The sequence below is a fragment of the Cheilinus undulatus genome, linkage group 9, assembly GCF_018320785.1.
Source record: "Cheilinus undulatus linkage group 9, ASM1832078v1, whole genome shotgun sequence".
In the NCBI taxonomy this organism is placed as follows: Eukaryota; Metazoa; Chordata; class Actinopteri; order Labriformes; family Labridae; genus Cheilinus; species Cheilinus undulatus.
This window is the reverse complement of record NC_054873.1, coordinates 33,576,159-34,048,652: the sequence shown is the minus strand read 5'-3', so window position 1 is coordinate 34,048,652 and position 472,494 is coordinate 33,576,159. Positions and strand designations below refer to the sequence as shown.

The following is a 472,494-nucleotide window of genomic DNA, read 5'->3' as shown; positions in this document are numbered from 1 at the left end:
GGCGTGCTGTTCATGCCAGAGTGACCAACACAACCATGTTGGCTGACTTGCGACAAATGCTGGTTGAAGACTGGGATGCCATCCCACAGCAGTGTGTGACCAGGGTGCTGACCGGCATGAGGAGGAGGAGCCAGGCTGTTGTGGGTGTGTATGGTTTTTCCACACACTACTGAGGCTTCTGTTTGTTAAATAAATATTATTAAATTGTCAATATGTCTTGTTTCTTCAAACTTCAATCATCCAATCCACCAAACACCAACAAGAGTCAATGGCAGAATCAGCTGTTTGGCATTGGCAGAGAAGATCTGGCACATTTTTCATGGGCGTAACCCACATACTCAGCTCTGCTGCTCATCCCACAAATGGATGATCCTTACAAATGTGGCATCATTTAAAAGGGTAATAAACAGGCTTTCCAACGGTATAAAATTTATTGCCAAGAAGCATTGTTACAATGAAAAAATAATCTACCAAACACAAATTGCCTTACTTTTTGTTTTAAGTTTATATGACTTAAATCCAGTGATAAGTAAAATTTGAGGAGAACATATTCAGTTTTTCAATGACTTATCTGTTTAAACAGGGGTCTTCACCTCCTATCCTACTAAACTGCTAGGAACAGTGGTATCCCTGTGCTTGATTGGCCAGCAAACTAACCTGACCTCAACCCCGTAGAGAATCTATGGGGTATTGTGAGGAGGAAGATGCGAGACACCAGACCCAGCAACGCAGAAATACAGCTGCAGAGATACAGCTGCATTGCTTTTTGTCAGATTTGCCTACAGAGGAGAAATATCACGGATTTTGAATGTACATCATAGTTTTAGTAGACGAAATAACACTGGTGCTGAAGGCCACAATCAAAGTGACCTGGACTTCTATAACACTTCAGCAGTGCCACAGACTGATCGTCTCCATGCCACGCTGCATCGCTGCAGTAATTTATGCAAAAGGAGATCTAACCAAGTACCGAGTGCTGTACATGTTCATACTTTTCAGTAGTCCAACATTTATATATTCAATTCTTTTTAATTTAGATTAAAGCAATATCCTAATTTTCTGAGATACAGAATTTGGGGTTTTCATTATCTACAATCCATATCTATCAAAATTAAAAAGAAATAAACACTTGATATATTAGTCTGTGTGTAATGAACATATATATATATATATATATGTTTCATTTATGAATTTAATTACTGACATAAATCAACTTTTTGATGATATTTTAATTTACTGAGATGCACTTGTAGTTACAAAAACATGCTAAGGACACTATTCTTAAAACATTTGTTTGGTTGTCTCATTTTTTCTTTTTGTTCAAAATCTACAGTTCTGAATTCCATGGGATGAATGTAAAATGCGTAAAAACATAAATGCTATAACCTATCTATTTAGTCTTGTCTTAATGTAATGCTTAATATTTGTATAGTTATCATTAAAAACCCCATATCTTTTGTTTTAATCATTTAAGATTTTTTTAATCAATCTTTTATCACATTCACACGTCTTTTGATTGTTATTTTATTAGGTTCATATTGGGGCGCATTGGTCTCTCTGTCCTTTTATCATTCTACTATTCTGTCATTCACATTTTATTGTTTTATAAAGCATTTTAAATTGAAGTTAAACTTACCTGAAAGGTGCTACATAAATAAAGTTTGATTTAGCCTACTGATTGATAAGGGTTAAATAAGGTGAACAAATACTTCTCAAAATTAGAGTGACTTTTTCAGATTTCAGGAGGCAGGTCTGTTTGACCTGAATTGGGCATTGTTCAAACAATGTATCTGATGACAGAAAACATTTGTTAATGTAGACATTAAGGCTCTCACCTGTCAAGAGGTAACATAAAAACCCGAAAAAAAAGCAGTGATAGACGAAGTTCAAAGAAAAGCATCTAATACTGTGACATCACTTGTCTCGGTTTTATCCACCAGAGGGCGCAGAATGACAGTTTTAAAATCCGAGTTTGCACATTATATTTGTTTGAAAGGCTTCAATTTGGAGCTAAACACTTGTTTGTGGTTAATTTGATTAACTAAACAAATTAAATGCGCCCAGCTAGCAAAAAAAGGTCGGTTTTGCATTTTCAATCGTGACTATCACCAAGTTGGACATATGCCTGCAAATAGCAACCGAAACCGCGGCTTCAAACATCTACCAAAGAAAGGACCAATAACACAAACGCTCACGCTTTTGAAAATTAAGTATCACGTTGTAAAAAAAAAAAAAACAACGTAAGTATAAGGTCTTACCTTCTTTTTAGCTAGTTCCTGCTAACACGGAACCCATGTTCAAACTTTCGGTCTGAGAGCCGCGCCTCCCGCTGATGCTCGTGCGCGTGCGTCGTACTGTCACTGGTGTGCCGCGTGCCAGACAGCTGCAGCAGCCAGCTCGCGGCATGTGGAGCTGAGCTCAGGGGGGATGTGACTCCGTTTAACCAGCATCGATTTTAGCGAAGCTAGTCGATAGTCGGGGACGAGCCTTTGGTAAAGTGACAGCGTTTGGGTGACGGACGGCTCCCCTGGACAGAGAGGGAGAGAATGAGAATAGAGGAATTTGTTTCTGCTTGTAGGTACAGAAGCTCCGCAGAAGTGGAAGAAGAAGAAGACGGGAAACTAGCCAGAAAGGTAATCAGCGAGGCCGGTACACGACAGCGTCTCCACTACACTTTGTACTCCCCACACGCTTCACTATTATTTACGACGGAAACCATTAAAATGTGCGTGGCCATAAAATACTCCTCACTAGGATCTCTTTGTTCCCTCCTTTTGTTTTCTTTTTTACAACTTAAAGCCCACTACACGACAGTAATGGAACCAATTCTGTCAGGGCTTCTCAAGCGCGTGCTAGCACGTAGTGAGTGGCAGAAATTAAATGGCTTCATTTTCTTTGAACAGCTACCTTTTACTGTAAGAGGACATGACCAGTTTACTTAACACTGTCCGGTGAGAACAGTGAGAGAGCACTTCTCTCGGGGAATTTCTCAGTTTGCATCACTCTTGACAGGCTTTCTGGATGTTTATTGCACTGAAACCACGTACAGCGTGCCCGTGATTGGTTCCACCTATGTCTTCAATTTTCTGATTATCCACTCAAGTATACACTATGCGCTTCCCGTTTGTTAGTAGTGTCTCAATCTGTTTCACACATGACATCCGGTTCCTCCTTTGACTTATTGCAGAAATTTCAGGTATCGGACCTAAACAGGGAACATTCTCACGATTGGTATAATTTCAATCCAAAGGCAGATAAAGCCATTGTAACAGATGAAGTAGGGTTTTTTACCCCGCATAGCTCACTGTAGAGACCACAGATGCCCCAGCTTCTCCAGAAGTAGGCCAGTCACTGGTCTGTATGTCATGTCATGCCATGCGTGGTCCCCTCTGGAAGGTTAGCCGGGCGTTTCACTGCTTCATATTGGGGTGGGGGAGGTTACACAGTCTGAAAGATCTGCATCAGGATTTAGCTCTCATCCTCCGCCAGATGTCTGGTGGTCATTGTCTTACTGTTATCCCCCCTCCATGTGTTTTTTTGTTTTTATGTTGATGCAGCAGATGTGCATGTTGTTAAGGGCAACCAATGATAAACTATTGCTGTTTTCTGTTATTTTATATATGTACTCTCATTAATTTGAATGCAGCATTCATGTCTGTAAGAAGATGGATGTTCTGGGGAGTAAGGCTGTGTTTCAGCATGCAGAGCTGAATACTTACTACTGACACCATAAAATACTATCAGTGTTTCAGTCAACAGGCTTATAAACAGCTTTTGGCTTGGTTGTGCATGTACACACAATGCTTTGTATCAGCTAGAATTTGAGTGTTTTCTGTTTTTTTTGTTGCTATGTTCAGTCTTTGGTGCGTGTCACAGTGCGTCACATAGCTTGTGGTTGAAGGAGGAAGCCCCACAACGGAAAGGTGACAGCGCTGAAGCTATACAGTGTATGTATATGATGATGACAAGCATGTGAGAGCAAAATCAGCCATACCCCAGTATTTATTTCTGTCACTGGGTTCTTCTCAGCTCCGTGTTCTTCTTCTGGTCAAATGGTTTTATTTATTATTTCAGCAAGGGAACTTAAAAAAATCTATTCTTATCCATTTGACCTATAAAAAGTGTTCCTCTGAAGGCCATTACCAATAAATCTAACTGTGTTTTCACATAACTGCTCGTTTTGACATGATTTTATTCCCTTCTAAGCTTTTAGATCAGTGTTGGAGCATGTGTGTAAAATGTAAATCAGTGAAATTTATCATTTCATTAAAATTTCATTATATCATATCATTTGGAATTTGATGGCAGCAACTCATCTCAGAAAAGTAGGCACCATCACCATCACGTAGCATCCCCTCTTCTTTTTACAACAGTCTGTAAATGTCTGGGACTGCATGCAGGCCAGTTGAACACTCAGACTCTTCTACTGTAAAGCTGTGCTGTTGTGATGGATGCGATATGTAGTTTAGTATTGTCTTTGCTGAAATATGCAATGTCTTTCTGAAAGAGATATTGTCTGGATGGGAGCATATGTTGGGCTGAAACCTTTACTTTTCAGCATTCATAGTGTCTTCCAGATGTAAGCTGCCCACGCCTAGAGACTTTTAAACTGTGCACTGATAACAAGCTAGAAAGTCCCCCTCCTCTAAAGTCCTCAGGACATGGTGATTTTGGTTTCCAAGAAGAATTTAAGATTTTGACTCATCTGACCACAGAACAGTTTTCCATTTTTCATCAACTGATTTCAAATGAGCTTCAGGACAGAGAAGATCGCAACGTTTCTGGATCGTGTTCACATATGGCTTCATCTTTGCATGATACAGCTTCAGTTTGCATTTGTGGATGACATGGTGAACTGTGTTAGCAGTGGAGCGGGATGATTCAGTGAAATAATCAAATTGCAATTTAATGTGCAATTATTTTTCTTAGTTCCTCATCTTCTGTGTTTCTCAACTAGCAAGCAATGGGTCATTCTATAATTACAACACACAGTGTTTGGTAGATTAGAATAGAGCTTAACAGTTTGGAAAAAGTATGTAATTGCAAGTATTTTGACTGTTGCAAATTCGATATTTGATTTGTTGGAGGGAATGATGATTTCACATCTTTCTCTTTTATAAGACAAACATACAAGAAAAAGGAAAGTAGGATTTTTTAAAACTATTCTTTAAAATGACACCTGAATGTGTTGATGTGTAGAGTATAACATTTCTGCTGCAAAAAATGTTTTAAACTGGTATTTTTGTCACACATTTCATGTCAAAGAAGTATTTCACCCGCTGCGATTTTAAAAATTGAAGTGGGACATATTACGATTTAATCAAAATATCAATTATTTGTCCGGCCCTAGTTGACAGACAATGATTTCTGGAAGTGTTCTCAAACCCATGCAGGGATTTCCAGTACAGAATCATGCCTGTTTTTAATGCAGTGCCACCTGATAGGTCGAAGATCACAAGCATCCAATACTGACATTCAGCCTTGTCCACTGAGCAGAAACTTCTGGAAATTCTCTGAATGTTTTGGTGATGTTATGCACCATAGATTATGGTGATGCATTTTGTCTGCCCATCTTTACTTCTGAGAGACTCTGCCTCTCTAAAATGTTCCTTTATTCCCAGTCATGTTACTACTGATTATTTGCTAATGACCTCATTAGATGTGAAATGCTACAGCTGTTTTTTTATTAGTACCACTTACTTTTCCAGCCCTTTGTTGCCCATCCCCTACTTTTTTAGATGTGTTGCCATCAAATTCAAAATGAGCTCATATTTTTTTGTGAAATGGTAAAATGTCTCAGTTTCAGCATCTGATATATTGTTTATGTTGTGAATAGAGTATATTCAAAATCATTGCTTTCTGTGCTCATTTACAGTTTACACAGCGTCCCAGCTTTAATGGAATTCAGCTTGCAATAAAAGTATTCTTAACATGTACTTATGTTATGAAATGGAGGAAAATTCTTAACTGTATGCTTTGCACTTTGAAAAGCTGAATTTTTCTGCACACTTTGTCTTTAGTGGATAAAACTGAAGTTGTATTTGGAGAAAGCTTTCAGGCTCTTGATTGTACTCTTGAGCTGCCTGATCTGCCCGCCCTCTCTGATGCCAACCGGATGTAGCCTAAGCCTTGTGTGAGGCAAAGCTTGTGAACTCTTTTTTTGTTTTTATGTCTGTGAATGGATTTCAGTCAGCAGCATCAGCATTTTTTGTACACTCAGAGGTGGTGACTAAGTCTTTTTCATTTTTCTGCTGTCAGTCGTCACCAATCCATTTATGTAGCTCATTCTTTTACTCCTGGATGAACACATTTCAGCAGCAGTTCAAATATAATACAAGTCGGGGTATAGTTAAGTTAGAAAAATACTATCAGTTTAAGTCACTTCAGTCTTAGCCTGAACCTGAATTCACCGTTCATCTGTGGTTCTTTTATAATCTTTTCTCAATAAAGAGTGGCCTTCTTTGTTTTCCGTTGAGATAATATTATTTCAGTGAAGAGGGATCAATAGCCTTTTTGTCCGCCTGAATGGCGGCTTTATGATAGATGTCAAAGGCTCACAAGCGCACCAGTGTCACAATTCGCTGAAGATAGTAAAGCTCTTTGCATGTGGTAGAGAGACAGAGAGGCTTTGGCCCTGCTGTGTGGCTCATGAAATGTCTTTTAGAGTTTCAGTGTTGTTTTTTTAGAGGACTAGTTTGGGCAGGCAGGGTTATAAGGTCATGGAGCCTATGTCAGCACACACTTGGGGGATAGACAGGACTAGAAGACTATGGTCTCACTCAAAGTGACACCTATGTGCTATTTTGAGTTTCCACTTCAACAACTCTGCATGCGTGCAAACTGTGGGAAAAAAAAACCTTGCAGACACCACAGGCGAGTTCCACGTCAGCTGGTCAGTGAATTTGAACAAATGGCATTGCTCTACTGACCTGCATGGGCAGACTGCTGAAGTGATGATTGTGACTGTTAATACTGTTTTTATGGAACATTTAAGAACTTCTTCTAAGGGTGCACACTGATAGACAGAAGATGCAGCAGATAATCAATAGAAAACTGATCACAGCCGTCTTGCATACTCGTTTATTTTTTAGCAACCAGAGAGGAAATTAATTACCTCACCGACCCTGCTTTTAAACTTTCTCCAGTATTTGCTTTTATCTCCCTTAATATTATCTAAATTTTAAATTTTATTGTGAATTGAACTATTCTGTTGGTATAACAAAGAAGCTACGAGTTTAAATTGGGATAAAATACCTGAATGACCCATTAAGTAATTCTAAAAGATATTCCCTATGGCAGTGATTCTCGCCACACAACATGAAAATCATACTTTGCTTTTGCGTGTTGGCTCATTCCATTTGGGCTGTGGAGTAAGACTGAGCTTCTGCCAGAAACTTGCATGAGCCAAGTTTGTCTATAAATTAGCCAAATCCATTCCCCACGCTCTCTAATTAGTGAGATGGAGGTCACGCTTCTGTGGAGTGTTAAGATTGTCACACAGGTTGAAAACAACACTGAGGAGAATGCTAGCTTCATGGGATCACGGCTCAAATAGCTGTTTGCCTTTAGGTATTTGTATGATGGCTAAAGTGGGCTATCTTGGAATTTCCCCTCCATGATTGTCTCCAGTTTGTGTCTTTTTTAGATGCCTCTCCTGGTTTGTTTTTCATTCACATACTTCGGATCATGGTGAGATTAGTTTCCTTCCAGTGGAAGGCTGCTCTACTTCTATGTACCATAATCCTCTGTTTCTGTAGTTGTAATCATCATTTTAACATGAAAACTATGAGAACCAAATCATCATTTGAGTGTGCTTCATTAAACTCAATATCCCTTCTTCATAGCTTTTGACTCAAGTCCAGCTGACTTTGGTCCTGGATCTGTGTCACTCATTGTGCAACATGCCCTCTTATGTTTTGACCTTTATAATTTACTCACTCAGTTTGTTATTCTAAAGACCAGCGATTTGCTGTGGTGTAATGCAGGGTATGACTGTTATTGATTTCATCTCATGTTTTCATGAGCTTATTGATAACTTTGGCTTCTGCATGTAGAAGTATTGAAGTCGCAGAGATACTTGTGGAGATTACAAGAGTATTTGGATAAAAAATGGAGTTAAAAATAACCTGACAGTCAGCGGGAGGTTGCGTAACTTCCCTAAACACTGTTTCTCTTGTGCTTTGGTAACTATGCCTTATTGATTGTTAAACGTCACATGTATGATTGATTTACCAAAGCTTTTCTATAGCAGTGGGGCTAGAATCATTATCTTGTAATAATACTTATGTGTTTAAAGTCAGTTTTGTCTGACCCTCTGCTGGTGTTTGGCTTTATCCTTGCAAGGAAGAGCATCACTTTCTGAGAATGTGGCTTTCTCAGCAGGGTCCTGTGGGTTTGTGTTTATGAATTCTTTTCCCTTGACATTCCTGTCCTCCTCATACCACCCCATTTGAGAAAGTGCCGCCACTCTGGGAAACAAGGCCTTGCTGGCTGTCCCTTTGCTTAGACACTAAAACTTTGTGTGGTCATTGTTATATTTAGACCCCTCTCCTCCTCCCAGGTGACAAGGGAGGGAGGTTAAGGACCAAAGAAGGTTCTCAGGCTTCATCAGATGCAGGGTGAGGGGCTGGAGTGCCCCTTCCTCAGAATCCAGCTTGTTTTTTCCTCTGTAAAGATAGGGAAAGGTTAAGTAGGCTGGGATAGTGGGCATTGTTGGTGAATATGAGGTCTGATTGTTAAGCGTTTGAAAAATGATGAGGCCGAGTGACATACAGAGCATGACAGACAAGCCCCTTGGGTGCAACAAGTTATTCTGAGCCTTGTGCTTTTCCAGATTCCCTTTGCTCTGGAGTTTCCACCCCTGGGTCACACAGTCTGTGTTCCTTTTTTTGTGCACAAGCAATACACATGAACAAAAGACTCAGAGGTAGGCAGAAAAGAGAGGGTCAGACGGTATGATGACAAGGACTATTTGCCATGGGGACTTTATGGATTGCCCATAAGGCTTCCCAGCAGATTTCCCCATGGGTTTAATGTAGTATAAGCTTCCTTGTTCTTGAGTTGAATCCTTCATGCAAGTTGCCTCTGTGGTCACTTGATCTCAGTCAAGGGTATAACATGTCATCACACGGTTTGCTATAGGTTGTTGAGTATGAGTCAGTAGCAATTATGTAAAAGTCCCTAAAGGAACTGCCCGAGTAAGACTAGACAATTGGCCATTGTCCACTCACCATCACACCTGCAAAACACATGTTGGGCAGCATGGGGCTTTGACATTTTCATCCTTGTTATTGTCTGGATAGTGATGGAATTGCAGTGTCTGGGTTTTATTTTAACTCACATCATTGCTGTGAGTGGTCACTAGGGATAACATGCTTAAAGATTACAAACAAGATCAAATTTAGTGGCTCACACCAGAGCCTTGAGCCTATAGTTCTCGTTTCTTAGCAGGCTTATTGTTTCACTGAACTTAAATCAAGACTCTTTACTGTGGTTTAAAGAAAGGGACGTCTGTTGAACATGTCACCAGCCTGTTTTGATTTCCTGTGGGATAAGTATGTGATATTGTAAGACTCTCTGGGATTCCTATTTATAATATGACTTTGTTTGAAACAGGTCAGTATTGTTAGAGAAGGATTGAACAAAGGATCTTTTAGTTGGTTGAACATCAAGGATGGTAACTTAACAGGAGCAACTCTACCACTGATGGTAAATCGCAATTTTACTGTACAACCAATCCAAACCAAGTGCAACACAAGAAAATATACATGTATACTGTATATAGTACAGGCCCACTAATGACTGTGTAAGGTATGTAAAGGGTTCTGTCACCTGGAATTGAAGCTGTGTTATTTGTGTAAATTCACATTTTAGGGCAGGATTTTCCATAATCAAATATATAGAAAATGGATAGTTTACTTCTTTTGAATAGCTATTCTTCTCTTGGGACTAAACTTTAATTTATCAACACGACATGACAAATTAACCTAACCTGACACACCAGATAGATTTGTTTCACACATCCATCTAGAAAACCACTGATAGACAGCGTTTGGGAAAGGGCAGAGCCTTTGAAGAAAACTCGGAGGGTGATTGGATGAACGTTCTGTCTGTCACATCTTTACGGGCCAATCAGAGCAACAAAACATGTGACGTTGTCGCCGTTAGAGGTGTGTGTAACGGCGTAGAGGTGCTTCCTGTTGCTGCTTGCTTACGTCACGACTCTGCCGTGCCCGAATGTACTGCCCCTCGTCACTGATTGGTCCTGTCACTTCCTAACTGGGCCCAAACGGTTCAGACGGGACCTTTGGAAGATGGATTTGCCCGTAAGAAACAAGGAAACAGGCGGATCCATCTGCTTTGCAAGGTTAAAATTAACCTGAAATCAACACTTACTTGCTGCCTCAGTAAACCCAGACTCCACTGTAGCGACACAGCACAACTTGATGATCTGACACCTTTTTACAGTGACGAACATTGCCTCTCTTTCACTGGGTGCCAGGGCCGCTTGATTATGACAAAAAGATCAAAATCATCATTATTTTGATACTGAGAATCAGAGTTCTAACAGCTGCATCACATGCATTCATGCTGTGATCATGGAAATTAAATGATTAAAGGTAGGTGCAAGCTGATCACCTCTGAGTCAGCTGTTATTTTTGTACAACAAAATTAGTATAAAAATCATCAAAATGGTCATCCAGACTACTAGAGGGTGCAATGAAGAGCCTGTTACAGATTAAGCTGATTTGTAGAATTTTACTTTTTTTACCTGCACGACCAATCGATGGGTCGGTGTGGGTGTAATTTCAATCGACCAAGATTTTCTTTGGTTAAATTAATACAGCCCTAGTATGAAGACCAAAGCTGATTCAAGAATTGTTATAAGCTTGCACTCTGGAGCCCCGTGTGTTGTTGCCTGCTCTGCATTCAGGCTATCTGGTCATTACATTATTAGCAATGTGTGTCCAACATCCCCACCTGCTCAGCGTTAGTCCTCTCTAATCTTATGTCTAGACCTCCAAACCTGCATTCAATTTATTGAAATATGATATCGAAACAAGAAATTCAGCTCAGTCTGTAAACATCTGTCAGCTGACAGCCTGCAATCTGTTTAACTCCTGTGATAATAATAGTGATGAAAAAGTAATAAAACTGACTTTATTTAGGCTAACTAAGCATCATTTAGGCCTCTGATCACTGGAAAGTTGCTGTAATCTCATTCTTTGGCGTGCCCACACACAGATTAATGCAAAATAATTCATAAAAGCAAACAATTTAGTCAATCCAAAGTTAAGTCCACCATTTGTGAGACTGTTACTATAGTTTGTGTAACACACTCACCGCTTAAAACTCTGCACAAAGTTTGAAGCTTGTAGACAGCAGCAGCTGTATCTCTCTGTGACACCCTCAGACACCTTTAGCAGCCTCCCTGCGCACAGTCAGCACAGAGACTGACATGCTTTCACTAATGTACGATGATGAACTCTGTGACAGAGCCGACAAGCTATAAGAGGAATCCTTTTTTGATATATTTAATACTCTCCTTGATGGGCTTTGTGTGCAGAATAGAAAAGATCTCTGCAATCTTTCTGTGAGAGTTTGCTGGCATGCAGGGTAGTCATCATTATTCCAGTCCCTCAAAATGACAGACAGCCTTAAAAATTTTATGTCATCCATTTAAGATGCGTCAGCCATGGAGAATTCTGGTTAACAAAACTCTGCAACAAGCTCTGAGAGTTGACCAAACATGGCAAAAGCTATGGACTAACGGAGCGTAAGTTACACAGCAAGTGGCACAGTGATCATTTAATCTTGATTATCTTCTTTTCATGATTGCTGGAAGCCTAAATTGTAATTGAAATTGAAACTTGATTAAATGCCCAGCACTACTGTGTGCTATTTTCTGCCTCTTTGGGCAAATGCTTACTCTCACTGTGTGTCTGACATCAATTAAAAAGTGGAGCTCTGAAGCCATCTGGGTCTAAGACTTCATGTGGAAATTACAGCCATGTGGTCTCTTGTTAGCCGTCTTCCTTTCTGCACTGGAATGATATGCTTGTTCCCCACAATCACCATGAGCCTGCAGCATTTTACACTGATGTAATGACAGAGATGATAACATAGAGTGCATTAGAGAAAGTTTCTGCAGATTACTGCTGTAAATTAGATTTGCAAACATTGTGCTTGATGAAATCTTTAATGTTAAGATGTCATAAGTCAACTGGAAGAATAGTCAAAATCTTAGTTGAAAGAGGGACAATTAGATTTTAATACAGAAGAAAACATTAAAGAAGTTGAAATACATGAGGTATTTATCCACTTTGCTTTTTAGTACATGGGTGGAAGTTACAGACCCCAGGTAGAAGGTAATCTTCATAGTTCATAATTCACATACGTAGTAACTGAAAGTCTGCCTACTCTATGTGGTTAACAAGGCTGAATGAGTGGATGGCCCCAAGCTTGTCTGAGCCAGACCATCCCTCGGCTGAGCACGCAGCACTGACTAATCATTCAGTGGTAAAGAGAAATACACATCTGTTGTCTCCTTCTTTGTCACGCTATCAGTAGTTTGGAGAGAGAGCTTTTGGTGCCAGCCACAAAAATGAGCTATGAAAGTCTAATCACTAATCTAAACACATATCGATAAAGCTTCAGGTCATCAACTAGGTGGGCCGTTTACATAGTGAGGCCAAGACTGTCCACACACAGACGGCAAATTCACACCTTTTGATCAACCTCAACTGTGCGTATAGTGTTGGATGCTGCCTCACAGTTTCCACGTTCCTACCCTAAAGGAGATTGTTATGGGTCAAAGAAAGTAGAAATAGATAGGGGAAATTACAAAATTACTGGAGGACATGTGCTTTACCATGCCTATAAAAACAAGTAAGAAGTCAACAAGTACGTCTGAGCCTGCAGGTTACATTTAGTCATTCTACCTAATGAATATGTGATGATCTGAAATGTTTTAATGAAAACTCTAAGAGCTTGTGGGTCATTTTTGATGACTGCATCTCTTTTTAAAGCCAATGTTTCGTGTTTATACAAGTGAGAATGCTCTGCAAGATTTTCGTGGTGACAAAAGTACTCCGAGTGCTTATATACCAGAGCTAGACTTAGACCTCTATGTCATAACAGGAACTGATCTCACTCAGGCCTTATATCCTGTAAGCAATCAGGTTATTAAAATGAAGCTTTACAGTAGGTGTGGCACTATAAATTCAGTGTTTGAATGTCCAACCCACATTCTACTCACTGTCATAGCCCACCTACCTCTTTCTCACCTCCTTTGCCATACACCATCTACACTTAAATCACGTAGGGCCCTTTAAGTCTGCTGCTGACTCACTTTTTTCCTCCAGCCTCCATCTGTTTGACACCCTTATCCCACCAAAACCAAACACCCCCAGTCTCCAGTTGAACCAGAAGGGCTGGTCAAAGTCAATTTAATTTGACCTACAGCAGTATGTAATGTCTTAAAGGAGGGTCTGAGTTATGTTGGTGATTCACAAGCAGAATACCACCACTGAGAAGTGACCATCTTGTGGTGTTACTCAGGCTCATTTGCTGTCTTAAAGGGCTTATTCTGGATAATTTAAGGCTGGGTCAGAAAAAGGGATTTTTCTCTGTCAAGGACAACTCATTTTGTTGTCACATTCGGTTTTCATTGAACCTGTTGTTGAAGGAGTGGCAGTCACCGGTTTCCTTTTCTTCCTGAAGCCAACACAATACTATCAGCAGACTGGAGACTCAACACAGGAAATAAGCAGCAAGGACCTAAAGATGAAGCTTAACAGACGTTACGCACCGGTTCGCCTCGCAGACAGTGATTTAAAACGGCTCACACTCCTCCACAAGCAGTTTGATTGAAAAACAGCTTTGTTCAGTCCTGGAGCATGATGCTAACTGGAGGGGTAGAGAGCCTTGAAAACAGTTAAGTTATACATCGTGTTTTGCTGACTCTTGCTAGTCATGTAGGGGTGTGTCTGGCAAGAATCTACATCTGTTCAATCAGAATTAAGACCAAGAAAAAAAAAAAGATTATTTCATAACTGTTCCCTCTAGCATCACCATAGAAATATATATTGCTTATTCATGTCTTTTAAACCTCTGCCTAACAAGACCATCAAGAAACACAATTATAGTTATCTTGTGAAAATATATTTTTTAAACCTGGTACAGCTGCTGATTAGTCAGTGCCAGTGCTGCTTTCACACTTCCACACTTGCACAAAATTCCTGAAAAACTTGTGAAGTTTTTGGGGTAAGCTGCATGTGTGAATGCAAACAGCTGAATGTTTCACTTCACTTCTCCATTCAGCCCTTTAGTACAGTTTTCATGGGAGGCTCACATGAACTGTTTTGAGAAGACCTTGCAGAAAATAAACAGTACAATCCCCTGCGAATGGATGGATGGGGTTGTGATGTTTATTCTATTTTATGCAGCTGTTGCAGGATCATAGACAGTGTTTAGTGTGATCTCCATGCACATAAACTTGAACTAAACTGTTACATTATTGTTGTTGTTTGCTGGTTTGTTCTTCTCTGCTCATTTGTTGATATTGATATTTTGTCTAACTACACATTGCATTGATATAAAACTAAATATTGTCATCAAAGCATTGATTAGTTAAATGCTTTTCTTCTTTTTATGTCATGTCTTGCCTCAGGAGAATTGACAGTTCTTTTTCTTTTTGACAGTACATGTATTTATAAACACTTGTACTAGTTTGAAACCAATTACTGCATACTGTTCACTAGATTTCAATAGGTAAGATAAAAATAAAACAAAAACAGCCTAAAGATTCAGCAATTTCCCTACCAAAAGATGACAAAATCATACAAAAAAAAATGAAATTGAATTTGTCCATGTTTGTCACTTAGCTAAACAACCTCAGATATTTGAATTCAGCCCCTGTTTAAGGTTCAGTCCGTCTTTTCCCCCCTGATAATACGATATTGGCAAGGTCTCAGCAATGTCAAAACCAACACAGAGACTGCCTACTCAGCTCAGCTGTTCATAAGAATATGCTGCCATCTCAAAAAACTTAAAATAGCTTGGGCTGAGATAGACGATAAAAAGAGAAAATGTACAAAGGAAAACAATGAACAGCAGAGACCATTTGTTCAGTGGTCTGGTTTCACTCACCACCTGTTAGGCGAGAGACTCAGCAGTTGTTTTGATGGAAAGGGCCTGATGTGGGGGTCTGGGAGACTGGTTTTATATGGCGCAGGGTTAACCTGTTGAAAAGGAAGCCGCATGAATACCAGAAGACCCCAAGCAAGTCCTACATCTGGACTAATATGCCAACCACCCATCACATCATGTCTGTAGTTGTTACCACTGTTCTGGCAATATGCTGGGGTATGGCTTTGGACTAGACATGTCTGAGCTGACAGTGTGCGAGGGAAAAGTTAAAGGGTCTTTGTATGTGGTGGCAGGTGCCAACACACCTGCTGCAGAGCATGCAAGACATGCATACCCCCTGAGACCTCAGCTGGCTGCACATGTTGTCAATCATCAGTGAAAGTATTCCCTTCTGCATTGCATTTTTTGTAACAGCTTCACAGCAAGACTTTCATTGGAGTGTTTGACTTAAAAAAAGGTTCACTGAGTGTTTTTTGTCATTTTGAAGTTACGGTTTCATGTCATTTTATTATAACCACTTTAACTCTGTATAAAAAATGAATCATATTTAAAAAAAAAAGAAAAAAACACCTACTGGATGTTTTTGTGTTCAAAGGCTTTAACTTTCATATTTATTTGGTACCTTGATAACATTTGAGGTTTCAGTCCTTGTTTTTGTGGTTTCAGTCTTTGTCCTACTTTAGCGTGACTAAAAATAAACACTGGATTTGTAGAAATGGTTCTCAAACATGATCAATGCCTTCAGTATTTTTAAAGGGTGTGACTGGTTTTGCACATTTATTTTTTGCCCTATAATGTACTGAGAATGCCTGGCATAGCTGCTGCATTCTTTATAAACAAACGTCATTTTGACATGCTGATCTGATGAATGAGTGGTGAAGCTGCTCCCTCTCTCTCTCTCCCTCTCTCTGGCTATTGTTGAGCCCTGATAACTGCAGTCAGCAGTCAGGCCTGCCAGAATGCATCAGCCCAAAAAGACGAGGCAGGCTCTGGGGGGCAAAAGTTGGTAGGCAAGGGGTCATAGTGAGAAAAAAGCAGGGTGTGATATACAGGAGCATGGGATTTAAGTTTTCAGCAATCTCACTTAGTCTGCCCTCAGGAGGTAAAGCTTAGACTTAGGAAGTCTGAGTAATGGGAGTCACTGGTTACTGAAGCTGTCTTTTGAAGCCAGACTGTAGTAATCACCATGTTAGAAATGCTGTCTCAAGTTAAGACATCTGAGAAATGGGCAAAGAAGTTGAGCCGAGGTGAGTTAAGGCCTCCAGAGACGATGTGCTGGTGTACAACAATAACAGTAACAAAATGGAGAAGTTTTATAAAAACGCAACCCCCTGTACGGTGTGTGCCCATAAAGACACTGAGTTTTTGAACCACTTTCTTAACATACTCATTTCTACTATAAAAATTGCACTTCCACTGTGGCCTCATTCTCAACATTAGAGATTGCCACTTGAGCTTAAGCCAGTCGGTTACGTTGTTGTGTTTTGACTTTTTTAAGTTAGCAGCAGTGTTTTGCACAAGTGAATTTACATGATGTACACACAGAAATGAGACTTTATCAGCATGGACGCATCATTTTTTATGCTTGATCATCACTAACTATTTGAGTCTGCAAGCTTTTTTATACTTAACTGTCCATGTGCATCATTTTCTTAAATTCAGGGCAGAAATGGAAGAAGTATTTGATATTGTGAGAGCCTCAGAGGTTAACTCTCTGATCACTGTTCTGATACAAATAGAAGTCTTTGCTGAGCACCTCTGGTCAGACAAATTAATTCAGTTATTCATTTTTTTGGTTCATTATATATTCTGTTTATCTTTGGAGGGTTTCAGGGAGGCAGAGCAGATCCCAGCAGGAGGTGCAGTATATCCTGTTGGTCACCAGTCAATGACAGGGCTAACTTAGCTTGCAAAGCAACAAGTCATTCTCACTTTCACCCTTTAAGGAATTAAAGAGGTCACAATTAGCCTGCTCTGTGTGTATTTCAATTGTGAGAGTAACCAGAAATTAGAAGCCAAAGTCCACGAGCATGTGAACTCAAAACACCCCAGGTGACTACCAGGTGTGTATCCTCCATAACTGGATCTGACATAAGAACAAAAACTTCTAGTGTGTTTTGTTTTTATATGCTCCAAATAGATTTTAAATAATTTTTTATATCTTTCTTTTCGTTTGGTGATTTAATATTTGACCCATGACATGATCCCCTTAAATGCCATTCTTCATACATACATAGCATAAAGGTCTTAATTGTCTACTACATTTCCAAAAATAATGGTTACAGATCATATAGCACTAATCACAACCTTACACTTATTTTTAAACCCAGGCTATAGTCATATGGCACCACCCATCATGTCAGCTGTATGCTTAAGTGCTCTGGCAGGAAGTTGCTTTGACTTTGTGGCTTGTGAGTTCACACCCTGGAGCCTTTACATGATCCTGGATTTCAGTAAATATGTAGTGCTTAAGTTTGTAATATGAAGTTCTTTTGATTGTGTGTGGTGGAGCTATAGCATGCTCCTTGATCCAAATGTTTTAAAGTAATGTGTTTTCACATCAAAGGACTGTTTTTCTGTGCCCTGCAGATTCCACGTGTTATCGTAGACAGCATAGTGAACATTTCTCAAGCAAGTTTGCTCTACCCGGAGCAAGGAGTAATCATATGACCGTGTGTTCAGTATTGAGAAGTACAGGGGAACTTCAACAGATCTTTGGTTGTTTTCATTAATGAACTTATTGACCTGACATCAGCTTAGCTTGAAAGTATTCTGGCAGAATCCCTCTTGTTAAAGATCTATTAAGTGTTTAGATATAGGTCAAGAACAAATTATTTAACATGTCTCAATACCTTCTCCACATTAAAAGCAAACTGTACATTCACAACTGGCAGAAAAAAAAGGCAAGGCCTATCCTAAACAGTTTTATTATCTGCTCATTTACAGATTTTGACATGAAGAAGGACATAGACACTTTGATAGCAGAGGAACGGGCTGAAATCATATCTAAATATGACAAGGTAAGCTTGTGCACAGCAATACAAATCCCTCACCAAAAATGTGTTATGATTAAAAAAATGAAGACATCAATTTGTAGTTTGTATCTTGAAATTTGACCAGTTCCTTGGTTCAGTGCATTGGGCCCCAATCTGGGATCTGCAAGTTCTTGGGGAGTGGAGCGGGTGGGGTCCGCTCTGAGGTTGTTTGATTAGCTCATAGTAAGCTCATGTGGTAAAGCACTTGTTATAAACTTTACACATAGCCTTTTTACTAAAAAGGATGGACCTGTTTTCTTTGGGGTTTGTCAATGAAAATGTAAAAATAGAGGTTAAAGACGATGGGTCTTGTTTATCCCCAGTGAAATCTACTTACTTAATGACAGTCAGTCCTTAGGTTGCTCTTGTTCTTCTTGTACTGTTATTGCTCATTTGCACATCCCCACATTGCACTTTTGCATTACTTGGTAGTAATTTTCCATTTTTGGTATGAGCTCTGGACTGAACTTATGTTAGTGATTTTGTGTATGTGTATGGCGTTTCTTATGTTTTATTGTTTTTTGTTATGTCTGACTTTTAGGCTTTTTTTTTTTTTTAAGGTTTATTTTGGGCATTTTGTGCCTTTATTTGATAGAGTAGAAGATGATGGATAGGGTAGGGGGCAGGGAGGAGAGCAGGGGGAGACGTGCGGTGGGGGGCCTCAGGCCGGATTCGTACCTGGGCCGCCCGTGTATGTGGGTCGCGCGCCTTATCCATTCTGCCACCTACGCCCTGACTTTTAGGCTTTTAACAGGATCTTATTCTCACTGCTGATGTTGTCCTTGTGTACCTTGTCTTTGTTTGCTCCTGCTGCAACACTAATTCCCCTTCGTGGGACAATAAAGAGATTCCGATTCTGATTTGAAAGCAATTTAGCATTTTTTTTCTTGTGGGTCTTAGAGGGGTTTAGCTTTTCTTTGATATAAGTGGGGGAGCTCTAAGGAAAAAAGGCCAGGAACCACTGAGTTTGAGCATTGTTTGTGGGCAGATTCAACCACTGCCACATTTAAGACAGTCAGTCAGAGTTCTTCAAAGTAAAGGACAGTTGAGGTGTAAGTTTAAAGTCTTCCTCTCATAGAAAGGCCTGTGCAGTGCCTGCAGTGTGGTGACTTTACCAACAGGTAGGGAAATGGTTAACTACAAGTTAAAAAAATAATGTGTAGATGACTGTCAGCACTGTTCTTTAACTTAGAAATGAGGTTTTAAAACTTTGAGGGAACCCAGTAGGAATTGGGAAGAAAGTGATTAATGTGAAAGAGAGGAGAATTGAATCGGGATTTTATATTTGTTTGCTGAATATATAAAATTAGCGTCTAAAGATGAATGTACTCTACTCTTTCTGTCTCTAGATTGTTTATATCCCATAAGTCATTGCTGTAATTTTCTGTGCTGTCTGTAATACAGTTGTTTTGGTATGTTGGTGTTTCAGGGCAGGCAGGAGGGTGTCAACATTGATCCATGGGAGGATGCTGACTACAGCATCTATAAGGTCACTGACCGCTTCGGCTTCCTGCAGTAAGTTATCCGACCCAAAGCGCTGACCTCTTTTCTGTAGTGGCTTAGGAAAACACCTGAATTTGTATCTATTCCCCTTCTTTCTCTTGTTCTCTCTCCCACCATCCCACGTAATGACTGTATCTTATTTCAGTGCTAAAAATAAACAATTACATCAATGTTCCTTTTTCTCACACTGCTGTCTTCACTTCTGCCCCAGTGAGAAAGAGCTGCCAACACCCAGTGTGCTTGAAGAAAAGGTATCAACTTCTAACCTGCTTAGCAGGTCCAAACAATAACCATAAATGCAACTGTTTTAATCCCCTTAGGCACAGGCAGTGAAAGTGCATGTAACTGTATTATTATTTATCCTCCGCAGCAAAAACATCAGGAGGTGGAGCGAGCAGAAAAATGGCTAAAGATGGTAAAGAACTGGGACAAGTACAAGAACAGTGAAAAGGTGTGTAAAATGTCCTTTCTCTCTGCTCTGTCTCCATTTAGCCCAGTTTATGTTATGTATTACTTCCATTCTTTTATTATCTGTTTTCCATTCCCCTTTTTACCACAACTTACTCCATTTTTTTCCTCGCTCTCGTCTGGTCTAGACAGATCAATCAAGTACTTAAGTGCATGCAATGAGTCCCCATCGTTCCTTATATACCCTAAAGCAGCAACTGTACATGGCCCTCTGCCTGTCTAAGTTGATGTAATGAAGATGGTCTATTAGTGTCTTTGAGCTTGTTTGTTTACATGGGTTTCAGTTGGTGAAGCGTGTGTATAAAGGCATCCCTCTACAACTGAGAGGCCAGGCCTGGGCTCTGCTTTTGGATGTGGAGAAAGTCAAAAATGAAAATGAAGGAAAATATGAGGTATGAATCTTAAGATTGAATGACAGCTCCTTTGAAATGGTGATCCGTAATGGGTCAGTTCTTACTGATGAATTTTTTATGTCCTACAGAAAATGAAGCAGCAGGCTCGTAGCTTCTCCACTGAGATCAAACAGATTGACTTGGACGTCAACAGGACCTTTAGGAACAACATCATGTTCAGGGACCGCTTTGGAGTCAAGTGAGTTCTTGACAAGTGGAAAGAAACTGGCTTTTTAGATTCTGGACAAGCTGGATGCTGTGTTAGGGATTTCTTTATTGAGGATTTTGCAGTTTATGAATTAAATCTGATTAAGAAGGGTCCATAATTGGTCCATTCTTTGGTTATGCTGCTACATTATCTCCTCGCAGCCAGCCAGTGATGTAAAAAAGCAGCCACCGCTCCTCACTTTAAAAACCTCACAGACAGCTCGTTGGACCAGTCAACAGTCATCTGATCCTTGTTTTATCGAACATTTACATCTTAACTGTTCCTTATATCTCCTCAATTCATAACAAGTTCCTTTTTCCATGGTAATGCTCATGTCATGGTCTTCGATTTACTTGAGGTTCCTTTTTTTTTTTTTTTTTTTAAAGAAGCTGATCTATATCCAAACAAGAAGTTAATACCCTTACTTTATGACAGTACAAAAAATCTAAATTAAACAAGCAGTATTAAATGCAAATATTTCAAATTAGGGAGACTAATCACCATTATTTATAGAGATTCAAAAATTAATAGCTATTAAAAATCAGAATCATTTAACAGTCCTAGTTTGGAGCGCTGTATCCAAATGCTGTCACATAAAAAAACTTAACTTTTAATGTAACAGACAATATTCATTGTAGCATTGACCTGCTAACATTAATGATAGCTCCTCTGACCTTTAGCCTGTACACAGATTTGGTAGTTTTCTATAAAAACAAAAAAAGTCTGGCACTCTGTGTGTGCCACATGAATGTCTCTTATGTTGATTTTTTTTTTCTTGCCCTACTTAGTGTCCATAGGGTGTGACCTCAAGCTGAAACCTTGAGGCAACCTCTCTCTGTCTCTCTCAGACACACACACAAAGACTAAAGCTGTGGTTTCCTCCTCTGTGCTTTATTAGCCTTCCTGTCAGTGCATGAAGCCCCACAGGAAATGGCATTCATACAGCAATGTGCACCACCATCAGTGCACATGTTCAAAAAGAACTGCCAGTAGTGACTCAGAGCCAACTTATCAGTATGAAACTTGTGTATAAAAAGACAAATTATATGTTTCCAATTAGTTTCACTACAACTGTGAGTTTGACAGTGTGATAGCCACAGGTTTGTACTTGTCAGATGAACGCTGTGTGCTCTCCTCGTGCTCTTTGTAACGTACTTCCCCTTTGACTCCAAACACACAAAAACACCGCTCCATCCTGCTTGCTGCCCACTCCTTCCCTGCAAGTCAGCAGCTGTCTCACTCACACCAACACTCTGACAGCTATTTAAAGCTCCTTTCCTGCCTCTGTCACTGTGTATAAGACACATATTTACTATGGATGCCTGTAGGGGAGACATCCTCTCTGGTCCACATGTTTGTTAATGGCCCTGTTCCACCAACACACACACATACAATAGCTGCTTTGTGCTCACTGACTGAAACTGTTGAAACTCCAGATGTAATCAGCCATGTGGCACACAACCCTGTGGTCAGAGAAGCTGCACACTCAGTGTCACTCAAGCACTAATAGATCACAGAAGCTCCTTTCCACACTCCCTTTGTTTATACTTCAAAGTTAGCTGGAGGACTCCTGAGAAGAGGGACACACTATCCATGACACACAGCTAAAGGTTTGCGCTGAGAATAACAGGATCATGTGGAGAGTTTTCAGCCTCTCTGGAAATATTTGCAGCTGTTTTGATTTAATTGGTGAAGATTGATGAAGGTAATTTTCGAATGAGATCATCAAGAAATCATTACTCACAGCCCAACAACTGTCCTAGCTTGCTTGATTGTTGCTAAGGAACCCCATCCTTGTTTTAACTACTGGTTTCTCTGTTCCCTCTCCAGGCAGCAGGCCCTGTTTCACGTCTTAGCAGCCTACTCTGTGTACAACACGGTAAGTCTGTGTTACCAAAGTATGCATTACATAATACGGGGGAGTTAAAAAAAAAAAAAAAGCAGCATGTTAGTGGAGCAACAGCTGAAAGTCAGGGAAGGACTCCTAACCTATCTGTGATATTTTTAATTTGTGAGTAAGGTTCTCTGAATGTGCTGCTGCATATTTCACAGTGTAAACAGAACATCAGTGCATGTGCCAAATGAGGTTGTCCCACTTTCACAGGTGCAAATGATTCAATTTTTCAACCTGACTTTACTTTGGATTTGTCCTGCTATCCCCCTAGTAAAACCTTCAAGAAGTATGTGTTTTTAAATTCTATTCTTAGGTGTTTTAGGTGAATTTGACAGGAACAGTAAGGGGTAAAGGAGAAAATTAATTCATTTGAAGCCCAGTATGTTTGTGTTAGTTCATGAATGTGTGCTGCATAAACTGTGTTGGACAAATAAATAATTAGCCTAAATACAGGTTTTTTTAGACTGCTTTTTAATAGATATGTCAACACCAGCCTCTGGGAAAACATTATGAACATAAAGCTGCTGATTGTTGTTGATCTTTACCTGTGTGATAAATTTAGGCATTTTGAGGCAGAAGGTAAAAGGACTTTTTTTTTTTACAGATCTCCATGGCATATATTTACTTCTCTAACTGAATATCTGCACAGGGATTTATTGGCAATACATGTATTTCTATAATGCCTTGATGATATAGGATTATCAGTCCATGTATTATAAGCTTTTTGAGTGTGGTTCAGTTGGTTTCACCTGAATACAAGTGCATGAGGCAGCCATGCACTTGTACATGTACATCAGGTATAATGTTGGTTTTTCTCTCAGCACACAAAGCCATGATAGAAGAGGCCAGAGAGAAGGAGAGAGAGCTGCACCAGCAGTTTAAACTCAGCATAGTTTCCTTATATGTGACTATTTTGATATATTGTGATCTATACCATTTTTTTAACTGTGTAGCTCATTTAGTATCAGTCTTGCCCTCATGTTTGTCTATTTTCTGCAGTATTTTATTTTCATGTCGCACTTCTTGCGAACCTCATGTGTCATGTCCGTCTCATTCGTGCCCTGCTTGCAGTCCTAATTTCCTTCCCCTGGTGCTGCCATGTTTGTTTTAACTTTTTCCTTCTGTATGACCCGTCACCTCTGCCGATCTCACTGGACAAACATATTTTTCCATTAGCAGTTAATTTGAAAAAAAACTATACTTGGTAGATAAGACAATACGACATATCGCCAGACAAAATGTTCCAATACTATGCTGTATCGATTTTTTCTCCCACCATGAGGGGCAGAAATTTATGGAGAAATTCCCCTACATTTGATGCTTGACCCTAGATCATCTCACTGTGATGAGTTTCTTTCTCCCAGTGTGCAGACTCACAGGCACACATATTCAAATAAGTATGTAATACACTGAAAGCAAAACAAAAAAAGAAATTAATGTGCATGCATTAAAATAAGGATGGTTGTAATTAAGCTGCTTCATACTCTTCTCTGCTAAAAATATTGGTATGTGTTCTCTACCTCTTGTTTATTGATGTGGAACCTATATAAAGGCAGACACTGTCAGAGGTTATTGTTTTGTTTACAATTTCCTCAGTAAAAATCTAACATACTTTTGTTGATTTACATACACCAGTGATCATCTACTGGCAGCCCAGAGGCCAAATCACCCCCCTCCCCCCATTAAATCAGCCCGTAAACAATCAAGATTGCAACAGTTTTATTAGGAGTTTGATCTGTTTTTTTTACAGAAATCCACCTGTCAGCCGTTATTAGTGCATATGATGCTTGATGAACACAAATATATCAGCCCAGTCCTGTTTAAATCTGCTGTTTTCCTTCTTGGATAGTGCCATTTACCTGCCTGAGAATCAAAACAATAGATCTGGTTCTTCCATGTGTTTTTCCCCAGTCAGGTGCTAGTGATGGACAACATGATAGTCCCAGAAATATGTAGTTAAAGTATTTTGATTGCTCATATGCAGTTGTGACTAATCTCAGTTTTAATGCTCAAAAATTACTTATTTTGAAAAAAATGCAAATAATAATACAATAATGTTATTTGGACCAAAATATTTATTTTATGTAAGTTTTTTTGAAAATCTGTCCCTTAAAGCATCTGATAAGACTCAATCTGGCTTTTGTACAAATAAGGTTCATGACCCCTGACATACAGTGTCATATTTTACATCACAGTCCAAGCTAGATGGGTTCATCCTTACTTTTAATTGTCAAATGTTTATTTTTGGATGATTACTTGCATCTTAATATATCTGCCTTATGTGTTTCTTGTAGTTGGTATCTGGCTTTGGCAACAGTTTAGAAGCTCTCTGCCTACAAATATGTTTTAGAATACAGTGAATGCATGGTATGAATTCTGAACCCCCTCATGTACATGTATATACTGTAAATCTGTCATTATTAATTCTTGTAAAGGCACAGTCTGCTGCTGTCTGGTAGGGATAAAAATGTTAGCATCCAAAGATAGTCTCATGTACAGCACATTACATCTCCCTACACGCAAACTCAGTCCAAGTCTGTTTTTCTGATTAAGCTCTACAGACTCTTCCTGCGTGTTAGAGGTGTTAGAGCCAGAGGAAATGGGCATGTGCTGTGTTCCCTTTTCCCTTTTCCCCTCTCCTCACACACAGCTCAGGAGAAAGTGGGTCAGTAGGAGAGACTAGGAGATAGAGACGGAGAGGAGGGGGTGTTTGTCCTTTTGCCTATGTGATGGCAGAGAAGAATGTGGAGAATGTGTAGTTTAACCCCAGTGTGGCCCTAATAATGTTTACTGTATTTCCTTTAAAGGATACTTATGAGTATCCTTTGGAAGCTGTGCAATAAATCTGCCTTAATATGGACAAATACCAAGTGTGTGTCCGGTTTTGTGTATCTGTGCTTGCCAAGGTCGATGTGTTTAGTGTAAATCATAGCAGAGTCAGAATGGCAGCTGGACAAGTTGAAGACATGCCTGAGAATGAATTTTAAACCGATGTAAATATTTGAACATCTTTTGGTTAGTGTTTATAATCATGTAGCTGCATGTACAGTAAGTCTGGATGTGTGTGGTTCTGCTGCACAGTCTGCCTTCAGACTACATCAGACATTCAGGTGCTGTCCTCACTTCATTTCCCATCCTTCTTGTGCTTGTGCTCTATTAAATAATGAATATTTCTTCACATTTGCCCATTCAGTTTGATTGAACCTGTCTCTTCTCATGTGGTCCCCCAGGAGGTGAGCTACTGCCAGGGGATGAGTCAGATCGCTGCCATCTTGCTCATGTTCTTGAATGAAGAAGAAGCCTTCTGGGCTCTGTCTCAGCTGCTCACCAACAGCAAGCATGCCATGCATGGTGAGACATGGAAAAACTAAAAGTAGACAGATTATTTAAGAAGCAGAGCTTATTATTGTTCAGACCTATCAAATTAAATGACTGTTCTTATCTAAAGTTTACAAATATTCAGATATGTAGAGAAAATTGATTTTCTTCTAGGCAGGTTTTTTTTTTAGTTTCAAAACTTTCTTCTCACATTTTCTTATAATTTTGACACAATATTGATCTAATTGAAATGATGTACAACATGTAATATTGCTCACAACCAGTGTTAATTTCATCCACTTTAAATGGCTAAAAAATGAGAGTGAACTAGCTTCCTTTCCATGAGGAATATGAGACTTTGAAAAGCTAAAAATAAAAAATCTTTGATGGTTAAAAACTTTGATATAAATTGAGATTAGTTTTCATGAGACTATATTGTTATTGCTAGACTGCTGGACATTCAAAATCCATGATATTTCTTCACTGTGCACATAAGGTTTGTCAGTATTTTCATCAGTGTATTTTAAATCAGTGAAAAAATTAGTAGTGCATAACTGTGAATGTTTCCCCCTACTCCAAAACAGTCTGGCTGCACACTGTTCATTTCTGACAGCCACTCTGACAACCTGTTTATCTGAGGCGCCGTCTCTTTCAGGACAGAAGTGCTGTAATTTACTGGTACAGCAACACTTTATAAATATAACAGAGAAAATCATCAAAGATCTGATCCAGGATTAAATTATGTTTGGACCCATTTTAGAAGTAGTTACAAGAACAGTGGCTCACTTAAGCTTCATTAGCTTTAACTAAAGCTAACATAGCTATGCTAGCAACATAAGTGACGTTGCTCCGCAAGCCAATGTAGCTTAGTTAGCTTTAGCGATGTGAGATAGCAAGAGCTATGTTAGCTATGTAGATACAATGGCTACATAGCTATGCTAGCTATGTAGCTGCATCAGACAATGTAGCTCCTGTAGCTACATAGTGCAGCTAATGGAGCAAGAATGTTTTCATTGAGGACAAGTTTTTTTCTTGAAAGTAGCCTGTTTACTTTGCTTCATCTAACATTTTTTAATCAGGTTTTGCTGGTCAGGTTTTCAACATATAGCTTTGGTATCTTAACCCGTACCCTAACCCTTAATGCAAGTTTAATCCAGTTTTATTTTGGCAGTTTTAGCGTGTATTTCCGTGACAGAGATGGTGTCTCAGATGAATGGTCTGCAAGAGAGGCAATCAGAGATGTACTGTCTGCAGCCATTTGTTTTAAATTAATAATTTGGATGATTAAATAGGTTAAAAGTATTAAATTCCTTGAATAAGAACGAAGAAAACTGAAGGATTTTTTTCACCGGAAAGAAATGTATTTGAGATTTTGTTGAGCAAGACACAACTAAAATAATAAATCCAATCCAAATTTATATATAAAGCACATTTAAAAACAACAAAATAAGGTTAAAAATCAACCAGAATGCTAGTACAACAAATGAACGACTAAGACTGAATTTGAAATAGCTGTTCACAGCCATACTCTTTCTTTTATATAAGATTAGGGCTAAACAGTTTTGAAAAAATATTAAACTGAAATTATTTTGACCTATGTTGTAAATTTGATATGAATTTTTGTATAGAAGGGAATTAGCATTTTCTGTCACTCCCGGTTTAGTAAGAAAAACTGGATTTCAGAAAAACTATTTTAGAAAAAAAAAGACACTTAAATGTGCTCACCCTTATTCGAAATGTAATTTTATCACAGAACATTTTATGTTTTCTCCAAGCCATTTATCATTTTTTTAAGAGGAGAAACACCCTTCATTTCTAAACACTGTATCTCTGCATGTACCACACTAAATTTGTGGTTTACTGATTATATCTGTTTGTTGTGCTAGGGTTCTTCATCCCAGGATTTCCCAAGTTGCAGCGTTTCCAAGCCCACCATGAACGTATCCTCTCCAAAATGCTGCCAAAGCTGAAGAAGCACCTGGTAGGTTAAAATTCATCCACACACCACCCTTTTTTTGTCCACTACAGAGACATGGTGGAGATGATTGATTGCAAAGATGATAATAAGGTGCATTCTGGTCATTTATCACTCTTTTATTGATTTATGTTGCCAAAAACCACATGTTCTGAATGTTGCTGCAATTTCAAGAGTCAGAAATAATTTCAGCATGAAATTTATGGTGTGAGATATGAGGAAAGACTCTCAAATAGACGACGTTTTATTCATTTTTGCCCCACAGGACAAAGAGCAGATGACAACTGGGATTTACTCCACCAAATGGTTTCTGCAGTGCTTCATTGAAAGAGTGAGTGTTTCTGCAAGAAAAGATCCTTTTCCAGATCTTCCTTGTTTACATCTGGTCCCAAAAGTAACTAGGCCATTAATCAGCATTTCCTGGTGCATACCATTGCTTTATACATTGGAACAACATCACATGTAGTTTTATGATTTTTTAATGATTTTCCTCTTGCATAACAGACCCCTTTCACCCTCACCCTGCGTTTGTGGGACATCTACATATTGGAGGGGGAGAAGATGCTAAATGCCATGGCTTACACAACCTTCAAGTTACACAAAAGTGAGTATGACACTGATTAACATTGTCTGCTGTGCCTTTCTCTGCTGAAATGAGTCAAGCCAGCTTGATACCCAGATACAGCTGAGGCTGCTGGTGCTTTACCAGTAAGTGTAACTGTGTGGATTACATCGCACGCTGTCTCTCGCTTGGCTTCCCCTTAACTGGATGGCTTACATAATGCGAGTGGCCGGTTGCTGTGGAGAAGAATCAAAAGCTGTATTTCTATTGGATGCTTGCTTGAGCTTTGCTAGAACACTGCTGAGATTGTGCAAAGAAGCTCTTTTTGGATGAGCTGCTTCTTTATTGATATAAATCTATAAGACATGGAGTCAGAAGGTTTGCATTAACAAATCTGCAAGCTAACCTGCCTCTGTTTTGTGTCTGGTTTGTTGTCCAATTAGAGCGCTTGCAGAAGCTTCAGTTAGAGGACCTGCGGGAGTTTCTCCAAGAGCAGCTGGCTGTTTCCTTCTTCCTTCCTGATGATGTGGTGATTGAACAGTTGCAGGCCTCCATGTCTGAGCTACGGAGTAAAAAGCTGGACCAGCCTCCCCCAGGTGCAGTTCTACCCTTTATTTTAACATTTCTGTCTGTTTAGTATAAAACCTTATTCACTGTTAATTTAAAAGTTTACCTCAAAGAAAATAAACAAAATATTTTTTTCTCCTTTACTGATGTATTCCCTCTTCTCTAATCTGTTTAAAGCCAAGTCAGAGGAGCTGCCAAAGAAACCTCTGGGTCAAGAGAGACCAGTTCTCCTTCGGCCCATAACACCCGACTCTCCTCCAGAGAGAAAAAACAATCTGCAGCCCCACAGCCAACCAAACACAGAGACTGAGCCATCAGACAGCACTGCCTTACTTCAAGATTCCCCTCCTCTTGAGCCCCACAACTCTACAGAACCTCCTCAGCCTTCACCTGAACCAGTTGTACTCCAAACACAACAAACGCCATCCCCACTGAGGCCCTGTAGAGCTCCTCCATTACCTCCAAAGGCAGATAAACTCTGTGTTGACATTAGTTTGAACAGAGATGTGAAGGAGTCGGCTCCACAGGCAAGCCAGACTGAAGAAGAGGAGAAACAGGAAAGCCAGCCTGAGGAGCCAGACACTGAGGAGAAGCCCATGGAGTGGCCTCCCCCCTATGAGCCTCCTGATATGGATGCATTTGCCATGCAGACAGAGGAGATCATTGACCTTCCAGATTTGCCGCCTCCTCCTTTGTTTTACCCTGAGCAGGAAGACCAAAGTGTCCAAGAGACCCAGCACAGCTCTCCATCCCCCCGCTCAGCCTCACCACAGATCCCTAAAATGAAGCCATCTCCAAAACCATGTCTGAAACCACCAACATCTCTGGACCTAACACGGAAAAATCCTCCGCCCTTTAAGCCTTCCCCTCCCCGTGCCTTCACCTCCTCCTCCAGGATTCCACCACCGAAGCCAACCAAGTTCCCCGTCTCTCTCTATGTCCCAGTGTCCACAGGAGATCGACGACCCTCAAACACCTCACAGTATGACAACCTGTCTGATGCTGACGAAGACGAACGCTACCTGGAGAGGCTTCTGAGCTCCACGCCTGAGGAAGTCCCCTGCGAGCCTCCAAATACCATCGACAGAGACTACGACCCTACTCTCTACCCTTTGCCACCACCTCCTGTCTTCATCCCTCCCTCCCCCTCTCCTCTTCCTCCCTCACTTTGCATTCTCCCCAGTTTGCCTCAGGAGCCAGAGTATGAAGGAGAGGACAGCTGGGTTGAGGACTCTATCATCCCCCCTCCACCGCCCAATTTTGCTGACAGACTCACTCCCTTTCAGTGTAACGCCGTCAGTTGTTCAGACACACACAGAGCCGCCTCGCCTGGTTACTCTAAGCCTTTCTCCAGGGGCCCCAGGGACCATTCTGCTTTCCCAGCACCACTGTTGTACACGGGGTCTCCTCCAGGCCACCCAAGGCCCTCAGGACAGTCAGCGGTTGGGGTGCCCTTGGTCCGATCGAGCCCAGACTTTTGTAGGATGCCTCCAGCTGGACAGCAGCTGCCCAAATCAGTGACCTTTTAAAGTTTCCATGTGTTGCTGATTTTGCCAACACGATTCAGACTTTGTGAAAGCTTGATTCATTTTTTAAGCCATATAAGACATAGAAGGCCAGTATCAGTTTGGTGAGTCAAAGATCTGTGTGTGTGTGTGCTGTGAGAAAACTTTTTCACTGATATATACAGATTTCTGTGAGATTTGCACCTTTATAACAAGGGCAGTTCACTTTTCTAAGTGTCAAACATGTATTTAAAACTGCTGTTTGTCATTTTACTGCAAAAAAAAAGAAATCAAGCACAATTACTTTCAGCGTAAATTATTGACATAAATGAGAATATCTACACAGAAATACGTGGATCTAATTGTAGCTGCATTTCTAAACATGACTTCATCTCCTGTTTGCTCAAAGTGTCTTGACCGCAGTGCACTGAGTGTAGCGACTCTTAACACAAGGGCTTTTGAGGCTGCAGAGTAAAGTCATCAACATTTAAGCACCCAAAGTCTTTATTTATACAGCAGACTGTGAGCAGGCTCACAAATCTTAACTTTAACTTAACAGTTTCTTTAGTGTAGCTTCAGGTCTATTCTTGATAACAAAGGACCACTTAACCAGGCTGCGCTGCAGCAGTTTGCATGCAAATTTGTGACCACTAGCAACAAGGAAGGCATGGTGCAGTATGTCACTGGTGTAAATACTAAAGCTAGTTACATCCACATGAAGCCCTCTCAGGTTTTTTTCCCACCCAGGTAGTTGTGGGTAATCTGGGTAGTTAGGTGAATGCGTGTATCATTCATTCATTTAATATTTGATTGATAATTGAATAACAAATAATGAAAAAAATGGTTCATTTTCTTGTTTTCATTTCTGAAATGAAATCAAATAAACAAGAAACGATGTGTCTTTTTGACTTTTGCTATTAATGTTGAGATCAGAGAATGTAATATGAAAAACAGGCATAAGCAGTTAGTATGATTTCAGTATTAATTTGTATAACCTGGTGCAGGTGTTGTGCTCAGAAAAGCATCCTGACAGTCACATGCCCATTGCTGAGGAGTTCATGCTTCCTGGAATGACATACGGAACACAAACACTGGCACCAATTTAAGTCACGTTCCCACACTTGTGCTCCTTCATTTGCATTCGTGCCATGCTTTGGTCCACCTTGTCCTTTCGTGCCGGAGCCAGGGGAGCATGCCACATCCAAGCACGGAAGAGTGTACTCATGTTGGTCAAATGTACTGGACTTTTAGGCGCAAACGTACGTTTGTGTTCCTGTATATCATTACAGGAAGCATGAACTCTTCAGCGATGGGCATGTGATTCTTAGGATGCTTTTCTGAGCACAACACCTGCACCAGGTTACGCATCTCAATATTGTAATCAAATTGACTGCTTACAGCTGTTTCATATTACATCCCAGCATAAATAGCAAAAGTCTAAAAGATGCATCATTTCCTGTTTATTTGATTTCGTTTCAGAAATGAAAACTAGAAAATGAACAAAATTTTCATTTTTTGATGTGGTTTTTAAACAAAACAACAATGAGCCATTTTTCATTTATTTGTCATTCAGTTATCAATCAAATATTAAATGAAAGAATGATACGCGGATTTAGGTGCTTTGTTACATTTCAGATTAATCCGTTTGGATGCTTTCATTTTCAAGGAAGTGGTTTTAGTGTTTTATATATATGTTTGTTCGACACTTGATCACAACAACAAAGGTCTGTTTCATGTATATGCATGCATGCGTCAAGGTGTAATATGGGAAAAGTTAGGACCTAATAGAAAGAAATGCAAAATTGTTGCCACAGACTGAGTTATTGTAAAAAGGGTGATTTCTGTATTTATGAAGTGTAGCTCCATCTAGTGGTCAAAGTTTTAAAAATGGAAAGAAATTGGCTTTGAGCTCCAAAATGTACAGAAATTAGACTTTAGGATACTCTGGCAGAATATTTCTATTTATGAATGTGCACAACATATCTTTGCCATTAAGACATGTCAAATGGCACAGTAATCTTGACTTCAGGATACATTTTACACTGTTTCATTCATGCACAGACTTGGGACAAATTAAAGCTAATTCATTCAGATGCACAGCGATCTTTTAGAGGCACTGAAGTGTCTTTAGTGTCGGAGCAAAACTTATTCAGAAATGGAAGTTGAGCCATAATATTCTGTTAAAGGACCTAATAGACACAAATGTTTTATATTGTTGTTTCATACAGTTAATTATTCTAGAATATGCTATGTTTAAACAGCAGTTTTGTTTTTTTGCACTGACCCTTTTCCATGCCTAAAGGTTTTACAATACTCTACAAGTTTTCAGTTGTTTCCTAATGGAGTTCCAGGTTAAAGCAGGAAAAAAGTTATTTTACAAACTGATATTTTACTGATTGTTCATGACTTTTGGTCTCTTTGCTCTGATTTTTACCCAAGGGCTTGGATTGGAAAATGTTCGACTAATTGTAATATCTTTTTACAGTCATAATTTGTGCATCACAGGCTATTTGTATGGATCTGACATCAGTGATGCAGGAGCTCAGACCAAAGCTTATGTACATTAATGCAATTACTTGTTGGAGTTTTATAAAGAGTTAAACCGTAGGTGTCAGTTGTCTTTTCTTTCCTGCAAAAAAAAAAAGAAAAAAAAAAAGAAACATCCACATTTTATTTCAGAATGAATTTATTGCACACCCGCAAACCATATGGATTTACTGTACGCATTTTAGAATAAAGCAGTGCAAAGTCTTTCCATTTAAGTAAACAGTTGATTTGAATATGAAGGCATTTAAAAGCTTCTCTATAAATAGGGGTACAGCATCAAAACAACAATCATTAAGGCTTTCCTTCATAAATCATATAGTGCATGACTACCACCCTCCTGTACCACATATTAAACCAGGAAGTAAACTTTTATCTACAAACAACCAAAGTTTTTTCAAATTCAGGCAGGTTAGTATAACAAAACAAATACAGTACATCTTTGGTGTAAGCCAAATTCAAAAGAGCGTTGTTGATAAAAATAAAGCTCCATGGGTTACTTTTTACAGATGCTTTTGCATAGAATTTCAGGGATAAAAAAGAAATTTATCAGTGCATTCATGTCATATTTTCAAAACTGAAAAGATTGTTTACAACAAAAGTATATTTTAAATCCTGAATAGTCCTAATACAGAAAAGCATTCTGCAAAATATTTTGTTTTTATCCCCAAGGTTAAACAATATCCAATAAACATATTAACTGATTAGATTTTAGAGAGCTATGTGCCATACTTTATGGCATCCAGTCTGAGCAGCAAACTGAATCTGCATGCACCTCAGTCCACCTACTGGGAGTGTGCTGACTGGAAAACTGCCCAACCAGTGAGCAGCTGTCCATTTCAGCCCAATCCAGTGAGAACAATCCAACCCTTCATATCCTGAGCTGACCCATGAGAGCAGAGAGAGAGGTGACACTGTCCCTCAGTTTGGTGTCTTCCTCTGGTCCGAGCGACACTCCAGCCAAGCGCGTGGAACCATTTGCTCCCATGATGCACGGCAGGCTGAGGAAAACCTCAAAAGCAATGCCACCCCAACCCTAGAGCAAAACAGGAAAAATATCATGGATTCAAGTGAATGAGGAGAATTAATAACAGGCTGATTAGACCATATGTTAAGATGAACAGATGCCTTGGAGAGAAGCCTTCTGACTGACTGCAGTACCAGTCAGAAACCCCTCCTCCTTTATTTTAAAAGATGTGGCACAGATCAGACTGAAGTAAAATTCCGTGACATGTTTTCGATAAACCCAGAATCTATGATGATAGTTATTTCATGCTGATGTCTACCAAAGATTAAATTTCTGAGCAGTTTTGTTTTAGTCATTTGACATCAAAAAGAGCAGATGCCATATCATGACTGATAGCTCTGTTGACAAATGCAGCTGCTCACGGCATTTTCATCTGGATTAGTACTGCAAGTCACATCTATTCGCTATCAACATATGGCTACAGGAACTGGGAATCAAACCCCAACCTTGCAGCTGAGAGACAAATGACCCTTCCTTCTGAGCCACAGTTTCCCCAAACATTGAAAAGCGGTGTCCATATTGATAAGCAGTCATTGTTTGAGACTGGTGTTTTTTGTACCTGGGCCAGTGTGGAGACAGAGTGGATCTTCTTCTTATCCATCAGGACACTGTTTGTGATGTCAGCGATGGACAGGCCAACAGACCACGACCTCTGGCCTCTGTTCTTCGTCATCTCAAATGCTCTACAAGCAAAAATAAATGGTCATATTGTACGTATGTCAGTCCTTGATGCAGAAATGATCTCTAATCATGGAGTACACCAGTATTACTATTTCATAATCCCATTTAATTCTCTAAATCCCCAATACAGATTATGTGCTACTTTGAATACATTTTATAGGCACTGTACATGTTCTTATTCCCCTAATCACAGCCCCACTGGTTCTAACCTGTCTAAGAGTGGTTTGGCAGAGTTGGATCCTGCAGCAATCTCAGGCTGCACACCAGAGTTCAGCCCGGTGTTACCCATCACAGGAACTAAAAGATAAGAACAATGTCAAGCTCGCTCATGTGCTTCATTCACTAAAGGCCTTTTCAAGTCTAGACAATGGAAAGAATGTATGACAATAGCAGGTAGTGCAGTTTAGGGCTGGGCAATATAGCAAGTTTGGATAAAGTTTCTAACTAGGCTAAGACAAAAAAAGGTAATTGGCCTAATGGTAACTAAACAGAACCACTAATAGTCATAGGTTTATTGACAGGTAGTTTATTCTTCTGTGATTTTTCCACGTACATGCTGACACTATGGCTTCTATTGCCCAGCCCTAGAACAGGGTTGCTTGGTATCAAAATAAGATTGAAACAGAAGAAAAACAAGAGTCTGATGGTTGAATAGTTACAACATATGAGAAGAAATTAAGGGGAAAAGGTAATTGCTGCTCTGAATAGACGAGCAGTGCATGGAAAGTATTTACAGAGGACAATTTATAATACCCAAAGCTTCATATAAATATTTAATCAACTCTTTGTGCCCCACCTTTGTTGTCTGAAAGCTCTCCTATGACCCATGCCGGTTTGTGAGTGTTCAGGTTTATATCCAGGACATGGCTGAGCCGCTCCGAGTCCAGGTTACATCCAGCTCCGATCACATGTGTTGGAGGCAGGCCGCTCTGCCTCCAGGCAACGTGGGTCATGATGTCGACTAGAATTAAACAGTGAGAAGAGGAAAGTTGCGGTATATATGACAGTGAATGTACAGAAAAGATAGGGTAACTTTTTCTCCATCACGAACCTGGTTGTGAAGCGATTATCATGACAGCGCTCGGGCTGATACGTGCAAGATTTGAGATGATTCCTCTGTACAAGTCCACATTGGTCTGAACCACGTTGACATACGACTGCTCGCTGCTCCAGGCATTCGCTGTTACCACGATGACCCTGGAGCCTGCAGAGGCTGAAAAATCTGACAAAAAAAGTGACATTAGAATAAAGTTAAGGTAAAAAAAAAATTCTTCGTTGGTCCCCAGAGGGAAAGAAGGTAAGAATAAGAAGAGAAACTTAAATCACATAAAAACTGATAAATGTTGTAAAAATATCCTGTTATCATTTCCAAAATTCATGAATTCATCCAACAAATTATTCTCTTTTGAACAACTATTTGTTGGCGTTTCTGTTTGTGATATGGCAAAGTGGAATGCAGGCAACAACATCAGATTCAAGTTGCATGTTGTAATCGTAGCCAGCGGTGTTCTAAAGTGGCCATGTTTAGATGCAAATCTTTGCTCTGAACTGGGCTTTAGCTACCCTACCTCCCTTATTACTCTCTAACCACCTTAAAGGCTGGTGAGGGATCAGTGAATTCCTCCTCCCTGCATGATATGAGATTGATAACTTTGACATAATGAACCTCTACATAAGTGTGTGTGTGTGTGTGTGTGTGTGTGTGTGTGTGTGCAAAGAATGACATACCTCTAGATACTTCGACCTTTGGCAGACTGAAAATCTCCAAATCTGTGCTGCCTCCCTTGGTGGAACTCTCTGCGACGTCAATGAAGACGAGTTTATCCACTTTACACTGGATTCAAAGAAACAAAATTAACTCTCTCTCTGTTTGGCATTGCAACGTAATTTGAAATTCCTGTAAAGATGTTAGAGGTACCTTTGATAAAATGCTCATCACTGTGGCCATCCCCAGATCTCCTCCACCGATGACAGACACTTTGTTTGACTGACTCTGATTTCTGCTTCCCCCTAACACAAAGACAAATCAAGCAAACAATCACATATAGTTTTCTTTTATATTACTGGTCATTAACTGCAAAGCTGAAAACAAAGCAAAGCACCATCAGTGATTTTCAAATTATTGACAAAAGCCAGAAGCTCATGGGGGTCTTTATCATCTCCTGTTGTTTTTGCAGACAGTGGAGGATCCTCCTCAAACTTGGCAATCATCTCATTAAGAAGACCCACTACAGAGGACTTAGGCTATAAAAGAGCAAAAGAAAAACAAAAGAAATGAGTATAAAGGACAACAACGAAGCTGAATCAATTTCAATTCCAGTTTCACAAAAGTGAGGTTGTTACATCTTTAATACTTTATCATACAAAAATGGTACAATTTCTGTTATTTTAATGAGAAATAGTATAAAAACCACAACTTCTGAGTTAAATAGCAGTGAATCCATCAAAAGGTCTAACTCCTGGACAATACAAAAAAATTGTCCAAAACAGAGTGCCTTGGACTTTTATTTATTAAAATTTTGGTATTGAAACAGGTATCAATATTGTTCCATTTTTACAAAAATTGCATCAAAGTGTGAAATTCTGATATAAATCTGGTGAAAATTATAAAACTTTACATGATCCCAGTTGTACAGCCCAGGCAGAAAGATCCGTCCTCTAGCATCGACGTGCTTCCCCTCTCTGATGACCATGTTAGCGGTCGGTCTGAGGAGGCATATCGGAGGAGTGACAGGGAACGAGTCCAGCAGCCAGAGAAGAACGGGGAAGTTGTAGGAGCGACCTTTAGACAGACATACTTCCATCAGAAAATCATAATAATCATGAAAAATGACTCCCTTTTTCAATGCCAGAGGTCAACCTTACCTTCATACTTGACAGGGATGTTACCAATAAGTTTGATGAGATCTTTTTGGGTGCTGTCACTGAAAGCTGAAAATGAAACAGGAGCAGATGGTAATAATACATTTTTAGGTGTGATTCATGTAGAGAAAGGAGTAATCTGCATGGTAAACTCACTGTATGTCCCTGTGGATGGTCTTATCCCGGGGTAAATCCGATGGATTTTTTGCAGCTCTTCAACAGCGACTTCATGGAATTTGTACTAAAAAAAGAGAGGGTAAGAAAGACAATTTCAGTCACTTTGATACTTTGTGATAGTGCATGTTTAAAGATGATGCAATGCCTGTAGGCTAAATAATCAGATAGTGTGACAAACCAACTATGAATTGACTGGTTTGACTGATTTAATTTGTTATTTATTTCTGGCTAGTTGTTTTTGCAGTTGTATTTTGTGAAAATAAAAAACATAAGCCCACTCTTTTTAAATTTCATATTTGTGTGAGCTGCTGTAAATGTTGTTTTAATCATAAAATCACTGACCTACATACTGGTCAGATGGTTCAGATTTACAAAAAACAATGAAACCACATGTTTTTCTTTTATTTCCTCACTGAGGAAGAGATGAAAGTCTCTGATAAAACCTTTGACAAATATCCATTGGCTATTTTAATGACTGGCTTTGATAACAGCTTTATAAAGCACAGAGATGTAAATTATATCCCATGGCAGTGATTTTTAACATCAAAGAGGCATCACCATGTCACCCAAATTTTTTTTAACAAAAAACTGTGATTAATTTTATGTAATGTATGGCATATTTCCGTGTTATTAACATTTCTCCAGGATATTTAAAGTGCCAGAGCTGGTTCAGCCAGTTGGTTTAGAATGACAGCAGCTTTAAAGACAAGTCTGTTATGCTAGCCGGCATTTAAACTTTAACAGCATTAATTCAACACATTAAAACAGCTTTCTAGGCTGGTAGTTAAATACAAACTAACCTTGGAGAGGATCTTTTGTATTTTCTCTGAGGTGAGGTCCATTTATTGAGCTTCAAACACAACGTGACGTCTTACTCTAATTTTAGCCTCTTGGCGGCTGACTTCTTCATGAAAACAAACTTCCGCAAACTTTCAGGAGTAGCTAAGGGAAAGCACTGGCCCCGCCCACTTCAAACGTCATACGGCAAGCTGAAAGGGGGAAAAGCGTTTCCCCTTCAGCAGATTTGTCATCGAATATGTTTTCAAAGACTTTGTTTTATCGTGAGAAAATGTATTTTGTTTTCTCAAAATGTAAGAGTTACTCTATAACTCAATTTGGCTGAATTCTTCATCCACAAATGCTAATATGGAATCAAAATAAACACTTTTTTCTTAAAGATGTTGAACAATACTTACAACTAAAAGACAAACCTGTCAACAAATAGGCTATCAAACCTTAAAGATATATACTGCTCCAAATGTGTTTTGTATAATGTGACATGCGCAAACCCTGGCTATTTCAATTCAGATTATTATGTTTGTATACTGTTCTTGTATACTTTGAGTTAAATTCAAGAAACACCAAAAAAAAAAAAAGTTTTCTTTTTTAAAAGTAACTTTACTGCACATTTTTATGCAGTGAAAGTGAGACAAGTGAATGCATACTGAAAAAAATATAATTCATGAGTTGAAAACTAACAAAATGTATTTCAAATGAAAGTGGTGGTGATATAAAATTAAAGAATGAATAAGTAAATTAAAACTGAAAAAAATCTTCTAGTTAACTGAAATCGCTGACAAGATTTATTGTTGGTAATTCATATAAGGCACCCAAAATAATGTTCTACCTCCGTTGAAACTAATCTAAAACAGGGAGTTGTAATGACAACTTTGGCTTTTGGATATAAAATTCTGTTAATAAAATCTTGGCGATAGCACAGATCTTTGTTTTTTCATATTTACATGCATCTTCAATGTTGATTACATTTTTAATAGAGTTTATCCAGAGAGTTTTACAAAAGGGGAAACTGAAGAACAGGTGAATAATTGTGTCAAGCTAAGCATTACAAGAATTATATTCAATAAAGCACCTTAAACTAACCTTAAATGAAATCTTTTAACTAAAACAACAAAACAAGAGCACATTACTCCAATTCTCTTTTCCCTTCATTGGCTTTCAGTCCAATGTTATACTTGAATTTAAATGTTTAATGTTTGCTTTTAAAGCCTTTAATGGCCTTGCCCCCTCCTATTTATCTGAGATTTTAATTGTTTGTGAACATGGCAGGGCTTTGAGGTCATCCAACAAACTTTTGTTGGAAGTGCCCAGCTCAAAATACAACCACTGGGGTGACAGAGCTCATTCAGTTTTTGCACCCAGCCTCTGGAACAAGCTCCCCTCTGAGATGCGTGTTATCCTCTTCAAATCAAAACCTAAAATGTATTTATTCAGAGTGGCTTTTAAGACCTGGTAGTGCAGTGACACTTTTATCATTTTAGTCTGTTTTCATCAATGCTTTTATGTCTTATTTTATGAACCTGTTTTGTGCTGTGTGTTTTTGATGCTCTTTGATGGTTTTGTAAGCACTTTGGTCATTTTACAGTTTTTTTTTTTGTGTGAAACAAAAGTTAAAGGGAACAAGCCAAGCTTTCTGTTGGTTAATGCTTATACTAAAATAAGAGCTTTTTACCATGTGGTGACATTTTCTGTTGTTGTAGATGCAACTTGTTATATGTTTGTGCATTTCTATCTTGTTAAATCAATGCCCCTTATATATATGGAATTCCTATAGCTCTCAAGATCACATTTTGTTTTTATGCCCTTTCATTAACTCCTGTTTGCCATTTTGTATTGATTTAACAAGAGAGTTAAACTCTTTAAACTTCATAGAAAATGTTGTTCCCTTTAGAAAGGTTTCATAAGCATGAAGACGACCTTTAGAGTCAAATAGATCCTTTAAGTTAATGAGACCTCGATCAATGTAAATAGAGTAACTTATTCCCCTAAAGATATAGTCATAATATATTGATTATATATTCATCATATACTTAAAGTTCTTGTTCCTGTCTGATAATAACACTGGATTTCACCTTTGGATTTATTGAGTTTGACTGATTTTCGAAACAGTTCAATATTGTCTGCTAGTTTAGACAATCAGTTCTTTGGGAAAAACTGTCTGTGCCTATAGATGTACTGCTCAACATGCAAATTCATCTCTTGTAGAAAATCAGCCAGTGATAATTAAGAAAATGGAAAATGAAGAGTATAAGAAAAGAAAAGCCAATGTCATATTTTTGCTACAAAAGGCCCATATGCCCCCGTTTAGAGTGTTTTAGGAAATATTACTAGGACACTGACATTAAATGATGGCATTTTTTAAAACATTTTTCTTTGAAAAAAACTTTAGACACAAACAGTTTGGCTGTTTCTTCTGGTTGAATATACTGTAGAACTTAATGTGTTTACAACACATTAAATCTTTTGAAAACTACACACATATAGAAAAAGAGTGTTAATTTTGTTTTTCTGTCTTGCTATCAAAGCTTATGCATGTTATTAGAAAGCTGTTGGTTTGTGGGTAAAAGGTTGACGTCGTGTTTTTTTATGTCTTTGCCAGAAAGTCCAACTCTCTTCCCTGGAAAATGGAAAAGGTTGCTGAGTGCTGCTGACACATTTTATACACTTTGGATAACAAACCCTGTGCCAGAACCGCTGGTATTGATTTGTCCCCATCTATAATGTTAGCAGCTGTTTGTTTTACTGCGTTACATAATATAAGATTACATCACATAATATTACATCACATCGCATTGCATTACATCACATTATACTCTCTATCACATCAAACAAAGGGTGGACCTCTGGGTAACATTCAAACAGAAAAAGCACAGGGTAATTTTGAAAAATATTCAAACCTCTCTTTTTCAGGTTGGCACTACATATCACATGTAAAGTCATGTAAAGTTTATTTATTTTTTGACCATTAGTATACCCATTCTGAATGTGATGTCAGTCTGACATTTTTTAAACTTGGACAGTGAAAGCAAACACTGGGATAGTTGTGACGCTAACAGGTGATAGAAGGAACATCTCACACTAATTTCATTAACTTGTAGTGAGCCAGTGACATGATTAAGTGTAAAAAAGAGCAGCCCTGAGACTGAGTCTGTCTAAATAAAGACTGGGAAGGGTTTGCCACTTTTAAAAATAGTCCTGGCAAATGGTGCAGTGTTTGAAGAACAATGGTTTTCATTAACTTGCCTCAAATCTGGGACTTCTTTTGTCCAAAGACTTGTTGTTACCCATAACACGTTCCATATACTGCTGCCTGTTTCAAAATGTAAACCCCTTCTTAGTTGTTGGTGGGCCCACTGGACTACGGCAGTAGCATCAGACCTGTAGCAATATTTTTTCAGTTTGCTCCAGCTGACTGGAGTCTGGCCCAGGAGGTGAATATTAACATTCAGGAGGCTGGTGCAAAAGCTAAAGATCTAATTTGCATTAGTTGATGTTATTAAATGGCCCAGTTACTGAGTCTTTTGGGTACCTAGCCATTCTTTGGGCAAACCTGATCTTGCATAGACTATTGAAACTGAGCTAGCCTACAGAGGATTCCCCTGTGAAAAGAGGTTTAAGCCTACCGTCAACAATTCAGATCCTGTTGGGCCAAAGAACCAATTACCTGTAGCGGCTTTCTGAACGAAACATTGGAGCCTACACATCCAGTCTACTTGTGTTTTGTGGACCTAAAGAGGACCTATGGTGATGTCCCTGGAGGTCATATTGAGGAATCATAGGAGAATAAAGGGCAGAGAAGATATGAGCAGACTGGTCCCAAATAAAGTGAAAGCTGCTTCTGCATTCTCAGCACAAAGTCGTCACATTCCTGGTCTTCGATGGCCTTCACCAGGCTGTGGCTTATCATTGATTGTTTGGGATTTTCATGGATGGTCTGTACTTTTGGGCCCTCAGAATCTCATCTCCGATTCTGTCGATATGGTCCCTTGGCTGTATCAAGCTGTGACCTCCACCAGACATTGAGACAGGTGTAGCTGAATGCAAAGTGGTTTGAAAGCTGGTCAACAGCTCCAAAGTTTGAGACAGCAGCTCTCCGCTGGAAGACAGTGAATTGCTCCCTCTAAGGAGTCTCTTGAGTGAGGAACTTCTCTAGAGCATCTTGGGGAACCATTAGTGAACAAGTGCTGATGGATAGATTGATGCTCTATCAGAGGTAATGCAGGTGTTAATCTAAAAGATTATAATGAAATGGAGATGAGCTACCAATATAAATTCTCTACAAAGGAGGGCCGCCCTCAGCCGCAGAGATAAGGTAGGGAGTGTAAGCATCTGGTGGAAGCCTGCAGTTGTGGCTTCTTTGCATGGAAAAGAGCAAGCAGAGGTGGTTCAGGCGTCCTAGTGGGATGGCTCTCTTATACCAATATTAGAGGTCTTCCCCTCAACAGGAAAGAGGCACTGGGAAGACCCAGAGCTAACTGGGGGAATATAGTATCCTGGGGAGGAACTGGAAAACCTTTCTAGGACTAAGGAAGGGGTAAACCTGCATAGCCTGCTGTCACTGCAACTTAACCCTGGATTAACAGGGGAAAGGAATGTGGTCACTATGACTGAATTATAAGCCAAAGGCCAAATGTGATAAGCCAAAAGGCCAAGTGGTAAACAAATCCAGACTGTGCTGAGACCTTTATCTGATTCATGCACTCAATATTCTTGATAGTCTGAGCCAATTGTGATCATATTATTCGCCAAACCATTTGAAGAACTTTTTAATTACTTATCCCGTTGTGTGAAAATGTTACGTCTCTGTTAATTCTGATCAGTTATCAAGTATGATTCATATAAGCTGTTAAGTTATTAACCATCACAGGTATTCAAATCAAAGTGAAGACCCATAAGGCTGTCCATCATTGTAATGTACCAGTAAAATTGTACTTACTGGCTTCCCATTATATCAGATGACTTTGCTCTGCCTTGTACACTAGCCAGAAGCTTTCAAATAACCAACAAAGGAACCCCAAGTCTGCCCAGGTTAAAGATGATCTATCGTAAAGCTTTAATCTCATTTCCTATGGAAAATTAAGTATGTTGCTTTTACATTAACTTTGAAATGCAAATAACTACTCAGTCAATGACTTTATTTGCATTTTGGGAGTCTTCATGTGTCCAGACTTTTTAAGATAAACTAGTGGGCTGTTGTATATTTTCATATCTACAGTTCTCCAGGACATGTTGACATGTCAGCCAGTCACTTAAAGACAATAAGAGCTTGCTAAAGTTAGACTTCTATGCTAGGGGATTTCTTGCCTTCATAAACAGCACTGATAATCACATCAAATCAGTTTGTCAAAGCTGAATCACGTAAATAACCAACCTTTAAGAGAGTCTTCTTAATTTTCTGACTTCAGTTCAGCCTTTTGGAATCTTTGTTGGTGTGTATGTAAAGATTTAAAACAAACTACCACACATTTTCAGGAGAATCTAAAGTGAAGGCAACCCTCCCAGAAAGCCAAGAGGAAAGAAAAGGACCACTAAACAACACAAACTATTACTGGCTCTGCTCTCAGATGAACCTGGTCATTATGAACATCATACACAACAATTTAATTAGTTTCAGAAAATTAAATACTTAAAAAAATTATATTACACAATATTACACACAAGCTATGACAAGAAAATCATCTCTATATGACTAAGTAAGCAACCAAAATGCTTAATTTTCATTCTGAATAATTATTAAAGATTGACAAACTTTGAAAAAGCATGAATAGAAACTGGACAATTAAATAAAACCCTTTAAGTATCTTTTTTTCAAATCCTTTAAAGGAAAAACACACAGCACAGCATGTGATAATAAATTCTGCATATTTCAATGACTTTACAATCAAAGAGTGGAAAAAAATATGCAACTTCTGTTCAAAAATAGTTCTCAGCACTGGACACTGTGCTGCTGTTAGTATTTTAAAAAAAACACTCTCTTCCTTATCCCTAGTTTACTTTGCAACTCAGTTGCTTATCTGATTTTTTTGTCTGTTGACAGTTTAAATTCAGCATCCAGATGAAACACAATATAGAAGGAGAAACATGAGAACCTTTCATCACAACCAACTTAATGCATAAATATTTTGTGCATATTTTGTCGAGGACCAGGGGCCTTTGCAGACATAGTTCCAGGCATCATCTGTAAAGACAGCAGACTAAATGTCCCATCTTTTAAGAGAACAGTTTTTCTATTTTTAATCCCAATGTTAAACAGGCTTCAGGAAGTCTTTTTCCTCTTGGCATTTTTCCGTTTGAACTCTTCTTCCTCTCTTTTCTCCTCCTCCAGGTCTTCCTGCACGGCCATTTTCAGACTAAAGAGGTAAAACACAGTACAAAGAGACGGCACAGAAAAAATTAAGACAGCTCCCACAATAAAAAGTAAAACAAAGGCACTGAGTTTCATTTCTCTTACCTCCTGGCCTCCTCTTTCTGCACATCTTTCCAGCTGCTCTCCATGAATTTGAGTGCATAGTCACTTTCATCCTTGTATCTGAGGAGGTAAACAAGGTGTTATTGGTATTTCTTAATCTATACACACAATTGTTTTTCTTCTTTAGTTGTTGGATTACCTCTGTGTGATGTGAGTTCTCTAAATTAACCATCTTCTTTTTCAAACTTGATACATATTTACATTTCTTTTACCATTTTCCATTCACAAATGGTTTATATTGATGAGATTTACTTGAAAGCAGTATTTAATGTTAATGTTTCCCATTAAGTAATAACATAGTTTTTTTATTTTTTCTGTTTTTTATCTGTTGTGTTTCTTTTGCTATGCTGCTTAGAGGAAAAATTTTACTTGTTTCCATCTGAACACATCTGTGGTGACTGCAGCAATATTAACTCCTTCTCTCAGTAGCTGTTTTTAAGTGTATTTCTGTGAAAGCGCTGTAATGTAGCTTACCCCTCATTACACTGTGTGACATTCATACTGCAACAGTGTGAAATTATGTGCCCCCATCTTTCAGTTTACATTACATTTCAGCTTTGCAGGAAAGCTAGTGAGGACACAACTCTAAGCTCCCTCATTGGCTAGGCTGAAGTCTTTTTAATCTGTTTTATGCCGCTGTTACTACCTCTTAAGACGCCACAAAGGCAGGATCAGAGTAACCTAACATGATAAATAATGGGACAAAACTTACCTGTTTCGATCGTAGCCAAAAATCTCCCTGATGTGACTGGATATCAGGTCCTGCTCCTCACCTCCGTCATCAATAAAATCGTCCATTTCTGAGTCATACTCATCTTCTTCATCTTCATATTTCCTCTTGTAAGCAGAGGTGATGGGTGGCAACATTGGACCTAGAAAAAAAGATTTAAAAATTGATTTATAATACAGGCATAACTGGAAAACAACAACACGGCCCAAAATATTGTCACTCTACTTCTTTGTAAATTAATCACTTGTTAAATTGGTATGACATCAGACTGATCCATTGGGCCTGCCATTTCAAAGATAAAGGTAGTCCTTTGGATTTTGCCAAGTGCAGCCATTATAGTATGGTGGGTGCTAAAAACAGGCTCAGCCATCTGGATGTATCTAATGCTTGCTCTGCCTTCAACAGCCATGGATACTTGTGATTGTGGCAAAGCTAATGATTTGAGGCATTGCGGTAGAAGGAGATAAAACAAAGAGGGCAGACAAATAGAAATGACAGTTTACTGCATTGCAAGGATGCAATAAACTTTCCAGAGATGGTTTGAAAGTTTATATACTAAATATATACACAGTACAAAACACTCAGAACAGTTTGCCATCAAGTAAATGTTTTCTTAGGAGATCTGCCTGGCCTCTTGAAAAGTCAATGAGAAAACCTAATCAGCAGAGAATCAGTCACACTTGACCAGTGAACAATATAAGAAAGCCTTATTCAAACATTTTCTATAACTTGCTTATGTACATTGTTTTCATTTTGTGAAAAGATAAACCCCTTCATTTGACCCCCCTGCAGTGCCATAGTTAAACAGCTGAGAAACATACGGCTTCTGCAAAAATACAGAGCCAAAATGGGTTAAAAAAAAGTCAAAATGTAACAAAACCAGTTCTCTTGGAATATCGCACTCGTATTTTTTAATGGATCTTACCCGGTGGTCTGTTCATCATAGGTCTTGGTGGCATTCCTGGTCTCTGTGGCATTCCTGGTCTCTGTGGCATCCCAGGTCTAGGAGGCATCCCAGGTCTAGGAGGCATCCCAGGTCTCTGCTGCATGCCTTGCCGGGGAGGGGCTCCTGGTCTGGGGCCTCCAAAGTTCTTGGATGAAATGGTTTCTGACACTACAGTGCACTTAGATCGTCCAGGTCCTGATCCCATACTAGCATTTGATCTTGCTGGTCCGCCACTCACAGGTCGACCAGGTCCAGTCCCTGGAGGTCTGGATCCACTACTTACAGGCTGACCCTGCCTAGGCTGGCCAGGCCTGGCCTGTGGGACACCAGCAGGCCTTGCATGAGGTTGGCTCCCTGCCTTAGGAGGGTCGCTCTGTCTCATCAATGAATTCCCATTTGATTTAACAGCTGAATTCATTCCAGGTCTTACTGGGTCTCCCTTTCCAGGCCTATTGCCTCCAAATGAAGGTCCCTGCTTTGATGAGCCACCCTGACTGGGCCTGGTCTGTGAGGAGCTCCCATGCTGAGATTTTTGACCCATCATAGCTGGTGCAGAGGGCCGGCTCCCAGGAGTACCAGAAAGTCTTCCATGAGTTGACGAGGAGCTTTCTTTTTTGAAGCTAAGGTCACTTGAGGTGTTGGATTTGTGGCTAGATGAGGGCTTAGAGCCCCCTTGTTTGGCTAAAACCTGAGATGATGCTTTCTGAGGAACTTTACTGTTTAGGGCACCAGATGAACCAGACATGTTTGTTTTGGGTCTGTCTCTATCACTGAGGGACACTTTGGGTCTCTCTCTGTCTCTATCACTCATAGTTGGCTTGGAGGAAAAGTGGCCTTTATTGCTGCTCTGTATGTGGTGTGACTTCTTCACCGCCCCACTGGGCTGACTCGGCTTTTCTAGGGAGTTCTTTTGTGGCTTGCTGATTTTCTGCTCCTTCTCTACACCGCCTTGTTTCATTGAACCTGAGCTAAACTGAGATTTGCGGTCCCTTTCCCGCTCTTCCTTTACAAATCGATCTTTGTCTGGTCTCTTTGCTCGTCGCTCCACCTCCAGTTCCCGTATCTCATCAGCTGTACGCAGCCTCTCTTCCTTTTTCACTGACTTCGGTTTTAACTCAACCGGCTCAAACTGCTTCTTCTCAGCCAATTTCAATAAGTCTGCAAAGTTTATGGGAGGTGGAGCGCCTTTGGGGGGCCCACTGGATTTCTTAAAGGAGTTTTTACTACTACCACTACCACTCTCATAGGGCTTCCCCGGTCTCAGTGGCTCTGGCTCCTGATCGGACTCTGAATCTGTCTGTTCATACTCATAATTATCCTCATCATCCTCTGGGTCAACAGAGTAATTCCTAAATCTTTCCTGGTTCATAGATTTTTCCTGGTTCATTGATCTTTCCTGCTCCATTTCCTGTTTTGTTCTTCTCTTCTTAGGAGTCTCTACCACTGGGATGCCATTGTAGCCTCTGAAATTGTCCTTCGTTCTGGAGGCCATGGCTCGGGCTTTACGGTCTGACTTCAGCTCGACTCTCTTGGCCAGTAGCTCTTCCTTCTGTTTCTTCATGTCAATTTCTGAGAGGGGGAATAAATTATTCATAACAAAATAATTAATAACTTCAAGTAATGAAAGATGTAGATGTAGACCATTAAATTGCGGCTATTGACCAAAGCTTATATGATATTTCATTACCTTTCTTTTTCATTTCATTGTGTCGCTTCTTCAGTAGTGCTTGCACAGCAGCAGGATTCACACCTCTTGACTTTGGGTCCTTTTTAGATGGTCCAACCTGTAAGCTGTACCTCTTCTGCTAAAATAGGGGAAAAAAATAAAAGATTAAACTATGCAGATTGCTGAATTAAGAGCACTTTCACACCTATCTAGAAATCTATTATATGACTTAGGTACAGGATGACAGGAGGACTCTGAATCACAACACTGACTAGTAATCAAAAAGCCTGAATATCTCACAGGATTGAAATTCAATTGATTTACAGTAAATTTAAAATGGATTAATAATATATATAGCACATTTCACACCAAGGAAAGGAACAGCAATGTTTCAGAATTATTCTTAGGGCTGTTTCACATTGGGGACCTGGGCTAAGATCCAAGTAAAACTGACCCCAAAGTCCAGTTCATTTTATCACCATGAACACAGTAGTACCATGCTCTGGCACCTTGCCAGAGTCTGCTTGAAGAGGAGGTCTTGGACACAACTTGTGTGCACTAGGGCATTGTCCACAGGAGATACAGATAAATACTTTATTGATGCTGAAGGAGAATTCAATAATTTCAAATAATACAAATGCAACTGTGCTCAAGCACAGGGAACATGTAATACAGAACATCTCCTGTTGCTTTAAAACCTGTTGAATGCAAAGCTCAGCCCATTCCAGAATAGCTGCAATGTTGAAGTAAAAAACAAAAAATTAAACAAATATCCATCATCAAAGGATGAACTTCACAGTTCACACAGAGTATGAACAGATGTCATTGTAGGTAGTTGACATGGTTGATTGTTGTTCTTTATGGATTTGCAAACCAACTATATGCTCCTGCAATCTTTTGGATCTGACTGCATACATATGAAAGTGTGCTTGAGCACCTGGCAGCACAATTTGGTAATAATGTGCGATTATACTTAGCAATATTGCAATTTGCAGTTACAATACAATACATAAATGGTGTCATGAGTCTACTGGCTTGGTTATCAAGGAAAATGCAGAGATTAATCAAGAGTTTTGAAGTGATTATTTCTCATGATGTAAAAGCAGACCACCAGAGAGGTGGGGGAGCAATGCTTGGGCATGATACAATCATGCCAAAAGAGAAAACACCCTTGAAGAGGATTAAATTTCCACAAACCTTTAGATCACCAGGTTTGTTCTACAATATTCCCTTCCACCTGATCTAGCTTTACATTGATGAGGCCCATACCTGATGATCTGAGGGATCTCACTGGGCTGCAGTTACTAAACAAATCAGGGTTATTGAGGTACCATACCACTAAGAGCTTTGAAAACAATCATACCAATAAGCTCTATTTTCTTCAGTCTAGTCAGAATTTGATATAAACAAAATGTTGGCCTATTCAGTAATTATACCTTAAGGTAAGATGACAAAGCACATTACATTGGCTTAGAGCTAAGAACAGCAACAGCCTTTTTGAATGACTAGAGTCTACCTACTGGCTTTTTGAAAGCCCAGCATACTGGGTATTCCTGATCTGCATGACATGAACGCACTGACTAGTGTTTCAGAGTCAAATCTAGGCATGAAGCAGATCATTTGGGGTTTTCTCAGTGGCCAGGTAGCTGTATTTATGATTGTTATGTGATATTTTCAAGTTCTGATTTCCTAAATCACAACGCAAAGGTTTCTGACTTGCTCGCTCCAAATGATTTAAGGGATGCGAGGTCTTGCATTTAAGTTTTTATTAATACAATGTCTTGTCAAGTTGTCGAAAATTGAGACATCCAAAGGCTAAACGTCTTCATTTATTAGCATGCAGTGTGACGAGGGGGAAGTTAGCAGCTAGCTACATATCACATCCCCCCTAGCAGACGGCATGTGTGTTCAAAACGTTGACGTTTTATAGAAAAGTCATTATTTGGGCTAAGTAAATGTGAAATGTGACGCTTGGATCTTACCGGTACAGAGCCGAGGCCCTGGTTTTGAGAGGCAATGTCCAGGATATTGTCGAAATCCATCATTTTGTCAGCTGGTGATGTGAACGGACTGTCTGAAGTGAATAGGGCGAAACTCAGCTGGGTGAGCCTTGGGCTACCGTTAGCTTTTAGCTTTCAAAACAGGAAAATCAGCTGGTTCAGTGGCACCAAACGACATCCAGATTACTACAGGGAAAACACCCTACAAAACTGTGAATTCAATAGGCGACGATACTTTGCTGCTTACGTCTGCTTACGTAGGCATTTGCCAGCGAACTTAACGTTAGCTTACTCAATGTGAGCTAACGTTAGACAACCAAGACAGCTGAGACACGAACGTGTACCTCCTCAAAGATAAGGCACAAGACACTAAAGAGAAATACGTCAAAATTATGTTTCAATTACAGCCTTCCGTAAGACAAATAACAAAAACTCTGCCATAGCAAACACCGGATTTAAACGAACCTAACGCTAACCAGAAACACTGATATGTAAAAATGTCCAGAGAGTGCGGTGACGAAGTGAGAGGACTCCCTTGTACGCACTTCCGTCGTTTAGGATTAGAGTTATCCTGAGTTCACGTGCTGTCGGAGAAAACTTGAGACTGATTTTCATTACTCTGAAAGTCGGAACAAAAACGATAGCTGACAAGTGAAACCAAACAACTGTAAGTCGTAGACATATTAAAGAGTAAATGTACTGCATAATTTTCGAGATTCATTTAACGTTTAACTGCATATTGCCTAATGTTTGCGCATTTTCTTTTGTGGTGTGGCATTATTTAAAAGGTTTACGTTGGATTCTGTTTTTGGTGTCCTACATTTTATGATATTAAAAATAAAAATGTACTTTTGAATACCTTTTATTACTTTTATTTTTTTCACAGAAAGTCCGAAAGCAGACCGAAGTCGGCGGAGGGCTCATTTTAAATGGGAATTCCGACGCTTAATGAGGAGCACCTGAATGCAGTCTAAAGACACCAAGGCCTTTAAGTGGTATTTTGGTTTGGTCTTCGTTGCTATGTTGGTAAACTGAACGAAACAAAATGCCAAGCTGTTTTAAAACGTATCCTTTGCAAGAATGGCCTTGACCTAAATAAACTGTCTACAATGAAATGAATAATAGTAATAACTGTAATTTTATATAGGCCGATTGTAAAAATCTTTTATGAAACCCTAAAGGCTAGTACTGCGATGTTGTCTATACAGGCCCTTTATTCTCAGCTCATGCCTCGAATGATTACTAAATGTCAATGGTTTATCAGTCTTCATGGATTATGACGTGAAGGATGTGGGAAAGGTTAAACAAATGGGATTAAACGGTATTTTTCAACAATAGTGATTTGCTTAACATAAGATATCTTTAAGACATAAAAATTAACAGAAGAGCTTCGACCTAAACACCTATGTATTTTGCGCATTCATTTCTGTCCATTCACTTATTTGTTAAATGTGTTTAGAATCGGAAGATGTCGTGTGACTGATACTTCCGGCCTTGTCTTACTTGTACCCTTCATCATATCCGTTCCGGGGATTTTTTTTTTTTTTTGTGTAACATTTGTTACGATTTCGCCACATGATGTCGCTGTCACTGTTGACTGTGCAGTGATTCAGAAATATCTAGAAATGTAATATGGGTTTTCATCATGATTATTACCTTAACTAACCCTTTCACCATCGTAGAATCAAAATTATGCACAAATATGCCTTAGGTAAATTATGAATTAGTTATAACAGAGTTATTTACAGTGCGGTGTGTATTGTTCAGCACATTTATTTTATAGTTTCCCTGAAGTTTAAGAATATTACCATTGTTCGACTGTTCTTAGTTAAAAAGAAGGGTGTGGAGAGTTAAAACAAACACTCACACAGTTAGGTGCAGAAGAATTACCAATATTGTTTTTGATTTTAGTCAGTCAGTTGAAAAGATAATTATAGGCTTTGTAATTAATTAATCACAATTAATCGTATATGTCCATAGTTTCAAACAGAGTGCATCAATGATAGGTTGTATAATAATAACAAAACAATCAGAAAGGACATGTTTCTGAATGACATCAAAACCTTTTATTGGCTTTTGAAAGAGAAGAAGTGGAGACTGAGGGCAGACGGTCCACTTAGCATAGTCAATCTAGGATAGAGACATTTATTCAAATAACACCATTACAAAAGAGCTAAAGAAAATTATGATATGAAATTACAAATCTTTGTAAAATGATATACTAAAACTTTATATTCCTACTGGAGTAAAACATTATTTTACAATACTATAGAGTAAGTTCTGGGCCTATATCCAGTTTTGAAACCACAGAAACTCAAACATTGTACGTTTGTCCTCCTGACACCCAAACTTTTGTTTTGAATGCTTTTTTAGATTCTCCACTTATTTGTGAATAATAAGACATGATCATTTGAAAGCTTTTCAAAATCCTTTCCCAAATCCACACAAATACTGCTAAATTACAGAAAATTCTTACCTGACATTTCTACAAAAAATCATACACATTTCAAAATTATCCGATTAAAGTGCCCAAAAGAGATAAATATTCCTCAGATGTTTCTGTGAAATTCTGTCATTTGCCTTGACGTTCCAATAAATATTCCTCCCCAAATGCCAACTACATTCCTAAAAAAAATTCAAGCAAATTTACAGATTCTTCTGCGAGATTCCTTGAAAATTAGAGAAAATTCCCCCAACATCACATACATACCTACAAATTCCAAAGGAAATTACACTAAAAAATTAATATCAAATGACCAAAATTCCCATTAAAATGCAAACATACCATGAAAAATACTTGAAATTGTCGAGCAAACTACGCAGATATTTCAAGGAAATTGCTTTGACATCAGTTGACCTTGTGGACATTATCTCTAAAATTCCTGTAGCTGAGATTCTTACTTTGTTGTAGGGAAGCCAAGACGTGATGTTCTCTTTTTCACATGCAGGTTCTTAAGAGGTTAAATTTGACCCTTATATTAAAGTAGCTACAAAAACAGCAGCCAGGCGAAACATCAATGAAATGGAAAAGGGTGAACACATCAAAATATAGGTCATGATTGGACTTATTGTCAGATCGTCATTGATTTGTGTTCATATTTCCTTTTGTCTTATTTTAAACACTTTTTTTTAAATGTCTAATTCACCGCAAATTTCTGAAATGAATCAAATATAAGCTCTGTCTGAATATTCACAAAAAGCTCCGTCTGTGTAAAATGTAAATAAAGACCATCTGCTCCGATATGTAAACAGCAGACAGACTCCACCTATCAGGGCGTCCCTGCCGTCTTAACCCGCCCCTTTTCCAGCGCTTGCTCTGCTCTCATTGGTCAGCGGCGAAAAATCCATCCCATATTATGACGCAGCCTCACCTCCTACCGGATGACGGACCGCCTACCGCAGCCAGGACAAAAACAATCGGCATCCCCTGAACACTACAGCAAAACAGGAGGACTTTAAGCAAAATTTAAACTAATAACAGCTTTTTTACTGACCCGGACACCACGGAGGGAGAGATGGTTTCTCCGGTCACAGTGGTGAGTATTAGCTTCGGAAGTATTTTAACAATTTAGCAGGAATAACAATGATAGCATGTTGAGCTACATGATAACACTTGTGAAGGTATAATAGTTTTCTAATTGTTTGTTTTACTGTATACTGATATGTGTTAACTTGGCGTTTATTGTGTTGTACCTTATATGTTATTAAGCTATAACATGCTAAAGTAAGTCTTCGAAGTCATAGTGCTTTCTTTCTGTCTATATAGGTGATGTTTTATTAACAATATGTAGGACTGTCTTCTCGCTAAATATAGCCTAGCTTGATATTCATTCAGTCATGGCCAGTCGACACTATCGTTGTTACTGTCAGCGTGTCACATCCATGGTATATTTAAATGTTCTTCTGTGTCGGTTCACGACTCTAAGAAGAAACTTTTATTTCAGAGGCTCTTTACTTGCCATCTTTGGCTTATTATGGCAGCAACTATTCACACGGTTTCTTCTCGATATTCCACGTAAAAAAAAGGACGATTCCTCAAATTTCCAAAGGCATTCCCTGACAAAAAGAAAAGCTATCACGTGACGACCTTTTTTGTCTTTTTTTTTCCTCTCATGTGCCCTCCAGTAACGCATGCGCAGAGCTGCTCTGCCTGCCTTACTGTGCAGTATCCGTGCCTTATACAGGCTCTGTTGTTTTGCCTGTCTTTTGACCACATAGCTGAGCATTGAACCACTAAGCAAACTAGCTCCTATGGCTAAAAACGGCATCTTCATTAATGATTTATACAACCCAAGCATCCTATTTCTTTGCAATGAAATTTTACTCCATTTGCAGGGGGCCATGAAGGATGGTGTGACTGTAACGTGGCCTTTAATAAACCCTGGTGTGAAGTCTGTTTGATCACTGTGTGAGGAGCCTGTTTAGAGGGATGCTTGACATACAGACTGGTTGCCTGAGAGATGCTGATGCTTGTGCGGGTTCTGGGAATGCTTGGCACCTCAGAATTACATTAAGGGGAAAGTAGAGCTGTCTGCGGTTAACGTGAGGTATCTGGATGTTAGACATTTTGGTGTTGTTCAATACCACATACTTTATTTAAAACCCAAGAGCTCACTGGTGGGCCGTGTGATTTTTTTCTTTTTTGGTATTTATTTAGATATTTTCAAAATGTCAAAAACCACCAGAAAGCTATGATTCTCAGGATTCTGACCATGTTAACTATTCCTGCATTAAAGCAGCAACAATTAATGCATATGTCAGGCTATACCCACACAAACAATAATGATAATAATCTTATTGGACTTTGAACCTGCTGACAGGTGTGTGCTGTATCCCAGAGATACAGCAAGAGACTCGATTTGCTTTTATCTTTATTATGATATAATTGCTATTTTTTTCTATATTGAAGCCCTAAGGGGAAATACACCCATAAAATTTATTGACTCTGTTTTGCAGTGATAGCCAGTACATTTTGGTTGATTTTTTGACATCTCAACTTGTTTATTTCACCATCTCTGGGTAATAATGCAACTTAGTTTTACTGTGACAACATGTTAATTTCTCAAAATCCAGAGAAAAAAAAACAGTAACTGATCACCATGAGAAAACAAGCATATAAAGAGGATAAGATCCCAAGAAAGCTGCAGAGAAAAGGGAAAAGGTCCGCACACTGCTCAGCACCCAATGAGTATTTTTATGTTACACAATAAAACACTGACTGGGATAAAATAAAGTAACGCTGTAAGAGCTGAACATTTTATGATGATTTTTTTTGTCCTGCATCTATAGAATCAGATTCAGCTTTATTGGCCAAGTATGCTTACACAACAAGGACTTTGACTCTGGTTAGCTTTGTTTTCAGTGTACAATACAAAAAATAAATAAAACTGAAAAATTAAAAATTAAGATTTGAATACGTACAAGCTCTTACAGTTTTTTCTAGTATATAGAAGTCTATGTGCATTGATAGTATGGTTGCAAGATGTGCAAGGATACTGACTAGACATGATCAGAAGAGTAATATATGTAAGGATGTGGGCAGATTTATACGAGGAAGATAAGATCATCTAGATAGTTGATTATTGCAAATGTGCATTTTACCACAGAGAACCTTCTTACAGTATTTGAGTTACAGTGAGCCGGCTAATTTGTTGCATCATCTGCGTATGGTAAATTGTTTGATTTAGTAATTAATATAGTAAATAGAGTAATCAGTGCAAATATGCATACGAGGTGAGGCATTTTACTGCAGTGATTTAAGTTACAGTAAAGAGTAGTAATGTGACGAGATCTCATGCCACGATATCTCACAAGATGGACCGGTACAAGTCATGGATTGAGGGGGAGGTCGGTCCTGACAATTCACTCATCGATATGTGCACACTTTGTTAATCTTTAATCCCAAGAACACAACCAAAATGTAATGAGTAATGTCCTTTTAGATATTCTGAAGATTTACTTTTTCATGGTCTCAAACTTGGTATTACTTAATTAAAACCATTAAGTACAAGCCAATGTGCTGAGTACAGAGCATGCGTGAACATAAATTCTTATAATTCCTATTGGTTCCTTCATGTGGAGAAGCACCATTCTGCACTGTAGGCATTGTCTTAAGTTGACCTGAAGTTATCCTCGGAGTTAAAGTAGCTGTAAGGAAAGACGTGTAATGCCGCATAGAAACAGCATTGTCATATGACTCACATTCCTGCTGTGCCTGCCAGTACCATACCAAGTTACAGTTCCCATCTGCCACACTGAGCACACAAGAGTTTGCAGGTCTTTTGTAGGTTTACCAGTATCATGTTTCTAGCACTTGGCTTGCTTATGACGCATGGCCAGGGGGTTATTTAGTTTGTCCGTGCCATGCTTTTGTTGCTTTATATTTGTTGCAGGTGCATTAGGACATAACATCTTGTTCCTTCCACTGGACAGCAGCTAGAAGATGAGTTCAGGCCCTGAAAAGTTAACAATAATCTAGATAAATATGAGAGCAGGGAAGTTGACTTGTCATGAGTTTGAATAGCATAGAGACCTTTAGTTCAAATTGACAGAAATAACAATGGTTTAACATTGTATCTTTGGATTTTCAAGTCCACATTAAGAAAGTAGGCCATTCTGTACAGTTACATATTAACAACAACCATATTACATGATAGTGAGCATGAATACAATCATTTACTTTGTTATCCTTTGCAAGAACCAGCTGCCAGCTGCTTCGGCTCCTTTTCAAACAGTCCTAGAAAGCAGTATAACACATCATTAATTTTGCTTGCATCTTAATGGAGGCAGTTTGTTCTGCTGTTTTATGCTGTCGACAACTGATTGCCATCATTCATGACTTATTGTTGTCGCCAAAGTCTACTCCACTGTACCCAAAGACAGGCTGATGCCTCAGCAAGAGGAGAGACGCATTAGAGAAAATCAAACAGAAATGTTTGAAATTTCCACCAGGTAACTGAGGCTCTATGATGTAATTACAACAGTTGATTTGGCAAACAGTAGACCATTAAACTAATTTAAGGCTCTGTCTTATTTTTGATTTGATTCATGTTGGAGATATGCATGAAAATTGTGCATAGAGATGTACTTCTTGGGGGGAAATTTGAAAGAGCAGCTTTTTGTTTGCTTCATGTCATGTTAAGTCTTGTTCTTTTTCTTCTCAGAACCCTTATCTGATTGTGTGTAGATACTGAAAGTTTACATGAAAAACAATGGAAACGGAAACTGGAAAGTATGGCTGAATTGTAGCATGAATAGCATCAAAGGTTATGGGAATTTACGACTTCCACCCACTTTCCTCCCTGGAATCTGTATTCACCCTATAAAACCCTGAATAGACTGTTTTTAGGGTTATTTTCCCACAAGTGAACAACAAGTGCCCATCAACCATTGAGCTTTAATATCAGTCACCCTTGTTATCTTATATCTCATACTGTCTGTTCAATGCTGCAGCTTGGAGTCATCCTTGAATTCAAGGTTGTAACAACAAAAATAAGTTGTGTTTCCTCGTGTCCCTAACTGTAAACACAGTTATAATATTGGATACGCTGGGAGTGCTGCCAGTGTGGCCTTAATGGGATAGATAGACTCATCAAATACTCTCACACACCCATATGTGTTATTCGACCAGCTTTAATCTTTATTTATGTCTCCATGTGTTTTTATGGAAGCACATCAATGCGAGGAGAGGAGTGCATTAGCCCACATCGTGCACCTCCAGTTAGTGAAGCTTCAGTGGAAAAATTCCTGTCATGCTATCTGGAAGTGGAAGAAGCTGATGCTATCTGAAATTGATATGTAAGCAGAAGGGAAAGGACTTTTTGTAAGTGTAGGCATATACTACAAGCTCTTTGACGCTCATCTCAGTCAAGTAAGGTCAGACTCACTCTTGGCACTGGAGATGATGGCAAACCTGTTATTCCCCTTATGTGACACATTGGGAGGTGCCAAAAAGTTAGTAACATGAATTTTAAAATGCCAGAAAGAAGACAGCAAAAAAGAAATGTACACTTAAGAGCCTCAACAGTGGCATGAGAGAAAGTCACAGATAAAGCCTCAACACTAGTTCAAATTTTGTGTGCCACAATACTTGTTACTAGGTATTATTAGTACCAACAGCTCCCTGTATGATATTTACTGCTATACTGGGTTCACAGTATTTCATTTAAAAATTAATTCAACCTTTATTTACATCTCGAGGAATCATTGAGAGCATGCTCTCATTTTCAGTGATGTCGAGAGTACAAAAACAAGATGAACAACACAAAAGGGTGATACAAATTTCAATGTAAGACAGTTACAACAATACAAAAATAAATATATTTATTAATGAATGTATATTATGGTAAGATTGCAAAATATAATTGCATATAATTATTTTGTGGGTTGTTCTGCTGCTGGGGGTTTGTCTTTCTTGTTGTGTTCTTCAGCTTGTGTTACAGTGCTTTGTCTTTTTTGTGATTCTGCTCATTGTCAAAGGGGGAAATATTGTGTACCATCTCATCTCATTATGTCCTGTTCTGTAGATTTGTTTTGGTCCATACTTTTTTTGGTGTTGTATGGAATGGTATGGTATGATCGGGTACAGCAGGGTAGGATACAGTATGGTTTGGTGTGGTATCATATTGTATCAAATCATGTCCTACCTTATCCTGTAGTTTTGCGATGATGAATATTGTGACATTAACAAATATCTAAATTTATCCTATCCTATCCTATCCTGTCATATCCTATCCTTTCCTTTCCTTTCCTTTCACTTTGCTTTGCATCACATTGTATTGGACTGCGTTGGATTGTATTGAATCCTATCCTATCCTATTCTATTCTGTCCTATGGGGTTTGTTTTTTAATATGGAGTTGCCCCCTTTTGCAGTTTTCATACCTCTTGGAAGGCTTGTTGGAGTGTTTCTTTGGGAATTTGTGCCAATTCACTCTGTAGAGCATTTCTGAGGTCAGGCACTGATATCGGACTGGCAATATTCGGTCCAGTTCATCCCAAAGGTTCTTGATTGGGTTGAGGTCAGGACTCTGTTTGAACCAGTCAAGTTCTTCCACACCAAACTCATCAAACCATGACTTTATAGTCCTTGCTTTGTGCACTGGGGGTGCAGTCATGTTGGAATTGAGAAGGGTCTTCCTTAAACTGTTGGGCAAAGTAGGAAGCATAGCATTTTCCAAAATGTCTTGGTATGTATTGCTGAAGCATTAAGATTGCCCTTCACTGGAAATAAAGGGGCCTAGCCCAAACCATGAAAACCAGCCCCATCCCTCCTCCACCAAACTTCATCGTTGGCACAATGCAGTCAGGCAGGTAATTTCTCCTGCAGACTCACCCATCAAACCAGACCATGATGATACAAGGATACGTTTTTCGAGGCCCTTTAAATGTACCTCTCATAGATATTTGGAGCTACTGTAATGCTGTTTTAGTCACTGTTGCATTTCAATTAATTATCAATTAGCCTGTATTATCATCTATTTTATCCTTTATCATCCATCTGAACATATCTGTAACCTAAAGTGAACATGTGGGCCAAATCCTGGTCATTTCCCTGTCTTTATAATACCAACCATCTCAGGTACATCAGATCAGAGCAGGTCAGTCCAACAGGTTCTGATCCCATACGGTAATTTAAGCATGCTATTTTGTTAAACAGTTGTGCAATCTGGGGGCCTCCCCTTCCTTCCTGTTTGAACTTGAGTGACCCCTTAAAAATCTGTCCCCACCTCCCCTTTCATCCTCACTCCTCCACCCGTTAATGCAGCTGTCACGTGAATGAACCTCACAAACTCTTCTCTACCCTGAAAGCTCCTTCCTCCGTGCTTCCTCTTGCCCTCTTTCCTCTGCCCTACTTAGCTGTTCTTTTCTTAATATTGCAATCAGCTTTTGTTTGCATCATTTTACCCCAGCAGAGAAGGTTTTATTAAAGGAGGTTCAAATTAGCAGTTGGAAATTATTAGTTTGGGCATCAAATCACAGCTCAGTCTTTTCAAGTGTTTCCATTATGCACTATTACCCCGTCTTCATCCTCCCCTCCCCTGTCTTACTCCTCATCCCCCTTCCTGTGATCTCAGCTCTATGAACCCTCACTCTTTACTTACTCTTGAATCAATCCCTCCTTTCTTCTCCCTCTTTGACCTCAAAGCTCTTTCTTCCGTTCAGCCTAGAAAGTGATTCTCAGTATCATAGGTGGGTGGTCACTCTAGCGGTGTTGTGAAACCTCTCTCTAGCCTTGTTTTCGTGTCTTAGTGACCCTGGTGGGCCTCATGTATTTGGACAGAAAGAAATATGACTGCTTTAACAGTTGGAGAGAAGAATTTGAGACTTCAGTAAGCTACACTTTCTCATGAGATACACAGAAGAAGGTAAATTAGAGGAGGCATAAAAAAAAAGAAGAGAAGAAAAAGGTTACAAGAAGTCAAAGCAGTGGAAGCTTTTTGCATTTCCTCTAAGACTTGCTGAGTTTCAGTTTAGCCACAAATCACGTGCATGTCTGACATACTGACGAAAACTAGTGACCAAAGAAAGCAAGCTAAAGCACGGCAGTGATCCAGTTTTAACCACATCCACTTATTTGCTGCTTGGTTCCCCTTTTTAGTAATTGAAGATATGTGACAGTTCACCTCAAATGCATAAAGTGCTGATTGTTCGGAGTTTTTTGCTTCCTGATGTATTGTTCAAGCCCTCTGCCTAGAAATAAAAGCCCTTTCAATACTAATATAGAGAGACAACAGTAGTACATTGTCTGACCCACTCAATGACTTCCTGTGTTTGCAGCCAGCAATGACTCAATTAAATGATCACTTATTTTAATCTGCTTTCAGGTCAAAAGTGAAGGCCCAAAGTTGGTGCCGTTCTTCAAAGCGACCTGCGTGTACTTTGTCCTGTGGCTGCCTACCTCGAGCCCCTCCTGGTTCAGCGCCCTCATCAAATGTTTGCCCATCTTCTGCCTGTGGGTTTTTTTACTAGCTCATGGCTTCAGCTTCCTAGGGGCTCACTCCAGTGCCCGCAAGATCTTGGCTGGTCTCATCTTTTCTGCTCTGGGTGATGCCTTTCTTATCTGGCAGGAGCAGGGCTACTTTGTCCACGGTGAGGAGATAACCTAACAGACACTTACTTGCTTTATTATAGCTTTTTCATCCACAAGTTTTACTGCATTCACATTTAAATCTATTGAAGGCTTTTTGACTTTTATCTTTGTAGTTTTGTTCTTCATTGTGGTTTGTCATTGGATCATTATTAAAAAGGGAAACAGAAAAAAGTTAAATAGAAATCAAAGAGACAAAGGCATGCAGCATCGTTGTTGTAAATACAGCACAGTTAAAAACATAACACCCATAAACCTTGACCTTACATTTTCACTGCAGTGACACAACTTTCCACTGAAATTAAGCACCATTACTATGTTTTTTGTTGCCCCAATTATAGGACTAACTTCAAAAAATGGGATGCTAATCTCACAAAGCCTTTGGCTTGTTTACAAGTTCCATGATCACCTGACTACTATTTCTTTGGTCTGTAACACATGTTGGGACTTGTGCAGCTGTCTCAGAGTTCTCACAGAGGATTTTGAAGAATAACAGATTAGCATAACACATTTTAGATCTGGCATTACTTCAAATTTGAAAGCAAATTGTGAATTGAATTGAACTATCCTTTCATTTCTGATAAGATGAGCTGATTAAGATATCAATCAGTCATTCAATCTTATTTATATATCCCAGTTCATAACAAGTGTTATCTTAAGACACGTCAAAAGAGCAGGTCTAGACTATACTCTTTGTTGTATTTGACAACATTTAGCAAAGCAGAAGTAGTAAGGAAAAGCCTCAGTTTCTGGCAGAAACCTCAAGCAGAGCCAGACTGTTGAACAGCTATCTGTTAAGACTGTTTTGGACTTTTAGAAAGACAAAAGGAACAAAAGTAGCAAACAGAGAAACAATAGCAGTAACAGTAACAGATAAAACAGATGTATGACTTTAGTGCAGTTACAGTGGTAGAAATATGCCTGGGATGAGAAGGAACAGCAAAGAAAAGCACATGCACTCTTTGAAATTTCTGGAACATTTCAAGCAATGTTGACCCTAAGTATTCCTGACATGCTTGTTCACATATGCACCTCACAGGAGGAGATTTTCACTGTTGAACAGGAGTGAAAGTGTCTCAGGGGCAGAGCATTATGTAAAAGGGCTATCAGTGCCACATATATTTAGACTAGGAGGCATGATATCCATATCAACAGTTATCAGCTTAAAAGGTAATTTTTGGTAATGGCAAATACAAAAATGCCCACTGATATACAACGGATATATTAGCAGTTAAATATAAGCCTATGGTGTCTATTAATATTGGCTGTCCACATGAATAAACTTGTGGAATTTTAGGCAGGACCAATAGACCTGCATCAGCTGAAGTCTTTTTCTTTGATCATCCGTATTTCGTAAACTTTAAAGTGTGTTTTAAGGGCTAAAGTTTCAGGTCTGAGCTTCATTTATATATTGATATCAAAATAGGCTAATGAATTTGATAATATCAAATAAACCAAGATAAAGGGGGAGCTTTCTGGGAGCCCAGCCAAATGGGGAGCCCATGATGGTGAGGAAAATCATGGTCCATTGTAAAGTTAATCTGTGATAACCATGTTTCATATTAAGTCTCAATAATAAACACTCTTATCAAAGAACCATATTAATGTTATTTATTGATGCTGTAGTAAAAAAATAACCTTTTTTCAAAATTTAAGCCTCTCTTCTTAAATCAGAATCACCTTTTCTTGGTAGAAAAAGAAGGAATTGAAATAATAATAATAAATAAATAAATTGGTAAATTGGTACAAAGAAGCAAACATGGGGTTAACATTGCAAAAATGGGTTAAGACAGGAAACAATGTGGTACAATGTGGAGCTAAAGTAGTGCAAAGGCATTAAAATTTTGCAAAAATTGGTAACAAGAGGCAAAAATGGGTTTAATGAGGAAAGAATATAGATAAATATGGGGAAACAGGGATGAAAAGGGGTTAAAAAGTGGCACAAATAAGTAACTTTGACATCAAAACCCAAATATAGCTTGACAAACCTTTATAGCTCCTCAGAGAGGTGACTGTTAGGCAGGTTGCTAGTACCAGTGCTACTGATTTAACATGCATGCATTGATATCATCAATAAATAAAGGGGTAGGGCCCATTCTCTGGGTTTTTCAGGGGCCCCGCCAATTCTGAAAGGGGGCCTGTGCATCCCTAATCTACAGTATATAGTTCCACAGCCCACCTCTTCTATCTATGCAAGGTGCAGGGAAGTGTACCGTGTCTGAGCATGGCACGGAGCACTCACACTGGCCAAACAAACTTGACTCTGTGGCTCAAGCATGCTTGGTTATGGTACTGATTGTCTAGTGTGAGTTCACCCTTACATGCGGTATGAGTGACTGAGTTGTAAACAGAAAAGAGTATGAAACAACTTAAGTACACACACCACTTCCAAACTACCCTGTCTAGTGAATTTTCCTGGCTATTTCTTGATGTGTTCTTGCATAAACTCTTGTGGAGTTGCCAGGAAAAATTCCAGGTGAAGATAGAATGAAAAATTTGTCTGAGTTCACACATACAGCTCAATTTAGAAATTTCCTTAAGTTTTCAGGTGTTTTGTCTGTCAAACTAGTGATTATAATCCTGCCATCAGTCTAACTTAATATTAACTCAGAAAATATCCCATGTTTGCATCAAGTCTTGCCACGTCTTCTGTATGACACTTTACATTAAAGAGGGGGTATTATACTTTTCCGATTTTTAAAACATAAATATAAAGTCACAATGTTGGGTGCCCATACTTCACGTATGCAAAGAGACAGCAGCAAAAACAAAGCATTTCAGACGGAGGTTGAAATAAGGGTTTTTCAGGACGCCAGTGTGAGAAACATGAGGAGTTTTTTTGAGCTGTAAACCATGTGAAGCTACTACGTGGGTATCAGAGAGATGGTGTAAAACCTTGAAAAAATGCACAATACCCCCTCTTTAAGGCTTTATTTTACCCTACAGATACTTTTGCAGCATTCTTCTTAAACTAACATTGTGTATTTATTGTCCACCAGGCCTCCTGATGTTCGCCATCACCCATATCCTCTACTCATCTGCCTTCGGGATGAAACCTCTGAATATGTCTGTTGGTCTGGTGATCTCTGTCGTGTCCTCGCTGAGCTACATGCTGCTCTATCCCTACCTGTCCGGCCCCTTCACCTACCTGGTGGCCGTCTACATCGCTCTGATCGGTTTCATGGGCTGGAGGGCCATGGCAGGGCTGCAGCTCGCCAACGACTTGTGGACCTGGACCAAGCTGTCAGCCTGCCTGGGCTCAGTTCTCTTTATGGTGTCAGACCTTACCATTGCCGTCAACAAGTTCTGCTTCCCTGTGCCCCACTCTCGCGCCATCATCATGGCCACCTACTATGCTGCTCAGATGCTGATCGCGCTGTCGGCGGTGGAGTGCCAGGACGTGGAGGTGGCCAGGAAGAGAACATGAGGTACCAGGGGTTCTGTAGCAACCGGCCACGGAGCTGGGAAGGTGGCAGCCGCGTTGCCTCTGGTCCTGAGTGACCATGGACACACTTCACTGCCAGATCCCCGACTCTCGACCCTCATCTCAGTGTGGCGCTTGCACACTGTAACCATAACTGGTCCACTATCACCCTAATGCCCTCCCTGCACAACAGTCTCACACCTGTCTTCTTACCACAAAGATATGCTAGTATTATCATCGATCCTTCATTCATCCTCTGATCTCTCAACCTAGTTACATGGAGACATGAGTAGTAATATTAACCTTCTATATATAGAGAGTATTATTTACTTTAATATTTTAATTTAAGGGGAGCATGTCACTTGGGATGTGTTAAGTGTGTATGGGAGAGTGATTGTGAGTGTACATAGATGTGTCTGATTGAAAAACACCCTTACCTCGCCTTCCACAGTCCAATCACACATCTACTGAAAATGCTCCAATCTGCAATTCAACTTTGCTTTTTTTGTTGCCTGAGACCTTGTTAAAAAGGGAGGGTTTTATATTTTTAGTGCCCATGTTTGACTTTTTCTACTGCTATGTCTTTATCTGGATTCAAGGATGAAAATCCACACCTGTTTTTATTGTTTTTAGTCCCTTGTATTTCAGTCACAACAACCACACTGCCTTTATTCACTCCACTGTCTGACATCCTGTACTACAAGACTATCTGGATGAATGAATTAGGTTGCCCTCGAATAAGAGACTAGAAGAGTTACACAGTGGGACGGCAAAGCATGTAGGGAAAGGTGCGTGACAACCACGAGTAATGTGTATTGTATTTTTTAACACTTGTGAGAGTTTTTTGTGTCTCTCTGCTGTCACAAAGAGAGCACAGTAAACACTGGAGTCACAGCAGATCACTGTACATGTTATATCCTGCTGTACAGTGCACATTTAGGTGTTTAAAGTGTTTGTCCTGCCACGTTTCCCTCTCACACCTGACACCCCCTGCTGCTTCACTTATTAGGAAAAGTCCACAGGGGTTCTTATTGCCTGACTGCATCAGCCGACTCGCGCCGTCGTCGGCCTGGGACCACGTTATGAAGACTGAAAAGAAAGAAAGGGCTATGTAACTGGCTGGAGTCTCTCTGTGTATCAACTCCGTCTAAGTGTGTGTTTGTGTGTGTAACTGGGCCGTTAGAAGACATTCACTCATCCGAAACCATACCCACACAAACATGCGCAGGGAAAACACGCACATTGCCTCAGAGGCAGCATGACTGAAAAATAAGAAAAGGGAGAGAGATGAGGGAACTGGCTTGTCATGTGAGGGAACAGTTATCCCATTATTTCCAATAATTCTGTCACAGGACACTTCATCAGCTTTAATCCTATAAAATCCACCGCAGTTAATCCGTGACAGGTTGGCTGATATTTTGTCTTTCATCTATCACATTTTTCTCTCCTCATCTTTCATTAGTTTCAACTCAGACTGAGTGTCTTACTGAGTGAACTCTTTCTTATTGTGTCTGCATGTTTTTGTGTTTTGTGAGTGAGAGTTTACTGAAATGCTGTTTGTTTGTGTACCTGTGACAAATCGGAACCAACTCAAGGCCAGAAATGCTGTGAACTATCTTAGTACGAGTAGTTGTAACTCTACTGGGTATAATGTATTCTCACAAGCTCTTAAAACAACTGTATTCTCCTTCACATCTTAAATTTCTTACTTCTTTTTGTCTTTTACAGCATGTCCTGAATTTTGTTTTCAGATACAGATGACATTTTAAAGCTCCTGTGAGGAATTTCTGTGTAATTTGGCTCCCCTAAAGTTTTGCTTTTAGCATCCAATCATCTGGCTTTCTTTTCACAGTCAGATGTATCACTCATTGAGTGTGTTTGCTGTGGAAAATTAAGAAAAAGGCAGGGTGCTGTTGATCACATTGTCTGACACCTATAGTGGTTTCCTCATAATGGGCACTGGGGATCTTTCCCTCCATGGAGGAAAGAAAGCCTACTTAAACTTAGTGAACTTAATAACATAATGTTTACAGAATGCCTGGTAGTCTGCCAGCCAGAAGTTGATGAAGCACAAGCTCTTATACTCAAGTAAAAGTACAGTTACTTTGGTTAAAATTTACTTTAGTAGAAGTAAAAGTACTGTTCTATAAATCTACTTAAGTAAAAGGTAGATCATTCAAACTTTACTCAAAGTACTGAGTAGCTAATGTTGATGTTGTAGGCAAAAAGCTCGGACTTTGTTTAGTCCGGACTTTCTCGGCTTTAACTGCTTATTTTTTACTCAATACTTGATGCTTTTTAAAATGTAGTACAGTGCAATAGTTTTCCCCAAACATACTCAAGTAAAAGTAAAAATTATGGTTCTAAAAACTACTAAAAAAGTACTAGCACACAAAAAAAGCTACACAATCACAGTAATTCAAGTAAACATAATTACTTACTTTCAAACCCTGTTGTCAGCACTGATAAAAAAAATGGGTCCAAAATTGGACTGATTTATTTCAGTGGGAATATTTATACTTCCTTGTCAAGGCCACTCATCAAAGGGGAAAAGAGTAAAGCTTTCTGGTTCCCTGTAGGTCATGGATGGGCCATCCTAAATTTAAGCAATTTAAGCAATTTTACACCAAATACCCATTATTTCTTATCAAAACAAAATTACACATTTTATATAGTGTCAACTGTTGCAAAAACTAAACCCTCTCTCTAAAAAGGTATGAGGTATTAATCTGGGCCGACCTGTTCATGGCTACAGGGTGCTGGCCAAATGGAAGTGTATGCAAGCCCAGTTGGGTGATCTGAAGTTTCTCACTTATTGTTTGTCTGAAGTTTCCCAGCTGCACCTCAGACACTTCCATTAGCAGTCTGTTGATAACCTTTTAAGAACACAAAGATGTGTAGCCCTTTAGGTGACTGAGTGACCTTTGACACTGCTGTGGCCTAACAGACTGTAAAGATACTTAGCAATTGTCATCATTACTGGCAATAATTATCCTCTCTTAACCTAACAGAGTGTTTATTAAGTTAAAAATTATCATGTTGCTGTTTCTGTTAGCTTGTCATGGTAATTGCCATGTGCTACGTGGCAATTACCATGTGCTACGTCAGCAAGTCTGCTAGCACTAACGTGCTAGCAGGCTTGCTGACAGAACTAGCTGGACCTCTGAAGCCATTTTTTTTGCCACTTTCAATCTATTTTCGCTACGTTTCAACCCTATCTCACAACTTTAGTGTACCTACTTTGCTACTATTTTGCCACTCGTTGCTGATTTTTTGCCTGTTTTTGCCCCTTTTCGACACCTTTTGACTCGTTTTTACAACTTTTTACTGCTTTTCACCATTTTTCCCCTATTTTTGCTTTTTTAATCCATTGTTGCCACCTTTATCCCATTTTTGCTTCTTTGAACCCATTTTTGCTACTCTGTAACCACTCTTTACTACTCTATTTCTGCCAAGTTCCACAAGTTTTCAGCCATTTTTGCAAAGTTTCACATTTTTTGTCTCATTTTGTAATTATTTAATTGTTGTCCACTTAGCTACTTCAGTTCCCTTTATTTTCTGGCATCCAAACATTTGTTCACATCATGTGTTATCTATGAAGTCTGACATCACTTTCCAAAAAATTGTTTAGTCAGTGTGCCCATTCAAATTATAAACATTACCAGGTAGAGGTAGATCTGTTTTAAGAAAGGGGTTTACATTTTTTTAAAAGGCTATATTTTACTACAGCATAAATTAACTTATTAGCGGGCCATGATTTTCCTCGCCTCCATTGGCCGTCTAGTTTGGCTGGGCCCCAGAAAGCTCCCCCACTTTTTCCCTCTTATGGGCAGCATTGTGTGCTAGCGTTGAGCTAGCCACTGTGTAAAACAGACACTTCCCTCCTTCATCCTCATGGTCTTTATTGCTTTCAGTCTCTTTCAAAACCAGTGAAAACTCCTCACATGAGCTTTAAGGTAGTATTTCATTTAGTAAAGCATATTCAGATTGTGTTTTATCCAATCAATGGGTTTAATTTGACCTTTATAGTGAGCATAAATGTTTGTAGAAATGCCCGATGTTACTATACGCACAAATAATACAAGTGTACAGTATGTCACTGGCTTTATGATTAATACCACTAACAGTTTGTATTTGGGAGAGGAACTCAGTTTTATTACAAATGTACTCCAGCATTTGAAAGTATTAATGTTTAATCTTCTCGTCCGCATGCACCTTAACCTTAAATATTGTGCTGTATATAAAACAACCAGGCATGGAAAAGAAGCAGACCCATGTTATGGGTTCATTTTTCTGGGTCAATGACCTCCTAAAGCTGTCAGTAATGCACCCACATGCACACAAAAACACACATAAAAATGTGTTTATGCACCACATCAGCCACCAGGAACGATCTGCAGGCAGACCATGGTGTTGACCTTCATAAAGCCTTCTTTCTTGAACATCAGCAGAAGCATGAAATCGTATTTTTGACCAGAAAAGACACTCGGCTCAGGCTTCTATTCTTGGTAGTTCCTCATCCTCCTTTCCACCAGTCAGCGCTACATTTCTGCTTTGTCAGTCCGAGGTGTTACATCAGTGCGTCTGTGTGAACGTCCATCTTTTGTTCTTTTTTTTTTTTCAACAAGTCCAACAATCATCCCTGCAAAGCCTTCTCCTTCTGCAGGCATGCATTAGTGTGCTTATGCCATCTTAAAGCAGAGTTTAGTGGAGACATGCTGGTTTACATGACTGACTCTTGTATGCACTCTAAAGTAAAACTATGAGGAAGGGATGAAAGTCAAGCCGACTTACTCATCCTCACTATGTGGGCAATCTACAGTATGTAGGCACTACTTTTTTTGTCTGCTGCCACATAAAACCTCCTGACTTTTGTTCCTACTGCTCTGGTGGCTACAGGCCAAAGACAGGCTTTACTTCAAGTATTTCTGAGAATAGTTCTACTGGCCAACCCACATTTTGGAAAATCTCCATGAGCCTGTAGCCTGTGAAGTAAGAAATAACCTCAAATGCCATGTTGAACAAGGAATTTGTTTGTCATTATGGAGCAATGTTGTCAAAAATGATACAATCTCTCTTATTTTAATGATCTATTGTATTGAAAGGTACTAAAGCTTTAAAAAACATTAGACAGGCGCATAGGAAATGAAGGTATTCATAAAAAAGGTGCAGGCAAACTGCCTAAATTACACAGAAAACTGTCACTATGTTCTTGTGCAATTTAGCTAAAAGTTGCCGACAATTATTGGGTGCCTAGGAACTCTAAAGTCTGAATCCTGGTATTGTGACAACCTTATGCTTAACCATTCCAATAATAATCCTGCTATCCCCTCTTTCCTGTCTTTTGTCACAAATGACCAAATCTGAAGCATAATAGAACTCATATCATAAAGAACAAGTTGTTAGTGTTAGAGTCCGTCTCATATATCAAACCACCTTTTGTTTTGCATGACACCCTAGCCCCCCCCCCCCCCCAGCTTTCCACAGAGGAAGGAGGTTATTGTTGAGCGATACTGTAGCTGGAATGAGTTGAGGAGGTGAAATATGACACACAAGGGAAGAGTCCCTTTCCATCCAGCCTGCGAGCTGTCATCCTGCCCCCCCCACCCCCCCTCACAGATGGCGGGCCAGCAGGCGCATCACTTTACCTCGGCCTGTCAACAACCCTGTTGTTCTGAGCTTTGTGCGTGCAGACAAAAGGGGACCTGAGAGAGCCGAGGGAGGCCAGGTTAGTCTGGCCTGAGCTGTGAGTAATGAGCTGGTGGCTGTTACAGTAGAGAGAAGGAGTCTGCACTTTTCTTTCATTTCGAGTTTTCTTTCTTTTTGCTGTTACTTCATTTTGCTGTTCATGTGCTGTGCGGCATTCAAAACAAAAAAAGCTATTTGTACTCATGCATGAAAAGTAGTACTTCACTACACACCCTGGGGTTTTATGGCTGCAATTGACAGTCCTCCAGCATCAGTATGAGCCTGTGAGAAGTATGTAGAAATAATGCAATTTCTTCTTTGTTATATTCATCAAAACTGCACTTTTCCACACCTAGAGTAAGGCCAGTCAATCTCTCTTTGAAGCTAGTAGCTGAAGTATTTAAGAAAAAGGATTATTGTGTTCTCTTTTCTATTAAATATATGCTCTTTCTTTCTTGAATAGTGAAACCAGAAGCTAATGTTTTGATGTTGAGGGCTGAAGGAGAAGAAAGTGCTGCATTAATGCATGAGAGAAGCTCAAAAAGGCATTCATTGCCCTTGAAGTGTTTCAACCTTTATGTATACATTCTTTAAGTGTTATCCTTTAATTTGTAAAAAGAAAATAAAGATGCCCTGGATTTATTTTGCCTGTCAGCGTGGAAAAAGCTGGGTTTGTTTTCCACTTATTCCTTTATTTTACATTGAAGGCCCACACAATGCGTCATTTTCTGAGCATTTTTTTTTATCCTAAGATATACTTTACCTTTATGTCCTTGATTTCACTTAGTGATTGATTTCTTTCATGACTGTAGAGATGACATAGTTTTATTTGCTGTAGTGAAACTGCTATGAATGTGAATATCTATTGGACAAATAAATGCAATTGCAATGCAACTTTAGCACGGCATGTTTTTGTCTTTTTCTTTATTTGTTCCCTAAATCAAATTGTGCTCTTTTGCAAATGTCAGCTGATATTTCTAAATGTTTTGTGTTTCTCCAGAAGCTGTTGGCCCTCAGCTGCTAAAGAACCACTAAAGGCGGAAAGGACTGGAGGACAACAGAGTGCTCTGTTCTAGTAACTGCTGCTGCTCTATTGTCGGTAGAAAAATATGCTTTCAACGGGCTTTGACCCTGTGGGAACTCACAAACTCCAATAACAAAGCTTAATGTTGCTCCTCATATTCACCCTGCCTTGCTATCAAAGTTATTTTTTATTTCAAAAAAGCATTGGCACAAACACATCTTAGAGTTTAATTCTGCAGGAATCGTGCCAGTTCTCTCAAAAGGCTTCCCATTCATTCACAGCCAAGGTCTATCCATCAAAGAACTCCAGTCTTTTAAGAAGTAAAGCAAATCTGTCATGACTTTTATTAAAAGAAAAACAGCCTTGGTGGAACTTTGAATAATTCATCTGAATCACTTATCTTAGTGTTGCTTCATTCATGTTATTTATTATAGAACCACTGAATAGATTTTTATCATGTTTTTTAGGTTTATTCCTAAAAATAAAATATGACAAACGTCAGAAAAGCAATCATGCCATTTCCTTTAAGTGCAGCAGTCTTTAATTCCTGTCAGACACCTCATCTGACTATTCAGGCCTTCACTTCAAACTACTTCCACCTTATTGTGCTTCAACCAAAGCAGCGAGGAGGTGGAAGGTTCCAGTGACGTTGGTTTTGTGCCTGTTGGTGCTTAATTGATTTGAACCTGGCAACCTAACACTGGTTGTGCCTTGGTTGCACCATAGAAATGAAGTGGGAGTGAGCCAGCACAGTGACGTCAGCATGGACAGGGGTTATAACCTCCTCTGACTATTTGGCAGCCCTTTACCAGACCACTCTGACTCTCAGAGGGAATGCCTTTATAGAGGCTGTCAGAAGGGAAGCCATCACACACTGCTGTCAGAGGGTATCAGGACACTTTGAGTCTTTCGGTGAAGACTTAAACAGGGCAGACTTTTTAGCCATAGTCCCTGAATCTTAAGCAATCATTCAGGACAGTTACTCTCAGCAGATAGACGAGGCACTTGACTCCTCATGTTCATCTGTTTCAGTCTAACTCTGCAGGTTTTTTTTATGAACCACTGATTTAAAAAACAAACAAACACCCAAGACCACATGAAATGCAGAAATATACTGTTGCTTGCTGTAAAGCGCATGCCCTGTCAACAGTAGTCTCTCCTGTGTGGGTGAAACAGCAGTATGCAAAGTGTCCATGCAAAAATCTACAGTTCCTCTACAATGACCCTTTCATTTTCAAAGTTGTCTCACAAAAACATGCTTGCCAAAAACCACCAACATTGTTGGTGAAGAACAGATAAGAAACAAAGTTTGACATCTATCAATGTGGAAAGGGTAGATATTTGGACCCAAGAAAACCACAGTGAGAGCCATTATCCACAAATGGAGAAAACTTAGAATAGTGGTGAACCATCCTAGGAGTGGCAGGCCTGCCAAAATTACTCCAAGAGCGCAACTACGACCCATCCAAGAGGTCGCATAAGAGCCCAGAACAAAATTTAAAGACCTGCAGGCCTCACTTGACTCAGTTAAAGGGATACTTCAACATTTTGGCAAATTCGCCCATTGCCATAGTTCCTATAGTCTTAGTAATAGGTTTGTTTCCTTTAGTTGTCGGTGCAAGCTGTTTTTAGATCTGGGGGACTGATATACCAGCTGCACAGCTAACGCTATGGAAGCAGACTGAATTTTTTGCTTTCCCTCATCAAACTCATCAAATACACAATCCAACAACTCCAAAATGCTCTTGTCGACAAGTTGTGACCTGTACATTCACCACGCTTTGAAATAATCATGGAACATTATGAGACGGAGATGTTTTAAAGCTAAATGCAAAGCCAGAACTACACTCCAGACATGGCTGCTGCACTGTGTCACTCCGCCCAGTGGTTTACTCAAGAAATAGTTCCGAGTATTTGCTTCATGTGTCATAATGTTACATAATTATACATTATTGTTTCATAGCGTGGTGAATGTGCTGGTCACAACTTGTCCACGAGAGCGTTTTGGAGTTGTTGGATTGTGTATTTGATGAGTTTGATTAGGGAAAGCAAAAAATACCGACTATAGGAATTATTGCAATGGGTGAATTTGCCAAAATGTTGAAGCAGACTATCCCTTTAAGGTCAATATTCGTGATTCAACAAGAAGAAAGAGACAGGGCAAAAATGGCATCCATGGGAGAGCTCCTAGTCCAAAACCACTGCTGACCAAAGGCCTGTCTCACATTTGCCAAAAAACATCTTGATGATCCCAAAGACTTTTGGGAAAATATAATGTGGACTGAGGAGACAAAAGTTGAACTTCATCAAAGAAGTGCATTGCCGTAATTGATGAAACCATGAATTCTGCTCTCTACCAGAAAATCCTGAAGGAGAATGTCCAGCCATCAGTTCATGACCCCAAGCTCAACCACATTTGTGTTATGTAGCAGGACAATAATCTGAAAATAACAGCAAGTCCAGCTCTTCATTGCTTAAAAAGGTAAAAACCAAATAAGGATTAGGAGTGGCCGATTGGGATGTTGTGGCATGACCTTGAACAGACTGTTCATGTTTTAAAATCCTCCAATGTGGCTGAATAAAAAGCATTCTGCAAAGGAGAGTGGGCCAAATTTCCTCCACAGCGATATAAAAGACCCATTGCTAGTAATCAAAAATGTCTGCTTGCAGTTGTTTGGGGTGCAATTACTTTTTCACACAGGATCAGGTGGGTTTGGATGACTTTTCCCCTTAATAATTGAAATCATGATTTTAAGACTGCTTTTTTACTTACTTGGATTATCTTTGTCAAACCTAAAATTTGCTTGAAGATCTAAAAAGGTGGCACATACATTACACACTTGTGACTTCAAATAGAGGAGAAATTGGTGTACAAAGCACAGAGAAACCTCTGTTTTCCAAAAATACCACAACTGATTTATCTTCAAATAAACAGTAACAGTAGATGAGCAGGTAACGTTCAGGAACATCATATGATTTCTTTTGATCAGCCCCTTCAGCAATTCCAGTACACTAACATCTTTCAGTTTCAGCTAATTTTCGAACTCCATTCTTTCCCTACAGTGATAAATAAAAGACAGAGTCAACATCACTTTAAGCGGAGTCAGTCCATTTTGCAATTGGAAAAAGACTAAAGAGCAACAATGAGGAAAAAGTCAACTAACTACTCTTTGTTTACTTACAGGAGAGAACACATCACAACACACTGCCTGAGGTAAATATGCAACAGTGTAACAAACTGTTCTTTGATTCAGACCAGCGCAAATGAACTAGGTGTGAAGAAACCCTGAAATTCTGTAGTTCATGAGTGGAAAAGTATAGGAGCCCATTTCTGCCAAATGAAAAAGAAAAATTTGAAAGTAAGGCAATTCTTGAAAAAGAAAAACAATCATAAATTAAAATTATGAGATAAAAAGTCATAACTATGACTTATCTCATAATTTCAACTTTTTAATCTGATAATTTTGACTTTTTATCTCATAATTATGAGTTTGTATCTCATAAAGTTGACATTTTTTCTCATAAGTATGTTTGTTTATCTCATAAGTATGTTTTTTTATCTCATAAGTATGTTTTTCTTCTTAATTTTTGCTTTTTATCTCATAAGTATACTTTTTATCTCATAATTTTGACTTTCTATCTCATAATTGTGACTCTTTATTTCATACTTGGGCTTTTGTCTCATAAGTATACTTTTTATCTCATAATTTTGACTTTTAATCTCATAATTTTGACTCTATATTTCATAATTTTGACTTTTTATCTCATAATTATACTTTTTATCTCATAATTTAGACTTTTTATCTCATAGTTATGACTTTTGATCTCATAATAGGATTCCTTTCCCTTTTTTTAGTTGACTAACATTAGCATTAGTGGCAGAAACAGTCTTCGGCAGAAAAGCCTCTGCGAGGAATATGACGTAGCTCTTGACATTCTGGAGTTGTTAATTATTGCACACTTTGATGAGTTAGCAACTAAACATGATTTGTAACAACTTTCTGTGTCTGAAGCTGCAAGACTACCATGAAATGACCTATAAAATGGACTTCACCTGCAAGAGATTCCCCTAATACTGGTGATAATACCTGCAGAAGATGGAGTCAGGACCTGACTTGTTCCCTAATTTCAAACCTAATAATATGCTAGACAAAGAAAATGTGTTTCTGCTCTAATACTTTCTGGAAAGGGGAAAATTCATTGGGATTAGAATTTGAGTGTTTGTTTGTTTGCTGAAATGTAATTAGCCACAATTACACTTTTTTAATCTCTCAAACTGTCAAGGACCAGGCTCAGAAAGAAAAGTGAGTTAAGGATGATAAACACTAAAAGTTGGGTACTGGGTGCACATGGAAAGTTGTACTGCATATCACACAGATGAGCAAAAAAGGGCCACTGGGACAGCTTCAAGCCGAGTGAGGTTTTGACTGGTTGCATAGAGTCAGCCCCTAACTCTAGAACTGTGACTCCTGAGAGGCAATTAGCTCACAGTTTGAAGTTTTACAATTTTGCACAATACATGGTTGAGCAAAAAGAGTTAACACTGTGAAACACATACATGACCAAGGAGGATTTTTTTTTAACTTTTTGTGATATGGAAAAAAAAGTACTTGCAGCTTAGTGACTTAAGAAAAATCTCCCTGGTTCAGCAAGCTGACTAATGAGTAAAAATCCCTCCAACAACCCAAACATTCATTTTGTTCCTGGAGCAAAAGCGCCTGCCAAGGATAGAAGCAAGTCTGACCTCTTGTGGCCATTTGATGCATCACCACAGCCAGGCAAACAGGGCCAAGAGACTGGACAGAGATCTTTGCTGCCCCTGTTAAACAATACATCTTTACAAGTTCTTATGTATTTATTTTCAAGCATTTTATACCTTAATGGAGATAGGACAGAGCTGGAGACAGGGGAGAAAGTGTGGGAGCAGAGCCACAGGCCAGACCCGAACCCTGGCTGCCCACATACATGGGGTGCGTCCTAACCCCTAGGCTCTCTGTGCCCCCAGACCTTCTCTTGTTTAGCCCATCTTATCATCACTTTGTAGACATCATGTATGAAGAAGAATGAAAGGTGAGGGAAACGTGTCCTACTTTTTATCTACCATGTCATCCAGGCAGAGGTTTCCAGGGGGGAGGATGCATATATGATGACTGTAAAAAAATAGAAAAAGAAACAGAATATATGGACAAAAGTACTTGGTCACAACGATTATTTATTGACTCAAGCTGTTTCAATGAGACTCGTGGTAACTGGTGTATAAAATCAAGTACCTAGCTGTGCAGCCTCCATTTTCAAACATTTGGATTGTTCTGAAGAGCTCAGTGACTTCAAGCGTGGTACTGTGATGGATGCCACCTTTGCAATAAGACGGTTCATGAAATTTCGTCCCTGCTGGGTATTCCACAGTCATCTGTAAGTGATATTATAGAAAGTGGAAGCATTTAGGAGCAACAGCAACTCAGCCATGAAGTTGAAGATCAGGTATAATCACAGAGCAGGGTCAATGACTGATAGGTTGCATGGTGTGTAAAAGTCTTCAACACTCTGCTGATAGCTGAAGAGTTATGAATTTCCTCTGGCGGTAATGTAAGTAAAAGAACTTCATGTAATGGGTTTCCATGGCCAAGCAGCTGCATACAAGCCTCACACCACCAAGTCCAATGCCAAACATCAGACAGAGAGCACAACCATACTGTAGACTGTATTTGCAGAACCTTCTGCTAAGCCACAACAAGGTGCAGATGGTTTTCCTCTCCACCTTGGTCTTCCATTTCCATCAATCCTTCCTTGTAAGGGGACTTTGGGGGCAGCCTGATTTTTGGGGGGGCTGTCAGTCCTGCCAAAAAGTTCATCACGCTGGAACTAGTTTCTGTACTGTATCTGTATCCTTTATTCAGCATCATGAAAGCATATTTCAGATGACAATCTCTCTTTCAAGAGTTATGAGATTAAGATCATCTTTAAATAGGTCTGCATGTTGTTTTGCATCGGTTTGGGATATAGATGTCAGAACTCTGGTTCTTAACTATTTTTGGCATACAGTCGATGTAAGAATTGTGTTGTTGCTGACTTTGGCAACTCCTAGTGGTGATATTGGAAAAAACACTGCCTCAAGAGCATTGTTTGTTTCCATGACAGCAATGAGAGGTTTGTTCCTGAAACTGTCTGCCCAATTTCAGATTAAAAAATAAGAGAAAAAAAAAATCCAAATGGTTTCTGCAGCCTGTCAGTTTCCCATCATTATGGTGTAACTTTATTATGGTGTCACACTTTTTGTCACATCTAAAAAGGCAGGTTTTATCCCCTTTTATATACAGTATATTCAGCCGCCTGACCATCACACCAACAGGGACTGTAATGGCAAATAAACTTAGAACAAAAAGTAGGGAAATTTGTGTTTGGTAGATAATTTCTTTGTTGTAATAATGTTTCTCGGTAATAAATTTAACACAGTTGAGAAGCCTGTTTATTACCCTTTTAAATGATGCCACATTTGTAAGGAACATGCATCTCTGGGATGAGCAGCAGAGCTGAGTATGTGGGTTTCGGTGCTTGATTGGCAGCACCTGTAAGCATGGGCCCTGCTACAGTGGTCAGTAGATGTCTGCTTCAAGAATCGGCATCCCACGTTTGACTGATCTGGATAGGGCCCATCGGTTGGGCACCTCAAGATGGCCTTAACCCCATTGAACACTTGTGGGATCAGCTTGGATGTGCTGTTCATGCCAGAGTGACCAACACAACCACGTTGGCTGACTTGCGACAAATGCTGGTTGAAGAATGGGATGCCATCCCACAGCAGTGTGTGACCAGGCTGGTGACCAGCATGAGGAGGAGGAGCCAGGCTGTTGTTGCTGTGTATGGTTTTTCCAGATGCTCTGTTTGTTAAATGAATAAATTGTTAGATTGTCAATATGTCTTGTTTCTTCAAGCAATCATCCAATCCACCAACAACAAACAAGAGTCAATGGCAGAATAAGCCTTTTGGCATTGGCAGAGAAGATTTGGCACATTTTTCATGGGTGCAACCCACATACTCAGCTCTGCTGCTCATCCCACAAATGCATGTTCCTTACAAATGTGGCATCATTTAAAAGGGTAATAAACAGGCTTCTCAACTGTGTTAAATTTATTACCGAGAAACATTGTTACAACAAAGAAATTATCTACCAAACACAAATTTCCCTACTTTTTGTTCTAAGTTTACATGTACTTTAATGTGGAGTCGGTCCTCCTTTAGCAGCGTTAACAGCCTCTACTCTTCTTGGAAGACTTTCCACAAGATTTTGGAGAGTTTCTGTGGGAATTTGTGCCCATTCATTCTGTAGATCATGTATGCGGTCATGCACTGATGTTGGGCGAGAGAGCCTGGCTTGCAATCTCTGTTGCAGTTCATCCCAGACATGGCCGACGGGATTGAGGTCAGGGCCATGTGTCGGCCAGTTATGTTCTTCCACTTTGAACTCATCAAACCATGTATTTGTAGTCCTTCCTTTGTGCACTGGGGGCACAGTCATGCTGGAATAGAAAGAGGCCTCCCCACAAAGTTGGAAGCATAGCACTGTTCAAAATGTCCTGGTATGCTGAAGTATTAAGATAAGGGGCCTAGCCCAAACCCTGAAAAACAGCCCCATCCCATCATCCCTCCTCCACCAAACACATTTCATAAGACAAATGTTTGTGCTTGAAACCTACACTTATGAATATAAGGACAGGGTGATTTCCCTGTGAGTTTGTCAGCACCACGTGCTGTTACATTGTGAAATCAACAGGTGAGAAAATGTTCTGGTGTGGACTTCTCATAACTGCAGACTTTACTATTGGAGTTATGCAGAGTTCATTGCAAACTTGGTGACATGAGAATGTCTGAATTTAGCAGTTGTCATTTTAACTTATTTCTGTTTCCCTCAGTGTATTACACATAGAAAATATGTTAAATCACAGACACACAGGAACATATTATCTTTGTACTCATTCGTTCTGTATATTTAGTTTAATCATACAGTAGACCTTGGTTTGAGAACATACAGTTGAAAAAGAACAAAGACAGAGCTCTGTAACGGGTTACTGTAATTAACGCAGTCTTAATTACTCTGCCTCTGTTCCTGCCAGCCCAGAGGACAGCCACATGTCCTTGTGAAGATATTTACACGCCCCAGCCTACACCTTGGGCGAGTAAGCATCTTGTTAGACAGTCGTAATAAATGAGCTTGTTGTGAGGAGGGATTTGCTTGGATTACTTTCAACTCAGCACTAGAAGGGAGGATTTATTATGCTACACATGCGTCTGAATTCATACGATAGAGGGAGATGATTTTTTTTTTTTTTTAGCATAGTGATGAAGAAAGCGGAGACTCTAATCTCAGGGGAGGAAAGAAAGGGGGAAGTGACTGCTCATCTCAGCAGTGTCCGATGGGGGAAGTTTGTTTCCTCAGAAATGCTAGCTCCACTAAAACAGGATGACACAGACCTTCTGGGGAAAACAAAAAAATAAGACAAAACAGAGCAAAGTACATGTCAAAAAGTTCCTTATAAGGACGAAGGCTGTAAATACATATCCGTGTACATTCAGAGAAAACTGGAACAGTTTCTGTTTAGTGTAGTCACTGATGTTCACATTATTTCACTTCAAATGTAGGTCAGACTGTCATGAGACAGAGGCATGTCAAACTTCCCTTCTCTTTTCACCCACCAAAGGGAAAATAACTTACAGAAATACTACAAGACTTTTTCAGTCGTGAATTTCCCGAAGACCGCAGAGATTGTACTGAGTTCATTTGTGTTTCTTTCATCTTATCTCCCTCAAAGCCTAAAACTTTGGTTTCTTCACAGACAATTCTGAAACCTCATTCTTTATGGGACATATTTTTTTCAGATGAAGGCTTATGAGTAAGTGTGTTTCAAATTCAAAGAGAAAGAACATTTAAATTGATGGAAAATGCATAAAACCCCAGTATGAAAATAAGCTTTTCTGCCAAAAGCATGAATGGTGTATTTATTTGCACAGAGCCTCATAAATGCATCTTTTTAGACATATTCTTTAATTCAAGACTGCAGAGTGCTGGAGCCAATCCCAGCTGCCATTGGGTGAGAGACAGGGTACACCCTGGACAGTTAAATCAGGAGAGATCAGTCAGTGAATAAGACAAATACCTACTTTCCATTGATAAGATGCTGAATTACTGTCAGTCTTTGACTCTTAAACTCTATATGGAGACAGGGGGGTTGAGGGATGTCTGACTCTTTTTAAGGTCCTGGCAATTCACTGTCCAAAATGACTGGCCTAACAGTTTAGTGCAACAGACCAGCTCACATTGGTAACATCATAAAAAACAAGGATAGTGGGTTTACCATAGAAACATGCTACACCTACATCTACAGTTAATAAAACGTGCATTTTCCCTGTTTGAATTAATGGTGAGTATTTAAGTTAAAAATAATATTTGGTTCTCATTGCTGAAAAATAGGATGGACCACATTTTTTCTGGCCTCCATGGGCTGACTCAGACCTCAGGGCCCCAAAAAGCTTTTTCCCTCTTCAGGGCCACCTTGCTAAGCAGCAGCAAGATCTACCCCCAGAAAGATTTGAGGAGCACATGATGCATTGTACGAGAAGGAGAAATAAAATTCTTTCACTAGAGCTACATTTAGAGAAATTCATTCAAACATCTTGGAAGAAATCCAAATAACAGCATTCGTCAGCTACAAAAGACATCTGTCATCTGGAGCTTAATGGCTTTGTTGATGTTCACAGAAACATGAGATAGCTGAAAAACTCCAGAGACACAAAACCATCAGTGACAGTTAAAACCAAATTCAACAAAAAGAGAAGATATTTTGTCTTTGAATGTGTTGTAAATAGGATCAGAGATGACAGTAAGAATAAGTAACAGACAGTAAATTAGATGGAAAAGTGTGTATAAAGGAAAGTAACAAGAACATGATAGTTTTGTTTCTCTGTGTTATGAGCAGTAAAAAAAAGGACCTGAGTCTCATGTTAAGCCTACCTGACAGCCTCTTGTCTGAGACCTGCAGGCTGTCGGTGCTCATGTCACTGATGCTCTCTCAAAAAATGTGCAGCATGTGCTTCGTTCCCATCTGTTCCACTTCAAATATCCCATGAGAGTCCTCGATCTGTTGCAGCTCCGCACCCTGTACCCTGTAGAAATATGGCACATGTGTAAATCTACCAAGATCAGGCCATCCTCAACAACTGAGTGACTGTGCAAGAAGAAGACTAGTGAGAGAGAGTATGACTCTGAAGGAGTTATAAGCCTCAGCAGCTGAGATGGGAGCCACTCTGCATACAACTGTTGTCTGGGTTCTTCACAAGTCAACGCTTTATGGGAGAGTGGCAAAGAGAATGGCACTGTTGAAGAGAAGTCAAATAAAATCTTGACTAGAGTTCACTGAAAGGCATGTGGGAGACTCCATGGTCAAGTGGAAGAAAGTTCTTTGGTCTGATGGTGGACACCAGACACTGCACATCACCACAAACACACCAGCCCCGCTATAAAGCCCGGTGGTGGCAGCATCAGGCTGTGGGGATGTTTCTCGGCAGCTGGCCCTGACTGCAGCAAAATGTAGGAAAATCCTGGAGGACAGTCTTATTCAGTCTGCAAACGAGCTACGGCTTGAGAAAAGACTTATTTTCCAGCAAGACAATGACCCAATTACATCCATTACAAACCCAAATTCCAAAAAGGTTGGGACACCGTGTAAGTTATACTGGATATAAAAGGGAAACTCTTTTTATGTTGACATAATGGGATCAAAATTAAAGGTAGAGAGCTTTTGGGACTGCCCCCTAAAATATAAAAACAAGCATGCACTGAGCTCCCGAGTGTAAAAAAACACCTAAGATGCCCTTAAGGGGATGCTGTGTTGCTTGAATGGCTGATTTATCCTATGTTATTCAATACCAGTGGTTAGGGGTGTTAGAAAATATTGATACACTGGTGCAGCTCCGCACCCTGAATTGTAAACAAAACACCCAGATAATAGGAAGGCTAACAAGGGTGCTTTTGTGTACTGAACCACAAATATAAATGCAAACTGTGATAAATCAGCTTCACCAAAATCCTCTGCATACTGGTGTTTAGATCATTCAGGTCCATGACAATACTGAAGATGATGCTGGCATCCGTGAGGGGCTTATCAAGAACTACCGTCTTGAAGTTGTAGGTCTCTGGCAGACAATTTAAGTACATGGGTCATGGGTTAGAACTCATTTTAATGCACAATCAATACTTTAATTGGTTTTAAAATCTAGAAAATAACACACCTTATACGCAAAGTAGATAAATAGCATGAATTTGGAAGTTCAACAGTCCAGCACTGACATTTTTTGTCTTTTTTGAAAACTAAACTAACATTGGTCAAGAAGAATTCTGCTGGATTTTCTGTGGTGGAACTGTTTTTAGTAAGGGCTGACCATGAGATGTCATAGCCTTGACCTTTGACCTCCCTGAGTCAAGTTGAACATTTGTTCAAAGTTTGAAGGGAAATCTTTCTGTAAATATAAAGATACTGCATTTACAAGAATGTCCTGGAAAGAAAGGTACACCCAATGACCTTGACCTTTGAACTTTGACCTCCAAAATCAAAGGAGTTCAATCCCATGTCAAGCTTTAAATTTGCACAAAGTTTCATAAAAATCCCTCTTACCATTTGGGAGTTGTTCTGTTCATAAACAAGGGATACGCACCAGCTTGATGACTTTGACACTTGACCCATGACGCCCAAAATAGAATCAGTTTCTTTTTGAGTCAGAACAAAACGTTGTCTTAAGTTTGAAGAAAGTCCCACAAATCTTTCAAATGTACTGTGTCCATAGATAAAGCTCAACTTTAATTAATGCACACCACTGTACTTATACTCTCAGCTGTGATCTGCTGACAGCCTGCTGATCCTAATTATTGCCTCCCAGCCTCTAAAGCCAATCACAGCTCTTTCTCTCAACACAGCAGTGTATTCAAATGTAACGTATTTCTCACTAATCCCTGCTTGCATTAATGCTGATACTCCAAGCTGCTGATGCTACTGGCAAAGCTTAACCTCCTCCACCCCATCCTCCTCCTTTATAATATAAAGGTTATTGCACTCTCATATTCAGACACATGTTGCCATGGATCAAGTGCTTCTCAACTTATTTTACTGTATTCAGTATGCATTTGTCATAAATGTATCCATCCATATGGGGGATTCTAGCCATGTGCTTCCTGGAAAGTCAAAGCATGCTGTTGACTTACCTTGAGAGCATCTTTTAGAGCAGTGCCTTCTCCACCAAGTAAAACTGTATATCTATTTTTCAATAAACTGGTATAATATATGATGAGAGTGTTCCTGATTGAAGAATTGCTCTGTCAAGCAAGGGAAGAACATTATTCCTAATGACCTTGATCTTTGACCTCCAAGTTTCGATCAGTTCACCCTTGAGTCAGGACGAATATTTGTGCAAAGTTTAGATATTGTGTATATTGTGTTCTTAAGAATGTCCTGGAAATAAATGGATGGACATGAAGTCCAAGGACCTTGACCTTTAACCTATGAACTCTAAAATCTATTCAGCTGATCTTTGGGTCAGTGAAACATTTGAGCAAAGTTTGAAGAAAATCTGTCCATGCATTTTTGAGAAATTGTGTTTACAACAACAGTCCCGAGAGATGGTCCACACAGACCACCTTAAATTCATAGATCCTCCTGCCTCAGCTCTCACCAGCTCAGAGGCAGAAATAGAAAATCATCCAAAGTGTGTTCACAGGTTTAAAAATGAAAAATTTAATACTGCAAAGGGTTTTTCACATCTTCAGTGTAGTTGCTATGCAACATACCTTTGCTACCAAAGCTCTGCCAAGTGACATTTAACGTTTCTTCCCATCTTTTCCATTCCACCCAATTTAAACCAGTTTCTTAAATCCCATCCTAAACCTTTTCTTGTCTTTGTGATCCTGTGTTACATGAACAAGCTCTCTGTGTGACAGGCCCACCCACACCTCCCCTCTCCTCTTCATCTCCTTCAGCGTCTTGTGGAAGTCTCTGAAGTTGTTGCAGCCATACTCAGCACACATCTTTTTTGTAGCCCTTATTGTCAGCTCCAGCCAGTCTTTTGGACATCTCATCCTCTGCATATGGCATCTTTTCCTCTCTTTTCCTCTGTTAACATACATACTCAAAAATCTATGCAAAATTCGTTTTTTTATGTAAGCTTGACAATTTATGCACGTGTGATGAGAGCATTTCTCTCTGCTCCTGCAGCAACATCACAACATACTGACACTCAAAGATCTCCTGCTGTAGATATTTCTGAAAGCATGCAAAAAAGAGCATATAGGGGAGGATCAGAGATACCATAGCTCCATCACACCTTGACAGGTGTTTGGATGAATTGCAGTGGGTTTAGGACACCAGGCTTTGATTTATTCTGTTTGTTGAGCCTCTTCTTAAAGTCCAAAGTTACAGTAAATGATAAAGCTGATCTGACATAACTCAGTTCAGAGATTGACAACTTAGAATAGGCACTTGCATAAATTTTCACCCCTTTTGAAGTGACTGACCTAATTCAACAGAGGTCCAGCTAATTGCTGCAAGTAGTCTCACAGTTAGTGAAATGGGGATCATCTGGTAACAGTGAATGTGTCTCAAGTGATTGTAGTATAGAGACACATAGTCTGCAAGGTCCACTGGTTAGTCAGAATTCCTTGCTACCATTACACCATGAAAACAAAAGCTCACTCCAAGCAAATTGGGGAAAATGTTTTTGAAATGTATAAGTCAAGCCATGCATGCAAAAACATTTCCAAGGCCCTGTACATCCCCAGAGTTTGGTTAAATCCATCATCAACAATGGAATATGGCACATGTGTAAATCTGCCAAGATCAAAAAACTCAAAAACTGAGTGACTGTGCAAGAAGAAGACTAGTGAGAGAGAGTATGACTCTGAAGGAGTTATAAGCCTCAGCAGCTGAGATGGGAGCCACTCTGCATACAACTGTTGTCTGGGTTCTTCACAAGTCAACGCTTTATGGGAGAGTGGCAAAGAGAATGGCACTGTTGAAGAGAAGTCAAATAAAATCTTGACTAGAGTTCACCAAAAGGCATGTGGGAGACTCCATGGTCAAGTGGAAGAAAGTTCTTTGGTCTGGACACCAAACACTGCACATCACCACAAACACACCATCCCGCTATAAAGCCCGGTGGTGGCAGCATCAGGCTGTGGGGATGTTTCTCGGCAGCTGGCCCTGACTGCAGCAAAATGTAGGAAAATCCTGGAGGACAGTCTTATTCAGTCTGCAAACGAACTACAGCCTGGGAAAAGACTTATTTTCCAGCAAGACAATGACCCAATTACATCCATAACAAACCCAAATTCCAAAAAGGTTGGGACACCGTATATGTTGTGAAAACCGGATATAAAAGGAAAACTTTCTTTTTATGCTGACATAATGGGATCAAAATTAAAGGGAGAGAGTTTTTGGGACTGCCCCTCAAAATATGAAAACAAGCATGCACTGAGCACCAGGAGTTAAAAACACCTTCGTTGCCCTTAAGGGGATGCTGTGCTGCTTGAATTGCTGATGCTGATCTTGCTCATTCAGATCCAGTAGTGCTGTCATTAGAAACGACCCTGTGATAAGAAAAGGATGTAAACCACATTAAATGACAAAGTTGAGTCTTTGGGAACATTGGTTAAAACAGAAGAGATGTCCTGTCTTATATTTTTCATCTTCAGTATAATGGTCTGAGCTGAAGTGGAAAACTGTGCTGTAGTCTGATGAGTCAATGTTTCAGAATGTTTTTGGAAATAATGGTCACTGAGTTCTCTGGCCTGAAGAGGAAAAATTACCCTGATCAGACCCTGCATAATGACGTGTCTGATCATGTCTATATTTTGAATTTCACTGAAAGCCAGTGCAGAGAAAATAGGTAGAAAAAACATCTAAACTGAGTTGGAAGGTTAAACGACAGTTACAAGAAGTCTCAGGTTTTTGTCTGGAATGCTATAAAGTTGTAACAGGATACATGCATTAAATCTTAGAGTAGAACGATTTATACTGTCATTAAATTATTTTAAATACAGCTGCAGTACTTCTGTCGAGCAGAAGGAGGCAGTGGCATGCTGGGAATTACCCAGTAAACACTGAGCTGCAACTTAACAGTCATCCCTCACCAGAGAAACAGATGGCAAGGGAAGATGCATATGTCAGCACCCACAAGTTAATTGCTTTATAATAGCTATTTAAGCTTCACTTAAGCTCCCGGGCTGGTACCGAGAAGGCGCAAAATCCACTCCAGAGTGGTTATAGATAAAAGGATCAGGGAGTTTTTTTCTTTCTTGCTACTTTTCGTCATGATGCATGGTGTGGTGTCTGAGTTGACAGTGCCAAGATGGCCCCATAGCTTAAAAAGTACACTGTAGAAAGCTGCTGCCCTCTGCAGCACACTGTGGAGGTTATATGCAACTTTTAAAGGGATAGTTCAGACTTTTTAAAGTCGGGTACACTATGTATTGAGGTTCTTATCAATACAGTGTGACTTATAGAAAGATGCTGAGCAGAACAACAAAGCATCTAGACTAAAACTGTCAGACTTTGTAGAAAAACTTTTTCAGTCCAACTTTAGTCAACATCATCAATTAAAGCCACACTATTTTTGAATGTGTCACTGCTTCTCAAGGCTGCCAGACAACAAAACAGCTTTTAAGCATGCAATGTTTCATTTTCTGAGTATGCAGTCTGTGTTATCAGACAAGTTGTTTGTCTCAGCAGTTTATGGAGGAGGGAGCACATTCAGGAGAAATGCAATTTTGATGTCAACAACAAAATGTCATTTTAAGTGAAGGCAAGAGGACACTTTTATGAACCAGAGTACAAGGAAAACAACTTTTGCAGAGTTCAACAAGCTGACATAAATAAAGAATTTATGGCTGATTGATGAGTCTCTACAGTTATTTAGAGATAGATTACCAAAGGCCTGGATTACTCTGAGATGTTTTTATAGATTGTCCAGTCAATGATGACTGTGAGTTGGCACAGTAGTGCATGGGATGATGTTTACATTGAGTACAACTGAAATAAATGTGATGAGGCTGCTATCACTTTTTCTTAAAAGGCATACAATCAGAATGTTTACATGCAGTAAATGCATAAATTCAGCTCCAGTTATAGCTCAACTTGGCAATTTAGTACTACTATCCTTATCCCAGTTTACATGGTCAGGTCAGGCCAGGCCCATGCCCCATCTCTCCAGGTATCCCTCTAGCTGCCTCCTCCACAAAGCATGCAGTCGCCCCTGGCGTCTAGACCAGCCCACTGGGTCCTGGGCACCGAGTATGCAGTCAGCTGAATCAGGCCTGGGGAAGCGCGCCAGGTGCCTGTAAAAGTGCCACTGCCATTTCTGTAACAGGCAGCTGTCCCTTCCCATCTTCACCCTCCTGAGCACATCAGCATTAGACATGCAGTGTTGCCAAAGATGTGCCAAAGAGAAGATGTCACAAAAGAGAAGGGCTGGGTATTGTTAAGAACTTCACGATTCAATTCGATTTCGATTTTTTTAGGTTGCGATTCGATTCGATATCAATTCGATTCGATTTTGATTTAAATGCTTCGATGTTGATTCAGTAAGAAGTAGAAATACACAAATAACCTGTTGACAACTTTTTAATAATTATTTTCATGCCCATGTGAACATATTTGGTAGGTCACCTCACATTTTTGAGCAATAAAACATCTGAAAATAAAAATTTGCACAATAATAACTTATTTGTGCATAAGGAGTACAAAAGTAAAAAACATGACAGGTCTGTATAAACACTGAAAAAGTAAAGTGCATGTAAACTTTAATATTTCTTTCCTCTTGGAAATTGTGATAAACCTCACATAACATGGTTATGGTTAGTTGTTGTTTGGTCGAATGCGGCCTTGAGTTGATCTCAGTCTCACAGTTAGCAGACGTAATTCACAACCATTTACTGGTACTGCAATCTTCTGCATTTGTTCAGGCAAACCTTGAACATGATAGTTTATATTGTTGTTACTGGACAGAGGAAACTCACTTGCTCTGTGGTAATAGTGGATTTCTTGTCAGCTTGGCCTTGAAAACAGCATCATCTTTAAATGTCAGACCAGGAATCAGCTTGACACATGATAAAAGCGTAAAACTTGAAGACTGCAGTTACCACTGTAATCTGTCTCTTTACTGCATTAATGACAATTGAAATCAACGTTATATTAGTAATTGCAGTACAGTACAATTGTATGTACAGTTTACAATGGACCTAATGCATTTCTGTTGCCTTTTCCTGTTAAATCGAAGGTGAACTCTTAAATGCTGATGCCATACTTACTCTGCTTTGTTCTCTATATTATAAAAGACTTGTCTTCTACAAGCCTCTTCATCTATGATTCACAGGTAGAAACTCAACCACCTACATTATATGCAGAGCAGGCACTGGTATTCAGCAGATGCAGCAGAGCTTTTCTTCTGTGGAGGTCACCGCAGCATTACACAAACTCTCTGTGCTCTATGAGGTCTTATTTAGGACTTTGATCAGATTTACAGTACCCTCACCTGAAGAGGCAAACAGCTTTCTGAAGTTTATACACAGAAGCAAACTTTCTTCCCATGTGTCATCTGGAGTTTCTAGGCAAACTATGGGGGAGGGTCTAAAATTAGCTCACAAGCAGCTCTCTTTAAGTCTCAAGGGCCTACACTTGTTTGTAGCACAATGTGAGAAGAGATATAAGGAGACAGAAAGGGTGTTTCTGAAAAATTTAAGGTACTGTTGGATGGAACGCTGGGTTACCTCGACCTCTTGGGCGGTGATGTGGTTTAGCTGCCCCTCAAAATCAGGACAGACTCTCCCTATGGGGTTCTGGGTAATTTTTGTACCTGGCTGAAAGACTCCACCAGAGTCAAGGTCTTAAACTGAAGCCTGGAGTGTTATGGGGGAGCATAAAGGTTATTCACATTGAAACAAAAAAAGCCTTGCATGCATGATATTGTAATTATGACCTAATTTTTTTTTTGCTGCACAGATATCTCATATCAGCAGTGTTGGGTAGCGTTACTTTTGAAACTCGTTAGATTACTGCGTTACATACTGTGAAAAGTAACTTATGTTACTACGTTACTTAGCCTTCTTCTAAAACTTACAGGTTAGAGTACTTTTGCGTTACTATATTACTCAGTGGTTGTAAAAATGACAGATTACGATCGCACTTCAATGTACAGCCCATAATCTGTATCTCTGCAGCCTGAGAACACCTCTAACAGACAGAAAAACATTTACAGCTCTTTCACATGCTCACAATCTGACAACAAGCTCAGCAGAGGCCAACAGAATTACTGGAACCCTGTGCATAATAACAGTGTGTAAATGGAACGGCTGCACAGCTGATTCAATGAAAGCAAATGGACCTTTTAAACTTACGTTTCACCACGATGCTGTTCTTGTCCCTTTTATCCAAAAATCCATCATAATGGGGATAATTCCACAGTGTCATGCTGTCCTCTCTGTCATCTCGCTGAATCAACAAGCTAACAATGCACACGTAATGGCACAGAACGTTTACCTTCTGCTGGCAATGTGACTACAGGAAGAAAGAAGGACACACAGAGCAGATGCGTCAAGAAGCTTCCTTTTAATCTCCGCCAAGGAGGTTATGTGATCGGGTGGGTTTGTTCGTTGGTTCGATTGTTTGTTAGTTTGTTCGTTCATTTGTTAGCAACATAACTCAAAAAGTTGAGGACGGATTTTGATGAAATTTTCAGGAAATGTCAGAAATGGCATAAGGAAGAACTGATTAGATTTTAGGAGTGATCTGGATCACCGTCTGGTTCAAGGAATCTTTTAAAGGTTGCTGTACTATTGGGAGATAGGGCTAATGGCTGAGCTCTGCGCTGTTACCACTTTACACCAGGAGATGGAGGACATGAGTAACTTCAATCCCAGCAGCAGTGTTTGGCTGTGTTTCTATTCAAAGTTTTAGAGTTTATAGAGTTTGAAAGAAACACGTCCGGTCGAGGAGATGAGTCGGAGCGTAACAGAGAGAAAGACAGCGAATTGTAGGGAGAATACTCACAATGCTGGGAGGAATAGAGGAATATTCACCCTCTGCCATGACTTCCAGTCGTCCGGTGAGACCATGGGTGCATCTGCTGGCACCTGTAGCGAAGCCAATGCTTTGCCTCACTGTGTTTCCACCCCACCGGGGAGGGAGTAATCGGGGAATGCCATGGTGGGGGGCACATTGGGACGGATCCAGGAATTTTTTTAAAGGATTCTTCACTATTGGGAGATAGGGCTAATGGCAGCGCTCTCCGAGTGCTTTTCTAGTTTTCTTTCTGTCTTTTTGATGCCATGGAAGAGAGAGGAAATTTGTGATTTTTCTTTCATTAAGGGATTACTTTTATGAAAATGTAACTAAAATGGGATTACTTACTTTACGTTACTCGTTACAACAAAAAGTAATCTGAGTACTCTAACGGATAACTTTGTAATACTTTACCCATTGCATATCAAAAGGCAACTATCCAAGGCAGGGTAGCCAGATGTACTGTATGTTTTTGTCACATCTCTTAGCATATCCTTTTCAAATAACATCATAATCACATTCTGGCAAATCTAATCAACTTTTTTTTGAATATATCATATCATATCAGATAGACTCATATCCTATCATGTCAGGGCCAGGGTGGGACAAATTTTTAGCCCTGGAGTTTCAAGACTTGGACCAGCCCACTTTAGTTAGTAACCTTTAAATGGAGTTTTTTACTACCATAATTTTGACTAACCATGGGATTATTATTATATATTTTTTTTTTTAACAAAACAGGCTTTACAGAGTTAACTCCTTTTTTACACTTTAAAAGTCCTCCATTAGTACAATATTTTCCCCCAGAATTTCAACCATGACATTTTTTCCAGGCACTCTTCAAATAGAGCAGGAAGGCCTCTATCCTATACAATCCTACCTGCCCTCTCTCAGGGCTGTTCTTGGCAGTGGTGGCTCTTCCTCACGCTCACTGTTAGCAGTAAACTGAATAAGAGGCTACAGCTGTTTCTCATTCAGTTCCAGCTGTAAGTAGTAACATAGCGACTATTTGCATAGAACCTAACCCTATTGTATGGCCTATATATTAAGCCATATAACAAAACACATGTCACTGACTTCATTCATAAACGTAGTCAGTGGATGCACGTTTTATGTTGGGTTTTGTATTGCACATCTAGCACTGCTAGCTTACCTGATTCATCTCAACCTGGTATGTTTACATCAATCTGCAAGCTTAAAAAAATGTTTTCCACATTTGGCCCTTTCATCTTCTAAAGTTGTCAGGTTTTTAGCTTTTCAGCGCCATTGCTTCTTCTTTTATGATCTGTTTTTTTTTCTGTTTATTATGACCTTGAATTTTTTGGAGCAGAGGGAGTAACTGTTTTTGAAGAAGGAAGGTAGTTAAGAAACCAGATTAGCATGTTTCCTGTTAGACGGACACAGAGAGACCTCTCTGACCAATCATACTAATTGGCTGACGGACACAGAGCATTGCTGTCTGTAGATGCAGTGAAAGATGGGGGGAGAGAGAGAGATGCAGAAAGAGAAAAGGAGTTATGAGGGGAAATGCAACTCAAACAATAATTTAATGTAATGCTAACGCTATACTGACCTTAAAAGATAACACTATGTGTATGTTTTTTTGTAAGAGCCCTGGTAGAGTTTCCTGAGCTTGGTGGAACTAAAAGATGAGGCAGAGTTAAAGGAGCTGAAGAAGGAGGACATTTTTATTTGTAACATCTGCCTCTTCTGCTGCACCATCTGCTCCATTCTGCCCCCAGTGGCCTGGATGAGCTCTGGCGCCATTATAATGATGTTATAATGATGCTCCTCTGTGCCTGGTTGTGACAGACACAAATGTAAAATGATGGTTTTAGAGGTGGCAGACAATTCTCATTTGACTTCTGCCTCTGTTGGGTGTTGGCATTTTAAACAGCTTTTAGTCGTGAAATATTTCCTCCAGTAGACGACAACGGGACTAGAGGGAGAGAGGACAACCTTTCTCTCTGAATTCACTGTTAATACCCTAATACACAGATCTGATTCGTCTCGGTGGCAATTGGGTTTGCTTTTCCAGTAGCGTGCACTAAAAATGACTGAAACTCACCTTCCTCTTCTTGTCCCTTACCCTTTTCCTCCTTCATCATCTTTTTTTTTTTTCCAAAATTCAATGACTGCAGTAGTGCTTTGCCCTTGCCATGCTCATTGAGAGAAGCAATTATAAAAGGTAATCCACACACCTGCTGTGTGAGATAAAGCGCTGCGCTTGTACCACTGATGAACTGTGCTTGTCCTCTTGAAATTAGGACTCCTCTCTGATGTCTGGGCCAGGAATTCTTTCAGCGTGTGTGTAACTTAAGATTGCATGTGCATCTCTCCTTGCGTATAACATATACCAAAATATGTACCACTAAAAAAAGAAATGACACATTACAGCTGCTTGAAACCATGTGAACTACGCGTTTTGCCTCATCTAGTCTCTCTCTAATTAAAAAAGTCACTCACAGAATACACCATAGTGAAATTTCAAAGCTCATAAATCCCCACCTAAATCTCGGAGCGCATGTTCATGTTTGAGTTTGTGAGCCAGAACAGAAATATAGATTTAATTTCAGCAACACCAGCCTGGTAATAGCATGGATATGTGACTTTTACAAGCCAAAGGAACAATTAAAGCACAAGATTAGACTCTAAATGGAAAATGTAAATTTTTCTTCCTGCAGCAAATGCTTTACATGTTGGAGGTTAGTCAACTAATTAGCTCTGTAAGCTTTGATACCTACCAAAGGAAGTTGTTTAAGCAATTACAGCAAACTCTTTGACGACTTAAAAAAGGAAAGGAACTTAAGCATATGGAATCAGCAAGTGACTCAAAGCCACAGAGCCGAACAGGTCTTTTTCATGTTAAAGTAAAACACAGTGCATTTCTGTTTTCTCCCTACGTCTCTGCATCTATCCTCAGTAACACTCTTTCCTTTTTGCCACAGGGACCAGCATGGTAATCAGCAAAAGGAGTGTTTGTATTCTACCTCTCAGCTCTTCCTTTCCAGATTCTGCAAACCAAATCTCAACATTACAGAAAGCCTTTACTTTTCCACACATAAGGGCTCCGTGTCCCAGGTGTCTAGTTCAGCTGCTGCCTGTCCAAATGTGTCTCCTCTTATGATCTTCTTAATCCAGACTCTACTCCCCTCTCAGCTGGTCTCCACTGTTTTCTTGGTTCTTTTCTGGTGGCTACAGCATTCAGCTTAAACACCTGCTGCGTCCTTTCTCTGGACAAATAATGCTTTAGCTGGACTAATGCATCACGCTGATATTTCCCACAGGTCGGATAGTTTCTGTGTAGGCTGGCTCAGACTTGTATTTTATAACATTAAGATTCTTTAAAGGGCATGTGGTGATGCAGAGGTTCAAGCAGTTTATATGTCTGATATCCACCTTTGTGTAGTTCCTAGTATATCTTATTTTAAGGGCCATATGCAGCAGTTAAGATCAGTAATTGGCACATCATTACATTTGGCTCTAATCAGCTGTGGGTACTCGCCTCTTCATTGCTCTTCAGGATGTTGCAACCTGACCATAATCCCCTGTGCCAACAATGAATTCACCAAGTTGTGTTTTCTAAGTAAGAAAGCACACATATAGTATTATATGAATAAACAACAGGGTTAAATACTCACCACTGAATTTGTCATTGAAATACAAGGCAATTTTATTATGACCATGTACCATAGGTCAATGAAGGTGCATAAAAATGGTCTGAATTTGCGGACTGGTTTGGCTCATTTGGTAGAGTAGGTGCTCCAACACAGAGGGAACAATTCTAGATGCACTGGTCACAGGGTCAAGACCTGATCCTTGCACTGTCTGCATGTTTTCTCCCATCGCTCTCCAAATATTTCTAGTCTTCAGCCTTCTTATCAAATAAAGGCAAAAAGTGCATCCTTTAAAAACTCTCTAAATTAAGGATTATCTTCTCTTTTGTCGTTCTTTATATGTTAGCAGTTGACTTACTAATTGTAGTGCATTGACCGAGCAGTAAAGGCAAGAGGACCATACTTTAAGTGGAACAAATAACAGGGCGCCACCCTCAACACACAGAACAACAACCAAAAAGGAGCAAAAGTCATCAAATCAGCACCAGAAACAATTAATCAAATGAATACCTGCTATAGCCTTGACCTTGTATCTGTAAATGTATTCAGTTCATCCTTGAGTCGATTGAGAAAAGTTTCAAGAAAATCCTTCAAATCTGTCTTGAGATATCGCAATCACTAAAACAGCCTGGTTGGACAACCTGAAAACAAAATGCCTCCAGTTTCTGGCTGTAGCTGACATGGAGGCATAATAAAGTAGACAGATCTTGTCTGAGAGAAGGTTTGATGTTGTTCTTACAAGATTAAGGCTGGGACATAGTGGTCTGGTCAGCTATCTTAAGAGTCAAGCATCCAGACAGTTTTCGTCACTGTGTGAGTTTGAAAACAACTCTCTGTCAAACCCCTGTGTAATAAATACAGGAATAAAAAACATCATTCATTTGAAGATGTTCTTGCTTTGGGGTTCTCTTCCTTCTCTAACAACTATCTTTTTTTCTAAGAGGTAATTTCAGTCTATTGGCAGAGAGGTCATAAAATGCCCCCATTAAAAAGTGATTTGTATCTAAGATAGGGAACAATCTGTAGCCTGCAGAGGGCAGCATTACATTCTCCAGTGTACAACCTGTTGGAATTTCCTGAGAAGAAGAAGAAGCACCATCTTTGTTCAAACCAGGAAGTAGATGCTAGGTAACTCAAAGGGAAACAGAAATAAACTAGAAAAGCACTCGGAGAGCGCAGACCTCCGCTGTTAGTATGGAAGGAGATTTGTGTCAAAAAGATTCAAACAAAACTTTTTCAGTATCAAACAAAAATAAGCATTTGAGAACAAAAAAATGTGATCCAAGCCAATAAATGTTCACATCAAGAGAACAATTTTAAAATAGCAACCAAATTATTAGTCTTAGAATTTCGAACATCTATCTTTTTGATTACAGTTCCTGTTTTTCTCTCTCAGTGATCAGACTTTTGCTCTTGCTTCGCGTCATGTAAAAAAAACAAAAACAAAAAAACCATACTGACATCAATAATTAAATAAATAGCAGAGCCATGAACCCTGGTCCCCTGAGTGACAGACATCTATTTTACTGCTGAACTTTCCCATTTACTGCCAGCATTGTTTGGGCAAAGCACCTGGATGGGTTGAGCCTATCAATTGTGGGTTATCAGTCTTTCAAACCCCAGTGCAGCTTCAGCAAAAGACTGTCAACATGAGTCTGGGCTGCTGGAAATTCCTGCCCATTGAAGGGAAGATTTTTGTCACTACTGTTATAGGGCTAAGGACTGCTAGCGCTGTGCTAATGGTGATTCACACTGGTCTTTACTATGATAGGCCACAACAGAGAGCGGTCTAGGCCTGCCCTCTCTGTAAAGTCTCTTAATGTATCTTCGGTTGTGAATTAGCGCCATAAATACAAAGATTGATTCATTGTTTGATGGATTATTCTTGCACTGTGTTGAGTGCTCGGGCAGCCATTTTTGTTTCCATAGCATTTAAGTGGGACATAGAATGTTCTATGACAGAACAGAATGTTGAAGAACAGTGACATCAAAGGTACATTCTAGAACTCAGTGGCTTTGAAGTGCAGAGGATTTAGATTGGCTGAACACTCTCAGACATTCACAGTTCACAGAGCAGTCAGAGCAGTTGATCGTCAGACCGTGAGACACTTCAACAACTTCTACTTCATCTACGAGAACAAACTTCAATCAGGAAGAATGACTGAAAATACAGAAACCAGTGACATGAGCTGGGGTGATCTCATGGATATGGAGGATGAGATGATGGCAAACACAATGCCAGAGGCTGACAGTGGCGACCAGACCCTGTCTGAAGCGATCCCCAACCAAACCCAACATGATGCTCAACCACAGAGCCAGAATCTGGATCTCCCTCCCTGGTTTCAGGAGCAGGCAGATCTGAAAATGAAGTTGAGAGACCGAACCGTCTGTCTCAAGGAAATGTCTCTCCAGCTGGAGGACATATCCTCTCAGCTGGTAGAGGAAAAAGCTCTGAGAGTAAAGGCTGAGAGAAATAATGACATTTATGAGCAGAAGATCTGCGAGCTACTGCAGACGGTGATGGCAGAGCAGGACAAGAGACTGGCGGGAGAGCGGCACATCAGGTTGCTAGAAAAGAAGCTGGAGCGCCTGAGTCCTTCCGCCAGTGAGCAGAGCTCAGCCATTCAGGAGGAGGTCAGCACCACGCAGTTGAAAGTATTAGAGACTGAACTGCAGAGACTGACGGCCAAACTCGAAGCTAAGGAGGAGGCCAGTCTAGTGATGAAAAGAGAGATGCGAGCACTTCGAAAGCAGCTCCAAATGCAGAGTTCCAGCATGGCGTCTCTCGCTGACAATCCTCAAAAAGCTCCTAAAGAGACTCCTCAAGAGGTCCAGGAAGAGCCAAGTAACACTGCACAGATGAGAGAGCTCTTAGATCTAGTTTCCCGTCAAAACGACCGTCTGCAGGAGGAAATGAAGAGGTCTAACTCTCTCCAAAAAGAGGTCCAGGAAGTCCGGCAGAGGCTGACTGCAGAGATCGACTCCAAGAGGCAGGAGATATGGGACCTGCAGGTAAAAGCCTCCAACAACACCTCTACCCTCCTGAAAGTAGAGGAATTAAATGGTCAGCTGCTGCTCCAGAACAGCAGCATCCACAGACTTGAGTCCACACTCCAGGTGGAGAGAGAGAGAAATCAGACTCTGAAAAAGGAAGTCCAAAATGCCACTGAGATAATTGCATGCCAGAACGACCACATGCAATGTGAAAAACTGAGGGCTGACTCTCTGGAGAAAGAGCTGCAGAAGGTCAAAGGTCAACTTCTCAAGGCAGCCGACAGAGATCGCACCATGGAGCAGACAGTGAAGGACCTGCAGGATGAGGCCTTGTTGAACCGCCAGCAGCTGGAGGAGAAGACGACCTCCTGCATGGTGCTGCGTAAGGAAGTAGGCGACCTCCAAAGAGAAGCAGAGGAAAATGTTTCTACGTGGAGGAAACTGAAAAAGGCCCTCACTCCATCATGGCGCCGGGAATATAAACTCCAGAGGAGGCGGCAGCAGCAGCAAGACCAGGACCAGGAGAGAGACGCCTCAGTCAGGCCTCTCCCAGCTTCTGACCCACAAAGGCTGTAACGGGCCGGGCAGTGATGTGGGTCACAGAAGTCCTGACAAGCAGAGAGGAGCAACTTTGTGTCTGTCAGGATAACATGTGATCTACTCTGTCTGCCTGGGTTTTCAATAAAAACTTTTAGTAGAAGTAAATACGCTTTTGTTAACGGTGTTTATTTTGAACCTATCCTTACTCTTTTCATAAAAATGTTAGTTTTAGTCATGAATTTGTTTAAAAGGTTTAAAAATTAACAGGTTTAATATTCAAAAATCCAGTTCAAGGATTTTCCACATGTGGATTTGAGGGTGGCTGTGTCCACCCCAGACCTAAGCCTGGCCACCCCGGTCACAAATGTTTTTGTTTTGGTCAGAGTTGTGTTGATGCCAAATGCCTCATTCAAAACCAGGCACTGTCACACTTTTGTCAAAAAAACACATCTGCTAACTTGATTTCATCTGAAAACAACACTTCATCCATGTCCAGTAACTAGTCAAGCTGCTTGTAACTCCTTCTAAACCTCCTCTGAACTGTCTGTGATGCCTTTAACGTGAGTGTGAGGGTCCGCCAGAGCTACAATAAGGAGCCCCTGTCTGACCCTCAATCCAGGAATGAGGAGGGAACTGAGAAAAGGAGAAGAGAGCGAGACAAGCAGGACATACTTCACTGTATGCGTCAGTGGGCCTGTATAAATATAACTAACATGGAATATGGCATACTTTCAAGTTAATTATTTAGTGTCTTTTGGATTTTCAAGTGGGTTAAAAAAAAATCAGGAGGATCGAAAAAAATCCTGTTGCATACTTAAAAACGTTCAGAGAGGTGCTTATATAAAGTAAATCCATGTTTATGGTTTATATTGTTTTAGTTAAAGTTAACTTAAGTATTCTGTTTATTCTGTGGTCACTGATATAGACCTTCTACCCTCCAGTCTGTACTGAGAGTTCATGTGTGGCTTATTTGCAATAAGTCATATCAATAAATCTAAGTCCACACAAAGAAGACAGACTTTAACTGCCAAATTCAAGTGAAAACTTGTATATTATCACCGTCGGGTGCGCCCAGGAAGGAGGAACATGCGTAACAGAGCACAGAGGAAGTCAGTTGGTGGTGTGTCTCTTCAGTAAGTTCATTCATAGAGGTGTGCTGTCTGGTGTTCAAACTGAAGCTTCTAATCTCCTCGTTTTAACACATTTCTTCATTCACTTCCTGCCGATACTCTCCCATACTCTTATTTGATGATGACTTTTGTGATGCGCATCATTATCAACGAGCCAAACACACACGGATCACATTTTGAAATAATGTAAAATTGAGTAGAACTTGTCCAGATGTGGGTGTTTTATTTGATCTTAAACGTACTAATGATAAATACTGTCAAAAAGTTAGAAACAGAAAAATGAAAGCAACAAACTGGCAGAACGATCTGTGAGGGGGAGCTGCAGGTGTGAGGCAGGGCCGGTTTTAGCCATCTGGAGGCCCAGGGCAAAGATCAATATGGGGACCCTCCCCCTTTAGCTAAAAGCAATATTAATGAGAGGAAACAAAATAGGAAGCAAGAGGCAACAGAGTCACAGAACTACAGTAAACGTCCAAATATGAAATATAAATACCCAAACAGAGTGCAAGAATAATCACCACACTATGAAATAATAACGTATAATTATGTAACATTACGACACATGAAGCAAATACTCGGAACTATTTCTTGAGTAAACCGCTGGGTGGAGTGACACAGTGCAGCAGCCATGTCTGGAGTGTAGTTCCGGCTTTGCATTTAGCTTAAAAACATCTCCGACTCGTAATGTTCCATGATTATTTCATAGCGTGGTGAATGTGCAGGTCACAACTTGTCCATGAGAGCATTTTGGAGTTGTTAGATTGTGTATTTGATGAGTTTAATAAGGGAAAGCCGGAATACCGTCTGCTTACATTGAGTTGGCACAGCAGGTCCGAACTCCACAGCGCCGATCTAAAAATAGCTTGCACCGACAACTGAAGGTAACGAACCTATTACTAAGACTATAGAAATTATGGCAATGGGCAAATTTGCCAAAATGTTTAAGTATCCCTTTAAGGACAGGTTATATTTCACTGTGAAAGCCCCTTGGGTATCAAAAGAAGCTACTCAGTACTCGTTACTTTGAGTGCATTTTGAATTACTTTTTACTTTTACTTGAGTAGATTTATAGACCCGTACTTTCAAGTAACTGTACTTTTACCTATAGAGTACAATAGTCTGTTACTTCTTCCACCTCTGTTGATAAAGCAGCCAAATATTGCAAAGTCTTTTTTGAAAGCACCCATAAATTCATTCAAATTTTCAAATATAGCTCGCTCCAAAACAAAGCGAAGGTGAAGAGTACGCCATGTTAGCTCCATCTTCTCAGGGTGGAAGTAGCTTGAAGACATTAACTTCTAACTCAGTTATTTCTTACCGAGGACAACAGCTGCCACACTGGATACTATAAATGCATGCTACTTGATGTGGTAGAAGTACCGTTTCATACAGCCATGTCTCGGGATTTCAGGCTCCTCAGTGATATTATCCTCCATGTTTGTTAAGAGTACTAAAAAAAAAGAAAACGGACATTAGCCAGCTATCATCGTTACCATGCACGACACTTGTCCGCAATTGTTATGAGTACACATCATTGTGAGACGTATGTAGATAAATTCAAAACGCTGTTTTTGTATTATTGCATTACTTACCAAAGTAGACGAGTTGAGAGACAGTTCCAAGTATCAAACTGTTAGTTTGGCGTGATTCAACACCGATTTTGATGAACATTAAGCCAGTATACAGACCAAAGATTTAAAAAGAAGGATCAGTTTAAAACATGCAACTGCTGTAATTCCACTTTGAGGTGTGATGCCAGTTTACACCGCTGACTGAAAAAGAGGCATTGTTTCTATGGCAGTTGCTTACTTTAAAGTGATTTAGTTTTTGAGTGACTGCACAATAAACAGGGACAGCACTGCATTTAAAAAATGCTGTTTTACTAAAATAATAATGAAAAAAAGGAAAAAAAACAGCAGAAGATATATATCTCTGTTTGATAACTATAGCTATATTTAGATTTTAATATATGTATTTTGATCTCCTTTGCTATGAAACATGTAGCTGAATGAATACATGGTGTGTGCTTGCATGTGTAGATTGATTCTGTAGTTGTTTACCTGCCCAGGGACTACAGATGGAAATTAACTAGCAAGCTAAATCTGGTACAAAGCATCCTTTTTCTTTTTGGGACTAATGTTATTTAGTACATTGTCCCTGACGCAAATACACTTATAGTAAACTACACTTAACTATAAGCGCCTGGGGTTTGATGAAAGCAAAGTAATCAGAGTGACAGTGGTAATAACAATCATTTCATCTAAAAGAAGAGAACAATAAGTGAATAACAGTCAATTGTCAAACAAATACTTCCAATTTGAAGGGAACATCTCTGCATTTTTACTGCTTATCTAGCTTTTTTCATCATCATGTTAAAGTGTACTTTTTTTTTTAATCATACAGGGATCGTACTTAATGAAAACCGGCTGACTATAGTCTGTGTGCAGACTCCTCAAAGAAAGAAATAAGACCAAGGAAAGGGCATTATCTCAAACACACTGAGAAACAAAGTAGGTGAGGTCTACTGCTAATGCAAACAACTTCTGCATAATGGTGATCAATGCAGATCCTGTGCCTCTACACCTGTCAACACTGTGGTCATAAAGAAACCATTCAGAGTGGAATCATATCCTCTACATGCCCCTGCAGAGGACCATCCTTACAGCTGATCAATGAGTTGAACTGATAATTACTTTAATGCAAGTAAAAATATCCCCCACCACCGACAACCATATTTGATGGAGGAACAGTAGGTAATTCAGCTCATGAAGTTTGATGAATAGCAATTATACCTTAAGATAATGACCTCTAATAATTCTCATAGGGCCAGACACAAAACGTTTTGTTTTTCTTTTTTTGTATCACCATCTGGATGAAAAAAATAGAATGTATTCACAGGCCAAAGGGACCTGAATCTTTATTTTATGTTAGTTTGAACAGCTCATTTCACTTGGAATCTGATCCCTCCAAATTAAAATTGGGCCACTCATATTTCTAGATCCTGACGATAACACTCAAGTCTGATAAAGGCGGGCCACAACTTAAACATAATAATGACATGGGTACTACCAATGACCACTAGGGGTAGCAATGCACCCTCAACCTGAACCCGAGCTCTGGTGACATTACCTCCCACTTGCGGTACCTGCAACACGAGAAAGTGATTTTGACATCCAATCAAACTGGAGCATTCCATTTTCACTGGAGCCAATCATGGGGCAGCTATAGAGATATGCCCGTTTAGGGATATAAAATACTCTCTAAATTAGTAAAAATTAGACCTAAGATCAACCTGGTGAGTGATTTAAGCAAATAACACAGAAAAACATGGAATAGCAAGTAAGTGTGGGGGGGGGGGGGGGTACACCATGGACTAGTTGATGCTTTTTGTGTGACTCTTAAATCAAGCAACTTGAGTTTGTTATTGAATCTTGAAACAAGATCTATTTTGATGATACTGTGGGTGAGGGAACTAATGTAGCTTATTTTAAGAGTTATTTACTTAGTTTAAGGACTTCCTGACTAATTGAGACAACAAAGAAAAAAAGATATGATCATGCTCAATTTAAGATTATACTTTAAAGTTACACACTTAAAATAAAACATTAACTTCTTAAACAAGATAAATTATCTTACACTTCTTAATCTAAGTTTATAAATCTTGGTAAACACCAAATAATTTGCAGTGTAACCCCATTGGCCATCTCTATGATGAACTGGAACTGAGATTGCAACTGGGCCTGACCTCTAAATGCTCCACAGCAGTGTTACTCAACCCTGCTCAACCCACTAGCCAAACTGTTGGAAATTACCTTTGCAAGAGCCACAACTGGTGAAAAGTGGCAAAAAGGGTAAAAGTGGCAATAATAAGAAGTTTAAGGTGACAAAAATGGTCAAAAAGTAGCAAAATGGATGAAAGAGGGCAAAATAGGCTTAAAATGGCTAAAACTGGGTGTACAGTGGCAGAATGGGAAAAAAGTGGCAAAAGAAAGGGCAGAAAGTGGCAAAAATGGTTGAGAAGTGACAAAAAATGAGTTACGGCTGACAAAAATGGTCAAAAAGCAGGAAAAGTGAAGCAAAGAATTAGTGAAAAGTGACTTAAATTAACAAAAAAGCTGCAAAAAGTTGTTGAACATTAGCAAAGAGTGGCACTTAAGGGCAAAAGGAAGCTTAAATAGGTGAAAAGTAGCAGAAAATGGCAAAAAGAGAAAAAAAATGCAAATTAAAAGGTGGGCAAGAAGCAGCATAAACATAGAACAAGTGGCAAGAAATGGACAAGTGGCAAAATAGATGAAAAGGGGCAAAATTGGCTTCAAATGGCTAAAACTGGCTGAAAAATGGTAACATGGAGAGAAAAAGTGGCAAAGAAGGGCTGAGAGTGGCAAAAAATGGGTGAGAAGTGACTTAAAAGTGGGTTACTGGTGGCGAAAATGGTCAAAAAGCATGAAAAAACATGGCAAAACAATAGTGAAAAGTGACTAAAATTAGTAAAAAGCAGAAAAAAGGTTAGAAAAATTAGCTCAAAGTGGCATTTAATGGCAAAAGGCAGCTTAAATGGGTGAAAAGTGGCAGAAGATGGCAAACAGGGAAACAACTGTTAATAGAAGGTGGGCAAGAAGCAGCAAAAACTGAATATAAGTGGCAAAAATAAGCAAGAAGTGACAGAAAAGGATTAGATTGGCTAAAAAGGAAAAAAAGGGGCATAAAATTGCAAGTAAGGGCAATTTAAATATACAGAAAAAAAATAAAGGTTGACAATTCAATTTGACAATCAAAGCATACTGTATAAGTAAGGAAAACAAACTAACTTGTGACTTTCACACAAAAGAGCCACATGTGGCTCAAGAACCATGTGTTAAGTAGCACTGCTCTACAGAATGAATGGGCATAAATTCCCATTAACATGATTTATATTCTGACCGGTTAAACTTTGGAATACAAGGTAATAGGTGTCAAACAAATCAAATAAGTATTAACTATTAAAAAATCTATATGAAAATCAGACTCAGCATAAATTTGCCACACACAAACCACTTTTGAAGTATTGCTGACTGACCCTGAATAGCATACAGGAAACAGTTACACAGGTACAGACATACAGCAGTCATTTTCATGATTTACTGGACCATAACTTTCATCATATCGTTCATTACATTCAATCAATCCCCCCCTCTGCCTGAGAATCAGTGTTTGGGAGGAGTACTCATAGAAGAGAGACTTCAGGCACTCATGTTTAATACCTGTTGACTAAAACTGCTGCCCCTGGCTTTTATGATCACACATAATGTCACAATGAAAAGTAGAAAATATTCCCTGTTTAATGGACTTGAAAGAAGCTCATCATTGGCGCTAGGTAATGCATGAAAGTTTTATTACAAAACTGGTCTACTTGTCATGGAAAAGCTGTTTTAGGTGACAGTGGGAGCACTAGAAGTGCGCTTGTTTGGTTAGAGAGAGGGAGACGGATATAGAGAAAGGTGAGATAGACACAGAGAGCCCCTATTGGCATTACCATCCTCTAATCCTCTTTGCGCTACACCTGGCAAGCATACTAATGATGGAGAAATGACCCAGATTTCTTTCTATGCACACTCCTAGTCGAAACACAAACATAATGAATGAGTCTGTTGAATCCTGTCATTTTTATGTCTTCTTTCTGTCAGTGTTGAATCTTAGAAAGCTGTAGAGAAGAGCGCTGATATAGTCATTTCAGTCTCAGACATTTGATCATCTTGACTGGCTTTATAATGAAAACAATCTGTTTTTTAGGAAGGAGATGGGACTGCTGTCAACACAATCCCAGTTTGATCATACATTTGGCACTTCCTCATGACAGGATCAAACATGTATCTAAAACCAAAGAAACCACATTTTTTCAATGTCACAGTTAATAATACACAGACAGCAAAGTTATTTTTACCAGTGCTGTGTTAAGACACTTCTCCTGTGCATCTTTAGATGACACTTTAACCCAGTACAACCATTGGAAACAACAGAGATTACATGATCCTTACGGTGACTACACATCTGTAGGGTAAAGGTAAACAAGTAAGAGTTTAGGGTCTTTAACTCTAATCTTTACAAAAATCCAGTCACAGAAAACACAGCTGAGTGCTGTTTATTGTGGCAGCAGCTGCAACAATGTCATATTCAATACTTTGTCTGAGCCATGCATCTCTGGAGACGTCTGATTTCAAATCTGTCTAACTGCATCGAAGCGAAGCAGCTGCAGATGAGAGCGCGTGAGCATGGGTGCTGGTTGGTTCACGGGCTGAATGTGAAGTTACTGAAGTTTTAAAGTTTCCCCTGATAAGACTGCAACAGCGCTACTAGCACGGGTTGTCAAAATACCAGGTTGTCAAGCTTTCATTGTAAACCTCAGACTGTATGGATACCTGTTTCAGTGAAGTGGCAACTATGATGGAAGTCCCAACACTGGTGTATTCCACTTTAACTTACATAACGTAAAGTGGAACTGCACCCTGTCTAAACTGCAAAAATCATTAAGGACCCCAAAGATTTCCATCTTATATGCACAATTTAGATGTGTTTTCTCTTTTCCACTGAGGATTTGTTGTTTTTGAAGGCTTTGGTGCTTTTTATGGTTAAAATAACAGTTTGTATGGTTTTACATCACATGGGCTGGATTCACAAAAGACTTAACAGTCACCTGGTTTGTGCAGAATTAGCATCCACAATCAGCTTGATTTTGGCACTCTATCTACAAAAGAATTTACACTAATTTTAAGCTGGCGCTAATACACCCACAAAGTTTGGCTGCTGCTATTTGCACCATAGATGCAACAAAACTTAACACAAAAGCGAGGAAATTTGTGTTTCAGAGATTTTTTTGTTTGTTTTTGCTGTAAAAATGCTTCTCTGCTATAATTATTTTACCACTGGAGAGCCTGTTTATTTCCCTTTTAAACGATGTAACAATTGTAAGGATCATGCATTTGTGGGATGAGTAGCAGAGCTGAGTATGTGGATAACGCCCAATCTGCTCTGCCAACGAGAAAAATGACAAAAAATTGAAGAAGTGAAGATGGTATGAAAACTTTCTGAATGCACTGTATTAATCAAATAACAGTTGAAGACAAGCTGTCTTATGTGCCATCTCACCTTTCACAATTAGTAGATCAACCCCACAAAATGGCTTTAGTTTAGTGGTACATACCTCTCCTTGAGGTAGAACAATGTGTAACTATTTTTTTTTTTTTACTTTAGCATGTCCTGTTTGTGAAACTGTACTTGTATTATTGGGTTAGCCTTGGTTAATTATTAAATTAACAGTTTAATATGCTTAAACAATGTAAACCACTGTAGCTGCTGCTTCTCTCTGTTTGTCTAGCAGCAGGATAGATGCAACTGCTAGGATGTAATCACAGCATCGACTCCTCACTGGATCACTGTGGCTATATTTATGTAGAGTAACTGGAAGCTTATGTCACGACTTGTCCAGCACTGTGGATCGCTATATCGAGTTATTTCATAGAAATATACCAACTTAACCCAAAGGCAAGAGAGTAAACTTTTCCACTCTGTCAAGTATCATCTTCTCTCCACCCTCCCCTCTTCATCTGCACTCTTTTTCTCCTCATTCCCCCTCTTCTCCTCTCCGAATTTTCCCATTTACCTGTTTACTCATCTGTAAACATAAAGGAATGTTATTCCCCCAGAAGAAAATTCAATAGGTCATAGGCGAGCAGACAAAAGCGCCCCTACACACCTGTTTGTAGAAGAGGAGGAAGCTCAGGAGCAGCACAGGGCGGTTAGGGCTGATCCGGAGAGATGCAGGAGGCAAAACCCCTTAATCCTTGTGACATTTTAGCTCAGACCTTTCATCAAAGCCTGAGAACGGCTGTGCTGCATGAGTGAAGTTAAAGAGAGAAAAAGAGAAGCAAGGCTTGGATTCCTAAAAGTGGCAAAAAATTCTTAGGCATAGAAACAGAGATCCTGGGATCAGTGAGATTGCTTATTTCAATTTCGCCCTGCTTTCTCCTAAAAGACTCTCTGTATTATTCACTTTTGATGTTTATTGGGAAGGAATGAAAATAAAGGCATCTCTAGACTGTGCTCTAAATTTCTTTGTATTCCAGCCTGGTGGCGGATTGTAAAAACATCCATACACTCAACTGGCCTCATTCATCAAATGAAGTTTAGTGTTAGTTCATATAGGGTACAGAAGTGATATGCCCAGCTGCGATCAGCTGATGGCCAGCCCTTCTCACTGATCCCTGCTTGTATCAATACTGATGCACTGCACTGCTGCTGGCAAAGCTTCACCTCCTCCACCCCAGCTTCCTCCTTTATAGCATAAAGCTTGTTGCACCCTCATATTCAGATTTGTGATACTATGGATGAATTGCTTCTGAAATATTTTTCAGTGTATTCAATTCACATTATTGTAAATGTGTCTGTCCAGATGGTTTTTCCAGCCATGTGCTGGAAAGTCAGAGCATTCTGCTCGACTAACCCAGGGAGCATCTTTTGGGCAGAGCCTTCCCAGTCAAGTAAAAATGAATCTTATGCAGCTTTTAAAAAGATTCTGACATTCAAAAAAGTTTATTATTTCTGATTTGTTCTTGGCTTAGAACAAAGTCTAAGAACACTCCAGAGCACTCTTCTGATATTGAACACTTAAATGGTGAAGTCAAACAGTTAATTTTGCACTTAGCGCCACTTGAATAAATGCTAACTTGAGAAGGATAACCTTCAATTTGAATTTGCTGCATTTTTATTAATTTAGCACATTTATATTATTATATAATTTTCACTGCAACCATTTCAGCTTGTGAGCATTGGTTAGAGGTGGCTGAATAGTAGGTTTATGCACAACTGCATAATCTGGATCTGTCTGGCAGAAACCTTCCTCACTATGCCTTTATCCACATGAACCCGTCAGTGCTCTGAATCAGCCACAAATTTCTTCACAGTATGATGATCACACTTAAGTTTACATGAAATAGCTAATGTTTTCATACCTTGTCCAAGGCATTGCATTATTTGACACTTTTCGGCAACAGAGAGATCCTTTATCTTTCCCATGTTGCTTGAAGCCTGTGGCCTGCTTAATAATGTGGAACTTCCTTCTTAAGTAGTTTTCCTTTAATTGGGCTCACCTGGAAAACTAATTATCACAGTGTCTGAGATTGATTTCAGTGATCCAAAGAGCCCTGAGACACAACACCATCCATGAGTTTAATTGAAAAACAAAAAATTGAATGCTTATGAAACTAAAATCAAATTTGCAAAATAATTTGCAACACGTAAAGCAATTAAAACCAACCTTCAAGCACAGTTATTTTAATATGTTCAAAATATGTGCCATCATTTACAAATAATCAGTTTTTAGATTTCTAAAATTATTATTGCAGCATGATGCATGACAGCACTATCTGAACAAGAGCCCAACCAATATGGATTTTTGGCATCCAAAGCAGATACCAATATTAGGGAATAAAAGATATATTGGCCGACTGAATTTTACTTTATTTTTAAAACGTTAATTAATAAATAAAACAAATAGCTTGACTGTCAGAAAGCCACTAATTCTTCTGTATGCTTCTGATTGAAGTGGTAGTTGGTGTTGGTGTGAGGAGCATCATATTGAGGAGGCTGTGATAATTTGCCAACAGACTTGCACCAGATGGTCAAAATATTAAGAACACCTCTTACAACAACAGCAAAACTCACATTAATCTCAGCAATAAACGTAAAGAAGAATGAATAATCTCTCTGACAGTGTCAACAACATTTTCAAAGTCATACATTTATTGAATTAAAATTCATGGTAGAGATGTTGGTGTGCATAACATTGCACTGATATGTCTCATAAAGTGGTCAGTGGGTGTGATTACAAATGTGGAATTTATTATTATCTGTAGGTAATAGGTGAGTGGATAAGCATGGTCATAAAAGTCACTGGTAAAACATGATTTGAAATGCTCCTCTCTGATGTCCTCATAACTGGTTTTACTCTCTGGTCTTACCAGGCAGCATCCAGCTTCCTGAGTGAGTGTGATATTGCTGTGAGATGTTGCACCATTATGTTCACTGTGTTGTTACCAACTTGGCTGAAATTTGAAGCTAGCTAATGCTAAGCTAGGTTTTCCTAACTTTAGCTTGTTAACAAAAGTAGACGACGGACACAATGAGGCACATTATGACTTATGTATGAGCGAGTTGAATTGAAACTGGAAACTCATGGAGTTATTGTTTGTTTCACAAACTAGTTATACACTTACCATTGAGGCAAACAGTTCTCTTCAACAAATTTGATGCCAGAGTGACATGTAAGTCTCTCGATAGCCAAGGTCAAGCTCAATGGCATCTCTTTTGTCTAGGCCTTCTCACACCTGGTAATATACCTGGGGACCACCAGTGGTTAACAGGTCCTTGGGACATCCACAGCATAACCAGGAGCTCATGGCAACTCTACTACCTGCCCAGACAGTATTCTAGACCAGTGGTTCCCAAACTTTTACCAGTGAGCCCCCCAACCCCCACCCCACATCATAAATACACATCAATTTCAATTGTTTTCATTGTAGCCAAACAAAATAGCCCAAAACACAAGCGTTATTCCCAAAAGGCCTTTGTATGAACAATTCATATGGGTTTTGTCATAATTTTATATAGTCTGAGTAGACCTAGTTTTAACAGCCTTAACCTAACCCCCCCCCCCCAGGTTGGGAACCAAGGCCCTAGACCATGGGTGCAATGTGCCATCTTATGCTGCAGAGAATACCTCTGTGTCATTGGCTGCTATGGGTATAAAAGGAGAGAAACTCATGGTGTGGCTCCACATCGATTTCTTCCTCTGTCCTAAAGGTGTGGACTTTATTTTTTCAACAGACTTTTCTCATGCCCCTGATATACAAGGACATCTACAGCATGACCAGGGTTGTCATCAGTAAAGCAGAAATAGGAAGTTTACTCTTATTTTTTCCAGCCATTGCTGCTTTTGTAGGGTAAGGTGTTGGTGTGGATTTTTTATGCCCTTAGTAAAAGTGACAGAAGAGAGAATAGAATTGGAACCAGTGAGAGGGAGTGGAGAATGACATGTGGGAAAGGAGCCAAGGTCAGATTTGAACACTGTTTGCTTTTGAGGGCCACAGCCTCTGTGCATAGGGCCTGCAAACTTTAAGCCGCTGTTGCCCCAACCCTACCTTCTTTTAATAACTACAGCACAAAAACCAACCCTGTGTCAATACCAGAGAATATGAATCAATAAATGTAACCTGTTCTCACTCTGTTTTATACCTGGTTAATAAAACACACATCTTTTCCAAACTTTGTGTGAGCCAGAGGTAAGATTGTCATTTTACACTTTTGTAGTCATTTTAACCTTTAAGATCCAGTTGTACTATATGCATTTCTAAAGGCCATTACACTCTGATATGATGCTCTCTGCATGCCAAGTCCTTCTTGTTCCCCTTCAGTTGTGCTCAGTGATTTCGTACCTTCAGTGCTTCACTTTGGCACCTCTCAGAACCACCTGGGCATTCACTCCTCCCTGTGGGCTTTGTCCCGGTAAAACCCTGTGAGACTGCAGCTCCTCTCCCTTTATCAGTCCCCTCCTTGAGCACCCTCACTGTCCATGTAATTCAGCCTCCTCCCGGATTCATCCAGGCATGGAGATCCCTGAGGGGGAGACCTACAAGCCAAATGTTTCTGCAGGAATAAAAGACAGAGGAGTCAGAGAGGGGATTCAGCATGAGTTAAATTCTAAACTGAAAAAGACCCCTTTACTGGATGTGGGAATGTCTCCAATAAAATTAAATGTTTCCTTCAGCCAATTTAAACCATAAAACTGGAGCCTTATGCAGAGTCTGAAACTTTTGTTTACCTTTCAAGCGAGTTAAAAGTATGGAGGTCGCTCGGCGTGCATTGGATGCCTGCCTGTGGATGAAACAGAATAATAGTGGAGCAGACGGACAGAGAATCAGGTACACTGACGGAGCAGAAAATAGACTTGTTTTTGGCTTCACTCTGACAAAAACAAGTCAGACGATCAAACACAAAGAGGAACAGAATTGGACCTCAGCAGGCCCATGGTAATGTCCGGAGGGAATACTGAAAAAACAGAACATAAAACATTTTGATTACACACTCTGGGTGACTTTCAAACCCAGCGTGTGCTTGTGATGAAATACCTTCAGTTTTCTCTGCAACAGCCTGAGCAAGGTGAGGGTTTTTTTTTTTTTGTTTCAGCGTAAATGATGTTTGGTTAAGGTCATTCAATAAGCACTCATTTCAATACGGGCCAGATGAATACCTAAGCATTTCATTTACGCTCAGTGTTTGCTCTGAAGATTACATTAATAATCCACGGAGACGGGGATTATGGGTTGTGGTCCGTCTGATTCAGAAGGCACAGCTGGGACAAACTAAATTGAGGTCATATACTTGTAGAGCAGGTTTGGTGCCATTTGATCCCTGATCTACTTTTATAATGGCATCAATAGCCGGAGCTGGATAACCGGACTTGTATTAAAGCAGGGATAAACCTAATGCTTTTAGTCAACTTGAAGAGAGTGCTATATGTAAAAGAAAACACTCCTATAGAGGTTACATAAAAGGCTCTTTTTACCTCATCCTTACACCGTTTTTTCCTTTCTCAACACCTATGTTAAAACCCCTACACTCACATTTCTCAACACCTGAGGTGTTTTGTTTACCCACTGAGATATTTCTTTACTCTTCTCTGAGTGGGTGTGATCAGACTGCAAAACTGACATCTTCCTCAGTCTCTCAAAAATAATGTGGGAGTTTTAGTCAGTATCACTTTCCAAACTTAAAATATACAATACAGCTATTTTTCTACTGCAGGGAACCTTCCTGGTGACTAAAGGGGCTTTAGGAAGTACTCAATTGTGGTACTCATTTGCAACCATCATCTAAAATGTTAAATGACTTCCAGGAAAGACTTCCTGTCCTGTTCTAATCTCTGCACTGTTCTTCTTCGAGAGCATCAAAATTAAAGCAGCTTTATTTACAGTCCCTTTAGTGGTATAAGCCAGGGAAAAGGCAGCAAATTCCAATGTGATTTACTCACATTTATGGGGAATACATTTTGCCATAATAACAGCATCATGATGCTGAACAAGTAGCCTAAGCGTTGCCAAGTCTGTTGTCTCAGGTGGCTCATGGTAAGTCTATCTTGAATGGTTATGACATCATGGCTAATAAAAGCAGCATGGACTGAATATGTTGTGGCTGATAAGGGACAGCGGAGTGGTGGGAGTGGCTGTGTCTTCCCCCTCTCTCTTCCAACCCTTTCCATGACCTTCTGGAGACATTCTTTTTTAAATTTTAGGGTAGATGCACCTTGGCTGACACTCTGGATTTAGTTTTTCTTTAAGTCTTTGATTTTGGAGGATTGTTAGCTGCACTGTTATGCAGCTATTTTTCATCAGAGACAAATAATTATCATTTAAGAATGCCAGTGATGAGAGTTGGTGTGTTATTAGCATGTATAAGGTCAAGTGGTTGACAAATCTGACAAATTTTCTACAAACAAACCAGAACACTTAACATGCTGATAACCACGACTCCTGCGTGAAAATGTGCAGAGTTCACAAATTTGAATTGACTTGGAGACAGTTTTAAAGTGTAGGAAGTATGACCGTAAAGACAACGCCTCTTTTAACTCTTGTAAAAGGAACCACCAGCAGACCCTGATCAGAAGACCCCAGAGTCCTTGCAGTATAATAAGAGTTCTTTATTATGGCAGATGCTTGACCATGCAATACTCTACAATCTATCAAAATCAATTACACTGAATTCAGAATTGAATCTTTAGCCAGTGCGAACACATGAGGATGGTGGCTGACATTAGACAATAAAGGTGATTTAGTCAAAATCTAAACAGCAATATTTTGGACCTCTTGTAGACACAGAAGAGTTGTCAAGACAGCTGACTGGAGAGTTGTGATAGCAGACTAAACTGGAGAATATTCATACCTCAGTGGAAATGCAGACAACAATGGGCAGAAGGGAATTATATCATCCTTTAAAACAGTAGCTTCTCCAACCTAAAGCCTTAGGTAGTTTTGATAAAAACACAGCTTTTCAACTGTCTTATAATCTAGTTTGAAGCAATAGTTCTTAGCTGATTGAGCCCCAAGGTCCCCCTTCACTTCCCTGATGAGAAACCATGACTCAAGTTTAAAAAATTTCAACCCCTCAAATTTACTGAATGAAATATGTTGTTTTTTGGACCTTTTACTTGGATGGAACAAAACATGACTGACCAAAAAAGAAAAAAAAACAGGACAAAACAGGCATTTTTAAAGTGCATCATCACAGAGGCCCAAAGGACATGCATGCATACTTTATTTAGCTTTTTTTCCCATTTTAACATTCTCTTCTTTGGAGATTTTGAGGAATTAACCCATTATCTAGGGGAAAATTGCTTTGTTACAACAAGCTCATCAGATAAATAAGTTTGGATCTGAACAGGATTACTGTACTTTTTGAAGTTGGGCTGTATAAGGTACTTGGCAACAGTTGTGGCATTAGCCTATTCCACTGTGCATTTCCCCTGATGAGAGTATGCTGGGTGCAACAGCAAGGAAGCAAAGGCTATACAGAGCTACAGACGGGTACAGCTGCTCTATGAAATTTTGAGAATTTCAGGTAAAAATGGGCCAAAAACAAAACAAACAAAATTAAATTGGCCCAAATTGACACCATATCTAAAAAATGTAAGGATTTTATTTCCCCTTCAGAAAGCAGTCAGGTTTGGCACTGTTTTGTAATGCAACTTTTGGCTGCATGTTCTTCTTCCTCAGTGTACTGTCATCTTGGATCTGTTGTTTGGTTTGTGGGCTTAGAAAGACAACATTGACTAATCACATTTCTATGGCAAGTATCTTAGTACTTGAAGTAGTAAACTTCAAAAAATACCATAATATCCGGTTAAGTAAATAACCAACATTTACTTATTAAAACAGCAAAACAGAGTTGAAAAATACATATAAATAATGTCCACTTAGGGCTTCTGTAGGTCATAGACTTTTTTGCACTATGTTTTTTTCAGGAATACATTCACAACTCATGTAAACAGCCCTGAGACCCACTTTTAGGTTCTGACCTACTGTCTTAATGTGTTGCAGATGAAATGTACCAAACCATACAACACTTACATTTCAGAGTTACATAGAAAATGTGGTAAAAGGGTTATTTGTGACTTTGTCACTATCATCTGAAGCCTCTCGCAGACTTGTGTTTAAAATAGGTTGAGCCCCTCAGCCAAGGACCCACTTGTAATGAAGTGCTGTCAAAATTAACCTAAATTTTACTTGTTTTCATTAATAAAATCCCAACATAACAGACATAAACACACGTTTTAAACCAAAGGATCATTATATAAACTAACCATCAATTTTTAATTGGAGCAAATTTAATCATGACAGAAACAGACATCTTTGACACCCCAGACCCCAAGTTTGGAGCCAGTGGTCCATGATATAAATCTTCCGTCTATTTCAAGATTATTGCTTCTCAAATGTAAGGTGAGGCACACTGGTGTGCCTTGAGGGAAGTCTTGGTGTGCTTCAGGAATTCATATATGTTACTACTGCGACTATTTTGGTTGATCTGGTTTGGTTGATTTGGTTTGGAACGTCCTGCAGACTCAGGGAGCAAAAGTGTCAGCTCGGACCATACGTGGTCATCTGAATGAGATGAAACACTATGGCAGGAGACCAAGGAGAACCCCACTGCTGACAAAGAGACATAAAAAAAGCCAGACTGGAGTTTGCAAAAATGTACCTGAGTAAGCCTCAATCCTTCTGGGAGAACATTTTGTGGACAGATGAGACTAAGGTAGAGCTTTATGGAAAAGCACGTCATTCAACTGTTTACAGAAAACAGAATGAGGCCTACAAAGAAAAGAATACAGTACCTACAGTCAAACATGGTGGAGGTTCAAAGATGTTTTGGGCTTGTTTTGCTGCCTCTGGCACTGGGTGCCTTGACTGTGTGCAAGGAATCATGAAATCTGGAGACTATCAAAAAATTTTGGGCTGCAATGTAGGGCTGCAGAAAACTGGGTCTGCGTCAGAGGTCATGGGTGTTCCAGCAGAACAACGACCTAAAACATACCTGAAAAAGCACCAAGAAATGGTTGGAGACAAAGGGCTGGAGAGTTCTGAAGTGGCCAACAATGAGTCCGGATCTAAATCCCATTGAACACCTATGGAGAGATCTCAAAATTGCTGTGCAAGAAGGCACCCTTCAAATCTGAGAGATCTGGAGCAGTTTGCAAAAGAAGAGTGGTCCAAAATTCCAGTTGAGAGGTGTAAGAAGCTTGTTGATGGTTATAGGAAGAGATTGGTTTCAGTTATTTTTTCCCAAGGGTGTGAAACCAAATATTAAGTTGAGGGTGATTGAGGGGTAATTTTGTCCAGCCCATTTTTTATTTTTTATTTTTTTTTGTAAAATTATGTCAATTTTGTTTTGTTTTCTTCAGATTTTTTGTGTTGTTCCAATGCACATAAAGGAAATAAACATGTGTATACCAAAACCATTTGTAATTGCAACAATTTCTGGGAGAAATGGTGAATTTTCAGGAAAAATTCCAGGGGTGCCAATGCTTTCGTCCATGACTGTGGGTGTGCCTTGGACAAAAAAGTTTGGGAACCACCTACACAGATCCATCATTTATTTTGTCTGTATTGTGTGGGAATGATAAACACTGATACCACAATTCAACATTTTTTTATATATATATATATATATATATATATTTTTTTTTTGTTATCAATCCATAGCTCACTTGTTTTGTCAGTGGTACACCTATTTCATTTTTCTCCATCAATGCAAGAAGCATACATACTCAAAACCTGCTTATGTTATAATGATGTATGGATGTTTGAAACAGGTAGTAATGCACAGAGTAGGAATAATTACTAGTGGCCTTAGTGTCTGCTCCAGGGTCCAGCAGGTACTGGGAATGCTCATTTACTGATAACATGATCCTACTTTGATGGGACACCAGGGGTGGAAAATGACTGCAATTGAGCTTTTTTTGAGTACATTTTGAAACCAGTACTCTTTTGTTACTTAAGTAAGTTTTAACCAGAGTCACTCCACTTTTACTTGAGCACTACAGTCTTGGTCCCTTTCCACCTCTGTTGACTACACAGTAGCACAAAGAGACAGAAAGATGTCAGATCACAGTCCAACACAGCAAAAACCGGAGTTTTGTTGAAACACATTTGCACCATGACTGAAGTTATCCACTGAAGTAAAGTTCCCATCTGTGGCATCCGAAACTATGCATAGTCTTCATCTGTATTGCCTTGACTCTCTGATTTGTTTGATCCATCTTACCACAGATTTTCAAGAGTTTCTGCAGCTCTGTCATATTCTAAAATATGTAAGACTTTATTATATTTTACTTTATTATAAAGGTGTGGCTTTACCTGAACAACCTGGTTGGACATCTATTCTTTTGTTGTTTTTGCCCATAAGGAAAGCTCACATTTTCCTGTGCAACTCCTCAGTAGCTACTCAGCGCTTAAAGTAAACTTTTTTTTTTTTTTTTTACATTGCTTGAGTAAATACTACTTTTATCTGAGTACAGTTGTGTACTTTCTCCACCTCTGTGGGACACATGGAACAGATCCCTCATTATTGATAATATATATATTAGTGTTTTCCTGTTGTGTAAATCAAATGGCAAGATGACCCATTCAATACCAGGTGGGCTGTTATGTACAATTAAATAAATCACATCAATATATATGCATACAAAGTTGTGTTTTTGGTGAGACAGAGTGTAAAGCCATATTAACGTATTTCTTGTGTTCTGCCACATTACACCTTTTATAAAGGAAGTAATGATAAAAGGCTCTGTTGCATTACTTCATGTTCTCAATGCGGTTCTTTCTTTGAACACAGGGCGGCAGTGTTGCGCATTCCCTGTGTGGGCTCTAAGCCTGACACACTCAGGCACACGAAACAAAGGCTACTTATATGTATAACCTGCTAACGAGCTGTGTAATGAGCTGCTAAGTCAATTTAAGAAATGTTATTTCAGCGAAATTGAATGAGCATAAAAATGGCGTAATTGTGTCCCCTTCTCTTTAGATATATCACACTTAATATACAGTAAATCATCTTAAAAATATATGGAGTTGTGATGTGTGAAGGTATAATGGGACTTGAAGAGTGTTTAAATAAATATTGTCTCAGGGAAAATGTAGCACATAGTGTTAAAGAAACATTTGTTTTTAGGAAAACCATTGATAGTTATTTTCCACTGTATCCAAAACGACGTATCACTGTTTATCTAATTAACATGGGGCCTCGAATTCAGCAGAAAATCACACACAAGGAGAGCAGAACAAGTTTGAGGATCTGCGTTCAGCCATTGGATGATAGATTACACTGTAACAAGCGACGGTGGAGGAAAAAACCGTGTGATCCCGCCTCCTTTGAACCTTCCGCGTGGCTGTAATTGGCTGACAGCCTCGTCACTCCGCGTGCTCCCAGGTTAGGTTGCTCTGCACCGTTAAGATGCTCAATTGATGGGCGTACTGAGCTGTGTGCGGTGAAAGGAGATACCCTTACGTGTTTCATTGTGGCAAAACAAAACAAAAAAAAAAAGCCATGGTCCCTCCTGGATTTGTCGCTGCTGGTTGCAGGTTTCTCCGCGGCACCCTTCCTCGAGCTCGGCTGTTTTTTCTCCCCGCGCGCGGTGACAAGCGGGCTGGACGATGCTATTGCGGCGTTTTAAAGGGAGAAAAGCTCATGCAAGAATAACAACACGGAGCAGTGCATCGCTGCTAGCTTTCTCGTTTCAGTGTTTCTTACTTTAATCCGGATGAGGTTGTTTGCTTTTGGTCTTTGTCGCACGCGCGGTGGTCTCACACATCGCAGGTACTTTGGGAGAATTGGCTGAAACGCACCTGCCGTGAGATAACCGGAGGGAGCACATGTACTCCTGGTTTCTCATCCAGGCTGCAACATAAGAGTATTTCTATCAGACATCTCTCGCCGTGGAGCATGCACAGCCATCGATCTACACTGGTTTCATATCAAGTACTCGTACAGACCAGTCTGAGTGTGAGGATGACAGCTGATCGCCCCTCCTCTCCCAGGACTTCAATAAAAACGCGCTCTATCTGAATCCGTCCATTGGTAGCGCATTGGAGTGTCAGTTTTAGCCGTGTTTAACAATAGATGGAGCGCAGAGGGATGTGACACTCACCTCTGCCTGATCAGGTTACCCTCACACCTGTCACTGCAAAGAATTTCCGGAAGAGTCCTTTAATCTACACTCATCTGGAGAGATTTTTTCTAGAGGAAGTGTTTTGGAGATGCTCCGTCCGATCACGCCTCCACATTGGAACTATTTCACTCCTTCTTCTCCAGTACTTTGCGTAAAAGCCATGCGCAGGGATCATCCTTGAGTAGCCGATAAAATAATCAGCGCCTCGGTGTCAGCAAAGGCTTGAGCCGCGGGGGATTTGTGTAGATTATCGCCGGACTGCTATTTTGCTCCCTTGGTCACAGTCTTAAGTGAACTTAGAGGCTTTTGATCTGCAGCCTTTTCCCTGCTGCCCCAACCCGCCTCCCAGCACGGACTGCCTGTTTACAAGCCACGCTATTCATAGAGGAAGAGGGGGGTAAACCGGGCTGCATTCATAAGCAATGACCGCCACAGAGGTGTTTGGACCCACATCTGAGGATACGACGCGTTTGGCGCTGCTGTCAGCCCGCGGATCCGGGGGAATGAGACACGCACTAAGCTGCGTGTAGTTAACACTCCCTGTTTAACTGGCCGGTCACATGCCGTGGTTGTGACCGGTTAGAAGTAGCCTGAGCTGCAGACAGACGGACAGGAATCAAACACAACTAGCAGGAGCGATTGAGCACTTTCCGGACCCGTTTTGACTCTCTACCGGGCGACTACCGGAGGATGTTTGTGCCAGGATGCTGCGCTTCCCCGTGAAGAAGATCCGGAAGCAGTTCAAGCTCCTGCTGCTGCTGGTTCTGCTCACCTCCGCCGTCTGGTTTACCTACTTGCACATCAACCAGGGCAAGACCATCAAACTCCACTTCAACTATGGGAAAGGTAGGCTTTGGATGAGAGAACTGCATTTAATCATCCCATTCAGTTCAACTTGTACCAGAAGAAGCATTGATATATTGCCTCTAAAGACATTTATAGGATTTCTAACAGTCTTATTATAAATACCCTAACAGGTTGTACAGTAAAACATCACTATAAAGTAGTGCAGCATCACTATAAAGTCACCACTGTATACAGTCAGCCCCCACAGGGAAATTATAGGGATATTATTGTGACACCCAAGAAGATAATATGTTTAAAGCATGATAAAGCCACTGCAACTTTCTGCAACATCTGTAAGGGCATAATTAGGCGATAGCTGAGGCTGCAGAACTGTTTCAACTGATTAATCTGCTCTTTTTAGGACAATCTATTAATCAGTTAGCACATAAAATGTAAGAAATATGCCAAACTGCTCAACATAGGTTCCTGGGACCCAAACTTGCATCCTCAGGTTGCTTTTTTGTTTAACCAAGAGTAATTCCCCACCAAAAAATCTGCAAAGAAATGCAGCAAATGTTTGTCATTATACACATCTTTCAATAAAGACTTTTAGTTGTTGCAGCTCTACAGGTTAGATAGGTCCGGATAAAAATATACACAGAGAGGGACCTTTTAATTTGATTTCTGTCATAGGATTTATGCCCCTTAAACAATCTGCTCTACCGCCTGATGGATTCTTTCAGAAATGCTGCAATGAAAAAGTGACACACAGAGGCAGCATGTCTCATAAATTAACAACCGTCTTCCTTCTCCTTTCTGCTCAGTAAGGAGCACCATGGTGCTGGCCCGGGTCGTAAGCCAGACCTCCGCTTTCAACATTAATAATCAAAGGGCTGTTCATGAAGGTGCCCTCAGAGGTCACAGACACACCAGTCAGACTCTGCAAAATATCACCGCTCAGGCCGAGACAGATTTCCACCTGCTGCTGTGATTCTCCATCAAATTCAGAAGCTGTTTTCTAGTACAAGTATTAATCAAGAATATACAGAGGAAAGCTGCTGGATTACATAACGTACCGTCACCTATTAGGGATTAAACACAGCTGAGGTGTGCTCTCTCCTGCAGCTGTCTGTGTAAAGTGATACTCAGTGATTATGATGTCCTTGAAGAGTACCAATACACAACCACGCGTATATTATACACCAACACACTAGGATCATGTTATTGTGTCTGATCTGAGCCATGGGGTTTTCCCAGCGATCGACTACATTTAGTTTCCTGATGAGGAGAGTTAGTCACACTGATGACTGACTCTCTGCTGGGTTGTATTTGATCAGGATTTGGGTGAAAAAAGGAACTGCCCTTGAAATAAAATCCACATTTTGAAGGGTAATCTTTGACCCTGGATTAGGCTTCCAATATATGAGAAAAATATCTTTGAAAATCAGTGATATGACTTTGTGAGATGTAATAAATGACCCAATGCTTAAAAAGTATGCACATTTTTAACACTGCTTTTCTAATATCATGTGTTTTTAAGCTAAACAGTCTCTTTTATTTGAAGGATAGATACTATGAGAAAGTAGATTAGCTTTAAAATATTACATCTATGTCAGGTGCATGGGAGAGGCAAACGCTTTACACTGTCTACACAGCAAAAGAAAAACACTGGCAACATTTCAGTACACACTTTTTTGTGCAATTTCTACAGAGTGCAGGAGTTTCGCTGCAATTGTTGATAATTAAGAACATGAATGCTGGATGCTTAAGACTTGTATGTTTTTGCCAGAACAGATATCAGACCTGGGTGATTATTTCTAGTATGATATTGAAGTTTAACATTCTCGTATAGAAGCAATGCTGATGCAATTTGGCCATAACAATACACTATCTGTGTCTTAATGCTGATCTGACTGATCAAATGCATCATAATCCATGGACCGTGTTTCCAGGATTAAATCTTTCATGCGTGAATGAATGGCAAAGACACATATAATGTTCTTTGCTTGTTATTGCATTGCAGAGACTATTCTGTGTTGTGTTTATATGCTTATTGTAATGCAATGATGATGAAAGTGGGGTTTATTGTGCAGCTGTTCCCCAGATTTCAACAGCAGACCTTCTTTACAAAAAGTAGGCAAAAATGCAAGTCTTATGAGCCCTATTCATAACTCGTGAATATTTCTGAATTTAGGTGAGATGCATGTGTGAATGCAAACAACAGATTTTTTTCACCCTGATTTTACCCCTCAGTTTTTCTGCCTGCACCCCTAGTATTTTTCTCCTTTTAAACCCTAACATTGACCAACTGCTGGGAAACTTTCTGCTGAGAGGAACTAATTTGAACTGGGATTGGGCAGTATCTAGTTTTTAATGCCATTAAACCTTTCACAAAATATTTCTGTGCAATTCAGTATCACCCTGGACATTTCAAAACCACATTTTATAAACTACACTGATGAGAGGAAAGTTTAGGTCTTGTTAAAGAGACTAAATAAGACTAAAATGGGATTTTCAGTAGACATTCAAAATCCATGAAATGAGAGTGTTATCTTTTAGGTGAATCTGTAGTCTCTCAGCTGTAGAAAACAGGGATACCAGGTTTTGCAGGCTGAGTAGAACACACTAGCATTGTACCAAATTTAGGCAAGGAGAATTTATGTTTTGGCTAAGAGTTTTGACTAAAATGTAAGGACTTTTTATGGACTAAAACAAGATCTGCAGAGTAGAAATGACTAAAATGTGACTGAAATGGAAAGGAATTTCGATCTAAAGACTAAGACTGCATTTAAAATAGATGCCAAAATTTACACAGATTGTTCCATAATTCACTGGTGTTACCCCACCACATTGCACAGTGTCATATATTTGCTCTCTTTATCTCCCTCACTTAGAAACTATTTGAAAAATAATAATTATTCAGACAGGATCCCAGAATGCAAAGTTATGTTTTGTATGTTTCAAACATAAAGAAGGGCTTTAAATATTATTTATTGTCACATTAGTGAGGTCTGGCTGGCAGTAGGTTCACTCTGCTGGAACCTTATAGAAAGTTAAACTGCTTTGGTGTCCCAGACAACTATCAAGTTGTGATTATTGCGGGTTAACTGATTTGAAAAATAAATCAAGTTCATCACATAAATCAGTTGTGATTTATCAGGATTAATCATGCATTTAAAATACTACCATTTACTTGAGTTCTGATTTGAGATAAAACAATAACAAGTGTGACAAACTATATTTTTAACTAAATTACAATCGCCACGGTATCCCTTTTGTTATTATCTAGAATAAAAAATATCTAGAAATTGCAAACTTAATCAGCAGACAACACATCAACTAAAAACAAACTTCTGCTGCAATGGGAATGCAAACTACTTGCCTTGAAGCCCCTTGTCTTTGACAATGTGGATGATCTGCAGTCTTTGGTGAACCATTTAAGACCTTGTCCATGCAGAGACAAAAACGGTATATTTCTGTTTCGTTTAAAAAAGTTTACCATAAATACGCTATTGTTTCAGGAAATGTCCATGTAAGCACTTAACCACTGAAAACGACCGGAAACACTGTAGTATGAATGCTAAGCCTGTAAGTGGCACTGCATCGCTGCCACGAAAATGCACCAAAAAAGAGAAGAAGATCACAGAAAACTGACATAAACTTTCTTCTAGTTTCCCTTCTGGTTTTTCTCCACATTGGATTTTAGAACTTCTGGTGTATGCTGTTCGCGGTGGTGGTAAAGGAGCATCAGATTTTGCTGTAAAAGCCATAATAAGCTCAATAGCTTCTGCAGCACGAAAAAACCTGCGTATTCTGCCATTGTTGTTTTGGTTCTGGATGCGCATGCAGCGTAGGCGGGCTACACTATGGGTGACGTAATCGTTTCAGTTCTGCCATAACTTTTAAACCATCTGCACAGGCGTGAGTGCTGCTGCTGGAAATGGACACAAAGCATTGCTTTTAAACATGCACACATTACACCGATGATTTTTTTTCATGATGGCAATAAATGGGATACTGTGGCCATTTTTGAATAACCCTGAATACAGTATTACTGTACAACCTTAGTGTGGACAGATAAGCATGTGAGAAAAGAATTTGAGTAGGTTACACTGAAATTTTCCTGAAAGTTTAGTTTTGTGAAAAAGGCTTCAGTGACATGTAAAAGATGGGGCAAGCAGGGAAATTTTAGGGTAGAGTTAGGATGAAAAACTAAGTGTGACACTTTCTTGAGTCCTGCCATGCACTATGTTGTGCATATGTGCCTGATATTGCTGTGTTTAAACATACTAAAAATGTGCTGTGATGAATTCCCTATTTGCCCTCCATTGGCATAAATTATTTTAGTTATAGAGAGCTAATATCTGATAAAGTTGAACTCCTGATCCTTTAGGGCAGGTCTAGACTTTACTTTTTATAATATCATTTACAATTCCCAACATTTACCACCGTCAGCAAGCACTTGGCAACAGTGGCAGTTTTAAGTATGTCCTTTAAACAAGAATAAAACCTCCAGCAGAATCAGACTTGTTGGTAGGCAGCCATATTTTTTTAAAGGATGTGCCAAGATCATGCTATAGAGAGTGAGAAAGAGTGATGGATGGGGAAAAAAACAAAGACAGACAAGCAGATTGTCTAAGTTTTATTGAATTACACATTCTTTAAGCTTTGTGTCTTTACTGTGTCTGCAGTGCTGCTGCTAAATTCATCTCAACTTGCGTCAACTCCTTTCATTCTCAGAAATCACAGAGTCAGACTGGCTATAATGTTTTCTACATCCTTGCGTTCCTTATTCTAAGAATCCCACTAATAATCATATAACCCTCTGTGACTGGTCTGATGAGGAACGAAGTCGTTCTGCTCGTCTGTGCCGGTCCGTGTGCCTAATTGACTGTCTTCCATTTAGCAGGCATCTGAGCAGGTCAACTCACTTAACCTCTTATGAATAACACGTCCTCTCTTGCACCAAGGCTTTCTAAGTGAGACATGGCCATTACTGAAACTGGGGCTCCATGAAGTGTGTAAATATTCATATCAGGCTGGCATTATTCTCTCCACACGCACACATCCTCATTGATTCTTAGTGCTGAGGTGCAGGTAGAAATAATGTCATTTCATTTTTGGCTTGAGTTCTCCCTTATTTGAATATGAAATGACAATTTGTCAAATTTCCATTCCGCTTGTCCCAATTTAGGAGGAAATTAGATTTGTCTCCAGCAAATCGTCTCTTTGAGCGAGCACACATATCAGACAGATTGCTGTGAGTGCTTCAGCCACTAGATAATGTCTCGTTGGCATCTAAACAGCAGACTTATGAGAAATGTAAACATCCTGGCGTAAAGTGCCCCGTTGAGGCTGTGTCTGTCTAATTGTGAATAATGATTGGAGAAGTGTGTAGGCAGTGTGCAGCAGGTGAGTGTATTCTCAGTCTGTCAAGGGTTTCAAACTTCAGTTTACTCACCTCAGTGCGCCCATGTGTTGCTTCACTGGGTCGACATAATGAGAGAGCACAGGCCTGAAACTTTGAGGTGAGCTATCCTTAATGGTACTCTGTAGACTCTCTTTGTACACCAAAACACTCTGAGGGTACCCTCAAAGCTTTGAAAACATACCGAATACATTTTGTAATGTCTATTTTGAATATGCTGAAACACAGACAGAAGTTTGAAGCCTTATTCTTTGCCTCACTGCTTCCTTTTGGTGCATCATGTTGACAGCTACTGCAGTCTGCAGGTTGCTGTAATGTGTACATCCTTACCTTTAAAGTCCCTGTTAAGTGAGAAAATAAAATCTGTCATTTAGAATTTTTGTATGACAGTCCATTGTGTTATGAACCAACTGGCCAAATTTCAGTCATGATAAAAAATTTCTTGGTGTATAAAATTAGGGTCATGAAGATTAAGGTAGTAATATCTGCCCTAGGATGCTGTGGGCATGTCTGGTGAATGTGAAAACGCCTAACCCACACCCAGTCACGAGAAAGGCGATTCTCTCAAATAAAAAAAATGCTCCAAACTGAATAGAGGACTCATCTCTCTGCTATGCTGCTAATTTACAACTCTCTTTATAAGCTACCACACAAATAATCACATTTATATCATGACAGTGGGACAGTTAAGAGCAAAAATGTCTCAAGTTTAAGTTCTCATCTTGCATTTAACAGTTCAGGTATTCTTAATAACTCTTATTCTGAGTTAGGTGACGTTACGTCTCTCTCATTCATGAGACGTCTTTGTTGTTAAGGTGCTAATGAAAACACTCAAGTTCTTGTTGTTGCTCTTCAAAATAAAAGATATCAATGATGATTAGTATTGGAGGCTTTTATTGTGACAGTCTTGGCAGGAGCAGAACATGTCTATCATCAAATACTTCACTTAACGTTGGCATCCCTGCGCTGACAGGAGGGATTTAACTTTTGCTGCTTTGAGAGAGACAAAGCCACAGTCCGCTACTTTAAATCATGCAGGACAAAAGACAAGTGAAATATGGATTAAAACACACCTTCAGCAGGTAAAATGTTTGTTCCTGCTGCATTTGATTCAAATGAAAAATAGACAAGCACTCCAGCAATTGGCCCAGGTGACCTTATGCTGCCTGGCTCTATTTCAGAGCAGAGACAAAGTCAGTTTTCTGGCGCAAATCTCTCTGTTATGATGCTTTTAATAATCCATAGATTAGTGTGGCTGATAGATCTGGCAAATTTACCAAACAATGATTAAAAACACTGGCTGTTAATTTTTAATGAAGGTAGTGCCATTGGCATAAAACAGACTTTTTTGATTAAATGCTCATTGTTTTATATCTTTGTAGCTTTAGAGGGTGGGGTACTTCCCATAGTGCCTCGTGATGCCATTGGGTGCCATATTTGCCCTGCCCAAAATAAACTAAACTACAAGAGTGTTGAAAAACGTTGTAATGGTCTAAATGCAGTACTCAGTCACTCATAGATCTCAGTCTTTCACATGTTTACAGCAACCTTATTCAAACATATCTAGTGTTTGGACACAAATTTTAGATTTCACTTTACAGGAACTTTAATCATTTTTGAGTATCTGGTTGTACAGTGTAACAATACGAACAATTTAACTCTTTGCATGTTTGAATTTCCTTGCTTTGAATCCCATTTTATGTAAAAACATAAAGAAATACCATTCCCTCTTGAAGCAGGCTTTCTTTGTGTTTCCTGGCTTGCCAAAACCTAAAATCCAGTAAGAGATAACATGAATCACAAACTTGCTAATTAACTCTCTCTGCCAGCCAAGGCCATCTGATTTAGGATGGAGTTGAATTTTTTTTTTTTGCACATTCCCATAAAATCTAACATTTGGCACAACATTTGACTCTTCTTCCACACATATTAGAACTATCACCCACCATCCACTCCAGCCAGGCTTTTATATTACACTGAATTGAAGAATTCAAAAAAGTTGTTTTGGCACCAACTCACTGCAGCTTCATAAAAGGTCAGAGAAATAACAGCCTAACCATTAGCCAGAGATGTCTAGCTGCTGTGCCTTCATTATTCTTTCACTGTATGGACGATCTGCTGTGTAAAATTTAAGGTGTTGATATTTTCTAAAAGGCTTAGAAAACTGAGCGGCGAATGGGGTCATATTACTTGAATCAAAACCTGTCAAACATGTAGTTTTCTCTATTGTATGCATATAGTTCATGCTGTTTTGACTACCAGAGAAAAACTCGAACCAGGATAACACTTTACTGCCTAATTAAATCCAAACCTGAACATAACCTTCACATAGGTGTGCAGCCTAAGTCCCCTTAGTGATCTCAGAGTCTGAATGCTCCATGGAGTGCTAACCTGGTCTGAGTTTACCTGGGCCTTAATAGTGTCAGACTATACTCTAAAGTTGCTAGCGTTCACCATTATCTCACTGTTCAAAGGAATCAGTTACAATCAAGTGTCACCGGATCATTAAGATTTAAAGCTGACATCACTGACGGCACTAAAATAACCACAGCTGTACTTAAATGGACCGTCATTTTCTACCGCTAAATTATTCAGTACAGGAGAGAGCAGTGTGATGGACAGATGATGGAAGTGCGATGGGCTGTCCTGTCACTTTCTGGTGTTTTTTTATTGAAGTACAGTATGAAATAGGAAGATCCAAATTCAGGGAGACAATAGCTTCACCCAAAATCTGCCACAACTCACTCCTTCCTAAAAAAGGGAATTTACCATTTTAGAGTCCTGTGAGCATTATCAGAGACGTTGTAGTAGGCTCATTGTGTTGGCTGCATTCACTTCAATCAAAAGAGACTTAAATCTGATTTTTTTGCTCATGTATGACTCATCAATTTTTTTAACAGTGAAAACAGCGTAAGTCACATTGAAACTGATCTTTTCATATGAGATTCAATGTGACAATGCCACTTTCATTTGTGGTACTTAAATCAGATCTATATCTTATGTATTGTAATTGGCTCAGTGTGAACAGAAAAATAGATCTGAACTGAGCATTTTTTGCCTGTAGTATGAACGTAGCCAAAGTAATGTCAACCTGTGGTCACTAACAAGGAAATAAATTCCTTCATGCATTGTGGTGCAACGTTGGGTTGTCAAAATATCAAAAACAAACAAACAAAAAAAAAACAAAACAAAACATGGGGGTGTTGGTAAGGCTTCTTCCCATTTAAAACAACTATAATACCCCATAGTAAGATTTTTTGAAATGATTAATTGATTAGGTTCTTTTTGAAAGTTGGCATCAGTGAAATAAAAAAGACAAAGATATGGTAGGATGTATCAGGATAACTCAAAATCTCTAAAAACTTGGTCAACTGGAAAAGCACAGAGAGAGCGCAGAATCCTTTAAAAAATTCCTGGATCCAGACAGTGATCCGGGTCACTCCAATAATCTAATCAGTTCTTCCTTATGCCATTTCTGACATTTCCTGAAAATTTCATCAAAATCTGTCCATAACTTTTTTAGTTATGCTGCTGACAAACTAACAAACAAACCCTGCCAATCACATAACCTCCTTGGCAAAGGTAATTAATGATGCCTACGGTCCTAATGCTGGTGAAGTTGGTAAATGTACTTTAACACAGCCCCCCCCCACCCCTGCCCACCACCAAAAAAAAAAAAAAGCTTAATTGTTTATGTTTAAACTCGACATAAAAGTTCCTCCTGCCACTGTGGATGATTTATATCACTTTTTAAGATGCCAGCAAAGTCACTTTTCGTATCTACACATCTTCGTGTAGCTCAGAGGATTAAATGGGCTCATGCTTAGCGGGTAAAACGTTTAATCGTTAAATCCAATTCTGAGTTATAGTTTCACATGTTCATTGATTAAATTCATGGAGACAGTCAAGATTCACTGTTTGTTATTGGCTTATAATACTCATATATTAACAAGAGGAAAATAATAGCTCTTGCCTTTCTTTTCCTCTTCCTCTCTGTCTGATCACCTGCAGATATGCACAGGTAACAGGCTTGAATTTGATACATAATGGGAGAGCAAAGGGAGATTGATCACTTGTATACTGATCATATAAAGCTTACTGCAAATTAAAGAATGTAAAAAAAACAAAAAAGAAACACTTTGGCATATGTTGTCTACTAGAAACCCTAGTTAACAGTATGTATATGATACAACTGATATTCTGGCAAGAAAAATCTACCTGTATCGTCTGTACAATGAAATGAGTTGTTGAAGTTTTAGACTGGACCAACAGACCTATGATAGCTGAAGTCTTTTTCTTTATTCAGCATCATTCCTGACACTTTAAAGCACGCCTATTATTTAGTGGCCCGAGGGCCACATGCGGCCCAGAACCAACCCCCAGCCCAGCCTTTGATCATGCCAGAGATGCAGAGGGCAAACTGTTTCGCAAGTTTTCCCAAGTTCCCACAGTATTTCAGACCATGAACGCAACATTCCGCATAGCCTAGTCTACCTACAATTCACTGTGTTGTTTGGAAGCGTGGCTAGCAATGCTGACAGAAGTAGCCCAAAGATACCGAGTGTAAAACATGTCCTTTTCTACTGTAGCTAAAACTGTGCAAATTTAGTTTTCATGCACTTTAAAGATATGCTTGGGTAAGATGTGACCACATTTAATATTTACAGAATTTCATTTTATTTTTTCATTCTATTTATTTTATTTTTATTCAAGTGAAAAAAGCATTTCTACTCCCTCAGGTTATGTTCAAATACAGCTCTGTTTTTGTGTTTTTATGCACTTTTGATGTGCTTTTGTCATGTTGCCAAATCTAAAAGGGAGACTATGAATAAAAAGTGCATATTTTTCATCAGATTTTTCATCAGACTGGTTCGAAATTTGATATTACCAGCTGCTTGGGCGCCGAACATGTCTGGCCCGGCTACATTTCTTGATTTTAAAAATTGGCCCAGTTGAATTTGTAATTTAACAGCCTTGCTTTAAAGTGTGTTTAAGGCACTGAAGTTCTAGGTCTGAACTACATTTAAATGTCAGCATCAATCTCAGTATCAGCCTAAATTAATTTGTAAATACAGGCATATCAGATATCAGCAAAAATTCAATATCTTACATCCCTACTCAGCATATAGTCCTCGACAGATGATCTGTGTATGAAGTAGGGGTTAGTATATGATTGTGATTTCACACACAAACAGGTGCTTGAGTAAGTGAGAAACTTGACTGAGCATGAAGTTTAACTGACTTCCAGCTCTAAGGAACGTCTTTGCTTGAGGCGAAAACTGCAAGCAGGATGTGTTTTCTTACATCACGTCTAAACAGCAGTAATATATAGATTAGTGTTGTATTTGCCTGTGTCATTTACACATCCTTTATGCCTGTCTGGCTTATGAAAAGGCTGGTCAAACAAATATAATTACAGCATAATGAGTAATAGCAATGGGACTTGTGTGAACTGTGTAGGTGTTTTGTGGGGCATTAATTCATATTTCCTGAAAAAGCCAAGGTAGCTGTTGTAACTATAATGACGGGGAAAGCCAAAGAAGATGTAATTAAATAGTTCTCAGATTGCTCACCAGCCAGACTGGCCTTATTTAATCAGAATTTCAATGAGAAAGTGTGTTGGCAGGCAGCGCCGCTGCGCATATTCGATGAGTGCCACATTTATGCGGCCACCCAGTTGTACAACAGCCCCCCTGTTTTCCGGCATCAACAGGTCCACTGAGGAGGCTGGGCTGCTGTATATAGGCCTCTATTGATTAGCCATGATTGCAATGTGGACGGAGTACACACAAACACACAAATATGCTGCCTGTGTTTGTAAAGCGCCACATAATACAGGCACTCACCTCGCATCATCACAGCTCTGGTGGGAAAAGGAGGAAGTCGGAGAGGGGAAGTCTCAGGGGCCTTGACAGATTGGCTGCTCGGTTGCCCATGGAGACAACATATGGGAGAGGAACGTGCCGTGCTGGTGGGATGTTACAGCGCTGATTTTATCAAGAGTGATGCATTCGTAGTCTATTTTGTGCAGGAATAAATGAATTTCTGCTAAAAGACTAAAAATAAAACTGACATTTGTGGAAGCGTTGTCGTGCTGTATTAATATCTCTTGAGTAAAAACCACACACTTTACTCTCAAACACTTGGATATAGTTGCAGTTGAGTATCAAGTTGAATTTGGCTTGTTGTATCTCAGTAGCAACACCCTCAGGCTGGCTCGCTGTCATGGTAACCATGCCCTCCGATGTCACTTTACCTAATTTTAGCTCTTGTGGTTCTCACGGACGGTCAGCATTTTCCTCGGCCGGTTCCACTCTGCCGGAAAAACGGTAATAGACACCACCCGGGTTTGTGTAAAACAAACACAGCACCTTTTTCATGCTATCTTTTATTAATGCAACAATGAATATCAGCAATTACCTGTTACAGATTTGTGAATAATGCAGCTGCACAGTGCACACTGTCCATGCCTGATGAAACGGAACAGGAAGAAGGAATGGAGGGAACAAAATAGCATAAATAACCTACATGCTTACTAAAAAAAAAGCAATTTCCAAGGCAGTCATGCTGAATATCAGAGGTTTATTTCTGACAGAGTTGAATTTAGCAGCTTTTATTAGAACGCAGAGCACAGCGTGGGTGCAGACTACAAGTCTACACCAACAAAGTGGTTTGGGCGTGTTAAACTGGCAACGCATGTGAGCCAGGCTGGGTGGTGAGCCTTTTAAATATTGCTTTAATTTAGGACTGCTGGGCCTTTATTTGAGTGTGAAAGAGCGGCGTTAATCAGATGAAAATGGAGGGGAAAAACGCCCTCATCAGGAGAAATTGTGGAAGGGGTGAAAATGGAAATGTAGCTGTAATAATGTGATGATTTATATTCCTCAGAGCCAAGATGGTGGGCTTGCTCAACAGAAATATTTCTGATTCTGCACAAGCACATAATTCAGTTTCCAGATGGGAGTTATAGCTGAGAAACCTGCATGTTTGCAGTGCTGTGATCACAAAAATGGATCTTTTAATCTGTACATCTGTCTTCACTGTCCTTGTAAAATAATTTGATATAACAAAGCAGTAAAGCTAAACTGCATTACACATGAAGCAGTTATTTCATTTGAAGAGACGGTATCTTTGATGCCTTATTTCATTTAAAGGGCCAGGCCATAAAAACGTACACATGTAGTAGGCGGCTTGTTGTTAGCTTACGTCTGGGGAGATGGAAAGAGGACTGTCAGAAGCTTGACCATGAATCTACTCCACAGCTTATCTGACCACTCCAGTAAATCTCTCTCTCTCTCTCCTTCTGTCTCGGCGCGGTTAATTCCACAGTGGGGATGAATGATATCCCTGTAACAACTCACACTGCATCCTTCATGGCTGTAGAACCTGCCTGGTGGAGGAGGAGACAACAGAAGGATTAAGGCCATTCTTCTGAGTCTCTGTATTTCAGTTAACATATCATGTATGCACATGCCTATTATAGAAAAATTATGGTAATTTAACCTCTTGCTTTATTACACTCTCATCCTCTCACCCTATTTTCTGTTTATAGTGTTGAGAAAAATTTTCATTTTAACCTAAAAAATTACAATACACTGTAAAATCTGAATTCTAAGCTGCTACCCTCAGTGTTTTTTTTATTCATTTCCAGATGGATAAAGGTTTAAACTATCTTCCTGTGTGACAATGTGTGTCCCGCAGAGTTGACAGCTATGTATCTCTTTAAGTAGCGTTTGCACTTCATGCTGGCTATACTTGAACCCTTAACTTGTTTTGTTTGCTGTGAAGTCGCTAGACAAACAGTCCATGGATTGCTCTCTCTTATTTACCCCTGTTTTCTTCAAATACACAATTATGGCCTAACAGGGAGAGCAGCATGAAAAAATGACACTTATTCCTGTTGGTCTGGTCTGCGTGGGTATGTATCTCAGCGCACTGTGATCAGTAACTGATTCAATACACAATTGATGTGAGAATATTTCAACAGCATCAGGTTGCTATTGAAAATTCGTGACGCTGTGTGGTGGTGGCTGCACCTGTGGTGGTGACAGCCCATGTTTCAAAACTTCACACTAGTACATTGGTGCCCTGGTCTTTTAGTGCACTGGTATCTGTTTTTTGTGACCCTGGTATGGAAAAGTCCCCATTTTTAAAAACTACAACTCTTTCACCAGACAGGTGCATAGGTGAGTCATCCAATAATCCAGTAAGTCAAAAGGCAAAACTTCAAAGCTCTCCTTGTTGTGTTGCTGGCTTATCACCACAAACATGCACTGTCGTGCAGAAATACGGAGACATTATGCAGTTATATGGAATAACAGCTGTTTCCATGCAAACTGGTCTTATTGCATTAAGCATCTAACGATGAGGTTGGCAACAGCATGGTGTGAAGAAAGCAACAATTAACTACTATCATCATGAGCTGATGGAAGTGTGCTGCAGTTTTTATGATGCACAAACTTTCCAGAGATTAGGAAACAATTTCACCTGTGGCACCTTTACGATGACAAGGATGTGGTTGTTTTCTTAGGGTTTCCTTCATGAAGAGAAGAAACTTAAAGGGGGCAAAGGGGGCTTTTCCAACAGAAATATGTGCCCTTGGCCTGTCCACAATCCTCTCAATTACCAGAAAAATCCATTTCCTCCCCCCTCTTTTTCTCCACCTTTCAGAAAATGTGTGCTGAAACAAGACGTTCTCAGATTTTCCCCTAAAGATTTCATATGGGGAGTTAGCACCGCCCCCAGATTCAGCTGGTCCTCCCCACTTGGAAGAAAGTTGCGCCCTCTAAGCTGGTAGCTGAGAGGAGGCTGAGGAGAGCCACATCCATTAAGCTACATCAATTTCCTGAGAGGGGCTTAGTCAGACAGCTCATTAACATTTAAAGCCACAGACACAGAAACAGCTTTTTCTGAGCAGGGCTGAAACAGAGGGATTTTTAGACATGCAAAAATCCAACACTGGAGTGTTTTTTCAGTTACAGACTTCACAGGCATGTTTTTGGGACCTCTTAGACCAATATAAAATTGTCTTAAAAGGGTAAAATATGTCCCCTTAATCAGGGTGGTGCTTAAATAAACATATCAGTATTGCCTCAAATTATGTTCAGAATGTTATTCTGAACATTTAACATGTAATGTCAGAATCTGTTTGGGATACAGGTGGGATTTGACATACCTGTCACATGGCATGTGCTGCAGAAGTTGGTGGTAATGTCAGAAATTCAGTGGGAGCAGGATTAAGAAAGAAGTCCTGCACAGGGCTCTGGTTTCTAGTATTGATAGCTTTGGATTGAACCTTAAAATTCTGGTATAATGATAACTTTATTGTGCACTTTTTTTTTTATTTTTTTTTTAAATATTTTTGTCAATACTGTGAATGCGTCCTGAGTGTCAGACTGCCGTCTTGGATCATTGCATCATCTTTTATACATGAGTAACTTTACACTGTGAAGGACTTGTGATGAGAAATCTGTGGTAAAATCAGTGTCCAGCTGTCATAAAGTTTCTCAAAATTTTCTGGAGTGCATGTTTGAAAAAAATGTTTCTAACCTCATGCATAAAAGATGTCTTTCATAGATGTTTTTGACACCTTTACAAGATAATATCACCGTTTCCTAGCAGTAGCTATTTGGAAAAATAAACTTACCTTAAGAAGAGAGCAAAAACTATAATGGAGTTGCCCCTTGAAGCAATCTGATGACATTTGGAGGAGATTTCGTCATGAATTGTAGTGTGACTTTTTTTTTATTTGTCAGCCTATGGCCCAAATTAGTATGTTTATGGTAGTTTTATAAATCATTGTATCCTAAGTTGACAAGGAGGAATGAATTTGTTTCTATATTTGAAAGTAATTTATTTGGATATAAATTGAATGTCCTGATGCTTATTTACACTCTTTCTGACATTATTGAGTCACTAATCCAAATATAACATATTCATTAATGATTTTACAGTTGTGATTTTATATGTGTTGGCATTTTACTCTAATTAATGTCTGAGCAGTCAGAACGACTGCCGTCATCGTCTTAGTTTAAAAATGCTGGTATTAACAGCACTGAATGCTCACTGTGTTCTCACGGTCCTGTCAGTGTAGCATTTAGCATTAACAGATGTGGATATAAGATGGAGAGATGAAAAGAAGCCTGGCTGGAAGTGTTGGAAGAACACACGTCCACAGTGTGTTAACCTTGAGGTTAATGAAATTTGTGTTGGCCTGCCTAACGAGCCTCCATCAAGGTACCAGCTCTGCCCAGTGCAAATGACAGTCCTGGCCCTCTGCCATCGCTGCGCCGCAGGAGATTTGTCTGTGTTTGTGTGAGTTAGGAAGTAAAACAGAGAGATTTAGTGTCAAAGAAGAGGAAAAGTGAACCTGTGATGTAGTTTGTTTTCTGTGAGTGCACTCCCAACCTAACTCTCTGCCGTCTGCACTTTAGCCTCTGTGCTTAGCCTAGCAGAAGAGGAAGCAGCTGAATGATGGCACTGTCTGCCTGCTGGCACGCTCACTGAAAATTGGGGGACGAACATTTGGGGAAGGGAGGGCGGAAGAAGGACGCCCTTCTCACGCAACAGGTGGGACATGCAGCAGGATGCATCAGGAGAGGATGTGGCTCTGACTTCTAATAAACCCTTCATGGTGCATGAGCTGTGTAATCTCTGTGAACACTGTGTTTTCTTTGAGTCAGACTTTTACACAGCAGATAAGGTTCACTGTGGAAATCCATTCACCTTATGCAGCAGGGGAGTCTAATAATGCAGAAATCACACTGTTAAACAATGCCATTAAGATTTGATTAACCAATTTCCTCTGCAGGAATTCATAAAAACACTCAATTTGGACCATTTTTGAGGAAACTGCTGCGAGATAGGGAGGAGAGGGAGAGTGGGAAGCAGAAAGAGGAGGATTTTAAGGAAGAAACAGAGTAAGGGAGAAAAAAGAGGGAGCATTAAAGAGACAGATGTCAGGTGAGGGTATGGACTGCAGACGATCCCTGTCATGATGGGATTTGTCAGTTTCCCCGCGCTCAGGCTTCAGTTCCGCTCTTTACTCCCCACCTCTGCAGACGGATTTTCTTTCATAGGGTCTCTGTTGCAGCGCTGGGGCTGTATCAGCTCTGGTGTTGCCTTACCGTAAGTGATCCAGACCCTGCAGGATTTCAATCAATCATCAAAGAGTGTGTGTCTGCGCGCTCCCCGCTGCTCAGAATGAGCCTTCTGTAGTGGCGGTTAATGGAAAAGGTCACCTCGCCTCCGGGCTGTGCCGGCTCGCAACAAAGACGGAGAAAGGATCAGAGGAGAGGGACAGGTAAACCTCAGAGACTGAAGAGGCGGGAGTTTTTTAGAGACAGGGATGTTGGCTGAATCGTAATCAGCTTTTTGGACTTTTTTTTCTTGTTGTAAAGTCATAAAAATGGATAAACTTGATATAAGAGAGGAAATTGTCCATATAATGGCAGTCCCTGAGTGCATATCTCTGTGTATTTTCCCTTACAGTCTCTTTTGAAATCACTTTTGTATGCATTCTAACTTTCCTATGCAAACTTATGAATATTTATACATTTCTGGAACCAAATCTGGAGGTGGGAAAGGAATCCAACTCCATCTATAACAACTTTTTGATTCTCAACAAGCAGAAAGAGTGAAAATTCAAGGTTTTCTTTTTTTGGGTTCAAGAGCTTTCCCTTACATGTGTGGTCACCCTTTAGATAAGAAAAAATATTTCACTTTTATAAAGAAAGATAAAAACACCATGATTGTGATAGTGTTACCGTCAAGTTCCCCTCTGCTCCACAGCAGGTCTGCCCTATGTGAAACTCCTGCAGCGTGTTTGCATTTTACTCAGTGGAGCAAAATAGTATTCTATTCCTGACTTCCTTTATCTCATATCGCTGCTGCTTTCTTTATTCCGTCTTACACACCATCTCCTCTCGTTCCACCTATCATCCAAGTAATCTCTTGCATCTGAGTGTCTCTTATTTTTCCCCGCTAAAGTGTAGGAGTGTCAGAGAAGGCAAGAGAGGACAAGGGCCGTACTTTGTCTTTCTTTTGTTTCGTGTCTCAAAGGCCTCCTCGTTGGCTTGATTTGCCGTGAGAGCTGCTTTGTGAAGGAGCGTGGTGTCGCTATCCAAGACCTGTCAAATGCTGTTCTCTTTTTTTTTTTTTTCTATTGTGGCCAGTCATGAGGAAAAATATTCAAGAGAAGAGGAAAGTTTCTTGTTTGCTCTGCTGCTGTGTTTGTGTTTGTACAACTGTGCATACTTGCTTTGAGAGTGGCGTTCGCCAGTGTGATCAGAATTTAAACATCTCTTCATTAACTAAATTCACTTTAGTTCACTGCTAGGAAGTGCTCTATAGTTTAAGTATTCCCACATCTAGCATCATACTTACAGTGCCTATAACAAATATTTACCCCCTAGGATGTTTTGTCCTTCTATTAATTTTAGAAATCAGTTGTGGTCAATATAATTTTGCTTTTTTTTTTCCTTAAAGAAAAATTATATAAAAAGAAAAACACTCATAAATGCTGAAAACTGACTTCTGCAAAGTAATGTCTCTGTCAGATTGCTTGGGGATTGAGTGTGAACTGTCCTTTTCAAGTCTAACCACAAATTCTGTATTGGATTGAGGTCTGGGATTTGACTGGGCCACTCCAGAATATTCACCTTGTTGTCTTGAAACCATTTTCTATGTAGCTTTTGCTGTTTGCTTTGGGTCATTGTCCTGCTGGAAATAAATTATCTTCCAAGCTGTAGTTCTCTTGCAGACGGAGTAAGATTGCACTCCAAGATTTTCCTATATTTTGCTACATTCATTTTTATCCTCTACCTTTACAAGCCTACAAGAGTTGGCTGCCAAGAAGCATCCTAACAGCATGATGCTGCCACCACCGTGCTTCACAGTGGGGATGGTGTGTTTTTGGTGATGTGCAGTGCTTGGTGTCCACCAAATGTAGCGTCTTGTCTGATGGCCAGAAAGTACTATTTGTCTCTCCCATCTCGGCTGCTGAAGCTTGTAACTCCTTCAGAGTAGTCATAGGTGTCTTGGTGGTCTCTCTCACTGGTTTCCTTCCTGCATGGTCACTCAGTTTGTGAGGACAGCCTGATCTAAATAGATTTACACATGTGCCATATTCCTGCCATTTCTCGTTATAATTTTCAGTAACCTTTTCTCTGAGTCACTTGGAGTGTTCTTTTGTTTTGATGGTGCAATGGTAGCCAGGAATACTGATTAACCAGCGACTAGACCTTCCAGACACAGGTGTCTGTATCATTTGAGACACATTAACTGCACTCAGGTGATTTCCTTTTCGCTAATTGTTAGACTACTAGCACCAATTGGCTGGACCTCTGTTGAATTAAATCAATCACTTTGAAGTGATTGAATATTTAAACCAACACTTATTTTACTTTATATAGTTCTGTTTGATTATTACTTCGTAGAAGGCTGTTTCTACATCACATTAAAGAGTTTATTTGGAAGGATTTATGTCAAAAAAAACAAATTATATTGACCATTATTGATTTATAATATCAGTCAAACAAAACGTAAAACATCCGAGGTGGTGAATGCTTTATAAAGGCACTTTGTGTAACAATAAAGAAAAGCATCAGATATGTTGCAGAAATGTCCAACTATTAATAAATCTGAAACAGCATAGCATAAACATAAAAATCACTGCAACTAGAAAGAAGCACCATAGAGCTAACATGATATTTAAACAGCCTTTTGCTGATAATCCTGAGCAGCAACAGCAGAAAAAAAGTTTTTTTTTTTAAATATCAGCAGATCTAAAGCCATATCAGTGGTTGAGAACACAGAATTTAAACTCATGTTAAAGGTAATTAAACTGTAACTTGAAATTCCCTCTTATCTGTATTTCAGTGAGAAGTCATGCTTTCCCTTTATGAGCAAGCATATGCTGCTGTGTGTGCACAACTCAGCCGAGCTGTCTGCACTCCTGCACTCATGACTGATGGATGGACATCCACCAGACTGTCCTAGATGTGTTTTTTTAGCTTCACACTGTGCTCAGAGGGCATTACAAAGGTATTAGCTCAATAAACCTAAAGGTGTCAGTGCCTGTCTCAGCTGTCAGAAAGAGAAGTGGAGTTCTCTAAAAATACAATGTAGAATAAGAATCTTTTATAGATTCATGACCTTCTTTGTAGTAGGGTGCAGCATTATTCTATCATTTGTTATATTTAGATATTTTTGTAAATATTACAATTTACCTGAGCAAGCTTTTGAGCCGGAACTGTTCATTATTTACTAGAGACAATGTTGAGTATCAAACATCAGAGGATGTTTTTTGACCCCATATAAACAAGCTCTAAACAGCCTTCTCAGAATGCCCTTTCAATACAAATGATCTCCTGCTGACCCGCTCCTGTCTTCCAGTTGTTGTGTTGACACGAGACCAGCTGTGTGCTTCTATAGCTGTAGGAGGAAATCTGTGTGTGGAGATAACAGTTGAAGGGCAGGGTGTATTATATTGACTCAATTTGATACCACAATTGGCTCAGAATCTGAACAGACCAACAGATTATGTATATTAGCAGACAACGAACTAAGGGCTGGTCTGGCTTACTTCACATTTTGTGGGTTGGTTGGTGAGACAGGAAATACAGGGAAAGAGAGCAGGGATGAGTCCGGCTTTGTCATGACATAGGATTGACATTTGTGCTGGTATTTTACCTCAACTTTGCCCTGTTTTTTTAAATGATGAAAATATCATGTATATATTTTTCTAAATATACTGTTCCCCCAAAACACCTTGGGGGTCAGACGATATTTGCTGACTGACTGGGCTGTGTGACACACCTGATCTAAAACATAAATGTTGCACCATCAAGCATTAGTTACCAGAGGTGTGGACTCGAGTCACGCAACTTGGACTCGAGTCACAATTTTGATGACTTTGGACTCGACTTGACAATATCATCAAAGACTTGCAACTCGACTTGGACTTTGACATCAATGACTCGGGACTTGACTTGGACTTCAGTCCGATGACTTGAAAATACTTGAGATTTTCAGTGAGTGTGTTGAGTAAAATGTGCCCCATTCAAAGTATTCAACTAACGCAGTGATACTCAACCCCCAGCTCTCGAGCTGCATGTGGCAGTGACCACTTGTGGCTCTTTTAAGGCTTACTTTGAAAAATCCTCCCAAAATCCTCTATAAATCTAAGTCCACACAAAGAAAACAGACTTTAACTTCCAAATTCAAATGAAAACTTGTATGTTATTGCTTTTGGGTGCGTGCTGGATAGAAGAATGTGTGTAAAAGACCGCAGAGGAAGTCTGCTGGTGGCACGTTTCTTCATTAAGTTAATTCATAGAGGTGTGCTGTCTTGTGTTCCAAGATAAGCTTCTAATGTCCTTGTTTTAACACATTTCTTCAGTCACTCCCTGTTGATGCTCTCCCGTTCTCGTACTTGATGATGACTTTTACGATGCGCATCATCATCAACGAGCCAAACATGGATCATATTTTGAAATAATGTAAAATTTAGAAAGACTTGTCCAAACATGGGTGTTTTATTTGATCTTAAACATACTAATGACAAATAGCTACTGTCAAAAGGGCAGAAACAGAAAAATGAAAGCAACAAACTGGCAGGACAGAATGCTTTGTGAGGGGGAGCTGCAGGTGTGAGGCAGGGCCGGCTTTAGCCATTTGGAGGCCCAGGGCAAAGACCAATATGGGGACCCTCCCCCCTTAGCTAACAGCAATAATAATGAGAGGAAGAAAAGTAGAAAGCACAACTTTAAGTTAACAGAGTCACAGAACTACAGTAAATGTCCAAATATGAAATATAAATACCCAAACAGACACCCATGATTCATCAGCTCTTTTTTTTGTTTATTCACTAGGAGGCAGCCATTGTGTTCACATAACTTGGGGTCTTATAACTTAACACATAACAAATAACTTGAGGTTAAGAACTGGTTATAACACCTTATACCTAATGCTGACCAGTCAAACATGTTCACTTACAAACACACACAAACCCTATATATCCACTCACACACCTATACATATACACACACTCACCACACAGACTCACACACTCACATTAGATGAGTTAAAATGACTGTACAATGTCTTCAGAAGTTCATTTGTCGTTGCACCGCTTAGCACTGATCATATCCTGAATGCTATGTCAGCACTCTTTTTCTGTGTGATTAAATTCTGTCACACTGGTCTTATTTTATTTTAAAAAAATAAAACAATTCAAAATACATTTATTGTTTTTGTCAAATTTATTAGATTGTTACATTGTTAAAATGGCATTTTATTTGGTAAACAGTGCTTATGACTTGTAAGGACTCAAAAATTTCAAACCTATGACTTCGGACTTGACTTGTCTTTACTTGAGACTTGACTTGGACTTGCACGTCTTTACTTGAGACTTGACTCGAGACTTGGGATTAAAGACTTGAGACTTACTTGAGACTTGCAAGACAATGACTTTCTCCCACCTCTGTTAGTTACCTCCAAGGAGGTTATGTGATCGGGAGGGTTTGTTTGTTTGTTAGCAACATAACTCAAAAACTTATGGACGGATTTTGATTAAATTTTCAGGAAATGTCAGAAATGGCATAAGGAAGAACTGGTTAGATTTTGGAAGTGATCCAGATCACTGACTGGATCCAGGAATTTTGTAGGATTCTTTACTACTGGGAGATAGGGCTAATGGCAGAGGTCTGCGCTCTCCCAGTGCTTTTCTAGTTCTTAATATGTGGTATGCCTGTGGTAGAGTAACATTGAGAAAAGATCATCCCTAATAATCAATCACCTAATACACAGACAATCCAAAACCTGCACCGTGTTCCAAATTATTATGCAAATTGGATTTTGGTGTCATAAACATGCAATGTTTTGTTTTATAATTAAAGTCATGGTTGGTGTTGTGTCCCATGGCTCTTTGGATCACTGAAATCAATCTCAGACGCCTGTGATAATTAGTTGATTAGTTAAAAATTTTACGAAAACCTAAGCGTGATCATCATACCGGGAAGAAATTTGTGGCTGATTCAGAGCACAGATGGGTTTGTGCAGATAAAGGCATAATGAGGAAGGGTTCTGCCGGACAAATTCATCAGATTAAGAGAGCAGCTGCTAAAATGCAGGCCCACAAACCTCAAGGTGTAGGATCCTCCAGAGGCTTGAAGCTGTGCATAAACCTACTATTTAGCCACCCCTAACCAATGCTCACAAGCTGAAACGGTTGCAGTGGGCCCAGAAATACATGAAGACTCATTTTAAAACAGTGTTGTTTACTGATGAGTGCTGTGCCACCCTGGATGGTTCAGATGGTGGAGTAGTGGATGGCTTGTGGATGGCCACCATGTCCCAACAAGGCTGCAATGTCAGCAAGGAGGTGGTGGAGTTACGTTTTGGCTGGAATCACAGGGAGAGATCTGGTAGGCCCCTTTAGGGTCCCTGAAGGTGTGAAAATGACCTCAGCAAAGTATAGAAAGTTTCTGACCACTTTCTTCCGTGGTACAAAAAGAAACACCGTGCCTTTCGTAGCAAAATTATGTTCAAGCATGACTATGCACCATCTCATGCTGCGAAGAATATCTCTGTGTCATTGGCTGCTATGGGCATAAAAGGAGAGAAATTCATGGTGTGGCCCCCATCCTCCCCTGACCTCAACCCTATTGAGAACTTTTGGAGCATCCTCAAGCTAAAGATCTATGAGGGTGGGAGGCAGTTCACATCAAAACTGCAGCTCTGGGAGGATATTCTGACATCTTGCAAAGAAATTCAAGCAGAAACTCTCCAAAAGTTCAATGGATGCAAGAATTGTGAAGGTGATATCAAAGAAGGGGTCATATGTTAACATGTTACTTGGCCTGTTAAGATGTTTTTGATTGAAATAGCTTTTGATTTTAGTAAATATGACCTTCTAATGCTACAAATTCAACAAATGATCATTTTCAGTTCTTTACAACCTATGAAATGTTTTGAAACTCTGTTGTGCTTAATTTGGAACAGTGCAATTTGAGTTTTTCTTTATATATATATATATATATATATATATATATATATATATATATATATAAAGTTTTCATTGGGAGGTTTTTTTCAATAACATTTGAGTAATGCTGTAATGGTTGATGATTTGAAAATTATACTGATTATTTGCTATGACTGTTTAGGAAAATCTGAGAAAAAAATCATTTGCATAATAATTTTGAATGTGGTGCATAAAAAATAATAGAGGTAATAGAAATAATGATATAAAACAGCTCTCAAACAGGATCTAGGTGTTGTTGGTCACGTAGACGAGCCGGCTCGTTCAGGAACGACACATCACTAAAGGAGAGGGAGGGATGACATGCATGGGGGCTGAACCTGGTACCAGTGTGGCGTGGACTGTAGTCTCTTGACAAGGGGTGTATACCAACTGTGCTTAACTCGCCTCCCATTATTCTCTTACCTGCTGCCAACTTCTGCTCATGTTTCATTCATTCACACCAAAAGCACTCGTGTATAGACTCATGAAGTGAAGAGTCAAGCTGCCAGGGAAATCTTAAAGACGAGAATTTTTTTTTTGTGGTTATTTAAAAAATATCTAAAGCATTAATGCCATACAATATAAAGCATGTTGCCTGATTTAAAATTGAGATGAGATGAGATCATGATGTTCTATACCTCTGAGTTTTTTAGGTGATTTTTTCAAAACTTTTTCTCTGCTTTTATGGAAAGTTTTTATTTTGAAAAACTGAGTTTTATTTGTTGCATTCATTGTGGGGAAAAGTTGAAGGCTTAAAAGATGCTATAAAACAAGGTGTCACAGAAAGTTCAGTCGTAGGCAGATTTTTAGGTAAACAAACTGATGGAAAAAGAAATAAAGCAAAGTTTTGTATATTCCAGCAAATTCCTGACTCTGAATCTCAGCTCTCTCTTTGCCTGTGCTGGCTTGTCTCATGTGCAGCAGTCATTATTGCAGGATTAATGGATACTTTCTATCTATTTTTAAAGATTTCTTCTTTATTTTCATTAATATTCCTCATGGATTTGATGCATGGTTGGATTCAAGCACAACAGATTGGTGCTGTTCACTAAAACACCCACTGATTAACACATTCCTCACTTTCTTCATATGCCATTGTAACCATTTCCTGCTCTGCCCCCTCCACATTAAAAGCTCTCCTCCATTGTGCTGAAATAGTTATTTTTCCAAGTGTAGATCTTGTCTGAAGCTACAACAGCAGCGGCACTTAGCCCCACAATAAAAAAAGAACAGAAAAAGGCAACAATTTTCTCTCCTGCTGGGTGAGGAAAGACAAATTTAAAGGCAAGAATTGCAAACAAAAGCTATTTATTTGTCTTGAGTCGGAGATTCAAATGTCGGCACCCAACGCTGCTTTGCTTGGTTTACATGATGGCAAAGAGGGTACATTCTGAAAAAGCCCGTCTGACAGAGAGGGCTTTGTACGTCTAATGCCATCACACTTTCTTCCACCTCCTCCTCCGCCCTCTTATCTTCCATCTCCCTCCTGCTTGGCTGCTCTTTGTTTAATTCTTGATTCTCATCCTCCTCTTTCCCACAAAAATTTGACTACTTCCCTACCTCCCGTTTGTTACTTTCCTTTTTTTTACAATTCTAAATGGAGGCTTTTTTTTTCAGCTGCATTTGACATGGAGATCCACCTGCCTCAGCAGAGCAAGACGATTCAGTTCTTATTATCTCCCTCTCAAACATGCTGCTGCGGGGAAATGAGGTGTTTTTACATTGAGAGGAGGATAGGAGGACTGGCAATGAGCCGATACGCATAATACATGAGTCTAGCACTTCTCCTGACCATCTGATTCTGTTTTAAAGCAATGAGAATGGGAAGGAAATCATCCAGCACTCGCATATTGAACACTGGATGATAGAGCAAGATATGAAATGTTATGCATTTAAAATGAGAGTGAGAGTGGTAAATAGATGTGTTTACATATATGTGTATACATATACTTAAACATAGAAAAAAAGATGCAGACATTGATTCAGAATTCAGAATTCCCTACAGGCTTGTGCCATTTGCGAGCTGAGTTGGCACGCCACCTATGCTGACCCCAAGTTAAAGTTTTATGGAGTGTGTTATAGTAATATAGTCAGACAAACACTATGGAGCATTAAAAGTACAATGAAAACAACAATGAAGCACTTAACAACATCAAACTAACAGCAAATTAGTTAGAAGATTATGGTTTACAGAGAGTATGATGCTGCTTAATACATAAAGCACATGCTGTCACATCTCTGTTATATCTTATTAAAGCATCCAAGGTGAGTTTGCCTGCATGCTACTTAAGTTTCATGAAGAAAGATCATCTAACCGGACCCATAGATAAATGACAGTAAAAATGCTACATCTGGATACTTAAAGAACAATCCTCAATATAAAAGCCCAAAATATTAAAACTAACATATGGTCAGTGATCACTTTATTAGGTATACCTGTTCAGCTGCTCATTAACACAAATATCTAATCAGTGTATCAGAAAGCAGCAACCAATGTATGTAGGAAGACAGTAGGGATGCACAAAGTTGGATTTTTGCAGATATCTGATATGCCGATATTTACAAAACAATTTTAGCCAATACTTATACTGATACCGATATTTAAATATGGTTCAGACCTAAAACTCCAATCCTTAAAACACACAATTTAAAGTTTGAGTATAGACATAATTTCAAATTTCAGTCCTTAAAACAGACTTTAAAATGTAAGGAATGATGATGAATACAGTAAAGTCCTCAGCTGATGTAGGTTTGTTGGTCCTACCTTAAACTCCAATAACCTATTTGGCCATACAGCCAATATTTACAGCTGATAAACGCAGATTTCTTTAGCCAAAATATTGGATGTAATCTTCGTATCTGCTAACATCTGCCGATACCAATACCATGCCAATAATATCATGCATACCTAGTAGTCAGTAGTTTGGATACTGTTTTAATGCACTTTTACCTGGAAATGCACAACAGTGCATCTTGTTGGCATCTTGTTGCACAGTTTTAGTATCTTGATCTTTAAAATGGAGATAAGATGATTTAAACTGTGCCAGTTTAAACTGGATTATGAACTGGAGCAATGTGTAATCATATTCAACACAGGCATGTCAATATTAACCTGTGTGCATCATGAAACCTTTTGGATGCACACATATGGTTTGGGCCTTATGGAAATGTAATTTCAATGGGAGAATTAGACTATGGGTGGGACTAGGCTTTGGCGAAGGTCACAGCCCTAGGTTCAAGTATCAAGGTTGCATACTGATATACTTGTGTATGCATTTTTAAACCACAAATATTCTGATTGAGCGTTTTTATCTCACATCACATCTGACCTAACTGGTCTGCCTGTAAATGTTCTCATGTGAACCAGACTGTAGTTGGTATAATTTTTCAACAGTGTAACAAACTGGTCCTTTGATCATACCAGAGCAAACAAACTATTGGAGTGAGTGAAAGAATGTGGTCTCTAACAAGACCACATTCTGCAGCCTTCCATGCTCGCTGCTCTTCCTCTTTAAAAATTAAACCACCTTGCAGCTACAGTAGTGATGACAGGTCTTTACCACAGCTGTCTCTGAGCCTCTCTGCTGTTTCAATTAGATAAAATCAAGCCTAATCATGCAGAGGACAAAGTGGGCCTGTGTTCCTCACTTATTTTTCATTATTTAAAAGCCAAGTTAATTAGCCATTACATCATTACATTATATTATTTCTGCTTGCCAAATCAATGCTTATTGTTCGAGCAGCTTGTCACAAATGCACAAATGCCCTCATCTGAGTTCTGTCTCATTGAAAGTGTCACTGTGTTGCATTTGGTGGTTTCAGAGCACATCAAAACACCTCTTATAAATTCAGTATCAGTAACATCTGCGGTAAAAGCTTGTGTTAAGATTCCCAGCATACTAAGGAGATGAGTATCGTAGCAGTTTTGCTGCTGTGTGGATGCATGCAGGTGCGTGAAAGAGTGAGGACAATTGAAGGAGGTAAAGAGATAAGTTTTTGTTTACAGCTGAGTTTCTATCTTGTGACTTAAAGCTGAAGTTAGTGATGGAGGAAGTGATAGAGTGCTTCAGCCCATGCACAAACAGGGTCAGTGCAGCATGATAACACAGCAGACCGATCTTCTCCTCCCTATCTCACTCTCATTTTAGCAGGAGTGCTGATTATATTGCCTCTTCATACTAATCTGCTTTCAGCCCACACATTGGTAGGACAAAATGCACACACTCTCAAACACGCTCACAAGTACGGCACCTAGAAAAGTAATTTGTTTTTCTTTGAGTGCCCTTAATGCTCGCTGGTGCTCTGAATAAAATAAAAAAACAAACAAAAAAAAAAATCATCCAATCAAGAAAAAGCCCTCGCTGTAAAGCTGAGCACTGCTGCTACAAATGAAGTCATCTCAAGCTGAAGTGGATTGTGCTTATTACCCCAATCAGATTGAGACACGCTCATTCATTGCGCAGGTGAAGGCCTCGCTCAGCTGGCTTTACTTAATGGAAGCTGAAGGAGGAATGTTTACCACAGCTTTGTTTACCTGGCTGAAAAGCAGCACCTTAAGTCTCTTTGCTGCTTTCTTGTTTGGATAGACTCGAACTATTTGCACTGTTTCCTATTATTAGCTTTTAAAACAGTGCCTGGTGGGATATTTTTTCTAGTTTATGTACTCAAAGGAAGCTGGGATGTTTAGTGTGACATGTGTTAGTGTGTGGAAAATGATCTGACACATCATAAATGAAGGTAATGTGTAGGAAAAATCATAATCGGACATGATGAATGCAACCTGTTAGGACATGAGGCCAGATCTGACTACACAAATTTAGCAGGATGGAGGGTCCATCTGAAAAGTTCAAAATTACTTTGACTCCTTTCCTGTTTACTTTTCTTTACCTTGATGAAAAACGCCACAGGGTCAAGGAAAGGTGTAAGTAAGAGGATAGGAAAGGAGAACCACAGTGGTAAGGGAATTTGACTGCTCTTTCACTGAGTGGATGTTAACGGAGGTGATGCGGGTTTACCAGATAAAAACTACTGAAGGATGACACAATGCACAAACATTGCCAGGTGCATTCCCAATGTTTTTTAACCCTTTGAGACCCACGTATACAACAAAAGGGGGAGACAGATAACAAAATGTTGAATATAAATATCATTTGAACCATAAATCATGGTCACTTACTTTTTTCCTCTGCAAGCCCTTCATTTTGCCATTCCAATGACACTACCCATGATTCCTAGAGGCTAATGATGTAATGCCAGTGATTCCAATGTTAAATGTCTTTTTATCTTTTTTAATACATTTTGTAAAGTTACTGCTGCTAGTGGCTATTGCTATCCACCATATTGTCTGCTTTGTCTCCCACAATGCACTGTGACTGTGCTGTGACAACCAATAGCAGGCTTTTCTGTCGTCATGTCACACTTTGTCAAACTGCGTATGAGTAGACTGCCTAAATAGCTCATAATGGAGAGACAGAGAGGCAGATTTAAGTTTCACCTCTGTAATGCTGAGGGGAGTAAAGCTGCAACTGACTAAATCACATTTCCAATTGGGAGCGATAATAATAAAAGCACTCCAGTAATAATAACAGCTACAGACTTCAGAAAGAAACAACCAAAGTAGCTTGTTTTTCATTAATTAAACTTAGCTTCTGCAGCGATACCAACCACTTTTTGCAGTTACAGTGTTTACAGCTGCATCTCCGACTTTGTTTAACGCCACAGCCAACTTCTTGGACTCAGCATGGACTTAGATTGAGCAAATCACAAGTTTAAACACATTTTTAAGCTGTTGTTTACACCAAATCACTCAGGGTAAATCCCCTGACAGACTGACAGATACACTGCAAAGTCTGCACAGTTGTTATGTTGCTGTTCTTATAGACATCAAACTTGATGAGAGGAAATAACTCAGGTTTAACCTGTTTACTGTATTGCAAAGTAGTACAGCGGAATGAGTGAGTGACGTTCAGTTAGTTACCTGGCTGCTCTTAATGCAAGAGCAAAATTTACTGCTGACTGGACTCAGACTGAGCTGTTTTCTATCACCTTGCTACGCTAGTGGTAGCATCAGGTATGCCTCATGTGGGCACTACAAGTGCACCCATGCATTTTAACCGGTAATGATGGTGTTGCAGAAATCCATTCCTTGGCAGAAATTTTACCGGTGACGGAATTTATACCAATTTACCGCCCACCACTTTTCCCACTGACATTAATGTAAGCACAGGAAGTATGCAGCAAGAATGGGTTTCCATGGCTGAGCACCTGCATGCAAGCCTCACATCCCCAAATCCAATGACAAGTGTCGGATGGAGCGGTGTAAAGCACACTGGCAGTATGACATCACACTTTTCTGTTTTGCAGACAGATTGATTTGTTTCCCACATCCATCTGGAAAACTTCCCATAGACTGTGTTTGAAATCAACAAAGCCTTTGAAAAAAAACTTGGAGGGTGACTGAATGAATGTTCTGTCTGTCACATCTTTACGGGCAATTCAGAGCAACTAAAGGTGACGTTGTAGGTGTGCGCTGCTACAGAGGAGAAAACAACATAGAGAACTGCATAATGCGAACCATAGCAACTGTAGACATGTCAGTACACAAATTTGTTGTTTTTAAAAAGAAAATAACTCAATGATGTTCTTTGTTCTTCTTTTAACAACGAAATGTCACCAAGCTCTGACAAAACTGACGCTATAGCAGCATCCACGCTATTCTCTTCCACTATAATTGCACCGGCCTCATGTAGCTGCTTGCTTACGTCATGACTCCTCTGCGCCAGAAAGCACTGCCTTTTTTTGTCTTACGTTAGTTCCTGACCTCATAAATGCTCTACAGACTGAATGGGCACAAATTCTATTCCTTTCAAGAAAAGTGGAGGCTGTTCTAGCTGGTAACTCCATATTAAAGTTCATGTATTTGAATACGTTGTCACTGCCTGCCTGTTGGTGTAACAGTCAGGTAGCCGAATATTTTTGCCCATATAGGTTAGGTTGAAGTGAGGCCATTAAGGGTTTGAGAGACATAAGTAAGAATTTTGACTTAAATTTGGTATTGGATATAAAGCAGGAGCAGGCATGGTAGTATGGATGTGATACTTTACTGTTTTTCCATCATAATAGCAGCCTTGCTGTTTCTTTCTGGACAAGTTATATTTGATGTTTGGAAGCCTGTGAGGTACCAAAATAAAAATAGTTACAGTAAACAAGCATGTTAATATAATACCAAGGCTTGGATGGCTTTATGTAAGTTTTTGTGTGGTATAAATATCCAGATTTAAGAAATGAGCCTGAGTGGAAAGAGGTCCTGTGCTGCTGTTTGTTGTAAAAACAAGCCTGTAATGGCTCTTACCCAATCAAATAATCTGGCTACAATTAACTGTTGTAAGTAGATCATATACTGTTTATTTTTGTCAAATACTGTAATAGATCTTAACAGCAAAAAAGCTGGCATTAGGAGGAGTGACAGACCAAAACAATCTGTGTAGAGCATCTAATTATTGCTCCATAGGGGCACAATCAGTGATAATTAAAATGGTTTATTAGTGCTGTGGAGCACAAGTGATGATAAATTTAATGTTGTTACACATTGTTTTGTTTCTTGAGTTGATTTACTGAGCGTAACAGCATTGTAGTAGCATTTTGTTAACACTAAAGTGAGTTTCTTACTGCCGATTTCAAGTTGTGGTGCAGGTCGTGTCCTTCCAGCAGCTTTTTCTTTGTCACCTATAACTGCCTGTGTTTGATGTGTCTGTAGGATGTGGCACCTGTGTCCTGCTGCAGGCTGGTGTCCCAATGGGTTGAATGCTATCCCTGCTAGCACCCACACTCATAGGCACACACACACACCCCACTCCACTCCATCCATCCCCCTTATTCAGGCTCATTCATATGCTACAAGGGATTCCTATTTTGCTGCCTAGATTCTTTTTCCTTCCGGGGTTGTGGGAGTCTGCACCTGTGGGGTACATGCACACACTCACACTTCCACACACATGCTCAGGCTGAATTTGCTTGCATGTCTCCTATTTAAGCTGCAGGGAACCTGACTCTGGAAGCATTCAGATTTGGCCCCTGAGTTCCAGCTGCGAGGAGAATAGGTGCAGGAGCTGTAGCGGGGACGTGACGAATAGAAGGAAAGTGAATATCATCAGGCTCCAGCTGCAGCCACAGATTCATTTTTAAAGGGATTTAATGCGAACTGTGCTTCTTTCAAGAAACTACAGACCTGTTTGACCACTTCACACAGAGGTTTATTGCTTTTAACAGAAAATACAGTTGTTTTTCCTTCTGGTGAGAGGAGCTTTTAATGCCTTCAGACACAAGGAGAGGGATGTGTGAACACCAGAGCAGAAAACCTGCTGAACATACAAGAAAAATGTGTTTGATGCAGTGTTCTGAAATCAAACAGAGTGCTGTATAGATGAGGTCTGTGTGCGTTTGCATCCGTGCAGTGTGTGTATATGTGCGTTTGTGTGCCAGAACCCATTATATAAATGACAGTGAAACCACCTGAAGCCTATATCAGCTTTCCCTTGTTACATTTTCCTGTCAGCAGGTTGACTCACACAGCTACATGAGAGTCAGCCAAGTTTGATACCACATCCCCATGAACGCACAAATACACACAAGGCTGAAAATACACAACAAAGACGACTGCAACACCTACATGGAACAGTCAGAGGATAAATTGGACGTTTTAGTTAAAAACTCATATTAAAAATGGCTGCCACTGTGTAACTGTCCCATATATTATACTACTATATAATCATTTTTAAATGACCTAGTACTCTGGGATTTTGGCCCCTTAACCTTAAGCTGGTAGCTTTTATGGGCTCACAGTTCTCAGCGTCTTATATGTCGCTACCTTCATTTCAAAGAGGACAGCCAACACATGATTAAGAAAACATCCAACAAAGAATCTGAAATCTTAAAACAAGAAATAGAATCTCCAATAATAAAAAAAAACAGAAATCTTTCTTAATGGTCCTTTAAGGAGTTTTTAAGTGGATGTCAAAAATATTTAAATGAATGCCAATCCCCTAAAATGACCACATAATGAGTAAAAATGTATCATCAGGGCACAGGATTGATTATTAAATCAATTTAAAGCTACTCCTTTGTCATATACTTTACTGTGCAGACCTTTTAGGCATGTTTTGGCCACTGTGGCTGACATGGAGCATAAATGTGGCAAGAAAGGCGAAATTGAATGGGAAGGAGTATTGGCACAACCCTGGTCATGCTCTGGATGTCACTGCATATTACCAGGGGCATGGAAAAGAAATCTGCTGAAGAAATAGCAAAGCCCTCACAGAGCAAGGTGTGGATGTTGCAAGTAAGCCTTATGTACAGTACTGTTCGGGCGAGTCGCCAGGAGCCACTGGTCGGCTATGGATGTCCCAAGGGCAGAAAATCACCCAGTGTACTCCGGGCGTATCACCAGGGGTGAAAAGGCCCAGACAAAAGTGATGCCGACAAGCTTGACCTTGGCTACTGACCGACACGTGTCTGACATGTGTTAAGCTTTACTCAGGCTGCCCTCTCCCGGGTTGTGGCATATGTAATGTAATAAGTCCTTAGTGCCCTACATCTCTAAAAGTTACACACATTACTGTATATTTTGATTTGAGTTCTTGCATGAAATCAAGTATTTCCAAAAGTTATTGAAGTCAAAGAAATTCTTGATTTCTACAGTTACAATGTGACATGTCTTGTCATAGTAACTGCCATTGCTGCCATCTATTGTTGTCAAAGAAACATGGGATGTAGCATCAAAAATGGCCTCATAAAGTCTAGTTTAGCACCGGCCAATTTTCATATCAAATTAGCTGACACAAGATTTATGAGTTTGTTTAGATTTATTGGCCATTGTTTTTTATAAACACAGGCCTGACATTGTGGTTAAATGCCATGTAAAAACTTTAAATTGAAACAAAGCAGGCTGTTGAGGGTTATAATCATGGATATTAACCGAACTGACAAGAGGCCACACATCAGATCACATTATTAATCTGCAAAGACTTGTGAAGCTAGCTGCTAATGTTAGCCACACTCAACACAGCATAGCATGCTCACATCATACCCTCTGACACTTTGACCCTGTGATCAGTATGACTCCTTTCTTAGTATTTTCACCTCTTTAGATTAGTGGCTTAAACACAGTTTAAATGGGTGTTTAACCAAATAGGGAAATAGATGCCTGGGAACATCTTTACTTGTGACGGTCCACTCTGCAACATTCTGGAAGCCTGTGAGTTCACACTGGTGTGACTGGGTGTGAACATCTTTCTCAGTCACTTAATTTAAAGTGATATTTTCTTTATTTACTGCACTAAATTCTGTCTCTATAAGGAGGACAGTGTCACTTATTAACAGTTTATTCTGTATCTATTTCATCTTGATAATGCATGACATCAGGCTGTATGATTCCATTACTAATTCCAAATAAGACAAATTTAGCCACTGCAGCCAATTTCTTATGTACTAGTGAGTACAGCACCATGAGTCCTGCTCAAATCAGGCTGAAGTCTATTTAAGAATTAAGAAAAAGATAAAACCATTTCCCAAATTCAAAGTATATTATCAAATGCCGTTTTCTACTTTAGCCAAATATTTGATTTAAAGTCTTTCAAAATAAAATTTCTACTTCCATTTGCTTGCAACATCTTAAAACTGTTTGTTTGCAATTTCAAGATCTTAATCACATGAAAAACCATCAGACTGCTTGATTAGAGCTGTGATGGCTTAGTTCAGATGGCTGTAACTACCAAGCGACACACTCAAAAGGTCTAGTTCTGTGCTGATTAAGGATGGAGGCTGATTATTCCATGCCATCAGCTGGATTCTGTCCTCCAGTCCATTCTTCCACTCCTGACCCCCATCACTGTCCGTGCAGTCCCGCTAGACATTCAAGTAGAATAAAGACGCTCTGCTCTACTAACTTCCTCTGCTCAGTTCTTGTTTTGAATTGACTCTATTCAGATAAAATTCTAAACCACTGTTGTCATTTCATGGATGAATTTCACATAATTTGGAGGTGAAGGCTGATGAAAGTTGACTTCCTGGTTCATGGAAAGAGTGATCCCTGAATGCTTTATGAGTAGCTTGCAACATGAACCAGGAAGGCCGTCAGATTTTCTCCCTGATTGTGTGAAATTCATCCATGAGCCGGACTGAGTAGTGTCCCTCTTCATGTTATCCTCCTCCGTTTCTTTTAAACTTTGTAGGCTTTCTTTATGTAAATGAAGTAGTATTTTTTTTCTTGTAAAATAAAAAAACACATGCTTACCCTTTCCCTTTTCTGACCCACAAATAAAAAATAACAAAGTAAGATATAATCTTTTTAAGGAAATGTTTTTCTCAGCCCTAAAGCTAAAAGACCTGACCAGAACACAGAGCAGGGAGTCAATCATCGGGGTGAAACATTTACTAAGTTCAGTCAGTTAACTTGCCGGATTTGATTAAAATGTGTCTGCTAGTGATATTTGTTGCATACTGGGATTTATTTTGTCGAGGTTGATTTCTTTCTCTCTGCAACAAATAAACAAACCTCAGGTTGTGATCATTAAGGAGCCCAACAGACACTCAAACTCCTGACCAGATGGCTGTGTCTTTGCTATAAAACAGTATATCAAGAAATGTGATGTTTGTTGTGTACACTGGTATGTACTTCTGTATTATTGTTTTATTTAATGATTTTAATATAAAGGCATTATGTGCACTGGAGTGTTAGAGTGCAAATTAAAAACAATCAGGTTTGGGCGTTGCCACCACTGCACCCCTACATAAGGAAGACAAGAAAGAAATAAACCTAGGATCTGGACAGCTATGTTTACATGGGTGTTACTGGGCCACCAGCTTGGGCTTGTTTCATGTTCAGGTTTATTTTTTTATTTAACTAGGAGAGGGTGGAGAGAAGATGACATTGTGATATGGAGTTTAAAAGAACATACTTGGCCTAACTGATGCTGCTAAACTTGTTGCACAGAAGGGCCATCATCTAAACGGTCTATGACCAGAACTCTGTCCTGCAGCTTTTGTAAGTCTACTGCAGCTGTCTTTCTAGCAGGGTGTGTTCAATCCGAACAGCTGATGGATGTGTGACTGAGAGACTGTGAGAAGAGAAGGAGACATGACGAAGCAGCGACTGAATCAAAGTTACAAAGTCACAGATACCAGCACTATGAGCGCGTCTGCGCGCATACACAAACTTGCGGAGACTGCACAGGTTTCCAGCATTGGCATTTAATCATTTCAAACCATTATGATGCACTTATTATGCATTTGCAGATCATGAATGGCCCAAAGTAGCGCGCGTGGAGGAGGGGGTGGGAGATGGAGCATGATCTGAATGGGTCACAGATCAGCTTCGTTGCTTCATTAGCTGTCAAACCAACAATTTTAAAGTTTCCAGGGCATCTTTGTCATCTTTTATAACTTCCAGTTAGGTATTGTTTTCTGTCAAGAGAGCTGCTGCTCCTTATGTCTGGGCAGTATTGATTTCGCAAGATGATTTTCACCTCGAGACATCTTGTGACGTTTTGATTTTGTGAGATTTTGTGGCACGAGATCTCGTTACACCCCTATATTGTGTCATATCGTATTATCCTTTTCTGTACCCTACCATCTTGTCCAATCCTGTCCCATCTTGTTTTTTGTGTTGTATCATATCATATATTGTTTTGCATCACATTGTATCTGTACTCTGCCTTACCTTATTGTATCATATCAAATCATTCTGTACAGAACTCTGCCATCCTGTCTTGTCCTGTCCAATCCTGTCTTAATTGTGTAATTTTGTACCGTTCTGTACCATGCCATATCGCATCTTTCTGTCTAATGTCCTGTCCTGTTCCTTATTGTATCATATTGTATCGTATCGTATCGTACCACTGGCAAAAGGAAGTAATATTGGCCCCAGGACAGGCTATTTTGATAGACTTTGGGCCCTTTAATTAAGAGGCATGAGTAAACACACATACGGTACATACAAGGCATGCAGGTGTGTGTAAATTGTCAGTCTTGTTAGATTTTGCATTTTCCCATTTTTCCCACATGATCAAATAGGCTCACGGTTGGACAAGAACATGCACACGTTACCTTGCAATCATCATTGCATTTGTATATGAAGACAATGGGAAAATATTAATTTGGTTGAGTAGTTTTAAAAGATATTCATAGTTTTTGTAGTTTATGTAGAATTAGCCAGAGACAGAGATGGTTTATCTAGTTTGAAGGAATACACACCAGAAGGTCTCACTGCTTATATAACATGTAGGTGTCTGAAAAGGATGCTTTTTTTGAACCAGCATTGACACCTTCGCGCTAGAGGCCCGCTTGCATCACAAGTTTAACATAAAGCATGGGCCCTATTACAGCCACACTATCTGAGCTATCTATAGTTACACCTCTGGAAGTGTTGTGTCATAATGTATTGTAACTTTTAATTGATGGACAGCGAACAAATCAACTAGAACACCAAAAAAAATAGAGGAAGGAAACTGTGGAGCAGGAGAGCTTAAGGGAGCAAACATCTGAGCAAAACTGTGAGTAATTGTGACAGGGAGCCTCTTTTCCACTTAAAGTGTTTTATGGCAGATTAGGGCTTGGACTAGGACCCGCCTGTGACCGATTAACAAGCTAGCAAGAGCCTGTTTAACTTGCCACTCTCCTTGAATACTAAACAGGTCTCAGGAGCCAGAGTCCTCTTCGTTTTTTTCTGTTGCACTACAATTCACTGTGAAAGCTTTGGAGTACTCTTCCTCGATGTTGGATCTCACCTCTAGAGAATGTAAAACAATAATCTGGTTTAAACCTGAGTGTTTGACAGTCAGTCACAGACCCCAGGAAATCTCTCCTCCTTTATCCTTTCTGCCACCTTGCTACAGGGAGTCTTTTCCAAAACCTTATAAAACCCTAAAACAGTTCTTTCTTCTTTTCCAGAGTACAGATTGGCAGTGGTAAATGTGCAACACACAAAATCTGGTCATATTTCATTATGAAGCACAAAGACAGCTGTGTCTGTGTTGATTGTCTTCCTCCATCTTTATCCTGTATGTTTTTCTTGTCAAGCTGTTTAGCTTTAGGAGTTATTTCCGAGACATATTTTTAAAATCATTTTTGAGGCTTTTTGTATTAGTTAAGACAGTTACAGAGAGAGGGAGAAGGAGTGCACCAAACAGCGCCAGAATCAGGATTCAATCCTGCTACCAGTAGTGGGGACTTTGGCCGGGATGCCTGCTCTACCAACCAAGCTAGACTGGTGCCTGTTTTCAAGACAGATTTGAAGTTAAGTTCATGTTCAATGAAGAAAATAAGTCCTCAGACCCAATGTCAGTACTCTGTAGCTGTTATTTTCTCAGCTTTACAAAATATAAATCATTTTCAAGTGCATTTTTTGAGTTTCTTTAAACTCTTGCACTTGTTATACTGGTGGACAGGCCCGTATTAAGAATGTAAAGGACCTGGGTACAAAATCTTGAAAGACCCCCACCACCACCATGGCCAGCAGGAAACACCTGCAGCTTAAACAGGATTTACACTCACAGGCTCCAGACTGAAAACGGATGACATCAACACCTCTATCATATCGGATTCACACTGAACAACACCTATAGCAGGGGGAGGAGGGTCCAGGGCATGCTCACTATCCATGTAAAGCACTCATACTCTGAACTTTTAAGTTTTTATTTTTTTATATATAGCAGGCAGTTGTACAAGATAATTTAAATACAAAACTTGATTAAAAATGCCAACAATTCTTTTTCTGACTATAACCTATAAACATTTTATGTATGCTCCCAAAAAGCATGAATGTCTGATGTTTATTGTTAAAACTACATAACAAGAGTAGGGTAGGAATTTTGTGCTAAAAATTTTCCATAGGAACTGTTATTTAAAGAAACAAACATAAAAAAGTAAAATGTGTGGTTACAGGTATAGATTTATTTATGAAAATGAAGAAAATATGAAAATTAAGTTGTTTATTTATGCTACAGTATGTGTATAAGGTTTTAGAAGTAAAAAATAACATAACATAAATCTGATTTTTTCCAGTTTGGCTAAAAAATGATGTTTGCATGTTGTGATGAGTGGGGCGCAGCTTTTTATATCATTACCCAGGCTATTTCTTTTTGCATTTATAGATATTTCGTTACACTTAGAGGTAGGGGTCAACTAATTCTGTTTTTTCAGGCCCGATACCGATTATTAGTAGTTAAAGAGACCCATAACCAATATTTTAAAATGCATATATATTTTGTTTCTTTTGCATCACTCTACAAAATTGAAAATGAGGGCCTTAGTGATTCCCTGAGATTAAATGAAGGTTAAATGAATATGCGTTAGTTATAACATACATATTGTACTTAATTTGGCAAAAGTAAAATAAACATTTCAGCCCAAAGTCTATCATCATGAGAAACTGCACAGAGAAGCACAGCAGCAACAGGAAAACAGAAAAAGATGCCATATACCAGTACTCACTGTGTTAGTGGCACCTAGGCTTAAGTTTGATTGACTACTACTCATGTGACATCTTGCCAATCAGATTGTGTTGTATACAAGGTTTTTAAGAGACAGCTGAAGGTAAAGTCGCACACTTTTTGATTCAAATGTTTTAAATTTTTTGAAAAATTGATTTAAGATACCAAAGATCATCCTGAACAATCAGTCATGCTGATAGTTGGTCGGCCATTGCTCAGAAGTAACATACTTTTCACCAAACTAAAAGATTCAGGGCTTTATATTCTCCACCACATTTACACATATCAACTCATAGCAATGCCAAAACACTGTTAAAGAAATGTAAGGCTGCAGACTTATTTCAAAAGAGCCTACTACAGTTTTTTGAGGAGACTTATCCTGCTTAGTCTACAAGAAACAACATGTTTAGAAGGCTGCATTGGGAGTGGGTCTGAATGTAAATTTTGCATGCACTTAAAGTGTTTAAGTTTGCCAACAAGGCACAGGCTGTGTCTGAAACCACGCACTCATTCCCTACTCCCTATCCACTATATAGTGAGAAGCATATAGTGGACTATATAGTGGACTCAACTGCAAAACACAAAAATGATTTCGGACACTGCTCCGGCCATAGGCAATGATGTCATCGTCTCACAATTCAAATGTTTAGCAACAATGGCTTGTAAATTTCCATGACAACAGCTGAGGATCGAGATTAACAATAGAACTGAAAACTGATACTGAATGTAATGTATTTTCACAAAAAATTAAAAATACTAAAAGATAAAAAAGTTTGGGGTCTTTAGTGGCAAAAACGTATACATTTTCGTGTGTATTATAACTTATTTTTGCATAAAGATGATGGTCTCATGTCTTGCAATCCTCACAGGGGGGAAAAGTTACTCTGTTTTGAATCCTTAACATTTCTATACAGATTAAATACTTTGGTTTAAAACAACAAACAAAAAAACATTTTAAAATGTTTTTATATGTGTTCCTGTTTTCCTCTTGTTCGTCCATCATGTTTGAGAGCAGCAACCGCAATGCATGATGGTAAAGTGACCATTGGTTGTTCACTACTTTCCACAATGCATTGTGGGATAGAATGAGTGCATGACAAAGTGAAAAACAATGCCCACTCAGAAATTGGACACCACTGCAAAATGGCGTATTCACTATATAGTGCTCTGTGTAGTGAACAGGGAGTGATTTCGGACACAACCACAGTCTAATTCTTAAAATGTACCCAGAAGCTCAAATTATCACCTAGTAGCTTTCCAGGCCTGTTAGCTTCTCCACTGGTGACGCATAGGCAGAGGTACTGGCACAGAGACTCACTGTCTGTAACAGTTTACTGCAGATTTTGACACTTGCACAAAATGATCAGGAAAATAATTTACCTCTGAATGACTTATATAACAAATGATGTGTACATAAAGTCTGTATAAATGACTCTGATGTTACTAAATTAGTCCGTCCTGTCACCTGCTCTACATTTATCCATATATGGAACCATTACAGCTGACCAGGATGAGAATGTTACTTTTCATCTTTTGTGCTTTATTCAGTGAGAAAACTTTGATTTAAGCAGTAAAAACAATATTTGATGAGGGTAGTGCTTAAGTGAATGCAGCATTTTTCATTCTAATTGCTTTACATGGACGGTCAGAATTAGGGTGGGATTGGATGGGAGGGGTGGAAACACATAATGGTTAATTAGGGGAGTAGGCAGGTAGAGGATAAGCAGTCCCACACAGGACTCTATCCCATTGTCCAGTCCATTCAGTGCTGTGTTACCAAGGGATTTTCTTTCTTTCTCTCAACGTCTTGCTGGCCCCCCTGTGTGCGTGGGCCTGTGCCCATAATGCCCGTTGGATAATCTGACCCAGCTGGCAGAGGATGAAAATGCAACGTTTTGTATAAAAAAAAGTCCAGAGAAGATATTAAAATCTACCATCAGCTTGTGTTCTGATCATGTTTCTTCACCTTTTTTTCTTCACCACCCTCTGGCGCTTTCCCTTTTTAAGTTTTCCTTTCCAGGCTGTTTTGTATCCTCCAGCATCCCTTGTAGCATTTCCCTTTTAAACCTCTGTGATTCACTAATTGAGAGTTAGTCTGATGTGGGTGTCAGAGGGCTTCAAGCCTTGACACACATGTCGCCCCTAGTACTGTGTGGATGCACGCATGCATCACACGCTCTTAGCAACACTTCCCTTACAGCCATGACGTTGTTGGAGCCAACTAGAGGATTCAATTAATGTGACTTATTTGTGTGCGTGTGGGTGTTTGTGTTGTTTCCAGAGTTAAAAGAAGTGTTTTTTAATGACTTTAATTTTTGCATGCCTGTCTATGCGCTCTCATTGTCTGGTTACTCGGCCTCACATCAAAGACACAGAGAACAGCAGTGACGACAACAATGCAAGCGACAGAATGAAAGAGGGGGAATTCTCTCATTATGCTTTGCTACTGCTTTTTTACTTCTAATTAACCAGCGGAGCGAGCTGTTCACACACAAACAACAATGCACTCAGTCATGGCGGGACTCATATCCCTAACAAATATTCATAAGCAAGTTTCTTTTTGTGTTCAATATGCTTCTGAGACTCTTTAATGGAAAAGCAAAGAAGAAACAGTGGCAGCGCGGCGGGAAGTGGAGAAACCCCACCACCTTCTATCAGCATAAATATAAATACACCTGCTCTTCATTCACTTATTTCTTTTAATGGTCTTTTGCAAGCTCTGCTGGGCAGCGATTGCCTTGAACCTCGTCTTTGTTTGAGCAAAACCTCTCTTTCTTCAGCGCCCCATAAAGCACCCACTTATTATATTTTAACAGCATGCGAACTTACTTTCATTTTTCCATAGCCATATATTCTCTTCCCCCCTCTCCCCCGATAGTCTCTGGAGCAACTGACAGACAATATGGGGCTCACTGAATTCCCGGACTCATAATCCAATTTCATAATTCACAATTCCCCTTTCCTAGCCGCTTGCCAAGCCGAGAGCAACAGAAGCACAGAGGGATGTGTTCACTGATGTGTGGACTGTCAGTGAGTGTGAGCAGATTTACTATGGCCGCCTTATCTGAATGCAAAATACACTGCAGGTTTAAAAATATACATATTATATATCATTTGACGCACATTTGCACATGTTGCACAAGGTTTTGTTTACTCTCCTTCCAATTTTCCTCACATAAGCCTTGAAATCAGTCCTAAAAAATGTATTTATACTGGAGAACTGTACATCATTATTCCCCTTTTTACTTCTCCTTACAACTTTATAATCCGTGTTCGTGTGCTAGTCTGCTCTTCCAGCGCTCTTCCCGACCCGTCTGGTCCTCACTAAAGCCCTTACGCGTCCATGGCTCCATCCTTGGCTCTGAACTCAAATGTCTTGGCGTCCATTCATGGGTACACAAGCGTGATATTGAATCACACAAAGAGGGAGAGCTCTGATTTCCCCGCTGGGCTTGCCCTCTGTGGCCCCCTCGCCGCCACCCCACCTCCCCTCACATTGGGTGGCACTGGAACACATCATGGCCAGAGGAAGGAAGCTCGGGCGGGATGATGTAACCCAGCACAGCGGGTAGTGGGGTGAGACAATGACAGCCCTCTCAGGCAGTGTTTTTGTCCATCTGCCTTGCTTTTCTTTCTGGTCAAAAATGAGACATTTTTAACCTCAAATGTGCCTGGATAAAATCCATTACATCAGCTTTGAATTTGCACGAATTTAAAGGTCATTTAAAGAAAAGCTGTAAAACAGGACAGACGAATGCATTGATTTGCTTTCCTTACACTCACATTATCCATTTGGAGGTCAGAAAGTTTGTTCCTGTTGCTGCATTATAGACGAGCAGCATCAGTCAATATTTTTTACCAAAATGACTCTCCCGCTATGTGTATATTAGCACTCTGGCTCATTGACTGGCTCACAGCAGGAGGGATCCTGGGTGACAAATTGACCAGTGTTATGTTTTATGTGGAGCGTGATGTAGGTTAATGATCCAGTGGGTACAGCGGCTTTGACTGCAGGAGCAGACTATTTCTCTATGTGTTAATCCTTGTGGAGGCGTTGTCTTTTATTACTGCAGAAAAGACATTTTTTGGGGGGGTGAATTGTTACGTGGCTGTTTTAAATACATGATTTAAACATTCAAATGCCTGCTATTTATGTTTAGTTTAGATTGCTGTAATTATAAATAGACTATTGCTATGCATTCGACTCCTATCACAGACTCTGGAGAACAAACTGGCTATACTAATGTGGCAAAATCAGTCTGAAAATGTGTATTCTCTCTGTTTTCACTTTTGGTAAAGAAAAAAACCTGAAAATATGACAATCTAAGAGCCAAAAGAAGAAAAGTAGTTAATAAAGGAAAGAAAGATTGTCAAATGTATGTGATGTATCATGTGCTAGTCAGATTTGGTAAAAGGACTGAGAGTGGCTCTTTCTTGAAGCCATGACTCCTCATATTTTTTTGTTTATGTTCTAGTTGTCATGCTAGTGTCTTGTTTAGATTTCAATGGGAGCTTTAATTTTACCTGGAAGTCATCTCACATAATTTAAATGGCACACAAAATTGTCCACACTATCTTTATGTAGCCTTACCCAGCCCCTTCCGTCATCACTTTGGGCCTCCCCCATGCTATAAGATCCAAAAAATGTTAGCTGTGAAAGGAAAGTCAAAAAAATCAGGGACAGCACATTAAAACTGAAACCCAATAATCTGCAAAACACTATTTTAACTTCTTAACCAGTTATGAAATGGACCGAAATTCACAGGTTATTAAAAGTTCAATTATTTTTGAAACATAGATCACAGCCTCTTCCTTTTTTTTTCCCATCCATCCTTTCTTCCCATGCCTTTGTAACCTTTACGGTAGCTTTTCTGGTCAGCCTGGAGCTTGGGTGACTCTCCACTGTCTTTATAGATTAATCTACACCAGAAAATATATTTTTAATTGGGATTTTATGCATTTTTTAATTGTTTTTTTTTTTGATTGCTTCTGCCACTAATTTTAAATACCACCATATTGTATTCCACGGTGCTTTGGGATGAGATGTAACAGCCAATGGCAGGCTGTTGCATCATGCTGTGTCTGCACACATCATGATAGAGACTTCCTGAATAGCTCATAATAGAGAAAAAGAGAGGCAGAGAGCCTGTGATGTGTTCCTCTGTGTCACTGCAGACAGGAACTGCTTTGAAATTGCACAAGAATAGCCAATACAAAAAGTGCAAGGAATTTTTCTGTAAATATGTGAATATTTTGAAGAATTTATGTCACAGAATTATTTTTTTCCCTATTTGATCTCCAAGGCAAATTTTGTAATTTGCCCTCGAAGTTGCTCACCATACATTTTCCATTACCCATTTTTTGAAGCCCACCAGAAAAGTCCTTTAGTTGATGTTAGCTTTTTTTCTTAAAGATTTATTTTTAGGCTTTTGCCTCTATGTGGATAGGACAGCTGAAGAGAAACAGAAAAACTTGGGGAGAGAGAGTGGTTCTCAGAACTGAGGCCAGGAATCAGTCCTGTAACCAGTGCAGTCTCTGCACACAGGCACCTGTTCTACCAGCGAGCTAAGCCAGCACCCAATGTTCACCCTTTTTAGGATCCCAGAAAAGTACTGTCTCCTCCTGTTTCCTATTAAGGCTTTTTAATACTTTTGTGTATAAAGCATGAATGCAATTGCTGAACTCCGGCTCTGCTTGCATGCGTTACCCGTCAGCTGAACCTTTCAGTGGTGCTAAATGATGTTATTCCCATGCAGACTGGATCCAGGATGACATAGAGTGTGTGAAATTGTAGCACAGGAGCATTTTCAGTCTTTAACACACATCGATGACATAGGCAGTATCGAGTGATTCTGCCGGCCTGTCAGCTTGATTAGTAACCCCCATCATAAGTAGGAAGGGGCTCACTGTTCCCATGTCACTTTCTACGTGCCAGGGTTTCTTTCATGCCATCAGGGGAATCAATGGGGACTTGTTTCTGCATGTGGCACTTTTTTTTCTTTCCCGGTTTCCTGCGGAGGCGGTGTGCAAATCGATGGCTTTGAACTCAGACGAACAGCAATTCAGACGGGAGCCAGGCGTTTAATGAAATCCTGCCCACCAGAGACACACTCGGCCAACTCTTCTGATGCAGAAAAATGCACCATCTTTAAGAAGTAGATCTCCCTGATTTATTTTTCTAAAGCAAACCCACAAATTACCCTGTAAGTGCTTTTTACTTAAAATATGCTGAGTCGCTGAGAATCAGCATGACAGGACAGTATGTTAAACTGCATCCTGATTAGTGTCGCCTTACAGCTCCAGATAGGTGAGTAGTTTGTTCCAAACCAATTACTTAACCCTGACCCAGGATGGCAGCGAACCAGAGCAGCCCTGAACCCGGCAGCTGTCTGTACGTTTGAAAGGGAAAGCAGTGAAGCGGCGGTCCAGATCTAATGTGGGAACTGAAGGTGCCCTGGAAACAGAGATGGAGACCTTAAACAAAGAGATTTCTTCTCAGTGCAAACCACTAAAGAGGAAACACACAGCCACACACATACAATGAAATACTGATAATATGATTTCTAAGGTGCAGGGTCTAAAGTCTAGACTGGAGGCCTTGGGGTTTGATTCTGCATCTCTTTCTCCTTTTGTTCAACCTTTATCAAATATACTGCCTCACAAACTTATCGTCATGAGGACTGATAGCGGCTGTTAGTACTTTACTTATAGAAGAGAGACGCCCCAGAGGGTCTATTCTTATTCACCTCCTGCACACCAGACCCTGCATAGTGAGGCAACGTCCACACTGGTGTGGATACACTCAGATGCACCATTCAAGGTATAGAAGTGTTCATTTTACACAGTTTTTGATTGTAGAAGAAGTAGACTTTAGCTGTTTTGTGTTTGATTTATGAATTTTTGTTTGAATACAAATGTTCTTTATCATGCATGATTAAAGTGGAGGTTAAAGTTGGGCTTTCATAGAGTAAAATTGCATCCTGGTGTATTTAAAAACCGCCATAGGTATCCCTCGACTTACTAACCTGACATGCCAGATGGATTTGTTTCACACATCCATCTGGAAAACCTTCGATATACAGCGTTTGGGAAAGGGCAGAGCCTTTGAAAAAAACTTGGAAGGTGATTGGATGAACGTTCTGTCTGTCACATTTTTATGGGCCAGTCAGAGCAACAAAACATGTGAGGTAGCCGTGACCAAGGTGCGTGTGCGCAGCTACTGAGGAATAACGCGAACCGTGGCGACTTTTGTTGTTTTTGAATAGAAAACAACTCACTGCTGTTCTTTGTTCTTCTTTTAAAGAAGAAATGTCAAGTTCTGATAAAACTGTCGCTTTAGCAGCATCCACTCTAAGCTCTTCCGCCATAACTGCACCGGCCTCTTGTTGCTGCTTGCTGTCGTCACAGTTCCACCGCGACTGAAAGTACTGCCCCTCGTCGCTGATTGGTCCTGTCACTTTCTTACCGGGCCCAAATGGTTCAGACAGGAGCTTTGCAGGATGGATTTGCCATTGACAAACATGGAAACGGGCATATCCATTTGCATGGTTATTGACTTACTGTCTTGAAAAAAAATCTGCTGATGTAGTCCTAATTTGTTAATATACCTGTTAAAAAAGAAGTCCCTATTTAGACATTTCATATTAGTGTGTCATGCGATGGCACCGACTGTGGTCATCCCCGAAGGCTAACTCAGTGCAGCTTGTTGTGATCTCGGGAATGTCCCGTTTAAAAATGCTTCACATCTTCTTCCTGGACCCATAGATGTTATATTACAAATGTATCTGATAGCACAGTAATACAATGCAGCCATTTTGGTCAAGCAGTAGAGAGTAAGTAAATAAATACTTACAGTCTCTCTCTGATTTAAAGCACTCAAAACATAGCTTGACAATATCAGATCCTGTCTGAGATTAGTTTTTGATATGTATTTTTAAAAGAACTTCTGAGTGAGCGAGAGGAAAAGAGAGCTCATGCACACCGTTGTGCAAGGAACAAGAGACAAAACTTTGATCTTCTGTCCTTAATGTAACTCAGTCTGCTAGTGCATTGTGTGAACAGCAACACATTATTCAATATTATAATCACTGCAGCATCCCTGTAGTGACACCGAGTGTCCATATTGTTTTTTTAGACACAGTTAAAGAAGTATCTCATACGAGGATTGAATGAAGTGCATTCAGAAGGTCATGTGACCAAGTGCTTGGTTGGAACTGCCTCTTGAAATCTGATTTTTGACTAAGACTGTCAACAATTTTTGGTACCTTGATAATTTTTAAATACCATGGTCTCCAACCATCGGGAAGTGATGTTTTCATATACAACAAGAAGAGGCACTGGTTACAGAAAGATAAATAACTTTTGAAACATAAATCGTATCAAATCCCTCTGTTTTGCCATTCCAATGACTCTATCTATGCCTTCATAGCCCTGGTACAGGCCCTTTTAGCCAGCTTCAGACTTGGATGACTATCTGGGTATTTAAAGATTAAATCCACACCTGCAACTCCAATATTTAACGTCTTTCTATCCATTTTTAATCCATTTTTTGATTGTTTCTGCCACTAGCAGCTAATGCAGTCCGCCATATTGTGTGTTTTATATCCTACAATGCATTGTGACTTGACAGTGACAACCAATGGCAAGCTGTTCCGTTATTGCATCATACTTTGTCAAACTTAACGTTATTATACCTTAATCCTGGAAGACACAGCTTGAATAGCTCATAATTGAGAGAAAGAAAGACAGAGGCTGCAATGTGGCCCTCTGTGTCACTGCAGACAGGAACTGCTAAGAAATGGCTCAAAAATAGCCTAAACAAAAGAGCGCAAAACCAAGGATGTTTAGAGCTTGACTGTGCACCACAGGGTTGATATTTTATACACTTTCTAAGACAATAAGTCCAGGTGAAATAAAAATGTGGAAGCTGAAAAAATGACTGAATTAAACAGTTCTGGAGGTCCAGGAGGTCATTTTATGTTCCTGGGGTATTGAGAGGGCATTGCTATCATCTGAGTATAGCTAGTGTCCTATCAAATTCACTGTTCTTCGATCTTGATAGTTTTGTTTTAATCATGTGACTGTAAAACTGTACACTGCAGGACGATTTGGGAAAGATTTAACAGTATTAAACAATGAATACTATCCAAAGTTGGGCTAGTTACTCAAAAAGAAATGCATTATACATTACTAGTAAATTTTCTTTAACAGTAATGCATTACAATACTTTAATACTCACAGCCTAGAGTAACTGGTCCCTTTTTTGGTGATTAAAAGTAAGGAGCTAAGCCTGACATATATTTCCATATCAGCACCCATCAGTATTCTAATAATTAGGATAAACACAAGCTCTCTTCTTTATTTCTCTAATAAAAAAAGAAACATAACTTTGAGGATAACAGCCTTTTTACATGAGGCATGCAGACATAACCACGAGGCTACCAGGGCCTTTGGAGTTGTTTCTGGCTTTGACATAGTTTACACTTTACTGTCACATTCTTGTCCTTTCATGCAACAAATTCAAAACAGTGTGTGTCCAAGCCTCAAAGATATCTAGAACTGTCATGGTCAAGAGCCAGCGTCATAGAGTAAGGTTAAAAGAATTACATAAGTGTATGACAAGAGACATTTGAGTCATGTTTATGTTCTTCCTTAAGCAGATATTTAGAAAAATAAAAGTAACCTAAGTAAATAGAAAAGAATTTGATTGTAAGAGTTTTATAATTATGTTACATATAGATAGTCTGTGATGCAGTGATGCCTAACATTCAGTGTTCATTTTGACAGCTATTTCTTAATTTTAGTCTCAGTCTTAGTCTTTTGGTTACACGTCTTTTAGTTTTAGTCGCATTCTAGTCATTTCTGCCCTTTTTAGTTTTAGTCTAGTTTTAGTTGACGGAAACTTAAAAATATTTCAGTCTAGTTTTAGTCCATGAAAAGTCCTCACATTTTAGTCTTTACTTTTAGTCCAAGCATTTATTTTCTTGCCTAAATCTGGTACCAAGTCACGTTCGTGTGTCTATGCACTCTAACAAAGATGGGGTCCCTGCTCTCTACAGCTAAGAGGCAAAAGAGATACAAATGTGTTGTTTATTCACAGATTTACCCACAGTGGAGAAATATCATGTATTTTGAATGTAAGAGGAAAACTACGTTACATGTTAGTCTAGTTTTAGTCACCTTGATTAAAACTAAACTTACTTTTTTTAGTTTTAGTCAGCAGAGATCTATTTTGGTTAGTCTTAGTCTTGTTTTCGTTATAGAAAAAAAGGCTGTCGACGAGGCTGCTGGCTGTGTCTGACCCTCCTCTCACCTCTTCACCCCCAGGCACATAAACATCCATGCTGGAGGACTACAGGGGCAAACTGTGATCAAACTTAGTCATATGATTAAATTGTGTTATTATTTTAACGCATTAAGGTTTCAAGATTAATCTCAAACGTTAACGCGTTGATGTTGACAGCCCTACTTCTAACACTACATGCACAGTTGAGGGTTAAACATTAAATCCCATGTTTTTGCTATCTGGTTAATGTAAGTCCAGTTCATTCTTCCTTTACCTGCGTCGCTCTGCATCCAGGCCTCAGGGAAAACTCTCTATGAAGCAACTTTAAGCTTCACTTACAAGTTGTAACAAAAGCTGAAAGCTGAAGTCACAATGTATTTATGCATGCCCGTTTTTGCATATTTTGCTCCTCATTAAACTGCCACCAAAATGAAGCCAAATGTGTATTCTGCACCAATACTAATGTGTCTAACACTGTGAAGACAATGGAACAAGACTTGCAGACGACCTCACATAACCTGTGATGTGCTCAGACACGGCTGAAAAGACTCATCTCTGACCCTCGTACACTTCCACAGTCACTTTATGGAGATCACCCACTCTTTTCATGACCAGACAAAAGCTTTGAGTGGCATCGTGAGAGTTGGAGCGGGATTAGACCTAACCTCCGCGGGCTCTCTCTAAAGCCCCTTTTGTGCGTGTTGGTGAATAGAAACATGGCTCCCTGAGATTGTCTGTCTGCCTGCCTGTGAGTCGGCCATGTCCTACACGTCATTTACATCTCAGCTTCATTTAAAGTTTGCCTCCATGTACGTGTTTGTGAGAAGATATTTACATTTAAATGCTACTTTTAGGGACTCTTTTCTTCCCTTTTAGACTTGTCTATCTAATCTACATGGAAATTACTTTAAGATCTGCCTAATGGGCAAGACAGCCTCTTTTACTGTCTAGTTGTACCTAAATGGTAAGCTATGCTCACAATTACAATGAGACAAACATCTGTGCTATCTCCCTTTGTATGTTTGACATTAAAGCAATACAAATGATTGCATCCAGGATTTCACCGCTTCCTCTGTTTCCTCTGCCTCTCTAATCAACCATTTCAATTGGACCACAGCATCCGGCCAGTTGTTTGTCTTTTCAGCTGGCTGAGAAAATACAGAGGGAATCAACAAATCTTGGCAATCATGGCTTCAATGTAATTGGCAGCCTCATTCGGTAATCATGTCGTAGAGCTGCTCTGATAATAACAGTGCATCTCCTCTCCCTGATTATTGTCTCAGGGCGTTTTCAGTAAGATGTCATCTTCTTCTTACCCAGTTTTTCATCTTACAGTGAAAAACAGTAAGAGGGTGGGAGCCTCAGCAGAGAGGCAGTCGTGCATGAACAGAAAATTACCGAGAGAAATCACATTCCCCTCATGTTTGATTTTAGATTTAGCAATTACCCTCTGTCCTTTATTCATCTCTGACACGGGTTATAAATAAGTGTGCAGGTGACTTTATCTATGTGTTTAAGTGAGAGAGAGAGAGAGAGAGAGAGAGAGAGGATCAGTTTGTTTGCATGTGTCTGTGTGATCAGCAGCCCTCTCCATCTTCTGAGAGGTTGACCTGGTTTCTGGTGTCAAGTGCAAGCATGGTCAGGGGTGGTGAGTGGGTGCACCATTCATCCCGAGCAGTAAGCATTTGACAGTATCGGTCCGCCATTAGGACTCGTGATGGATGCTTTACAGGGCAGGAACAGATGGGTGGAGGCTGCAATGGATGGAAATGTTTGTCTGAAAACATTCTGGATTTACTGCAGGAAGTCGTTCATCCAGAGCGCACAGTTTTATAATAAAATGTGTCATTTTTTTACTCTTTATTGCAGTGAACGTGACAGAAGATAAAACTAATATTCAGGCTAGGAAATTTTACCAGGAAATCCTAAGGAAATGTGATTAATAATAAAAACACATGCCAGTAGAGCTGTTATGCCACAGCTATGATACCATGATATGAGCCTAGCAAAATCAGCTATCATTAATGTACTATGCCAGCCATACAGCATTAGAGCAGCAAAGAAGTTTCATAAACAGTGCAGTGATAGCAGAGAACATAATGTTAGCATTACTGTTTGTTTTTAGGTATGCATGTCTTTATTGGCTGCCATACCTGGAGTTTATAAACGGTGTTGGATTTATGAAGAGACTGTCTCTCTACACAAACATTGGAAAAATATTAAAACACTTGATAAAATAACTTCTTTTTCATTATCAAAGTCACTCAGTGTTTTAGAGCAGCTTCAGTGTTAACTCTAACTTTATATCACCTTTGGGAAATCTGCTTTGATACCTGGTAAAGCCGTAAAACACACAGGCACATGGACTCAGGTACAAAAGACATTGAAACACATGAATAAATCCGATGACAGAAGGACACAGAGTGTGTGAAACCTCCATTAAAACCAACATCAGACACCACAAGTGGAAAACACTTCATTACTAGATTGAAATATTTTGATGGCTTTAGTGATGAAAGAATTTAAAACAAAAAGAGTGATTTATCACGCAAGACTACTCCATTTTGGATGTTGTTTGTAAATAAAAGTCAAATCATTTATAAAGATGCTCAACGATTGAACCTCCAGGGGAGATCCAAGAGCTTTTTGATCCATTTACTGAGATAGGAGGTAGATGGATGAATACTTGTACGAGTGTATGGATGCGTTTATGTTTATTTTTTATGTAATTTGAATCAATCAACACATTGACATGTGTTCTTGAAGAGAGTGTAAAGACCAGCTAAACCCTCACATCCTTTTTTCAGATAAAAACTTAAATTAACTAGTTCTGTTTATTAGTTGGGGTCCTTGTCTCAGACTGGTGTTTTATACAACAAGACATGACACTTTTTATAAAAACTTTGATTATTTTTAAACAAAAATCCTAGCCTCTAACTTTATTGCTCTTGAAGCCTAGCCGTTGTGCTGTTCCAGTGATTCTGTCCATGCCTTGAATTCCTTACAGAAGCTTTTCTTGCAAGCCTGGAACTTGGGCTACTTTTTGGGTCTTTAAAGATGACATCCAAACCACTAAATCCAACATTTACCATCTTTGAATCTATTTTTTTTAGTCATGTTTTGATTAGGGCTTTCAAAATTAACGTTTTAATGTAGATTAATTCATCGTCATGATTTTTCTGATTAAAAATTTTAACGCTATTAACCCATCTACAGCGCAGATTGACTCAAAATCCCTGAAATGTCTCTGGCAACGCATTTCGGGCAGTTTGTCCAAGTAGGGTTACCGTCAAGCATGCCGCTGCGCATGCGCAAATGGGCTGTTGATGAGGTAGTGACCAACCAACTTGATATGGAAGACGCTAAACAGAAACGTTGGCCCTGTCAATGGGAAATTTGGGTACAAAAAAAACCCAACACGGAACAGTCGACCGACATAAAGTGTTACGCAAATTCTGCAGGAAGATTTCCTTTCACCGAAAGCACTTCTGTCTTAAAATACCACATTAACGTGAAGCATACGTTCGTTGGGGATTCTGCTACCACTTTGGCTAACGCATGATATTTAATCATGATTAATCAAAATTAATCCACAGCAACCTTGTGATTAATCTGATTAAAAATTTTAATCGCTTGACAGCACTAGTTTTGATCATTGTTTGCCCTAGCCGCTAATGCTAACCACTATATTGTTTTCCCAGAATAGCTCATAATTGAGAGAAAAAGAGACAGAGAGCCTGTGATGTGGCCCTCTGTGTTTCTGCAGACAGGAACTTCTTTAAATAAAGGCACAAATAGAGCTAACTCAAAAGAGCGATAAGAGGTTTTTTGTTAATATGGTCCCATTTCTTTTTTTTTAATTCAAGTGAAATTACTGTAGCACAAAAAAAAATGTGTAGAGCTTGACTGTGCACCCCAAGGTTGTCGTTTTACAAGCTTTTCACTGGCTGTCCTGGTGCTAAGTGGCGTAAATGGTGCTGTCTGATATCACCACAGACCTCAACAGTTACTGCCCACCTTTTCTACAACAGTTAGCTTCACTTGTAGCAGCTGACAGCTGAAATTCGTGGGTCAAGAAAAGCTGTACCAATAAGAGACATGGCTGTGTTACGCTAAGATTGTGGGAAAAGCAGTTTTGTTGCCCAAGATTGGGAATAAACCATCTCTTTCTTAAAAAATCTCATAACATGCTAGCTGTTTGTTTACAAAACTTTATCAACATAGATGTAGCTTCAGTTATGTCACCTGTTGGTTGTGAAGGCCAATAACAGTGGCATCTGTATTTGAAATATTGTTTTAATCTAGCTTGCTGTCAAGTGAGTAACAGGGAAGAAGGTGTATCTGAGGTTGACCTTAAGACTCAAAAAGCTAAACCCGATGGTCAAAGCTGCCTCATTTCTCATGGAGCAACTGTACCTTTAAAAAAAAAATCAAAATAGGTGATTTATAAAATATTTTACCCTCATTTGGTGTGTCCAAATAAAGACATTAGCTGTTGAGACCAAAACTGTTTTTTTAAACCAGGCTGTAAACATGTCTATTTTTGCTGTCAAAAAGCTTTTTAACTATGTTTCAGTGGGACCTCCAGAACTTTCGAGTCAGCCTCAAGTGGCCACTTAAGGAACTGCAGTTCTTTCATCACTTTTACAACAGCAGTTACTGCTTTATCAGAACATCTGTTTATTAGTGAGTTATTTCTTAAATCTAAAGAGTCACATTTGACTCAGCTGTTTACACTCATTCTTATCTTTTAGGTATTGTCTTTTTTTATGTGCTTTGCTGTATCATTGCTGTTTGTTTGCATGCCTTTAGTGAGTAGCCCACGGTGTATGTATGTGTGTTTGCCCTCCTCTTTGCTTGTTTGCCCTGTTTGCACGGATGAATACAAATCGGGCTGAGGTCCTTATGGCTGGAGATGCTGTTGTGAGTCAGACTTTTAGCCCCTCCTTCCCCCTTCATGTCTGAGATCTCTGAACACAGACGTCTCCGCTCCTGGCTAGCTTTTGGTGTTACTCATATTCCCTGACACAGCCTGGAGTACTTTGGCATTGTGTTGTGAGTAATATTGTCACCCTCTCCTCAGTGTTTTCACTTGTGACCCTCGATACGGACCGATGTGTGAGTGCTGCCGGCCTCTTGTCCTGAGTGATGAGCATCATGTGCATTTTCACGGCTGTGTGTTAGCTACTTGTCGTGTTGTTTTTGCCTTTGACCCCTCAGTTTAGCTGCAAGTAGTTTCGCTGTAGTTGGTGTTGTATCCAATTCATCTGTCCCTTCTTTTACTTGTCCACCAAACTACTTTTTTTCCGCAGCTATGAAGCCCTACATTTTTATCCTGCTTCTAAGAAATATGAAAAAGAAGTAGAGGAGGAATAGCTCTATATCTCTTCTGCATCCTTTGGCCTGTCCTTTTTACCTCTCCACTCTTTCTGCTTTCCCTGTCTCTATTTCCCTTCCTACCTTCCTCACTCATCCTCCAATCTCAAACCCACACCTTTTCGCCTTTTCTCGCGCTGGTCCGAGCTTATCTCATTTGTCCTCCTCTTCTCCGTCCACTCCCTTCCCGCCTCATCTGCTGTTCTTCTCACCTCTCCTGCTTTTCTCCTTCTTCTTTCCAATTTCCGCTCCTCAAATGAGATGTTGTGTTCGGAGGAGAGTGTGTACATTCCTTATCGCCTGCTCCTGTCCGGGTATTAGGTGGGGGAAATGGGCCTGTAATGAAACAGAGTACTGCTGTGCAAACACACACCCGCAAGGTTTGTCGGTATGTTTTTTTGTGTGTGTGAAAACGCATGTTTGTGTGCGCCTCTGCGTGTCTGTGCACTTTCTATCAAGTGGCTGATTAAGGTCACCCTCTTTCTCATCTCATTACTTTCTCCACTGTCCTCTCTTGTCCATTCTGTCTCGCTTCTTCAGCCTCTTCCTGCTCCTTCCGTCTGTCACCATTTTTCTCTGTTCATGCCTCCCACCAGCTGTCTCTCAGCTCCTATTTTTCTACATGCATTGTCTTGCCTACTCCTTCAGTCATACAGCTCCTTTTTCTCAAATGTATGTTTTCACACTTTAAATCATGCACAAATTGTTTTCCACAAAGAATAATCTGTGCTTCTTTAGTGTGTCAGCAGACTGTGTTCATGCTTCTCCCTTCTCTTCCTCCCACACACCCCCTCCTCTGTGCTCTGTGCCCACTTTGCTCCACTCTTCCTCATTCATAGTACACATGTTTAGCAGCAACAGCACAGTGACACAAACTCCATCTGTTTGCACCCTCCAGCTTAACACACTGCTGTTCTGTCTGGCCTGGCAACTGAACATCTTTTGTGTTTAGCAAAACTTGTTTGTGTCCACATGAAGCAGAAGTGGTCTTTTGTTTTAAGCAGTGACAGCCTTTCTCTCTCTACATCACTATGCAACAAACCAGGCTTCATTCATGGCATTACCTTTTTTTGGCATGCATTCGCTGCTCTGCAGGAGACGTCTTTAAGAAGGCAAAGAGCTTAATTGGATATCTGTAATCTCTAAAGACGATGTAATACCTATTAAAATGTGCCTGATCAGTAAATGATAGCTAGTCTGACTTATAAGACACGGTTACCTGAAAAATTCCAGCTACTAAGTAGACACTGCATACTGATATTTTAGTGCAAATTATTCTCTTATTTTATTTTGTGCTCAGATAAGACTTTAAAATAGAATAGAGTACCTCTGTCATCAGTGTACCTTGTGCAATGATTTTTTTTTTTTTTTTTACTAAAGTCAACAATTCCACCCTATCTCCTTTCTCTCACATCTACGACATTGATAACATTTTTGAAGGTAAATTATCCTTAAATTTACATGCAACAAGCTCACAAATCCCCTTTCTTCACCTTTAAAATATACCTTCTTCCATTCATTACTCCTAGAGATGCACCAGTTGTGAAAATTAGGACCAATATTGATACGAATGTTTGAAATAAAAATCTATTGGCATTGCAAGGTTAATACTAAAAACATATTCAACACTTCACTTCCGTATCAACATTTTCAACTGTGTTTGACCATGAAAACAGGTAAGAGTTTGTCCAAGAGAGTATGGTCTAGACCAGTGGTTCTCAACTGATGGGTCGGGACCTAAAGCTGGGTCGCAGAGCTGTTTCCAGTGGGTCGCAGAGGTGTGCCTGGGAAAAAAAATCTGGGGAAAGGTGATGTGTGGAAGTGTATGTGGATGTGTGGTGATACATCCAAACATTCGATTTTCCTGTGATAACAAACACATTTTGTTAATTTTCTCAAGATTTCAATATTTTTATCTCCTTTTCTCTGGACAAAAAATCCAGCTTTCCCAAAATAACAAGATAATTCCAAGGGAAATGACCAGAATGTCCATGCTCTATTAGCAAAATGGAGTAAAATAAAAGGTATACATGTATGTCCTTCCAGGGCTTTTGGCATGATGTATTATTCAAACACATTTTTTTTGCTTTTCTCCATGTTTTCTCCCATCGTATTTCCAAACTCTAATTTTTTTCATTGAAAACATTTGGGTGGTGGAAATTTTTTCTAATTTAGGTTGCGATTGAACCACTGGTCTAGACTTGGCCCCTTTATAACGTGTCTTAAGATAACTTTTGTTATGACTGGCGCCATACAAACAAAGTCTGATTGCTTGATTGATTCTTCTTTGTGATCAGGGCTTTCCACATACATATAAAGTAGTCAGCCTGTGGAAAAAATAGCTAGCAAAGGGGTCAGACAGCTTGGTCTTCCTTGCTTGGTTTATGAAGTAAAGTGAGGCATATGTTACCAGAGGGTATCTGGGGTTCATACCCCATGAAAATTTTGAGGCTTCATTCTCTGCATTTTGGTGAATACATAAACAACAATTTGTGGTTGGAATTAAGTTATGTCAAAAGGAAACTAAGTCATTACCCGATTACGAACACACATAAAACAAATCAATGAGGCTACTTCATGCATTAGCGCTCATTCCTTTATTTCATGTTATCTTTATTTGATAGGACAGCTGTAGAGAGATAGGAAATATGGTGGAAGATATGCAACAAAAACATGCACAGAGACTGGGAATCGATCTAAGCCTCTGCTAAGTGGCGCCAAATCTACCCACTGAGCTACACTGTAGCCTAAAGCAGGAGTTCTCAACTGGTCCACCCATAGGACCCACCACCACTTCTGTAATGTGAACTGCGACCCAAGTATATAAAAATATTTTTAGTTGATAAATGAAAAATGTTGCAGTATGAACATAAAACGTATGCTTGAACAAAGAGAGAGGCCAAAACTTAAGGGTGACGTGCATTCAAAGATATTTTGACTTTTTTTTTGTTTTTTTTTCCTGAACCAGTTCACGACCCACCGTAAACAGCCCCGTGACCCACTTTTGGGTTCCGACCCACAAGTTGAGAACCACAGGCCTAAAGCACTCCTCTCTGCAAGATTGGATCTTCTAGTTGTCACATGGCTGCTTTAAGGGATGAACTCGATTAGCGGACAAAATGGTTAAATTCAGACATCAAATCAGCCAGTGCAAAATTTACGAGTTGGTTGAACTAATAATCTATCATTTTTCATACACACAGGCCTGAAATCCTGATCAAATGCTCTTTTAAAACTGCAGTGAAGCCTTCCACCTCTAGTAGCTGTTGTAGCTTAATGCTAGAGCTTTCTTCGCTGGACATAATCATCAGAAGCTTGGCAGTTATGTCGCTGTAACAGTGCGATGTCGCAGTTTTTTAAAGTATCAAACGGAAAAGAAGCTGTATGTGGCTTGTTGAGTGTTATACTTACATTGACTACTCAACCAAAGTGATACGCACGGCATTATGCACAATAATAGTCTGCAAAGAGGAACAAAGGCTTGAGGAGCTACTTGTGAAATTAGCCACACTCTCCTTAGCATATAAGCCCAATATCATGTACCCCCTGACAGTGACCCTGTGATGAATTTGACTCTTTTCTGAGCATTTTCTCTACTTTAGACCAGTTGGTTGAGCACAATTTAAATTTAGCCGATTAAGGAATAAGATGCCTGGGAACATCGTTAGTCATTTTAGAAATTGATGTCTTAATGTTAAAGACAATCTAAAGAGAGCATTATAGTACCTGCAGGTATGCACAGATAACATCACTATTGGCCAAAATCAGTCCTGTTGACAAACACTGGCCATCTACAAATAAAGTGTCATGAACAGATATCATTAGTTAATGTTTATCTGTTGTGTTAAATCAGTTTGCTGATTTAACACAGCAATAGACATCTCTTCAGTGGTTGAAATAACATTTTCAAGATGGAGACCGCCATTGTTTGACCTCTTTAGAAACCAGGGCAACGTCATTGACAGTAAGCTCATGCTTTATCAAGACTCTGGTCAAATAGCCCCAGGTTATGTAGTCTATAGCAGAGATTTATGTGCAGGTAAAAGTAGTCCTTAGGCAGGTAAAGGATGAGGTCAGCAAAAAAATGGAGGAATTCAAACATAGCCCTGGGCAAGGTCAGCAAAGACAGTAAAGAGTAAGTAATTTGTGCACAGGAGTCAACAAAATCAACACTGAATCAAAGCTCCTCACAGCAGTTTTCACTTGATTTAGAGTGTTCGCATGCCGAATGAGTAAAACTGCTAGCATTAAGCTTTCAGGCATAATCATAATGGTAGGCTTAAAAATCAGTAGATTACTGTAGAATAATCAGACTTAAGGAAGTAGGAGGTAAAAAATATATATTAAAGCAAAAAGTTGAGGCTTTGAAGAAAGGTGCAGCAGTTAACAGAGATCTAGGTGTGAGCAGGGATGGAAGGAAGAGGGTGGAGAGATTGTGTCAGGTTAATCAAAGCTCATGACTCAGGGGAGGTCTTGTTATGGCTCTACAGTACAGTAGGTGTGTACACCAATAACAGAATAGCATGGTGCGTGTTGCTCTGTGTAACACGTTGAAATATGCTGTTCTGCCTCCAGCTCATTGTGGGGTCAACGTGGTCGCCCAAGGCGGTGGTTTTCAACATTAAATCCTCCTACAGGGTGAATAAGCGGTTGCCCAGGGAGACGGCTGTGAGGATCCGCACAGACCAGAGGAGAGTGGAGGCTGCTTCATATCTCTGCCAAACACGGGTTGTTAGCCGCCCTCCCATTAATTTAGCCTTAGGTAAAGCGGTATGTACGGAGCTGTTTAATTCTGTATTTACAAACGTTCCTGTCAGGTGAACGTCGCTCAGCTCAGTGGGTCAGAACAGCTGCATGGTGATGACAGATCAGGTTTGGGTTATAACTCACTACATCAGTCACAGATGGATAACTGCAGCAGCTCCTCTCCTCAAGGTGATGTAAGGATCACTTCAGGTAAAGAGGTTATTAAATGCTATGACTTTTAATGCATAAGTGCTTTATGCAGCAGGGAGAATACATTTCAAGATTTTATCTGTTTTGAACGCTAATGATTAGTAAATGCACTTCTTTGTAATTTAGTGACTTATTAAGTATCTTGTGTTGCAATTCAAAGTAGAGATGGGTTTGATGAATAAGATTTTCCAAGTGCTTGCTGTTGACACCTGTGCACCTGTGCATGAACTTTTTAGATAGTTTGACTCAGTCAGCATTAAGGGGCTTGCAGGAAGGATGTGGCTGTGCACCAATTAAAAATACTTCCACTGGGGCGCAGCACACGCCGTGTCCTATAGGAGGGAAGATCACAACAGAAAATGAAAAGAAAAAGAAAGTAAATGGAGGAGAAAAGTCTCCCAAACAGGCTGTCAAATTGCTCCCAGCTCAGCCTGAAGTAGACCTGGAAGCAGTCGTCGTAGAGCTGCAGCTCCTTGACAGGGCCTTAACTCTCTCAAATCCTGTCTCGCCCTGAGGATTTCATAAACCCACACCCTCTTTTTCTTTGCTGCTCTCCACAGCAAGAGAAATGCCAGGGCTTTGCTGAAACTGTAAGTGGACAGATGAATTGTGCATCAAAAAATATAATAAACAGAATCTGCTTTCACTACTTCTATCACTAGCTTCTTTCAGTCTGTGTTTTGGTCATTTTGCAAATAGCACTAGTAACTAAGGCCATACCCCTGCACAGGGAGCACACCTCATGATATCCATCACCTATTATTATAATTAACCTGACATGCCAGATAGACTGTTTTATATATCTGTTGCATGGATATATACCGCATTCATCCGGGAAACCTCCCATCAGGCCCACCCACAGAAATTACTGGGCCACTCATAGACTCAGTTAAAGGGCCCTCCATGGATCTGATTTAATGATATCGATGCATTAGGAATGCACAGTATTATAGGCAGGTCATTGGCATAGACAAATATGAACATTTCTGTAGCTTTTTACAACAAATAAACCAGCTGTATGAACAAAGACATTTGCAGAGTTTTAGGCAGGACCAACAGACCTATGTCAGCTTGTTCTTTGTTCATCCTCAATCCTTAAACTTTTTAAAAGTTTTTTTTCAAGGACTGAAGATTGTAAATTTGTTCAGCCTTTAACTTTGAAATTGTGTGTTTTAAGGTCAAACATTTAGGTTTGAACAACACTGAGATATTGGTATGAATATTGGTATTGACTAAAGTTAATTTGTAAATATCAACATAGTGGAAATTGGCAAAAATCCAGTGTCATGTATCCCCAGAATACATAGATTAGAAACTCATGGCAAAGCAGGACAGTGAAAACATCTTTTCCATCATGAAAAGCTTTCAGTGCTGTTCTTTGCTCTTTTTTGTGATCCAGTTCTGATATATTGGCTAATATGGCTAATCCTTCTGCTTTGTAAGGTTATGTGATGATACCAGATGACACCAGTAGAGAAGATTGGAATGCTAAAAACAAAGATGGTGACTGGAGTTTTGTGAAAAGAGAAGTCTCCCCCAAGCTGATGGGCTTTTTTGAGCCGGAGTATGAGCCACCGTCACAGCGACCTGCAGCTACGAGAGTGGGAAAGATGTTTGAGGAAAGTAAAGCAGAATTGTGTGCTGGTTTGTAATCTATCAAAGTGACCAAACCAACTTGTGGAGAGCTGTTACCATGGAAGCATATGTTACCATCACTTAACTATTTCATTAAAAACTGGGATTTGAAGACCATTGCCCTACAGACACCAAGCACTCATGTGTGTCTCGTTAGGTAATGAGACTATTTGAAAATTTAGATTATTTAAAATACCCATCCTGAATTCTATCCTGAACAGTGTTTTTGAAAAATAAACTTTTCATTTTCAATGCAATAACATCAATGGAAATCAAAGTTTTTAGAAACTGGTGAGTCAAGTCAAACTTACAAGAGGTATGAAAATATTTACTCATATCTTTACCAATTTGTTGATTTAAAAAAGATTGAAACAGGGAAAAGTAAGATATAATGAGATCAGATTTACATAAAACGAGACTTAGCTATAGAGACAGCAGCTTCAGGAGTAGCTCTCTGAGACAGATGAAATCTTTTGCCTTGGATTACATCATGACCAACCTCTTTTTTATTTTTATACTTTCACTCCAAAACATTTCCATGAAGCTCTCTGTCTTTCTACCTCAGCTGGTAATGACCCTGAAAAGATACTTTTAACCAACTTTCAGGCTGTACGGAAACTTCAAGAGTTTTCCACATCCAGGCAAATTAAAAACCAGGTTGCATCACACACATTAAAAGAATCTTCAGATATTCTCCTCTCTTATCACGGACATGCAAACACTACAAGATGTGGTGTGATGGACATTGCTCTCTGTGGGTAATACTGAGGTTATTATGTGTGTGAAAAAGTGGGAACGAAACACTTCACATGTTCTCTTATGATCTCATTTGATCTCAGAGGTAAGCAGAGGCTTAAAAACAGTGATTAATGAGAAACATCTGAAGTAAAGCAGAATGCTTAATGAGTGCAGATGAAAGAAATCTGATTTTCTGTTCTTCACTGAGGAAAAAAATCCTTTTTACTGTGCTCATACCTGTAAGACTTCACCATGAGAAGGACGAGACATGTTTCATGAATAAATGACTTTCACAGTAGCAGGTGGCACGCTTCAGGCAAAACAAAGCCTGTCTGTGGACATCCCTCCTCAATGCCTCATAAGACATCTTCCCCTCCTCTCCTACCCCTCCCTCAGACCATACCAAGTTTTTTCTTCGGTGTGTTATGCTGATTGGTTCTTACAGTGACACTCCACCATTGTCCCTTTTCCCACTAAGTTTCCCACTGTGGGCAGTGCCATTTCTCTCCTACTATGTGGTGACAGGGCTAATTGTCAGAGAGGGAGGACTTCACATGGAATCACAAATATGACACATGATTAAGCCTGTGTGTGAAACTTAAAGTGAGGAAAGAGCAACCCCATCAGTGTGAGCACAGAGCTGAGATCAACAAATACAGAGGGAGTTGGACTCCACTCTTTTTATGTTTGGTAATGAAATATTTGACACTTTGTTTGAGATGGACTGGGAGATGTTTGATGGGGTTTAACCTTCTGAGACCTGAACTTTTGTTTGATGCAGATTTAGTTCCTCCCCATGATTTGGGATAAGTAGGACCTGATAAGTTTAAAAAGCTCAGTCTCCTCTCTGAACAGGAATTAGTTGTGAGCAAAAATGATGTCCATGAATCTTCTGAAGGTTGTGTTTCTGCAGAAAAACCACCTTTGGATTGTTTTTCAAGCAGATGTCTTAGCATTCTTAAGGAAAGGAAATCTGTTGACATCTTATTTCTGAATCATTTCTGATACTGAGACAGCTTTTATTCAGATGCCGACTTTCAAAACACTTTTTTCCTCTCAAAAATATCCTTCAGACATAGTTTAGGCACCCACATGTTTTAAAAAGGATCGGTCCAGCACCAGTATTGAAAAAAAACCCAAAGATACCCAACCCTAGTTACAAGTCATTACAAGTCATAGTTAAAAGTAGTTTCGGGCCCACAATCCCCATCAAACACAGTCTGAACTAGTCAACTAAACAGAGAGATTCAGCTCAATTTTCAATCAGGGATGAGTTTTACAATCCAGTACCGTCATAGTACCAGTACCAACACATCTGATACCAACCGTACAGAATAAGAAGACATTTTTCAGTGCAGGGCCTTAGGAGGTTAAGATTAGATCTGTGAATTAGTGCTGTAGTACTTGAGAAAGGTCTTGGTATTGAGACCGCTCACTGGCTGGACTCGAGATTTTCCATAAAGACCAGTCAAGACCAGCACTGATCTGCTATTCTTTGACTTCATTAATGTGATGTTAAGGAGAAGCTCTTGCTAAAACAACAAATAGCTACATCTGCAAACACTCTGACATCAGTCTCATTTTCAGATATTTAAAATAATTCCAGACCTGTCAGTGGCTTTTAAATACAAGGATTTATTTTTTAGAAGAAGTTAGTTGAACAAATTTGTTAAGATTTGAGATTTTTGCATGTTGTGCTTGGAAAGAGTTGCAGACACCTTGTTTTTATCAGTCAAATTTATTCAAAAGTAACTAAAATTAAAGAGACAATGCTCTTTAACTGTTCAACCTTGTCATTGATTGATTTTTATGGTCTTGGTCTTTTCTCGGTCTCTGCTTGTCTCGGTCTTGGTGCACTCTGGTCTTGGGCAAGTCTTGGTCTTGGATAGTGTGGACTTGAGTACAACACTACTGTGAAGCTCGAACAAAACCACTATTTGTCCCAAACAAGATTCCATCTCTAAAATGCTGTTATTAAATGGACCAAAAACCCCAAAAGTCTGACTTTTGAGGCCTCTTACACGTTCAACATTTCACCTAAGAGCCAAGGCCTGACTGGATTTTACTTCAAAATGTCAGGAAGGTCTACATTCATATTCTACACCACAACACGTATGCAGATGTTTGTCTTAGTATGCAGGACTGGATGCTACAGCAGAAACTCACATCAGTTTATCATATTTTTTTTTATCTGTTAGTCAGTGTCTAGTTGATTTATTCCAAGCCTACATGTTTTTCATCAGAGGTGATGCCAAGCAGGGACACAGTAACACTGACACAGCAGTTGGACACGTTGGGATCTGGCTCCTCAAAACATGTGATTGAGGCTCCAAGTGTGCTCAAACATTAAATGAGTTGGGCATCTGTTCAATAAAGCACATTAAAGTGATTCTGTTACACCCTCTGCTCCCCCTTGTAGTACCACCTCCCTCGACAGTCTCTTATAAAATGAAAGCGCAGTTTTCTGATTGCTTGCCCAAGGGCTCACATACCATGCAGAGTTGGTTTTACTCATATCATTCCAGATTTTTTGACTCAGCAGTCTGTTAGTTCAATGTCTGTGATGTTTATAAATACTCATTTTTACCCCTTTTTTTGGTGCAGGGAATGAAACTGATGTTTTTTTTATTCATCATGGGGTGAAATGATTGATGAAGACAGTAAAAACCTTGTTGTGGTTTACATTTCACAACCAGAAAGACCAGGAAGACTGAATCTGAAATTACAAATGAATATATTCCAGTCTCTATAAAGCCTTAATTTCACCATGGTGAACACTCCCAGTGAACACAGGGAAACACGGTGTGTTTTTTGTACAGCACCTGATGTGAAGAAACTAATATTAAACCATTGTGGATGCAATGTATAAGTACAAAGGCAGAATCTGGGCAGAACTTTCCAACGGCACAGCTGATATGAAAGGGCCTGAAGATATTTTGCATCTGGTGTTAGAATGTCTAGATGGCAAAAAATGCATTTCATTTAATGGATACCAGTGCTAAATAAATACTCTTGTCTGCAAATTCACTGCAGTTATCTGTGTAGTGCACAATTAGTACAAGGAAAGTTGAGAAAGCTTGGAATTGCAGTAATAGATGCCTGCAAATAATTGGATAAATTTAATCAGCATACTCCACTCTAACATATGCCAACTCCGAATTGGCTAATGCTAATGCTAAGGTGTTACAGTTTGAAATGTGACCCTGTTTACTAGCATCTTTCAACTGAATGAAATGTTAAAAACAGAGGAAGTAATAGCAAATGCCTCTGTGTGTCAATTAAAGAATTTTGAAAATTTTCTTGAAAATGAACAGATCCTCTTCATTTTTTTTTCTGGAGTGCTCCTGACATATCATAATTGTGGATAGTTTATACATAGATCCCTTGTCAAGACCAAGTGTACTGTATGTGGGCCTATTATGTTGGGATTTTGTCAATTAAAACAATTAAAATTGATGTTTGCAGTAATTTTTCCAAGTGAGTCATGGGGGGGCTTAGCTCTTCTTTGATACAAATGGGGGGCCTAGGGAATAAAGGTTGGGAACCACTGCAATAAGAAAACACTCTAATGCAGCAAGCTTAGCTTGCTAATGTAGCTATGTAGTTAACATAATTCAAGCTAAACTCAAAGAGCAGCGAGCTACATAAGCTTTAGCTACATTTGCTTAAGCCCTCACATTGCTAAAGCTAATCAAGCTATATTGACCTATGTAGTGACATTAATTATGTAGCTGCCATAGCTATGTTAGCTTCATCTAAAGCTACTGAAGCTAAAGCCAGCCACTGTTGGAGTAACAGTGTTGCTCCGTCTGTAATGTTAGCGGTGAGTATAGGCTATGGTAACTGCCAGACTTGTTTTATGAATAAAGTTGAACTCGAGAAATAACCTAAAACGTTTTACTGGAAATTTACGTCACTTCCATTCTGAAATAGGCAAGATGGCGTCTCAGATGAACGGTCAGTGAGAGTGGCCATCAGAGATGTACAGTCTGCAGCCAGACTGTCTCTGCATATTTTAGGATTTTAATGAAAACTTTAGAAAGAGGTATTTGTTGGGATAGTTATGAAGGCATGAAGCCTCAAAAATCAGCCCAACTTGACCTTGAACATATTATTGACTGAAATGCATCATAGTCTGATGTCAGCCCCTGTGCTTATACTCCACTGTGGTGAGTGTTGTCACAGTAGTCACAGATCTGCAAGTGGTCAATAGAAAATTGGTTCTGTGATTGCATTGCTGCCAGTGGCCTCTGCCACTTTCCCTTTGTAGAGCTTGCTAAATGCACGTGGATGGCACCACACAGACCATACTAGAAAACAAAAATCATTCACCATGTCTAAAAGTTTTGTGCATTTGCATCTGCATGTTTTATTTATGAGGATTTCAATGATTCTATAACTTGGATCACTGATTATCATCCAGATGTTTTTCTTGTGATGTGGCAGCTTCCCTGGGCAGAAATTACACTATTAGTTCTGACAATAAAAAACTATTCTGGTTGTGTGAAATGAAGCACAAGAAGGGCCTTTTGTAGTAATATAACTCATTTGCAGCTTGCTCTATCCTTTGGTTCTCTAGATTTGTTTGAGAAACTGTGTTCAGCTTTCATTACAACACTAAGTATAATGTTGGTCTTACAAGCTGGACCTTGACTAAAGATTTCCCGTGAAGCCAATCAGTGTGAAGTCAATTGCTTCAAAGCGTGTGCTATGATAAATGATCAGAGAGTTGCTGTCAGCCGATGACACGCGCAAACAAAAAGTGTTTTTTTTTTTTTTTTTTGCAGAGCTGAGCAGAAGCCTTCCCTCTTCTTCTTCTGTGGTTAATATGCCTCATCCCTGAACCCGCTCTCTCTCTCTCTCATTTTTCTCTCTGTTCTGTTGTCAGAGATGTCGATCAATGGCTTCTGTTGTTTCCCTCATATTTGCAGCGTGACCGGGCCCCTGCTGTCGCTGGAGGATACAAAAAGGAACACCCATGAATAATTTACAGCAGGCAGGAATATGTAAACGGGTAAACAGACACAAGAAACAAAATGCAAGCAATTGCAGCAGCTTGCATGAATTAATTGCAGAGGCTATTCATGCACTCTCTTTATTGGAGCTTTCTGTCCTTCATGACTGATTCAGGGTCAGCAGGCTGTGGGGATTTCTGTAGCACGGATAAGTGATGGTGGGACTTGCATTGCATTATAATTTCATGTGTTTCTTTGCTTGCTATTCTGTTGTGTTCTACTGAGCTTGGCAGCTACGCATTATTTGTTCAAACTCTGTACAGAAGCCGCTCTACTGAATCTGCATCTTAACACTTCAGAAGTCAGTTACTGCTGGGTCTAAGCATTGCTGTAATTAGACTGTTCATTAGAGAGATGCTGACTTGGCAGTTCCCTTTTCAGCACCAATAAGAAGATTCGACTGTAATGAGGCTTCTGAGGTTGCATTATTAATTTTACCCTGGTGCTGTGAACATATGTGTGGCAAAGAATCCTGTAATTGAATTAATCCCTTCAATCACCAAAGTCTGTTGAGGCTAAATTGCTCTCACAGGTGGCAGAGAGCTGAATTATCTAAAGTTACCATAGGATGAAGTAAAGCAGAGTGCACACTGAAGCCATTGAGCCTGATTTTAGACCTGATCTGGCCCTTAAGACCAAGCAAAGTTAAGTCCCAGTTTGCTCCAATCTGCTTGTAAGAAGGTCCAGGCTGCATAGAATACTAAACATGTTCAATATTTATGATTTGGTATCTCACTGTGAGGGTTGTACACAAAGGGCAGCTGAGCACACACTGTGTGGAATGAGCGGTGAAACAGATCACAGCTGATCTGTGATCCATCCAGATTGACCCCGCTGTTCAGGCTGCGTCTGATCCGCGGATTGATGGAAATGCATCAATATGGTGTAAAATAAACATTCTGCTGCTACATCTGTGAGTTTAATACGGATGCCGTGCAGATCCGTTGTAGGAGCATTTTGAAACATAGTTTTCATAGATGTGGGGTTTTGATTTGGTCATTTAAACAGGCGGGAGTCATTAAGTGCAGATATTTCATCATGCATGGTTACTGTGTTTTAAACTTTGTAGTGATTTTCTCATGTTCATCTCACCTTGTCTGCGTCACTGCAGGTATCAGCTGGTTGATGTGTAGGACATCTTTCATAAACTTCAACTTAGTAATACTTAGGGCTGTAACCGTATGGAAAAATTTCGGTTTGGTACGTACCTTACTTATGAAGTCACGGTTTGGTACGTTTTCGGTACGCTAATTTAAGTGAATAAATAACCAATGTTTTATTTTCATTTCACAAAAATAAATAGGCTGAATAAATTACATTTAAATTATTAATAATGCTGCAACCTCCTTCCATTCTTTAAACACTAAAATTTCCGAGCCAATTTGAACACATCATCATACAACTGTGAGTTAGCTTGTTAAGTATGCTAATTAATGTCTATCCTGCTGATTTCAACACAGACTTCAGCACTGGGTTATTTTCTTAACCAATGGGAAGTTTGGGAGAACTTGACGGGTACAGAGGTTAGAGCCGTGTGAACTCTGAGGATAACTTTACCTATGACACAGCTGCAGACATGATGGAGTCCCTCTCTCCGTCCTCCGAGGCTGACAGTTGAAGGTACGCATTTAGAATTAATTTGATTCACAAAACCAGAGCATCGTTGTTATAATAAAAAGATCCTAAATCATGGGAAGTTCATAGTGCCTTTTCAAATGCTTTGATTGATCCGCTGGACAACGTGCTGTCAGCAACACCTGCTGAACAATGTCAGTGCTACTGTTGTTGTCTTTGTCCGCTGTTGTATTTTACTGGGAAACTAAGTGTTCCTAAACAGGACATTTTTATCTGAGAATAGGGACCGTGAGCTGTCTGTGTATGAGCTTCGTTCAACATGTATCTGTTTGGTACACGTCTGTAGTACGGTACGAATGAATGTACCTTTACACCCATAGTAATACTACAACCTGATACACTCTTACTGTAAGCTTATTTGGGATACAGTACTCAAATGCACATGCCCTGATTGTTTTGTCTGACTTGGACAAATGACTTTAAACTCTTTCAAAGCTCATGTGAAAAAGAGGATGTTCTGCAAATCACAACAGTTTTGTTATTACAGAAAGAGAATGTTTATAAAATTAAGGTCCCTAATGAAGGTAGCAAACATTCTAGGACATTCACATAGCTGTCCCTAAGCCACCCCTGTATTGTCTGGGCTGTGTGCTTAGGGTCATTGTAATGTTAGAAGGTGAACTTTCAGCCCAGTCATAAGGTCCAAAGTGCTGCATAACAGATTTTCATTGAGGATATTTGCTCCATTCAGCTTTCCCTCAACCCTGACCAGTCTCCCCACCTCTCCTGCTGAAAAACACCCCCACAGCATGATGCTGCCACCACCATGCTTCACTGTTGGGATGGTATTTCGCAGGTGATGAGCAGTACCTGGTTTCCACAAGACATAATGTTTCAAATTGAGATTGAACACTTCAATCTTGGTTGAACAGAGAATCTTGTTTCTCACGGTCCGAGAGTCCTCCTGATGCCATTTTGCAAACTCCAAGTGGGCTTTCATGTGTTCTGCATTTAGCTGAAACTTCCGTCAAGTCCCTCAGCCATAAAGCCCAGATCAGTGGAGGGCTGAAGTGATGGTTGTCCTTCTGGCCTTCCTCCCCTGATTGCTCCGTTTGGCCGGGCAAGCAGCTCTTAAGTTGTGCCAAAATTCTTCCATTTGAGAATTATGGAGGCCACTGTGCTCTTGGGGACAATCAGGGCAGCAGAACTTTTTTGAAGCCTTCCACAGATCTGTGCCTTGCAAAATTCTCTGAGCTCTGCAGGCAGTTTCTTTGACCTCATAGCTTGGTTTTTGCTAAAAAAAAAAAAAAATGCATTGCCAGCTGTGGGGCTTTTCATAGAGAGGTGTGTGCCTTTCCAAATCATGTCCATTCAGTCTAATCTGGTTTGGACTCCAATCAAGAAAACATCTTAGATAGATAGGCAGAAATGGGAGACTGCTGGGTTGCAAAGGGTCCCTAATACTTATGTCAATGTGCAAAATTTGCAAAAAAATATAAAATTCTATTACTGAGTGTATATTTATAAATAAATGTAAACATCTGTAGTATCAGACTGCACCATAAGAAAATTGAAAAAAGTGAATTGGGTTTGAATACTTTGTGAATGAACTGTACCCACCAGTCATCTCACAGTATTGACCATGCTTGCACGTTTTTATTCAGCCTTGTCAAATCCCCGCTGTCATGTCCCCTGGCCCTCCTCTGGGATTCACTTTGTTAGCATATGGTGTGCTGTTTTGTCTGCTCTTACATTATCTGTTGTGTGTGGGGTTTCACATTTTCAACATCTGATCAAATTGGAATAGAAATAGAAATGATCAAAGTGAGAACATGAGGTGATGTTGAGGTGATGGAGTGGCCACAGTTGAGGTTGTCACTGATCAATGATCAATGGGAACGATGACATGGACCCAGGATGAGGCCAGGGTGCCTCCTTTCCCACCTTGTATAAGTTTTCTGATCAGGGCTGCAGCACAAGGTGGATGTGGTTTGTCATCAGGCCAGCTGGGGCTGCGACTCCCCGACGAGAGGAGAATTTATCACTGTACAGCGATAAGACAAGGCTATTATTGTCGCTGTCCTCCTCCTTCTCCTCTTTCACGCCCTTTTCCTCTACCTCCCTCCTCTATGAAACATATAACCTCTTCGTTTTCCTCTGAGTTTTCCCTCCTGCTCCATTTTCCTCTTTTCTTCTTTTCTCCTTTTCCTCCCCGTCTCCTTTCATTTTTCTACTCTTATACCCCCTTAAGATCACAACAGGTTTCTGCTCTTCTCTCTTTGTCTATCTCTCTTTCTCTCTGCACACAGGCGATATTATCATGGAAATGACTCCTTGGGACAATGATAATCAGATAGAGGATAATGGCTGCAGCGGGGTGCTACACAGAAACAATATTCAGGTATTAAAAGCTGCCGATGCATCAGATGGAAGCAGAGAATGATGGAGAGGGAGGAAGAAAAATGGTAGGTCTGTAAGACCAGAAAACTGAAGTGAGTTAGGAAAGAAGGAGGTGGTTAGAGAGGAAGGTAGAGTTGAGGAGAGTGTCTGTGAGGGGTAGAGAGAGCTGATACACAGACTTAGGTTATTTAGGGGTCAGTGTCATCTCAAGTGTTTCGAGGTTTCTGAAATCCGATTTGTCTCCATCTTTTAGCAAGTCACAGATAAACTTTTCTTTCTCTGACACCTCTGTCGCTCCTTGTCTCGTTACTCCCACAAGAAAAGTTGCTTTGCTCCGTCATTTTTGGAAGTTTTCTCTCGTATTTCTGGCTCACACAGACTCGACACCCGAGACTCGACTCTCAAGTTTATCTGGTGTACGTTTTTTTAGATGCAGGCCGGGTGTTGGCTCCTCTCTCGTTGTCTCCCAGTGCAGCAGCTCGGCTGTCAGGAGCGCAGAAGATGGATGAATTATCACCTAGAGGTCTCCTCCAGCCCTCTCACCTCATTTAGATGCTCTGTTCGGCTCTGACTCTCTGCTAACGGCGTGACAGCGAGATAGCCGAGCACCAAGGCCCTCGCCGCCTCTTGTGTCTTTGTTTACAAATGTATGCTAATGAGCAAGAGGGCTTGGGAAGCGTGCTAACCCCTGCATGCTCGCTCTGATTTCTCCCCCAGCGACACATCAGCAGTGACAGTTGTGATTCTGCAGCAGCGTGGAAAAGCCGCCATATCTGGGCTGCTGTGAGTGGAGCAGCTGCCTCTGAGAGTCACATGCAACACTGTAGATTGTGGGAATGCAGCACCCTGGGAAATCCTGACACGTTTGGCCTTTATGTTAGCATGCACTGATGCAAATATTACATTCAGACACTCACGGTTCAACTCTTGTGTAACCCAAATGCAGCGGTTTCATGTGCAGGTTTCTAAAAGATTTTGATGTTATGTGTCATTCAACTTGATAGAAATACATCTCTTTCGGTTCTGTCGTCTCCATGGTAACCCTTAGTGAGGCCAAAGCACACATTATAGCCCTCTAGACAGCTAGAAGAGTTCACACAGGCCTTGAGCGCTAAGCAGCAGGAGGAGATGGGCAGAGGCAGACAGCCATTTAGAGGTGAGCAGGGCGAGCAGGCTGGCAGGTCGCACAGGGATCACACTGTTTTGCTCTGAAGCCTACGGCCAAAATACCAACGAGGCAGGAGATAGAAAAATATATATCGGCTTTTTCATGATGTGACCTGAGCTACTAACAGCTGTTAAAGTTATCCATCCCTCACAAGATGGAATTACTATAGCTGAAGAACAGCCAGTGTTTAACATCAAACCACATGTTCATTCACATTTCATGAACCTAAAGTGTGAAGTTATGTCTTTAAATATAAAACACATTGCTCACCATCTACAGACTAAATATTTTTTTCCAAGGAGTTGTTAGTCTGTTAATATTGGACTCTGAATAACTTCAGGTACACAGAAGATTTATGAGAAAGTTTGTAGAGAAGGACACTTGCTGGATCTGTCAGCCATCTGCATTGTTTACTATCTGAACTATCTTTAGAGGTAAGAATTGCTCAAGAGGCAATTTCAGATATTATCGACTGGATTAAACCATCTCAGGCATTGACCAATATAGTGTTGGCATGAAGTTTTTGTGTACACAAACACACATGAATAACATTTATTTTCTTATTTTATTTCTTTATCTGCAGTAAACATATTAGAATATTTAAATATGTTATCTGCCTGTTTGTATTATTTTAACTTTAAAAATTGATGGAAAATTGTCCAGTTAAATACTGACTGTGGATAGTGTAAATAATTAGAGATGGTCAACTTTATTTCCGGTCACATTCTGAATCTGATACATCCGTGCTCATACCTGATATGAAATTAGTTTTTTGTTTTTTAATTGTAATTAATGTTCTTATTGGTGCTGCTGAAGGTTACACAAGTGTCTTGCAAACTTAAAACTGTATTTCTTTTTCAAAGGCCAAAAAATATGTTAAAATGCATAAAACTTAATATAATTCCCAAGAAATGTATTTAAACTTTGTACTGGCTTCACATAGAAAAAGGTAGTAGCAACAAATGCGACGATTTCTATATTGCACTGTAAAACAGCAGCAACAACTGTAGACAACTAAGCGACACAGAGCTACTGTAGCAAACTGAATAAGATAAGTGTATTCTTGTAAAAGAAGTAATTATGTAGAAATATGTATCAGCAAATTTTTACAAACCTCTTCAAACAAGTTAAAAAAAATCAACCAAACAGGATAAATGTGGGGGCTATTGCAGCAGAATGATGTGAAGATTTAAAACTAAAAATTAACATTAAAATTTGAACTGCTACTGAAAGCACTACACTTCGGGATTTGGGTGTTTACAATAAGAACACTTGAGGAAAATAACAACTAATGACTTTTATTGTTAAAGATCAGTCGGAAGAACCACATTTATCATCAATTTAGCCTAGCTTTAGCAGTGTGTTTACAGTCAGCCTTGCTGTCACTCTTTAAGGCAGCTTCTCTGACCTTGCTTAAGCCTACTTCCTTGAACCAACAGGGGAATCATGAGTTAAAACACAAATTTAAACAGTTGTTGAAGTTGTAATACGAGTTGCTGCAGCTTGTATTGAAGCCACAGTCAGGCCAACAGAGTACGATTGTGTGTTGCATTATTACAGGCATTAAACTTAAAGAGAAAGGACACACCTACTGCTTAATTTACTGTGCTTCACATTAACCACACTGATACAAATGGTAGACTTTTAGGTTGTTATCTGGCTGATCTTTAGTGTTAAATGTGGTTAAATGTGATAATGAGTGTCCCAGTGGCACATTGGAACGGAATGGATCGGTGCCATCAGTCTGATCTCTGATACAGAAATAACTTAAAATATCGGACCTGATACTGATATTGGATTGGATCAGGCCCATCTCCATAAATAACCTGACACACCAGATAGACTGTTTCATAAATCCACTGCATGGATATATTTCACATTCATCTGGGAAACCTCCCATTAAAAGTGTTTGGGAAGGGCTGCACTTTACAAGAAAACTCTTGGAAGGTGATTGGACAAACCTTCTGTCACGTTCATTACCGGCCAAACAGAGCAACAAGACAAAATGAGGTAGTCAACATGCACAGCTCCAGTACTAACCTGTTATTCAGGCTTGTGCTTTGTATGTTATGACTAGAGGAACTTGCTTGTGACTTAAATACAACTCATGCCTCAAGCTTTCAGTGTTGTTCTTTGCTCTTTAGTTCATAATGAAATGTGGTCAAGTTCTGATAAAACTGTGGCTATACTGTACTATTGCTGCTACACTGGTTGCAGCCATTGCTATCAGCTAAAGCCCTCATTCAATGATGCTGAATGGACCAGATTTTTTTTTTTAGGTCTGGCACAAACATTTTAGACTCAACATTTGCCCGATAACAGACATGGAATCTGGCAAGTCCATCTGCTTTGCAAGGTCATAGAGTCAGACATTGGGAGAGAGAGTGGGGATGGCATGGCTGAAGACTTGAACCTGGTTTGAAGGACTGTAGCCTGTACAAGGGGCAAGATCAAACCCCAAGGACTGGAGTTTCAGAGCGGGAGAGTGAGCCACCTCGGTATGTCTGCTACCATACCCATCACCATTAACATAGGGACTCAAGGAGACAGGTTTTTATACTATTTTACTTTTGAATATGTTCGTCTTATCTATAAACTTTTGTTAGATTTTTGGACATTTTTTCCTTCATTTTTTTAAACCATATCCATTTTTAACAGATCTTCTAAAATCAAAACAAAACTTTTTTTGCCACATCTTTTTTTAATCACAGCTGTCTTTTCTTTTCAACATGTCTTTAAGAACTAAAGAAAAAACATTTTGGTCTCATCTTTAAAAATTTTAGAAACGATTTTTGTCTGCACTTCTGTCTGAATCTTTTAAAGACGTCTGTCTTTCCTTTTGCATCTTTCTTTCAGATCTGAAACAAAAAAACAAAAAAGAGTGACTGATTTGTAGAACACATTTTATGGCCCACCTTAATCATTTATGTAAAACAAAATGCAGTTGGATTCAAAATGTATATTGCATGACATGTGAACTGCTGTTTTTCAGGAGGTCAGTGAGCAGAGCTGCTTCACGCTTGTTTGAAAGTTTTTAGCTTGTTTTTCAGGATACCTGAATGTTCACCTTTCAAATGCAGTTATTTGTAAAGGTCATCTGTTGAAAAACAATGAAAAAGCAGATTCATGGTAAGCATTTGTGTCTCTTCACAGCCTTTAAGTAGTTGAAAGACACACTATATAAAAGTATTTGATCTTATATGTTTTTTTCAATAAAAACATGCAAAAAAACCATTATAATATTATAACATATATACCAGGACAAAAAAATTTAAAACAAATATCTAATTGCGATTTTTTTTTTTTTTTTTTTTGGTCATATTGCAAATTTGATATCAATTGAAGGGATGATCCTTTTTATGTCATCTTATTTTAAATAAGAAAAACATACATTTAGTAAAACAAAAATTTTAATAAAAAAAAAAAAACTTGAACATTTCCATAATGTACATAAAATATCTGCTGCTGCAACGAATACTAAACTGGTATTTTGACACATTTCAAATTGAAGAAATATTGCAACTTTTGCGGTTTGTAAAATTCTAGGAGGACATATTGCAATTCAATCTAATTTGCGATTAATTGCCCAGCCCTAATTAGAATGTGATATACTTCTCACTAATCCCTGCTTGCATTAATGCTGATGCACCATGCTGTTGCTGGTTATCCACCCCAGCCTCCTTTTTTATAGCATAAAAGCTTGTTGCACCCTCATTCAGATTAAAGCTACTATGGATTAATTGCTTTTGAACAAATTTTATTGTATTCAGTATGCATTGATATGAATGTATTCAGTGTATGCTGAGTGTATGTTTCTAGCCATGTGCTCCCTGAAAAGTTAAAACATGCTGCTTGACTAACCCAGGGAGCATCTTATGATCAAAGCCTTCCCGCCAAGTAAATCTGTATATCCTTTCTGCAATCAAATGGTTAAATGTATGATGAGAGTGTTGCTGAATGAACAGGGGTTTTATGTGGCTGAGATTCTGTTGTTCCTAAATACTTACACCTTTACTTAATATCACTTGCAGTTGACTGTGGAATAACCTGCAGGGATGGCATTTCCCAAAACCATCTTATTACAATGGTGGTATCTATGACAGTGCCACACTTGAAGTGAGTGAGCTCTTCAGAACGATCCATTTGATATCACAAATGGAGACTGCATGGCTAAGTGCTTGACTTTACACAACTGTGGCAACAAGTCTGATGTAAACACCTGAATTCAACATTAGCAGGTGTGGCCAAATACTTTTGTCCATACAGTGGATATTCCTAAAATAACTGATGTGATTTCAAACGCCATGCTTTTGTGTTGGGAACTCTGATAGACTTAAGTGTTGAAGGTGAAATACTCGTGTCTAACCTGATTGAGGAGTTTGTGATTTTTCACATGAATCAAATTTGGCTGTTCAGTATGAAGCTACATTTGATCACCTTACTAATAAATATGCATGGAATGAATATTAACAATTGTTTTTACTCCATTAACAGAACTGAAGTAAGAGCTTTACTTTCATTCTGAAAGCAGCAGATCCCACATCGATCTAAAGCATTTTAAGTAACCAAAACTATCTGCTCTCATATGCAAATGTTTCTTTGATACTTTTATGTTCCAATCAGTGCCCTCTGAGTATCAGCATGTCAGCATGAATAGGTGCTTGTGTGTATTTGTAGCAAAGCACTGCAAAGCAATAGGGTCATTGCATTTTCTTTCAGGCGTTCTATTAATCTTTAAGTGCGCTGGGCCTCGGGGGCTTTGATTTTATGTTTGCCTCCATCTAAGGCATTTCTTATTTTGTTTTTTGTTATTGGAAATTTCCTAAGTGGTGGCTTTAGTGAGCTATTAGTGGAGTGCAAAACATTACAGGAGCTCAGAGGAGACAGTGGAAAAGAGTGAAAGAGTGGGACCTTTCTGCCCCTGACCCATATTACAGCACATTAAGCATCACTGCAATCTCTTTCTCTCTCTGCCCCTGCACAGCCAGAGGCCTACAAGAGTCTCTAACTACATCCTCTTTCTATCTCTTCTCCCATCAACTACCCACCATCCCCTCTTTCTCGTCTCTGTCTCTTTGTCTATTTATCTCATCTGTGAAGCCTTGTTATGCTTCCCGTCTTAATGCACTCTTGCTCTCCTCACAAGGCTCGACTTAAAGGGCTCAGGGAGTGCAGTACTCAGAGCCAGGCCTATTCATCAGTGGCACAGCAGCCCACCACTCTGCCTCATTACTGACTGGCTAATGGCACAGATCAGTGCAGTTTATTTGCTATAATTAGCTAGCTCCATTTGGCCAGCCGAGCCCCGGTGAAGTCTGCTAAACTTGCGCTGCCCCCTGCCATGCTACCCTGCGTGGGCGTGTGTGCAAATACTTGGCTGTTAGGGTGAGAAGTATCATTAAGAGGCTATACCGGCTCATCAGCTTTACATCCTCCATTGCCTTGGGTCAGCCATGTCTTGTAAAGTCGTGGCTGAATGCAGGGTCTTGTAAAACTTTTTTTAAGCTCTGCACTTGTAAAAACTTGGAGTACATTGAAAATGCATCCCTAAGAGAAGTCGAACAGAACTGTGAGGAAATGAGCGAGTGGCTGAATCAATCAGCCAATAGCTGAGTTAGTGTGAACGTGTGAGCAGAAGAGAAATGGTCGTCTCTTTTTTCTCTCTGGTCCTTTCGTGCCTCTCAACTTCCTCTTTCAGCCTCTGCCGGTGACAGTATCTCCCCAATTTAAACCTTACCCTCACACCCCCCTCTCACTTAATCTTTCTGTCTTTCACTCACTCTTGTGTTCCTAAAAGCCTCTTTTTTCACCATCCCATGCAATTTTAATCTCGCTCCACTAACAAAAGGAAGAAGGATGTATTCAAAGTTCTCCCACCATCACGCTGGTGCGAGCTCTAGGGGAGAGCAGCCTACGTCAGCGAGATGGAGTTGTAGTGTACTCTCGGTGTCAATAATTTACACAGATTGTGCTGTTTTTGTGCTCACCCAATCTGCCTTAAACTCTTCTGTCTCCTACAACTTATTTCCTGTGTCTGCATTGTTTATAAGGTTGTTGTTTTTTTACATTTTTTGACACTTTTGATGCAGAGTTTTAAAAATGATAGATGTTAATAGATTTAATAGATGTACCATAAGGAGAGTGTCAAAGCTGAGCAAATACATAGCAACAGTTTGGCACTAAATGTTGCCAGTGTATTTGTGCAATTAAGACAGTGTGAAGGAGGTTTTTCTGCCATTTTTGGCGATTAAAACAATTGATAAATTACCTTATCATAGGAGTATATTTCCACATTGTCAAAACAGTGATCCATTTTGGAGGATTTTTTAGATAGGTCTGGCTGCAGAGCGTAGATCTCTAACGGCTAGAGTCACAGATCATTCATCTGAGATGCTGTATATCTACGAAAGGAAATGCCGTAATTTGCCAATACAATGCATTTCCAGCTTTAGATTAAAATTCAACTTTAATCATAAACAAAGTGTGGCCGTAAGATTCATGGAAGAACTACATTTCTAACATTACATACTAAGAAATATTTCATTAATAAAGCTGAAAAAGATCAGCGATCTAATCCAGGATGAAATTACGTAAAAACCTATTTTAAAATTAGTTATGTGAATGATGGCTTGCTTTTGCTTTGTTGGCTTTAGCTAAAACAAAGGTAAATCTGCTTGTTACTTAATTAATTTGACTACATAAGCAAATGTACTTAAGTAAGATTTAGCAACATGAGCTTTTGCAAACGTAGCTAAAGCTAACTTAGTTACATACAGTGCTTAATAAATTTATTAGACCACCTGTCATAAAAACGAGAAAACATAAATATTTTAGAAAGCTTTTAAAAAATTGTTTAAAACTAAAAATGTTATTGTTATTTATTTGGCAAATAACAAACTGAAACAACTAAATAGTCCTTTTTCACACATAATAACCAAAAAACGTCATATTTTGTATGTCCTCCTTTGGCCTTGATAACAGCTTGCATTCTTGCTGGCATTGTTTTTATGTACTTTTCCACAGTCCTAATGGCCTGATTTTTTTTCCCAGAATGCTATGTTAGGGGCTATTAACCAATGGCAGGCTGTTCTGTCATCATGTCATGCTGTGTCTAATTGCACATGCTTAAACCTGCAGATCATTATGTAGAGGGCCTGAATAGAGCATAATGGAGAGAAAGACTGATAGAGATCCTGTGATGTGGCCCTTTGTGTCACTGTTCATTTAATATTTATCAGTAAAAATCACAGTAGCAGGAAAAAGAAATGTGTCACAGAAATGCTTTACATTAGGACTGTATTTGTTGAGTTATCTTCTGAGTTCACTGCAGGGCTAAAACAATGAGCCAGTTTCCCGCAGCACTTTAAGTTCAGAAAGTTTGCTCTGACATTGGGTCGGTACTCGGTATTGGCAGATACCCAAAACTCTGGCATCTGAATTAGTATCTGGAAACCTCAGTTTCCTCTTCTTCTTAGGAGTTACACTTAGTACAGTCTTCCTCAGCTGTAGCTTAAACCTTTTCTTGTTCACTTCAAAACAGAAGCCTGTTAATCAGCCATTTTCCTGAATGTAGCTGTTTCTGGGTCTGTACTTCCACTTAAGTAAAACTGTTGATGTGCTATCACTGGTGTGCTAATGCAATCAGCCAAAAACAGTCTTTTACAGGGACAAGGTCAGGTTAATTTGTTTTTTTTTTACCATTAGTTAAAGAAAGCGTGGCAGATAAGCTAAGCACCTCTGAGTGAAGCACAGTTACTGCAGTGCCAGAGGTTGTTGATGTTCCAGCATCTCAAAAACAGGCTGCCTCTTGAGATGTCAGTGAGGCTAAGAAAAAGAAAATTAACAGCCAACTGCACTTTAGCAGGCAGAAACACCTTGGAAAGTGTGGAAGGTCGGGGGCACATGTCTAACAGGAAGGCGATAAGTATGCTACACCTCAGAACAACTATACTTAGTAGAAAAGCTTGTCTGAATTCAGTGGAGCAAACCTTGAAGCAGCAACAACAGAAGTGCACACAGGGTCACACTCTTTCATCTAAAGAAAAGAAGATATGAAGAGGTCACAGTCATGCAGCGAACATACTCTAGTTTAAAAAATCTGGACTTTTGTTGTGTAAGGCTGACAGGAGAGAGGATTGAAGGTAAGCAGGATGAAGCCATCCATCAGACCTGCCTTGTGTCAAAGACAGAGGAGAGTGGTTACTGTGTGGGTGTATTTTCTGCACAAATGAGGCCCCATGATACCGCATGTTGTTGAGCTTCATTTGAATGCCAGAGTCTATGAAAGCTTTGTTGCTGCTCAGTAACCTCTTGTCCTTCAGCTACCTCCGGCCAGGAACTAGCTTCTTTAAAATTCAAATTATTTTATAGAAAGGTTATTGACCTTCGGAGTGCTTCACTCCCCTGTTCAGTCTCTGGGAATCAGTCCAATAAAGCAGTTTTGGGATGATTTTGGATCACGGTTTAGTTGAAACCAAAAATAGTGACCTTTTTAACACCCAAATGTTTTTGAGGTTTTCTTCAGTCTGTGCTGTCATTAATTCATGCACTGTTCCCACTCTCATAAATATATTGATTGAAAAGACTTTAGATCTGCCTCATACTTCCCAACTTGGTCCATATTGGGAGAAAAACCACCACTTTGAAAGAGTATGTTTTTTACACAACTTTTTTGTGTGATTCTGTCTGGGGAAAGTCTTACACAAAACCACAATACAATTAGTTTCTTTGTAGATGACATCATGCAGCAGAGAAATCCCAATGGGGGGCAAGTAGTGATTTCTGCATAGTGAAACACAACCAGAAAGACCATGTTTGCAGCTGTTTACTACACAGTGCAAAAATGAAAACATTCTCAATTCTTAAGCTACTTTTGTGTCTTGAAGTAGTGAAATATTCACACACAAAAAGTTTCTAAAAGAATCAAAGAACAGCATGCACAATTCTAGCAGCCTCCATCTAGAGCCTGGATGTTACACACAGCTTTCGTGTATGGTCCATTTCCACAATGAAATTCAGTGTCATACAGTTATGCCATGGTTTAGTAAATTAAACTCTGATCTTGCCCATGTTTCTTCAGTGGATGTCCATCCAGTCTTACTCTTGTGATGAGAAATCTGTCTCTTTAAGGAGACCAAGATTGGTTGTTTGATTCCCAAACAGCTCTTCATTTGGTACCAGTTTGGCTTTTTAAATGTGGATTTAATAACAACAAAAGATGGAGGAATGGAAACTGGCACTCAAATGGGGGCAGGACTCTCCCCTTGTCTGACTAGACAAAGCTAGACGCCTGCAGAACTGAGTAATTTGTGATATTGATCACCTCCACACCAGCTAAATCAGTTCAACTGTGGAAAAAAAATCTCTTTTTGTGAGGTGTGAAGATGGAACTCAATATGTGTAAAATTTTTCTTGTAATAATTGCAGCGTAGTGGTGTAAAGATGGATCACTGAGCCGATCTAAATGTCAAAGGCTCGAGTGCATCGATCCATGGAGCCCTGGATCAGTAAAAATGTAACATGAATCAGTCCATGCACCAATTTTAAAGTTAGAGGTCGGTTCACTGAGGCTCTGCTGTTTGTTTTCATAGCTTCTTTCTCCTTGTTTTGGCTCAGCGTCTCTAATCTTGTGTTACTTGCCATGACCCTTTAACATTACAAGAGTAACGTTAACCATTAGTACGCTAGGTCGCTGGATTTGACCTACTGATCAATGCCTAAACGTCCTTAGTCACAACAATCAAGTTATGAGGCCTAATATAAAGGAAAAATAACTTTAAAATGTCTGCCTATCTGTATGTTTTTAAGAAAAGGGACAAAGTACAACGGCAGCACATAAATCTCACCTGTTGAGATGGCAGAGCTAAAGATTAGCCAGGATGCAAACATTAAACATAGCACAAACAGACCTGAACATTAAACATTTTAATTAGTTCAATCAAGGTATCCACAGTTTGTTTTATTCCTGGGGTTACAACCGTGCCCACCAGAGTGATTGATTTGGTGACATAATCAATACATTCAAGCCCAGTGATATGATATAAAATTCAGCGAGCTGGACATCAGTTCAGAATGACACTAGAGTCAGATACTGAGTGAGTGAGAGATAACAATGTCTAAGTGACATTAGACTATATATTCACAATCAGAGGGATTTTGACAGATCAAATATTGTTAATTGAAAACTGTTTTTATTTTATTGTTTGCAGTATTATTTTAACCCATTACTCACTTGTACTGTCAGACACATAGAGTTTCTGCTGTTATCAGGATTAATAAAGCCAGTGAAGTTTCAAGTGGACTACAGAAGAACAAAGATTTATCTACCAATAAAAACTCATCATCAAAATTCACTGTCACAATGAAACACCCGGGCAGGTGTGTGTAACAAAAATTTAATTTCATAAATATAGTGATCTGATGCCAGATCAGCAGGAAGGTCATTGAATGTCATTGAATTGGTTTCATGTTAATGTGTCTGTGACAGTGACACATACACATTCAGTCCATGCTTGTATTTTATTATTAGTCCTGCGTTATCATAACATGTTCAGTGTGAAGACCATTGGGGGACTCTCGGGATCACACTGGCTAATAGGTTGTGGTGTTTTTCTATAACTACTGTTTTCTGCTTCATCTGTTTGCTTTTACCAGAAGGGCCATTACACGGAACAAATCCTGGGAGCATACTAATATTATGTAAAGTGTTACTGCCATCAGTATATTCAAAACTAAACTCCTCTTATTCACTTAACCACCTTTGTTTTCCACTTTTCTCTTCTTGCCCTTCGCTCCAGCTGCACTCTTGTCTTTGATTCGGTGATTAGCATTCTGCTGTGTCAACATGCTGTCTATCACTTCACATACAGCTCTGCCTTGCACTGAAACCGTGGTGGTTGTCATTCCTGTCCAAAGATAAAACAAGACTCACACACAGAAATGCATATATTCTAAGCATGTGCGCACACACTAAAATACACATGCATACATTTAAATTGGCTCACATACAGCAGAGATGAGAGATGTGACAGCCACACTTGGCTGAAAGCTATACAGTTTAGAATATCATTAGTTTAAAAGGGCAGCCAAGGCAAGGTGAACTCATTTCTCAAAAGTAGAGGAAGCAGGAGAAAGTTTCCCCCCAATCCTTGTCTCTATCAGCAGATTACACATCAACCTTGGATAAAACTTTATTGTTAATATTCTCTGTCATTGACTTAATCTACTAAACACCAAAAAAACAGCTGAAGCCTCTGTCCTCTGGAGGTTACAGAAGTTTTGCCATCTTATCAGCACAGTGAATGCACACTGCTGCAGTTTTAGGACCGGAGGACGTGAACTGATTAGGCAGAACATAAGAGAGGAGACTCCTAAGTGATTAGTATTCTGCCTGGTGCCCTGCTGGTGGCGGCGCTCGTAGTCGATTGGCTTCCATTAACCTGCCATTCTGCTTTTCATTACTTCATTAGAGCACACGCCAAGGCGGGAGGAAGTCCCGCTACGGTCCAGGGGCTGGAACTTACTCCTGACTTGCTGCACGCTGCATGTCAGTTGTGCCATTCCTTCAATGCATCTCTGTTGTTTAATGCTACACCATATCCCTACTGCATGCATTGAGACAAACATTGCCTCTGTCCTTTGAATATCAGTTTTTCCTTGTAAAAATTTGACATCTAGCGCTTTTATTTTGAACACAAAGAAACAGAAATATGGTGCTTGAACTGACAAGCCTTTGACAGCTGTGGGCTGAACAGTTTTGCCTCCATGTTGACAAAAGTCAGAGCAAAACATTTAAACACGGAAATGGATATAATTACTGCACAATGCTCTACTTTGTACAACATACTAGCTCTGTTGAGCGAGGGGTGAAAGAATATCTTTCTGTCTGATACTCCAGGTGCCTTACTATTGTCCTCTTCTCTTGAAACAGGATGGGAAAAATTTGAACAGGGCGATGGGAGAAAAATGCTGCATCATGCTCTATCATGCTGTCATGGGCCGTCAGGATTCTGCGACAGAAATCAGTGATTTTCTCTCTCTTACAGTCACATGTAGCTTGTGCAGTTTGGACATACTGTTGCTTTAAAGTACTTTTAAAAGTAACGTGTTGTTACAGGGTTACTTTCATTAAAAAGTAAGTCTTTACATCACTACATTGTATTGCAAAAATGACTGCTGTAGATTACTTTTCATAGCCAAAAATCAACCCCTAACTTAATCAAATATTCCATGCTCATCATTGTGAGAGAGAAACAGAAACAGTGCAGATGTGAAGGATTTTCTTCCTTTGTTGCCACAAATGAGACCAGAAAGTACAGATTTTTTTTCAGTAACAATTTGCTTTTCTGAAAGAGTAACTAAATAATGCATTGCTTGAGTAACGAAATGAACACGTTACATTACTGATGACAAAAAAGTAAATACTTTAGCTTAGTTAGTAAACTCATACACTGTGCATCTTGCAAGTGGCAAGAGGTTTAAAGCGAGACATTTTTTAGGTTTAAAAACATTTTGGGGAAAATTATCCAAACCACATCAGACATCATCTCTGTTAGGCTCCCTGTTTTCCCTCAGACATTCATTCTTGGACTCTTCCCACCTGAACTAAGAATTTTAGACACAAATAAAACATAAGTTTCTCTATGCTCACTTCAGGCTAATCATTGCATTGCAAAAGCCTGGACAAACACCAATATGCCTACAGTCAGACACTGGTTTAAAAGCCTATCTAGTTGTTTAGCCATGGAGAAACTGACTTAGGCCCCTAAAGGGAAAATAGAGAATTTCTTTAAAATTTGGGGAAAATTTATTACATTTCTTGAAAGTCCTCAACAAAGATATCTGGACATTTGAGAACATGAAATACTGTACTTAGATGACAGCATATTGTTGAACATAATTGCTATCCAGGAGCTACATTAGATGTTTTATTTATTTATTTATTTATTTATTTATTTATTTATTTATCATTAGTAGTTTTTGTTGTCTATTTTGTGTGCCTCTGCTGTGTTTCTGTGTATATTTTGTGTCTGTTCTATGTATGTGTATATGTCTTAGTGTATCCCTCTGAAAAACCTCAGCTATATATTAGCAGACTATCTGAAAACAGATGAAAACACAGAAACAGACTCACAGTGCTTTGCCGCTCTCATTATCTTCTTCTTTTGAGACTGTTGAAGAATTTATGACAAGACTGTTTTAGCAATGAAAGCTTTTTAAAACATTTATCTGTAAAAAGAAACTTTGTGAATGCAGCGCTAATGATTTAATTTTAACTTTAACAATATAGATAGCTGCAGAGAGCTATCTGCATGCACACTTCCTGTAAGGCTTTGTGAGAGTGCTGAGACACATTCTGTACTTTCAGTCCTTTAAAACTCGTATTTTCTCGAGAAAACGGTTCAGTCAAGATTATTCTCCTCCGACTTCAAAAGACAAAGCTTGAGGCTCTTAAAGAAAATATTAAATTATTTGAAAGGGGCTTTTTTTTTTGTTGAAGTTTGCTTCCTAAAGTTTGTTGAATTCTTCCGTTGGAGGAAAGGCAGCTTCCATCTGTGATCTTTTTTCTCTCTTAAACTCTTGGTTTAAGATTTGCCTTATTATTTAGAGTTTTAGAGCAAGGACAGATAGGCTTTGCTGTAGGTTTCACTATCTTATCTGCTTTGTCAGTCTTTTCATAGAAAATTTCAATGCTTTTCTATCAGCTGATAGTGCAAGGGTAAAGGTTGAGGTCTACATAAGCGTAACAAAAAGGACCCATATTATTCAGAAGCAGGAGCTTATTTAACCCTTGCTTCCTTGCTTTCACAAGAAGGTTTAGTGATGGTTGGTTTAAACTGAAGCTGCCTCACATGTAATTTCTAAACTCGGTCTGATATGAGGATTTAATGTTCTGTGTGCTCATTAATGTTTAAGGTGAACACTTACATAAATGAGGCGAGGCACAGGGTGGGCTCACCTCGCTCCCTGGTGCCTTGCTGGCTCATTATAGCCTCAGATAAATGGTTCAGGGGAGATATGCTGCTGCTTGACTCATGCAGTGACTCACTCAGTGTTTACTCTGACATATTTCAAAAATAAACAGCAATAAAAGTAAAGGATGAAGCACAAAGCATGAGGAAATGAGTTTCCTTTTCATTTTCTACTGGGCCAATTGTTTATGCCAATAAAAGAGTCATATCTCAGGTTATTAATATCATTGGTTCTCAACGGGTGGATTGGGAACCAAATGTGGGTCGCGGAGGTGTTCTCACAGATTTGTTTAGTAGTCTTTGAAGGGCTTTTATTCCACTGTTTAAGTTTTTGACAGCAGAAAAAAATGCTTTGCAGGGGTGTGCTGGTAGTCGAGTGGTTAAGACGCATGTCACATATGCAGGTGGCCCGGGTTCAAATCCGGCCCGTGGCATTATTTCCTGCATGTCTCTCCCCACTCTCTTTCCTGTTTCCAACTCTATCCACTGTCCTATCCAATATAGGCAAAAAGGCCAAAAATAAATCTTTTAAAAAAATGAATAAAAGTAATGCTTTGCAGAATTGTGTCCCTGAAATAGTTAGAAATTTTTTCTGTGAATTATTCCAAATGCAATGGAAATTTTGTTTAGGCATCTCTCAAAAACTTGGTACTCTTCTTTTGAAATTTTCTTCTAAATTTAAGAAAATTTCAAAAGAAAGAAGTGACCTTTGGAACATTTCCTAAGGTCTTTCAGCAATCTTCTCTGGTAATATTGCAGAAATTTCTCACTGGAAGTTTTAGAGTTTTTTTTTTTTTTTTTTTTTTTTTTTTACAGAAAATTTCAAAAATCTTCTATGGTACTTTTCCAGGAATTTTATTCTTTACTCTTTATGTTAGAGTCTTATTATCTCCAGTCTCTTTGTCCTGTCAGTTGTCTATCAGGGATCCAAACAGCCCCGTCTTTTATTGAATAAATCCGATTGATTGACAGATTTTTCAGAAATTTGATTGATCATTTGTCAACATGGAACCTGTGATGGGTCTATAGGCTAGACCAGTTCGGAACCACTGATTTATAGGGTTAGGATTCAAAGGCTTACTAAGGATATGATACCACAGAATATGAGAAGAGACAAGGCTTTATGATGCAACAAGGAACAATATGATACAATTCTAATACATTATTGACATTATTACATATTGAACGTTGTTGTTCAGTATGATGAAACTGTGCAATATGTGCAGAATGTGAATGTCTTATTTGCATGAGGTTTTTTTTCTACTTCCTTTAGAATATTTATGTTATAGTTTTGGTCTTTTCATTATTTACATTGTTTCCTAGGATTGTGTTTCAATTTCATTGTACTTGTACAATAAAGTCATTCTATTCGATATGATATGATAAATGTTATGATACAATATGATATGTTATGATACACTACGCCACGATACAACATGATAGGATATGATATGAAACAAGACAATAAGGTACGATTGGTATGGCAATACAAGGCCATGACAACAATAATTTTACAATACAGTGATTTTGGGATAACTACTTTATTGAAAGACAACCCTCAAATAATGCTGTATGACATCTAATCATCTAAGGAATACAAAGCCCCTGAAACGTTAAGATGCACATTTAAAGTGCAGTATGTATTCATTGCAATAGGTGTCAGTTTGACCTCTTATCATGCCTCATCCTTTATTATTCTTCACACTAAATAAGGTCGGGCAATTCATTCACGTTAACATTATACATGGCCTACTGCAATTTTAAAACAGCAGAAAGTGCAGCCATTCTTTGAGCTGAAATGTGTGTAAAAAATTCTGTTTAATTCAAATTTTTAGAGCAGAAATGTTCTGCTCTACACATTATGCAAACATTCAAGTGCCAGTTTTTCTGGAACCCTTTGAAAAAAATCATAATCTCCTTTTTGTGTTTTCATTAAATTAAAAATGAGAATGACATAAAAATGATCATTCCTTTTTAATTTGCATTTGTAATATGAATCAAAATAATCGCCATCAGATATTTTTTAAGAACTGTTTAGCTAGTAGGGGATTATCTTGCTGTCCTCTTCCTCATCCTTTATCCAGTTTTCATCTTCTGTTTTAGCCTGGTTGCTTCCCTTTCTGTCACTAATTCATGTGAGGGTGCCACCATGAGGAGACATGAAGGTGCAATGCTTGAGTCATATCAAAAGATTTATAATATTATCCACATGGTATCAGCAGATATTAGCCTAAAAAGTTATTATCTGCCTGATGTCAGGCTTTAAATATAGGGATGAGAAGTGTAATCCTTTACCTGCAAGGTACCAGTACCAACAGGTGCGATACCTACCGGACTGAATTACAACACAGATATCGATACTTCATTTCAGTACCCCGCCACCCAAAGAATAGGCAGGAAAATAGTTAAAGAATTTGAGCGATTTACGTGTTAAGTTTCCTTTTCTTATCCTGTATTAGACTGGCATCTTATAGAAATATTCCTGTGAATCATTTACTAAACCCAAAGAGCTTTTAGTCTGCTGCTGACTTTTAACACACTTTTATCCTCTCAGAAGTATTAATTCATGTACTGTGGGCACAGGCACCAGAAAAGAAGCATTGATTGAGCACCAGTATCAGAAAACCCAAACAATACCAAGCCCCAGCAGAATAGTTCTGCTGAGTTTTTAGCAGAACCAACAGATCTGCCTCAGCTGAAATGATTTTTTTCCTTCCTCATTCATTAAATTCAACAAAGTTTAAGGTCTAAGGTACAGCTTGTTTAATCTAAAAGTGCTTTTGTGTTATTTCAAGCACTTAAAAAAAGACTACACCAGGGAGCCACCCTACAAATCTGTTGCTGAATTAGAAGAATTAATTTAAATGTGAAAGTATAAGCTCAATGAAAAGGCTCACATTTTTATTTATTGTTCTACAAAGCTCTCAGTCTGTTGGCAGGTTGTTACACTGCTGTTTGTGGCTCTCAGAAAGGTGGATAAAGCTAGATTTTTCTAGAATACATTTTTCATTGCTGAATGTCTGTATTGTACAAAAGTTGTATAACAGGATATTGCTGTATCTGTGTTGTGTTATTCAGTTGCATGTATGTATCCTGGAACATAAGAGATGTTTTACAGGGAAACACATGCTGCTTGAATCTACATCTATTTTTTTTTTTTTTTTTTACAAAGGACGATGAAGTCGCGCACTAAGATCAAAAATGATGAAGTTGAAGCATCCTGCTATTTTCGGCTCAACAATGGTGAAGTCAGGCTTGAAGTGAGACGAAGTTGAGCACTTCTACTCTTTGGTGTTTGCTCTTTGATCTGCCGGAGCTCTGATGGGCCCCGCAGGCTGTACTTAGACGCTCCATGCTGAGCTGGACTGCAGTTTTTCACAGCACGGTTCTTGTGGCTCACGTGGCCCCACTGGACAATGAAAATGGCACTGACTGAAAGGTTCTCCAGCTTCAATCTGCCGGGGTTTTTTTTTTGTTTTCCCCCCTTTTTATTTGGGTTGCTGTGACCTTTTCTGTGCACTTTCTCCTGAATGGACAAGCTTGAGAAAAAAAAACAAAACTACTCACACAATATAAACCTTCACCAAAAAGAGTCAGAAATGCAGCTTAGAAGGCAGTGCATTTTGAGCGCTGTGATTTCCTCTTCTGATTCATTTATTCAGCGTAGACGTTTTACACATCAAAGCAGATTTTTATTGCAGTCGTCTGGAATCAGTGAAATTGCAGTGGGAATGGTGGAAGATAGGCAAGATGATATCCAAACAAATGAGAAAAACAAATCACAGACATAGATTATGTTTGCAGGAGACTTTCAGGAGCTGCAGAACAATATGTACAAGAGAGAAGAATCTCTCTTTTACCTAATTTTATTCATAAATTATGTTCTCTACTTTGTATTCCAGCAGTTTTCTTCTGTCTTCACTTTGTGTGTTTCCTTTAGTCCTTGACCGCATCAATCTGACACTCAGAGACACAACCCCCCTACCCTGTCTTATTTAGCCCACTCACACTCATTGTTAAGAGGACATATTGGAAAACCATTAGCCCTCATTATGCTTTACAGCTGCCCGTTCTCCCCATTCTATCTTTTAATCACAATCCATCCCTTGCCTGCGTGCGCGTGTACATGCAGGTCCTTCTGTGTGTACGCGTCAGTGCACCACAGCCACCCATGCTCAGCAGACAGTAATGAACCACTTTCACTGTAATGCATTTGGGACACCGCAGAGTCCCCCTCCTCTTGCTTTTTATGGGGGAGTCAATGGCACAGGCGCCACTTTTTATGGCAGCCCATCTGAGCCGCAGCAACGCTGCCGTGCATTGGTGAACGGGAAATAGGATGAATGCCATGCAACACAAATAAAAAGAGATTGGAGTGAATAGAGTATGGATTCCCTTTTTATATGAACTCCTCGTAGAGGTAGAAACTCTCATAAGAAACCTTGTGAATCTCTGTTCGCTCCTTGTAACTCCAAATAACCAGGCTCTCATAAAGTGTAGAATATCCTGTTGCTGCTCCGTATTGAATCGATCGTCCATGACTGTTTGTGTGTGCGTGCATTTCACTGGCAGCAGAGAGAGGTGGCAATTTTGACCATATGCTCTGTGGCAGGCGCACAAAACACACACTGGCACACACAAACACATCGTAATGAGTGGATTTAAATTCCGGTTGCTCTCTCTCCAGGCCAAGGCAACTGTCATCATTGTGCAGCAAAACTCCCATAATCCATCTGTGGTATGACAGCATCCTAACAGCTCCACTTTTGAGCAAGAAAAGCTATTCTTTACGTCTCTCCATTTCCTTATCTCTTTTTACACCCTATCCTGCTTGCCACATTAGGATTATTCTCTCTTCTTCTTCTTCTCCTTTCTCTTTTCCAATTACATTTTTTTCTACTTTATCTTGTTTTTCTGTGGAAACTTTTATAAGCACTTGATTACTTGATAGGGATTCATATCTCCGTATCATCGTTGACCATGATGATATTCATAGCTCTAATTATGCTATCCATGATAATGATGATAATAATGATAGAGATCTCAGAGACAATGATGCCATTAATGATGATGATTAAAATGGAGATGAGGATGATAAATGCGATGGTGGTTATGATAATGTCTGCTGGCTGGCTTCTCTGACCTTTCGTCCATGTTTTCACCTTGGCCCCAGATGGAGAGAGACAGACGGAGGGGACAGACGCCAGCCGCAAGAGGGATGCTCGCTCCTCGGCCGGACAGCACAAGAGTGAGGACACCAGTGACAGCAGGGAGGACGAGGCTTCAGTGAGTGTCTAATTTGTTTGGGTTTTTTTTCTGAATTTTAATGCAATGCCACCGACCTAAACACATGTCCCCTGCATGCCTAAATCCATCTGAGAAGCCTGTGTGTTTGTGACCATGTGTGTGGAGGAGCTTATCAGTAATCTGACAAGTTGTACATTTTAAAGTAAAAACATTGGTATTTATATGTGTTATTTCATCAGTGCAAAAAAAAGGCATGATGTAACACAAACTTATGGACTTTATTTGCGCACGGTAAATTATTTCGGCACACCAGAAACTAATCTGTGACAACATGCAGGTATTAAGGGCACTCTCTCGGCCAAGTTGCTCCATACTGTGCTGCAAATGACTGATTTTACCCGGTCCCCTGCTGGTCTTCTCTTACATGACAGGTGGTCTCAGAGTCAGCATGATAGAGAAATACACATACAACATGACAGTGTCTTAACTCTCTTTGTGGCATATTCTTAGTTGTTTGGTGAGATGCAGCTCTCTAAGGCTACATTCACAGTTAAAAGTCACCCAAGTCTAACTTTTTGCTGATATGTGACTCATTTCAGGTTTTTTTTTTCTGACAATGTGAACAGCACAGGTCACATTGAGTCAGCATTTTTTAATTCAGATTCAGGCCAATTTCAAATGTGGTACTAAATCAGTTACATATCTGATCTTTTGGAATTCAACTGCAGTGTGAACAGCCAAAAAAATCAGATCTGAGGAGAAGATCATATTTGAGCATTTAGGCATACAGTGTGCAAGTAGCATAGCACTCCGCCATTGTTCGAATAATTGTTGAGGATGATATCAATCATAAGTTGTAAACACTGAGCACCCATGCTTGTGCAGAAACCCTCCCTTTCCATCCGTGCCAGGGCCAAGGAAGTGTACCATACTTCAGAGCGGCACAGGGGTACTCACACTGATCAAACAAACTTGACTTTAGTCCTCAAGTGTGCTGAAGCATTGTACTGATTGCTGAGAGCAAGTGCAACCTAAGTGCTGATGAAACATTTCACTATGTGCATCCTAAACTGGCATGCTCAACTATAAAACTAAAAACTCTGTAGATATCAGTGCCTCTAAAAGCATTTGACAGCGTAAAAAAACAGTCTTTAAAACAATAATTAGAAAGCAGTGTTTGAAAAATGGACATCTTTCTGCCTACTAATGTTTCTTTTGCTTGTGATTAGATTTTTTATTTTGCATTGTGTCAATTCAGTTTCCTTTGCTCTTTGTAAGTACAGATGAGGAAACCTGAAGTTTTCCTCAAGTGTCCACTTCAGGCTGGCTACAGATGTCAAGGGTCACATGCACACCCATTCAAAAGTAGTGGTTTTACTGCAGTAGTGGACGCTGATATATCCTGCTTCAAAAAACGAGTTTGGTTTGAATAGATTATGTCTTAATCCGCCCACACTGTGTTGTGTGGGGAGATTGACTCATCTGTTTTGATTTTCTGATGAACAGTCATTCATTATAAGGCATGTGGCTGACCTGACATGCCAGCCCATTGGAGCTGCTTGTCAGAAAGCTGTAAACCCGAGTTTTTGGAGCTCCATACAAACAATTTTATGATTATCCAAATCATCAAACCTTTGTGTTCAGATAGGATTGTTTTGTAAATATTAAAACCCTCCTAACTGCAGCCTAGTGACCCCACCCACTGAACTGAATCCTAATTAAAATACATCTGAATACATTGCATCATCAAACCTCCTCCTCAGACATTTACTCTGTGGTATTTTTTCCTGCTGAGGGATGTGATATTAGACAGAATGAAAACCTCCTGCAGAACACGAAACAGCATCTGGACCTTTGCCACAAAATATTAGCTCTTCGGTGAGCAACAGTTAAACCACTTGGACAATCTGACACTTTAAGTCTTATTTCTCCTGACAGTGGGTGGATTTAAGGGTTAAGTACAGTAATTTTGGATCTGCGTTATTTCAGCACTGCAGGACCTGCAGAGCACATTAGCTCCAACTGTGTGCTGAAATGACGATTACCTGTAGCCTCCAATAAACGGTCCAAATGACTGCATGTCCCATCCAAATGTCTGTTCAAAGAGTTTGCTACAAATTTAACTAATTTCTACAGTCCGGCCTCTTCAGCACAACAGCTTTTAATTCAAAACCATCTTATCTAGGAATTTATCCCCCGTTGTGTCAAAGAAATTACATTGAGCAGTCAGAAACACTAATCCTTAGCTGTAATCCTTTATCACAGTCTTAGATAAATTGTATCTCGCTGTTTTCGTCTGATTATGTCAAGTAAAAAAAGACTCTTTAATACTCTGCAGACTCTTCAGTCATTTTTGGCCTTCAGGCAGCCAATTTAGTATCACTCCCTCCTTCCTCAACCCTAGCCCACCAGGTTTCCATACCGGCACTTGCCACTCACGCTGACAGCCTGCCTTAAAATGGCACATTGCCTCAGGCTCAGGCGCCTGTGAAAATACCTGAGGCGCTAGAAAATCAAGCTGTCAAAGCAGACGATCTCCACTAATTAAATGTTTGCTGCTTATCTGAAAGTGTTACTTTTAGATATTATTGCAAATATAGACAGATGAATGAAATGCATTTGATTAAAGGATTGTTCTTTGGTTTGAAAAGAAATGGTAGCACTTTATTTTAGTGGGTCCTAATTACCTAGTAATTTTGGTGGTAGTGTAGCAAGAAATTTCTTAGAAATATGAGGATAATTTTCAATATAAGTTTCGTGATAATTACCAGGTGAGTTCTTTATTTTGGCCTACTAAATTAAGGTGAGTCCTTTCTGAATAACTTTCAAATGATTTTTGGGGGGTTAGGGGTCAGGGTTAGGGTTCGGTTAAGGTTAGGGTAAATTACCCTAGAACTCAATAATTAATGTACCCTAGGTCAATACTACCTTATTGCATAATACAAAGCTATCACCTGTAAAATGCCAACTTATCACTAGTTACCGCCTTACTCCTAAGAAATTATTAGATAATTGCCACTTACTATTAGAAAATTACTAGGTAATTAGGGGCCACTAAAATAAAACGTTACCGAAGCTTTCACCTGAAAGCTTCGGTTTCTGCACTGTTTCTGCACCTTTATGGCTATAATACCAGATACATGTGTGGCTGCATCTCGCTGCGATCACATCTCTGTTTTTCTTCAGTTTTACCTCAGTAAACCCCTCTAAGAATGACTTGATTCATTGTGTATCCTAACTGAGCTGGGAAAAATGTCACTGTAAAAGCATTCTGTACAAACAAGGGGAGTTTCCTAACGAAATGCAACAGCAGGCTTTTAATCTGAAAAGAACACGTATAGTACAAGAATAATTTGACATAATCAACCAAACAGATAGAAACAGAAAGCACTATTTGGAGTTTAGAGAACAGCTTTGACTTTTTGCGTTCATCAGGGTTATCGAGAAACACCTTGCAAACATTCATATCTGCTGAAAGAGAGTAAATATAGCTCTCTATTTACCATTTACCTGTCTGTTTAGGCTGACACACATGCAAAGCTTGCAGAAAAAATAGGCAAGTCCTCTATTCTCTAGATCATCCAAGATGTGCGCATCAGGCATGTCAAATGCAGGGAGCATGCAGGCTAAACTCGAGCTTTGATGCTGCTGAGACATGGCTGCCACGCGCCGAGCCTGGAACAGCTGTTAGAGATTCCTAATGCCAGCCAAACTGAATTATCTGTGGAGATCTGCAGTGACAAATGCTTTGTTCAGCCTCCACTTGTGTTGTTGGAGGTACGTGTAGATTTGTCTTTGGTCAAGACACTCAATCTCTAAATTGTAGCCCTGCTTTATGCCTCTGTGACATTTATAGTGAGGGCAAAATATCACAGGTGGATAAATAACATGGCTTGAAACACACAGTAAATGAGGTTAATCATGGCTACATCTAAGACACTGTGTGTGATGCTTGCGCTGTTTTGCAAGATAATTAGCCCAGCTAGGTAAGCATGTATGTTAGCTATGCTAGCTTTACTGAATATTGTCATTCTGGTAAATTTTGATATAGAGATAACCTTTATGATGTTTTCTATGAAGAGATTTAATGCTGTCTTCTTGGTTAGTATCAAGATACACACTGACATCATGTCAGCATGCCAAGAAAGAGGATAGGGTACAATAAACATTCTGACATGCCAGTCTTGTCAAAGGAGGGTTGTGGGGCATCTTTGACACAGTGTTGACTGTATTACACTACAATGTGTTCGTCACTCCTGATGTTTGAGGGGTGGCGACAATTGGGTCTAGTCTGGCTAAACTTGGCAGTCTGATCTAGCCTTAATTAAAACTCATTGTTTGTTGAGAAAAATTTTAAATGATGACAATAGAAGTTTATTGTTAACATGGGATATCTTAATTCTCTAATACATTAACAGGAGGGATGTAGCAGTGCTCGGCTTTTTTTCTTTCTCTTCCTGGGACAGACACAACCTTGATGCATACTAGGAGAGTGAGGGGAGCTTGTTCATGTGTTTATTAATCAAGGACAGCTTGCTAGAGATTATAAAAATGTTTAAAAAAATAACCACTTTGACCCCTGTAATCTGTTGTAAACTCTGGTTCACAGTATGTGTAGGATGCATGAAGGAGACGTCACTTGCAACACATATGACATATATGAAATTGCATTTTTTAATGGAATTCAGAAATATAAATTCACTTTATATTTCATTGAAGCTGTCATGCAGCACCCTCATGTTTTCCTGCAGAAATGTCAAGCACGTTACAGACTTTGCTTATCCTGTGCGAATGCCAAGCACCAAACTCTGATGTCAGGGGGTAATTCACAAATTATCAGAGGTCCCCAGGTAAACTAATGCCATGCGTATAGGGCAATAGACTGTATCTCACTATCATTAGAAAATTGAAAATGAAGGTTAATCGCACAATTTGGCAGAATTTTTAAGACCCTGTCAGTCAAAAGGACAGCATAAACACAACCTCTGTTGGTGGCTTTAACTTCTCAGCTCTTTTTGCAGTGTTTTCTGTTTTATGGACAAATCTGTCAGCATGGCAGAATTTATGCGGCGTAAACATAGTTTTAATTCATCTTATACAGTTTGTACTTTGTCGCACCCAAGCCGTGGCTGCAGGAGTTTAAGACCCACACACACATTCAAATTTAAAACCCAAATAGTTTCCATATCGCTGTGTGGATGTTAGCCAGCCGAGGGTTACATCCCAGAGAAGAAGACGATGTATCTCATTCGGTAAAAATGCAGTCGTCTTCAAAATCGATTTAAGTGGAGGCTTTAGGAAATGTGCTCCAAGAGATAAGAGTCATGAAGGGAATCCGGCAGCTTCTATTTTTTCTGAATGGCCTTCCTCTAAAGTTTAAACCCGCCTGATAGTGTTAAGGCTTCTCCTAGCAGTCAAATGAAAAGCGGCTCTCGGGGTGAGTCAGTCTTGTGAAATCAAACTCAAATGTTCAGTGTGGATTCTCCTGAAGTCACTAAACTATGTCAGAATGTCAATGACATGCTTTTTATAAACTGCCTTATCATTTGTTTGCAGAAAGATTGGTTTGATTTGCTTCAAATAATGATCACTCAGATGAAGTGTGCTCATACTAATACGGTAAACACACTTTAAATCATCACCATTACAGTACAGGAGATAGACTTTGCCTGCTGCGGGAGGTGCTTTGTTGGATTTACGATCAGCAGAGTAAAAGACGGAGCAACGTTTATGGTTATAACATTGCTTTATTTGTAGCCAGCACTGTGCTCTCTTCTCCTCGCAGCATCACTCTTCATCTATATTTTACATCCCCGTTTACCCACTCTTTGTTCTTGCAGTTCTTGACCTCTGAATGTGTGTGTGTCTTTGTGTGTACGCTGTGTTTCACATCCCTGCACATTCAGCAGCAACAACTCGAGGAAATCCAAAGCAACATAATTGACACCTGCAGTCGATGTGGCACTGCTCCACTGAGAATGCTGCTTCACTTAGAAAATGTCAGCACCAAAGGTCAGAGCTGTACGTCTGTGCATCCGGACCTCGTAGCCAAAGGCATGAGAGTGTTTGTGCATCAGAATACAGAGTCTCAGGCTGATTTACAAACATTTACAGGAGGGTCACGACTCCAAATCCACATTTTATTTGAGGAGCATTTTCATTCGATTCATACATACGATTAATTTGGGTAGATAGATTTGCTAGTGAATATATGCACACTGGAATATCTGTTGTGGGCAGTGCACATTGCACTCATCAACATGCAAAAATAAGCAAAGAGCTTTAAAATTCTGTACTACTTGTCTCATGGGTAAGGGAAACTTTGCAACATAGCTAACTTTAGAGAAGCAGGAGGATTTTAAAGTTCTGGTTAAGTTTTTTTCCTGTTCCTTCTTTGCATTTGGGAGTTTATCATGTCTTCAAAGCCCTATTCTCACAGGATAAGTTTTACCTGGGGACCTCTGATAATTTCTAATAAATCTAGAGGATGTTGACATTTTTTATCCCATAGGAATTAACCCTGTCTGTAATTTGTCTAGAAAAAAATCTAATGCAATTACCTACCATACCTTTGCAATAAAAGGTCTTTTTTTAATCAAAGTAATCCAGTCCAAGTCAGCATAGCAGCATCGTGGGTCTTCAGACCTTCTTCTTGGTTAAGAATGATGAAGGCTGGACATTTTAGACAAAGATTTAGAAGTAGGGATGCAAGATTTAGGCCAAAATTATTATCACACTTGTTTTAATCAGCAATGAGATTCTGATTATTCAATATGTTATTTTGTTAACTTTAAGGACTAATCCAGCCATGATCTGCTATATCCTTCAAAAATATGTAATAAATGAATAAATTGCAAAAATGGTTGAAAGTGCTAAGATGAAGCATCAAAAATGAGCAGCGACAAAGGATAAAAAGTGGTAAAATGGACAGAACTGGCAAAATGGGATGAAAGTGCCAAAAAGAAAGTGACAAAATTGGCTCAAAGGGCTAAAGTGAAGGTGGCAAAAGTGGCAAAAGGGGATTGAAGGGCAAAATTGGCAAAAACTGGAAAAATAGTGGCAAAAATTGATAAAAATGGGATTACAGTGCTAAAAAGGAGAGACCATAAATGGGCAAAAAAGCAGCAACAGTAGGTGAATGTGGTAAACATGGATGCAAGTGGCAAAAAATGATAGAAAAGTGGCAAAAACTGGATGAAAGTGCCAAAAAGGGAGTAGCAAAATAGTGGCAAAAAGAGGTGAAATTGACCTGGGATTTGAAAATGACAAAAATGGGATAAAAGTGCCAAAGAGAAGTGGCAAAAATGTGTTGAAATGGCAAGAATTAGTTAAAAATGCCAGAAAGAAAGTGGCATAAATGTGCAAAAAGTGGCAAAACAGTGGAAAAATTGGGTGAAAAATGACAAAAAAATGGCAGAGAGCAGCAAAAAGGCATTAAACATGGTAAAAATGGAAAAAAAGTGGCAAAAACGGTTTATAGTGGCAAAAATGGAATAAAAGTAATGAAAGGAAAATTACAAAAATGAAAGAAAGTGGCAAAAAAGTGGCAAAAAATGCAAAAAGGTGGAAAATTAAGCTCAACATTTGTTCATGCAGGGCACTGTAGTCATATGCCCATCTGATGGCCAGCTGATTCCAATTATTGCCTCCCAGCTCCCACAGCCAATTACAGCAGTCCATTTAAATATGACTAATTCCCACTTATCCCTGCTTGCATTCATACTGATGCACCATGCTGCTGCTGGCACAGCTTAACCTCCACCACCCCAGCCTCCTCTTTCTCACATAAAACTGGTTGCACCCCCATGTTGAGATCCGTGCTACTATTCATCAATTGCTTTTGATACTACTTATTGTTTTCAGTATGCATTGTTGTTGCGTATCAATGGGGGTTTCTAGCTATTCACTCCATGGAAAGTCAAAGCATGCTGCTAACCCAGGGAGCATCTTTTGATCAGAGCCTTTTCTGCCAAGTACAACTGTACATCCATTTTGCAATAAAATGGTAAAATGTTTGGTGAATGTTCCTGACTGAAATGAGTGAAAAAGTAGCAGAAAAAATACTTTCAAGTGGATAAAGGAAATAGAAAATAATGGGCCGCAAATGTGGTGAAAAGATTTGTACGCTAAAAGTAGCACGGATAAATAATTACAACATCAGAACTCAGTAAAAGTTTGATACACTTTTCAGTTCCAAAACTTTAGCCAGCATGCTGGAACTATTGCCTCTGATCCAACACACATGCATTGACATCATTTATAAATCACAGGTGGGGTGGGTCCATTTTCTGGGGTTTTCATCCAATTCTGTGGGTGGCTCTGCTCCCAGGTAGCACTAGTCATAGATAAGGCCTTAGAGGGCAGCTGAACACCAAGCACAATCATCTCCACTAGTTTGTTTTATAGGAAAGATTCAAATAGGATTATTATTGAAACAAATATACCAAGAATCCCACTTTTGATCTTACTAATAAAAGTTCATTTCAACAGATTTTCTGACTTTCTAATAAAATCAAACTTTTTTTAAGATTTGTTTTTGGGCATTTGTCATGCCTTTATTGGATAGAGGAGGACAGTGGATAGACTCAGAAACAGGGACGAGAGTAGGGGAGAGACATGCAGCAAAGGGCCTCAGGCTGGATTCGAACCCGGGCTGTCTGCGTACCTTAACCACTCCACTACTGGCATGCCCCTAATAAAATCAAACTTGTGACTAACGTGTAATCATCTTGCCCTGTGTGTAGCATCCAAATATTAAAATCCTGTACTGTGAGTTCAAGGTTATTTCAAAAGTATTTGACTAATTTTGCTCTGAAACATGATTTTAAACTAGAATAGTTCCAGTGTAAACGCACATAGTCAGAAACGAGAGAGAGAGAGAGAAAGACGGAGAGAGGGGAGGATTTAGTGTGTTTAATGTGCTGTAATATCGGTCAGGGGGACAGAAGCCATTCTTCCTTGTTTTCCTCTTCTCTGTTAAGCTCCTCTGGTGTTTTGTGCTTCACTAATAGCTCACTAAAGCTGCCATTTCAGAAATTTCAGACAATGAAACCAAAACGCCTCAGACGAAAACAAACAGAAAAGCCCCCAAAGCTGTGTGCTCTCAAAATTAATAGACAGCCTAAAAGAAAATGGAATGACCTTATTGCAATTGAGCAGCACGCACATGCAGATGGGGGCTTAGAGACACATGCTCACATAGAAACACTCAGAAGGAGAAAGACTGGTGCATTCTTAAATTAATCGCACTTTTGCACTTCTTCTCTGAAAGTGTAGGTGAGAGAGAAAAGTGGCTTCCCTGATGTAAGTGAAGGTAAAGATGGGGATTCTGATGAAAGCCTTTTAAATGTGTCCGAAGCCTCTCTTATTTGTTGTCAGTTGGATGGAGAACGCTAGAAAACACTGGGAGTGATAATCTGTGCACATCAGAGAGAAGTAGAGAGGCTAAAGGAGAGGACAGACGAAAGGAAGGACTTGAGTGGAGGCAGGGAAACAAGAGGAAATCAGAAATAAAGAGAGGTGAGGAGATGAGGAAGAGGATGTTCAGCAGAGGAAGTAATTACGTTCCTCCCGGGGCCCTGAAAACCAGCAGCAAATGTTTGCCTCTGCCCCTTTCTTTCTGTGCTGCAAATCACTGAAATTGCAGCTTAAATAGTTGACAGAGTGTGTTAGGATGGCAATTACAGGTACCCACATTTGACTTTTTTTTTCAGAAAGGCTGTAATATCTCTCCAGCCACCTGCTTTTTCTGTTTGAAAACCACAGATTCCACAAAGAGTGGGTGTGCACTTTTGCTTCTTTGGGTGTTTCCACTTCATCTGACAGTGTGACTCTAAGGTTATACAGAGCATGGTGTGCTTTGTCCTTGAACAATTTCATTTATACACAGAGCTGCAGATAAGTGTGTGTTTTTGTAAGGTTGTCTGTTTATATGGATCAGATGGTCAGTCTGTGCTCTGTACTCTGCTTCTCCTGTCAGCGGCAGATTGGTTCAGTGGCTCCGCCCCTTCATCTCACGTACCTGATGAGGAGAGGGATGATGAACAATGAAGACAAAAGAGGAGTGATGAACTGTGAAGACAGAGTGTAGGGGCTGCACAGAAGATAAAAAGGCTGAAAAAGGCCCATTAGAGATTTGATAAGAGCTGGAAATCATGGCAGACAAAAATGCTCATCAGTCACTGAGTTTGATATTATTGATATTATTTTAAGACAGATGCACCACTCAACAACACAAACCTACAATGTTGTGATCCTTGGTGGAATAAGATTTAGACTTGCTTTATGGTCAGTGCAGTGTGTTGAATACTGGAGTTTGATGCTTCCTGACTTCATTTAAACCTCTACTGTTATGAGGATTTTGCAGTTTTAAGCCAGCAGTAAGGCACTCACATTCACTTTGAGCCCTGTGTGTTGCTGCTGTCTATTTTCATGTCATAAATATGTCAAAACATTGCAAAATCTTGAATACTGTCAAAATCCAAAGTGAGGTGATATGATGTGACACATTGTTGATGCCATGCCAACACGAGACGGGTGCCGTATCTCATTGCTAGTGATATTTACTTGATGGTGATGTAAATCTCTGGATATATTGACAGGAAGAAGTTGTTACAAACAAGACTGAAACTAGCACTAACTTCCTTGATATTACCACGCCACTGCTACTCACACTATGTCTGCTCTAATATAAAATCTGTGTAGTATTTAGTTAGCTTCAAGAAAGTCACAAGGTCACAGCATATATTAAGTGTAATTTTCTGTTTAAAGTGAGTGCAGCCATTTTCTTAGGTTCTCCCTGAGAAGAGAATATGACATGATAATGGCTGATTTTATTACACAAGATAGAAAGATGGAGAAGTTTTTACTCATGAAACTAATTAACCTACAGATAGAGCTGTAGCACAGATGCTACCTGATAAAGACACAGGAAATACATGAGGAGTAGGCCTCCAATAATATGGAGAATAATACTAATAGAGAATAGTGTAGAACATGCATCAGCTATATGGAGGGTGGTAAATCACCAATAAAAAGAGTGCATTTTAAGATTACTTTAGTTCCTATTCCTCCCTGCTGTTTGTTTTTGTGGTAAAACAGGTTAAAATTTATTCAGAAAGGAAATCCACAAAGGAGATTTTTCACCACTGGATCAGCATCAGGTGCCCAACGGGTGGTTGGCTTTAGCTAGCAATAAATTAATTTTAATTCATTTAATTAATTTGATTGTTGTTCATTTACCTGTTACTTGCATGTTTTCTCTCTTTATGCACCCCCTTTTTCTCCTTCTGCATATCCCTCTTCTCTATTCAGTTCATTTCAGTTGAATTGGCTTTATTGGCATGGGAAACACTCTTCTTTCTCTGCATTACCCTTCTCTCTCTCTCTCTAATCCTAATCTCCTCATGCATCTCTCTCTACTGTCTTTCTGCACCTCCCTTCTTTGTCTTTCTGCATTACCTTATTTCTTTCTGCATCTCCTTCCTCTCTCCTTTATTATCTCCTCTTCTTTTTCTGCATCTCTCTCCTCTCTCCTTTTTTATCCCCATCTTCTCTTTCTGCACCTCCATCTTCTTTTTTGTTCCCCTATTATCTTTCTGCATCTCAATTTTCTCTCCTTTTTTTATCTCCCTCTTATCTTTCTGCATCTCCCTCCTCTCTTTTGCACATTTCTCTTCTCAGTTTTTTTCTTCATCCCCCTTTTCAATTCAGTTCAGTTCAGTTGGCTTTTTTGGCATGAAAAATACCATCAGTTTCACTGCAAATGCAATGTACAAATGCAGAACGTCAATTTCATGGTGGTAGTGTGGTGTTTGAGGTTCTTCTTTGGTCACAGCAGCTCACATAATATGCAGCAACATTTGCACTTCACCCAGCAGATATGGAAGTTTCTGTTTGTTCTTCATGCTGGTAAATTGTTTTTGTTTGCAGGTGAAAAGTGGAAAGAACTTGTCTCTGATGTCCTTGTATAAAGGACAGGTAGTTAAGAAGAGCAGCTCTGTTTCCACCTCCTACTGGCTGCAGCGGGTGCACAGTCTTTCCTCTTTAGGGATCCAGCTTTGTCTGTGGCGTCCTCCCTCGATGGCGAGGTTGTGTTCACTGAGTCTGTCAAGTCAAACATTTCCTCGGCTGTGGATCAGTCATATTAATTAAGTGTTCTGCAACTGCATATTTGGTATTAAGGGACAAATTGCATTCCAGTTTGCTTTGTATTTTGGTCAGTTCAGTTAAATAGTTCTCTTTTTGTTGTTGAATAATTTGGTTTAATCTAGTTGGTTTTAGATACCTCTTTCTGTTTCTGCATCTCCCTCTATCCATGTTCAACATGAGTCTGGTTCTGCTCAAGGTTTATACCAAGGATTTTGCTTTCTGTCAGTTAATTTCAATTTATTCAGATTTTTAATGTTTTAACTGGAATATTAATTTCATAATTATGGCAAAATTGCACTTAATTATAATGATTGAATTTTGAAGAATAGTTTGATTCATATTGAGTGGATCCTTTATTACTTATTTGGCCCCCCCTTTAAAATGAAGATGCTGGAATATCTCAGTTCATAGAGCAGGTGTGCAGAGGCGGTCCTCATTGCATTGCCACAAACAGATCCTATGCATGTGTTTGCCAACTCTCCATCACCATATACCAGATGGTCATGGTCAAAAAGCAAAAAAAAAACAAGGATAAAAAATTATATAATAGCTTCAAAGACAAAGAGTTGAGGTATAACATCAACTATCAGTCCATATGCATCCAAATCTGTCTAGATCATTTATGCACTGCCAGTTAAATGAAAGCACACCATCCACTATTGCACACAGAGGCATAAAGGGCAGTCCAACATTTCTCTGTGCACTTTCCAACACAATAAGAAGACCGTGTGCCGTGAAAGGCCAGTTAGCCAAGGTAAACCCTGCAAAGAGGTCACAGAGATGAGCAGAGAACAAGGCAGGAGGTGTGTGAGGAGATAATTCACAGGAAGCTCTGAGAGAGAAGGCCTGCACCATTGTCTTTCACCTGACGGAGATTTTAATCATAGTGGCAATTTTACTGCAGGTCATAAACCGCAGCAGCCAGGCCTCATTGTTAACCTCCAATTGCTTTCTGGGCTGTAAATATGGTGGCCGTACATCGCTCTGGCCTTGCTGATGGTTTATGGGAGCTGGTACTGGCAGAGGGAGACCTGCCGGAGAATGATGAGGAGCAGGGAGCGGGGACTGACTAGTAAATAAACACACGGCTGATCAGAGGGAAGAGATGATAGAAAGCTGTGTTCACCAGTCTGGAAATAGGCTTTATGTAATCTACAAATGGACCCAAATTCAGGGATTAGCATCATAGCATAATTGCTCATTTTGACATTTAGATTTGACCATGGAGAGCAGACACACATGACTCTTTTTTCAAGCAGTCATTTCATTTGTTTAGCATTTCTAAAGGTTGTCACGGATTGAAAATTCAGGTGGTGACTTAGAGGCTTCATCCCTGACATTTGGCTGACAGTCCTTCCTTGGACCAGACACCAGCCAAGTGGAAATAGATCTCCCATGAGGCATTTGGTACATCACTTCGACCGCCCTACCCAGGGATCTCTGTGTTTGTTTTCTTTCACTTCTCTTGAGTGTGTTGTCTCCGGTGGAGCCAGAAGAGTTTAATTACATTTTTGCTCTTAATCAAGGACTCCGGTGCCAGCCTAGGTCCTGAGAGTCCGTGGAGCGGAGAGAAGAAGTGCTGCAGGTTGACAGTCTAAATGGGAGAGGGGGGATAATAGAGCTATTATTAGTAGAGTCCCGTGTGTTGCTAAGTAAGCAAGACAGTGAGCTGTATAAAGTCAGAGCTTTTACTAGTGGTGGGTCAGCTCCTCCTAAGGCACTTATTACACATAAGAGACAGTGATGAAACAGACAGTAATCATCTAGAGCTCACACAGAATCACCAAGAGAGAAGAAGTTCTCAAACAAGCATGCATGAGGTCAGTTTAGTCATATTGTATTCTCATTTAGGAAGTCTGCTTGAACTCTGAGGCAACTGAAGCAATAAAGATGGTTAAAATGGGAACCAGACACTTTGTGGTGGTGTAATACTTGAGATGAATCAAATGCTACAGGGGCCTTGTTTGGATCATAACAGAAATCTTTTTTTGAGTTTTTATTTCACTGAATGGCTGCTAAATGTTGCCAATGTCCGGTTTCTTTAAACTCAGTGAGCCTGCTGGATTATATGTGAATAGTTGAGAGAAATATAACTATATCATACATAATTTTTCATTTTGCTCTTTTTCAGGGTGCTGGCCATAATTGAGTAATATTAAGGATGGGCTTACCATGTTAATTTCAGTGGGATACAAACACTAAATCTCATCTCAAACCTTCAAACCCTAAGCTATTTTTAACCATTTTGTCTCGCCTGGACTTACTGCCTTAAAAGGCTTGTAAAAGATTCATCTCGGGGCTCGTGGCAACATTACTACCTGGCCTGACGGTTTGTTAGGCCATGTTTACTTGCCACATCCACCCCTTACTCCATCCTAAAGGTGCAGACTTTGTTATTTCTTCAGCAGATTATTTTTTGATGCCCCTGGTAATAAGCAAGGACATCCAGAGCACAACCTGGGTTGTGTCAATCCTGCATCCTGCCTGATGGTGCCTTAAAGTGGTCTTACTCACCATTATGCACCTTACTTAAGCCTCAACTTTTGGCCCAAATATGTTTATAAGTTCTGCACAGTACTATAGGTGATTTCCAGTGTTTCTGCTGCCATCCTTAAGTGGACACTTAAGGATCTACAGTTTTCCAAATTCCATTGACTTCATTTTTCAAACCAGAGGTTTCCACTTCATACAAATTTAGGTAAAACAGCCCTAATTAATATTTGATGCAATGGAGAGATGGAATAGGATGGTGGCGCATGAAGCTAAGAAGAGTAAAAGAGAGAAGTAGAGACCAGAAGCCAGACAAAGAGCAACAATCTGACAACAGAGTACATACCCGCAGATGTTATCTGTAGCAGACTATGAAGAAACATTATCATTATCAGTGTCATCACTGTCTCAGGTTTAGCAGCTCTGCCAGATACAGAAGATAGCTTGCCCAAGTTATGTTTCAAGTTTGCCTATCAGTAGACAGATTAAGTCATGCCAAAAAGCTCTCTCTCATTGTTCTTCCTCCAAGTTAGATTTCAAAATTTGAAAAATTACAAAGCTACCTCACCTAGCTTGTCATAAATTACCTCCTCTAATGTAGCCATGTAGCCACAGACTGTAGACGTCATGGAAGCTGTGTATGCAAACTTTTAACAAACAAAAGGTTTTATGTGCTAGCTGAGCCATATTTCTGCAAAATCTGGTAATATATCTGGACCTTTTTAGTTGACATGGTTCTTTGGCTGCTTACAACATCATCGGCTTTGCCACCATTTATCACGTTATCACGATACCAGACTTCTCATTTTTGATACAATACTAGTCAAAATCAAACAATTTTGACACCAATGCACAAAAATGATCTCCTGGGCATGTTTTTCTTTACAACTTTTTTCGTTATGTTTTTCTTTACACCTTCACGGTAAGAGAGACAGCCCTGCCCACACCGAGACTCGATCTAGAGGACAAATGGTGGAATATCATCGTAAGGGTACAGTCAGAGGAGGACCAATAGACTTTCCAAACTAAGGAACAAACTTTAATCTAAAATGCTTGAAAGAATTAAGAACTTCATTATCTTTCCACTGCATATCTGAATAGAGATAAGTCCTACAAGCGCCTGCATGCAGGCAGGGAAATGGTGCGCTGAGGGCAACTTTGTTTTGGTCTGAATCTTGAAGGTCTACCAGATCCACATCACTTGGATAGTACCTTAAATAAAATATCTCCTCCCTCTTTCCTTCAGTAGTCAGAAATATCACTTACTGTGAATCTTAGCTGAAATCATGAAAGAAAACTGTTTCTGCAGTGTGCTGTTAATCACCTTTGACACATTCTGAGCTGCAGCATTTTCAGGATTTAAAAATAACAGTATAATTGTCAGTCCTTCTGATTACCTTGTTTGGTTTTGTAGCTCATAAAGAGGCATCAGTGTTAATTTCAGCCTGTTTCATAACCAGATAATCACTCCTCACAGAGGCGTGAACTTAAATGCTTAAATATCATCTTCAATTAAAGGTACATTTAGGTGATTTTACTTCTCTACTATCTTGTATACAAACTGTCATATGTCTGACCGCTTATTTTCCTTTATTCATAAATGATTTGTTGGTGCGGTGTTGTCATAGCTGATAGAAATATGGGCCACAGCTGAGAACAAACATTATATTCACATTTAAACAGTCTCTATTTAGTTATTTCATCGTTGTGCCTACATCAAACCAATTCGGAGCACTACAGTTTTATTATACATTTATCTGATGTTTACTTCTAAACATGCAGCCCTTTTAAGCACTGGTTGTTTTGTATTGAATATTTCCCTTTGGTATATAATCTATTCCCTTTGATAAAGCATTTTACTTCAAATGGCTTGTTTTATCCACAAGCCTCTGATAACAAGCTGTATCTTTACAAACACTGAATTCTTCCCTGTCATTTTTCAAGCTTGGCTGTTGTTGACAGCTCCGTTATAAGAGGCTATTTGAGGGCTCGGTCCAGAATTGTTTTTCCTCCGGGGGCTGCTTCAGTGCTTTCACTCATTCTCACTATCACCTCTCAGGCATTTGTCAGCCTGGTGTTGCTTCACAGAGGATGGAGATTGGAGCTGTGGGTCTGCAGTAAAATAGCAGGCAGGGCTCCAGCACAAGAAGTCTGAAGAGGCTTCATAGTCTGCAACCCACGGGCAGATGCCAAGACTCAGACCGTGGTTTCTCAAAGACCTACAGCTCTGTGTGTGCATTCAGTTTGTGCTTATGCACCCAGAACGGCAACATCCACATTTTTTTGCTTATGTTAACAGGAAAGAAAAGATTGGATGTTTTACCCTTTTATTGATTTTATAAATCAGTCGTAGCCAATATAATTTGACTTATTTGACAAAAACACCTCTCTAAAGTCAAAGTGAAAACACACCAAGCAATTCAGAGAAAAGGTTATTGAAAAGAATATTTAAAAAATTCCAAGACACTGAACATCCCCTGGAGTTCAGTTACATCAGTCATCAAGAACTGGAAGTACCTTTAGCACATGTGTAAAACTGCCTAGATCAGGCTGTCCAAAGTGAGTGAATTTGCAAGAAGGATACTAGTGAGAGAGGTCACCAAGATACCTACAGATGAAACCAGAGAGATGCTCGTGGACATCAAACAATGCACATCACCACAAACTCACCATCCTCCCTGTAAAGCACAGTGGTGGCAGCATCATGCTGTGGGCATGCTTGTGGGCATGCTCAGTCTGCAACAGAACTACGGCTTGGAGGAAGATTAATTTTCCAGCGAAATGATGACCTGAAGCATACAGTGTAAGCTACACAGAAATTGTTTAAAGACAATGAGGTGAATGTTCTGGAGTGGTGGATTCAAAGCCCAGACCTCAATCTTGTAGAGGATTTGTGGCTGGACTTGAAAAGAGCTGTTCATGCTCGATCCCTGTGCAATCTGACAGAGATTGAGCAGTTGGAGTAAAATTGCAGTGTCCAGATGTACAAGCCTGATTGAGACCTATCCACACAGACTCAGTGCTGTGATTGCAGCCAAAGGTGCATCTACAAAATACCTGAAGAGACCTGAAGTTGGTGAACATTTATGCAGTCACTAATTTAGCTTACATATTTTGGTTTAATTGATATTACTTTGTAGAAATGTGTTTTCACTTTGACATTAGAGTCTATTAAATATATACAGTGCTTAACAATTTATTAGACCACCACCCACAGTAAGGTTTATGCCACAGCTGCCCTAAATTAACAGCATTGATAATTACCAAAATCATTTTTTATGTTTCTGCAATGGTTAATACACCAATATGTAGAAGCTATTTAACCCAAATGATATTTTTAATGCTAAAATATAGTTATTATTGTTATCCATGAATTTTCAAATATACTGATTTACAAAAAAATGAAAAAATAGTAAAGCACATTAATATTTCTTGATTAATATGTCAAATTAGAGTTATTTACTTGCATTCCTGAACGGAAAGATGAGTTTTAGTGGTTGAATGTTCTGCTTGATTAATTTCTGACTTCTCAGAGAAGCCCAGTGAGCCAACTTAAATCTGGGTATAAGAAGGTGAATTCAGTTTGAAATTCCTCATTCCTGTTCAAAATGGTAAAATGTGGAGAGCTCACTGAAAATGAAAGAGTCTGCGTTAAAGCACTTCATGATGCTGGATGGTCTCTGAGACAAATAGACAGGTGGTCTAATAAATTTGTTAAGCACTGTGTATTTATTGACCATGGCTGATTAATAAAATCAATAAAAGGGTACATACTTTTATAGGCACTGTATGCTCATCTTAATTAGATCACTTTATTTAGTGCCAATGTCGACTTGAAATCCCTAGTCAGAATCTTTATTGAGTTGAAGAAGTATTGCACGTGTAAGTAAAGCTAATCATAGCTCATGGCTTGCACCTTGGCCAATCAGTTTTAAAAAAGGGCCCATTCCTCCCCAGGCAACCCCCAAGGTGCACCCCTGTACCTTACAGCTTTTAGCTTTATTTCCATCCTCCTTTATCCTTCATCCCAAATAGTGAGGAAAAGAATTACACAGCAGGATCAACCATAATCCTTTTAGGCGCCCTGTTGAGGATTCCTGCTCTTTCCTTATTGGCTCTGGTCCTTACTGCCTGGCTCTGTTCCAGCAGTGGTCAGTGCTATAAGCCATTACTGGCTGCCTGTTTGCAGGAGCAGATCTGTTTCATGCTGAGGCCATGCTGGGTGAAGGTCATTAGGTCAGCAGACATGAAACGAGACTATATGTTTGTTTCTTTTCTTAACCTCTAACCCTCTCTCTCTAATGCACTAATATGATGGATGCAGCCTGAGTGTGGTCAGAGCTGACTGATGATTAAGGCGTCAGAAGTCAATTAGTCGTAGGCCGCAAAGCCTGTCTGCTCGCCGTAAAGAGAAATGATGCATCACAGCTTTGTTAGAGAGATGTTTTATTGTGTTGAAATGACAATCAGTGGAGTGTTACATCTGTTAAACACTTTATGGAGCAACACATTCTTTTCACTTAACGGGTGACGGACAGCTTGGCTTACATAAAAGGGAAAATATACACAACAGTTCAGACAGAGTAAATAATAAAAGATTGACCCTTTATATTTAATTTAAGAAGGACAATGGCAACATGTCAAATGTTGGAACTTGATATTTTTTGGAAATTTAAGGAACATTGTGTGCCCCATTATAGTTTGATGGTGACAACTTGTTTTAAAAAAAGTTTTTTTTAAACTCGGTTGCAACATTGTTGTATTAGCTCCTCTTTTTTTATGATTTTCAAATTCTCTGTCCTTTAATAGCCATCTCTAAGATTCCACAGTCATTCACTTTGGTAGGAGAGTTTTGTTTTTTTTACAATGTGTACACATTGCATAGAGAGGGAGGAAAATTTCCTGTATAAAATGAAAAGAGATTGGTCAAGGTTGCTTTTTATCATGGTAAAACCTATTATACATAAGATTCAATAGATTTAACTTGACATGGTATGAAGAACAAATGGATTTTTCCCTCTTTATATGTAAATCTCTCTGTACAACTGCTCTGAATAAACACTGCATTTTTCATAGTTCTTATGCAGAAACATTTTATCAATACTTTTAATGTCCAGTCATAACTCATTACATCTTCATCCTTAGATTGGAGTAACTGGAACCTTGAGGAATGAGAGGCTGGTGGCCAAATGTAGTGCTGCTGGAGAAAATAGATTTATTCATTCAGAATAGCAAACATTAATTTCTTTGGTTCTGAATTAATTTGGAACATCCAAAAATCTTTCCGTAGGCATACTTTATTTTGTTGTAAGTAAATTTCCCCTGCATCCAGCGTCAGGACAGGAAACTTGCTCCTGGCATTGTTCTCCTATTCACCCTCCTTTCTTTCACACATATGGCAAGGGCATGTCAGTAGTGTTGTTCACATTGGCAGTATTATTGCACAGTATTATTGCCATATTATGACCTTTATTCAGATAGGACAGCTGGAGAGGAAACAGGAAACAGTAATCAATCCCACAACCAGGACCACAGCATCCGGGCACCTGCCCCACCCACCGAGCCAAAATAGGGTCAGTTTAGCTGAAAAAGTTAACCCCCTGAGACCGATGTTGTTGTACATGAGAAGAAGAGACACAGGTTTCAGAAAGTTGCATAACTTTTGAACCACAAACAGTTGCTAATTACTGTTTTTCCTCTTGCAGTCTGCTGTTTAGCTCTAATGATGCTCTCCCTGCCTTTGTAGCTCTTACAGTAGCTTTTCTAGTCAGCTGGGGACTTGGGTGACTTTCTGGGGTCTTTAAAGATTAAATCCACACTCCAACAATGACCGTCTTTTTATCCATTGTTTGATAAACTTTTTTATCATTTCTACTGCTAGCAGCTAATACTATCCTTCATTTTTTGTCCCACAATGCATTGTGACAGGCTGTTACAACCAATGGCAGGCTATTCTGTTGTTGTTGTCTTTAAACTTAGATCATGAAGGAGACAGCCTGAATAGCTCATAATGGAGAGAAAAAAAGAAAGAGTCAGTGATGTGGCCCTCTGTGCCACTGCAGACAGGAACTGCATTGAATAAAAGCACAAGTCGAGCTAACACGGACAAGCTCAAGGATCTTTTTGTGTAAATATGTGAATGGGAGAGAACAGGGTTTGTTGTCAAACTTTTTACTCTAGTGTGAATTGCTCATCATCTAAACATCCTTCAGTAGTCATTCCTACATTAAATTGAAGGTTAAAGTGTTGGCTTGAAATGTGTAACCCTGTCATTTCCAACTTATTGAGCAAGAGCTTGAAAGGTTCTTCTCAAACACAGTCTGTGGGTTGTTGCCCACAAGGATGTGACATGTTTGGTTAGTCATTGTTTAAACTGAGATTAAATCAGATCTCAAGATATTGAAAGATACACAGCCCTAGCTAAAGGCCTTTGCTGGGAAACTGCATCAATGAATTTGTGCTTGGATTTTTGCCTTTGGAAGGCCTGATCATATGGTCTGTCATCAGCATACAAGTGTATATACTTCTCTATCTACTGCATTAAACATGCTCGGTGCTGCTCCTGTTGCCACTTGATAAAGAGAAACAAAATCCCTGCACACCTCCATTTTTCTTCCTCTCCATAAAGACTCTCAAAGCGATGGTTAACAATAGCACGAAGGCAGGGATAAGAAGCCCGCTAAAAAAATGCTGAACAATAGTAGCAAAGCTCGCTCCGTCTCTCTCCATCTCACTTGCCAAATCTCCCTCCGCTCAGGCGTTTACTAGACGAGAGGCAGATAAGGAAGACTTGGCAGAGTGGCACCGTGGATGGATAGATATATGGATGGAGGTAGGGATTGAATTGGAAACAAAATTGTTGGTGTGGGTTTGCTGTGTTTCTCTGGGTCTAAGGAAGAGGCGGAGTACATTCATTTGCATTCTCGTGGGACCGTTTCCCGCTTTCATCAGTATTCCCTGTTCGACGGAGTTAGGGCGGGTGCCATATCTCTGAAGAGTTGGAGGGGTTTTTTCGTGTTTTGCTTCACTCTTCAGCTTTTCTCTGAGGAGTTTTCTATAGGTGCCAGCTTTCAAGTGTCTGATTTTTTCTTTTAGTCAGCAGTCTTTCATCTAAGCCTGGCCTCCAATATTAAGCTTTACATAAGGGGATGTTTTTATGTACTCTTTGATGTTTTTTACAGAAGAAGTAGGGCTTTTAAATACACAATTTTAGCCGATTAAAATCATATAGATGTAGAAATGCATTGATTTTAAGTTTGTTGCCTAAAATTCGTCTTTAATTGTGAATTTTGATTATCGTCTTCCTAAAGAAATGATTACATTAGCCTCCTGTGTTGGTGCCTATGCTTATGTTAGTGTCTGAGTCTTTCGTGACTTTCTTTGTCTTCTTAAATTAACCCTTTTTTCTTTCTTTCTTTTCCGTCGATCTTCCTGTCTGTTTCAACCTGAGAGTGGTTTCAGCCTGTAATGTATCGTCTCTGGTGGTGAACCAGCCAATGGGCCACTCCTCATTGATCTCTGCTGCTGTCCCCACACAGTCCGAGTAGAGACCAGACTCTTGGAGCCTGTTGATTGATCTTATTGGTATCTTTGTCTGTCTCACAAACCTTTGTAACCCACCCTCTGCTCTTCTCCTCAGCTCTTATATCAGCTTGTCATCACATCTCTATCTTTGTGTTCTCTTATGTTAACAGTCTTAGTCCCCTCCCTGTTATAAAATAACCTCTACTCATGTCTGTATTCATTTGTCCTTATTGATTTATGATAAGGAGAAAAGTCTAATTTTTTGTTTCTTAAGATTCTTAGCCAGATTTTTCTGTAGGGTGAACAGATGATAAAGCCTGTTCAGTTTCCATCTTCAGTATTGGACAGGGTTAATATTTATGATCTAGCTAATTTGATAATTTAAATTATCATCCTCAAATACTTCCTCCTTGTTGGCTGCCACAAAAGTGATGTCCCAGGGAGAGAGATGTCAAGTTTTTGAGTCAAGACTTGGTCTGGTTGTTGATTGGGCTGTGTTAATTCATGGTGTGCTGTTTTGCTAATGTTCAAATATTGAGACTCAAGGATTTCTTTATTTTCCTTTAAAAGCAGTTTGCTTCACAGCTGGCAGCACCACACAAAGCATTTCACAAACAATGGAAATAAGGAAAAAACTAAATACATTTGAAAGAAAATAACTGCAGTAAATAACCATCACATTCAGCTATTTAAAAGGCTAATGGGAGTCAGGAACAAAGCTTTGTTCAGTCTGTTAGTCCTGCATGTCAGAAGGCTCTATCGGCGCACAGACAGGCACAGCAAGAGCCCCTTAAAAGTGGACGGCTGGGTTAATTCAGGACTGACTGGGCCTTTTTATTAGTCAGGGCACTCAAAGACGTTCATGCAATTTTGAGAATGTTTTGTCGAAGCCAAGCAAACCATTGTTTTATTAAGTGAACCATAAAAGCAAATAGGAACATTTAAGAACAGATTCAATACAATAAGAATACAGAATTTTATGAAAACAATGCTGACTAAGTTAGATGTCTTGCAGACAACATCCATCTCAGGCTTAAAGCTCAGTTTGTCATCTGCAACACTTCTGAGGTATTCGGACTGCCTCCCCATCCCCTTCAGTTGCTCCCCATACATTATGGGCCTGTGTCAGCAGGCAGCATTTTTTCGCACCAGCATCACCCAGATTTTTAGTTTGTATTGATTCTTGCTAAAGTGGGACAATTAATCTAAATTTTGATGAAATTGCAATTTGTCCTTCTGCAATTTTCAAATCAGCCCTCCATCTTACCCGTGCTTAGTTCCAATGCTTAGTTCTGGTAACAAAAATGATCTTCTGCTCTCCTCAGGTGCATTGGGTCTTTTAAGAATAGCTCAGTACACTTCCTATTTGTTCTGTTATTCAATGAAATAGCACCAAGAAAACCCTGTGTGTTGCACATGAAATAAGTCTTTCCCCCTCTTGATTTTGAGTTACTGAGGGAGACGATACAATGACGATTGCAGCAATGTCCAAAAAGTTATTCTATGTTCAACCAACAGTGCTGTGAGCACAGCAACAACACCAAAAATACAATGAAAAATACAGGTGCCAAGAGCATAAAAATGTTGGACTACAATAGCTTTTGTTTCATAAATGACTGCTGTTGGCACATAAAAAGGCAGCCATAGACGGTAATATTTGGGTCACTTAATAGTCAGCACCAGAATTATAAGTCATTTAACCCTTGTGCCCTCCTCAAATTTACACCTTCGAGGCAAAAATGTACACGTACAGAAAAATTGCCATTAAATCAGCATACATTAATATTTTTTTCTACTTTTTTTCATAAATCTCTTCAACAACTTCAGACTTGCTCAAAACTACCAGACATTCAATTATTTTCAAGATTTTAACCCCTTAAATGCCATTTTGATTATTTGAAATACTGTCTTTTTCTCTGCAAAAAAAAAAAAAAAAAAACACAAAAAATGTTTTTTTTTTTAAAATAAAATTAATAGTAGAAAGATGGGGCTTTGGGGCTGATTAGAGTCTTGGATGGGTCAAAGATTAGCAACAAAAATTGATTTGACTGCATTTGTATTTTTTATGTACTGCCAGAAATACCCTCTTTACACCTTCGAAGCAAAAATGTCCCCATTGACTTCCATTAAAACTACGTTTTTTAATCTCACTGTCATTGCAGTATAAAATCATGCATTCTCTAATGTCAGCACAAATATTGATGTATGCTGATTTAATAGCAGTTTTTTTTGTACATGTACATTTTTGCCTCCAAGGTGTAAAGAGGGTGCCCTCATGTTAAAGCTGGCACTACAAAAAAACAATACAAGTGCAATCAAATCAATTTTGTTGCTAATCTTTGACCCATCCAAGACTCTTATCAGCCCCAAAGCCCCATCTTTCTACTATTTATTATATGAAAAATAATTCACTTTTTGTTTTTTTTTTCTGGTAAAAAAATCATCTCAGATAATCAAACTGGTATTTAAAGGGTTAAAATTCTGAGAATAATCAAATGTTTGGTAGTTTTGAGCAGGTCTGCAGTTGTCAAAGAGATTAATTTTAAAAAAGTAGATAAAAATATTGATGTATGGTGATTTAATGGCAGTGTTTTTCTGTACGTGTACACTTTTAGCCACAAAGGTGTAAAGAGGGTACAAAATTCATTGAGAGAGTATCAATGACATGTAAGAGTAAAACATGTTGGATTTCAAAAATTTAACTAGAAAGAAAAGTTCCTGTAAAAATTCATGCCACAAGCTGTAAAACTGACAAAATGATCACAAGTAAAAAAGAGGTCAGCAAAACCATGGTCCGTTGTGAAGTTAAGCTGTGAAAACCATATTTTATATTTGACCTGAATAATAACCACTCTTATCAAAGAAACAAATATCTTTATTTATTCATTTAGCCTTCCTTTGAAAAAAAAAAATTTATAAAAAAAAAAAAATTAAATGGGTAAAAAATTGGCTGAAATTGGTTAATAATGGCTAAAAATGGTAAAAAGGTGGTGAAATTGGATTTTTAAAGAACATGAATGGGTAAAAGTGGCAAAAATTAGGTAAAAGTGGCAAAAAATAACCAAAAATGGGTTAAAGTGGCAAAAACAGTCACAAAAAGTGGCATAAGGGTATTAAAAAGTGGGTGAAATGGCTAGAAAGTACAAAAAATGTTAAAATTAGATGGAATGGGATGACAAATTGATATTAATGGGTAAAATGTGTGAACTGTGGTTAAAATGGACAAAAGGATGGAAAAAGTGGTTGATAGAGGCAATAATGGGTCAACAGAGGCAACAAAAGGCAGAAAGTGGCCTAGCCTTGATAGCACCTCATAGGAACAGGGCGGTTGAGCCCTATATTGACCTAGACTATGGACACAAAGTTGTTCAGAGGCTGTGTCAGGTTATAATCACATAGGGATGATATTAAGCACAGGAATCTGGACGTTAACCTGCTGGGAGGGTCGATGGCCAGGGGTGGTAACACTGCCAACGTTGCACAGCTGCATTGTGAAGTTGGTTTGTTGGTACAGTGTGAAGTTGTTTTACAGAAAATGTTATCTTGTCTTCAAACTAGTTGTCTTAACACAATTTTACCTGCAATATGAAATTATTTGCCTAGGAGCATCCCTGATGGTCACAGCCCTGGTAGGAACAAAACATTACCTGTCCTCGTGTGTAAGGTCTCTCATTCTCAACATCTGATACGACTTCATAGAACTTTGTCTAATGATAAAATTACGTTGTGCTAGCTCTTCAGATTTCTCACAAAATTAATATCACAGCAGGACTAAAGTTCCAACATTAGGCTGAATTTACCAGATTTTAATGTTCAACATATTTGTCTGCTTCAGAAAACATTTTGGACGTACAGTGGAGATAAAGCTGTTTGTGTGAACCTACAAACTTTGGAAACTCTGATTACAAGTTAGATGAACTCTTCTTGTTTGCTGTGATGGATTAAACTGACTGAGCAGAGCAGAAATAATGTACATGATCCCATCCATCTATCCTCCAGCTCTTTATCTCCTGTTCTTTATTCCTTCTCCTCCTCCTCAGCCTTTCATAACAGCTTCATTAATACATCTGCTTCTTCAACCTCCTCTTCCTCAATCTCCATCGAATCCCTGCTCCTCCTCCTCCTCCTCCTCTTCTCACCTTACCTTATCGAGTACTTTTTTACTCTGAATTAACATTAAAATTTCATTTCACACTGCTCCATTATAATGATATAATTATAATGCCATAATATTTTAGTCAATATAACCTACTGCTCTTGACAGTTACAGATCAGGCTGCTGTCGTTACCATGGAAACCACATTTCCTGTTTGACCTTTAAAAGTCTCTAAGAGTTTGTGCTAAATGAGACACGCTTCATTTATCAGCTTTCTATTCATACCACACATGAACAGATAGAATCTCTCCATAGGAGCTGCAGTGACATTGTACATGTTACAGGTAAAAAAATTAATGGAATAAAGATTAAACATCAACCATGGTAATGAAACAGGGGAGATAAAGAAAAGAAGGTGATTATTCTTAATGTATCTCATCCTGCGGGCTAACCAAGCAGTCTAGTAATCCAGCTTCAGGCTGAAGCACTTTCTTTGGCTCCATCCTTATTGTCAGGATGTCAATTTCTTCAAGCGTCGTCCTGGATTTATCCCGTCATTAAACAACCTACTGTCTTGATTTTTCTCACTTGAGAGGCAGTAGAAGTTTGCGGGTAGATATCGACACCTGAGTCGATGCCGCTGGCTGGGAGGCACGGAGGGATCCGTAGAGCAGTGAGCTCTTCTGAGATGGCTGCCAACGGGAGAAAACCAATTTTTATTGGCTTTTTCAATTCACGCCTGACTGGACCGGAGCAACACTATGATAATTACAACCAGCGAATCAATGCTGGAGATTGAGTGAGTGTCTCTCTTGGTCCAAATTGAAAAAAAAAAGGAAGGAGGTTGTAATTTGCTGAATTAGATTAACAGGAACTAGCTCCCAAAGACACTTTTTCTATTCAAGGTCAAGCTAATTCCCATCAAATCTCTGTTTTTTTTTAGTATGCATGAGTAGATAGGGTTGCCTGTAGTATAAAAAATAACAAGCAGCAACATGATGAATGAAAAACTACCTGGTTTGGTTCTATGTCAGAGGAAGAAAAGAAAATAATTTTCAGATATTCTCCAGCTGGTTAAATAAATGAATTTCTCCAAATGTTTGCCAGATGGCTTAAAATTTGCAACTTCTTAAAGTTTTTTTTTGAGGCAGTCATAACATAGTGCAGACAAATAAACCTCAATATGTCTCCATCTTCTCAAATTTGTTTTTCGCTTGTTTTTTCTATTTTCAGCTGCACTTTTGAAGAAGGAGCTATCAAAAAAATGTTTGACTGCCTCAAAAATCAGAACATTTCTGTTGGTTTGTCTCCTTTTTATCTACACACCAACCATATGAAGCTACAGCTCACTCAGACCTCTTCCCTTTCTCTTTTTTTCAGTTTTGTCATATTGCAGCCTGATGCTACAGTCGATTAAATTCATTTTTATTCTCAGTAAATCTAAATTTAATACTTTATAATGACAAAGTGAAAACAGAATTTTTTTTAAAGTTTTGCAAATGTATTAAAACATAAAAAACTGATATATCACATTGTCATAAGTATTCAAACACTTTGCAAAACACTTGAAATTTCGCTCCGGTTTTTCTTTTTTCTCTGGATCTTTGTCTCTTTAGGCAGCTCCTCATTACCTCATGGCTTGTGTTGTTGCTCTGACATGCATTGTTAGCTGTGAGGCCTTTTTATTGAGAGGTGTGTGCCTTTCCAAATCATGTCCAATCAATTCAATTTACCAATCAAGGTGTTTTTGCAAGGCAATGGCAATATGATATTTAAGTTTTTTTTTTGTTTTTTTTTTAATTTTTCATAGATTTGCAACAATGTCTAAAATTCTGCTTTTAATTTGTCATTATGGGGTATTGAGTGTCTATTAATGAGAATAAAAATGCATTGAAACAACTGTAGCCACAGGCTGCAACATATGTGAACATATATAAACTGAAAATAAAAGTGAAAGGGAAAGGTCCTGAATACTTAATGCACTGCATATATCGACACACATAGCTGGGTGGCTAAGGGCTCAAGACAAATTGTGCCTTTGATGTTAAAAGTATGAAACTTGTAGCAGAGTTAGAATAGGATGTTTTATCAGGTAGGAAGAGAAATTAGAATTGACCTTTAGCTTGTTAGCCAGCTAGCAAGCTAATCCACTAGTGTTTGTTACCATTAGATAACCTCTAAAATGAATACTAGAGCATTTAATGTTTGCAAATTAGTTACATAATGTAATTATAGATAGCTAACTTAGCTAAATTGCTAGTGAGCCAACTAGCATAGTAATCCACTTGCTTTCAAAGCCTTCAAACATATAACGCTTGTTAGTCAGTAGAATAGTATAACTAGCTGGTCAGCTAACTTAGCTAGCTAGCAATAAAGTGCATCCTGCCATTTAGACAACTACCAAACTAACTCCCCTTCTAGTCAATGGAGTACTAGCTAGTGGTTTACCACAGACACTGGCTGGGTATTTGGGAGTGGGTTGGTGGGTCCATTTTTTTCCAGCCACTTTTACAGTGGTTCCTAAATGTCTAGACCCCCCTGTTAGCAGATGAAAATAATTTCAATCACTGTTTGGTTTTAAAGTTAGCCTAAATTGAGTATGTCTGAATGTTAGACTGAGGGGAATATCTGAGTTTGCCATGATTAATTGATTTACAGAGTTGTTCAGTTTTTGAAATGGAAATTGGCAAACAGCTAATGAGGAATTGCATTGAGCAACCACACATCTATGCTAATTAAAGGCTGCATTAATGTGCATGATGAAAGTCATAGTGCACAGATGCAGTGATATTTAAGCACATTTAAATGTGAAAAATCTTCAGTTTTCCTTAAGTCTTCTGTCATCATTTTCCCACACATCAAAGTAGACAAAACAAGGGTAGAAAAAACTTAATATTACTCATCTTACAAGCTCATCAATTGCTGTGAAAGCAAAAGCACCAGAGGAACAACATAGTGTGTTGATGAGTTCTTGATTGGATGATTTTATGTGGCTATCATGTGAAATGTAGGATAGAAAAGCCAAAAACAAAACTTTGGCTTTTTCATGTGTAAAATTTTAGCTGAACATCTGAATTCATATTACACCTACAACCCTAAAAGAGACATTTGTACAATATGCATGTTAAACGACCCGTTATACTGTTCTCTGAATTGTGTGGCTGTGTGGAGGCAGAGAAAAAGAAAGAAAATGACAGACTGTTGGAGAGAGAATTGGTCGTTGATTTGATGGATGCAATGACAGAAGAAAAGATGATGAGACAGACGTAGAGAGGTAGATTGAAAGAGTTGACCCTGAGCAACAAGCGTGTCAAAGCCAATCACTGTCCTCCCCCTCCACTGGAAACTGCAATCATCAAATAAAAGTTAAAGATGCAATATTTCTGTCTGTATGAGGATGTCTGTATGTATGTAGGATAGGAGGTGAATTAATGACTAAATAAACACAAAATTTAATAAACACATTAGGTGCATTGACAACCATATCCCTCCAATAATATTAGATGCTGAAACACAGTGTGTCAGGGCTAGTGTTTCTGTAACAACCACTAAGATAAAATATGTCAGTTAAATTTTTGGGCAGTCATCTCTAGTTCATTTAGTCTGTGTAATCAGTATAAAATGATAATTTTGCATTACCTGAGGCTTGAACTCAAGATTTAATTTGCCTGTGGCAGATTGCATTGATTCTGTTGTTTCATAGAAAGCATCAGGCTGTCTTCCATGCATTTAAAGGCAGTTTTGTACATATATATATATATATATATATATATATATATATATATATATATATATATATATATATTTTTTTTTTTTTTTTTTTTTTAATGACAAGATCCCTGATAGGTTAGAAACTGATGTTTAATCTTCTGATGTCTAGTAGATGTTATATCACCAGACTTCCTCTTTATATTACAAAGGTGAAGTTTTAGTTTTGAAAAATTTGTTGATTCTCCTTCAGTTTTACTCCTGGAACAACCTCAACTCTTCCCCTACAAGTTACATCTCCCTCATTGTTGCAGGGCTAACAGGTACAGAAAGAAGGTTGTACATAGAGACAAAACAAGTCAACCCTCAAACTCCACATACTCTGCACAGCAGTCCACACACAAAGCACACAGTGGAGCAAATCCCTTCCTTTCTAGTCAATCAAGTCAAATCAAGTTATGTGTCAATTCATGTAGAGGAACCAGAAATGCTCAAAGCTCTGGCCAATTTCAAAATACTATAGAAGGACTGGACTATCGGCTGTGGATTTGATCACTTTTTCAACATCATTTTACAACTGTTGGCACAACTCACCAGTCAGTCAGAAGGTCACAGAGGTAACAAGACTTCAAGTGAAGTTTATTTTTGAGGTGGAAAACTGCATTTTATAAAACACCACATATCCTTTGTAGAAAATATAAAGCTTTTAATTTCCTAATTCAGTCATCCATTGCAGAAACAAGGATCATCACAGAAAAACAACAAAGTGAAAGGCAAATTAGCCTCTGAAAGGAAAGTGGTCCGCTGTTTCCCCTCATGCCTCATCTCGCAGTTACTGTGATTACCTGTAGTTCTCCCGTGATCTTGTGGTCTCTCATATCCAGCTGCTCAGGGCTGTGCTCCACTGGGCTGAACTTAAGAAAAACATCCAGTGGGTGAGGGCCTGCGCTATCTGTCAGAGCACAACCAAAACTGAAAACAAGGAGTTGGTAGAAATTGCAGGTTCGAATAATGTTGGAGCCTCTGAGTGACACTGAACAAGCTGGGAGCTATTATTACAGAGCTGAAAATAACAAACCCAGAGATTGTTTGACTTAAGTCTCTTTGTAGTCCTAATACTGTATCCTAAGAGTCAAACTGTGTCAAGATTATCAAGCCAAGGGCTGAAACATCTGCTAGGTTTTCTATTTCATAATCATAATAAGTTGTAGGGTTAGTATAGTGATCCATGAGTGGCCAAAGCTTGTTGCAACTGCATAATTTTACCCTTCATTTATCATCATCATCAAATTTATTAGCAGACTTAAAAGTCCATTAAAAACAGATCAATAAAACAAAACAAAATACCTTTCAAATGATAAAAGACATCTTTACCAGTGTCTCCACAGGGATGACTAGTATCCCTCATCAAATCAGTTATAAGGGCCCATATGGACCTGGTAGTTGAAACTGATGGACCAGGTCTGGCCCTCAGAGCACTGAATCTCTTTAAAGAAGTCAAAACTCATAATTCCATTGGTATATGATTTTAGCTAAATTGATGAAAAAAATATAACAGCATATTATGACTTTTGGTCTATTGAACACAAGCAATAGACCAAATTATGGCAATTCTATATTTCAGTGGTCCCAACCACCTGGCTGCAGACTGGTACCAGTCCAGGGGTCTTTTGGTGTTAGGCCACATGGAAAGAATAGCCAACTAAAAAAAAAAAACAGCCAGAATCTCTTCTATTATGTCAGCTGACTGTGCCTTTGAATTCTTGACAAATTAAGATGCTTGCCTTAGTCACATGATTCCCCCAAACTCAAGACCACAAGCTAACTAAAATAAATAAAAAAAAGATTGTTGGAGAGCTCTTTTGCAAAGAGGAAAAGGCTTAATGAAAAGCAGAATAGAGCCTACAACTGCCAAGGAAGAGAGAGCTGCACATTATTGTAACGGGGGATTCTTACAGGCCCACTGATCAGCTTAATGGTGAGTTGTATTTTTCTGCAGCCATGTATCATTTGGTTTTGGTGTATTTATCCCCCACACATTGACAGCAAGCGGTTGGGGACCGCTGCCATGTTTGATACAGGTAAAGAAAATGCAGCAACTATTTTGTTGCTCTTTCTAGCATTTTAAAAGAAAAAAAATCATGAATCTGGAAGGACAGTTGGAAGATGATGTTGAACAAGTTTGGTGTTGATCAAAAACTCTGGGAGGGAATAAAACTGATGCTTGTTCTGAGCTAAATTTGGCTATGTTGCAAAGCTGTTGAATGGAGAACCTTTTTGTTCAAAGTTTCAATATGTTTTCATATGCACTACTATCAGGACTTTGAGCCTGTGAAGTCAAACCTGGAAGCTTTTCATAGGGAAAAGCTCGTTTTCAAAGTTGAGTTTTCTTTCAATGCAAGAGAGATAGATTTCTTGATAGGATAAAGAGAGAAATTTGTGAAAAAATAAAGAAGCAAAGTCTCCTAAAGTAATTCTAATACTAGACTCCATGGCAGACTTTGTGTCCTGGTGTGTATAGTGCAGGAGGGATGGAGATCTTACAGTTAGTTGGTTTACTGAGGGGTCTCTGTGGACTCTTACAGGTGCTGTAATGTGATGGTACAGTACAAGTCAGCTCTGATCAGATAAGAGGCCTACAGGTGATAAAATGACAACCTACGTGCTTTTTCATATCAATCGAGGCTGTAGAACAATGTAGGCGTACTGTAAATAGAGCTGGACACGGTGTCCTGAATAAGCTGTAAACCACGTCTACACCTCCTCTCAGGTGTCCAAAGATTGGACAGAGGAACAGGTGAATGCATGGATGGATGAAATTCTAAAGTTGGGACAGGTGAGGGGACAGAGAGAGCTCAAGGTCTGTGATACAGAACCCGAGCCTGCAGACACGGGAGCAGCCTGGCACTGTGGGTGTGTGTTGGCAAGAAAGACAGCTCTGGACTATGATGAGGACTCATTGTTCTTTTCTCGCCGCCATCCATCTCCACTAACATGTGCAGACACCGTTGAATACCCATGCCACCAGGTTGGTGTTGAGTCTGCTACGTGGGTGCTAGGAGAGCGCCAGTGTTAGAAAAGTTAGAGGCAGAATGATGAAATGTAGAAGTGAGGCTGAAAAAGCAATCCAGGTGTTAAAATGGTACACAGGTGATAAAAAGTGGCATTTATGTTGGAAAATACTTGAAAAGTGATGTCATTTTCTATGCAGTGGGTTGTTCTATAGAAATTGTTTGGTTTGTACAGCAAAGGCTCAGTGAGAAAATAAACTAGGTGAAGCTGACATGAGTTAAATAAATCAGACATCCATATAGACATGTCATCAGTGAATTAGTGCACCTTTAGACATCTGTGATATTATTGTTTTCATAGTTTGTGATCTATAGCCCTACTGAACATGCCCAAGTGATGATGTACAAGAGGTGATCCCAGAGCCATTTAATTTGTCTTTCAGTAGCACTGGGCCATCCTATGGAGCGTTGTGCTCTGCCCACATCAGTTCTTAACAGTAAACAAACATTTCATTTACATGGATGAATTTTGCGTATTGATAGAGAAAACCTGTTTTTAAAAGTGCTGACGTATTCCGGCTTGTATGTCTGGCAGACAGAGCTGGCAAGGCCGGATTACATCTGCACATTTAAAAATTGTTCTTTTCTTCCTCTAGATGTGAAATATATTTATTACCTCCGTCAAGGAGGTTATGTGATCGGATGTGTTTGTTTTTTTGTTTGTTTGTTTGTTAGTTAGCAACATAACTCAACAAGTTGTGGACGGATTTTGATGAAATTTTCAGGAAATGTCAGAAATGGCATAAGGAAGAACTGATTAGATTTTGGGAGTGATCCGGATCACCGTCTGGATCCAGGAATTTTTTTAAGGATTCTGTACTATTGGGAGATAGGGCTAATGGCGGAGCTCTGCGCTGTTACCACTTTACACCAGGAGATGGCAGACATGAGTAACTACAATCCCAGCAGCATTTTGGCTGTTTCCATTCAAAGTTTTGAAGTTTGTAGAGTTTGAAATACGCAGGCCCAGTCGAGGAGACGAGTCGGAGCGTAACAGAGAGAAAGAGAGCAAATTGTAACGAGAATACTCACAATGCTGGGAGGAATAGAGGAACATTCACCCTCTGCCATGACATGGGTGAGACTGTTAGTGCATCTCTTGGCACCGGCAGGCAATGCTTCCGCCATGACAGTCCACCCGTAGTGAAGCAAATGCTTTGCTTCACCGTGTTTCCACCAGGGAGTAATCGGCGAATGCCGTGGTGGGGGCCACATTGGGACACATCCAGGAATTTTTTAAAGGATTCTTCACTATTGGGAGATAGGGCTAATAATGGAGGTCTGCGCTCTCTGAGTGCTTTGCTAGTTAATAATGAAATGCTGGTTTTCTGTATAGCACATACACCTTATGGAGTTCACTTCATACAATGTATGACTTTTTTCAATTAGAAAAAAAAAAAAACAATAGGCATGTCACAGATTTCAGGAAAAACTCAAAATGGAGGACCCAAATGCAGATAAAACAAAAAGATTTTAATAATCAAACAAACAAACTTACTCGAAATAAATCCAGGAATCAAACTCAAAGTCCATGAAACAAAACAAAATTTTCTAGGAGCACGAGGAAAGCACGAGGAGTAACACGGGGAATGACATCTACAATGAACCGACACAGACACAGGGAGACACAGAGCTTAAATGCACAGGGAGTGATTAACAACAGAGGACAGGTGTGGACAATCAGACACAGGTGGAACTGGTGAAGGTAATCACAGTGGAGGGAAACTCAGGCAGGAAGCAAAACTGGAATCACACACAAGGGAAGGCAACTACAAAATAAAACAGGAAACATGGAACCTAACACAAGAAGCACACAAGGACTGAAAACTGGACACAAGAAGCTAAACTACAGAAACACTGAAAACACAGGAGGATACAAAGAACCAAGGAGTGAAACTCAAACACAGGGAGTAAAACTAAAACATGAAACAACAAAACAAGAAGCACAGGGAAACTTCACATGAAACAGGGAATTAACTAAACATAAAACACAAGGAGCAAAAACTGAACATGAAACAGGGAAATAAACTAGACATGAAATACAAAGGAACAAAGGAAACACAAGGGCTACAGATAACATCTAAGAACTAAACCTAATACAAAGTCAAACTAGAAATTACAGAATTCACAAAGGAAAACCATAGGAAAACTCAGAAACATAATAAACCAAAACCTGGGTCATGACAAGGCAATGCATGTGTTTTTAAAGTGTCCACGCATTTATGGATGTTTGATGTCTGCAACCAAGCTTTCCTGGTAATACCTAGTTAAACTTATTATAAGGGCTGTAGAACGATAAAGATTTTTAATTGTTAATCTAACAATTTCTATAGTTAATCACATAAATTTGTCCTGTTCTGTCACATTTTAAAATTTCACTTTGCATTTAAAAGTGTTTCAGTTTCATTTTTTAATTTCCTTAACTGTCTTAGTCTAAGGGTAACTGACATCCTGTTTAAATACAGACCTGCTTTTATTCTGAAAGAAAATAAGGATGGGTAGATCAAAGATTATGACATGAACTTAACCCTGGAAATAGGAACTTATAATGGCGTGAAAAAGGAATAAGGGAACAGTTAAAAGTAAAATGTTTGATAACAAAAGGTGTGGATGACTTTTGACTTGTCCACTGAGCTGTCTGTGGGTTTTTAAAAAAGTAAAATTCAGGCAATCTAAATGCTTAAACATAAGACATTTTGGACGATGCTATGCTTCTTACTTTGTGGCAGCAGCTTGGGGAAGACTCTACCCTATTCCAACATGTCTGTGCCCCAGTGCCCAAAGAAAGACATGGTTTGATGAGTTCAGTGTGAAAGAACTTGATTGGCCCACACAGAGCCCTGACCTCAACCCCATTTGAGCACCTTTGGGATGAACTGGAAGGGAGACTGCGAGCTAGGCCTTCTTATCCAACATCAGTGCCTTGCCTCAGAAATGCTCTACAGAATGAATTTCCCACAAAGCGCTCCAGAATCTTGTGGAAAGCCTTTACCCAAAAGTGGAGGCTGTTTTAGCTGCAGGGGGAGGGGGACTCCATATTAAAGTACATGCGTTTGAATATAATGTCATTACAGCCCCTGCTGATGTAATTGTCAGGTGGCTGAATACTTTTGTCAACACAATGTGTCGTATCTAACATTCCTCATAAACATCTGTTGCAATTGGCAGAAAGTCTTCTTAGTTTGAACAGCAACAGCTCCTTTTATCAAATAAGGAACTCGGACAAGGGCATATAAGGAAATATGAAGTTATCCATTTGATAAACAGGAAATGGCTTGTTTAGAGAGCAGCTTTTCACTGTATGGACAGCTACACTGTGTTATAGTACGATAAAAATGATTAGATTTTCACAGGGACCTTGCCACATTTCATGTTTCCTTCTTGTTTTGGTTAAAAAAATATCTCTTTATTCCTTGTGTTCCTTATTCTCTCCACATTGAGAAACATGGTATGAAAACTAAAAGATAGCTGAAAAAGTGTGAATTAAAAAAGCAGAAAATGTGACCTGGGTTCAGCAGTCTGCAGCATGATTTGTGAATGATCTGTTGGACCAAACAGAAGCAGGGTGTTGCTGTGAAATGGCTCCAAGGCTACAGTGGGCTGACATAGACATTAAACTCAAAGCAGCAGGAGCAATTTTAATTACTCTCTGTCTTTCTTGTTGTCTTGGTGACAAAGGGAACGAGAGCTGGCTGCAGATGACAGCGCAACATGGAGTAACATGGAGGCAAGAGCAGAAGTGAGGAGTGAAGTGTGGGCGAGGCTTTCTTTATACGGAGACCTCAGAGACAGGACAGGTGGATGTGAAGCATCCAAACAGGTGTGCGAGTTGATGGAGTGTGCCGCGGAGGAGAGATCTGCAGAGACGTTCATTTTGACACAGTTTATTAAGCGGAGGCTTCCTCCTCAGAGCCTCTCATGTCTGTCCTGTCTGCTTCAGTTGCACCAACACGCCTTCAGAAGAAAAAAAGAGGTTACTCCAGGGGGAAAAGCAGGTGTTTCTAAAACCGCTAACCTCAGCAAGGTCAAAGATGGCGGTCACCTTAAACACACATACAAGATAGGATGCACTTGTGCCAAATCTATTCATGGATGCTGAGCTATAGCAGTGTAGCTTCACTTTGACATGAAAGACTGATTCTGAAATGCTGCTCAAGCCCAGGGGTGACAGTGAAAATTTAAAAGGAAGCACGAGAAAAAAAGAGGGGGAGGATGAAAAGGTTAAAAGATAAAAACAGTCAAAAGTCATCCCCTGGGTGCCATAGGCTTTGCTGACACATCCCTGTGTTTGTTTAAGAGATAAAAATGGATGCTGGTGTGGCTACAAGTTCCTCTTATCTCCCACTCTGGTCTCCCACTGGCCTGTCTGTAAAATTCAAATTAGTTTAACAAAAGGAAGTCTAATAAACGAAAGCCTTTTTTATGGCAGCTTTTATGTTTTTTTTCCTGCACTTTTTCTTTCAAGCATTTTATTCCTTCCTCTTATGCTCCAGAACATTTTTTATCAGTCTTTCCTCAAGAAAGGATTTGTTCTGACTGATAGTTACTGTGCCACCATTAATCCTGGTTAGTTGTGGATTATACCAGCTCTTTAAGCAGACTTTTTTAATGGGATGCTTGGCAAACATTTTCAAGACCACTTTAAGAGCTTACATAATAAGCAGCCCCCGCTCATACATCTAGTCCTGGAAGGAGGATGGTGGTTTTGTATTAAGCATTCATTCTGCTCTCCCTGCACTCAGAGAAAAAAAAGTTCAATCACACTAAATTACCAGGCTTTCTTGGTAGAAATAAAGAGAGAAAGGAGCTGGAAAATTGCCCGAGGAAGAAAGATGAAGAGAGAAGAAAATAGTGAAGCAGGACAGGAAGCTCAGAGCGCTGGTCAGCAGAAATGTCACGAGTCAAAGATAGTGCATGTGAAATGTGCTGCAACACACATTACACAGTCAGTATGTCTTATTCACTGTAAGCTCACAGTGTAGCTGCTTGTGTTGTAGTCTGAAACACATGGATGCATTTATTTAAAGGTAGCTTATAAAAGTCCTAATTTTTCACCTGCTTTAAAAGTCTTTATAAAACCACAGCAATTGAGCAAACCTTGTTTAATGACAGGATGTTCTTGGGTTTGATAACTTTGTCCTTCTGTCAAAAGAAGAACATGCAAAAGTCTGACAAATGTTGACATTAAAAACACTATACTATATGCTTTACACTCATGTACAGCTTACCTTGAACACCTTACGATTATAATGCCTGTTCTTCCCATTATGTTACACCATCAGTCTGGCATATCTTCTTGTAACAACATCCACTTTTGAAATACATTAATCTAGTTCATATGACCGAAAACAAAAGAGAGAAACCAAAACAGAAGAACAGTGTGCAGCAGCACAGCAAAGACCAAGCAGATCCTCCAAGGACCGTCGCCTTTATCCAGAAAAATAAGAATATTGCATTTTGTATATGACACAGTACTGGCTGTCAACAGTAGGTGGCAATATGTAGATGTGATCAGATCCTGACAGAATTACCATGTTCCATTAAAAGGAGATTGGTCATTAAGAGGTGTTACTTAGGGCTGGACAATTAATTGAAATTTGATCGTGATTTCAATTTTGGCTTCTCATGATCATAAAAACATTATAATCGAAGAAAAACGATTAATGTGCCGTATGGCGCAGCGTGTATGCATGTTCCTACACTGTAAAAGCACCGTGAATGCACCTGTGTTGCGTGCGCAGCTGCAGCAAGCGTGTGAGGTATGTGTATCAATAATACGAGGAGCGAGCGATTAAAAACATGACAGAACGGCAGCCTTTAAATGAGAGGAAGGGTAGGACATGGTAGGACAATTTGCATGTTGCAAATTTTGCAGGTTTTACAGGAGTGCATGTAGATTGGGTATTTAATTTTATTTATTGTTTTTTATTGCTATTATTTAATATTATTATTTTACTTGTAACTAATTTTAATTTTAAGTTGTGGTTCAATAAATACTCAAGTTTTGAAATCAATGAATAATTGTATTTATTGATTGTGATTTCAATATCAATCAAAATAATTGTGATTATTATTTTTGCCATAATTGTCCAGCCCTAGTGTTACTGGCTTCTCACAATTGGTGGCACCACAGCAAAGCCATGAAATGAACATTTAAATGTGAAGAGGGGCAGAAATTTACCATACATGTGAAATTTGAAGCCAGTCATATGTTTCATGAGAGTAACGGTGACTCCCTGCCAAATGGTGAGAAATATCAATTCTCACTATCTCCACTGAGGCATCCTTGAATGAAACATGCCAGTGTTGTGAACAAATATTGAGGCCTTTAATTCAAAATCTAGCAAAGCTTGATAGGTTCAGAGCTATAAAAGAAATACACATATGGTCCAACTGTGCCACTTGCCAGCTGGGGATGCTTTGATGAGATTTCTGCATGTAAATTTATGCAGTTTGATACAGTTATCTTACAAGCAAATTCTGAAGAACAAAGTAATCAGTGCAAAAGTTATAACAGGTTAAAGTCATGTAGCACCATAAAGAAGCTTTATTTTGAGATTTACATGAATCTGGTGGACTTCCTGTTGGGATTTTGGCCCAAGAGGCTTTTTTGGAGGTCTAGTAATGATACATGTGGTCAAAAAATCATCAGCCTAGGTTGAATTTTGTACAGGGGCTGATTGCTTGAAGGGATGTCAGAGTTTTCACCCAGTGGGGAAAAAGCTTTGATAAGTTCAGATGTCCAACTTGTCTAGAATCAGAAAAAAGTCTGGAATCAATAAGATGAAATCCCTTGGACTAGTTTGTTAAAATGTAAAACATGTAATATGTCCTAAAAAGGCCAACATTTTATCTTCAACCTTCATGACCTCACTTCCTGTACATGTTTCTAACAGACAGTAAATTAGTATTTTGTTTCCCTGGTCATGATACTTAATTGTGTTGATTTTCATGAACCTACCTCAAACTTTGTTGAGGGGCCCCTCAAAAAATGATGCTTTCAGCCCCTGTGGGTCCATTTTTTGGCGGACATGAACAAATGCACTAGCATATATATATATATATATATATATATATATATATATATATATGTATGTATTTTTTTTAATACCAGGATTGACATATAAGTGTATTTTGTGGGTTTTGGGGCATGTTAAGGCCCCCCAAATTTGCACTTCATAGAATTCCTTCAGTTTTAATAAGGTCCTCACTCTGAAGTTGGTGCTCAGGTCCTAAAAAAAGTAATGCAAAAAAAGTATTGGGACGCACCAGAGCATCAACTTAACGTTAGAATCCACCCTGCTGGCAAACATCAGCCATCAGCAAACATATGGGGCATGAACCAATGCCAATAGCAGATGCTTTTTGTTGTATCAATTATATTATGGCAAACATAAAACAAAATGTAGGTTATACAAAAAAAGGTGCAGAACCAGTGCAGGGCACTGATAGGGACCCATCATGGGTTCAGGTGTAGTTCACGGCAGTTAACAGCAGTTATATCTCTGGCCTATGTGTTGGTGGTAGAGGTTCTGAGGACATGGGAATCCCTGATTCCTATGGGATAAAAATTACTTTGAGTTCATGACCACATTTTGTTTTGCACATCATTGACATGTGACTTTCATATTGCACTGCTTTGATTGGCCCACTGTGCACCATCAGCTCAGTCATGCCTCCTTTTTAGAAAGCCCAGTTCTCCCAGCAGCCTGTTAAGTCTGAGATTACATTTTCACTGGTTGCAAAGCAGTGTGCCTGAAATGAAAATAAAAAGAACAAGTGTAGAATAGTGGAATGGCTGCTATTGTGTCATGGTTCGGCCTCAGCCAATCTACAGTATTGTCAGTAACAGGACTATGCAGCTTGTAAATGTCTGTCAGATAAATGAAGGAGAAAGCTTTGAGCACTTGATCAGAAGTATTGCAAGTTTAATTTAGCAGCAGATAAATGAGCCACTCTGCTGAAAATGTCATTATTTTTTTTGGCAATGGCAGCAAATTACTCAGAATTTTCATTCAAGAAGAAGTAGTGGTGAAAGAGAAGACACAAAGCCCAGCAATAAAGACTTAAAAATTATAAGAACCAGAGCATTCTTACATTCTTACTATAGCCTGAGGTAGTCAGCCTCTTTGTGAAGAATGGGATATTTAAGAATTGGATGTTAAGTATTACTGGACTATAATCACTGGAGCAATACTCACTTGTTGCAGTTTCTGCTCTACATTACTGTGGCTTCTATTCATACAATAAATTATAATGAATGAGTTGATAATGGTTTGAAATTAAATTTTTTTCTTTTTAAAGATTTTTTTGGGGCCTTTTCATGCCTTTATTTGACAGAGCAAGGACAGTGGATAGACTCGGAAACAGGGAAGAGAGTGGGGAGAGACATGCGGTAAAGGGCCACAGGCCAGATTCGAACCGGGGCCACCCCCGTACATGGGTAGCGCCTTAAACCGCTCAACCATCTGTATTCCCATGGTTTGAAATTTTGACCTAACTATGCCAAGCTAAAACTGTAATCAAAGGTGCTACTAACCTTGCAAAGCAGATGGATACGCCTGTTTCCTTGTTTTTCACTGGCGAATCCATCTTGCCAACTCCTGTCTGAACCGTTTGGGCCATAACATTCAACCACTAAAACTCATTTTTCTGTTCAGGAACGCAAGTAAATAACTATAAATTGACATATTAATCAAGAAATAATAATGTGCTTTACTATTTTTTCTGTTTTTTTTTTTTTTTTTGTAAATCAGTACATTTGAAAATTCATGGATAACAATAATAATTATATTTTAGCATTAATAATATCATTTGGGTTTATGAGCTTCTACATATTGGTGTATTAACCATTGCAGAAACATAAAAAATGATTTTGGTAATTACCAATGCTGTTCATTTAGGGCAGCTGTGGCATAAATCTTACTTTGGGTGGTGGTCTAATAAATTTGTTAAGCACTGTATATTCTTAAAATACCTAATGATATTGCTTAACATGACCATGATAACATAAATTGCTCATAGAATGTCTGTCTGATGGCTCTCAGTGGATGGCAATGGATTGTCTTCGGCATGTTTTGGGTTTCAGACTTTGACAGATGGACCAAAAACTTTATTTTTATTTTGTCGATGTTTAACAAATGATGATTTGTTCTTCCTGTGGCTACTTGCAGATTTATTTTTAGATCTTTTAATGAAGTGAACCAAAAAAAAAAAAAAAAAAAAAAGTAAAGGTTTGAGGTTCCACTGGGATTGAGGGAGGCTTGTCACTTATCTACAAAACTCTCAAATACACCAGGCTAAATTTAGATTAATTTTCTTTGAGATAACTTTTTAGGTCATGCTAGTGTGTCGGATTAATATGACAGATTTCTACCGGTATGGTGGAGTAGAATCTGTTAGGCATTATAAAGAATACTTATAATATTTGATGAAGCATTGACTTCGTCATCGGATGTTGTCTTTCTCTTTTGTATTTTTGGCTCGTTGCTCTCTACAGGAAAGATCAATAGCTCACAGCTGTAATTGTCAATTGTCAGTGTCACAGTGTCACTCACTTTTTCCTTCCCAGCTGATCCGAACCTCTCATACAGCTAAAACGTAGCTCCTGTGCAGACCTCCCCCACAGCTGACATTTTCACTCGTCAGACACAGGTGTGACTAATTGCACCAATTTAGACACCGCTGTGTCGGTGAGGGTGCAGGTAACTGTCTATAATGGATCACAGTCCTGGTTTAAAGGGACATCTGTCTGACGGTTGCAGCCTTTATGATGTGTTTTTTGTGTGGGGGCTATGAACACCCTTTAAAGAACACAGGGAACTCATAAAAGACATCTGCAGCAAAGCCAAAGGCAACAATTGATATGCTGTGATTTTTAGCAATTGTATTTATAATATGATTTATTATCAAAAATGATGAAAAGTTCAGAGCAGGTGTAGACTTATCTCTGTGTTAACCGGGGTGTGCATGGTGTTTTTCACATCTCCTTTTACAGAAACATTGATCCAATCCGTGCCAAGATTTCTGTGTTAGTTCAAACAAACTGAAATATTTCTCCTTCCAAAATATTTTTGGCATGTTGACATGCATAATAAGACTTCAATAAAAACCTTAAAAAAGCATTTGCTTTTACAGGAGTGGTTTTCTTTTTGAATGGTGAATAAGTAAAAAACAAGAGAGAATGTAATTTTGAGATGGCAAATTTGTCTTTCCCTTTTTTTTTACATCCACAAAGGATAAAAACCTTCTCAGTACTCGAGTATCGGTGGAATCAAATTTTGCTAAATTGTTCTATTTCTAAAAGAACTGAAAGAACTATCTTAGCCTGTATCTTAGGATTTGAGACCATTTTTGAAGGAGAGATGCACACCTCTCATTGTTAGAGAGACTAACACAGAGAAGGTAGGCTATAACAGTGGAAGGATAATTTGTTGTAAAGGGCAAAAACCTCAAGTAGGACCAGAGTTCTGGTGAACAGCCATCTTCCACAACGGGATGGTCTGGGAAAAGTGGGATTTTGGGAGAAACAAAAAAAGGCGACAGAAAATACAGACTTAAAATAAAGCTGAAATCAATAATAGTAAAGAATTTAACTGAAATTAGAAGAAACATGTGTGCCAATAATTTATGTATGACTAATGATGATAAAAGATAAGGCTTTATTAGTTTTATATGAACTGTTTACTTTAGAGTTTTAATGCTAGAAAAAGAACAGGGAGGAGAGTCAGAATGGGAGGAGAGAGAGGAGGGAATAACTTGCTGCAAAGGAGCCTCAGGTCAGATGTAGGCCACACATTGGGGACTGCAGAGAGATTCTGATTATTTTTGATACCAGGGGTTTAAAATGATACAGTCTCTAAGATATATATTTGTGCTTTTATTGATAGAGGAGGACAGTGGATAGAACTGGAAACAGGGACAAGAGAGTGGGAGAGACATGCAGGAAAGGAGCCACAGACCAGATTTCAACCTGGGCCGTCCACGCACATGGAGCATGGCCTAACCACTAGGCCATCTGTGCCCCCATAACAATCTTCATTATTTTAATGATGAATCATATCAGAAGTACTGTAGCTTTTAAAATGCTGCAGATATTCAAAGTCTTTATCAAAAGCTGATTCATAAAAATGAATTTATTGGCTAAGTCACTATTATTTTTGTGCATTTTTAGACTGTGCAGAAGATTTCTTGCAGTTTCTGGCAATGTAATCAAGAAATTAACCAGAACTTCTGTTTTTGTTGAGCTGGTTTCAAAATGAGTATAAAAATAGTTGAATTCTTACTTGTAACTTTAACTTTTCCAAGCAGATGGATTGGCCAGATTCCATGTCTGTCATCAGGCGGATCATTCTTACTAAGCTTCAAACTGATTGTTCCCAGTCGGAGCGTGGTCAATCAGGGTCATCTGAGGAGATCAGCTATGGATGGGGTTAAGTTGTAGTCGTGTTTTTGTGGTGCGTAATGAATGTGAAAATGGAATACTCATCAAATCATCCTGTGAGTTTTAGTCAGTTAATCGTTTTTTAAACTTCTACCTTTCCCACACACCATCTATGCTGTGTTGCCCCACATATTTTAAGGCTGTGAAATTCATCCCATGTCATGGAAATGTGTAAGAGTCTATCATGCCAGATTATAGAAGGACACTGAATTCTTTAAATTATGGTAACCCTTCAGGACCGTGCTGGACAAGGTTTCACACAAATTGACTGGAAGAAATAAAGTCAGTAATCAGCAATTATCAGAAATAAAAAGAATGCTTGCATGAATCGCATTACTTTTATTTGTTGACGTGCTGCCTTTATTTTATATTATCTTCATAGATGATTGATTCACTCTCTGCAGGTTTACAATGCACTAATGACTGATATGCTGTAGGTTTGATCCTTTATCTGTCTTATTAGATATTCCTAGCAGGGAGTAGACCTCCTGCATGGAAGTGTTGCTATCAGTGTTTATTCATTCCATGTATAAGACTTAAGATAAGGAGATGTAAGCATTGATTGTAGGCACAGCTAATCTCTGCATCATCTCCATAATAGCAGCCGGGGTCCTCCCTCAGCGTTGTCTTTACTTACAATCACAGATAATGAAGACGCGACCACCTCCTAGAGGTCTCACTGTTAGCTTATTGATCCTAGTCCCCCTGAAGCCTGTATTTATTATAATGAAGTGTGTAACTGTGGCTCACTGATACTGGCAACTACACACATTAACTTCACTTAATTATGTTGCTTTTATTCTTTTGTTGGAAGAAAATGTGGATGTGAGTATTTTTAAATGTGTTATTGATTCTTTGTAGGTCTATGTGTTGAAGAAATGTGCCAGTGTATCCTTTTTTTAATTCATATTCATTTTTCATATTGGTAGAGGTCATGAACGGTCACTTCCAAATTAAAGGCTTCAGAAACATTCCTCAGTATCTCCTGTTATTAAACTTTCCACAGGCTCTTCTTTCATTCATTATTCACGGCAGAATTTTAATGTGTTTCCTCTTGCTAACTAGGAACGAGTTGGAGAGCTGTGCGTGTGTGTGTGTGTGTGTGTGTGTGTGTGTGGCATGGATGGAGTGTTAGCTCACATAACATCCCTGGTTTCAGGCTGATGGAGCAGTTGGAGCAGAGTAGGAGGGGAAAATAGTTTAGTATCTTCCATTTATGCATTAATGTCCTACTACCAGGTGTGCTGAGGTTATGTTGTGTGCTATAAACACACATTTTCAACATACTGATACAATGTCGCTATACTATAATTCTATTCAGTTTTATTTTATTTTTCAAATGTATTAAAAAGCCCAGTGTACAGTCAATTCAATGAATTCATTTTGCCTCATCACCTTCTCATAATTTAAAACCAATAGTGAAATACAGAAGAAGAAGAAATAATGACATCATAAAATCAATAAATAGCACCGTAGAGATAAAAAGCAATTCTAATAAACCGCCCTAACATAAACACACATAAACATGAAGTGCTGCTGTTCAGTAGTCTTAGTAGCTGTCCTTGAGTCGGCTGGTGCGTGCCCTAATGCACCCAAGGTGTCTACCTGAAGGAAGGTATGAAAACAGACAGGGTGCTGGTTGGATGGATTCTTGTATGATGAGTGATGCTTTTCTGTACACGTAAGCTGAAACGAGAGGAGGGGAGCCTTTCCAGTGACTTATGTGGTCAGATTTTTAGATGATAAGCATCCCAGGAAGCTGGCTTGTAACCTTTACAGCTGTTATTCTGCACAAAACGTCTCACAGAAATGTGAAATGTGACCACACTTGACCTAGAGGTAATTATCCTTAACCCTTTATAACCTGCAATAGAACAAGTCCTCCAGAGCATATCTTTACATTTTTACATGCTCTAGTGCCATTTTTTGGAGTATTTGAATTAGCTATACAGCAATGCAACCCTTCAAACCCAAATTTTAATGATATGTATGTGATAAGTCCATAGTAACATATTGAATTGCTCAAAAGTGCAAAAAAACAAACAACAACAACAAAAAGAAAAATAAAAAGCTTTTTTTTTAATTTTTTTTTTACACATTTTCCTAAATACAGAGATGCCATAGCAGTATCCCTCAAAACTGTGATTGTAAAAAGTTGCACAAGATCATTTCAACCCACAAAAATTATTTTGAGTATGGTCATAACTTAATTTTTGAAATACACTCATCTTTGTAAACCGTGGCAAGAATGAAAATAAAGTGAAATTGTGCTCAATTCGCAAAAAGACAGCATCTTTTCAAAAAATAAACAATTTTCAGTAGTGCAATCAAATCTTTAAATGTACCAGATACTTTTGAGCATACGTATGTTTGCAGACCATGTTGAAACAATAATAAGTGCGACTTGTGACCTGCAAGAAAACAACGCAATTATAGCCCAGATTATATTATATTATATTGTTTTTGATGTGTGTGCTTTTTTACATTTCTGCAAAAGAAGGAAGGATATTTCTAGAAGGAAACAGTACTCTGGAACATTAAATGTGTGATATGTTAGTGTTACTCCTCCAGTTTTATATGCGAAATGAATTATTGCTCTATCTCATTTGGTTACAATTCTACCAGTGGTTAAAAATAAATATGCAAATGGGAGCGCCAGCAATCCTGTAGGTTTTTAAAGGTTAAAGCAGGCAGTGTGGGCTTGACTCTGACATTGGGTGACGTTAACCCCAATCACACTGATATCAGTACTGAAAGAGTGTGTCAGTGTTTCTCTGACATACAGAAGAGAATTAGGGCCTGGGGAAAGAAAGAAAAATGATGTGCACTTCCAGATCAAAGTTGAAATGACAAGAAAAAAAGTTGAAATTTCAAGATTAAAGTTAAAATGCAATTTTAAGAAAGGAGTCAGCATTTTGAGAATAAAGTAGAAATTTTCAGAATTAAGTTGAAATACTTTTTCAAGTAGAAAGTTGAAATGTGAGAAAAGAGTTGAAATTTATACAATTCAAATGTTTAGCATGACAATAAAATTTTTTATTATAAAGTTTAAATACAATTTCGAGAAAAAACTCTAAATAATGATCCTGTAAAAAATGTACATTTTGAAACAGTGATTCTTGACTTCTCTACAAAATGCAATGTATCAATGAACATGTGGAGCAATGCTTTTTGACTTTTTTTTTCTCAAAATTGTATTTCAGCTTTATTTTTTGAAATTTCATCTTTATCCTTTACATCTCAATGTCTTCTCTTGTAATTTAGAATTAATCACATCATTATTTTTGCCTTCACACCTGGCCCTCATCCTCTTCTGTGCTGACACATTTCTAAACTATCCATAAATCCTGAGGAGAATAAACACACTGCAACAGTAGCTGCGAGGAAGCTGAACAGGTGTGTCCCTCAGCCCTGTGTGCCTGGTGTTTGCTAATTTTAGCTCATCATGCTTACTGCCTTCCTTCATCCGTCTAGCCATCTGACTACTTAAAGGGCTTTTATACTGCAGGTCACACCACCCATTCACATCACATTCATGCTCTGATGGTGGAGGCTGTATGTAAAGTAGCAGTGGGTGCAAGGAAGGGTCAAATGTGTTGCCCAAGAACACTTGTTGTGACTGAAGGAACCCCCTGCCTTCTGATTGAGAAGTGGGAGACTGTACCACTGGCCCACAGCCATAGTCATTTTGTCAGGAAGTGTGTGTGTAGTAAACCCTCAGGCTCACACAGCTGGATGTGGGGGTTTGATGAGGCATGTATTCCTATAAAAGTTTAAACAGTAGCAAATATAGATATTATCTTTATTGTACAGCTAAATCTGATTCAACAGGCAAAATCTGTCTTCTCTTAAAGCTCCATTATCAGCATATCTATCTGCAATTGTAATACAAGTTAAAAGAGAAAAGTCAAACTAATACACCAACAAAGCACGAATAATAATTTCTGAAGGGCCCACATGTGGCTAAGCCTGTTAATATCAAAGGGTTTCCCTCCTTATTGGCTGCTATGTTCTCTACTTGAAAGATGTTTTCTACATTTAGCCTGAGATAAGGAAAGCCTTTTGTCTAAGTGTGCTCAACTCATGATTTGCATATTAATGTATTAATTGGCACAAGTATGTAGTTCTCATTGTTCCATGTGAAAAAATATGATCCTGTTTATTTTCAGCTGTGCTAAGGACCCATAAATCAATCTTCACACACTGACCTTTAACTTCTATGTAAGAAAATATGATCCTTTATTATAAAGATGAATTATTTGTTCATATTGATCGTGGAAAGAGGGAGACAGAGAGAGTCTGTGGTAAAAGTTGATGGTATTCTAGCTTGAATCATCAGAAAAAAAGTTTTATTTTTGCCTTAAGACAATTTAAAGATAATCAGACCAGACAGGGACATTAAGCACTAACTTGGCCCTTTTTCTTTTTTGTTTTGTTAGTTTTGTTTTGTCATTAAGAAATATTAATCCAGTTATGAAATCAGACACCACTCTCTCAGGAGATGTCATGCCTGTCACTGCGGATGAGATTGATGAGGGAAAAGTGATGATGAAACCTTGACAAGTGGTCTGACTTTTACCTGGGGACAGTTGAGTCTCTATCTTTTGAATGTAGTTCTTTCTTTGTCCCGCATGGATCCACCTGCTACTGGGCTGAGAAGCATGTACAAACACAAGACACACCTACACTAGTTTTACTAGCCTGGGCTGTGTAAAATGGCCTGTTGTGATTTACTGCACACATGATGACAGCTGCTTCAATATACTATGTTTACATTTTTAAATCATTTATTATGAAGTATTAAAGACCCTGTAAAGTAACCTGTGCCTTATAATTACACGCTACTGGATGATGTCTGTTACAATGTTCAAAATCTAATAAAAAGAGTTGGAAAAAACACAAAGGCCATGTAAAGTGAAATCCAAAGTTTTTGTCTTAACACTCTAGATATGTTGGAATATGGTTGCTGTAAACATGTAAAAACACTGAGATCTACATGTGACTGAATTTTGTACTGAGACTGTTCGAAAGTTTTTCACCTCTTTCCTGGCTTGGTTTCATGTGGGCGGGGCAAATATGTGGGCTCATGATGTCATGAGCACTACAATATAAAATCACAGAGCAGTTCATCTCAGTACAGTCTGTTGTTATCTAAAGTCACTGCCTAAATGATATTCTTTATGTTCATTATGAGGTAAATTGCCAAATCTATCAGCCACAGTGGCCAATGGATCATTTAAAGTATCATAACAGAGGACTGAGCCAGAAAACGGACTTTGTCTCTTCTTCTAAGGTCAACAAAAGGTCAAGAGGCAGGCTAATGGCATGAGTGCCTTCCTCAATTCAGATTGTAGCATTGTTTTTAAATTGAGAGGATTTTATTTCTCCTGAGTGGGCGTGGCTTAAGCCTATTCAACAGACACGCCCACAGACACACCCACACCATCCTGGAGCAGATTTTACTCCCTCATTTTTTATGATTTTGAAGCTTAATTTAATAAACTTAGAGATGTTTTATTTGACTGAAATCTGACCTGGGGTTTGTATAACACAGTGACCTGTCATACAAAAAACTTAAATACAGATTTATTTTCACTTAATAGGGTCTTTAAAAAAACATTCAACCCCTCGCATGCTATCCACACAGCTTTTGGGTGGCTCCCCTTGGGACGCTGCTTCTACTGTCCCAGCTTTTTATAATGCTGCTTCTCTAAGTTTCATGAATTGCCCCTGCAGACAAACACATCTTTTTAATTTAAATGAATTAAAAAATCTATTATAAAAATCAATAAAAGTTGAAGCAAGGAAAGTCTGTCATCTCCTGACCAATCAGGGCAAGGCTGTTGGAAAGGTTGTAGGTCCAGTCCCATAATGCCCACCCACAACCCAGCAGAGGATGGCATCCATTGCCTTCAAGTGACATGCAAAAAAAAACTGCTAAAGCTTTAATTTTCCCATGTATGATGCTATGTTTACTTTTATCCAAACAGAAGACGAGTTCTTGTTTGCCTCTGTAACCTTCATCTCTGAACAGCAACCCCCAGTACTGAAAAATAAAGGTAGTGTTGAAGTGCAAAATAACTGCAGTTCCTCTAGTGTCCACTTGAGGCTGGCTTCAGAAGCCACATAAGTTTATTTAACACCCATGGTAAAATGTCCATTTTTTAAAGCCTGGTACAAAAAACTGAGATGTTTTAGAATCAATTTATCACATCAGGCTTGGTATATGCAGTACCGGGATTATAATTCAGCATCAACTGCTATCATTTAAACTGCTTCAGAAGTCAATGGGTGTCAACTCTGAGACTATGTTTACACAGCCGACTACACAGCATCTCTTAAGTCATTCAGACATTTAAAATAGATAAAATGACAATGCAAAATTTAAAATTACCCCCCAAAATGAAGTTTTTGGCCCCAAACCAACTGCTTATGTTTGACTTTTCAATTGACTGCAGACAGAACTTAGCTTCTCATATTTACTTGCAAAACTTGTCCCTGTGTACTGACTTTGTTGCTTCTCTCCTTCCTTGTTATTGTTGTGAGAACCTCCAGTCACCCAGAGAAACCTTTTGTTCAGCATTTACCCGATAAAGTAGCGATTGACGTCATCTATTTTTTTCTGAGGAACCTAAGCTTTTCAAAACCTGTAGAGGTACTCAGCGCTGCCAAAAATAAGCAGACAGGTGCTTTTTACATGTGGGGCTGCTTTCTCTGCACAATGTGGACAACCCTGATAGGATTGTTAGGTAAAAAAAAGTTGATGGCAATTTTGGGGGAAAAAATAACATTTATCCATCCATCTCTGCTTATGGCTGAGGAAAAAGTAGTGCATTGAATTAATGCTGTTGAATGTACTTGTCTTGTTAGAGCACGGCTGGGCTGTTAGTGGGTCTGTGTCTGTGCCTGTCTCTGTCTGTGGACGGCTCATTCTCGTTGCAGCTGGCTCTGTTTATCCGGTCAGATTGAGCACCAAGCAGGTCGGGGATGATTGGCAGTTGACTGTTTGTCTGTTCTGTTTGCCAGCTGCCCCATGTCACACCCCATCAGTAATAATAAGCAAGGACAGAAAAGCCAGGCCGAATATGAAATCCACACCTCTGTTTTTTTGTTCCCCTTATTCCGTTAGACTGTCTTGTGATAGAAAACGATTTCAAGAAAGGGTTTCTGCTGCTTTTTAAATCCAAATATGAAGCACTTGTACAAACTGAGAGCATGCCATAAGGTTGTTCCGAGCTTGGATCCTCTCTTGTTTCCTGCATTGTCCTTTTCCTTTTACAGGGCCTGTATCTTGTTCAAGCTTGACTTACAGTGACTTTACAAAGATGTATGTCACCTTTAGCCTTGAGTCCACAAAGTATGCTTTGTATTTTTTATTCCATTTCACCTTAATTTAGCCAGGAAACCTCTTTGAGATTTAAGTATCTCCTTTTCAAAAGTGGTCTAGACAAGACAGGCAGCACAGTCAACTAAGTTACCAACAGACAACAAGCAGCCACACCCCGACCCTGACCCAACTATCCCACCTCCATCCCTCTTTTTTCTCAAAAAAACAAAAAACAAAAACAAACAAAAAAACAGTTGAAATCTTTCATGACAAAATATGTCCAACATTCAAGTTCCCTTTATATCACCAGTAGTCATCAACAACATTTATTTAAACAGACATGGCGGTGACTGCCTAATTTCTATTAATACCATTTATTTAGATGCTTATTTGAAATACAGGACTATAATGCATCAGGATAGCCTTATATTAAGATGTTAGATGTTTTCATAATTTTCAAATTATATGTATGCACAATGACACTTCTTACATTTGTGCACTTCTTTCAACACTTAAGCAGCCTTCTTGCTGATGATTCACATAGCATTCTGAAAAACTTTGTTTTAAAGGCTATATACCCCTATCACTTCACCCTACCCCTCCATTTCTATGAACTGGGACATAGATGTGGACAAAAAAACCATATGGATGTAGGGCTATTGTATACTGGGACTGAGCCATGATAATAAAATACTGCAGTCATGACTACAAAAAATTAAAATACACTAGATAACAAATTACAACAGTGAGTATTTGTCAAGATTGCCTACAGTCATGAATGAATTAGGCAGAACACCAACAGCTATATGTGTCTGGCTCCAACTCATCTTACATCCCCTTCAAGGCATCGCATGAGACCAGTTCAGTCTTTTTGTAATTTGTTCCAAATAAAATAAACAGCAAACTTAAACATTTTCTTCACCTGTTGAGTTCTGAACTCTGAAACAGACTGCAAGAATTATATATATATATATATATATATATATATATATATATATATATATATATATAGTTGTATTTCTTTACTCCTCTGACCAGTGTTTGTTAGAAGAATGAGGAAAGTAGAACAAAAAAAGCCATGCAAAAAGAGTAGGGCTGTCAACATTTATCTATGGTCCCATTCGAATTTCATTTATCATTTTTTACAGATTTTGAATAGTATTTGAATATTTATGCAGTTTTTTTTTTCAATATGTATATAAAACATTCACTTGCTTGAATCACCGTGTAGTTACACATTTGTCCACTAGAGGACCCTCAAATATTCGTTACAGATTGCAATGAAGAAATAATGAGCTAAAAGCAAAAGTAGTTAATGTTAATTTTTATGTACTTTTTTAGCCACCTGCACCATTTAGAGGCCATTAATGGGTATTTTAGTAATGATGGTCAACTTTAAAATGAACAAAGGGGTTAGAAATTAAATATCAAACAAAAATAAATTAAATTGTGCTGCTTACGGCAGTTATGACATCATGTTTGTAAATGAACAAAACATTTAAAAAATGTTGGTACTATCTTGTCCCTATATATTTTTTACAAAAACACGAGGTGGCGATCCATGTTTTCTGAATCAAGAACAGAACGTTTTTGTTCACTATAGTCCCAACCGGGAGAAAACCCTCTCCGCCCTGATGGAAGTGCCCAGGATGCACAGGTAATGGCGTGCCAGGTGGGACAGGAAAGGATACCTGGATCAGAACGTCTTACACCATGAAAGCGGGTTACTGTCGATTTGCAGCGCAGTTTTACTCTCGTACATCAGTATCTCTTGTTGATTTTGCAATGCCCTACTTGCCAAATAACCACCAGCGTGTGCACCCTCTTTGGCGATAAGCATCCCCAAACATCCCCAATGGTGGTCATTGGCGCGTCTGTGTTTTGGTGTGAAAACTTTATTGTTCATCATGTCACGTGTCATGTGATGAAACATTAGGTTCCTACACCTACATATGGGTGAAGTAGAGTCCAAGGAGAGAGGGGAGAGACTCTAGAACGATTATAAACAGCAAAAACATTTAAAAGAACACACTTGAATAGCAACTTCAGCTTACGAATATAAATGGGGTTTTAAATATTCAAATTATGTTTGAACCCCGAAATTCGTTCCAACAGCCTTGAAAAAGAGTAAAGACCTGGTTTAGTCTAAGTGAACATCCAACTTGTGCCTACAACAGTTAATGATGAGTGAGTTCTTCAATATTATAATGAGCCTCATAGCTTCATGATACAGTGTCCAGAGACTTCAAGCCTCAAGAAGAAGTTTGCATGTATTAAACACCACCACCATCCAAGACAGACTTAACAGTGGCAGAAACGAGTCTCTTTATTGGACTTTTCTAATCCCAAAAGATACTTATGCTGTCATAAGAATCATAATCAAGCTTATTGCCAAGTACATTATCTACCTTATCTAGCTCTCTACGTATTTTAAAACTACAAGGGTTTTTTTTTAAGTCATCATTTAGATGTTAGATATGACACAATTGTCAGGACATTTATTCAATTCATGGCAAAAGTGGGAAAAAAAATCTTAATATTGTAATTGTAACTGTAAGGAATATTATTAGAAAGTGGAAGGAACAACAGCAACTCACTGCTCAGGTGCATGGTGTGTAAAAGTCACCAACGCTCAGCTGGTTCCATCCTGATGAGTTCTGAACTTCCACTGGTATTAATGTAAGCACAACAACTGTGCAGCGGGAGCTTCATGGGACAGTTTTCCCTGGCCAAGCAGTTGCTAGCAAGCCTCACATCCAAAAGTCCAATGTCAAGTATCAGATGGAAAACACACAGACGCTGGACTGTGGAGCAGTGGAAACGTGTTCTGTTAAGTGAGCAATCGGGCTTTTCTGTTTGACAGTCAGATGGGTGCATCTGAGTTTGGCGGATTCTGGGACAAAGTTACCTGCCTGACTGCATTGTGCCGGCTGTGAAGTTTGGTGGATGATCTGGGACTATTTTTCAGGATTTGGGCTCGGCCCCTTATCTCCAGTAAAGAGTAATCTTAATGCTTCAGCATACCAAGATGTTTTGAACAATGCTATGCTTCCAACTTTGTGGCAACAGTTTTGGGAAGGTTCTTCTCTATTCCAACATGATGGTGCCCCAGTGCACAAAGCAAGGACTATAAAGAAATGGTTTGATAAGTTTGGTGTAGAAGAACTTGACTAGTCCACACAGATGGAGACAGAGAGAGATTGCGAACCAGGCCTTCTTATCCAACATCAGTGCCTAACCTCATGAATGCTCTACAGGATGTATGGGCACAAATTCCCACAGAAACGCTCCAAAATCTTTTGGAAAGCTTTATAAGAAGAGTAGAAGCTGTTAAAACTGCAGAAGGGGGCCAACTCCATATTAAATGTTTTTCAGTACAATGCCATTACACTCCCTGTTGGTGTAATGGTCAGGTGGCTGACTACTTTTGCCCATACAGTGAATTTCTGTTGGCCACTGCAATGTACCATGCTGTATCTGAAATATTGTCTCCTTAACATTGTTGGATTCTGATTATGTGCTATAAATAAAGTGACCTGAACCTGAACTTAAGAAGTGATGGGGAAAAAAACAGCGCAGCTGTGCAGGAAGGTACGTGGAGATGTTCAGTGCTGCATTAAACTATGCACCAATTTTAATTTGACAGAGATTACAGGCAATCAGAAAGTGGTTATCAGCTCTGCCTGCTTCTTCTCAGACTCCCAGCCTAACAAAAAATCCTGTCCTCAATCAGTCAGACCAATATTGTTATATCAGCCTGATGGATTTCTGGACCCAATAGAAAGATGTGGTTTTGATTTTTTTTTTTAATCACTGTTAATCAAAGGTGAAGCAATAGTCTAGAAATTAATTTTTAACCATAAAATGTCATGATCTGTGTTGCCAGAATGATCTGGATGGTGCAAACGTCTGGTTTCTCCAACAGGAGGCTCGGGACGATAACTTAAGTGACAAAGACCAGAGGCATGAGTGATAAAAAGTGACAACACAAACAAAGCCCTTCACGTCATTATCGATCACAGGAGAGATAGCGTTCCTCCTCACAGCCATTGTCCTCATATATTTGTGCTGTATTGATGTGGCAGACAAAGTTCCACCACCTTCCCCTGACTTAAATCAATAAGTTACACATGTATACAGGTCAATATGTGCTGCATGTACAAACAAACATGTATGACACACACATACAGTCCAGGCAGGCCCTGTGTTTATGTACATAAAACATACTTGTATTTTCACAAATTCATCTCCATCACAATAAAATCAGTTTTCTCTGACTACCCATGCAGGATAATAACTGCTTCTATTTTCCTTCAACAGTCTGCACTTTTTCTCCTCTCCATCAGTCCATCTCTCCCCTCCTTCTCCTCCTTTGTGTCTCATTGTCGCTCCGCTGTACTCATCTTTGCTCCATTAATCTTCCAAACAATGAATCGGAGCCACTGACTCTATCATTCCCATTGTTGACTGCAGCCGTCCCTTATTTATGTTCCATTTCTCTCCCTCTCTTCCTCGCCCAGCCTTCTTGCTGTTCCATTGACCGGCGTGTAATTTCTTCCATGAATAATGCAAGCAGCGAGACAAAAATAGTTGCACTCGGTCTCTCTCTTGGCTGGGATTTGTTCTGCAATAGTTTAACTGAATGTGCTCAGGCTGATTTCTTTTCAGCAGTGCCAGCCACTTTGTTAAAACCAATAAGGATTTGGATGTAAAGGTACTGGGGCTCCCAAAGCTGCATTCTTACTGAAATAGACTAGAACGGATGATTGTGAGATCAGGGTGCAGATTTATTCAGTCTTTCAGCACTCACGAGTGCTGATCCAGGATCACAGAGGTGGTTCCCAGGACAATCCTGATCATTAGCCGACACACCCGGAGCAGGCAAACCAACATATGGCAGTCTGTGGGCAAAAATTACATTTTTAGATTCCAGCAGTGTTTGCTGATGTGCCAATGCTGCAGATTTCAAAGTGGGTTGCTTTTATATGTCAGCTTTTGTCTGCCTTCAGAACAATAGAGGCCATTTTATTTTAACATGCAGAATTTTGAATATCCAAGCAAGTACCAGGGTGAAAGCAAGACATGGGTCTTATGTTGGGTTTGTTTGTTCTGAAGAATCAAAATCAGCTTTATTGGCTGTGTGAAGACAGATTAGGGCTTTGACTGGTTTACAGGCTCCCAAACGATTAAATCCCATGTTAAGGAATGTCAAAAACCGATCTCTAAACGCACTAGATATGTAGAAAAAGTGTTGGCATGCATTTAAAGGACAGAATATGGCTTAATGATGGATTTAGACCATAGGAAGGTTTTTCAACACTTTAAGGTGTGTAGGTAGGGTGGGGGGAATCAGGGTCTCATTAATGTACTTGGGTTTATGGGCATAAAAGCATAGAACGCTTTATCATCTTTGGTTTTCCACTCAGTCCCAAACTTGAAAAGTTTCATCAGTACTTTTTACAGCTGTGCTCGCCTGCTTTGTCTTTTTTGTATGTCCATTTTCCCCTGATACCAGGAACAAAAAAACTAAAGAATTTGCATTGTCTTTTCCACAGCTGAGAAAAACGGTCTTTTTCATGTTTTGGTCTGGTTTGGATACATTCACACAGTGTTAATTTCATTGACTAAAGCTATGACTAAGTATGTTCATTGGCAATCCTTCTTCCTGTGAGGAAGACGAGACCCACCTGCAAAGTGCCTTGTCGGGCAAATCGCTCCCTCTCTAGCCAATCAGAGCAGTTCCACTGCGTGCACTCTGGTATCTATCCAGCAGGTCCCTGAAGCGCCACCCCATTCCGGTTTCCTGGACATATGCACTAAGTGTCTTTAGTGCTAGCCCTGCCAAACTACATCAATCCACATAGAGTAGATCGATCTAAACAGACGTAAAACCAAGCTAAGCATCTGACCATCTTCAAAATACAACACGCTGCATGGACTCCTGAAAGTAAATCATCACTGTATCAGTGTTTATTTTGGCAGCTATTTTTAATTTTAGTCTTAGTCCTAGTCTTTAAATGAAATGTCTTTGGTTTTAGTCACATTTTGGTTCTACCCTTTTTAGTTTTAGTCTTTACTTTTAGTCCAAGCATTTATTTTCTTGCCTAAATCTGGTACCATATCATGGTGGTGTGTTCTATGCATGCTGCTAAACTTGGGGTCCCTGCTTTCTACAGCTGAGAGTCAAAAGAGTTACAGATGAATTGTTTTTTGACAGATTTACCCATAGTGGAGAAGTATGACAGATTTTGAATGTCCGACGATAGCTACATCACATTTTAGTCTAGTTTTAGCCATCTTGATGAAAACTAAAGTTACTTTTTGTCAGTTTTAGTCATCACAGGTCTATTTTTGTAAGTCTAAGTCTAGTTTTTGTCAAAGGCTGTCAAAGAATGTTTTAGTCATAGTTTTATCGACGAAATTAACACTGCACTTTATCAACATTATGTCTCATCCTACGCACATGCAAAAGGTCATCAGGAGGTCAGTGGGTCACAGAGATACAACAGCACCGTTGACAAGGAGAAGTTCACTTTATTTTTATTTTTGGGGTTTTATATGTCTTTATTGGCAGTGGACAGAATCGGAAACAGGGATGAGAGAGCTGGGGAGAGACATGTGGGAAAGTGCCTGCAGGCCATAAATGCAGTCAGACATTAGAGGTGAAAAGAAATAATGACAATCAGAGGTGGCAAAAATACTCACATTCGATACTTATATAGTATGGACACTTGTGTGAGAAAATAACCTGGTAAAAGCAGAAGTACTGATTCCACTCCTTTACTCAAATAAAAGTTAAAAGTACAGGCTCTACAAAAAGAGTACAAAAAAAGTAAAAATGAATCTTTACCAATGATATACAATAGCCTGCCTCTTTTGATAATTCAGAATCTTATTAAAAAATATATTTTTAACTGCTTTGCTACTCTCCGTACCATGCCATGTAGGGGGGTCTTGTGCCAAAGTCTGCCTAGAGCCTCTATTTGGCCAGGCCCTGTTAGCTTCTTTACTGACTTTGCCACTTTCCTTTATCAATAAATGCACATTATCTATGAAGGGGAAGTGCGACCTTTGGTGGGCGTCCAGGTATGCTAAACCAGATTAAAACATAATGTTGTTTAAAAGCAAAGTGTTACTTTTAGTGAATCTTTTTTGGGGAATACTGCAGACAGGAAGTTTCTGTAGTGTTGTTTTAATACCTTCTTCTGGTGCCTACCCATTTAGAGGCAGTGATAATAATTATCTAGTAGTTCATCTATATGTTAATCATTCCTTTTGCTTCAATATAAGGTTACAAAAGATGGTGAATGAGGCCAAGTGTCATACAACTCCATTTGTATATAAATCAAAAGACGCCACAGCTTAGGAAAAAAGCCATATAGTCCATTATGTTTGAACGAAGGCATCATGTAGCAAGCCTCATATTGCCATGGTTATTATGGTTAAGGACAAGACATGGGTCACACAATGAAGATGCTCATAATCACCCTGTGTCTTAGTACTCCCTCTCTCCCTTCATAGTGTCTAAGGACTTAATAAATACGCTTTGAAATCCCCACAAGACTCTTATGATGGTAATTCAGTAAATCTGCCTCTCTCTGTTGAGGCAGAATAATTAGTCCTCTAAGGTATGAAGTCGAGAAAAAGAAGTGAGTCACATCATCTCTTCTTGTCATTACTCATGTTGTGAAGCATTTGGTAAATTGTTGGTTCTTTGGATGCTATTATATTAGCACTGCATCATAGTTTGCATTTTTTATTTGTAATAATGCAACAATTTAGAGATGTTTTGGAATGTTAGAAATCTTCCAAATGTTTTTTCCTTTTCTTGAATTACTGTTTTCCAACATTTGTCATATCGGTATGGTTGTAAAGTTGACCTTGGGTAGAAGTGGTTGCCATTGGAGTCTCTTTTCTGGAGAGTGTGGCAACAGAACGCTTGCTGTGGCCGTGAGAGCTTGTCTTTGTCCCTTTGTTAGCTTAGATTGTAAAAAAAGCCTCACACAGACTTCTATTCTCCACACTAAAACTAAATTAGCTCAACTTTGTTCGAGAAAACCTTAATGTGGTTGGTATCCCGTGTGCAATCTGAAGGACTTTTTTCTTGTTCTGTTCTTGCCACATTGCATCCGTAGCTGCAGCGCTGTTGAGGGTGTAGGACTTCACAGAGCTTTGTGGTACTACTCCGAAACCCAGTAGACACTGGTCTGTTTGGTCTGTTAAGCTGAGAGAGGTGGGAAAGATATTCTGGCAGTCCAAAGTCGCTTGAGACGTTTCCAGTGCCAGAGGGATTTCTGAGGACTCAAGTGTGTACTACCTATCAAAGATCCTCTCTCCAGTCTACCTTTTTTCACTTTATTGCTCCACCAGGCACCTTTACTCTCCTTTGTATTCGTCTCTGTTCATCTGACTCATGTTGCATTTCTTCTTCTCTGTCTCCAGTCTGCCACTTTTCATGTCTTCATTCTCTGTTTCTCTTTCTGTCCCTCCCTTTTATTCCACCCTTTTCTTTTATCTTTTTTTTTTCTCCCTGTAGAAATGTCTCGGCTTATGCATCACAGCCAGTGCCGTCTTGTCACAGAGATTGGAAATGCCTGGAACACGGTGATATGTACTGTCACATTTTTATCCAACAGCGTCTGACGCACAATGAGATGTATCTGAATATATTTTTCAGTATCAAAATAAAACAGAATGTTGAAATATCAGTAACACCAGAAGCAGCACAGTTTCCTTCACAGTTTTTATTTTTAGTGATGAATCATAAGGAATTAGTCATTGCTACAGTAAATGTCAAACAGGTATGCTTCCCTGGTGCTGGATGTATTAATATTATGAGAAATGTACAGCCAAGGAGCAGCGGCAACTGTTATAGGAAGAGTATAAGAAGATAAATGTGATTTAAAGCTATGACTGCAGTGGGACTAATAAGCAGACTGTAAAACTCACGGGCTGAGTCAAACAAACTGTAATTCAATGAAGGTGATCAGTTTTCAACAGAGACGCAAAGAACCGCATTGGAAGCTTTTCTTAGCACAGCAGAGGTTTTTGCTCTTCCCCCGGCTGGTCTCGGCCTGAGTTTGATCCACCAACTGGCTCCATCATTCCTAAACTACAACATACTATAACTATAACATACTCATACAAAGCAGGTCGGCAGAGGAGCGAAAACATCTTTCTCATCATGAAAAGCTTTTAGGGTTGTTTTTTTAATTTTATTTCACACAGAAATGTGGTCCAGTTCTAGTAAAACTGACACAATGCTAAAGCTACAGTGCTTAACTAATTTATTAGACCACCTGTCATATTTGTCTCAAAGACCATCCAGCATCATGAAGTGCTTTAATGAGGACTCTTTCATTTTCAGTGAGCTCTCCATGTTTTACCATTTTGAACAGGAATGAGGGATTTCAAACTGAATTCACCCAAATTTGAGCCGGCTCACTGGGCTTCTCTGAGAAGTCAGAAATTAATCAAGCATAACATTCAACCACGAAAACTCATTTTTCTGTTCAGGAATACAAGTAAATAACTATAATTTGACATATTAATCAAAAAAATATTAATGTGCTTTACTATTTTTTTCAGTTGTTTTGTAAATCAGTAAATTTGAAAATTCATGGATAACAATAATAATTATATTCTAGCATAAAAATATCATTTGGGGGGGCGCACCGGTAGTCGAGTGGCCAAGGTGCGCGCCATATACGCAGGCGACCCAGGTTTGAATCCGGCCCGTGCATGTCTCGCCCTGCTCTCTTCCCCATTTCCAACTCTATCCACTGTCCTATCAAATAAAGGCAAAAAAGCCAAAAATAAATCTTAAAAAAAAAAAAAAATCATTTGGGCTAACGAGCTTCTACGTATTGGTGTATTAACCATTGCAGAAACATAAAAAATTATTTTGGTAATTACCAATGCTGTTAATTTAGGGCCGCTGTGGCATAAACCTTACTTTGGTTAGGGTTAGGGTAGTCTATAAATTTGTTTAGCACTGTACATCTGAAGTAATCACCACAGTGGAGGCAGCCATTACTGACAGCTTTGAGTACAACTAAATCCCGTCCATAGTGCAACTATGTATGGCTCTAAAAGTAGCATCACTCAGTCAGTCAGTCAGTCAGATAAATACAGACCCATGTGTAGGGCTGACCTCAGCAGTCAGCCAGAAAAGGTCAGAGGTCTAATCTGGGATAAAATAATGTAAAAACCATTTAAGAAGTAGTTAAGTGGACAATGGCTTGCTTTGTCTTCATAAGCTTAAGTTAAAGCTAATATAGCAACACTAGCTATATAGTTAACATTACTACTTAAGACAACGTGGCTTTGTAAACTTTAGCAACATGAGCTTTTAGGATACATACTGTGTAGCTAATATACTAAAGCTAAAGGCAATGTAGATGCTACCAAGCTAATATAACTAACATTAGCTACGTAGCTATATTAGCTTATGCAAACTTAACATAATAATGTAAATTCGTTACCTTAAGCTTTAGTTACATTGGCTATGTAGGTGCATCAGCTATCTAGCTTACATAGCTAACATGGTTTTGTTAGCTTTAGCTTTGCCTACCTTAACTTCGTTAGAGTTTCCATGGAGGTTTTGCAGGTCAGGTTTTTCGACTTTTAACTTTTAGTGACTTAATTCAAGTCTGGTTTGGATGACTGTGATTTGTGGACTTTTGTGCATATGCTGATACGTGAGATTTCCGAATAAAATCATTGTGATAACCATCCATCAAGAGACAACAGGAATTTGGCCTCACTGGTGTACAGCTTGGGTAAAATTTACCAGGACAGGGATTTTATTTGTATGTCTTCATTCATTCAATTTCCACTGATTTATATAATCAGTCCTGCTTCTGTCCACAGAGACATTTGTAACACAAACCCTTACATTTCTGCTCCTCTCCATCTCCGCCTTTCCACTTTCTCCAAAACCCCCCTCCCACCCCACCCCAATCTCTGTCTGCAGACTGGTGCTTGTTTGTGCTTAATAAGGGAGATTAATTAAACTCATTGGTATTCTAGGACACTGGCTCCAGCTGTTTCCCTTGGCTTGGATCAGCAAGGTCATCCATTTGGATTGTGTGCTTTGGGAGTCTGTTTTTTAGACTACGGGGGGGGGGGCTTTCACCCTCTAGACTTGTTCTGTTTTTTTTTGTTGTTGTTGTTGTTGTTGTTTTTTTAACTGATGGGATAAATTGATGGCTATTAGTGACCAAAGCTCACAGATCCGACAGCTAATCCATCAATCAATCCTTCTGAGATTAACTACTCTCCAATGCGTGTTCACACATGAAACAAGTTAGCTTAGCTGTAATTAAATGCTCCTCTCCCTCACTCTGTCTCTGAAGCGTTTCTGCAGAGAGACACCCACACAGACACTTTGTTTACCGAGTATTCATCATTCAATTTGAATGGAAGTCAACAAGGTAAACAGCAATGTAAACATATGATAAATAGGCCGTCTCATCAGTGTGATTGATATCCCCTGGTTTGCATTGATGCAATGTTTAATACATCGGACCATCTGACAGGCCTCTTAGCATCAACTTTAATTATCAATGCAACATGATAACGCACTTCTGGGCCCAGTGCCAGGAAAATCTGCTTACAAGTTAGAGATTGTAATTCTAAAGTAATGAGTCACACAAATATAACAAGTATTTGTTATTCATCTTGCCGAAGTGTGAAGTCAATACACACAACAGAGGAAAAAAGTCGCAGCCGATGAAGGATGAAGAGCAACTTCGGGTCAATGAGTTTAACTGTACCTTTAAGTATTGCATCGATAAGCAGACTGTGAGGTGGAATGAGCTGAGCCATCGTTTCAGGAAAAACAGAGAGCAAGCAGTGATTCAGAGTTTGCTCTTTTAGTGTTGACATCATTTTATTTCCAAACCTCTGTCTCTTTTAATCATAATCAGTAACAACAGATCACAAAGCCCTTTACCGACACGGATAATCTTTCTTTATCACCCAAACAGTCCTCACACCTGTTCTAACACTAAAAGCTGATTAACTTAGTGTGAGGATGGCTGAGCAGACAGGGACACAAAGCTTGTAGTGATAGGCTCGCCTTCTCAGTGAGCATACACACGCAGTGTCACAGAGACTGCCTCAGGTTTAAAAAGTGTAAGAAGTGGAAGCAAAACCATGTCTTGTTTGTGACAAGAGAAACAACACCTCAGACATAAAGCTGCATTCAATAATGCAAGTGTTACAGACAAGTGGAGGAGACTGGAATACCTGCAGAACTTCAAGTTAAACCGAGATCAAATTCAACTGCAAAAACAATACTTTGTCTACTATACAGTAGGCAATTAAAGCAGATAATAGAGCTAATAATGGGAGGGAATTGTGCCACATTTTGTATGTAGGTATTATCATCCTTTACTGCCAAAAATATAGCATCAGATATTAAAAACCATTCATCTTGAATCAATAATGTGTTGTATAGCAGCTATCCTGTATAAGATTCAGATGACGTCACCTTCATTCATTCATACATTCATTCATTCAACCTTTATTTAATCTCAAAATATCATTGAGGGAATTCCCTCATTTTCAATGATGTTGAGAGTACAACCAATAAAATGCATCACACAAAATAATATAAATATCAACAATACAGTAATATTTGATGGCATTTTACCAAGTAAGGCTTTATAAATTAATAAGAACCAATGCCTGTCACGTCTTACAGTCAGAGGTGCTCAGCCCACCTTTCCATAGAAAGTGCAATGGTGAGTGGAGTAACCATCACCAGAAATGAGTCTGAGGGCTGAGTGATAAATGGAGTCCAGCGGTTCAAGGGTAGAGGCAGAGGCATTTCTGTAAACAACATCACCATAATCTAAAACAGATAAAAAGACAGCTTCAGTGATACATTTCCTATTTAGCAATGGGAAGTTAGTTTTGTTCCTGTAGAGAAATCCAATTTTTTTGTCTTAACTTGCTGGCCAGGGGGTCAATATGAAATTTGATGATGACGTGATGATATCCAGATGGGGGGCAGGTAGTGATTTCTGCACAGAGAAGTGCTATCAAAATGCCAAAGGTTTTTTTGCTGTGCCAACTGTGAAAAAAACATTAATCTTAAGTTATTTTTTGTGTCCTGAAAGTAGTGACACATTCAGGCTAAAAGTTTTAAAAGCTCACTGTAAAACAGCAGCAGACATCGATTAAAAACCTCTGTCTAAAGCCTGGATCTAAAGCTCAGACAACACTTGTCTGTTTTCCCTAATTGGTCCGGTTTGGTTCAGTACAATATGCCACGGTAAACATTGATATTGCTTGATTTTCCACAGCTGATATCTATTTTGCCTCCTGTGTTGTGATGGTAAATCCATCTCTTTTTAGACATATGGATCATTTGGCTCAGCTCAGTTTTGAAAACCAGGCTTTAGGCTGCTAAACAGCTCTCCAGTTGGTTTAAAATGTTAAGTTTTAAACTAGCATCTATGATGGTGTATGGGTGTATTAGTGCCCATGCCATGGGTAACTTGCACATCTGCAAAGGCACCATTAATACTGAGAGGTACGTCAAATATGCTTCCACCCAGATTATGTCTTTTTCAGGGATGTCCCAACTTATTTCAGCAAAACAAGGCCAAGCCACATTCTGCACAAGTTTCAACAGCATGGCTTCACAGTAAAAGAGTCTCTTATTGACAATGTGTGGCATATGCTGAAGCACAGAATTCAACAATGGACACCCAGCATTGCTGATAAAGTTAAGAGTTCAACTGTTATCTCAGCAATCAGTGCCTCAGCCTCCAGATGCTTACAGTGTTGTTTGAAGAAAAGGTGATGTAACATAGTGGTAATCATGCTCCTGTTCCAGCTTTTTTGGAACATGTTGCAGATATTATCCAAATTGTGCCTATATTAAAAAAACAATGAAGTTTATCAACTTGAACATTAAATGTCTGTTCTTCATACAATCTGATTGTTAGATCAAGTTTGGAAATGATTTGCAAATCAGTGTGTTGTGTTATTTACATTTCACAAAACATCCCAGCTCCCCACTCCCATTTTTTAAGACAACTGCCTTTAGATGGGTGTGTGATATTGACTACAACTCAAGCATAGATGTCAGTAACTGTAGGAATAAAGAAGAATGTCTCTAGATGTAAATTTGTTCTGAAAGGTACTAAAAGGAGGAAAACATTTGTGCTAACATATGCCAAAAATATCATTTTTCTGCAGGGTTTGAAATCAAGCTTCCTTCAATTTAAAAACTCGTTATGCTTTATATTTATAGAAACTAAATCCTGTCTTGTAGTTTTGTTCCTCTGCGGTCTTTTCCATTTGCGACACCAGCTGATGTAAAATGTTGAGTCCTTCACTGAGTAAGTCTTTGTGTGATTTTGAGTATTTGTGTTTTTGTGTCAGAAAAGGTAGTAGTGTAGCATGTATGTGATATTTTGGTTGTAGACACAAACATGGGACACTTTCACGCTCCTGTGGTGTCAGAAAAGAGGAGCGTGTTGTTTCATTTTTTCATCATTACCTTCCCTGTCCTCCTTCATCTCTCTCCCAGGGAAGTTAAAAAAGTAATCAAAGGCTTGGCTTCCAACAGCTCCATCTCTTCGCTTCCTCCACTCTGAAAGAAAGTCTTTCTCCTCCCGTGACTCTTATAATAACAGGTGACTACTCTAAAAAAGCCCTTCGATTTAGAGGGGTTAAAAACCATCCGTGGTTTGTGTTAGTGGAGGTGTACCTCTGTTTGACATCCCTGCTAAATGGATGATGCTTTGCCACTCATTTTGCAGCTCTGCGGCTCTGTTCCTACTCCTCTGGGAGCTCTGAATCCTTTTTATCTCCTTGTAGCTGGCCGAGAGCTTGCTCTGCTGTGTTGTTGCTCTATCCTGCCCGTCACAGTGCAGCATTAACATTAACATGCCTCTTAACAGGCTGCAGAGAAAGAGCCCTGTGGAGCTCTAGTTGGACAGCCGGGCTTAATCCCAGTTCAGGGGGAGAGTTCAAGACTCCTTGGAGAAAAGATCTTGGCTGACAGGTTGGATGGTTGGAGTTTTGTTGGAGATTAGGGCTTCGATGAGTCAAATGCTGGATTAAGAGAGAATAGTGAGGGGGCGCTTCCTCAGGGTTTTAAGCAGTAGAATTTTGAGGAACTAAGCTTATGTGTTCTTGGCCATGTGTTTGTTTGTTTATGGATGTAGTACTCTCAGCTTATACATAAATTAGAGGGAACTTCTCTGCTGATGCCACTTTATCTCATACATTCATCATGCACCATACAAAGAAATGTCACATTAGTTGATGAAATGCATTGATGTTTTCAGCCTTTTAAACCACCATTTTTCCTTCATCTTATCATTTTACACATCCTAAACCAGAAAGTACACACCACTATTACTACACACTCATTTATACTGCAATACCACAGTTTAAACCATGTCACCCTACTTAGGCCATGATATTATTGCAGCTATAAATATTTTGCAGTACATTGAGCATTGTGATACGATGTTTTGTGATAAATTGTGACTTATGCCATTTTTTCAACTGTTTAGCTGATTTAGCATTAGCCTTGCCCTCATCAGCTATTGCTATCTGTGGGTGGTGTCAAATGAGGTGAGCCCTCATGTTTGTTGTATTTCCGCAGTATTTTTTTTCCATGCGGCACTCATTGCAAACCCCGATGTGTCAGATCCAGCTTGTTTGTGCCCTAAAAAATCTAAAATAGGACCATACGTTTGATTTAAATGCTGACAGTTCTTCCTAATGTCTTTTACCTGGTGCTGTCATATTTTTGTACTAACCTTCGCCTGCTCTATGACCGTCATCTCTGCTGACCTCACTGTTCAAAGGTGGCCACAGGGTCATCAAGTAGACGGAAAAAGCAATTGATTTTGCTCTCCCAGTATCATAGAATTCAGTTCATATTAGCAATTAATTTGAAAAAAATCAATACTTGCCAGAAGTGAATCGGCATGCAAAATATCACGATGTATCAATTTTTTCCCCTCACCCCTCACTAGTAAGACAACTCCACCAACTTTTTAGTATCCAACACTTAATTCCATGCAATCTGGTGAATATTTTAACACTCCATGGATGGACTCTTTTACATTAAAGGAAATCAAAGCCTAAATCAAGGACTTATTAATAAATCAGCTACATGCATGGAACTAACAGGGTTCCAAGAGGCGTCTTTAAAAATGAGTGGTAAAATATAAAGCCCACTTCAGACCAAAGATTTGCAATGAGACCATTTAAACAACGGGCTGCTCTGCAACTTTCTAAAAGTTGGTCAGTTTCCACCACTGAGACTGGAGGAGTCAATGCGTTGGTTCTCGACTCTCACAGTCTCCCAGTGATTTATTTATTACTGTGAAATAAATCTGTCTCTATAATGTGGACAGTATTGCACATTAGTTTTTCCACTACAAGGAGGCAAGAGTCGCTGTTCCCCAAGGTAACTGCCTTGGTCCTTTTCTGTTCTCTAATTTTACTCATGATTAACCCTTGACTGGTGGTGTTTAGAGTACAGTGGTTTACAAACTTTTTGCTCAAAGCACACCATTTTCACATCAATGCAGAAATAGCCTCTATAATAAGTGTTACAGCGTCTTTAATTGTTGTTGGATTTGATGAAATAAAATACAGGCAACATCTTAAACAACAGCAACAGCTTGAATCAGGCTTCTCTTCAGATGTTCTTAAATAGACTTTTTACAGCCTTAAGCCCTAAATTATATGGAAACATTTAGAGCTTAAACCCGTCAGAGACCTTACATGAAAGCTCCACACAAAATTAATTACCAGAGATTTCCTCCCAAAAAGAAGACAGTTCTGGTTTAAGTTCAAGAGAAGAACTTTAAAATGATTTTTTTAAGTTGAGTCATTGTTGAAATAAGTCTAAATGTACTGGAAAGTAGTTACAAATTGTTACTGGAACCGTTGTATGGTACAAAGTCAATGATAGGAGAAATTAGCCGGCTGTAATTTAAGGACTCGTCAGCTGTTTGTCTGACAGCAGGCACTCAGGGAAGCCCTAGGCTTAATACGACTGCTGAGCCTCTGTTTCATACTTGAAAGTTCTGGTCAAGGTAGTATACATCCTTGGATTTCTTGCATACACTGCAAATTCCATACCACATTCTTCTCCTATTTAGTATGAATGGTATGAAAATACGCCATTGCCTCTTTTTTGTACATTTCAATGAGCAAGTGTTTTGTTTTCCTCTTAAAGGATGATGAGCCAATCACAGGACGGTCTGATGGCAGAGACCACGCCCACATCCGGAAATTTCTCAGCCAACGACACAAGAAATTGCCGTGGAAACCAGAGGTAATACCAAATTCTTTTCCTTTTATTTCTTTCCACTTGCACTTTTACTCATTTGCTTTTGTAACTCTGTTTCTAGTCCGTCAGGCTCTGAAAGAATTATTATGTTGAGGTCTTTGAGCTGCTTTTCTATTAATGTGACTCATCAACTAAGCCTGGCAGTGCAACACACTCTCAAACACCAGCGTTTTAATAAAGAATGACCTTTGGGAAAATAGTTTTATGAATGCTGCTTCATCACTGGCTTTATAATTGAGTGTTTGCTTTTTGTGTGTTATAATTTAGCAGCAGATGTCTGACTCTCATTTTCTTTCAGCTGCCCTTTTTCAAACAAAGTTGATATGTGAGGGCGAACAGATCTCCTGTCACTCTCTGCTTCTTTTATCTGAAGAACAAAATGTACCTTATGGTTATGATGATAAATTATCTGAGTGAGGATGGTAATATTTCATCCAAAACCATTAGCGGGTCATATTTTAAGGCTACTTTGACATGAAGATTACAAGTTGATTTAGCTCATCCTAATTTTTCAGCTCACTTACTGATGTAGTTTACACACCCGCGTGAACAAAGGGAGCAGCAGACGGGGCAATTAAGCAGCGGATTTGTGATAAGGAAAGCGGCTCTAGATTTGTAACCTGTTCAGCAGAGTTTAATTAAAGGAATGTGTGCGTGTGTGTTGGTGAATGTGCATCTGCAAGTCTAATCTGCAAAATATTATTTATTAGTGATACTCTACCTGAGGTAGAGTTGAACTATCTCTGCAGAGCAGCACAGTGAATAGTCTGAACAAACAGTGGAGAAGGTAACGCACAGTTTGAGATGAATAGAATTAAATTACTGTAGCATAAGTTATTTTAACTAAATCAGTCTGACTGCAGCAGTACTGACATCTTTTTGTAAGATTCTCTTTTATTCACTGCCTTAGCTTTCCTGCTGCTTCTGCAAGCATTATGAATGTAATCTGCACAAAGCAGCACTACAGGAGCTCTGAACACAGAATGTGACTGATTACGTCACAGCAACTGTTGTTCTATTTCAGTGGACCTGAGATGAGCTGGTGTATAATTAGCCTACCATTTTTTTCTTATGCCTTGCCGTAGCAACAGAAAGAATTAAAAACTACAATGTGAATCAAGTTAAAGGTACAATTCTGAATACCTCTGTAGCAAATATAAAATACACCCTATGCAAATGTAGACAAATATTGCGGAATAAAAAGCCAAAGTCCCTTGGGTTTGTTGTTCTCAGTCCTGTGTTCACACTGACTGAACAGTGCTTCCTTCATTTGTTAAGGTTGAACTCAGTGGCTCAAACATGTTACATACTTTTCATGTAAATCTCTAAGGGCCGAGATATTGATCAAGGGGCCCTTTGAGCCACAGTCTGGGACTGGAGAGAGGAAAGATTCAGAGTCAAGCTCAGCACATCTCGAAACACACACCTGGCAGCAAAGGTCACATGCAACAGCATGTCTTTTGTCCAGACCTTTTTACGCCTGGTAATACACCCAGGCCACTGGAACATCCACAGCACAACCAGGACTGGATGGTACCTTGGATGGCCATATGTCCGGCTTTAGGCCAGACCTGTCCGGAATTCTAATGCCCTGTCCAGGGTCCGTAATGTGTTAGGGCCAACCTAAAAGGTGGAAAAAGGAAGAGTCTGTTAATTTTTAGGCAAAAAGTCACAGATTATCATTTTAGATTATGAAGTTGTATATTCACAAGAAATCAAACTCAGAATTTCAGTGTTTAAAAAGTCTGCTATTTACAAGGAAAAAAATAACATTTCAAATTACAAAAAGTCATACATTTTGACACTAGAAACAAAAAAATTAGTTTTTAAACTCATAAATTTACAATATTTTGAAATAAAAAGTTTATAAGAAACCAAACTGAAAACAGTGGTTGGATTTTTGACTTTATAGCCTCAAAATTCTACATTTTGGCTCATGTACATCTACAACTTTAATAGTCAAAGCATTCTTTTTTCTTGTAAATAAACCACCTTTTAAACTGTCTCCAGATAACCTTTGTTTAACACATCCATCTGGAAAACCTCTCATACACTGCATTTGAGAAGGGGCAGAGCCTTTGAAAAAGAACTCGGAAGGTGATTGGATGAACGTTCTGTCTGTCTTTACGGGCCAATCAGAGCCACGTGACGTCGTTGTCCCAAACTGAGGTGCCCCGCAACCGAGAGTAAACTCCAGAGAGTGAAACATCGCGACTGTAGACATGTCAGTACACGGCTTTTGTTGTTTTTGAAAAGAAAACAACTCACTGCTTTTGTTTGTTCTTCTTTTAATGAAGAAATGTCGTCAAGTTTTGATAAATAGGGAGAAAACCAGGCACTCCAAACACATAGAAGTGCAAATGAAGAAGGAAATACTAAAAAGCCTTAATTGTAATGGCCAAATCATTAAAAGTCAACATGCTTCTCTTCTCTCTGATTCATGTGACTACCTTCATTGCCTGTAGTCTACATAGAGTTCTGCCCTGACAAAGACCGATTTGGTCAAAACATGTTGGCTTTTTAATGATTTGGCCATTACAATAAAGGCTTTTTAGTATTTCCTTCCTTATTTGCTCTTTTTTGTGTTTGGAGTGCCTGGTTTTCTCCCATTTTTTGACAGTTTTTCCCCTGTTTTCCAAGAGCACCCAATTTTGGTTTACACTAAAGTGACGGCAGAGTAATGGCCCCACCCACTCAGGGACGCTGTGTCTAGAGGCATAATAACAGAGGGTTGCTGCAAAATTACAACTGAAGGAGAGCCAACAACAAAGAAAAGATTTTTATCATCTATAGAGACACACATATAACAGCTGAAAACTACAGGAGATGCATACTGTCACTTGAAATTGATGCAGAATCTTGTTTTAAATGTTTATTAGCACTCATCCGCTGCTCTCTCTCCCAGAAACCAACAGAAAAAGTAAACAGGAGGTTAGGGAAGTATGGGTAGTGGGTAGAGGAGGGGTAGGGTTGTAAACCATCCAATATTAGCTGAACTGAGACATCCCATATTTCAAACTAAAAAGTGGTTTGTCCCCAGTGAGTTCTGTACACTGTGTACTTCTCAGTAATCACTAGATGACAATTTACTGATCTGAGCTGAGATCTGGCACAGCCAGCAGTCCATCATGCACCAGTCACATCCATAAAGTGACACCTGTCATCCGGTCACAGCCAACTCACATACATCAGATATTCCTACATCATCACAAGCACCAAATACTGCTAAAATAAGTAATACATGGTTTTATCCTGTAACCTTGTGGCACACACGTGTGTATAAAAAATATGGATCAACCAGCTAAAAGAACAGATATTGCAAATTCAGCTTACAATCAGAAGACTTGGGTTAGACCTGTGAGTGGCGACTCAACAAAAGCATTCTGCACTTTATGCAATAGGGCATTTTCACTAAGCCATGGAGGCCACTCAAGCAAAAGGAAAAGCAATGTGAGCAAGGATTTACAAAAGCCCCCCTGGGAAAGCGGGGCAGTTTTTCTCACTGCAACAATTTCATCATTGAATGATGGCATGTGAAATTTGGTCATAATTTTTATTTGAGCTTTCTTTTCACCTTCGCCGTCTGTGATAAAAAATGTCAAAATCTCATTTTTGGATGAAGGTCAGTGGAATAATCAGTTCAGTAGGAGAACAACGCACTTTACACACTATAGAAGAGATATGCAAATAGCGTGTTATTTTTTAAACTAAACTTTAAAAATGTTTTTCAATTTCCTTTTTCATAAGATAGCAAGAGTAAAATATGTAAAGACTTAAGATAAAAGAAAGCCTAAAATGCGACTATTTTGTTTGTTTTTATATTTACTGGAAAATTTTACTGATTAAAGTTGTTAAAAGAAAATGAATGTCATTTTCCCTTAATAATATTAATGGAAAGAAAAAGTATATGTTGAGTAGCAGGTACTTAATCATTATCAGTTATATCCAGGGTGTGAATTGTTGGAAAACCAGAGGGGGAACGCTTAAAAAAAATCATCACATCATCAAGGCACTAATACTGCATCTGCTGAGAGTCACCTGATTTCACTACTGGATTAATGTTTCTATATGAAATACAAGAGTTGAAGCTGATTGTCTTCGTATTGTCTTAAAGCAAAAACCAAACTGATCCAAGCTTAGACTGACAGTGCCGTGTGTTGCTCTTTTCCCACTAACTCTCTCTGTCTCACTTTCTCTCTCTTACAGCGATCAATAAACAAACAATAGTTCACGCTTATCATCAAAATGAGATACTTTTCCTATATAGAGTTAAAGAAAAGTCTTCAGGTGTTTAATGTATGGGTCTTTAGAATAGCAGAAAAAGAATATGATCATACTTTTTTGGATTGTGTAGTTAGAATGGCATGCTTTAATTGCACGTAGTATGATTTGTTAGTTGTCACATAAACAAAAGATTGTCTCTGTCATAGGCTAAATGTTTCAAACATCGCCAGCATTTTATTTAAAGTTATAAAGGGGAAATGGTTGAAACTTCTAATATTAGTAGGCCCAGCAAGGTTGTAATCCATGTGCTGCCTCTGGTCCGTCCTGATTTCACTTGTCAGTGTGAGAACTCAGGCCATGCACGACAATCGGACCAACATAAATCTTGAATTTTGATTGTATGTCATCAATGTTTCAATCACACAATGAATGCTGACATTAGACCACCAGAGTAGGATGCATTCAGTCCAAGCAGAGGCAGGGAAAAATGTATCCCCCCCGGGAGATGAAAATTTATAATCAGGGGGTAACAGAACCAGATGGGGGGAAATTTACACCCTGGTCATATCACCTCAGTTTTACTTGTACATTTTTGTTACATTATTTTATTCCCTGCTTTATTTGCAGTGGTCTAATTTAAATGGTTACAAATTAAAATTACCAACAGGTATGCACTCAACCAGGAAATGCTCTTCCATCATGTTCAGTGCTGCTGCAGTAGCTCTCCACAGGCGGGACCTCTCTAAATGAGTGGGTAACTTAACTCATGGTGCAAAAGTGCCTAATGCACAAAGGCATTCTGGGAACACTCTGAAAGGGATTATTTCCAAATAATTTGAGTACAATGACATAAAACTCTTAATGAGATGGAGCACTGTTCACTTCAAAGTAAAATTTTAAGCTAACACAACTCAATTTTTATATTAATTGCCTCATCTGTGCAGACTTACAGTATATCATTCACCATGAATCTTTGTTGTGAAATTAAATTGATAAAAAGCCTTTTTTTGAAGTTCGCTGTGAATCACATGGTCTAACAGTTACTCCAAAGCAGCACTATCACACATTGAAAATTGCATGATTATAAAGAAAGGATTATTGTCCATTATTGCCTGGCTTTCTTTTTTATGTAAAATAGAGGCATCAGTCTAACCTGACATACAAGGGAGACTTCTTCATATATCCATTGAATAGGATATATTTCACATTCATCTTGGAAACCTCCCATACAAAATGTTTGGGAAGAGCAGGACTTCAAAAAATCTAGGAAAGAGATTTGATGAATGCTCTGTCCATCACATTCATGATGGACCAATCAGAGCATCAAGACAGAATGAGTTAGCAGGCGTGAGAAGCTCCGTAGATAATGTGAGATTGGAAGCCAATCTACTCAAACTGTAGAGCTTGTTGGTGGATACAACTCATGCAGAGGGAAGTGCATAAACATCTCATCTGCCCAGAAAGGCTTTCAGTGTGGTTCTTTGCTCCTCTTTCAACTTGTGGTCCAGATCTGGTTAAAACTGTGGCTACTCACGACGCCCACGCTAATCGGTACATCAACAGCCGTTGTATAACAGCTTTTAGACCCCTCAAACATGCTTAAGCAGCCATTACTATCTACTTCTAGTTCAACTGAACCTTGCCTGTAGCTACCCCCCTGTTCTGTTTAAATGACGCTGATTGGTTCGGTGTATTCCCAGACCAGGCACAGTCACTTTCAGATTGGAGCTTTGACAGACATGGAATCTGGCCAATCTGGCCAAACCATCTGCTTTCTTAGGTTAGCATCAGTCATGATTTCAGCCCGTTTCTAGCTAAAAGCTCCTAAGAGGAGCTTTAAACATGGTTGTAATATTATATTCTGGATTTTAAAGCTGTCACATGTGGATCATATCTTTTTTTTAAACCTCATCCGACCTACAAACATCTGCTGCCTGAGTATTGAATGACTTCAAACTGTTTATGATGTGTTTGGCTTAATTTAAAATGTGCTATTTAGTAAATGAGAAGACATATTAATATAAAACAGCCACAGACCGCAGAGAATAGCTGCACAAATGTAAATGGGCTGCCAGGCTTCAGAGAGAGGCTTTATTATTATTAAAATCCTGATTTTCCATGCATGCTGTTTTATCATTTTTTATGGGTAAAATTTAAAAACAACAGGACTGTTTGCACCAGAAAGATGTTGATATGATTTCAGTGACCAAATATAAATTCTTATTTATAGTTTGGATCAGAAAAGTCAAGCAGCCTCAGAAGGGAAATAAATTTTGCAGCATCCTCACCAACCACATTTTACACTACATTAGGCACGACTAGCATCAAAGTTCATTTTCAGAAGTCAACATGCCATTTCTCTGACTCATTCCCGACCCACTCATAAAGCAACGTGTCACTTTGTTTCTTTCTGCAGATCCAGCATCATTTAATCCAGTATTTCAAACGCATACAAGTTTCCCTTAAAACATCTTCTCCTCTCCCTGTATCTCTCAGACTTCCACAAGCTGACGCCAGGTCCCAGAGATCTCAGAGTGCAGCCACTCTTTCTTTCCCTTTGTTCACCGGCTATGTGTCCTAATTACCAGTACTAACTTGTGTTCCTGATTCACAGCCAAGATGGTAGAGGTCTGAGGCGTAGACTCGGGCTGGTAGAGGGAGAACGGTGCCATATGGCAGCTGTCACAGACTGGCAGAGGTCAAGCTGAATGCAGACAAGCAAAAATAAAATGCTGTAGATCTGACTTCTTTTTCTTCTCATGTGCACCCACATCAAAATAAGGATAAAGGCAACTCTTTATATTTTTTCAGTTTACAGTGACAAGCAGGTTGTTTCCAGTCACAATTTGTGACTAAAATAGGGTTTCCAGCTGTTGGTCTGATCCAGAGGTGACAGCAGATTAGCAGAGACATGCAGCTGTGGAGTGGACATCCTCAGCTTGTCAAGGACACCGGCATGTTAAGGACACTGGGATAGAGATCACAGACGGAGAGAGAGAGAGAGAGAGAGAGAGGGAGAGATTCTGTTCTTTAAGACTGAGGCATGACGGGATAAACAGTCATTTGGAGCAAAGCTGACAAGGATCCAGAGAGAATTTGAGCATAATGAACATTTTTATATAGCCAAGAGCAAAGAGAAAGTGATGCTAAGAGGGATGAGCAACGCTGAATTTATTCTGATTTTGATATCAGAGGGATGTTTATGATTTAGTTACGTGTATCTGTCCCAAATTAGGAGGTTTATATTAATCTAATCATAACCCCAAATTCTCTGTCAGGATGTGATTTAGGCTCCATCTCTGTTATAGTAACTTCCTCCTTAACTGCACTTTGGTTAACATTAAACAGGCTTTAAGGATGACACTCCATTGGAAAAGAAGACATATGACATGACTACATAGAGTGCAATGCACAAAAATAGCAGCCATGTACATATATCCTTCACATTTTCTCAAAATTGTTTAAATTTATTTTTTTCTTTAAACATACATGTAAAAGGCACATTTTAACAAATAATAAGCAGTTTTCCTGTTCTATCCCATCCACAGATAAGCAAGAGTAGCCCCTGCAAACACAGTTACACTACAACAGATGGACATACCTCTGGTGTCCCTTCTCATACATTCCTCTCAAAGGCACCAGAGGTGTCAAAAGTATTCACATTCATTACTCAGGTAGAAGTATAGTAACTAGGGTTTAAAAAGACTTCAGTAGAAGTTGAAGTATCAACTCAAGCTTTTTACTCAAGTAAAAGTGTAAAAGCCCACAGGGGCCGATAGTACACTACCCCACCTCCCCCCCAAAAAAATTTCTAACGGCCATAATGACTATAATGTTATATTAAAATGTTAATGTTGAAAAATTTGGGATGCACTGGTTTTAACCACATTTATACCCATTGAAAATGAACGAATTTTAGTACAATTCAAATACATTCAAAAACCATATACAGTATGTGTACTACCAACCTCCTGGCTGGTGCTTGGTTGGGACATTTCGCTCGAGTTCTCTTGAGTCTCTGCCACAGACATCTTCATACTAGGCTACGTACGTCTGCTATTTCCTTGCTGGAGTGTGACATGATTTGTGTCGTTCACAAGTGCAATGGTTCGCATACAAACCAATGGGGTGTCGGGATGGTATTATGTTTTTACTTCTCATCCAACCACAATCAAATTCACCCTATCTGGATGGCGTAATTTATGTGGATAGGTTTTGGGTTTTTTTTATTTGTGTTTTTTTGAACGATGCCAAGCCGGAATGAAAACAAGCTGAAATGAAATAAGAGTAACGAGGCTATTTTTAAAATGTAAGGAGTAGAAAGTACAGATAATTGCTTGAAAATGTAAGAAGTAGAAGTAAAAAGTAGGCTGAAAAATAATTACTCCAATAAAGTATAGATACCCAAAATTTCTACTAGGTAAGTATTTGTACTTAGTTACTTGACACCTCTAAAAGGCACACACTTTTTTTAGTCTTCTATTTTACATTCATTGACTTCTTAGTATTTCATTTTTTTATCATTCTGTTCTGTTTACTTTTTTGTTCAAAGTTTAACATCTCTAGACAGAAAACTTGTAATAAGTTGCACTACTGGTGGTCCAAAATCTAAGAGAAAACTGCATTTTCAGGATGTTTTGCTGCTTTTTTCCTGTTTTACATAACCCCTGACCTTAACCCCAAACTGGAATATATAAACCTAACCACCTCTGTGTGCCGTTACACTGCTAATTAACCTGAGATGACAGAAGACTGTTTCATATATCCATCACAATGATATAATGCCTTTGAAAAGTATTCAACCCCTTGGATGTTTTATGTTTATTCATTTTATAAATCAATCATGGTCATTATAATTCAACTTTTTTTTTTCACTAAAAATAATTAAATAAATAAAAAACCTTTTAATGTCAAAGTGAATCAAAGGTATCTACAAAGTAAAGTCAATTACATAAGAACATAAAAAATAATATAAGGGTCACTACATATATATTCACCCCCTTCAAGTCAGTATTTAGTAGATGCACCTTTGACTGCAATCACAGCACTGAGTCTGTGTAGATAAGTCTCAGTCAGGTTTGTACATCTGGACACTGCAATTTTACTCCCTTCTTCTTTGCAAAACACCTCAAGCTCTGTCAGGTTGCCCAGGGATCAGGCACCAACAGCCTTTTTCAAGTCCAGCCACAAATTCTCTATTGGATTGAGGTCTGGTCTTTGGCTCAGCCACTCCAAAACATTCACCTTGTTGTATTTAAAACCATTTCTGTGTTGCTTTCACAGTATGCTTCGGGTCATCGACTTGCTGGAAAATATATCTTCTACCAAGCCATTGTTCTCTCTCAGGCTGAATAAAATTGTCCTCCAGGATTTTCCTATATCTTGTCACATTCATTTTACCCTACAAGCTTTCCAAGACAAAGAAGCATCCCTCCAGCATGATGCTGCCACCACCATGCTTTAAAGTGGGGATGGTGTGTTCGTGGTGATGTGAAGTGTTTGATGTCTGCCAAACATCTTGTCTGATGGCCATAAAGCAGCATTTTGGTCTTATCAGACCAAAGAACTTTCTTCCACTTGACCATGGCATCTCCCACGTCTCTTTTGATGAACTCCAGTTGAGATTTAATAAACTTTCTTCAACAGTGGCTTTCTCTTTGCCACTCTCCCATAAAGCTGGTGAATAACCTGGGCAACAGTTGTTGTATGCAGAGTCCCTCCCAGCAGCTGCCCTCTGCCTGTACGAGCCTTTCAGGGCCGGCTGGTGAGAGACAGAGAAATTTAAAACCTCTTCTGAAAAAAATGTGTTCTTTTTTGCTCTTTTTTTTTTGTTCAAAGTTGAAGAACTAGACAGATAAACTTGTAAGCTGCTCTACTGTTGGTTTGAAATATAAGAGAAAACTAAAAAGGTACATTCAGGATATTTTTGCTGCTTTATTCCAGTTGTACATAAGCCCTCACTGTGATCTCTGTGTGCCATTACACTCTAATGTGCGTTGAGTTCATCTAAAATCCATCATGTTTTAAAGCAGACACAGTGATATTTTACACAGACAAAAATAGAACATTTTCTATTGGATATCTTATCTGTCTGAAATACTCAGACATCTGGTTTTCTTACTCATGTCTGGTAAAAACACAAAGACAGAGATTTACTTTCAGTAGATAAGAGCGTCCTTTTATTTACCAATCAAAAGACAGCGATTAAGAAATTATAGCACATCATAAAAACATGACTCAGGTTGGAGCAGTCGTCACAGCTGGCTCCTCACATATAAGAATAAAAAAATCTCACGCAATGACAAGACTGGAGGAGGAATTGAATCTTTTCTCCATGACTAGACCGGGGGAGGACACGAGCGAAGGAGAGGAAGAAGCGTGATTTCTGTCTCTTCTCACCATTCTCTCAGTCTGTCTGTCTTTTTTGTTTGCGTCTATCAAAAGAAGCTGAACAAACAGACAAACAGGTGGCATAGTAAACGTGGTTCCAGGCGAGCGAATGATCGACAGCTTGTGCAGGATAAGAAAAAAAAAGCCTCCTTGTCCTCTTTTTTCTTTTCATGTTCATCATTTCTGCATATCAACATCCATCCCCCTCATGTTATATCCCTGGCATGAAAGAAGACATGTAATTGTGGGACAGATGGCAGATTATACAAACCCTCATTACAGTAGTTGATGAGGCTGGAATCTAGATCATATGAACCTTGTCTTCCATTTTTTCGCTGCTCTCCTCTGTGTGAAATGAGTTCTCATTATCTCTCCACACATAATCTCTCCTTTCAAAACCTCTGCACCTTTGAAATCCCCCCTTTCTCCCTTTACCAACCCGCTTATCCTGCTTTCTTTTCTTGCTTCTTAATGGGCAAAGGAAGATCTGCATGGAGAGACAGTCTAAACACCCTTTTTTTATGAAATATGTTCAAACAAAACCCATATGTAACATGATTTATTTGATCAACCATTCAGAACTTAAATTCAAGCATTGAAGCTGAAGAAAAACAGAACTAAAGCAGGTTTTTTGAGTCCAGAGTTAGCTTTAATGTAATCACTCCTATATGATTATACCAGAGGAAGAAAGCTTAGTTTTACCTTATACCCACGCTTTCCTTTGCCAGGAACATCATGTCTCACTTTTCTTATCCAAGGGGGATTCAGACGGTGTGATTGCTCGTCAGTGGCTGTGCCGAGCGGACATTTGTCAGCACCTTCTTGCCAGCGAGAGCGCAGAAGGCTGCACCAGATTTTTGAGAAAAGGGAGACAGCATCCCAGAGGGGGAGGAGGAGACGGAGGAGGTGAGGGGGAGAAAAAGTCTGATTTGTGCTCTGTTTGATGGTGTGACCAGATGGGTGAGAGAGAGGAGATACCGTGGAGCGGTGGAGATGGAGATATGCTCACAAAGATGTGGCTGTGTGGAGAAAATGTGCGGTTTGAGAAAGATAGGCGACAGTGAAAGTGATCTTTAGAGCAGCCTTAGTTAACTATACACTATTCTTGTGTTCTTCCTCAGTTTCATTCTTGAGCAGCTGTCATTCACCTGTACTGGCTTCTTTTTCTTACCACTGTCATCACATTTGACAGATGGCATTCACTGTCTCCTTCCATCTCCCTCTCCTACCCTCTTTTACTTAATGTCAGCTTCAGCTATCAGTGCTGTGCTGCTTTGAAAATGTGGCAGCTTGAGATTATATATGGGACTTCATGTGGAGGATGATGAGGATTGATGAAGATAGAGAAAGGATAAAAGGATTGTGGCTCAAGAGGGCACACAAATGCACGGATAGATGAAAAAGATCACATTATCAAACTGATTTGATATCAAAGGCAGTATAAGAGCCTGAAATATCTTATTGTATAACATATTTGTTTTTTGTCAACATGTAAAAATAGTTTTTGAGCTTTAGGCATTACTTTGGGAATGGTTTAAGTTTGTATCAATAGCATTGCCAATAAAAAATCTGGCTATGACACATTTTTTTCTACAGCACAAGAGTAGGTCAGATGAATGTGCACCTCTTTAAATACCCTGTTAAAACCTGCTTACAGGATAAAAGCTTGTCCTCCATGAAAACATTCGAATGTAGTTCACAAAGCTTCATTATTTGTGTAAGCTACGTAGACAACAGAGCTATGCAGCTACTGTTGCTAAAGCCCACAAAGCTCATGGATACCCATGGGACATTAACAAAGCTACAAAAATAATGTGAGCTAAGTAAGCTACGTAGCTGAGTTACCTATGTAGCTTACGTAGCAACATTAGATTTACCTATGTTTGCTAAAGCCCATGTTGTTAAAGCTAACTTAGCTACATTGGCTTACTAATAGAGGGTATGCACTGACATCACTTTCAGTGTAGCTAAAGCTAAAGCTCACAAAGCTCGTGGATATCTGTAAGCTAATAGGCAAGGCTGTAGGCAAAGATGGCGTTAGCTACGTTAGCAACATAAGCTGCATAGCTAACATAATCTACAAAGTTTATGTAGCTAGATTTTGCTACATTTGCTAAAGCTCATGTTGTTAAAGCTAACTTAGCTAGCTTACTAGAGGATAAGCACTGACATCACTTCGCTCAAGATGACCGTTCAGCCGGGCTGAGTGGCGAAACGGCTGCATGGTCAATGGGAAAGGGATAAAAACAGGAGAAGAACAGACTAACATCCGTTTAAATCAGAAATATTTGGATTAAACAGAGAATCTTACTGTTTCCTAAAGACACAGTTGACCGCTGATATTGATTTGTGGTAATAAATCAAGCTTTTGGATATTATATGGACCTGATTTTAAATAGCCTACACAAAGCAGAGCCTGAAGACTCACATTGACCTGGTTTGTCAGCATGTGAAATTGAATTAATATCCATCTGTTATCTGTTATCTTTGCAATATAGTTATTTTATGAATGTAACTGCAAGACTTTGTTTATAAATAACGTTGAATTTGAAAAAAAAAAAAAAAACATCTAAAACTGGAAATATGTTGTACCAGCAAGTAAAAACACTTTCATTTAAACAGAGATGGCATCTCACAGTATCAGTCTTCAAGGGGGCCACATCTGAGATCTACAGGTCAAGCTTCAAAGCACAACTTTGCACAACAGTTCACTTCCTCAGTGCTGCCGAAGTGCCCTTGAGCATGGCACTGAACCCCTGACAGCTCCTGGCAGTGCTTCAACGAGAGCAGCAAGGCCATCACTTTGACATCTCTCCATTAGTGCATGTCCTTTGTGATCCTGCTTGTGCATGTGTATTTGCATGTAGTTCAGCCTATGTGTGTGTGTAGTATATTCAACAACAGAGTGTAAACTGTAAATTTCCCTTGAGGGATTAATAAAGTATGCCTTCTTCCTCCTTCTTCATAGAAAGTACTTATCAGGCCAATCACAGAAAAAAAAGCTCAGACTAAGTTAGTCTGTTCATTGACTAGTAGATCCTACCACTTCTGTTTGCTGGAGAGAAAGGAAAACACTGGCAGCACGTGACCTTTACTCACAATGACATGTATTGTTGCTGTAGTATTCAAAAGTAGTAATCTGTGGGGCAATTTGGGTGCAGGAGGTAGTTATGTAGCATATTTTCCATCGGGCAGACAGCAGCTTGGCTCTCAAGACCAGGTGTACAGTGCATTGCACAATGCACACATCACTGCAATAACAGAAACGAATATAATCAGGTTTGCCAATGAGCAAACAAAACAGTATGGAATACAACCATCTATTGCCAACCTATTCTTCTGTAAGACTATAAAAAACATTCCTGTTTTTAGTTCTTTGGTGTGCCGGCTGCCGCTTTGGGTGGCACCGGCCCACCCTGGTACACTTGTGACTACAACATATGATTTTATGGATGTATAATTTAATTCTTCATTGCTTTACTATTCTCATTATTGCGTTTTGGTTTTAAAATTAAATTTGTTTTTGATAGAAGATGATGCAGTTGTGGACAAATCTCATAATCTTTATAATCCAGACAACACTGGATGAATGTTTGCATGTTAATGTCCTACTTGCATTTCTACAATCTTTATCTGATTAAAACAGACAGCAGAGTCTGTAAACTTAGTGAAATGTAATGGGATGCAAAGTCAAAGTAAAAAAGACAAGTTAACTTTCAAATACCATACTTGCACATATGTTTACATTCTGTTGACATTCGATCTGCCATTGCATGCTGTGCTCCATTTTTAACTGACAGCAGACTATTGTAGGCATTAGCCTCTATTAATTTTTCCACTGGTGTTTCTTTTTTTGTATCATTGAGTTAAACAAGAAAATAAATGTCAGCAAAAGTGTCAATTTCCAATTTGTGGCTGTATTTTTTTAAGCTAATTCAGCAATAACATAGAACACTCTAGACAGTATAGATTAGCTGAATATGAGCCTAATTCTCCATATCTTTGCATTGACATGGCAGCAATTATCCCAACACATAGCCACTTTGTGCCAACGAGTGCTGTGTCAGCTCGCTGTAGGATTTAGTGCTTAAGTAACTTGAAAAAGATATCACATCAAGCATTTCAGACAAATGTGTTAATGCTCAATGCCGTCTCACAGTCAGAACGCCAGACATATAAGAGCTCCAATACGGACTTTCTGTGACTCTGAATTTCTGCTTTCTGGTACCTGACCAATGATCAGTGCCGACTTGGTGACTGGTAGGATTCGACTGCGGAGTTGTTGACACTTTTTAGATAAATATTCACAAACATTAACATTAATGCCTTTTTGACTTGTGCTAGTATGTGAAAATAAGTACATAATGTATGACACAACTTGCAAGATATCAGATTTCTTTCTTTAATCCTTTGTTATTGCTCTGTCCGTCCTACTCCCTGCTGTTCTGTTATAGTTGCCTGTCTCTGTGTCCAGGTGAGCTCACATATTAGGAAAGTTTACTCTAGGATGCAGGAAAGGAGTTCCGACCAGTTGTCAAATCTACAAGAGGAACAATTTGGATTCCCTCCTGGCCATGGGACACTGGACCAGCTCTTTACCCTTGCAGGGCTTCTTGGGGGAACATGGGAGATTGCTCACCCAGTCTATGTATATTTTGAGGACTTGGAGAAGGCTTATGGCCATGTCCCACTGGGGTCATGTAGGGGGCACTGAAGTAATATAGCATCCAACCCATCAGGTCACTGTATAACCAAAGTAAGAGCTTTGTTTGCATCCTCGGCACAAAGTCGGACAAGTTCCTGGTGTGGTCCCCGCTATGTCTGCTCGATTCTGTTTGTGAAATTTCATGAATCTGGAGGCCCAGTTGGGGGAGAAAGGTTTTTAGTGTGAGAGCAAGCTGTCAAAATGAGATTCACCTGTGGGGTGGCTGGATAAAGCCTTTAAGATGAGCTTTGACATCCAGAAGGATCTCAAAGTAGAGCTGCTGCTCCTTCACTCCAAGAGAAGACAGTTGAATACCTTCCTGTTGAGGTCTTCCTGGCGTGCCAAACAAGCAGGACTCCCCAGGGTATTCCCAAAACTCGCTGGAGAGATTATGTATCGCTTTGGCCTGGGAAGGCCTTGGAATCCCCCAGGTAGAGCTAGAACCTGTCTTGAGATGTCTGGGCTGACTTGCTTAGCCTGCTGCCACCACAAGGCTGCCTGGATAAGCAGAAGAAAATGGACGGATAGATGGATAGTTTTTAGCAACTCCCCTAATACTTGCCAATTTTCCTTGGGAAGTTTTACCAGAGTTCTGCCATATTTCAAATTATTGTTCATGGTTGCGTTTTGCTGCTCTGGCTTGAGTTGCTGGTAACATTGCTCTACATTGCCCCCTGTGGTAACCCATGGAACTGCAACATCTGGTCCACATAAGGTAGCTTTAAGAGAACTTGAGGAAAAATAGACAAAAAAGAATGCAAAGTACAGACAGCCATGTCCATATCTGTTTGCATTTTGAACGAAGAACATAATAAATGACTTCATGCTTGTGTTAGGTCTCTCTCACTTTGACTTATTATTTTGCTACTCTGGTGCACAAACTGCTGCAGGAGCTTCATTTGTCAACAGAGCTGTCATCAATGGCATTTTCCCATTTTTAAGCATTAAATAACTAGTTAACTTCTCAAAAATAAATGTTAAAATTTAATAACTGTGGTGAAGAATAATGTTAAAGGAAGAAACCATGTTTAAATGTTTGTGACTTATTTTGATTTTTATAAATTAGACACATGTCCCTTCTGTTATCATTGCAAAAGACAGGATTTATGACATACCAGTGTACTGCAGCCAGCTAACAGGGGGAGCTCCAAATGTTTTGGCTTCCCATTGTTGGTGCTGTCATGCCAACCATCTTTTCATACAGTCTGCAGTCTCATTCCTCATTTTTATACAATCTCAAGCCCTAATGTGGGCTCACTGCTCAGGCTTAAGGATGGAAATCGGGACTGGGCCGGAGATTGTGATTGATGAATTGAGTTATGCCATTCTGCCAATATTTAGCTGTCAGTGAATTTGTAAGAGTGGAAAACAATGCTTTCAAATCTCCTTGTCATGCTTTTCCATGTTGGCAGGATGGTTGTTCTTGGATTAAATAAACAGTATTCAACAAATGAAAGTGAATAGGAAAGTAAGAAATGTGGAAACTGTTATTCTATAGCTAATTACTGGCTGTGAATGTCAGCTGACATCTGTAAAAAGACAAAAGCCACCTTTACACCATCAGTGTACACAGAAAAATACAGCCGTGCATGTTACCATCTCTATATAAACGGCTGATGTAAGTATGTCTTTATCCTACAGACCTAAATGAGGAGTCAAGAGGTAGACAAAAACAAGACGGAGGGAGACAGAAGAGGGAAGTGTCAGCCAACAGCTGAGCTCAGGACAACAGAGAACAGAGGAATGGGCAGTACATAGACAGATGGAGGGCTAGAGAGAGGTAGAAATAGAGAGGTCTGAGGGAGGAGCAGACGCTGACAGGGATAGTGGCACTGAAGGCTTTGACAGAGACAGAAGCAGCTTTCCCAAATGCCAAAACAGAAACAGGATAACAAAAGGATAACAGGGTGAGTTTAGGCCAGAGAAGTGGGAGAGCAAATTTCCTCTCTCCCTTTCCCTATTTGAGACCCTGTTAAGGCCAGAGCACAGACGGACCTCTCACAGTGCTGTCACCCACAAAATAGAGCCAATTAACAACATGCACCCCCGGCAAGGAGCCAGCTCTACAGCCCTTGGCTTCTCTAGGACTATGCAGGGATTTCTGTGTTTGAATAATTTGACTTCTTTTATTTATTTATTTTTTTGGTGTTTACAGTGGCCCTGAGAGCTCACAGCACTGCAACTTAAGAAAACACATGCAAAAAGACAAAACACAAGCAAATTAAGAAAACATCTTCATCAATTTGACAACACATGCGCAGTATTTAGAAAACACGCTGCAAAGACCAACACAACACATTAGAAAAACGCGCTGCAAATAGACCGCAACACATTAGAAAAACGCGCTGCAAATAGACCTCAACACATCAGAAAAACGCGCTGCAAATACACCGCAACACAACGGAAGTGTTTCCAGAGGACACTTAAAAGTGATGCACACAAACATCTTCATCAATTTGACAACACATGCGCAGCATTTAGAAAACGCGCTGCAAAGACCAACACAACACATTAGAAAAACGCGCTGCAAATACACCGCAACACAACGGAAGTGTTTCCAGAGGACACTTAAAAGTGATGCACACGTTCGGACAAGCTTGTTGATGTTGTTGACGCGGATTTTGAGTCACAGTGGTGCTGGAAAATGAGATAAAAAGTAAGTGTTTTTGATTATTTTTAACATTGTGATCGTATGATTCAGATATTAGCCTATTGCAGTGATCTGCTGTTAAACTATCGTTAGCCTTTTGCTTTTAATTAGCCTGCCAATTCTCATAACCTGATGAAATAATACACACGGTTAATTCACTGTGAAACCATAGACTGTATATAGTGTGAAACACGCTGTTAGCTGGCTATAGTTACTATCAGAACCCTTAATAGGGGACAAATAAGTTAAACTACCGGTGGGTTTTGCTGACATGGTTTCACACTATATACAGTCTATGGTTTTACTTATTATAGATTCTAAATATTCAATTACACATGTTCCCTGTACACATCATAGACGTAATAGGATTTTTAATTTAAAGTTGATCAGACCCACAATAAGTACCTCGATTTAACTCCAGTAAGTAATCAGTATGATGTTCAAGCTTTCATCTTTATAACAAAACAAATTTCATGTAGATTGTTTCAGGATTAAGCAAGGTAGGGCAGATTTTACAGGTGAAGTGGGCTTGTTTATAATGAGCGTTCACTAATCCCGCCAGTTCCAAGATGGCGGACCGGCAGATGCAGAGCGGCTACGTTTAATAGCTGTGGACGCGTCATCTACGTATCCATATCTATAGTCAACAACATCAATAAGAGTGTCCGAACGTGTGCATCACTTTTAAGTGTCCTCTGGAAACACTTCCGTTGTGTTGCGGTGTATTTGCAGCGCGTTTTTCTAATGTGTTGTGTTGGTCTTTGCAGCGCGTTTTCTAAATGCTGCGCATGTGTTGTCAAATTGATGAAGATGTTTGTGTGCATCACTTTTAAGTGTCCTCTGGAAACACTTCCGTTGTGTTGCGGTGTATTTGCAGCGCGTTTTTCTGATGTGTTGTGGTCTATTTGCAGCGCGTTTTTCTAATGTGTTGCGGTCTATTTGCAGCGCGTTTTTCTAATGTGTTGTGTTGGTCTTTGCAGCGTGTTTTCTAAATGCTGCGCATGTGTTGTCAAATTGATGAAGATGTTTTCTTAATTTGCTTGTGTTTTGTCTTTTTGCATGTGTTTTCTTAAGTTGCAGTGCTGTGAGCTCTCAGGGCCACCGTAGCTGTTGTTGTTTTGTTTTTTTATGACAAAAGCAGCAGTAAGAAGGGAACCGGATTGAAAAATGGTTCGCTCTTAAAACCCTCAGGAAATCTATTAAAGGCTTTACATAAGGCATATTTACACAGGGAATAGCCCCATCTGCAAAATCCCTCCAACCTCTCCCTCACTGCCACTCCCATTTTGAACACCAGATATTCTTGCTCATCTTTTTGGACTCACCGCCTCTCTCTGATTTGGCTCTGTTGACCCGGCAAATCCCGGTCGCTTCTCTCTTTCACATTTGCATCAGTAATTTTTCCTCCACAAGAGAAATTCTGATACATACCAATAAAAATCTTAAGATCCATAGTTAGGATTCCTCCTGCTTTGGGCTGCAAAACAAAAACTGTTGCATGTTTAATGCATTAGGCGTAATTGCAGTGCTGCTGTCAGTGTCTGGTCATAGGTTACTGTGCAGAGCAAGGAGGTAGAAATAAGAAGCAAAGGTTTGGGTCAGGCCATCTGTTAGAATGCCTGTGTGATACTAAAGGAGCATGGCACTCGCCATCAGTGTCTTTGGTTGTCAGCCTCTCTTTAAAGGTGCAGTGTACAAAATTGTGAATATTGGCTCAACTAAGTTGTAAGTCAGCGAGACTTTAGCCATTAATGTGCATTGTATGTTATGCAGTGTACAAGGGTACACAGCAGCAGACCACAGCCTGACATAGCCTGACCAGCTGCTTCCAACTGGTCTAATTGATTTTTGGCATGTTTTTGATTTTTTTGTTGAGCCTGGAGCAGAATCTCCAATTTTCAGGCATTGTTTCCCTAGTAAACTGTTGGACAGCATCTTAAATCTCCATGAAAACAGCAGGAATGCCTTCCTGCCACCCCACCACCTGATATATAGTAAAAGAAGTAAAGGGTTTAGGCCAAACTGCTACCCCCAGCTTACATTGAATATTTGTTATTTTGTAGCTGCTGGTTGTGTTTGCTGGTGTTGCCTACGTGTGTGTACGTGAAAGAGGTGGTGACAGTTGTTTTGTCGCAGTTTGTAGTTATTTAAAGCATGAAAACCAGACAATAGATATGACTTCAACCTGTTTATGTAACACTTTTCAAAGGAAACTTCCTTGACATTTGTCTCAATACATCCTGTCTTCACTTGTAAAGTAAGCATATTAAAATCTTGCACTGTGCTCATGCAGTTGCACAGTCTGAGTTGACTTTCACCATGACTGTCAGTAAGTAGTGGTGGAAGTTGTAGCACAGCGTATGCCTGGGGCTATTTGGTTCCTTCTGTGTTACTGTTAAAACATTTGAGATAAAAAATTATAAGATAGCAGAGTCCATGAATAGGAAATGGTAAATGGACTTGAGCTTATATAACGCTTTTCGACACATCTGACTACTTAAAGCCCTTCTATACAGCAGGGCACACCCACCCATTCAACACTTAATGACTCCACATTCCCACACTGATGGCAAAGGTTGCTATAGAGAACTGGCCATCAGCATTAGCTAACCCCATTCAAACACATCCCTGTACATGCCACTGATTCAGCAGTGGGAGAAAATTGGGGACAAGTGTCTTGCCCAAGGACACATCGACAGGGGACTGCAGGAGCTGAGAAACAAACCCACAGCCTTCTGATTGCAAGGTGACTGACTCTACTACTGAGCCACAGTCGCCCCTCCCTATGTATGAATAAAAGGCTTATTTTAATACACATAAAACATCCATCCATCAATCCATCCATCTTCTTCCACTTACCCTGGGCTGGATCATGGTGGTAGAAGGTTGAGGAAGTCAACCTCTTTCTCCCCAGCGACACTTTCCAACTCCTGCTGGGGGATCCTGAGATGTTCCCATAACAGAGACGATATATAGTCCCTCCATCCCTCAGCATTTTGGGTCTTGCCAAAGATCTCCTCCCAGCTGGGCGTGCTCAGAAAACATCCAATGGAGACGTCCAGGAGGCATCTTGATCAGATGCCCATGCCACCTCAACTAACTTTGACGAAAAGGAGCAGTGGTTCCACTCTTAGTTCCCTCAGTCTGAACTCCTCACCCTATCTCTGAGGTTGAGCCCAGCCACCCACCAGAGAAAACTCATTTTGGCTGCTTGTGTCTGGGATCTCACTCTTCCCAACATTACCCAGTTTTCATGACCATAGGTTTCGGATGTGAGTCAGCACAAATAAAACAACTGTTTATATTCAAGTGATTAAACACCAATGAAGATAGGCATACTCATACATACATATATATATATGTTTTTTCAAATATGTTCCTCAAAATGCTACCAGATGGAATATTACACACTGCACCTATTAGAAAATATTGGTTTATTTGTGATCTCAGTCAACAGCTCTACATTATCTTCAATCCTAAAATGTCACAGTGATGTTTCTGATTGGTTGATCCCACCTTCACCTGCAAAACTCCCTTGTTCTGTCCCGTTCTACTGCTGGTCATGTACAGTTTAAATTGGGAAGATGCATGATCATGTAAAAACAAGCAATTATATCGTCAACCTGTTTTACAAAAGACATTTTTGAGATCTCAGGGAACAGCACAAAATTTCCCACAAGCAGGCAGTGTCACAGCAACGTTTTTGATTGATTGATTCTGCCTTTAGCTGTAAAACTTCCTCGTTCTGTCCTTTTCTGCCTCTAGCTGTTTTTCAACAAAAGACAAAGACCATTTAAATGAGGATATGAAGACACACGGTCATGTAGAGACAAGCAACTATGTCATCAAACTTGTTTTACAAAACTCGTGGTTTATTTAAGATCTTCAGTCAACAGTAGTACATTTCCCACAATCCTTTTTTTCATGATATATTTTTGGACTTTTATGATGAGCTTAGGGCAGTGTAAAGAGTTGGAAACAGGGATGAGAGACTGGGGGAAATGAGTCACAGGCTGGAACCGAACCCAGGCCACACATGCACATATGGCATGACCTGACTTCTTGGCCATATGCGCCCCTACATTTCCCACAATCCTAGAGTGCCATAACCTGACACGTCAGATGGATGTGTTTCACACATCCATCTGGAAAAACTTCAATACTACAGATTTGAGAAAGGCAGAGGTTTTGAAAAAAACTTGGAGGTTGATTTGATGAACATTCTGTCTGTCACATCTTTGCGGGCCAATCAGAGTATCAAAACACGTGATGTAGCTGCGACCGAGGTGCGTGTGAGCAGCTACCGAGGAGTAAGGCTAACCATGGCGACTATAGACATGTCAGTACACGACTTTAGTCGTTTTTGAAAAGAAAACAACTTACTGCTGTTCTTTGTTCTTCTTTTAATGTAGAAATGTCGTCAAGTTCTGATAAAACTGGTGCTTTAGCAGCATGAACAGTAAGCTCTTCCGCCATAATTGCACCGGCCTCTTGTTGCTGCTTTCTTACATCATGACTCCGCCGCACCTGAAAGTAATGCCCCTCGTATCTGATTGGTCCTGTCACTTTCTAACCGTGCCCAGATGTTTCAGACAGGAGCTTTGCAAGATGGATTCTCCAGTGAGAAACAAAAAAACGAGTATCCATCTGCTTTGCAAGGTTAAGAGTGCCACAGAAATGTCTCAGATTGTTGGAGCTGCGAAATTTTGGCTGTTATTTCAGATTGTTTCAATCTTTAATGGGCTGTCATGTATAATTTAAATGTTATTCTTTGGACCCTAACTGATCAACAGAACTAAATCCTTATCTTCATAGTATTTTATCGATGAAATATGGTCTGACGCTTTAGTTACTCTTCAGATGCAGAGTAGCACCTACGGAGTCCTTTACCTTCTTTTAAATGCTCATCGTGCTCTAGAGAGGACAGCAGACTTTAGTTTTTATTTATTCATTCATCTTCTTTAGTCCCTCATCCCTGTTTGGTTGATGGTTCACACTTGTTGACTACAAAGCTGGCGGCGACTCCTTGCACAGAAAAGGCTACCTCCATCAAATTAAAGAGGGCCAACATGTTCGCTTTGATCCAACCAGGGAGCCACACTGCATCGTTTCATTGCTGTTTGGCGGGGATCAGCTTTCTGCTCAGCTTCTGTGTGATATTCTAAATTTCTGTGGCAGCATTACAGAGGCATCCTGCTGGGATGGCTGTCATGTGTTTTATAGGGTGGAGTGTAAGTGCAGTCTATGGATGTGTGTTGGTGCAGTTTGTCGTTCATCCTGTTTGAAAAGTTTACAGAGTTTGCCAATCATTAATGGAAGCAGATGCCAAAAGGAGTTACAAAAGCTGCTCTGCATCTGTGCACATGTGTGCTATTTGCTGTTGTGCATCCATGCATCTGCACACCAAGCTGCATCTCTGCTATATCTGAGGATATTACACCCCCTTCTCTCTTTCTTCAAGGTTGTGCAGATACATAATCATCCCTAGCTTTCTGTGTTTTTATGCCATATGTGACCCAAAATCACTTCCAAAGCAGTGTCAGTTCGACACACGAGTCATTGGAGTCACCCTCCCTCATATGTGAGCAAATCGGCGTGTGTGTGCATCTGTGTGTGAGGGAACTCTACCCCAAGGCAGGCTGGTTGCACCATCTGTCCTTGCTGTGTCCTGTGATTTCCCTGTGTAATTCAGACAAATGTCAGACTATGGGCAAGGGATGAGCTCTGACAAACTGCTCCAGACATGCTCAGTTCGTCCTCTCCCCCTGATACTCCTGATGAGCTCTCTGTCACCTTTTCTTACACAGGATAGTGAGAAGATTTGATACTTCATGCAGTATTCACATTTCACCAAGAATCCACGTCTCCTGTGTGGTGGAGACATGGATTACACAGAATACATTTCAGCAGACTATCTCCTGACAGCAGTTCATGTGGCAATCCTGCACTCTGGAGAAGTACTGAGGCAGAACCTGCTTGTTAAAGAGGAAACAGAAAACAGGAAAATAAAATGCTGTTTTTTTCTGTGTGCGCTAACCAGTTTCCTCTCTGTGTATGATTTGTCTTTGCAGTATAAGGGCCAGGCAAACCTACATGTGTTTGAGGACTGGTGTGGCTCCTCTGTAGCCCAACTCAGAAAGAACCTTCACTTCCCTCTATACCCTCATGTAAGTATCACACAGTAGTGTGGAGCTGATGAGTCAGTCATACTATGATTAAGAAGAAAGTACGGTCAGACCCAACATAACCTTGTTTTATAGCCAAACAATGAAAAAATAGTTAAAACTCATACTTTTTTTTACCTCAAAAGAAACTAATTTTACTCATTTTCACCCTCTGAGACTGATGTTGTTGTATAGTTCCAGCGATGTTATCCATGCCTTCGTAGCAGCTAATGCAGATGCTTTTCAAGCCAGCTTGGTACTTATGTAATTTTCCGGGGCTTTCAAAGATTAAATCAAAGCCAGCCACTCAGACACTGAATGTCTTTTTTTGCAGCTAGCAGCTAATGCTATCTGCCATGTTGTCTATTTTGTATCATACAATGCCTTGTGTTTGGGCTGTGACAACCAATGGCAGGCTGTTTTGTTGACGCATCATACTTGTCAAACTGTGCATTTATAACCTGGAGGAAATTGCCTAAGTAGGTCATAAAGGAGAGACCGAGAGCCTGTGATGTGGCCCTCTGTGTCACTACAGACAGGAACTGCTTTGAATAATGGCACAAATAGAGCCACTACAAAGAAGCACAAGGACTTTTTTTAAAAAATGTGAATATTTTGAAGACTTTTTGTCAAAGAATGATTTTTTCACTCTTTTGTCCCCAAGAGATGGGAGAACAAGTTTGTGCAAAAATCTCTCAGTCATTATTGTTTACTGTGTGAAAAATCTTTGAGATTTAATTTCCATTTGTGTTTTTTTTTCTTTTGTCTCCATAGTTTTTTTAATTCAAGTGAAATTTCTGCACATATGTTTAGGTTGTCCTGAAAAAGGATGATAAGAGCTTGACTGTACACCACAGGGTTCATGTTTTACAAATTTTTGAAGACAATATGTCCAGATGAGACAAAATGATTAAAAAGAAGCTTAGGGCTCAGATGTTAAGCCAACAAAGGGCTATCAGAGGTAGCATTTAGATATTTGCATTCATCTATTTATGAATTTATATATATTAAGACAGATGAGCTCAAATAAGCATACAGTCACAAATGGTCATACCTCATAATATTAACAAAAACAAGTCATGTGTTTAAAGGCAGACCTTGGATTCAAATATGTAAGTACTGTTAGCAAGCCATCTAGCCAGATGTGTTAATGATTTCTGCTTTTAACAAACTAAAATGTTGTATATTTTTTTCCTTTTTTTGGCTTTGTAATACTCAAAAAATGCATGCAATACTGTCACTATTTATCAGGAGGGTATGTCTGACTCTTTCTTACATGAAGTGCATACACTATTTCAATAAGAATGCATATCAAGTAGTGCTGTCAAAGAGTTAAAAAGTTTAATTCTTTAATCAATCATTTGTTGCATCTTGAAATCCCACTATTCATTCATGCATTTTAAACTTGTTTTCTAGTTTTGGATTTTTATAACTCTCCTTAATTAAGGGTGATTGGCTTATTGATATGTGCAAACCACATAAAAAGAGGTCTGTTATGATTGAAAAGGAAAAAAGTGAACAGTAGAAAGGTAAATGTTTGATAGCATAAGGTGCACATAAATTCTGACATGTCCACTGAGCTGTCTGTGAGTTTTTTTTTTGTTTTTTTTTTCTAAGTTAAATGCGATATTTATTCACAGCAGTGTCCTTATTTTATATCACTGTGGCTGCAGAAATGTTGCAGTGACTTGAGCAGACTAACTGGACTAAAAAGGACAATAAATAATGGAATTCAAACCGTTTTAAAGTCAATGCACTGATTTTGACCTTCATTGCCTTAAGATGAATGCATTAATGCTGACAGCCTTATTATCTAGTGCTGGTTAGAAATGACTGGTTTTAGCATTGTTGAATTGTTGAGTGGGATAAAATAGCTATTATTATAGCTATTATTTCTATTTCTCCTCTGTTTGTTAAAGCAAGCTTTGCTGCATTTCTGACCTGGGTTTCTCCCTGTTTGTTGTTGCAGACCAGAACCACAGTGAAGAAGCTGGCAGTGGCTCCAAAATGGAAGAACTATGGCCTGCGAATATTTGGCTTCCTTCACCCTTACAGAGATGGTAACTAGCTCATCTCATTAGCAAGTCAATCCTCTGGGGCTGACAGCCTTGGAGCATGTGTTCTTTATGAAAGTAGACAATTTCCCCAGCCCTGTTAATCCAAGTGCCCGAGAGCCACTAATATAGTGGATATTCACATTTTTATTAGGGCTGAATGCCAGAGATCTCACAGCTAAATCTCATTGCCCTCACAGACCTACCCTCATCTCCAGTTGCTATGGCAACTGAAAAACCTTACGCCCAAGTGCCCTTACACAAATTGCAGGATATGAACTTATTAATTAGATTAGTGTTCATTTCAGTCTTTTATTTAGCTTTTGCTGGTGGTTTGGCTCTTTCCAGCAGAAGGCACGAAGGTCACACAATCCTTAGGATTCCTACAAGCGCTTTAACAAGCACCCTTCACCTCACACTTCAGCATCCTTTAGATGCTGCTGTGGTTTGACTAAGTGTAAATTAAGTTTTAGCTGCAGTGAAATGTATGCAAGTAGGGCCATGGTACAAGAGATGGAGATGCTGTTAAATTCACATTATTATTTGAAATATATCCACAGTCCATTGGTGCCCGGAAAAGCAGCTGCTTCATCATTCTATCATTCTAGTTTAGCAATATTAAATATGTCAGTTATGTTAATTTAATTGGGAATTGTTCAATAGTATTGAAAATGCATCTATTTGGAGAGTTGCTACACAGTGTGACACAATATCTGATTATGTCTTTTAACTTCTACATGATGCACAGTACTGTTTCAGCTTTCCAGACACATCCTATCATGTCAGTCTTCACAGGAATGAAAAACAACCTCAATTTCACAATGATATGAACTTTTCTGCACAACATAAAAGGGAAAGTTTCACAAGCAACAGCTTTAGTATTGCATCAGCCATGGATAAAAATACAGACTTTATGCAGCCCCTGCTATTAATATGCAGGAAAATGAAAACTTTTATACTCAAATAATACTCTGTGCATGCTGTTTTTCTTTACTTTTTACTTTCTTACATTTTTTATCTTTTGATTTTTATTTATTTATTTATTTAATTTTAGATTGATGGCCATTTTTCTCATCTTTAATTTTTTATATTCATAAAATTGTATTACAATTATCAGATTTATAATTGATTATAATCATACTATAGCACACCAACATCATGAATATAGTACAACAGAATTAGTTTTTCAACATGAAAAATTATAAAAGCCCTCCCTAATTCCTCGCTTACTCCCTAAGATTTTAGAGATAAAATTGGTTTAAACTTCTGTTAAGGATGATGGTTAGGATACCAAAAGTTAAAAATCTTACCTGAAAATGGTGTTTACAAAACACATAATAAAAAGCTGAGTTAACAGTTTGACACAGGGAAAAAGCTTGACCTCCATGAGGACATTTTAATGCAGACAGCATAGCTAACGTTGCTCCGTTAGCCGTGTAAGCCACATAGATAATTGAGCTATGTAGCTAACATAGCTAAAGCTAAGATCACAAGCAGCTATATAAGCTGTGTATCTCCACATCTTCCTAGAGACATAGCTTCAGCTACATTTGCTAAAGCTCACATTACATAGGCTAACTTAGCTGTAGATAATGTAGCTACATAGCTATCGTAGCCAAAGCTTAGCTCGTGAAGTAGCTATTTAAACTACACAGGTATGTTATCTTTGTCGCTACATTAGCTTTAGCTATATTGGCTTAAGTTCACATTGCTAAAGATAACATAGCTACATTGGAATATGTAGTAATGTTAATTACGTAGCTAGCATAGCTATGTTAGCTTTAGCTCAAGCTGACGAAGCTAAAATGAGCTGCTGTTAGTGTACTTCTAAACTGTGCCTTTACATAATTTAATCCTAGATTAGACCCCTGATATTTTTCCCTATGTTATTTATGAAATATTGCTTTGTCTGTAATGTTGCCAGTGAAGTTATTTCATAAATTTCCAGACTTTGTTTATGAATGAAGTTTATTAATATGTTTTTAACCTAAAACTGGAAATACATTGTACCTGCAAGTTATTGCACTTCCTTTCAGAAATATCGTCTCTCAGATAAAAAGTCTCTGAGAGTGTTTGGTCTGCAGCGAGACCCCTCTTGCAGGCAGAGCTGAGTTTCTAAAGCAGGTATTTGTTTTATTTGATGCAAATACTACACAGAACAGCTGCATATTTAACCTACCTAACAGCTTGTGCTGACTGTGTATACAGTGTTTAACAAATTTATTAGACCACCACCCAAAGTAAGGTTTATGCCACAGCTGCCCTAAATTAACAGCACTGGTAATTACCAAAATCATTTTTTATGTTTCTGCAATGGTTAATACACCAATATGAAGAAGCTCTTTAACCCAAATAATATTTTTAATACTAAAATATAATTATTATTGTTATCCATGAATTTTCAAATTTACTGATTTACAAAAAAACTGAAAAAATAGTAAAGCACATTATTATTTCTTGATAATATGTCAAATTATAGTCATTCACTTGATTCCTGAACAGAAAAAATAGTTTTTGTGGTTGAATGTTATGCTTGATTAATTTCTGAGAAGCCCAGTGAGCCGGCTCAAATTTGGGTATAAAAAGGTGAATTCAGTTTGAAATTCCTCATTCCTGTTCAAAATGGTGGTCAAAAGGTGGTCTAATAAATTTGTTAAGCACTGCATATTCTAGAAAAGCACTTGGAGAGTGCAGACCTCCGCCATTAGCCCTATCTCCCAATAGTAAAGAATCCTTTTAAAAATTCCTGGATCCAGACAGTGATCTGGATCACTCCCAAAATCTAATCAGTTCTTCCTTATGCCATTTCTGACATTTCCTGAAAATTTTTGTCAAAATTCGTCCATAACTTTTTCAGTTATGTTGCTAACAAACAACCAAGCTAACTAACAAACAAACCCTGCTGATCACATAACCTCCTTGGTGGAGGTATTAAAGCATGAATGCTTTCTCTTACACACTCAACACGAATGAACAGATACGTGCTTCTCCTACCCTTTTACCTCTTTCTTTGTTTTAAAAGACTATGCACAGTGGGAAAATATCATCGCTGTTGACTGTGCAACAGTTAGTCTCACCAATAAAAACTAAACTCACTTTCCCTCAGAGTTCTTATCATCTAAGATCTGTTTTTAGCTAGTGTCAGTCTTCTTTTCCTCATGGAAAAAAAGGTTGTTGAGAAACATAGTCATACTTTTAGCTGGCAGAGTTAACACAGCTGGATTAGTAGTCTGGTTGTATTAAACTTTAACTTTATTGGTGGCCAAATGTGCGATATCTGACCACTTCTCATGTCGACAGGGCGATAATTTTAATGGCATTTTTACACCAATGAACCCTTTTCTAAGGCCTTGTCTTCTCTGACGCCCCTTTCATTATACTTGTCCGAGATTCATACATATCCACTCCCACTAACACACTCTTTGATCATGTTCTTACCCCCGCAGGTGATTTCCAGTTCTCTGTATCATCTGATGATAACTCTGAGTTCTGGCTGAGTCCTGATGAGAGCCCTCTCAATGCCAGACTGCTGGTCTATGTAGGACAGGTAAGAGCTGAGCTGCGCTGCAGTCTTGTATAATATCCAAACCATGGAGAAAATCACTCCTCTGAAATGCCAAAAAAACCCCAACATTCTTTATGCTCTCTGATTGTCAGTGAATTCAAATTTCCAGACGAATGACTACAGTCCCTGGTTTTAGCTAATATTGCTCAGCAACAAGCTTTTACTGCAGTTACTGAATCACCTGGGGCCTGAAATGGTTCGAACTCCTCAATGTCATGACTTAAATAGGAAAAACATTTGTATAATATATACCTCAGGGAAAGAAGTACTTCCACAGTACATTATGTGCAAGGAATCCAAACCCCTGTCATTAGGCTGCATAGTGACTATATTATCTGATACAATATGCTGGCTGATAGAGACTCTAAGCTTGAAATAGCATATAATGGATTCCCGTCTTTCAAGGCAATCATGCACACAATGATAGGTTTGATGTAAGGAAGTATTCTCAAGGTGTTATATTAGATTTAAGCTCATAATATTCATGCCACTTCCCTCTGATGTCATCAACAGGTAGGGAGATTTAAATGTTTTAGTAGCTATGTTTCTAGGTTTGCCAAATGCTGTTATGTAGATGAACTGATTGAATATTTTATCCCTCAGACATTTTTCAATTGATCAGCAGAGGAGAAGACTGTAGATAGTGAAACTGAGAACAGACATCTGGCAAGAACATTTAAGTCAAAATTTGATAAACCGTTAGCTAGCATAAGAAAACCGCTAATATTCAACCATTTATTTGACTACTCAGCTCAAGGGTTTTTTAAAACATTTTTGCCCAGGTCACACCTACGATGTTGTCTTAACCTAAAGAACACTATAATCATATCCATGCAAAATAAGCCTTTTAACCAATGCTAAAGAATCCATAGTTATTATAGTTTTAGTAATAACAATGGTTGTACTCCACAGCACACCTAGACTTGTCTCGAGGCACACTAATGTGCATTTTCACAATTGGGAACCAATGAGCTAACTAACTTTTTCAATTTAGAGAGACTTAAGATGACTTTCACAATAATTCATTTTACAAACTTTGATAAAAGGGAAACGTGAATTGTCTTTGGTGTGACAACTTCATGTACTTGAATGGGTAGTGTGGCCAATGGCAGGAATAGGATACCCCCCTGTGGAGTCTAAACACTGGTGGTGGTGTGGATTAGGTATGCAGGATGAGATGAGCAGAAGACCTATGAGTATCTGGACTACAGGTGCATCTCAAAAAATTAGATTATGAAAAAGTTCAATATTTTTTGTCACTCTTTTCTGAAAGTGAAACCCATATATTGTAAAGACTTGTTACACATAGAGTGAAATATTTCAAGTCTTTATTTCTTGAAATGTTGATGATTACGGCTTACAGATAAGAAAACCCAAAATTCTGTGTCTCAAAAAATTAGAATATAACATAAGATCAATTAAAAAAGGATGTTTTAAACAGAAATGTTGGGCTTCTAAAAAATGTATGTTGATTTCTATGCCTTCAATACTCGGTTGGGCCTCCTTTCGCATGAATTACTGCATCAATGTGGCGTGGCATGGAGGCGATCAGCCTGTGGCACTGCTCAGGTGTAATGGAAGCCCAGGTTGCTTTGATAGCAGCCTTCAGGTCATCTGCATTGTTGGGTCTGGTGTCTCTCATCTTCCTCTTGACAATACCCCATAGATTCTCTATGGGGTTCAGGTCAGGCCAGTTTGCCGGCCAATCAAGCACAGTAACACCATGGTCATTGAAGGAGCTTTTGGTACCTTTGGCAGTGTGGGCAGGTGCCAAGTCCTGCTGGAAAATGAAATCAGCATCTCCATAAAGCTTGTTAGCAGAAGGAAGCATGGAGTGCTCTAAAATTTTAGATGGCCGCGTTGACTGTGGACTTCAGAAAACACAGTGGACTGACACCAGCAGATGCCATGGCAGCCCAAATCATCACTGACTGTGGAAACTTCACACTGGACTACAAGCAACGTGGATTCTGTGCCTCTCCACTCTTCTAGGTCCCAGAGTCTGGAGGAGGAGTGGAGAGGCACAGAATCCTGATGCTTGAAAAAGAATGAAGAATGAAAAAGAATGGAAATATATGAACGAGTGGTGACTAATGAACAAGTAAGAAACAGCGTTTTTGCTTGAACTTCTGATGAGCTCCATTATAAGTGTGGATATTGGACAATATGGCGGGGTACAACCCTGGTAAAGTAGCTATCAGTCACTTAGTCACAGCGGCTATCAATTAATTTCTAGCTAACATTATCATGTGCTCAGAATTCATGCCTTAACTATTTAAATAGTTCACTGGCATTGACACACTGAAAACAAGCTTACACTTAAGACAATTTGCCCCATTCTTAGGGTTTTGCAAGTAGCTGAGTTGATGTTTAGACATCAGGGAGGGCTGCTGAGCCTTATTTCATTAGCTTTTCTGCACAAGAAAGTTTTCCGTGCAGTTTGTTGCCTGTGTTGCGATAAAGAAAGCAGCCAGCAGCAGCCATTGTTTACAAGCTAGCAGCACAACTAAACCATGCCTGTAGCCACTGCCTTGTTTTCTTGAAATGACACTGATTGTTCTTTCTATTCTCAGACCTGGTACAAAGGTTTCAGACTGAAGCTTTCTAAGATGGATCTGCCTGAGCACAAACAGAATCTGGCCAATACATCGGCTTTACAAGGTTAATGTTAACTAAGAAATGCTAGTGTTTAGTGCTCAACAGTAGCCGACAGGTTGTAAATTATGGTGTTTTACTTTTAACCCTTTATGACCTACCATATGGGTCTATGATATGGAACAAGGAAAGAGGGAGATGACAAGGAATCAGGATGATGTATTTTTACAAGGGGAAGCTGAAATTCACAGGGCATAGACTTAAATATTTAGTGGATGCAGTGTGGACAGTGAGCATGAGATGCAACACAATATGTGATGCTCACATGCAGTTAGGACATGGCGTTGAGAGATTTCCTTGCCAACTTGATTCATGACTCTTAAATGAGGGTACCATTAACAAAACAGAAGTTGTATAGCCAAAGAAGAAGAGGAAGACGGCAATGAAAAGAAGTTAAAGCATGAGGCCTGGTAACTGATATCAGATGAAATTAGTAAATATATTAATCATTAGATTCACTGCATACTCTTTCTTTATGAAGAATTGTTGTATCATGGTATTACTGTTATTACTGGCCATGTGTTGTGCATCATATCATCTTATACCCTGCAGTTCCCATCCCTCTGGCACAGACATTTGGTGTTAGTAAAAGACCCTGATCAGACAACAACACAAGCCCTTTTATTCCCACAGTACACATCCAAACATCAACAGGAGGAATGCTGAGCCATTTGACCTTGTCTGTCTTTAGTAATCAGCCACTCATGTCATGTCACCATCATAACACTCAGCCTATCACTCACACAGCAGACGTAAATCCTCCTGTGGAACACCCTGTGAAATATTTGTTTCCTTTTTCATCTATCCTTGAACTACCCTCTGCCAGAAATCAAATAAAAGTCAAACTGTGCTCCCACTGCCTTCACTGATAAAGTTTTCTGTGTGAAACCTCCTCACAGTTTTAACACTTAAGTAAAGCATGAGGCGGCAGAGTTTGAGCTGCACCATATGACTGTTCTGGGCAACATGCGGAACGACTAAAGGTCCAGCAATGGAGCCATCTGTATTCCAACACCATGTGAGATGCCGGGAGGTTCTGCTGGAGCTGAGATTAATTAGTGGGCAGCGAATATTGATGTGACATTTAGCAGTGAAGAAATATCATCGAGGTAATGGCAGGGGAACAGTGCTATGGCCAGGGATCATTCATTCTGCCACAGGCTGACAGACAGGCCTCGCTGCCCTGGCCGACCTCAGAGACACATCATGTTTCACAGATAAAAATCAGACTCTCTGCTGCGTTTCTCATTAAATGACCCATCTGTCTGTGGGAGTTTCTGGAAGATGAAAGCTGAACAAGACAATTAAGCTTTTCTCTTATTTCTATCACTCTTTTAGGAGTTAGTTTTTCAGATACAGTGTACGTGAGGTCCTTACACATAGGTAACCTGTTGCACCGATGTATTAGTTTTGTCATAAGATTGGTGGCGTAGTAAATCAAAGTTTGTTAGTAACTTAAACTGTGCCATTGTTTGCACAAGTTTATCTAAACTACTAGAGAAGGGGTCACTGACCTGTGGATCCAGATTTCCTGGTAGATCAGTTCAAGTAAATCTTATACACTGGATTTGCAACAGATCTAACTCTTTGATAATTTTCCCTCACTCCTTCAGTTTTCATTATGAGCAAGAAAGACTGTTTCACTCCTTTTCTTTGATGTGAAAGTACACTGAAATACCGCCAGTGCTGCTGAAAATATTGCTGCTGAAAACCATTCCAGACAAGACAAGAAGTCACACAGGTTATTCAAATTTAAATAACTTCACAGCTTCTTACCTTTTACCTCTTTTCCTCTTGAAGCTAGTCATTGTGCTGCTCCATTGATGCTATCCATGCCTACATGGCCCTTGCAGAAGCATTTCTAGCAAGCCTGGAACTTGGGTAACTTTTCTGGGACTTTGAAGATTAAATCCACACTGGTGATCTGACATTAAATTAATTTTTATCAATTTTTTAAATCCATATTTGTTCACATAATGCCTAGCACAAATGATACCGACCATATTCTTTTTTCAGATTGGTTTGTGAGGAGCTGTCAACCAATGGCAGGCTGTTCTATCATGAACTCGAACTCCAAATGCTTAACAACAGATCAATATGTGGATGGCCTCAATAGATCATAACTGAGAGAAAGATAGATCGAGAGCCTGTGATGTGGCCCTCCATATCATTGTTATTCAAAGATTTAGCAGTTAAACTCACAATAACTAGCAGGAAGACAATTAAGTTTCACTGTAGGGCTAAAATGATGTGCTGACTTTCCACAGCACAGTCAGTCCAGAAGGTTTACACCGGTATCCGATTGGTACTTGGCATCAGCTGACTGCCCTTGCTGTGATATTGGAAGCTTATCAGAAGGAAAAAAAGTGTATTGGAACATCTTAAGTGGAAAGATCTCAATGTACCTGTGCAGCTACTGATTTAGGTGTTCTGCCTTGTTGTGTCATTTGTTGATTACTCATTGCACAGCATTCAATTCATGGCATACAATATTTGCATCTTTTTCTTTCTCTTTCTCCCTTTGTAACAAGACTAGGTAAAACCTAGTATATGGCTGACCGCAACTATCTGGGATGCTTGTTGAAATGCCTGACTGAAATGTGTGTTCTGGCAGGGATTTTGTCATGATTGTTAGTAGTTTACGCGCTCAGAGGGCGTCGGTGAGACTAGTGACGTCACCTCCTGCTGGGCAGCTGTCCAAGTCTTCAACTTTTCAATGCTCCATTTCTCCATGGCGCCTCTTCTGATTAGTGCCCCGTTAGTGGCCATTATTAGCTGGACCAGTATGGATTGTGATTTGTACACCTGATCATGGTGCAACACCGGGGATCTGAGGTGTTTTGGGGTTTTTCTGCAGTTGCCTTATATGTCAAAATAGCAGCGGCCATGACACCTGTGAAGACCGCTATTACCTGCCTGTGGATCTCCTGTGTTTTCCTCTGGCATATTGTTTCCCTTTAATGACCACCCTCAGTTGTTCTGACCACAGTGGATGTGTTTGATCCTCATACCAGCTCTGCTTCATGCTGTCACATCCGCTGGCTGTAAACACCACTCTCTGACGCTGCAGACTTCGTTTTGGTACATGTGAAGAGCCACGCTATTCATAGCCTGCGGCGTCTATAAGTACTTTTCTCTCCTAACTCTTAACTTATCAGACCCACACTGCTGTGTTATGCTCTGACAGCATAGGATCATCTGATTATACCCTCTGATCGCTGTTTTTGGGGACAATTGCATAGTTTGAATGCTTTAAAGTGAGTCTGCTGTTAGCCTAGCAGTGGCAACCCACTAGCTTTGCCTATTACATTATTAAACATTTCGTCATCATTCTCCGCTATATATCCATAACTCCCCAGTTCATTAGTTTAGTTAGCTGGATGTGGGTGTTATCTTCGAAAATGAGCCATTCTGATTGCTCTGATATGTCTTGGATTCTTCATTAGATGAGATTGTATGGGCTCACCATTAACCCTTTGTGGTAGCCACATGCTAACTGTTCATCACCATGTGCTCACAAAAGCGGTTGCGGTCATAGAAAGCTATGCCGAATCAGACTGGGAGTAGAGAGAGAACATTTTTTTTGTCACAGAAAGCTTTCAGTGTTGCTCTCTGTGCATGTTTGGATTCAGACACGTTGTCTGGTTCAGACAGAAGCTCTGCTGCGGCTCAGTCCCTGCTAATGACAAGCCTGCTAGCCGTTAGCTGGGACACAACAAGTCATTAGCTGCATGTAACAACTAACCCTTCCCCCGTAACTGGGACATTGTCATGCCAAAGTGGGGGGCAGAAGAGCAGCATTTTCGCTTTCTTTCGCAGAAAGCTTTCCGTGTTTCTCTCAGCGCTAGCTGTGAAGAAGTGTGTTGTTCTGGCTGAGGCTGAGCTAACATTCGGCTAATTCACAAGGATTCACACAAGTAACCCTTTTCCCCCTCACTTATCACATAGGCATGCCAAAGCAGCTCAGCAGAGGAGTAAAAACATCTTTCACAACATGAAAAGCTTATATGGTTGTTTTATTCTTTGTCATACAGCAATGTGGCCCAGTTCTGGTTAAACAGAGGCTAAAGCTATATCTGAGTATTTAGAGCAGTGGAGGCAGCCATTACAGGACTTTCAGCAGGAGTAAACCCCGCCCATAGAGCAACTCTGTATGGATGAGCCATACCTAAATGATGTTAACTCGAGCCTAGTTAGTGGAGGCAGCCATTAGTCACAGCATTCAGTCCAAGCAAACGCAACTCTGTAGAATATGGCTCATACAAAAGCTTCACTCACTTAGTTACTTACCGACAGACATACTCAGACACAGACCCATGTGTAGGGTTGCCCTCAGCTGTCAGCCAAAAACACAGACATCAAATAAGCCGGACTGACACCTGCAGATTGATATGATTAAAGTTGGTACTCTGGAGTCTGTTATAAGAGCTATGTTCTTATAAACTGTGTACTCATCTTGGTAACGGTGTGTGCCTCTTGACTAAATTGATCTGCCAATAGATAGCAGACAGGTACAATGTGTAACTGGCCTGTCAGAATCATGTATTTAACACAGCGATGTTTTTATCAGGGTTAGTTTTTCACATAACTAGCCATCCATACCAAGCATTTCTTGGTTCAAAGGCTGCAGTTATAGGAATTATTGGAATGTGTTACATTTTTGTCCATTTACATATTGTATCACCTAAAACAAATGGAGAGATGTACCCTTTAAGAGACAACCGAAAACTCTGTGTGTGTTGAGGCTCTTCCAGACGTGTGCCAAGAACATCTTCATTAGGACTGTTTATTGTTACAAGATATGATATATATGGTGCATGTCTGAATATAAAAGACTGTTGAAATTGAGAGATAAGGCTGCTTGCTATGTTTGTTGGAACCTCTATTGTCCATCAGAATAAATACGCTGCAGTGGCTGAAGAATTTGCACTAGTCCCTTATTTTGCCACAGTTACTCTGGTTGAGATTCCGCAAGTAAAAGACTTTGTCTCTAAACTATTTGATTGAAGTTTACTTTAAGTACTTAGCACTGAGTATCTACTGAGTAGTTGTACAGAATAATATGGTATTTTCTTACTTGCAATAATGACAAGAGAATAGATCTCCAACCAGTTAGTTCAGGTAAAGTTACGCCTCTATAGTAATGTCACAAATACACAGCAAAATATACAGTATTGATTTAACTTACATAGAGTTAAATTTAACTCCTTAAGGCATGATGAAGAATACGCACTATTTATCTTTTTTTATTTTCTTTTTTAAGATTTATTTTTGGGCTTTTTATGACTTTATTACAGGACAGTCAATAGAGTCAGAAACAGGAGAGAGAGTGGGGACAGACATGCGGTAAAGGGCCGTCTGCATACATTGGTAGCACCTTAGACCGCTAGGCTATCTGTGCACCCCAACACTATGCATCTTCTAAGAAAACCTACACTCACAAGTGGGAAGCCTAACCCAATGGATAACCTCGTTCATGGTGCAAATGTGTCCTACATCAAAAACAACAATCCACCAGAAACACAAGCAAAATAACCCCAGCAAGAACCACTGTACAACAGGAAACATTAAAACACAACTAAACACATATAAAATACTTCTAAACACTCTGTTCAAAGGCATGATGGGAGCCTACACATCACTGAAAATCACTACTAAATTATAGTAACTTCAGTAAATGTAATTAGTTTCTTTCCACCCCTGAAAAGCCTGGCCTTCCCTGTTACTATATGCCCCCTACCTTAGAGTTACATTTTTAAAAGCCACCTACTGTTTATCGCAGAGACTCATCAGCTGCACCATGACTCACTTATTAAAAATATCCTGGCTATTAAAGCCAGATTATTAATCAATTAACAAATGTAGATTTATTAAGAGAAGACCATGGCTTCTTATTTTCTTTAAAGATCTAAAACATAAGGAAATACTGAAATATGTTTAGACTAAACAAGTCTTTATGATTTACAAAGCCTTAGGGTAAATATCTCACCCTGATTATTTATTTGACTCCCTTTCATTGTGTTTTGTTTCTTCTATTAACTCGTGCTTTGCCTGTTTTTGTGTACTGTGTGCCAATTTGTAATTGTAATTTCAGACTGTGATCATAAATAAAGGATTACTAAAGAAAATAAAGAAAATTCTGCACCATGAATCTTGGAATATGTTGAGCCAGGGGAGTTCTTATGGCCAGGCTCTATCCATGTCCTGACTCACAGCTCTAAAAATACTTGTTGTATTGTAAAGGATGGCTACTGTGTGTCAGTGGTCACTGCAGTGTCATCCTCAATAGTGGACCGGCTATATATAAATAGTGCTGCCATGACACATTTAGTCGTGATAGGAGGAAAACCAGGGAGCTGAACTGTTTCTGTTGCGTTTCTGTTGCGAACTTTGTCAGCATTTTGAAGCTGGCTTGCAAACCTTGCACCTGATGTGTCAGACATCTCCTGACACTCCTCGGGACATCTTAATAAAAAGATGACGTCACCTTCAGAGGTGCATTTCTGCCCTCCCCACACAAAATGCACACAAATAGAGTATCTATAGGAAGCTGTAGACTGATTGACACAGCTACATTTAAATACTCACAGCAAAGCACTTCAAAGAAAGTAAAAAAAATCAACCTTGAGTCATGGCCAGTTCATCTTTCTACGCTCTCACTCTGGTCATTATGATAGAGGGAGTGGGGGTATCTAATAACTACACTGTCCTCAGTCCTGCTGGGACACTATCTGTGAGCATACGGATGTACGTAATGTGACTGCAGATGATCCATTGTCCCCTCTTGGCATTAATCATATTTTTGCCCACAGCTAATCTGTAATGAGATTTTCCTTCAATCAAAATGCCCAGACAGTTCCTGCAGAGCTTCCCACAGAACTAGACCAGGCTTGTCTGATACTGAGAGAGCTGTGTTAATAGCACAAAGCCTCAGTGTGTGAGCATTTCAAGTGTGCATTCACTGGTGAGTTGGAGCAGACACTCGCAGGCACTGATGTATGTCATATGTGTTGTGGTACCTGGTCTGTCTGGTTTAGAAAGCAGACAAAGAGAATCAAACACACAGGCAGAGGCAGGAAACTGGGTCAGGGAGGTGTAATCGATATGAGGCAGCAACAGGAACAGCTTGATCTCAGACTGGCAGCGTTGTCACCACTAACAGGAATTGTAAGGAAATAAGCGTCATGCACCTGTAGCTGATAAGAAGAGAGGGTTATTTATAAAGAAATGTCTCATAAAATATGATGAGGTTGTTCTGCATTTTTGCAGTGTTGTACAAATGAAGCTAGTGTGGAAGTGCAAATCACTGCAGTTCCTTAAGTGGCCACTTGAGGCATACTATAACCAAGGAGGAATCCACTTTACTCCTCAAGTTAAATGCATGTTTTTACAGCAGAAAAAAAACATGTTGTAAGTGTGGTACAAATTTTACAAGACATTATGAAAACTTGGAGTTCTTCATAAATTTGCATTATTTTGTGCACGGATAATTTGACTGACGGGAGGCGCTCTCTAGCTTTTTGCCAGGAGGTTACAGGCCTCAACTGCTTAACCCACCCTGGTTGATGTTGCTGAGGTTTTGCCTATTTTTATTCAGTTTATTGATGACATTAATGCATCAATGTCAACCTCTGGTGGGAAGTAGAGATGCTCCAAAATCACTTTTTCCTTCCCTATCACAGCGTTGGGTATCGGCCAATACCGAGTACCAATTCGATACTGGTGTTAACTTTCTGGACCGACTGTGCTGTTTAAAACTGGCACATTCTTTAAGCCCTACAATGAACCCAGAGCATGGCTTAACAAATATGATGGCAATGTATAGCCTCTCCATGACACTACAAGTTGTTTTTCTGGCGAATTTTCTGTACTGCTACATATTAAACTAACAGACAGAGGACCACATCACAGACTCTCCATCTCTCCATTATGTGCTATTCAGGTCATCTCCAGGTCATTAATCTGCCTTTTTAAGTATGCACAGTTTGACACGGTATGATGTGATGAGGGAACAGCCTGCCATTGGTTGACAGCCTCTATCAGAACATTTTTGGATCCAACATGGCAGTTAGCAATATAGCTATTAGCAGAAATGATCAAGAATAGATAAAATGGACATTCAGTATTGATTAACCTGAAATAGTGATATACTATTCAGCAACTAAAGCTTGTTAGGTACGCAACCAAGTAGTGATGTCATTCATGAATGAGCCTGTTCTATGAAATGTCTCTTTCTTCTGAACTTCAAAAGCTAGCTCCTGTTTGAGTGCCCATTTACTTTCTTCTGTTTCTTATTGTGATGTAATTTACATTTAAAAAGCCAGACTAGTACAGAATAAAGAGCCATATGAGAGCCAGTAAACTGCCTATTAGTACAGAACTGAACCAAATGATCTGGAAAGAGATTGATTTTCCATCACAACAGGTGATGCTAGATAGATATTGGCTGTGAGCAGAAAACTTTGTCATTTTGATGGTGCAGAAATCACTTCCTGCCCCCATCTGGAGTTTTCTGCTGTGACGTCATCTGAAAACCACCTATAAACTAGAAAGCACTCAGAGAGTGCAGACCTCCGCCATTAGCCCTATCTCCCGATAGTGAAGAACCCTTTAAAACATTCCTGGATCCGGATGGTGATCCGGATCAGTCCCAAAATCTAATCAGTTCTTCCTTGTGCCATTTCTGACATTTCCTGAAAATTTCATCAAAATCCGTCCATAATTTTTTGAGTTATGTTGCTAACAAACAAACAAACAAACAAATAAATAAATCCACGCGATCACATAACCTCCTTGGTGGAGGTAATTAACTTTTCTTCCCTGACTTTCCTTCAATAATTGGGTTTAATTGTCATTGTTTGGACTGTGCTAGTTACATGATGGCTTAGATCAGCTATGTGGACATGTATCAGCTTCAGCTTTGATTATTTGCCTGTACAGTTGCAAGAAAAAGTATGTGAACCCTTTGGGGTTTCTTGGATTTCTGCATAAATTGGTCATAAAATGTGTTCTGATCTTCATCTAAGTCACAACAATAGACAAACACAGTCTGCTTAAACTAATACCGCACAAAAAATGATACGTTTTCATGTCTTTATTGAACAAAACATGTAAACATTCACAGTGCAGGGTGGAAAAAGTATGTGAACCCCTAGGCTAATGACTGGTTAACCCTCCTTTGGCAGCAATAACCTCAACCAAATGTTTCCTGTAGTTGCAGATCAGACCTGCACAATGGTCAGGAGGAATTTTGGACCATTCCTCTTTTCAAAACTGTTTCAGTGTAGCAATATTCTTGGGATGTCTGGTGTGAATTGCTTTCTTGAGGTCATGTCACAGCATCTCAATCAGGTTGACGTCAGGACTCTGACTGGGCCACTCCAGAAGGCGCATTTTCTTCTGCTGAAGCCATTCTGTTGTTGATTTACTTCTATGCTTTGGATCGTTGTCCTGTTGCATTGCCCATCCTCTGTTGAGCTTCAGTTGGCGGACAGATGGTCTTAAGTTTTCCTGCAAAATGTCTTTATAAACTTGGGAGTTCATTTTTCCATCAATGACAGCGATCCGTCCAGGCCCTGAGACAGCAATGCAGCCCCAAACCATGATGGCCTCTCCACCGTATTTCACAGAGGTTTTGATGTTGGTGTGCTGTGCCTTTTTTCTCCACACAGCATTGTGTGTTCCTCCCAAACAACTCAATTTTAGTTTCATCTGTTCACAGAACATTTTGCCAGTAGTGCTGTGGAACATCCACATGCTCTTTTGTAAACTTCAAACACACAGTAATGTATTTTTTGGACAGCAGTGGCTTCCTCCGTGGTGTCCTCCCATGAACTCCATTCTTGTATAATGTTTTACTTATTGTAGATTTGTCAACACAAATGTTAGCATGTGCCAGAGATTTCTGTAAGTCTTTAGCTGACACTCTAGGATTCTTCTTCACCTCACCTGAGCATTCTGCGCTGTGTTCTTGCAGTCATCTTTACAGGACGACCACGCCTAGTGAGAGTAGCAACAGTGCTGAACTTTCTCCATTTGTAGACAGCCTGTCTTACCGGAGACACATGAACATCAAGGCTTTTAGAGATACTTTTGTAACCCTTTCCAGCTTCATGCAAGTCAACAATTCTTGATCGTAGGTCTTCTGAGAGCTCTTTTGTGGCAGGCATGGTTCACATCAGGCAATGCTTCTTGAGGACAGCAAATTCAACACTGGTGTGTGTTTATTATAGGGCAGGGCAGCTTTAACCAACACATCTAATCTCATCACATTGATTGAACTCCAGGTTGGCTGACTCCTGGCTCCAATTAGTTCCTGGAGAAGTCATTAGCCTAGGGGTTCACATAATTTTCCCACCCTTCACTGTGAATGTTTACATGTTTTGTTCAATAAAAACATGAAAACATATCATTTTTGTGCGGTATTAGTTTCAGCAGGCTGTGTTTGTCTATTGTTGTGACTTAGATGAAGATCAGAACACATTTGTGACCAATTTATCCAAGAAATCCCAATGGGTTCACATACTTTTTCTTGCAACTGTTTTTGTCTGAAGTCAGCATCTCCACGGTGGCCATCATTGGACTTTGAAACCTCTTTGCAAACCAATGCTCGCATCCCTGAGACTGAGTCCATGTTTTATACAGTCACTGGGTGAGATTTAAAATGATTGGATGACAATATCTATAGAATGAAGCCTTTATTAGGACTGCTTTTCTAACTATGAAGAATCAAAATGTCAGTTATAAAAAGGCACATTCTGCTGCTTTCAAACTCTATTTTTGGAGGGATGTTGCTACTTGCTAGGTAGCAACATCTGTCCAAAAATAGATAAATGCCTTTTGGACTGAAAACCATGACAAGCATATAATGACTTTCATTCTTTGTTGAAGTTCCAAGTTTGAATTTTTCTGCCTTCATGCACACAGTAATCCATTTGGAAAGACATTAAAAATAAAACAAGCAGGGATGAAAAAGGATACCCCCAAGATTAAAATTTTAAACCTGTGGTAGAAAGGCAATCCATCACTGTGAGCAGCATGTCTATGTCTGCTTTTACTCCTGCTGGAGTGACATTAGTGTCTGTAGAAGGGCCCATTCAAACCAGTCCACCAGCTGGAAACTGTCATTACAATACAGTAAAAACAGACAAGATAGCTTATTAAATCCAAACTAGTCTGAACAATGTGCAGGTGTATTTTGTGACCGGCTGATGAATAAGAGGTGCATTGAAAACAGCATTCGGATTAACTTTCTTCTCACACACAGTCAGCATGATCAACTTGAAGGCACTTAGTATTCTCAGTGACAAGTACACACAGAGGTTATAGTCAAAATCAAAGACTTCTGTTGGATAATGAATGCACCTGTTTCTTTTATGCAACATCCACTTCAGGGCTATTAAATCAGTGACACCACTCTCTGTTGTCTAAACTGAGGCTGCATAGTTATTTTTTTCCCAATGCCATTATAATATTAATGAGCAGCTCATTTTCCCTTGAACATTTTTGTTTTTGTCTCATGGCCTAAAAAGTAACAGCAGGCTTTTTTAAAAAGAGAGAGAGAAAAAAAATCGTAGTCTTTTGAAGGTTTTTTTTTATTTGTCCCTGCTAATCTAGTGTCTGACTCCTTTTTTCAAGCTTCAACTTGTGTCGTTGTCAAAATCACAGAGTTCAGTTCAATTATAAGGATTATCTGACCAGCAATAGAAGAAAATAAATAGGTGAAACTAAAGGCATCATGATGACTTGTTTTCATTTAAGAGTGGTATAGTTCTTTGCAGATGACGCCACAGAGCAACTCCATGTCAGTGTTAATTTTGGCAGCTATTTTTAATTTTAGTCTTAGGTTTAGTCTTTAAATGAAATGCATTTTAGTTTTACTCACATATTTGTCATTTCTGTCATTTTTAGTTTAAGTCTAGTTTTAGTCCATAAAAGTCCTTACATTTTAGTCTTTACTTTTGGTCCAAGCATTTATTTTCTTGCCTGAATCTGGTACCAGATCATGGTAGTGTGTTCTATGCACTCTGCCAAACCTGGGGTCCCTGCTTTCTACAGCTAAGAGGCAGAATAGCTACAGCTGCAATGTTTTTTGACAGATTTACCCACAGTGGAGAAACATCACAGATTTTGAATGTCTTACGAAAACTAAATTACATTTTAGTCTAGTTTTAGTCATCACGGATCTATTTTTGTTAGTTTTAGTCTAGTTTTTGTCATGGAAAAAAGGCTGTCGAAGAACTTTTTTAGTCGTAGTTTTAGTTGACGAAATTAACACTGCTCCAGATAGGGGGCAACATGAGATTTCTACATCAAGAAACATTACCAAAGCCAGGTCTAAAGTGCAAGAATAAAAACGTAAAAAACATAAAAATGAAAAAAAGTAAAAAATTAAAAAAGCTCATAGAGAAACTGCTGCAGGCAGGAGTAAACAATGCTGGGATGAGCTTGTGCATGGTCTGTTTCCACAAAGCAGTCCGAATTGGTTCAGCCCAGTTTTGCCATGGTTTAACACGTTACACTATTACCTTACTCATATTTCCTCAGATGATGACTGTCTCACCAACCTCCTGTCTTAATCATTGTGATGGGAAGTCCGTCTCTTTTAAGAGATCCAGATCACTTAGCTGAGCTCAGTAGAGCTGGTTGTTTGGCTCTCCATTCAGAACCTGTTTGGCATTTAAATGTGGCTTAAATCATGACAGAGGATGGAGGAAAGGAAACTGGCACTTAAACGAGAGCTAGCCACAGTGGCTCACATTAAAGAGCTGTTTCATGGAACAGGCTTGAACAGTACATCTTTTTTCAGTCTCTTATCCCACATGGCTCATTCGATCGATGGTACGTCAGCATTTCAAGTAAAAGCATGTTTGTGATAAAATTGAGGATTTTCTTTGCATGTTAAAGGGGCCCAACTAGCCTCTAAGCTCAGTATAAGACTCTTCTAGACTCATGTTTCCTTTTAACGGGCTAGATGATGCTAGATGCAACAAAGTTTGCAGGACCAAGTGATTTGTGATATTGATCGCCCCACATTTCATTACATCGGAAACCTTTATTCTTGAAAGGACATTGAGGTTACCCTTATGTCCAATGCTATAGAGATTACAAGCACAATAGAACAAGCAAGTCAAAACAGCAATCAAATACAATCAATTACAAAAAACAGTAAAACATCAATAAACGCAATACAATTTGGAAACAAAGTGACTTGAAACCAATTGCAGAAACGCTGAAAAAGAAGGGAGAACCTTAATCTTTATAGTTTGTTCAAGGACGTTCCATGAGACATCAAAGAAAAATGCAGTTTTGCCAAGTTCACTGCAAACTTGAGGGACTTTATGAACAAACCAATCAGTAGAGCAGGTCGTGGTTGAACTCTAACAAGTTTGAGATTGAAGGTAGTAGTTTTCCAGTGAGGGCCTTATAAGTATATGAAAACCAGTGTCTGTTGTGCCACTTTTCAAATGAAGGCCAGGCAGCTTTCTCATACAGCACACAGTGATGACAGCTTATCCGTCACCAGTTATAAATCTCAGGGCGGAGTGATAGACAGTGTCCAAGGGCATAAGAGTTGAAGCTGTTGCATACCTATAAATGATGTCCTTGTAATTAATAACTGAATGGAGCACAGTTTCAATTCTTCTCTTCCTGGAGGACAATAGAAAACTTGATTTATTTCTGTACAGGAAGTCAATTTTTTGCTGCAGCTGGGAGATGAGAGTGTTCAAATGGAACGTAAATGTAAAGTCCTCATCAAGCCACATGCCACGATATTTACATTCTTTGATGCTCTCAATTTCTGAGCTGTTTTTAGTACATTTGTGCATTTTCTCATAATCAAGTTTTCTGCCTCTGGGTTGATTAAGACTCCTGGAGAGAATGAAATGTAAACTGCATTTTGATAATATTGATTTCTGTCAAGCTTACCTTGCATGAAATACACTTTTGTGTATTTTCTTGCTACATTTCATAAAGCTTTACTGTGAAATTTTATCCAGATGTCATTTATTGGATTAGCTCATCCAGGTCACGTTGCTTTTCAGAGAAAAATACAAGTGTGGTGAAAGATATGCAGCCTAAACTTACCTTTTTTTTTTTATTCCTATTGATTATTTTAGGCCAAACAAAGTGTTTTCTGGCTTTAAAAAGTTTTTTGGTCCTCCTTGAACAGGGTTCAGCTGCCCTCTTCCCTTACAATGGGCTAATGGTTGGAGAAGAAGGTTGTTTGAATTTTAAAAAAATCATAGACAACCTGAGGAAACACTGTCCTTTTGTGTAAACACAGAGCTGAGAACAACAAACCCTAATGATCTTTTACTTCACTTTTCTGGAGAAAGCAGTTATTCAGTTATATGTGATTTATTATGATCAGAATTAATGTATAAAATTTGGCATATTGTACCTTTGAGAACCTACAATGTTATCAAGGGTCTTTGCACCAAATGAGCTAAATGGAATGTGGCCATCATACTACACCGAGCATTGAATCAGGCATTGCTCCAAATGTCAGCATTGCTGTTTTTCTTCAGACATGGTTGTGAGTTGTGTAAATGCATCCAGACCAAGCATGCAGGGCTGACCCCTCACACTTCATACTTATTTTCTCATGGCATGCCAGGATGTCCTCATGTCCTCGTGCACATGCTTGAAAATCCTTGTGCAACTAAAGGACAAGCATCTCAGTTCAAATTCAGTTAAAAACACTGTGAAGGTGAGATGGAATAAGAGAAAGATAACAGAATTCTGAAGTCATATCACAGATGAACCGTTTTTCTATTACTTCTCACAATGAAAGGAAAAAAAAAGTGAGTTTATAGAAGAAAAGGAGAGAAGAGTAATGTCTCCATAGCTCCATTACACACTTATGTTTCTTACATTTACTTCCCTCTTTGTGTTTCACTTTTCAATGTTTCAGGGCCAGTGGCTATCTGAAATTAGTTTTCTCAAGGTACCTGGTGAAGTTCATAGGGAGACAGCATGTGTGTGTGTGTGTGTGTGTGTTTGTGTTTATGTCTGTATAACAGAGGAAAAAGATAGAGGTTACATTGGAGCACGCTTGGTGTATGCATTGGTTGTTTGTCTCCGTCAAGTTTTAGAATTTAATCCCTGAGTTCCACCGCTGTGTGTCTCTGAGGTGACTTCAGAAGTAGAGGTAAAATAAGACAATGTGTAAGAGAAGAGGAGTAATTTAAGATGCAAGTGTGTATCTCTTGCTCTGTCTTTCAAGTTAAAGTTCAAAATCTAATGAGCTTTAGTGGCATGCTATGTTATTGCCAAAGCAGCACAGAACAATTAATGTATTTATGATTATTATTTTTTTAAACAAGAATTATGTCACGGTACATTGCATGTTTGTATAATACAAACCTAATCATAACCTATAAAAAGCGTTCACCCCCTTGGATGTTTTACCCTTTTATTGAGTTTATAAATCAGTTACTGTCAATGTAATGTGGCTTTTTTTGACGAAACAAAATGACAAAAAAAATCTTTCTACATATTTCTACAAAGTAATGTCAGTTAATAAAGAAATGTAAGGTTAGGTAAAACACGCCAATTAGTGCTCATAGTCTCACAGTTAGTAAAATGGGGATCACCTGAGTGCAGTAAATGTGTATCAAGTGATTGTAGTAAAAAACACCTGTGTCTGGAAGGTCCAGTCACTGATTTATCAGTATTTCTGGCTACCATTACACCATGAAGACAAAAGAACACTTCAAGCAACTCAGAGAAAAGGTTATTGAAAAGTTTAAGTCAGGAGATGGATACAAAACGTTTTCCCAGGCTCTGAACATCCCCAGAGCCCAGTTAAATCCATCCTCAAGAAAAGGAAGGAATATTGCAGATGTGTAAATCTGCCAAGATCAGACCGCCTTCACAAAATGAGTGAGCGTGCAAGAAGGAGACTAGTGAGAGAGGCCACCAATAAGTCACCTATGACTACTCTGAAGGAGTTACAAGCTTCATCAGCTGAGATGGGAGAGACTCTGTATACAAGAGCTGTTGCCTGGGTTCTTTACCAGCCAAAGCTTTATGGGAGAGTTATATGTTGAAGAAACCCCATACCTTCAGCTTCAAAGGATTAAATCTCAAGTAGAGTTTGCCAAAAGTCATGTGGTAGACCCCATGGTCAAGTGGAAGAAAATCCTTTGGTCTGACCAAAATGTTGTTTTTTGGCCCCGCTGTGAAGCATGGCAGTGGCGGCATCATGCTGTGGGGATGCTTCTTGATAGCTGGCCCTGGAAGGCTTGTACACAGGCCTGAAGCAGCGAAAGCTACACAGAAATGTTTTAAAGACAACAAGGTGAATGTTCTAGAGCGGCCAAGTCCAAGCCTAGACCTCAACCAAATAGAGAATTTGTGGCTGGACTTGAAAAGGACTGTTCATGCTCTATCCCTGTGCAACCTGACAGAGCTGAGAAGTTTAGCAAAGAAGAATGGAGTAACACTGCAGCATCCAGATGTGCAAGCCTGACTGAGACCTATCAAAAAAGACTCAGTGCTGTGATTGCAGCCAAATGTGCACCTACTAAACACTGACTTGGAGGGGGTAATAACTTTGTAGAAATCTGTTTTCACTTTGACTTTAAAGAAGGGGTTTGTAAAATTCTTTTGTCAATAAAAGCCAAATGACATTAACCATTGGGGTACCAGCCTGATTTAGAAAATTTAAAAGGGTAAAACATCCATGGGGGTGAATACTTTTTTAAAGGCACTATAATTTATGCACCGCTACTTACTTTGACAGCAGTACTGAAAAAATACAGGTTTTATGTTCTTCTTAATGCTACTTAATATTTGTCTTTCAAAACTATCATTATTCCCTAGATAGATAGATAGATAGATAGATAGATAGATAGATAGATAGATAGATAGATAGATAGATATTGGTATTCATAAATGTGTGTTTGTGTGTGCGTTGCCCCTCCTTGCTCCCTGGCTGCTGCCTTCTGATTTACCTCCCACCTCCTCTGGTGAGGAGATGCTGCTCTCAGTCTGCAGTGACTCATCCCTCATCTGCACGTGTATGTGTGAGTGTGTGTTTCTCATCCAGCATGTGCAAACCTACCTTGGAGAACATCTGCTGCTTTCATGGGAAAACTGATGCTCTGCTTGCTGTTCGTCCTTGTAGCAATGTCTTTGATCCAAACTTTGTACAGCTACAGATGCTTAAGCGTCTGACTGGAAGAGAAAACAACAACCTTTAATGGCACTAATGTTTTGTCTCACTCATGTGAAAGTGCATTTTTAAAGCCTTGATATGAAAGGAAACAGTGTAAAAGTAGTTTGTTTGATTTGCGGACAGATTCACGTATATATAATGGATTGAGTTACTGTAAGAGTCCAGAGCCTAAAGGAATATCAAAACAGTGCATCGCACTGGGCCAAGTCGCATGAATAACTAACATTTGCTCCAATATTTTGGGATGCTGCTTGTATGAAATGGGAAAAACAGAAATATTTGATAGATACTGGTCAATATTGGCACATCACACACTCGATGATTTCATTCATACATTACATTCCATTTCCATTATCCACCGGGACACAGCTACAAACAAAATAATATTGAGGCCTTTGCATCCCAAAAAATTTTTTTTTTTTTTTTTTTTTTTTTTTTGTGCAAATAATTTGCACAAACTTATACCTTTTTTTAGAAATTTGAATCAGTGCAAGCTTTTACACCAAGGATGCAATTTAGCCCTGCAAAATTGTGGCTGATATTTTATTGAAACATTGTCAAATGTATCGTTGGACTAAAGTCCTCTTTGGTTGTAAACAGGCAGATTGATCTAGGCAGATTTACACATATGAAGTAGTCCTTACATTTCTTGATGATGGATTTATCTGAACTCAGAGGGATGTTCAGAGCCTTGGAGAAAAATTATCCATCCCCTTGAGTTATCACTTTTTCTCTGAGTTGCTTGGAGTGTTCTTTTGTCTTCAGGGTGTAATGGTAGCCAATAATATTGATAAACCAGTGACAGCACCTTCCAGACACAAGGGTCTTTACCACAATCACTTGATACACATTTATTGCACTCAGGTGATCCTCATTTCACTAGCACCAACTGGCTGTTGAATAAGGTCAGTCACTTTAAAGGGGGTGAATATTTGTCTAGTCACTTATTTTACTTTACATATTTCTATTTCACTTTCATTACTTTGTAGAAATCTGTTTTCACTTTGACTTTACAAGTTTTTGTGTCAAAAAGGCCAAATTATACCAACCATGATTCATTAATAAAATCAATAAAAGGGTAAAACATCCAAAGGGGTGAATAATTTCCCAAGGCACTTTAAATCTGCATAATAAAATATTGTTTTTTATTATAATGTATATACGTAATATGAAATTGTTGGCACTTCTGATATCGCATCATCTTTATAAGATAATCTGTCAGTATCAATTGTAGCAACCAATGTCAAAGTCAAAATTTCTCCTCTAAATTTTTGAAAGAAATGTGATAAATAAGTCCCCAACTCTTGTCGTCTGAACCAAAGCCTAGTTCCCTCGAGTTTTTCTGGTTAAAAGCATCATTTCCTCATTAAATATTCTTCTCCACATGATGTCTCACTTCTTTTTGCTTCCACTGAAGTCTCATTCTTCTTCTGAATTATCATGTGCTTTGGAAGCTCATCATATAATCATGGTTTCTGCCTTTTTTTTTTACTATTTTTTCCCTGGTTGAGAACATTAAAAAACGATTTCATTTGGATTCAGGATAAGATAACATGTCTAGCAGAGATGAATATTTTTGCAGCGCTGCCTCTGCTGTTTGATAACACTCTCTTTTTCATCTGAACAACAATTCTTTCCACGAAAACAATCCACTCACAAGGAGACTTTAAACATATAAGCCCAGTAACTGGAGATGTTTTTTAACAATATTGCCTTGAAATTTTCAGTTTATATTCAGAGCAACATTTTTAAGTCGGATCTTTTTTCCCCTTTGCTCCCATCCCCTTTGAAAGATTTTCAAGTTCTGCTGAGGTGCATACTTTACTCAGTCGAGATTCCTCAAAGGTGTTTAACAAAAAGTTGGCTGCTTTTCATACAAAGAAGTTAACAACAATTTTTCAGTGGCACAATTTTAATATTTCTGATTGTTTTGGAAATGGAGACAAGTTTATAAGATTCTTCTGCACTGCTTTCCGCATGAGTCCCTCTCACACTCTATAAAGGTGAAAAAACGCATTCAAATGAGTCACAGTTTTCATGCAGTGTATTATAAAGGTTGTTAAAAATATGCTTCAGTCCATACATATGAAGGGAGGTATAAATAAACACAGCATTAAGACAGCATGGACAGGAATGGTTTGGAGATGACTAAAGTTGATAATTACTCCTTCTGACACTTGCAGGTTAAAATTTTGTTTAGTAAATATGCAAATGAAGTTTCTGAGTATGCCTGATCTCCAAATGCCAAATTTAACCCTCCAAGACTAGCATTGTTGTATATGGCAAGAAATGAAACAGGCTATTAAAAGTCTTTCTTAAACTGTAGTCTCTATTAAAAGCCTTTCTATTGGGCCTGGAACTCAACCGTTTCTGCTGCTAGTTTTGAATGATAACCATCATATTGTAACCCCCAATGCTTTGTGACAGAATGACAACCAATGGCAGGCTGTTCCATTCTTGCATAATGCTTTTTTGTCAAATGTACAGCTACAACAGTGCAAATAATGATGGAGCTGGCCTGAATAACTCAAAATGGAGAGAAAGAGAGACAGAAAGCCCGTGATGTGGCCCTGTGTGTCAATGCAGACAGGCATTGCATTGAATAATGGCTCAAAAACAGCCAATACAAAAAAAATGCAAGGACTTTTTAGTTAAACATGTCAATATATCAAGGACTTTCTGTCCCAGAATGATTTTTTTTTTCACTTTTGGTCCCCAGGAGATGGGAGAGAAATTTTATGTAAAAAAGATTTGTCATTATTTTTACTATGTCATACATCAGGGGTCATCAACTACATCATTTCTACAGGTACCTTGGGGGCCGATCTCTTAAGAAAATGCTAACGCTGGACTTGTTTTAATAGCTGTTGTGAACTTATCTAAATCTTTTCCTCTGCACATGTTCAGAATTTGGTAATGCTCTGGGGGCCGGATGGGAGCATGTGGGGGGCCTGATGTGGTCCCCGGGCCACCAGTTGATGATCACTATAGTCCCATAACTTTTTCAAACTTCAAGTGACATTACTGCAGCACACATATTCTTAAAGTCCATGTTGTCCTGAAAAATTAAGATGTCTAGAGTTTGACTGTGCACCACAGGGTTGATATTTACAAGCTTTTTCAGACGATGAATCCATGCGATACATCATGGTTAGAAAATTGCTTAGGGCTTGGAGGGTTAAAGATCTGACAAACATGCCTCTAGAAAAGCTGCTTCAAACTCTAACCACACTATTGTTTTTCTAAAATTTCAACATCTAAAAGGACAAAAACATGATGCAAGTGTGACCGACGTGTACAATTTGCATCTAGGTTAGCAAACACAAGGTTCGTGGTTGAATAAAATCAGGCCCATTCCCTGCAACTTGATTGGACACTGTAAAAACGCATAAAAAATGCACACCCAACACACACAATGAAAAATGTCCATAAAAACCCAATGCACCGATATAAAGACACAGCACAAACAGATCAAGTCTCATGCACAACAACAACAACAACAACCTTGAGCACATGCAAGAAGACCTTGAACAAGCTTTTATACAAACCCTTGCACACAACAACACGAGCTGAGTGGGTCTTTCTGACCTTTGAATGGAAGCGCTCTATGTGGTGCATTACTGTTTGCATGCAGTGGAGTACTTGTGCAGATGTAGCATATTAATAATATAAAGCCTCTAATGGCTCCCAGGGATGTTGTGCACAATGGCCTCAGATGATGTCACTTAAGTCTGATGTAGATGATACTTAGGATCACAAGCTTTGAAATCGCTAATTAGAATCACTGCCTGTTGGTTGGCAGACAGTGGAGGCTCAAAGAGAAGGCTGGGTGGAGTCTGTGGTTGTGTGACTATTAAAAATATTATTTCTTTAATGGTAGAGGAGAATTTTCTGTAATAACCTTTGGATTTCAAAGGTTGTAAGATGTTTGGAGTGGATTTTTATAGAATAGAGAGAACATATGACCTTTAACTTTGACTTTTGACCTCTAAAATGTAATCAATTCATCCTTAAGTCAGAGTGGACATTTGTGCAAAGTTTTAAGAAAATCTTTGAAGCATTCTTATATGGCATTCAATATATAGTAAACCTGAGCATATGGAGTTAAGAAGAAATTCGTATGCTCTCCTAACAGGCAGATCTGCTGACAGAAGAACAAACAGGTTTATCCTGTTTTAAATACACACCTCTACATAGAAGTAGATACTTGCTGAACTCATCATTACTTTTTCAGAGACAGTCGGATGCCAAGCATCATCAGAGGACCTTTTGATGTTAAATCAATGAAACATGTTAGCTACTTAACAGAGAACATAACACTTCATTCTTATTATGTCAAATGTATTGATCAATCATTTACAAATAAACAAAGATTTATGCTGTGGTGGACTAGACCATCAATACACCTCTATGAGGTTGAACAAATATGAAAAGTGTAATGGTTAGAGCATTATGAGAAAAAGTATTGCATAGCAGAAGTCTAAATCTATCACAATAAAAAGGCAGTGTTGTAAACAAACAATACCTCTTCTCTCAGAATTTGAACATTTTGCTTGTTGGATTGAAGTCTGAGTATTATGACAATCTGTTCACATCTTTCTGATGTAAGCTCAGCTAACAGTTACTCTCAGAGTACTTGGTCTTATTTAAGTGTTGTAAAAACAACTAAAAACAACCAACCGATGTACCAAGCAATAAAAAACTGCAGTTCCACGAGTTTCCGCTGGATGCTTGCGCCAAAATGTCCCTGGAGTTGCATTAACATCCATATTTAAATGCCATTTTTGACAGCAGAAATAAACATTGTTAAATCCTGGTTTAAAAAAAAAAAAAAAAGTCAAAATTATGCAGGAATTTTAGCAGAATGGGGCACACTAATATGTAGCTGTTTGATGACAGGCTTAAGGTTGACCTCAGTTTCACTGCTCTTCCTTTTTCTAGGCCGACCAAAAGTTAGTTTGAGAAAGCATTTCCAATATGTGACCACCATCATTGGGCTTCAAAACTTAACAACTGAAACATAGGGGTGACATCAGTCTACGATGTCCATGCATTATATAGTCTATTAGTGTGTTTCAAATTGCATTCTTATTGTATTTTCCTTTTTTGCATTACACAGCACTAATCTCAACAGGCTAGTTGTTGTCTTCAATGCAGTGTAAAAGCTGCAGCTATAGTCTTTCTTTCTTAAAGATAACTTGAGTTGTAGTTAACATTACTTTTTTACTGTGACTCTTAGCAAGTTTACACAAAGACAGGGTAAACTGTAACTCTCAAAATACTATATTTAAACATTGATATGAACACGTGCTTCTTCACGCTGTAAATACATGTAAATAACAGTTTTTAATAACATAAAAAAATGCTTTTATATATGTAAATTGTGTTTTTAACATTTAATTATTGGTACAACTATGAAAAATACATCAATTTACCCACAACATTGCCTCCTTGATGTCAACAAAATTGCATGTGATTTTCAGCTGGCTTCTTTAACAGAGCTGCCTGGAAATTACCTATGCCTATAAGCACAAAAAACAAACTTCAAAATAAAATAAGATTTTTTTAAATAAAAGTGTAGCTAATATTTAGCAAATGGGGGGCAAAGCAGTGTTGTATCTAACACTAGAGGCCACATTTTTAAGAATATCATCAAACATCCAAGACAGAAGAATGTCCTACAGTAAATAAGTAAGGGTTAATGCCCAATGAGGTGTTCAATTATTAGAGATTAATGGACGACATGAAGGCCTGAACCGGAAGTCACAGAGTTACTCTGATGACCACTTAACAGTCACAGAGTGTCAGAAAGCAGAAGTTTAATTCAACAAGCACCTTAGCTTAATGTAAAATATATTGCCCCGTCTCTTACTGCTGTCCTGTAACTCCAATTCTGAAAGTGTTGTAAGAAAGTTTACTGTGGTAAAATGCCTCACCCCATATAAACAACCGTACCACAAACAAACATGAGTTTTAGCTTAATTCACTCTTCTACACTTTGATTCTTCACGTTTATATTGAACATTATAATAGGTCCCATTTTTCTCTAATCCCCTGCCGGCCTAACCTCTAGATATTAATTGGTTAGACTAAAACATTTTGGTTTGAAGGAAAATGTACTGATCTTTCGTTTAAACCAAGAAAATCCAGTAACTCTGAGTGAAGTTAATCTCCTTCCTTCTTAGATCAGTGTTCTTTAACACCTACCCTGCTTTATCCTTTTGAGCCGGAGGAGGAAAAATGTTAGTGTGGAAATGTACCACAGCAGCAGCATGCTGTGGGCTTCAGAGTGAAGGCACAGTGGCGCACATTGTGTCCTCCTCCTCCTCCTCCTCCTCCTCCTCTCCAGCCAACTGCTTCACAGAGACTCTCACAGGCTTTAACACTGCCAGGGGCCTGATGATTTTGGACGGACATAACTGCCTGTTTTGGAGATTTTTGCCTCGCATAGTGGCTCTCTTCTCATGCCAGTAAACACGTTCAGAGGTAGCATTGTGTGATTTCACTTTCATATATCTGTGTGTGCCATTATCTGGCTGCTTTCTATGAAAACCTTGTTGATGATCAGCAGCCCTCCTATCTGTGTTTTCCGGACCAGTTTCAAACCCAAAAGTGTGGCCAGCACAAACAATTAAAGTCTCGCCCACTGTGATCTTAGCTTTATTCTTTCATTATGGATCAGCAGCAGCAGGAGCCCTAATTAGCTGTGTTGGCTTGCTGAGGAAATGAATGGGCAGTGATTTGACTGTAGGGCTGCAACAGGCGCCCCAGGGGTCCCGATGAGCCGGCTTCTTGAGTCAGTGTTGGCAGGGAGTCACTTTTCTGATTTTCCATGCATTTATAGCCATTAGCTCGCATCTGTTTGCTCACTTTGCCTTCTGATTAACTTTCCCTGTTGCTTCAGGCTGTATTAACTTGTTTTTCAAATTATTGTCAGTAAAATCAAGTCAACAGGGACCAGGCTTTCACAGCCAGGGATGGAATCAAGATCTTACAGCATCCTTTTGAAACAACCAGCTTGTTTTCTGAATTAATGCTGAGATTACAACTGCCATCTTTTGTAACCCTGCTATTTCACCTCAACAAAAAGTCCCAGCCAGTGCCTTAAAATCACGAACCTGATCTCTAGGAATCCTTTCTCCAGACAGAACTCTTCAGTTTCATCCTGTGCTTCAACATGTATTCTGCTGTTCTTATCTGCTGCTCCCCTTTTTTTCCCCCTCACTGGCTCTGATCTGTGTCTCCTGTCCTGTGTGTTGCAGCTTGGTACAGAGTGGACTGCTCCGGGCGAGTTCAGCAAGTTCAGGTCCCAGTCCTCCAAGTCTGTGCAGTAAGTACCTGTGACAAGCACACACTTATTTCTTAACAGCACAGTTAAAGCCACCACAGAGAGTGGAGGAAGACCTGGGCACAAATACACACCACTCCCTGAGCTTCTCTCAGAGCTGGCCTCATGACCTTACGAGTGTCCAACTTCCAGTTAAGTAGCAGTCTTTCACATCAATTTAAATTCTCTTGCAATAAAGTTGTAAAATACCCATCACCTTCACTTACCTACACTTAATTTTTCCAACTCATGTCAACTTAAAAAGTTTCTACTCATGTTTTTGTATTAATCATCATCCCAAATCCTTAAATGACAATACACATACTCTGCAGTAGTCTGCCTTTTAGCAAAAAGCAAGGGTCCCATCACTCCCTCCCTTAGAGTGATGGGAATCCTCTCTCATTACGCTCAGTAATAAGAGCCCCTTTTTCAGCTCCCAGATGACTTTTCATTTGGTTTAATTATGGATATTTATTTATTTTTAAACATAGACAAAAATGGAAAAGAAAACTGGCTCTCAATCAGTAGAGAAGGCTACCAACTTCAACATGAAATATCTGGCTCTCTTATCATTTTAAACTAACCAGTAAACTGTAAGACTGAACAGTAAAAGGTTGCGAAACCCTCTGAGACTGAATATGACGTCTACAACAAGAAGCAACACAGGTTTAGAAAGTTCAGTAACTTTCAAACCATAAATCGTAGCCATTGTGCCATTCAGAGGACACTATCCATGCTTTCATGGCCCTTATGGAAACTTTTCTAGTGAGCCTAGAACTTGGGTGACTTTCTGGGATATTTAAAGATTAAATCCTAACCTGTATGCCTAATATTGGATGTCTTTTTTATCAATTTTCTAATCCATTTAAATTGTTTCTGCCACTAGCTTTGCATGCTAACCGCCATTTTGTATCCCACAATGCTTTGTGACGGCTGTGACCACAAATGGCAGGCCACTTCATCGACGTCATGCTTTGTCTGTGCAGATCATGTCATGCCAGCCTGAATAGCTCATCAAACTGGAAGAGATAGAGAGTCTGTGATGTGGCCCATTGTGTCAATGCAGACAGGAACTGATTTAAATGCTCGAAAACAGCTAATACAAAAAAGCACAAGGACTTTTTCTTGGAAATATATGAATTTTTTAAGACTTTTTGTCACAGAATATTTTTTTCTGTTTGGTCCTAAAGAGATGGGAGAACAAGTTTGTGCAAAAATGAATTCTTAGTCATTATTGTTCACTGTTGTCACATAAAACTTTTTGAGTTTTAATTTCTGTTTATTTCTTTATTTTTTCTTGATAGTCCCCTAACTTTTTAAATAATTGCAGTGGAGTGACATAACTGTAACACAATTATTCTTAAAGCCCAGGCTGGCCTGGCTGTGCACCACAGGGTTAGAGTTTTACAAGATTCTTAAGACGATAACTCCAGGTGAGACAAAATGATTTAAAAAAAAGCTTTGCTCTTGGATTAACTTAAAAATCAAAAACAACAACTTCAGCTCTAGTTTTCTTAGTTGACGGAACACATGTTCGAAACACATTTCGATAGTTTGTCTGGATTTCTGATCATATTGTGAAGTAATCTCATTCAAGCTTCACTGGTCTTTCAGTAGTGTCTTTCTTCTGCACATACATGCATGTAATTACTTTCTTGTAAATGTGAATTAGCATGTATAGTGCACTCTGGGTTCAGAGTTTGGAAGATCATAGCAGTCAGAAGGCCTCTTCCTCTAAATGTAACATGAGACCTATCAGCTCGCCTTACATTTAACACATCTCTTCCCCTAATTGGCGGGAGCTGATGCATAAAAGCAGCCTTTAGTACAAGGACTGATCTGCAGCCAGTTTTGCTTCTTAAGTCATTGTTAAATTGATATGATTATGCAGTGAGGGAAAATAGATCTCTGCAATGACTCTCATATTCTATTTGGTTCCCGCAATTCCCTGATTGGATGGGGCTGCAGAAAGATGCCTTAAATTATTCACACAGGCACACACTGATAATGTGTGTTATGACAGTTATGTAAACACATCTAATCTACACCAGTCTGATAAAAACAGCCACAAAAAGAAAATAAAAGATCTGTATGACTCTTGAATAAATGTTTTAAACTTATGTACAGCTCTGTGCAAAAGTATTTGCCCCCTTCCTGATTTCATACTTTTTTTTTGCATATTAATCACACTTAAATGTTTACACAAAGATAGCCCGAGTAAATACATTTTTTTTTTTCAATGATGATTTCCTTTCTTTAGACTGGCATTCCATGTGACCACAGTCAGTCTGTGCAACCAGTGGTCAGTGCACCAACGCTGCCACCCCTCCCTGCCACCATGCCCCTCCCTGCAGGTGGTGAGTTCACAGGGGAATGGGCATGATGGCAGAGAGAGCTGCATCGAATCTCTCAACCCTAATCTATGGTCATTAGCTCTTCATAATGACTGAAGAATGAGATCACAGATACAAGCAGCCAGAATGAGGCTGGGCTCAGCCTTAGAGATAAGGTGAGGAGTTCAGACATCAGAAGGGAACTTGGAGTAGAACCACTGCTCCTTTACACTGACTGCCAGCTAAGGTGGTTGGGGCATCTAATCAGAATGTCTCCTTGCCTTGAGACCTCAGGGAAAGCCCAGAATGCTCTGGAGGGATTATATATCCTGTCTGGTTTGGGAATGCCTCAAGATGCCCCTGCAGGATTTGGAAGCTGTCGCTAGGGAGAGGAATGTCTGGGTTGACTTGGTTGGCCTGCTATTACCACAACCCTGCCCCAGATAAGTGGAAGAGGATGGATGGATGGATGGATGAAATATCCCATAAAGATACACATCAAACCATGATCTAATCAAGAGCATATAAGAAAAGGTCACTGACATCTGTCAGTCTGGACAGAGTTATAAAGCAATTTCTAGGGCTTTTGGACTCCAGCAAACCATGGTGAGAGCCATTATCCACAAATGGGGAAAACTTGGAACATTGGTAAACTTGCCCAGGAGTGGCTGCCTACCAAAATTACTCAAAGGGTACATCAATGACTTATCCAGTGGTCAAAAAAATTATACATAGCTAGAGTGTATTTAGCATAGCTAGCTATATCATGCATACAGTAGTTAGCATGGTTGTGGAGGCTTAACACTGCCTGACGTTAGTTCTAGCTTCATTTTCTCAATGAGTAGTGCCATCTACTGCTCAGCCTGTTGACTCCTAATACTTAATACTCCTAAAACAGAAGTAGATGCAAAGAATTTCAACATTTGAAGTTGTGTTTGTGCTGTTTTAAATATGTGGGTCTTTTTTTTTTTTTTTTCAAACTTCACATTCTGCCTTTTTTGCACTTTACAAAACATCCCAAATTTTTTGGAGATGGGGATGTACCTGGAACTGACCATGGAGGCCCCAGTAAGATCCATGTACACTAGCCTGGTTGCCAGGGAAACAAAATGATCTGCATCTTTGTGTTTGGACTGTCTCTCCAGTGGTTCTAGCACAGCTGCAGCAGTCCCTTGCTGGGCGTTGTGAGAAGCCTTAATCATCTAACAGGCTCTTGACCTGCACCTCTTAATGTATGTGTCCTCCAGCAGGGAGGCAATTGCTGCTCCAGAAGTGGGTCATTCATTCAGTGTTTGCAACTACTTCTGATTCATTGATTACATAATGTGATTATATCATCGTGATACATTTCAGCATTAGTTGAATTATGATCCCATTGATAAAACCCTGGTCCCAATCAGCCAGCTTTTCATATTAGCAGGGTAAAAAGCAAAAAGCAGTTAAGAACACTTTGCTAAAAATAGAGCGCACACAGAGATCAGAGCCTCTGATCCTTCAAGGCCTGTGGACTACTTGTCCAATATGTGCTGCAGGATTTTTTTATAAAGCATTAAAGATTTTATATCATTAAAAATTAGTTAATGCCATCAAGGGCTAAATAATGGCCATTTACCTGTAGTCAAATGCTTGTTTTTGTCTATGTGTGAGACTAAGCGGGCCTGGGTAGCACAGCAGGCACACCAGACTATAACGCAGCACATAAAGATGACAAAAAGATGAAGCAGAAGACAAATGGAGGAGGTGGAGGCGGAAAGTTTTTGTCTACTCTCTCTCCCTGTCTGATAAGCGTGTTGCTGTTTTCTGACAATAACAAGACAACAGCAGCATAACCGAGTGTGGGGGTGGAATGTGACAGGCACATGAAAAAGGTGTTCTGGGAGAGATTTGGGTGTGACACTGCATGTTTTTTGACCTGTTAGTGTATCTTTTTTGGCAGTATGCATTGCATTATTCAGTTTGTGTATAAAGTGAAGGATGCTTTTTGGGTGTGTGCCATTTTAGCAAAACTGATGCTGAGAATGTACTTTTGTTGTGTATCCTCATCTGTGTGAGATCTGATGTCTATCACCTCACAAACAAAACCCCACACATCAATTGTAGCTCATTATCATTTCATTTTCACTTCATTTTCCGCCCTGATGTGTAAAAAGACTCATTATACCACTGTCAGGTCATGAAATATTGTGTGTGAAAGATGAAAAGGTTGGGGGAAACTGTGGGGCGTTATGAGCAGAAGTGGCTAATGATTGAAGTCAAATCTGTTTTTATTTTACAGCTCTAAAGTATCACATGCTTTAGAGGGAGCCGTGTCAAAGGCAGCGTGAAAGTCGAGCTTAAGATAATGAGACAAAATCTAGTTTGAAGTGCCTGTGTGTGGGCGTGCGGAAGGGATCAGATTCATATTTTTGCATGCAAGCTAATTCATGCCTCTGTGCATTAATCTGCACTGGTTCCTTTAATACCGTGACATTTAAGAATTCCACTGTGTCTGATGACTCCGCTGAAACATCCCACAGCAGAGGGGCTGTTTATTTGTCATCTTGCACATGTTCCCTCTGCAGCACTGTGCAGCATGCATCCCTGTTTTAGAGCTGTTAAGGCAAAGCTGAGATGCTACTTAAGCATGCTAAATTGTGCCAAAGGATACTCTGAAATGCATTTTTAAGAAGTAGAGATCGGTGTTGTCACAATACCAAAATTTTAACTTTGATACTGGTATCAGGTTTAGTATCACGATACTCAGTACTAAAACTTGAAACTGAAACAATACTAGTACGATACTCGATACATAGCGGATCAGAAATAATAATATTAGTTAACAATTATTAAAAATGATATTTTTTAAAGGGCTGTTAGTATTAATGTGTTAACGTTTGGGATTAATCTTGAAACCTCAATGTGTCAAAAAATAACAACCCAATTTAATCATATGACTAAGTTTGACCACAACTTCCTCTCATATTCCTCCATGGAGGATGTTTACTTGCCTGGGAATGAAGAGGTGACAGGCAGGTCAGACACAGCCAGCAGTGATGAGTGAGGAGACAGACCCAGGTCTGCTAATGGCAAAGCTGGCAAATGTTATTAAGATAAAACCAAAATTGTGGGTACATGCTGCAGTGACATGAGTCCTAAGTTCCACCTTCAGGCAAAGCACATGTTTGCTAATGTTAGCAAAGATGCTAACAACAACAACGGCAGTTTTCTTCTTCCGCTGCTCAGATAAATGCTGAAAAGTGCTCCAAAACTTTGAGCAAGTCCTGTTTGTTAACAATATTAATCCAGTGTAGAAATCTGCGTTGGAATCAGAGAAATTGAAGTTAACGAACTTTACGAGCTGAAGATGGAAAATATGATGCGTTTTGGTAACCTCAGTAAATTAGACGACTGTATTCTTTATGTTTTGATGTGTTCAAATGTCACATAAAAATGGGAAAATTTAGTTTTTGATGAGAAACTTCAATAAATACAGTTGTGAATATGTGTTTATATTTGAGGGATATACAATAGATGGGACAGACTGAATCATCAATGTGCTGTACATAGAATTGAAAGAATAAGAATAAAGCACTTGACAATAACAACCTTTAAAAATATAAAAACATAAAAATATACATACAAGGTATATTAATCATGATTAATCACAGAGTAGTGATGTGATTAACTTGATTAATTTTTAAAATCAATTAACAGTTTTTTTTTGTTCAAATGTAATTGGTCTTTGTGTTTAAAGTTGAAGTGGCAACTCAGGTTTAAATGCTTGATCACAAATTTTAATGTTTTATTCATGTTCACCATTTGATGACATTTAAAACTAAGTTTTTGGCCTTACTGTTGAGCAGAGGACCAAATCTTTCCCCTTCAGTGCCAGTTACCCACCATTGACATATTGTGACTGTATAGAATTGTTGCGTGTACAGTTTATTGAAAATTTCAAATGATTTTTAAATGTTTTTATATAAATTACAATGATTTTGACTGACTACAAATGATTTCAGATTCTGCTGCAAGGATTTTTACCAGAAAGAGTGAGCAGTGGGAGCAGTGGGAGTTAAGTGTCTTGTCCAAGGACACCTCGATGTGTGGTTGCAGGGGCTGGGGATTGAACCAACAACCTTCTGATTGTAGGCAACTCTACCTACTGAGCCACAGTCTAGACATGCTCTGTTGTGCAAGATCTCTTGCTTTTATTTGTAGCCATACCACTGTGCTGTGGAGCGTGGTGTAGCTTGTGTGTGAAGAAACTGAATGTTAGGGTGGCCAGCTTAAGCAGTGAAAAAGTATTCCATCAGTTTTATTACTCAGCTGAGAGGTAGCTCAATCATTGCCTTGTATTTTGTAACTTGTGGGTCGGGACCAAAAACCAGGTTGAAAAGCTGTTTTCATAGGGTCATAAATGTGTGCCTTATGAAATGGTATGTCGGTTAGATGGGATAAAACTAAAACAGCAAATTTAATGTGCAAAATATCATTAAAAAACAAGTCATTAGGTTGCATTTAGTATTAACCTGTGACACGCTAGATGGATGTGTGTTTCACACATCCATCTGGAAAACCTTCAATACAAAGCGTTTGGGAAAGGGCAGAGCCTTTGAAAAAAACTCGGAGGGTGATTGGTTGAACATTCTGTCACATCTTTACGGGCCAATCAGAGCAACAAAACACGTGACATAGCCGCCAACAAGCACCCCTACCGACTAGGCGAAACTCCATAAAGAACTACATAACGCGAACCATGGGGACTGTAGACATGTCGGTACACGACTTTTGTTGTTTTTGAAAAGAAAACAACTCAGTGCTGTTCTTTCTTCTTCTTTTAATGAAGAAACATCATCAAGTTCTGATAAAGATGATGCTTTAGCAGCATCCATGCTAACGTCTTCCGCCATAATTACACCAGCCTCTTGTTACTGCTTGCTTACGTCACGACTCTGCCCAAAAGGTGCCCCTCGACGCTGATTGGTCCTGTCACTTTCTAACCGGGCCCAAAAGATTCAGACAGGAGCTTTGCAAGATGGATTTGCCAGTGAGAAACACGGAAATGGGCGCATTCATCTGCTTTGCAAGGTTAATTTAGTTTCTGTCATTAAAAAATGTGTTGATAATAATAATGAATATTAATTAATTGGGGCGTAGATGGTTAAAGTCTGGGTTCAAGTTTGGCCTGTGGCTCTTTTACTGCATCTCTCCTCTACTTTGTTTCTGATTCTATTCACTGTTTCTACCCTATCAATAACGGCATAAAAGCCCAAAATATAGATGTAAGGAAAGAAATAATTTATCAAAATGAATGAGATTCTTTCAGAATTTAACATAAATTACTGAAGCCAGTGTAAAATTATTTTTGCACCTGAAGCTATAGCAGTATTAGTATTCCATTGCAATTATTAAATCTGAAGTCCATTTTAGACTCCATACAGATTCTCTCCTACCACAAAGTTGCCATTGAAAACTGTCTTAACAGTTTATGCCACTGACCAGAGCTATTATCATACTGGGCCACCAACAGGATGGCAAAGGACAAAGCTGCAGTAAAAGGAGGTATAAAAGAGCAGAGCTGATTGGTGCATAGATGTCTTCAGAGCTGTAATTGAACAACGCAGAGCAAAATGAAGCACAGCAAAAACTCCTACTGTGGCATGGTTTTTTGTTGCTTTGGTTTCATGTTTTGGACTGCAGTTATTTATTTGTCTCGGCCCGTTGGAGCCGGGCAGCTGACTGTAGTAGAACTGAGTGAACAGTGACTAATGGCTGCTGCAGGCTTGAATCATATTGTCAGGGAATGAAACATATTGTTGTTGAGGGGTGCACTTGCAACACTTCACTTGCCTGTTGGAGGTCTCCATGTGATGCAATCAGAGACTACTGAAACCAGCAATATAGAAGTATACACGCACAGACACACACCCACAGACTCCTACATACCACTTATATAAACTCGATCTAAACTCCTTCCTGTTGCCTGTCTCTCTTTGAATATTACAGTCTAGGATGACAGAAACTAGCAACTTGAGGTGTTTCTCACAGATCAAAATCAAAGCACGCTTTCTTCTTCTGTTTTTACTTTCTTTGTCTTTATTCTGTCCATGAACAATTGTCTTTCTTGTTTTTCATTACCTCTACCATAGCCTGGGGCATTTTTGTATTAGTTATGGTTGTTTTAGAATGTGCCGAGCACAGATGTTCCCTGTGGGTTTTTTTTATAGGTTTTTAGGGACATTGTCCTGCTGTACCAACCAACTTCATCTGGTGGACAACCACAGTGAAATTATCATGTAGGATACCTTGATAAACTTGGGAAGTCCTTTCCCCCCCATGATTGCAAGCGGCCCAGGCCCTGAGGCAACCCCAAATCATGATGCACCCTCCACTGTACATCACTATGGATGGTCTCATGTTGGTATGCAGTACCCTTTTTGCTCCATGAGTATTGCTGTCTAAATGTCCCCAACAAATCCACCTTAGTTCCATCAGCCCACAAAACATTTTTCCAGTATCATTGTGGAGGTGTTCAGTGATGTTTTTGTTTGTTTGTTTGTTTTGTTTGTTTGTTTGTTTGTTTTTTGTTTGTTTGTTTGTTTTTTTGGAAAGCAGCATCTTCCTCCTTGGGGTCCTGCCATGGACACCATGCCTGTTCAGTCTTTTGAATATAGTAGACTCATGACTTGTTTTACTCAGGGTTATTTTTTACCTCTCTGAGTATACTGCATTGTGCCCTTAGAGTCAACCTGGCTGGGCGCCCACGTTTAGGAAGAGTAGCCACCATATTGTATCATCTCTATTTGTTGACAGTTTATCTGACTGTGGACTGATGAATACCTTAAGTCACTGATCGTCAACTGGCGGCCCAGGGGCCAAATCAGGCCCCCCAAAGCTTCCTGTCTGGCCCCCAAAAGATCATTAAATTCAGAATAGCAGGAAAAGAAGATGTGGTTTTAAGAGTGTCTTTTGGCTTTAAATTTCTGCAGCTGTTAAATCCACCCCAAAAGCAATTCATACAGTTTTAGAATGACTTCACATTTGATCTGTTTTTACTGAAATTCACTTGTCAGCCTTGATTAGTAAACATATATATATATATATATATATATATATATTTTTTTTTTTTTTAAAGTGTTAAAACTGGCAAAAATGGCCAGATAAAGTGGTGAAAAGGGGTCAGAGAGTGGCAGGAATGAGAGATTGGTTGTGGAGTGACACAAAGGGACAAAAAATTGCACAAAACCTGGTGAAAAGAGGTTAAAATTTGGCAAACCATTAGTATAAAAGGAAAAAAGAGGCAAAAAGTATATAGAAAATGGGTTAAAAGTGGAAAAAAATTGTGAAAAAAGTCATCAAAGTGGCAAAAATAGACAAAAAGGGGCAAAATGGAAAAAGGAGGGATAAGACAGGCGACAAAAGTGGTTTAAAGGAGTTCATGAATGGCAAAGAAATGGGTTAAATAGGCAAAAAGAGAAAAAAAGGGCGAAAAATGGGTTAAAAGTGGCAAAATGGTGCAAAAATAGCCACTGGTAAAGTAGCAAAAAGGCAGGAACATGGGTTAAAATAGCTAAAAGTGCCAAAAATGGGTTAAAAGTGGCACAAAATGTGGCAGAAACAGAATGAAGCAGTGAAGGAGTGTAAAGTGTTAAACATGAGTTCATATTGGTGCTAAATCATAATTGTTGAGGGACCATTCCCTGGGATTTTCAGGAGCCCTGGCAGGCCTGTCTCCTGATGGTCTACCGCATTATAGATCGGGATAGATCTCACTGGTAGTGCCTAAAAATGTCCTTCATTTTTAAAGAAAATACAAATAAATGATATGTTAATCAGAAAAATATTGATTTAATTTTTCTTTATTTGAAAGTCCGGCCCCCAGAGACTCTGGCGATACTAAATCTGGCCCTTGTGCAAATGTAGTTGATGACCCCTGCCTTAAGTCTTTGAGATGACTTTGTAACTTCCTCAAGTCATCAACAATTCTTGATTGAAGGTCTTCTGAGATCTCACTTTTTGCGATGCGAGGTTCACATCAGCAGATGCTTCATGTGAAGAGCAAACTCAAAAAGTTTGAGTGCTTTTTAAGTCACAACAGCTCTACACCTCATGTTTACAGTAAATGACTGGGCATCAGGTGTGCCAGCTCCTGACTCTAATAAGCTTTTTTGTAGTAATTAGCCTAAGGGTTCACTTACTTTTTCCAGCAGCACTGTGAATGTTTAACAGCTGTGTTCAATAAAGACATGACATATTATAATTGGTTGATTAATTGATGCAGGAATCTAGATAATTTCAAAGGATTTACATCCTTTTTTTGCCTCTGTTATTGCAGCCAACCTGGTATGTAAGTTCATAAGAATCCTTGTGTTTTGTTTAACCTGAGGTAGTTATAAAACTATGATAACAAATCAATATGGATAAAATATCCAAATGAATGCTTTTTTTGTTGCAGGTGAAATCAACTTTGTAGACTTTTTAAATACAAACTAGGCTGCCTAAAGACAGCTCTAGAAACGGGCCTGCCAAAAAAACTAAACAAAAAAAGGCGTAATTGTAGAAAAAAATAAATGAAGGTGAAGTGTTGGATTCCTGGGTTTTTGAGACACATTTTGAATAAAAGAATCATCACATTAAAAGTTAAACAGCTTGGACATATAAGTTTCTCTGTCTTTGCCTGTTCCCAATCTCAAACCTATTTAATGTGAAGTGAGGAGGATGATCATCCTGTTCTAAGTTTAAACCTGAGCTGGAATCAGGCCTATGTAAGACAACCCCTGAGTCATGAAGGGATTTATATAACAGCTGAAAACCAAGGAAACATTGCTGGTCAGAGAATGATTATGTCATTGATCATATCAGACTGAAGTCAGGGCAAATAACTGTCTGTCCATTCTCCTTTAGGAAGCTGTTGTTCTGTCTTCACTTGCTGTGCCTCGTCTGATTGAAGCGTCTCATTGGCTGAGCAGCGTCACGTGTAGCTACTGTTAGGAAAAGAGAAGCTCAGTCAAAAACGTTACCGTTAATGTAAAAATGCCGCAGAGATAGTGACGCATGCCAAAATGAGATAACGGGGGCGGATGGATCCGGATTGGCTGGCACCTGGGTCTGGATGCGGAACGAAGTCCACTAATTAGTGACCTTGGCGCTTCTTCAAACACAGGCATCAGGGCTGCTGCTGGACACAGACACACACTCTTGAGACAATTACTTTAAACATGCGTACATTACACAGCAGATTATTTGATGACAGTAATCAAAGGGATGCCATGGCTATCTTTAAGTACCCCAGGATACAGTATGAACAGGTATAGAAATTAAACTTTATTTTTTAATAAACCAGCCATTAGTTATCAGGTCATAGTTTATTGATATAGCACTTGACCAAAGTGCTGCACTGGCTTAACACAATATGAATACTTAATAGAAATTAATCAAGCAATAAAAACAATATTTAACAGTATATAGGAGTATTATAAAAATGTCAAGATATCAGGCTCAACTTGTAGTGAAAGGCAGTGTTATCAGATGGTCTTTAGCAGGCATTTAGTGTTTTCAATGAACTGAGTGTGCTATGTGCGATGGATTTTGCAAAGTCAGTCCAAGGTGGCATTTTAAAAAGATGGGACTGACAAGAAGGTTGAATTTGTACACCTGTTTGGAGGATCTTCTAGTCATCCATGCCACCTGGCGAAGACCACCTGGTGATAATGACTCACAGTGTTTATGCGGGCATGTGTGTGAGGACGTGTGCTGAATAAAACTAAAAGAGATAGTATTTTTTCTCTTTCCATCTTAATCAGTCCTTTTTTCTTAGTCAGTTTTTTTCCCAGTCATATATTTCTGTTTGGATGGTTATTACACATAGAACCCCAGAGGGATAAAGTTTGCAAGATATAAAGAATAACTGTTAATCAGTTTTAACATGAATGGAAACTGTTACTGCAGCACAACTTACCAGTGTCTACCATACAGGGCAGAGTATGATGCATTCATGCCTTAAATCTCTCAGACTGGACTGAAAACAAGTCCTCCTTGATGCCACTGAACCCCATTGGCAGGACTTTTAAAATAACCCCTGTGTCAACTTGAAGCTTCCCTTTTTGTGTGTCTACCTCTCTGTCTCTGCCTTTGCTCATGTATCTGTGAAGCTTTAGCTTGGCAGTCTCTGTTGGATGCTGTCACAGCAGCCCGATGAGTGACAGAGAGGGAGTGTGATGACTAACCCAGATAACCCCGTCAGCACCACCTCTGCTCTCTGACACAGCTTCACAAGCCCTCGGCTGGACACACAACCAGGGAGATCCACATTTTCTAAAACTCATTTAACCCTGTTAGAAACAGAGAAGTCGTTCTTAAGTGCCCAATTTGCAGGGCCTTTGAACAGCATGATGTTAGGCCTCCACTATGAACACTACAGCAGGGTTATGGGGCACCATGTGATCCCACCTCTGCACCCTCCTTGGAGATAGTAGCAGAGGGAAAACAGGATCAGTGGAGCCATGAGTGTGCATGTCTCAAGACTTGATGATGGTGAACTTTGTGGTGCTGAAATGCTCTAAAAACATCAAATCTGAAGATCCTTAGAATATATTGAGCTGCATTGGAAAAGGCTGCATAATTCACCCATCGCTAAGCCCTGCTCTCCAAATCCACTATCCAATCACATTTTTGCTGCTACACAGAGCATTCTGACATCCATCCAAAGATTTCCCTGCAGTAATATTAAAATATATACAGTTATAGATTAGCAAATGGTCAAATGATGTGCATGGAGTAAAAGCAACACTGGCTTTGCTGGCAAAGATGCAGATAATATTGAAAGAGCAAGACAAGTGCACAGAATGGTTTAAACCTTTTACCCCTTGAGGATTTCTCAGCTTATAGCACTTTCTGGATTTAAGTTTAGCCATGTCTGTCTTTTTTAAGGCATGTGCGTCTATCGACATGGCTCCTAACATAAGAGTTAGATATGTGAGATGCCATGGTTAAAATTAAATTAACCTGCAGATGACCTTTGAACTTCTGTGGAGAGGAGAAAAACAAACTAGGGTTCTGGGTTTATCTGTGCAGCCATGGCTGGCATTTTGAGGAGCAGCATGTCACAAACTTCTTGAAATGACATTTACACCGAATCCTCCTCAGACATGTGGGCACTCATTCCTCAGACTCATTTCCTGTGTGAGTGTTTGCGCCCTCTTCCTTTAAGGCCTTTCTGTTTTTTTCTACTTACTTCTTCTCCTTGTCATCTTTCTCTCCCTTTCATTTTATGCTTTAACAAACTTCTATTTGTTTTCTATACACCCGACTTAACGGAAAATCCTCCTAAGACCTATAATAGCAAAGAGGAGAAAGTTAACTGAGCTTTCCCGGCACAATGAGGGAAACCTAGCCGAGAATGACCAGTTATTTCACTATGGGATCTCTCAGTATCTATAATTGAATCACTTAAGCACTCCTGGCCATTAGCTGGCGCAGAGACTCAAGCATTTAGAGAGAGGAAAGTAAAGTACTTGTGCTCGAAGCATCAGAGGAATACTGATTGAGCTTGAAGACGAGCCGAGTGTTGCACCTGTGCTGCCTCTTAATATGAAAGTATTCACACAAATACGAGGGAATGTTTGCATGTTTCTGTGTGTTTGAGTTTGAATGGAAAACTCCACGCTAACCTTTCTCCACTCAAGGTAATTGGTTGATATTTTGAAGCAGTTGAATTAGACTGAAGCTGTTTTGGCAGTGAGCTGCAATGACTTTTCTGTCCCACTTTCTTCCCTCAGGCCATCAGCCTGCCATCTGCTTCTGTGAATGATGGAAGCCTGCTGAGACACAAATCTATGCTTCAGTGTGTGAGATGTGTTGTGTTATATTTCAGTGTCTTCAGGGATGTCGATGCACATCTCTGGAGCTGTGAAAGACGGTGGTAGCGGACATCTGATTGGCCGTAATGCATGAGTAAGACCAAATGGTAACACAGGGCTGCTTCTAGCCAAACGTGATTAGAGACAGTAATGATGACGGATGGTCAGCTCAGTCTGAAAAAACACAGGAATTACATTGTGAGCAGCTGGGGAATGGATATGTGCGCTGTTTGATAATTGACTTAGTGAATATCTGGATGTATCAAGATGTCATGAGGATGGATCAATAGTTAGGAGGAGATGCAGACTCGTAATCAGGCACACATGTTTGCACAGCACCCAAACACAGTGCATCTTTATGTCTTCAACGGTCTCAACCTCTGCAGCTGGACAATGTCTCATTTTAAAGTTACATTCCTTTAACTTGCCCTTACACCTCCCGTTCCAGCTGATCTGGAAACAGAGAGCAAGGGCCAAAGATTGTTCTGGACTTTGCTGCCAATATTCAGTCAAAATACATCAATAGCAAAAAAAAAGAAGTCATAAAGGATTCTAAGAAACTTGTGGAGTCTAAAATCAGATACAATTGAAGACAGAATACCAGGACAGCATGAAAGAACTGGACAAAAGTGGAGTTGGACGTGGTGATACATGTCCATCAAATCCTCCCAGTTTGGTTCTGCATAAACTGGTGTGAACGCGGGCTGGTTCGCCAGAAATCACCAAGGTTCTGAGACACCAGAGCGGGGCCAGAACCAGAACCAGAACCAGAACCATGTCTGTCTAAAAGCACTTTATGTGTGATTCACAATTGATGCTTAAATACCCTATATGAGTATGCTTAATTATATGCTTCTAACTTTATCATAGCATGATATTGCACTGATAAGGTCCTTTACATCTGCGTAGGTTTGAAGTTATAGATTTAAATTGCTGCTTTTTAAATTAATACATTAAAGACATTTTTCACAGACAGATTAGGATCTTTTCACATCTCTTGATATCATTAATAACTTGGGAACTGTAGTCCTAATGAATTAAAGAATAAAAAGTTGCAGTTTAAGTTAAATGTTGCTCCAGCTGTTCATGACACCGACGTTCTTTGAGAGGCTCAAAAAACTGCAATTCTCATGTGTGCAACTACATGGCGCACCTTGTATTCCCTCTGGTTGTAGCATTTGAGCTCTGCGGCAGAGATGATTAGATTGTAATATCACACATTGAACACACACATAAGTCCTGGAACAATTTGTCTTATTCTCTTTTCATGCAGAGGGGATTTTGTGTTCAATGGCATCTGATATCCTGCACGCACAGGATCTAGTTTTAGCATGTCATTTGACATCAGTTTGTGAGATTTGGATTTAAAAGCCTTGTCCTTTAAGACCTCCATTTGCAAATGTATGATTGTGTACCGCTAACATTTCTGCAAGTAAAAAGATCTCAGAAGCTTGTAAATATATGGTGTTTAACCTTGATGAAACATAACTGCAGCTGCACTCTACAGGGCTGAACAAACAGCGTGCTTACTGGATCTTACAGAAACCTCAGCAGAGCAATGCTAGGGTAAAAATTCAAACTTCAAATCCTCACATTAAGGCCAATAGGAGAGGAGACAGTGTTAATACAAAATGAAAGTGAAATGGGGGCGAGGTGGAGGCGTAAGGAAGAAAAGGCTCTGAAGATAGTAATGCTATAAAGCTATATTAGATAATTACATACAGGGGAATTGGACGTGGTGTGAGAGAGGGAGAAGAGACGGCGCAAGAACTGTCGCAGGGAAGCGACAGATGAGATACAGGAGAGGAGAGAGGGAGAAGGAGACAGGGGATGAAGGAGAGTGGGGTGGGGTGGGGGGGTGAAGCGAAGGATGGGGATGGAATAAAGAGGATTTATTGAGGCTGCAGGGAAGAGCAGCGTGATAGCTCTCTGATGGATTAGAGAAATGCATGAGAAACGGAGTGAAGAGATGGGGAAGAGGAGTAGAAAAGTGAAGTTTCTGCGTCTCCTTGGGGCAGCTCTAAACACTGGTATCATTAATGTAGTTGAGAGGAAAGCACTCGTCGGGCACACTCTTTTTATTTAAGGGCCACCTGTGGGTGTCAGGGAGGAGGAGAGGGAGACGGGCTGACAGTCAGAAAGTATTAATGAGAGTGAGCAGTAGAAAAAAATGTGAGAATCAGGAAATTGCTGCAGCTAGAGGCAAGTTAAGTGACAAGAAAGGAGAAAAACCAAGCAGAGTGTAGAGTAGGAAGCATACTGCTGTGCTAACCAGGTTATAAATGCATAGAGAGTGAGCCCATGTCAGTCTCTGCTCTCTGGTCTGTAGGGTGTTTTGCAGCCACGCTTCTGTATACTCCTTTAGACAGACCTGTTTCCTTTGAGATTCCTGTGAGCGAAGATGAAAAAAACACCCTGTATATGTTCATGCCAAATAAATATTTCATTTTTCTCATCCTGCAGACTTTGGACAGCAAGGATACCGTCTGAAAATAGTCCCCTGTCTTGTGTTATCAAGTCAAGCTCCTTTTTGTCTGAGTCTCTCCTATGAAGGGGAATCTGGAAACAAAGACTCCAATTAGTCAGGCAATTACACTCGCGTTTTGTGTCCTCTACTCATCCTCTGAGTCACACGCTAATAGCTATTCTTTCCTCTTCCATCTCTCATTTGCCCTTCTCATGCTCTTTTATGTCTTTTTTTTCTCAGCTTGCTCTGTATGAAATCACGTCTTGTAATGTATTTTTTCTCCTTTCAAGATACAGAAAGCATTTACAATTCCCTCTCTGTTTCTGCAGTTCGTTATGCTATTTATCGCTCCTCCTTCATCTTTCTTTTCCGCCCTGTCTCTTTGTCTCTTCATCTCTTTCAAGTGCAGCCCGCCTCATCATCCATCACGGGGAGGCTGGTGTGACCACTGGGCGCACACACAAACACTCTTCCTTTGTGCCTGCTTTGTTTCTTTCTGATTCTCCTCTCCAGTCATACCTGGATGGACAATTGGACAATTATCTTTTTTATGCTGGCTGTCCTTTTATCATTCCAGTTTCCTTGTTTAGTTAATGTTGATCAGTTCACTTGTCAGGGACGTGCTTTAGCTATAAAGCTAATTTACATCTGTAGTCTCTGGGCAGGAAGATCTAAAAAACAAACACCAAATTAAAACAATTCAAACAACAGACAAACAACTTAGACCAGTATTGCTGCAAGCAGCAATTTGTGGGTTCCAGCTCTTTAAATTGTAAACAGCTACGTCAAGTTTCAGATTTCTCAAAGTTGAAAGAAGTGACTTTCAGTTGATTAAGTTCTGTTTAAATGGTGAGAATAATCAGACATTCATGTCATCATCACAAAGCATGCAGCATTTCAGTTAGCACATTCTTAGTTCTGCCAGTGCTCTTCTCCTCTCCAATCAGTTTCACCTGGATTGATCTAGGCCATTAGGAGTTATGAGTATAAATAAAAGAGGCTACGTAAACATTCACCAACCAAGATGGTTGAGTTTTCAGACTTCAGATTTTGATGAATGCTTGCTCCAGCAGCATGCACAAAAATGTGGGTGAAGTTCTCACCGTCCAGTATTAATGTCAACTCATATAAGATGTGTCATAGTTGGGCACATTTTTCCAGGGGTGGAATGTAATTACATTTACTCAAGATGCCATCAGTTGAATAGTTTTTTAATGTATGTGTGCTTTTTGAGTACTTTTCAAAATCACTACTTTTACTTTTACTTAAGTACATTTGAGGGAAGTATTGTACTTCACTACATTTTTAAAAGCATTGAGTACAAAAAAAAAAAAAAACACTAGAAGACAAAACAAGGAGGTTCTAGCTTTCTGCCAACAGGAAAATGGCCAAAAGTTTGACTTTCACTGCACAGCACAGGTTAAGTCTCACCTCATAAAACAGAACCTGGTTTTAGATTCATATTCTCTTGTAGTTATTTCACACTAGGAAAATATATTTTACTGTATAACCTCCTCGGGAATGAAAAGTAGCTACCCAGTGCTTTAAGTAGGCTACATTTTAAAAGACTGACTTTTAACTTTTACTTGAGTAGATTTATAGATTGCAACTTTTACTTCAGCTTAAGTAAATTTTATCCAAAGTAACTTAACTTTTACTTGAGAACAATAGTCTGGTACGTTTTCAACCTCTTATTTTTCCTTATAACATGTTGAGTTGAATTGAGTTGCATTCAGTGCAGTTCAGTTTAGTGCAGTTTCATTTAGTTTCGTTCAGCTCTGTTAAGTTTAGTTTTATTAAGTTTTGTTCAGTGTAGCTAAGTTAAGTTTATTTTGCTTAAGTAAGGTTTAGAATTGCTATGTTAAGTTTAGTTTACTTTAGTTTGGTTCAGTTTAGTTAAGTTTAGAACAGCTAAATTAAGTTTACTTTAGTAAAGTTTAGTGTAGCTTATTTAAGTTTACTTTATTTTACAAAAGTTTACTTTACTTTAGCAAAGTTTAGAATGCTAAGTTAGGTTTAGTTTACTTTGCTTAAGTTTAGTTTAATCTAGAATTTTAAATTTAGTTAACTCTAGCTAAGTTTGGTTGAGTTTAGCTTAGTTAAGAACAGCTTACTTAAGTTTAGTTTACTTTAGTACTTTTACTTTAGTTCACATTTATTCTACTTAACTTCAACCAGGTTTAGTTGACTTTTTCAATTTTAGTGTAGTTCAGTTAACTTTAGTTTAGTACAGCTAAGTTTATTTTAATGTATACATTTTAGTTCAGTTTAGTTTAGTATAATAGTGTCTCTCTCTCACGCGATTCCAATCTTTCTCATTCTCTCTTTTTTACTCTTAGTTATGTGTAATGTTTCTACTATAATGATCAAACTGTAATCATGAGTGCTGTCACGGAAGGTAGTATCAGCATTGTCACTACCTGGAGCCTGCATGTACACAGCCTGGCTCTGTTGAAGGCGGCATGCTGTAGCAGCTGTTTGGGCCATGTGGTAAGATAGGTAAGATGATGTCTCCGTGTTGGCATGGTGGGTGGTGAGAGCTGGCAGGGAGGAGGGTCGCTTTGGGGCGCTGGAGATCACTGTTCAGCCCTCTGGAGGTGTCGTGGGACTAACTGGCAAACGAGGGTACCCACTTGATAACCCTGGTGAAGTGCGGGTTTCTTATACCCATCGGTCTGCACGGTTGACATGTGGAGGAAAATATTAATGGATCAGGGATTTCTTCACTGAGCGCTGATCCTCTTTATAGGGCACATCTTGTGTTTTATTCAGAATACTGCAGCCGCAGATTCTTTATTTCCAGGTGGTGTTTTTCTCCCATCCTCTTGTATCCTCTCTCTTTCATACTTTTTAAAGACAGTTGGAAAGTTTTCATATTTTTATGGGGTTTTTTTTTGTTTTTTTTTGTTTTTTTTTCAGTTGAACCTTCACAACATCCTCAAACCAAAAGTTAACCAGACATCTGGTCTCCTCTTCTCCCTGTGTGCTTCCATGGCTAATTTTGTTTGCGTGTTGGATTTCCTTTTTCTGGTTCCCACAGAGTAATTTCCTGTCATTGATACAGAGCCCCAAACCTTCCACATAATGCTTTCACAATGCAGGACCATGGTTTAGTTTGGTCTGGGCCGAGACCGCCTCTTTTGGTCGGACAGAGGTCTTGTCTGTTTGGTCCATGGCCCAGGGGAAGTTTTGTACCTGTCATTTGGGTTCAGATCGAACTGAAAAGTCTTAGTTCAGTTTGTTTAGTCTAATTTTGTTCAATTCAGTTTAGTTTAGTTTAGTTTGGTTCAATTTAGTTCAGAAAAAAAAGGTGTAAAGTGTTTTGAATCACAGTACACACCGTAATAACCCTATGGGTGCTTTGATGTTAAAACCCAATGACAGTCTTTGTACTTCAGCACTTAACCATATGTAATTGAACAACAGAAAACTTGGCAACCACTGACTCAATTTAGAAAGAAAAGTACTCTGGGGAAATCAGTTAATTCAAATGAGCGAAATGAAACATGGTCCAAGGACTGACAGCTGTGGAACTCCAAGATAACAGTCAGTGATAAATACACATTTATCATTCATTCTTTTGCACTGCACACTTTCTGACTTTATCTGACTTTATCCATGTCGCTGCTTTGTCAGAGAAATTAAAATATGTATGAGTAGAAGACAGACAATTATAATCAACAGTAGCAAAAGGACCTTTTTTAAACAGCAAAAAAAGAGACTTGATTTAATTTGTGAACTAAAACAACAGACTGCTGTGTCTGGAGAATGATGCCTCCTAAATCTAAACTGCATAGGATGCAGTGGAAAATGACCACTGTTCAAATGTGTATTTGGACCTATGAGTAATTTTCTGTCTGCTTTTCCGACAAAGAACTTTTTTTTTTTTTGACAGAGAGACAGGAACACAAAAAAACTAAAAAACTAAATCAGGTTTAAAGGGAAACATCTTTAAAAAAAATGTGTCATCTCCAAAATGGAGCAAAATCACAAAAATCTAAAAAAGAACTTCCACCGAGTCGTCTTAGAGAAACGCACTTAATCACAAAGAAAAAACAGAAATGGAAACAGCTAAACAACAGAGTGTGTTTAGACATGAATAGCACTGCTGTTCTGCTTTTCCATTTCTGTTTTCATGTCTACTTCTCTGTGTGATAGGATGCTTTTACATTTGTTTCAGTCCTGCTCCCCTGTCATTGATAGGCCTTCTATCTGTATCCTGCGTATCTGTTTTATGTGTCTATCAGTGCGTGTGTGTATGTGTTGCATTTTAAAACAGGTAAACAGGTTTGTATTGGCGGAGCTGTCACTGCTGATGCTCTGGCTCTTTGAGTTAAGAGCAGCGAGGGGGCTTGGAGAGACAGATCCTCAAATGTTGATGGATGCTTTTTACGTTTTTCAGTAGATATCTGTATTTTTTTTTCTTTTTGAAGTATGTAGCCTTCCATGACGTCGTGTAACAGCCATACTCAGTGAGGCGGCAGACTGCTTTCTCTCAGCTCAAACATTAGATTATCCCTCAGATGGAGCCAGATTATGGGCTGAAATAGGCAGTCTAATGAAGGGTCAGGAAATGTTCTAATACATCCTAAAAACCATCTATAGTCATCCACCCCCCTTCTCTCTCCTCCTTAGGGAGAGGAAATTGAAGGCAGCCAAAAGTGTTGATTTCTGCTCAGGAAATGAGACAAAAAGATGTGACATGTCAGCCTAAAATAGAAGTTAAATGATTTGGAAGTGTACCGTTTAATTCTCTAAAATTCAGCTTTTTGTGTCTTTTTTTAAAGTGATGCATAGCTCTGAAAAGATTGAGAGACCTCCCCAGATTTTTATTTAAATATGCAGGGGCGTTGCCAGGATTTCTGGGTGCCATGAAAAGACATCATATCGAGCCCCTCGACCACAGCATCACCCAACCTTGTGATATTTCCATAATTACACCTCCATTACACAAATGTGCCCCTTAAAGCACTCTAATTTTTTCAGCAACTTCTCAATACCACACATTTAAAGGGGTATTTATGTATTTTTGAGGTTGAGTTAAGTGGGGAACTTGGCAATAGTTGTGGCTTAGCCTCCAGTGATTTCAAGCAGAATGTTGTTGTCAAGTGTTGAAGTGGAAGTTGAATTGAACTGACAACTTTTAGCTTAGTTACTTGTTGTGTCCTCTGCCTCAACAGCTGTTCAGATACCCTGAAGCAGATGAGCACAAAGCCAGTGACTGAAGCGACATTGCAAAATAGTGCCAAACACAGACAACCTTGCAAAGCACATGGATTTTCCAGACACAAAGCTCCAATCCAGGACGTTTGTGTCGAATCAAACACTGTTCAGACCAATCAGCGTCATTAAAGGAGAATGAGGTGGTAGCTTTGGGCGGGGTTAAGTTTTACTGAAATCCGTTTGCAAAGGCCACCTCCACCGTGGTGATTAGCTTGGATATATCTGTAGTATAGCAGCAGTTTTACCAGGACTGGATCACGTTGAAACAAGAGCAAAGAGCCACACTGGCAGAGAGGATGTTTTAACATGTCTCCTGACCGACCTTAGCAGGAATTTTATTCACCAAGTAGCTCCACCATTCATAAACTATGGCAGCAGTAGCCACTTAAGCCAGGTGAAACATGTGTACAACCTCACTTTGATTGGCCCACCATGAATTTGACAGAACATTTTGTCCAATCGTCTTCCAAGGTTTTTTTTAAAAGTCCCGCCCTCCCAAACACTTTCTATGGGAGCTTTCCCAGATAGATGTTAAATATATGTATATATGAAACAGTCTAACTGGCGTGTCAGGTTAGTCTATTTAAAGTGAATCTTTAGCTCCCACCCAGATTTAAAGGGAGCCTTTTATTTTTTTTACCAATGATGAAGTGAGTTAGAGGAAAATATGTGTACGATAAGCCAGTGAGACTGAAAGTCAAAGCTACTCAGAGTTTTTGGATTGAGAGACAGTAAAGAGTATCACTAAGAGGGTAAACCATGTAGTGAGGCCTCACAAAGATAGATGTACCTGTGTTTGTTTCTTCATTGTGTCAACCTGCTTGGTGTGTGGAAACCAATTCAAGAGACAAATTGCAAATTAATCCTTTAATCCAGACAGAAAAACCTGCAGAAAACCCCAGCATTTTTTGTGGTCTTTTAATTTTTTTGTCTCCATATTTCACAACAGAAAACTTCAGATTAGCCTCTTTTCTTAATTTCCTCAAATCTCCATCACATGAATTAAACTTTCATGTGATTCAATCTAGCCTAATGGCTCATTTGGCTGTTTCTTTCTGAGGTGAATACCCAAATACGATCCTATTTTCTCCTTTTCATTAAGCATGACTCTGCTTATAGCCCATGATGGCTTTATGTTCCTGTTGCATAGGCAAAGAGCGAGCAGAGCGCCATGCAGGTGCTCAAAGTGCCACTTAAGTTCTCAGAGTGCCATTTCAGCAGCAGCATAGGGGGGACGGTATGGGTGGGGGCGGTGTTCCCTATTCATGAGAGAGTGACCTTACCACACTGTCACTGTTCCCCTGCACCTGCCATGATTTATTGGTCACAGAACGCCGGGCAGGCTGATGATGCACTAGAGTTTGTGCGCGGAGCAACACGTGACTGCCACCCCCTCCTCAGCCTTTGTCCTTCGATTTCAACTCGGTCAACCTCGTCAGGAACAAATACACTCGTATACGCTGTAGAATAAATCTGCACTGTAACTGTAAGTCAGCAGTTCATGCATCTATGTTGAAACCACTGGAGAATTAAAGCTCCTGTGAAGTTTTATCTGGTGATAAAACAGACTGAAATGAATGTTAATGCTTCTTTATGGTCCTAAAAGAAAACCACCAGTAAGAAGATTTACTATTTGAGTGTAGTAATCTTTAATGTTTGAAGCTGCTTTCCTGGAGCTGGTGATGGAAGAGTCAAATACCAAATCAGTGAAGAGAATAAAGGCACCTTTTATCAACCACGTTCCTCTTTTTGTCTTTTAGTTTTTGCATCATAGGTTGGTCAAATTGGACTTACAATGTCACATTCAACCTCTTAAAGGACAAATGGCATTTTTTTTTACTACACTGAAACTTTAAGCTTGCTATTGAAGATGTGTGAGTGTTTGGTTTCACCCACACACTGTGGAAAATCCTGGATGAGTTGGAGTGATGCCAGCCTTTTGGTTACTGAAGAGGACTTTTGAAGTCAAACGAAAATGTTTTCACTCTCCAACTAAAATATGAGTTAATTTAATGGCTACCTGTTGGACCTGAAATCATCTCCACTCATGAAACACAAAGCAGGCCTACAAAGCATTAGCGTAATTTTCTGAGGGATGAACTCTTATCATGGAGAAAGCTTCCTGACTCCACTCAGCCATAAAACTCCCTGCTCCTCATCCTCCAAATTACACCACCTTTCAAAATGATAAACCATGTCAACACATTTTACACCTACTCAGAGCTAGTGATAACATTAGAGTTAAAACGAACGCCTACATTGAAAGTATCTCAGCTGGTGAAACACCTAAAAAGTTAGGAGTGCATAACTCCATAAGTTAGAACAAGTTCAAACTAGGCTACATTTGGACTTACACAATGCTGCTGCATCCTAGTACAGCTCCAAAGCCTTTGAACAAGGATTCTGTAATATGACTAACAAGTCTGCTTGCTTGTATTTTTGTCTTATTTCCTGTTTTTCTGGGACAATTTCTCATTCAAAACACAGATTTGTTCCAAGGAGATGAGTTTGTTTTTTTCTTTCAGGATACAAATAGGAGAAAGGAGGAACTAAAGAGGCAAAGAAAACAATCATACACCATGTGAATCAGGCCACATGAATATGGAGGAGGCAATAGACACCAGAGTTCAGAGGGGCAGAAGTTCCACAAATGATCAGGCTAAGAAAACAGCATAAACAGCATCTTTGACTGCAGAAGCAGGCCTGTAAAGATGCAGCGCTGTTTTATTCTCATAAGGATAGTGTTTCTGTGGATGTATAACCCTCTGGTTCAACAAATTTTAGAAATGTATGCATCCAAAAACATGTTTTATTCATTCCACGATACTCTGTGTGCGTCTGGTTCCAACAACTTGTGTGTGTTTGGAGAGCTAATGATGTGTGTTGCAGCGCTTGGTTGTCTCTCATTCAGCAACAGATGTTGCCCTATTATCCGAGATGTGTTTTTGATAAGAATAAAGCATTGTCGCTCGCTGTGCGCATGTGTTTGTGTGTCATCAGTGCTGCGGATAAACACGTAGCCTTTTACTCAGCCTAACCGGGAGTCTCAGAGAAATCCTGGAGCCTGTATGAGTATGAAATGCTGATTTATGTGGAGCATTGATTTTCTTCCCACAGTCTCTGAAGGAGTGTTTTATTCAGGACCTGAGGCTGATAATATCCTGGCTCTGTGCCGTCTCTGCTGCCATCTTTGCCTCCAGCTCAGAGCTCTATTCTGGGCTGATTAACCAGTTTATGCTCCGGTCCAAGTGGCATATGTTTTTATGATTATTCTGTGCATGTAAGGTCACAATGTTTACCTTATTTTACCGCAGCATCATTAAATCGGCTTTTATCCTAAGGTCCTGGTGGCTCAAGTTTGTCTTGCTTTACAGACAAACATCTAACAACTCTTCTCTCTCTGTGATCCTCTCCCCTCAGCCTGATGGCGTCCAGACAGTACTACTTTGAGATCCTCCACAAGCAAGACGACAAGGGCTCGGATCATGTAGAGGTTGGGGTAAGTAGAACGAGATTTCAATAAAATGTGTGAAGAAAAGATCGTTTTCAAGCAGTACAGAAAAAAATAATTGGAAAATAGCCCATGGAATGTTAACAGATGTATATGTTTGCTGTAATCAGTGTTTCCACATTTTTTCAGGAATTTTTCTCACTCCTCTTATTCAAGATTTAAAAAAGTATCTTAAACAGGTGATTGTTTTTATTTAGAAAAATGTATTTTTTCTCTGCTTTATAAGACCACATATAGATTAATTACTGGAATCTGCTTGTATTTAGTGATTAAACTTTACAGATGTTTATATCTGTGCTTAGGTGGGTTCCCTAACAAACCCTCAGGGTTTTCTTTGTGTTCATTTACTACTCTCCCGTTTAATCTTCTCTTTGCTCAAGAAGAGAAGAATCAAAGAGCTTATGTTTCATTTGTTAAAATCATGCAACTTAAAAAAACAGGTTACAAATTAATCATGTTTTATCTTTTCCGTATTAAACATATGGGAATAGTGTTGTCACAGTTTTTTTTAATGTTCACTTCATTAAAATTTTAACTTTAATAGATTGTTTAAAAACAGTCATATAACTAACAAAATACCTTTCACCTTTTAACAAACTCCCAAAAATGCCAAAAAAGAAAAATATATATAGAATTCCCTGTAGTTGTAGTTGTGTGTGTTTTTGTATGTTTAAGAGGATGATCAGAATATTTTTTTCTCTCATGGAAACCCATTCCACGAAGTTCCCTCCATTCTGTTTTTGTGCTTACATAAATACGAGAGGAAGTTCAGAACCCTTCAGCTATTGAACCAGCAGTGTTGGTGACTATTACCCATCATGCTCCTCAGCAGCATTTAAAGTGTAGGTGAACCCCCAGCTCAAAGCTAACTCTGCCCACTTTGCAATGCAAAGAAAGTGAGCCGTTTGGTACTGAGAGGAGGGAGGGGAAAAGGACAGGGTTTTTCCAGATGAGGCGGGAGTGACAGTGACGTGACGTCTCCTTGCCAGAAAGTGGTTCAGTTCCACTGAAGCAGGCTGTAGTGTGGCCATTTACCGTGGCGGTCCTGAGCACTACCTTGTATGGGCCGTTGGCTCCAGCACCAGCATCCATCACAGTACCACATTTGGTGTCAATGAGCTCTTCAGAACGTCCCATCATGTATCACAAATGCTGGCAAATGGAGACTGCATGGCTAGGTGCTTGATTTTATACGCCTGTGACAACAGGTATGATCGAAACACTTGAATTCAATAATGAACATGTGTGGCTGAATACATTTGTCCATATAATGTATGTTTAACAATTTTCTCTAATCTTGTCTCTCAGCTAATGTTTGGGTCCCCACAGAGACGATGCGGTTTTTCATACCACATGTTGATTTCCACTGGGGGAAAATTTTGTGCAGAAATTGGTGATCTCAGTCTTACTAATCCTTTGCATCTTCAAACCCTTTTTTCATTCAGTAATGTTGAACCTGTTAATATGAGAGAGATAAAGGATCAGAGGCCTGCTCTAACATGGTAAAATGGTCAAATGGATTTCAGACAACCAGAGCGAGAGCATATACCACTTCCTGTGGACTAGTCAATATGCTTGTCTCCTCTCTGGGTGCTTTTATTGTAAAATCCTGCTTGATCTACATACAGCTGGATCCCACTGGAGCATCTCTGAATGAAAACAGTGGTGATTTATCCAAACAGCTTTATTATTTGCAGATTTTTAATGAAGGCATGTGCATAATCAAAGAACATTGCAGAAAGCTGTTGATTTTCTGGTTTTGAAAGTGTGAGTTTGCAGTAATATAAACAATAACCTTTGCTACATTTTAGCATAATTAACCAATTAACTGCTGTCAAAGTTAACACTTTACTTAATGGATTAAAAGAAAATAGGTAACACTTTTGATAAATGATGTCCAAAGCCAAACAAACTTTCATGTCAGAGGTTTTATAACAAATGTTGAATGATTTTTCCTCAAGAAATAACTGAAAAACTAAACAAATGTACTTTTTCCATAAGCGGGTAGACTTTACTTTCACACACTGCCATGATATCTTATAGTCAGAGTTAAGTGTCTTTTTCAGGCAGTCTTTCTTCTCTTTGCGCCCCCTTCGGTCTTTCCATTTTATTTAAATTGCTGATGTTAGCATATGAAAATCCTCCCACCTGTCTTGAGAAAGCTTTTACCTTTGGCAGGACAATTTGCATTTCCCTCTCTCAGTCCCGGTGTTTAACACTGTCAGAGTGAGGCTGAAAAATGGAAAGAAGTGTTTGAAGTGAACAAAATCACCTACCCCTCTTTTGCTGTACATAACTTTGCATTTTTCACCTCTTTCAATGGACTCTTCTGACACTTTTCTTTCCTTTCAAAGAGAGTAAAGTCTCTCAGACATTCTTCTATATTCTTTCTACTTTTCCGTCTGTCATCACTCTCCTTCTCAGCACTTCTTTTTCTAAGTTTTTCCCTCTTTGTGTTGTACTTTTTCTTCCCCTCTAACTTTCTGCTTTCTCTCCTCCTGCATCATTTCTTTCTCAGTAGCTGTGTTCTGCACCTCAGGCAAAGCTCAGAGATGAGTGGGGCTTAATTTTGAGATGAAGTTTCAAACGAGGGCCCACACGCCTCGTGTGAGCCTGTGCTTTGAGTGGGAGGCTGGATGATAAAAAGAGATCACTGGTGTGTGTTTGGAGCGAGTCTCTTAACAAGCCTCGGGTTATCATCATCGTGGTGACCATCATCATCAGAGAGAAAATGCAGCAGTGGAGTTTCTCTCCTCTTTCATAAAACTTCAGTGTCATTTTTGTACCCTCAAGGTTAATGATTTTTTTTTCTCCTCTCTCAGTCAATCTTTATTCCCTGCAAACTTAGTCTGAGTGCCTGTGGCTACTCTCTTCTACCTATATTTCTGTCTCCCTGTTAGTCCTCGTTACTTTCTTTCTGGGCTTTTTATAAATCCAACTGTCTTGTCATATTTCCATTTTCTTACAATTTTTAGAGCTATTTCTACACTTCACCTTTACAGACTCCTGCTATAATATGCTTGCCTTTTTTTATGTTCTGTCATCGGAAATTATTCTGGATGCAGAAAACTTCTGGATGCTTTAATTGCCCACTCTGATAGTGGTAGAATTCATGTGTTTCTGTTTGTTTTTGTCTATTTGAAAGAAGAGGAAGGCTCAGTCCTGCTGTACTTGCTGTCAGGCGTCAAGCTGAGATCCAAAATGTTATATTGGCGGGATCAGTTGATGTGTTTTTTTCACACCAGCTGTATGAAATGTCCTGTTCAAGTGAGGTCCCCAAGTGCACTGTAGCTGTGGGATGTTGTAAGTGTTTGGTGTGGGTGTATTATGAATATTCTGCTGCTGATGTACAAGTGTGACTAATAAATTACAGCTCGTTACAGAAACAAAGGAAATCAAATAACTCTGTCTTTATATGGAGAGCTTCTGGACAGGGCAAAAGTGAGATATCACATGGTTTACTGTTTGTCCTTCTTGCTGGAATGGAGGCCCCCCAGGCTGATAACAGTGGGGTCCTAGTGTTGGAAAATGTCAAAATTTTCTGGTTTTAGGATAGTTAATACTTGTTCACCTATGACAAGAGTGCATCAAGAGATATAGTGCCATCAAGGCATTTATAAATCATTGATGTAGTCTTGCACCTCATCTGGATAATGTATTAACAGGTATTTATATCCTGTTGTAGATGATTAATGCTTTGTGTGGAGATACTTCAATACATATTTAAAACGGTTTGATATCTGGTAGCTCAGACTGCTATCAGACATGAGTACAGGAATGCATTTAAGACCCCCTGTCATGTGACGTGATCTGATCCCTAAGGTGCATTCACTTGGAATCTGAAAAGACACACAAATGCAAAGTGTAAACAGGGCCTACGCAATGTCATACATTTATTCTGGAGCATTTTTGAGTTCAGTGACTGTGGACACAATTTTATAAACATCATCTCAAATGTCATCTCAAAAGCTTCTATGCAATGTGCATTGTCTCTAGAACTGCATGGCAGCATCTGTGTCCAACTGGACTTGAAGCACTATGTGGCACTTACTAATGTTATTCCTTTTAGATCTTTGCTTGTGTTGTACTCACTCTTAAATGTATGTTGCTTTGGACAAAAGCATCTGCTTAATGACATTAGCATTGTAATGTAACTTCAGATTAATCTGGCAACAGGCAAAGAGGCGTAGCCGTGGTGAGCTATAAGGTGACGTTTGCACTGCAGTTAGAAGTGACCAAAATCTGATTTTTAACTCATATTTGACTCATATCTGACTTTTTTCTGAGTGTGTAGGCTTTACAACCTTTCTAGGGCCAACTGCGGAGAAGCATCCCCACAGCATGATGCTGCCACCATAGTTTAAACATAGCATCTTGCCTGATGGCCAAAAAGCACCATTTTGGTCTCATCAGACCAAAGAACTTTCTCCTACTTGACCATAAAGTCTCCCACATGTCTTCTGGTGAACTCTAGATTTAATCTGATCAGATTTAATCTGACTTTTCTTTAAATATGGTTTTCTCCTTGCTACTCTCCCATAAAGTTTTGACTGGTGAAGAACCGGGTTCTCTCCCATCTCAGCTGCTGAAGCTTGCAACTCCTTTAGAGTAGTCATTAGTGTCTTGTAGGCCTCTCTCACCTGTCTCCTTCTTGAACAGTCACTCAGTTTGTGAGGACGGCCTGATCTACACGTGTCATATTCTTTCCATTTCTTCCATGGATTGAACTGAACTCTTGGGATATTTAGTGTCTCTGACTTTTTTTTTTTTTTTTAATTCATCCTGACTTATACTTTTCAACTGAGTTGCTCTGAGTGTTCTTTTCTTTTAATGTTGTAATGGTAGCCAGGAATACTGATTAACCAGTGACTGGACCTTCCAGACACTGGTGTCTTTAAACTGCAATCACTCAGGACACATTAACTGAACTTAGGTGATCCCAGTTTTACTAATTGTGAGACTGTTAGCACCAACTGACTGGACCTCTGTTGAATTAGATCAGGCACATTAAATGCAGTCACTTATTTTACACTACATGTTTTTATTTAATTAACATTACTACATATAAATCTGTTTTCACTTCGACATCAAGTTTTTTTCTGTAATTTTCTTGTCAGAAACCTCAGATTATATTGGCCTTGACTGATTTATAAAATCACCAAAAGTGTAAAACATCCAAGGAGTCGAATTTGTTTTTCCAGACACTATACATATTTGGAGATAAAAGGAGACTGAAATCATGAGACTGCCTCTGCTACTCTTTCAATTCTATTTCTTGGGTAATTCAAGGCTTTTTATCTAATGATATTGTTCTTTTTGGAGCTTGACAGACAAAAAGAAACATGACTGCCAAAGAGAAGAAGATGAGACAGAATAAGGAGGACAAACTGGAGCAGAGTTTCAAGAAGAATTTAAAAAGGGGTTTGCACTGGCGGCTTTAATATGAATTATTTCTTGTCTTTCCCTTGTGGTATTCAAAACATCAACTTTGTAGCAGACTTTGCCAGTCATCCAGAAAAGTGTCCAGGTTATTAAGTCAGCGGTGAATCAAGGTCATGTAGTAACCCTCCTCTGTCTCTCTCTCCTTCTCTCGGCCCACTAGTCATGAGGCAATCAGAGCGGGTTTGCAGTTGTAGAAGCAGTTTAATGAACCGTACAAAAGTCATGCAGCAAATCAAGATGGCGTGCAGTTGAGGTTGTGTGTATGTGTGTACTCTGTGCCGTCACTGAAAAGGCCCCTGTGTGTGATTTAACAGCCGAATACATTTCACACCTTGACAAAAATAGCAGATTTACCATGACTGGCCCACAACAGCGTGCGCCCAGGGCTCACATAAATCCGCAGAAAGCCAGCACTGCGCTCATTTGTTAAAGAGCAGATAGTGTGGATTCACAGCTTTTTTCTTCTCTGTGCCGTGCTGAGCTGCGATTGTTTGGTCAAAGGTGGGCTTCTCCTTCAGGAGAGTGTAATTGTTTACTACTGCTTGTTATAAAGAAACAAGAGGGAGTAAATATCAGATAGTAATACAAGTCTGGAAGTTACCTTTTGGCTAGAATATGAGAAAGGGAAGCCTTGTTCTCTTTGTTCTCTCTTTTCCATCGTATGAAGGATTTAGGGAGAATGGGCTGCAGGAAGGCGGAACAAAAACAGAATTAGAAACAGAAAATGACAAGCTGGGAGTACACTGGCTTTCCCAAGGCGATGGAAACGACTATTTATGTGTACAAACAAGCGGCCAATGAATGAGGAGATTGTTAGGATGAGTAACCAGCGCTGCACTCTGACTGAACCTTTCCATTACTGCGTCCTACCTCATTGTTTTTCTTCAATTAACTTTAAATAAAACCCTCTTTAGAGTGATGACTGTTTTTTATAAAGGATTACACAGGATGAAAGAAGATTTAGCACGCAGCAGTGTCATTAAGTTTCTTAAATGTCATTTGGATCTTTGTGGAGAAAACACAGGGACCTTTCCACAGGCCTAATGGAAAACATCTCCCGCCTGCTCTGTGACAGAATGAGGGAAAGTGTCGGCCATTAAACGGCGTGATTGAGTCGAGAAGGGAGTGAGAGAAAGAGGAGAAGAAAGTCACGCCTTAATTAGTAATGGCAACTTTATGGAGAGGCCAGAGGTGTGGGGATTTAATGCACGATTTTAATGACCCAGTTTTTATCACCCCTGCCAGGCCCAACCTCAGACTGCCCCACCAATTAATATACACACACCAGCATATGCACACCCACACACCCATCTACTCAAACCCTGCACACTCATGGGTGTATTATAAAGGCAGAACCGTACACGTAGAGCACCGAGGCCCCTCAACATCTGCCTCACGCCTCCCCTCCTCAATATAAATCAGCACTGGTCCCTGTGACCTGAAGCCAGCTGTTAAAGTATACGGCGTGTGTCGTTTTTACTTTGGTAATAATTCTCCTTTCTCTACTTTTCTTTATCACTTCAACGCCTTTTAGGGTTGGCTGTGGTTCAGACGCTTTCAGACATATGGAGTCAGATTTTGTTGCTTTGGTACGTTTTTTTCCTGCACTTTACCTAACCTTTGTTGAAGATTTTTTCCTCACTTTTTACTGTTTTTTTTTTTTTACAAATAGAAATTACTTTCAAATCATTGAAACCTGAATTCAGTAGGGATGAACAATTTTGAAAGATATTCTAATTGCAATTTGTTTACCAATATTGCAATTGCAATTTGGTATGCAACAGAGTTTCCATAAGCTGACATTTACCAGTCTTTGGCCAGTTTCCCCAGCAGAATGTCTGACTGAAAATATGCCACTTACCAATTCAAAGTAATTTTACTACAACCTACTTCCTGTTTGTGGAGGTTGTTTATCAACATATACAGCACATGGCTAATTTAGGTGTTGAGTATTCATGTGATCAATGTGGATGACATAAAAAAGCCTTTTCCCAGGAGAGTACAGGAAACTAGGCAGGGAAATCAATTTGTGGAAGGATTTTGATTTAGTATGGCTTCAGGTAATAAAGAAACTGAAACAAAAAATAAAACTGCAGAGAGCTGAGAGAGTAGAGAGTTGTTATGGACTTTGATGAGTGGATAAATACCCATGACTAATTTTCTGATGAAGAGCTGTATTCAACACAGAATTGTGTCATGCAGAAAGGCATGGGCCGATAGGGCCAATGGCAGGAGCACCATCTCCCTTCCCAATAGCATTGTGTTCATGCTCAGGGGCTAATCAGCAGCAGTAGTGTGGGAAGAGCCATGAATGAGTGGAGGACAGCACTGAACTATCTACAGTGAATGCTTTTGTCTGTCTTTCCCAAGAAACAACAGTGGTTGGATTTACTGTTTCAATGGAGGTTACAGTTGAGATCATCAGTTTATGAGGACTTGTATGGGACAATTGACAGAACAATCTATTTTCATTTGATATATGGAGTTTTTGAGTAGGGGTAGACCAATTATCAGTCTGGATGATTATTAATGCTGATATTTGGCATTTAACCAATTTTCAGAATTTGCACTTATTTAACGATAATCGGCCAAAATGAATTATTTTAAAGGTGTGCACCTTTGGTTTCACTGCATGGTGTGTCTTCCATTCTGGTTTTGTTTTCACTCTCTACAGTCTCATCTACAGAGCTGGAGCTAAATTGCTAAATTTTGTTTGTCATGATGAATGCATATCGGTTCCAAATATTGGTTATTGGTCACATGCACTACTTATAATCAGTATCAATATAAGCTCTGAAAAATGAATATTGCTTGACACTTAGTTTTAAGGTGGTGTCTAGTTAGCTGGGATTGATAGTTGGGATGATTTGTTGGTGTTTTCAGTGGAGGATGGTGTTTGGCTGTTGTAAACTGCTAGGTTATGTTGGCAGCTAAAGTGCTAACAGGCTAACTCAATACTAATAGTGCTAATAGTGCTGTTGTTATTTTTTTATGTGTTAAACATAGTCATATACTCTGCAGTTTACTGCATTATATGTAAGGACAACTCACACTTTTTATTATGTTTGTAAAACAAGTTATACAAAAACTAATAAATGAATGTCTTTCTACAGTCAAGTCCAAGATCCAGTCTTGAGTAGCATATATCGACAAGCAGGCTGTAATAACAGCGTAACAAATACAGTCAGACTTGATTTTTACTGTCTCGGTTTTGGATTTACTTCAGAAAGAAAAGTGTGTCCCCACCACATTTTAGCATAGACATGAATCTGTATCACAATGTTTCTGTTTTTGTATGTTTTATTGCTGTTAAATTCAGGTTATTTGTTACATATGGCTGTCTGAAGAAAATGTCCAGTAGTTGTTATGAATGTTAAATTCTGAGGACAAAAAACAAATCATTTGATAAAACTAGAAAAGCACTCAGACAGCGCAGACCTCCGCCATTAGCCCTATTTCCCAATAGTAACAAATCATTTAAAAAATTCCTGGATCCAGACGGTGATCCGGATCACTCCCAAAATCTAATAAGTTCTTCCTTATAACATTTCTGAAATTTCCTGAAAATTTCATCAAAATCCGTCATTAACTTTTTGTGTTATGTTGCTAACAAACTAACAAACTAACTAACTAACCCTGCCGATCACATAACCCTCTTTGGCAGAGGTAATAAGCAACACATTATTAGATAGATTAAACTAGCTCTGAAAAAATAAATATTGCACACTCTGGTATTGGAAATTGGGGTATGACACATTTTGATTTAATCTAGATTTTGACACTGGAAGGCTTTGAAATTCTAAAGGAAAACTCACTTCTCCAACTGTCTGGATGTTCTTATTCATCCAGGTCATGGTTATCCCAAACTTGGACGTGTTTGAGGTTCTGAAGACATTTCATGGACCTAAGGGACTGACAGAACTGAAGAAGGCTTTTGGAGGACAGGCAAAATGTCTTCAAAAATTTCAGTCAAGTTGCCACTTTTGTACCAAGTTTTGGACTCACTTTCAGAATTTCAGAAACAGGTCTCCATAGTGAGTGCTGTTAAAATAAAACATGATGCTACAGAGTGGTATGCATGACTCTGTCTCAATTTTTTTTTTAAGTAGGAGGCTGGCATAAAACCCGAATGTGTTTTGAATTGTTTTTAAAACAACTGAAGTGCTTGGTTCCAACATTTTATGTTGCTTTGTGATATTTTCTTTTAAAACATGGGGCTTTACTTTTGGAAATTGTCACATACTTTATTTATGTTTATATTGTCCCAACTTTTTAGGAAAGGGTGTCTTATCCTTGTGAGATACAGTTCACACATTTTATTTCATTGAATAATTCCTTCTTGTCCTTTACAAGTTTGTGCAAACACTCAAAGGCAAAACACCACAGTAGTGTGAATATTGTGGCTCTAAATGTCACTGTGCATCGAGGTAATACCACCCGCAACTACTAATAACTTCAAAGTCAAAAGTTGGACTTTCCATTGTTATTATTATGTTTGTAGCTACCTCAGGGCTGATCATAAGTGATTAAAAGTGTGAGGCTTTCTGCAGACCAGCTGCTAAAGCAACATATGCCTGCTAACATTGTCAATAATACATTGAAGCAATGCAGAAATATATTTTTGAACTGGAAGGCTCACATTAACCTACAAAAAAATGCCCATTCATGTAAATGCCCATTCATGTAAACCCCCTTTTTTTTTTTTTTTTTTTTTTTTTTTTTGAGAATTGTATGGTTTTTTTTTTTGTTTTTTTTGCAATGTCTAGGTTTGCACAGAATTTTGGATGGGCCACACAGAAATCTAACTACTGAGCAAGCTATGCTACAAACCTCTGTTAAAGCAACGGCAGGTGATGGTGTGTATGTGATTGATCACAGCTAAACAGCCTGTGATGTATTTCTTAATGTAGGAGAGAGCTTGTGCAGAGAACACACATTGATATGAATAATTGATACAGATTACAGGACAGCCCATTCACAGGATCCTTTAGGAGCCTGGTTGTTTCTGTGGGTGGACCTCATATCTCCTCCTTCTTGTCTTTCATGTCGACATTTTTTATTGTCTTCAATGCAGATGTGATCTGACGCTTTGTAAAGACCACCGTCCCACACATGACATATCATTTCAACATTATAAAGGCAGCTGTGTAGTATCCTGTCATACACGCTCATTATGTCCTCATCATCTTCATTTTCATATGCTTATGTTTTTCTTTATCCTGTCTTAACAAGTCTCTCTATGGTCTGCAAAATCTTGGAGGGACTTATTGTCATAAATGAGAAAGCAGAATACTTGGAAATTTTCAGTTAAGTTGATTCCACTTTAATAGCCTTGAGTTAGTAGTTTTTTATGTTCATTGCATAGTTTGGTTCATATTTAACACAATGAATTTACAACTGTTTTAAGTTTCAATAGTTATTTTTGCAGACCTAAAATATCTAGGGCAGCCTTTCCCAAACTTCAGTAGGCCCGATTTGAGACCTGAAAATCTTCTGAGGCCCACCAAAACCCATGTATAACCATATAATGAGAACAATATTTACATTTTATGTATCATAATTTAATTTTAAAAACAGGGAATTATGGTGCAAATACTTTGCTTTCCGGTACATTCACACTATTCTGAAAGTGTTTGTAGGGTCAACAAGTACATTTAATGAGTCGCTGCCATTTATTTTGTTTTGATCAGGCATCTGCAAAGTCACATCAATTTTTTTTTTTGAACATTTATCTCCTTAAATGTAAATGCCTAGCACAGGGGTTCTCAAACTTCTCAGCCCATGACCCCCAAAATAACAGAGTCAGAGGCCTGGGACTCCCACAATCCCTGGAGGTTGCTAAAGCGATCAATGTTGCACCAGGCATCAAATTTGCAAATTTTCATTTTTAGGATTTTTTTGAACACATTACTTGCATTTAAGCTCAACTCTAACTTTGTTTTATTTCCAATTGCATTCATTATATATATATATATATATATATATATATATATATATATATATATATATATATATATATATATACAGTCATGGACGAAAGTATTGGCACCCCTGGAATTTTTCCAGAAAATACACCATTTCTCCCAGAAATTGTTGTAATTACAAATGTTTTTGGTATACATGTGTTTGTTGCCTTTATGTGCACTGGGACAATAAAAAAATCCAAAGAAAAAAGACAAAACTGACACAGTTTTACACAAAACTCAAAAAATGGGCCAGACAAAATTATTGGCACCCTCAACTTAATATTTGGTTGCACATCCTTGGAAAAAAAATAACTGAAACCAATCACTTCCTATAACCATCAACAAGTTTCTTACACCTCTCAACTGAAATTTTGGACCACTCTTCTTTTGCCAACTGCTCCAGATTTCTCAGATTTGAAGGGTGCTTCTGGCAACAGCAATTTTAAGATCTCTCCATAGGTGTTCAATGGGATTTAGATCCGGACTCATTGCTGGCCACTTCAGAACTCTCCAGCGCTTTGTCTCCAACTATTTCTTTGTGCTTTTTGAGGTATGTTTGGGGTCGTTGTCCTGCTGGAACACCCATGACCTCTGACGCAGACCCAGCTTTCTGACACGAGGCCCAAAATTTTTTATTAGTCTCCAGATTTCATGATTCCTTGCACACAGTCAAGGCACCCAGTGCCAGAGGCAACAAAATAACCCCAAAACATCTTTGAACCTCCACCATGTTTGACTGTAGGTACTGTGTTCTTTTCTTTGTAGGCCTCATTCTGTTTTCTGTAAACAGTTGAATGACGTGCTTTTCCAAAAGGCTCTACCTTAGTCTCATCTGTCAAAATGTTCTCCCAGAAGGATTGAGGCTTACTCAGGTACATTTTTGTAAACTCCAGTCTGGCTTTTTTATGTCATTTGTCAGCAGTAGGGTTCTCCTCAGTCTCCTGTCATAGTGCTTCATCTCATTCAGATTATGACTTATGGTCCGAGCTGACACTTTTGCTCCCTGATTCTGCAGGACAGCCTGAATTTGTGTGGAAGTTGACTGAGGATGTTTATCCACCATTCCAACTATCCTGGGTTGCATTCTTTTGTCAATTTTTCTCTTCCGTCCATGTCCAGGGAGATTAGCCATAGTTCCATGGTTATAAACTTCTTGATTATATTACACACAGGGGACAAAGGAATTTCAGGATCTCTGGAGATGATCTTGAAACCTTGAGATTGTTCATATTTTTCCACAATTTTGCTTCCTAAGTCCTCAGACAGTTCTTGGCTCTTCTTTCTCTTCTCCATGCTTAGTGTGACACACACAGGCACACAACACAAAGGTTGAGTCAACTTTTAGACATTCTAACTGGGTTCAGGTGTGATTTCTAGATTGCCAGCACCTGTTACTGCCACAGGTGAGTTTAAATGAGCATCACATGCTTGAAATAAAATGATTTACCCACAGTTTTAAAAGGGTGCCAGTAATTTTGTCTGGCCCATTTTTTGAGTTTTGTGTAAAATTGTGTCAATTTTGTCTTTTTCTTTTGGATTTTTTGTGTTCCAATGCACATAAAGGCAATAAACACATGTATACCAAAAACATTTGTAACTGCAACAATTTCAGGGAGAAATCGTGTATTATCTGGAAAAATTCCAGGGGTGCCAATACGTCCATGACTGTATGTATATATATAATGGATATAATGGATATATAAAGATTTGCTTTTTTTTAAATGAAAAGCATCCTGCAACACCCTTCAGTGTCTTGCGACCTAGCCCCCTTTTTGGAAACTTCTGGCCTAGCAAAATCTTGCCAGGTAGCTTTAATGATAAATTCTTAAAATCAAGAAAGTCAAATATTAAACAGAGTGTCACCAGATAATGGAACACAACTTAAACCATGACACCAGTTGTATACGTCAGACAAAATAAAAGACAAGAAGTTAAAACATCTGGCTGTGTTATATCACTTCTGAGACTTAAATTATAACATGTAATCATATATTGTATGATAATTTAGAATGTGATTTTAAAAAATGAGTATTCCTATTGTTTTTGCATATTTTAAATGACCTCTCGCGGCCCACCTGTTGTACTTCCAGGGCCACTCTTTGGGAAGCACTGATCCAGGGGATTTAATTTTGAGATGAGCATTTCAATCAGCATTTTTAACAAACTCATCCAGTCCATTTTTCCCTGTTTGTTTACTTATCTAAATGATAAATCAGGACAGTGCATATTCATATCAGCAATATGCATCTCCGTAAGCATGCCTAAATCAGCACAACAAGCTAAACTGTATCTTTGTTCCTATAAGGCAGGTGTTCATAGCCAAAATTTTTGCATGTACTGTATTTGCATGTTTACTCACATGGCTGCAGAGGGATGAATGAATTTCAGAGGCATTGCTAAGACATACTGTCATGTAAGCTTGACTTGATGTGAATCTAGAGAGAGTGCTAGTGTGACTAACTAGTTTCCCCTCAGAGCACACAGGGCATCAATGTGGACACACGGAGTACGATGGGCGAGTAATTGCTGTGGATATTTGGCTCATTTGTCTTTTTGAAATGTCGGGTCTGAGACACTTTAGCTAATGTTTAATTCAACACAGATAATCAAACAGCCCGTCTCGCTTTCCACCTCCTCATCCCTCTTTGAATATTGTTCCTTCGTCCTCAGGCAAGACATGATATGACGGAAAAAAACAAGCCACCGTTTTGGTGTCAGTGTGAAGGGGAATGGAGAGTGGCATTTATCCTGCAGCATGTGAGTGTTTAGTTTTGTCTGGCTGTCAATGGAAATAAGAGTATAATCAGTCAGGAGCTTTATGTTCTCCTGTTTTCCTGCTGTACTTTTTGCTTAGCCCTCTCTGATCAGCAGCCTTTACAGCTCATCTTTACTGTCAGCTTTTATTATGTGAAGGATCTACATCAGTATCAGCAAAGCATCAAAACACCAACACTCTTCTTCTGTGCTCTGCTGGAGAGGTATCTGCTCAGAGTCTGTCAGGAGTTTCTCCTTGATGCATCTGTCAGCGTGCAAAAGCATAGCTCCGTGCTAAAGACTTTCCGCCACTGCCAATGTTAAAATTCACACTTTGTTCTCTTCACACCAAAACTGTCAGTACTTTTCTTGCAGCCTGTCGGTAACTGAAACTTTTTTTGTTATCCCCTGTCAACCTATATATGTATCTTTATTCTTAAGAAAGACATGCATTAATATTTAAACTAAGGTCTTTAATAATATATTAAATGGCAAACTTTTAAAACACATCTGGTACTGTTTCCTGCATTGGTTGTGTTGATATAAAAGCAACAAGGCTTTGAAAGTTTGCATTCAGTAGTGTTTGGTTTGGCTTTAGTTCATATGAACCAATTCTGATACCGATTCTAATTTCAGAGCGTTGGATATCGGCCGATGCTGAATACCAGTCAGATACTGGTGTGAACTTTCTGAACTGACCGTGCTCTGGAAAACTGGCACATTGTTTTAGCCCTATAGTGAGCTCAGAATACGTTTCAACCAATAGAATCATAATATACAGCGTTTCTCTGACATTTAAAGTTGTTTTCCTGCTGATTATTTTGAGTTTACTGCTAAATATTTAAATGACAATGACACAGAAGGCCACTCTCTCTTTTCTCTCAATTTTGCACAGTTCAGGCTGTCTTCATAATGTTTTGTGTCTTTAAGCATGCACAGTTTGACACAGCATGATGATGGAACAGCCTGCCATTGGTTGACAGCCCCTCACAAAGCATTCTGATCAAACGGTATAGCAGATGGCATCTAAGCTAGTGGCAATAAATGATTGAAATTGCATTAAAAGCCATTTCTTATCTGATCTACCAGTAGGCCTGTGCGATATCAGTTTTATCAATGAATTCAAATTTTGTTGTTTAGGACAAACTAAAAATAAAAATCTAGATTTTCAGATATTCCTCCGCACTCCTCTTTCTCTCCCCCCCAGGGCTCCTGTATTTTACACCCTCCCCCTCCTTCACCACAGAGACGCACACACAACAGCACAGCTACCGGCGCAAATCCTGAGTTTTGTCCCATAAGCACTGTATGTTATCGTCAGCTGTTTGGACCTTTGCCAGATTTGCAGATTTGGACCATGAACAAACCACAGCGCGCTGCAATATTTGTTTAAAAAATTAAAGATTATTTAGGACACATCCATCCCAACAGGACATTACTGTTTCCACCCAAATATTTGTTTGAACCAGGTTCTAAACATTTTTACTATTTGTTTAGAAATTATCATTTTAACATGGGGTGTGTATGTGATTTTGGGTGCTTCTGTAGCCAGCCTCAAGTGGACACTTGAAGAACTGCATTTTCTTTGCATTTTCCAAAGGGTGGGGAGGTGTGAGCAAAAAAAAAAAAGAATGGCTAACACAGAAATGTTAGTATGGATGGATGAGAACATGGGGTTTCTTCTTCAAGTGACGCTAAACTACAAAGTGCATAAATTCTACGGAAATGTCATCTTGGAGGAAACGGCTCATATGGAACTACATAAATCGAAAGCCATTATTGTTATAGTCTACAAGCTCGCCAAGAGCTATGGACTGAAATCTTAAATTCAGCAGAAGGTCTCAATTTTTCTAAGGGAACTTGGTGATGCCAATTTACATGACAAGATAAATGGTGGCATTTTTGCAATTCAGGTAAAAAAAAAAAAAAAAAAAAAATGGGTATGTTCTTCAAAAAAATAGCAAAAGTATCATGTATTTTTTGATGATTTTTAGATCTACTTCAATCCTGCTTAAAACCACCAAATATCTAGATATCTTGGAGATTTTGAGATCCTGGAAATAACCGAGTGGGTATTTTTCCCAAGACTATTTTTGGGGCTTTTCATCTTAATGTTTATAAGACAGCTGAAAAGAGACGTGATATATGGGGTGAGAGACTGGGGGAAGACATGCACAAAACATACACCAAGACCATGAATTGGTCCAATGACTAGTGTGCTGAGGACTATAGCCTCTGCTTTTGGCTGTCTTCTTCCCCCTGAGCAACACCGGTGCCAATATTTAATAATAATAATAATAACAACTTTATTTATATAGCACTTTTAAAAACAAGGTTTTACAAAGTGCTTTCACACTCAGAAAAACAAAGCAGCAAGACAACAAAACACAACAACAAAGACAAAAGAACACTCAAGGGGAGAGAACCTAAACAAGCTCAAAACCAAACTATAGGTTCAGCCCAAACAACAATATTACTGAGACATTAGAAATACAAATCCATGGAAGTCATAAGAGCTTTGATATGTTTCACATGACTACACCTGCGCTGAGACATCCTGGGACATCATTAAAACAAGACATCATAAGAACCCACGGGTACCCGGCCAACACAGGAACCCAACCACAGAACCTGAGACCAAGGGGACTGAAGTTTTAAGAGGCAAGTAAGAGAGAAGCAATAAGAGCTAAAACATTAAGAGAAGTAAAATTGTAAAGGAAGAATAAGTGTAAAAGAATATGTCAGAGGAGTGAAAACGCTAAAATGATACAAGCATCAAAGGTAAAAGCTAAAACCAGTAAGAACTGCCTAAATTAAAAACTCAAGATCATTAATATAGAAAATCAAAACAGTAAGAGGAGTAAGAGATATTAAAACATGAATAAGAAGAGCAAAATGTACTAAATAAGCTAAAAATCAGAAGTAGTAAAGAATTGATAGTAACAATAATAACAGTAAAACAGCAAAAATAGGTGTAATGTAACAAAAGTGGAGGTAAAGGGTAAAACCATGATTGAAGGAATAGGAATGAGTAAGAAGACGACATCACATAAAAGCAAGTCTATAAAAATGAGTTTTAAGAAGTGATTTAAAAGCAGTGACTGTTTCTGTACGCCTTATTTCCTCAGGGAGGTCATTCCAAAGTCGAGGGGCCCTGATGGAGAAGGCCCTGTCACCTTTACTTACAAGTCTTGACTTTGGAACGACCAGGAGGCCCCTACCCGAGGATCTCAGGGTGCAGGCTGGCTCATAAGGGGTTAGAAGTTCTGTAACATAAACCGATGCCAGACCCTTTAGTCTTTTTTTTTTTTTTTTTTTTTTTTTTACAAAATAACAGTGACATTGTGCAATCAAACTGGCATTTAAGGAGTTAAAACCTCAAAATATTTGTTAGTTTTTGGCAGGACCAAAGTTTATTTAAAGAAAAACCCCAAGAAGTTGTGGAAATATCTTCACACAATTGTTTTACCAATGATTTGAAGGAGGATGTCTTTTTCATTTTTCAATTTTCAATTTTTATTGTTTAGCTTTTACAAACATTCAGTGAAGCTGCAGAGAAAACAGAAATGAAAACAATATGTTATCACATCTTTCAGGATGTAGAGCCCTATGTGGAAATATGCTCCATTAATGAAAAAAATAACTGAAAAACTAATAATAGTTAACAAAATAAATGGTGGCATTTTCAAAAGTTTGTGTGTGGGAACCCATTTTTAAAACATTATGATTATCAGGCACCCTTAATGCTTTGTATTACCAAAAAGACATGGGAGTGACACTGATCATGCCTTCTTATGCTTTTTAAGAAAGTGAATAAATGCTGCTTTCCAGTTGTCACAAGTAGTAAATGTTGGTTATGCAAACAAAAACAGTGAGTCAGATGACTCAGAGTGTATTCAAAATATGCTGAAAACAATCTTCTTCTATTCAACTCCTTTGTAAGTGACAGTGCAACAATTAGTGCATTATATTACATCTTCATTCTACATGGTCTATACCAGGAGACAAAGAGACTGATGCTAAAAGGTTAATAATGCACTCTCTCATTAGCTTGTTGGCTGTCACTTTGCCTTTTTCACACCACAACAACAGGGCATAATTTTTGGCGTGTTAGCAACCTGTCATTGTCAATGAAGTCACAGTTTCTGTGGACAAACAGTTGTCTGGCAACAGACACACAAAGACGGGTCAGAGAAAGCACTGTGCTGTCAGTGACCTTTCAGTCAGACTCAAATGAAGTGGCGGACTGAATCATGGGGGAAGGATGTTTTATACGGCTTATTTGTTGGTGTGGCAATAGTGAGAGCTGTTTGTCCATTTACCAGCTAGAGTTGGAACTATTTCTGTTCATGGTTGTTTGGTACCTGAGCAGTATATTTTGTAATGTCTAGATTGGTAAATTTTAGTTAAATTGTGGGTCTGAAACAAGTTAAAATTTCAAATACAGCTTCAATATACTACTTTTCACAATGAAAACAGTATCATAGAGATCAAGCAATTATTGCCAAATGCTGTGTTAGGCTTGTTGTCATGTCAGGTTATTGGAGAGCACCCTCTATTTCTTTTCTTCCCCTGCAGCTAAAACAGCTCTTATGTCCATTTAAGTGAGGAGCAGAAGAAGACAGGGAGGGACAAGGAGTTGAGCCTTGAAAAATGCAAAAATACTTTGTTTGTTTGTTTGTTTATTTAGATCTCCATTAGCTTTTGCAAGGCAGCAGCTATTCTTCCTGGGGTCTTTTCAATTTCCATGAGTGACACAAACTACATACAGAAGAAAATACATATAAGGACACACAATAGTATACCAATACACACAGAACACTCAAGACGAACACTGAAATCCAAAATTACAAGCTCCTAAATTGAATCATCGCAACACATTTATCATGTCACACACAAAAGATGCCATGACCCAACACTAAGAACAGAAAACAAAAGCATACATAATTATTTAAATTGGAGCAACACCCTAAGTGATAATATAATATAATATGATATAAAATAATAATATGGGCCCAAGTGGTATCCCTACAGTTTCTCGGGGAGCACTAATGGATGAAATTATGAGTAGAGTAATAATCTCTTAGCTTTATTTTAAAATTTGCCATGTTTTTCTGTTGTGTAACGTAATTTGGAAGGGCATTCCACTCCATCATAGCTCTGTATATTACTGTATGTTGAGAAAGTGATCTGGGTAAGATAAAATAACCTCCAGCAGCCTGTCGAGTTGAGTATTTATGTGTCTCAAAACTAAAAGATAATTTTCTATAAAAGATGTTTGGCATCTCTGTTGTAATTATATTTCTGATAAATACCATCAACAAATATGTCAGTCTGTTCTCAACATCCAGCCAGCAGAGACTTACATGCATTTTACAAATATTTGTCCTCATTCCACAGGAAAGTACAACACGTGCTGCTTTATTTTGTACAAGTTGTAATTTCTAATGTTGGCTAGTGAGGTATTGGACCAAACAACTGCACAATAATTCATATGTGGTAAAGCCAAAGCCAAAGCTTGAATTACTTGTTTAGTGGTTTTTGTTGTTAGATATTTAGAGCATCTCCTAATCATTGAAAGAATGTTTCCAATTTTGGTTATTATCCTCTTAACATGCAAGTCCCTTGACAATGTATGATCTATGATAATTCCTAATAATTTAACTTCATTCACCTGTTTGATGGACTGATCATTAATTATGACATCAAGCTTTGGATTTGAGCGCAATAAATAGTTTGAGCCTATAACCATGCTGGTGGTCTTAGCCACATTTAAAATAAGTTTATTACAGCTGACCCACTCTGACACCAACTTCATTTCAACACATAAATTTTAATTTAATTCCTCTATAGTTCTTCCAGCAAAATGGACTGTTGTATCATCTGCATACATCATCATATCAGCCGTCTTTAATGCCAAAGGGAAATCATTGGTGAAAATAGAATACAAAAGAGGTCCAAGACAACTTCCTTGAGGCACCCCATGTTTAACCTGTTTTAGATCTGACTCACTTCCATTAAAATAAACCATTTGCCATCTTTCAGTCAGATAACTTTTGATTGTTAACAGAGCAGAGGATGAAAACCCATAACATTTTAATTTTGCTAATAATAATTCATGATCAAGAATATCAAATGCTGCAGAAAAATCAAGAAAAACAGCTCAAATCAGTTTCTTTTGCTCAATATCATTACACCAATCATCTAGCATTTGGGTCATAGCTGTTGCTGTGGAATATTTATCCCTATAAGCATGTTGAGAATCAGTTAAAAGATTATTATTGGAAAAATATAATTGAATGTTGATGCTCCTCATTCGTGAAATGCATGTGTCAGTCTGTTTCTGCTACTCTCTTCATTCCTTTTTACCTCTCTTTATCTCCACCTACTATCCAGATCACACACTCTTAACTCTTTGCGGTATCTTTCATTTATATCTCTTCTATCTTCTTATGTTTCTTCTTTGACCACATTTTGTCCTTAATCCAGTCTTGAACCATTACTCATCATCCTTTTTCTCACTACCCATCTCTGACAAGTGATGAAACAACTGTCTGCAAGGCTGTCATACTGTTGTCAGTTTTTTTCTGTCAATAAATGCCATAATAAGACTGAACACAGCAGTGTTAATTTTGGCAGCTATTTTTAATTTTAGTCTTAGTTTTAGTCTTTAAATGAAATGCATTTTAGTTTTTGTCACATTTTAGTCATTTCTATCTTTTTTAGTTTAAGTCTAGTTTTAGTCAACGAAAATTTAAAACATTTTAGTCTAGTTTTAGTCCATAAAAAGTCCTCACATTTTAGTCTTTACTTTGAGTAAAAGCATTTATTTTCTTGCCTAAATCTGGTACCAAATCATGGTAGTGTGTTCTATGCATCCTGCCAAACCTGGAGTCCCTGCTCTCTACAGCTGAGAGGCAGACTAGCCAGAGTTACATTGTTTTTTTGACAAATTTGCCCACATTGGAGAAATGTCATTGCTTTTGAATTCCACACAAAAACTAAATTACGTTTTAGTCTAGTCTTAGTCATCTTGACAAAATTAAACTTAGTTTTTGTAAGTTTTAGTCATCAAAGATCTGTTTTTGTTAGTCTTAGTCTAGTTTTTGTCATAGAAAAAAAGTCTGTAGATGAACATTTTTAGTCATAGTTTTAGATGACAAAATTAACACTGAAAGACAGCCTAAATACTCTTAATCTAAAGTGTCTTCTCCATGTCTCCTGGCTCTAACTCAGAAGACACAGAGTGTGAACACTGGGTCATATATAAATTGACGGAATTGCAAGCACTAATAGTAAGCACTAACACCCTAAAAGTTTCTGTATGTATTCAGGGCTATTCTCAGCTAAGTTATGGATTGCAGCACAGTTGTTGATTTCTGGGTTATGTGGTTAAAATCATTGTGGTAAATTTCATTGTCATATTATTATTCATTTCACTCTATGTCTTTATAAGGAAAATATGGAAACATCTGCCATAAGCTTCAGTCTTGCATCAGCCTTTAAGGCAGTCACCCTAACAACTATCAGAGAATCTTAAGGCTTTCCTGAACTTAGTCATGGCTTATCCTGACTCCCCCTTTCATATAAGGTAAATAAAGAGAATGCTCCTGTTTCGTCTGACCTTTTTCCCCCAGGCAGGTGTTTTATGGCTTGTTAGCATTTGTATTGTGCTGCTTTCCACCCTACCTAAGTCTTTTTGTTGTTGATCATTTGACCGTAAAGCCTTGTGTATATTAGTCCCACACAGATGAAAAAAGGAAAGACAGCTAGGAATGCAGTGAACCTCTATCTCTTCTAAATTGACCACAGCTTGACAGCTTTTGTCAAGCCCTGATGAAGGCCTGTTAGGCTGAAACATGTTGGCATGTTTTTTATGACTCTGTAGCCCTATGCAATAAAGGCTTTTTATCTACAGTCTTTCTGAGTGCCTCAGACCTCTTAAAGAATAAAAAATAAAATAAATACATCCAATGGCATCAGATGTTTTGACAAGCTTTTGAAATGGACATACGGTACTGGGCAGAACTTCTGTAGGCATGTCTGGGCCAAAAATGGAGGCTACATTAAGGCGTAGATGTGTTGAGTAAGCTGCCTGAGGGCACGATGAAGAGGACTGACACAACCCAGGTCATGCTCTAGATGTCCTTACATATTACCAGGGCAATGGAAAAGTAATGTGTTGGAAAAATAACAAAGTCTACACATTAAGGGTGGCGTACAGGGTGGATGTGGTGAGTCAGCATGGCCTAGAGTGCTAGAGTACAGTCCAGGCAGGTAGTAGGGCTGCCATGAGCCCCTGGCTGTGCTGTGAACATTTCAGGGGCTTGAAAAATGCCACCAGGGGTGAAAAGGTTCAGACAAAACAAATGCTGTTGAACTTGGCCTTGGCTGCCGAATGACACGTCAACATGTGTCAAGCTTGACTCTGGTTGCCCTCTCTTCTCTCTCCAGCCCCAGGTTGTGGCACATCGGGCCCTGTGATGAATCCTTAGTGCCCTACATGCCTAAAGCATATGCACATGACAGTGCATTTGTTTTAGATTGTAATTATTGCACATCCATAGATGTATGATGTAGATTGGTTTGGATGAACCTCAGCACATCTCTGTGTAGTGGTGTGTGTGTCCTTGTGCATGCATATGTGCATGTTGATCTCTGGGATGTATAAAATGATAATTATTGCTGTGATTAACTTTTCAAAATCAAAACTTTTGACGAATAATTCCCCCAAATGTTCAGTTTATTGCAAGATCAATACTTTATTAGGAGATGATGTGTTAGAAATAAAGCTTGAAAACTCAAAAAAGCCTTTTAAGATCGCAACTGATTCCGTGTATGGTACAGACCCCACACACGATGTGACAGATTTAACAGTTCTACATTCAGACTTCCAAAACTCCAAATCTTGCAACTTTAGAGTACACAAGCCAAATGTTGCAAGCTCTCAGAAACCTGCGACCTCCATTACAGTTTAACTCCTCTCCTTGTCTGTTGGACTGTGTTATGCTTTATTGGCTGCACTATTTAAACACTCATTATGTTGGTCCTCCATTTCTGACCTCCATCTAATGTCAAACTGCATTAGTTATGTCGCCATGGCTGTTTGTTGTGCTTCTTTCTTCAGTCAGCTTGGCTGTCTTTCCATTCCACGTCACTATCCATGAGTGCTTGCTTGCCTGTCCTCAGTGTTCCATCCATCCATCCATCCATCCATCCACCCACCTTCTACTTATCTGGGGCTGGGACGTGGTGGTAGCAGGCTGAGCAAGTCAACCCAAGACATCCCTCTCCCCAGTGACACTTTACAACTCTTTCCAGGAGATCCCAAAGCCTCCCAGACGAGACAGCATATATAATACCTCCAGCGACTTCCCCAAAGTCTCCTCCCAGACGGCGTGCCTGGAAGACCTCCAAATGGAGGTGCCTTGGAGGCATTTGGTCATTACCCACAGTTCTTGACCATAGGTGAGGGTGGGGAGGTAGATCTAGTGTAGATTCTCTTTTACCCTCACTCATGAGCAAGACCCCCAGATACTTGAAGTCCTTCACCTGAGGCAGAGACTCTCTCATCCGGAGGGAGCAATCTACCTTTTTTTGGCAGAGAACCATGGCCTCGGACTGAGGTGTTGACTTTCATCCAAACTGTTTCGCACTCAGCAGACTTTCCCAATGCCAGCTGAAGGTCCCCAGCTGAGGAAGCCAACAGCCCCACCTCCATACAACAGGATTTTTGACTGTGAATATTGAATGTTTAATATTCATTATTTCAATTCAGGGTGGCCCTGATCATCATCTGAGCAGATGGGGAAGGTGAAATTATTTTTACACATCTCACACCACAGGACAGTCTTGAAAGACTGTCTTAAGAACCATTAAATAATTTGGTCTTTGCTGACTTTGATCTAAAAGGGAAATCAGGCATGAAATCGGCCCAAATATCTTGTGGTGTGTCCCCACTTAATGAAACAAGCCAGAGAATAAAGGAAGAAATTTAAGAGGATAGTGAAAAAAAGGATTTAATCCCTGGAGAATTAAGGACCCTGGGAGAACCGAACAGTAGTGTTTACACTCTGTTAATCTCATTCAACCTTAAATTTGAATTGATTTTTACATAAACCAGAAAAGGTCAGATAGTTTCATTATGTCGTTGCCTCTTATGTGTCAAACTCTCAAATAACTTCATACCCACGATGCCTGAGGCTTTGGAGCAGCAGATTGAATTAAAGGAAACAAACACAACAGCAGTTAGCTCTCTGTAAAGCAATAAACTCCTAATCATTGAGGGCCAAAAATAACCTGTGACTGATGGAACCACACATCAACTACCTGTGTGTGTAAACTTGCATCAAACCATACTGTGAGTTGGAGCATCACTGGGCTCTGCCAGGCTCAGTGAAAACCAAACACTCATATGTCACTGGGTGGTCTGGGTATGATGGGACAACACTGCTGTCTACCCATTTTGCCCTGTGATTGGCTCTTTATATTATTTCCCCTTGGATATTGATTTTCTTTCCTCTCTGTTGAACTTGTGGGACCAGTGAGCAGGCCTCTGCCTCTCCATGCTGCTCTCTGTCAGCAGTGTTTCACAGAGGAAGCATCCAAGTACACAGGGTATGCATCACCAGAGACAGCTGTGGAGAAAACTGTGAATACCAGGAACAAAAGCAAACAAATTTAGATAGGTGCCTTTTTTACCTTGTTTAGACACATTCATTCAAGCCAGTCAACAACAGGAATATATCCTGACAAATTTTGGCTACATTGGACACCCATATCCTATTGGTTACATCAGTGCACCCCATATTTAGAGACTGTTGTCCCTGGTGGACAGGGTTTCTAATCTGGCCTGTGGATCCTTTACTGAAGGTCATTCCCATTCATTAGTTTTAGTCTCATTTAAGAGAGAATTTTGTAGCTATAGTCCCATTTAGAGTAAAACAGACAGAAATGCAGGGTATGCTCCAGGGCACACCTGTACATGATTGACAGGTGAATGAAATTGTGACCTGTAGACCACAGGAAGGTAAAGCAATGCCTATTTAGGGTTTACTTTCATACTTAAGCCAATAACCCCCTATTGGGGTATAGACCATGGGTGAGAGCCCTCCAGCGTGTTCTGTCCTGCAACTGAACCTCAAGTAGGTTCCAGGCAAGGCCCATTCTTTTGGTGTCAGCCTGGAGGTCTCATCACCAGGTGTTTCTAGGCCGGCCTCATTTTCTCTTCCCTTGTGGATTCCAGGGAAGGGGATTTGAAATTATTGGGGTGACACACAACGCAAATGGCCAAATTTCACCAACTGTGATCTCACTTTTTCCAGCCAGCCTTTTTCTGCATTTAAGCAGGGCGAGCTGGTGTGTATGGAAGCCCATTTCCGCCAAATAAAAAAAGAAAAAATGTTAAAGTAAAGCTATTCTTGAAAAAAGAAGATCCTGAGTCATAATTATTAGATAAAAAGTTGAATTTATGCATTTATTATGAGATAAAAAGTCAAAATTATGAGATCAAAAGTTGAAATTATCAGATAAAAACTCTTAGATAAAAAGACACTTTATCTCAAAATTAAGGCTTTTATCTCATAATTTGGACTTTTTTCTCACAATTTTGAATTTTCATCCCATATTATGACTTTTTATGTCATATGGTCTTCCACTGGTGTGTGAGTACTGCATATAAAAATTCTTTGCAAACAAGTAGTGAATACACCCAATTGCCATTGCAATGGCATGAAGGCAGAGGCTGCTATCATTTTTTTTGGCTCTGTTGCAATATCAAACATCTTTAGTTGCTGCAGCATCTTTTTCATGTCTCGCCTACTAAAACCCACCCATTCGAAAGGGAAAACTCCCTACTGTGATGAACATACTCGAAGAATCAACTCAGGAAGATTTCAGGGGCAGCCTGTCCTTAAAATGATGTTTCAGCATCAGTTACGCCAATCTCATTCATGCACCACTGACACCATTGATTTAGTGTCATTCTACATTCTCCTAAAAAAGTTTCTCATGTTTTTTTTCATGTTAGATGAAACTAAATCTCAAAGGCACAACATATCAATAACAACATGCAGTCTTGACTTTTTTGTCCTTTAGGGCATCCCACTGTGCCTGCCTACAGACATGACCTTGAGGACAATCGCCCTAAAATAATGACACAATGTCGAAGCGTCTGGCGACCTGCTGAGCTGCTACCTGCTGCTGCTCAGTGTGACGCCGCTCTGTGTCCTTGTTTGTTGTTCTTTTATTTGTGCACTTGCTCGGTTGTTTGCTCCAGTGTTAAAGTGTCAGCGGGGTTTGTGAAGAAGTGCGATACAACATAAAGATGGCACACAACCAATGCTGGATTTGCCTTTTATACATATCAAGAGTCACTGCTACAACCAACGTGACGTGAATGACAAACTGGGGACTGCAGCACAATCTAAAACAGCAAATATGTGTGCATGCATACATGGAGGCATTTGCATGTGCCTCACAGGGTGTTTATATTTGTATTCTCATCCCGAGGGTTGCAAAATGACCTGTCTCCTGTGATTATATCCTTGGTAACCAGAAGTGGCATTGTAATTGTGAAATCTATTTAAAAGAATTGTAGCTTCTCCCTCCCTCCTTTACTCCTCTCTTTGTGCTTCTCTCTGTTTTCAGGTCATTACTAGATCTTCCTTTTCACACCTACACATCTCCTTAGTGTTATTCCTACGCCTCTGTTCTCGCTGCTCACACTCTGTTTTCTTTTTTATATCTGCTCTGGTTTTGCCTGTTTCCCCCTCCTTTCTTCATCCCTCACGGCATCACACTCCTCTGTCACTGTTTTCCACTGTTCTTGTTCTCTTCTCTCTCTGTTCTCAAGTGTGTTTATACAAAACCAGCACTGGATCGATTCCTGTGATGTTGTTCAGATCAATAGCAGAGACAATGTCACAGTTTAGGCTGCAAACCGTGATGGACGATTCCTGTTCATCTTATACTTTCTACATGTTGGTATTGAGTTTTCTCCTCTCACTCAATCTCTCTCTCCCTCTTTGTGTTTTTACACACAGTGGCGCCCGTTCCTGCCTGGTCTGAAATATGAAGTGATAGACTCTGCCTACATTTCCCTGTACACAGGTAAGAGCTCTTTTGCACTGAATAGCTCTTCTGCTGTCTTGTCTTATAGTTAAAAAATCTGTCACTGTGATAACTCATTCACATGTATTGTGTTCATGATCACAAACAAGGCAGTATCTTATTTATATTTACTTACCATCTATCAGCAGTAACTTGTAACTTTTTTTCTGCTACACATTCATTTTTACTGGTTCGTTGTCACTACAATTATCCTGCTTTCACATCAGCATTGTAGTGTTTAAATCAGCTGTAGCCCATGGTCCAGTTTTGATGGGTCCACACCTATTCTAAAAAAAAAAAAAAAAAGCTGAAATATGGCCTGTTTAGAAAATAGATCTCATCCCTCATGGTGTTGAATTTCTTAGAGTTGACACTACATAGTACACAGCTACATTAAACAAGACAGCTTTTCCATTTCTAAAAGCAGATGCTTTAAGTCAAAGAAGATTTTGGCATGGATGATGAAAAATGATAGAACCTAGAAATTACAAGTTTTACCCCTATCCTTTGATTTCAAGTGAAACTGCCCTTTGAAACACAGTCAGAATTTACCTGCACAGATATGATGACAATGCCAGATATTTCTTGTCTTTTTCTTTTTTTCAAAAAGCTTATTTAAAAAGAGACTATACTGCATTGAAACATTAAATTAAGGTATTTGATTTTTCTCATGAGTTTCAAATGTTATCTAAGAAGAAACTACTTACATTAGTACCCTTTTTGAGCAGTCTTCTTTCCAATTATTCTCAAGGGATTCTTGAAATGTCCCATCCATTTGGATTGCTTCTGAGAAAATCTCAGGTTTGAAGGGCCGTGTATCCATAGCACTTTACCCTGCCTCTCAATTCCAACAAGAATTGGGATGCCCCTGATGTAAACATGCAAAAGGAAGAGCTAGGCTAATTTAAGCTCTGTCTTTGGAACCCATGCAGATAGAAATAGAGCTTTCTGTCTGTAATCTGTGCTCTTTTCTTCCATTTCCACAAGTTCTCTTGAAGCTTACGTATACAGACCAATTGTTTAAATACCACCACTAATCATGGAGGCAATAAGGAGCATTGTAGCCAACAGTTCAAGCCAGAGCAGCAAAACACAACATAGAACAATAATCTGAAAGATAGTGGAAATTTATTCAAACTTTCCAGGGAAATGTTGCATGATATTGTGTGAATTCATAAAAACTACAGACAAATGTATGATAGCAGCTCAGCTGGGCGCTGAGACAGACAACCACAAGGAGCATAAGTGATTCTTAAGTGGTAGGAGCAGGAGGGTAATGGGGCTGAGCCTATGAAACCAAACTTTAGCCTCCAGAAAATTGAGAGGGGTCTGGCTACAGACTGTAGATTCCAGATGGCCCCTCTTGCAGACCTTTAACTGTGGGACAGCATCTGTCAGGACAGAAGTGATGTAATTTGCTGGTACAACGTATTCCCCCTTTAAGAGTTTTTTTTTTTTTTTTTTTTCAATTCAATTTTTCAATAAGTTTTATCCATAAACAAAGTCAACCAATTGTATCAATGAAATAACCAAATTGCAAACCTTAAAGACTGAGCAACATTTCATCAATTAGACAGAATAAAGGTCACAGGTCTAATCTGGGATTAAATTATGCACAGACATGTTTATAAGTAGCTATGTGAATGGTGGCTTGCTTTGGCGTTGTTTGCTTCCACTTAAGCTAATGTTGCTATGCTAGCTACATCATTAACATTACTACGTAGGCAGATGTGCCTGGGTATTTTTAGCTCTAGCAACTTTTAGCTCATGCTAATGTAGCTATATTACGTAATATAGTTACGTAGCTAATATAGTTAAGTTAGCTTAAGCAAATGTAGCATATGCTAATATTGCTAATGCATCTTTGTTAGCTTTAGCTTTTGCTACATTGTTATTTAACATAAATAAAATATGAGTTAAGTTCTGCAAAACTATACAGTCTTCAGCAATGTTAGCCATTGTGCTAATGTAGCTTTGTTAGCTTTAGCATTAGCTACACTAGCTAGGTTAGAGTGTAATTATTAAGGACATTTTTTTTTCCTGTAAGCAGACTTTATTACAAGTTTTGTGATTAGGTTTTTCAGGTTAGGTTATTGACTTTGAACTTTTGGTATCCTTACTAACCTTGACCCTAATGCTAACCAGAAGTTTAATCCAGTTCAGTTTTGGAAGTTTTAGTGTGTATTTCCAACCTGACTGATGTGGCATCTCACAGTAGTGGTCTGCAAGAGGGGTTGTCTGAGAGTTCCAGTCCGCAGTCAGACTGTCTTCAGAAAATACCAAATCCAACAATAAGGCTAATCTCAATGCCTTACATGAGGCAGAGGGTGACTTTGTAAACCTGTGCCTGTTACTCTAGATAGGCAAGCAATCCTCCAGTAAAAAGTACAACATCACTGCTCTCGCTGAATGCAACTTTATTTCCATCATGGCTGAGTTGATATAAATATGATTTACAACAATTATGATTTAATAAGCCTGAAAACTTAACAAATTAATTCAGTCTAATTTAATAACATTATCTGACAAAAAACATTTTGCTAGAAGATGTAATTTACCTACATGCATTTTTATGACTGAATTTAGAGACAGGGCATATGGTAGACCTATTCAGAGGCAAAATAACAACAAAATCTCGATTCATAATGCCCTGATGACTAGAGACAAATAGATAAAGGCAGAAAAAGCAGCATGCTCATTTGCTCTGTTTCTGCTCTGTCTTAAGGTCCAATTTACAAGTCATAATGCTCTAATTATCTTCAAGCACCAACAGTCGTATTAAGTGTGGCAGCTTATTTCTGCTGCTGTAAAGACCATCTTTCTCAAACCAATAAAAAACATAACAATAATTGGCCCTCTGCCTTATATGGAAATGTCTGATTTTGGCTTATTAATAAGTAAGTATATTTTATGATACGATGGATTGGTTTCCTTAACTTTCATACACTAAAGGTGAGGCATCTCAAAGCATCAGAAAATTCAGATCAACCAAAAAGTGCATTATCCCAGAGAAACAGAGTAGAATAAAATCAAAAAATGCACTGTATGTCTACCTAGGGTAAATGTAGTTTTTTAATGTTTATTAATTCATATTTTTCCTGCTTTTTCTTTTATTTTATGCCTCTCTTTATTATCATCATTTTTTTTATTTTATTGATTTCATATTGGTGTGTATTTGCCTCTAAATCTGTTTTTGTACCTTTTGTCAGTAACATCTCCACTTCTTGTCAAGCACTTTCAACTACAATTGGATTTATCTGGAAGGTGCAATATAAAAAGTTTGACTAATCTTTGAAAACACTGATTTATTTCATTTTTTTGCCTATTTCTACTCTTGTTAAGATAAAACATTGCCAAATAAAGAGAAAAATTTACACTATAAAAAACCTTCATTAGTCTAGTCTGGTACCGATCAGTAGTTCACTGTCACGTATCTTACATTTTTTTTATCTCATTCTTCTCCCTTGTTTTTCAGGCTGTTTTTGTCTCATTTTAGTAAAAGCTTTAAATAAGCATGTTCTTTCTTTTACATGAGCTGTAGATAGTCTTTTTTTTCTATTTAGGGGTCAAAGGGAAGCTACAGAGTCTGTTTTCCTCTATAGATGTCATTCACAGCACAGATGAGAGCATCCGATCTTTAGATGTCAAACCTCTATAGCTCCAGGAATAGCCGTGTCTGTGTCACATAGATTCAGCATCGCTAACGAGGGGGAAAGGCAGAGTAAATGATGTGTGGAGTGGAAACTTTAGGGTAAAGCTGTGGGTTTGCTAGGGAATGCATGCCATCATGTTTACGACCAGCCGTTACTACAGAGAAGAAGGAGGAGGCCTCTTGTGGTTTATGAGGTCACCTGCTGGATTCAAGCTTTACCATCTCCTCATGTCTGCCTCCATCCTTTCATCCCTGCTCCTCCCTGTAGGTCACGCTCTCAGCAACATTTTATTCCAGGGGGTTTTAGGCAGATGCTATGACATGGATGGTTCAACACTTTTTTTTCATCAGTACATACTCCACTTGAAAAACTAGTAGTCTTTTACACCAGCTCCCTTTGGTTCAAACCAAAAACATTTCTGGTATAATAATACAGTGTTAGAAGAAGCGTTTCCACTAGACTTTTTTGTCCCTGGTCAAAATGACCGGCAATCCTCAAGAATTCCGGTCATTTAGAAAAACTATTGGACATTTGCTTTAATATTATTTTGCTGCATTAACAGCAGCAAAACGCATAAATCTGGTATTCTGTGATACATCGATACATACAAGTCTGCGTTAAACGGGAGACGGGACACATTTTTATTTCCAGACCTGACCCAAAACTGAGACAGAAACCAAGCTGTTAGTAAACCTGAGTAATTATTACTCTGTTATTACAGACATATGATTAGACCCTGGAACTGACTGCACAAAGACTTTCTCTTATTCTTCTTTGTGTAAGTGGTTTAGAGTATCAAAGTAAAGGCTGCGCTTTTCCTTACACACGCAGTCAGTTACACAATGTACACCCACGTTAAACTCATAAACAACAACAATTAGCTTCACATCAGCACCATTAGCCTGTTAGCACACTGGCTGCTATCATAACTTAGCAGCTTACAACAGCCAAATACCATCCTCCACCTACAACAATGAAGCATCCAAACATAACTCCCCAGTGCTCTGTTACCTGGACACTGCATTAGAACTCTACATTTCAAAAGAAAAATGAGTCTTACCGTCAGTTGCTAATATCAGTCCTCATGATTTTATAACTTTAGCATCTGCTAAACCAGTAAATCCAATCATCCTGGTTTATTTGGACTAGTCCCGAAAAGACAAAAGTTCCACAGGAGATAGTCCAGTCCTCCTCCCATTAACGGCTTATCTAGGCCTACTTCTGCTAATTAGCCGGCATAGGCCTCTCTCTCTCTGCTGCTGCATTGGTGTTTACGACAGTTCCCTTTGTTTCAGCCTCTTCATTTACTGGCAGCAATGACACACTCAAAATCCTTCCATACCACTGATGATATTAAGTCTTTGGTTAACCAGGAAAACCTCACTGAGACTAAAATTCTGTTGTATGAGAAAGCTCTGGTGAAACTTTCCCACTTTCCCTGCATAGTACCCAGGAATACTGAGCATGCGCAGAGAGATAGGCTAGCTTTGACATCATCGTACATACATAATTAGCCATGTGCTTGCCATCTGAGGAGATAAACAACCCCAGCACCAGGAGAGAAGGTGTAAGATTAGGCAACTTTTAGTTAATGCATTCTCTCAACATGTCTTCTAGGTTACACAAAATATAATATGCAAGTATTCAGTATTTACTTATCTGGTCATTTGCATGTTTTCTGCCAGACATTTTGACCGGTTATATTTTTATCTGCCGGGCTTCCGCCCTTTTTACCGGCAAAGGAACGGTAATTGCTGGCTAACGGAAACTCAGGTTAGAAGTCATTTCCAATAAGTGAAGGTAAGCATAAAAGTGCAACTTCAGTAGCTATGCAAGCATCCAGAGAATATACAAACCCAGTTCCAAAAAAGTTGGGGTGCTGAAACGTAAACATAAAGTGAATGCAGTGATTTTCCAATCTCATAAACCCATATTTTATACACAACAGAACATAAGCAAGACATCAAACCTTGAAACTATGACATTTTGATATTTCATGAAAGTATTAGCTTGTTTTGGATTGACGGGGCAACAAAAGGCTGGAGATGTAAATGGTACTAATAAAAAAACAACTGGAGGAGCATTTTGCAACTAATAAGGTTAATGGGCAACAGGTCAGGCAAAGGTTCACCAATCTGCTACAAACTGAATCTGAAATTCTTGGAGCAATTTCAGAAAAATGTTCCTCAATGTAAAATTGTGAAGACTTTGAATATTCCAACTTCTACAATACATAATATCATCAAAAAGATTCTGAGAATCTGGAGGAAGCTCTGTGCAAAGGGGACAAGGCTAAAGGTCAGTATTAGATACTAATGATCTTTGGGCTATTACGGGGGACTTCATTTAAACATGCATGATTCTGTACTGGAAATCACTAAAAGTGCTCAGGAATACTTTCATAAATCACTGTCTGTAAACACAGTTGGCTGTGCCATTCACAAATGCAAGTTAAAGCTGAATCATGCAAAGAAAAAGTCATATATGAATATGACCCAAAATCTTTTATGTGCCAAAACTCATTTAATATGGACTGAAGCAAAATAGAAAACTGTTTTATGGTCAGATGAATCAAAATTTGAAATTCCTTTTGGAAACTAGGATGCCGTGTCTTGCAAACTGAAGAGGCGAGGGGCCATTCAGCCCGAAGTTCAAAAGTCTGCATCTCTGATGGTATGGGGTTGCATTATTGCATGGACAGCTTACACATCTGGAAATGCTGTTAATGCTGTAAAGTAGAGAGGTTTGTTTCTTCCAGGGAAGGCCTTACATATTTCAGCAAGACGATGCCAAACCACATATCTCTTCACAGTAGAAAAGCTAGAATCCTACATCAAACAAGAATGGGACAACATTCCTCTCCCAATACTCCAGCAACTGGTCTCCTCAGCTCCCAGATGTTTACAGACTGTTGTTAAAAGAAGAGAGGGTGCTACACAATGGTAAACATGGCCCTGTCCATACTTTTTTGAGATGTGTTGCTGCAATCAAATTCAAAATGTGCTAATATTTTTGATGAAATGGTAAAATGTCTCATTTTCAACACCTGATATGTTGTTTATGTTCTATTGATAATATGATACAGGTTTATGAGATTTTCAAATTATTACATTTCACTTTTATTTACAATTTAACACAACACCCCAACTTTTTTGGAAATTGGGCTGTGTATCCATACACAATAAGCAAAGTTCTCAAGGAAAATCTCCCAGAAATTTCTTAGTATGATGTAAAAACTGAATAAATACAATGTTGTAGGCTTAGGGCCTCTGATGTTTACTCCAGAGGACATCAAATTCAGAGAGCAACAAAGAAAGATGGAAAATTAACGGGCCAATGCAAAAAACTGGTGTGGCATTTCTGGACGCATTTACATTGTGTTTGGATAAGATTAAATCAGAAAAGAGAATAAGACATCCGTTGATTCTTTGCCTGTTTTGAGTATTTCAGTCACATAGACGATGAATCACTTATATAAGGCCTGTAAAGTATGTGATCAACAGATGTCTCATTGTTATTCAAGAAAGAAAGTCGATGAAAAGGCTTTCCCTGTTCAGCTTCCTGTGCACACAAACACACAGTGAATGCGCGCACTTCTCCCTCTGGAGGATAGAAATGATGCTGACCACCCTCTTAATTATGAAGCATTTCTCCCATCAGGCCTTGCTCCTGACATGCCATTAATCACACATGCTCTCTCCTCCTCCCCTGCTATCGATTGCTGTAATTATGACTCAGCTCTGTATTTGTTTCCTTCCAACTTTTCAGCTTACATTTCTCCTCCTCTTCCTCCTTCCATTCTTTGCTCCCTACCTCTATTTTCTGTCTCCTTTCTTGTTCTGGTGACTGATAATGACATCAAATTCCTAACAAAAATATGACCCTTAAAAAACACTAAATCCAAATAGATACTCTACATTCCCCTGCCTGGCTTTATCTCCTTGTCTCTGTGTGTTTCAGACGAGTCCAGTCTGAAGATGAATAGCGTCGACCACATTCCCCAGACCTTGGCCAGTCACATCCGTCTCCCGGAGGAGACTCAGTCTCAGGGTCCAGAGGGAGGCGGCATCACGCAGCACGGAGCGGATATGCTGAAGCCGGACCCCAGGGACACCTTCTACAGCAGTAAATCTGCCACTCATCATCTCACACTACCCCCTATTTCTGTCCTCATCCTCCTTTTTCAGGCCTGTCATTTTCCCTGACTGACTGATTGACGGTCTGGCTCTCAGCCTCTCTCGGTTGTCAGTTTAACTGTATTCAGACTGTCATTTCTTCTTGGCGAATGTGCTCCACTTTTTGTGTTTTTCTATTGCTGTTATCATCTTCCTGCTTTTTAAAATCTAAATAGACATTTTTGGTATCTCACCTTAAATGATCACCTTGTTTTCTCTCTTTCTGCTGTCTCCTCAGCTCCAATGATCGACCCCTCCCGACTGGAAAACGTTCTTCCGGCCTGCCTCTACTCCCCGACTTATGTGGTCAAAGATTTTCCAATCGCCAGATACCAGGGTCTGCAATTTGTAAGTCACCTCTCCATCACCTTCCCTCTGGAACTTACAAAAAACCTGCCACACTGATGCTGCTTTTTGTACCAGTACATGAGATAGTGAGTTCCTAGTAAAATTAGAGTTTGGGGTCATCAGGAGTGCATCCAATTATGGCATGAGACTTATATCCTCTTTTAAGTATCCCCCCTGCAGAGTCAGCATTAATTTAAGTAAAGTGGACAGAGAACACAGGAGCAGAGATGCTAAATACGTGCTTACTTGGGCATGTCATCCTTTGAATTAAAATACATAGCAGAAGCAGAGGGTTGGGTACTGTTGAGCACTGCTTCCCCCTGTTGGAAAACATGGTTTACTACAGTGGCTGCAGGGATAAGGTAGAGGAGCTAAAAAATCCAGCCTGAATGTCTTTAGAAAGCATATTTAAAAACAAAAAGTATGATCAATTTAAGAACAACAGGACATTTTATACTTAAAAATACAAAGACCAATAACAGAGGATAAAAAGGGGGTTAAAAATGCAACTCTTAATCTGAGTATATGGAGTGAAAGCAGTCCAGAGCCTAAGAGCTGTGACTGAGAAGGTTCAGTCAAACGATTTATAGGCCTGAGTGAACTGGATGAAATATGACGTCTTAAAAGGTCTAAGAGGTAAGTCAGAGCAAGCTTATGTCACTATTTATATGTTAAGAAATTCTTAAGATTAAACATAAAAACACAGAAAAAAAACAGCTAGTGGGAACTTGGGGAAGGAAAGCTATCTCAAGATTTTGCAACCCCATGCCATACCCTGTGGACAAAATTGCTTGGTTCCAATTTCATCCTGATAATGACCCAAAACACACCTCCAAAATGTCTATGAAATATTTAAAGCATAAGCAGCCAAACAGGATCCCGACTGTAATGGAGTGGCCAGCACAGTCTTCAGATCTGAACCCTACTGAGCTGTTGTGGGAGCAGCATAACCGTATGGTACGAAGGAAGACTCCATAAAGCCAATCCATAGTCCATCTTGTGTGCGATTCTCCAGGGCATGGGGTGAAATCTCATCAGATTTCCTTGAAAAATTGACAGCTAGAATGCCTAAAGTCTGCATGGCTGTAGTTGCTGCAAAAGGTGTTTTTTTCTGTGAAGGCAAAGTTTAAAAAACATTCCTTATTAAAATCATTGTTTCTGACTCTGACAATGCCAGCAGGTCCAGTTCATTAGCTAAATTTCCTGTTCAGATAATTTCAAGAGTGTTTCCATGGGAAAAAAAAAAGAAAAATTAAAAGTGATCTCAAACTTTTGAGCGTTAGAGTATATATATATATATATATATATATATATGCTCAAAAATAAGTGCTAATAAGGCTGAGGAGATTATTTTTATGGATGTTTTTTTATTTCTTTTAGGTCTATCTCTCTTTCGTTTACCCCAATGACTTCACACGTCTCACCCACATGGAGCGAGAGAACAAGTGCTTCTACAGAGAGTCCCCAATCTACCTGGAGAAGTAAGGACATGTTTTTCCCTCTTGCAGAGCTGTGGGAACATTAGTCTCAGCCTTGTGTTGAGTGATTTATGAAGAAATTGGGATTCTGATTTTTTTTTTTATGAATCTGTTTAGTAGATTTTACACTGGCATTCACATTCTCATCTGCAGACAGAAGGAAGAAAAGGAAGATAAGGAAAGGCAAATTTAAGGGCTTTGGGTTTAAACCTGAAAAATCAAAGGAATAATAATGAGAAAATTAGCAAGATATGCAAAAAGGGCTTTTAAACATGTGACAGCAGATAACAAAGCTGTTGATTTCCAGATGAAATCTCAATAACTACTACTCAATAAAGTGCAAAAATGTCATGTTTTTTTTTGTTTGAGTCTTTAAGCCTAAAAAAGGATTTCACAAAAATTACTGCAATAATGAGAAAACTTTTTAAATGTCTGTGAATTGACTGTAGGGATTTATGGAACCTCTTGTCTAAAGATTAGGTCTTTTATGCTGCAAGGAGCATTGAATTTGCTAATGCATGTAGTTGTCGGTGCTTGTCTTTATGTTAAAAGTGTTTCCTCTTGTTTTCCTGCCAGGTTTGGTTTCTACAAATACATGAAGATGGATGAAGAAGAAGATGATAGATCGTTCTTCTTCCCCAATCCAGATGGTGATTAGTAATGATTAAACACACTCATGCATGCATGTGCAATCATGCATATACACACATATGCCGACCTTTAAGAATCCTTTTTTGTCTGCAGATTTCCTCGAGGAAGAGGAGGTGGTAGACACCGAGGATGAAGCAGAGATCGTTGGCACACAGCCACCCAAGAAGCCCTCTAATCCCAGCCAGACCAGCCACACCTCCAACCCCTCTAACCAGCACTCAAAGCCTGTGCCCACACCACCTGGCAGAGAAGGGGAAGAGGAAGAGGAGGAGGAGGACCCCGATGAGGAGGAGGAGGGAGCAGTAAACAGTATTATACGGCGCAGAGAGAGGATACACTTTCCTCACAGAGATGAGAGGGATCTTGATAGAGACTGGGGGAGAGATCATACAAGAGATAACTTGAGACAGGACAACAGGAGAGGACCAGAGGAAGAGACGGAGCAGAGGGAGCTTCAGCCTGACATGGATGATGTGGTGAGAGGTCGCTCCCTGTCTTGGCTCCGCACTGGCCCTGCTGAGCTGGGCCCTGGGAAGAAAGCAGGAGTAGGAGAGAAAGGGGCTGAAACACCCCAGAAACTGACTAAATCATCCCTCCTTTTCCCCCAGAAGTCCTCCCTCTCTGCCCTTGCAAGCCGAGCCAAGCAGATCCTTAGCAACTCTGCCCACCAAGTCAACAACAACAGACTCCAGGGTAACAAGAAGGAGAAGAAGGAGGAGAATAAGATCTACATCACCAGGCCTCGACCTGCCAAGGAGCGGGAGAAGGAGAGAGAGAAGGAGAGGGAGCAGCGCAGAGAGAGGAGGGAGGAGAGAGCATCACGCCATCCCAGAGAAGTGTTCCCTGGGGTTTTTCTTTATCAAACTGGGAAGACAACAAGGTTGGTTAACCTAGGTGCCAAAGGGCATGCAGGGGGAGGTAAAAGTCTTGTTAGTGCCCCTCAGCTTTGGCCCAACCCCCCCACAAGAGAGGGTAAAACATCCCTGCATAATGGAAGCACCAACATGCAGAATGAGAGTGTACAGAAGTCGAAACATCCAGAGAGAAGCAGAAGGAAAGGGGAGAACAAGGATTTAAAGACTACTGAGTCACCCAGAAACGGGGATCCTCTCACCCAACTGTCCCATCACCCCCTTCAAGTGACTCCACCAAGGATAAACCTCACAGAAAACACGCTACAAGCTCAAACACGAGTCACCTCTTACCTCAGGACATCAGAAATCACAGAGTCTCAGCAGCAGCCAGACAACCCGGGAGACCTGGAGCAGGACGCCAACCCCGACCCAGACCCTGAGCCAGAGCAGGAGCCAGAGCCAGAGGAGGGTGAGATGTCGGACTACAGCTATGAGGAGGTGGAGGCTCGGCCGGGTTGGGCAGAGGAGAGTATTAACTGGCAGAGGACGTTCTCAGTGAATCCGATGGACTTTGAGCTGCTGCGGTCGGACTGGAACGACCTGCGCTGTAATGTGTCTGGTAACCTGCAGCTGGCCGAGAGCGAAGTAGTGGATGTCCTGGCGCAGTACATGGAGAAGCTCAATGAGAAAAACGGCGGGTGAGCATAAACAGAAATGAGAGGCTAAGAGAGGGCGTATGTTTCCCTACAACCTTGTATATTCAAATTATGCTTTCATCTGCTAACTATTATGTAAAGCAAGAAGTCATTTTCACTGAGCGTGCACTGGTCATGCCCTGCTGCTTTGGCTCAGTGTTAGCCATCCTCTATGTGAAGACTGTTTTAATGCAGAAGTGCTAACAAACCTTGATGTTTAGTGAGTGTATGAGTAAAGCAGCATGGCCATTAACTTCTCTCGACTTCCATTTTCCTCCCACATCACACCATGATGACTTCACAGCACTGTAGATAATGAGAAGACACAGTTTTAAAGAAGTGCTTCTCTTTTTTGTTTAGAAAAAAAAAAAAAAAAAACTTACAAATGCACAGGACAAATCAACAAAGATATAGGAAAGCACTTCATCCAAAATCAACAGAAACACAAGGTTCCTCACAGGAGCTTTGACTTTTTTTCTCTCTTTACCCCAGGATCTACACCCTGTTGCGAATCATCAACGTGGAAAAACGGCGAGACTCAGCCAGAGGGAACCGCTACCTGGTAGAGCTGGAGCTAATGGAGAGAGGCCGCAGCGTGGTGCGGCTGTCAGAGTACATTTACCTGCTGCTGCACCGTGGCAGGCAAGGAGAGGAGAGTTTAGAGAACACCGACTCTGCCCCGGCCTCCGCTCCAGCTTCAGTCCCATCTACCGCTACATCCAGCCTCACCACACCACCTCCACCTGCTCCCTCCTCCAAGTCCCCCATCCGGCCTGGAGCAACCCCCTGGAGCACCACGTACGCCAAGCCTTTGCTGTGCCAGCCAGTCATGCTGCAGTGGAGGAGGGATGTGATGGTGCACTTTGTGGTGCCGGGTAGGTCAGAAATTAGGCATTTGGTCAGCTGTGAAAAACTGAAAACCTTTTTTTCTATTCAAACTTCTTGTTGAACATTTTATTGTTAAATTACCATCATTCTAGATATACAGAACACATACATGGACTTAGAGACATGTGGCTTTGAGCTCCCTCCCTCTCCCACCCATATATAAACTGTAAAAAAACTGAAAGAGAACCAGGAGGTTTTGTCTCTTATTAATGTCGAGTACAGTTAAAATAATCCTAGAATTCATATAACTAATGATTTCCACTTCTATCAATAATTAACACCTGTATCAAACTTAATCTAGGCTGTGGAAAGGTGTCACTATTATCTAGCAGGGGTGGATGCTATTCAAAATGTTGTTGGATCTTTAACCTTGCACAATAGTGGAATTTTAAAATGCATTAGAAAGGGTGCGATTAATCGTGATTAACTACAGATATTCTGAAATTAATCATGATTAGAAATTGTAATCTTTTGACAGCCCTGGATGTTACTTTTTCAACTTTGAGCGTGACTTCCATTAAAGTGATATATTTTTTCTCCAGTTGCAGCAGTGGGAAATGACAGGCTTTTAGAAAGTTGCAGAGACATAGACATACAGAGTAGACGTACGTTAACTTGCTCCTGCTACCAACTTTTTACTTTTCGCCATAAAACCCCTATTTTTCCCCTGCTACAACTCACAAACAAGACATGAATTTAACCACCAAGTATGTCCAAGTCTAGGAAACAAGCAAGGTAAGACCCAGCTGCAGAAAGTTCCACGACTAGTGCTAACAGTAGCGCTAGATTAAAAGCGGCACACTTTTCAGACCTGCTGGGACAGCACAGAGCAGCACCTTTTGCCTTCAGGACATAGTTCGCAAACTAGAGTTGCAACCGTTACTTATTTAGATTTAAGCCATAGTTTCAGGCCAGGGACTGATGTTGACTGATGTTAGCTAACACCTGGAGCAACTTGAAGCTACATGCACATCACTGCAAGAAGACAGCAAGTATCTGGAATCTAAACTCTCTGACCTCAAGGGGCAGAGCAGGAGAAGGAACAATATATTTTGGGCTTACCTGAGTCTGTTGAGGGCAACTGTGCCACTGCCTTTCTATCACAGCATCTCCTCGGTGTATTCAGCAACAAAGCTGGTACCACAGCTGCTTTGAGAGATGGATAGCTGTTCCACAGCAGCAGCAACCAGAGTCAACAAATATATTTTTTGAACCTGTGGACAGACGGAAAGTTCTGCATGTTGGTTTAGTTTGATCCACAATAATGCTAAGGTCTGCCAAGGCTGATGGACTTGGTGGTTGGATTCCCCTTTGCAAGAACTGATGTCTGCACCACATTTTTGGGGTTTTGATAAATGCTATTTAGACAGCATTAGATCTGTGATGAGGGTTGAGTATCCCTGTGGTATAATAAGAGAGAAAGCTTGTTAAAATGTTCTACAAGGTTAATGCTGCAAGCTGGGAGTGTGATTAAGGAAGGCCATTTTTGAACACCTTTTCTCCCATGTTATTTAAGTTATCAATAAAACCAAAACAGTGGTTCACTGTTTAGTAAATGCCTGTTATAAGGAGCAGTTTTTATTGAACAGTGTCCTCAATTCAAAAGAAAAGCAAGCAACATAAGTGGATGGAGCTGAGCACCACATATCTTGTAATCTTTTGTTACTGTTTTGATTGAGAGACCCCTAGTGACAGAATTGAGAAACAATTTCAAGGTCACACAATCTTCATAAAATCCATCTACAACCTCACTGGGACTTAGAAAATCCCCCAAAAATCAGCAATTGTCAGTTTGAAAAACCAAAAAAAAATCTTACATGTGTTTTTTAACTTTAAAAATTAGTGTGTACAATACCTGTCTATTTTAAGACTAGTAAGACTTTAATTACCAGTTATAGCCTATTTGCACCTCCCACTAAGCCCAGTTCAAAATTAAGTGGAAAATATAAAAATTGTCATTGCTTTTCTTGCTTTCAGTGAAAAACCAGGCCCGCTGGGTACAGCAGTTTATCTCTGACATGGAGAACCTCCATCGACAGACGAAGGACGACAACTTCAGCATCATCATTGTCGACTTTGAGAGCGAAGACATGGACGTGGAGCAGGCCCTCCGAGACAGCAGCGTGCCAAGGTGTGTTGTGAGACAAGTTTAAACATATTTTGGAAAAGTTTGAGAACCTGTTAAAGACTTCCAGGTGACATCTGCTTCTGTTTTGTTTTGACAGATATGAATATCTAAGGAGAGAGGGGAACTTTGAGCGCTCAGCAGGACTGCAGATTGGAGTGGACACTATCGAGGTTAGAGAAACAAACAATATGTGAGCTGGCAGCAGGGAGAAAAAAGCCACTCGCTGAAGGTCAGCCACTCACACTGACCACATGACCTTTACTTGCTGATGGACAGGCAGAAAGAACACTCATGCATAATGAATACGTCACATCTAGGCCAGTCTGTCATGGCCAGGAGATCCAGGCCTTATCTCCGAGCGTCCTGCCTGCTTCCTTTCGTCCTCTCCTGCAGAGCCCAGCTGTGGGCGATGGGGAATCGCTCAGACAGCTTGCTGCATTGCCTCTGTCATGTGTATGCCATAGCTGTCACATCTATTCCCTCTCGCAGGTTATTTGTGTGTATGTGCCCTTACACCCGCTCTCCCTTTTGTCATACTCACGCAAGCGCACGCACCAACCCACAGGCGGCATGAAGCAGCTGGAAGTTTGGACGGACGTTGATCCCTCAGTTAAGTGTCAGCACTGTCACGGTGAGATGACGGGGCTGTCACTCATGTCTGAATGACCCGCAGGCTCTGGAAGTAAAGACAGAACCCAGTCGTCTTAACTTTCTTTAATCCTAAAATCCTATCTCAGGCATACGTGAACATCCACTCACAGCCAGCTCAGAGACCGAAACATCAAACAGACCGCTCTTTTCCTCAGTCATGGGAACGATTTAGTGATTATTTACACAGAATGGCTGCGTTCATGTGGGCTTGTTTGTGTTTCCCCTTCTGCAGGATAGTCACAGCATTGTGTTCCTGTGTGATCTGCACATCCACTTCCCTCTCAACATCTTGGAAAGCATCAGGAAGCACTGTGTGGAAGGCCGACTCGCTTTCGCTCCCATTGTCATGAGACTCGGCTGCGGCAGTTCTCCACTGGAACCCGATGGTATCACACAAACACAGGCTCTCGCACACACTGGCAGACAATTCATTTATTAACATGGTTTTCAAGTCTGGCTCGTCACTCAAACTCACTCCCCAGCTACAGACGCCACGATGAATTTCTAATGCCGCTTTTCAGTTTACATGCATAATAAACACATTTGCATCACAAGCACTTCTTAGGCAACAGAGTTTTACTTATTAATATCGCTGTTGATGCAATGAAATGCAATGGGGCTAACATTTGCTTTCTTTTTGTTCTCTCTGCAGGTTACTGGGAGGTAAACGGCTTTGGTCTGTTTGGGATCTATAAATCAGACTTTGATAAGATTGGTGGGATGAACACAGAGGAATTCAAAGATCGCTGGGGTGGAGAAGACTGGGAGCTATTAGACAGGTAACTTAATAACAAATAAACAGAACAAACCTGAAATGAACTCTAGCAAAAGGCTATTCTGATCATTTCTATTAAGTTTGTCCCAGAGATGCTGACTCAACCCAAGGTAATTTTTTAATCAAAGTGTTTGTGGGGAGATTTGAGCAAAGCAGCCCTTTTTATGCCCTGGAAAGCAACTAAAAAGCAATCAGAAAATAGATTGTATTTATTTAGAATTTCTTAGACCTGAAACTGTGCCTCTTGAGTAAGTTGAGACAAAATCATTTACAGTGTGCTGCAGAAACATCATAAAATATTTCGCACTTTCAAAAATGTAGTTTAACTATATATACCCTGGAACTGTAGTAATTTTTAAAGTGATACATTTAACTCTATATGACTTTCATAAAAACTGTCAGTTTTGCTGTGTATTTAACTTTATTATAGAAGTGTGACACTACCTTAACAGTCTGGTTGGAGATCTTTTCTTTTGTTGTTCTTGCCAATAAAAAAGATCAGATTTCACTGTACAGTTGCTCAGTAGTTACTCGGTACTTAAAATAAACTTTGTATTAATTTTTTTTTTACTTGAATGTATTTACAGACCAGTACTTTAACTTTTACTTAAGTAAATGTTAACCAGAGTAAATGTACTTTTTCTTGAGTATAGTAGTCATGTACTTTTTCCACCTCTGGTTTTTGGTAGGTTACAAATATGTAAAGGTGTCAAACGTATTCACATTCATTACTCAGGTAGAAGTATAGATACTAGAGTTTAAAAAGACTTCTGTAGAAGTCAAAGTATCAACTCAAGCTTTTAACTCAAGTAAAAGTGTAAAAGTACTGGTTTCAAAACTAATTAAAGTATAAAAGTAAAAGTAATGTAAGGGGGAAAAATGCCGTTAAGGACAAAAGCTTAGGCCCCGCCACAGGGGCCTATAGTGCACTACCCCACCTCACCCAAAAAAACATTTTTCTAGAGGCCATAATGACTGTAATGTTATATTAAAATGTTAATGTTGAAAAATTTGGGATGCACTATACATCTGCTATTTCATTGCTGGAGTGTGACGTGATTTGTGTCATGTGTGCAGATGCAATGGATCGCATACAAACCAATAGGGTGTCAGAAAAATATTCTGTTTATACTTCTCATCCAACCACAATCAAATTCACCCTATCCGGATGGCGTGATTTATCTGAATAGGTTTTTTTGTGTGTGTGTGTTTTTGAACGATGACAAGCTGGAATGAAAACAAGCTGACATTAAATAGGAGTAACGAGGCTATTTTTAAGGAGTAGAAAGTACAGATAACTGCATGAAAATGTAAGGAGTAGAAGTAAAAAGTCGGCTGAAAAATTATTACTCCATAAAGTATAGATACCCCAAATTTCCACTTAAGTAAGATAACGAAGTATTTGTACTTAGTTACTTGACATCTCTGCAAATGTGTGCAAGGAAAAAAAGTTTTTTTTTGCAAAAACTCTTATGATATATGTCATACATTTACGTTTTCTATATTTCTCATAATTGTGGCTAAATTATGGTCGTTTTCTTAAGATACTAACTCATTTATCTCACTATTTTGGGATAACAAAGCTGCTTTTCCCATGATAATGTCTGAATTTCTCCAGATGTCAAGAAACAACCTACGTTAAATTTCATCCCAGGAATATGAAATGTAATAAAGTTAGTGCTGTCAAAAGACTACAATTTGTAATCATGATTAATCTCAAAACTTCTTAGATTAGATTAGAACTATTGCAACATTTTACTGCAATTTAAAATTCTGCTATTTTGCATTCAAAACTGTTTTTGTGTCATCTTGGATTTTTCCACAGTCTCAAACTATGGGTAATATACTTCCTGTTTGGATACAGTTGATTAAAGATTATGACATGAACCTACCCACTGAAAAAAGAGCTTGTTATGGATCTTAACAGAAGTAAGGGAACAGTAAATAGGTAAATGTTTGATAACACAGGGTTGACTTGTCCACTGAACTGTCTGTGAGGTTTTTGAAGTGAAATGAGACACTGACATTACAGAACAGTAGTGGACTTTTTCCATCACTGTGGCCGTAGGGAGATGCTGACATGGCTTAGCTAAAGTCTGCTGAAATGGACAACAGAGCATGAGATTAATCACACTTAAAAAATCAGTGCATCAATTGCGGACCTTAATAAATTGTGATGAATGCAATTAATTTTGACTGCCCGAAATAAGGTCTAAACTGCAACAGTTATCATTGAATAAATTTAAGTGGTTAAAAGTTTCAGAAACTTGGGTCTCGCTTTCTCATTCAGGACATAGTAATGGGTCCTGAGGCCAGCTGAGAAGAACTGACTTAGTTGATATTGAAATAAACTAACCCGTAGACCCCACAGCATCTGTGTGTACCATGCTACCTCTGAGCCACACAACCTGGAGCTGATCTGGCTCATATTTCCACTCCATTCACTGCTGTCTATCTCCAACCTGTCCAGAAACACCAGTCCACTTCGCTCTTCTTGAAATGTATCCCATGTCTATTTTGGATGGAGTTTACTTAAAGTAGAAGAGCAAACTTTATTGGACAATTGCAGACTTTTAAAGAGAGTTGTATAGTTTTGATGAGTGATTTGAACATGAACACTTCCTTTAGTTGTTAACCAGACATTTTCTATTAGATGAAAACAACCTGCTGCTGCTCTTAAAGAGCTCACTGTAGATCAGTGGTTCTCAAATAGTGGATTGGGATCCAAAAGTGGGTCCCTGAGCAGTAGGGTGTAACAGTATTTCTTACAGTTTGTTGCATGTTTTCACACAACGAATATGTCTGAATAAATGAACCATCGAAGAAGAGAAAGAATCAGGCATAAGAAAAAACTGAAAGAAAAAAAGTTAGCTACAGCAGTGGTAGCAATGAGCGGTGACATCTGCTGGCTTCTCCTGCTCACCAAATTCTGACACTAAAAAGCCTCTGGATGTGGAAGCAGAGAGGGTCAAGGACACTAGCAAAGCTAAGACTTTTTATGAAGTAGAAAAACAGCTGCTACAATCATGCATTTAAGTGCTCACTTAGACTCAGTTACAATGTCCTGTCCTGTCTTTACTTAAGCAGCCTTTAATGTGCTGAGGGTATCACAGCACACTTCAAAAATCATAATTAGGATAGTTTGCTCTAAAATGCAATTATTTTAACTCACAATTTTATGTTAGTTTTATTAACTTGTCATTCCTGAGGAGATAATGAACTATTCATTTCTATTTTGCTTTTCATTTTGCATTGTTTTTTCTGGTTTTCCTCTTTTTCATCTTTGACCACAGGCTGTACCAACTATCACACGTAGTTCTCAATAACTAAAGGATCAGACTGTAAGCTCCACTGCTGTCTGCTTAAAAGTAATACATGAAGGAAACCTAGAATTAGGCTGGAAATTTCACGATATGTTTCTTTTTAACTGCTGAAGCACCATACCATGACCTCACAACTGACGCACAAACCGACACGTGACCTCTGAACCATTACAGCAGTCATTTGTAAATGTGTTCCTTGGAAAAGAATATATTGTGGAGAAAAGTCTATGATATACTGAACCTAGAAGCAGGAAACATCAACTTATTCTGTTTCCAATTAGTTTTTTCTGTAATAAATTAATTTGATTGTGTTCTTGAGATCTTGACTCCTTTTCTATGATAACTAACTTTCTCGAGTGAGTTTTCCATATCTCTAGAAAACAACTCAATTTTACATACATTCATACATGTAATAGATGAAAATAAAATACATGCATGCAAGCCCTTCCAGGGTTTTTTAATTGATACCCCTTTAAAAACATATTTGTTTTTTCCTATCTTTAACATCCAAACTGCATTTTTTAAATTAAATATATATGAGTGGTTAAAAATATCAGATATTTGGGTCACAATTTCCCATTTAAGCCCGAAAAACACTAGTGCCAAACCTTAGTGTAGTGTCACATGACATATGACAGCAGAGTGTCAATCGTAAAACTCCCCACCAGCCACTTCTGGGCCAGGCACTTCTAACCAGAGCCTTCCCCTCACAGTGTAGTTGAAAAAACAATAGGAGTAATGGTATTTCCCCAGCAGCCAAGGCCTGCCTGTTTACACAAAGATGGTGCTAAATGTATTATCCTGTGCTCTATGGAAGCTGAGATGGGCAAAACAGTAGTTCTCTCAGGAAAACTTTGCCAGCCACAGCCAGCCTTGTTGGGAATAGAGTAACGGCATAAGGAGCTGTGGCATGGCACATCTTACTACCACTGGTGTTTGTTCATACTAAATAGTGGTGGCAATCATTTTGACGCCCCTGGTCTGTTTTGGGCTTAACAAGTCAGATTTTAGATTGTAATGCTCAGTTCTACTGATTGTAACTCTGGCTACCAGTGGAATTTTAAAAATGCATATCTGTTATTTGGACCCTTCTGTGGTGCTGCAGAAACATTGAAGACACAAAAATCCAAGATGGCAGAGTTCATGGAGGTGACCCTCCCTATGTGTGACTAAAAGGCTTATCCTCAGTTAATTGCAAAATATTTTATAAATTCAGATGAAAGAAAACCAGTTCAAAGGGGCCTATTAATTTAAATTCTGTTTGATTTTCACAATGTTTGCTTCGCTCAATGCTACTAGGCTAAATAATACACACTGCACCTTTAAGTAGATGGTGGCGGGCCCTGAAGTTAAACCAGTTTAAACTGATTGCTTTAGATGATGTGAAATCTGCACAGCTATGAAGGCAGAGCCAACTTCCCATCCTATCACTTTCTCTTCCTGCATGTCTCTTTATTAGACGTAGCTGTTGTCTAATTAGCTGTGCTTCGGTGGGTGAACTAAAGTTTTACGAACAGCAAAACTTTGGGACAATTAGCACAAAGCCCAACATTCTGAAGAACCATAGTTGTAATCCTCTGTTTCTCACCCTGCAGGGTATTACAGAACGGTCTGGAGGTAGAGAGACTACGTTTGAGGAACTTCTTTCACTACTATCACTCCAAACGAGGCATGTGGAATGCTCAGAACAAAAAAACTCCCAAAGGATAGCGCCCCCTGCTGGCTGGAGGAATCCGAACCTTCCTGCAAATCCACTGTGTGTGTGAGAGAGAGACCTGTAGGAGCTCGCTCACTGCCTGAACTCTGCCTTTTTTTGGAAACAGGCTCCATTTAGGAGCACCACTGTTTCCCCATTGGCCACTTTTGTACGCTTCTACGAGGAAACGCTGTCCAAATCGAAGGAGCCGTTGAAGGCAGAAAGACCTGAGTCATCACTTTGCCTCACAGACTGAACTACTGTTTGGAGAGAAGAGAGTCATTTTTGTTCTCCTCTCTCTGTCCTTTTTCTGGTGCAATGTTTTCAGACAGACTGGAAAGCAGCTGTTACTTTTTTGGGTGTGTTTGCGTGAGTGCGTGGGTATGTAAATATATAAATATATATATAAGTGTATGTGGGTGTGCTGCCGCTTGTGTGTGCTTACGATGACAGGAAGCACCTTTTTTTCTAACAAGGAGAAGTGAAGACAACCTAAGAGCTTTTTTTTTTCTAACATGCTCTCACACGGGAGCCTACTAGAATGTGTGTCAACATGTTAATCAGATAGATTCAGACACAGTGACATAGTGAGAGTAGAGGAAACCTGTATTTGGTATAAAGTATTTCTACATACATCAGATACTACCTGTTGGATATCATAAAAAGAGCATGACCAGGTGCTGAAGCTCTCCTAATGCCTGATATTTGCAACAAAACACTTTTGAATCAGAAAAACGTTTCCCAAGCAAACTGATAAATTCTTCATTATTTTTATTTTTTAATCTCCTTTTTCCTCTTCTCTATCTTCTGTTTTTTACTCATTCCTGCCTCTATCTTTTGAATTTCATACATAGCCCTGCTGCTTTTATTACAGCATTCAACTCTACTACATCCTCATTAATGCTACCTATTGGTTTTGACTTGATTTGTTATATTTTTTAACTGAAATGTTTCTGCTGTTGGGAATTTATAAAGGGTTCTTATTTGTCCTGACTGAATATGGGTGCACTAACATTTGGGGTGCTATTCTGAGTTCATAAACACTGAAATTGTGAGCAGTTTACATATTTTTACACAGCCGTTATTCCCCTCCCACTCTCGGTCTCTAACCTCATTGTCAACTGGAACAAGAAACTGTAAACTGAAGCTACAGCTTCCTGGTGAAAGATCTGGCATTATTATATTATTGTTTTAAGTGTTCTCTGAGCTGACTTTTGCATTTTGATGTTGCATTTCTTTCTTCTAAAAGTACCACAAAGACAGGGAATGCTCAGTCATTCTTGTAAGCTTATTTTACAGCTCTAACAGAACGGAGAGCTGTCCGTCCGACACAATGTGGCAAGGCATGGTTGTTTTCACAAATGTGTGCCTTTATCAGGGTTTGGCTGCAGGCAGTTTTTAGAGTAATAACAGAAGAGTGCAGGTACAGACATAAATACACAGTTATTTATCAGCGGGCTGTAAAGTCACTGTAAATTCAGATACACTGTAACAGAATGGTTCTCTTAAATGATACAGACATGGTGGTGTGTTTGTTATCTAACATTTATAGCAGAAGAAGTGGTCTTTACAGGCCATTTGCCCCTCAGAGTGATAAGCAGAGATGGTACTAATGACTACTGAGTAAAACCAGGAGGTGTGATGGAGACTCAATGGCAGCTGCAGTCCAGCAGGACCCCACCTCCACCCATTAGTCTGGCAGGAGGCCGGGCTGCTAATGCCTCTGTTTATACAAGATGGTACTTATATTGACGGAGAATGGCTGGAGGGTTTTAGGCAGGACATAAAGAGAATATATAGATGAGAATTAATGATCTGTTATTGACTATATGATTGTCAGATTGCCCTCCAAGACCCCTCTCTTTGCCTCTACAGGAAAAAGGTCTATACTGTATGACACTGACATGGGATTATTTAAACTGAAGGAACTCAGTAGATAGAAGGTTATATATAAGAGAAATACAAGTGAAAATAGGAATATACATTCCAAGGTAATTTCTGTGAAATTGTTTTGTAGAGAAAAGGTTTTAAGAATGTATTGTACTCTTATTTTAATTTGTTGGTTTTTTGCAAATAAAATTTTATGCTTACGTCCAGATCATTTTTCTGATTTGCTTGTTTTTAATCATTCAGACTTTGTTGCCTTAATCTAGTGCAGCCTTTCTCAATACCAAGGGGTGCCCTCTAGTACCATCAGGGGATGCCGTCAAAATGCGTTCAATTCGAGCAAGAATTACCATGAATATACAGATCATTATCCCAGCATAGATATTCGAACTTCTTGCATATGCCTTTTTCCTGAAATCATATAAGCGTTGAGGTCAATGACTGAGTATATTACTGAGCTTTTCTGTCAAGAAAGTTTTGGCATGTGTGTTTTTAATGTCTACACAATGAAAATATCAGCATTTTAATTGTTAAAGAGGATGCTTTAGAGATGTATCTTGTTAAATCTTACACTGCACATACCCCTCAGCAGTCATAGGGATATAGAATGCTTGTTTTTTGTCACTACATTTTGACTGGAAGGACTTAGAATTTATTTTCCAATTCTCTTGACAGAGAAAAGGTTGATAAAAACTGTTCGGGAGAAAACGATTCAGGTGTAGAGAAAGTTATTCCCTGTGTGGCCACACGGTGGTGCTCTATCCATATCAACACACATACCTGTGGCTGTAATGTGGTGAAACAACATGTAACACATGAAATTGAAGAAAAGATACATTTATGAAGCAATGGTGGGTTGTTTCAGTGAAGTATGAATGAAATAAAAAATCCCCCTCCTACACACACAGACATGAAGAAACACCCAGGGTTTCACTTCCTCTATGCTAACAACTCAGTTGTTTCATTAAATGTGTCTCAATCGTGTCAGTTTAGTGACTTTTGCATTATTTTCTCCTTTTTTTGGATAAAAGAGGCATTACTCAACAATAACTTAGAACTTTAATTTCTCTGACTCATTGACATACCAACCCCAGCCCATACATATTTAAAATCAACCAAAAACGTGATTTTTTTTTCTTTTTTTTTTTTTTTTTTTTGCTAAATTGAAGTCCATTTTGTCAAGATTTGATCAGGTTCTGCAACGAGTGCATCACCACCCAATGATGATGATAAAAAAGAACACTGTGTGCAAAATTTCTGCAACCCTCCTTCTGTTTTTACTCTCTTGGGGTGACATCACCAGCAGATTCAAAATTAATCTGAACATCACCCAGTATGATTTTTGACCAATGCAAAGAGAAAAGAAAGACTGTGAAACAATAATGTTTAACTCCAGCAGAGCTGGCGTGTTTATAGGAACATATTTAATCAAATTCAGAGTGTTTTCTTAGTTTCTGCTCCCCTCCTGTGTGTTATTTTGCTCTGGGTGGTGTGCCGGCTTGATTTGCTCTCAGATGAGGTAACCACATCATTGCTACAAGAGGTCTGGATGAAGCAAGCACTATCCTCCTGTGATCTCGTATTGCTGTGTGTTTTCTCATTTCATTAAGAGAAGATTTGACTAATGCTACAGCACTGGGGAGGCTGGCTAGACTGGACTGAAGGGACTCCCTACACTGTTCCCATGACAGAGTGATTCAGAGATTGTGATAAATGTCATTTTTTCCATTTTAAGTATACAGAGTATGCCATGCCCTACAACATCTAGGTCTTAAAGAAAGAAAGAAAGCATTCATGCAGCCACTTTCCCCATGTGTTGCATCACACAGGCGTGCAGGGTGAGTGCTCTACCCTAAACCCATTATGTAATAGAGTTGGACTCCAGCGGGGACACACCCCTACCTGTCTATGTGAGTGCAGAGTGATGACAAACAGGTAGTCACAGGCCTCTTCCACATGTTTGCTTTATTTGACCTAAAGCATGTTACCACACCTAACCAAAAACAACAAACAGGGCCGCAAGGTGATCGAGGACTGAAGTTTTTGAGAGGTTTTGAAGGGGATTTGCTCAGACTTTGTTTTCATACCTAGAGGAACTACTTTATTGCTGTTTCCTCCACTGAAGTGGCACTGATTGAGCCCATAGTTGTAAAGGGTACAAACCAACATACCAGTACATTATTTCTTAGTCAAAATTAAGAAAAAATTGAAAATGTATGTAATTTTGTGTAGATAGGCTACTGCACTTTTCTTCATAGCCACCCCAAATAATCCCTTTAAATACACTTCCAGTCAACATCTGGAGCCTCATTGGTTTTAACACAAACATATATGCCTACACCTCTTACAAAATCACCATGAGCTTTACAGATTCGATTTCAGTAACAGGCTGCAGGTGAGAGATGAGCTAATGTAGCCTGCAGGCAGGGAGCCAAGTTCTCCTGAGTCAACGTGATGAGATGACTGAAGTCTGCTTTATGGGCAGTGTGTTTGAACAAGACAAAATATGTTGCCTTATCCATGAATATGAAATATTGAACGCCACATATGTTTTATGGATGAAGTGAAAGTTATTCATATTGTCGCCTCACATATCCCCAGCAATCTCTATTTAAAGAAAAATCAACAAGAAATGATTACGACTTATTAGAACGTATAATATAATGAAAAGTAATAAATAAAACATATAAATGGGAATAGAACTTAAGTAACTTCAACATGGAAGTAATATAACTGTAAAACGGTCAGGCTCGGTGAGGGAATTTCCTTAAATCTCTAAACAGCCAAAACAAACTTTATTAATTCCTTCAAACTCAGCCAAGATCTCTACTGGTTCCTGATTGGCTGCTGTAAGTGTTTGCCCCTCCTCTGATTGGTTCTCATGCTCCTTCCGTGTTGTCACTCAGTGACGGTTCCTCCTCTCTCACATCTGTAGCTGTGTCTACCCTCCAGGCGGCTCTTAGCGAAGCACCGGGACAGAGAGCGATGAGGTGGACTCGGTAGACTTCTACACGGCTACCTTGGAAAGAAACCTGCTCATTTATGCCAGGCGGTTAAACTGGACTCGGCTTTACACGATATTCCCGGACTATTTTGCTGTAAGCGAGCACACGCTGTGCCGAGTTTAAAGAGACTGTGGACACTTAGGGAAAGTTTAAATCCCTGCGCTGCTCGGGGAAAGGTGAGGCGCGTGCGACTTTAACTTTTGGAGTTTCTCCGTTTGTTAACGGAACAGCAGTCCTGTTAAATTATACTTTATACATTTAGTCTCAGCCTGGGTAGATTTGAGTTCTCTGTCCCGCACTGAACTGTATTTAGCAGGATGTCTGTCAAGTGTCGTGCTGCGTAACCAGTTCGTCCAGCTCAGCGGGGAGTTTCGCTGCTTCATTGACTTTCAGGTAAACCGCCAAACAAGGTTTACCCCACTTCTGAAGCACCCCGTTTTGAAGTCTGTTACTAATAATGGCTGGTTTGAGTAATGTCCACATGAAGACCTTGGAGGACCTGACGCTGGACTCTGGTTACGGCGCAGGGGACTCTTGCAAATCCCTCAGCTTGTCCTCCTCCAAGTCCAACTCCCAGGCCTTCATGACGGCCCCTCACCGGGGTAACTGGTGGTACTACTCCGGCTCCATGAACAGCAGGAACAACAGCTGGGACACAGTAAACACCGTCCTCCCTGAGGACCCCGAGGACATCTTCTCCAAGTGCCCTCGTCTACCTGAGCTTGAAGAGTTTCCCTGGACCGAAGAGGAGGTGGCCAAGATACTGCGGAAAGTGGCCGAGAGTGGGAGTATGAAAGGGGGGCTCCCTCCTGTGTTCTCCCCGGAGGCCGTGAGGCGGCTGACCGCTCTCCTCCGCAGGGCTTTGATCCGCATCTCCAGAGAGGCTCAGCGGCTGAGCGTCATGCACTGTCGCTGCACGCGCTTTGAGGTGCAGAGCGCCATGAGGCTCGTGCTCAGCTGGGCTCTGGCCGATCACTGCATATCTGCTACGGTCAAGGCGATCTCTATGTTCAGTATGAGCGCTGGGGAGCTCCTGAGGAAAGGCAAGTCTGCACGCTGTGGCCTCTCCTTCTCCGTGGGACGCTTCTTCCGCTGGATGGTGGATACCCGCATCTCCGTGCGCATCCATGAGTATGCAGCGATATGCCTGACCGCGTGCATGGAAGCTCTGGTGGAGGAGATAGGAGCCCGGGTGCTGATGGCAGAGAGGGGTCATTCAGGGCCAGATTCAGGGTCAACTTGCGCCCCAGTGAGTGCAGAGGCCCTGGAGGGGGTCGTGAACAATGATGCAGAACTGTGGGGTGTCCTGCAGCACTTTGAACACCTGATCTGCGGAAAAAACGCCAATGGTAAATATCTTGAGCATTTTACACTGTACTTCTCTGTGTGGTGATGGGTCCAGCTTCATGTCAAACTTTTATTTTTTCTGTCAAACTCTCCCTACAGAGTGTTGGTCAACTCTTTCCACTCCCTCACACTGTGGAAAAGGTGAAATGTGTCGGCTGCTGGGTACAAAAGCAGCTCTTTGTGCATGAGCATTTGATGGATTCATTGCTAATTTGACCTGTCAGAATAGGAAAAACAGTGCATGGGAATAAATTACAAACAAAGAAAGTACTTTTTTTTCTCAGACTGAGGGGGTGTGATGCAAAATGACTTCTGGATACCAGCCAGGTTTGATTTGAAGTACTTTACTCTCATTGCTCAGCTGCAGGAAAGCATCCACATGTGTCCCTACAGCTCTGCTGTTGTGATTTGGGGGTGTGTTTAACTTTTAGAGCCCAGGCAGGAGGCCTGTCTGTTGACACAACTCTGTTTGTGCCGACTTCACCACTCATCCTCCCGCTGTGTTGGCTACAATCTTCTAAAATCCTCCCCTCCTTCCATTTCCTCATCCCTGCTCTCCTCCTTCTGGATGAATCTCACCCACTACCATCCCTCACATATATCACCCTCCCTCCTCTCTCTTCCAGCTCCAGCTGTGTGTCCTGCTCCCCGCACATGGGTTTTCTCCACCCCAACATCCCTCCTCAATCAACTCTCTTTCTCTTCCCTTTTTGTCATACCCTAGTCGACTCGCAGCACTCTTTTTCCGAGCCTGTTTTGGCAGCCCAGTGTTGGCTTGATTCATGGGCTTGTGTTGGGACAATGTAACCAGCCTTTGTTTGTGGCCCACTACCAGCTCCCTGGAGCAGAGCTTTTACTGCAGGACAATAGCCTTTTGTTGTGTGATCGTGCAGCTTAGCCCAGTGCAGAGGGAGTGAAAACAAATGCTGAGGAAGCTGGGCATACACACACTGATGTTCATATAAAACATGAAAAGAAAGAGAGAAAAACCAGAGGTTGGCATAACTAAAGGGCTGCGTACTTGTGACTGACCTGAGTTGAGACATTGCAGAAGCACCTCTTTGTGCACAGGTGCAGTGCATGTTAAGAAGTAAAAACTTTCTAATTCAGTAACACCTTCCTTATATGTCATATTAAATGTTTTAAAAGCACAGGGAGCAGGGCTTTGGATTGCTATTATACTGCAAAACAAGTTAAATAGCAGCTTTTGTTCCAGCATTTAACCAGATGTCTTTTGGTTGGGTTTGGACCGGTCTATTTTAGTGATTTAGTCATTGGTTTTGAGAAAGACCAGTGAGTGAGTGTGTGTGTAATAACAACAGACCATTATTCTGACCACCCTAGCTTTTTATAGGCCCAAGACCAGGCTGTGCAAGCCACATACCCCTCTACCACCTTACCACCTGACACCCCACACCCTAAACCTTACTTTCTGCAGCCTCCACTAATGCTGCAGTGGTCTCCTGGCCACCAAAACCATTAGTGCTCACAAGATCCACTTTCTGCTCTCAGGTCTATACTGATCATACAGAATGGCAGAGTCCGATAAATCCTCTCTGACTCTTTATTCTTCCCTGCCTCTCTGACTCGTGCTCTTTCTCAGGGGCTGGCCCACATCTGGAACTCTTTAAGCCAGAAATGACTTCTACGGCTCCAATAACAATCTTGAAAACTCCCTCCCTCCTCTCCTCTTGCCCTCTCTCGCTCACTCTCACTCCTGGCTCTCTCTTTCTCTCGTTTTTTTTTCTACTTTGCCATTTCTTTCACGTCCACTTCATCTTTATCTGTTTATTTCTTCTGGTCTACAGGGAGTGCATTAGAGGAACTTGGTTGTGATGTGCCAGGATCTTATTCATTACTCATGCACACGCTTGCACAAGCACACTCCCGTACACATGCATAGCCTAAAACCTTTTTAGTCCCATTTGCATGTGTTCAAATGGTTCCACAGCACTGGTTGAACTCACTGCACAGTGCAGCTATACAGAGGAATCCATTTGTCATTCATTTCTGCTCACAAGGAAATAGCATGGGCAAGCTCTTCCTGGTATAATTGTTGTTGATAGTACTGTGAGGCATTTTAAAGTGCAGAGTAGTAGCTTTACTAATGGACACTGGAAGTGGCTTTGAAATCATTGATCTTTATGACTTGCTGGCATGCAGATATCTTGTAAACTCTCGACCTGCTGGCAGAGGAGTTTGCAAAGTTGTGCCCCATTTAAGTTTTTGCAGTTTCCCTTTTTCCCCCCTGTGGGTTTTTATTTATGAAGCTAGCTGATGACAGATGACTACAGTTGGATATGCAAACTAATGACTTAAACTTCAGCAATCTTAGCTTGGAAGTTTATGCTTTTCCTTACAATGACATGCATTTTAATCAGGGGCAACCTGAAAGAGAGCATTCATGCACGAGAGCATGATTTACCCAGATAAATAAACTTTGATTCGGTCCAGGACCAACAAAAAGGTTCAGTTTCTCTGCTCTGGTTCTACAAAGGTTGTAAAAAAACCCTTTGAGTAACGGGTTTAGGGTGCACTCAGAGAGCAGGGCATATGATTTGCTGCTCAGTATTTCCCTAAATATGTATTTAGCCTAAAAAGAGGCGTGGGAACAGTGGGCAGCAAGATGCAGGGAGAGTGGCCCAGCACTGTGGTCACACAGATGGGGAAACCAGCACTCTCAAAATACACTCCCTACCCCACAAATCTGGATCAAATACGGTTTTGGAAAACATATCAAGACAGTAATACTTTGGTAAAACAGACAGTTTATTCTTGTGTGCAGCATGTTAGAGCATGTCCCAAATTTGCCTCAGTTTTGAGGCTTTATTTGGCCTGGATAACTGCACGGATGAATACAGGAGGTCGGCCTTGTGAACGCTGTCAGCAGGTCAGTGTGTACAGAGTTAAGACCATAAGTCATATAGCTTTAGTGGATAATAAGGGTTAATCCCTCACACAACACTACAACTGGTGTATTTGTGTGAGAGTGTTGTGTTAGGGTACACATGCACACTCAGTGATGGTCCGTGTCACTGTTTGTACTGGCTTTTTGTCTTGTCCCAGCTGTAAAAACACTGACCCATTAGAGTGCACATGCTTCACTTTGCCTATCTGTGGGTACTTAAATGGACTTGTGTGTGGATGTGGACTATTCTTGGAAAGAACCATGAGTAATGTTTTACAGATATGACACCACAGATGTATTTGTCAAGCTATTACAAAACCAAAGGACTAAAGTCAGAAACTTCCCATTGTTGGTTTCACATCCATGTAGGAAGCTGTTAGTGACATTTATAACAATCCCAGTCCAGTAGCCTTGTCAAAAGAAGCGTCTTTCCTCGCTTCTCTCTTATTTGAAACTAGAATCATTATTTAAATCTGAAGCCATGTTTCTCCGTAGACATTACAGCAGCATGACTCATGCTTCTATACTCTGTTTACAGTAAAGCACTGACAGGGAGGAAGCAAAGAAAGATGGGGATGACAGATACTCCAGGGAAATTCGAAGGACACAAATAGAGACACAGAAATAGCAACAAGGAACTGGATAACATTTATTGTAATCTCTTAGTACTAGTCACATTCTTTGAAACAGTAAGACAGGGTGTTAAAAGCTGATAAAACAATTTAGCCAGTTTAAGAAATATTAGAAAGTCTTATATGCCAGACTAGAAGGTCTTACATTTTGTTGTTTATTATTTTTAAAGTAATCTAAAGAGGCTTTAGGCTTTAAAATGCTTAAAATCACAATAAAAGTATATTATAACACTTATGAAATGGGCAATTACATGTTGTTGCTTTTTTTAACCTGAAGTTCTACTTTTTAGCTGGAATTTCAGTGCAAAACTTGTAAATAAGTACTTCTAGACTATGGTATAACTACTTTGAGGCTCCTGAAAGCAAAAAGAAAACACCTTTCATTCAGCTACCTAATTTTTATTTCTCATAGTGCAATCTCAAAATTTCCTAAGAAGCCTAAAATACATACTACAATAGGAAATACTACAGACATTTTCTTTTCTTTGTTGGCACATTTTTTCTTACTATCTGAACAAACATGCGTGCAACTATGTTGTTAACGTAACAGGTTAGAAAGTGAAGATGTGATAGAGTGTTAAATTGAAGAAGGTCTTGAAAATGGCCTTTAAAAGTAGTTAATTTAATGTCAGATTTTCTGTGTACCCTGTGATAAAGTTTAGAGGGGAGGGGATGTGAGAGCACAGATCATCATACTTTGTGTGTCTTGTTAAAATTGGAAACTATTCAGCCAGCGTGTCACATGCATAACCATAACGGAGCTGTGGTTGTTGAGGGAATCTGTCTTGCACATTGGGTGCAGAGGGTTGCAGATGAAGTATCTGATGAGGGAAGCAGGAAAAGTGACTGGAATCTTGGACCAGATAGCTCAGTGCATTGCCTGGATGCTAGTGATGGTTGTGTTAAAATTGAACCGCTGTGTATCCCATCATGCACAGTCTTTGGCATAGAGACTGAATGCCACATGCACTTGTGTTCGAGTCTGGCTTGGTCACTGAAATACGGAAACACTGGAGTTAGATGGTAAGAGGCAGGAATTAAGAGTCATTTGTAATCATAGTGTGAGCAAATAGAAATGTACAAAAAGTGTTGTTTACTGCTGAAGGCAGAAGAGGAAACAGACTAAATATGCATTTCATGAGCCTGTGAATAAATAACTTGAGGCTGTTAAACAGAAGAACAGCTTGTACAGAGCAGCTCTTTAAACCTTGGACTGTTTCTGAGTACAAGTGACAGCAAATACCTACCAGTCAATCATATCTTTTCCTTTTTGGAACAAATTGGCCTTGGCTGCCACAACTTACAAATCCCTTTTTTTGTGTGTCCATCTTGCCCACTCAATCAGTAGCTATAGCAACTCCAGCTTAAAAGGAAAAAAGGGGTAGGATGGCAACATGAAAATAATGAGTCAACTTTGGGTTTAATGTGTGAAACTGAAGCTGAGGCGCAGGATAAAATGTTATCCAACTGTTCTGCCTAACATGGAGTGAGGAGGTGAGATTGAAGGCTAAAGGATAGAGAGACAAGCTTTTCTTCAAGTCCCTGCGGCTTCTTTTTCTTTCTCTACCTTCCTGATACACTGCTAGAGACCATGGCTGTTGATCTCAGCTTTTAATTGGATGTAAATTGCTCCAAATGTCTTTTGCAATCTTAAAGTTAGATTTGCTTAAATTTCTTGACCCATTTATGTCAATGTACACAATGAATCAAATGAAAAGAATGCTTCTTTCAGCATGTTCATTCGCTTGTTCAAGAAATTATGTATCTGTCTTACAACGTGAAGAAGACTGCATAACAAGGTACTTTGCATGTAAGAAGTTATTTTCTCTTATTGTTGCTACTCCAGTCATAAAATCAGTTCAGTTATTCACTGTAAGAAATATGTCATGCTATTAAAAGAGTATCCATCTGACAGCCACACCTCCTCACTCAACTATTTAACACAGAGATGCTTTCATTAAGTGTCACAGTAATCAAAGAAAAAGACATACAGTTCTTCATTCCGTTGCTTCATTCAGGCTATTAAACTGGTTGTTTTTGTGGGAATACAAATCTAATCTGTGTTGCTTTTAAACATTTGTGCAGATCTCAGAACTAAACCCCTCTGAATCGTTAGTTTTCTGCTACTTACCCTGGAAAAATCAATGCCAACCATCACACTTCTAATTGCAAATAGGCATTAGCTGGCATACATCACTTTCTCCCTATGTGCTCCAGCAAAAGCAAAGCCAGTTACTGCAGTCGATACAGAACCAATCTGTGGGCGATTTGGTTGTAATATTTAATTACACACTTAAAAGATCAGATGGGCAGACTGGGGGAAGTGGGGCGTGGGGGAGGAGAGGGGGAGTGAACCAGAGAGTGTGTACTTTAAGTGGAAACACATTTCTCTGACCAAGAATTGGATATAATAACCCCTTGCTGTGCTCTCTGCTGAAATCTGTTGGAGTCATAAGGCCTTTGCTGAATGGAGCCAAGAGGAGATAGAGGGAGAGATGAAGCTTCAATCCTGCATATCCTCTCTGATTGGGATCTATATGGCCTGGTTGGGCAGAGCCAAATCCCTGCAGCCTAGGAAGAGTTTGCGTGTGTGCAGATGTGTGTGTGCCAAAGGAAGGGCTGGGATCACATGGCCTATTTCGGATAATATTCAGCAAAGCTAGGAGAGTGATGTTTTTTTCTTTTTTTTTTACTTCAAAGTCAGACCTGTTGTCTGCGTAAACGTGCAGACAGAGTGAGCTTTTTGTGATGCTCTCACTGACCTCTTTGTCCAGCTGAGTCAGAGCAACAGTGTGTGGAGCCTGAGTGGCAAAGATCCGATATATTGCTCTGGAAAAGCAAACACAGTCGTCAGTAGACACACTGTTGAACACAGGACTACCTCCTCCTCTTCTGGCTGACGCTATGTTTTTCACGCTTTAACACCTACGAATATTCATCTTACATGTGTAAGTTGCCAATGTGACATTTATTAAAACATCAATCTGTCATAATCCATAAAAACAGGGAAGAAGAAGACGGCTGTCTGTCTTCTTATCCCTACAATTAAGCAAAAAAGCACCATAAACCCTTTATAGGGCACTCATTGAAATGCTTGGAAAATCAAAATTTAAGCCCTAGAATATTTTGCTGGACAACCCAAGACTTTTTTCACTTTTTTATATATATTTTTTCATTATTATGGTGAAAATCAAGGTCAGTGAAGTGGCTATATATGGCTCCTCACTCATTTATAGTAAAAAATAAATTCATAAACTGTATGCATATCAAATGTTACTAAGGGAAAAAAACACATGAAGTGAAATTGGTGTTTATCATTTATTTTATACACATAATTACCTTCAAGTACAAATGAAACTTCAAAGAATTGACATGCTGCTTCTCCATAAAACTTAGTACAGACATGGAGGAGGGACGGATCAAACCTCACAGAGTTATCTGAGGTGGCTGCAAGGTCTTCAAGTAGGCTCTGAGACATCACAGTGGGTGAGGGTGACTTTAGATTCTGAGCTCTTGGTGGGAAGAAATAACTTTTTATGATACTTTGTATGTAATGGTGGTACCACCAATTTAATCTTATAAATCCAAAACTAGCCCATAAAAAATCAAAGTAATGTAGTTTTTTAGCAGTGACGGCACTGACAGTAAACGATAAAAATGATTTTTGTAACTTATGTATAATTAAACTATTATATTTCTCTAAAACAGACTAAAGTAACATTTTTCACTATTTATACCACAAATTTTTCCTTATGATTCAATCAGAAACCTAAAGAAGTTACAAATATTGACTTTTAAAAATTAATTTAAGCAGAAATAAGACTCACAGTAAAAGATCAACTACTCATCTAAACCATACAAGTAGAATTAAACTGTAACACCGGATGACTCTTTGATTTTTTTTACAAACCTGTGGCAATATCTAACTTCACAGTACAGTACTGTTCTTCTTCATTAAAATCAATTATTTGACAAGAAAATTCACTTTTTATATGGTTCGTTCTACACAAAACTAATCATGACATTTAGCACTGCTTATCACTTTTATAATGTGTGAGTTTGATCATCTTATCATTGCTAGTTATGATGTTAGGGTCATTTGTGTGGGAACAGAAGAGATGTAAAAATGTATTTCACGAGTTCTGGAGAAAACAGGAAGTTTGAGACCCTCAGGGCCACTCCTCATTGGTCAGATGCTGTGATGTTGACTGATCACTGATTGGCTGAAGAAAATCTTTTTGGTACTACTGTATCATAGAGAGTCGGAGAGAGGCCATGAAGGGCTTTGGCTAAAGTGACCATATATGGTTCCTTGCCCCATAAAGGGTTAAAAAAACACTTTGAACATGGATAACTTCCCCCTGTGCAAACACAAGCACACATTCACAAACACTCACCCAGGATAGTAGTCAGGAAAGCAGGCAAACAGAAGAAGATGCTTTCCCTCTGGCTTGCATGACTATTGAGGCTGTGAGTGTGCAGAGGGTGGAGTGAGCAAACATCGCACCAGTGGACAAAGAAACTCTGTTACGACTTCCATTCCTCTTTGCTGTTGTGTGTTGTCCAATTCTGCATAACAGCCAAAAATCATTTTAAATGAAAGTATGAATGTGTTTGTTACATGTTAAACCTCCAGACTCTTCTCCCGGGTTGAGAAAGTTTACAGCTTGCATGATTTTTGGAGAGAGTTTCTACAACACCCAAAAGAGTAAGCCAATTTTCCAGAGGGAGGAATTAAGAGAGCGGGAGAAGAAACACGAAGGAAAATGGAAAAGTTGCATCAGCTTTTATGACAAGAGTGTTGCTGACTGTGCCAGGTTCATTAGGAAAAGTGCCAATCATGACAGGTTAAGTGAGGTGTGTGCATTTATGTGTGTGTATGGTTGTTTGCCCTAGAGTTAGAAGTAGGCCACAGCAGCCTTTGACATGTTTTTGCTTTTGATGTCTTGCTGTCTCTTCCATTTCTGTCTCTCCCTTCTGACACTGATGGTATCTGTGCCTTTGAAAGGAATCGTTAATGTGTGTGTATGCATTTTTTGTGTGTGAGTGATTGAAAGCTGACTACGTGACTTCTAACACAAGCTTACAATCACAGATGGATGACTGGAGACTCCGTTAGACCTGTTTTGTAGAATCCAAGGTGATGCAGCTATACTTAGACTGAGTTGAGAAAGATGAGCAAGGAAACAAGGGCTCTCTGTCTTACTTTCAAAGTATTTCAGGGACAGGAATTGGTGCAGTGTTTCCATATTTTTATCAGGGAAAGGCTTAATAGTCTCATCTCTCTCCATCTGACACTGGAATGTGCTTGTTTGTGTGTCAAGCTTAACGCTTTGTCAGCAGCAACCTCTTCGTAAACAACAAGGCTCAGTGGCTTGTTTGAATCTCTTTTTGCCCTCATCAGAGGATTCATCGCACCTCCCCCAAGCCCGTCCTGATAGCCAAACCACTGTGGCTTGTAGTCATTAAAAGCCTTTCTGACTTCAGATTGTTTCTCCTGTTATGCTCCATCAAACCTGGGCATCTATTTTCACCAAACAAGATTCCTACAACTACTTCTTTGCTCTCCATTTTCTCTGTGACTTTTTCTTTTACTTCTCCCAGCCAACATTGATTACAATCTCTGGCTCTGACCTTCACCTTTGAATTTGTCTGTTCATCTTTCCTATTTCCTGTACCCTACCTACTTTCTAGTTTGCTCCCTGCAGCAAAACTCAGCCTGCATTTTAATTTCTCTTTACAAAACATTTGTTTTTCTGTCTGTAACCCGGTAGTGCCATCTCCTGAAAACATTAGGTCAAGGTTGTGCACATTGACTTAAGATGATTAAAAACGCCACAGTAGCACTAACAGCATATTTAGACCAAAACCCCGTACAGTAAAGCTTCCTGGAATCCCCTGGTGGTTAGCAGAGGGGAAGAAGCATATTTAGAGCAAGGTCCAGATGTGGAACACATGTGGGCACAGGAAAACAGACTCTGTTAAGACAGGACACCCTTGGCTGATGCTTTTAGCCTCTTTCTGTTGATAAGATCTGCTCAGCACATCTACCACATATGCACTTCTTCTTGAAACCATAATAAACGGTGTGGATCCCGTTGGTAACCAAAAGTAGACATGGATTATTAGGGAAAGAAAGACAAAAAACCATTTGGTAAAATGGCATATGACTCATCACCATACACTTTGATTTAAGAAGTAGGTGCCTCTTAATCATGGTAAAAATCATGATGGCAATCATTGACATTGTGACCACATGTGCACCAATGTCAAACCATTAAGCAAATTTGTAATTTTTAATCCAAGGGTAGCCAGAAAAATCTAACCAATGCTGCAAGTTCTTTAGCATTTTTCCAGGTCCAACTCCTCCAAACCAGAGTGGATCAATGAGACTGGGGCCATCTTACCTTGCTGTCACTTCCTTAGCTCTCTTGCTTTCAAACTTCCCGGAAAACTTGCTGTGGCTCACTCTGCTCCTCACTTAAATTAATGTGAGAGCTGTTTTGATGGGAGGGGCAGAGCACATTCTGTGCTGCTAAGGAAGAGAAACTTTGCTTCATTTACCACCTATGACAATTTCGAAAGGCAACACAGCATGTAGCTCAATAATCTCCATTATCTTGTTTTTATGATCTTGGAAAGCCAAAATCATAAGAGAATTGAAACTTGATTAATCAACTAGTCCTTGTGTATGTATATGTCTGAACTAGTGATGTACCAATAAGGGGTTGTCATTAATATTGATTTTTCAGGGTTGATACAGATGTTGATTTTAAGTAGTTAATGAGAACAATAACAAGAAATTTGAATGCTTTATTTACAACATGTGATATAGCTTAAATTGCCATTTAAAGGAAATGACTTGATTACTAATTACTGTAGATGAATATGGCTTCTAGCCAATCAGATATTGCTGTGGGCGGGGCATTTGGAATGGGGCTTTTCCACTATCACTTTTTGTCTGTGTCAATCCAGACCAAACCATACACCCGCCCCGCCTCCAGTCGTGCCATGTTGATGTCACAGTGGTTTATCATCATTTAGGGACACCTTGCAGATGTGTTTAAGTGGAAACTTTGCACTCAGGTACCTCAGGACAAGAGCATGGACAGGCATGATGTGAGTGGATCGCTAAACCAAACAGTGCAGAACAAAGCGATGCTAACTGAAGTGCAGGTATTTAACGCATCAACTAAAACGGGTAGCTCTGTTGTAGTGGAATAGCAAATTCCCTACTGTGCTTGGCTGCTGTGTCAAGACAAACCAAGTAGAGACAAGCTGCTTAATTTAATGTAGAGGCGCCACAAGACAGTGATAGTGAAAACAAAGCCAGAGGGGAAAGCTCAGTTTGCATCAGTGTGCTAAATAGTGTGCTTTAAAAAAAAATAAAATAAAGGAACACAGTTAAATGAAATGCCAATGCAGATAAGTGGCTTAAAGCCAAATGCTGGTGCTGAAAATTGGCCTAGCCAATAACTGGTTAACCCCTAGCACCAACGCATCAGTTTACCAAGGCTGATGTGCCTTGCTGAAATTTGTATCTGTTGTGTAGTACGAATTTGATTTCTGGAACGCCTAACTGCTGATCTAAAGGAGCAGTTTTATTATCAAGCAGAAAAGTGCCCTGTATGACAAACTCTCATCTGTTTCTATGGGCAAACATTAGAGAGAACATCTGCATTTTGGCAGTCTTACACCAAAAGAAGTGATGAAAAAAATTGGCATTGGCCAAAATATTATTTCAAACGCCAGTATCAGCCTTGATTGGGGCATCTCTAACATCATCGGGTTTAGATAACGTGTTAGGGACGTGACAGAGCTGGAGCAGTCATCATCAGGCCGGCCTGTATTTCCGCTGCAGACTTTAGAGGCTCCTTATTACACATAATTACCATGTCTATGTGTTTCCTCTGAAAAAGCTGAGGAGTATGTTTGGGTTTGAGTCTACGGTGTGTTCATGTGGCAAAAAAAGCTTGTACATCTTGACTGCCCACGCTGCTGAAAGGAGAAAACTCTCTCCTGGCACTTTGTTTGTGTTACTGTGTGTCTGTACAGGATATTTCTCTTTGGGTTTCTTCCCACTAATCTGGGTTACATCTGTCAATAACTGCTTGCATGTGTGGGCCAGCATCCTTGTGAGAATGTGTTGAACTTTTGAAAGCTTTCTGTGAATTGGTAGGGTGTTTTTTTTCTAGCTACATCTGATGTGTTTCTCTCCGTCTCAGTCTATCTCTGTTGTGCCGGCCATCTGTGTGCCACTGAGGGGTCAGAGACAGTGCTGGACATGATGCACTCCAGCAATGGTGGCCAAGTTTCCTCTCCAGCTCTGAGATAATCTGCCTATTGAGCATTAGAGGGCTGAGGGGAAAGATAGAAGAGGGAATAGTGGTGGAATTTCACCCTGATGAAAAGAGGCTTTGTTTAGGTGAGTTTTGAGAAATGGGTTTTTTCTTTGGCTTGATTCATATCAAACAGCTAAATCCTTGTGAAGATGGCACTTCTGTCTTTAAAAGTGCTCATAACTTAAAGTCCATCTGTCTGCCAGTACATAATGTGTCCTTCAATAGAAATTGGACTATTAGTATGTTTTGCAGCTTTGTGCTGCAACTGTGTACGCAGAGGAGTTGAGGTTACAGGAAGTCAGTCAGACAGCAGTTAAACAGACCAGCCTTCATTGCGCTCCCCTCTTTTCCACCTCAAAGAGCAGAACACAGCCTCTTTAAACAGTCACAATGCCAACATGTTCATCAGATCTTCAGTCCTGACTTTTTAGCCCTATGTAAGCCTAGAGGGATTATTTAACATGTTAGGATTAGACTTTTGTTCCACCCACGTGGCCTGTAGACTCAAGTGTGACTAATTTTGGCCCTATTGAACAAGCATTCTCATTATGATCCATGTGTTTCACATTAGGTAACAGTCCATACAATGCACATACTGTATAATACATGTGTCAGTGTCCTGGCCTTATGGTGCTTCTGTAAAAAGGGCTTGTAAAGGCAGTTAATGTAAGAGCCAGCCAAACATTCACTCTGACAGAGGGCCAGATGAAGGAGGTGGCAGAGACGGAGAGGTCAACACACCTTTCTTTCATAAAGCTCTTTTCAAACAATTCTTGGCTTTGTCTTAAGTTCTGCTCTGAGTTCTGCAGGTGACTACATACAGAGCCTTTCAGCAGCCCAGTCAGGTGCTAGAAAGGGGTGTGTCTGCATGATGGGGTGGAAAGGGGCTGATGTGTCAGGAGTTAAAGACATTGAAGGGGGTAGGGGGTTGGCCTGAGGGGTCAGCGTGTCGTAAATGCTGCAACACCCACCCACCCAGCTGGTCAGCTGAGAGCAAGCCAAGATGTTAGCAGTTTTGAAACATCAAAGTGGATTCATAAAATAGTTCAAGAAAGTTTTTTTGACAAAGGGCTGCAGACATGCGGAAACTATAGGCAGTCAGGAGAACAATAGAGCTCAGTGGTAATCAAAGCCCTCATGTGGAAACAAAAAAAAAACAAATAGAAGACATCTTGCTCTGTCTCTGTGACTCTGATAACATTGTCCTCTGGAGCCTCAATCGGCAAAGATAACACAGAGAGAACAGCACTTGCATGCAAACATACAAAAAAAAATCAAGAATCACTTGAGATAGAGACACAGACAGATAACAGACAGACAGAGATGGAAAGGAATTTACTCTATCAGCATGTGGTGGTCTTTCCTCTGGATGCAGTTGTGATGAATACTGCTTCTTAACGCTCATGAAGATGTCTGTGTGATAACTGCTGTGAGAAAGGAAACCCTGACATTCATCAGGTATGACTGTAGAGGTATCATCTCAGACCCCCACTTTAGTGCAGGCCCATCCTCATGTCCTAACCCTGTGTAAGCTTCCCAAGAGTTCCATCTTTCTCTGTCTCCTCTCCTGTCTCTTTTCTTCTTCCTTATATTTACTGTTTGTCTCTTAAGTTGCTCCATTCATTCCATGCAAGAGTCTTGAAATGCCATCATCATCTCCTGCAGGGGAATACACATGAATGAACAGAGAAGAGAGAGAGAGAGGTCTGATTTCAAAACAATTACATATGAATGAACGTTGTGTTAACAATTTTGCCCGCAGAGGAGAGGGGGAAATTGTTATTAATGAGTTTTGAAATAGTTAAACACAAGAAGCTTAAGGCTCTAGAGTACTGAAATTAAATCTAATGACTCTACCTGGCTCAGTGCTGAGAGATCCAGACACAGCAGGGCTGAGTGGAAAAAAAGAGGCAAAGAGGATGGATGACAGGATCAAGGGACAGTGACAAGCTTAGAGAGAAAAAGAATCACAGAGCAAGAGATGAACCTGCCCAGCACTTCTTGGCTCGAGTGCACTTCTGCTTTGAAGGCTGTAATTACCTCCTGACCAACTCTGCTGGTAGCTGCAGAGTGGTGAGGTCAGCATTTAGCTGCCTAGCACAATGAGGTCAAGTACTTTTCATGCCTTGGCTTGTGCAAACTGCAGCAAGAGCCCAATTCAACGTCCCAACACTTTCTGTTTAGTTTAAATTTGCCTTGTGAAAAAATGCAAGCTTTTTTCAAATTAGTGAAAAGCTCACTTCCAGTCCATCTTCTTTCTTCCAACTTTGTCCTTCCCTTATTCCCTTCTCCTCCTAGTCTCTTGCTGCATCCTGCCAGTTTTTGTCTCACTAAGGGTCAGCCAGAGTCTTCCTGCAGGGATGCTAGAGCCAGGCTCCTGGGAACCTGAAAATGTCTGGGAAATGCATTAATAAATCCGTTCTCAGACACACTAAAGAGGACTAAAGCTTGATTTTGAATGTGCTCAGTAATCTCCATATCATATTTTTGGAGGGTGGCTGCTTCACTTACTGAGGCTTTGACAGGGCACTTAAGAAGCCTTTTTTCCGAATTTACTTCTTGAAATACCTTAGCTGTCCTTCTGCCGAATTTCTCTTAACACAAGTCTCCCCAGACGGTTCACATCTATATTTGCTGCAAGTTATTTTCTTCCCATGTTGCTCTCAAGAGGCAAAAGTAAGACATGGCCAATTATCACCCTGCAGTTTTCATAAGCCCCTCTGAGACTTCACAGGTTGAAACTGGAGAGTGGGAGTTGTCTCAAAGTAAGGAAACAATGTGTGGGTGTCCCTGGCTTAAACCCTCCGGTAGTCAAAACCCAACTCCAAACACTTGGCAAGCAGTTGAATGAAATATCCCTCAAGCCTCTCTTTCTTTCTGTCTGTCTAGCCATTTGTGGTCATGGGGTTTCCCAAGCGGGCGAAGCAGGGGCTGCTGTTTATGCTGGAATGGGAAAGAAAGTACAAAAGTTTAAACAAGAATTTAAAAAGGGAGGCGACTGAGCTGAAAAGAGAGATATTTTCAAGTGAAAACCTTTCAGAAGGGGGTGGTTGATGAAGATCAGCAGGACCTGCACACATGCTCAGTCATCATCATCATCACACCCAGACAGACTCTGCAGTGGGAAAAGGAGAATGAAAACAGATTTGTCACTCAGTCTGCTGTTTGTACAGGAGCATGTGCAAGAATGGGCCTCTCCCACCGATCTGTTACACACAAACATTCCCCCAAAACACATGCACAGCACTCCCTATAAAGGGGGCTGGGCAGTGTGGTGTCGATGGGAAGGGTAGAGGGGTTTGTGTGTTTTTAGTGTGTGTGGTCAGGATGTGGCTAGCACCTCTCACTCGTCATGATTTACTAACAATACCCATGGCGGTTAGAGGCTGACACTCAGCACATACTACAAGTCTGAATGGCTCCACTGTACAACAATCTGGGAGCTTTTTCCATAGTCTCCCATTCCTTGATTGTCTTCACGTTGTAACAGTCTCACTCAAGATCTTTGTTTTTTTCTGATTTATCGATTGTTTCCTGCCAAGCTAGGTTTAATAATTTTCAGGGGTGTAGCCTGTTATATAAATGTGGTTGGATTTAATTTCATATATCTGTGTGCCACGGTGTGAGTTTCTGTGTGTAAGGAAGGCCATAAAGTCTGTCTGCGATTATTTAGCCATTGTGGCTTGGGAGCTGCTGTGGGAACTTCAGTTGTTATGAATTGACCGGGTCTACTGCAACACTCAGGAAGAGATGCATCACACAAATGTACACTCGTGAGAATTACCAAGCTTCTGAAGAAGTTTAAAGGCAAATGGCCTTTAGCTTTAAGAAATCTTGTACTTCTTAAGGTGCCTTGTTTGTTAAAGTGCTCTGGTTTTATAGTTATGGAAGAGTTTAGAAAGACAACAGTCTCTATGGAGGTGCTATCTCTCCCTGTCTGCGATCCTTGTCTTTCTTTTTCCATCTGCTGCTCAGAGTAGAGGGCTTCAGTGGGTGGTCCACTGAGACTATGCACAGCAGCAGTCTTTTATAACCTGCAAAACACGCTTAAGTTCATACAAATACACACATCGAGAGGCCAGAATGCATGCAGACAGACACATTAAATCACAGCACATAGATTAAACCTGTCTGAAGTTGCAAAGATGAGCGCATAAAGAAATCCAGTGACACACACTGAGTCAGGTTTTCCTGTAGCACCTGCAGGGGTAACAGCTGAGAACACACAGAGCAACAAACACCACCACTTGTGCATATAAACGCACACGCATCGCTCACCTCCCACAACTTTATTTGTGTTGCTGCCGCACTCAGGCAGAGGAATGCGTGAGCAGGTGCCCCCCTGCTGAGAAGAAGTAGCAAATACTCACCGCACTGCGTACATGAGTTGTTGATTTTGGAGTCGCAACAGTGTTTGCTCTGTGTTTGAAGTGCACGAGTGCTGTAGTGATGAGTCAGGATGACGTGAAATGATGTTTCAATGACCAAAGTTTTAGTTTTGTTTTCACACAACTCTGAAACTGACAGTGGGTTTACAGAAAGTATGTGCAGCTTACAGTAATCAAAAAACATGTAGGCAGGTGACACATTAGTAGGCTATATCTACATGATTATAATAATCTGACAACAGGGAATAATGAATTCATGGTAATGATCTGTTTTGGCACCTTCAGTTCACACCTCACTTCAGTGATGTATTAAAAATCTGTGTTAACATGATACCCTCTGTCGATAGGTGGATTTCTTTTACAGGGGTTGATTAAGGTCTGTAACCCAAAGATCTTCAAGAGCATCATATATGGACATGTGTGGCACCAGTATAGCTCACATGAAGGGGGAAGCAATCAATATACAGTGGCTGCAGTCCTCAACGAACTGGTCATGGATTGATTCTAGGCCTTGGCACTGTTTAGTGCAAGTATTCTCCCACTCTCTTCCCATACTCCCTGTCTCTCTTCAGCTGTCCTATTATCATAAAAGCAATACAGCCAAAAAATAATCTCTAAAAACATCCTGTTTATGGGCATGTATCTGGATCTGACCCCCTCATATTTTGTTGTCTCTTGCAGTAAGCTAGTCTGAATGATATCCAGCAGCAGCAAATCTGTTCAGTGCCTCTTGTAAACTCCACCTCAGCCATTTTTTCTAGACACTTTGTTAACCCCTTATTTCCAGGTATGTAGGTGGGGTGGGTATGTTGAAAATAAGAACTGCTGTGGATTTCAGAGAGACTATGGCAGTGTGCTAGCTTAGCAAACAAGCTGCTAACTAGCTAACAGGTTACAATATTAGATAGATAATGTACATGCACTCACCAAAAAAGATTAATGGACTAAAGCTAGGTATGTTTATCTGGTTTATCATAATCTGATAAAGGCTATTAGATTATGCTGTTTACAAGATCACTTTAGTAACCAGGGTTAAATCCACAAATGAGTTCATGATCAATTTATTAGTGCAGACATAAACATAGTCATTGTGTCGATTAACCATGAGTAAATAGAAATTCATTTTCATTTTTATATCTTTAGCTGGAATAAAGTCAACCAAAGGCTGGAAATTCTAATTACTGTTCTGTTTTTATCTTAAGACAACCCTTCCCTTAAGGTATTTTTTATTCCTTTTTTTGCTGTTCAAATCTCCTTGCACAAACTTTGCTATCAGGTTCAGAGGCTGCTGCATAAGCACAATCATGTTTTCAAAAGGAAAAGGACACATGGAGAAGAATAATACTTTTATCAGTACGTGCAGAAAAAACAACATTAGTGGCTCTGTTTGTCTTAGTCAAACATCCTTTACAAAGAGTGTGTGCAGAGATTTTGCTTAGCCAGTCGCTTACTTTTATTTCAGATAGTTGCATTTTTTTGGATAATGACAAGTCTGAAGGAAGAGTGAATACTTTTTATGTATCTCATTAAGTTTTTGGTTTCCTTTTTGTGTTGTTGTTACTATCTTGCAGCCTCCTTTTATTCATCAGGGAGGTCCTGACCCCCAGCTGCAGCACTATTGTAACTGTAGGTGTCTAACTACGTGTGCTTGTGCCTTTGTGAATATGATGACATGCACACAATGAGGCTTTGTTTAACTTTTAGTGTGTCTCAGTGCTGACCACCACATGGGCTCTTGTTAGCTCATAGACATAGAGGAGGGTGGCATGAGTGTAAGTGTGTGACATTGTGTGTGTAAGTGGCTGCTTTGTGGGTGTTAAAATTTTGGGTCAAAAGGTGACATAAATGCATAAGAGGATGGTCCTTTTTAGCACTGTGGGCCCTCCCTATGTGGTCAGTGTGTATGTGAGGGGTGTGTACAGGGTGTTTGAGAGGGTCAAGGGTTGGTTGTAAACTCATGTGGGTGTCAGATGGGTCATACATCCAGTTGAATGAGGTGACTGGTCTGCTTAAAGGTAGTTTACTGCCTTTTGCTAAAGAGGTGGACATGCTGACACGCCCCGCAGGTCTCCACCACACCCAGGTCACACTAGCACATGGAGAATTTAGAGCTGCTATCTGTGCTCTGCTGTCATCTGCAAGAACTTAAACATGGCCACACACATGATTCATGCGTCTGGATGCCTTTTGCATACCAATATTCAATTCTGTGCTGATATCTGTGTGGTCGGACTACATATATCAGAGTGTCTAGAGTTGGGTGGTCCATGATTAATCACAAATGTGTCACCCGTATGGCATTGATTTCCAGACTAATTGTATGAGATGGTGTTCTGTTCGCTTAAACTATCCAGTCTTATGGCTGACACGCTTTCCCTCCCAGTGTCGAACCCTCACCTCTCTTCTGTCTGCCACAGCGAGGACAGTTGTTGTCAACAATGGCACCAGCAACAGACGAATGAGGCAGATGTAAATGGACCTGCCCAGCTCATTACAGCAGACAAAAGAATTACAGCCCCTAGTTTACACAAAGCGCTACCCTATGCACTGTCCACTGCTGTCAGACTCTGCTGAGTTGTGATGCCTATGAAATAATGCAAACTCATCCTCTCTATTTGTCCTGACCATGTCAGGTTATAATGGGATGGAATTACCCTGTGAGTGGTTTGTCTTTCTTGATGCACGCTTAATTGGACAGCAGTAAAATCTTTAATGCAACAATGCTCTACAAATACTTTTCTGCCCATAGACATAAATGCAGCCTCCTTTGTTTATTCAGCTGACTGTGCAAGTTTGGAATCACTTAAACTAAGATGTCTAAAGCCAGTAATGGGTGTTAACTTAATGCATTCAGTTAAAGCAAACTCAGTTTGGAAGTACTTAACATGAGTGTTAATATCACTTTATACAGTACCTACGCCTTAATCAGAAAGGAATATTGCATGTTTGTTCCCACTGCATTCATTTAAAGTAGAATTATTATTGAATTAACCAACACTTTGTGAAGTATTGAGCGCCAACTTGATGAACTTAAAGAATGCCACAAAGCAACCTACATGTAATCCATCTGAATCAGAAGTACTGTTGCTTTTAGATTCCTGTAGATCTTTTTTTTTTATTGACATTGGTAGATTTTTCTCTTTTTGGACTTTTTTGTTGCATAAAGACTCACACAAGCGTACTGTGCAACACACTTGCATGTCTGTGTGAGTGAATAGCAATTATTGGCTGCCCAGATTGTGGTTTTCCTTTCCTGTCCTCTGGTCTTTTCCACTCTGCTGTGAAACTGCAGTCCAAAGACTTCAGGAGTAGAAGAAGTAGAGCAGCAGGCGAACTGAGGAGAGGAGTGACTGAAAAAGTGAGCGAAGCTCTAGTCCTAATCATAATCCATCCCCCTCCCACCACTTTTCCCCCCCATTTGAATCACCCAGCTCTCTGCGTCACGATTTCACTCTCTATACCCAGCCCAACACGGAATGTTAATCAGCAGAAAGCTGCTTTAGATTTACAACGGGGAATTTGGATCCAGCGCTTTGAAACGTCAAACTCTTAAGTCCTTCTATCCAAACTGCTTGTTGAGACTGTGAGAACTGTGCTGCTGCAGCAGCAGGAGCTCCTGAACAGAGGAGTATTGGAGGGCTGGGTTCTGCTCTTTATCTCGTTGAGCAATTGAAACATGAACAGCCTGCCAGGGTCTTTAAACATCGAGGTAAAGGCACATCATGCTTATGAGGCCGAGTGCTTTAAATGAGAGCTAGTGAAGTGGTTAAAATCTTACATAACAAAACGTCAATTTTGTTGAGTCACAAATGTGCCTTTACCGATGCTGTTCATGCAGGAGCGGAAGCGGTAATGGACCGGAGCCATGTGTGTCCCTGTTCGACACTTACGGGCACAGGGGTGTCAAATAATGAGATTATTCCAGTCTTTATTTTAATTTTCAATGTGTCATACTGTGAAAATATATGACACAACTAATGAGCAATCGTGAACAATGGTCATGCTCCTGCATGTCTGAGTTATTCAGAGAAATTAAAAAAAAAAAAAAAAAAAAAAAAAACAATGTCAAGATATGAGATGATGTCATTAAGAAGTCTGAGATGCATGTGAAATTCACAGTATTTAAACAACTTTTAATTGGGAAGTGGATGCATAGATATAAACTGACAAAAGTAAATTAATTACTATGAAATTAATGTGCAGAAAAACTGCAGTGATTGCCACCCACTGGTTGACTGGGGTGGGGGAATGGGGGACAGTAGGAGTAAATGTTAGGAAAAAAAATGCAGCTAAAGCGGCCTCTTTGGTGCCCCTATGGTACACAAAACATTATTCTGAAGATGACAGAGTAGTAAAGTGCCCTCTTCAGGGCAGTGGTTCTCGACTTGTTGGTTGGGACCAAGGACCTTTTCTATGGGTTGAGAATGTGTGCCTGGGAAAAAATGCTCAAAGACATTGAAACTCTTTAAACAGGCTTGTTTTATCATGTGTCTTTGACTTTTTTCACATCTTTTATACTGTCTGAGGTCCAGACTTTTTCAAATTACTAAAAATGTGTGTCATAAATTATCATTGAGAAGTTGATGGTGGGTCCTGATGCTCAAGTTGAGAACCACTGCTCTGCAGTGCTCTTGCAGTGGACAAAGTATAGAAAAACACCCTCTAGATTGCTCTTTCAGAGGACAACTCATGATAAAGTGCTTTCCAGGGTGCCCTCTCACCCAGCAAAACATGGTAACATGCCTTATAGGGTGCCCTGTGAGTAGGTATGCATGGTTATGGCAAAAATAATAATCACAATTATTTTAAAAAGGTACTGAGATCACAATTATAGAATATGATTACTCATTGATTCCACAGCATCTGCATCACATGCATTTATCAGACCTAGACACTCAACACTTTGAAAGCAAGGAATAACGGAAAATTAAATTACTGGAAAACCCATAAATATATAACAATAATGCTAAAAGATTACAATAAAGGAACAAAAATACTTTTATGGCCAAAATTTATATTCGATCTGTGCCTACAAGGAAAACTTGAGGCAGGGAGAGAAGCTGCAATGAACCCAGAGCATTGCAGGCATTATTGAATGACATTGATTAAGATATAGCATAGAGGAGGAGCTGGGGTGGAGGAGGGTTACAGATAGTAGCTTGCAGGGAGCGGCAAAGCCAGGCTAGAGCAGCAGGAGTGCATTAGCCAATGGCGTGCTTAGAGTGAATTAACTGGCCGTCAGCTGACGAGGGCCGGGGTGGGATCAGCTGATCTCAAATATATGACAGCGCGTAACTCTGTGCCTGCCTGAACTCTATAGGCTCAATTTGTAAAATAAAAACAGTTCTCAACTCCTTGTCTATTGTATAACATAGGTGTAGTAGATATAATCACATTAAAAAGGTTTCAATTTAATCAGGGTTTCTACATGTCTTACCATGGATCTATGATGACTGTGCATTGGTGTCCCATCATATACAGCAGTCAGCAGATGTTCTCTTTTATGTTTTCACCCCTGCCCATCAATCATCCTGGGTCTGCCACTGTTTGAACCTTCTGGATCAAAAACTTTTGACTCCTAAATAATGAGATTTTTACTGCCTGCTTTGTATTTTGCTGCTTCCCTGTTTGACTATTTAAATAACTTGATTACCATAAAGTTTTTAAGTTCAAGGCTAAAACTGTGTCTTGGTGAACAGAGTAAGCATCTGGCTACCACCAAATGGTCAGAGTTCATGTTTATTTGGCGGTAAAGTGGTTTCAGACATCCATCACAGCACGCACCTACAGTGGTCACATGTTTAAGGCAGCTGGTTCACTCAAACAAGTGAGAGATCCACACAGCCAACTGGCCAATGAAACTTTAACATCACTGCAGTTTCCTCTCCTGAAAAGAACCTCCAGCCCAGTCTGCATGAAGACTGCGTGCCTTTCCTCAATGAGTGTGTTGTCTGCCATCCAAGCTGACTGGCTCTCTGTTCTTTCTCTAGAGGGTCCAACGGAGAGAAAATGAGCTGATCACACAGACAGAATAAGAGCAATTAGTGCAAACATACACTCAAACACACACACTTTGTGCTTCTTTGCCCAGCCTGTTGCCCTAGTGTTATTGGTCAGAGGACAGAATAGAGTTTGGCCTGTTCTTAAAGGGGAGGTTTCTGTTTGAAATGGTCAAATAAAACAGGCTGTCCTTGATCTGAGCCGGTCTGTTGGAGCCTTTGGCTTTAAAAATGACTCTAATGATAATTGTTCTGAAAAAGCAAAGCCCAACATTGTGTTTTGACTACTTTTTATTTGTCACACACTTCACCTCCTGGCAGAGTTTTGGATTATGACATCATCTGAAAGTGGCTTCAGTCATGAGGGGGTGGGTTTGAGGTTGAATGTTTATGTGGTTGTGTGCTGTGTGTAAGTTATAGCCGTCATCGTCTGTCTTAGAGAAAACACTATAGTGTATTTCCAGACTCGGTGCTTTACAATAAGCCTATAAAACACAGTCACCCAATAATTGAGCTATAATATCCCTCTGCTGTTTGCTGCACACTAAGTGAAGTGGCGTCACATATGGAACATGTGGAAGGGGACTAGATAGCCGCAGGCACCGCGATCAGCCTGGAATGTAAAATATAAAACATGATTAGAGAGAGAGAATGAGGGGGAGTAAAGGAGGGGGAAGGGGAGAAAGCTGAAGTCATGTTTAGGATTAGGGTTGGATGTGTAGGGGAGCTTATGGCGATATTTCTCAGGGCTGAGGCAAACCAAAGTCACCTCGCTTCCTACCACTCCTAATTCTGTGTGAGTGTGTTTGTTGGAGGTTAGTGGTGGAGGGAGGGGATGCAATTGCAGACCACATTTACAGCTGCAGCAGCAACATTTTTGCACTTCTAGAACCAGAAACAGAAACAAAAGGGAGACCTGTAGATACATTTAGTTTTTCGGGGTCTGTCATTGAAGGGATCTGATCTTTGAAGGCCAAGTCCACACGTAGGAGTTAGCGGATTTTCTTTTGCGAGATTACTGAAGGTCACAACACACAGAAGAACCTCCACTTTATTAAGAACCCTGCATATTTGTGGACAAGTCCTTGCTGTGTATCTCTGCTGCAAAAGTCCCCTTCATATTTAACTAGAAATGCACTGTATTATCAGGCTGATGTCTGTATCAGCCTAGGCTTGTATATTCAGGGCTGATACTGACACCAATTATTCATAATTCATAAGACAGATTAGTGATATTTGAAACCGCTATGCATTTCTTATGACCTTAAAAATGTACTTAATGTGGCAAAAGCAAAACTATATGATCAGAAAAATGAAAATACAAAGAAACAATTTAGCTCTAACAGCATGAGAAAGTGTTTTCTACTGTATCGCATAAAGCAACACAGCAGGAAGACAGGAAGTTATACCTTAACAGTGGAACAGTGGAAGACACACTTAACAGTGGAACCAATGTAGTAAACTTTTTTGATGAATTCCCTTTATCAATTATTGGTAGAATAAAATGCCAATATATGGCAAAATGCCAAATATTGGCCTCAAGAATTGGTTGGGCTAATAATCGGTTGACCCCTGGTATAGGAAGATATTTGCTGAAAATGTTCTTTTTCTGCATTGCAGATATGAAAACTTCAGCTGAAATTGACCTTGGATATGTTGTCAGATATCAGCCATGTGTGCGAATAAGTTTGTGCCTTTTTAGGCTGGATCAGCAGACCTTTGCAACTGAAGTCTTTTCTTTGTTCATCCTTATTTTTGTACATCCCATGCTCCTTTCCAGAGCTGAAGTTCAAGGTCTGAACTAAATGTATTCATTGATATAAGCGTTGGCTGAAATGAATGTCTAAATAACAGCAAAAATCCAGTACTGTGCATCTCTACTAGAATAAACTCATGATTATGTATCATGGATTGCTCCACATGGACAAAAGTGAGGAAGTGCAATGCTAATATCAGTTGACATAAAAAATTATATTCCTAAATGTGTGTCCTAATGGACTTGAATGTTCCCTATTGCATGTTTGAGAAACTTACACTTGCTGATAAAATGTGACTTGTTTGATTTCCCATAAGAACGCAGCAGCAGCTCTAGACAGAAGTAACATTTATATGCATTAAGCTTTGGATTGCAGTATTTGCAGTGCTACAGAACTTTCCCGTCGGAGTTTCTGCCCACAGTTCTAATGCTATGTAACAGCTACAGTCTGAGAACATCAGGCAGAACTGGCCCATGAAATCCTTTTATAACCCGGCTTAAGAGTCCTTCACATCCCCCAAATATAGGAACTTTCCTCTCTTTCCATCTTGCTGTGATTAATGTTGTGCGTGGGTGGTTTCTCAGTGACTTTGGGAAGCCCCCGTTATTACTCAGCTGATAAGGTTACTTCCTCTTTTAGCCCCAGCTGAGCGCCACCTCTGACCCGTGACCCTTTTCAGCCGGAGGTCACCAGAGGTGCCGGGGAAATCCACCAGACCCCATGTCGCCTGTCTATCAGCGTCTGTGATTTATCAGTCTCTGACAGGCGTGTCTCTGCTTGCATTTGCATGTGTGCACGTGCCTGTGGTTGTGTGCGCGTAAGCAGGGTTTGATTTAAATCAGAAACATCGCACACAGATGGTCTAGTGAAAGCTCAAGTGCACTGTATTTGCCTTGAGCTCATGAATGATTCTCTTTCTGCTCAAAAATCCACATAGCATATAAGGGGGTCTTTCAGATCTACCAACTACCTAACTTGTCAAATGAATGATTATTTTTAGCCCCAAATACTAATAGACCACTTTAAGTTTATAAATGCCCCTCTGTCCCACTTGAATCTGTTTAGACAAAGAACATGATGAGGGTCCGCCAGAGCAAGCAAACACATGGATATTTTTAACCCTGCATGCTGAAACAGTGCTGTTAGTGTATCCGAACAAAGCTTTTCTCTATGGTTCTGCAGAGGCTCACACATACAATAAAGTTCATTCATTAGTCTCACTTCTGTTGTCTCAGAAATCGTGCTCAGTGCATCCAGCAGAAGACCCATGCGTGGCACTGAGTCTCTTAAAAACAGAGAGAAGAATGTGTTGTGTGTGGGTGAGGCTAGATGTGTGAAAAACAGGTGTTTCTGAGCCTTTAAGTGTGGAAAACAAGAGGCAGGGTCTGTGAGTGAACCATCACATCTGGCCCCTGGATTCCACTGACATAAAATGAAGTACAAGCATGTGTGAGTCTTTTGTTGTGAGAAAGACACACACAGAGGAGATCATCAGATAGTGTGGGGGTGATGAATACCCTCACCCAGTAACTGTCCTGTTAAACACTGTACTATTATGTGACTGACAATCCTCCAGCCTCCACACGGGGGCCAGCATGTAGCCTCCTGGCCCAGAATCAGAGCTCCTTTCTGGATAGGGGAAGTCGCTTTGAAGCCCCCTTTCCCCCTAAACTCTCTGATCCATCCACCCTGTCATGAATGAAGAGGCTGTTAAAGGAGGAAAGGCAGGTGTTTCCTTGTGTGTATATGTCTAAATGTGTTGATGTGTGTGTGTCTTCAGTTTTTGTTTCAGATTACTGAGAGCAGACAGTGAGAGCAAAGCTGATCGCGTCCTTCTGTCTTTCACACGCTTTCTTTGTGGTAGACAAAACAAATGAACACACCCAGACGTGTTATGGTTCAGGAATGCACTTTATTAGGTGTTAGTAAGGAGAATGTTTTGATCTAAGCCGTGTATAATGCAGCTGCCATTTTCTAAACTTGCAGATCCCATGTCTGTCATCTGGCAGATCCATCTTGCAGAGCTTCAATCTGAAACATTTGTGCCAGGTCAGAGAATAGACGGACTAATCAGCATCATTTGAGATGCTTGCTGGGTTTTTCTGTGCTGCAGGTAAACAATCACTGGAGCGATTAGTGCAGAGGTAGTAGAGGTAGCAACAGTTTTTACCAGAACTGGACAACAAGAACTGCACGAAAAGGATTTGTCTGTTAAAAAAATGTTTTTGCACTGCTTCCAGCCAGCCTCACCGTCTGGCTCCACCGATAGTTACCAACAGTAGTGACTACCTGTCAAGCTCACCTGTCGACTACCTGTTTTCTCAGTGGGGCTGTGCATGCCTTGACTACATGTCTTGTTGCTCGAATTGGCCCGTAATAAATGACAGATTGAACATTAATATGCCCCCCAGCCAACACCAAGCCCTTATCAGGAAGTCAAACAACAGAAGCCAGGAAGCAGTAGGCTGTTTTAAAGTAAACCACAAATCCTTTCCGGGAATGGTGAAAGCGTGGAAGTTGTGGAGCAGTTCACCTTCCTTGATAATCAATCAACCGACTTGGACTCGTGCATGGGTGATGGGTTTGCTGAGCAAGACAGTGTGGCATTCCCTGTATCTTGAGCAAAAGTTAGAGTCTTTGGTCCTTGGTCCTCTCAGTCTTACTATACTCTTGCGAGGCCTGGATGTTGACTGAGGGCCAGAAGCACTGGCTGAACTCCTTTGTGACAACTTCTCTTTTTTGCATTTTTGGGTTTTGTTGGCAAGACCGTGCATCTAATGCTGGCATGTTCAGTAGAACGGGGATGGGAAGGGTCAGCTGCTTGAGATCTGAATGGCAGCTGGGTTTTTACGGGCACCTGGCACGCTTTCCTCGGCCTAATCCAGCTTACTGCATACTGGGTGCCCAGGACCTGGTGGGCTGGTCCAGGCACCAGGGGTGACCTTGTGCATTGTGGAGGGGTCAGCTGGGAAGATACCTGGAGAGCGGGGGCATGAGGTTGGCGCAGGCCTGGGGGATGGCCATCAGGAGGCCAGAGCAGTACAGGACCAAGACGCTGTAATGCTGTAAAGTGTAAACCGGCACATGCTCCCATACCTGACCTGATCTGATTTCATCAAGGGGGTTATAAAGACATTTCAAAGTTTGGCATTTGAAGAGTGCCTTGGGTTTTTTTCTTTTAAATCCATTGATTACATGAATCCCATGCCACAGAGCACCTGAATCTTACTCTTTATTGAGTCCATGAATCAGATTTTCTGCAGTTTTTTACAGACTGTGGGCTGTTGCACAGATGGAAAAGTGTATGGAAAAATTCATTTACTGAGTTCTTAGATTGAAACCCTGCAAATGTAATCCAAAGATTTTTCAAAGTTAGCAGTTTTGCCATGGTCTGAGAATTTAAAGCTCTTTTTTTCTGGCTACTTATTAAAGGTGATGCTAAGACATTTTCCAAATATTTGCTGAAGAAGTAAACATAATGAGCAGATTTGTCCTTAAAAGCTTGCATATCTTTTCACACTAATGCTGCAAACAAGCTTGAGTGCAAAATAAACAAACCATGACATTGGGAGAGGACATGAGATATCAAGAGAAACAAAGAATTAAAGTCAATATATCTAGGCTAAAGGATTCAGCTGTTGTTACTTCCACATTTATATGCAGCTCACAGCTTGAGTAATGAACTTGATTTGACAGCAGTATTATAAATATGTCAATGTGATGTGGTAAATTAAGGACCCTAATTGAGAGTGGCAGCCTGGCTGGGAAAAGTTTCAAAAACTTCCCTCACAGCAAAAAAAGCAGTTGTTTGATTTTCTGACCTTGTTATGGCAGTTTGTCCAACATCATTGTGAGTGACGTCTTGGCTGAGCAGGAGAAGCTGTACTGGTTTTCAGAGATAGTTTGGATGATCTTGGGACTGCCACAGGCCCTGTGGTAACGTTCAGCAGTGATTTGTAGCTGCGACTCCCACATGACATTTGCAGGGTCAACCTCAGAAATGGAACCATAATGACCATAAGAGAATGATTCCCTTGTGCCACTTGTCATCCCCTGCCTCACCCTTTTCACAGTCTCAGATATTCCTGTCTCCCCCAACTCTCCTTGTTCTCTGCATGACTCATACGTCTTCAACCAAAGCTCCCAGCCCCTCTTACCCCCTCCTCTTTGTCGTGCACTATGCTTCACTCTGCCGAACAAGTATTATTTATAAAGTGCTGGAGCTGCATGTGCTTATGATGTTGGTGGTGGTGTTGGGGACAGGCTCTGGTTGGATTGCAGACCTACATCAGGCCTAAATGACGCAGGCTGGGGTTCAGTGGTGAGGGAAGCAACAGGGCGGGACTATGGGAACTACAGAGAGAATGATGGTGTGCGAATATTTGCCACAGCTTTGAAAAATCCTGCAGAATCAATCAGATTTAAGTCTAGTAAATATCTTACCTCATCACTTTATCTATTTTGAGCATGCTAAAAATAGGCTAGACCTTTTTTTTTTCTGAAGATAGTAAGAAGATACTCCAGGAGACATAAGGTGTGCGTAAAGAAACAGAAATAAGATTATAAGTGAAGCTTAAATCCTTATGCTCTCTAATAATCCTTAATTTACATACTTCAACACAGGAAACCAAGTGGTGTTTTTTAAGCAACATCTGAATGCATTCTGAAATGATTTTACTGATTCATTACCCTGATTTAATTAGTCCTCAGGGATTCTTACTGTTTTATTTTCAACCATTTAATATATTTTATGCAAATTGGTAGAGTTTGAAGACTGAAATAACGTCAATGTGACGCTTTTGGTGAGTCACTGGTAAGGGATTCAGAGTAACTACAGTATGTTAATCCACACATCATTGCTCACTCACAGATACAGACTTGCACACACCTTCTGTGTGCCCACACATTCTGTTTTTCCACACACCCTCACCCACTCTAATGAGACAGAATCTCTCAGAGAGGATCCTACACATCTGGAGGCTCAAGCCTCTCTGACACTTGTAGGAATCTAGCTCTCAAAGAGGTATTGTCATCATAACATGTCATTTGTACGGTAACACCTACTGCTTTTACGTCTGTGGCCATAAAATATACAGCAGTGTGTGCAGAACATGAGAAAGTCAACAAAATAATCAGAGAAACGTTATTTTATCTGTGAAAGTCTAGAGATGAAGGTGTGTTAAAAAAAAAATCCCACTCAAGGCTGTGAACATGTTTATGCTCTATTTGCTTAACCCACATTTCTATGCTCCAAGTGCCATTTTAAGGACTAATCAAGAGGGATTTACAACCTGCACCAGCAAAGCCCTCATAATTACCAAGATACCTGAAATGACACATCAAAGATGGGCAAACATACTTTATATGCACAGACCTGAGTGTATGTTTGTGCTTGTGAGAGAGGGATGAGTTGAAGCTTGTGTACAGTTCAGCTTTGACGTTTATGTCTTTTGTAGCAGCGGTGCTCTGCTAGAGGCGGCCGTTTCCATTGTGTGTAACCAGGGGAGTCAGCACATATTATACAAGTCAGAGGGTGCAGAGAAACTACCAGAGAGAGAGGTGGAGAGAGATGGAGTTTCACTGTATGTATGAGACTAGATTCTCTTTGGCAGCATAACTCTGCTGAAGTGAGCAAATGTTTGAATCTCAATGTGTTTTCATTTATGAAGCACAACTGTGGACTGACATGACTCTAGGTGGGTTTGTTTTTATGAAGTCGACGCATATCATGTGCCTGCCTTTTACTTCTCTATTGAGATTTTTTCTTTCTCACAGTATTATAGAGCAGATGATGTACTGCTGCTTGTCATATCCAGTACATGTGATTTACTGATGTCTCATTGACTGTCTCATGACCTTTGATTTGTTATGAAATACTATGTTCATGTGTGCATACACAGGCAAGACATCATGCTGAAGATTAGTCTGGTAGGGCTCCTGTTGCTGGCATGACGAATCAGCAATGTGATCTATCAAATCTATTTCAACAACAACAACAAAATAATAAAAGGCTGCTAGGAATAAGAAATATATAGTTTGTTAGATCAGGCAGAACTCTGAAACTGTGCTGTTTTACACATATTACCAAAAAAAAAAACACTCTGCAGTGTACTGTAACAGTTTGTTAATTATAACCCTTACACTCTTTGTCCATGTTTTTTATTCCCATTATAACAAATCTCCATTTGAGTTGCTATAATAGTATGTTTAGTAATTCTGTATAAGATTGAAAAAGGTGCATTGCTTTACTTAGTGCCTTACAGTCATATTTTGTAAGTGGATATCTTTCCATGAATATATACAGTGCTTGACAAATTTATTAGACCACCACCCAAAGTAAGGTTTATGCCACAGCTGCCCTAAATTAACAGCCTTGGTAAAAATTAGTAAAACCAAAATCATTTTTTATGTTTCTGCAATGGTTAATACACCATTATGTAGAAGCTCTTTAACCCAAATGATATGTTTAATGCTAAAATATAATTATTATTGTTACCCATGAATTTTCAAATTTACTGATTTACAAAAAAACCTGAAAAAATATTAAAGCACATTATTATTTCTTGATTAATATGTCAAATTATAGTTATTTACTTGCATTCCTGAACAGAAAAATTAGTTTTAGAGGTTGAATGTTATGTTTGATTCATTTCTGACTTCTCAGAGAAGCCCAGTGAGCTGGCTCAAATTTGGGTATAAAAAGGTGAATTCAGTTTGAAATTCCTCATTCCTGTTCAAAATGGTAAAATGTGGAGAGCTCACAGAAAATGAAAGAGAAAATAAAAAGAAAATGAACAGAAAATGAAAGCACTTCATGATGCTGGATGGTCTCTGAGACAAATATGACAGGTGGTTTGTAAATTTGTTAAGCACTATATATTTATATATAAACTGTATAGAATATTTTGTGGCAGTTTGCCTCATCATTGAGCACAGTTCATTGATATTATGAGAGATTTAACAACATGATTCAGCTCAGACAAATGAAGCTCAGCATTCGTTTAAGACACGGTAGTCATATGCCCAGGCATGATCGGCTGACATCCAGCTGATCCCAATTACAACCTCCCAGTAATATGGGACATTTTCTTACTAATCCCTGCTTGTATTAAAGCTGATTCACCACGCTGCTGCTGCTGGAAAAGCATAACCTCCTCCACCCCAGCACCTACTTTATAGCATAAAGCTTGTTGCACCCTCGTATTCAGAGTCATGCTACTATGGATTAATTGCTTTCGAACTAATTTTATTGTATTCAATACACATTGCCATAAATGTGTCTATCCAAATGGGCGTTTCTATCCATGCACTCGCTGGAAAATCAAAGCATGCTGCTTTACTACCCCAGGGAGCATCTTTTGAGCAGAGCCTTCTCTGCCAAGTAAAACATATCCATTTGGCAGTAATGGTTAAATATGTGTTGTAATATTTTCTAATGAAAAAGATTTTGGTTTTCCATGGAATTCAGCTCACATTTTTAAACTCTGTCTCCTCCTATGTCACTGGGTGTGTGCACACTTAAGAGTACGAGGATGGGATTTTTTTTTATTTAATTTTTTTTACACATAGCAGCGGTGTTATTTTCAACATCGTCCTCTGATTCCAACGAAAGGACACTGCTTGCCGGAAGCACATGGGAATGTCATTTCAGGGATGGTAGCCCATCTTTTTTCTTTCAGGAGAGCAGGGAGAGTTTAGATGAGGAGGCTTTCTTCCCTTAAGCACTGTAAATAAATCACATAACACGCACCGATCATCTTTCCTCTTTCCATTTCCCCATTGTATCTCCAATCAACTCCCACTCATTTCCCCAGGCTTGGCAGAAAGCTCACCTCTGATTTGAGGCCAAAGTAAAGGTTAGCTTTGGGCAGCTTACTGTGTTCACCCTGATTAATGAGCCAAACAGTAGCTAACAGTGCAATCTGGAGCAGTATGTGGTTATGTAAAAAAAACAAGGCCTATGAAAGAAAATATCAGTCTGTGTTCTGACCTTCACTTGTTACAGCATTAATCTTTGGTGAGAAACAAACACAGGAGTTTGAAGAACAGGACGGCATCAGTAGATATTTAAAGCAGCATCTTATCTCATCACATGCAATTAGTCTGACAGCCGGCTGTCATTTAGATAAAAAGAGCAAAACAGTTGTTTACAACTTAGTTTGTCAGTTATCTAATTTAATGAAGGTAACTGGTGCTACTTTGAAAGACTGACTTTTTATAGAAAAAACACCATGTGTTAAAAAAAAAAGTGTTCTCCTTAAAATCTTATTTCCAGCATGTCAGAGATGTCTGGGTTGGGCAAACTGGATCTCCAGAGAGTCTGTTCAAAGAGGAAATACCAAATGTGATGGACCCTAGTTACACAACAGCTATAAGAGTATGATAGTAGACAGGGCCCTCTTCAAAATAAAAGTTCTTCTTTTAAATCACCCACAAAATGGCAGTATCTTAAGGTATTACACCTATTTCCCTCTTTACCTAATGCTGTTCCCTTTGGCTTGGCTTTAAATGTATAAATATAAATACTTTAAATCTAGAACTATTACTTGAAAAGCATTCTTCAAATGTTTTTTACTGTATGTGTGAGAGAGGGACAAGGGTTCTGTAAAATTCATGTGGAAATCCTCCCTCTTGTGTAGCCAGTTTGTATCTTCCTCTTCTGGTGTGATAGGTCAGAGTAAAGGTTGGTAAGGTCCTGCGCTGCTGGTAGTCTGTGACCTCTTCAGCCTTCTGTTAATTGGTGGCGTCCTATGCATGAACCCCATGGCAAGCATTTATCAGAATAGCTTTTTTCCATATACTCTTATTATATCGTTTCTATCTGTCATGATGATGGTTTTTTTTTTGGCAGGCTTGCACAAAACATGTATAAATATGACAAGCAGGCATCAAACATGCATATAACCATGCATATGCAGTATTTGTTGTTTAATCTGCATGATTTAAGATTGTCATCTGCAGTTTGAGAATTGAGTGGTACTGATTTTCCCATCTTCTGCCTTCTGATGCAGTGTGCATTTGTTTGGTTGTATTAGCCTGATGTCTCTACATGCTCTGTTTATTTTCCTGAATGTGTTGAGAGTAAGGCTCATGTTCCCTTGTGTGTTTATTTGCCCTCAGTGGTGTGGGTTACCAGCATTACAAATACACTATGTAAATACCAGCAGCAGTTGTTTTGAGACTTCTGTAGACAGAGTGAAGATTGATGGTTGCAGAAATTACGGATGCTTTCCTGCCCACAAACTTGTCAAATTAATCATGAATGCCATTCTCTCCCTGTTTCTGTCTCTGTAGGTGTTTTGTCTCTGCCGGCCCATTTCAGTCCATACACGGAGAACCAGCAGACGTCTGTGGACAGCAGGGAGGATGCCTATGCCCAGCTGGAGCTGAGGACACTGGAACAGTCTCTGCTGGCTACCTGTGTGGGCAGCATCTCTGAGCTCAGTGAGTGCATTTAGTTCAGAAAACTGTGGATCTTTTAATGCTGACAGATTTTATTCATTCAATATTTTTTATCCATTGAAATATTCTGAGTTCCTTTGTTACAGGCAATTTATCATTTCCGTAAATTATACACCAGCTGTCCTACTTTTTAAATAGTTGACTACTTATTCCACACTTTTTAAACACACCTTGTTATATCTATTCTATTTACAGCTTACAATAGACAGCCTCCCTCCTGCTAAAAAGCTGTTATTTTAGACAGCCCAGCACCAAGCAGAGATAATGGAGTTACTTTTTTTCTTTATCACTTTCTGTCTTAAGATAAGCCCCAACTTGTGCCTTATTGAGAAAGCTGTCAAATGCGAGCTCTTCTAAAAATAAGTAGGAGAAGAGTTTTTCCACACGTAGAGCTCTGGAGAGTAGCGTGATAATGACTGTATGCTGACCTCAGTTTCTATAGAGGAAGAGAAGACCCGGACCCATTCTAATCTCTTCTATCGGTCAAATGTTTATGATGAAAAAGTGTTTGTTTGGGTAAAAACTTTTTGTATAAAAGGGTTTGTCCTGTTGGCTGTGCCTCAGTGGTAGATATTCTCTCAACTAGAAGGTCTGGGCTTCAGTCCCCAGCTCATGCTCCCACATGCTGTAGTGTCCTAGGACAAGATGCTTCACACCAAACTGCTCCCACTTACCCCTTTTTCGCCAAGCCAGTTCCAAGGCTGGAGTTTGGCTCGAGCTGGAGAAGTTTGTTTTTCCACAGGTTGGAGCTGGCAGCTATGTCAGTGCATCACTGTAAATGTCACTGTGCATCTCATTTTCCCCAATGGGAAGAAACTAGCATGGTTAGCTTGTCAAACCATAGCTGAAAACAATGCAAACTGTTCTAAAATGAAACTCACGTGCCCTGTTGATGTTGTCAACAGTGTTCAATCCTCCATCTTCATCTTCAGCATCATTGTAGCAGAATTTAAAGCTCCTGTTGTCTTTCAAGACTGCCAGTTTCAGCACAGCGTTGAGTTTATTAAAGTGTGGATTGGACTTGGCCGACCATTACCACTGCAGCTTTTTGGTGTTCTTTTTGTCTTTTTTCATTTTTATATTGATACCCATTATTAATAGTGCAAGTGACCGATAACTGATATTTTGAATTGATATGCATTTATTATGACAAACAAAACCTACTTAATGTAGCAAAAGTAAAACTGCATGTTAAAAAATTAAGGAATATAAGCAATTGATCACTAGCTCTGTCAATATGAGAAACAGCAGGTGATGCCATATACTTCCTGTACCCGTGCCACAAATAGAAAAGTGCCAAACCAGCTCATTTACTGTTTAGCCATTCACTGAAGCTTCAATGATAACTCTGCTCTGAAGCTGAAGTTTCAAAGATACAGTATATACACATTTAGCCAGAATACGAGGGGTCTTATTCCAGGATCTAGTGAAGGATTTTGTAAATCTTGTGAGAATTCAGGTCCTCAGTGAGACTTATTCCACAAACTACTGCTGTTTGAAAGAGAGTTTTTGATATATTGCTGGTCTTAGATGTCCCTGTCTGTGGCCGTAGTCTTGTAAATAGAGAAGTGTGCACACATTTACACACAGTCTTACTGTACTCTACTGTACATATGGTTTGTTTAAACTGGAGACTGTGATGGATTTTCGAGACTGCAAGAGAGCAGGCCATTAAAAAAAGTGAGAAAAAGGGGAGTGGGTGAAAGGAGGTTGGAAAGTTGGGGGATTATGTTTAAGGATAGAGAACATACTGGTTAAAGCAGGGTTGAGAGGTGTGGAGGGTTGGGGGCATGGGGGGGTGGATGGAAAGGTAGAAAGGTGAGGAGTGGGGTCGTCAGTGCAGGGGGAGATTAGTGTTTGTGAGGGCCAGGGTAGGTTTCCTTCTCCAAATGAGCTAACACTCTGCCATTTGTTCCTCCAGCACAAGGCCACGTTCATAGATGGTCACCGTTAGTGAGGCATTAAGAAAGTGTACACATGCTCTCAAACACAGACACACTCTTTCTCTCACTCACTCAGTGCTCTCTTTGTGCCACATCTCTCTGGTGGTGTGAGACTGGGCTGTTCTGGGCAGGGCTGGCATCCTTCACACTCACTAACGCACACACAGGCATGTGATATGCATTCACACAACAAAAACTCAGAGGGCTTGGCACTCTGATCTGAGCCCAAGAGACTAGGCAGACATAGAAGCATCTGTACTCAGCTGCCCCTGTTGGATCTCTAGACTGGATTTGGCCAGACACACCAACACACAGCCTACATAAACATGATGGATAGCGGATGGCAGCATTACGGGGCATTTCAGATAAATGATCAGAACTCTTGGAAGTAAAGTTTGGGCAACGGACCTGCTCTGAAAGCTGTCTTTATAGAAATTATAATGTCAATTTTTCATCTTTGTGGTGGTCCTTACCAGTTATGGGAAACTGTAATTATATGACCATCCAGTTAACTAAGGGAAATATTAGGGATCAGGACCAGACAATCCCAAATAAAACAAGCTTTGTGCTAAAGCTGTTAAAGCCAGTTAGAATCTGGGGTCATAGAAAGACCAGATAAATCTTATTTGACAGACAAAACAGTCATCATTTTCTAGATATCCTATTCTTTGAGGTTTTTTATTATCTTATAAGTCTGAACTAAGAGGCACATTCTGTCAATGTGTATTCAAAGGCAGTCATGTCACAGCTGATTGACTCCCAGGCTTCCATGAGGGCTTTAATATAAGCTGTAATCTAAGAAAGGAGTATTTCATATCCTTCTGACCCCTGTAGCTTGGTTTAGCCTCAGGGCACAATATGGGCTGGAAAAGCTAGGGAGAGGCTCTCCATCTTGGGCAAGAATTCCTGGGAGACCTCCTGGAGGGGCTGCTGGTGGTGGGTAACACAAAGGAGGCCCTTCAGCTTAAAGTGGGGTCTGTTTTTCATGGGGGGCACTTCAGTGTAACCCCTCTCGAAGCACCCCTTAATATAGACCTTCACATACACACTCTCAAGGCTGAACCCCGAAACCTTGCCCCCCTTGGAGCCGTCCACTCACAGTAATCTGGTTAGAAATTAACTCAGGGGTAATTATGCTTAATGAGCGTTACACGATCCCAAGTTCAGCCTGGCCTTCCTCCATCACTCAGCCCTTCCTCCACATCCTCCTTCTGTGACAACTGATATTTTATCTTTCCACTAGACTCCTGCTATCACACCCATGGTCAAGCACTTGGATGTTATCTGCATGCTCTGCTCCATGCGGTCCCACACCCTCCGTCTTGGTTTCATGCTTTTATCCACACGTATTTTCTTTAATAAAGTCTCATGTATTATAAGGAGCACAATCTTTTTTGAATTGGACTTTAACCAACTGCACATGGTTATTCACTTAGCTCGCAGTGTGGGTGGATGAATCCTCTGATAAGCTGCATATTTCTTATGTCTTCATCTAAGGAAAGCAGTGGTCTAATTCAAAGTATAAATTAGGCCTTTTTTAACCACTTAAAAACAGATTTAATCATGATTAACCATCCAGTTCCACCTTTGTAAGCTGAGTGCTTTGATTGAAACTCCTCAATGCAGAAACAGTTGAACGGTTCATTAGAGCTTGTGATCAACTGTCCTTTAGCCCATTAACTCCTTCAGCGGTTAAAGATGAATGGCTGTTTAGACTGGCCGTCTGGCTGTGCTCACTGATAATGACACTGCTAATGGCGAATACCACTAGAGAAAAGGAGAGAGAATAATTAAGAAAGGAGGGTGGAATATAAATGGTTAAGAAAATAGGGAAATCCAGTTTGATTTGGAGCCAACAGGGTTTGTACTGAGAACTTTTAATTTGTTACTTGGCATTTTTAAGGCTAATTTCCTATTTTATGATCTTAGGTTAAAGTCAATGTTGAATGAAAAGGGGCCATTCTCATGTATTTACTGAAACAGATATCTACTACAAAATCTAACCCCCGTTCTTTCTCCCATGTCCTTTGTTTCAGGTGACTTGGTGTCCCGCGCCATGCACCACATGCAGCGCCTCAGCTCAGTGCGTCCAGGACTGAGCCCTGCCCGCCACGCCCGTCCCCAGCAGCCCGTGTCCTGGTCGCCGGACGCCCTCCACACCCTTTACTACTTCCTGCGCTGCCCACAAATGGAGTCCATGGAGAATCCTAACTTGGATCCCCCACGCATGGCACTTTGCAAGGAGAGGTAGGAATCATTAATGACAAGGTTTTTTAATGCTAAAACAAATATCAGTCAGGACCACTTTGTCAAGGAACATGCATGATTTGCTGTTATAAATGTTTCCCTTTATTAGCAGTTATTTATTTGCTCTCATTGCTGTCATTTATATTTGACGGTGTGGTTGATCTGGGATACTCCTGCCCTTCCACAAGCCTAGGAGGCAGCAATTAACCCAGAGCAGAGCAGGCGTCATTGACAACAGCATTGACAACAGAATGGCATTGATTAAGTCAGATATAGCAAAGAGGAGGAGATGGGGTGGAGGAGGGTTACAAAAAGCAACTTGCAGAGGGAGCAGCAAAGCATTGCCAGGCAAGAGCAGTTAAAATATGACAGCATGACTGCAGTTAGCCAATAGCATGCTTAAAGTGAAGCAGCTGGCCGTCAGCTGATGAGGGCTTGCAAGAGATCAACTGATCTCAAATATATGGCAGCACTCAACTCCTTGGCCTGCCTGAACTAATGCTATATGCTTGATTAGATCATACGTACAGGGGTTGTTTCTTTCCATTTTAATCCACTTTCAAAAGACTATGTTTCTTAGAATTCCTAATCTCTACTTGTACAGTTTATGATCTGTTTTGTTGTCCTGATCATATCTGGTCTTAGAAATGATTTGATTTGCCTCACAAGGTTGCGTGAAATGTGATTACCTTCACTCCTCTAGATAAAACACAAACTGAAATACACACCTAGAAAATAACAAATAGGTTCTAATCGTGTAGGGTGCTTTTTCCCAGACCCCCATTCTGTCTCAGACATTCCTTATACTTGGCCCTCTGGTCATTGAAGTGTTAATTTTCTGTAGGTAAATGACAGGTAAGCAAAAGACTCCCTGTGCTAATGTTAGTCTTATAGACCGATGAATTGCACCTTCAGAGTGTTAATTAGATTGTAGACTGGTGGTTTAGGAGTTTTAAGAGGTGCTAATGGTCTGTAATTCTGTTAGGGCTCTCCTCAGATCTTACTGAGGTTGCCTTTAACAGTTATGGTAATTCTTGTCTTTTCAGTCCAAAGACAAATGCTTCAAAATACTTGGCAGACTGAATTAAATGCACCACTTCAAACTTATTCTTCATTCATTCATTCACCTGATCATTTTTGACATTCTTTTATAAGCCCCAGGAAATTAACTTCATTTTATTAGATTTCCACAGAAAGTAACAATAAACCTCAACTGAATAATGTCTCTTTTCATTCAATGCAAATTTATTCAAACTGTTAAAGCATTTGTTTGCATGACATGTAAATCCATAATGGTGAAATTCAGCACTTACGTAGATGTCAAAACATTATGCAAATACTTAAGGTAAGATTATGAGTTACAATTGTGTGTGTGAGAGGGGAAAGTACTTGCAGCTTGCCTACACATCTGGGGTTTGCCCTCACAGAGAAAGAAAAAAACCCTCAGACACGTGTTAAGTCTGTGTGACTCATTTTACTCACACACCAGAGTGTCTATATGTGAAACATGTATGCAGGAAGGGCTCCTTTAAGTGTTTAGTCTAATTACATGTATTATACTGACGTATGGAGGCCTGTCTACAGGTAACACTCAAGCCTACAAATGATACACAGCTACACTAAAGTGAGTTTTGAGATTATATTAATAATTTGGAGGGTTGTTTTTGTGTTTTCTCCATTTGATGAGTTTTATTCTGGAACCTTACAACCCCAATTCCTTAAAAGGTGGGGGCTGTGTAAAATATAAATAAAAACAAGATGCAATATTGCAAATCTCATAAACTTATATTTTATTCACATAGAACATTAACAACATATCAGATTTTGAAACTGAGACATTATACCATTTAATGAAAAGATATTAGCTCATTTTGAATTTGATGGCAGCAACACATCTCAAAAAGTAGGGACATGGCATTAAAAGACTGTAAACGTAAGTGGTACTATAATGAAAAACAGCTGAAGTTGCTTTTTTTTTTTTAAAAAAACAAAAAAAACAAAAAACAGAATAAATGGCTGTTTTCCTTGGGCCAAAAATCATTGAAAATGGACTGGGGCAATTAGAAAACTGTTCTGTTGTAAGAGGAATCAGAATTTTGAGTCATTTTTTTAAACCACGGATGATGTGTCCTGTGGACTTAAGAGGAGAGGGACCATCCAGCATTTTATAAGGCCACAGTTCAAAAGCCTGCATCTCTGATGGTATGGGGTCACATCTGGAAAGGCACTATCTATGCTGAAAAGTATCTAGAGGTTTTGGAGTAAAATATGTTCTCATGGGGTTGAACATCTGTATGATTGTTAGGAGCATTTTTTGAAAGTTCATTGGATGATATCAGCCAAATCTACATCTTTTTTGATATGCTGACACACATGCACAGACGTCATTTTTATTTGTAATGCCAACTGGCTCCCATATATGTATTAGCAAACAGATGCAGTGTGAAAGGTGGGCTCCTAATTAGGATCAAAGAGAGCAAAACTAGAGATACACGCCCTTTTTTACCCTGCCCTGGCTGTTTCTTCCAGGTTCTCAGATATTTTTAATGTTGGATGTATATCAGCCATTTTTATTGGTGTAGGATGAAATGATTTAGTGTCCTGTTTTACTGTAAACATCTGTGACTGTATATTTTTCTCTTTATAGATAACTCAGTGTGACTATATTCATGTTTTTCCTGTGTGTAAATGTTAGCATGACACACAGGTGGTAGAGTAGAGCAGTTCAAAGCTGGTAATGATTACAATGTGAGCGCCTGGTAACGATACAGACCTTCAATGGGCCTCTCAATCTCAGGGGCTCACCCTCTATTGAGAGCTTTATAAAAATCTTTGGTGGAAATCCAAAACCACCAAATCTGTGTGGGCCACATCATCAGACATCTTAGGAAGCCTGGTGAGAGCCTTGTTGCAGAATCCTCAGGAATCAGAAAACGCCCTTTTTGTTGTGATCCTTTAAACCTTGAACTCAGACATAGTTGTTACAGATGATGTTGTGAGGTAGACACTATAGGGACTACGTATTTTTGCCTCTTACTTTGCTCTTAAGCCACTGCATTGAGAAATACAACCCTCCTAAGTGCTGAAAGTTATCATTGACTAATCTTTAAAATGGTAGAGTAACTCATGTTTCCACCAAACTCTGTGCTATAGAGAGACCACCCCAAACCTTCTGCTCTCCCCAGCGGATGGAAGGGAGAACTAATGGATAGATGTGTTACTATGATAAGAAGTAGCCAGTGGAGCTCGTTTTTAACCACAAATACATCAGATACGGTTACATCCCCAAGCATGGAGCCTTTATGAGAGTAATCTGACTCTCCATCAGTGGTTAACCCTGACCTTTTGCAGCACATGAAGGGTCTGCTTTAAGACCTCATTGGAGTTTCTTAACAACAATCACACTGGCTTCAGGCGGTAATACACAGGACATATGGGAGCAGTGCAGCAGTGTGATGATGCCTCCTGGGGAGAAAAAGTCTTCTCTTTTTTATGTTGTAGGGTTCAAACACACCTGACCACAATTTGAGCTGACCTGCCAGGTGCTTCTGAGAATGGTGCCATGAATCAGCTCCAACATTTATATGTGTGTCAGTGTGTGAAAATGTGTGGGAGAGTTTGTGTTTGTCTGTCTGTGTGTGTCTACATCCCGCTGTTCTCAGTGTGTAGCCTTTGCATGTCGGGTCAGCGGGCTAGCCAGAAGTGCTATCTAGTTTCAGTGTTAATCATCAAAGCTTTGATGTCACACTGACCCTCTGATGGAGCTGAAGTTTGTGTTTCAGGCTGAAGGGCATAACCCAGACACAGGGGTCAGATGAGAAGGGTGCAGGGGGAACTGTAAAGGTAGAGGGAGAGGGCTTGGAGAAAAGAAGGAGCGATGAATTGTGGGACAGAGGCCAGAGCTCCACACTCCATCTGTCTGGAGTCACGGGCTACTGGCAAAGGTGTGCACACATATGGCCTCGTTTGATTTATGGAGTGTGGAGATGGGCATTTTTGTGTATTTTCTCCACACATAGCACATAAAGCTCACAAACATTCAAATAACAAAGACTGATTGAGAATTAAAGGAGACCCTTGCCGTGGTATTTATACTTAGACTGTAGTTTTTATTGGATATTTTTCACTTAATGCTGACTAGGGAAGTGAAGGGCATGGTAAATCCCTCTAATGGATCAAGGAGTGTTTTTAAAGCTTTGTGTTAGTATTTGTTTCGACTTTAGTCTGGGATTAGTTGCAGTGCCATGTGCATGTCTGGAGGCAAACATGCAGTAAAGTATCAGTGTTTGCTTTGGCATTTAAGAAGACAGACACAGACACATGCACAAACACTCTTAGGGCTCATTTTGTGTTAAGTGAAGCCCATTAGCACAAAAAACATTGATTCCCAAGCCTCCTCACCTCAGTGTGCCTGTCTTATCACTCCACACCCCTGGCACTGTCTCCAAACTGCTATCCAACCCCCCGTCTTCATTAAGACATACCCCACCTGCCTCCCAGCCTTTCTCATAACACTTAAACCCTTCTTATGCGTCTATCAGACCCACTTAACTCCTACTGCTCCTCCTCCATCCGAACAGCCCCTTGTCTGCTTGTTACCCGTCACGCCTGGGTGACAGCAGGGTCCTCCTCCTGACTGATCACAGACTGATAAAGTACTGAGGCAGTATGTGACAGAAAAGCTGGAAGATAAAAAGACAGAACGAGAACAGCAGGGTATGTGTTGGTTTGTCTGACATGATTTTAACAATTTGAAAACATTGTTATTACACAAGAGAGTCCATGCAGATGTTAAAAAGTTGTTACTTTTAGTTATGTCTAATTTCAGTGCACTTCATAAAAAGTGAAGGAAAAAGCTGAACTTTGTACAAATAAACAAGTTTTTTTTTAGGATTTGTTGTTATCAAATAATGTAGCGGATGAAGTTATTAATAAATAAAGTTTAAACTATGTAATGTGATTAAGAGTTCAGGTACATCCAGGCCTGCCCAAAGATTGGGCTGGGCCCCTGACAAAGCCAGAGAATGGCCCTCCCCAGATGCGATGTATTGATAAAATCAATGCATAGGTGTATCAGTGCTAGCATCCTGGCTAACAGTTACTTCATTTGGAGCTGAAAAGTGTCTCAATATATTATTGGGTTCTGATGTTGAAATTATTTTTACCCATTTTTTAACCCCTTCAAACCACTTTTTCCACCCAATTTTTCTACTATTGTTTGACATTATTAACCAATTTTGCGCAATTTCTGCATTTTTGGTAACCTTTTCTTTTGCCACTTTAAACCAATTTTGCCACATTTTAACCCCTTTTTTTCCAGCCACTATTATTTCCTTTCACCACTCTTTGCCCATTTTGCCCACTTCAATTGCATTTTACTGTTTGTCATGATCATTTTTACCACTTTAAACCCTTTTTCCCACTTTCTGCATTTTTTGCCTCTTTGAACCCATTGTTGCCACTTTAAACACATTTTACTGCAGTTTTTAACCAATTTCTGCTACAATCAAAATCCTATTTACCACCCTTTCTGCCCATTTTTGCTATTTTTAACCCATTTCAATTCTATTTTAATGAAAGGGGTTTACATTTATAAGAAGACTTTATACTACAAGATAAGTATATTTAAGAAATGCTTATTGCTTTGATAAGAGTGGTTAAAAAGGGTTAAATATGGTTATTACTGCTTAACTTTACAATCGACCATGATTTTGCTGACCTTCATGTGTCCCAGAAAGCTTTCGTCTTCATCCCCCTTTGTGGGCAACCTTGGTCACATCTGACTACAGTTGTCACATTCTCAGTGTTTTTTTTTTTTTTTTTTACTTTGATACATCAAATCAAATAGATACCGCAGCAAAAAAACAAAAACAAACAAAAAACAAAACAAAACAAAACAAAAAAAACATATAATTCCAAGGCACCCGATATTGGGAACTTTCATGTTTTCAGATATCAAATATTGCAAAAAAAAAAAAAAAAAAAAAAATCCTACTCACCGTTTAAATTGCACAAATACCATGTGATGGCTGGCATAAGTGCAATTTATAGTGTGTATGAGTTTGTTTGTTATTCTTTCATAAATTAATTCCTCTTCTAAGCATCCATCATATAAAACTAAATTTTTAATGCTTTGACACTTTTTAGTATTAAAAGCTGCCAAAGAATGCCTAGATGCTGTTTCTATCAAACATATGTCATCTAAAAGTATACAAGTATTTAAATATATGACAACCTTACAAATTGCATGAAGTAGGGCAAGAGTTGGACTGGATGGAGAAGATGTGCTTTAATAAATGCATACAAACAAAGTTTGGTAAGAAAAAAGTGCTGTTGCACTGGAGGAGCTCTTTCTATTGGAAACCAGCATGAGGTAGCTGCTTAGTGTAAACATAAGGAAGAAAATAAATGGCACTGCAGGGGTCCCGCTGCTTATTAACACTAACTACAATCCCTATAGCATGCACACCACAGACCTTCATGATTGTGTACTTCTCCATGCTCCTTCTGTATTCATGATATGCATTACAATGTTTGCTTCTTTCCAGAACAAAGGTAAGTCCACAGATAAGAATAACATCACAGCAGGAGAATGGCAGCTTAGTAACTCCTGATAACACTAGGGCAGTGTTCAAACAATCAGTAACACACAGCAATAGGAATAAAAGCAAACAAAAACACTTGCAGTAATGCATCATTGTTCACTGGCACATATGGTGAGAGAAAGGCACAGAGCAGAGGGGATTAATACCAGATAACCAGACAGACGTGGCATCACAGAAAGCTAACAGATTTGAGAAGAATAGTTAAAATAGAAGGAGGATAATAAAGACACAGAGAAAGAGAGCAATGAAATAATCCAGATGACTTTTCGAATGACACGCACACAAATACCACAACAGCCCTAATGTTCTGCTCTCTTTTAATTCTCCACTTCATGTTTACACGACTGCTTCTCATGACATTTTTTCTTCTTCTCTGGGGTCAATCGAGTCCATCTGTTCTATTTTAATCCTTTTCTGGCCTTTTAATAAAAGTTTTACTGACTTTTCTATTTCTTGAGGGTTTTTTTTTGTTTGATCACAGAGAGCATCCAATAAGAATGCCAGGGTGCTGCACCTTTTTTCAGCTCCCTTAGGTGGTTTATTCTGCTACAGCTGGTTTAAAAATAGACTGATTATTCAGAAGCCACTGCAGTATTTTGTTTATCAAACTGCAGCACAGATGAAGTCACAGTTCTGTTCTCATCTCCTGTCACAACTTACAGATGAAGAAAGCGCAGTGCAAAACCTGGCAGCATACATACAGTAGATACTGTGATTAGTCATATATAGGCACACATCTGCTTTCTGAGAGCATGTATGTGCAGGTGTGGCGACTTTAAAGGGGAATATCGACAGTAAGCGGTGTGTCAAAGCTGGTGAATGTGTGATTAGATGAGGTAAGGTGCTCTGGACAGGGTGTCTGTTTAGATGTGATTCACAGTGCTGTGGTCAGGCTGAGGGGAAGTACAGCCAGACATACGTCAGTCATCTGCTTTGATGAGTTTCCCTATCAGTATGACTGAATCATAAGTGAAGAAATGTGTGATCTACACAGTCTGATCATTCCTATTTAAACTCTTTGGTTTACCAGATCAGTTTCTGTGTTTATCATTTCATATTTTACGTACAACTCTAGTTCCAAAAAAGTTGGGGCGCTGTGTAAAATGTGAATAAAAACAGAATGCAATGATTTTAAAATCTCATAAACCTATGTTTTAGTCACAGCAGAATATAAACAACACCAGATGTTCAAACTGGGACATTTTACCATAATGAAAAATATTCGCTCATTTTGAATTTGATGGTAGCAGCACATCTCTAAAAAATAGGGACAGGGCCATGTTTACCATTGTACAGCATCCCCTCTTTTAACAACAGTCTGTTAACATTTGGGAGGTGAGGAGACCAGTTGCTGGAGTTTTGAGAGAGGAATGTTGTCCCATTCTTGTCTGATGTAGGATTCTGGCTGCTCAACAGTCCTGGAACTTCTTTGCTGGATGTGTTTGTTTCATGATGCACCAAATGTTTTCTATTGATGAAAGGTCTGGATTGCAGGCAGGCCAGTTCAGCGCCTGGAATCCTCAGAACCGTTTTTCATTTTGCCTCAGTCCATTTTAAATGAGCTTTGGCCCAGATCATGGATCGTGTTCACATATGGCTTTTTCTTTGCATGATACAGCATTATTTGCATCTGTGGATGGCACAGCAAACTGTGTTGGCAGAAAACAATTTCTGGAAGTGTTCCTGAGCCCATGCAGTGATTTCCAGTACATAATTTTGCCTGTGTTTAATGCAGTGCCACCTGGGTGCCCAAAGATCTGAAGCAACCAGTATTGACTTTTGGCCTTGCCCCTTGCTTAAAGAGATTTCTTCAGATTCTCTGAAACTTTTGATGGTATTATGTACTGTAGATGGTGGAATATTCAAAGTCTTCACAATTTTACATTAAGGAACATTTCTCTGAATTTGTTCTATATTTTTAGACACTTTTTTGCTGATTGGTGAACCTCTGCCCAGCTTTACTTTTTAGAAACTCTGCCTCTCCTAAATGCTTCTTTTATACTCAATCATGTTACTGGCCTATTGCCACTTATAATTAGTTGTATAATGATCCCTCAGCTGTTTTTACATTATGTACCACTTACTTTTCCAGCCTTTTGTTGCCCTGTTCCCACTTTTTTAATGTGTTGCTGCCATCAAATTCAGGTTTTTCATTGAATGATAAAATGCCTGAGCTTCAACATCTGATATATGTTGCTTACGTTACATTTTACGGTACATTTTACACAGCACCCCGACTTTTTTGGAATTAGGGTTAACTTCCTCTGCGCCATAAAGGTTAAAAGAAACAAACTTGCTCATCTTTCCTTTTTCTTTTCACAGGCCGTTCCTTTTGCTGCCTCCTCTGATGGAGTGGATGCGAGTGGCCATAGTTCACGCTGAGCATCGCAGAAGTCTATTGGTGGACAGTGATGATGTCAGACAGACCGCCAGGCTTCTCCTCTCGGGACTGGACTGTGAACCAAGACAACTAAAGTAAATATCATCAGTCTCCAACAAGATTACTGTACTAGGCCTGGTCACATGGAACAACACAGCAGAAGCTCTATTTCTCAATATCTGTATTAGACAGAAATAGAAACTTGACATTGCAAAACAAATTAATTCTGACAGTATCTAATTGAAGTTTTTATGAGTCCAGTGCAATGTCATCTTCATGGTAATGAGGTCTTCTTTTCAGTTGAATATAAACATACACTTTGCTGCTCAGCCTGTGTTGTGCATTAAGATGTTTCCTTTAACCCAGACACTATAGACTTGCATTTAATTGGTTCCTCTTATAAATAATTACACACTGTCTACAGCAGATTAATGTCTGTTTGCTCACTGTAATGTGGCTCATTAACCTCTTCATCAAGTGTACAATTAAAGGAAACCATTAGATACAAATGTACAGTGTAGGAACACAAGGTTCAAACACTTGCACTTATGTGCGTTATGTTTTCTCTGTGGGAAACAAGGGTGTGCTCTCAGGATCAGCTACTTTCCCTGAAGGTGAACTGGTCATTATTAATCATTCTTCTCTGACATGTCTCTGTCTGTATCAGGCCTGAATGTTGCTTTAGCTCCTTCAAGCGTCTGGACTCTAAAGCTGCCACAGACAAGTTCCACTTAGACTTGGGTTTCAGGATGCTAAACTGTGGACGCACGGATCTCATTGGTCAAGCCATCGATCTGCTGGGGCCAGATGGAGTCAACAGCATGGACGATCAGGTACAAAACATCTGCTTCTTCGGGTATATGAGTGCTTTTTTGGCATGACACAGGCTGACAGGAATATCGCTGTATTATTAATTAGTATTTATGATCATATTTTATTTGTAGCAAACATGTGTGCCTTTAAACTCCTTTCTGTTCCTCTCCCAGGGGATGACTCCTCTGATGTATGCCTGTGCAGCTGGTGATGAGGCCTTAGTCCAGATGTTGATCGATGCCGGAGCTAACCTTGACGTAGCGGTATATATACTTCTGCATATGGTCATATTTATCTAAATGTGAAAGGTTATATTGAGCACAGCACTAACCAGAGGATGAATCAGCTTTAAAGCATCTGCATCTGGAGAGGCTGTAGTGTAGCTGATGTTTCTGTTTACAATGTCTTGTGGGAGAATTATATTGATCTATATAACACTGATTTTCCTGCGCTCCTAGGTTCCTCCATGCTCTCCAAAACACCCCTCTGTAAATCCTGACAGTCGGCACTGGGCTGCTCTCACCTTTGCTGTGCTGCATGGACACATCTCTGTAGTTCAGGTAAGAACCACTACAAAAACAGAATGTTAAAATGTTATTTGACATTGTTCTAAGCCCCAAAGTTAAACTGTCTGAAGTTGAGTGACATATGTGAGGCCACAGGTCAGGCTATAAGTGAGCTACAGGATGTCAAATACTGCACAGTATAACAGATGTTTTTTGTGTATCCACAGCTCCTGTTGGATGCAGGGGCCAATGTAGAAGGCGCTGCAGTCCGCAATGGGCAGGAAAGCACAGCAGACACCCCGCTGCAGCTGGCTTCGGCAGCAGGTGGGCAAACATGTGCACGCAAAAATGTATACACATGCTGCATGTGTTATACTATAACACAAGGCACAGCTCAGTTAGAGGGTCTACATATGAAAAGTCGACATTCTGATTTGATTTATGACTAAATTACTGCTTACTGTAGATTTATGAATGCAGAAAGTTTGTCACGGCCCCAAAAAATGGGACTTTTTTGCATTTTGTAAACTGCAATTTAAAAATTTTGCTAAATAAGATTGTTATTATCCTCAAAATGATCAGTCCCCCTGATGAAGGTGCACCAACTTTCCAAGGTATGTCAAAGTGTAGCACAGGATTGAGTTATAGATGACATATCAGCCAGAGGAATGAGGAAATGAGATGGTAAATGCAGGCACAGTGAAAGCAGCCGAGTGCTGGCTGTGGTTGTTTAGAAGCCTCTGGGCAGCATTCCTCTGTGGGAGCAACTAAAAGCCACACATAGCTGTAGTAAAAGAGACACATGCTCTACATTTCAGCCATGACAGTTTGTAAATAGAGCCTGATATGGATGGGTTGCTTGTTAAGAGAGGCAAAAAGTCATGAAATCTAGTTCATCCCTGGTGTAAAAGTTAACCTTTGCAGCAGGTAAGGCAACTGAGAAAAAAGAAAGAAATAAACAACAAAGAAGTACAGTGCCGTGAAAAAGTATTCACCCCCTTTCTGATTCCTGACTTTTTTGCATATTTATCACACTTAAATGTTTTGGATCATCAAACCAATTTTTATACTTCACAAAGACAACCCAAAGCAAATGCTTTTTCACAGCACTGTACTTTAAAGACTGAAATACTAAGTATACTGTACCAACAGGGAAAAACACAAAAAGACAGACAGAGAAGTTTTAATGGTACATTTTTCTTAAAAAAAAAAACAAATTTAACCATTTAAGATATGTATGTAATTGGCTGTTGGTAATTTATATTCACCCCAGGAAACTATGAGATGGTGAGTTTGCTCCTGGCCCGAGGTGCAGACCCCTTATCAAAGACCCATGATGGAAACGCCCTGACTTCATCACTCTATGAAGACATGAACTGCTTCAGTCATGCAGCTGCACATGGACACAGGTATGTGCCCCCCAGCCTGACCTGAAGACAGCATGCTGTCAACAAATGTTGCAGAAAATCTGTGTGCTTTTGGCCTCTGAACTGAAGAAAAAAAGTAATGTAGAAAAAAGTAACACCAACACTGCCAGCACTGGATCATCTGTGACCCGAGTCTGCTCTGAAGCTTTTAGCAGAGATTTATCCCTTTATCATGCCATAAAATTGAAGACCTTGAAAGAATAAAAGGGTCGCCTTTTATTTAAAGTCCATCTGTCTTTGAACACCAACTGGCAGTGTAAAGCTCTCCACCTGTTCACTGTGTGTATGTGTGAACACGGTGTAGACTCAACACTTCACATTCCTCTGTGAGGGTGACTGATTATGTAATCAGGGAGGAGGCTACAGGGTCACACTAAAGGGATGTACGTACATGTTGCAGTTAAGACATATATTAATGCCTTGCTGCTTTCTTTCTTCACTTCCTTCCTTGTTCCCTTTCTCCCCACCCTTCGTCCTTCCATTTATCTTGTCAGGAACGTGCTGAGAAAGCTCCTGACTCAGCCCCAGCAAGTCAAAGAGGATGTCCTGTCTCTGGAGGAGATCTTAGCTGAGGGGGTTGAGGGTGAGGAGGCCGGGATCTGCCCTTTCCTCCCTCTCTCTCCTCTCCCGACCCCTTCCTCCGGCCCTGGGGCTCAGCCTGAGGTTGGCATAGCACGACTCTGCAAGGCCAGGATGAAGGCTCTGCAAGAGGCCAGCTACTACAGCGCTGAGCATGGCTACCTTGACGTCACCATGGAGCTGAGAGCTCTGGGTACATATCAGATGAAAAGAAGGATGTACTCTCTCTGGTTCTTACTTTGAAAAGCATGTTAATGTTTTCATTTCCCCTAGGTGTCCCGTGGAAGCTACATGTATGGCTAGAGTCTCTGCGCTGTGCCCAGCTGCAGTCCAGGACAGGAGTCACCCTCTCACTCCTCAGAGAGTTCACCACCATCAGAGAGGAGGACTACTGCGAGGAGCTGGTCACTGTAGGCCTGCCTCTGATGTTCAACATCTTACGCACCACAAAGGTATCATCAAACATGCAGAGTGCCTTCTTGTCCTCCTCCTCATGTTATCAGCATACTTCGGTCTGAATGTGTGATATAACGCCCTCCTCCCTGTTCTGTCACTTTCCTCCAGAATGATGCCATCATTCAGCAGTTGGCGACTATTTTTAGCCACTGTTTTGGCCCGGCACCTCTCCCAGCCGTCCCTGATAAGAAGGCAACTCTTTCAGCACAGTTGGGTATGCAAACTATGATTCTTGCATATAAATAGTTCAGTGTTTGTATTACTGTTATTATTGACTTATCTTGTTGTGACTGTCTGATTCATATCTTGGTTGTTTGATCTAGAAGATGTCACAAAATAGTGAAAAAAAGTCTTTCCCATCACATTTACCTAAACCCTTCAACTGATTCCTTTAACTCACTTCTGTTTAAGGACATTATTTTAAAACAAAACTAAACAAAAAAACAGGGAAACTCAAACAAGATATCTAAAAGAGAAAGTTTGACCTCTGTGCTTACATATCTACTTTAAGGATAAATCAAGTAGTTTGAAATTACTTTTCTATGAATCAATAGAAATAATCAGCTCAAATAATCAGCTAAAAATCTAAGCTTTGGAAGACTGTCATTTGTTGAAGTTGTGCCTTCAGGAATAAAAACACTTAAAGCATGTAACAAGACCTGCAGACATTCTGAACTTCACAGGTTCTTAAACCTGGTTACATAAATGCACTCTCAGATGCACTTAGTGCAGGTGTCAATTGCCTGTTTCTATCCCTGCACCAAAGTGATGGAAATTTTTCAGACTAAAAGGCTGTTTCATAAAATAATTGCTGCTATTTTTACCTACAGACCCTCACTTCTTGAATAACCAGGACATGTCAGATGTGACATTTGTAGTGGAGGGGAGACCGTTCTACGGCCACAGAGTCCTGTTGATCACAGCATCAGACAAGTGAGTTCAGACATCCTCACTGTAGATAAAAAAATATGTACAGCTTATGTACAGCTCTTTGTAGGGATTTGACTGAAATGTTCTATTTCTGTTAGATTTAAGTCTCTGCTGACTTCTGGACCTGATGGAAGCCCCAACAAGGAGATTGAGATCAGTGACATCAAGTACAATATTTTCCAGGTAACAAATACTCACTTTATTTGCTGATGAAAATATCCAACAAGTGTGATAAATAAACTGGGAGGAAAAAAAGCTGGGAATCTAATTAATAGACATACTGCATAACAGTAATAACAAGAATACAGGATTCACTCCAACGACTGCACTGACTAGTTTGTAAAAGAGCTGTTAAACCTCTCTGCAGATAATGATGTCGTACCTGTACTGTGGAGGAACAGAGTCACTGAAAATTAATGTGCCTGACCTGCTGGAGGTGAGTATCTCTAAGGATGGCCACACTGTGTATCTAGGAGGTTAACAATGCACACAGGGGAATTGACTTTATCTTACAAAATGAGATATGGACCTTCAGGATATTTTTTGATATGCTGTAATTTGAGGTTTCTGAGGACAGAAAGTGCTTGTTTGGGTTTAGAGTCTGATGAATGAGGATGTATATTGCCCAAAGGGGTGTACCACAAAGCAAGCTCAGCATAACCAGGCTCACATTTAAGATCTGATGCCTCTTCTGCATAAAGAGTAAAAATCACCAGATGTCGGATCAAACTATTGATGAATACATGCACTTGTTGCAGTTTAAAAAAAAACGCAACATGCGAAGTAAATAACCCTGCAAAGTAAAAATAGAAAGTAATTAATTTAAAGTTTACTTTAAGTACTGAGTACTGAGGAGCTGTACTGTAAAATATCTTTTTGTTCTTATTGGCAAGAACAATAAGAGAATAGTGTAAATTAAACTCATATAGAGTTAAATATAACACTTTGAATTGTTTTTATTGGTCCACACTACTTAGTTAGGATTAGCAGTAACTCTTGAAATCTGTGACGTGGGTCTCCTTTGACAAGGACAGAGAAGAGAGTCAACCTCATAGCAAGGCAATGCATACTGATGAAGAATATGCTCTATGCTTTTCCTTTTGGAACACCTAAAGCCACTCAAACATCCTAACTCGATAAATAACTTCACTCATGGTACAAATGTGTCTTTCATCGAAAACAACAACGTTACCCCAGAAACATGAACCCCAGCAGAGATCGCTATGCAACAGAACCATCCAAATGCAACTAAACACATATAATCACATCTAAACAATCTGCCCAAGGGCATGATGGGGAACTCCGCCCACACATCCCCCCAGATTTGAAAGTGGGCAGTTTGATCACATGACTCTTTAGAGTTGAACTAACGCTGGTGGATCAACACTGTCAAATAACTCCAACACTGAAGACTATTTAACTCAGAATAGACTTAAAATAACACTTTTAAAGTTAAAATCAACTTTATCAACGCTAATTGTTTAAACCCGAGATATCAAAACTCCAGTTTCTATGGTGTACAACAGCTGTTTTGGGATGTGATGTGGAATTATTCTCTTGCCATGTGCTGAAGTAGTCAACAGAGGTGGAGAAAGTACAAGAGTATCACACTCCAGTAAAAGTACATTTACTCTGGTGACAACTTACTTCAGCAGGAGAAAAATACCCTATATACCCTACTCAAAAAAGTACAACCAAAACACTTCCCACTCATAGTAATTTGAGTGAACGTAATTGGTTACTTTCCACGTCAGGTAAATAGTCAAACTTCTGGTAATACAAGTGATCCTTTAGAGTCCAGCAGATTTGTGCTATAAAAACATTGTAATCATTTTTATATTTGACTTGGTCAAAGTTATATTTGACAAGGTCAAATTAATTAGATTTAAATGCTACATGATGTAATATAGCTACAGTATACAAATGATATCGAAAGAATCTATTTTATTTTCTGTGTTTCATGATGAGAGCAGCCATATTAAACAGACTTTTCAGGATATTATAATCAAACATTAAAACTCTTTTCCTGAGATTCTGTACCCTTGCTGTCTGGATTGATCTGCTGAATTAAACATGTGAATACATCCAGGTAAAAATGAGAGGGCCATGAGAGCCAGCTACATTACACAAAAAGGTCTGACTTTATGTTCAACAGACCAGGACCTCCCTCTACCCTTGCAATGTGGTACACTCCCTAATGTCATGCATGTAACATAGAATGTTGTCTCCACTCTGTGTACTATTTACAGTGGGAAATGTAGTGTTTGAAAGAGACGTTGATAAGAGTTCATTAAACTGGCATATTGAGTTTTAAAACTACTTTTATAAATAAAAAACATACTACAGAAAATTAAAGTGGATTCATGCAGCACAGTGCAACCAGTGTTGGTAAATAATATCATTGCATCCTGTACCTTTATATTTTTTTTCATATGTGTGTTAGATGTCTTCTTCAACTTACAGAGTTATACCAGTTAATATAATTGTCCTTTATCACTGCTGTCATTTTAAACGATAAAATATAAGACAGTATTTTTCAAGTGCTAACGTGTGCTTGGGATTTGTCCTGCAGTTGTTATCAGCCGCCAGTCAGTTCCAGTTGGTAGTGCTGCAAAGACACTGTGAACTCTTGTGCTCCGTGCAAATCAACCTGGACAATGCAGTCAGCATCTACAAGACTGCCAAGGTAACACAGAAACCAGATCAGACTGTACCTCTCTGTGAACTCTAGAAATGAGATATTACAGCAGGACTGTAATCTCTGTGCCTCTCATTGAGGTAACTCACAGAGGGAAATGTTTTATACTGACATGAAAAGAGACCTTTCATGGATAAAAACTGTATTTCTTCAGTGAAATAAGTCCGCTTATTCAACACATTTAAACATGCAAAAGTCATCATGTTATGCAACAAATGGCCTCTACTTTACACTGAAATGAAATTTTCTCAGCACTTCTAATCTGCAATTCAGTGTGGCAGAATGTAAGACCATTAATATGTCTTCTCTCTCTCTCACAGGTCCACGGTTCAGCCGAGCTGAGCTCATTCTGTGAAGGTTACTTCTTGCAGCAGATGCCTGCTCTTCTGGAGAGAGAGGCCTTCAAGAGTCTGCTGTTGGGACCCCCCGCTGCCCGACAAGGGAACAACTCCACCTCTACTCTGGTTCACAGCAGGGGAGACTCGCTTCTGGAGGAGCTGGAGGCCACCCTTGCGCAAAGACTACGCTCTCTCCACGTTACATCGCGAGTCTGAGGACAGACACCAATACAGAACAAGAATGGCAGACCATGCAGAGGTCTTGTTTCATTACTGATTATACATCTGTGTTAATAGCCTGAGTTCAGATGTTTTTCTACATCTGCTGACCAGCTGCGTCCTCAAAACTTTGACACTGGGACACAGATCAGTGATGCTTTTCACTCTATCTACTATTCAGTGTTTCATATTTTGTGCCAAGTACTCCTTGCCATTTTTTGCAGTGTACAGCATGTTATGGGCAACAAAACTGGACTATCGATGTTTTTCTCCAAGGCTCAGGAAGCTTAAGGAGATGCAACAGTTGGCTGCAACAGGTGGGAGTTCTTAATTATGAAACACTGCTGCCCTCTAGTGGAAAAACCTAATCGCTGTGGAGGACGGGGACCCTCCTGTTTCTGACTGAAGCTTTGTGAAGCCAAAACAGACTGAAGAAAATAGAAAGGATCCTGTGAGGGGCCATGCTGGACTTTTGGCTTCATCACTTTGAAACTAATTATGCAGAGTGGGAAGAAGGAGGGAATCTCTGTGCCTCCTATATTGATGTAAGCTTTGGATTAACAAATGTACTTTTTATGTAACTGTATGTTTTTATTTTCTATTTTTAAAAAGTCTGAGCGCAGAAACAAAACACTTAGAAGAGTGGGATGGACATTTTCTATTTAATGAGAAAAAAAAGATGTGAGAGTATTTATCGGGATGTTCCCTTTCTATTTCGTTTTTTAATCCATGCAAATTATTAATATTATTGTTAAAATGCTTTTTTGTGTAGCTGTTGTTCTCCCAGGTACATTAAGAGTTAATGAAGCTTATGTATGCTGAGGTTTAATGCTTCGACAGAGGTACAGCAGCTGAATCCAACATGGGAGTTGGATGACATAGTCTGCTTTAATGCTGAATATTGTAATAAACCTGGTAAACAAGCGGTTTCATTTTCTGGTATGCATTATTCAAACAATTTATTACCATCTGTTTGGGATTTTTGTGCACTTACCTTTAATCCAAGATAACCCCAGTATAATAGTCCTCACATGTGCAATAAAAACAAGTTCACAAGCTTGTTCTTGAACAGAGAAGGCAAGAAATCAGAAAGAAATACTACTAGGAAATGAACAATAAGGACACTTAGCTCTGGCCTGCACTTACCCACATGTGCAGTCACAAAGAAGGCAAACAAAGACACAATAACTT

General features: G+C 39.5%; 6 protein-coding genes across 8 annotated transcripts; 4 read left to right on the top strand and 2 right to left on the bottom strand.

The window, feature by feature from the left end:
* Window positions 1-2,322: 2,322 nt before the first annotated feature.
* si:dkeyp-19e1.3 (USP6 N-terminal-like protein) lies at window positions 2,323-30,850 on the top strand. The gene is made up of 14 exons (XM_041795118.1): window positions 2,323-2,633; window positions 18,097-18,170; window positions 19,615-19,700; window positions 19,900-19,939; window positions 20,059-20,139; window positions 20,441-20,548; window positions 20,638-20,747; window positions 22,587-22,635; window positions 25,881-26,001; window positions 27,855-27,949; window positions 28,209-28,274; window positions 28,448-28,547; window positions 28,949-29,101; window positions 29,250-30,850. Exons 2-14 carry the CDS (start codon window positions 18,105-18,107, stop codon window positions 30,599-30,601), a joined length of 2,427 nt encoding a protein of 808 aa, XP_041651052.1. The 5' UTR covers window positions 2,323-2,633; window positions 18,097-18,104; the 3' UTR covers window positions 30,602-30,850.
* Window positions 30,851-33,258: 2,408 nt separating this feature from the next.
* On the bottom strand, window positions 33,259-38,797 carry uevld (UEV and lactate/malate dehyrogenase domains). The gene is made up of 12 exons (XM_041795775.1): window positions 38,669-38,797; window positions 37,848-37,932; window positions 37,695-37,760; window positions 37,448-37,611; window positions 36,932-37,073; window positions 36,748-36,839; window positions 36,558-36,663; window positions 35,881-36,051; window positions 35,626-35,790; window positions 35,039-35,126; window positions 34,708-34,831; window positions 33,259-34,157 (listed from the first exon to the last, which is right to left on the bottom strand). Exons 1-12 carry the CDS (start codon window positions 38,708-38,710, stop codon window positions 33,993-33,995), a joined length of 1,410 nt encoding a protein of 469 aa, XP_041651709.1. The 5' UTR covers window positions 38,711-38,797; the 3' UTR covers window positions 33,259-33,992.
* Window positions 38,798-43,857: 5,060 nt separating this feature from the next.
* Window positions 43,858-50,985, bottom strand: spty2d1 (SPT2 chromatin protein domain containing 1). Of its 2 annotated transcripts, none has more exons than XM_041796574.1 (6): window positions 50,460-50,985; window positions 48,499-48,616; window positions 46,791-48,380; window positions 45,848-46,007; window positions 45,118-45,195; window positions 43,858-45,016 (listed from the first exon to the last, which is right to left on the bottom strand). In XM_041796574.1, the coding sequence occupies exons 1-6, from the start codon at window positions 50,520-50,522 to the stop codon at window positions 44,923-44,925; spliced, it is 2,103 nt and encodes a 700-aa protein (XP_041652508.1). In that variant the 5' UTR covers window positions 50,523-50,985; the 3' UTR covers window positions 43,858-44,922. The 2 variants fall into 2 exon arrangements, with proteins under 2 accessions (XP_041652508.1, XP_041652509.1); XM_041796575.1 differs by having other exon boundaries at window positions 48,499-48,613.
* Window positions 50,986-53,893: 2,908 nt separating this feature from the next.
* On the top strand, window positions 53,894-71,565 carry tmem86a (transmembrane protein 86A). The gene is made up of 3 exons (XM_041795820.1): window positions 53,894-54,013; window positions 61,302-61,566; window positions 64,564-71,565. Exons 1-3 carry the CDS (start codon window positions 53,993-53,995, stop codon window positions 64,989-64,991), a joined length of 714 nt encoding a protein of 237 aa, XP_041651754.1. The 5' UTR covers window positions 53,894-53,992; the 3' UTR covers window positions 64,992-71,565.
* Window positions 71,566-117,644: 46,079 nt separating this feature from the next.
* b4galnt4a (beta-1,4-N-acetyl-galactosaminyl transferase 4a) lies at window positions 117,645-412,519 on the top strand. Of its 2 annotated transcripts, XM_041796609.1 has the most exons (20): window positions 117,645-119,168; window positions 210,338-210,450; window positions 279,445-279,543; window positions 303,599-303,694; window positions 305,661-305,751; window positions 309,192-309,292; window positions 336,413-336,480; window positions 361,758-361,836; window positions 389,054-389,120; window positions 396,734-396,898; window positions 397,187-397,296; window positions 398,677-398,777; window positions 399,351-399,424; window positions 399,519-400,977; window positions 401,467-401,849; window positions 403,840-403,993; window positions 404,088-404,160; window positions 404,874-405,027; window positions 405,294-405,420; window positions 410,335-412,519. In XM_041796609.1, the coding sequence occupies exons 1-20, from the start codon at window positions 119,027-119,029 to the stop codon at window positions 410,447-410,449; spliced, it is 3,771 nt and encodes a 1,256-aa protein (XP_041652543.1). In that variant the 5' UTR covers window positions 117,645-119,026; the 3' UTR covers window positions 410,450-412,519. The 2 variants fall into 2 exon arrangements, with proteins under 2 accessions (XP_041652543.1, XP_041652544.1); XM_041796610.1 differs by lacking the exon at window positions 303,599-303,694.
* Window positions 412,520-415,286: 2,767 nt separating this feature from the next.
* abtb2b (ankyrin repeat and BTB (POZ) domain containing 2b) lies at window positions 415,287-472,231 on the top strand. Its single transcript, XM_041796511.1, has 17 exons — window positions 415,287-416,676; window positions 449,995-450,144; window positions 454,142-454,352; window positions 463,280-463,432; window positions 464,005-464,170; window positions 464,324-464,413; window positions 464,609-464,710; window positions 464,884-464,980; window positions 465,930-466,065; window positions 466,578-466,855; window positions 466,936-467,114; window positions 467,227-467,332; window positions 467,949-468,051; window positions 468,147-468,231; window positions 468,416-468,484; window positions 470,621-470,734; window positions 471,067-472,231. The coding sequence occupies exons 1-17, from the start codon at window positions 415,785-415,787 to the stop codon at window positions 471,298-471,300; spliced, it is 3,165 nt and encodes a 1,054-aa protein (XP_041652445.1). The 5' UTR covers window positions 415,287-415,784; the 3' UTR covers window positions 471,301-472,231.
* Window positions 472,232-472,494: the final 263 nt, after the last annotated feature.

What these genes read in the sequence shown, in the direction of transcription:
- si:dkeyp-19e1.3 (XM_041795118.1), top strand. Translation starts at nt 18,105, where the DNA reads ATGAAGAAGGACATAGACACTTTGATAGCAGAGGAACGGGCTGAAATC. An exon ending in TCATATCTAAATATGACAAG is followed by an intron (nt 18,171 to 19,614) that starts GTAAGCTTGTGC and finishes TTGGTGTTTCAG; the next exon opens with GGCAGGCAGGAGGGTGTCAA. An exon ending in AGGGACCGCTTTGGAGTCAA is followed by an intron (nt 20,748 to 22,586) that starts GTGAGTTCTTGA and finishes TTCCCTCTCCAG; the next exon opens with GCAGCAGGCCCTGTTTCACG.
- uevld (XM_041795775.1), bottom strand. Translation starts at nt 38,710, where the DNA reads ATGGACCTCACCTCAGAGAAAATACAAAAGATCCTCTCCAAG. An exon ending in ACCATCCACAGGGACATACA is followed by an intron (nt 37,761 to 37,847) that starts GTGAGTTTACCA and finishes TTTCATTTTCAG; the next exon opens with CTTTCAGTGACAGCACCCAA. An exon ending in CTGTCTCCACACTGGCCCAG is followed by an intron (nt 34,158 to 34,707) that starts GTACAAAAAACA and finishes GTTTTGCTCTAG; the next exon opens with GGTTGGGGTGGCATTGCTTT.
- spty2d1 (XM_041796574.1), bottom strand. Translation starts at nt 50,522, where the DNA reads ATGATGGATTTCGACAATATCCTGGACATTGCCTCTCAAAACCAGGGC. An exon ending in TTTGGCTACGATCGAAACAG is followed by an intron (nt 45,196 to 45,847) that starts GTAAGTTTTGTC and finishes TTACCTCCTCAG; the next exon opens with ATACAAGGATGAAAGTGACT. An exon ending in CAGAAAGAGGAGGCCAGGAG is followed by an intron (nt 45,017 to 45,117) that starts GTAAGAGAAATG and finishes TTACCTCTTTAG; the next exon opens with TCTGAAAATGGCCGTGCAGG.
- tmem86a (XM_041795820.1), top strand. Translation starts at nt 53,993, where the DNA reads ATGGTTTCTCCGGTCACAGTG. An exon ending in TGGTTTCTCCGGTCACAGTG is followed by an intron (nt 54,014 to 61,301) that starts GTGAGTATTAGC and finishes ATCTGCTTTCAG; the next exon opens with GTCAAAAGTGAAGGCCCAAA. An exon ending in GCAGGGCTACTTTGTCCACG is followed by an intron (nt 61,567 to 64,563) that starts GTGAGGAGATAA and finishes ATTGTCCACCAG; the next exon opens with GCCTCCTGATGTTCGCCATC.
- b4galnt4a (XM_041796609.1), top strand. Translation starts at nt 119,027, where the DNA reads ATGCTGCGCTTCCCCGTGAAGAAGATCCGGAAGCAGTTCAAGCTCCTG. An exon ending in AATTGCCGTGGAAACCAGAG is followed by an intron (nt 279,544 to 303,598) that starts GTAATACCAAAT and finishes TTGTCTTTGCAG; the next exon opens with TATAAGGGCCAGGCAAACCT. An exon ending in CTACATTTCCCTGTACACAG is followed by an intron (nt 389,121 to 396,733) that starts GTAAGAGCTCTT and finishes TGTGTGTTTCAG; the next exon opens with ACGAGTCCAGTCTGAAGATG.
- abtb2b (XM_041796511.1), top strand. Translation starts at nt 415,785, where the DNA reads ATGGCTGGTTTGAGTAATGTCCACATGAAGACCTTGGAGGACCTGACG. An exon ending in CTGCGGAAAAAACGCCAATG is followed by an intron (nt 416,677 to 449,994) that starts GTAAATATCTTG and finishes CTGTCTCTGTAG; the next exon opens with GTGTTTTGTCTCTGCCGGCC. An exon ending in CATGGAGCTGAGAGCTCTGG is followed by an intron (nt 466,856 to 466,935) that starts GTACATATCAGA and finishes CATTTCCCCTAG; the next exon opens with GTGTCCCGTGGAAGCTACAT.